Source organism: Lithobates pipiens, unplaced genomic scaffold, assembly GCF_037356315.1.
Source record: "Lithobates pipiens isolate NorthernLeopardFrog02 unplaced genomic scaffold, aLitPip1_a1.2 Scaffold_30, whole genome shotgun sequence".
Lineage (NCBI taxonomy): Eukaryota > Metazoa > Chordata > Amphibia > Anura > Ranidae > Lithobates > Lithobates pipiens.
The window spans coordinates 174,315,711-174,848,377 of NW_027507791.1; the positions used below are offsets into that span (position 1 = coordinate 174,315,711).

The 532,667-nt window shown below is 45.8% G+C and overlaps 1 protein-coding gene across 4 annotated transcripts; it reads left to right on the top strand.

Moving 5' to 3' along the window:
* Window positions 1–7,340: 7,340 nt before the first annotated feature.
* On the top strand, window positions 7,341–473,188 carry LOC143943351 (NACHT, LRR and PYD domains-containing protein 3-like). 4 transcript variants are annotated; one of them, XM_077465070.1, is made up of 11 exons: window positions 7,342–7,613; window positions 77,748–77,868; window positions 129,288–129,508; window positions 159,890–160,050; window positions 209,061–209,232; window positions 277,560–277,625; window positions 321,884–323,579; window positions 368,556–368,720; window positions 414,338–414,502; window positions 423,285–423,449; window positions 473,044–473,188. In XM_077465070.1, the coding sequence occupies exons 3-11, from the start codon at window positions 129,391–129,393 to the stop codon at window positions 473,123–473,125; spliced, it is 2,790 nt and encodes a 929-aa protein (XP_077321196.1). In that variant the 5' UTR covers window positions 7,342–7,613; window positions 77,748–77,868; window positions 129,288–129,390; the 3' UTR covers window positions 473,126–473,188. The 4 variants fall into 4 exon arrangements, with proteins under 4 accessions (XP_077321198.1, XP_077321196.1, XP_077321195.1 ...); XM_077465069.1 differs by having other exon boundaries at window positions 129,350–129,508; XM_077465072.1 differs by lacking the exon at window positions 423,285–423,449 and having other exon boundaries at window positions 7,341–7,613; window positions 129,350–129,508.
* The last annotated feature ends 59,479 nt before the right edge of the window (window positions 473,189–532,667 follow it).

Sequence of the window (532,667 nt, forward strand, 5' to 3'; positions counted from 1 at the left end):
TGTTGTCTTCAGATGGTGGATCCAAAGGTCTTTGGTCACTCTGCGGGACCTTTCTGGTAGACGAGGTGCCTTCACCTCCTTTTCACAACTCCAATCACAACATGAGGTGCCAAGGGCCGAATTCTACAAATATCTCCAGATTAGACATTTTTTTCAGACACATTATAGTTCTTTAGGTGACATCTCTAATACCCAATTTGAATCTTTATGCTATAGACACTCCAGAGACAGGGGTATTATTTCTACGGTGTACAAACACCTTCTGGAATCCCAAATGCCAGAGAAAACTAGGGCGATGTGCCTCTGGGAGGCTGATTTAGACACAGAGTTCACGCCTGAGGAATGGAGTGTGATGCTTGTGAATATGCATAAGTGTGCTAGATCTATGGCGGTGAGGGACACCGTTGTGAAGCTTCATACTCGGTGGTACCTCACCCCGGATAGGATTCACAGGTTTTACCCCACGGTTCCTGATCGCTGTTTTAGGGGTTGCCCGGATACAGGCTCTCTGGTCCATATTTTCTGGAGCTGTCCCCAGCTCCGGGGGGTTTGGGATCAGGTACGCACCACGGTGTCCTCGATTGTGGGATCCGTGGTTGATTTGTCACCTGCACACTGTCTGTTGTTCGCTCCTATAGCAGGGGTTTCCCGCCCCACCCAAAGGTTGATCAATACACTGTTCTGTGCTGTCCACTGGACGATAGCGCTACATTGGCGCTCGCAAGTTACCTCCTGGTCGGGGGTTCTTGGTAGGATGGACGCTATCCGTCTAATGGAACGGGTACATCACACCATTATGGACACCATGCATATCCATACTGCCAAATGGTTCGAATGGCCGGAGTGTTCCGGTCCTATGGGGGTTCCCTCCCCGCATATCCCTTAGTAGGTGTTACACCGGTGTCCGGGCGATCCCATTGCATTTGTATATTGATACCATTTTGTTGGTTTATTCTCCTATATCTTTGATCCGGACCTGAGACTAGCGCCAGCTTGTAAACAGTACTGTAGTGTATTAGCTATCTGTCGGTGAAGTCAATAGCAATGATTATTGCAAGGTTAACTTTTTGTTTATGTTTCTTTTATTTCCCCTTGTTTTATTAACTCTCTATTATGTACATCTTTGCACTTGATAAGCATCGTCTGGTGCATACGTTCCAGGCTGTGTACGTTAATCACCTTTTTAAATGTTCCTTGTTGGGCTTGGACCGCTGCTGTGCCAGCAACATTTGTATGATGTGTATATCCATTATGCTCTCCATTGATGCTGTCATGTACTTGTGTCTGTTGATCTAATTATGCTTCTTTTACCACCAATAAAAACGTTTGTAATCAAAAAAAAAAAAAAATACTCGAGAATAGATATGATATTCATATCGCAAAGGGACCTTGGCAACCTACTCTCAGCGGAAATAGGCATTATGGCCCTCTCTGACCATGCACCTACATCGGTCACATTACACCTAAAAACACCACACAAGTCCGTATTTAACTGGAGACTGAATTCCTACCTCCTCACCGACCCAACGGTAAAAGATGACATCCTACAAGCCATCAACACTTATTTTGCCCATAACATTGACTCTGACACGACCCCACTGAATAATTGGGAGGCACACAAATCCGTGATTAGAGGCGAACTTATTAAATGGGGAGCCCGGAAAAAGAAGGAAAGGGAAAATGAAATCCATCAACTCTCCCATCAAATAGCAAATCTTGAACTGCAACACAAACAATCCCATTCACTTAAAGTAGAACATTAATTGACGCAACATAGGACCGCACTAAGGCTTCTGTTAGACATGAAAATTAAACGCTCCCTATTTTTTAAGAAAAGCATTTTTTATGAATTTGGAGACAAGAGTGGCAAACAATTGGCAAAGGCCCTAAAAGATGTTACAGTATCGAACCGTATCCACGCTCTAAAAGACAAGGAAGGTATTTTAAAACACAACTCAGAGGAAATAGCTGATATGTTCCATGCCTATTATTCTAAACTGTATAAACTTCCGGCCCAACACAAACCACCTCACCTAACGCACACACGACAGGATAACATACAGGATTTTCTACAGGATAGCGGACTTCCCTCCCTAATAGTAGAAGATTTTAAAATCTCTTCATTGGCTGCCGGTCTCTACAAGGATTGAGTATAAGGTCTCTCTTCTTGTGCATCAATGCATACATGGACAAGCTCCACCTTATTTTAAGGAACTTCTTAGATTGCAAAATCTACCGCGTTCCCTTCGCTCAACTAATTTGAATTGTTTAGAGGTTCCAAAAACTAGGTTGAAAACCATGGGAGATAGGGCTTTTTGTGCTGCTGCCCCACGTCTGTGGAATGCTTTGCCTGATAGTCTGAGGGTTTCTCAGTCTACTGAAAATTTTAAAAAGGGGTTGAAGACTTTTCTTTTTAGCAAATGTTTTGTAAATTAAGCGGTTTGTTTGTTTTTATTGTAATTATGTAGCACTTTGAGGTCTTTTGATGGAAAGTGCATTATAAATAAAATTTATTATTATTATTATTATTAAGATACAAATGCACTTGAGGGCCCCATAACTACCACTGAGATTGCGAACGTGATTGCCGACTTGAAAGCAGGGAAGAGCCCCGGGCCTGACGGCTTCACTTCACAATACTATAAAACTTACACTACCGCTCTTATAAAACCCCTCCGTTCAGCCTTTAATTTCTTAGCAAAGAACCAACATGACTCCCCTTCCTTTCTCATGGCGCATATAGCAGTAATTCCCAAGCCCAACAAGGAACACACGGATTGCGCAAACTTTCGACCCATTTCACTTTTAAACATAGACCTCAAACTCCTAGCCAAAATCCTAGCGAATAGACTAAAACCCCTTCTTGCGAAAATAATTGGCCCTGAACAAGTGGGATTTATGCCGGGGAGGGAGGCCCGTGACAACACCATTAAGGCCTTGAACTTAATACATTTTGCACGCAAATCTACCACCGAGGGCATGTTGCTCTCTACCGATGCCGAGAAGGCTTTTGATAGGGTTTCCTGGGATTACATGATAGCTACGTGCACACATATTGGCCTTGGAGGAAACATGTTGTCATGGATCTCGGCTCTCTATCGGAATCCCCAAGCCAAAATCAAAATAAATAATATTTTCTCAGACCCTATATCTATCCATAACGGTACCCGACAAGGCTGCCCCTTGTCACCCCTCCTCTTTATCCTAACCCTAGAGCCTCTAATTAGAACGATTAACCTAAACGCTGACATCCTGGGCTTTACGTTAAAGGACAAAGAATACAAAGTTGCTGCTTATGCCGATGACCTCCTGTTCTTTCTCACCAATCCCCACATCTCAATACCTAACCTACACAAAGTATTTCAAACCTTCGGGTACATATCTAACTTTAAAATAAACCAGTCAAAATCAGAAGCCCTGAACCTCACCCTGCCACAAAACATCCTTGAAAATCTACAAAACAATCACCCCTACAAATGGGAACGAGGCGCCCTTAAGTACTTGGGCATAAATTTATCTAGTGAACTTGAAAAACTATACGATGCAAACTATAAACCCCTACTTGCCATGATCAAAAAAGACCTTCTCAAGTGGAAATCAAAAATGTTCTCTTGGTTTGGTAGGGCCTCGATATTAAAGATGACAGTGCTCCCCAAACTTCTGTACGTATTTAACGCCCTACCAATAAAAATCCCAGAACTCTTCTTCAAAACATTAAGCCAAATCCAAAGACAATTTCTATGGGCAGATAAGAAACCTAGAATCCAATTCCGACGCTTAACATTGGCTAAGCGAGATGGGGGCAGAGGACTGCCGGACTTCAAAAAGTACCACCAGGCTACCCATATCACGAGAGTGATAGATTGGCATTGCCATGGACTAAATAAAGATTGGGTCCAGCTGGAAAGCAATCTGGCACAACGCAGCACCCTATACCTCCCATGGTCGCTTCACTCCAGAAGGCCCAAACTTATAGGCCACCCATTAATCAAAACCACAATACAGATTTGGCAGACGCTGGTAAAGTCGCAAAAAATCGCAACAAACCCAGGTCCCCTGACCCCACTCACGAATAATCCCGAATTCATTCCAGGCCTACACCATAACATGCCACAAAAATTTTTAGTACACACTTGCATGTCAGGTACGCGAGTTAAGACGTTAGAAACACTGGCCACAGAGGTGGGGGAGCTGTTTCCTGGAAGTTGGTTCTACATCCAGCTAAAGGACTTCCTGGTCAACAACAAACACAAAAATCAATTTAGCCTCCCATTAACTCAGATTGAGCATATATGTCTACAAAGATCACCAATAACGAACACCACTTCTCTTGCATACTCGATGCTAACTCAAGCGTCTCAGGCTGACAAAAATAAATTCAAAACAAAGTGGGAACGTGATCTCAAGACCAGCATATCTGAGGAGCAATGGAATAAGGCATGTGTTTTGACATACAAGTGCTCCTTGAGCTCTAAATATCAGGAAATATCCTATAAAATTCTAGCTCAATGGTATATTACGCCACAAAAAAACAGGAGATGGTCTCCCTCCACCTCAGACACATGCTGGAGATGTAAAACAGACACAGGTACCTTTCTGCACATATGGTGGGAATGTTCACTAATACGAACCTATTGGGAAACAATCAGATACTGGGTTAAGCATATAACAGAAACTCGCTTGGAATTGAATGCGGCCGCTTGCTTGATCAATCTGGTACCCATCAATATATGCCGCTACAAAAAATCGCTGTCCAGACACCTACTCACGGCCGCTAAAACACTAATACCAATCCACTGGAAAACAACCAAAGCCCCAGCCATTACAGACTGGCTAGATAGAGTACAATATATCTACAAGATGGAGGAGATAGTGGCAACCAAACACGAGAATAGCACAAACTTTAACAAAACATGGCAACCATGGCTGGCCTTCACACTCTCCCCTGAATTTCGTGCACTCAAGGATTAATCTCGTCGGCACCTCTTGATCCTTAACATGGTGGGGGCAAGGTTTGGACTGACATAGAGCATCTATAACAAACGGAGTTGGAGATGTATTTATATGTTTTATTGTTTACAGACTGCCTGAAATTATATATGTACCCAAACGTTGACTGTAAACGTGATCTTAATTTCAATAAAACCTTTTATTGTGAAAAAAAAAAAAATTGAGAAAATTAGGAAGAGATTGAACAGGTTTATGGAAAAATGTATGCTGCGCATTTGGTTAAAAGATTTCGGTATGCTCGAGTCCTTTAAGACTGAGCTGTTTTGAAGTTGATCGTTTGCATTATAAGAATTTTATGATGCAATAAAATCATCGGAATATGGTTATTATTTATGCGCATTGGACATTTCTCATATAGACACATTGATATAGAGGGTGGTTTTCCCTGGATTATATAGAGCAGATGGAGTTCACCTGTCCGATATAGGCTTAGATATATTTAATGTAGGATTGCAAAACTGCATTGAATTGGCCGTGGTTGTGGGGTAGGCCGGGCTTGAAATTCTCAAACCTGTCATGTGGGGACTTTGGTTAAAAGATTTATGTATGCTCGAGTCCTTTAACCCCTTCCCGCCGAGCGTACGCAGATATGCGTGCTCGGCTTCCGGGGGGTATACCGGGATGATGTCCGCACCTGCAGGCATCATACTGGTACCGTTTTTTTCAGCAGGCGATTGGCTATCCAGCCATAACAACCAATGTGGCTAAAAGCCACTCGGCTGTTATGCCGGAGGAGCGGGAGGGGACGTCCCCCCTCCTGCCGCCTCCCGCTGCTGTTAGCGGTGCTCCCGCTTGATTGGGAGCACCAATTCCATGTCCGCTGCCTCCTCTGGCTGCTGGGGAGGAACTGGAATGAAACCATAATCAGCTTCGTTCCAGTCTCCTCATAGTAAACACAGAAGCGACGTCATGACGTCACTTCCCGTTTACTCGGCTGCCAATGGCGCCGGTTTTAAAAATATATACGGTATTCAGAATCGCCGTTTTTGGCGATCTGAATACATTGAAGTGTAAAGGAGGGGTGGGGGGTCTTTTAGACCCCCGATCCCTCCATAAAGAGTACCTGTCACCACCTATTACTGTCACAAGGGATGTTTACATTCCTTGTGACAGAAATAAAAGTGATCAATTTTTTTTTAAAACAATTTAGTCATTTAAAAAAAAAAAAAAAAAAAATTTTTAAAGCGCCCGCCGTCCCCGCGAGCTCGAGAAGCAAAGAAAATGCATACGGAAGTCGCACCCGCGTATGTAAACGGTGTTCAAATCACACACGTGAGGTATCGCCGTGATCGTCAGAGCGTGAGCAATAATTCTAGCACTAGACCTCCTCTGCAACGCTAACCTGGTAACCATAAAAAAAAATTTAAATGTCGCCTATTGAGATTTTTAGGTACCGTACTTTGTCGTCAATCCACAAGTGCGTGCAATTATAAAGTGTGACATGTTTGGTATCTATTTACTCGGCATAACATTATCTTTCACATTATGCAAAAAAATTGGGCTAATTTTACTGTTTTTTTTTTTTAATTCATGAAAGTGTCCCTTTTCCCAAAAAGTTGCGTTTAAAACACCGCTGCACAAATACCGTGTGACATAAAATATTTTAATGTTTTATTCTCTAGAGTCTCTGCTAAAAAAATATATATAATGTTTGGGGGTTCCAAGTAATTTTCTAGCAAAAAATATGGATTTTAACTTATAAACACCAAATGCCAAAAATAGGCTTAGTCATGAAAGGGTTAAGACTGAGCTGTTTTGAAGTTGATCGTTTGAAATATAAGAATTTTATGATGCAATAAAATTATCAGAATATGATTATTTATTTATTGATTTGAATATACCAATAAAAGCGCAGCGGCCAATTCTTTGCCAATAAGTGTATTGAGTTATTATTTAAATAGGCTATATAAGTTTTGGTATTCGGGGAGGGTAGGTGCGGCCTGCATTCCAATATAAAATAATTTTTCTCAGTACAATACTTCATACTAAGGAAACATTAATTTATGTTTTTGTTTGGAATTGGAAGCCTAGAGTATTGTTCTTGCTAGCAAAGATATGTTAGCAGTGTGACAAGAGTCTATTTGTTTGATCCGTGAAAAAAAAGAAGGATAATAATTATATTCACCTATGATTCAATGTTCTGTAACAATAAAACATGAAAACCTCCAAATAGGTGAATAGACATGATATCTCTAGTTAATCATAAACATTGTAACTGCCTTATTATAAAAAAAGAACAAAGTCTAAAAAAAAATGTATGGCTTACTGTGTTATAGACAAACTTTATTTATTTTTTTTCTACATCTTTGTTTATAACTAGTACCTATTTAGCATACCTCTTAATCATCCTATAGGGAACATTCAGTTTACTGAACTGTCTCGACATTGTATGATATATGTGGATCTGTACAGTATTTTAGCTGATACTTGTACTATTTTCATTGTTTTCATTTATTATTATTTGTTTCATTTTATTTATTTCTCCACCTGAAAGTTGGACCTTGGAATCCAAGTAGAGACTCCTTTATGAAGTGTTTTCTTTCAATAGACTCCAGTTTCTGGATTGAAAATGAAGGTTCTGACTTCTGATATTTAAGAACAAAGTAAGTACTTATTATTTTTGTTATTATTTTAAACATATTTTATTCCATGGAACGTTCAAATTGGCCATAAGCTCCGAATCCCCTTTGGGTGAAAGTGCAAGCTTTTTAGAAAACCTTTTTTGTATCTCTGTACCTTTTATTTCTCTGAAGATTTTGCAGTTTGTTTTATCATGTTCTTAGTGAACCTGATTTTTGAATAGGAGAGTCAGCCTTCATGATAACCACTAAAGTGAACCATGTACTGAGAAATTCTGCAATGTCTGCTTCCCTGAACCTTAAATTGTACAGTACCTTCAACAAGTATTCATACCCCTTGACATTTTCTACATTTTGTCATGTTAGAACTAAAAACGTAAATGTATTTTATTGAGATTTTATGTGATAGACCAACACAAAGTGGCACATAATTGTGAAGTGGAATGAATACAAATAAATATCTGAAAAGTGTGGCATGCATTTGTATTCAGCCTCCTTTACTCTGACTCCCCTAACTAAAATCGAATGAAACCAATTGACTTCAGAAGTCAAATAATTAGTAAATAGAGTCCACCTGTATGTAATTTAATCTCAGTATAAATACAGCTGTTCTGTGAAGCCCTCAGAGGTTTATTTGCGGACCTTAGTGAACAAACAGCATCACGAAGGCCAAGGAACACATCAGAGATAAAGTTGTGGAGAAGTTAAAAGCAGGGTTAGGTTATAAAAAAATATACCAAGCTTTGAACATCTCACGGAGCACTGTTCAATCCATCATCCAAAAATGGAAAGTGTATGGCACAACTGCAATCCTACCAAGATATGGCCATCCACCTTAAATGACAGGCAGGGCAAGGAGACCATTAATCAGAGAAGCAGATTACCATAATAAGTCTGGAGGAGCTGCAGAGATCCACAGCTCAGGTGGGAGAATCTCCAGAAGACAACTATTAGTTGTGCACTCCACAAATCTGGTCTTTATGGAAGAGTGGCAAGAAGAAATCCATAAGAAGTCCAGTTTTCAGTTTTCGAGAAGCCATGTCGGGGACACAATAAACATGTGGATGAAGGTGCTCTGGTCAGATGAGACCAAAATTTAACTTTTTGACCTAAAAGCAAAATAATATGTGTGGCGGAAAACTAACACTCCACATCAACCTGAAGACACCATCCCCACCATGAAACATGGCGGTGGCAGCATCATGTTGTGAGGATGCTTTTCTTCAGCAAGGACAGAAAAGCTGGTCAGAGTTGATGGGAAAATGGATGGATCCAAATACAGGGCAATCTTAGAAGAAAACCTGTAATGCTCCATACACATGGTCGGACATTCCGGCCACAAAATCCATCGGATTTCCTCGTCTTTGATTTCTCAATATGTAAGAAGAATAATAAGAAGAGTGGAGGTTGGGAGATGTATATTTGCACAATTGAAAGTTATTCCACAATATTACAAAAGTTTATCCATAAATTGCACATGGGACATGGTACTCTGCAAATATGACGAGCTGATGTGCATAATTGACAATAATTAAAATTCCATTATTATACATGATGAATGAAATCCATGTATAGGATGGGATGTAAACACATTTGTGGTAAAAAAAAACAGCATTTAAAAGCTTTACGCGTTTCGTGGATAAAGTTCCACTTCTTCAGACGCAAATGCAGAATGCATAGCTACAAAAAATATGAAATATATTCCAAATCACTTAAATCAATAAAATGAGGATAAGGGGGAGGAAAAAGAGCCAGACACCTTAAAAATTACTTACATATCAGCTCTGCAATAGGTCATGAAATGCTGAGAACTGGAAGTTGAGGAAGGCTGGAAAATGTCCCAGTCAGGAGCTGAGGGGACATGAACCCATGGGCAGCCAAGGCGGACAACTCCACACTCTGGGGGGAAGAAAGGATAAATGAAGGATGTCCATAGTGAACTACATGATGGTGCCTGGGAGCAGCACCAATATCTAAATTAATGGAAAATTGTGTAGTCAGTGAAGTGTGACTTGCAATGGGGTATACAGCCTATGTACTAGTGAGGTGAATGTGAAGGAAAGAGGTGAGGGAAAGCAGAAGAAATTGTGTTAGAAAACCACCAGAGAACCGCATACCAAAAAAGACAAAAAGCGATACAGTGAAAATATCCTGGGATCGCGACAGACCTAACCTGTCCATAGAATCAGGAACTACCTAAGGTGACCATGGGACAAAAAGAACTCAGATGGAAGAGAGAGACCAAGGGACAGAAAGAACCCAGAGAGAAGTGAAAAGGCATGTGTGTTCCGAAGGGTGTGCAGCATGAAATGGGAATCCATTGCTTCCCACATGACTACAATGTATATCCACCCTCGCCACAATGCATGATGCCCCCAATGTCACGTTGGGCATGTTGGGGTAGGGCATTCTCACCAGGACCGCTGACGCAGAAGCCACCAGCGCCTGGGGGGTACCCAACGTACGCTGAAAATGCAATCAACACAGCCCGAGGTGATGCCATGCACTCGGCACGGGGCGTGACGCTGATGCACCCAGGGAGGCCCACCCAGTCCCCCAGTGATGGACAGGGAGGAGAGGAGAGGCCCTGAGTATGCATCTCAGCTCCCGGACCAGGAACAGCCAAACAAGCATCTCAAACATTTCAGTTGGAAGGTGCAATTACAGCCTTTTTACTCAAAATAATGTGATTTGTTAATTCAGGCATGTGCTTTATTGATGTCGATATTTTACTGAATATGAAATTTCAAATTTAATGATAGATCCACTTTAAAGCGCACCTGTGCCCAGGTTATGGACATTAAAGTGGAGTTTCACCCAAAAGTGGACCTTTTGCTTATATGCTTCCTCCTCCCCTCCAGTGTCACATTTGGCACCTTTCAAGGGGGAGGGGGGAACGGGGACCCATTTATGACAAGTCATAAAAGTGGCCTGGCTTCTGCTCATCATCCAGGATAATGTCGTCCTCCTCGTTCTCCTCTCCCCATCTACGCACAACAACAGGGATCCCAGAAAGGTTTAAAGCATGCTCTTCTTGCTCCTCCTCATCCGCCCCGCACCATCCTCCTCTGACTCCTCTTTAGACTCCTGTTGTTGACTTGTCTCAGATAGAGTAGCCCCCTCTGGGAATTCATCCAGCATTGCGACTTCCTCATCTTCCCGCTCCTGCTCCTCCACGGCTTGATCAATGACACGACGCAATGCATGCTCCATAAAGAAGGCATAAGGTACCATGTCACTGATGGCGCCATGGCTGCGACTGACCAGTTTGGTGATCTCATCAAATGGCCGCAGAAGTCTGCATGCGTTGCGCATGAGCAGCCACTGGTGCGGTGAAATAAACCCCAGCTCCCCAGAACCGTTTCTGCCGCAGAGTTTGTACAGGTAGACGTTAAGTGCATGTTTCTGCTGGAGCAGCCTATCAAGCATATAGAAGGTTGAGTTCCATCGCGTCAGGCAATCGCAAATAAGACATCTGACCGGCAGATTGTGTCACTGCTGAATGTCAGCAAGGCAAGCCATGACCGTGTAAGATCTTCTGAAATGGGCCAGGATTTTCCTTGCCTGCCGCAAGATGTCCTGGACCCCAGGGTATTTGACAACGAATCGCTGCACGACCAAGTTTAAGACGTGTGCCATGCATGGCACGTGTGTAATTTTGCCCTGTTTCAATGCGCTAAGCAGATTGGCATCGTTGTCACACACCACTTTACCAACTGTCAAAATTGAGCGGTGTTAGCCACTGATCTGCCTGTGAACGCAAAGCTGAAAGGAGTGCAAGGCCAGTGTGGCTTTTGGTTTCCAGGCACAACAGACGCAGCACAGCATGGCAACGTCTCACCTGGCATGTCGAATAGGTTCTGGGGAGCTTGGGTGGCACAGCGGAAGAGATGCTAGCAGTGGAAAAGGAGGAGTCAGCCGAGGACGAGAGGGTGGAGGATGGAGTAGGAGGAGGAGAAGAGCCAGGCCTGCATGCAATCTGTGGTGGTAAAACCAAATCTACACGGGTGCCACGGGTTACATGCTTGACAGCCGTCAGAAGGTTCACCCAGTGGGCAGTAAAAGTGATATACCTTCCCTGCCTGTGTTTGCTAGACCACGTGTCTATGGTTAGATGTACATTCACTTGCCGCTGAACATGGCAATATAGCTCTGGGATGCCCTTCTGTGAGAAATACTTCCTTCCTGGGACCTTCCATTGTGGTGTTCCAATGGCCACAAATTTTCAAAAGGCATCCGAGTCTGCCAGTTCATATGGTAGTAGTTGGCGGGCTATCAGTTCTGACAAGCCAGCCGTCAACCGTTGGGCAAGAGGGTTATCCGGCATCATCATTTTTTTACGCTCAAACATTTGGCCCACTGAAGCCTGCCTTTTTGCAGAAAAAGTGAGGATGGCATGATGGAAGGTGGAGTGGAGGACAATTGCGAGGAGAAGTAGAAGACGAGGATGGATGGTAAGAGCCTGGAGTGTGGCTTTGTGGGTTCCGTTGCTCCCACTGGGCTCGGTGATGGCAGCTCATGTGCCTTCTTAAGGCGGTCGTCCCTAGGTGAGTGTTGGGCTTACCGCGACTTATGCGTTGACTGCAAAGATTGCAGATGGCAACACTATTGTCAGCAGCGGACACGTTAAAAAAAAGCCCACAGTGCGGAGCCATGTGCCGGCATCCTGGGAGCACCAGATGTGACCGTACGTGGTTGATGCCTCGCTCCTGATACATTCGCAGTCTGCTTTGTCCCTCCTGTGCAATGTAAGTTCTTCCTGCTTCTTCTCCCTATCTGCTGGTCCATATCTCCCTCTGAACTCCCCTCCTCTTCCTCTCTTGTGGGCACCCACGTGACATCACTAGACACGTCATCATCAACGTCACCTTCCCCACCGCTATAAGTAGAGATCTCGGAGTAGGCAGCAACACCGGGGACCAACCTCATCCTTGGGCTGATCTGGGTACTGTCGTCAGACTGCGGAGTGGCGGTTGTTGCTAGTCTACCTCCTCTTCCTGATCCAATGCCAAGAGTGGCTGCGCATCGGAAATGTCTTGCTATGGATCGAAAAATATTTCCTGTGACTCAAGCGGAAGGTATATGGTGGTAGTGTCTTTGGGGGTGCACATTGCAGAGAGTGAAGAAGAGGGTGCAGATCGAGAGGATGAGGAGGATGCAGAAGAGTAAGGCTGAGTGTGCCACTCAAACAAGTCTGGTGCGTCCTTTGACGTAATCGCACGCACCTTCTGCAATTTGCCACTTTGGCTCAAGCCTGTTGCTCCTGCCCTACCCCTACCACCCCTGCGGAAGGGCCTGACTCTTCCTCTGCCTGTCATTTTTTAAATGACCCTGTGACAAAAGTCTCTAGAGAAGTGCAGTATGTATGTGGAAGAAGGTATATAACACCCCACTTCATCACTTCTATCACACCAGTTAGAATACTTTTTTTTTATTGCGTTTGTCACTCTTTGTAATATCGCTGCAGAACCGCTCAGCAGTCACAATGCTGCACAGTGGAAGTGCACTATAATATGCTTTCTATATGTGCAAGTATTTTATACGTGTATTACACACCTATATACTGCACACCAAATAATACACCTATACCAGTCCTTACAAGGACCTTTGTGGACCTAGTAGCTAGTGATTTGCAGACTGTACCTCAGTCCCTACACTAATAAAAGACTGCTGCAGAAACCAGCAGTAATCTGCAGCAAAGCCCTGCACCAGCACCCTATATATTGTACACCTATACCAGTCCTTGCAAGGATCTTTTTAGACCTAGTAGCTAGTGATTTGCAGACTGTACCTCAGTTCCTACAGTGATAAAAGACTGCTGCAGAATAGGGCAGCAGTCAGCAGCAGTGCACCAGCACCCTATATATTGTACACCTATACCAGTTCTCACAAGGACCTTTGTGGACCTAGTAGCTAGTGATTTGCAGACTGTCCCTTAGTCCCTACACTGATAAAGGACTGCTGCAGAATAGGTCAGTAATCTGCAGCACAGCCCTGCACCAGCACCCTATATATTGTACACCTACACCAGTCCTTACAAGGACCTTTGTGGACCTAGTAGCTAGTGATTTGCAGACTGTGCCTCAATCCCTACACTGATAAAAGACTGCTGCAGAAACCAGCAGTAATCTGCAGCACAGCCCTGCACCAACACCCTATATATTGTACACCTATGCCAGTCTTTACAAGGACCTTTTTGGACCTAGTAGCTAGTGATTTGCAGACTGTCCCTCAGTCTCTACACTGATAAAGGACTGCTGCAGAATAGGGCAGTAATCTGCAGCACAGCCCTGCACCAGCACCCTATAGATTGTACACCTATACCAGTCCTTACAAGAACCTTTGTGGACCTAGTAGCTTGTGATTTGCAGACTGTACCTCAGTCCCTACACTGATAAAAGACTGCTGCAGAATAGGATAGCAGTCAAGTATAATATTCTTTCTATATTTGGAAGAAAGTATCAGCAATCACCAGCACAGCAGTGCACCAAAACCCTATATACTGTACACCTATACCAGTCCTTAAAAGGACCTTTTTGGACCTAATAGTAATAGCTAGCTAGTGATTAAACTGACTGTCCCTGCTGCACACAGCGTCCTGTCCCTCCCTACACTGACAAAAGACAGGCTGCTGCAATCACCAGCACAGTAGTGCACTGAACCCTATATACTGTACTACACCTATACCATTCCTTAAAAGGACTTTTGTGGACCTAACAGCTAGCGATTTGTGTCACTACAGTCTCTCCCTGCTGCACACAGCAACCTCTCCCTACAATGACATAAGACAGAATGTAAAATAGGCGCCAGATCAGGTCTATTTATAAGGTAGAAGGAATGTCCAATTGTCCATGTGCTGAAATGTCTCAATTGGCTGTCCTGTACACCATGATGGATGTGTCATCATGGGTCAAAGTTCTTTCACACTGTAAACACATATGTCCGCCGGGCGAACAGCGGCAATAGTCTGCCAATCGGGCGAATCGGCGAACACGCCAAATTCGCCACAAAACGACCGCCATGCGAACAGTTCGGCCATCCCTAGTTATGAGGAAAGGTTGTGAGCACTGAACTTATTCTCTCTGGAGAAGAGGTGCTTGAGAGGGGATATGATTTAAATTTACAAATACCATACTGGTGGTGACCCCACAATAGGGATAAAACTTTTCCGTGGAAGGGAGTTTATTAGGACACATTGCCACTCATTAAAATTAGAATAAAAGAGGTTTAACCTTAAACTACGTGGGGTTCTTTACTGTAAAAGCGACAAGGATGTGGAATTCCCTTCCATAGGAGGTGGTTTCAGCGAGGAGCATTCAAGACACTGTAAAGCCTCTTACACACGATCGGACTTCCATCAGACTTTTTCAGTGGATTTTTGTCGAAGGGGCGTTGGCTGTGAACTTGTTCTGCATACACACGGCAGAACAGTTTCAGTCAACTTTCACCAAACCACGTGGTTTTTCAGCTCTTTACCGCCACCCTTTGGGCAACTTCTGCTATTGTTGGCTGATATTTAGCATTGGTTTTAAGCATGCGTGTTTGTACTTTGGACTTTAGACGGATGGACTTGTGTACACACAATTGGATTATCCCCCATCGTACATTTGTTGTTGAAAAGTTTGAGAGCATGCACAACAAACATTTGTCCGTTGAAAAACCAACAATTGTCCGATAAAACAGGTCCGTTGGACCGTTGTTGTTGAAAAGTCCGATCGTCTGTATGGGCCTTTAGATAAGCACCTGAACGACCACAACATACAGGGATATACAATGTAATACTGACATATAATCACACACATAGGTTGGACTTGTGTCTTTTTTTCAACCTCATGTACTATGTAACTATAGGACTTCAGGTCCTGTAATTGGTGAGTCTAAAACCTCATACACACGTTCGGACTTTAACCACTTCCATACCAGGCACTTAGACACCTTACTGCCAAAGCCAATTTTCAGCTTTCAGCAATTTGAATAACAATTGCGCGGCCATACAACACTGTACTCAAACACATTTTTTATAATTTTGTTCCCCCAAACAGAGCTTTCTTTTGGTGGGATTTGATTACCTCTGCAATTTTAATTTTTTTGCGCAACAAATAAAAAAAAATTAAACTTTTGAAAAAAACCACGTTTTTCTTTGTTTCTGTTAACATTTCTTGTAAATAAGTATGTTTTCTTCTTCAATGACGGACACTGATATGGTTGCACTGATGGGCAGTTGGGTACTCATGAGGTGGCACTGATGGGCACTGATAGGCGGTACTGATGGGCACTGATAGTTGGCACTGATAGGCACTGATGGGGGTACTGGTATGCAGCACTGATGGGCACTCATAGGTGGCGCTGGGCCCTCATAGGCAGCACTGATGGGCACTCATAAGCGCCACTGATGGGTACTTATGGGTGGCACTCAAAGGCGGCACTGCTGGAGACTAATAGGTGGCACTGATGACACTGATGGGTGGAATTGCTGGGCATCACTGATTTTATTTGGTACATGATGGTGCCAGTCAGTGCCCATTTGTGGGCACTGATTGGCACAGATTGGGCTATCATTTGCACATGTGGATGGCCATGGGGTACATACCTGGCCATCCACATGTTGCACACTTCCCTGGTTCTCCTGTGGGCTTCCCTGGTGTTCTAGTGTGGGCATCAAACAATCAGCGCAGACCTCCCCTGTCAGGAGAGCCGCCGATCAGCTCTCCTCTACTTACCTCTGTCAGACGCAATTGAGGAAAAGCTGATAGATTTTTCCTGTTTACATCTTTACCAAGATCAGTGTAGCGATGTGTCAGACTGACACGCCACACCACCGATCGCTGAGATGTGCGCGTTGGCTGTTATCCTGAAGGACGTCATATGATGCCCAGTCAGGATAACAGAACCCGCCTGAAAAGCGCTGCTGTAGCGGACGGTTTTAACCCTTTTTTGGCCACTAGCGGGGGTTAAAACGGCCCCACTAGCGGCCGCATAGCGCGGCTAAAACAATGGTAAAACACCGCTAAATATAGTGCCGCTTTATCGCCAGGGCCCGCAACGCCTCAGTGTGAAAGTAGCCTAAGTCTAATTGAACAAGCTGACGTTAGAAGCTAATTGGCTACCATGCACAGGTGCATTTGATTTTGCACTCACCAGTATTAGTAAATCAACCCCTTGGTGTCAGCCATGTCTAGCGCATTTCTGGTGCATTACAGAGCACACAGCTCCCTCCTCATCTTCTTCTCCGTCAGCATTTCCATAACTACTCTGCACTGCACAGCAAAGAGCACAGGAATGTATCAGCTCATAAGATTTATGACAAAGTAAACAGACATTTTTGCACATGTAAAACAGATCTAATGAAGCACTTTCAATGGTATATTTAAGTAAATAAGAGAAATGAATTGTTCGGTTTTACAGACATTGTACATTTAGTTTCAAAGCCTTTAGAAGCCAGGGAAATCCTTCCCTGGGTGCAATCAGAATGACATTGCTCCGTAGAAGGATTCTGTGTAAGGCCTCTTTCACAAGAACGATCCGTTCAGGTCCGCCTGTCAGTTTTTTTTTAGACCTCTGAGTCTGAGTTTTTAGATCTCTATGGAGCGTCGGATATCAGCGGCGACACGTCCTCTGACATCCGACTCGCTCCAATCAGAAAAAGTGTGACGGAGGAAAAACCTACTTTTCCATCCATCTGCAGATCGGACCAGGTGACAAGGGACTCTGTGGTCCTTCCTCATCCGATCCAACATAGGGGAGAGCGGCGCTCTGACAGGTCCGTCCCTGCACAGAGAAAGACCTGTCATCTTCCTGCTCAGCGGGGATTGATGGAGCAATGCCCGCTGAGCAAGCGAATATTCACGGGGCGGATCATCACGGATCCGTCCTGTGTGAAAGGACCCTAAGGCTGGATTCACACCTATGCATTTTTAGTGCTTTTTGCATTTTGCAGATTTGCACTACAGAACGTGTTCCATAGGAAACCATGATTGATGGACTGTAGTGCAAATCTGCAAATGCAAAAAGCAATAAAAATGCATAGGTTGGCCACACATTGTACATATTTCTAATTCAATTTCCTTTAGATTTGCCTTTAACTATGTAGTGTACCTACCTAATTGCATACAAATTGAAAGTGTTTAGGTTTGACCTATATTATATGGTTTCAGAAAAATCTAAAGCAAAATTGTTCAAGAAAATTGTATATTATATGGTTAGCTTAAGCTCCAGGATTTGCTATCTTAGGGAAAAAGTTGCTCAGGGTGCGGCTGGTAGGACTGGATATTTATCTAAATCCCTATCTGCTGTCTTGACTCACTCTACAATCTTTATTGCTATAATCAGATAAGTGGAATTGAAACTTCATCAGGCACACCACACAAGTTGTTCCTGCAGACCTCTGATCAGGGCTGTAATTATCAGGTATATGTTCTGGGAAACATTTACAGAAGGAGTGAAAGTGTCTGAAAACAATGATAGGATATCATACAGCTCATAGGGCTGTGTTGTATTTTTTTAAGGAGTTGCCACCACCACTTATAAAAGGATATCTGCCCATGGTTTACTGTTAGGGCTCATGCACGTGACCACAAAAATAATATTCTGTGTTTTCCTCTCTTTTTTTGGAGGATTTGAGCTTTGGGCCTGTGTACACAGCTGTATAAAGATCAGTAAACATGCTCTGTGTTCAAACCTGTAATTTCAAAATACAAAAATCTGCATCCATGGATGTATATAATGTAATGTATGCATGTAAATGTTTGTGCAAATATTTACATATATACAGCACAAATGTGCTAGTAACAAATAATGCTGGGAAACAATAGCCACCTGCATTCTAGCAATGAAGGGCAATAGGTGGCAGGAGCTGCGTCCCAGCAACGAGGGATTCTACATGCAATTGCCATCTGAATACTAGCAAGGAAGAGTGTTACATGGCAATAGCCACCTGAGTCCTACCAAATAAAAGACTCTGGACAGCAATAGCTGCCTGTGTTTTAGCAACAAAGGATGCTAGACAGTAATAGCCACCTGTACCCTAGCAATGGAGGACCCTAGGCAGCAATAGCCACCTTCAGCCTAACAATAAAGGGCCCTAGGCAGAAATAGCTGTCTATATCCTAGCAATGAAGGAGACTAGGCAACCATGGCTATTCTGACTCCAATTTTGTAATGGTAACTATCCCTTCCTGAGACCTCGATTCCTGGCCTGAATATAGGAGACAATTTTTAGTCATTAGGTAGGGTGTATGTGTAATTGATTTGTAGCAATCAACTTTAAAGATTATATCACGTCACATTTACTGTTGCACTCCAATTTAAATAATTTTTTTTTTGTTTTTTTTTTATATCAAAGTGTACATGCTGGGCCTTAGGGGACTGTTTAGGACACGTCTGCAGTTTACAGCTTGGTTTGGTTGGGGGGGGCACACAGGTGGAACTATTTTTTTTTTTACAGACATCCGCTCCCACCAGCACTCAGATCACCTAGGTGGGAAGTGGAAGTTCTTCTCTACCCCCTCCCTGCAGTCTTCATATCACAAGTCCCAGAAGACTGCGGGGCCATTCACAAGGTGCAGCGTAGCTCAAATATGAGCAGCTGTAAACAGCCACCAGTTACTATGCCAACACTGGGAATCCAAAGTCTAATGAGGAACTAGCCCAGGTAAAGACAGAGCGGTATCCCTGGATAGGTAAATGTCCTTTTATTAAGTCAGAAGATATAGGTTTTGTAGCTGCTGACTTTTAATAGCCACCACCCAAACACCCCCCCCCCCGAGTGAAAAACCTCTTTAAGGTATTGTGCCCAAAATGGGGGGGGGGGGGGGTTGGTCTGAATTATTTTGGGGGAAGAAGCAAGGACACAATAAACAGTTCTCAGGGGACCATAAATAGAAATTCTCTTTGGAAAAAAAAACTCTAGATAATCAAATTCATCTTCAGATAGGATCACAATACCAAAACTACGGCTTGTTGTGATGCGGAAGCTGCATAAGTCAGATGAAAGCTTTTAACTTTCAGGAAGGCTTGTCCCTGTCTGTTTGGAAGTATTTGTAATTGTACTAAGAACAGCCAAAAATTAAATATAGGAGACATTTACTGCAGACAGTCTTCGTCAGATGGCTGAACTCACTAAACACTTGGCATCCATGAAAATCTTTGTGTATCGAGAATGTTGAGGCAATACAACAGGATGTGGAAGACTTGATATTCAAACATTTAAGGTGGTCAAAATAAGCATTGGCTTTTCTAGCCCTAATGTGTGTCTTGAAGAGAGGATAAACAGAGAAAAGTAAATTACTTCGTAAGAAAAGGGGAGGAAATGCAGAAATATACATGCAATACCAACAATTGTCACAACATACCCAAAAATAATTATGATATGGTTCTGGAGGGGAATGGGCCGCTTAATCGTCAGCCCCCCCCCCCCCCCCCCTTCCTGGCCTGCCAGCCAGCTTGCACGGATAAGGGTCTGGTATGAATTTGGGGAGGGGACCCTATGCCAATTTTATTTTTTTTTGGCATGGAGTTCCGCTTAAAATCCATACCAGACCTAAGGGCCTGGTATGGTTCTTACGGGGAACCCTACATCAATTTTTTTTAAACAGTTTTGGGGGTATTTTTTTACTTAATTTGGTGCTTAGTGTTTTAGGATTTGTGGAATGTACTGGAAAAAAACAGTCCGATCCATGTAGACACATTAAAACTTACAGGACTGCATATGCCAGATACCACAGAATATCTTCAGATCTAGTGACCTCCATAATTTGATGGGTCAGGGCTGTTTCTATGACAAAAGAGGGACCTACTCAATATTAAGTGAGTGGCCATGAAGTTATGGCTGATCAGTGTAGAATTGCACATGGTTTCTGTGGATCTTGGAGGTGGGGTTCCTAGGGAGGCTGTTGAGACAAATTAAACAGAAAAGAAGTAGGCATGTGAGGATAAGGCAGATCCAGTAATCTATCATTAAGGGTTAGTGGGGTTGCAGTTGGTAATGACCTTGATCCCATATGACAGTGGTGCTCAGCCTCAGTCCTCAAGTACCCCCCCCCCCCCCCCCAACAGGCCACATTTTCAGGCTTTACTTTACTTTGCATAGCTACTTTAAATCAATATCAATGACATGGTACAGAGCTATTTTATCTAAGGGATGTTCCCAAAACATGGCCTAATGGGGGTACTAGAGGACTGAGGTTGAGAACCACTGCCCTATGAAGTTTCTAGTCTAGAAGAGCTGATATCAGACTCACAAGGAGATTTCAAAATGTTTACTAGTTACAGTTATCTTTGCCTTTCTGCACCAAGCAGCATTTGTTTAGCCGTTCGGGCTGCTGGATGGCAAAGCAATACAGGCTGTCCTCTGCTCGATTCACACAGTGCCCGAATGGCGCCAAGCTCCGTTCCCTGCGATGTTACGGTGCACGGGAGCGGAGATCAGCGCCAAATTAAAAAAAGTAAAAAGACACAAAACACACACAGTACTGTAATCTTACAGATTACAGTACTGTATAAAAAAAATTACACACCCCCTTTGTCCAAAGCGGTCTGTGCAATGCCCTGCATGCACTTTTATATTATAAATACTGTTTTTTCTGCCTGAAATTTGGAGATTGTCCATAGCAACCAGAAAGTGTCCTTTTTTCAGTGTTTTAGGATTTGATTACATTATTGAATAATTTTTATTATTCTTTATTATATTATAAACTTTATCATATCCGGGATGTCTGCTAGACTCTAGTTTGAACAGATTTAAGAGAGTTAGGCCGCGTACACACGGGACAGTCCGCTCGTGTGTGGGCTTCAGCAGACTTTTTCAGCGGACTGTCTGACGAACAAAGTCTTACGGAATTTCCGTAAAACTGTCCGTCCAAACTTGGTTTGAGCGGACAGTCCGCCCGTGTGTGTGCCAGTCCGCTGTACTTTCGAAATGAGCGGACTTTTCCCGCCCGGAGAAAAGTCTGCTAATTTCGAGCGCGTCTCCAGGTAGGCGGGGCCCGCGAAGGAGACGTCGCGGGCCCCGCCGCCTGGTATGGACTTAAAGGGGAACCCCAACGCCGAAAAAAATCGGCGTGGGGTCCCCACAAAGTCCACAACAGACCCTTGTCCGAGCACGCTACCCGGCCGGCCAGGAAAGGGGGGCGAGCGAGCGCCCCCCCCTGAGCCGTACCAGGCCGCGTGCCCTCAACATGGGGGGTGCCTTGTGGAAGGGGGGGCCGCGCGGCCCCCCCACCTCAAAGCACCTTGTCCCCATGTTGATGAGGACAAGGGCCTCTTCCCGACAACCCTGGCCGTTGGTTGTCGGGGTCTGCGGGCGGGGGGCTTATCGGAATCCGGGAGCCTCGTTTAATAAGGGGGCCCCCGGATACCGGCCCCCCACCCTATGTGAATGAGTATGGGGTACAATGTACCCCTACCCATTCACCTGTGAAAAAAAGTACAAAAAAAAAACACAACACACGGTTAAAATATTTTATTGCACAGCTCCAGGGGTCTTCCGTCTTCGAGGGTCTTCTCGCCGGACTCCTCCGCTATCTTCTTGTAGCTCTTTTGCTAGCGGAGGAGTCCGGCTTTCTTCCTCCCCGCCGCCGGCCTCTTCTCCCGACTTCGGGGGTCTTGTCCCCCTCTTCGGTTCTTCTGCCGGGCCACCGCGCCTTCTTATAGCTCTTTTAGAGGCGGTGGCCCGGTCTTCTGTCGCCGCTGTCGCTGTCGCCGCCGCCTTCCGTTCTTCTACTTCTTCTTCTTCTTCTCCAGGAGATGTTGACACGACGCTCTCTCCGGCCGGAATGCCAGAGCCGCGCTGCGCTGCCACTTATATAGTGACAATGGGGCGGTGTCACATGGTATATGTCACATGGGTTGGTCACATGGTGACCCCGCCCCCTTACGATGTCATAGTCCTCATGTGACATCAACCCATGTGACCAACCCATGTGACATATACCATGTGACATCGCCCCATTGTCACTATATAAGTGGCCGCGCAGCGCGGCTCTGGCATTCCGGCCGGAGAGAGCGTCGTGTCAACATCTCCTGGAGAAGAAGAAGAAGAAGAAGTAGAACGGAAGGTGGCGACAGCGACAGCGGCGACAGAAGACCGGGCCACCGCCTCTAAAAGAGCTATAAGAAGGCGCGGTGGCCCGGCAGAAGAACCGAAGAGGGGGACAAGACCCCCGAAGACGGAAGACCCCCGGAGCTATGCAATAAAATATTTTATCTCGTGTGTTGTGGTTTTTTTTGGTACTTTTATTTTACAGGTGAATGGGTAGGGGTACATTGTACCCCATACTCATTCATATAGGGTGGGGGGCCGGTATCCGGGGGCCCCTTATTAAAGGGGGCTCCCGGATTCCGATAAGCCCCCCGCCCGCAGACCCCGACAACCAACGGCCAGGGTTGTCGGGAAGAGGCCCTTGTCCTCATCAACATGGGGACAAGGTGCTTTGGGGTGGGGGGGCCGCGCGGCCCCCCCTTCCCCAAGGCACCCCCCATGTTGAGGGCACGCGGCCTGGTACGGCTCAGGAGGGGGGGGGGGGCGCTCGCTCGCCCCCCTTTCCTGGCCGGCCGGGTAGCGTGCTCGGACAAGGGTCTGTTGTGGACTTTGGGGGGACCCCCACGCTGATTTTTTCGGTGTTGGGGTTCCCCTTTAAGTCCATTCCAGGCGGCGCCTACCTTGACACGCGCTCGAAATGAGCGGACTTTCCTCCGTGTGTGTGGGCGAGTCCGTTCATTTCAAAAGTTGGGCGGACTTAGTACGGCGAACTTAGTCTGCCGTATTAGTCCGCTCAAAAAGTGCCGTGTGTGGGCAAGTCCGTTCATTCAAAAGTTTGAGCGGACTGTCTGTCGGATTGTCTGACGAACTTAGTTGGGCAGACAATCCGCCCGTGTGTACGCCGCCTTAGTCCCAAGAATTACAGGACTACAATATAAAATGCCAAATTTCCATGCAAAATAATTGTACCTCTTTCAGCACCTAAAACAAGAACTAATCATACCGCCAGGGAGGTTAAGTACCACAGGGAGAAGTTGCTGGAGGGGTGTGGGGATAGGGGTTAAGGTTAGGCAGCTGGAAATAGGCAATCTGTAGTTTAAGCCCTGTGGACAACTAATAAAAGGAGCATGGCAACGGTAGCCTACATGGATATCTTGTGCCCAAGCATTGGTGAGTGCGAACGTATCATGCACGTTTAAGGTGGATCGTCACCCACACCACCTTTAGAACTGCATTTTCCCAATATTTTGAGCTTTTCTGGTTTTATCACAATGATTTGACTCTTTGGGGATTTTCTTTGGTTTGTGTATATTACTTATGAAGTTTTTTTTTAAATTTTTATGATCTTTTTTTGTTTGTGTCATATACTATTAGAGGTATCAGATTCACATTTTGATTGTAGTAGGTCATCACTATGGATGAGCCGAAGACCCCCCTGTTCGGTTTGCGGCAGAACATGCAAACAGACCAAAAATGTGTGCAAACACGTGAACCTCGTTAAAGTCTATGGGACTCGAACGTGAAAAATCAAAAGTGCTAATTTTAATGGCTAATATGCAAGTTATTGTTATAAAAAATGTTTGGGGACCTGGGTCCTGCCCCAGGGAACGTCAACCAATGCAAAAAAAGGTTTTAACTGACGTTTTTTTCAGGAGCAGTGATTTTAATAATGCTTAAAGTGAAAAAATAAAAGTGAAATATTCCTTTAAATATCGTGCCTGGGGGCTATCTATAAAATGCCTGTAAAGTGACGCATTTTTCCCGTATTTAGAACCGTCCCTTCACAAAATGACATTTCTAAAGGAATAAAAGTAATTGAAAACTGCTTGTGGCTGTAATGTAATGTTGCCCCCCCCCCCCTCCCCCGCCCATTACCATGCACTTTGAGTCTGGTATTGATATTAAGGGGAAACCTGTACCCAAATAAAAAAAAAAGGTGAGGGGCCCCCAGGCCCCATATACTCTGAACAGCAGCATACAGGCGACTCTCCAGGTTACAAACAAGATAGGGACTGTAGGTTTGTTCTTCAGTTGAATCTGATTGTAATTTGGAACAGGTACATTTTGTAAGTGTAGCTCCAGCCAAAAAATAGATTTTTAAGCTTTTTGGATAACATAGGGAAAAGTTATCATCGCCCCTGTAACATTTGTTTTGCTGTCTGTGCCCCTGTTCAGAAGTTTTCACCTCACTTTCTGTCCCAATGACAATTGGATTTTGAAACAAGGATTGGTGATAAAGCATCAGTGGGCAGACACCTTTTTCCCATATTAACTCTTAGAGGAGAGAATTTCCCTTCCTGGGGTAGATTTCCTCTCACTTCCTGCTGTCTCCCTCCATTTGTAAGTAGGAGTCGTTTGTTAGTCAGATGTTTGAAAATAGGGGACCACCTGTATATACTATACAGCCTGCCCTATACACTCTGTGGAAACCTGGGCCTTAGGTGTTGGTAGTACCAGAATACTGTAAGCTCTCACAGTTACTCTTGGTGGGCACTAGAACAGGCCCTGCTGTGAAATATATCAAGAATTGTAATTATATGCCCCTGTTAAACAGGAGCAGAAAAATTGGGCCTTAGGCAGTGATGGTGTTGCCACAACACCATTGCTTATTGGGGGACTCCTCCATGCATGATGGTGGGGCTAGGGAAAGAGTGACTGTTGACATGGAGCCGATGGAATAGGCTGCTTTGGCAGGCAAACTACTCTGAGCCTGGGTGACAGAGGATGAGGAGGATGAGGAAGGCTTTGTTATCCATTCCACCAATTCTTCTGCATATTGTGGCTCAATAACATGGCCAGCTGAGGAAAAAAGGACAAGCGTGCCCCACGGCCACCTGCAGAGGATGCACCGTGTCTATGACCAGCATTGTTGACTGTATACACAGACCCTGCTTGCACTCTTTTAATGGCCTCTGAGCATCTGTCTCTCCTTGGTGGCCTTCCGGACATGCTGTAAATTTTGTTTAGTAAAAAAAATACTACACCGTATTGTGTACTGTGTACACCACCAGGAAAATAGTAGCAACTGCACTAGGGGTGCACGGTACTGTGTACACCAAAAGAAGTTTAATAACAACTATGGGCGCACTATATGTATTGTGTACACCACCAGGAAAGTAGAGGCAACTGCACTAGGGGTGCACGGCACAGTATACTGTGTACACTGCCTGAAGAATATTAGAAACAGTACACCAGGAACGGTCTGCAGTGAGATCTAGCTAAACTATGCAGTGGAGATATATATATATATATATATATATATATATATATATATATATATACATACATACATACATACATACATACATACATACATACATACATACACACACGAGACTATATACATATATATATATATATATATATATATATATATATATATATATATATATATAATTATTTTTTTTTTTTTTAAATACACCGCAGCTAACGGAATCACCTGCCTGAAGTATATTAGAAACAGTAAAACAATATATGTGAGAAAAAGTTGCGCTACTAGTAAATCTAAAAGACAATAAGAATCAGCAACTAACATCAACAATATAGTGAATTGTGTATATAAAATGAAAAGATACAAAATGCAGTGCTTGTGAAAAATTCAGAATCCCCAGAGTGACCCCCAGGGATAAATGTTACTCAATTGTGAAAAAAAAACATTATACAAATACATAATTAGTATAAACTCATATTGAAAAATGCCTGTGAACGAAAACCAATAACAAGCCTATAAATGCCTGTCTGACCCAACGCTATACGGCGTGTGTGTCCACTCCCTTGGTAAGTGTACCCATTCTCTTTGTTGTTGTATATGCATATCTGTAAATGCTACATGGAGAAGTTTGCTTACCCATATTCATCATCATTTGAAGAGGCATCACTTCAAGTTCTTTTCAAATAAGATTTCACAGTACTCAATAGAGGAGTTTTTAGTCGCACTTCTTGTCTATCATGGACTTGTTATTGGTTTTTGTTTCACAGGCATTTTTCAATACGAGTTTACACTATATAGGAATTTTTCTTTTTCACCCTATATCAATACATTTATTATATATTTGTATAATGTTTTTTTTTTACCATTGAGTAGTTATTAGTTCAACATTTATCCCTGGGGATTCTGAATTTTTCACAAGCTCTGCATTTTATATCTTTTCATATTAGAAATAGTACATCAGGAATGGCCTGCAGTCAGATCTCACGAGACTGACTGTAACAAAATTAAATTTTCTTTGTTTCTGTTATAAAGTAATTTTTAAAGTAATATAAAGTAATTTTTCTTGATACATTTTGACCAAAATTTACACTGCTAAATAGCTATGGTAAAAAAAAGTACAAATTGGTGTATATTATTTGGTCTTTCTGAAAGTTATGGAGTCCACAAACTATGGTGCCAATATCTGAAAATTGATCACACCTGATGTACTGATGGCCTATCTCATTTCTTGAGACCCTAACATGCCATGAAAGTACAAATACCCCCCAAATGACCCCTTTTTAGAAAGAAGACATTCCAAGGTATTTAGAAAGAAGCATGGTGAGTTTTTTGACATATCAAGATTTATTTTTTATTTTTTTTCTCAAAATTTTCAAATTAGCAGGTTATTTCTCACACACAGCATATGCATACCACAAATTACACATAAAAATATTCTGCTATTACTCCCGAGTATGGCAATACCACATGTGTGAGATTTTTACACAGCGTGGCCACATACAGAGGCCCAACATGCAGGGAGCACTTTCAGGCATTCTGGAGCACCCAGGCCAATTCTGACATTTCTCTCCTACATGTAAAAATCATCATTTATTTGCTAGAAAATTACACAGAACCCCAAAACATTATATATGTTTTTTAAGCAAAGACCCTAGAGAATACAATGGCGGTCATTGAATTTTTTTTTATCTTGCACGGTACTTGCGCAGCAATTTTTCAAACACATTTAAAAAAAAAACGGTTTTGTGCTTTACAAAAAACAAAACTGTAGAGTTAGCCCAATGTTTTTGCCTAATGTGAAAGATGAAGTTACGTTGAGTAAATAGATAACTAACATGTCACCCTTCAAAATTGCACATGCTCATGGAATGGCGCCAAACTTTGTTACTTAAAAATCCCAATAGGCAACATTTCAAAATGTTTTACTGGTTTGAGTTACAGAGGAGGTCTAGGGCCAAAATTATTGCTCTCGCTCTAATGTTCACAGCAATACCTCACATGTGTGGTTTGAACACCGTTTTCATATGTGGGCGGGACAGAGGCGCTTAAAAAAAATGTATTGTTCATTTTATTTATTTTAGTTTGACACTTTTTTCCCCCCAATTTTTTTTATCGATCACTTGTATTCCTATTACAAGGAATATAATCATCCCTTGTAATAGGTTTAGGAGATATTTTTTTTACCTACAGGTAAGCCTTATTATAGGCTTTCCTATAGGTAAAAGTAAAAAAAATTAGTATACAACCACTTTAAGCAACCGCCTTGTAGCTGTCATTCGGCTATGGGCTGGTTGCTAAGTGGTTAAATACACTACAGCTAACTGAATCACCTGCCTGCCTGAAGTATAATATGAGACTGACATATATATATATATATATATATATATATATATATATATATATATATATATATATATATATATATATATATATATATATATATAATATATATATATAATATATATGTCAGTCTCATATCTATCTATATATATATTAAATGCACTGCCACTAACTGAATAATCTGCCTGCCTACCCGCTCAATATAAATGACACTCTCTCTCTCTCTGTCCACGCCAATGACACACTACACAAGGCCAACGTACAGGCGGCCTTATATAGTGTGGGGCGTGGTCCCCCTGAGCCATGATTGGCCAAAAGCACCCTGCATTTGGCCAATTATGGCTCTCTTAGCTGAGAGTGCTGCGATTGGCCCAAGCATGCCGGTCATGGTGCATGCTCTGGCCAATAATCATAATTTAGACGAATGGGCAAACAGCCAATGTTTGAGTCAAACTCATATTTGACCCAAACAGAAAGCTCATCCCTAGTCACCACATCAACCATTTGGTTGTTTTGAGGTATCCCCACACTTTTTTTTTTTTACACATTTTCATTTAGATAATTATCTCAGCACAGGTTTTCTGTAAGTGGTGTGGTGGGGGGCTGAAAGGAATGTAGATTGTCTAGAGGTGGTTTTTAACCCCTTCATGTCTGTTAAAGTGTGATGTCCAATCACCCACACAGGCTTGGGAGATTAGCCCATTGAGACAATGACACAAAACAACAAAGTCTCTCCGAGCAAATCTAATCTTTATTCTTTGGTGTGAATATTTAAAGGGGGCTTTCAGAAAGTACTGCCCTTTGAACGTGTCATACAGATTATTCAATCATATACAAGCATAGCCTACAATAAAAGTGAAACTAGTGATTCCTCAAAATCATGTGCTTTCCAAGAAACTAAACAACAGAAGAAGATAACAGTAACATGAGAAACGAAACTAGATTAGCAAAACTAGAGCATGTATATTTGTGAAGTGGATGTTAGAGAGACACAAAATGGAAACCGATTTTCTTAAAGAATGAAAGCGGTTAAGCTAAATATCCCTTCAAACACCTCTTAGATCATATAAGATGATCTCTACATTCTGTGTTGTGTTTTAATACTTCTTTGGGATTGTGGCATTGATTGCCTGATGACTCTTCATGTATGTCATGTAGGATAGAACCTTATCAGGAGATTGAAGGTGTGCAATTATGCAAGTGCACCACTTAAAGCAGAGGTAAAGAATCAGAGCAAGGATAAATATCATAACAATAAGGCCGCGTACACACGCGGGGACTGTTCGCCCAACTTTGTCCGTCAAACAGTTTCGGCAAACAGTCCGCTCAAAATTAGCATGGACGGACATGGCCACACACGACGTACGAACAGTTTGCTGAAACCGTGCGCGATGACATGAACGGCACGTACGACGGGACGGAAAATACGACGTCCTATACACTGCATTATAACTTTCGGCGTGTAAATCCTTTCTGAGCATGCGCGGAACTTAGTTTGACGAACAAGCCTACACACGAGGGGACTGTTCGCTGAAACAAAGTTTCAGCGGACAGTTTTTCGGAATTTCCGAAAAACCTTGTTCAGCGGACTGTTCGCTGAAACTGTCCGCTGAAAGCCCACACACGAGCGGACTGTCCGCCGAAACACTGTTCAGCGGACAAAGTTGGGCGAACAGTCCCCGCGTGTGTACGCGGCCTAAGAAGGACAATGTCTTTTAACCATGAAAATATACCTCCAAGCCCAAATCCTGCATTGGCATATGGGCTCCATGTTTTAGCAATGTCCCTAGCTTCCTGCTGGAGCTGACCTTTTATCATCCCCTACCACTCCCATGACAGGTACCAAGCATGCAAGGTAACACCATCCCTTAACATGAAGGGGCACCCAGGGATAACACACTTTCCCACAACATACATAGATACTTTTGTCCCAGTGCAAAAGGTCTCTTAGCGACAATCTCATGAGTGTACTTGTCATGTGTCGCGATAAATTGTTGCAATATCTCACCTACATTTTTAGCGAAAGAAGAAAAGTTATGCAAAGTACGGTTTAGCCCTGGGTCAGATACTTGAAACAGCAGGCAGGGGCAGAGGCTCGGGATTCCCACATGGAGATATTAAATATTGACCTGCTGCAGAAAGAAGAGTTAGTCTGTGTCTCATTCCCTAAATTAAAAACCAATCAGGGGAATGACTTCTTCCTGCTATTGGAAAGGTAACAACGTTGTTTATGTACAGAGTGGATATGTTAGTCAGGAATACAGAAGGAGTCTCCTTGAGAAAGGAGGAAATGTTTAAAGGTACAGACAAAAGGGGAATTCAGGCAGTGCTAGGATGTATTTTGCTACATATCCTACATTCTTCATACCCTGATTTTTTCTGAGCATAAGCATACTTAAAGTTTAGCAAAAGAGTAAAATTATCTCCAGTCTCTCTCTTGATTCTAGCTTGTGTCACTGTAATGTTCTCTTGTGTGAGTGTGTGTTCCCACAGATACTTTTAATTGCACCCAAATCTTCAGGGTGGTAGATACAGTTAGTGATGATTCAAGTGGGTAGGAACACTGTCAGAGAGATCAGAATCAGGAGGCAAAACGCCTTGTCAGAAGTCTGTGGTGAAATAAGCGAGGCCATCTTCTCTGGTCGGACCTGCTTTCCCAGGAATTCCTCCTTTATCTGCTTGAGGGTATCCTGTATCCAAGATCTCCTTCCTGCTCTTGGGGCTTTGGGCAACCTTTTTCACTCTGTTGGCATGGATCCAGGACTGGCAATTTTCCACTAGGATGGTTGTTCTGGTCACTGCAACCACTGTGGTAGGAGGTCCAAAGGGATACTCTTGCTTCTTACTTCTGTTCAGCTATTGGACCTCCACGGTGTCTCCCACCTTGAAGAGGCGAGTAGCTTCCTGTGAAGAAAAAGGAGAGGTGCGAGCAACATTTCTCTCAACTGTATCCAATGTTTCAACCAATTTCCTTACATATTCTTCCTGTATTAAGTCTAAATCTCCCTTTTCTATCATTAAAGGTGCTCTAGCCCATGGGGTGGGGAAAGGTAGACCCATCAAGACTACAAAAGGTGAATACCCTGTTGTCTCGGAAGGGTCATTCTTATTTCTGCCAGGACTGCTGGGAGGACCTTCTTCCAGTTGGCAAAGGTTCCTCCTGTGGCCTTGCTTATTTTGTCTTTTAATTGTTCTGTTCATTCTTTCTATTATCCCTGAGCTTTGAGGGTGGTAGGGAATTTGAAACTTCCATTTTATCTTGAGAGTTTTTACCAAGTCCTGGCAGACCCTTGATACAAATGTAGGTCCATTGTCTGAGTTTATTTGAAGTAGGCATCCCCATCGAGGAATGATTTCCTGAATGAAGATCCTCACTACTGTTTGTGCATCTTCTTTTGTGGTTACAAAAAGTTCAACTCATCTTGAGAACATGTTCACAATTACCAAAAAAAAAATTCTGTCTTTTGCCTAGTTTGGGCATTTGTGTGAAGTCAATCTGCAAATGTGTAAAAGGAGTGTTTGGCCTTGTGTGGGTTGCTCCTGATACATGTGATGCATCTTGATATATAATCTTTAACCTTCCAGGAAAGTTCTGGAAAATAAAAATCTTTCTGCAATAGTTCACAAGTGACCTTCCAGCCTCTGTGACCTATTCCATGGTACTGGGAAATAAAAAGTGCTGCTCTAGCTACTGGTATACATGGCTTCCCCTCTTTGCAGAGAAGTCCAGTTTTTGGATCTTTCTGCACACCTATTTTGTTCCAATCTCTGAGATTAGCTTCTTCTGCACATCCCTGCAAATCTGAAAGAACCTGATCAAAAAAAGGGCAATTCTGGGGCTAGCATGGGCATTTGGATCTGTGCATTTTGTGAAATAGCAGCTTGTTTATCAGCTAAACCAGCCACAGCATTTCCCTTGGCTATCTGTTTGTTGGCCTGTGTGTGCTCTGCAGTGCTGTGAAAGATAAAGCAGACCTGGGTGATGTGTCTTGGTGAATGAAGTTTATGCAATCATGTGGTACAACCCCATCCTCATTTTAACCCCCCTGTCGGTATTCCCAAGTCTGGCTCGGGTGGAAGTTTATACCAAAAGCGGTAACCCCGAGCCAGACTCGGGACCGCATCGCTGAATCCAGGAGGAGGTTTACTTACCTTCTCCCCTGGATCCAGCGATGTCCCCCCGCTGTACGAGCGGCTCATCCTCCTCTCGATTCATCACGGAGTCGATCTCCGTTCCCTGCGAGGGTTGCGACGCATGGGGATGGAGAACGGCGCCAAATTCAAAAAGTAAAACACACAGTATACATACAGTATAATGTAATCTTACAAATTATATTGCTGTATGTAATAATTTCTCATCCTCTTTGTCCCTAGTGGTCTGCCCAGTGTCCTGCATGTAGTTTTATATTATAAAAACTGTTCTTCATGCCTGGAAACTGGAGATTGTCCATAGCAACCAAAACTGTCCCTTTACATCAAAAATGATTTTAGACCAGCTAGAAAACAGCGATAATAAATTAGAATCACTCACAGAATTAAGCGATAGCGATTTGTGGGGAGATTCGTCATCAAATACTGAAAAGTAATGACAGTGACAATTCTGCAACTGAGCAAATTTCAGTGTTTTTGATTTGATTACATTATTGAATATTTTTTATTATTGTTATATTATTATTTGGTATAATTATTTATAGTTATTTATTATAATTTATGATTTCATTTTTTAAACTTTATCATACCCGGGGTGTCTGCTAGACTCTGGTTTGGACAGATTTAAGTGAGTTATTCCTAAGAATTACAGGACTACAATGTAAAACGCCAAATTTTCATGCAAAATAATTGTACCTCTTTCAGCACCTAAAATCTGAAATAATCATACCACCAGGGAGGTTAGTCCTAAAGGGCATTTAAGATTGGTGCTAGTCCTGCAGTGGGAGAAGCATATTTGATGTGCAATTTTGGATTAGACAGCACGATCACCTCATAGCCGCTCAACCTTTGTGCAGACAAGTGCTGTGTATGTACATTTTTCAATAGGATTGATACATTGTTGGTGGCGTGAAGTGTGATGTCCTCCCCCAGAGTGAAAGAAGTGGTCATCTGAACCATCACCGCACAGGACACGAGAGCTCTGAGACACACAGGCATGCCCTGAACCTGCACCGGAACCATCTTTGAGAAAAAAAAAAATAGGGCGCAACTTGCCTCCATGCTCCTGAGCGAGGACACCTGACAAAGTCTTACAATTTTCTCTTGCAAACAAATGAAACATTTTTCCATAATTAGGGAGGCCTAGCCCTGGAGCCATTACCATAGCATTTTTCAAATACACAAAAGAATTGCACATTTCATCTGACCATTTTATACAGTCTGGCATGTCTGAACCTGTGTCTTGTCTCAGGAGATTGTCATAGTAGGAACAGTCAGGTATTTATTGGCAGCAGTAACCAATCATACCAAGAAAGGTAAGCATGTCTTTCTTAGTAAGTGGGCGGGGCAGACCCACAAGAACCATAGCTCTTTTGCGACTGACTTTCCTTTCTCCTTTTGAGAGTACACAACCAAGATATGCAACCATTTCCTGACACCATTGCAATTATTTCTTTGACACTTTGTGACCACTTTCAAAAAAAACATTTCAAAAGATCCCTCCCATCCTCCAGAGCGCACACACAATTAGAACTGCAAATGAGGAGTCAGACTGCAGCAGGGATGAACAGTGTCCTGGTATCCAAGCTCTGAGAGTAGTTTGGAGGACAATAGACTGCAGAGGAGTTTACATAGCCCTGGGGCATTCTACACCATGTTAGTTAGTTACAAAGCAAAGATTGGCTGTGTTTCCTCATCCACAGGGATGGAAATAAAAATGTATTAACTAAATCAATCACAGTAAAATACTCTGCATCCTGTGGTATGGCAGTATTGATGACACATCAGGCACTATTGGGGCAATCGGTACCATTAGGCTATTGATGGCCCTTAGGTCTTCTACAAACCTATAGTCACCATTTGCCTTCTTACTGGGTTAATGTTAATGTAGGGCGAGACAATTTCCCTCTTGGTTGTCTCTGTGTGTAACCCCTTCTTTGTCCTTGCCCCCTTCCTTTTTATAAAAGTTTCCCCTTTGATTTCCTGAGAAACCATTTTGATAATGTGTCTGCACTGGTGTTTAACCACCTTCAGACCGGACCATTTTGCTGGTAAATGACCAGAGGTCTTTTTACAATTTGGCACTGCGCTGTTTTAACTGGTAATTGTGCGGTCATGCAATGTTGTACCCAAACAAAATTTGCGTCCTTTTCTTCCCACAAATAGAGCTTTCTTTTGATGGTATTTGATTGCCTCTGCGATTTTTATTTTTTGCGATATAAACGTAAAAAGACCGCAAATTTTGAAAAAAAATGATATTTTCTACTTTTTGTTATTAGAAAAATCCAATAAACTCAATTTTAGTCATACATTTAGGCCAAAATGTATTCAGCCACATGTCTTTGGTAAAAAAAAAGTCAATAATTGTATATTTATTGGTTTGCGCAAAAGTTGTCACATCTACAAACTAAGGTACGTTTTCTGGAATTTACGCAGCTTTTAGTTTACGACTGCCTATCTCATTTCTTGAGGTGCTAAAATGGCAGGGCAGTACAAAACCCCCCCAAATGACCCCATTTTGGAAAGTAGACACCCTAAGGAAATTGATAAGTGGCATGTTGAGCCCATTGAATATTTTATTTTTTTGCCTCAAGCGATTGAATAATGACAAAAAAAATTTTTTTTTTTTTTTTTACACAAAGTTGTCACTAAATGATATATTGCTCACACATGCTATGGGCATATGTGAAATGACACCCCAAAATAAATTCTGCTGCTTCTCCTGAGTACGGGGATACCACATATGTGGGACTTTTTGGGAGCCTAGCCGCGTACGGGGCCCCGAAAACCAAGCACCGCCTTCAGGCTTTCTAAGGGCGTAAATTTTTGATTTCACTTCTCACTACCTATTACAGTTTTGAAGGCTATAAAATGCCAAGATGGCACAAAACCCCCACAAATGACCCCATTTTAGAAAGTAGACACCCCAAGCTATTTGCTGAGAGGCATTTTGAGTCCATGGAATATTTTATATTTTGCCACAAGTTGCGGGAAAATTACAAACTTTAATTTTTTTTTCACAAAGTTGTCACTAAATGATATATTGCTCACACATGCTATGGGCATATGTGAAATGACACCCCAAAATAAATTCTGCTGCTTCTCTTGAGTACGGGGATACCACATATGTGGGACTTTTTGGGAGCCTAGCCGCGTACGGGGCCCCGAAAACCAAGAACCGCCTTCAAGTTTTCTAAGGGCGTAAATATTTGACTTCACTCCTTACTACCTATTACAGTTTTGAAGGCCATAAAATGCCAAGATGGCACAAAACCCCCACAAATGACCCCATTTTAGAAAGTAGACACCCCAAGCTATTTGCTGAGAGGCATTTTGAGTCCATGGAATATTTTATATTTTGCCACAAGTTGCGGGAAAATTACAAACTTTAATTTTATTTTTTTTTTTCACAAAGTTGTCACTAAATGATATATTGCTCACGCATGCCATGGGCATATGTGAAATGACACCCCAAAATAAATTCTGCTGCTTCTCCTGAGTACGGGAATACCACATATGTGGGACTTTTTGGGAGCCTAGCCACGTACGGGGCCCCGAAAACCAAGCACCGCCTTCAGGCTTTCTAAGGGCGTTACAGTTTTGAAGGCCATAAAATGCCAAGATGGCACAAACCCCCCCCAAATGACCCCATTTTGGAAAGTAGACACCCCTAAATTTAGGGGTACACTAGTGAGACTAGGTAATAAATGGCGGGTGCCCTGAAACTATAAAAAAAATAACTAACCAACCAGCGTCACCTGTAACAGTTATATGGTGATCACTGGTGAAAGGGTTAACTAGGGGGCAATCAGGGGGCTTTATGCGGTAGTATATGGGGGTCCCTGGCGCTATAAAAAGCTGCGGCGAACCTAAATACCTACCTGCCTAACTAGTGTCACCTGTGACACTAATACAGCGATCAGAAAAACGATCGCTTATTAGGCTGGGTTCACACTGGAGTGATGCGGGAACGCCACGAATCCGCGGCGGGTTCCCGCATCGCATGCCTCCCGGCGGCAGTTCACACTGCCCTATGCAAACTGCTGGGAGTGTCAGTGAAATGTTAATGACACCCCCAGATCAGTTCGCATATCGCAGTGCGATCTGCAAACTCGGATCGCATGGTGTGAACACCCATGCGATCCGATTCTGCTGCGGACCAAAAAAAGGGTCCCGTGCGAATTTGCGGCGGGTGCGGCGGGTGCGGCGAATGGCTGAACTCGAATCGCACAGAGATCGGATGTGATTTGCACTGCAGTGCGGTGCGAATCACATCCGTTCTCATAAACCGCTGCAATGTGAACCCAGCCTTAGTGACACTGGCGACGGGGGGTGATCACGGGGTTAAACCTTTATTGGGGGGGTTAGGGGGGTACCTTAGAACTAAAGGGGGCTAACCCTAACTGCCCTAACAGTTATTACAGTCACAAATGACACCCGCCGGGTGATCAGGGGGTTAAACCTTTATTAGGTAATAAATGGCGGGTGCCCTGAAACTATAAAAAATAACTAACCAACCAGCGTCACCTGTAACAGTTATATGGTGATCACTGGTGAAAGGGTTAACTAGGGGGCAATCAGGGGGCTTTATGCGGTAGTATATGGGGGTCCCTGGCACTATAAAAAGCTGCGGCGAACCTAAATACCTACCTGCCTAACTAGCGTCACCTGTGACACTAATACAGCGATCAGAAAAACTATTGCTTATTAGGCTGGGTTCACACTGGAGCGATGCGGGAACGCCACGAATCCGCGGCGGGTTCCCGCATCGCATGCCTCCCGGCGGCAGTTCACACTGCCCTATGCGAACTGCTGGGAGTGTCAGTGAAATGATGACACCCCCAGATGAGTTCGCATATCGCAGTGCGATCTGCAAACTCGGATCGCATGGTGTGAACACCCATGCGATCCGATTCTGCTGCGGGCCAAAAAAAGGGTCCCGTGCGAATTTGCGGCGGGTGCGGCGGGTGCGACACGAATTCAGCCATACTATCTGTATGGCTGAACTCGAATCGCACAGAGATCGGATGTGATTTGCACTGCAGTGCGGTGCGAATCACATTCGTTCTCATAAACCGCTGCAATGTGAACCCAGCCTTAGTGACACTGGCGACGGGGGGTGATCACGGGGTTAAACCTTTATTGGGGGGGTTAGGGGGGCACATTAGAACTAAAGGGGGCTAACCCTAACTGCCCTAACAGTTATTACAGTCACAAATGACACCAATGCAAAAAAAAAAAAAGCAATTGGTGTCACTGTGACTGGGGGGGCAGGGGTAATTGGGGGGTGATCGGGGGGTAAAGGGGGGGTGTGAGTGTGCCTGGCATGTTCTACTGTGTAGTGTAGTGCTTGTGCAACTCACCGATGCTCTCTCCTCGGTGCCGGAACGAAAAATACCGACACGGAGGAGAGAATACATCACTTCCTCTCCTGTGTTTACATTACAGGAGAGGAAATGATGTCACCGGACATTTTCATTCGTCGGGAGCGATCGCGAGGGGGTGGCCATGAATGAATGGCCGTCCCCTCGTCCGGGATCGCTCCCGAACGAATACCGACCGCCGCAGGCACCGGGCGGGGGCCCGATCGGGCCCCCGACCGATGGGCAGGCAAGGACGTACATGTAAGCCCTTATGCCTGCCCGTGCCATGTTGTCGACGTACATCGTCGTGCGGCGGTCGGCAAGTGGTTAAGGATGTCAAAACATCGTGCAGCATCCTTCACTGTCAGAAGTCAGTTATTGTGCTTGTAGCCCACTCTGATATTTGCTGTATGTCCTCATGTAATGAAGTCTTTCCTGCAACTCTTTAATCTGTTTGTGGAATGTAAGGGGGAGGAGGCGGGGCACATGGTAAAGTCATAGAAGCTTCCCCTGCCTGTGTAGTGAAAACACAGGCAAGTGGAAGTGATGTCACTCTCCCCGAGGCGGTCTTTTTAACCGGACGGCGAGGAGATAAGACATCCTAGTAAGTGCACCAACACTACACTGACATGTAGGTACACATAGGCACACTTTAACCCCCAGTCACCCCCTGATCACCCCCCCCCCCCCAGTCACAGTGTCACTGATTGCAGTGATCATTTATTTACTGATCATTGCATTTAGTGTCAGTTGTAATTGTAAAAAGTGTCAAGGCAGTTAGTGTTAGGTCCAGGATAGCCCCCCACCCCCCCAGTAAATGTTTAACCCCTTGATTGCCCCCCAGGTAACCCTTTCACCCCCTTTTGCCAGTGTCACTAAGCAATGGTTTTTCTGATCGCTGCATTAGTGTCACTGGTGCCGCTAGGTAGCTATTTTTTAGGTTCACTGCCAGGTTTTTATAGTGTTAGGTACCCCCATATACTACCTAATAAAGGTTTAAACCCCCTGATTGCCCCTAGAGTAAACCCTTTCACCAGCGATCACCGTATAAGTGTTACTGGTGACGCTGGTTAGCCAGTTAGTTATTTAGGTTCCCTGTAAGGTTTTTATATAGCGTCAGGGACCCCCATATACTACCTAATAAAGATTTTAACCCCCTGATTTCCCCCAGGTAACCCTTTCACCCACTTTTGCCAGTGTCACTAAGCGACCGTTTTTCTGATCGCTGCATTAGTTTCACTGGTGCCGCTAGGTACCTAGTTATTTTTTAGGTTCACCACCAGGTTTTTATAGTGTTAGGTACCCCCATATACTACCTAATAAAGATTTTAACCCCCTGATTGCCCCTAGTTAACCCTTTCACCAGTGATCACCGTGTAAGTGTTACGGGTGACGCTGGTTAGTTAATTTGCTTTTTATAGCATCAGGGCACCCGCCATTTATTACCCAATAAAGGTTTAACCCCCTGATCACCCGGCGGGTGATATAAATTAGGTTTTAGGGTCAGATAGGGTCTGCGTCGCCCCAGGCAGTGCTAGGTTAGTGCCAGTACCGCTAACACCCACGCACAAAGCATACACCTCCCGTAGTGGTATAGTATCTGAACAGATCAATATCTGATCAGATCTATACTAGCGTTCCCAGCAGTTTAGGGTTCCAAAGAAATGCATTGTTAGCCCAGATACCTGCTAGCACCTGCGTTTTGCCCCTCCGCCCAGCCCACCCAAGTGCAGTATCGATCAATCACTGTCACTTACAAAACACTAAACACATAACTGCAGCGTTCGCAGAGTTAGGCCTGATCCCTGTGATCGCTAAAAGTTTATTTGGTAGCGTTTTATATTTAAATCCTGAAGGCGGTGCTTGGTTTTCAGGGTCCCGTATGCAGCTAGGCTCCCAAAAAGTCCTCCACATGTGGTATCCCCATATTCAGGAGAAGCAGCAGAATGTATTTTGGGGTATATTTCACATATGCCCATAGCATGTGTGAACAATATATCATTTAGTGACAACTTTGTGCAAAAAAAAAAAAAAATTTTAATATTCCTGCAACTTGTGGCAAAATATAAAAAATTCCATGGACTCAACATGCCTCTCAGTAAATAGCTTGGGGTGTCTACTTTCCAAAATGGAGTAATTTGGGGGGGGGGGGGGTTGTGTTATTTTGGCATTTTATGGCCTTCGAAACTTTGATAGGTAGTGAGGAGTGAAATCAAAAATTTGGATTGGATTTCGGGGTGCCGTATGCGGCTAGACTCCCAGAAAGTCCCACACATATGGTATCCCCATACTCAGGCGAAGCAGCAGAATATATTTTGGGGTACAATTCCACATATAACTATGGCATGTGTGAGCAATATATAATTTAGTGACAACTTTTTGTAAACTTTTTTTTTTTTGTCATTATTCAATCACTTGGGACAAAAAAAATATTCAATGAGCTCAACATGCCTCTCAACAATTTCCTTGGGGTGTATACTTTCCAAAATGGGGTAATTGGGGGGGGGGGGGTTGTACTGCCCTGCCATTTTAGCACCTCAAGAAATGAGATAGGCAGTCATAAATTAAAAGCTGTGTAAATTCCAGAAAATGTACTCCAGTTTGTAGACGCTATAACTTTTGCACAAACCAATAAACATACGCTTATTGACATTTTTATTACTAAAGACATGTGGCTGAATACATTTTGGCCTAAATGTATGTCTAAAATTGAGTTTATTTGATTTTTCTTATAACAAAAAGTAGAAAATATCTTTTTTTCAAAATTTTCAGTCTTTTTCCATTTATATCGTAAAAAATAAAAATCGCAGACGCAATCAAATACCATCAAAATAAAGCTCTATTTGTGGGAAGAAAAGGACGCAAATTTCCTTTGGGTACAACATTGTATGACCGCGCAATTACCAGTTAAAGCAGTGCAGTGCCAAATTGTAAAAAGACCTCTGGTCCTTAGGCTGACAAGTGGTCCGGGGCTTAAGTGGTTAAGAGTGTGTTATTAACACTGCTATTACGCTCACTATCTCATACATTAGAGTCAAAGCATTCATATGTAAATCATTAAGAGAAAACATAAATGCATCACCGGATACTGTAGCATCGCTCTACGTTTTGATTAGGGAACTTCCATCAATCACAAAAAGGAGTCGGGAGTTCACCACAAGATGCGTCTGTTGCCTTTTATTTACATCCCATTATAACACAGTGCAGTGGAAGGTGTCTTACCTTACGACGCCGACAAATTCTACACAGACAGTTAAACGATCTTAGGACTTCTACGCGATAGATAAGATAAGCAAAGGGTTGGGTATTGTCCATCACACCTTATCAGACTTTTTCTTATAATTACAGTACTGTATAAATAATTTTCCTACGAACTTCTCAGAGTCCGTGAAAGCCCCCCCCCAGGGCTTTCTCCTTGTTCACACGGGAACAAGTGCTGCTTCTTAAAACAGTCTTATTAAATTAACTTCTCGGAGTCCATTAAAGCCCACCCAAGTCTTTTTTTTTTACTGCTTCTCAGAGCAGTTAAACTTATCAACGAGGTCTGAAAACAACTTCTACATAAATTACAGATCAATTTAAAAGAAACAATTTCTAAATAGGTGTCACGATGAGAGAAGATACATATATCAATTCAACTCACCATATAGACATATTATAATCGACCCCGGACCGAGCCCCCAAACTGAAGGGAATGTAGATTGTTTAGAGGTGGTTTTTAACCCTTCATGTCTGTCAAAGTGTGATGTTCAATCACCCACACAGGCCTGGGAGATTAGCCCATTGAGACAATGACACAAAACAACAAAGTCTCTCCGAGCTAATCTAATCTTTTATTCTTTGGTGTGAATATTTAAAGGGGGCTTTCAGAAAGTACCGCCCTTTGAACGTGTTATACAGATTATCCAATCATATACAAGTACAGCCTACAATAAAAGTGAAACTAGTGATTCCTCAAAATCTTGTGCTTTCCAAGAAAGGAAATAACTGAAAGAAGATAACAGTAACATGAGAAACAAAACTAGATTAGCAAAACTAGAGCATGTATATTTGTGAAGTGGATGTTAGACACAAAATGGAAACAAAAACCAAATTTCTTAAAGAATAAAAGCGGCTACGCTAAATATCCCTTCACCGAGTACCTGTCAAAGTCCATATGAGTACCTGAGTACCTATCACCGCCCTTCAGAGTACCCAAATACCAGTCACCAGGCCATCAGAGAACCTGTCACCAGGCCATCAGAGTACCAGAGTACCTGTCACCAGGCCATCAGAGTACCCGAGTACCTGTCACCAGGTCATCAGAGTACCCGAGTACCTGTCACCAGGCCATCAAGTACCCGAGTACCTGTCACCAGGCCATCAGAGTACTCAAGTACTTGTCACCAGGCCATTTTGTGGGTAATTGTACTGTCCTGGTGCTCTAGGACCTTCAAAAGTGTGATGGGTAGGAATTAAATGAGATGTGTCGTTTATGCTCCTAGAACGCCTGAAGGTACTACTTCAATATTCGGCCTCTGTATGTGGCCAGGCTGTATAAAAGTCCTACACGTGTGGTATTGTCATATTCGGGAGGAGTAGCAGAATGTGTTTTGGGGTGTAATTTTTGCTGTATACATGCTATGTGTTAGAAATATCTTATAAATTGACAATGCGTTTTCATTTTTTTCCACATTTTCCAAAAATGTCTGGAAAAAATGACCCGTTCAAAAGACTCATTATGCCTCACAGATTATACATTGGGGTGTTTGCTTTCCAAAATGGGTCATTTTATGAGCAATTCCATTGTTCTGGTGCTCCAGGGCCTTCAAAAGTGTAATAGGTGGTTGTGAAATGAGATGTGTAATTTTTGCTCGTAGAATGTCTGAAAGTGCCACTTCAATGTTGGTCCTCTGTATGTGGCCAAGCTGTGTAAAAGTCTCACACATGTGGTATCGCCATACTCGGGAAGAGTAGCAGAATGTATTTTCAGGTGTAATTTGTTGTATGCATATGCTGTGTGTGAGAAATAACCTGATAATATGACAATTTAGTAAAAAAAATAATAATGAAAAAAAACTTAATTTTGCAAAGAATTGTGGTAAACAATTACAACTTAAAAAAAACCCACCATGCTACTTTAATACCTTGGAATGTCTACTTTTTAAAAGGGGTCATTTGGAGGGTATTTGTACTTTCCTTGACTTGTGAGGGCCGGTTCACACAGGGGGCGACACGAGGCGACACGACTTGCCGTGCTGCGACCTGACAAGTCGCCCCCGTTCTGTACAATGGAACCGTTCTAAGAGGAGCGACTCGAGACGCTCCGTCTTAGAAAAAAGGTTCCTGTGCTACTTTTGGGCGACCTCGGGGCAACTTGCATTGACTTCTATACAGAAGTCATTTGCAAGTCGCCGCTGAGGTCGCGGCAGGTCGCGGCGAGGCAAGTCGTGTCGCCTCGCATCGCCCCCTGTGTGAACCGAGCCTGAGTGTCTCAAGAAATGAGATGCACCTGATGTACTGAAGGCCTAATCACATGTGATAAATTTTCAGTGATTGGCACCATAATTTGTAGACTGTATAACTTTCACAAAGACCAAATAGTATACACTAATGTGAGTTATTTTTACCAAAGATATGTAGCTGTATACATTTTGGCAAAAATTTATGAAGAATAATTATTAATTAGCAAAATGTTATGACAGAAACAAAGAAAGGCATTTTTTCACAAATTTTTTTTTTTTTTAATTTATTGCACAAAAAATAAAAAACCTACTAGTGATTAAATACCACTAAAAGAAAGCTCTATTTGTGTGGAAAAAGGGACGCACGTTTCATATGGGTAGTGTGTTGCATGACTGAGTAATTGTCATTCAAACTTTTAGAGCGCTGAAAGCTGAAAATTGGTCTGGTCAGGAAGGGGGTGTAAGTGCATTGGTTGAGGTGGTTAAAGAGGAAGTAAAGGCAATAAAAAAAATGCAACCTGCAAGGCAAAGGCATAATGAGCTAGTATGTATAGCATACTAGCTCATTATGAATAACTTACCTTAGAACTAAGCCCCCAAAGCGGTCCTCGGTCTTCATCTTCCCCGCTGCCATGTATCCCGGAGTGACTTCCGGGTCTCACTGCTCCGGCTCTGTGATTCGCCGGAGCCGCGATGACTTCACTCCCGTGCATGCGCACCGCTGTTTACGGCGCATGCGCCGTAGACAGCGGTGCCTGTCTTTTTGTAAATATCTCCTAAACCGTATAGGTTTAGGAGATATTTCTTGGACCTATAGGTAAGCCTTAATCTAGGCTTACCTGTAGGTCAAAATAGTTTGTAAGGGTTTACAACCACTTTAAGCACTAAAACTGACAAGATTTACACTGGTAAATCAATGGCTAGAACCCAGTGCAGATAAACAAAAATTGCATCGCTTGATGGGACGGCAATAAAAATAATGGTGAGTAAAGTGAACAGTCAAGTTCATTCATCGGATGCACATAAAAAAAAAAAAACAGCTGGCAATGGAAAATTAAAATCACACAGATTAAAAACAGATCATTGCAAGAAGTACTCCTTGTCCTCCATACTGCGCAAGCGCTGCGCCTACGCAGTACGGGGGCAGACACTATCCGATGGGGGGACAGTTCTCGGCAGAACACCGTGACTAACATGTTTCGCATACCTACGCTTTGTCAAAGTCACGGGTGCCAGGGACAGAGGCAAATTTAAATAGGCTTGTGGATGTAAGGGGGAAGTGAATGTCAGCTCTTGTGACATTAACCCCTTATGTACATATAAGTGGTGGAAAACAAAGGTACATAGGTTGCATAGACCCATGAATTTAAATGCAATCTAGGAAAAAGACAAAGTAAAAGTGTATTGTAATGGATGGATAAATGAATCAAATGAAATAATAAGTTACAGTGCTGAGGGAAAAGGAAAAATTGAGAATAAATAAAATAAAAAATGATTAATAATAAAAATGAAAATAAAAATAAAATAAATTTAATGAAAAATATATGTAGATATTAAAAATGGAAAATAGAAAATTAAAATTAAAAAAATAAATAATAATGAAATAATATTACATAGTGAATGATATTAGGAATGATAAGGGTGGTAGTAATATTGTAATTAATCATTATTATATGGCAATCATGCGATTTGCTAGGACGAATCACATTGGACATGAATTCATAAAGTTGTGAACGTTTGTATTAATAGATTGGAATAAATATGTATAAATATTGATTAAATAAAAAATTGAATTTTTATAGCATTGATCGCTGTATAAATGCCAATGGTCCCAAAAATGTTGTAGTCCCAATTAAAAATCTCAGATTGCCGCTACTACTAGTAAAAAAAATTAATAATAAAATGCCATAAACTATCCCCTATTTTGTAGATAACTTTTGCGCAAGCCAATCAATATATACGCAATATATACGCTTATTGCACTTGGGGCGTGGCTGGATGCTGGAGAGAGAGAGAGTGAGTGTGTGAAGCATGCGTTAAGGTGTCTCTGTTCTATAGTGACTGCCTCTTATCCCTGCTGCCTCCCCTTGTTGACGGGGAACGGGAAGCCCTGCTCAGCTTGGGGGAAACGTCTGCCCCCTACCCCCGATTCTCCTTGAAGTGAAGTCCGATGGGATCGGTGAGGCTGTGCCTGTGGGTCGTCGAGGCCGAGGCTGTGTATGCCTGTAATCCAGCGAGAATATGCCGATCCCGCTGCCTCCCTGTCATCACTATTATCGCTGGTATTGCTGATGTGGTTCTCTAACCACACGTGATCTGTCTGTCACCTTCGGTTGCTACCATCAATCTGAGAGTGAGCAATGTGCTGTAATAGAGGGATGATGCCCCCCACAAGTGGCGGGTATTTCGAAGGACGGTAGGAGGGAGTCTGTTGCTGCTTCTGTGCTGCTTTTCCTCTCCCACTTGCAAAGCAAATCTCAGCAGCAGCAGCAGTATACAACAAATTTGGATCCTGATTTTGAAAGACCTATTTACGGTCAATATGTCCAGGAGGCAAGCGGCAGAGGATCAGCCACCCTGCTAAAGAGAAAGGGAATCAGAGACAGACTGCAGCGGCTGCTGCAGCTAAATTGGAGAAATATGCCCATGCAGCCTCTCTGTCTCCTGCTAAGGGAGGAGCCAACAGGTAACATCGCAAACCAAGGCGGAGACAGGTGGTTCCACTGACAGAAAGAGCCAAGGACAAACATCCTCTATCCCATCTACTCCACTAGCCAACAAAACAGTGAGTACTAAAGGGTTAAGGGGGGCATAATCAGGGACTGCACCATTAAAGTCTATCCAAGTACCCGGGGTGCCTGAGGTGCCCCTGGTGGCTGGTTCCATATTGATGACTGAGGAGCCCTCGCTGAAAGATGTTTTTGAGGTGGTTAATATATGCAAAGACTCAATCGATGGCATTGATACCCAGCTGAAAAGTATAAAGGAGGAAATGCATATTACTGGCCAAGAACTGTGTAGGATTGAGGAAAGGACTTCAGCCTTAGAGGAAAGAGTAAGCACTCTAGAGGATGATTTCTATCCATTGTTGCGTGAAATAAAAGGGCTGAAGGAACAAAGGGTCATACAGGCGGAAAAACTTGACGTAATGGAAAATAGAAACAATGTGAGAGTAATAGATCTCCTAGAGCAAAGTGAGGGTCCCAACCCTATAGTGTTTTTGGAGGGGTGACTCAGGGAAACATTTGGGTTTGCTATTTTTACGCCATTTTTTGTCTCGAAAGAGCGCATCGAGTTCCCTTTAGTACCCACCAAGTGGGTGGCCACCCTAGACCACTTCTTTTGAAATTCTTGAATTATAATGATAAGGTGGCTTTGCTACAGAAGGCTAGGGAGCTGGGAGACATTAAGTATAACGGGGTCAAGATTTCTTTCTATCCGGACTTTTCTCCGGATCTTCAAAAGTGTAGAGCTGAATTTCTACCAATCAAACGCAGTCTAATGAATTATAAGGTGGTTTATGCATTACTGTACCCGGCTCGCTTACGAGTGTCAGCATTAGGTGGAACCTACTTTTTTGATACTCCGGCTGATGCAGCTCATTGGCTTGAGGAAAATAAGAAGGACTTGTAATCTTGTATGTGATGGTATTGTTGTTAATTTGCTGCCTGACTTACCTATGTATCTCCTTGTGGCTTTAGTTTTTTTTCTTTTCTTTTTTTTTGATCATCACTAGTATTTTACAATGTTATAACATCAATAATAGATATTTAAAACAATATTAGGAGTGGAGGAGTGGGAGTGCACTTTGACTTGTATGGTTGATCTACATGAGAATGTATGTAAAGGAGCAAATGAGGCTCCCATATTGGACACATTTTGCACAAATAATTTTAAGATTATGGGGATGGTGTGTAAGAGAAGGTAGGTATGGTAAGGTCACGGGAAAACCATTGATGGGAAGCCCAGTTGGGCAGGGGTGGGGTTCTTTGGGTGGTGGGGGGACAAGGGGTGGCTGGGGGCAGGGTGGATAGGGCAGGAAGTAAAAGACACACACCACAAATATGGACACAGATATGGACACATTTTAAGTCACAATCGGAGAAAAGAATGAGTCGAATATCCAGGATGAAGGGGCGCAATTAGGCTATGGGTCAGTTTAGGCCTTTTCCGGGCTTATCAATTTTCTACTAACCTATTTACCCCTTTTTTTGTTCTTTTTTGAATTATTGCTTTATACTCCCATGCAGGAAAAAATATTTAGTATAATCTCTTGGAACGTCCGAGGCCCGAGGGACCCAATTAAGAGAAAGACAGTTATGTCTGCACTAGAGGGGAGCAGGCCTGGCCTTCTCTATCTGCAGGAGACACACTTGACCAATGATACCATCTCGCAACTTCGTAGCTCGAAATTTCAAACCCAATATCACTCGGTTCACTCCTTGTATTCAAGAGGGGTGAGCATAATGATTGGGAAAGAATTAAGGTTCTCCTGTAGAGAAAGCCATATTGACATACAGGGCCGGTATGTTTTTTTTGCTCTGTTCAATTGAGAATAAATTATATTTTCTAGCAAATATTTATATTCCCCCCCCCCCCCCATTTAAATTTGAGGTGCTACAAGAACTGTTGGCATTTATGCTAGATAAAGTGGGAATTCCAATTATTGTGGTGGGGGACTTCAATGAAGCCTTAGATAGAGGCCTAGATAGGTTCCCACCAGGGAATAGTTCCAATGGAGTGGATGAGGGTCGGCTATCTCGGTTTTTACATGAAACGGGATTGAGTGATATATGGCGAACTCGGTATCCGCGGGAAAGCCAATACTCCTGCTTTTCAAGCTCTTATCTCACTCTGTCTAGAATCGATATGGCTCTAGCCAATAGTGAAGCATCCCCGTTGATAAGGAATATAGAGTATGGCCCAAGAGGGTTCTCCGACCACTCCCACTGACGCTGACAATGAATGAAAAATGAATTCAGCTTGGCTAGAGCTGCTGGGCAGCTCTGGAGAAGTAATGGATAAACTGTATGAATTTGTTCAAATAAATACTGGCACAGCATTGGTGGGGGTGGTCTGGGATCCCTTGAAGGCCTATCTTAGAGGCCTCCTGATTCAACAGGTGGCAAGAGTTAAGGGAAAATGGAAGAACGAAGCTAGAAAGGAGGTGATGCTTGCAGAGAGGCGATATGTAGCGGACCCAACCCTAGATAGAGGGAATGGCTAGAAAAACAATAGGCCTATAAAATGGCTATTATGAGAAAGATTGAGAACAGATGAATATTTCAGAAACAGTGCCAATTTGGAGAAGGGGAGAGAGATGGTCGTATGTTGTCCCTGCTGATCAGTTCCAATACTTCCCCCCTGCTGTTTCAGCGGTTAGAACTACAGGCGGGGTGATTTATACTGATGCAGCAGAGATAATTTACACATTTTAGTAGATATTATAGGTCCCTTTATACATCTAATAGGGAACATGGGAGGGATAGAACAGATGATTTTTTTCAGGGAATATCAATCCCGACTCTATCAGTAGAGGAAAAAAGAGAGTTGGATGCACCAGTGACTCTAGAGGAAATCCGGCGCGCTGTAGCCCGGATGTCCAATCGGAAATCCCCAGGCCCAGATGGGCTTCCTATAGAAATCTATGAAAAATACGGTGAGGTCCTGCTCCCGGAATTGTTAAAAACATTCGGATGGGCACTATCCAATTCTCTGGGACAAATCCGCTTTGTTGCTGGTTGACCCTCTTGGCAACTAGACCCCTGTAGATGTCCCGAACCTAAAAATAGTGGGAAAGCTAAAATACCCAGGCATCTGGATTACTAGTGACATAAATGTATATCTTACTGATGATCTAGTTCCTTTATTATTCAAATTTAAGCAAAAAGGAGATATTTGGCGCCGTCTCCCACTGTCAGTAGCAGGACACTGCAGCTTAATAAAGATGATATGGTTACCCCAGATACTATATCTCTTTCACAATTCTCCAGTCTGGATAGGCCAAAAATGGTTCAAAAGAATAGAATCTCTGTCCAGGATTAGCCTACAAACTATGCAGCTGCCGTTAAAAGAAGGGGGTATGGCGGTTCCACACCCAAGATCATATTTTCTTGCATCTCAGCTCCAACATTTAGGCTGCTTTCACACTGGAGCGGTGCGGGCGTCGGCGGTAAAGCGCCGCTATTTTTAGCGGCGCTTTACCGTCGTTTTAGCGGCGGTCTGTGGGCGCTAGCGGGGTGGTTTTAACCCCCGCTAGCGGCCGAAAAAGGGTTAAACCCACCCGCAAAGCGCCACCGCAGCGGCGCTTTGCCGGCGGTATTGCCGCGCTGTCCCATTGATTTCAATGGGTAGGAGCGGTTTAGGAGCGGTGAATACACCGCTCCTTCACCGCTCCAAAGATGCGGCTAGCAGGACTTTTTTCACTGTCCTGCCAGCGCACCGCCCCAGTGTGAAAGCCCTGGAGTGAAAGGGGCCGGTTTTTTTCAGGCGTTACACAGGCGCTATTTTTAGCGCTGTAACGCCTGAATACCGCCCCAGTGTGAAAGCAGCCTTAGGGGGTTGTGGAGCCTCTTGTGGAGGGAATCCTAACAAAAGTTTGATGTTAATGGGGGCAGCACATAATACATTACTCGAGGTCCTGCAGGCAGATTCATTCTCTTATAGATGCCCGACGATTAAACTGATTACTAAAGTCTGGCAGACAACTAAAGCATTGCTGGGGTATAAAGGGGTATCAGAATATGCCCCCTTATGGAACAATAGAAACCTGACAGAAGCGAGGGATATAGAGAGACCAATGGAATGGGTGAGGCAGGGCATTAATCGTCTAGGCCAATTATATGAGGGCAGCATTATGAAAACATTTTCAGATTTAAAGCAAGAATTTAATTTGTCAAATAAAACATTCTATAAATATCTTCAACTTAGACATGCTATTCAGACACAGTTTAGGTCACAGACAATTGAATGGACTCGGATTCCCATTTTGGCATATATAATTAATTCAGATACATCTAAAGGCTTAATCTCCAAAATTGACACCAGCTTGTAAGCTCGACCAATAAATAAAGTAGGACTCTCTAAGAGCAGAGAGAAATGGAAAAGAGACCTGGGGGTAATGTCTACAGAAGCGTGGAAAGAAATCTTGAATAGAGGAATGTTGGTCTCAATTTCCCCCTCGCAGAAGGTGTCTCACCTATTTCTGTTACATAGGGTATATTATACTCCAGTAAGAATGTTTAGTATTGGGTGGAAACAAAACGACCACTGCCCCAGATGCGGGGCATCAGGGGATTTCATCCATATGCTTTGGAAATGCCCGAAGTTATTCAAATATTGGGAGGGTGTATATGGGCAGATGAGGAAATGATGATATTATGTATCATAAGCTAGAACACATACTGGCCTAAACTGAGGAAAATATATATTATTTTAAATATTTTTGGGGGATATTTATTATAGCAAAAAGTAAAAAATATTGCATTTTTTTTTTTTTCAAAATTGGTGCTCTTTTTTTGTTTATAGCGCAAAAAATAAAAACCGCAGAGGTGATTAAATAGCACCAAAAGAAATCTCTATTTGTGGGGAAAAAAAAAACGTCAGTGCCGAATCACAAAAAACGCTCTGGTAAGGAAGGGGGTAAAATCTTCCTGGGCTGAAGCAGTTAAATACCACCAAAAGAAATCTCTGTCTGTCTCAAAAAATATTTTTTTTTATTTGGGTACAGTGTTGCATGACTGCGTAATTTGAAGGGCAACAGGGCTGAAACCTAAAAATTGGCCTGGGCAGGAAATGGGTGAAAGTACCCAATAAGCAAGTGGTTAAGCCATAATGTGCTAGTATGCACCACTTACTAGCACGTCATAGAAAATGTACTGTTAAAATGAAGCTCTCCGGTGACAGGCTGTCACCACTGACAGGGCTTCCATCTTCACCTGGTCTTCCTTCTGAATTTGCGGGCCCCAGACGTTTTGAATGGGTGGGCCGTGATGATGTTACTCCCGTGCATGCACATGTATCACGGCCATAGCACAGTGTTCTGAATTGATGACATACTTGGTGTGCTGCCAGATCAGAGTGCAGTGTGCATGCACCGGCAATGTCACCAGCTTCTTCCAGTATGAATATCTCCTAAATACTGTGCCAGGACAAGGTCATCTAAAGCCCAGGGTGAACATGCCAAAATGTGCCCCCCTAAGATGTTTGAGCATCATGGGTTGGCAAAAATCCCCTCCCCCCAAAAAAGTGGGCACTAATCTGCATGCTTACCCCCAAACATAAATTCCCCCTCCTCCCAGAAACAAATCTGCCCTCCCGCTGAAATTCCCCCTCCCATAACAAATCTTTGCCCTCCCCACTCCACCTTCCCAGATCAAATCCTCCCTCTCCCCAAATCACCCCAGCACAAATCCCCCCTAAAAATAATTCCTCCGAACACAAATCCTCTATCCCTTCAAGTACACATCCTCACCCATATACTCCTAATCCTCCCCTCCCAGCACACCCCCCCCCCACTTTATAGCACAAGTACCCCCACAAATTTCCCCTCACAACACAAATACCCCCTAATCACCTCTATTAGCACAACCCCCTGCCAAAAAACATCCTCTCTTAGCACAAATCCCCTCAACCATATCACCTCTTCTAGCACAAACCCCCAATCCTAGCACAAATCCTCTTCCCACCCATCCCCCCTACCAAAACAAATCCTCCCAAATCGCCCCACACACCTACATTTCTCCTCCTAGGACAATTTACCTCCTGCTGCCTGGGACCCCCCCCCCCCCCCACATCACATGATACCACAGTGCCCATGGCAGCAGCCCCACCTGCCCACCCCTTGTCCTGGCCATGGGCATCTGCAGGAGAGGGCAAGGGGGGTCAAGTGGGGGTCAAGACAATATGTTGCCTCCTCACCACCTGATTTAACCAAATAATTGCCATACAGTGGCCACTTTAAACTACATTATTTTTCACAGCACCACCCACTAAAAGCAACATGCTGTTTAACCAGTTCTATCAGTGCTGCCATTCAGTGCCACCTATTAGTGACCATCAGTGAAGGAGAATAACTACTTATTTGCAAAATTTAATAATAGAAGCTATGCAAAACATTTTTTAATTGTCAGTCTTTTTTTGTTTGTTTATCAAAAAATAAAAACCCCACTGGTGATTAAATACCAAATGTTATTTGGGTACAGTGTAGGATGACCGCGCAAATGTTATTCAAAGTGTGACAGCGCTGAAAGCTGAAAATTGGCCTGGGCAGGAAGCGGGGGAAAATGCCCTATAGGCAAGTGGTTAAGCACAGTAACATAGCATAAAGATGTTATTGTACCCATAAAGATGCTATTGTGCCCTTATATAACTTAAGATCTCTCCTGGCTTAAGTCAATGCTGCACTATGCAGGTGTAGTATTTTTGCAAATGATCAATTGAAAAATTGCATGTTTATTAATACCTTTACTTGCTGTGGTTACAGCATATTTTGCATGGTTTAGTATGTGGCTCAGATTTTCATGGCAAATCCAGGTACATTCTTCCCCCAAAAACGTGCCAAATGTGGCAGTGGAAGGGGGAGGGTTATCATGCTTTATGTGACAAAGGCCTCTCCCCTTCATGAAATTGTCAAAAAGGGGCGGAGCATGGGTGACCTTAAAATGACACCCCCTTTTGAAAAAAGTTCTGGGGACGCCCATGGTCCTGGCCCTGTCTAAACACCATAAGTTTAGGAGATATTTCCCGTACTTATTATAAGGCTTACCTGTAGGTACAAATTCAAGAGCTGAGTTTCCTACCACTTTAACACATCGTCTAGCAGTACAAGACATCTGATTGGATAGCAAAAAAAACGGAAAATTTTATACTTACCTTTCCGTAATTTTCCTTTCCTGTTGCATCTTCATGGCAGCATACACTCTGGGTTGTGACTCCACCCCCACAACCTGATAGGACCACATAGCTATAAGATGATGATACGGTCCCCACCCCAGTATTCTCTGTATATATGAATCACCTTTCGCGGGTGGGTCATTGTATGCTGCCATAAAGATGCGACAGGAAAGGAAAATTATGGAAAGGTAAGTATACAATTTTCCGGTTTCCTGACGCATCATGGCAGCATACACTCTGGGGAGTAACTTGCAGACTGGGTGGGAGATGCAAAAGTAAAGGTTTATTAGCAAGGAATAGAAGAGTTGGCTTGAATAATGGACTTTCCAAAATCCACAGTTGATAGCCGTGCCGAGTCCACCTTGTAGTGAGATATAAAGGTGTTCCTGGAGGACCAGGTAGCCGCCCTGCAGATGGTTTCCGCTGAGACCCTACAATACGCTGCCCAGGAGGTGGCCACTGCCCTGGTGGAATGTGCCCTCAAGTCCTCGGGAATTTGCAGAGCACTCAACAAGTAGGCCTTCTTAATGGTCTTCACCAACCATGAGGCAATGGTTCGGGCTGACGCTGCTTGACCTTTCATAAGGCCGAAGGGAATGATGAAGAGGTTCTCTGATTTCCTAATAGATTCAGATGCTGAAAGGTACTTTAGGATTTTGCCCTTGACATCCAGAGGGTGAGGGTCACCCCGGTTTGTAATGAGAGCTGGCAGGTTGATTTCCTGGTTAAAGTGGAATGAGGATGCCACCTTAGGGATAAAGCGATCCAAAGGTCTTAGAACTATCCTGTCTGGATGGATGACCAGGTATGGCTCTTTAGTCAGTAAGGCTTGCATCTCTGAAACCCTTTTCACTGACGTTATAGCAACCAGAAATGCGACTTTTAGCGTCAGGTCCCAGAGGGAAATGTTTTCCATCGGAAAGAAAGGCTCTTTAGATAGGGCCTCTAAGACGACCGATAGGTCCCATGTCGGAAAGGAGGGTTTTCTAGGAGGTCTTAGTTTAAGGCAGGCCCTCTGAAACTGCATGACAAGAGGGTCATAAGCCCATTTAACCTCTGTCAGGGTGGATAGAGCTGACATTTGTACCTTCAGAGTACTGGAACTTAGACCTTTGTCTAAGCCTGACTGCAAGAACTCTAGGATTTGTGATGCCGATAGGGAGGAAAGATCCCAGCCTTGGTCCTGGGCAAAGGCATCAAACTTTTCCCAGACCCTTCGGTAGGTGCAGTTGGTGGTAGGTTTCCTGGCTTGGAGTAGTGTATCAACTACCTTCTGGGAGCAGCCCTGACCTAGATACCTAGCCCTCTCAGTCTCCAGGCCATCAGGTGCAGTTTCTCTGGATCTGGATGGAGTAGCTGGCCCTGGGAGAGCAAGTCGACTGACAGTGGGAGAGGAAGTGGGTCTGCCATGTTCAGCTGTAGGAGGGTGGTGAACCATGGCCTCCTGGGCCAGAAGGAAATCACACCTACCACCAATGCTGTCGATCTCTTGAGCCTCAGGAGGAATCTCGCTATAAGGGGAGTCGGAGGGAAGATATATCCGAGATGGAAGTTCCAGGGGTGCTTGAGGCAATCTGTCCCCTCTGCTGAAGGAAAGGGGATCCTCGACAAGAATCTCTGGCACTTCAAATTCGCTGGTGTCGCAGCAAGATCTTTGTACGGAGGGCCCCAGGTCTGAGAGATGAGGGTGAAGGCTTGTGGGCTGAGGGACCACTCGTCATTGGAGACAAATTTTCTGCTGAGAGTGTCGGCTAAGATGTTGTCGGTACCCAGAATGTAAGCTGCCTTCAGGTCCGACAGATTCAACTGTGCCCATTCCATCACAGGGAGAACTTCCTGCATCATGGAGGAGCTCTTGGTCCCCCCTTGCCTGTTGATGTAGGCGACAGCTACCCTTGTTGTCCATATTTAAGAGAATTTGTTTCCCGCGCCACATGAGACTGGTAGTGGGCCCCCATCCCTCCAGACTGGCGTCTGAGGTTACTATCTCCTGAGGAGGGGTGACTATATATTTGCAAGTGCACAATTTGCAGGGATGAGTCCACCAATGTAATGACTGCTTGACTCCCTCTGAGATCCGGATTGTTTGGGTCATATATGATCTGTCATACTGGCGTAGGAAAGAGGTCTGTAGAGGTCTGGTGTTCCACTGTGCCCATTGGACCATTGGGATGGTCACTGATAGAGAGCCTAGGAGGCTGAGGCATACCCTGGCTGATGAGGATTTTGCTAAAATTGCCCTTTTCACTTTCTGGAATAATAGGGAAGACTTCCCTGGAGGCAGCTGTATTGTATTCGTCCACGTATCTATTTTGGCTCCTAGGAAGACCATTCTCTAGGTGGGCTGAGCATTGCTCTTCCCCCAGTTTATTAGCCACCCTAGTCTCTGCAGAGTGGAGACTAGGATTTTTCGGGAACTTTGTAAATGTCCTGGGAGCCGTAGAGATTCTGAACAGAAGGCTTCGGATTCACAGAGAATCTGAGGAATTTTTGGAATGTGGTATGGATAGGGATATGAAGGTAAGCGTCCTCCAAGTCTATGGAAAGCATCCAGTCCCCCAGGTTTATAGCCTGGAGGATTGACTGCAGACTTTCCATTTTGAATGATTAGAAAAAATATATAATAGCTGCGCTTAGGAAGCAGAATATTTTTAGGTTGCTGCCACCCTCTAAGCCCTCAGCCCCTGTTAGAGAGCTATGGCTGTTTAGCTATTTATAATGTTATTATAGGGCTTATGGCGCTACCTATACCAGAATGACAAATTTTTCTATAATATAATACCCAGGTTATATTTCCCAGTGCTCGTGCCTGTGTATAAACAATGGAATTAGCTTATCCACACACCACGTTACCAGTCATATATGCACTGTACTATTGTAAAGGAGATACCTGCCCGCTGATCATCATTTGAAAAGGAGCGCCATCTGGGTACCAACTACACAGAAAGGAGATGGAAGTATTCGATACAGGGCGTATACACAGGCGGAGATACTACATGCCCGTAACCCCTTAGGGGGAGAGGAATCTGGTGAGTAGGGACCCAAAGGGGCACAAGCACAGAAGTCACTGGATTGATGTGAACACAAAAGTCACCTTTGCTCCACTTTTTTTGAGGCATCCGGAACTTCATGAGACATTTATTGAACTTTATATATACAGCTTTCACTGAGCACTTTTTGGGACATTACTGTTGTATATTTTAGCAAACTTTATATCTATGCACTTGATTATTGTGGATTGCTGTTTAGTATAGACAACCTAATACGGTTGTCTGTAAGGTTTAAAATATTGTTGCAATTATCGTTTTTTCTGCACTGTAGCTTTTATATTTTTTTGCATGGGTCTAGTGTATATTTTTTCTGATGGTTTTTTGCTGCATCAAGTTTTTTTGCACGTATTGCACTTTAGCACTATTTGCACCTTGAGGACACTTTATTAGTTTATAATATTTTCTAATAGCGTTGGATTCTTTAGTATCTGTGAGATAAGGATCTGGAGTTTGTACTACATCAGATACAGTAGAACGTTCATGTGGACCTAGATCCTTCCTGTAAGAAGGATACACTAAACACGTATAGTTATTTGTTTATTGGGATCATCTATTTTCATTATTTTTTATTTTTCACATTTCACCACTTATATTTGAAGGAATACTTATTTAGTTTACGCCCATTACCCACCTCGGGTACAATATATTTTGGGTGCACCACAGAGGGGTGTACATAAAGGGGGTAGGTGAGAAATGAGCACGCATTAGCATTAAAGGGGATTCTGTCTTCATATAAGATATTGATTTGAGCCTCCTTCCCCTTCCTTTTCTTCTTTTTTAGGTTGCTATCTCCTTTACAATAGTACAGTGCATATATGACTGGTAACGTGGTGTGTGGATAAGCTAATTCCATTGTTTATACACTGCCACGAGCACTGTGAAATATAACCTGGGTATTATAGTATAGATAAATTAGTAATTCTGGTATAGGTAGCGCCATAAGCCCTATAATAACATTATAAATTTCCATTTTGAATGCCTCTACCCGGATAGAGTGATTGAGGTTCTTTAGATCCAGGACCGGACGCAAGTCCCCTGACTTATTCTTGACTAGGAAAAGTGGGGAATAGAACCCCCGACCTCTTTGAGATAGGGGTACTTCCACAACTGCTTCCTTTTGGAACAGATCCTGGACATATTCGGTTATTTTTCCCGGGATGACGGGAGGTTTGTTGGGCAAAAAGGGGAAGAGGAATAAAGAAATAGGCAGAGGAAAAAAGACATAGAGAAAAAAAGAGAGGGAGAAAAAAGAGAACTTACCAAATGCAGGATGGTGACACTGGGGAAGAAGCTGAGACTAGGTTTGCAGCAGAGGAAAAACATCAATCTGACACAGGGGGGCATTGGCAGGGAAAAAGAGTTCTTTCCCTTTTAAAATTGGTGCCAGGGTCACGTCCCACTCGCGCATGCGCAGTAGCACCGTGTGGCGGCCGTCACCATCTTGGAAACTGGAGCAAGGCCATAGAATGCCCATACCTACGTACTGAGCATGCGCGGAAGCGGCAGGACGCTCAAGCAGTGACGGCTGACGCTGTGGGACTACAGAGCCCAGGAAGCTGTAAAAAAATAAAAAAACAAAGAGGGGCTAAAAGGCAGTCAAGAGGAGGGAGGATAACACCAAGAAATAACGAAAGCTGGAGACCACTGCAGATAACTACCGTATATACTCGAGTATAGGCCGACCCGAATATAAGCCGAGGCCCCCAATTTACCCCCAAAAAAACTGGCAAACTTATTGACTCGTGTATAAGCCGAGGGTGAGACATGCCTGTCCATCCCTGTGTGTGTGTCCGTCCATCCCTGTGTGTCCGTCCATCCCTGTGTGTCCGTCCATCCCTGTGTGTCCGTCCATCCATCCCTGTGTGTGTGTGTGTCCATCCATCCATCCATCCCTGTGTGTGTGTGTCTCCATCCATCCATCCATCCATCCATCCCTGTGTGTGTGTGTCTCCATCCATCCATCCATCCATCCATCCCTGTGTGTGTGTGTCTCCATCCATCCATCCATCCATCCCTGTGTGTGTGTGTATCCATCCATCCCTGTGTGTGTGTGTGTCTCCATCCATCCATCCATCCGTGTGTGTGTGTCTCCATCCGTGTGTGTGTGTGTGTGTGTGTGTGTGTGTGTGTGTGTGTGTGTGTGTGTCCAGCCTACCTGTGTCCCGAGCCTTTGTCCCGAGCCTCCGTCCCGTGTCGTGCCTTGCCTTCGTCCCGTCCCGTCCCGTCCCGTCCCGTCCCGTCCCGTCCTGTCCCGTGCCGTGCCTTGCCTTGCCTCCGTCCCGTGCCCTCTTCGTCGGCGGCCATTGTAAAATTCAAAAGCCGCGCCTCCTCCTTCGCCTGTGATAGGCGGAACACTGAATTTCCCAGCAGCCTGTGTTCCGCCTATCACGGACGTCGTATCATCCTCGTCCGTAGTACGAGGATGAGAAGATGCCCGTGATAGGCGGAACACAGGCTGCTGGGAAATTCAGTGTTCCGCCTATCACAGGCGAAGGCGGAGCCGGAGGCGCGGCTTTTGAATCAGAATGGCTGCTGTCTGTCTGCTCGACACGCTGATCGAGCGGGCAGACAGCGATGACTCGAGTATAAGCCGAGGGGGGCACTTTCAGCCTCAAAAAAGAGGCTGAAAATCTCGGCTTATACTCGAGTATATACGGTAAGCCTATTTAAGGCTTATAGGTTAAGGGTACTGTATGCCTTCAGCCTATTTAAGGTTTACTTCAGCGGCTGTAGTAATAATGCTCTTGCCTGTTTAAGGCACATCAGGCTGCAGAGAAATAGTATTAATACCCCTGAGATCACCAGAGTGGGGTTCCTTCCATTTAGCTTCTTTTAGAGGCTGTACCGGCAAGGACTTCCACCCAGGAGAGGCTAGAACCTGGCTACGGCAAAGCAGTAAGAGGGTGATGATCCGTGCAGTCCCAACAGGAAAGGAAAAGTAGGAGAATACCGGGGCAGGGGCCGTATCATCACCTTATAGCTATGTGGTCCTATCAGGTTGTGGGGGCGGAGTCACAACCCAGAGTGTATGCTGCCATGAAGATGCAACAGGAAACATATTTTCCTTGCAGTCCGACTGATTGGCTCCTATTTGTGCTCCTCCCTCTCCCAGTCTTCTGTGCAGAGAATACAGGAAGCTGATCAGGGATCCAAGAGTTTAGATTTAGCCACTTCAGCCCCGGAGGATTAGGCTGCTCAATGACCTGAGCACTTTTTACAATTTGGCACTGCCCTACTTTAACTGGTAATTGCACGGTCATGCAATGTTCTAACCAAAAAAAATTTGCGTCATTTTTTCACCACAAATAGCGCTTTCGTTTGATAGTATTTGATTGCCTCTGCGATTTTTATTTTTTGCAATATAAATGAAAAGACTGAAAATTTAGAAAAAAAATGATATTTTCTACTTTTTGTTATGAGGAAAAATCCAATAAACTCAATTTTAGTCATACATTTAGGCCAAAATGTATTCGGCCACATGTCTTTGGTAAAAAAAATGTCAATTAGCGTATATATTTATTGGATTGCGCATAAGTTACAGCGTCTACAAACTAGGGTACATTTTCTGGAATTTACACAGCTTTTAGTTTATGACTATCTATCTCATTTCTTGAGGTGCTAAAATGGCAGGGCAGTACAACCCCAACAAATGACCCAATTTTGGAAAGTAGACACCCCAAGGAAATGGCTGAGAAGCATGTTGAGCCCATTGAATATTTTATTTTTTTGTCACAAGTGATTGACAAAAACAAAATTACACAAAGTTGCCACTAAATGATATATTGCTCACACATGGTATGGTTATATGTGAAATTACACCCCAAAATACATTCTGCTGTATCTCCTGAGTATAGGGATACCTCATGTGTGATACTTTTTGGGAGCCTACCCACGTACCGAGCCCCAAAAACCAATCACCGCCTTCAGGATTTCTAAGGGCGTACATTTTTTATTTCACTCCTCACCACCTATCACAGTTTCGAAGGCCATAAAATGTCAAGATGGGGGCGTGGCCTAACCTCGGGACGGAATGGACGCTTGAGAGCTGAGCTCCTGCCGCGATCCGGTCCTACAGCCGTTAAGGAAGCTTCTTAACACCCTACAATACCTCGAAGATTATGGGAACCGCCTCAAGAACATCATCTGCCTCCCGTTCGCGATCCCTGAGGCGACAGCGCGGCGGCATTAGTCAAACTCTCCCGGAGCTGTTCCGTTCACAGAGAGACAACATGGCGTCTTCCCGCCACACTTCATCGCAGGCCCCAGCCTCCACACAGTCTCCCGCGCTTTACAGCGAAGCTGTTCAGGGCCAGGAGGTTTCACTACACGCTCTTCAACAACAACCGAGTCTCATGGATTTAAGATCGGTAGCAACGGACATCAAAGAGACTCTCACGGCAGCCATAGCGGATCTCCGACTGGATTTGCGCGCCATTGCTGACAGAGTAGTGGAAGTGGAGCACCGCACGACACACCATGAAACGGTCCTTCGTAAAGTTACCCACAAACTGGATGCTCACACGCTGCAATTGAGAGACCTCCAACGTCACCAGGAAGATCTGGACAATAGGGGGAGAAGGCATAATATTCGGGTGAGAGGCCTCCCCGAATCGGTAGACGCGGATCAACTGGAGACGACAGTTATGGATCTATTCAACGATCTTTTGGACCGACCGGCGAGTACCCCGGTGGCCTTCGAGAGAATTCACAGAGCTCTACGACCCAGAGGCCGGGATACAGATCCCCCACGTGATGTGGTCTGCTGCCTGGTGGATTATAGGCTGAAGGAAGACATTTTACGAAAGGCCAGAAATAGGATCCAAATATCTCTAGGGAGTGCTACGATCCACATCTATCAGGACTTATCGGGCATTACCCTACAAAATCGCAGGGACCTGCGACCACTTCTTGATGTACTGCGGGCGAAAGGCATTTCATACAAATGGAAGTTCCCGTTCGGCCTAGCGGCCACCTATCGGGGCCGAACGGCCCTGCTACGAGTCCCGGAGGAACTTCCTTCTTTTTGCGACGCCTTGGAGATTCCCTTGGTTGAAGTTCCCAATTGGTACGCAGCTTTTCGCACTTACAGCCAACCCAGCAGGGAACGAGACCACGCCGAACCGATGGATACCCAGCGCAGCAGGCACCGACGGCGTAGATCGGAATCTAGAAGTCGATCCTATCGTTCTAGAAGAGATTCCCGCCCTGACCGTAGTCCGACGGATTCCCCGCGATCTGGCCGAGCCAGGCGAGACGCTGCTCAGCATCGGGATCGTTCCCCAGGAGTGAGACTCTTCAGCTAAGTTCGTTCATTTCTTTCTTTTGGGTGAAATACCCCTTCTTCGGTGAACTATACCTTCGGGTTTATACCTCTACGGGACGCTTAGTTAGCCTGTTCCAGTCCGGAGCTGGCCTGTTTCTTTCCTAAGTTAGCCAACATCGGTTCTGGAATTGGACCCCGTAGCCTATCGGTTTGAAGTTTTATATAGGCAAGTTTTTTCGTTAGCCACGTATTCACGGTAAAGTAATTTTAGGTAGTATATTTTTACCGATAGGTAGAAACGTGCTGTAGCTAGACTTATTACCTCCTTCCTGGAGACATACCTTCGGATGCACTGAACTGCTGAACACTACCTTATATTCACGAAATGTTGTATTTTTGTTGTTTGCAAGGTTCCTATTGCCTGTTATACGGTGGGAGGGTTATAGCTCACATTGCCACGTTCCTTTTAGTTATCTTATTACTGAATAGACGCCCGTACGTTTAGCTGATATTGACATCACTTTTAGGGGTCATTGAGGGTTATGGTTTGCAGACGTGGATGGCCTAATTCTGCTCGTCCCCCCATGCAAATCAACTCCATCGAGTGGCTCGTTCGGAGAGAAGAGACAGGCCTACGTAGCAATGTGCCCGTTCCTATAGTACATCCTGAGGAACTCTTTCCTCCACTCCTTGCACAGTCCCGACTCTCCTTTACTAAGATCCGTAGCAGCGATCTTTGTATTAGTGATTTATTAGTTAATTACTGTTAACAGGGCGCTTCTACGAAGGATGTATATGAATATAGAAGGTTCCTCCTGGCCACCTTCTGTCCACCTCTATGCCTGTACATACTCTTTATGTAGTGAAAATGGCCCATGTATACTTGATCTGTTTTACTTGCACTGTTCGTAAATGATACATCCTCTCAGCTAGGTGGGCGACTTGGTTTATATAAAATTGCAAGCCTTAGATTGAACGCAGAAGAGGTTGCGCCAGTCCGCTTCCTTTGTTAGAATCTATATATGTTTTTTTATTATTGGACCGGATCGCGGTCGCATCTGGAATCTAGAGTATCCACCCTTACCGAGAGATTTGGTTCAACCCCACTGCGGTTGATCGTACGGTGGTGTCCTGTATTATTCCGGACGCTGTCCGCGCGCTCACCGCACACTTCCCGGACGTCTTCGCTTTGAGGGTGAGGCTGGTCCTATATCCTCACAGTGAACGCCTAAGGGTTTATCCCTGTTTCCCGTTATCCCTATTCACGTTCCCCGCTCTTCCCCTCCCCTCTCCCTCCCCTAGCCCTCACATCTTCTAGGACACTTTCAATTTGAACGACCTGTTATACGATCACTTGCACTAAGTAAAGAGGGTGATTTTACATCATGCACAAACGACAATCTCTTATCCCTGACTCTCAGGTTAAATTGTATTCGCTTAACGTGAAAGGCCTTAACAAGCCGGAAAAAAGATCGCAATTATTTCGACTTTTACGAAAAACTAAGGCGGATATAGTGTTTCTCCAGGAAACTCATTTTAGATCTGACAAAATACCTAACTTACGGTCTTCACTTTATCCAACAGTGTTTCATGCTACTAACCCATCAGCAAAATCAAAGGGAGTGTCAATTCTTATATCTAAGAATTGCCCCTTCCAGGTGAAAGACTCGTTGTTGGATACGGAAGCACGCTTTGTTTTTCTGAAAGGCGAACTATATTGCAAAACTTTCACATTAGCCAACATTTACGCCCCCAACCAGCAACATGTCCAGTTCTTCAACTCCACGTTGTTGAAACTCACCGCCTTCTATCAGGGCACTCTGGTGGTCGGTGGTGACTTCAATGCAGCCTTAACTCCCGCATTAGATTCTTCAAACGGTACCTCCTCTTTGAAATACAGCGCGCTGAGGGCTATAAAATCCCAACTGACCGTACTGACATTACATGACACATGGCGAACGTTATATCCGACCGCCAGAGACTTCACCTACTATTCACCCCCTCATAACAAATACTCGAGGATCGACTACTTCTTTCTCTCTCAGGCGGACTTGGACTGTTTACTTGTAGCCTCCATCGAACCTATGGTGATCTCTGACCATAATCCAGTCTCGATCACCCTGTCCTTCCCGATCGGAACAGTTAAACCCTATATTTGGCGGTTGGACGGTTCTTTACTCAGCGATTCGGAAGTAGTGCGTTCTATCTCTAATAGTCTAACGAACTACTTTACGGATAATGCTTCCACAGAAATCCATCCCATAACAAGATGGGCAGCTCATAAATGCGTGATTCGGGGGGAGCTGATCTCCCTTGCAGCTAAGAGACGGAAGGATAGGGAGGCCAGACTTGATAAACTGTCAAAGACCATCCACTCGTTAGAATTGACGCACAAAAGAACGCTAGCAGAAAACACACTTCAAGCATTACAACAGGCCAGACTAGATCTCCTGGAGGAACTTAACATTCCAATTAGGAAGAGGTATACCCTTATGCACCGCAATTTTTACGAATTTGGCAACAAATCAGGGAAGTTTCTAGCAAGGGCAATCCAAATGCGAAAAGCAATGTCCACGATTCATCATATACTAGATCCGCAAGGTCTAAAGATTTCCTCACCATCTGGCATAGTGGAACAATTTAAAAAATTTTACTCGAATCTTTACAATCTCCCTAGACATTCTTCGACTACCACACAACACGACAGAACGCAACAGATAACAGACTTTCTTGCCGAGAACTGCCCCGGGACTATATCCGACGATCTTGCCACAGACTTGGAGAAACCAATTTCGACCGAAGAAATACTGACAGCCCTTAAACAGCTTAAACCGGGTAAATGCCCCGGCCCCGACGGCTTCCCCACTGTATATTATAAAACCTTTTCTGACTTGCTTATACCGCACGTTACTGAACTATTTAATAATCTTCCTGACGCACCAGCACTTCACGCAGATCTCCATGAGGCACACATTACTATGATCCCGAAACCAGGGAAAGACGAAGCCTTGGTCCCTAATTATAGGCCGATTTCGTTGATAAATGTAGACATGAAGCTGTACGCGAAAGTCATTGCGAATCGTATTCTCCCCTTTCTGCCTTCCCTGATCTCCCTGGACCAAGTAGGCTTCGTTCCGGGTCGTGAAGCGCGCGATAACACGCTAAAAGCAATCAATGTCCACAAATGGCTTTCGGCCTCTCACAGTCCGGGCTTCTTTTTATCGTTGGACGCGGAGAAGGCGTTCGACCGAGTGGCTTGGGATTACATGCTGGCTACCCTGAGGAAAATGGGTTTTAAAGAACGTACCTTACAATATATCACGGCACTGTATTCTTCACCCACAGCCAGAATTAAAGTTAATGGACATTTGTCGGACGCCTTCTCCCTGTCCAACGGTACGAGACAGGGTTGCCCACTATCCCCGATTTTGTTCATCTTAACGATTGAACCCTTCCTCCACAAACTCCGAACGAACATCAATGTCAAGGGAATACGAATACGGGGCGAGACTTTTAAAATAGCTGCATACGCGGACGATATCCTTTTATTTCTTACTGACCCACTTGTTACTTTACCCAATTTACTCAAGGACTTTGCTCAATTTAGGACAATAGCAAACCTGCAAATTAACTTCCACAAATCGAAGGCCCTTAACATCACTTTACCCGACGACGTTTTGACACACTGCCAGACGAACTTCCCCTTTGGTTGGGAAAAGCACGCTATCACTTATTTGGGGATTCAATTACCGACTAAACTAAAAGACCTATATCCTCGCAACTATTTACCACTACTTAATTCTGTCCGTTCTGATTTGTTGAAATGGAAAATACCCACTATTTCGTGGTTTGGGAGAGCAGCGATTCTTAAAATGAACGTCCTCCCACGGTTCTTATATCTTTTACAAACGATCCCAATCACACTTCCCCCCACCTTTTTTGCAACGTTTCAAACTCTATGCTCCCAATTCGTATGGGCGAACAAAAAAGCTCGCATCAAATGGGAGACCCTGACTCTCCCCAAATTGTGGGGGGGTCTGGGTATCCCGGACTTACGCAAATATCAATGGGCTTGTCACTTGACCAGAATCGTGGACTGGCACCTACATAGACAACACAAAGCTTGGGTGGCGATCGAAGAGGCGTTCGTACAAACACCGATACATTTGCTTCCTTGGATAGGCACAGCCCCAATTCTTCCGAATATCTCAGATCACCCTCTGATTAACACCACGCTTACTACCGTATATACTCGAGTATAAGCCGAGATTTTCAGCCTCTTTTTTGAGGCTGAAAGTGCCCCCCTCGGCTTATACTCGAGTCATCGCTGTCTGCCCGCTCGATCAGCGTGTCGAGCAGACAGACAGCGGCCATTCTGATTCAAAAGCCGCGCCTCCGGCTCCCCCTTCGCCTGTGATAGGCGGAACACTGAATTTCCCAGCAGCCTGTGTTCCGCCTATCACGGACTTCGTATCATCCTCGTACTACGGACGAGGATGATACGACGTCTGTGATAGGCGGAACACAGGCTGCTGGGAAATTCAGTGTTCCGCCTATCACAGGCGAAGGCGGCGGCGCAGCTTTTGAATTTTACAATGGCCGCCGACGAACGAAGAGGGCACGGGACGGAGGCAAGGCACAGGACGGCACGGCACGGGACGGGACGGGACGGGACCGGAGGCAAGGCATGGCGGCGAGGCACGGCGGCGAGGCACGGCGGCGAGGCACGGAGGCAAGGAGGCTCGGCACGGGACGGAGGCTCGGGACAAAGGCTCAGGACACAGGTAGGCTGGACACACACACACACACACACACACACACACACACACACACACACACACACACACACACACACACACACACACACACACACGGATACACACACACACAGGGATGGATGGATGGATGGAGACACACACACACAGGGATGGATGGACGGACACACAGGGATGGACGGACACACAGGGATGGACGGACACACAGGGATGGACGGACACACACACAGGGATGGACAGGCATGTCTTACCCTCGGCTTATACACGAGTCAATAAGTTTGCCAGTTTTTTTGGGGGTAAATTGGGGGCCTCGGCTTATATTCGGGTCGGCCTATACTCGAGTATATACGGTATATGGAAAACAGTCTGCCGGAATACTAAAATATCCTCCACGCATGGCCCGCTCACCTCCTTAGAACACAATCCGGACTTCGCCCCTGGTTTTCAAGCTCCACTCCCCACTGATGATATACACAAAGACTACGTTCGTGCAAGATCCTTCTTTGACAAAGGTAGAATGATTACATTTCAAACTCTATTGGCTAGATTCCCGGACAGAAAGATACCTTTCTTTAATTTCTTACAAATCCGACACTTTTTACTACAGGAATCTCCAGCCACTACGTGGTGCAGAGATCTGACCCCGTTTGAACAACTTTGCACTGAAACGACTCCACAAAGACATCTGGTTTCAGAACTCTACTCTGCTCTCTTTCCTACTACGAACGATTCAGTGACATCATTGCGCTCTAAATGGGTGAGAGACACGGGTATAGACCTAACACCAGACGATTGGGAACGGATACTAATAAATGTTCACAAAGGTTCTAGGAATGTATCAGTGCAGGAAAATGGTTTTAAGCTCTATTCCCGATGGTATAGAACCCCCGATATTCTGCATTCCTTCTACCCTTCGGTTTCTCCAGCTTGCTGGAGATGTGGCGAGACCCCGGGAACCCTCCTACATATCTGGTGGGAATGCCCAGCACTTCGTTTGTATTGGCAGACGATCCACCAAGCTATTTCTAATATAACGACTTTCACACTAGATTTTACACCGTCCCAATACTTACTTCATCATACGTCCTTATCTCAGCGCCATTACAGGAAGTCAGTTGTAATACACTTAGTTAATGCAGCCAGGATGTGCATCCCAGTTCATTGGAAGTCAACTACGACCCCTTGTGTCAGGGATTGGTTACGTAGAGTAAACAGAATAATGGACATGGAAGAACTCACGCATCGAATCCTTGACACATCTCCTAAGTTCACTAACACCTGGGCATGTTGGAAACACTTCCAAACAACCGATGATTACAAACGGTATATGGTAGATTAACGAAATACTCAGCAAGTCGTTGTTACTTGATGCCTCTATGGTCTTTATAGGATGTGATCGGATTAGGCAATATTCCTTACACACTAAAGTACACATGTCCTCCCCTTTCCTTTTCGACCCCCCCCCCCCCCCCCCTCCTTCCCCTTATGTTATGATGCTGGTCATCATATATTAGATGTAACATTTCAGACACTTACGATAGAGCAATTCAGAGGTACGGCAACCAATTATTAAACAGTTCGGTTATTCTTCCAATGTTTTCATTTAACTTTATCTGACACATTCCGGTTATCACCTTTCCAGACCTGGTTATGGATCACACGGATCGTGATGTGGAAGCCTTCGTATCCCCAATGAGAAGAACTATGTTAGATTTCCTTAACAATTATTACTGATGGTTTATTAGACATTGTACTGCACTTATAAAGGCTTGTTTGTAACATGTTATATGTACCCGCTGTTTCTGATGTATGTCATGACTTCTTCAATAAAAAGATTTATCAAAAAAAAAAAAAAATGTCAAGATGGCACAAACCCCCCCAAATGACCCCATTTTGGAAAGCACACACCCCAAGATATTTGCTGAGAGGCATGCTGAGTATTTTGCAAAAGCCCTACAGATTAAAATGGTGGATGTTGCAATTTTTTTCACGCAATATTTGCGCAGAGATTTTTCAAACACAATTTTTTGGGAAATTTTTTAAATTTTTTAATTTTTTTAAATTTTAATGCACTTAAGCACACTGATAGAATAATTTGTCGCCAGGATCGCCTCAACCGAATAGTTTGCTGTCTCCCTGGTGCTAGGGTTCGGCATGTGGTGGACCGGGTGGATAAATTACTGGGAGGGGCTGGGTATGACCCAGCAGTCTTGGTCCACGTTGGAACCAATGACCATATACATGGAAGGTGGAGGCTCCTCAAGAATCAATTTAGAGAACTAGGCTGCAAGTTGAAGGGAAGGACCTCCAAGGTGATATTCTCTGAAATATTGCCTGTGCCATGCGCAACACAGGAAAGGCAGGGGGTGATTAGAGAGCTGAATGCATGGCTAAAGACCTGGTGTAGGGAGGAGGGATTTGGGTTTCTAGAGCACTGGGCTGACTTTTCATTGGGGTGCAACCTATATGCTAATGATGGTTTGCACTTGAATGGAAGGGGGTCTGCTGTGCTGGGGAAGAGGTTTATGGGAAGGCTGGAGGAGTTTTTAAACTGGGTTTGAGGGGGGAGGGTGAACCAGAAGTACATTGGGCAGACAGGTCAGTTAGGGGTCAGACATTAATGGAGGGTGGAATGGGGATAGATGGGGGGTGGGATATGGCAGGTGTCAAGAAATTTCCCATGTTGCAAACAGCCATTGAAAACTATAGTGCAATTTGTACTACTAAAAATAATATGAAAAACACCAGAGCAAAATGTAATAATGCATTAAAGTGTTTATTCACCAATGCCAGAAGTCTGCCAAGCAAAATAGGTGAGTTGGAAGCTGTGGTGCATCAGGAGAGCTATGATGTAATCGGTATTGCTGAAACTTGGCTTCAATCCTCACATGACTGGGCTATTAATATTCCTGGCTATGCACTCTTTCAGAGAGACAGGGTAAAAAGGAAAGGTGGCGGGGTCTGTCTCTATGTGAGAAGTGATCTCAAAGCAAGTGTGAAAGAGGACCTGGTGGATGGAGAGTGTGATGAGTCCGAAGCATTATGGGTGGAACTGCATTTAGATGGGGGTAGTTCAAAGTTAATCGTTGGAGTTTGTTATAGACCACCCAATGTGAATGAGGAGGTAGAGACTCAGCTCCTTGCACAGATGGAAAGGGCTGCAAGGGCTGGGACAGTGATAATAATGGGGGATTTTAACTACCCAGAAATTGACTGGAGTAATGGCACTGCTGGGACAGTTAAAGGACAAAAAATGATAAACCTATTACAGGACAATTTTATGGTCCAGTTTATTGAGGCCCCAACTAGGAATGAAGCTCTGTTGGACCTGGTAATCTCAAACCATGCAGAGCTTATTACTAATGTCCAGATAAAGGAACACCTGGGTAGCAGTGATCATAACATGATTTCCTTTGATGTTAGCGCTAAACAAGAAATACATACGGGTAAGATAAAAACACTTAACTTCAAGAGAGCTAATTTTCCAAGGATGAGGGCTACTCTCCAGGACTTAGACTGGGAGAGAATATTCGCTTCAATGGGCACAGAACAGAAATGGGAATTCTTCAAAAAGACTGTTGGGGACCTCACTGCAAAGTATATTCCCATGGGCAATAAGTTTAAAAGGCTAAAAACAAAACCTATGTGGCTCACGGCCAAAGTTAAAAAAGCTATAAACTGTAAGAGAAGAGCTTTTAAAAAATATAAAAATGAAGGATCACTAGTGTCATTTAAATGTTACAAAGAAATTAACAGTATATGTAAAAAGGAAATCAAGGATGCAAAAATTCTAAACGAACGACAGATTGCAAAAGATAGTAGGACAAACCCCAAAAAATTCTTCAAATATATTAATAGTAAAAAGGTCAAGTCTGAGCATGTAGGCCCTTTTTAAAACAATCTAGAGTTGGTGACTGGGGACAAAGAGAAGGCTAATTTATTAAACACTTTCTTCAGCTCTGTGTACACAAAAGAGCATGGGGGAGCTCATGTCCATAATGGGGGTGGTAGTGACACAGCCCCAAATCCACAATGGCTCAAAAGGGATATGGTCCAGAAATACTTAGACAGAATAAAGGTGGATAAAGCACCTGGACCTGATGGCATCCACCTACGGATCCTAAAAGAATTGAGCTCTGTAATTTCAGAGCCATTGTATCTAATTTTTAGGGACTCATTAATGACGGGAATAGTCCCACTGGATTGGCGCAGGGCGAACGTGGTGCCTATATTTAAAAAGGGATCAAAGTCTTTACCAAGTAACTATAGACCTGTTAGCTTAACTTCTATAGCTGGGAAGATACTGGAGCGTTTAATAAAAGACCACATCGACGAGTTCTTGCTGAACAATAACACTTTAAGCAACAGACAGCATGGATTCATGAAAGACAGAAGTTGTCAGACAAATCTGATTTCTTTTTATGAGGAGGTAAGTAAAACCTTGGACAGAGGGGTGGCGGTGGACGTGGTATACTTGGATTTTGCAAAAGCATTCGATACAGTTCCGCACACACGGCTCATGTGTAAGGTAAAGTCTACAGGTTTGGAAATATCAGTTTGTAAATGGATAGAAAATTGGCTAGAAGACAGAATTCAAAGAGTCGTGGTTAATGACTCTTACTCTGAATGGTCTAAGGTTATCAGTGGTGTACCCCAAGGTTCAGTGTTGGGACCCTTACTTTTTAACATCTTTATAAATGATATTGGGTCTGGCATCAAAAGTAATATTTCTGTCTTTGCAGATGACACCAAGATATGCAGTGCAATAACGTCTTTACAGGATGTCTCCAATTTACAAGCCGACCTCAATACACTGTCTAATTGGGCGACTATGTGGCAGATGAGGTTTAATGTTGATAAATGTAAAGTTATGCACTTGGGGCCTAAGAATATGCATGCATCATACATGCTAGGGGGAGTACAACTGGGGGAATCCATAGTGGAGAAGGATCTGGGGGTTTTGGTAGACCATAAGCTCAATAACAACATGCAATGCCAAGCTGCTGTTTGCAAAGCGAGCAAAGTCCTTTCTTGTATTAAGAGAGGTATGGACTCCAGAGAAAGAGATATAATTTTGCCCCTGTTCAAATCATTAGTAAGACCTCACCTGGAATATGCCGTTCAGTTTTGGGCACCAGTTCTCAAAAAGGATATCGGGGAACTGGAGAAAGTGCAGAGAAGGGCAACCAAACTGATAAGAGGCATGGAGGAACTCAGCTATGAGGAGAGATTAGAGGAACTAAATTTATTCACTCTTGAGAAGAGGAGATTAAGGGGGGATATGATTAACATGTTCAAATATATTAGGGGTCCATATAGTGAACTTGGTGTTGAGTTGTTCTCTGTACGGTCAACCCAGAGGACACGGGGGCACTCTTTACGTCTAGAGGAAAAGAGATTTCAGCTTCAAGTACGGAAAGGTTTCTTCACAGTTAGAGCAGTGAAAATGTGGAATAGACTCCCACCAGAGGTGGTTCTGGCCAGTTCAGTAGATTGCTTTAAGAAAGGCTTGGATACTTTCCTGATGGTACATAATATAACTAGGTACTAACATAGGTAAAGTTGATCCAGGGAAAATCCGATCGCCTATTGGGGGATCAGGAAGGAATTTTTTTCCCCTGCTGTAGTAAATTGGAGCATGCTCTGCTGGGTTTTTTTTTCGCCTTCCTCTGGATCAATTGTGGGCATAAAATTGGGTATCTGGATTGTACGATTATTTTTTATTTTATTTATTTGTTTTTAAGGTTGAACTGGATGGACTTGTGTCTTTTTTCAACCTGGCTAACTATGTAACTATGTAACTATGTAACTATATTGCCCAAATTTTTGATGAAATAAAAAAAGATGATCTTATGCCGAGTACATGGATAGCAAACATGACATGCTTTAAAATTGCGCACAAAAGTGCAGCGGCGACAAACTACATACATTTTTAAAAGTCTTTACCGGTTACCACTGCTAAAATTACTGCCCTCGATCTGACCTTTGGGGTGATACCTCACATGCATGGTGCAATTGCTGTTTACATATGCCACCAGACCAAAACTTGCATTTGCCTTTGCGCGTAAGCATGGAGGATGGGGTGCTTTTTTTTTTTTTTATTTACTTTTTTAATTACTTATTTTGCTTTTTTATTTTATTTTTAAACTGTTGCTTTTAATTTTTTATTTTTTTTATCATCTTTATTGTTATCTCAGGGAATGTAAATATCCCCTATGATAGCAATAGTTAGTAAGAGGTACTCTTTTTTGAAAAAATTGGGGTCTATTAGACCCTAGATCTCTCCTCTGCCCTCTAAGCATCAGACCACACCAAGATCAGTGTGATAAAATGCTAAAATGATTGGAGCCGTTCTGGTCTCCGATCAACTCTATAGACAGCTGGCGGAACCACCGGCTGCATTCTCGGGTTCCCTGTTGGGACAGGAGAGCCCGAAAAAAACATGAAAGACAGTGGGGGGTGGACGTTCCCTCCCAATCCTTGTAAAAGCAGTCTAGAGGCTAATTACCAGCTAAGATTGCTTTTACATGAAAGCCGACCACTGGCTGAAAAGAATGATGCCAAGATGATACCTAAACCTGCAGGCATCATTCTGGTAACTGGAAAGAAGAAAGAAATGGCTGCACATCCAGAACTTCTGATTGCCTTTTATTGTTCACAAAGATAACACCAAAGACACCAAACTGTGGTCACGTGACATACCATACCTGCATAGCAAATAAAAAAAAATATTTTTACTATGTTTTATTGTAACGCAATCTGTGCCTAAAAAATATATGCCGAAGCATGGGAGCAATCCGCCCCTAATGTTAGAAGCAAATCGCTCCTCCGCCCATGCCCCCATGCTTCGGCATATATGCTTTTTTTTAATTGTGATGGTGAAATCACCTCCTGCAGCACTGGAGTCATGGCTTTACATATCGTGAGAGCAAACGCTGTTGCTGTCAGAATAAATAAACCTATGCCCCAGCTGAATGGCAAACCTGCTAAGCAAATGATGGTTAACAATAAAACAAAGTAGCATTACAGTATAACAGTAAGACACACCATATCTGCAAAGCAAATATAATAAAACATAGTAAAAATAAAACATTACAGTTCTAAAATACAGTAACAACAGAGAGAGAACAATAGATATGGAACAATAGTGAGTGAACAATATAGAGAGAGAGAAGAAAAATAAAACCACAACTATTTATGGCTTTTTTATTTTATATTTTTTTGAGGTTTTTTTGTGTGTTTTTTTGCACTTTTATAAAACTGTAAACTGTGAACGTTACAGATTAGGGTCTCTCAAAATGGGATGACCGTCTCATCTTTCGAGGCAATGTGCTAGTGTGCCCTAGGACTGTGCAGTGCTGTACCCTATGCTAATACTCCACTAGTGTGTGGTAGCGTTTGAAACAGTCATCGATGCATAGACCAAGTTGGTCAGGACAGGAGGGAAAATAAAAGCGAGTTTCATGCCTAAATCCGTGTTTTCTGCAGACACAATATCTTCTTTGTTAAGGTTGTATTCATGGACACAGAGGGGTTTCTCCACAACATCAGTCACTGTAGGAATTTGAACTGCCGTATCTGCGTGAAGAAAGGACAGAACAAAAACATTAAGTGAATCCCTCCACTTCACTGCTAACAAATTATTACACTTCAAGCAGGCTCTCTCCCCTGTCTGGATCGGTCAGGATTCTACAAGCCGTTGGGGGAAGCCCCGGTGATTAGATCACACAGTGCCACATGCGCCAATTCCACAATCAAAAAGGTGACTAAAAAGGGGCACGCTTGTGTAATAATTGTCTACATACAAGTGGTACACCTTTCCGAATAAGGGTGACACCAAGTCCCACACAATCTTACCAGTGATCCCTATGTAGTCTGGGCAGTTCTCCAGCTCTATGTGACTATCTTTTCCCTGGTAAACCATAACACTATATGTAGAAACTGTGGCCCTGTCACAGAGCTTATACATCTTGACCCCATATCTGGCACGCTTCCTGGGAAGATACTATTTGATAGAGAAGTGGCCAGAAAACTTAATCAGGGACTCATCAACACAGACAACTTGATGGGGGAGTAAATAAGGCTGCAAACTGCTGGCTGAAGTGGTTTACGAGGGGCCGAATTTTGTAGTGCATGAAGCGCAAGATATGCTCGTACTGTGTCCTGGTCATGGAGGCAGAGAACACAGGCATATGGTGAATTGGGTCAGTGGACCAATATAGGCAAGTCACTCATTTTAGTTATGCCCATGAAGAGGGATAGGCCCAGAAAGGTCATAAATTCGGAAACCGTAATAGGTTTCCAATCTCTGGCAAGGGTCAACTGGGGATTAGCGACTATGAATTGACCAGCATACAAGTTGCTTTGGTCCATAATAGATCTATAGAGATCTTCTTCTTGGTGGCTGCGGGACACTACTCGTGCTAGCCACCTCACCAGCTTGAACTGCACTTATGGGACTCACCACGTCACCAAGTGTTACTGCAGTGCTGGATATATGACCAGGATGTACTAGACCGCTGGTGCTTGCCAGTTCACCAGGATGAGCGGCACTAGTACCGGCTCTCTGCTCCATATGAAAGCCCTGCAGTTCTTGCACCTCAACGACAGCAGAAGAATGGGGTTAGGCGACCTTGGCAGGGACAACTACTCCATTGTCAGAACTATCTGTCATGGTGCCCCTGCTGTCTACAGGTTTGTATTCTGAGCTTGAATCTGACAGATGGATGACTTCCTCTTCACTATTTGTCATGCTCAGAAACGTGTAGGCCTTTTCACTACTGTACCTTCAATTGGACATTTTGGTCTCTAAATTTACTGGTACAGTAGTGAGACTCACAGGAAAAACAGCTCCTGACTGTCAGCGACTGCTTGAAATGCTACAAAAAAAAAAAAACTGTTAGCGTTCGCAGGAATCAGGCCTGACTCTGTGAATGCTGCAGTTATGTGTTTCGTTTTTGACAGTGATTGATTGATAGATACTGCACTTGGGTGGGCTATGATGGGCAGAGGGGCTAAACACAGGTGCTAGCTGGTATTTGGGCTGATCTCTCTAAAGCTGCGTTTTTGGGATCCCTAAACTACTGGGGATGCTAGTTTAGATATGATCAGATATTGATCCATTCAGACAATATACTATTAAGGGAGGTATATGGTGTGTGTGTGGGTGTTAGCCCCACTGGCACTAATCTGACACTGCCTGGGGTGATGCAAACCCTATCTGACACTAAAACCTCACTGATATCACCTGCCGGGTGATCAGGGGGTTAAACCTTTATTTAAGTAATATACGACCGGTGCCCCTACTCTATAAAAAAAAAACTAGCTAACCAGAGTCCCCCGTGACACTAATACAGTGATCACTGCTGACACGGGGTGATCAGGGGGTTAAATATTTATTAGGGGGGTCACTAGACCTATCTGGGCCTACACTAAGTACCCTAACACTGATTTCTGTCACTAATGACACCAGTACAGTGATCAAAAAAAAATGAACACTGCACTGGGTGACACAGTGACAGAGGGTGAAGGGGTTAACTGGGGGGGTGATTGGGGGGGGGGGTGACAAGTGTACCTACATGAACTGGTGTCAGTGTAGTGTTGGTGTACTTACTCTGAGATGTCTCCTCTCTCTGGAACAGAAAAAAGTTCCATGAGGAGAGATGACATCACTTCCCCTGCTGTGTTTATACTTACACAGACGGGAAGGATTTCATTTGCTAGGACCGATCACCAGGTCCAGGCCAGAAATCATTGGCCAGGGCCTGGGGATTGATAGGTTCTGAAGCGAATCCGATCATCGCACACGCAATGTATAGCTAAGACGCTTTGCACAGCTGGGCCAACCTGCTGCAGTATAACTGCGGCGGCTGGTCTGGAACTGGTTAAAGTGTATTGTGCTGAGTAAATTGATACCCAATGGGATTGATTTACTAAAACTGGAGAGGGCAGCTCTGCATGGCAGCCAATCAGCTTCTAACTGATCCATAATGTCAAGTCCTAAAACTGCAACAAACAACAAACTTCCATGCTGTAAATTTTCCATCGGCAATGCTTTACAATTCCCTCCAGGTCATTAGTTTAGAGTTTACTGTTCATTGTCCAGTGGAATTGGTCCGGCAAACAATCCGGCACACAATCCGCCGGACTTGGCCACACATGGACACTCCGAAAGTGCAGCAATTTCTAACGCGATGACGTACAGCATGTACGACGGGACTAGAAAAAGGAAGTTCAATAGCCAGTAGCCAATAGCTTCCTTCTCGTACTTGCTTCAGGGCATGCGTCATTCTTAGTCCGCCGGACTAGCACACTGACGAACGGATTGTCCACTGAAAGCCAAAACTACTTTCTAAGTCCGCCGGACTTTACGATGAAAAAGTCCGCTGGAGCCCACACACGATCGAATTGTCCAGCGTACTGTGGTCCGCCGGACTAAGTCTGCCGGACAATTCGATGGCGAGCATTAGAGGAAAACCATATTCAGACCAGTCCCAAACCTACCTTATTACATTACAATAGAGTATCGCCTACAGTGGCAGTAAGGTGTCCTTCCTGGGTTCCCTGGAAGAGTTCAGTGGAGGTGGCGCGATGTTGTATACAAACAAAATTGGCGTCCTCTTTTTCCCACAAATAGAAATTTCTTTTGGTGGTATTTGATCACCTCTGTGGTTTTTATTTTTTGTGCCATAAACAAAGAGCGACAATTTAAAAAAAAAAAAGAAAATTTTTTATTACTTTTTGCTATAATACATATCCAAAAAAATATATAAAAAAACAAAAATGTATTCATCAGTTTAGGCCGATAAATATTCTTCTACATATTTTTGGTAAATAATAGGCACATATTTATTGGTTTGTGTTTACAAACTATGGGATAGATTTAGTGACTTTTATTTATTTTTTCTGTTTTTTACTAGTAATGGTGGCGATCTGTGATTTTTAGCAGAACTGCGACATTGTGGCCGACAGATCTGACCCCAAATTACACTTTTTTGGGGACCAGTGACATTATTACATTGATCAGTGCTATAAAATGCAGTGATCAATGTAAAAATGACACTGGCAGGGAAGGGTTTAACGCTAGGAGGCAATCAAGAGGTTAACTGTGTTCCCTGGGTGTGTTATAAATGTGTCAGAGACATGACAGAGATAGCTGTTTCTGATGACTGGGAACATAAGATCTGTCATGTCATCTGTCAGAATGGGTATTCACCTTGTTTACAAAGACAGATCCCCATTCTGCCTCTGTTCTAGGTGATTGCGGGTCGCCGGCAGACATTGAGTCTGCCAACCCATGGGCACACTCTGGCAGCTTGCAATGAGCGCCCTCCCGCTATCATGCCTACATGCGCCGCCATACAGCTACACCAATTTGTGCAGGAGAGCCGAACTGCCGCTGTATAATGACAGTGGCTGGTCAGCAAGAGGTTAAAATACTTCTTCCATATAAAATACATTTAATAATATAGTAATGATGACAGAGTTGTATTCATTTGCACCCTTTATCTCTGCATGGATTGGGAACAAGCAGTTTATCTGTCTCTGGAGTTTCATTTTGGATATATTGTTATAAAAAATAAAGTTCCATAAAGATTTCAGTCTTCAGCAGGAAATTAATCCTCAGACATATTACATCCGAGGGATCTGGACAACATAGTAACCATTAGTGACAATGCATCTCTGTGTCTAGGTGTTCCCTGACATGACTGGGATTCAGATGTAGAAGAGCAAAGAGATGGAGGAGAGCTCGTCAAAATCCTTCAAAAGATTGTTTTAGAAAAAGATAAGGGAAGAGAAAGAAAGGAGCTGCGGTAATCACTTTTTGTCTTTTTATTTCTCTGATCAGTTTTAATGAAATATAACAAAATATATGGAGCATCAAATACTGAATACTTCTACTAATCCATTTAATGTGTTGATATTTGATGAAAGGTCATCTACAATTTTCTAATTGCTATGTATCGGCCTTTTCCAATCAGGGTGTGTTCAGGTTTCAGGCGGTGCCTTGGCAAAATGGCAAAAAATTATATACAAGCCAGCGGGTGTGTCAAGTCTAATGATCAGTGTTGCCGGCTATAGCTGGTGGCTCTGATCATTCAGGAAAAACCCAACAGGCTGATTGTATACAAGTCGATTGATAGACCAGCTCGCCCATACATGGATCAATATTCAGACAGTCCCTGCTGAACAGCTCGCATTGTGATCCATATATAGCCGGCTTAGCCATAAAATGTGACATTTGCCATACAATTTAGGCAAATGTAATTACTTTATTTCCAATAGGAAAAGAAAAAGCACTCACATTGCCTCATCCGTGAATATTGGAGAAATAATAAAAAAGGGGTTTCAAAGAAAACCTGTGGTTGGACTTTAAAGGCACAAGAAACACTGGGAGTACAAAAAATATTTAGCATTTATTGAAAAATACATAAAGTATAAAGACCAAAGACATGAAAGAAATAATAAAAAAAAAAATCACATACTGTATACAGATAAGAATCGATACATGATGTGAGCCCTAATGCATCTATATGTTTCGTTGTACACTTCTTCAGGACACATTTGATGTTCACTTTCTCCCAGGGGATTTTCGGATACCACCATATATTTATTTGTTTGGGATGACCGCTGGCTTGGATCTGGATCCACCATATTTGATAGACAGTCAAGCTTCTGCTTGTGGCTTTTCTGATCTGTATATCATGGTCCATGGCATAGTCCATCTCCCATCTAATATCCCCTGTTTAAAAGCACTTTTTTAGAAGGTTTTGATGATTGGCCCACAGGTGGCCTTTAGTTGTTTTTTGGCTGTGTTGAGCTGTTTTGCCCCTGAGCTTTTCCATATGTTTTTCTCTATTGGAAACCATTTTCTGTCTGATCACTGATTGACTAACACGTATTTACATGACCCTCCTGCAAGATAGTGAGATCCCTCTCTTCTTTGCAACTATTGAAACCCAAATGTGTCCTGAAGAAGTGTACAACGAAACGCGCAGACTCTTTAGGGCTCACATCATGTATCGATTCTTATCTGTATATGTGATTTTTTTATTATTTCTTTCATGTCTTTGGTCTTTATACTTTATGTATTTTTCAATAAATGCTAAATATTTTTTGTACTCCCAGTGTTTGTTGTGCCTTTAAAGTCTGACCACAGGTTTTCTTTGAAACCCCTTTTTTTATTATTTCTACTTTATTTCCAATTCCTACAGATCTATTAAAATTTATTTATTACAGTCCTTGATACAAAAAATGCTTTATCTATTCTCTCTTCTCCCTCAGCCAGACCCCTCTTATGTTTGATAAGACTTCGCCATCACATCTCCATGTTATGTATACAGCTGATCAGACATCAACTTTGTTTCACTTCTGCTCTGCAAAATACATACCGTATTTATCGGCATATAATACGCACTTTTCCTCCTGAAAATAGGGAGCAAATCACGGGTGCGTGTTATACGCCAACATCATACCTTGGAGCGGAAGGAGGGGGACGAACGATGCCAAAATTCACAAGCCGTCATCTCCCATTTACTCGGCTCTCACATCACACACACACAGTATTGCCTCCGCCACTGGCATTGGACCAGTCTTCTATCTATCACAGGAGCTGGTCCAATGCCGATGGCGGAGGCAGGACTGTGTGTGAGAGAGAGGTGACTGAGAGCCGAATGTGAGCTGAGTAAACAGGAGATGACGGCTCAGTGATTTCCTGAACTGTCCAGTCTGCATCGATGATGAGGCTGCAGATGAGCATTGAGGCTAAAAATGGGCATTGATGAGATGGGCTGCAGATGGATGGGCATTGATCAAACTGCATTGATAAGATGGGCTGCAGATGGATGGGCATTGTTCAGGCTGCATTGATGAGATGGGCTGCAGATGGATGGGCATTGATCAAGCTGAATTGATGGGAGATGAGGAGGCTACAGATGGGCACTGACCCTTATTTTAATTCAAAGTTGTTTATTTAAAAAATATGTTTTTTTTCTGAAACTTCCCTCTTAAAATTAGGTTATACGCCAATACTTAATATCTAATTGGCTTTTATCCATACAATTCCTGGTATATATACAGATGGAATGGTTTATCGAGCACAAACTATCAGTAAAAAGACACTAAAGTTAACCGGTTTGGGACCACCCATCGCATATATACTGCGGCAGGGCGGACCAGCTGCACAAAAACATGTGCAGGTATATGATTTTGGGCACAAGATCCAGGGGGCACGCACACGCCATTGAAGCATCGCTCCCACTGTGACTGGACACAGCACAGATCATTCAGAAGAAAGGGAGAACAGCGTAAACAAGGCAGTCCAGTGTTCTGTCAGGGTGTAAAAGAGATCTTGTGTTTCAGCTTAGCTGAGACACGGATCTCTTTTCCTCAAGTGCATCTGCCCCCCCCCCCTACAGTTAGAAACCATCCCCTAGGAGCACACTTAACCCCTTGATCACCCTTGGCATTAACCCCTTCCTGCCAGTGTAATTTATACAGTGGCAGTGCATTTTTTAGCACTGATCACTGTATTAGTGTCACTGGTCACCAAAAAGTGTCACTTATTGTCAGATTTGCAGTATAGTCAGTGTTTATCTTGCACTCCAGATGGAGTAATCCTTAGGGGTATAGTCTGTGGCTGTAATAGCTGGATGGTGATGTATCCATAGAAAGGGGTATTAAGGGTTAAAAAGTAAGGCAGCCATCCTTCGGAGTGTGTCCAGAACTCTGCAAGATATGCAAGGAAAAAACAGGGAGTGGGAGGCGCCGACCTGAGTGTAATGTTAGAATGATGACTTTAATAGGAGAAGATTAAAAACACTTACAATATGATAGAAGATGCATGCTCATCAAAGTAAAGCACAGTCCTGGCATTCCACATGGCTCTGTGTGTCCCACCGTGGTTCCGGATAGCTGGAAAGGATTGAGCAGCTGACTGGAATGGATCACAGTGTTTCTCCAGGAGCAAAGGAACCAAGCAGCTCCACACAGACCGGCATGGACCAGGAAGTGATGTCACTGGTGTCTGATTGGACCTAGGCAGGGCTGGAATCTTATCAATCAGGGCTGTAGTGATGAAAGGCTATGCGCTCGGAGCTGACTTCTCCTTCTATTTGCCATTACTAGTAAAAATAAAAGAAAGTCCATAAATCTATCCCATAGTTTTTAGACACTAGAACTTTTGCGCAAACCAATCAATATACACTTATTGGGATATTTTACCAAAAATATGTAGTAGAATACACATTGGTCCAAACCAATAATTAGATTTTTTCATTTTAATTTTTCAATAAGTTTTTATTGAGTTTTTTCAGAAAAGAATATACAAAGTTTACCATAAATATGGTATAACACAAAGGAAGATAACAGATCACAATAATTCCTCCTTCGTTCCAAGCCTTTTTTTTTTTTCTTTTTTTTTTTGCTACGTCAGCGAATTTATCTGCGAGGGCAAATCAACTTAACGTTCATTTTGTTTTCCTCGTCTTCACATCATTGTAGCTCATTTTTTACATTAACATTACCAACAATAATCTTTATTAATTTATATATATAAAAAAAATAGAGCCCAATTATCCTATACTATCCCTAGTATTTAGCCCGTACCCACCCTCGCACAGCTTCTTCCCATAATTCCCCCCCCCCCGGATCCCCCCCCACCCTCTTTTGTTACCTATGCGGATAGAAGAAAGGAAAAGGAAGCCCGGAGCACGCAACAAAACACTACACGTCAAGCCCCAATCAGGATGATCTATGAACCAGTTTAAAATTTTTTCCCAATGTGCCTTTATCACATAGTGAACCTAGTTCCCTTTCCCATTTTTGTATATACGGGGGGCTCTCCAGCCCCTCCCCCTCGGTCAGGAGCTCATACAGCCTGGAGACAATCCTCTTTGGGTTATCTGTTAAACACAACCTCTCCAATGGAGAGAGCTTGTTTTCCCTTTTCAATGGCTGCGGTAAACTCCCCACAAAGTGGGCCAGCTGGAGATACCTAACTCATCTACTTTCCCTATTTCCCCTTTATATCTTAACTCATAAAGTGACTTCATCCTTCCATTTTTTGTGATATCTTTTACACACACCTTCCCCTTGTTTAACCAATTCCCACTATTAATTTTTAATCCAGGAGGAAAATATTCATTCTCAGTTAACTCAATAAGTGGCGAGTTATACTGACCATTCAATTTCTTGTATGCCCCATTCCAAACCTTCAGTGCGTTTAGTGTTAAAACATTAATATTTACATCTAGTGTCCTGTACTTTGGTGGATTCCACACTATTTTATTTAACTGTGCCCTACTAAAAGTGTTCTCTATATCTATCCATCTTTTCTCCTTATTATTCCCCCTAACCCACTCCACTACTCTTGACAGCACGATAGCTTTATAGTATTTCTGAATATCAGGAACAGCTAATCCCCCTTTTCCTTTACTTCGTTTTAATGTAGTGAAGGGTATTCTTGGTTTCTTATTATTCCAGATAAAATCCATTATTAAGGATTTCATCTCAGAGAAGTAATACTTTGGGATTGCTAAGGGGATCATCTGTAGTTTATATAATATTTTTGGCACAATATACATCTTCAATGCGCAGATACGTCCTAACCAGGATAGTGATCTGTTAGCTAATCTTTTGCTTTCTTTCTTAATTTCTTCTAATAAGGGAAGATAGTTTAATTTATACATCTTCTCTATCGTGGTCGCTAATTTTATTCCGAGATAGTTCAATTCCTTCCGCCAGGGGGACTCGAACTTTTTTTGAAGCTTCTCTTTATCTAATTTACCCATGTTTAAATTCAGGATCTCTGATTTTGCCTGATTGATTTTAGAATTCGAGAGTTGGCCATATTGTACTATTACTTCCATTAGTTTAGGCATGGAGACCCCAGGGTTGTTGATGTAAAATAAAATATCGTCTGCAAAAGCAGCCAATTTGTGTTCTTCCTTCCCTATTTTGATTCCGCTAATCTGTGGGTCATTACGGATCGTGGCAAGCAGTGGTTCCAGGGATAATACAAATAACATAGGTGACAGCGGGCATCCCTGCCTCGTTCCGTTTTTTAACTCAAAAGGTAAGGACATCATACCGTTAACCCTGACCCTTGCGGTAGGGTGACTATATAGTGTCCCTATTCTCTTGATCATTTTGGGGCCTACCCCCATCATTTTCAACGTCTGGAGCATAAAGCCCCAGCTCACCCTGTCGAAAGCCTTCTGGGCATCAATCGACCAGAGTAGACTGGGCCCCCCCCCCCCCTAATTCCCTGGGACAGTAGGAGCACCGTTCGCACCCCATTGTCCTTTCCTTCCCGCCCTGGTATAAAACCCACCTGATCTGGGTGAATCAATGTGCCCATCATGGCCTTCATTCTTCCCGCCAGCACCTTAGCAAAGAGCTTTATATCAGCATTAAGTAAAGAAATAGGCCTATAATTAGGGCACCTTGTCTCATCCTTCCCCTCCTTCCGAATTATAGTTATATTAGCAGAAGCTGCCTCTTTACTCAACTCATAGTCCATACCCAGTCCATTCATATAACTACATAGGTGCAGAATTAATATTTCTTTTTTTTTTCTTTTTTATAGTAGTATACCGTAAACCCATCCGGGCCTGGGCTCTTCCCCGAGGCTGATTCCATAAGTGCCCTTTTTAATTCCTCCTCTGTTATGGGTTTGTCCAAATCTTCCCTGTCTATTTCCGTGATTTTTGTTAACTGGGCCTTTTCCAGAAACTCTTCTCTTTGTGCCTCCTTATCCTCCCCCGCAAGTCCCTCTAGCTGCTCTACTGAGTATACTTTCTCATAATAGTTTTTAAATGTTTCTGCTATCTCAGATGATCCAAAAACCATTTCCCCCTTTCCTGAATGAATCTTTTCTATGAAGTTCCTAGATTTTTCCTTTTGTAACTTTCTTGCAAGGTATTTGGTGGGTTTATTCCCGCCATAATACCCGTCCCTGGTTCTCTGACTGAGGGTTTTTTGAGTTTCTTGTTCCATTAAAATTTTCAGTTCTTCCCTCTTGGCTATTAATTTTGGAAGGATCCTTTTATCTTGATTCCCTTTTTGTTTATGTTGTTTTTCTATTATATGTGTTTCCTCCATTATGGTTCTTATTTTACCTAGTCGTTCTTTTTTTTTCCTAGCTCCCTGGGATATCAGGATACCCCTGATATAAACTTTGTGGGCCTCCCATAAATTTTGCCTTGATACCTCCTCCGTATTATTTATAGCAAAATACTGTTTTATTTCTTTCTCAATCTCTTTTCCTACCTCGTCATCTTGGAGTAAACCCTCATTCAGACGCCATGAGAAAGGTATCCTTTCCTCTCCCTTTACTACCATCTTCATTCCCACCAGGGCATGGTCTGAAATAGTAGTTGTCTCGATCCTAGTCTCTATGATCCTTTCCAAAATTCTATGTTCAACATATATATATAATCGATCCGGGAGTACGTCCCATGCACAGGGGAGTAAAACGTATAGTCTTTTTCATTTTGGTGTTGTACCCGCCATGCATCTACTAATTGGGATGCATGTAGTTTTTGTTTAGTTCTTTTAAGTTGAATCCTACTAGTCCCCTGTGCACAGGACGTACTATCCAAACTTGGTTCCATGCTAAAATTCATATCTCCCATCAAAATTACCGGGCCTTTCTTAAAGTCCATCAATTTACCCAGAAAGTTGACCAGGTATTTTGCGGAGTCGCGATTTGGTGCATATAGATTAGCTAAGGTACACTCCATTTCTCCCAGTTTCCCTTTTAATACTAAGTACCTTCCCTCGGGGTCAACTAGTCTATCCTCTAACTTGAACTGCACCTTCCTTGCAAACCCTATAGCCACTCCCCTACTCTTATTTGTTATAGCGTCGCCGTAGTACCAAACTGGGAATTCTTTGGAATATAATTTAGTGTTCGCTTCATGGGCAAAATGGGTTTCCTGTAGACTAATCACATCTACTTTATAATAATGGAGCTCTTTTAGGATCTTATGCCTCTTACTTGGGGAGTTCAGCCCTTTGACGTTATACGTCATAAAATTTATGACCGACATCTAGTGTCTCCCTTTTGATCCTGTCGCTTCTCCCTCCTCCCCTGAACCTCCGCCCCCCCCCCCCTTCCCACGCATAGGTTTTTCCCCCCACCCCCTTCCCCTCCCATCCTCCCCCTCCCCCCCGGCCCAATTGTGGCCTTTAACTCGCCGATGGCTCTGTAGTACTTAACCATCCTTGAGTCTCCTCTCCAGGGTGCCCCCGCATGCCTGCCCCATCTTCCCTCCCGGCCCCCAACATACGAAGGGGGGGCCGGGAGGGAGGACCGTAGCCCCCTAACTTTCCTGCAATCCACTCCATCCCCCCCCCCTCACCCCCTCCCCTCCCCATCCCCCCATCCGGGAAGGTCTGGGATCCACAGATCTAGTTTTTTACAGAAGTCCTCTAATTCCTCCGGGAATCTCAGTCTAGCTGTCACCCCGTCCCCCAGACCAATTAAACATGAGGGGAAACCCCAGTTATATTTAATATTTTTTTTCTTCATTTCTTCCAACAGTGGTTTTAATAATCTTCTCCTGGTCAACGTCTCGGGGGCCAAGTCCGTAAATATTTGTAACTCTGTGTCCATATATAAGGGGGCCCCCCTCTCCTCAACTTCACCCCGATATCTTCTTTGTCCTTATAGAACCTGAATCTCACAATGATATCCCTGGGTCTACTAGCCCCATTATTTCTCCATTGACCAATCCGGTGTACTCTCTCAATTGCTGGAAATTCCTCCTTCCCTTCTTCCAGGAATGGGCTGAATATTATTTTGATGATTTTATTTAAATCTTCCCCTCTAGATTCTGGCACTGATCGGATTCGGATATTTTTCTGTCTGTTGCGGTTTTCCTGGTCTTCTAATTTATATAGAAGACCCCTCTGATTTTGCTGGGAGAGTTTAACCTTTTCCTTCAACTTTATGACCTCCTGGGCCAGATTCTCTACCCTTTCCTCCGTCACCTCCACTCTTTTTAACAGATGACCCAGGTCAACACGCAACAGGTTTATATCTGTTTTAATTGACTTTTCCATTCGTGTAAACATTTCTATCAGATCGCCTTTTGTTAGTATTTGATCCACCGTTCTTCCTTCCTCCAATTTACTTATTTCTGTGTCACTCCCATTCCCTAATTCTTCTAATGACTGATCTGGGGTTTCCCCGAGTTTATCTTCCCGCCCCTTTCTCCTCACTGTCTTAGGGTGTTGGTGTCTGGTACTTTCCTGGTCTCTGGGGCTCGAGCCCTGTGTCATGAACTGTCTTATTGAACTCTCATTCCCTCTATCTTTTGGAGTTTTCAAGGGACCTCCCTTTGTTTTGCTTGTTGACTTACTCATTGTTGCTTCCTTTCCTTTTCTCATTCGCTTCCCCAGTTTCTTCTCAAGTGGGCTTCTATCCCCTTCTAGGACCAGTTTATTATTATTGGGAAGATATTATCCAAGATCTTCTAATTTCCCCTCTAATCACCAGTTACTGGGCCTCCAAGTTTGTTTGCTGCCAGGTAATCTGCTTATAAATTCCCCTTCTTTGATCCGTGACCTTCTTAATGAGCCGAATGTTTAGGCTTTTATTACCTGGTTCTTTAATTATCAGTCCATACGCAGTTATTTTTACACGTTTTGGCTCGAATAGAAATCTTGGAAGTCCTGTTCTTTAAAGCCCTTCCAATATAGCAAACTTATATAAATGAATAAAGATACTAATTCCTTTCCACGGCCCTTTATTCCATACCTCTATTAAGGGGTCCAGGGAGGAGGGCTTAGTCACCCACCTTTAGGATTTTATCCAGTTATTTAGCACCAACTTCCAATGAACCTCTTAGAGTTCTCCCGTTTTCCACACCAATTCTCCCTGTCGCCCCTATTTCCTTCTCCCCCTCGAGTCACGTTCCATATGAAAGGGTTTTTATGTACACCACATAAGCTCTCAGTTCGTCCAATAGGGGGTAAAATTACCACTACACACCTCCTCCATTTAATTAGTAATTGTCGCTTAATACTTCTCCAAATTCATATCTCTTTCATGCTTCCATGCTTTCATGCTTCCCTGCCTCTAAGAACATAGGGGAAAGCGCACAGTCCCAATGGTATAAGACAGAGCTTGTATACCTCTAACTTCTCCTTTAAGGGAGCTACTCCACTCGCTCTCTTAAACTGATTTGAGGATATCCAAAAAAAGAAAAGGAGCATTTGTTTGTTTTATATCAAAGAAGAAAAAGAAGAGTCTTACCAGTCTTTCCAGTTTTAACCAATAGCCAACAAGTCTCTCAGGTCCCCCTGACATTTACTCATACCTTGCTGTGCTGCATTTCATCCAGGAGAAAGACTTTATCTTGACCCGGTTTATTTCCCTCTCCAGTCGCCTGATCCCCAGGCGTGCATTTGTCCTCAGCCTCTGTAACATAAGGACAGACCAGCAGATGGAGGGAGGGAGGAGAGAGACACACGGGCCAGCAGTCACCTCACCGCTCCGATGGTAAACCTCCGCTCTTTCCTTCTCCGGAGCGCGGGGTCAATCCCCGCATCTCTTCCGACGGTGCTGGCGGTGACTTCACCGTCCGGTCCGTGTCCCGCTCGGAGCCTCTCACGCTCCGATGTCCACAGACCTCCGTGTTCCTTCCCTCTCGGGCTTCCGCGCCTGCATGCCGGCTCCTCCCCCCTGGTCAGAGGTCGCGGCGTCAGCTCGTCATGACGCTCCGATTTGATTTTCCGTTCCAAGCCTTTTGTAGGCACTTATCATTGGTATATGTTGATGGAATTCCTGTCCAAATGTTTGGAACAATGTTCACTATCTTTTTATTGTGTGAAGATGAATCTCCCCCCTTCCAACACCCCAACTGGGGTCACCCTGTGTCTTGGGAGGGGAGATTCTGTATTCCTTATTATCTCAAAGTTGCTAAATACAGATACTCATTATTGTACAGTGGTTTATCTATCTTAGTGAGGAGTGTAAGTTGTTTGGAACATGAAGGTAAAGAGTTTTGAGAACCTTTCAACGTGTTATAAACAAGGATTGAAAGAAAAAGAAATTGCCAATGTAAAATAAAATAAACAAAATGTATAGTTACACAGTTCTTTCGTATTATTTGAGTATATGCAAGTCGTAAATATTATGCAAAGCTTTTTGTTTGATACCAGTCAGTCCACGGTTTCCATTGTTTATGTTCTGATTGTAATTTGCCCTGTGATGATGCGAACGTTATTTCTTTTTTATCAAATAAAGTTTTATTAACTATCAGTGGTAGCATAGGTATACAAACAGTACAAAAGTACAATGAAAGGCAAACATCTGTAGAGCTGTGCAAGAGTAAGTATAGATATGCGATAAGCAGCAACAGATCATAGGCATGTGCAATAGAATCCAGTAGATTGGGCGACAGAGTGCTAGGGGGCGGAGGACACCAAAAGTCAGCCGCCCACCCCACAATCCCCACGGCCCAGAGTGAGCTGCCATGCGGCCCATGCAAAACACAAAGTGCATAGCAGATGAGATCCGCTATAAAAACAGAATAGGTGAGAAGGGAAAAGAGAGAGACGAGAAAGAAAAGAAAGTGCCAGAGATCCAGGTCGCCATACCTTAACCATTTCGCCCCTAGTCTTCCCGCAGCCGCCATCTCTCCCATACTCGGTCAAATTCCTCCAGCCTGTCCCTCACTCTGGCCGTCATTTTCTCCATTAGTTCCACGTCCTTAATCCTGGAGTAGAGGGCCTCCATAGATGGGGCCAGTCGACTCTTCCAGTTAAGGGCTATTAGACAACGGGCTGCGGTAAGAATATGCCGCAGGAGCTGCCGGGACGGCTTAGCCATCCGCGGTTGGGACAGGCCAAATAGAAAGAACTTGGGCACAAACGGGACAGGCACCTCAAATACCCGGACAAGGAGCTGTTGGATTGATGTCCAGAACGGGGCTATCAAAGGGCAAGTCCAGTATATATGGAATAAGGTACCCCTGTCCTGTAGACAGCGCCAGCATCGATTAGAGGTGGAGGGATAAATTTTGTGGAGCACAGCTGGGGTCTGGTACCAGTGGTAGAGAATTTTATAAAAGTTTTCTTTATAAAGGGTGCACAGGGAGGATTTGGCCGCCTGTCTCCAGATCCCCTGCCACGCTTCCAGTGGAAGTTCCTCACCCAACTCTCTTTCCCATCGCAGCATATACTTGTGCTTGCCCTTTGCGTGAAAGTGGTGCGAGTTAAGGATGCGGTAGAGGTCTGATAACATTCCCCTGCGGTTCCGTCCCTCGAGTATAATCAGTTCGAAGGGAGTGGGTGGGGAGAATTGAAGTCTTGGTGCTATGGTTTGCGCAAAATGTCTGATCTGTAGGTAACTGTAGAACGTCCGCTGGGGGAGGTCGTGTTTAGTCTGTAGCTCCGAGAAAGACAGCCGTTTTCTCGATCTGGGGTCCACTAGGTGTCCCAGGTGAAATAAACCCCTGGACGCCCAGGGCCAAGACATCTGGTGGGTAAGGCTGTCCGGGAGTTTAGGGTTACAAAGAAACGAGGTTAGCAAGGATGCCTCCGAGTGGAGCCTGTGTTCCCGGGAGAGTTTCCTCCAGAGCTGATTAAGTTGAGCCATCGGCCCCAGTAAGCGGTTCGTATCAATTTGTGTTTCTGTGCCCCAGAGCAGGCTATTCGGGTGCAACCATAGCTTCTCTATCTCTGACCACTTGTTGTACGACCGCTGTGTGAACCAGGAGACTATAGCCCGTAATTGCGTCGCTTGGTGGTACCTAACCAGGTCGGGGAACGCCAGGCCCCCGTCCGAGCGCAAGGCAGTCAGAACGGAGGCAGGAACTCAATGTTTTTTATAGATCCACAGGAACTTCAGCAAGTCCTTCTGGAGCATACGGAGGTGCGCGTAGGGGATCGAGATCGGGAGCGTCTGAAACAAGTAAAGGAGTTTGGGGAGGATTACCATTTTAATAGACGCGAGCCGCCCTAAGAGCGATATTTGGTGAGCCTTCCATTTATGGATAAGTGCCCTAATCTCCCTATAGAGGGGGGGGGGGAAGTTGGCCTGGTAGAGGGTATGGAAGGACGGGGTAATGAGAACCCCCAAGTATTTAAGAGAGGAGTTCTCCCATCTGTAGGGAAACACCGAACGTAGGTGAGTTTCCTCTGCCACAGGTATGTTAATCGGGAGGGCCACTGACTTGGAGGCATTAATCTTGTAACCCGAGATCTCCCCGTATCGCTGCAGTTCCGCACTCAAGTTGGGCAAGGACGTATTAGGCTGAGTCAGGGTAAGGATGCCATCGTCTGCGAATAGAGATATTTTAAATTCCCTATCCCGAACCAAAATTCCCTTGATATCCTGATTGCTTCTAATGGCCTCCTCCAGGGGCTCCACACAGAGAGCAAACAGCAGGGGGGATAAGGGGCAGCCCTGGCGGGTGCCATTGGCGATAGAGAAGATGGGGATGTAGCATACGGGGTTTTAACTTGCGAGGTGGGGGTGGTGTAGAGGTGTTGTATTGCTTGCATGAAAGGACCCTGAAATCCCATGTGGCGTAAGGTCGCCGTCATGAATGGCCAGCTCAGGCGGTCAAATGCCTTTTCTGCATCTAGACTCAGGACCAGGGAGGGGAGAGCAGTCTTGTTAGCTACATCAATAAGGTCAATGACTTTCCTGGTGTTATCGCCCGCCTGTCTGTAAGGTACAAAGCCCACCTGGTCCTTATGGATCAGAGCCGGAAGAAGCGCGTTGAGGCGGTTCGCTAGGATTTTTGTAAAAAATTTTAAATCTGAATTCAATAGAGCAATAGGCCTATAGCTGGCACAGAGAGTCGGGTCTTTATCTGGTTTTGGGATGACAGAAATAAAGGAGGCCAGCATCTCAGTCGGGGCCGGGGAACGTTTGAGGAAGGAGTTGAATAGCTTGGTCATGTAGGGACTCAGAATAGGTAGAAATGTCTTATAGTACTCGTACGGGAATCCGTCAGGTCCCGGAGATTTGTGGGCCGGGAGTGCTTTCACCGTCACTAGCAGTTCCTCATCCGTAATTTGGGCATTGAGGTCTTGAAGGTCGGAGTCCTTCAGTCGGGGCAGTGTCATGTTTTCCAGGTACCTATTAATGTGGGCAGTGAATGCGGGGGATGGTGGATTATGGGGTATATCCTGCTTATTATAGAGATCAGTGTAAAAGGCCGCAAACGTGTCCGCGATGGCCTGCGGGTGAGACAAAAGGTCTCCTTTATTGGTTTTGATTTGGGAAGGCGTAGAGGCTTGTGTTTGATCAGCCAGTTTCCGAGCCAACAGGGTCTGCGCTTTATTCCCCTTATCATAATAGAGCTGTCGCAGACGGATAAGCGCCTTCTCCACTGATCCCAGAGCAAGATCTCTTAGAGTCATTCTCGTCTGTACAATTTTCTTAAGCAGTGTCAGGGAGGGGGCACCCTGAAGCCTAGCCTCAAGGGTCTTCAACCGTCCCTCAGCCAGCAGCCTGGCGGCCTGTGCGTCTCTCTTCAGTGCCGAGGAGAGGGCAAGGCATCGGCCCCGAATAACGGCTTTGTGGGCAGCCCACAAGGTGGGGAGGGTAACGTCTGGAGTATCATTTTCAGCTAAATACAGTTGGAGCGAAGATTCCAGCTCCGCTTTGGACGGGAGATGCTGCAATAGGTAGTTATTCAGTCGCCAGTTACAGGGCTTGCGAAGTGGGACCCCAATGTCTAGCGTCACGGTAATCGGGGCGTGGTCAGACCAGGAGATAGGCAGAATGTGTGCGGAGCGGACAGCCCTCAACGTGTTATTGTTTACAAAAAAGTGATCAATGCGCGAGTGAGTGCGATGGGGGGCCGAATAGAAAGTATATTGGCGATCCTGGGGGTGCAGGGTTCGCCAAACATCAAATAAAGCCCGTCTTCTGGTGATCTGGTGGAACAACTTAGAGTCCCTCAAGACTCTGGGTTGGGGCGCCTGCGGATTCCCCACATGGCGGTCCTGTGGGACTGACGGAACAAGGTTGAAGTCCCCCCCTATCACCAGAAGCTCAGAGGATGTTCTAAAAAGGCGGGACAAGACGCTAGACAGGAAACGGTGCTGGCGTGCGTTAGGGGCATAAAGGGCACATAGGGTGAGGGCCTGCGTGTGCCAGGTACCTCGGAGTATAACATAGTGGCCCTGCGGATCTAGGTATGTCGATGTGCACGTAAAGGGGGAACCCTTCCTAACAAGTATGGCCACCCCCGCCCGCTTGCGTGTGCTGAAGGCCTGAAAAGCCTGGGGGAAATGTCTAGAGGCAAACTTAAAGGAATCACCCCGGTTGAAGTGAGTTTCCTGGACCATCACTATGTCCGCCCCGGATTGCCGAAATTCCCGAAGGGCAAGATGGCGTTTTTTGTTGGAGTTTAGACCATGGACATTGAGCGAGGGAAGAAAAAAAAAAAAGCCGGGCAGGTAGACACCAACAGTTTATAGTCTCTGAAGGAACCAAGGGGTGGAAAAAACCACGGGGGGGGGGGGGGGGGTCGGTAACCTGGGAGTCAATCTGTCCTCGGACTCTACCTAGGCCAGCCCTGGGTAAAAGACAGTTCAAAGTAGAAACCTTGTAAAGCTCAGGCCCTCGGGGGAGGGAAGGGGGAGCAAACCCCATGCGGGAAAAAAAAAATTGAGAGAGAGCGCTCCGGGGAGAGCAAAAAGAAAAAACCTGGTCAAAAATAAACTGCAGGGAGTTCCACCGGTGGAGGAATCCGTGTCATTTGTGCGTAGGTGGTCTGCGATCCGGATCCGGTCCTCTGTGTCTCTTGGTCGAGGGTACTTTCTGCCAGAGCACCGGCGGAGGTGGCGGGGAAGCTATCAAATCCCAGGCAGGGAGTTTAGGGACAGGTATGCCCAGAGTGTCACAAAAGGAGTCGAGGTCCTCCGGGTAACGAAAGGAGGCCGACTTCCCCTGATGTCTGGCCGTGAGGCAGAAGGGGAAACCCCAACGGTAGGGCATATTTCTGTCTTGCAGGGTGCGGAGGAGAGGCTGCAACAGCCGTCGTTTTTGGAGGGTTATCCAGGAGAGGTCCGGGTACACCTGGACCGGTGCGTTATCAAACGTGAGGTTGCGAATAGAGCGGGATTTAGTCATAATATCTTCCTTAAGGGGGAAGGAGTGTATCCTGCAGACAACGTCCCTTGGTTTGGAAGCAGGGCCTTTGGGACGGAGGGCCCGATGTGCTCTGTCCATCTCAATATGTTTGGCCGGGTCCTCTCCCAGCATTTCGTTAAATAGCGCTTGCAGTGAGGCCTGCAGGTCCTCGGGTCCATCCGTCTCCGGGAGGCCTCGAGCACGAATGTTGTTCCTCCGACCTCTATTATCGAGGTCCTCCACATGGCGCTGCATGTCCCGCAGAAGGAGGCGGTGATCCGAGTTCTCCAGTTGAGTGCGGTGTACAGCCAGCTTAGTCTCCTGAATCTCCTCCTCCGCCATCTCAACCCTTTCAGCTAGGTGTTTGAGGCCAGCATGCAGAGTCTGGATTTCAGCTCGGCAGGTGGCTTTCACATCCGCCACCAGTTGTTTAAAGTCATCCTTAGTTGGGATAGCGGTCAGATATGCGTGCCAAGGGGGATGACCATCCCCATGTTGCTCCGTGGGGGAGTGGGGATGCGAAGGACGTTGGGGGGAGCCTCCCTGCAGGGGTCCCATGGCCTTGGAGGGGGGCCAAGAGGATACGGGGTGCCCGTGATCCGACCAGGATGTGACATGGGGAGAGTGGGTCAAAGGGTCCGGAGAAGCCCCCTGGGATCGCGGGGAGCGAGGGTGGGCTACCTGGGCATAAGAGAGACGGCCGGCCTCCTGGCCTCTGTAAGTGCTGGATTCCCGGGAGCGGGGCTGCCTCTGGGCCTTGGGGGGTGCGGGTGGTCTCCAGGCATCTCGGGCCCTCATATCAGACGGGGGAGAGCCGCTCCCTCCGCTCGGCTGAGGAGGCCCTGGGGGTCTCCTGGAGCGCCTAACAAAATGGGGGTAGGGGACCCCCCTATCGCCGGGTCCGAGGCCGTCCGCAGCAAGCGGGGAAATGCGTCCGAACATTGCGTGGAGGGCAGGTGGGACTGCAGGATGGCGGTCTGAGTCCCTGGAAAGATGGGGGGCGAGGCGGGGGGGAGACTGTTCACTCACCCCTCTTGCTGACCCGGCATGCAGAAGCTCCTGTTGGGACCTCCGGCCATCCCAGGATCCCGTGTGGCCAGTGAAGTGTAGTGGCTCCGTGTGCCTGCGCTGGGCCTCCAGGCCTGCAGGCTCCATGCTGTCCATGCGGCCTAGGCCGGATCGCGGCCTGCGCACACCCGCGGCCTGGCCGCGCTCGGAATCATGCGGCTCACACGGGGGACGTCCCAAATCCTCCATCTCCCGGAGGGGGTCCACGACGGACGGGTGCGGGTGCTCCGCTCGGTGGTCACACATCAGCTGCGGCGGCGGAGGGAGGTCCCGCGGCAACGCGGTCGGGCTGTCCGGCGCCATCTTGCGGCCTTCGCCCGGCGGGAGCACGGGCGGCTGGAAGTAGGATTTGAGCGAGGATGACGAGCCCGATGGCGGCTGAGATGATCCCCGGGCGGACGAGGACCTAGTGGCTCGTGATCTCCCCATCGTGCGGTGCTTTAAACCCCCGAGTCAGGCCGTTGTAGCGCTGGGCTGGAGGAGAGCTCTCACTCACAGCGTCCTTCCAGCTCGGCTTCCGGTCACGCCCCCCGCGAACGTTATTTCATATGAGGCATGTGTATTGGTTGTTGTTGTTATTTCTTTGATTGTGGGTATTTCTTGGTCTTTCCAACGTCTTATAATCGCTAGTCTAGTGCTTAGTAAAATGTGGGTTGTTATTACCCTGGCATCTTTTAATGAACACTGCTTGTAGATATCGCCTTACTTGCTTAGTATTGTTGTAATCCTTGTTGTTCTGTAGAATGAAGTCACTGAGCATGCCCAGATCTCCCCTGATTTAAGGCACACTCTCTATGTCTTATCTATCTGTTATCAGGACTTCCTATGCCACAACACTGAACTTTGCTAATCACTCAGAGCTTCCTCCTACACACCATGTGACATGACATACAGTCTAAACTGCAGCCATTACTGCAGTCTTATCAGCTGAAGCTGATAAGTCTGACAAAGGGAAACATTAGACATTGACACAAGTAAATACTATGAAATAAATAAGTAAGCTATGAACAAGGAAGCAGGGTTGCCATAGAAATGTTGGATTGAGAAGGAGGCTTGGTTAACAGTACAGGAAGTGCTCAATGTAAGGGCGGAAATACACTACTCTGTGGACTCAGAAAACAATACTTAACCACTTGCTTACTGGGCACTTAAACCCCCCTCAGTCCCAGACCAATTTTCAGCTTTCAGCGCTGATGCTCTTTGAATGGCAATTGCGCGGGCATACAACACTGTACCCAAACGAAATTTTTATCATTTTTTTCCCACAAATAGAGCTTTCTTTTGGTGGTATTTAGTTACAGCTCGGAGTTTTATTTTTTGCTAAACAAACAAAAAAAGATGCAAAAAAAAAAAAATCATGTTTTAATAGTTTGTTATAAAATTTTGCAAACGGGTCATTTTTCTCCTTCATTGAAGTGCGCTGATTAGGCGGCACTGATGGCTGCATTGGTGGGCACTGATGGGCTGCATTGGTGGGCACTGATGGGCTGCATTGGTGGGCACTGATGGGCTGCATTGGTGGGCACTGATGGGCTGCACTGGTGGGCACTGATAGGCATAGTTAAGGCGGCACTAATAGGCACAGATAAGGCGGCACCGATGGGCACAGATAAGGTGGCACTGATGGGCAAAGATGGGCACAGATAAGATGGCATGGATGGGTGGCACGGATAAGTGGCATGGATGGGTGGCACGGATGGGCACTGATAGGTACCACTGATAGATGGGACTGATGGGCACTGATAGGTGGCACTGATAGGTGGCACTGCTGGGCACTGATGGGCGGCACTGCTGGGCACTGATGGGCAGCACTGCTGGGCACTGATGGGCGGCACTGGGTCGCAGCACCTTTGAGGCAGATTGTGGGCACTGTGGGTGGCACTGTTGGTGGCACTGCTGGATGGCACTGTGGGTGGCATTGTGGGTGGCACTGTAGGTGGCACTGTGGGCACTGTGGGCACTATGGGGGCACTGATGGGGGCACTGATGGGGGCACTGATGGGGGGCACTTACTTTTATTCAGGATGGCACGGCGGTGGGCAGGTGGGCACTGGCAGGGGGCAGGTGGTCAGCTGTATTGCTGGCCGTGATCGGGACTGATGTCCCGATCACGGCCGCCGGTGATCAGCTTTTTTTTTCTCTCCTCGCGCTGTCAGCGCGAGGAGGAATAATAGCCGATTACCGGCTCCGTTCTATCACATGATCAGCTGTCATTGGCTGACAGCTGATCACGTGATAAGGGGTCGGGATCGACCCCTTGCACGGATCGGTGATCAGGCGAGTCTCACGGACTCGCCGATCACAGAGCGCGCCGCGCGCGCCCCTCAGGGGGCGCGCAGGCCGCTCGTATCCGGGACGACGTCAATAGACGTAGTCCCGGAAATGTGGGTCCGCGCTGATGCCGTCATTTGGCAATAGCGCGGATCCCAAGTGGTTAAAGAGGGATTCCACCTAAAAACAAATTATTAAAAGCCAGCAGCTATAAATACTACAGCTGCTGACTTTTAATAAATGGACACTCACCTGTCCCGGGTTCCAGCGATGCCGGCAGCCGAGGCCGATCGATCGCTCGCCCCTCGGCTGCTGCCGCCACCATTCCAGGTGAGGGAATCAGGAAGTGAAACGAATCGGCTTCACTTCCCGGTTCCCTACTGCGCAATGCGCGAGCCGCGCCGCGCAATAGGAAATCTCCGCGCTGTCACTGGGACTCGTGTGTGTCCCAGCAGACAGCGCGGCAGGGCAGGAAGTGGCGTAGACTCCCGTGGGAGTCTATGCCCGGAAGTGGGTGAAAATACCTGTCTTTGACAGGTATCTCCACCCCCCTCCCCCCTGAAAGGTGTCAATTGTGACACCGGAGAGGGGGGAATCCGATCAGCAGAGGTTCCACTTTAGGGTGGAATCCCGCTTTAAGATGGTGCTGCCTAACCCCTGGAAACACGTTTTTTAAAGTTTCTTTAAACAGTAAGTAATATGCGATTTGGGCGGGATTACAGTGGCTATAGTCTGATTGATGACTTATTATAATGGACTAAATGAAAAGAAACATCAGAGTGGGCGAGTTTACTTCCTCTTTGCCCAAGGATAGAATAGCCAAACCTGGGGTTTTGAAGATTTATATCTCCAATATTTGTGCTATCCGGTTAAATGCTTTGCCCCAAGGTATACAAATGTGTGGACACTCCCACATTATATGATATAAGGTGCCTATGGAACCACATCTCCGCCAGCATAATGGGGAGGTTTGGTTATCATATTTGGATACTTTAAATGGGGTTAGATTCCAGCGTAATAATATTTTTGGAGTTAATTCCTAAAGGTTTATACTTTAGGTGGCAGAGTAGGTTGTTTGAAGTGTGTATTGCCATTGTTCTGGGGTGTATGAGGCTCCCGTTTCCCGTGACCATGCCTCTATATCACTTTCTCTAGCCGATGCATCAACCATTAATTCAATCCCATTGTGGAGAGCCAACTCATTTATTATGCAACAACCAGAAACCAAACTAATTATTGAGAATAATTTAAAAGATTTTTTTTCTCTACAAATGACTCCTCTGTACAAAACCAATGTACATTATGGAATGCCCATAAGGCATATATGAGAGGGATTTTTATAAAACTGGGGGCCAGGGCAAAAAAAATTACGGGTAATTGCAGACACAATTTTTAAACTAGAATCCACAAACAAAAACAATTATCACTATCATTATCCAACAGACTTATTCAGTTAAGGTTTGGCCTTAGACTCTTATTAGAGGCGTTTGAAAAAAACACCAAAAAACTAAAAATGACCCATTATGTTTATGGCAATAGAGCGGGGAAACTTTTAGCAAATAAACTCAAAGGCCAAACACAAAATGCATCATCCACAGGATATAGGGGATGCATTTAGCCATTACTATTTCACCCTTTATAACCTAAAACATTATGCCAACTCAAATCAACCCAATACTAAAATTCTTAAAACAAATATCCATCCCAACATTATCCCCACAACTAGGGATGAGCCGAACACCCCCCAGGTTCAGTTCACACCAGAACTTTCGAACGGATCGAAAATTCATGGGAACTTTAGAACCCCATTGAAGTCTATGGGACACGAACGTTCGAAATAAAAAGCGCTAATTGTAATGGCTAATATGCAAGATACTGTCCTAAAAAGGGTTTGGGGATCTGGCTCCTGCCCCAGGGGACATGGGTCAATGCCTAAAATGTTTTTAAAAATGGCAGTTTTTGCGGGAGCACTGATTTTAATGACTATTAAAGTGAACAAAAAAAAGTGAAATATTCCTTTAAATATCATGCCTGGGGTGTGTCTATAGTATGCCTGTGAAGTGCCATGTGTTTCCCGTGTTTAGAACAGTCCCTGCAAAAAATGACATTTAACTGAAAAAAAGTCATTTAAAACTGCTTGCGGTTTTAATGTAATATCTGGTTCCGGCAATATGGATGAAAATCATTGAGAAAAATGGCATCGGTAGCCCCCCCTGCCCATTACCAGCCCCTTTGGGTCTTGTACAGATATTAAAGGAAACCATGTACCCATATTAAAAAAAAGGAAAGACGTGGGGCCCCCAGGCCCTATATACTCAGAACAGGAGTATACATGCGGTGCAAACAAGACAGGGACTGTGTAGGTTTGTTGTGTTAAGTAGAATCCGTTTGTAATTTTGAACTGGTACATTTTTAAAGTGTAGCACCAGTCAAAAAATAAATTTTTTAAGCTTTTTGGAAAACATAGGGAAGGGTTATCACCCCTGTATAATTAGTTTTGTCGTCCGTCTTTTTTCATCTCACTTCCTGTTGTCTCCTTCCGTTTGCAAGTAGCAGACGTTTGTAAGTTGGATGTTTGAAAGTAGGGGCGTGCCCTATATGCTCTGCAGAAATGGCGGAACAAGGTGTTGGTGTTGACACAACATTGTAAGCCCTCAAAGTGACTCTTGGTGGGCGCTGGAGCGCCCTGCTGTGAATGATTATATCAAGAATTGTAATTACATGCCATTGTTGAACAGTGGTAGAAAAATTGGGCCTTTGGTGGTTGCGGTGCTGGTGCCACAACACTATAAGTCCTCACAGTTACTCTCTGTGGGCACAGGAACGGGCCCTGCTGTGAAATATTATATCAAGAATTGTAATTACATGCCCCTGTTAAACAGGGGCTGAAAAATTGGGCCTTAGGCACTGGTGCTGGTGCCACGACACTGCAACCTCTCCCATATACTCTAGTTGTAGTGCAGGAATGAGCCCTGCTGCAAAGCATTGCATCAAAAATTGTAATTAAACGTCCCTGTTAAACAGGGGTTGAAAAATTGGGCTAGTGGCATCACCCAGAACCAAAAAAGGTTCTTCCAACATATCAGCGGAGGAGGAAGAGGATAGACAATCAACATAACAGGACAGTCACTCAGCATCAGCATAGGCAGTCTTGAAGGGATGTGATATTTCCAAAAAAAAATTATTCGGTTACATTAGCTTCAGGTGCTTGGTAGCTGTGGGTGATCCAAGACTGATTCATCTTTATGAAGGTCAGTCGATCATCTGAGTCGGTGGACAGGCGCACCATATGATCGGTAACAAAGCCACCAGCAACACTGAAGGTGCGTTCCGAAAGAACGCTGGATGCAGGACATGCCAGTAGCTCAATTGCATACTGTGCAAGCTCTGGCCAGTGATCCATCCTCAAGACCCAGTAAGCCAGAGGATTTTCGGTGGGAAAGGCGTCCAAGTCTGACCTTGCCCCTAGGTATTCCTGCACCATGTAATTCAGACGCTGGCGATGGTTGCTGAAACTGATCATACCTTGGGGCTGCGGACTAAAAAATTGTCTGAACGCATCGGTCAGACGGCCACCTTCTCCACCGCTCCTTCTGACCGATGCCTCAGCAACACTTTGTCCGGGACCAGGAGTTTGTAACCTCCCAGTCTCTGGGAACGCGTTGCACAGACCTTTCTGCAAGGTCTCCCGGGGATGTCTCATCCTCTGCTCCCTCTGCGACAGCAAGATAAGGTCGGCAACCTTGCTCTTGTACCGTGGATCAAGGAGAGTGGCCAGCCAGTAATGGTCCCTCTCCTTGATCCGAAGAATACAAGGATCCTTCCGCAGGCTTTGCAGGATCAGGGAGGCCATGCAGCGTAGGTTAGCTGAGGCATTCGGTCCGGAGACCTCTGGGTCACTAAGGACAACATGATCCGCAGCTACCTCCTCCCAGCCACGTACAAGTCCACGGGATTCTTGGGACTGTAAATCATCCCTACAAGACTGCTGCTGCTGATGCTGAGTGCCAGTCTCCACCTCCATGCTGACACAATCATCCTCCTCCTCCTCCTCCTCCTCCTCTTCCTGTGTGATGGGTGGGACAGCAGGAACACTGTCTGGATAAAGGGGGCCTTGAGAGGCAAGGACGTCCTCCTCTTCCTGCCTCTGTTCTGCCTCAAGTGCCCTGTCCATTATTCCATGCAGCGTATGCTCCAACAGGTGGACAAGAGGTACAGTGTCACTGATGCATGCACTGTCACTGCTCACCATCCTTGTGGCCTCCTCAAACGGTGACAGGACAGTGCATGCATCCCTGATCATGCCCCACTGGTGCGGTGAGAAAAAACCGAGCTCCCCTGACCCTGTCCTGGTGCCGTAGTCGCACAGGTACTCATTGATGGCCCTCTGCTGCATGTGCAGCCGCTGCAGCATGGCCAACGTTGAGTTCCACCTGGTGGGCATGTCACATATAAGGCGGTTCTTGGGCAGGTTCAACTCCTTTTGGAGCTCAGCCAGTCGAGCACAGGCATTAAATGATCGGCGGAAATGCACACAGACTTTCCTGCCCTGCTTCAGGACATCCTGTAAACCCAGGTACCTGCCCAAGAACTGCTGCACCACTAGGTTAAGGACGTGAGCCACACAGGGCACATGGGTCTGTTGTCCCTGTCGGAGGGCGGAGAGGAGGTTGGTGCCATTGTCGCAAACCCCCAATCCTGGCTTAAGCTGGCGTGGCGTCAACCACCTCTCAGCCTGCCCCTGCAGAGCTGACAAAATATCTGCCCCAGTGTGGCTCCTGTCCCCCAAACAAACCAGCACAAGCATGGCATGGCATCGTTTTGCCTGCGTACTTGCGTAGCCCCTTGAACGCCTACGGAGAACCGCTGGTTCTGAGGAAAGAGCACTGGAGGAGGTCATGGAGGAAGAAGAAGAGGAGGGGGTGGAGGAGAGAGGTGTGTCACAACCAGTAGTAGCATTTTGGAGGCGTGGTGGCGGAACAACCTCCAACACTACTGCACCTTGTCCTGCATCCTTCCCAGCTGCCAGAAGAGTGACCCAATGGGCTGTGAAAGACAGGTAACGTCCCTGTCCATGCCTGCTGGACCATGAGTCAGCGGTAATATGCACCTTACCGCTGACCGCTCTGTCCAACGAGGCAAGGACATTGCCTTCCACATGCCGGTAGAGAGCTAGAATCGCCTTCCGTGAGAAAAAGGCCTTTGGGGACCTGCCACTGAGGAACCGCACATTGTACAAACTCACGGAAGGGGGCCGAGTCTAACAACTAAAAAGGCAGCAGTTGAAGTGCTAGCAATTTAGCCAAGCTAGCATTCAACTGTTAAGCATGTGGATGGCTGGGAGTGAACTTCTTTCGACGGTCCAGCAGCTGGGGCAGGGAAATTTGCCTGCTATAATCGGACGTGGATGTACTGCTAGCAGAGTGCCCGGAAGCACTTGGCTGTGACACACCTAATTCTACACCTTCATTCCTCTCAGAGCAGGTTTCAGAGAGAAGGTCTAGTGGGGTTGGAGATCCCAGCTGATGAGGAGCAAGGAGAGGTCCGCTTTGTTCTTTGGTTTGGGTCTTTGAGGTACACTTGCCAACGAGCTGCATGGCAGGTCAACATATGTCTGGTCAAGCATGTGGTGCCCAAGCGGCTGATGTTTTGGCCACGCAAGATACGCTTGAGACATATGTTGCAAATAGCAGCGGTGCGATCTGATGCACTCATCTCAAAAAAGGCCCACACCGAAGAACTTTTAGAATAACGCGCAGAGGCAGTGCCCTGCACAGGCGGAGCTCTGCGGTGTGATTCAGTCGGTGTGCTGCCCCTAAGCTGGCCCCCGGAGGGCATTCTGCCTCATTGGACATATGTCTCCTCCTCCTCCTCTCCTACCAGGCACCCACGTGGAGTCAGTAACCTCCTTATCCCCTCCCTCTTCATCGCTGGAGCAAACCTGGCAGTATACTACAGCTTGTGGAACATGACTGCCAGATTGCTGTCCTTCTTGAGCATCCCCTCTCTCTGTGCTCACGCTACTGCCTTGCTCTAGCTGAGTATCATCATCAGAGCCTACAAAACACTGGACATCCTCCTGGAGCATGTACCCAACACTGTGCCCAAAGAGTTAAGGGGACTCAAATGGAAAGGAACAGAAAAACTCTGGATAGCCGCACTCCGGATCAAGTAAAATAAATCGTGCCTTTATTATTTCCACTCAAAAAATCTTCATATCATATAGGTCACAACAGCAAAGGGATAAAGAAAATAGAGCAAAAAATGCTGACACGTTTCACGCTGAAATTAGTGCTTATTCATAGCTCATTCATAGCTATGAATAAGCGCTAATTTCAGCGTGAAACGCGTCAGCATTTTTTGCTCTATTTCCTTTATCCCTTTGCTGTTGTGACCTGTATGATGTGAAGATTTTTTGAGTGGAAATAATAAAGGCACGAGTTATTTTACTTGATCTGGAGTGCAGCTATCCAGAGTTTTTCTGTTCCTTTCCATTTGGCTAGTGCAACTAGCCTGCACCTGGGACCCCTATCTTTTTGGAGGAAGAGTGGCCAGTTTCTCGGTGGATCAGCCTGGAGCGGTGGATTTTCTCTCTCCCAGTTCAGGGGACTCCTCAGGAGGACGTGGTGGGTCTAGGGAACGAGTCACTGATGATGAGATTGAGACGAGGGAAGACGATGCGCTGGCAGCTGCTTTGCTAGTACCCTGAGCCTGGGTGAGAGAGGATGAGGAGGATGAAGAGGGCTTGGTCATCCACTCTACCAAGTCTTCGGCATGATGCGGCTCAACACATCCAGCTGCCGAAAAGAAGGACAAGCGTGTCCCATGGCCACGTGCTGATGATGATGCACCGCGTCCACGACCAGCACTGTTGACTCTAGACACAATGCCTGCTTGCCCTCTTTTATCGGCTCGTGCCTGTCTGCCTCTCCTTGTTGGCCTTCCAGACATGGTAATGGCCTGAAGGGAGATGGGAAAACCAGCAATTGGCTAGTGTAACTCCTGCAGGTGCCTTTATTATAGAACAGGAATTAAAGGGTAGATACCGGTGTATGCTGTGCTGTGCTGGAGGCACACAACACCAACTAACTCCTGCAGATGGCAGATGGCTCAATTAGAGAAGAGCTATATAGGTGGATAATGGTATATACTGCGGTCAGGGCACACAGACAACACCCACAATCTCCTACAGCTGACTGAAAGCTCAATTACAGAAGAGCAATATAGCTAGCTATATAGGTGGATAATGGTGTAAACTGCGGTCAGGGCACACAGACAACACCCACAATCTCCTACAGCTGACTGAAAGCTCCATTACAGAAGAGCAATATAGCTAGCTATATAGGTGGATATAATGGTGTATACTGCGGTCAGGGCACGCAGACAACACCCACAAACTCCTGCAGATTGCTAAAAGTTCAATTACAGAAGAGCAAGAACGCTAAATCGGCCGATAATGAACGGTGTATACTGTGTTGAAGGTACACAGAGAACACCCACCAACTCCTACAGATGCCAACACACTACACAAGGCCGCCGTGCTGGCAGCCTTATATAGTGTGGGGCGTGTACTACACAGCCTGAGCTATGATTGGCCACAGGCATCCTGCCTGTGGCCAATCATGGCTCTCCTCGCTGCCGGCGCTGTGATTGGCCAAGCATGCGGGGTTACAGTGCATGCTTGGCCAATCACGATGGCGCAGTGCATTGTGGGCCGTGAGTGCCACACGAATTTGGCGCAAACTGCCCATAACGTTTGGTATTCGCCGAACGTGCGAACAGCCAAAGTTCGATTCGAACATCAAGCTCATCCCTACCCACAACAAATAGAATCTCTAACTTTACCATTCACCGTAGAATAAATCCATAAAACCATAGAATCACTTCCTGCCAACAAGTCTCCAGGCACAGGCGGATTCATAGGGGAATATTATCATACTAGGATCTTTCTTTGCATGCAAGAAACACCTACATATAGTATAAATATGGGTGCCAACAAAATATATTCATGTGTATATATTATTTCCACTCAAAAAATCTTCACATCATACAGGTCACAACAGCAAAGGGATAAAGGAAATAGAGCAAAAAATTCTGACGCGTTTCACGCTGAAATTAGCGCTTATTCATAGCTATGAATGAGCTATGAATAAATGCTAATTTCTTTCTAACTTCTACTATCACCTTTTTTGTGTAAACTAATCAATGCCGCCGCAGGCTCTTCCTCCTTTCCTCCAGAAATGCTTAAGGCTCTAATAGTGACTCTACCGAAGCCAGGGAAAGAGCCGAATAACCCCTGCCAATTCCCGACCTATATTTCTGCTAAATACCAACCTAAAACTATATGCCAAACTTTTAACCAACCATCTAATAGATATTCTGCCCCTTTTGATACACCAGGACCAGACTGGATTCACCAGGGGACGTCAGACATCCGACACCACTAGGAGGTTGGTAAACATCATACACTTAGCTATACGATGTGGGGCAGAAAAGAACCTAAGGTCTGTTTCTCCAGCGTGATAACACCACCACACTTCATATAAATCCTCTTTGTGAAGGGTTTCTTGCAGAGATGTAGTAGAACAACTTTTTTTGATGTGTGTATGGTTGGTTAATAAATATACAAAGCCGCGCTTAGGTTAACAATCCCAGTGGCTGCCTCCCCAATGCCAGAAGCTCCCCTAAAGGAGCTCCAGATATAAATAGAAAATGTAAAAAGGGGGGTTGGTGGCACTACCATTAAGCGTGGGTTCGTTTTCTCCAGTCATACTAGGATCTTTTTTTGCATGCAAGAAACACCTACTTATAGTATAAATAGGGGTGCCAACAAAATATATTCATGTGTATATATATAGTAAGTAGTAGGTGAGATGCACACACGGTCAGTGAAACAGGTGTGCCAGCAAACGAGTCTGTCCCAAAGACTCAATATAAAAAAGCAGAAGAGGGATTGCTGCACAAACAAAAGTCAATTTATTGATAAAATTTACATCACATCAGGTATAATTCAGGTATTCAGGTGACATTTCGGGCTAAGCATGATATCGCCCTTCCTCATGACCACATACCTGCAATAAAAATTGTAACCAACTGCACATATAAAGGCTTATAGCTCTCGTCTATCATTAATCAGTTAATTACATTCAGCTGGAATCCACAAACCACCCCTTGTATCTCTCATACATCATTTTTATATCTATGGGTATATCTGAACAATAGCTAAAAAGTGGGACAAAAGGACGCCTTCCCTTGAAGATAGTATGCTGAATCATGTAGTTCATCCAAAAAAATACAAAGACAATATAATCAATGAATCATCAAAATTAATTTGTATATTCACATACCATGAAAAAAACGAAACAACAAACAAAGAAATCTCATAATGTGTGGGCGTATCGGCCAATATCTGGCAGATCGGTCAACACATATAGAGACTTATACCATCATAAAAATAAATAAAGATCAATATCTGTATTTAACCCTTTAGGATATAAAGAGTCTACGCGATTTATCCAGTAAACTTCTCTTTTTCTCAATTCCAATCTATTCCCCCCACGTCTATTAGTTGGAATACCATCGATTACCATATATCTCAATTGAGAAACCGAATGGTTCATTTCTAAAAAAATGTCTAGAGAGAGGTAATTTATCATTTTTACCCCTAACAGAATATTTATATCTAGCTATTCTGTCTTTGACTTTTTGTGTGGTTTCACCTACATAGATCAAACCACACGGACATTTGAAGATGTATATGACATATGTAGATTGACAAGTGAAATTATCTTTTATATATACATACACACAAATATATTTTGTTGGCACCCCTATGTATACTATATGTAGGTGTTTCTTGAATGCAAAAAAAGATCCCAGTATGACTGGAGAAAACAAACCCACGTTTAATGGTAGCGCCACCAACCCCACTTTTTATGTTTTCTATTTGTGTCTATGGTTGGGTCTGGTATGCTATTAAAGTCACCACAAATCACCAGAATGGCTTTTCTATGAGTATCATTTTTTTTCATAAGTTTGTCAAAAAAGCATATCTGGAGCATACAAACTTACTATGGTGTATGTTACCGAGTTGATGTCGCACTCAAGATCAGGTAACGGCCTTGAGGATCTTTGAGTTCTGTATGCAGAAATAAACAGTGCTACAGTGTCTCGTATCGCAATCATCACTCCTTTAGCTTTAGAATCTGCATTGGTGGTAAAAGTGTATGGGAAACTCCTGTATGTACATATCGGGGGAGCCATTTTGAAAAAGTGCATTTCCTGAGCACACAGGATATCACTTTTATTTGTCAGGGCTTATTTCAGCAAGGATTTTCTTTTTACAGGGTGATTCAAACCCTTGGCATTTATAGATAAAAAATGAATAGCCATAGTGATAGGAATGGAAGTTGTGGTAGAAGTAAACTGTGTGAACATAGATGTGACAAGAGCTCCCTCTTGTGGCTGTTGTGAAAAAGCATTGCAATTTGTGAATAAAGGTTACTCACTGTGGACTTATACCTGCATCTGGGCTTGTGAATTTTCCTCCAGATCATAGTTTCTTCTGGTTTTTGCGTTTTGCAGAAACTGTGATTGCGTGTATACAAAGTTTGACACTTATCTGTGTAACTCCAGAAATAAAAAGAAATAAAAAAGAAAAAGAATCCAAAAACATAAAACACATTAACTTAGATAACATTTCAACTTTATGTGAATCATAATGTGACCCTTGTGGGGAAATGCCTCCAGTTGGGTCCAGTGGGTAATAGGGGAGTCCTGCCATGGCCATGATGTCACTGCGGGGCTCCCCTGGACGCCAGGATAATAGGAAAGAAGAGCGGGGTCTCACGCATGCGCAGTAGGGTTCCCGCTGTGAAACTGAAAGGCTACACTGCCGGCTTCCCTCACCTGCAATGGTGGCGGCAGCACCCGACAGCTGAAGGAAACATCAGCTGCTGTGGTGACATTGAGGGACTGCAGGACACGTAAGTGTCTATTTATTTAATAATACTTTTATTTATTTTTTCCCAAAACACCACTTTAATTGAGCTGGGCCCCTTACCTCTACCCCTGCAGGACTCTCAGCACTTCCCCCTAGTGATATAAATCGGCATGGAGTCTGAATCTGGGACAGACATATTTGCCATCCTGGATGCAACCAGGCGATTTTACCTGCCTGCTGTCACATAATGTACTAGTATGCATTATGACATTATCCTATAGGAGCCCATTTTTTGTGGTTTACTATCAGTTTAGGACCTAATTAACCAGTCAGAGCATGGGAATAAAGATGAGGGAGAACATTGAAAGTCATTGTTAGGACTACAAGTGCTGTATCCTGTAGAGCAGACATGACCAGGTATGTATGGATCTGCACAGAGAACACCGGTCTCAGCACTAAATGGAAGTAAATGTGATTTATTAGGGAAACAAGACAAGTGATGAGCATAACAATAAGTACACAGAGTACAAAACACAGCGAATCTAATCAGTGAAAGTGATTACAACTAAGCAAAGCTATCTAAATTGAATCTGTCCATAGATGGAAATTTGCCTGGTTCAGTGGGAACTGGCAGGTTGGTTATATTGAAGTCAATGTATTGATCAACTTCAGTACAACCAGCTTGTTGGGTTTTCTTGCCCAATCATGGCTATAGCCACCAACTGTGATCATTGTATACTGCATGTGGGGAAGGCTGCCTGTGTTCCCCACCAGCACAACACAAGAGCATTGTGGGATGGATTCCCCATCTACACTGACTGTGTTGATGGAGGAATTGAGCAATTTTCTTTCATGCAACCTGTGGTATGGCCTGCCAAGCTAACTAAGCTATGTACAGATGTCAGGATAAATCGAGCAGAGAAGTAACGAACAGGATTACAGGTTTTAAGAAGCAGAACTCATGGGGCACAGAGGCAAAGTACTGAGGCACTGTAGAATACTAGCAGAGAAGCTAAATATCTTCCCAGCAACCAGCACCAGGTGGAGGCAAATGGCATAATCTGTTGGTTACAAAAATACACCCACTGGTGGGCACCAGTATAGCACCCTTCAGATCTGTAAACCACGGTGCCACCAGCAGGTGATCCAGTTAGTGACAGTCACATTCCAACTAAAACCTTTTCTCTTTAGCTATAGTTTAAACAATGAATACCAGAGCCTCTGTCATTTTTTTATTATTGGCTTTATATGCACTAGGGAGATTTTCATTGCTTCCTGTCCAAGGGACCCCGAGTCATCAGGAAAGGAATTAAAAAAAAAGTGTATCAAATAGGGACACAGAGAGCAATGACCAGACAGTGATAAAACAATGATAGAAGTTCTAACTCTCCTCAGTTGTTGGGGTTGCAATGTGTGTGACAGTGCTGGGCCAGTATGTGGTTTGGTATTACTGGAGGGGATCTGGGATGTGTTGTCCTTCAAGAGGGTATTCAGCCAATGGAAGATATGATGTAGGTGGGCCTTGTTGGGGTCTCAGCTGCTGCCTGTCTGCTAGCGATGGAAAGGCATTCCACCAGAGAGATTCAGACGGCTGTAGAGGCATGCTCAATATATAAAATTAACATTTCGAATTACCAGCACACCACGGATCTTCAAAACCTTTCCAAAGGGTTTATTCAAAGTGATCAAATCACAGTGAAGAAATGCAACATTTTGGGGCTGCACTGGACACCTTCATCAAGCATGTGATCACATAGCTGATGAAGGGGTCCTGTGAATCTCTGAAACATTGAACTCTTCCTCTGTGATGTGATCGCTTTGAATAAAACCTTTGATGTTTTTGAAGATCCATAGTGTGCTGACAGATATATGCATTCATCTGGGAAGTTTCCAGTACTCAGCTGCTTGTTGTTGCAGCGCCCCCTATCTTTAAGCCTGATCCATGATTATGTTTTAGGCTGGGTTCACATTGCAGCGATGCGGGAACGCCGCAAATCCGCGGCGGGTTCCCGCATCACATACCTCCCGCCGGCAGTTCACACTGCCCTATGCGAACTGCTGGAAGTGTCAGTGAAACGTTAATGACACCCCCAGATCAGTTCGCATATTGCAGTGCGATCTGCAAATTCGGACAGGAATCGGATCACATGGTGTGAACACCCATGCGATCCGATTCTGCTGCGGACCATAAAAAGGGTCCTGTGCGAGTTTGGGCCGTGTGCGATGCAAATTCAGACATACTATCTGTACGGCTGAACTCGCATCGCACAGAGATCGAAAGTGATTGGCACTGCAGTGCGGTGCGAATCACATCTGTTCTCATAAACCGCTGCAGTGTGAACCCAGCCTTAAAGTGCAGAAATACTGCTTTAGTCTCCAATCCCATAGCAAACGTATCCACCCTAATTGGACTTCACAGGTGCTGGCTCTGCTCATAGTAGAGTAGAAAAAAGGAATGTCTGGATGGCGGCACTTCAACAAGGCTTCTTTATTGATTTGAGTAAAATCCAGAAATACAGTTACATCGTCAGAACATGGCAAACAGCATAGATAGCTAACGCGAACAGCCAAACAGAGATGTTAAAATTAATTGGAAAGGTAAATGTCTCTAAAGAACTTCACCTGACAAGAATGACACGCACCTGAAATGAAGGAATCAAGCGCCATGTGTGAGTTCATGATGTCAGTAGAAAAACAAGGCAAATTTAAAATAAACATATGGTAATATATGTTTTAGGCTATCTGTGAGTTCAGTATAGTTACATCAGAAAAATACAGTACAAAACAATACAATATACAATGTATACAATGAGGTAAAATAGATGGATAATTAATTAAATAAATAAATGAACCCGAGAGCTACTTAAATACCATCACAGAAAAAAATTAACTGGTAAACATAAACGCTCCCATGGATTCCCTCTTGACATGAATCAATTTAAACTGGTTAAAGAATAGCAATATATACCATATAGATACTTAATTAAAAACAAGGCAGTTTAGGTCAATAACGTAATAACTCCATACATATGGAACAGAAAAAAAATCATTCTTCCGCTCAACATGATCCATTAAATAATATCTTTTACATATAGGAAGAAGAAACGGGTATTATTAGTTACTGATTATGCGCATTTTATGTATAGCCAACCAAAACTGCATAATATATGAAAACAGACCCTGAGGGAACCCAAAGAAAATTTTCAAAAACCTATCTTTTTGGTGATTCCCTTATGGCCTAAAAAAAAGGCCATATACACATGAAGAGAGCATCCCAGGACAACTGCAGTATATATAAACACAAACCAAATGAGTTAAACGAGGTAAACAAAATTACCCCCCTAAATGCAGATCAAATCCGAAATTGAATATGTACGGTCCGAGAAGATGCAGGAGCCAAAGGCAGCACACCCAAATGCACACAAGCAAATAGTGGACCATACATTGGGCAATTACCCAAATAGTTTGAAATATCGATCAAAATTGGTCATCGTTGTATGTCAACTATTATGTGCGTTAATGTTGCCAATGAAAAGCTACATCAGGTCAGATCTTTCCCATCCCAGCAGGGCAAAAACTAGAAAGCTAAAACAGGAACTAGAAAAAGAGAAAATATCATATGTCTTATTGTCCCACAAGAAGATCTACAGATTAGATACGGCGCTGTCAGAGCAGCATGACAGAAAAGACCACAAACCAAACTATAGACTGTAAACTTGGGCTTAGATAGCCTGAACCTTGAAAAGACACATATGTGGGGCTTATCAAGCAAACATAATACATGATTGGTGGGAAAGCCCCACATTTGCAAAATGTCCATGAGGGTTGTCATAACTGCAAAGCCATCGCTATATCGAGTCGCTCAAAAACTGGAGCCACTATACATGTGTAGCACTGACCCCTGAAGGAACGGCTGGTTTTGTTGGGCTTAACGTTACCTTCTTGACCTCATGCACATCTAGGGGTTTCCCGAGGTAGATGGCCCAAAGAATTGTAGAAACTGACACTGGATCCGCCATTGGGATTTTTATTCACAAAAAGGTAGACAAAACAGCCTCTCAATGAAGGATAGAGGGTTAGGTTGGAAGTTCAGGTACTCTTGGAACAGCTGAAATAGGAAGTCTCTCAACATAGAAATCCAGAGAATTGCCACTCACAACTGGATTCTCAAAGCCATCGGATAGACCCTCTCTCACCAGGCCTAGCAGCTTAAGTAGAGCAAAGCCTCTGCCACAGACTTGCGTATGGAACAATTGAGAATAAAGTCTTTGCCACAGACTTGTTGTGGAAAACTTGTTGTAACTGAAGGACGTAGACAAATTTAGAGAGCCTTCATATGGTACCAATATCTTGCAGCCGGTCCGGTGATACAGCATGAGTACAGATTCACTTGGCATCTTTCAACTAAGCCTCCAAGCTCTTTCTGAGAAGCCAGCCTTATGCATGGCCTTCTCACGAAGAGTCCTCCCCTGGGTGCTTCTCCAGTTGCTGGGCCTCTCCACAAATGAGACAGCACCGGACCACCTTTGAATCCTCCGTCCAGTTACTTTGCCTCTATACCCCACATGAGAACGGCTCACGATTAGAAACAAAAAGGAGAGAAAAAGACAAAAGAAAAAGAAGAGGAAAAGAAAGAAGGAAAAAAAAAGGAAGAAAGAAAAAAAGAAGAAAAAAGCGGCAACCATACACCTTATGATTGCACAGATTGCCTACAATATTGATATCATTTTGAATTTCTAAATTCCTTTGAACACTTTTTTATATATATGTTTATCAGATCGCCAGACTATTATTGTACTAAGTATACTTAAAGTGCATAGGTGACAATACAACTTAAAACATAGGCAAGTCACAAAAACGGGGCAAATGACAAAGAAAATTTGGACAGATAAAGCCGTCCTAACAAAATACATTTATAAGTAGAAAAAAGGGGGGGGGGGGGGTAAGTGACTTAAGAGTTATACAGGGCAGTGGGGATATATCAAAAAGACATCATTATTCATAAAAATTAGAAACATTCCACTCAAGGGGGTGTGGCTTAGCAATGGCCGAGTGAGGACGCGTGTAGTAAGTGCTCCGGTCCTCCTTACCTCTCCCTTACCTTGCAGACAGCATTACAGACAGCATTACAGCATTACAGCGCTCTCTAGGAGGGATGTGCCCCGTCAAAAGACACGGACCTAGATCCAGACCTCCCACCGGCGGATCCCGTACGAGAGCACCGCAGCGATCCATGCAGCAGTATCTACGGGACTCCCAGGATCTGTTAGATCAACAGACCGAAATGCCCGGCAGTACCGCAGAATCACCACGTGCACCCCGCACCAGCGAGACACCTCCTCCCGCTCCTCCCGCTCCTCCCGCTGAGTCGGTCTCCCCTATAGACGGAGAATTACATCCGGCACCGCCGAGCCACTTGCTTCCTGCAATGACTGCAATGACTGCAATGACTGCTCCGTCTCACCTACTGCTGCCGCCTCCGCTACCGCTACCGCCACTGCCGTTACCATCATCCGCATCCGCTCTGCCTGATGAGCTACGGAGGATCCTACAGGCATTGCCAACTAGGGCGGACTTTGAGGCTTTACCCTCTAAGGCAGATATGGAATCCCTCATCTCACGGGTGGAAGAAGCACATATACGTGACATGCAGGAGGTAAGAGGGGATATCCTGGCTTTGTCTAATAGAGCTGAGTCTGGAGAAGCAGCGATACAATCTCTCACACAGCGGGTGGGTGAGCTGGAGCAGTTGCGGGTCGAGCAACAGGCTGCGACCATAGGTCTCCAACTCCATTTGGAGGTTGTAGAAGACCACGGCCGCCGTAATAATTTACGATTACGGGGGTTGCCAGAGACTATGGGAGCAGAGGACCTAGCTGGGATGGTGGGAGAGATATTTCATAAGATCCTTGCTGTAACCCCCGCTGTAACCCCCGCCATGACGGTTGAACTGGACAGAGTTCATCGTACTCGGGGACCCAAATCAACAGACCCTGGGAGACCAAGAGATGTGCTCTGCAGACTTCTCAGGTACTCCCAAAAGGAATTGATCATCAGGAAGGCATGGGAGCATGGAGAAGTGAGTTTTAATGGGACTATGGTTAAAGTATTACCAGATCTCTCCAGAGCTACGTTGCAGAGGAGGGCATTGCTGCGACCGGCATTAGAAGTGGCGAAAAGACAGGGGTGCACTTATCGCTGGGGTTATCCCCTGGCGGTTACATTTCGGAGAGAAAATGGCTCCTTCACTCTTCGCTCTACTGCGGACTTGCCAGCTTTTTTTGCCTTTGTGGGAGCAGACCCGGTACCTGTCCCTGATTGGCTAGAGTTGATTCCACATCGTTCATCTAGTTAAAGACTCCTTCATCCCTAGCTTCAGCCTTTTATCTCCTCATCTCCTCATCTGCTTCAGTGATAAGATTAGAGCAAGGCAAGGCAAGGAAGTGACGGTGGTGACAGTAGGAGACGGGGTCACGGGGTCTTGTGAGCTGTAATCGCCATCCGCCAGGACTATATTGGACTATACTGGATGCTGAACCAGACTGTTTGGTGTGGAGATATCCCTGAACTGCTATATCTATAATCCTATTTCCATCTCCTCCATCCATCCATCCATCCATCCCTTCCCCCCCCCCCATTATTATGATGATGTGATTATTTTTGGAGGCTTCGCCCTCCCCTGGGAACTCCCCTATATGTTCACCAAGGTTTTCTTTTTTTTTTTTTTTTTTGACCATATGGGGATATATGGGGGTTCCCTAAGGTAATAATAAATTTTGGGTAAATGGACTATATAAGGGGGATTTGTTTAGATTGCCTGGGGTTCCCCCCTCTTTATCAACGGAATGCCCCCTAAACCTAGGGGAAAGAGGATTTTGTGGTTTACCAGACTTAGAAAGGGATTAGACTATCATTGTATGTGTAAAGGGCGGAGTTCTGGTAAAAGGGAAAGGGGGAAAAGAGAAAAGGGAAGGAAAGGAAAGGGAAAGGAGAAAGAAAGAAGGGGAAGGAAAAGAGGGGGAAAAAGGGGAGGGAAGGGAGAGAGGGAAGGAAAAAGAGAAAGAAAGGGAAAAATTTTTTTTTTTTTTTTTTTTTCTCTCATGGGGAATGGAGGGGGAAGGTGGAAGGTGGGGTGGTGGCTGGTTCTATTTTGTAAAAATGGGGAAAGGAAAGGAAACGTCTGGGGAAATGCCTACTTGATTTCAAATTTTTCGTTGAGGTATGGGAGGACTTTTGAGGTAAGGGGGTCAGTCTAGTTTTTTGAGTGGCACTAGGCCCAGTGTCTATAAACAATGTTGCAAAGTAATTCGTTGTTTGTTATTGGTAAAGTGTCTGCACTAATCTTTATCTTTATCTTTATTTTCTTTTTATTTAGGGGCTGTATATTTGGGTTGCTGTAGCTGTCGATATAATTAGTTTATTATTGTTAAGGTTTGGGGAGGGGGAGGACTGGCTGCCTGTTTCTCGGTCACTGTTTTCTCCAACCCCCACATAGGACTGCGCCCGATTACCAGCTCTTCGCTGGTGGGCGTAATAGCACTATTGTGCTGTAAATTTAGTAATGTGCTGTTCTCCTTCTGAGAACTAGCTCTTGGGGGTTTTTTTTTTTTTTTTTTTTTTTTTTTTTCTCTTTCTCTGTTTTGGGGGTTTTTTATTTTCTCCTACTGGATTACAGTCCCTGACTTGGGACTTTTACCTGGGATCCATGGAGACAGTTAAGATTCTCTCCCTGAATGCGAAGGGTTTAAATGTCCCGGAAAAGAGGCGCATGCTGCTGCAGGACTTACGCCGGCTTAAAATAGACCTGGCTTTAATTCAAGAGACCCATTTTCGGAGTGGGAGTCTGCCCCTCTTGCGCAGTAACCTATACCCAACTGTGTATCACTCTACTAATGCGACCTCTAAGTCCAGAGGTGTCTCTATTTTAATTGCCCGACATGTCCCCTGGAAATGTTTAGAAGTAAAAATGGATCAGGAAGGGAGATCTTTGTTTCTTAAAGGTTTAATTGGGGAAGTGGCTGTCACGTTTGCGAACATATATGCACCCAACTCTAGCCAAGACCATTTTATCTCTAAGACGTTGTCTACTTTACAGATGTTTGCCTCAGGCCAATTGATAGTTGGAGGAGACTTTAACATACCACTGATACCTACGGAGGATACATCTTCCGGAGCCTCCTCCATTACCCCAAGTGTCAGGCATCGTATTGTACGCTCCATACATAGAGCACAGCTGATTGATGCGTGGAGGTTACTCCACCCGTCAGAGAGAGACTATACATTCTACTCTTCGCCCCATAGACAGTATTCAAGAATTGATTACTTTTTTATCCCTCACGACTACTTGCATGCTTTGAGAGATGCTTCAATCGAACCAATTACGTGGTCAGATCATGCCCCCATTTTAATATCCTATTCCTTAATGGACGGTGGCACTGCTAAGACACGGAATTGGAAGCTGAATGAAAGTTTGTTGCAGGATAAGGAGGTGCTTGAGGACGTTGTCAGGGAATTAGATCAATATTTCGTATTTAATGATACCCCTGACAGTAACCCAGGAATAGTGTGGGAGGCACATAAGGCGGTTATTCGAGGGGTACTGATCAAGCATGGGGCCCGTATCAAGAAGATACGCATGGCAAAGATGAAAGGTTTACTTTGTGACCTGCATAGAGCTGAGGCTAGGCATAAGCATATTCAGACTTTAGCAGGCGAAACAGAAATTAGGATCCTGCGGAATAAAATTACTGACTTAATGCAATTTCAAGCGAAAGCAGCCTTACAAAAATGCCAACGAATTACATACGAGTCTGGTAATAAGTGCGGTAGAATCCTAGCTCAAACGTTAAAAGAACAAGCACTTGCTAATTACGTGCCCCATATTAGGACCCCCCATAACCAGAAAGCCATTCTCCCACGGGAAATAGCGGGGGAATTTAAAGAATATTATGGCGCTTTATATAACCTACAAACCCCTGTGCCTCCTCACACTCACATCGAGGACTATTTATCTGCCTCCAATATGCCCAAGCTGTCCGAGGAGGATAGAAGGGCACTAGATGAACCTGTCACCCAGAAAGAGCTGCAGGAGGTGGTAAGAGGGATAAAGATAGGGAAGGCCCCGGGACCAGATGGGTTTACGGCCCTATATTATAAAATGCTACTACCGTCATTGGGGAATTTTATGCTTAAATTCCTCAACTCGTTGGGGATAACACAGTTACTCCCAAGGGAATCCCTGCTTGCTCATATTACAGTAATCCCTAAGGAGGGCAAGGATCCCTCACAATGTAGCAGTTATAGACCGATCTCACTACTTAATACAGATCTAAAGATATTTACGAAATTATTGGCATCAAGAATACAAGGCCTTCTCCCGTCACTGATCCACTTGGACCAGGTGGGCTTTGTGCCCACCAGGGAAGCACGAGACAATACGATTAGAGTGCTTAATCTTTTACATATAGTTAACGATACCAAGACCCCCTGTGTTTTTCTAGGGACGGACGCGGAGAAGGCCTTCGACAGGGTGAATTGGAGATTCATGACGTCTGTTTTGCGTTATGTGGGTTTCGGCGAGAGGCTATTGGATTGGATTGGCTCTATTTACTCTAACCCGATAGCCCGGGTTCGGGTTAATGGAGTTCTGTCCGAACCTTTTGAGATACATAACGGCACCCGTCAGGGATGCCCTTTGTCCCCTCTCCTTTTCGCCCTGTCGCTGGAGCCTTTTCTATGCAAGGTGCGAGCCAATTCTAACATTATGGGGATTTCAGTGGGAGATAAACAATATAAAATCGCTGCATATGCAGATGATATGTTATTTTCCTTGATTAACCCAACGATATCTCTTACCAATCTGATGCAGGAATTCAGGGAGTACGGCGATATCTCTAATATGAAGATTAATTTCCATAAATCTGAGGCAATGGGTATAGGTCTTCCCCAGGGCCTTATAGTAAGACTTCATCAGGATTTTAATTTTAAATGGACCCGGACAGCCCTGAAATATCTGGGAACGTATATTCCGCCAACTATATCCCAAGTGTATGCTTTAAATTTTCCACCACTACTACGGACAATTCGGGCCCTGTTGGTTAAATGGAATAAAGGTCTGCATTCTTGGCTGGGTAGATGCAACATCGTGAAGATGTGCATCTTACCTAAGTTTCTTTACCTTTTGCAAGCATTGCCGGTCAAGATCCCTTCTCATTATCTTTTACAGACTAGGAGGTTGATATCTAATTATATTTGGGCTTATAAACGACCGAGACTTAACTATCAACAATTGACCCGTCCTAAACAACAGGGAGGCTTAGCGATACCGGATCTCCGTAATTACTACCAGGCCATTCATTTGACTAGATTGATTGACTGGAACAGACACTACGATAGCAAATTGTGGACCCAGCTGGAGCAGGCCCAAATAGGAGTAGCATTGAACAGGGCTCCTTGGTGCCATAGTAGATTACCAAACAAGGTGAAAAACCATCCTCTTATAGGAATAACTTCAAGTATTTGTGCGTCTCTCTTTACGAGTGCTGGGCTTGTTTCACGGACTTCCCCACTTTGCCCAATTTTAGGCACCCCGGAGTTTTCTCCCGGGGTCACGGAACCAGTATTCCGCTCCCTTAGGATTTCTGGGATTTATCAGGTATCCCACTTTTTGAAGGGGGACAAATGGGTGACTACCACTGATCTAATGGACCCGGCGGGTCCATTTAAATTAGATTTTTGGAAAGCAATCCAACTGAATCACTTTTTAGGGTCCCTGGCTCCCCCTGACAGCTATAACCAAAGTCTGACTTGTTATGAAGCTTATTGCTCGGAGAGAGGGGCTATGCCCCATGCCTTATCTGCCACATACCATATATTGACCGTTGCACCGGACGATAGTGGACCGAACTGCCTGTGGGCCTGGGAGAGGGATATGCGGTGCAGACTCTCGATACGCCAAAAACAAAATATCTTATTTTTCACACATAAATCCTCCATTTGTTCAAGAACACAGGAGACCAATTTTAAAATCGTAACCAGGTGGTACAATACCCCGGCGAAGCTGCATCGGGCCTATCCGTCATCTTCAGACAGATGTTGGCGATGTCGGCGGGAAGAGGGTACGATCCTCCACGTCTTCTGGTCATGCCCACTTTTAGAGCGGTTCTGGAAGACAGTGGGGGATACGATCACTAAGTTTACCGATATTCCGGTTCCGGAGGGCCCTGCCTTTTATCTCCTTCATGCCACGAACATGTCCCGCAAGAAATATCAGACCTCGGTGCTTCGGCATCTTTTAGATGCCGCTAAAGCATGTATTCCACTGCGTTGGAAGAATACTCACCCACCAACTATTGGTATGTGGTTGAGAAGGGTAGAGGACATTAAGAGAATGGAAGACTTAATTTTGACGTACAGGGGACAGAACGAGCAATTTATTAAGACATGGTCAAAATGGAATAAATTTATATCCTCGCGTGCGGGTAGGGCACTTCTGGATGGGGATGCCCTGAGTGATGCCCCGAATGGTGGAGGACACCCCTTGGGTATAGATTATTGACAGAATGTACAGATTATCATGGAGAATTAGGTGCCCGGTATAGGCTGTTTGATACAGGGGGACAGTCCTGCCTACATGGATCTCATGGATCTTTTCCCTTGAGTTACCTTTTTCTTTTCCCAACCCCCCCCCCCCCCCCTTTTTTTTTTTTTTTTTTTTTTTTTTTTCCATTCTCCTACTCTTCTCTGCGTTTAATTTTCCTGCTGTTTTTTGTTTTCCTTTTAACAGTCTCCTTTTTTTTTTTTTTTTTTTTCTCCTCTCTTTTGTCTAAGGCTTTGGGCCTGGGGGGTACGTCAGGGTGCCCTCCACGCCCAAGACTTTTTTTCTATATATAGGTTTGAAATCTGGATGGGTTCTATGGGGCTGATTAGTGTTTGTGGAATAATTGTGCCAAGGGCATTTGGCCTTCCTGGTATGGAACTGGAGACCCTACTATGAGAAGGCTCTTCCTTTGGGAGCTATGGAAGGAGTTGTCTAGATGGGTTAGAGATGCTAGATGTTCTATAGTGGCATGATGTATGGCCATTTGCTATAATATCGATTTACTTTGTATGCCGATTGGTTCATTGTTTTATTTACTTGTTTTGTTCCTTATTTTCCTGTCCTATGAATAAAATATAAATTTGCAAAAAAAAGAAAAAAAAAAAAAAAGAAAAAAAAAAAAAGAAACATTCCACTCAAAGTTTAACCCTGCGGGGCGCCTAGTATTTAAGTTAAAGATCCACCTGACCTCTTGTTTGCATAAGAGACCAAACTTATCGCCAACTCTGGGTGGTTTAGTGATCTTATCCACACCTTGAATACGGAGACAGGAGGTGTTACCTGAGTGAACCTCTTTCCAGTGGAGGGCCACATTGGTCCCATGTGCCTTATCTATATCATAAAGCTGATCGTAAAGATGATCCTTTAATCTATGGATAGTTCTGCCCATGTACTGTATAGAACAGGCAACACAAGTGATGGCATAAATTATGTATCGGGTGTTGCAGTTGATGAATGACCCAATTTTGTATGTCTTGCCTGTAGAAGAAGTGATAGTGTCTCCACCTTTCAAAAAGGGCAATATACACAAGATCTACCACCACATTTGTAAGTTCCTCTGAACTGTAACCAATGAGCAGCAGGTTTTTTACTAAGATAAAGGCTAAGGGACAATAGTCCACCCTGAGACGGTGCTCTCCTAGACACTGCATGTATGCCCATTGCAAGAATCTGTGAATAAACTTGATCGTTGGATAATACCGGCAAATATGTTGTCCAAATTTTAGTGATTTTTTTTGTTTAAATATATATTTATTGAGAAAAAGGTTTTGTACAACAGACAGATTTGTACATTTCGATACAAATAATCAAAATTGACAATGTAACAGTAACAAAGAAAACCGCCGCAGGCGGGGTATAAAACGTTAACAGTTTAATACAGCATGTCAAAAGGGTAAGGGGAAAAGGACACACCACGAATCTGCCAAGTAGGATATGTAAATAGACCAAAAGATGTATTGATATTTGCGGGGGGGACGTGGAGTATGAATCCCCAGTTCAAACCCGAGAAAAACATTTCCGAGAATAAAAGGCCATAAATTAAGGTGTCGTCTCAGGGTTGAACGTGGAATTGTCCCACCTGTCCCATATTTTAGAAAACTTAGGTAGAGAGTCTTGTACCAGTGCAGTCATACGTTCCATCCTGCGTATGTACGCAATGGCAGAAATTAGCTGCGGCTGGGACGGAGGGGAGGGGGACAGCCAAAGAGCCGGGATCACTCTCTTGGCAGCTAGGAGAATATAGGCTGTCAGCTTCTTGGCGGGCTTGGAGAACTCCGCGATAGGTAGGCCTAACAAATAGTGTTTTGGGTCTAACGGGATATCTACCTCTAAAACAGATTGTAGTAGAGTTTGGACCATAGACCAAAAAGGTATAATCAAAGGACAGCTCCAAAAAATATGGTAATGGGTGCCCTCATCTCTGAGGCATCTCCAACACAGTTTAGATATGGAATGATCATATTTATGCAACATTTCAGGGGTCTTATACCAAAACATTAGTATCTTATAGGCCGTCTCTCTCTGCTCCACACATCTGGAGACTTTGGAAGTAGAAGTCCAAATGTCCTGCCATTGAGAAATGGTTAAGGGGGACGGTAAAATTGTAGCCCATCTCCTCATGTAGAGATGTGTTTCCGTGGTGGGTGAGGTTGAATTGTGGAGGATACTATATATAGAGGATATAAGTCCTTTCTGGCAAGGACCTTGGGAGCACAAAGTTTCAAAGGTGTTAGGATTAGCCAAAGTCAGGGCAGGAGATCTGGAGTGAAAATAATGTTTAAATTGAATGTATGAAAAAAAGAGTCGCTCTGGAATGTCATATTTATCCCGAAGCTCAGGAAAGGATAGGAGTTTATGAGATACCGGATGTACCAGGTGGCGGAGTTGGAAAACGCCAGACCTATACCAAGGAAACATATTCTTCACCGAGAGACTGTCAGGCATATCTGGATTAAAAATGACATTCAGCAGGGGTGAGCATGGAGAAGAGAGAGAGAACCGCTTGTGACATTGTTTCCATACGGAGAGAGTAAAAAGCATCGGTCCAAGGCATATGCGCCTAATCTGAGCCATAGAGGAGGTCAGATCAGACCACAGCATGGAGCAGGGATGGACAGGAGTGACCACATCCATTTCTAGCTCTGACCATCTACTGGTAGCAAAATACGACGACCAGGAGACAGCCGCCTGAAGGTGTGCTGCATAGTAGTACTTCACTATATCGGGGGCTCCCAGTCCTCCATGGGACCGTGGGGCAAAAACCACTGTTTGGGCTATCCTATGCAATTTGTTCCCCCATATAAATTTAGCAAAGGCTCTCTGAATATTCCTAAGCTGAGGCATAGAGATAGCAACTGGTAATGTTTCAAAAAGATATAAAAACTTAGGGAGTATGGCCATTTTCAATACGTTAATCCTGCCCAGAAGAGATAGGGGACACGACGACCAACTTCTGAGCAGCCCGTGCGTTTCCACTATTAAAGATATATAGTTAGCTTCATAAAGGGAGCTGTACTTGGCGGTCAGGTTAATGCCGAGGTATTTGAGGGAAATGGGGCACCAACGATAGGGGTATGTGGATTCCAAGGAAGCTTGAAGTGTGGGGGGGATATGAATAGGGAGCGCTTCGGTTTTAGTCGTATTAACCCTATAACCCGAGAGTCTACCAAATGAATCTAAAAGAGCGTGAAGTTTGGGAAGAGAGGTTAGAGGCTTCGTCAGGGTGAGGAGTATGTCGTCTGCAAAAAGAGACAGCTTGTATTCTTTCAGTCTGAGGGAAATTCCACTTATGTCTGAATCCTCCCGTATAGCTGCAGCCAAGGGTTCTAGGCATAGTATAAACAACAAGGGGGATAGGGGGCATCCCTGTCTGGTACCATTACTATGTGTGAAGAGCGGGGATCTGTAAGACGCCAATTGGACTTGGGATGTAGGGAATGAGTATAAGGCTTGGAGGGCTGACAGGAAAGAACCAGAAAGGCCAAAACGCTGTAGTGTAGCAAACATGTATGGCCATCCCAGCCTGTCAAAGGCTTTTTGTGCGTCTAAACTCAAAACGATAGCCGGGCGAGTCGTTTTATCGAGTAAATCTATGAGGTCGATGGTACGCCTTGTGTTATCCCCAGCCCGTCTGCCCAGTACAAATCCCACCTGGTCGTTGTGAACCAGAGCAGGGATCAATAGGGAGAGCCTATTGGCCAAGATTTTGGTGAAAATTTTATAGTCGGAGTTAAGTAAGGCTATGGGTCTGTAATTATCTGGTAGGGTAGGGGATTTACCCGGTTTCGGGATAACTGTGATGTGCGCATGTAGAAACTGAGAATGCGGTATAATGCCCTTCTGTAGGGAGGTAAAGAGATTAAGCAGATGAGGGCTCAGCGTCGGGAGAAAAGTCTTATAATAAACATAAGGAAGCCCGTCGGGGCCCGGGGACTTATGGGACGGGAGGTCTTTTATAACCGCAGCCAATTCCTCTGGCGTGACAGGGGTATTCAGGGTATCTACTTGTGGGGAAGACAGCACTGGTAATTTCAAGGAAGCGCAGAAATCATCAAAGCTATCTTGGGAAAACACATGGTTAGGGTCTGAAGCTAGGCAGTTATATAATTTTTTGTAAAAGGCACCAAATACTTTAGACATCGTCAAGGGGCAGTAAGTCGGAGTGCCGTCCGACTGTAGCAGGAGATCAGGATAGGAGTGAAATGGACGGGGCTTTAGCTTGTTCACCAACATCCTATGAGGCTTGTTGGCAAATTCATAGAACCTCTGTTTAGCCCAAAGCAGAGCTTTAGAGCACTTGTGCATATCTAAGGATTTTAACCGTTCGCGGATAGAGGTCACTGTGCGAAGACGTGGCACCGATGGGGAGGACAAAAGCAGAGCTTCAGCTTTTTGCAGTTGCGAAAGGAGATCTAGTCTCTGCGCAGCCGAGTCTCGCTTGAGGCGGGAGCCAGCCGAGATACACAATCCTCTAAAAACGGCCTTGTGGGCCTCCCAAAGGGTGGACACATCCCGCACCGACCCCTCGTTAAGTTGAAAAAATTCGGCTAGACCGTGGGATAAATGGGCTTCTGTAGCTGGATCACGGAGGAGAAACTCGTTGAATCTCCAGTGGCAGGTCTTAGGTGTAGAGAGGGTGAGGGCGAGGTCAAGCTGGACCGATGCATGATCAGACCACGTTATGGGATTCAACTCCGAGGCCACTGCCGACGTTAGAAGAGGCGCCGTAACAAAGATGTAGTCCAATCTGGAGTACATCCTGTGTGGGGGAGAGTAGAAGGAAAATTGCCGATGCGTAGGGTGTTTAATCCTCCAGATGTCTAAAAAGTTATGGGATCTAATGAGCTTGCGAAACGCAGTAGATTGACGTTCCGTTTTTAAGGAGGGATTGTCTGAAAACAGGGTCTGCCTATCCTTCCTAGCAGACATGGCCATATTGAAGTCCCCGCCAAGGATCATGAATGGCTGAGCATAGGTGCCCAGTTTGTCCAAGACCTCAGTAAGGAAGTGAATCTGGCCCGAGTTGGGAACATATACATTAATAACAGTAAGAGAGCGAGAGAGGTAGTCACAGTCCAGGAGGATGTATCTGCCCTGTGGATCAATAAATGAGGACTTAACCCGTAGCGGGCATGTCTTTTTAATCAGTACTGCCACCCCTGCTTTACCAGAGGGGTCAGAGGCCATAAAAGAGACCGGAAAATGTTTGGCCGCAAATTTAAGAGATCCCCCTGGGCGAAAGTGGGTCTCCTGGACTAGGACCACATCTGCGTTTGAGGACTTGAACTCCTTCAAAGCCAACCAGCGCTTATGGATTGAGTTCAGGCCCTTAACATTATAAGTCAGTACCCTCAAAGCCATCGTGTAGAAAACAGTGAAAACTTAAGATACCCATAATATACAAACAAAAAAAACGGATATAACCATACCAACCAGGAAGATACTGGGACCCGTGGTGTGTCCTAGAAGTAAAAGGCAGGTGAAGGCATATAATAACAACAATGTGATTATAAAGCGTAGAAAAGTGTGTCCAAATTGAACGAAAAATGAAAAAAAGGCCGAAAAATAGGCCTAAAAAATAGAAAAAAAAAACATTACAATTAGAAAAAAGGCCTGGGGGGTAAAAACCATCCAGGAGTCCACAGCCGTAACCGTGGAACAAAAGGAGGCACATCAGGGGTTCCAGCTCATCTGGAGAGACCCCGCCACCTTCCAGCAATAGTTACAGGGAATAAGAGCAGAACATTGTAGTCCCAACAACCAGAAAACAACAGGGGCAGTAAAAATTATAACTTGTAACTAAAGTTGCAAACACCCCCTGTTAAAGAGGAAACATGGTGAGACAGGGGCCGAGGCCTAGGCCAGCCAAACACTACACAAGGAAGCTTCCATCAGGGAGGGAGTCTAGGATGCAGGTTACGTTGAGGGGTAGAAAAGGATTTCTGCGACTTCTGGCGTGCAGGGGTCCAAATCCGAGCAGGAATGGAGGAGGGTCTGGGCGTCGTCGGGAGCGGCGTGGGATCCTCATCTGGCAGCGGTGGTAGGCCCAGGTTACGTATGAAAGCTTCACTCTCTTGAAGATCTCTCATAGAGTATTGAATCCCATCTTTAGTAGCAGAGAGGCGGAAGGGGAACCCCCAACGATACGGGAACTGATGATTTTGCAGATGGGCAGTCACAGGGCGGAAGCTACGACGTTTGGCAAGAGTGATAGGGGATAAGTCACTAAAAATTTGTATCTTGGCCCCTTTAAATTCCAGACGGGATTTGTTCCGGGTTCCCATGGTCAAAGCTTCCTTGCTATCGTAGTAGTGAAAGCGTACGATAATGTCTCTAGGGTTGGCTCCGGCAGGAGGCTTTGGGGCTAGGGATCTGTGGGCCCTATCCATTCTCCAGTCTATGTCCGGGACTTTAGGGGCAACAACATTAAAGAGGCTAAGTAGGTATGGTTTGATCTCCCCCTCACTAACGGCCTCAGGTACGCCTCTAATCCGAAGGTTTTGGCGACGTTCCCTATTCTCCAGGTCTTCCTGTTGGGATTGGAGCTGAGAGACAGATTGTTTCAGACCGGCGTTGTCTTCTTCCAAAACGTGGACATACTGTAGCAGGTCATCAAATTTGGTTTCCAGGACATCAGTCCGTTCTCCAATCTGGGCAAGCTCCCCCCGCAATTCATGGGCCAGTTTACCCATTTCCTTAGAAACATTACTCGTCAAGTCTTGCAGGAGAGCTCGCAGTTTATCATCAAGTACATCGACTGTGACCGGGGCGGACATCCCGTCTGAGTGGCTATGTGACAAGGAATGTGGACTGTCTTGTGCCGGTCCTTGGGAGGCCGCTTGTGCATACGTGAAAGAACCTGGAGAAGGAGCTGGAGAGGCCGGTCTGCTTAAAAATCGATCCAGGGTCTGTGAGGGCCGCAAATCCGGGGACAAAGACTGAGGAAGGTGTTTCGGCCCGTATTTCACCATGAGGCGTTGGGACTAGGCGTATATTTAGTTACATGTGGTGTTTCCCATAGAGGTGTAGCGACTGTGAGCAGCACAGGAGCATTGGAAGGCGGCTAAGGCCTATATAGGATGATCACATGTTTGTCAAACAGGGAGGGACCCAAGATGAGACCCCAAGAAAGTTCGCTGTCGGTTAGCGAACACAAACCAGGAGAGCAGGCCGCAGCAGTCCCAAACAGCCAGGGGGGGAGATCCAGACACCACTGCCCCTCTGGGTTGTATAAGGGGAGAGGGCACTAGCTAGGACAGAAACCAGGGCAGATAGCAGCAGTTGCAGGCCACAGGCAGTAGGAGAAGGAGACGGGTGTACCAAGATGGCCGCTGAGCAGGCCGAGGGTAGAAGCTGGGTAGGAGGGTGGGACTGATGAATGCTGGCAGTCACTTAGGAGCCGAGCTGGGGCAGGGATTAACACCTGCGCTGGATGGGGTAGCAATCTGGCCACAGAGGGGGGAGAGCTATTAAGCTGTGAGAGGCCTCGGGTGGAGCAAGATGGCCGCCGGAGCTCACCTTGCCTGCTGGAGCCTGGGCTTCCTCACATGTATCCGTGCGGCGACCAGCGATGGTCCGGTGTAGGAGAGGTCGTCCGGAGGGGTCCACGCCAGATGTATGCCACCGTCCCGGCCGGGATGGGGCCTGGGATGCGCCGTCCGGAGGCTCCGAGAAGCGGTGTAGGCCGCAAGATGGCGGCGTCCGGCCTGTCTCACCGCCCGCCGCCGCGGAGTAAAAACGGCGGCGGATCCGGCCGAAATATCAGCTCCGTCCGGAGCTCCGATGGCCCACCGGCTAGATGAAGAGACCGGCGGGCAGAGAAAAGTTGCGGTGGCCGAGGATGGGGATCGATGGTGCTAGGCCTCGGCGGAGCTCTCCCCAAACACGTCCGTCGTCCTCGGCTTCCGGTCACGCCCCCGTGATTTTTTTTAAACTCCATGCTATACGGAGTAGAACAATTTGGAGTGGAGTCTGACAGGAATATTGACATTGATATAGAAGATCGTCACACTTGAGGTTATTATTAAAGAGGAAGTAAACACTGCCTCTTTTTTTTGGTGACCTGCAAAGTAAAGGCATAATGTGCTAGTCTGCATTGCATACTAGCACATTATGTAAAACGTACCTGCAAATGAAACCCTTGTGCCCGCTGTTGGCGCATCTGTCTTCACCCATCTTCCTTCTGGGTCCACAGAATGGCTGGATACGCATGATGTCACTCCCACGCAGGCATGCAGGAGCTGCCGGTCATGGCACAGGGCTCCGAAGAAATGGCACGGATGGCCGTTCCTTCAGATCGCAGGTGCCAATGACATCATCGGCGGCATATACAGTAAATATCTTCTGAACTGCGCATGTTTAGTAGATATTTACAGTACCTATAGGTAAGTCTTATTATAGGATTACTTATAGGTACAATTTATGCATGGGAGTTTACTTCCTCTTTAAGGATGTTTATTGGAAATTGCAGTCCACAGGTGGTTAGTAAAGCCAACATGTTTTTGGTAAGTGCTCCCCCTTTGTCAGGGCTGTGATGGTGGGTGTGGTTATCACTGACCTGGAACTGAATTATGATAAAGCCTATACTGTAATGCAGGCCATATAAAGAGTTAATTTGCAGGAAAGAAATTTGCTTGATACCCCTTTACAGTGTTGCCAACCACCCGTTAATTTACAGGCAGCCCATAAATTTCACCCCATTTTCAGGTTGCCGGTAATTGTCTGTTACGGGCAACTTTGTCATAAAAAAGTTGGCTGCAGGCAGACCATGCACCTGCGCATGCGCTGTTCCGAAGCCTGCAGGACTAGGAAAAGATCGTACAGGCTCGGACAGGCGGCGCATGCGCAGTAAAGTAATTTCGCTGCCCGGCGCCATTTTTAAACGGAAAGCATTTGTTCTATGTGGTGCCCCAGCAGTGCAGTGGTGCAGACACTGCAGGGAGGTAGTGGTTGGGGTGGGGGTGGGGGGGAGGGGAGGGGGTGAAGGGTGTTGTTGGAGCAGTAAGGTTGATGGTGAGGAGCAAGCTGAACGAGGCGACTTGAGTGTTGTAGGAGGGCGGCTTCTGGATTATGTGCTGTTATTGACAGGAGATGAAGCAGGAGGAATGTAGGGCATGCATGGATGGGATGGATTAAGCAGGGCAGAAATAAACAATGGGGAATTGCTATTAAGTGTAGGCAATGGGAAGAAGTGAGCTGGATGGTAGTTGGTGACAGAAAGAACAATATGCCAAGAATGTGGAGCTGGGAGAGGAGAAGAGGGGGAGGAGGGGGATCTGTCAGATCAATTGCTGTGTGAACACAAATGGGCTGAAGGCAGAACTGAGTGTGAGGTTGGGAAGAGGGATGTATTTGGTGGCGACGACTGAGGGTAGGATAGAGGATCCGGCTGTTTGTAGTTAAAATGGTGAGAAAGGAGAACAGTGTATGTGAGCAGTACTATTTGGTAAACATGAAGTGCTGGCCATTCTGGTTGTACATGAATGATGGGACTGAGGGAGAGCAAGATATTGGCTGGTGTGGGGGAGAAAATGGAAGCATTTTTATGGATAAGCCAATCCAGTGGTGACAGAGGAGGATAAGAAAAAAGGGCATAGGCCACGGGACTCAGGAGGACATTACTGGGGTATGAAGCCGGCCTGACAGAGGAGGACACTGATGTGCCTGACTGGAGAGGTGGAAGGGACACAGTGACAGAAGGCGGACACTGACTGATGTGGAGACAGGTATGGTAATAAGAAGGGGGACAGAGGAGGAAACTACCATGTCCGCAGCCCCTTACCATCTGTTAATTATCCTGCCTGCAGCCTCTAACCATCTGTTACTGTATCATGTGTGCAGCCTCTTACCATCTGTTCTTGTATTCTGTCCACAGCCTCTAACCATCTATTACTGTATCCTGTCTGCAGACACTAACCATCTGTTACTGTATCCTGTCCGCAGCCTCTAACTATCTGTTACTGTATCCTGTCTGCAGTCTCTAACCATCTGTTACTGTATCCTGTCTGCAGTCTCTAACCATCTGTTACTGTATCCTGTCCGCAGCCTCTAACCATCTGTTACTGTATCCTGTCCGCAGCCTCTAACCATCTTTTGTTGTATCCTGTCCGCAGCCTCTAACCATCTGTTATTGTATCCTGTCCGCAGCCTCTAACCATCTGTTACGATATCCTGTTCCGCAGCCTCTAACCATCTGTTACTGTATCCGGTCCACAGCCTCTAACCATCTGTTACTGTATTCTGTCCGCAGTCTCTGACCATCTTCTGTAGCATCTCTACAGCATCTAACCATCTTCTGTATCGTATCTGCAGTCTCTGAGGGAGAGGAGTCAAAAGTGGGAGCATCATCAGGAATGGAGTCACGAGAGGAGCCAGACGTGTGTGGACTGTGGAGAGGAGATCATAGGATAAAACCAGAGCCGCCAAGCTGGAGCCATCTGACGGAGCCCTGCACAGTGCACCTGAGAGGAGGTCAGTGACAGCGCCACTAGGCCAGTCTGTGGGGGTTGCTGATGAAAGGGGGAGTGAATACAATGATGTAAGGGGGCACTGATGTATAGGTTCCCCCTATATTAATAACACTTCCTTACCTTAGTGTATTCACTCTGCAGAAGGTGGTCTCTGGTCACCAGAGTGCCCCCCACATCATAGTTCCTATTGTTCCTCTTTGCATCAGAGTCTGCAGGATTCCCCCTTACAGTGGGAACTCTGTCTGTGCACCCTGTAATTTTAGGTACTTTTTGCACTGCCTGTAAAAAAATGTGGTTCTATCAGTAAATGTCATGATTTTTGCCAGTAAAAAATTGGTGCCGCTTGCAAATGTTAGTGTCCTGTCAGTAAATTTCACTTCGGGGGGTTGGCAACACTGCCCCATTAACAGACAGTGATGACAGGGGAATCCCTCCTGCCAAGCCATTGCATTCTTCCTGTGAGGGTGGAGGAAGCTGTCCCCACCGAGAGAAGACAGTGATTATTGCTAGGGGTTATACCAGCCACTAGTGATAATCATATGTAAAATCTGGCAGGCTGGTTGTACTCAGGTTGATTCATTGATTAACTTGGTACATTTAGCCTGCCTATACATGATTTGAATCTCAGCCAGTTCCTTCTGAAGTGCCAGACATTTGAAACATCTATGGCCAGCGTTTGGTGCTGTGGGTGATGAATACATTGTCAGATGACAGGGAAGCAGCATGTATGATCCTCCATCATCTGACATCTTATCCATCACCCACACCTAAAGGGCTTTATTGTAATTGAATCTTTGGTTCCTGACTACACCCACCATCACATTCCTAATGAATGGGAGACACTTTCCCAAAAACACATTGCCTTTGCTTACCACCTGTGAACTGTGATTTTCAATCAATATTCTACATAATAACTTCAAGTATGACGATCTTCTATACTGAGCGTACCTCTATACCCATGTGGGGTGATTCTGAGGGAAAATATCCCCAGCAGGGTCACTATGAATGACTAAAACTGGGGAGTGCGATATCTGGTGCAGCTGTGCAGAGAAACCAGTCAGCTTTCATTGTCAAAGCTTGAGAGCCGGTTCACACAGGGGCGTCACAACTTCCAGAACGACTTTGTCAGGCAACTTGCAGACGACTTGAACACGACTTAGACACAACCTGGGGCGACTTACAACACGACTTTAAGTCGCCCCAGGCCAGGCGACTTTTGCCGTGGCCAATCAAATAATGAGCTCTGAAGGGGGAACTCCATGCCAAATTTAAAAAAAAATGGCGTGGGTTCCCTCTCCGAGAGCATACCAGGCCCTTAGGTCTGGTATGGTTTCTAAGGGGAACCCCCTACGCCAAAAAAAACGGAAAAAGACCCCCGGGCGGCGGCGAAGAAGAAAGCCGGGCTCCTCTGCTAGTAAAAGAGCTAGCAGAAGATAGCGGAGGAGTCCGGCAAGAAGACCCCCGAAGACGGAAGACCCCCGGAGCTGTGCAATAAACTATTTTTTTTTTTTTTTTTTTTCCAAGAAAGTTTATTGAGAATTATACAATACAATCAATCAAGGCATGTAGGTATAGTACAGGATAACAGTGACAAAGTAAAATAGCATAAGAAAAATGAAAATAGAGCAAAAAGCTTAAGGTACAACAATTAATGAATCAATGAATGAAGCAAAAATTAATAAAAGGAATTGTGTACATATTGAGAATGAACTGTCAAATATAAGTAATCCAGTATGTGAGACAAATGAGGTACATAACAAAATTTGAATTAGGATCAAATGATAGTTTTGGGTCCTGACGGATCCCCTATGCTGCCATCCACCCCAAATGGGATCACACTGTGGATGATAGAAAAGAGAGAACTGCCAGGTGTAATATGGGAGGAGATCCGCCAGGGGGCTAATAATGAAATCACAATACCCATGGTATAGGTAAAATATTGATACTCAGGTACAGGCAAAGTAAGGGGAAGAGGGGGTCGGGAATAGAATTCCCATAGGTGCGGTGGGGGGGAGGGTGGATAGGCCTCATAAAAGTAAAAAGGGGGTAAAAGGGGGATTGTAAATTGAAGGTAACGTAAGGAGACGAGTGTAAGAAAAAATGTAGTCGGCTATGATATCTCCGGGGAGGAAGTTAAGTAGGGGCGCCAAGACAAAATTCGCAACTAATGTCCCAGGAAAGACAGTGCATATGGTGTTTAAACCAGTGATCAACCATGTCAAGTAGGGGCGATCGATGTGGTACGGGGAGAAGAGGTTCGGAAATGAATCCAGCATGCCCATTTATGTGAAAATTGTTCATGCCTGTCAGAGGCTTGGTGAATCAATCTTTCCATTTCCTCAATTTTATCCATTTGTTGTAGCCATTCCCCAATAGAAGGGGGGTTTGGAGATCTCCAATGTCGTGGAATGCATTGGGTAGCTGCATTAATCATGTGTGAGATTATTGAAGATTTATATATTTTATGTGAAATTGATGTGTGGTGTAACAAATATTGTGCCGGGGAGAAATCAGGATGGTATGTAGTAATGTTAACTATTGTGTCATGAATCTCTTTCCAGAAGGGCTGCAGCGTGGGGCAGTCCCACCATATGTGTAGGAAATCGCCCACTGGAGCATTACAGCGCCAGCAGGAAGTGGGGACGTCTGGGAAGAATTTGTGGACTTTGTCAGGGGTGCGGTACCATCTTGAGTAAATTTTATATCGATTTTCTTGGGTCGATGTGTTGATAGAACGTTTGTGTATGTGTTCAAAAATTAATGACCATTGTTGCACGGTCAAGGTGTGCTTTAAATCTGATTCCCAGTGTTGTAAAATGGGTTTTAGTGGGGTGAGGTCAGAGTTTAACAATTTCACAACCGTTGAAATCACATGTTTTTGTGGTTCTGAGCTGGAACATATGGATTCAAATGGAGTAAGGGCCGAGTACCATCGGGAGCTTGGTTGTGTCAAGTTAAGGAAATGTCGGATCTGAAGAAATTTGAAAGAAGGAAGATGTAGCTCAGGGAATTTTGCGGCCATATCGGGGTATGACAACATTTTCCCCTTATCAAAAAATTGGTAGGCTCTGTAGACATTTCTGTGGAGGATGTCCCCCGATCTAGGAACAGTAAGATCCGGGGGAAAGTCTGGGTTCGAGGAAAGCGGAGTTAGTGGGCCATGAGGTATAGTAATGTGAAGAGATTTATATGTTCGATGGAGAGCGCGAATGGTGGGACCTATTAAAGGGTGTTGTGTGCAAGATAAAGGTATGGCTTGTGTGGAGATCCAAGGTAGATGGGATATAGGGAATGGGGCATAAACGTTTTCTAAAGGTATCCAAGCTTTATCTTTTTGGTGTATGTGCCAATCAATTATTCTGGCCAAGAGGGTCGCATTATGATAGGTATGAAGATCAGGTAGTCCCAGGCCTCCACTGGGCTTTGGGAGAATGAGTTTAGCCCAACTCAATCGGGGAGGGCGGTAAGACCATAAAAATTTTCTACACATGGCTTTATACGAATGAAAAAAAGACTTGGGTAAAGCTATAGGTATTGCCTGTAGCAAATACAGTAGTTTGGGGAGGACATTCATTTTCAGAATGGCTATTCTACCAAACCAGGAGAAAGGACCTCCATGCCATTTTTGTAAATCGTGTTGTAACCGAAGAAGTGTAGGGGCAAAATTAAGTTCATATAGCCTGGATAGATCAGTAGGGATTTTAATGCCTAGATATGTTAACGCCTCATTTTCCCAGCTAAATGGGAAATTGAGACGGCATTGATTAACTGTATTTTCAGGTAAAGAGACATTCAAAGCCTTCGATTTGTCAAAGTTTATTTTTAAGTTCGAGATCTTAGAGAATGCATTGAGGTCTTTCAGCAGGTTTGGAAGAGTAGTAATAGGATCCGAAAGGTACAACATGATGTCGTCGGCATAAGCGGCGATTTTATATTGATTGTTTTTGATGTTAATTCCTTGGACGGTCGGATTATCTCGGAGCATGCGAAGTAATGGTTCTAAGGTTAAGATAAAGATGATCGGTGAAAGTGGGCATCCCTGACGTGTACCATTAGTGATGGAGAAGGCGTTCGATAGGCGACCATTGACTCTCATGCACGCAGTAGGGGTGGAGTATAAGATTGAGATCATCTGAATCAATCTCGATGGTAGCCCGATATGTTGGAGGACAGATAACATGTAGTCCCATGCCACCCTATCGAACGCCTTCTCCGCATCCAATGATAAAAAGAATCCTTTGCTCTGGGACGTGGTCAACCAGTGATGTATATTCAGGGTCTTGGTGGTGTTGTCCCGAGCTTCTCTGCCGGGACAAAACCGACCTGATCAGTTGAAATCATGTGGGGAAGTAAGGGTGTAAGGCGGTTTGCGAGAATTTTAGCATAGATCTTAATGCCTACATTGAGTAAAGAGATAGGTCGGTAATTCGGGATTAGCGTATCATCCTTGCCAGGTTTAGGGATCAATGTGATGTGTGCTTGTAGAAGGTCAGTAGTGGACTGGGTGTGGGAAGTGAGGTTATTAAAAGCATTTAAGAAGTGAGGAATTAACAGCTCTGAAAATGTTTTATAGTAAGCAGCAGATAAGCCGTCCGGGCCTGGGCTTTTCCCAGGTTTTAGTTGTTGGATGGCGAGAAGCACTTCTTCCTTGGACAAGAGGGAATCCAATACCTGTTGATCTAAAGATTCAATAGAGGGTGGGGAGAATTTAGACAAAAACGTCCGTATACGTTCTGACCTATTTTCCACCGTCTCAGTCGGTGAGGGCGGTGGAAGAGTATACAATGAGTGAAAGTATTTTGCAAATTGTGCTGCAATGGCCTCTGTCGCTATTATAGAATCTCCTTTAGGCGTCACGATTCTATGTATGGTATGTCTCGCCTTTTTAGTCTGTAATGCTCTCGCCAGGAACTTGCCCGCCTTGTTACCAAACTCATAGAAGATTTTGTTGGATAAGGCGAATTTACGACGAAGAGTTTTTTGGAGCTCTTCTAAGAGAAGTTCCTGGGTCGCAATAAGGTCATTCAGGTGAGTTTCGGCTAGAGTACGTTTATGTAAGCATTCAAGAGATTGGATGCGCATATACAACGAGTCTAGAGTTGCTTTCTCGCATTTGTTTCGTTTGGCCGCGAGGGAGATAAGTACTCCACGTACAACGCATTTGTGCGCTGCCCAGACCGAAGCATGTGGCGTCTCGGGGTTGGAGTTCTCCTGAAAGTAAAGTGAGAGACAGTCTCCAATTACTTTCTGATTTTCTGTGTCAAGAAGTAGAGAGTCGTCAAGTCGCCATATGACAGATCTGGGACTACCTTGTGCGAACGTAAGGGTAACCGTGATGGGATTGTGGTCAGAGAGCAATAAGGGCTCAATCGTGGCCTTAGTTACATAGTGAATGTCCGCTTGTGAAAGGAAGAAGTGGTCAATTCTGGAGTATTTTGAATGTGGGGGAGAGAAGAAAGTGAAGTCTTTTGTGTTCGGATGAAGAGTGCGCCAGGTGTCATGAAGGGTCAGGATTTGTAATTGTGTTTTAATATCCCTTAGAGCCTGATATTTTAGACAAGACGTACCATTTGAAGTATCAAGGGATGGCGTCAAGGGAACATTGAAATCCCCTCCTAACAAGAGGATGCCTGATTGAAATGTGGTAAGAAGGGCCATAGTTTCCCTGAAAAAGGCCACCTGTTTAGAATTGGGGGCATATATGTTGGCTATCGTAATTGGAAGGTCATGTGTCCGTCCTTTAATAAATAAGTATCTTCCCTGAGGATCTTTTAGAACATCGGTAATAGTAATGGGGCAAGATTTCGAGATTAATATAGAGACTCCTTTAGATTTGGTGTGGTCATTTGTCGCATGGTATACTGTGGGAAAATGTTTGTTATAGAGTTTGGGGATAGCATCAGAGCGAAAGTGGGTTTCTTGTAGAAGGGCTATGTGAGTTTTTGCTCTATGTAGGGTATATAGAAGCTTGGACCTTTTTTCGGGTATGTTCAAGCCTCTAATATTCAAAGAGTAAAAGTTAATGGAAGGTGATGTGTGATTTTGTAGAAGGGAATCTCCAGTAATGGGGGATGAATCCGACCCATTAAAGGGGGGAGGTGGAGAGGCCATGTTAGGGGGAGGGAGAAGAGAAGCCTAGTGACCGGGGGGGGGGAGGGGGTCAGGGAAGCAGCAGGAGGGGGGGTAACCAGATTATAACACTAGATTAGATTAGGGGGGAAGGACGTGTGAGTCACTGGTTGAGTGACCGAAAAAATATATCCAGATATAGTGTCGGGCGACCGGAGAGAGTACACACCTAAATAATGTATACCCACTCACAGCTACCACTACGTGGGGGTTGGCTATTGCCAAGTCCAATGAAAGACTAGGTGTGAAGGGAGTCAAGTTATGGAACTCCGCCACTCAGGACTAGGAAGACATTGTAATCTGTCGAGGATAAATCATGCATTTTTATGGTAAATTGTGAACCTTCGTGCAGCAGATTGCCATAAGTGTAGGTAAAATTGAAGTAATAATGAGTTATAGAGAGGAGAGTCAAAGGCTGAGAATATATTATGCAAATTATAGAATACAAATTCGACACGTACATACTATGCATGTGTATGAAGAATTGGTTGAAAACAGAGTAACTATAAAACTTTGAACCTGAAAAAGAGCACATTAGTCAGTAAAGCAACTAATATACGGACCCTGTGTAGCAGACAAATCCATGAAGTGTAACCGTCAGTGCAATGCGCAGCATCAGAAACCACACACCTCTGGGGATCCGAGAGATCAAAAAGGGAAAACATTCGTAAGTATAATAACATAACATCCATAGCTTTTAGCCTTAGAGATCGGTAGAGATCAACAGTAAATTGTTTTAGTGCGAAAGAACCAGGGGTAAATTCCCCATATGTCGAAGATCAAAAGATTGGCCATAGCAGTCATAGGTTTCTTGTAAGACAGTGTGACTGAGGTAAGGCAGTTCTACGCGTCTTTATGGACACAGAGCTGTCCGTATTTGAGCATGGAGAAAAGTGGAGACAGACATTAGTAAGGAAAGCAATGCGCAGCATACGGGTACTCACTGCTCCAGTGCAAGTGATGTCCGTGTGCTTCATCCTTTGGATTTAGAATCCGCAAGCAGCGCGCCGATAGAACGAATCCAGTCTGCACATCAATCCTGTAGATTGCCGAAGTCAGTTGCTGGATGTGAGTGGAGACATCTGACCAAAGTTGAAACATCCGGGACGTTGCGTAGGAAGAAACACGTGACATCCTAGCGTGCTATGCCCCAGGTGTGTGCTGGGTAATGTAGTTTCAGCACTCGCAGTCAAATCTGATAGTGAAGAATGGACACCGATAAGGAACAAGTGGGTCTAATGCCAAAAATTGTAGATAACGGGTAAAGTAAACGTGAAGCATCTAACATTGACAGATTAGCTTCTGAACAGTGTCAAATGTAAGGAACATAACTCCCACAGTCATGGGACAAAGAAGGCAACGAAGCAGAAAATAAGCAGTGACTCTGCATTAAAGAACAGTGCAGCAGCACACATTTAGGTAGTAGTTGACAACTCCTCAATAATCTCTCCTCGCTCTATGTGCTCTGGGGGAAGCAGAAGGGCTGTATGCTCTTTGAGGATTTTCGGAGTGTCTGTTCATCCTGGTATGCGATGGAGATCTGCGCCTCCGATAGCCCGCTTCCTGAGCTTCCATCATTTCAGGTGGGGATTTATCCGATCGGCTTAGTAGAGGACGAAAATTTGAATACCAGTTAGGGACTTCTATCAGTGGGATCCCTAAGGTCATGCAGAATGTGGGTAAGTCTTCCGGGACTCTAAGATGGGCCGTACGTCCAAGATTTGAGGCAGTCAGACAAAAAGGAAATTTCCATTTGTAAACTATGTTCCGTTCTCTCAACACCTCTAGGAGTGGTTTAAGGTCCCTGCGGTGTTGCAGGGTAATGCCTGAGAGATCTTGAAAGATTTGTATGGGTGTAGTGTCATGAAGTATGCGTTGCTTTCCTCGAGCACCCCTCAATATATCCTCTTTCAGTTGGTAGTTCACGAGGCAGCATATAATGTCGCAAGGGGGATCACTGTCCCTACCTTTAGGTCTCAAGGCTCTGTGGATTCTTTCCATTTCAACAGTTGATTGTGGAGGGCGGTCTAGTACATTGTTAAAGATGGAGGTGACTGCAATGGGGATTTGATCTCCCTCAATAGCTTCAGGGAGACCTCTAATACGAAGGTTATGTCGCCTCCCCCTATTGTCCAAATCCTCCAAATGCCTCTGCATGTCTCTCATTTGTATGGTATGTCCATCAATTTTTCTAGTGGATTTACGGAGGATCAGTTCGTGTTGGTCCGAGCGGTTTTCCACATGAAGTACACGATCCGATAGAGCTCTAATATCGACCCGAAGTTCAGCAATGGCTGCCGATAGGGTGTCTTTTAGGCAATAATTTTCAGGTCTTGCATACTAATGTGTGAGGAAGGATTTACCTCAGGCGGTCGTTGGTTATCAGGATCGGCAATACGAGAATCCCGGAGTCCAGCGTCCGACAAGACTATAGCCTCACGCTGAGGAGAACGTGTAGACACTGCATGTGAGGCGTTGTGGCGGGACGGCGCCATGTTTCCCCTCTGCGTTCGGAACATCTCCGGTATTTGTTGGCTCAATCCGCTCGAGTTTCCGCGCGGAGAACGGGACCGAGAAGCGGAAGAGTGTCTAGAAGCTGTTCCCATCGTTCGTAGATGTATTGCGGGTGAGAGATACCTCTGTAAGCTGAGGTATTCGTCCTGAGGTAGCGGAGCTAATCAGTTAGACGTCCGCCATCGAGCTCAGCCAAGCCACGCCCCCCGCAATAAACTATTTTAACCCTTGTGTGTTGTGTTTTTTTTTGTACATTTTTTTTTTCACAGGTGAATAGGTAGGGGTACATTGTACCCCATACTCATTCACATAGGGTGGGGGGCCGGTATCTGGGGGCCCCCTTATTAAAGGGGGCTCCCGGATTCCGATAAGTCCCCCGCCCGCAGACCCAGACAACCAACGGCCAGGGTTGTCGGGAAGAGGCCCTTGTCCTCATCAACATGGGGACAAGGTGCTTTGGGGTGGGGGGCCGCGCACCCCCCCTTCCCCAAGGCACCCCCCATGTTGAGGGCACGTGACCTGGTGCGGCTCAGGAGGGGCGCTCGCTCGTCCCCACCCCCTTTCCTGGCTGGCCGGGTAGCGTGCTCGGATAAGGGTCTGGTATGGATCTGGGGGGGGACCCCACGCCATTTTCTCGGTGTAGGGGGTTCCCCTTAGAATCCATACCAGACCTAAGGGCCCGGTATGCCTGGTATGCTCTAGGAGGGGGAACCCACGCCAATTTTTTTTCATAAATTTGGCGTAGAGTTCCCTCTTGAGAGCTGATAATTCTGTCAGAGTCGCCTCCGTATAGACGGAGATCCGACTTGGAGGCGACCTCCATTGAAATCAATGGGTACCAGTCGCCTACAAGTCAGATTGAAGTAGTACAGGAACCTTTTCTGAAGTCGGAGCGACTTCAGTAGCGTGCATTAAGATGGTTCTCATTCACTTACATTGATTTTTAAATGTTGTCCGACCTGAGGCGACTAGGGGTGACCTGAAGTCGAATCTGAGTCGCCCTTGTGTGAACCGGCTCTAAGTGAACAAGCTGATGTTAGAAGCTAATTGGCTATCATGCACAGCTGCACCAGATTCTGCTCCAGTTTTAAGCTGGCCATACACCATACAATTTTCTTATTCAATTTCCTTTAGATTTACCTTCAACTGTGTAGTATAAGGGCCTGTCTGATTGCACACACATTGAAAGTGTTTAGATTTGACCTCATATTATATGGTTTTGGTAGATCTAAAGGAAATCTATAGAAGAAAATTGTATAATGTATGGCCAACATAAGTAAGACTCCTTTCACACTGGGGTGCTTTTTAGGCATTTTAGCGCTGAAAATAGCACCTTTAACCACTTTCAGACCGGACCATTTTGCTGGTAAATGACCAGAGGTCTTTTTACACTTTGGCACTGCGCTGCTTTAACTGGTAATTGCGCGGTCATGCAATGTTGTACCCAAACAAAATTTGCGTCCTTTTCTTCCCACAAATAGAGCTTTCTTTTGATGGTATTTGATTGCCTCTGCGATTTTTATTTTTTGCGATATAAACGTAAAAAGACCGCAAATTTTGAAAAAAAATGATATTTTCTACTTTTTGTTATTAGAAAAATCCAATAAACTCAATTTTAGTCATACATTTAGGCCAAAATGTATTCAGCCACATGTCTTTGGTAAAAAAAAAGTCAATAATTGTATATTTATTGGTTTGCGCAAAAGTTGTCACATCTACAAACTAAGGTACGTTTTCTGGAATTTACGCAGCTTTTAGTTTACGACTGCCTATCTCATTTCTTGAGGTGCTAAAATGGCAGGGCAGTACAAAACCCCCCCAAATGACCCCATTTTGGAAAGTAGACCCCCTAAGGAAATTGATAAGTGGCATGTTGAGCCCATTGAATATTTTATTTTTTTGCCTCAAGCGATTGAATAATGACAAAAAAAAAAATTTTTTTTTTTTTTTACACAAAGTTGTCACTAAATGATATATTGCTCACACATGCTATGGGCGTATGTGAAATGACACCCCAAAATAAATTCTGCTGCTTCTCCTGAGTACGGGGATACCACATATGTGGGACTTTTTGGGAGCCTAGCCGCGTACGGGGCCCCGAAAACCAAGCACCGCATTCAGGCTTTCTAAGGGCGTAAATTTTTGAGTTCACTTCTCACTACCTATTACAGTTTTGAAGGCCATAAAATGCCAAGATGGCACAAAACCCCCACAAATGACCCCATTTTAGAAAGTAGACACCCCAAGCTATTTGCTGAGAGGCATGTTGAGTTCATGGAATATTTTATATTTTGCCACAAGTTGCGGGAAAATTACAAACTTTTTTTTTTTTTTTTTTTTTTTAACAAAGTTGTCACTAAATGATATATTGCTCATGCATGCCATGGGCATATGTGAAATGACACCCCAAAATAAATTCTGCTGCTTCTCCTGAGTACGGGGATACCACATATGTGGGACTTTTTGGGAGCCTAGCCGCGTACGGGGCCCCGAAAACCAAGCACCGCCTTCAGGCTTTCTAAGGGCGTACATTTTTGAGTTCACTTCTCACTACCTATTACAGTTTTGAAGGCCATAAAATGCCAAGATGGCACAAAACCCCCACAAATGACCCCATTTTAGAAAGTAGACACCCCAAGCTATTTGCTGAGAGGCATGTTGAGTCCATGGAATATTTTATATTTTGCCACAAGTTGCGGGAATATTACAAACTTTTTTTTTTTTTTTTTTTTTTTCACAAAGTTGTCACTAAATGATATATTGCTCACGCATGCCATGGGCATATGTGAAATGACACCCCAAAATAAATTCTGCTGCTTCTCCTGAGTACGGGGATACCACATATGTGGGACTTTTTGGGAGCCTAGCCGCGTACGGGGCCCCGAAAACCAAGCACCGCCTTCAGGCTTTCTAAGGGCGTTACAGTTTTGAAGGCCATAAAATGCCAAGATGGCACAAACCCCCCCCCAAATGACCCCATTTTGGAAAGTAGACACCCCTAAATTTAGGGGTACACTAGTGAGACTAGGTAATAAATGGCGGGTGCCCTGAAACTATAAAAAAAATAACTAACCAACCAGCGTCACCTGTAACAGTTATATGGTGATCACTGGTGAAAGGGTTAACTAGGGGGCAATTAGGGGGCTTTATGCGGTAGTATATGGGGGTCCCTGGCGCTATAAAAAGCTGCAGCGAACCTAAATACCTACCTGCCTAACTAGCGTCACCTGTGACACTAATACAGCGATCAGAAAAACGATCGCTTATTAGGCTGGGTTCACACTGGAGCGATGCGGGAACGCCACGAATGCGCGGCGGGTTCCCGCATCGCATGCCTCCCGGCGGCAGTTCACACTGCCCTATGCGAACTGCTGGGAGTGTCAGTGAAATGTTACTGACACCCCCATATCAGTTCGCATATCGCAGTGCGATCTGCAAACTCGGATCGCATGGTGTGAACACCCATGCGATCCGATTCTGCTGCGGGCCAAAAAAAGGGTCCCGTGCGAATTTGCGGCGGGTGCGGCGAATGGCTGAACTCGAATCGCACAGAGATCGGATGTGATTTGCACTGCAGTGCGGTGCGAATCACATCCGTTCTCATAAACCGCTGCAATGTGAACCCAGCCTTAGTGACACTGGCGACGGGGGGTGATCACGGGGTTAAACCTTTATTGGGGGGGTTAGGGGGGTACCTTAGAACTAAAGGGGGCTAACCCTAACTGCCCTAACAGTTATTAGTCACAAATGACACCCGCCGGGTGATCAGGGGGTTAAACCTTTATTAGGTAATAAATGGCGGGTGCCCTGAAACTATAAAAAAATAACTAACCAACCAGCGTCACCTGTAACAGTTATATGGTGATCACTGGTGAAAGGGTTAACTAGGGGGCAATCAGGGGGCTTTATGCGGTAGTATATGGGGGTCCCTGGCGCTATAAAAAGCTGCGGCGAACCTAAATACCTACCTGCCTAACTAGCGTCACCTGTGACACTAATACGGCGATCAGAAAAATTATCGCTTATTAGGCTGGGTTCACACTGGAGCGATGCGGGAACGCACGAATCCGCGGCGGGTTCCCGCATCGCATGCCTCCCGGCGGCAGTTCACACTGCCCTATGCGAACTGCTGGGAGTGTCAGTGAAATGTTACTGACACCCCCAGATCAGTTCGCATATCGCAGTGCGATCTGCAAACTCGGATCGCATGGTGTGAACACCCATGCGATCCGATTCTGCTGCGGGCCAAAAAAAGGGTCCCGTGCGAATTTGCGGCGGGTGCGGCGGGTGTGGCGGGTGCGGCGAATGGCTGAACTCGAATCGCACAGAGATCGGATGTGATTTGCACTGCAGTGCGGTGCGAATCACATTCGTTCTCATAAACCGCTGCAATGTGAACCCAGCCTTAGTGACACTGGCGACGGGGGGTGATCACGGGGTTAAACCTTTATTGGGGGGGTTAGGGGGGTACATTAGAACTAAAGGGGGCTAACTCTAACTGCCCTAACAGTTATTACAGTCACAAATGACACCAATGCAAAAAAAAAAAAAAAAAAAAAAAAAAAATGACATTGGTGTCACTGTGACTGGGGGGCAGGGGTAATTGGGGGGGTGATCGGGGGGTAAAGGGGGGGTGTGAGTGTGCCTGGCATGTTCTACTGTGTGTGTAGAGTGTTGGTGCAACTCACCGATCCGCTCTCCTCCGTGTCGGAACGGAAAATACCGACACGGAGGAGAGAATACATCACTTCCTCTCCTGTGTTTACATTACAGGAGAGGAAGTGATGTCACCGGGGATTTCTATTCGTCGGGAGCGATCGCGAGGGGGTGGCCATGAATGAATGGCCGCCCCCTCGTCCCGGATCGCTCCCGGACGAAAACCGACCGCCGCAGGCACCGGGCAGGGGCCCGATCGGGCCCCCGACCCGCGGGAGGCAAGGGACGTACATGTATGTCCTTATGCCTGCCCGTGCCATTGTACCGACGTACATCGGCGTGCGGCGGTCGGCAACTGGTTAAAGCACCTGAAAAGTGCCTCTTAAGCCACCCCAGTGTGAAAACCTGTTTGCTCTCACACTAGGGCAGTGCCCTTGCAAGATGGGAAAAAAGTCCTCCAAGGAGCATCTTTAGGGCCCTGCCCATGTTGCTTTCAAAGCGCTTTGAAAGCAGCATTAAGCAGGCACTTTTAACCCTTTTTTAACCCATTCTGGGGGGGTTAAGAGTACCCTGATAGTGCCACCAAAGTGCCACTATAACGGGTAAATCACTGCTAAAACTAGCAATGCTTTACCGCCAATGCCCGCACCACCCCAGTGCGAAAGGGGTCTAAATATTCCTCTAAAGGCTCAACTTACAAAGCCAACACAGAAGGATAAGAAGACTTATTTTAAAAGGTGGCAGTTATCATAAGTCCATAGCTATAACTGAGAGCCTTATCCTTGTGTTAGCGCTTTGTGAATTGAGTTTAATGCATGATAAAATCCTGACAGAGGATATAACCCTCTCCCTCTATAAAAAAAAAATAGGGTTATATTTTAGCTCTTGCTATGAGGCCTGCATGGAAAGTAATGTTAGAGATCAAATTATCATTGAAACTTACATACCATATTTTTCAGCGATTATTAACACAAACCTTGATTTTAAGAGGGAAGTTTCAGGGGAAAAAAATGGGATTTTTATATACAGCTTACCTGTAAAATCCTTTTCTTGAGAGTACATCACGGGACACAGGAGCTTCATTACATAGTGGGTTATATAGGCATCTCTGGTGATTGGACACTGGTTGACCCTAATTAAAGAGAATTCCTCCCCTATATAACCCCTCCCATTTGGGAGGCACCTCAGTTTTGTAGCAAAGCAATAAGAAACCACGTAAAACCCAAGAGGGGCGGGAGCCCTGTGTCCCGTGATGTACTCTCAAGAAAAGGATTTTACAGGTAAGCTGTATATAAAAATCCCATTTTCTTGATCATACATCACGGGACACAGGAGCTTCATTACATAGTGGGATGTCCCATAGCAATGCTCAGGTTGAGGGGAGGGAGACACAGATCATAAATATAGACCGCCAGGGACCTGAGGACCTAAACTGCACTCTGCAGTACACTGCGCCCGAAGGCGATATCCTCTTGCCCTCTGACATCCACCTGATAGAATCTGGTGAATGTGTGGACTGATGACCAAGTCGCAGCCTTACAGATCTGAGCCAGGGAGGCCTGGTGATGCACTGCCCAAGAAGCACTGACAGCCCTAGTAGAGTGCGCTTTCACCTGAAAAGGAGGAATCTTCCCCTTTAAGCTATAGGCCTGAGAAATAACCTGTCTGATCCACCTTGAGAGAGTGGACTTTGACGCTGCCTGACCCCTTCTAGGGCCTTCTGGCAGAATAAATAAACAGTCAGTTTTTCTTATCTGAGCAGTTGCTTGAAGATAAAGACTGATTGCTCTAACCACATCTAAAGTGTGTAAGGACTCTTCCTCTATGGACTGAGGATTTGGAAAAAAGGATGGTAGGATTATATCCTGATTCAGATGGAAACCTGAAACCACCTTAGGTAGAAAGGACCCGTTGGAACGCATAACCACCCGGTCCTTATGGATAATTAAATAGGGCTCTTTACAGGAAAGAGCTGCCAATTCTGATACCCTTCTAGCCGTGGATATGGCTACTAGGAAGACCAGCTTTTTAGTCAAGAGAGCTAAAGAAGCCAGATGCAGAGGTTCAAATGGTTGGGCCTCTAAGGCCGAGAGAACCAAATTCAGATCCCATGGGCATACCGGAGGTTTGACTGGCGGTCTTATCCGCATAGCCCCCTGGATAAAAGCCCGTACTAGGGAGTGTGATGCAAGAGGTCTTTGAAAAAAGACCGATAGGGCCGAAATCTGCACCTTGATGGTGCTTATGGCCAAATTCATTTCTAAGCCTGATTGGAGAAAGGCCAAGACTCTGCTAATGACATACCTTCTAGGATGCCATCTCCTGGGTTCACACCAGGAAACGTATGTCCTCCAGATCTTGTAATAGATACGCCTGGAGGCCGGCTTTCTGGCATTGACCAGAGTGGAAAGGACTGGCCCCGAAAGGCCACGGTCTCTCAGAATGTGGGTCTCAGCAGCCAGACCGTCAAATTCAGAATGCGTAAAGCAGGATGGTAGATTGGACCCTGTGAGAGCAGATCTGGCCGGAGAGGGAGGGTCCATGGCCTGCCCACTGCCAACTTCATGATTTCTGCAAACCATGGTCGCCTGGGCCAAGCCGAGGCCACTAAAAGGACCGACTTCGACTCCCTCTTGACCCTTCCCAGGAACCGCGATAGCAGCGGGCTCGGGGGGAAGGCATAGATCAGATTGTACTGATCCCAGGGAACCGTCAGAGCATCTGACCCCTGAGCAAGTGCATCTCTTGTCCTTGACACAAACTTGTCCAGTTTCCTGTTGAACCTGGATGCAAACAGATCTATGTCTGGGGTACCCCACTTGTGACATATGTTCTGAAACACATCGGGGTGCAGAGCCCATTCTCCTGGGCACAACTGCTGGCGGCTGAGAAAATCCGCCTGCCAATTCTCCACTCCTGGGATGAAGACTGCAGAGAGGCACGGAACATTCTCCTCTGCCCAGACAAGTATGCGATTCACCTCCTTTTGGGCCACCAGACTTCTGGTACCGCCCTGGTGATTGATATAAGCCACTGCGGTGGCATTGTCGGACTGAATCCGAACTGGGAAACCTCGCAGTCTGTAAGACCACTCTCTGAGTGCCATGTAAACTGCCCGAATCTCCAAGATATTTATGGGCAGCAGACTTTCGGTCGCAGACCATTTTCCCTGCGAGCATGTTCCCTCCAATACGGCTCCCCAGCCAGTCAGGCTGGCATCCGTTGTGACAATCTTCCATGAGAGGGGAAGAAAAGTTTTGCCCTTCAGCAAATTCCTGGTTTGTAACCACCAGACAAGACTTTTGCGTGCCCGGGGGGATAAACGCATAGGAAGATCCAGGGATTGGGGCTTCCTGTTCCAAATCGCAAGGATGCATCTTTGCAGAGGCCTTGAGTGGAACTGGGTGAATGGGACGGCCTCGAATGAGGCGACCATCTTTCCCAATAGTCTCATACATAAGCGAATGGAGGAAGATCTTCTGCCCAGAATCAGGCGCACCAGATCTCCAATGGCCAAGGCCTTTGGCCCTGGAAGGAACACCCTGCCCTGAGCGGTGTCGATAATCAGACCCAGGTAATCCAACCTGGTGGTCGGTTGCAGGGACGACTTTTCTAGGTTTATAATCCAACCTAGGCGCTCTAGATGTTCTAGCGTTCTGGTGACGCTGCGACTTAGGCACGTTGCAGTTCTCTCTACGAGAAGCAAGTCGTCTAGGTAAGCCATGACGGCTATGCCCTGAACTCTTAAGATTGCTAAGAGAGGGTCCAGAATCTTCGTGAAGACTCGGGGGGCCGTAGCTAGGCCGAACGGCAGGGCCACAAATTGAAAATGGCGCTGCTCTATCGCAAACCTTAGAAACTTCTGGTGTGCGGGAAATATTGGCACATGGAGATATGCATCTTTGATATCTATTGATGCCATGAATTCTCCTCCTTGCAGGGAGGAGACCACAGTGCGTATTGACTGCATCCGGAAGGTCTGGATGTGTAAAAACCGGTTTAAGTCTCTCAGATCCAAGATAGGTCTGACACTTCCGTTTGTTTCGGAACGGTGAAGAGATTCGAATAAAAACCTGAGCCCTGATCTTTCGGGCTCACTTCTACTATCACACCCTGGGGATAGTAACTGATCTAAGGCCAGGAATAGCGGTTTCTGCTTTATCGGATCCTTGGGGATCCTTGACCTTAGAAAACGAGAAGGTGGAATCCTCTGAAACTCTAGCCTGTAGCCCAGAGATACTGAAGAGATCACCCATTTGTCCTGAATCTCCTCCCGCCAGGCGCCTGCAAACTGCAGGAGCCTTCCCCCCACTCGGCCGAGTGGGGGCGCCCCTTCACAAGGAGGTCTTGGGGGTCTGCTTGGCAGGCTTTCGCCCCCAAGTCTTTTTCTGTCCCTGGGCTCGGCCCTGAGGCTTTCTAGCAGCGGAGGGCTGGGAAGGCCGTCGCCACTGTTTAGAGCTTGATGCTTCGGGAGAAAGAGTACGCCTGAATGAAGGACGTTTACTCCTTTTGACTGGGAGGAGTGTAGACTTACCTCCCGAAATATTTTGGACGAATTTATCTAATTCTTCCCCAAACAAACGCTCCCCTTTAAACGGGAACCCAGTCAAATGCTTTTTGCATGACATCTCAGCAGCCCAATTCTTTAGCCATAGAGCCCTACGCATGTGTACCAACATGAGGGATAAACGTGATGCTTGTTGGACAGAATCCAAAATCGCATCAATTATGAAACACAAGATGTGAGGCATCTCTGCATATTTCTCTACTTCCTCACTGGGGAGGAGTCCAAACATTTGTTTAACCTGTTCCTTAAGGAACTGACACAACCCCACGGCTGCGACTGTAGGCTGCACCACAGCGCCAGCCATGGAAAAGGAGGCTTTTAACAAGGTTTCCAGCCTTTTGTCAACTGGATCCTTAAATACCTGCGCATTATCCAAAGGACAAGTTAGGTTTTTATTCACACAAGAAACAGCCGCATCGACAGATGGGACCCCCTATCTCTTGGTGAAACTTTCCTCCATAGGATAATGCATAGAAAACCTCTTGGGAGGAGTAAACAGTTTATCGGGATGTCCCCAGTCCTCATACATCAACTCACCCATTAAAGGATGAATTGGAAAGGAACAAGCAGTCTGTGGGGCTTTCCTGACTCCCAGGGAAGAGACAGAGGATGTAGCGACTTCAGCAGCCGGCATTCTGAACGTGGTACGCACCAATTCAGTATAATACTGCACCTGCTTTCTGAGTGCCTGGGAGGAGGGGACTAACTCCTCTTCCTCTGACTCATCCGACTGCTCATGATCCCTATCCAAAGATAGGGATCCCTCCTCATTTTCAGAACAACTGTCTGAGAGAGGGATTTCAGCAGAGGGAGGGGATCTACCCCTTTTCCTGCTATCTTTTAGGGAAGCAGAAATAAAATTCATGATCCTCCCTTCAAAAACTCTCCAATGTAGCCCTAAGGGAGTCCTCAGTGACATAGACCGGGGCTGCGACATTAGGAGAGGCTGCAAAGCCTGAAAGGGGCACTGACTCGTCTTGAGAGGCAGGCTTGCAGAGGGGGATGGTAATTTGCATGCACTTTTGGAACCCCTGGACCTAGGCGGTGACTTGCCAGTGCTTTTATTACCTGCCCCTGAAACCCTCTTACGAGGAGACATAGTACTAAGCTACAAAGCAGAGGTACTAGTACAAATGCAATCACTGTTGCGCTTAAAGTCTCACAATAAATCAATATATGCTTAAACTGCACAACCTGATGCTGAGTAGGTGTCTTAAGGTTTGCCTGGATCCAATCCCCACGGATGCTTACAGCCCACAGCTCCTGTGTCTCCAGTTACAGTCCCCTGACGCTCTGGGCTTTTTAAAACTGCCGCTTGGCACCTGCACTAAAGTGTTGTGCACACTAACGTGCACGGCTAGCAACCACACCCCCCCCCCCTCCTCCATTAGGTCAGGAGCGCGCCCGCGCGCGTGCACGAGGACCGCGGGATCCGGGGGGGGGGAAGGAGAACCCAAAGGGAGCAACGTGGGACCCCTGGACCTGCATGGGACCCCTTTTTACCTTAACTGTGGCAGGAACTGTAAGGGAGACGTGAGTAGCTGGAGAACCAGGCTTTCACTGAGCGTGTTGTATTGAAAGGCATGTAAGTATGCATCAGGCTGCTCTTACTCCCTCTAGTGGTGGAAACCAGGTAAGACATACAACTACTCACAATGAAGAAATCCATTCATATATTTAAAATATATAGGATGACTTCCCTTACCTGTTCCCCGCCGCAGGAATTGCTGATCTCAGACCAATTCCAGCCTTCACCCATCACGGCGGGTATTGTTAGCCAACCTTCAGGTGTATCTGGGGTTTTTACGAAAAGATCCTCCTACCTGGGCCATGTAAAAAGCTCTGCCAGAAACTTACGGGCGCCCTGAGTCAACAGTACCCCAAGTCTGGTTGTCCCAGAGCCCAGTCTTCCAATGGAGAGGACTTACAGGCAAAACCTCGTTTCTTCGGCAGAAGAGGCCCGGGTACCATACCATCATGGGAGTCAAATATCGGCCCGAGGTATGGATCCGGTTTGATGTAGCCCTTCGGCCCTCACCGGGACCCGCATAGAGCTAAGTTTTACGTGACCATCGACCAGACACTGGCGAAAAAACTGAGGTGCCTCCCAAATGGGAGGGGTTATATAGGGGAGGAATTCTCTTTAATTAGGGTCAACCAGTGTACAATCACCAGAGGTGCCTATATAACCCACTATGTAATGAAGCTCCTGTGTCCCGTGATGTATGATCAAGAAAAATAATTTTAAATAAAGAACTTCAAAGCAAAATAGGGGTCAGTGCCCATCCATGCAGCCTTATCAGTGCTCATCTACAGCCTCACCGTTGCCCATTAATGCAGCCTGATCAGTGCCCATTAACTACTTGCCAACCAGCCGTCGTTGTTATACGGCAGGCATATGCAATTAGCGGACCTCCAGCTTTTGCTAAACTAAAAGTCCCATCATGCCTCTGCCCCTGGGTGTTATGCTTGTGGCTGTCAGAATCTTGCTATGCCTCATGGGACTTGTAGTTCTGCAACAGCTGGAGGTCCGTTGTTAATTGCATATCCCTGTTATATGGCGACAGGCTGGATCCCCTGTGTGAATCGCCATAGCTGTATGGTGGGCACTTTGAGGGTTATAGGGGCTGCGCACACCCACCATGTGATGTTGGAGCCAATGTGCGTGGCCGGCAGCCACAATGTCCGGCTGGTGACCTGAGAGAGACAGAACAGGGATCTGTCAATGTAAACAGACAGATCCTCATTCTTTCAGGAAAGGAGTGAGAGATCTGCTGTTTCTAGTAATCAGGAACAGCAATCTTTCTCCTCCTCCAGTCGTCACTACACTCCCCCCACAGTTAGAAACACCTTCCAGGGAACATGTAACCCCTTCCCTGGCAGTGACATATATACAGTAATCAGTGGCTATTTTTAGCTCTGATCACTGTATAAATGTCAGTGGTCCAAAAAAGGTGTTAAAAGTGTCCACCGCAGTGTCGCAGTCTCAATAAAATCGCAGATCACCGCCATTACTAGTAAAAAAAATAATAAAAAAAGCCATAAATCTATTCCCTATTTTGTAGATGCTATAACTTTTGCACAAACCAATCAATATCCACTTATTGCATTTTTTTTTACCAAAAAATATGTAGAAGAATACATATTGGCCTAAAGTGTTGAAGACATTTTTTTTTACATTTTTTTGGTTATATATTATAGCAAAAAGTAAAAAAAAATTTTTTTTTTTTTTTCAAAATTGTTGGCCTTTATTTGTTTATAGCACAAAGAATAAAAACTGCAGAGGTGATAAAATACCACCCAAATAAAGCTCTATTTGTGGGAAAAAAAAAGGACGACAATTTTGTTTTGGTACAGCATCGCACGATTGCGCAATTGTCAGTTAAAGCGACACAGTGCTGTATCACAAAAAATGGCCTGGTCATAAAGGGGGCAAATCTTTTGGTCCTTAAAGTGGTGTTGCACAGAAAAAAAAATCATTAAAATTCCTAAAAAAAACATTTGGATTTTTGTTTTTTAACTCACCTAAATGCCTGTTGCTAGGTCAGTGTTTCTCAAATCCAGTCCTCAGGCCCCCCCAACAGGTCATGTTTTCAGGATGTCCCTCAGATGAAACGGCTGTGGTAATTGCTAAGGCAGTGAAACTGATCAAATCACCTGTGAAAAATAATGAAAAACCTGAAAAACATGACCTGTTGGGGGGGGCCTGAGGACTGGATTTGAGAAACACTGTGCTAGGGGGTAGTGATGGACGAACTTCCGACGGGACGTTTCGCGAACGCGAAATGCGAACGGACCCAAACGTTCGCGAAACCGAACGTTCGCCGCGGGCCCCATTGACTTCAATGGGAGGCGAACTTTGCAAACCTTCATGTCGAATTTGCGGCCACGTGGTAATTATTAGGGGGTAAAACGTAGTCCCACCATCTGGACAATGACATAATACATGTATGAGGTGAATTTGGGATCGATAACTACAAGCATTTTTATTTTATTTGGGAAATTGTTCTAACAATTCAGGACTATGGAGCTAATGAAGGCAATGGAGGAGAGGGAAGGTCAGGGACCAGGGTAGGCAAAGAAGAGGGTGCAGGAGATGATCACCAGCAGCGTGACATACCGGAATGACACATGCACCGTGATAGAGGCATCTGACAGCAGCACCGTAATACAGAGCACTGACAGCAGCACCGTGACATACAGCGCTGACAGCAGCACCGTGACATACAGCGCTGACAGCAGCACCGTGACATACAGCGATGACAGCAGCACCGTGACATACAGCGCTGACAGCAGCACCGTGACATACAGCGCTGACAGCAGCACCGTGACATACAGCGCTGACAGCAGCACCGTGACATACAGCGCTGACAGCAGCACCGTGACATACAGCGCTGACAGCAGCACCGTGACATACAGCGCTGACAGCAGCACCGTGACATACAGCGCTGACAGCAGCACCGTGACATACAGCGCTGACAGCAGCACCGTGACATACAGCGCTGACAGCAGCACCGTGACATACAGCGCTGACAGCAGCACCGTGACATACAGCGCTGACAGCAGCACCGTGACATACAGCGCTGACAGCAGCACCGTGACATACAGCGCTGACAGCAGCACCGTGACATACAGCGCTGACAGCAGCACCGTGACATACAGCGCTGACAGCAGCACCGTGACATACAGCGCTGACAGCAGCACCGTGACATACAGCACTGACAGCAGCACCGTAAGCAGCCCCAGGAGGAAGTCAGCACAGCACAGGGATGGTGTGATCCCCTCATAATAAGAACCCCCAGGAGGAAGTCAGCACAGCACAGGGATAGTGTGATCCCTTCATAATAAGAACCCCCAGGAGGAAGTCAGCACAGCACAGGGATATCATAAGCAGCCCCAGTAGAAATATGACACCGCTCAACCTCTTCAAAGAGGAGGGTAGGGGCATATAGTACGGTGTGCTTTTTTGGGTCAAGGAAGTGAGCCAAATGAATTAAGAAGGTCTGTGTGCTTGATTAAAAAAATAGTTTATAGACATATACATGGTCTACTGGTCACATGTGTTGAATTCCTCCGAGATCCATGCCTCATTCATTTTTAGAAATGTGAGGTAGTTAACACTGTGGTGAGCTAGGCGAGTACGCTTATCGGTCACAATCCCCCCTGCTGCGCTGAACGTCCTTTCGGACAGGACACTGGATGAGGGGCAAGCCAACAGTTCGATTGCAAATTGGGCAAGCTCTGGCCAGAGGTCAAGCCTGCCCACCCAGTAGTCTAGGGGTTCATCACTCCTCAGAGCGTCCACATCGGCCGTTAACCCAATGTAGTCGGACACCTGACGGTCTAGGCGTTCCCTGATGCTGGATCCGGATGACACCTGTCGATGGGTCGGCTGAAAGAATGACCTCATATCCGAAGTCACCAACACATCTTCAAACCGGCCTCTTCTTGCAGGCGCTGTTGGATTGGTACCCGCAAATCCTTCTCTGGGAGTGGGAATTGCTCCTCTGCCAGCGCACGCAAAAGCAGAATGCAGCATTTCTCGAAGCAAGGCCTGGAAGTGCTGCATTCTGACAGCCCTCTGCGACGGCGGTAACATTTCCGCCATTTTGTGTTTGTACCGGGGGTCTAAGTACGTTGCCACCCAGTACTGGTCCTTGACCCTCATGCTTTTTATACGGGGGTCCCTATTAAAACACTGGAGCATGAAGGCCCCCATTTGCACTAAAGTGGAAGCGGTGTGGTGGCCTGGCTCCTGCTCATCATCCAGGATAATGTCGTCCTCTTCATTCTCCTCTCCCCATCCTCGCACAACAGGGATCCCAGAAAGGTTTAAAGCATGCTCTTCTTGCTCCTGCTCATCCGCCCCGGCACCATCCTCCTCTGACTCCTCATCAGACTCCTGTTGTTGACTTGTCTCAGATAGAGTAGCCCCCCCTGGGAATTCATCCAGCATTGCGACTTCCTCATCTTCCCGCTCCTGCTCCTCCACAGCCTGATCAATGACACGACGCAATGCACGCTCCAGAAAGAAGGCATAAGGTACCATGTCACTGATGGCGCCATGGCTGCGACTGACCAGTTTGGTGATCTCCTCAAATGGCCGCAGAAGTCTGCATGTGTCGCGCATGAGCAGCCACTGGCGCGGTGAAAAAAAACCCAGCTCCCCAGAACCGTTTCTTTCGCAGAGTTCATACAGGTAGACGTTAACTGCACGTTTCTGCTGGAGCAGCCTATCAAGCATATAGAAGGTTGAGTTCCATCGCGTCGGGCAATCGCAAATAAGACGTCTGACCGGCAGATGGTGTCGCCGCTGAATGTCAGCAAGGCGAGCCATGGCCGTGTAAGATCTTCTGAAATGGGCCGAGATTTTCCTTGCCTGCCGCAAGATGTCCTGGACCCCAGGGTATTTGACAAGGAATCGCTGCACGACCAAGTTTAAGACGTGTGCCATGCACGGCACGTGCGTGATTTTGCCCTGTTTCAATGCGCTAAGCAGATTGGCACCGTTGTCACACACCACTTTACCAACTGTCAAATTGAGCGGTGTTAGCCACTCATCTGCCTGTGAACGCAAAGCTGAAAGGAGTGCCGGGCCAGTGTGGCTCTTTGCTTCCAGGCACAACAGACGCAGCACGGCATGGCAACGTCTCACCTGGCATGTGGAATAGGTTCTGGGGAGCTTGGGCGGTGCAGTGGAAGAGACGCTAGCAGCGGAAAAGGAGGAGGCAGCTGAGGAGGAGAGGGAGGAGGATGGAGTAGGAGGAGGAGAAGAAGAGTCAGGCCTGCATGCAATCCGTGGCGGTAAAACCAAATCTACACGGGTGCCACGGGTTACATGCTTGACGGCCGTCAGAAGGTTCACCCAGTGGGCAGTAAAACTGATATACCTTCCCTGCCCGTGTTTGCTAGACCACGTGTCTGTGGTCAGATGTATCTTGGCACCGACACTGTGTGCCAGAGATACATTCACTTGCCGCTGAACATGGCCATATAGCTCTGGGATGCCCTTCTCTGAGAAATACTTCCTTCCTGGGACCTTCCATTGTGGTGTTCCAATGGCCACAAATTTGCGAAAGGCCTCCGAGTCCACCAGTTTATATGGCAGTAGTTGGCGGGCTATGAGTTCTGACAAGCCAGCCGCCAACCGTTGGGCAAGAGGGTTATCCGGCATCATCATTTTTTTACGCTCAAACATTAGGCCCACGGAAGCCTGCCTTTTTGCAGAAAAATGTGAGCTTGGCGTGATGGAAGGTGGAGTGGAGGACAATTGTGAGGAGAGAGGAGAAGGAGAAGTAGAAGACGAGGCTGGACGGTGAGAGCCTGCAGTGTGGCTTTGTGTGTTCCGTTGCTCCCACTGGGCTCGGTGATGGCTGCTCATGTGCCTTCTTAAGGCGGTCGTCCCTAGGTGAGTATTGGGCTTACCGCGACTAACGCGTTGACTGCAAAGATTGCAGATGGCAACGCTATTGTCAGCAGCGGACACGTTAAAAAAAGCCCACACTGCGGAGCCATGTGCCGGTGTCCTGGGAGCGCCAGATGTGACCGTACATGGTCGATGACTCGCTCCTGATACATTTGCAGTCTGCTTTGTCCCTGCTGTGCAATGTAAGTCATTGCTGCTTCTCCTCCCTATCTGCTGGTCCATATCTCCCTCTGAACTCCCCTCCTCTTCCTCTCTTGTGGGCACCCACGTGACATCACTAGACACGTCATCATCAACGTCACCTTCCCCACCGCTATAAGTAGAGATCTCGGAGTAGGCAGCAACACCGGGGACCAACCTCCTCCTTGGGCTGATCTGGGTACTGGCGTCAGACTGCTGAGTAGCGCTTGTTGCTACCTCCTCTTCCTGATCCAATACCAAGAGTGGCTGCGCATCAGAAATGTCCTCTTGATATGGATCGGAAAATAATTCCAGTGACTCAAGCGGAAGGTATGTGGTGGTGGTGGTGGTGGTCGTGTTGTTGGTGGTAGTGTCTTTGGGGGTGCACATAGCAGAGAGTGAAGAAGAGGGTGCAGATCGAGAGGATGAGGAGGGTGCAGAAGAGTAAGGCTGAGCGAGCCACTCAACCAAGTCTGGTGCATCCTTTAAAGTAATTGAACGCACCTTCTGCAACTTCCCACTTTGGCTCAAGCCTGTTGCTCCTGCCCTACCCCTACCACCCCTGCGGAAGGGCCTGCCTCTTCCTCTGCATGTCATTTTTTAAATGACCCTGTGACAAAACTCTTAGTCCCTATACCGCTGAAGGACTGCTGCAGTATAGGTGAGCGGTCAGCAGTGGTGCACGTCAACCCTATCTATTGTGGACCGATAGCGGTCCTTACAGAACAGCAGACTGTACCGCACTCAAGCCTATGTACCGTAGCACCCTATACCAAGTTACCAGTCCTTATAAGAACTTTTGTGGAACAAGCAGGTTGTGTATTAGTGTTTAGCAGACTGTACGTCAGTCCCTATACCGCTGAAGGACTGCTGCAGTATAGGGCAGCGGTCAGCAGTGGTGCACGTCAACCCTATCTATTGTGGACCGATAGCGGTCCTTACAGAACAGCAGACTGTACCGCACTCAAGCCTATGTACCGTAGCACCCTATACCAAGTTACCAGTCCTTATAAGAACTTTTGTGGAACAAGCAGGTTGTGTGTTAGTGATTAGCAGACTGTACGTCAGTCCCTATACCGCTGAAGGACTGCTGCAGTATAGGTGAGCGGTCAGCAGTGGTGCACGTCAACCCTATCTATTGTGGACCTATAGCGGTCCTTACAGAACAGCAGACTGTACCGCACTCAAGCCTATGTACCGTAGCACCCTATACCAAGTTACCAGTCCTTATAAGAACTTTTGTGGACCAAGCAGGTTGTGTATTAGTGTTTAGCAGACTGTACGTCAGTCCCTATACCGCTGAAGGACTGCTGCAGTATAGGGCAGCGGTCAGCAGTGGTGCACGTCAACCCTATCTATTGTGGACCGATAGCGGTCCTTACAGAACAGCAGACTGTACCGCACTCAAGCCTATGTACCGTAGCACCCTATACCAAGTTACCAGTCCTTATAAGAACTTTTGTGGAACAAGCAGGTTGTGTGTTAGTGATTAGCAGACTGTACGTCAGTCCCTATACCGCTGAAGGACTGCTGCAGTATAGGTGAGCGGTCAGCAGTGGTGCACGTCAACCCTATCTATTGTGGACCTATAGCGGTCCTTACAGAACAGCAGACTGTACCGCACTCAAGCCTATGTACCGTAGCACCCTATACCAAGTTACCAGTCCTTATAAGAACTTTTGTGGACCAAGCAGGTTGTGTATTAGTGTTTAGCAGACTGTACGTCAGTCCCTATACCGCTGAAGGACTGCTGCAGTATAGGGCAGCGGTCAGCAGTGGTGCACGTCAACCCTATCTATTGTGGACCGATAGCGGTCCTTACAGAACAGCAGACTGTACCGCACTCAAGCCTATGTACCGTAGCACCCTATACCAAGTTACCAGTCCTTATAAGAACTTTTGTGGAACAAGCAGGTTGTGTGTTAGTGATTAGCAGACTGTACGTCAGTCCCTATACCGCTGAAGGACTGCTGCAGTATAGGGCAGCGGTCAGCAGTGGTGCACGTCAACCCTATCTATTGTGGACCGATAGCGGTCCTTACAGAACAGCAGACTGTACCGCACTCAAGCCTATGTACCGTAGCACCCTATACCAAGTTACCAGTCCTTATAAGAACTTTTGTGGAACAAGTGAGTTGTGAATGTTTAGCAGACTGCAGCAGAAGGGCAGCAGTCAAGTATAATATCCTTTCTATATTTGGAAGAAAGAATATTATACATGTACAAGCCTATTACTGTACCACTGATACCAGTCCTGAAAAGAACCTTTGTGGAACTAATAATAACAGCAAGTCTTTAAAATTACCCTCACTGCCTGACAACACTGCTTCCTTCCTGTCCCTATACAAATTGGCAAAAAAAGAGAACGATTAGTGGTTACTGGAACAGCTCTTTTGTGGACCTTGATAGTAACAGCTAATGATGATGATGATGATGATGATGATGAAAGACTAATCTGGCTGTCCCTGTAGCATACACCGTCCTTTCCCTTTCTCTAAACTAACAAAAGACACTCAGGCTGCTGCAAGAATCAGCAGCACAGCAAACCTATCAACACCTAACACCTATACCAGTCCTGAAAAGAACTTTTGTGTACCAAATAGCTAGTGGTTTATCTCTCCCTACTCCACACAGGAACCTGTCCCTATCGTAACAGAAGAAAGAATGTAAAATGGCCACCGGATCGGGTGTATTTATAGGTTAGGGGGAATGTACAAGTGTCCATGTGCTGTCATGTCTCAATTGGCTGTCCTGTATCACATGATAAACGTGTCACCAAAGGTTAAAGTTCTTGTATACATTAAACACGTAAGTCCGCCGCGGCGAACGACGGAAAAAGGCGTTCGAACGTGCGGACCGCGAATGTCGGAAATTCGCCGCGAAACGACCGCCGGGCGAACCGTTCGGCCATCACTACTAGGGGGTCCCTCGTAGTCTGCCTCCTTCAGTGCCTGGGCTGGTGACATTACTTCCCCTCGGTGCAGGAAGGGCTCATCTCTGTCAGTCATCTGGGACACGTGACAGGTCCCAGGTGACTGCGCGGCCAATCAGTGGGTGCCAAGGCTGTGAAGTCACAGCCGGGTGACCACAGTTAGAATGCCACCATCACCGTGCGGAGGGGGGGAATGAGTGGGGCTTCTTTCCCCCCATATCGCTGGACCCTGGGACACCCAGGGGAACTCCTCTTTAAGTGGTTCATGCATCCCCCCAATGCCCATCAATGCAGCCCGATCAGCACCCTTCCTCTGCCTCTCCATTGTAGCCTGATCAGTGCCCATCAGTGCCCATCTGCAGCCCCACTATTGCCCATCATTGCAGCCTGATCAGTGCCCACCTGCAGCCTGATCATTGGCCATCTGCAGTCACACATCAGATTACACAGAGCGGGATCTCCCATTTACTCAACGGCCTCTGTAATACGAAGTTCCACCTCCTGGACCGTCTCCTATGATAGACAGAACACTGGTCTAATGCTGGGATGTCTATCATATCAGCCAGTCCAGGAGGTGGAACTTCATATTACAGAGGCCGCCGAGTAAACAGGAAACCTTCCCTTCCATGGTAGCCCAAAGAAGATATTGGCACACATTTTTTGCACCCGATTTTCAGGGGGAAAAAGTGTGTGTTATACTCTGATAAATACGGTATTTCTTTAGCTCCAGACATGTTCAATCGTATATGAATGTGCAACTTTTTATAAAATAATCCCTGGGGATCATGTCATGACAGTCCTTGTTGAGGCATTTCCTCTTATAAGGTGACACCACCCTGTTCCTGTCTCTTGTCATCCTGTGTTGTCACAGATTTATAAAAGATGAAAACACAATTGTATGAAAATAAAATGGCAGTTGTTTATGACACACATTGCTTAGCAAACTAAACTCAATCCAATAATATATTAGATCTATCCAAAACTAAATTTAATAAATTGGAGACCAGAATGAGGAGTCATTGACCCCTTTTTCATAAGATATTAAATGGAGCATCAATACATAGTACAGCAAATCATCATATACTTTAAAATAGAATACACAGCTAATAAAATATATCTTTATATTGATCTGAGAAATCAACCTTAAAACTCAATTCCAGCACTCCCAATGCCCCTTCATCCCCTTTGGATATCATTTTTTCATTGTAAAAATCATTATACATCCCTTTATTCCCGGGCTCTATGTTCTGGTCCTCTTCTGTCCTCAGCAGTGGGCAGGTACTGAATGATGTAGAATACTCTCTTCAGTATTCTCCTGTATGTCCAGAGGGGTCTGAGATCACTTCTAAGGGGGCCGGTCCTTGACACCCTGAGCTCATAGAAAATGGGATAAATGACACTGGGCATCATTCTACCTGGGAGAGGAGAACCCTCTAGTGGTAAAAAGGAGATACTGCAGGGGAGTATTTGAAATAAATTATTATTATTATTATTATTATTATACAGGATTTATATAGCGCCGACAGTTGTGCAGTGCTTTACAACATGAGGGCAGAAAGTAAAGTTACAATACAATACAGGAGGAGTCAGAGGGCCCTGCTTGTTAAAGCTTACAATCTAGGAATATATATATATATATATATATATATATATATATATATATATATATATATAATATTATTATTATTATTATTATTATTATTATTATTTTTTTTTTTTTTTTTTTTTTTACTTTACTTTTTTATTGATCTGTAGTTAGGCTTTAAATAGTTAAAGCTCAAAGTTCTCAGTGAAGATGTATAGCTAGTTAGCTTGGATGTGCAAAAATAATTCCCCAATTAATGTATTGATCCTTATAGTGAGTCTCACCTCCAGTGCTCCTTTTCCCAATTGCAGAGCTCTCCAGTGAGATAAAATCCATGCTGAATATTAATTTGCATCATTTATAAATCAGAAAATGTATTTCTGTGTTTTCTAGAGGACATCGGGAGGTTCCGCTATCAGCTGTCGTCATATGATGATCCATCACTGAGGAGGATATATGAGTATTATAGAGATGATCTGATCTACATCCTGGAGAACATGAATCCTCATGCTGTCCTGGTAGAACTAAAATCTCAGAAAGTCTTAAACACAGAGGTAAGAAAAATATATTTATAAATTACCTACAGCAATATATGTATAAGTAAAGGGGAACTCTGATTCATACAGTAGTTGCAAACATAGAGTCCTATATATTTGTACATCATATCACTCCATACTGATCATAAACAGCTGAACATATAAGTCCTCCCAATAAACATGACCATATCAAAACTTCATTACATCCCACAAAATATATTGAAACCATTTACACAACTGCTCCCACCAGAATAAAGGGGGCTTTCTCCCACCAGAATGTAATAATGCACTAAGGGGTTGATTTACTAAAGACAAATATACTGTACACTTTGGAAGTACAGTTGCGCTCATTTCCCCAGAGCTTAGCAAATGCGGAGAAGCTTCATTTTGAAAAGAATACCCAATCAGATGCAAGGAAAATAAACATTATTCTTACACATGATTGGATGATGTAAATCAGCAGAACTACACCACATTCACTAAGCTCTGGGGAAAATACGTTCTTCTGTACTTTCAAAGTGCACAATCTATTTGCCTTTAGTAAATCCACCCCAATTGCCTTTAAATTTGCTTCTATCAATGTATCTAATGTATCTAATTGTATCTACAGTATATTATAATCATCTTTTTTTATATCCTTTCATTGCCAAAAATACTCTTCACATCAGAGTAGAAATTAATGATCTCATAATACAAATCAGAGATTTCTTACTCCTAGTAAAGTGTGCTGTTCCTTGAATGACTTTGAATTTAGACAGTGTGTTGTATGTAAGTGTATGCCCTTGTACACGCGGTCGGAGATTCCGTCGGAATGTGTCCAATCGGAGCGTTTTGTCGGATATTCCGACTGTGTGTGGTATGCATCGGACTGTTTCCGTCGGAATATCCGTCGGACCAAATTTTCCAACTTGCCGGAAATATTTTCCGACAAAATGCTCCGATCGGACATACTCCGATCATGTGTAGAGAATTCCGATCGGACAAAGTGCCACGCATGCTCAGATCAAATTCCTACATCAAAGCTATTGGCTACTAGCCCCATCGTAACGAGATTACGTCATCAAGTTCTGAAAGATCGGATTTTCCGACAACTTTGTCCGACCGTGTGTATGCAACAGTTTCGGACAAGATCCGTTGGACAAAATCCGACGGATTTGGTTGTCGGAATCTCCGACTGTGTGTACAAGGGCTTATGTGCTATGAGATGGCTTACTGTATTGTATATAGTGTTATAATAAGGCTTCAGAAACATGAATGAGGGTGAGTGTGTAATCATTATGACTTCACCATAGTTTTCTATGATATGGCACCATATAGTCTTCACAATCATGGAATATATTTACATTTTACACAAATATTTAAATGTCCATGTGGACTACAATATACTGTATGAGGTCCAGTAATATAGTTACATAGTAAGTGAGGTCGAAAAAGACACAAGTCCATCAAGTCCAACCTATGTGTGTGATTATATGTCAGTATTACATTGTATATCCCTGTATGTTGCGGTCATTCTGGTGCTTATCTAATAGTTTCTTGAAACTATCGATGCTCCCCACTGAGACCACCACCTGTGGAAGGGAATTCCACATCCTTGCTGCTCTTACAGTAAATAACCCTCTACATAGTTTAAAGTTAAACCTCTTTTCTTCTAATTTTAATGAGTGGCCACGAGTATTGTTAAACTCCCTTTTGCGAAAAAGTTTTATCAATATTGTGGGGTCACCAGTCCGGTATTTGTATATTGAAATCATATCCCCTCTAAAGTGTCTCTTCTCCACAGAGATTATTCTTATTATTAACTTATGTTCAGAGCTCACAACCTTTCCTCATAACTAATATCCTCTAGACCCTTTATTAGTTTTGTTGCCCTTCTTTGTACTCGCTCCATTTCCAGCACATCCTTCCTGAGGACTGGTGCCCAGAATTGGACAGCATACTCCAGGTGCGGCTGGACCAGAGTCTTGTAGAGCGGGAGAATTATCGTTTTATCTCTGGAGTTGATCCTCTTTTTAATGCCAATATTCTGTTTGCTTTGTTAGCAGCAGCTTGGCATTGCATGCCATTACTGAGCCTATCATCTACTAGGACCCCCAGGTCCTTTTCCATCCTAGATTCCCCCAGAGGTTCTCCCCCCAGTCTATAGATTGCATTCAGATTTTTGCCACCCAAATGCATTATTTTACATTTTTCTACATTGAACCTCATTTGCCATGTAGTTGCTCATCCCATTAATTTGTTCAGATCTTTTTGCAAGGTTTCCACATCCTGCGGAGAAGTTATTGCCCTGTTTAGCTTAGTATTGTCCTCAAATCCAGTGATTGAACTGTTTCCCCCATCCTCCAGGTCGTTTATGAACAAATTAAATAGGATTGGTCCCAGCACAGAACCCTGGGGGACCCCACTACCCACCCCTGACCATTCCGAGTACTCCCCATTTATCACCACCCTCTGAACTCACCCTTGTAGCCAGTTTTCAGTCCATGTACTCACCCTATGGTCCATGCCAATGGGCCTTATTTTGTACAGTAAATGTTTATGAGGAACTGTGTCAAATGCTTTTGCAAAATCCAGATACACCACGTCTATGGGCCTTCCTTTATCTAGCTGGCAACTCACCTCCTCATAGAAGGTTAGTAGATTGGTTTGGCAAGAATGATTCTTCATGAATCCATGCTGATTACTGCTGATATCGTTCCCATTACTAAAATCTTGCATATAGTCCCTTATCATCCCCTCAAACAGTTTACATACTATTGATGTTAGGCTAACTGGTTTGTAATTCCCAGGGATGTATTTTGGGCCCTTTTTAAATATTGGTGCTACATTGGCTTTTCTCCAATCAGCTGGTACCATTCCAGTCAGTAGACTGTCAATAAAAATTAGAAACAATGGTCTGGCAATTAATTGACCGAGTTCCCTAAGTACTCTCGGATGCAAGCCATCTGGTCCTGGTGATTTATTAATGTTAAGTTTCCCAAGCCTAATTTTAATTCTGTCCTCTGATAACCATGGAGGTGCTTCCTGTGATTTGTCATGAGGATAAACACTGCAGTTTTGGTTATTGAAGCCCCTCGAGTGCCTTATGAAGACTGAGGAGTAGAATAAATTCAAGACCTTTGCTATCTCCCCATCCTTTGTAACCAGATGTAGTTCCTCATTCTTTATGGGGCCCATGTGGTCTGTCCTCACTTTTTCACTGTTTACATACTTAAAGAATTTCTTGGGATTTGTTTTGCTCTCCTCCTCTATGTGTCTTTCATGTTCTATCTTAGCCGTCCTTAATGCACCCTTACATTTCTTGTTGCATTCTTATAAAATCTGAATGATGCTGATGATCCCTCAACCTTGTATTTTTTGAATGCCTTCTCCTTTGCTTTTATATGCATTTTTACAATGGAGTTAAGCCATCCAGGATTTTTGTTCGCACTTTTAAATTTATTACCCAATGGGATACATTGGCTAATGCCCTTATTTAATATGCTCTTAAAGCAAAACCATCTCTCCTCCAAGTTCTTTGTGCCTAAGATTTTATCCCAATTTATGCCTTCTAGTAGGATTCGTAGTTTAGGGAAGTTTGCTCTTTTGAAATTCAGTGTCTTTGTATTCCCCTTATGTTTCCTATTTGTGTGATTTATACTGAAGCCAATTGACCTGTGATCGCTGTTCCCTAAATTGCCTCATATTTCCACATCCGTGATCAGGTCTGTATTGTTGGTAATAAGTAGATCCAGTAACGCTTTATTTCTAGTTGGTGCGTCTACCATCTGACCCATAAAATTGTCCTGCAAGACATTTAAGAACTGGCGAGCCTTAGATAAATTCACGGTTCCCTCCGTCCAGTCTATGTCTGGACAGTTAAAATCCCCCATTATGATAACACTGCCCATCCTTGCTGCTACTCCAAATTGTGATAGGAGATCTTTCTCCCGTTCCTCCCTCAGGTTAGGGGGTCTATAGCATACTCCCGGTATTATTTTCCCCTTAGCTTCATCCCTTTGGAGCTCTACCCATAAGGATTCCACCTCCTCCCTAGCTCCCTTAGTGATGTCATCTCTCATATTCACTTGTACATTATTCTTGATATATAGGCATATCCCTCCCACTTTTTTACTCTCGCTATCCTTGCAATAAAGGGTATACCCTTGAATGTTTGCCAGCCAATCATGAGAGCTGTTGAACCAGATCTCTGAAATTCCCACAAAATCCAAATCCTTCTTGTACAATAGTATCTCTAGTTCACCCATCTTGTCCACCAGGCTCATGACATTGGTGAACATGCCACGTAGTTTAGACCGTCGCATATTGTCCTCAGTTCTGACAATGTTACCACAGAAATAATGCCTTTATAAGTACATCATCCCCAATGTTACATTGCAGCTCTCACATCTTACAGTCTCCCATCCATAACCCTATATACATATCACACATGCAGGGCCGGCGCTACCACTAGGCGGACTAGGCAACCGCCTAGGTCGCACTGCCGCCTAGGGCGCCCGGCCGCTGGTTATTTTATTCCTGGCTGGCTGCACTGTCCTTGCTGCAACTACTACCGTGCCAGTGCCATGTCAAGCAACAGCGCCATCTGCCCTCCCCCCCGCCCCGCTCTGGCTTTCCAGTAATCCTCTCTTCTGCTATAGCATCACCTCACTCACGCAGTGAGCCAGTAACGATCATGTGTCCAGTCACAGGGCACCGCCTCTCAGTGTCAAAGGCAGCAGCCGCCCGCCCCCCCTCCTCCGATCCGCCCCCTCCTCCGATCTGCTCTCTGTCAGTCCATCTGTGACTGTGTGACATTAGTCATGATGATGATGACACGCAGCAGCAGCTGATGAATCATGAGTAATGTCACAGACCGTCCGACTGACAGAGAGTGGAGGGGGGGGCGGCTGCTGCTGTGCCTGTGTGTTATCATTATGAGTAATGTCACAGACCGTCAGAGTGACAGAGAATGGAGGGGGGGATGGGGGGGGCGGCTGCTGCTGTACCTGTGTGTTATCATCATGAGTCATGATGATAAGACACAGGCACAGCAGCAGCCACCCCCCCTCCACTCTGTCAGTCCTACGGTCTGTAACATTACTCATGATGATAACACACAGGCACAGCAGCAGCTGCCCCCCCCCACTCTCTGTCAGTCCTCTGTGACATGATGGCACGTATCATTTGATAGCACAGCACCCCTGGCCCCACCCCCACGCTCTCCTGGAACGGGGGATGGATGGAGGATGGATGCAGCATGCATCATCATGGGATACAGCATGGCGACGTCGGCGTGGCGCCTGGCGGCCACTCTCTGGGCTTGGGGTCAGGTGCGCGCAGCCTGGGCTAGCTGGAACAGGAAGAAAAGAGGCACCACTCCAAACAAGGCAGGTACACAGGCTGGCAAATACAGTTGGCGCCAGTAACAGGTTACTGGTGTGACCATGAGGTAAGTAAAAAACTGTTGCTTTCTCTCTGTTAGGCCCCTTTCACACTGGGGCGGTTTTCAGGCGCTACAGCACTAAAAATAGCACCTGTATAGCGCCTGAAAAAACAGGCCCCTTTCACTCCAGTGTGAAAGCCGGAGGGCTTTCACACAGGAGCGGTGCGCTAGCAGGACGGTGAAAAAAGTCCTGCTAGCCGCATATTTGGAGCAGTGAATAGAGCGGTGTATTCACCGCTCCTAAACGGCTCCTACCTATTGAAATCAATGGGGTAGCACGGCTATACCGCCAGCAAAGCGCCACAGGCGGTTTTAACCCTTTTTCGGCCGCTAGCGGGGGTTAAATGCAGACCGACGCTAAAACAACGGTAAAGCGCTGCTAAAAATAGCAGCGCTTTGCCGCCGACGCCCGCACCGCCCCAGTGTGAAAGGGGCCTTAATGAGAATAACATTATGTGAATGTGATGACCATGAAATGTAATTTTAAAATGTGAGTGTATATATATCTATTATGTTGACTGATCTGCCAAATGTCCCCCCAAGTCTGTAATTTATGGGCGCTGGTGAAGTGGCATTAATGGGCGCTGGTGAGGGGGGATTGTTGAGCGCTGGTGAAGCCAGGGGGTGGAGTCAGGGGTGGGGCCAATGGGGGCGGCAAAAGTTTCGCCTAGGGTGTCAAAAATCCTTGCACCAGCCCTGCACACAAGATACCGTCTTCCCATAGCTGCGTGTCATCTGGGGATATGCAGAACATTTTCACCAACTTTGTTTTGTAGTAAAATTGACAAAAATTGTCTTGAAATTCGTTTTAAAGCATTTTCTTTTGAAAGGTCTACAGTGCCTTGAAAAAGTATTTATGCTCCTTAAAATTTTCCACATTTTGTCAAGTTACAACCAAAAATGCAAATGTATTTTATTGGGATTTTATGCGATTGCCGAACACAAAGTGGCACATAATTGTGAAGTGGAAGGAAAATGATAAATGGTTTTCATTTTTTTAAATAAATAAATATGTGAAAAGTGTGGTGTGCATTTGTATCCAGCCTCCTTTACTCCTAACTAAAATCTAGTGGAACCAACTGCCTTCAGAAGTCACCTAAGTAGTAAATAGAGTCTACCTGTGTGTAATTTAGTCACAGTAGAAATACAGCTGTTCTGTGAAGCCCTTAGAGGTTTGTTATAGAACCTTAGTGAACAAACAGCACCATGAAGGCCAAAGAACACACCAGACAGGTAAGGGATAAAGTTGTGGAGAAGTATAAAGCAGGGTTAGGTTTTAAAAAATATCCCAAGCGTTGAACATCTCACCGAGCTGTTCAATCCATCATCTGAAAATGGAAAGAGTATGGCACAACTGTAAACCTACAAGACAAGAAGAAAGCCATTGTTGAAAGAAAGCCATAATAAGTCCCATTTTCAGTTTGCAAGAAGCCATGTGGGGGGACACAGCAAACATGTGGAAGAAGGTGCTCTGGTCAGATGAGACCAAAATTGACTTTTTTTGGCCTAATGCCGCGTACACACGAGCGGAATTTTCAACATCCAAAGTCCGAAGGACTGAGTCCGTCAGACTATCCGATCGTGTGTGGGCTGCAACGGACTTTTGACTCACCAAAGTCCGAAGGACTTTAGAATATGGAACATGCTTCAAATTTTTCCGAAGGAACTCCGCCGGACCCGGTCCCCTTCGAAAAATCCGCTCGTGTGTATGCTACTCCGACGGACTAAAACCGACGCTAGGGCAGCTATTGGCTACTGGCTATGAACTTCCTTATTCGAGTCGGGTCTTACGTCATCACGTTCAAATCCGTCGGAGTTTAGTGTGATCGTGTGTGGCCAAGTCCGTTCGGCCGAAAAGTCTGTCAGAACTCCGTCGGAATTCCAGCAGAACTCCGACGGAACTCCTTTGGAAGTCTGTCGGACATAAGTCCTCTCGTGTGTACGGGGCTTTAGATCAAAACGCTATCTGTGGCAAAAAACTAACACTGCAAATCACCCTGAACACACCATCCCCACCGTGAAACATGGTAGTGGCAGCATCATGTTGTGCTGATGCTTTTCCTTGGCAGGGACAGGGAAGCTGGTCAGAGTTGATGGGAACATAGATGGAACCAAATACAGAGCAATCAGACCTGTTAGTCTGCAAAAGACTTGAGACTGGGGCAGAGGTTTACCTTCCAGCAGGTCAACGACCCTAAACATGCAGCCAGAGCTACAATGGAATGGTTTAGATCAAAGTATATTCATGTGTTAGAATGGCCCAGTCACAGTCCAGACCTAAATCACATTAAGAATCTGTGGCAAGACTGGAAAATTGCTGTTCACAGATGCTCTCCATCCAATCTGACATCTTTTGTTTTTTTTTAGATTTTTTTTATTTTATTTTATACATAACATAGAACATTCGAGCTGTGTCAACATAACACCAGCCCACATAGTGGCCACACAGGGCCAAAAAAATACAATATTATAGCAAACTAACATAGTCCAACTGATTAACAAAAAACTTCCAACTTTAAACCCCCCTCCCCCTTCCCCCTTTGTCACAGCTCCACCAAGGCTTCTGTGGTATCTCCCTTATATCTGGTTATATAATACAAGGCATTACATTTAGTCGCAACATGTATGCATTACAATGGAACAGCAACTGCTACTATCTCGATTTCTAAAGTACTTGTAACGATATCACGTACGGGACTGGAAATGTTGTAACTAGTTGCCATGTTGTTTGGAACACAGCCATGACAGCTTGGCTAACCTTGTAACATTACAGAAGAATCTGAACTCCCTCCTTCCTCCTCACTGTCTCAGTAATCCAAAGCTTTAAAAATTTCAAAAGGAAAGAAAGGTTATCTCAGCAAAGGAAGCAGAACCAGGCTAGGTCAGTAAACAAGGCTCATGTTGCCTGGCAGGATATTCAGGCCTGTCGTAAAACTGTCACCCTCTCCATTCAGAGAACCAACAGATATCTGTCGTAAATACCTCAAACCACATAGCGTGCAGACAGGTTAGTAAAGTTCTGAAACTTCAGCATGTTTCATAACTTCCAAAGTAATAATAGCACAGCCATAATATGGACATATTTAGTACTGAAGGATTTGGATGAGATGAAAGTAAAAAAATGAAAACTTCGGGGCGACCTGCAGAAGGGTTTGGATTCCCTCTGCAACAACAAGTCCCTTGTCATCAGACCTGCAGACAAAGGGGGTGGTATTGCTATCCTGGATAGGAGCGACTACCTCAAAGAGTTGCATCGAATTACTGATGATAGGGAGACCTATTCCCTGCTTAGCAGGGACCCAGTGGTCAAATACAAAAAGGAACTAACAGGGATAGTAGATGAGGGCTTCCATAGAGGGATCCTCACGGATAAGGAAAAATCTTTTCTTATACCTATGGCCCCTAGAACCCCAGTTATCTATTATCTCCCGAAGCTACATAAGAGCACTACCTGCCCCCCTGGTCGTCCTATTGTCAGTGGTATAGATTCAGTGATGTCCAGGGTGGGCAGGTATATAGATTTTTTTCTTCAGCCACTTGTGAAGAAAATCCCATCATACGTGAGGGATACTAAGCAAATCCTCAATATGTTAAATACCATCAAACCAACCCCAGGCTTATGGCTCGTGACAGCCGATGTCACATCACTCTACACCATCATCCCCCACGAATTGGGTTTTGAAGCCACCAGGGTTTATTTGGAGCGAGACTCTGGTCTAACACAGATCCAGATCGATTTTATTTTGGTCCTTTTAGATTTTGCAGCCAAGCACAATTATTTCTGGTTCGATAACCAGTTTTATCGTCAAGACAAAGGGGTTGCCATGGGAGCTAAATATGCCCCTAGCTTGGCTAACCTATTCATGGCCAAATGGGAGGAGGACGTCATCGACTCTCCCAGACGACCGGAGATAGTGCTGTGGGCACGATACATTGATGACGTCCTCCTCCTCTGGGATGGTGATGAACGGGAGCTCCATGCCTTTATGGAAGGGTTAAATAACACGAGAGGCATCAAATTTAGCTATGAAGCCAGCAAGGAAGGGGTGAACTTTCTGGATCTGAACATCAAGGTTAATAGCGAGAGTTTCATTACCTCCACCTTCTTTAAATCCACAGATAGTAATTCTTATATTCCTATAGGCAGCTGCCATCTGGACTCTTGGTTAAGGTCGGTCCCTTTGGGACAGTATCTACGCCTAAGGAGAAACTGTTCTGATACCATTGAGTTTGATGAACAAGCTAAATTACTGTCTCAGCGTTTTTCGGAAAAAGGGTATGCGGCAGATCTGCTATCCGAGGCTTATACAAAAGCACGTAATAGAGACAGATCTAGCCTGCTGGCTGACAGGGAGAGTAAGGATGATGCGAATCAGTCTTTATTACCCTTCGTTACCACCTTTTCGATGCAACATCAGAAGGTTAAACAGCTTATCCGTAGACACTGGCATATCTTGACTACCGACCAAACTCTAGGAACCATCCTACCGGAAGTCCCTAGAGTGATTTTCAAAGGTGTCTCCTCATTAGGCAGTATGATTGCCCCGAGTGTGCAGAACCCCCCTGCGAAAGACAGATGCTTCTTTCAGAACCTCAAAGGGTTTTACAGATGCAGGAATTGCCAAGTGTGCTCCTATAATAGGAATAAAAATTCTAAAATCCTTGAATTTGTCTCCACTAGTACCCAGAGGACATATACAGTGGAGCCGTTCATCACATGCTCTTCAGAAGCAGTGGTTTATCTCATCCAATGTCCTTGTGGGCTTCAGTACGTGGGGAAAACCAAGAGGGCCCTCAAGGTCAGATTGAATGAGCATATCGCCAACATTAAACGGGGTTTTGACAAACATCCCCTTTCTAGACATTATGACGAAAAACATGGAAGGGATCCGTCCAATACTCTGTACATGGGGATCGATAAGTACAAACCCCATTGGAGGGGGGGAGCTTTGGTCAGAGAGATCTCACGGCTGGAGATGGGTCTATAGACTAAAAACTTACACCCCTCACGGTATGAACACAGACACAGACGTTAATGCATTTATTAATAATGCTTAATGGGGTGTTCCTGCCAGTGTTTTTGGCGTATACGTAAAGTGCCTATGATTTTCTAATCAGGCATTGTGGGATCTGGATACCTGTGGATTTCTTTACTCTAATGTAGTGTTTGATGGTCTTTTTTGTAGCCTTGATTTTTTTTCATTATGAGAGAGGAATACCTTTTTCTCATAATGTACTGAGATTCCTTTCTAGCCCCTATTAACACGTTTTGTTTGGGTTGTCCAGAGTGTTCGATGGGAATTAGGTTATGCATAACATAGCTGTGTATGCCCCCCTCACTTTTTAGTTGTGGGTGAACTTTGCAGCCTAGTTAATACTGCTATTATAATATCAGGAAGTGCGTAACCATATAATGTGTTAGGTATCTATTACAAAGTGCCTTTTATGTTTTATCCATTTATATTATCAATTGTCATTGATTTTATATATTTTTTAATTCTGTGTTGGGACAAGTCCCCTCCTCCCCCTTTTTAATTTTATTTGAGGTATAGATAAATGTTTCACTCTTTCTCTTTCGTGGGTTGGAGGAAGATTTATTTGTTATGGATGTCCGTAGCCACGACAACCTTGTAACGAAAACGAGACATGGTACTAGATGGAGCGCACACACTTCCGTGTAGGGGGTGACGTGCGCCGTCCATCCGCTCGTTACGTACGGCGTGCTGTCATCCGCTCGTTACGTACGGCGTGTTGTCATCCGCTCGTTACGTACGGCGTGTTGTCACGCCGCTTTGAGGGGGATACATGGATCACTTCCGCCGACTTGACCCCCTGATCTTGCACGCCATTGGACACGAGAGCGTCACTTCCGTCGGGATGATCCCGGAAGCGGAATAGACTCTCACACAATGGAGGAGGTGGCTTGTACCAGCATTTACTATATAATGGAGGCAATATGGCGTGTCACCCATACCCCAGACGACGTGAATTTTTCACGAAACGCGTTGGGTGGCGTGACACGCTTACTTGCCTCATGTGAACTGGTACCAGAAGGGATATCGATTGGAGTTCGCGATCGGCCGACGCTTGCCCATTTTGATGATATGCCCGATGTTCTTTCATGTTTGTAAGTGCATCTCTTTTTTTATTTATGCGTTTTAATAAATGATTTTACACTATCTGGAGTATTCTTCCCTCCCTATGGTGGACCTTCTTTGATCCTACAATGCTATACACCTGAGTCCTGCTTCAAACAGCGTTTCCTCCTGCTGGATGGTTCATGACTGGCGTATCCCCTAATCTGTTCTACGTTAAAGTGTTCCACTCGAATGGCTCAAGTTTGACCTATCTTCAGACCCGTTTTGTGATAAAGTGCTCCTTACTGGGGCATCTGGTAAGGGGCTAGCGTTACTTGTCTGGTGGAGGTGCACCTGGTTTCACTTCACGTTGACTGAAAGGTTTACGATTGAATAGATCCCTTTCACACGGGGTGTTTCTTCAGTTGGACTCTTAATGGACTTTATGTTATCACATATATTATTAGTACTGTTGGATTTTACTTTACATGTTTTTCTTTTTTGAAATTTTTGCACATTTTTGACTTAGAATTGTATATCTCTTTCTTTTTGGTTCACAACCTATGAGGGGTAGTATATATGCTTATTTCATTAGTTACAAGTAGGGATGAGCTTCGTGTTCGAGTCGAACGCATGTTCGACTCGAACATCGGTCGTTCGTGCGTTCGCCGAATTCCGAACGTTTGGGCCGTTCGCGGCAAAATTCGTGTGGCCCACAATGCATTGCGATGGCGCAATGCATTGCTGTCTCACGATTGGCCAAGCATGCACTGTGACCCCGCATGCTTGGCCAATCGCAGCGCCAGTAGCGAGGAGAGCAATGGTTGGCCACAGGCATCCTGCCTGTGGCCAATCATAGCTCAGGCTGTGTAGTGCATGCCCCACACTATATAAAGCTGCCTTTCAGGCGGCCTCGTGTAGTGTTTGTTAGCATCTGAAGCAGTGGGTGTTCTGTGTACCTTCAACACAGTTACACACCAATCGTTTTTGGCTGATTTACTATTTTGCTCTTGTGTAGTGGTTACTGTCTGTGCCCTGACCGCAGTATACACCACTATATTCACCTCACCTATATAGCTAGTGATCTAGCTTTAATAATAGAGCTTGCAGTCAGTAGTGTTAGTGCGTGCTGTCTGCGTGCTCTGTACCCAGTACATACCACTATATACACCTACATAGCTGTTCTCTATTTGAGCCTGATTGTCATTTGCTGGAGTTATTGGAAGTTGTGTGTGCTTCCAGCACAGCACAGTATACATCTGTATATACCCCTTTAACTCTGCTGTTTTCTGGTTATTGTCTGCGTGCCCTGACCGCAGTATACACCGTGATATTCACCTCACCTATATAGCTAGTGGTCCATCTTTAACAATAGAGCTTGCAGTCAGTAGTGTCACTCAGGAGATAGTGCGTGCTGTGTGCCTGCTCTGTACCCAGTACATACCGCTATTATCCACCTACATAGCTGTTCTCTATTTGGGCCCGATTGGCATCTGCGGGAGTTATTGGAAGTTGTGTGTGCCTCCAGCACAGCACAGTATACATCTGTATATACCCCTTTAACTCTGCTGTTCTATAAAAAAGGCATCTGCAGGAGTTAGTGGGTGTTGTGTGCCTCCAGCACAATATAAACTACCCAACTACTGTTTTACCCAACTCCCTTCAGGCCATTACCATGTCTGGAAGGCCAGCAAGGAGAGGCAGACAGGCGCGAGCCGATAAAAGAGGGCAAGCAGGCTCTGTGTCTAGAGACAACAGTGCTGGTCGTGGACGCGGTGCATTGTCATCAGCACGTGGCCATGGGACATGCTTGTCCTTCTTTTCTGCAGCTGGACATGTTGAACCGCAACATGCCAACGACTTGGTAGAGTGGATGACCAAGCCCTCTTCATCCTCCTCATCCTCTCTCACCCAGTCTCAGGGTAGTAGAAAAGCAGCTGCCAACATATCGTCGTCCCTCCTCTCAATGTCATCATCAGTGACTCCTTCCCTAGACCCACCACGTCCTCCTGAGGAGTCTCCTGAACTCTTTGAGCACAGTGTTGGGTACATGCTCCAGGAGGATGCCCAGTGTTTGGTGGGCTCTGATGATGACACTCAGCTAGAGGAAGGCAGTAGCGTGAGCACAGAGAGAGGGGATGCTCAAGAAGGACAGCAATCTGGCAGTCATGTTCCACAAGCTGCAGCATACTGCCAGGTTTGCTACAGCGATGAAGAGGGAGGGGATGATGAGGGCACTGACTCCACATGGGTGCCTGGAAGGAGGGAGGAGGAGGAGGAGGAGGAGGAGGCACATGTCCAACGAGGCAGGATGCCCTCCGGGGGCCAGCTTAGGGGCAGCACACCGACTGAATCACACCGCAGAGCTCCGCCTGCGCAGAGCGCTTCCTCTGCGCAGAGCGCTTCCTCTGCGCGTTATTCTAAAAGTTCTTTGGTGTGGGCCTTTTTTGAGACGAGTGCATCAGATCGCACCGCTGCTATTTGCAACATATGTCTCAAGCGTATCTCACGTGGCCAAAACATCAGCCGCTTGGGCACCACATGCTTGACCAGACATATGTTGACCTGCCATGCAGCTCGTTGGCAAGCATACCTCAAAGACCCACACCAAAGAACAAAGCGGACCTCTCCTTGCTCCTCATCAGCTGGCATCTCCAACCCCACTAGACCTTCAGTCCTCTCTGAAACCTGCTCTGAGAGGAATGAAGGTGTAGAATTAGGTGTGTCACAGCCAAGTGCTTCCGGGAACTCTGCTAGTGGTACATCCACGTCCGATTATAGCAGACAAATGTCCCTGCCCCAGCTGCTGGACCGGCGGAAAAAATTTACTCCCAGCCATCCACATGCTTGGCTAAATTGCTAGCACTTCAACTGCTGCCTTTTCAGTTGGTAGACTCGGCCCCCTTCCGTGAGTTTGTACAATGTGCGGTTCCTCAGTGGCAGGTCCCCAAACGCCACTTTTTCTCACGGAAGGCGATTCAGGCTCTCTACCGGCATGTGGAAGGCAATGTCCTTGCCTCGCTGGACAGGGCGGTCAGCGGTAAGGTGCATATTACCGCTGACTCATGGTCCAGCAGGCATGGACAGGGACGTTACCTGTCTTTCACGGCCCATTGGGTCACTCTCCTGGCTGCTGGGAAGGATGCAGGACAAGGTGCAGTAGTGTTGGAGGTTGTTCCGCCACCACGCCTCCAAAATGCTACTATTGGTTGTGACACACCTCTCTCCTCCACCCCCTCCTCTTCTTCTTCCTCCATGGCCTCTTCCAGTGCTCTGTCCTCAGAACCAGCGGTGCTCCGTAGGCGTTGCAGGGGCTACGCAAGTACGCAGGCAAAACGATGCCATGCCGTGCTTGCGCTGGTTTGTTTGGGGGACAGGAGCCACACTGGGGCGGATGTTTTGTCAGCTCTGCAGGGGCAGGCCGAGAGGTGGTTGACGCCACGCCAGCTTAAGCCAGGAATGGTGGTTTGCGACAATGGCACCAACCTCCTCTCCGCCCTCCGACAGGGACAACTGACCCATGTGCCCTGTGTAGCTCACGTCCTTAACCTGGTGGTGCAGCGGTTCTTGGGCAGGTACCCCGGCTTACAGGATGTCCTGAAACAGGCCAGGAGAGTCTGTGTGCATTTCCGCCGATCATTTAATGCCTGTGCTCGGCTGGCTGAGCTCCAAAAGGAGTTGAACCTGCCCAAGAACCGCCTTATATGTGACATGCCCACCAGATGGAACTCAACATTGGCCATGCTGCAGCGGCTGCACACGCAGCAGAGGGCCATCAATGAGTACCTGTGCGACTACGGCACCAGGACAGGGTCAGGGGAGCTTGTTTTTTTCTCACCACGCCAGTGGGGCATGATCAGGGATGCATGCACTGTCCTGTCACCGTTTGAGGAGGCCACAAGGATGGTGAGCAGTGACAGTGCATGCATCAGTGACACTATACCTCTTGTCCACCTCTTGGAGCATACGCTGCGTGGAATAATGGACAGGGCACTTGAGGCAGAACAGAGGCAGGAAGAGGAGGACTTCCTTGCCTCTCAAGGCCCCCTTTATCCAGACAGTGTTCCTGCTGTGCCACCCATCAAACAGGAAGAGGGTGAGGAGGAGGAAGAGGAGGAGGAGGATGATTGTGTCAGCATGGAGGTGGAGGCTGGCACTCAGCATCAGCAGCAGCAGTCTTATAGGGATGATTTACAGTCCCAAGAAACACGTGGACTTGTACGTGGCTGGGAGGAGGTAGCTGCGGATCATGTTGTCCTTAGTGACCCAGAGGACTCCGGACCGAATGCCTCAGCTAACCTACGCTGCATGGCCTCCCTGATCCTGCAAAGCCTGCGGAAGGATCCTCGTATTCTTCGGATCAAGGAGAGGGACCATTACTGGCTGGCCACTCTCCTTGATCCACGGTACAAGGGTAAGGTTGCCGACCTTATCTTGCCATCGCAGAGGGAGCAGAGGATGAGACATCTCCGGGAGGCCTTGCAGAAAGCTCTGTGCAACGCGTTCCCAGAGACTGGGAGGTCACAAACTCCTGGTCCTGGACAACGTGTTGCTGAGGCATCAGTCAGAAGGAGCGGTGGAGAAGGTGGCCGTCTGACTGATGCTTTCAGACAATTTTTTAGTCCGCAGCCCCAAGGTATGATTGGTTCCAGCACCCATCGCCAGCGTCTAATTTACATGGTACAGGAATACCTAGGGGCAAGGTCAGACTTGGACACCTTTCCCACTGAAAATCCTCTGGCTTACTGGGTCTTGAGGATGGATCACTGGCCAGAGCTTGCACAGTATGCAATTGAGCTACTGGCCTGTCCTGCATCCAGCGTTCTTTCGGAACGCACCTTCAGTGCTGCTGGTGGCTTCGTTACCGATCACAGGGTGCGCCTGTCCACCGAATCAGTTGATCGACTGACCTTCATCAAGATGAATCAGTCTTGGATCACCCACAGCTACCAAGCACCTGAAGCTGATGTAACCGAATAATTTTTTTTGAAATACCACATCCCTTCAAGACTGCCTATGCTGATGCTGAGTGACTGTCCTGTTATGTTGATTGTCTATCCTCTTCCTCCTCCGCTGATATGTTGGAAGAACATTTTTGGTTCTGGGTGATGCCAGCAGCCCAATTTTTCTGCCCCTGTTTAACAGGGGCGTTTAAGTACAATTTTTGATGCAATGCTTTGCAGCAGGGCTAATTCCTGCAATAAAACTAGAGTATATGGCAGAGGTTGCAGTGTGATGGCACCAGTGCCTAAGGCCCAATTTTTCTGCCCCTGTTTAACAGGGGCGTTTAAGTACAATTTTTGATGCAATGCTTTGCAGCAGGGCTAATTCCTGCAATAAAACTAGAGTATATGGCAGAGGTTGCAGTGTGATGGCACCAGTGCCTAAGGCCCAATTTTTCTGCCCCTGTTTAACAGGGGCGTTTAAGTACAATTTTTGATGCAATGCTTTGCAGCAGGGCTAATTCCTGCAATAAAACTAGAGTATATGGCAGAGGTTGCAGTGGGATGGCACCAGTGCCTAAGGCCCAATTTTTCTGCCCCTGTTTAACAGGGGCGTTTAAGTACAATTTTTGATGCAATGCTTTGCAGCAGGGCTAATTCCTGCAATAAAACTAGAGTGTATGGCAGAGGTTGCAGTGTGATGGCACCAGTGCCTAAGGCCCAATTTTTCTGCCCCTGTTTAACAGGGGCGTTTAAGTACAATTTTTGATGCAATGCTTTGCAGCAGGGCTAATTCCTGCAATAAAACTAGAGTATATGGCAGAGGTTGCAGTGTGATGGCACCAGTGCCTAAGGCCCAATTTTTCTGCCCCTGTTTAACAGGGGCGTTTAAGTACAATTTTTGATGCAATGCTTTGCAGCAGGGCTAATTCCTGCAATAAAACTAGAGTATATGGCAGAGGTTGCAGTGTGATGGCACCAGTGCCTAAGGCCCAATTTTTCTGCCCCTGTTTAACAGGGGCGTTTAAGTACAATTTTTGATGCAATGCTTTGCAGCAGGGCTAATTCCTGCAATAAAACTAGAGTGTATGGCAGAGGTTGCAGTGTGATGGCACCAGTGCCTAAGGCCCAATTTTTCTGCCCCTGTTTAACAGGGACATGTAATTACAATTCTTGATATAATATTTCACAGGAGGGCCCCTTCCTGTGCCCACCCAGAGTAACTGTGAGGACTTATGGTGTTGTGGCACCAGCACCACAACCACCAAAGGTCAATTTTTCTACCACTGTTCAACAATGGCATGTAATTACAATTCTTGATATAATCGTTCACAGCAGGGCGCTCCAGCGCCCACCAAGAGTCACTTTGAGGGCTTACAATGTTGTTGCAAAACCAACACCTTGTTCTGCCATTTCTGCAGAGCATATAGGGCAGGCCCCTACTTTCAAACATCCAATTTACAAACATCTCCTACTTGCAAACGGAAGGAGACAACAGCAAGTGAGATGAAAAAAGATGGACGACAAAACAAATTATACAGGGGTGATAACCCTTCCCTATGTTTTCCAAAAAGCTTAAAAATATTTTTTTGGACTGGAGCTACACTTTAAAAATGTACCAGTTGAAAATTACAAACAGATTCAACTTAACACAACAAACCTACACAGTCCCTGTCTTGTTTGCACCGCCTGTATACTTCTGTTCTGAGTATATAGGGCCTGGGGGCCACACGCATTTCCTTTTTTTAATATGGGTACAGGGTTCCCCTTAATATGCGTACAAGACCCAAATAGGCTGGTAATGGGCAGGGAGGGCTACCCATGCCATTTTTCTGAATGATTTTCAACCATATTGCAGGAACCAGATATAACATTAAAACCGCAAGCAGTTTTAAATGGTGTTATTTCCGCTTAATGTCATTTTGTGCAGGGACTGTTCTAAACACGGGAAACACGTGGCACTTCACAGGCATACTACAGACACCCACCAGGCACCATATTTAAAGGAATATTTCACTTTATTTTTTCACTTTAATCGTCATTAAAATCAGTGCTCCCACCAAAACGGTAGTTTTTAAAACTTTTTTTTGCAGTGACCCATGTCCCCTGAGGCAGGAGGCAGGTCGCCAAACCCTTTTTAGGACACTATCTTGCATATTAGCCGTTAAAATTAGCACTTTCCAATTCGAACGTTCGAGTCCCATAGACTTCAATGGGGTTCTAACGTTCGTACCGAACGCGGGGGTCGTTCGCAAGTTCTGGTGCGAACCGGGGGGTGTTCGGCTCATCCCTAGTTACAAGCAATGCTTTATGGTTCATTTAGTCATAAGATTGGTGTGTTAGAATTATAGACCACAAGGAACACTCTTCTTAAGGTGGAGTGGCCTATATCCTAATAGAAATATTAGGGATTGCGCAGTTCTCTTCTTTTTCTTTAACATTACAGAAGAATCTGAACTCCCTCCTTCCTCCTCACTGTCTCAGTAATCCAAAGCTTTAAAAATTTCAAAAGGAAAGAAAGGTTATCTCAGCAAAGGAAGCAGAACCAGGCTAGGTCAGTAAACAAGGCTCATGTTGCCTGGCAGGATATTCAGGCCTGTCGTAAAACTGTCACCCTCTCCATTCAGAGAACCAACAGATATCTGTCGTAAATACCTCAAACCACATAGCGTGCAGACAAGTTAGTAAAGTTCTGAAACTTCAGCATGTTTCATAACTTCCAAAGTAATAATAGCACAGCCATAATATGGACATATTTAGTTTAAATTTAAATTAATATTTAGTATAAAGTGTTGACCTTGTCTTTAAAGCTCTTAATGCAAACTATAAATGAAAAGGGCGCTACTGTGATAGAGTAAGTCTTCTGAGCAGACCTGTCTGTGGTGGCAGTGTGTGTTGCAGGCGCTTATTCTAAAATTATAATTGGTATAGCTAAAATTACGAGTCCCTCGGCTCGTAATTGTGTGGCATTGTTATGTAAGTGACAGCGTGGTGTGAGGTTGGCCGGTCCTTCATCGCCAGTTAGCGTGGAGGGCAGGGATCTGACACCCGCATTCGTCACAGTACTGACTTCCAAGGTAAGTGGTTGTTTTAGATCCTCAGTGAACCCATCTCCAGGAATGGAGCAAATCCTGCCGTTTCTATATTTAGGTATTATATCCACTAATTTAGCCTACTGTGTCAGTAGAGTTATACCATGCCTGCCACTAGTGATGGCCGAACGGTTCGCCCGGCGGTCGTTTCGCGGTGAATTTTGGTCGTTCGCGGTCCGCGCGTTCGCTCGCCTTTTCCCGTCGTTCGCCCCGGCGGACTTACGTGTTTAATGTGTAAAAGAACTTTGACCTATGATAACACGTCTGTCATGGGGTACAGGCCAGCCAATTGAGACATGACAGCACATGGACACTTGGACATTCCCCCTAACCTATAAATACACCCGATCCGGTGGCCATTTTACATTCTTTCTTCTGTCACTATAGGGAAAGGTTCCTGTGTGGAGTAGGGACAGATAAAACGCTAGCTATTTGGTACACAAAAGTTCTTTTCAGGACTGGTATAGGTGTTAGGTGTATATAGGTTTGCTGTGCTACTGATTCTTGCAGCAGCCTGAGTGTCTTTTGTCAGTTTACAGAAAGGGAAAGGACGGTGTGTGCTACAGGGACAGCCAGATTAGTCTTTCATCATCATCATCATCATCATCATTAGCTGTTACTATCAGGTCCACAAAAGAGCTGTTCCAGTAACCACTAATCGTTCCAGTCTACTCTTTTTTGCCACTTTGTATAGGGACAGGAAGGAAGCAGTGTTGTCAGGCAGTGAGGGTCAGATTAAAGACTTGCTGTTACTATTAGTTCCACAAAGGTTCTTTTCAGGACTGGTATCAGTGGTACGGTAATAGGCTTGTACACGTATAATATTCTTTCTTCCAAATATAGAAAGGATATTATACTTGACTGCTGCCCTTCTTCTGCAGTCTGCTAAACATTCACAACTCACTTGTTCCACAAAGCTCTTTATCAGGACTGGTAACTTGGTCTGTGTAGGGTGCTACAGTACATAGGGTTGAGTGCACCAGTGCGGTACAGTCTGCTGTTCTGTAAGGACCGCTATCGGTCCACAGGGTTGAGTGAGGTACAGTCTGCTATTCTATAAGGACTGTTATCGGTTCACAATACATAGGGTTGAGGTGCACTACCTTCTTTCTTCATTTGGCTCACTTCCTTGTCCCAAAAAAGCACACTGTACTATATGCCCCTACCCTCCTCTTTGAAGAGGTTGAGCGGTGTCATATTTCTACTGGGGCTGCTTATGATATCCCTGTGCTGTGCTGACTTCCTCCTGGGGGTTCTTATTATGAGGGGATCACACCATCCCTGTGCTGTGCTGACTTACTCCTGGGGGTTCTTATTATGAGGGGATCACACCATCCCTGTGCTGTGCTGACTTACTCCTGGGGCTGCTTACGGTGCTGCTGTCAGTGCTGTATATCACGGTGCTGGTGTTAATGCTTAATTTCACGCTTCTGATGTCAGTACTTTCTATCACGGTGCTGCTGTCAGTGCTGTATATCACTGTGCTGATGTCAGTGCTGTATGTCACGCTTCTGATGTCAGTGCCCTCTATCACGGTGCTGCTGTCAGTGCTGTATATCACGGTGCTGATGTCAGTGCTTAATGTCACGCTTCTGATGTCAGTACTCTCTATCACGGTGTTGCTGTCAATGCTGTATGTCACGCTTCTGATGTCAGTGCTGTATGTCACGGTGCTGCTGTCAGTGCTGTATATCACGGTGCTGATGTCAGTACTTAATGTCACGCTTCTGATGTCAGTACTCTCTATCACGGTGTTGCTGTCCATGCTGTATGTCACGGCACTGGTGTCAATGCTTTATGTCACGCTGCTGATGTCAGTGCCCTCTATCACGGTGCTGTTGTCAGATGCCTCTATCACGGTGCATGTGTCATTGCTGTATGTCACGCTGCTGGTGATCATCTCCTGCACCCTCTTCTATGCCTACCCTGGTCCCTGACCTTCCCTCTCCTCCATTGCCTTCATGCGCTCCACAGTCCTGAATTGTCAGAACAATTTCCCATATAAAAAAAGAATGCTTGTAGTTATCGATCCCAAATTCACTCCATACATGTGTTATGTCATTGGCCATGTAGTGGCACTGTGTTTGCCCACCTAATAATTACCCTGTGGCAGCAAATTCGCCCTAAAGGTTTAAAACGTTCGCCTCCCATTGAAGTCAATGGAGCCCGCGGTGAACGTTCGGTTTCGCGAACGTTCAGCCCCGTTCGCGGTCCGCGTTCGCGAAACGTCCCGTCGGAACTTCGTCCATCACTACCTGCCACACTTTAGGAAACTTCTTCCCACATCCCCTGGCTATATAGGTATATTATAATAAGGCATCATGGAATTCACCAAGCCCTTCCAGAATACCATGTCAGGAGCCCTCGGCTTCTTCCAATTTATGGCCTTCCTCCCATAGAAAAATATCATATTCAGTAGAGTCCTAAGAGTCCTAGAGGGTGCTACCTCATCCACTAGGCTCAATAGACAGACCCTCACAATCATAGGTATTGGTATTACCAAAAGATCTGATATACAGGATGTGACCTCGGACCAAAACTGCTGAATTTGTGGACACTTCCAGAAAATATGATCTGCATTGGCAGGTGAAAAGGAGCATCTCCAGCACTTAACTGAGCCAGAGTGAAAAATCTTGGCCAACCTAGCTGGGGTAAAGTAGCTCTCATGGGCGTCCGCAGGTAGGGGCAAGGGGGGTCAAGGGCCCCCCCTGGAATCAGGGATCGGATCGGCATCTTCAGCACAGTGATGTCACTACGGGGGTGCAAGCAACCAGCGGGGTGACACCATCAAGGTGTTGTCAAGCCCCCATCAGTGTAGCATGACTACGGGCTCTTTTCCCTGCTCAGTCTAACTTGGCAGCGCTGTGTCAAGAGAAAGGTGAGCTGCGGGTTATCAGAGGTTTCCCCCACTCACCCCCTCTTCCTCCTGTCAGGGAGAAGAGACTGCGGCTCTCAGGTTCCCCACCCAGCTTCCTGCCTGCTCCATTCCTTCCCCATTGGCCATAACTGAGGGCCAATCAAAGGAGACTAGGAGAGGAGAGTATCATGGGACATTGTCATGGTTATGCAGTGATCTTCCTGTGTTTGCTTACCTCCCCTCATGTGTTCTGACTAAGAGGCCAGGCACTTCCACCTGGTGGTTTTTATAACCTCTCCTCTAAGCATGGCTCCACCCCAGGCCCTATCAGGGAACCCTATATTAACCTGTGCACTGCAAGCCAGCGGTGCTGATCAACCATTGTGTATCATTGTGTGTTTGGCTTCCTGTTTCCTGCTTGTTGTGTGCTCTATGTTTGTCTCTGTTACCGACCTTGGTGTGTTCCCTGTGACCCTGAACCTTTGGTGTGTACTCTGTTGTTCCTGTCTACTAGTTGCCCTGACCTCTGCCGTATCCCCTTACTATCCTTGTCATTCCAGCCTGCTGCTTCCTTCTCCTGTAGTCTACTGTGAGCTTGAGCTGTGAGACCCTAGGGGTCGTGACCTGGAACCAGACTGCAGCAAAGTCCATCCTCACCACTGGAGGCTCTGGCGAACACCCGCTGGCTCTTAGACTCCGCACCCTGGGGAATCTATGCTCCAGCTCCCATTGGGATCGGTGTTAGTGATCCTGTAGACCTGTGTCCTGAATCTCCCTGGGTACAATCCGCAGCAGTCAGTCCTATGGTCCACTACCTAGTGGTGCACTTCCGACTATGCATCTGTCACCTGGTCTCAGGTGACCTGACAGTTTGATCAGCCATGGACCCAGCTGATGTGCCACTATCTGCAGAGGATCCATTGCAGGGCTTAGTTTGCAGACTTGAGACCCAAGAATCGCATCAGAGCCAGGTGATGCAATTCCTTCAGGATTTGGCATCCCGTTTTGAACAGGTTCAGGCCTCATTAGGACCCCCGGTTCAACAACATCAACTGCTATCTGCCGCTGCACCTATCGCATCAGTCGCAGCTACACATTCATTACAACTACAAGCTCAAGCCCATTTCTCTGGGGACTCAAAGGCTTGCAGGGGGTTCCTTAGCCAGTGCACAATTCATTTTGAACTTCAGCCCCAAAACTTCCTGTCCGATCGGGCAAAAGTAGCATATATTATATCCCTCCTGTCCGGCGAGAGGCGCTAGCTTGGGCTGCCCCTCTGTGGGAACTGAATGATCCAGTGGTTTCTAGCCTGTCTGATTTCTTGAAACTTTTTCGGAATATCTTCAAAGAACCGGGTCGTGTCTCCTCAGCAGCTAGCGCTCTTTTACTTCTCCGTCAAAAGTCGGCTTCTGTGGGACAGTATGCTCTTCTTCAGTTCCGTATCCTCACAGCTGAATTGAGCTGGAATAATGAAGCCCTAGTTGCAACCTTTTTACATGGCCTCTCTGATAGAGTGAAGGATGAATTAGCAGGAAGATCCCTTCCTGCTGATCTGGACAGTGTCATCACCTTGAGTAACCAGATCGATATTCGCTTTCAGGAGAGGGCCCTGGAAAAAAGACGCCAGCACTCCCGTTCCCTGATCTCCCAGTCCCTTCTCTTCAATCCAAGGAGCACCCCCTGCCTGCTGAGGAACCTATGCAGTTGGGCCGGACAAAGTTATCTCCCGAAGAACGCTAGGTGCAGAACTCTGGGCCTATGCCTCTATTGTGCGGCCAAAGGTCATTTCCGTGACACGTGTTCTCTTCGTCTGGAAAAGCGCTCAGGGCTAATACATCTGGAAGGTGGAGTATTAGACCCTGAAATATCACCTTCAACTTCTCGTCTTCCCCTTTCTGTGTTGCTTCATGACGGTGCTTCCTCTCGTTCAGTCTTAGCACATCTGGATTCAGGAGCCGCTGTCAATTTCATGGATTGGGAAACTGCATCCTCCATGAGACTTACCCTTTTGACCCTTATAATGCCATTGGTGGTCTTGGCGATTGATGGCACTGTTCTCCCAGGGGCCGTATCTGCTTCCAGACCCTTCCTGTTAAGATGTCAGTAGGGACACTCCACCAGGAGTGGATATCCTTCCTTGTCTTACCTAAGGCTTCATCTCCTATCATATTAGGTCTTCCTTGGTTACGGCTCCATTCGCCACACGTTGACTGGTCTGCTGGACAGCTGGCTTGGGGTTCCTCCTGTTCTTCTTCCTGCCTACTCAAGGGTACCCCAAAAGAGAAACTTCCTGTTGCCACCATCCCAGTATCTTCTGCTCTTCCCGCTGTATATAGCGATCTCGGGGATGTGTCCTGCAATAGTCTGACTGGTGCCCTCTCTAGGTCATGTGGTACTCTGGATGAGGGGTCCACCTATGAACCTGAGTCGATCATTCACTCCAGTTTGCATAACCATTTACCTTTGCCTGTCCCTAATCTCCCTTGGACACACAGCCAGGCTAACTTGTCTGCAAGTTCCACAGTCACTATGCCCTGTGATGCGATTGAGATGGTCGCTACACCTGACAATACTATTCAGTCGACCTCTGCACCAGTTATGCCAGTCCAGCCCATGCCCAATGAGCTTCCTGCTTCTTGTTCAGGACCATCTGTAACCTGGCCTCACCGTACTGCTACTATGTCTGTTCAAACCCGTTTAAGAGGCTCAATCCATCCTTTGGATAGACTGCCTCATTCGGCCAGGTGGGATTTTTCAATCTTTTTCTCAGGGCTCTCTGCATTCTGTTTGTGTTTCAGCTATCCAGCTTGACTCTTGTGACATGTCGCCTTCTAACCAACCTGACCTCAGGGATCCACTGACCTCTGCCCAGTCTGGTGGTCCTGTGCTGGATGTCCAGCTCAACTTTAAGGGTCTGGGGGACCCTGCTCAGACTCCTGATCTTCTCATGCCCTTACCCATTCCTAAAAACCTTTAGTCCTCAAGCCCTCTCTTCCTCTCCATACCTCGGTTCCGGTCTCTGAGGATAATCTAAAATACGAGTGTGACAGACCTAGCTGGGACCGAGGCTCTTGGAGGGGACTGAATGCGAGCCTCTTGCCTTGTGATTATGGGCCCTCGCATGTGGGGGAACGGTGCTCTTTGTGAGCTGTATGCCTGGGGACCCCTGAGGTGGTTTTACTTGGATTCAGGTTCGTGCCCCCCCCCCCCCCCCCAAGACACACAGACTCTGGATATGTAAATGCCAGGTTAGCAATAGACTAAATCACACTATTGGGACACAAACTCTTAGATGCTAATATCATCACCTCCAGCCATCCTGACTGTCTTGTATAATGTAAATGAGTCTAGTCTGGCTTGACACAAATTCTAAAGAGTATTTAACCTATTGTTGTTTTGTTGTTTGTGCAAATTAACCTGCAATTGAATTGTTAGTGAGCTAGGAGCCGAAAAGTCTTTTTCCTCGGTCAACTAGTCTGAGTGTTGATTTAGATAATTAGCTCATGCTAATTAGGTTAGGTTTTAGTCACCCCGCTGTATATATTTTGTGTGAGATCTCAAATAAAGGTCGTTCCTGATGTCCTCTAATGCCGCGTACACACGGTCGGAGAATCTGTCGGAATGCGTCTTACCGGACCGTGTCGTCAGATAATCCGACTGTGTGTGGTATGCATCGGACTGATTCCGTCCGAATCTCCATTGGACCCAATTTTCCAACATGTTGGAAATATTTCCCCGACCGGCCCAGTTGGAGTGTGGAATCAGTTCCGTCACATTGGTGGCAAGCAGTGGGTTGCTTTCTGCAGTCTGGGACATCCAAACCTCCACTGGGATCCAAGATCAGGACAGCAGACTTAAGTCACCCCAGCGGAGCTACGGACCTGGCATCAGAGTTCCTGGGGCTGCTGCGGATCGTCCTTTCAGCATACACCAGGATCTGTGTCTGCGGATGAATACCTGGAGCTCAGGCAGTGGATTCGGGTGGAGCTCTGGATTGGAGCCCTCCAGCTCGCTGGTATAAAACAGGGCAAGTTTTTTCCAACCCAAGAGCAACGTGCCAGTGACCAACGGGCATTGCGGATGGCATTCCTGGGAGAGCGGCCCCAGGAGCAATGGGTGACTGAGTTGGACAGGCTGGTCCAGCAGGAGATAGAGCTTGACAATCATTATCGGGCTCTGCAGTAGCACGCAGAGCAGGGATATTTAGGGGAGACAACAGAATGCTCTCCGGAGGGATAGGACTTTGGAGGACCTGGATTGCTGTGGGAGAGCCTTACAGATCGTTTTGTGTTTGGCGATGAAGGGGAACCTACCCTTGAGGACCTCCAAGAATATAGAGAGGCTATGCTTGGTCTTGCAGTGGTCTCAGAGATTAAACCTGATCTGGACCATTTGTTAAGGAAGGAACAGCATCTGGAAAGGGCATACGGGAAACTGCTAGAACACGTTCAGCAGCATGCCAGAGAATCGGCAGTGGAAACTCCGGAGATTGACGTCCCCAAACCTGAAGTTCTGACAACAGGGCAGAGTTCTGCTAATTTCTGCCCAGCACCAACAGTGGCTTCGGCCTTCTTGAGAGAAGACGTAGTTGGCCTATCTCCCACAACACTGACAGGGACATGTGATTTTCTGCCAGCAGCATCTATGGAGTTACAACAAACTCCCCCAGCTGAGGATCTGGTAACTGAACAGAGGGTCCAAGACCTCTGTTCCACACTTTTAGCAATTCCAGAGACTGGGGATTTAATATAAGTTTCTGTAGAGGAGGAACCACCTTGCAAACCCCCAGCAGAAGTGCTGGCAACCGGACAGAGGGTCCAAGACCTCTGCCCCACACCTGCCGCAATTCGGGAGACCCAGGGTGAGGAGGTGGCAGTCTATCACAAGTAGTGATGGACGAACGGTTCGCCCGGCGGTCGTTTTGCGGCGAATTTCGGTCGTTCGCGGTCCGCACGTTCGCTCGCCTTTTCCCGTCGTTCGCCCCGGCGGACTTACGTGTTTAATGTGTAAAAGAACTTTGACCTATGATGACACGTCTGTCATAGGGTACAGGCCAGCCAATTGAGACATGACAGCACATGGACACTTGGACATTCCCCCTAACCTATAAATACACCCGATCCGGTGGCCATTTTACATTCTTTCTTCTGTCATTATAGGGAAAGGTTCCTGTGTGGAGTAGGGACAGTTAAAACGCTAGCTATTTGGTACACAAAAGTTCTTTTCAGGACTGGTATAGGTGTTAGGTGTATATAGGTTTGCTGTGCTACTGATTCTTGCAGCAGCCTGAGTGTCTTTTGTCAGTTTAGAGAAAGGGAAAGGACGGTGTGTAATACAGGGACAGCCAGATTAGTCTTTCATCATCATCATCATCATCATCATTAGCTGTTACTATCAGGTCCACAAAAGAGCTGTTTCAGTAACCACTAATCCAGTCTACTCTTTTTTGCCACTTTGTATAGGGACAGGAAGGAAGCAGTGTTGTCAGGCAGTGAGGGTCAGATTAAAGACTTGCTGTTACTATTAGTTCCACAAAGGTTCTTTTCAGGACTGGTATCAGTGGTACGGTAATAGGCTTGTACACGTATAATATTCTTTCTTCCAAATATAGAAAGGATATTATGCTTGACTGCTGCCCTTCTGCTGCAGTCTGCTAAACATTCACAACTCACTTGTTCCACAAAAGTTCTTATAAGGACTGGTAACTTGGTCTAGGGTGCTACAGTACATAGGGTTGAGTGCGCCAGTGCGGTACAGTCTGCTGTTCTGTAAGGACCGCTATCGGTCCACAATACATAGGGTTGAGGTGCACCACTGCTGACTGCTGCCCTATACTGCAGCAGTCCTTCATTGGTATAGGGACTGACGTACAGTCTGCTAATCACTAACACACAACCTGCTTAGTCCACAAAAGTTCTTATAAGGACTGGTAACTTGGTCTAGGGTGCTACAGTACATAGGGTTGAGTGCGCCAGTGCGGTACAGTCTGCTGTTCTGTAAGGACCGCTATCGGTCCACAATACATAGGGTTGAGGTGCACCACTGCTGACTGCTGCCCTATACTGCAGCAGTCCTTCATTGGTATAGGGACTGACGTACAGTCTGCTAATCACTAACACACAACCTGCTTGGTCCACAAAAGTTCTTATAAGGACTGGTAACTTGGTCTAGGGTGCTACAGTACATAGGGTTGAGTGCGCCAGTGCGGTACAGTCTGCTGTTCTGTAAGGACCGCTATCAGTCCACAATAGATAGGGCTGAGGTGCACTACCTTCTTTCTTCATTTGGCTCACTTCCTTGTCCCAAAAAAGCACACTGTACTATATGCCCCTACCCTCCTCTTTGAAGAGGTTGAGCTGTGTCATATTTCTACTGGGGCTGCTTATGATATCCCTGTGCTGTGCTGACTTCCTCCTGGGGGTTCTTATTATGAGGGGATCACACCATCCCTGTGCTGTGCTGACTTACTCCTGGGGCTGCTTACGGTGCTGCTGGCAGTGCTGTATATCACGGTGCTGGTGTGAGTGCTTAATGTCACGGTGCTGCTGTCAGTGCTGTATATCACGGTGCTGATGTCAGTGCTTAATGTCACGCTTCTGATGTCAGTACTCTCTATCACGGTGTTGCTGTCAGTGCTGTATGTCACGCTTCTGATGTCAGTGCTGTATGTCACGGTGCTGCTGTCAGTGCTGTATATCACGGTGCTGATGTCAGTACTTAATGTCACGCTTCTGATGTCAGTACTCTCTATCACGGTGTTGCTGTCAATGCTGTATGTCACGGTGCTGGTGTTAATGCTTTATGTCACGCTGCTGATGTCAGTGCCCTCTATCACGGTGCTGTTGTCAGATGCCTCTATCACGGTGCATGTGTCATTGCTGTATGTCACGCTGCTGGTGATCATCTCCTGCACCCTCTTCTTTGCCTACCCTGGTCCCTGACCTTCCCTCTCCTCCATTGCCTTCATGCGCTCCACAGTCCTGAATTGTCAGAACAATTTCCCAAATAAAAAAAGAATGCTTGTAGTTATCGATCCCAAATTCACCTCATACATGTATTATGACATTGGCCATGTGGTGGGACTATGATTTCCCTGCTAATAATTACCTAGTGGCCGCAAATTCGCCCTAAAGGTTTGAAACGTTCGCCTCCCATTGAAGTCAATGGAGCCCGCGGCGAACGTTCGGTTTCGCGAACGTTCAGCCCCGTTCGCGGTCCACGTTCGCGAAACGTCCCGTCGGAAGTTCGTCCATCACTAATCACAAGCTGCAGATCAGGATCCAAGGAGAGGATGCAGTCGTCACCTCACAACTGCAGCTTGATCTGGTGTCAGTGGATGGGCCTGTGGTCTCCACTAACAGAAAACCAGCAAAAGTGCTGGCAACCGGGCAGAGTGCTACCAACCTCTGCCCAGCACCGGCAACAACTGCAGAGTTCCAGGGAGTTGGGGCAGTCTGGCTCTCTCCCCAACAGTTAGCTGGAGCAGATGATGTAGGGAAGCTCCTACGCCCAGCTGAACTGCTGGCAATGGAAGAAAGCGCTGCTGACCTCTGCCCACAACAAACAGTGGACAGATTTCCTGTAAAGTTGGATGAGACTTCAGTCTCCACCTGTATACCCCAGGGATTCTGGGCAGTAGGCCCAGATGCCCAACAGTATGATGAACTGAGCCCAACCACCCTGTCTTCTCTCCTGCGGCTAAAGGCACTCCAGGGGGAAGGACCAGTCCACACCTCTCCCCAGCATCAGGCATGTTCTCTGAGAGAGGCAGAGGTTGGCTGGGTGAGGAATACTCTGTTTGGGATACTTTATTTGGGGTACTTTGTGGATACCAGCATTAGAGGACTGGAACCCCTGACTAACTTCGGAGTCAACCCATCTGGGGTCTCCTCCTGTGTTAGTCTCCTGCCGAAAGGGGAGAAATGTGACAGACCTAGCTGGGACCGAGGCTCTTGGAGGGGACTGAATGCGAGCCTCTTGCCTTGTGGGGGAACGGTGCTCTTTGTGAGCTGTATGCCTGGGGACCCCTGAGGTGGTTTTACTTGGATTCAGGTACGTGCCTCCCCCAAGACACACAGACTCTGGATATGTAAATGTCATGTTAGCAATAGACTAAATCACACTATTGGGGCACAAACTCTTAAGTCCCATACACACTATCAGAATTTCTGCTGAGTTTTTCCTTCAGATTTACCAAAACCATGTAGTGCGAGGGCCTGCCTGATTGCACACGCATTGAAACTCCTAAGGTTTGACCTCATATTATATGGTTTTGGTAAATCTGAAGGAAAAACTCATTTGAAAGTCTGATAGTGTGTATGGGGCTTTAGATGCTAATATCATCACCTCCAGCCATCCTGACTGTCTTGTATAATGTAAATGAGTCTAGTCTGGCTTGACACAGATTCTAAAGAGTATTTCACCTATTGTTGTTTTGTTGTTTGTGCTAATTAACCTGCAATTGAACTGTTAGTGAGCTAGGAGACGAAAAGTCTCAGGCCGCGTACACACGCGGGGACTGTTCGCCGAAACTGTCCGCTGAAACAAGGTTTCAGCGGACAGTCCGCTCGTGTGTGGGCTTTCAGCGGACAGTTTCAGCGAACAGTCCGCTGAACAAGGTTTTTCGGAAATTCCGAAAAACTGTCCGCTGAAACCTTGTTTCAGCGGACAGTCCCCGCGTGTGTAGGCTTGTTCGTCAAACAAAGTTGCGCGCATGCTCAGAAAGGATTTTCACGCCGAAAGTTATAATGCAGTGTATAGGACGTCGTATTTTCCGTCCCGTCGTACGTGCCGTTCACGTCATCGCGCACGGTTTTAGCAAACTGTTCGTACGTCGTGTGTGGCCATGTCCGTCCATGCTAATTTTGAGCGGACTGTTTGCCGAAACTGTTTGACGGACAAAGTTGGGCGAACAGTCCCCGCGTGTGTACGCGGCCTCATTCCTCTGTCAACTAGTCTGAGTGTTGATTTAGATAATTAGCTCATGCTAATTAGGTTAGGTTTTAGTCACCCCACTGTATATATTTTGTGTGAAATCTCAAATAAAGGTCATTCCTGATGTCCTCTAAGACTGGTTTCGTCTAGTTCTTGGGGGTTCCTATAGCCAGATCCATTGGACTTGTGTTCCAGGACTTAGGAAGCGGTATATAGACGGAAGCACTCAATCGGAGTGTGGGATCGGTTCCGTCACAACGAGGTTATTCAAGTTTTGGATTCCCGGCTCCGTAAAGGCATTCTTCATTAGCTCGTATATTGGAAAGGGTTTGGCCCTGAGGAGAGGTCTTGGTTCACTGCATCTTTGCTCCTTGTCTGTTAAGAAGGTTCCATCTGCAGTTTCCCTTTAAGCCTGGACCCAGGCGGGGGAGGGGGAGGCCTCGTAAGAGGGAGGGTACTGTCATGGTTATGCAGTGATCTTTCTGTGTTTGCTTACCTCCCCTCATGTGTTCAGACTAAGACGCCAGCCACTACCACCTGGTGGTTTTTATAACCTCTCCTCTAAGCATGGCTCCACCCCAGGCCCTATCAGGGAACCTTCTATTAACCTGTGCACTGCAAGCCAGCGGTGCTGATCAACCATTGTGTATCATTGTGTGTTTGGCTTCCTGTTTCCTGCTTGCCGTGTGCTCTATGTTTATCTCTGTTACCGACCTTGGCGTGTTCCCTATGAATCCTGTCTGCTTGCGACCTTGACCTTTTGCATGTCTCTGACCATCCCTGTCTGCCTGTGACCCTGAACCTTTGGCGTGTACTCTGCTGTTCCTGTCTACTAGTTGCCCTGACCTCTGCCGTATCCCCTTACTATCCTTGTCATTCCAGCCTGCTGCTTCCTTCTCCTGTAGTCTACTGTGAGCGTGAGCTGTGAGACCCTAGGGGTCGCGACCTGGAGCCAGACTGCAGCGAAGTCCATCCTCACCACTGGAGGCTCTGGCGAACCCTCGCTGGCTCTTAGACTCTGCTCCCTGGGGAATCTATGCTCCAGCTCCCATTGGGATCTGTGTTAGTGATCCTGTAGACCTGTGTCCTGAATCTCCCTGGGTACAATCCGCAGCAGTCAATTCCTAAGGTCCACTACCTAGCAGTGCACTTCCGACTCCTACGGAGTGCATCTGTCACCTGGTCTCAGGTGACCTGACAGACATGTCTCGAAGATTGGTGGCTCCACAGGAAGGAGATTGAAACAATGCAGCCTGGAAAAAAGCTGAGGGAGTGAGTGCTACAGGACAAAGAAAGAGGCGTGTGCTCATCAGAAGCCAGAGAGAGAATGCCATGCTGCCCAGTGCCACCAGAGAGAGCCACGCTACCCAGCGCCACCATAGAGAGCCACACTACCCAGCGCCACCAGAGAGAGCCACGCTACCCAGCGCCACCAGAGAGAGCCACGCTACCCAGCGCCACCAGAGGGAGCAACGCTACCCAGCGCTACCAGAGAGAGCCACGCTACCCAGCGCCACCGGAGAGAGCCACGCTACCTAGTGCCACCAGAGAGAGCCATGCTGCCCAGCACCACCAGAGAGAGAGAGGCTTTCATAAGAACCCAGATGGGCTGCTTCTAGAACAGTTGCTGAGTCCCCATCATCTGCTAGCAGCCATCGATGGGCAAAAACCATCTGGCCAGCCAGATAGTATTTCTGCCAGTCAGGCAAGGCCAAACCAAACCTGATCCTCAGGTTCATGTAGCACTTTTTTGCCTATTCTAGGGGGTTTAGGTGCCCATAGGAAGGAACTGACTATGCCATCAATCTTTTTAACCACTTAATAACCGGCCCATAGCCTAATGACGGCTACAGGGTGGTTGCTTAACTCTGGGAGGTCGTACATTGATGTCCTCCCAGAATTCCACTCTCGCGCACCCCCTGGGGCGTGCACTCGAGAGCATCCGTGACTGCCGGGTCCACAGGACCCGGCGCATCACGGATCACAGCTCATCGAGGCCGTTTACCACGTGATTGCTCGGTCAAACTAAACAAACCAGCATCATGTCATGATGCCTGTTCCTCCCTCCCCTCTCTGTACCACTCAGTACAGTGGAGGGGAGAGATCAGTGACAGCAGTGCTGTGGGCTGGATCTGTAGTGCCCACAGTGCTGCTCACTGACAATTAACCCCGCAATTCCCTGCCAATACTCTGCAATACCCAGCAATGCCCTGCCAATACTCTGCAATGCCCAGCCATACCCTGCCAATACTCTGCAATGCCCAGCAATGCCCTGCCAATACTCTGCAATACCCAGCAATGCCCTGCCAATACTCTGCAATACCCAGCAATACTCTGCAATAGTTTGCAATACCCTGCCAATATTCGGCCATAAACTACCATACCCAGCAATACCCAGCCATACCCAGTGATACCCTGCAATACTTAGCCATAATTGGTGATACCCTGCAATACCCAGCCATACTCTGCAATACCCAGGCATAATCTGCAATACCCAGCAATACCCAGCCATAACCAGTGATACTCTGCAATACCCAGCGTGACAGTACAGTTCCCTGTCCAAGTAATTGTCACCCAGGGTTCTCCAATAGGCAGGTTGAGGGGCTCCAGGGGTATTTAATGTGGAGCAATCTGTTTTATCAGTTTCCATCAAAGTTTGTAAAATCCACTTTGGGACCTGGAGCCCGGAGATTCCATAGCGTTATGGGTGGGATGGAATCTCAAATCCTGGGACCCGGTTTTTGGAACAGCCAGGAGTCTGGCTGGTTGATTGAGCAGGTGGGTCCTGGGCTTATAGCAGAGTTAGCCCTTGTACACACGGTCGGAGAATCCGTCGGAATGTGTCCTATCGGACTGTGTTGACGGATAATCCGACTGTGTGTGGTATGCATCGGACTGATTCCGTCGGAATATCTGTCGGACCCAATTTTCCAACTTGTTGGAAATATTTTTTGACCAACTGGTTCGGTGGGACATACTCCGATCATGTGTAGAGAATTTTGATCGGACCAAGTGCCACGCATGCTCAGATCAAATTCCTACATCAAAGCTATTGGCTACTAGCCTGAACGTAGTCCCATCGTAACAAAATTACGTCATCACGTTCTGAATGATCGGATTTTTAAACAACAGTCCAACCGTGTGTATGCAACAGTTTGGACAAGATCCGACTAACAAAATCCGACGGATTTGGTTGGCAGAATGTCCGACCGTGTGTACAGGGGCTTAGGATTAGGGTTCTGGGCTTCACCCAGAGAGACAGGAGGTCCCCAGGAGTCCAGAGAGTCCAGAGAGTCCAGGTGTGCACTAGTGAAAGCCAGAGACCCAAGTCTGAGGATCAGAGCAGTGAGGGGCTGCTTTCTAGATAGATGCTGTGTGCATCTAAGGAGACAGATGAGAGCCTGAAGTGGAAGGCCTGAGCAGCAAGGAAGCTGAAAAGTGGTACAGTAGTTGTACGGAAACCCTGTTATATGGCCAAGAGGGCTGAAGTGTAAAGCCTAGGTGGCAGTACTGCTGAAGAGAGCCAGGTGGCTTTGCATTTTTCATGTATTGTTTATGGGAGAATAACCCCTGTATGGGCAACCAAGTGCATGTATGAACTTTATTTTGTTCCTTTTAATAAGTGGGCTACCATGCCCTTAAACTAAAGTTCCTGTTCGCTGTGAACTTACTGAAAAGGCATCTGCTACAAGAGCTAATGGTCCCCCATGTTACACCAGCCATACTCTGTAATACCCAGCCATACTCGGCATGCTCAGCAATACTCAGTGATACCCAGCCATCCTAGGCCATACTCAGCCATACTCGGCCTCTGTATGTGGCCAGGCTGTGGAAGTCTCACATATATGGTATCGCCATACTCGGGAGGAGTAGGAGAATCTATTTTGAGGTGTCATTTTTGGTATGTACGTGCTATGTGTTAGAAATATTGTAAAAATGGACAACTTTGTGTTAAAAATAAAGCATTTTAACCACTTCCCACTCCGCCGGCCGTCATATGACATCCTTGACTTTGTGCAGGGATATATGAATGATGCCTGTAGCTACAGGCATCATTCAGATATCAGCTTTTTCACCCGGCGATTCCCTACATCATAAGAACAATCATAGCGGCTGTTCCATTGCTTGATCATTCTTACGGGAGGCGAGAGAGGACCTCCCCCCTCCCGTCGCCCTCTGGTGCTTCTATCGACTGGCCAATACGATCAAAGACAGAATCATTTTTCTTTATTTTTTTTATTTCAGGCTTCCCAGTCTAGAGGTGAGATGTGGGGTCTTATTGACCCTATATCTCACTGTAAAGAGGACCTGTCATGCCATAATCCTAGTACAAGGGATGTTTACATTCCTTGTAATAGGAATAAAAGTGATCAAAAAATGTATTTTTGGGGAAAAAAGTGTCTAAGTAAAATAAGTAAAGTAGAATGAACAATAAAAAAAAAACATTAAAGTGCCCCTGTCCCCGTGTGCTCGCAAGCAGAAGCGAACGCATATGTAAGTCCCGCCCACATATGAAAACGGTGTTCAAACCACACATGTGCGGTATCACTGCAAACGTTGGAGAGAGAGCAATAAGTTTGGCCCTAGACCTCCTCTGTAGCTCAAAACATGTAACCAGTAAAAAAATTTTAAGCATAGCCTATTTCCTCGGTGGAACTTCATCTTTCATATTATGCAAAAACATTGTGCTAACCTTACTGTTTTTTTTTTTTTAAAGCACAAAACTGTTTTTTTTTCCAAAAAAAGCATTAAAAAAATTGCTCCGCAAATACTGTGTGAGATAAAAAGTTGCAATGACCACCATTGTATTCTCTAGGGTCTTTGCTAAAAAAAAAAAAAAAAAAAACATATATAATGTTTTGGGGGTTCTGTGTAATTTTCTAGCAAATAAATGATGATTTTTACATGTAGGAGAGAAATGTCAGAATTGGCCTGGGTGCTCCAGAACGGCTGATGGTGCTCCCTGCATGTTGGGCCTCTGTATGTGGCCAGGTTGTGTAAAAGTCTCACACATGTGGTATCACCATACTTGGGACTAATAGCAGAATGTGTTTTGGGGTGTAATTTGTTGTATGCATATGCTGTGTGTGAGAAATAACCTGATAATATGACAATTTTGTGAAAAAAAAAAGGAAAAAAAAAACTTGATTTTGCAAAGAATTGTGGGAAAAATGACAACTTCAAAAAACTCACCATGCCTCTTACTTAATACCTTCTTTCCAAAAAGGGGTCATTTGGGGGGTATTTGTACTTTTCTGGCATGTTAGGGTCTCAAGAAATGAGATAGGCCATCGGAACTTCAGGTGTGATACATTTTCAGATATTGGCACCATAGCTTGTGGATAACTCTCACAAAGACCAAATAATATACACCAATTTGTACTTATTTTTACCAAAGATATGTAGTAGTATACATTTTGGCCAAAATTTAAAAAGAAAAATTACTAATCTGCTCAATTTTATAACAGAAACAAAGAAAATTAATTTTTTACAGAATTTTCGGTCTTTTTTTCTTTTATAACACAAAAAATAAAAAACCCAGTGGTGATTAAATACCTCCAAAAGAGAGCTCTATTTGTGTGAAAAAAAAGACAAAAAAATTCATATAGGTACAGTGTTGCATGACTGAGTAATCGTCATTCAAAATGTGAGAGCACCAACATCTGGAAATTGGTCTGGTTATTAAGGGGGATTAAGTTTAAGTGCCCAGAGGTCAAGTGGTTAAAGTAGGAGTTCGGTACCCACAATGGGACATGTCTCAGGAAATATAAAATGACAGGGAGAAGTTTCATTTTAAGAAAACTATACCTGCCTATCAAGGATAAGGGTAGCCTCGTCCAAGCCTGAACTGAGCTGAACACCCCCCCCCACCCCCCAGTTCGGTACGCACCAGAGCTTTCAAATGGACTGATAATTTGTGCAAACTTTAGAACTCCATTGAAGTCTATGGGACTCGAACGTTTGAAATAAAAAGTGCTAATTTTAATGGCTAATATGCAAGATATTGTCCTAAAAAGGTTTTGGGAACCTGGCTCCTGCCCCAGGGGACATGGGTTAATGCCTAAAATGTTTTTAAAAATGGCCCTTTTTTTGGGAGCACTGATTTTAATGACGATTAAAGTGAAAAAAAAGTGAAATATTCCTTTAAATATCATGCCTAAGGGTGTCTATAGTATGCTTGTGAAGTGGCACGTGTTTCCCGTGTTTAGAACAGTTCCTGCAGAAACTGACATTTAACAGAAAAAAAGTCATTTAAAACTGCTTACGGTTTTAATGTTATATCTGATTCCGGCAATATGGATAAAAATCATTGAGAAAAATGGCATAGGTAGCCCCCCCCCCCGCCCATTACCAGCCCCTTTGGGTCTTGTGCGGATATTAAGGTGAACCCCGTACCCATATGAAAAAAAGGAAAGGCGTGGGGCCCCCAGACCCTATATACTCAGAACAGGAGTATACAGGCGGTGCAAACAAGACAGGGACTGTGTAGGTTTGTTGTGTTATGTAGAATCTGTTTATAATTTTGAACTGGTACATTTTTAAAGTGTAGCTCCAGTCAAAAAATCTATTTTTAAACTTTTAGGAAAACATAGGGAAGGGTTATCACCCCTGTATAATTTGTTTTGCTGTCCGTCTTTTTTCATCTCACTTCCTGTTTTCTCCTTCCGTTTGCAAGTAGGAGACGTTTGTAAGTTGGATGTTTGAAAGTTGGGGCCTGCCCTATATGCTCTGCAGAAATTTGCGCCTAAGGTGTTGGTGTTGACACAACGCTGTAAGCCCTCAAAGAGACTCTTGGTAGGCGCTAAAGAGCCCTGCTGTGAACAATTATATCAAGAATTGTAATTACATGGCATTGTTGAACAGTGGTAGAAAAATAGGGTCTTTGGTGGTTGTGGTGGTAGTGGTGCTGGTGCCACAACACTGTAAGTCCTCACAGTTACTCTCGGTGTGCACAGGAACGGGCCCTGCTGTGAAATATTATATCAAGAATTGTAATTGCATGCCCCTGTTAAACAGGGGCTGAAAAATTGGCCTTAGGCACTGCTTGCTGGTGCCGCAATACTGCAACCTCTCCCAGATACTCTAGTTGGAGTGCAGGAATGAGCCCTCCTGCAAAGCATTGCATCAAAAATTGTAATTACATGCCCCTGTTAAACAGGGGCTGAAAAATTGGGCTGGTGGCATCACCCAGAACCAAAAATGTTCTTCCAAGATATCAGCGGAGGAGGAAGAGGATAAACAGTCAACATAACAGGACAGTCACTCAGCATCAGCATAGGCAGTCTTGAAGGAATGTGATATTTCAAAAAAATGTATTTGGTTATATCAGCTTCAGGTGTTTGGTAGCTGGTGGTGATCCAAGACAGATTCATCCTTATGAAGGTCAGTCGATCAACCGTGTCGGTGGACAGGCGCACCCTGTGATTGGTTACAAAGCCACCAGCAGCACTGAAGGTGCGTTTCGAAAGAACGATGGATGCAGGACAGGCCAGTAGCTCAATGTTGCTCATACTGTGCAAGCTCTGGCCAGTGATCCATCCTCAAGACCCAGTAAGCCAGAGGATTTTTGGTGGGAAAGGTGTCCAAGTCTGACCTTGCCCCTAGGTATTCCTGCAGCATGTAAATCAGACGCTGGCGATGGTTGCTGGAACCGATCATACCTTGGGCATGCGGACTAAAAAATGGTCTGAATACATCGGTCAGACGGCCGCCTTCTCCACCACACCTTCTGACAGATGCCTCAGCAACACGTTGTCCAGGACCAGGAGTTTATAACCTCCCAGTCTCCGGGAACGCGTTGCACAAACCTTTCTGCGAGGCCTCCCGGGGATGTCTCATCCTCTGCTCTCTCTGAGGATCCTTCCGCAGGCTTTGCAGGATCAGGGAGGCCATGCAGTGTAGGTTAGCTGAGGCATTTTGTCCGGAGTCCTCTGGGTCACTAAGGACAACATGATCCGCAGCCACCTCCTCCCAGCCATGTAGAAGTCCACGGGTTTCTTGGGACTGTAAATCATCCCTAAAAGACTGCTGCTGCTGAGTGCCAGGTTCCACCTCCACTCTGACACAATCCTCCTCCTCCCCCTCCTCCTCTTCCTGTGTGATGCGTGGGACAGCAGGAACACTGTCTGGATAAAGGGGGCCTTGAGAGGCAAGGAAGTCCTCCCCTTCCTGCCTCTGTTCTGCCTCAAGTGCCCTGTCCATTATTCCACGCAGCGTATGCTCCAAGAGGTGGACAAGAGGTACAGTGTCACTGATGAATGCACTGTCACTGCTCACCATCCTTGTGGCCTCCTCAAACGGTGACAGGACAGTGCATGCATCCCTGATCATGCCCCACTGGCGTGGTGAGAAAAAAACCAAGCTCCCCTGACCCTGTCCTGGTGCGTTAGTTGCACAGGTACTCATTGATGGCCCTCTGCTGTGCGTGCAGCCGCTGCAGCATGGCCAACGTTGAGTTCCACCTGGTGGGCATGTCACATATAAGGCGGTTCTTGGGCAGGTTAAATTCCTTTTGGAGCTCAGCCAGCTGAGCACTGGCATTAAATGATTGGCGGAAATGCACACAGACTTTCCTGGCCTGCTTCAGGACATCCTGTAAGCCCGGGTACCCACCCAAGAAACGCTGCACCACCAGGTTAAGGACGTGAGCCACACAGGGCACATGGGTCATTTGTCCCTGTCGGAGGGTGGAGAGGAGGTTGGTGCCATTGTCGCAAGTCATCAATCCTGGCTTAAGCTGGCATGGCATAAGCCACCTCTCGGCCTGCCCCTGCAGAGCTGACAAAATATCTGCCCCAGTGTGGCTCCTGTCCCCCGAACAAACCAGCGCAAGCACAGCATGGCATAGTTTTGCCTGCGTACTTGCGTAGCCCCTTAAACGCCTACAGAGCACCGCTGGTTGTGAGGACAGAGCACGGGAAGAGGCCATGGAGGAAGAAGAAGAGGAGGGGGTGGAGGAGAGAGGTGTGTCACAACCAGTAGTAGCATTTTGGAGGCCTGGTGGCGGAACAACCTCCAACACTACTGCACCTTGTCCTGCATCCTTCCCAGCTGCCAGAAGAGTGACCCAATGGGCCGTGAAAGACAAGTAATGTCCCTGTCCATGCCTGCTGGACCATGAGTCAACGGTAATATGCACCTTACCGTTGACCGCCCTGTCCAGCAAGACAAGGACATTGCCTTCCACATGCCGGTAGAGAGCCGGAATCGCCTTCCATGAGAAAAAGTGGCGTTTGGGGACCTGCCACTAAGGAACCGCACATTGCACAAACTCACGGGAGGGGGTCGAGTCTACCAACTGAAAAGGCAGCAGTTGAAGTGCTAGCAATTTAGCCAAGCTAGCATTCAACCGCTGGGCATGTGGATGGCTGAGAGTGAACTTCTTTCTACGGTCCAGCAGCCGGGGCAGGGAAATTTGCCTGCTACAATCGGACGTGGGTGTACTGCTAGCAGAGTGTCCGCAAGCACTTGGCTGTGACACACCTAACACTACACCTTCATTCCTCTCAGCGCAGGTTTCAGAGAGGACTGAAGGTCTAGTGGGGCTGGAGATTCCAGCTGATGAGGAGCAAGGAGAGGTCCGATTTGTTCTTTGGTGTGGGTCTTTGAGGTAAGCTTGCCAATGAGCTGCATGGCAGGTCAACATATGTCTGGTCAAGCATGTGGTGCCCAAGCGGCTGATGTTTTGGCCACGCGAGATACGCTTGAGACATATGTTGCAAATAGCAGCGGTGCGATCTGATGCACTCGTCTCAAAAAAGCCCACACCAAAGAACTTTTAGAATAACGCACAGAGGCAGCGCCCTGCACAGGCAGAGCTCTGCAGTGTGATTCAGTCGGTGTGCTGCCCCTAAGCTGGCCCCCAGAGTGCATCGTGCCTCGTTGGAGATGTGCCTCCTCCTCCTCCTCTCTCCTACCAAGCACCCACGTGGAGTCAGTGCCCTCATCATCCCCTACCACTTCATCACTGGAGCAAACCTGGCAGTATGCTGCAGCTTGTGGAACATGACTGCTAGATTGCTGTCCTTCTTGAGCATCCCCTCTCTCTGCGCTCATACTACTGCCTTCCTCTAGCTGAGTATCATCATCAGAGCCTACAAAACACTGGGCATCCCCCTGGAGCATGTACCCAACACTGTGCTCCTCAGGAGGACGTGATGGGCCTAGGGAAGGAGTCACTGATGATGACATTGAGACAAGGGAAGAGGATGCATTGGCAGCTGCTTTGCTAGTACCCTGAGCCTGGGTGAGAGAGGATGAGGAGGATGAAGAGGGCTTGGTCATCCACTCTACCAAGTCTTCGGCATGATGCAGCTCAACACGTCCAGATGCACTGCGTCCACGTCCAGCACTGTTGTCTCTAGACACAGAGCCTGCTTTCCCTCTTTTATTGGCTCGTGCCTGTCTGCCTCTCCTTGTTGGCCTTCCAGACATGGTAATGGCCTGCAGGGAGATGGGAAAACCAGCAATTGGGTAGTGTATATTGTGCTGGAGGCACAAAACACCCTCTAACTCATGCAGATGGCTCAATTAGAGAAGAGCAATATAGGTAGCTACAGGTGTATACTGCGCTGGAGGCACACAACACCAACTAACTCCTGCAGATGGCAGATGGCTCAATTAGAGAACAGCAATAAAGGGTAGATACAGGTGTATTCTGCGGTGATGGCACACAGACAACACCCAGTCACCCACTAACTCCTCCAGATGGCAGATGGCTCAATTAGAGAACAGCAATAAAGGGTAGATACAGGTGTATTCTGCAGTGCAGTCACACAGAAAACACCCAGTCACTCACTAACTCCTGCAGATGGCCGATGGCTTGATTAGAGAACACTCAGAACAGCAATGAAGGGTAGATACAGATGTATTGTACGGTGAAGGCACCCAGACAACATCCACTAACTCCTGCAGATGCCGGAACACTACGCAAGGCCACTGCGCTGGCGGCTTTATATAGTGGGGGGCGTGTACTACACAGCCTGAGCTATAATTGGCCACAAGCATCCTGCTCTCCTCGCTGCCGGCGCTGTGATTGGCCAAGCATGCAGGGTCACAGTGCATGCTTAGCCAATCGTGAGCCAGCAATGCACTGTGATGGCGCAGTGCATTGTGGGCCATGAGCGCCACATGAATTTGGCGTGAATGGCCCACAGAGTTCTGGCTTTGCCGAACTGACGAACAGCCGGTGTTCGAGTCGAACATGTGTTTGACTCGAACACCAAGCTCATCCCTATTGAGGAGTGTCAAGAGAGGATGTAAATTAACGGACATATAATCCTGAACATTTGCTGTAATTTTCACCTAGTATTTAAAAGAGGATACCCATTGTAGCGGGAGGTCTGTGTTTGCCCCCACTTTAGCTCCCACATCTGTAGGTAGAATAGACTTGCTCCAGTTCACCCCCAACCCGGAGAATGAAGCAAATTGATCAGGAATAGCTAATGCTGCTTGCAGTGAGACACACGGGTCTTTAAGAAACAGGAGCAAGTCGTCAGTTTGAATTTCCTCATTGTTGTTTACACGGGCTGTCTTAAATGCAGAGATACATTTCCCCTAGCCACAGCCTTAAATGCATCCCACACTATAGGCGGACCTGCTGATTCAGCATTACAAGTCCAGTATGATCTATTTGATTCCTCTAGTTGGGCAGACACCTGCTCATTTTGTAACCAGCTGGTTGACATCTTCCCCCTTTTGCCCCCATTGGAAAGGTCAGGGTAAGAGATAGAGAGTTATGGTCAGATAAACCCCCCTGCCAAATATTTTATTCTGATCAGGAACAGCAACAAAAGCCCATTGCCAAAAGCTAGATCTATCCTGGCCGAGGATCTATGGGCTGTGGATACGTGGGAGAAGGTCTGAAAGCACCGCTACATTTGTCCAGTTGACCAAATCGCCCATCAAGACAATAGGAAGGTTAGAAAATTGGGGCACTTTAGCCAGTAGATCATAAAGTATCTGGACCTGAGAGGGAGGAGGCAAATAAACATTTACCAACAATAATTTGCGATACCAAACATCCAGAACCACAGCCATGTATCGACCCCCTGGGTCCGAGATCACCTGGTGTATTGTGCACAGGGTAGCCTTGCTAATTAGAATGGAGACACCCTTAGCAAATGTAGAATAACCACTTAAGCTCCGGACCAATTTGCAGCCAAAGGACCAGGCCCCTTTTTGCGATTCGCCCCTGCGTTGCTTTAACTGAAAGTTGTGCGACGTGGCTCCCAAACAAAATTGGCCTCCTTTTTTTTCCCACAAATAGAGCTTTCTTTTGGTGTATTTGATCACCTCTGCGGTTTTTATTTTTTGCACTATAAACAAAAATAGAGTGACAATTTTGAAAAAAATTTAATATTTTTTACTTTTTGCTATAATAAATATGCCCAAAAAATATATAAAAAAACATATTTTTTCCTCCATTTAGGTCGATATGTATTCTTCTACATATTTTTGGTAAAAAAATCGCAATTAGCGATTATTGATTGGTTTGCCACCAGCGGTGCGCTCCCGCCCACGGCTGGGCACTTAAAGAGCCACGTACAGGTACGTGATTGTGCCCAGCTGTGCCATTCTGCTGATGTATATCGGCGTGAGGCGGTCCTTAAGAGGATAAGTAGAGTGCAGGGATCTCTGGATCCATGGCCTACACAAAGCTAGGACATGATTTCCATCCAGATGAATCTCCTGCAGAGAAACGATATGCAGCTTGGTCTATTTTAAATATCGAAAAATAAAAGCCCTTTTGTATTTGTTATGCAAGCCTCTGATATTCCAGGACAGAAATGTAACCTTATCAGACATGACTGCTATAACCCATTAATGCATCCCATCAAGATAATAACAATAAATTTATGGCTATGTAGTGACCACGAAAAACCATGGAGCCAATCCATTGTGGAATGGTATTAAAAGCTAAGGCACATTGGAGAACTGTGACAAACAAAATTGTCCCCAGATACCCAATTATATTATATTATATACCAGATACCCAATTAAAAAACTAAAAAGAAAACATCCGGTATTTAGTTTAGCCCCAAAAGCCAACAAAAAACAATGGTGAGGTCCATCAGAAGCAAACAAAAGTTTGGCAGCTCCATTGGTGGTTCTGCAGTTCCTCTGGACACTCCATTTAAAAGGGTCATGGAGCAAAAGAAACAAAGTAAGGTGTAATGACAAGGTAGCAAACAATATTGGGACTATGGGACTCTCCAGTGGTGTGTGATGTTATGTTCCCAGTATGCAGGACAGCATATTCAGCCATGTATGAATAGGAGGCAATGGAGTAGTTACAATTTAACCCTCAGTTGCCTCAGTGATCACTCATACCAACTGCAATCTCATTGGCCTAGATTAGAGAAGAAAGGTGAATGTGATCAGCACTTATATTGCAGCTCATTCTCCAGTCATTCCTGTGGCTCCAACAGGTAATCCACACTTCCTCTGCTCCTTCATGATATACATGGAGCCTGCATACATATGGCAGGTCATAATGGATTCCCTTACATTTCCCACAAGTATGGAGTAATACAGACCAAAAAAGTGCTGTAGAAAAAAAGGGAAAGAACTATACAAGGAAGCTGGCTCCATCTAATGGTATGATGAGGAATGTTCCCATAATAAAATCAGTGCAGACTTTAACATGTAGTCAGAAGGAGCATATTTAACAGGGCACCATGGGTGTAACAGTGTGCATTTGCAAACGATAGGTAATCTGGTGCAATCCAACTTCACAGCCCCCTTGTATTGGATTCGGAGCTTGCTAGGGTAAAATATACTATATTGTATCTCCCTTTCTCTGAGCCATTTAAGAACTTTGTTAAATGAGCAGCGCTTTCTCTAGGTTTCAGCTGAAAAATCAGGGAGCAACATCACTTGGATATTCTCAAAATGTAGATCCTGGATGTTGCGATCCCTTTAATTCAGGAATCTAACCAGGAAGGGCCTTGGGAAAGCACCAGGTGGAAGGATACCTGTGGGGACCCTGTGTGCTCTTTCCACTACATAAGTGGAGGTAGATCTTGCAGGGAGAGTAACTGCTTGAAGAACTGCTCAGCAAAAGTAACAGGTGTAGCCCCCTCTGATCCCTCAGGGAAACCCACTACCCATATAATATTCCTTCTCTGTCCGTCCTCTGTATCATCCGCCCTATGTTGGAGGGATCAGTGGCGTCACTAGGGTTGGTGTCACCTGGTGCGGTAAAACATGAACTTAGCAGGCTAGTGCATCGGTGCAGCTCTCCCCCTTAACCTGCCACAATGGATGGAGCTGGGATGGGATTTGGGGGATGATAGAGCTGGAATGGGATTGGGGGAATGGATGGCATCGGAATGGAATCGGGAGATGGATAGAGCTGGGATGGGATCAGGATGGTAGATGAAGCCGGGATGGGATTGGGAGATGGATGAAGCCGGGATGGTAAGGGAGATGGATGAAGCCAGGATCAGGGGGAATTGATAGAGCTGGGATGGGATTGGGGTGAGGTGGATGGAGCTGCGATGGGATCGGAAATGGGGTGGGTGGATGGAGTCGGGATAAGATCGGAGGGATGGAGCCGGGATGGGATTGGTGGGATGGATTCAGCTGGGAAAGGATCGGGGGGAAGGATGGAGCAGAATGGGGGGGTGGATGGAGCAGGATGGGATTGGGTTGGATGGAGTGGGATGAGATTGGGGGTGGATGGAGCGGGATGGGATTGGGAGAGTGGATGGAGCTGAGATGGGATCTTTGATTGGGGGTAGAAGATATGTGCTAGGGAGTGGTAAAATCACTTCTGGCAGCATAATTGTTACCTGCCAATGCCCCCCCCCACCCAATCACCATATCCCACTTCTCTGCAGTACCCCTGTTACATACCTCAGGGCAGGGGCTGTAGCATGGATGGTGTCCCTCCTCCTCCTTGGCTCCTTCTCCCATCCTGTTTACATGTCAGAGCTGAGGAGGAAGTGGAAGTGAGTGTAGCCGACGGGGAGTGAAATGTGATTGCGGCCACGTTGTGTGTGGTTTGTGGGATGGTTGGACCCTGGGCACCACTGTCTCTGCCTCACTCCTTCCTCCCCCACTCTACCCGCACATCGCGTGGAGCTGGGGATATTTCAGAAGGGAAGGAGGGATCCGTGGTGCAACTCTCAATGTGAGTGCAAGTGCCAGTCTAAACCTGGTGTCACCCTCCCCCACACCCCATAGCAAAGCCACTGGGAGGGATCCTACCAGATCACGTCATTCCGACAGGTGTGTGTCATGGGATTGCGAGGTATCTTCCACCTCAAAGACTTTCTCCTCCACTATTGTCAGCCTTCCCCGGATCTTATCTAGGTCGTGCCTGATCAAGGTGCATTCTGTAGAGAGGTGGTCTATCCGTCCAATGAGTTCAGCCTTGCTCGCACTTATGGCCAGGATGGGTCTGGTGATTGCTTCATGCTCTGCTGAGAGCACCGGATCATCAGGAAGATCTCCCCCAGTGTGTTGCTCTGCTGCGCCCCCCCCCACTTCATCTTTGTGGTGTTCTGTTTGACCAAGAAGACAAGATGGTGGAGGCGGACCCAATCTCCATGTCTCTCATAGATTGGTCAGGTTCTGCTTCTTCTGCACCTTCCGAGCCCTCTTGACAGCTGATGAGGGTATCCCTGGGATGAGGGCCCTTAGACCTGCCTGGATTTATGCTCTGAACATGGGAAAAACTACTCCTAGGGACCAGATGAGTGCAGGACAGACGGAGCTCTGAAGAAACACTTGCTGCCTCGCCTACATCTGGCCATGTCCCATAATTTTTAAATATCTTATATTAAATTACCCTTAAAGTGTTTGTGAACCATCACCTTGTAAAACAATCCATTCAGTTTAAATAGAAATTAAAGGCAAGGCATTTGTGTATACATATAAATTACATCATAAATACTTTTTCCCATAACCTCTGTTCCCAGCTGCATAAGGAGTTTAAAGTGGAGTTCGACCCAGAAATGGAACTTTCACTGTTAGGATTCCTCCCCCCTCCGGTTTCACATTTGGCACGTTTCAGGGGATGGGGGAGCAGATACCTGTCAAATCCTGGTATCTGCTCCCACTTCCGGGAAAATCACTGCACATTTACGCGATCTATGCAATGCCAGGCAAATCCTCCTTTTCCCTGCTGTCTTCTGGGAGACACACAGGTCCCAGAATACATCAGGGACTAATCAGAACATGCAGCGTGACTTGTGCATGCGCAGTAGGGAGCCAGGAGTGAAGCTGAAAGTCTTCACTGCCTGGTTTCACTTACCAGGAATGGCAGTGGCAGCACCCAGGAGTTGATCCGAAGATCAGTTGGGGTGCTGACATAGCGGGCTCCCTGGACAGGTTAGTGTCCTTTATATTATTTATTTTTCCGCTGGCGGAACTCAGCTTTAAGGAGATGGGGGTGGAGAAACAGGACACTGATCTTCCCAGTAAATGGCTGTGAGGGGGAATCAGCACACGTCTTTTCCATTTGAGGATAGGCAGGCTGTTCTTCCAGCACAGCTAGAACAAAGCTGGGAAAAACGTGCTCTAATGCCTAGAGTGGTCAGTTTGAAATAGGAAACAGGGGGACTGGCAGGATCACCTGGCATTCCACACAAAGGAAGCAATAAAAAGATTGAGATACTGTTTAACACAATTACCTGGTACAGCAGGCACATATCAGAAATATGAACTGTTGAGATAACGTTCTTTAACCACTTCAATATCGGGCACTTTCACCCCCTTCCTGCTCAAGCCAATTTTCAGCTTTCAGCACTGTCACACTTTGAGTGACAATTACACTGTCATTCAACACTAACCATACGAATAGGCAGCACTGATATGTAGCACTGATGGGTACTGATAGGTGACAGTTATGGGCACTGATGAGCAGCAATGATGGGCACTGATGGGTGGCACTGATGGGAACTGATTGACATCCCTTATGGGCATTGATTGGCATTACTGGCAGGCACTGGTGGGCAGCACTGGTGGGCCACTGATGGGCAAAACTGATTGGTCTGCACTGATAATCAATGCACTGTTTATCATCGCAGACCCCCCCTTTCAGGAGAGCCGCTGATCGGCTCTCCTCTACTCACACCTGTCAGCGCAAATAGAAGAAAACAGATAAACAGCACTTCCTGGTTACTGTTTTAGACTGTTTTGATTTTGATTTTTCTAATCAGCGGTGTTCTATCATATTAGCAAACATGTGAGATCACCAGGCCCGCCGCTGATTTTTTTTTTTCAATATGTAAACATTCAGATGGATTTCAAAATACTTAATTTGATGATATAAGCTGAGTTAACTGTTAAAAATAAGTGTGTAATGCAAGACTTCGGTCGGTGTATAAAGATTTCCACTTGCCGCCTTCTCACTGTATTCTTACTGTGGAGGAGTGCGGGGTATAGCAAGATGGCCACGACAAAATGTAAATTCCTTTACTAAATCTGATGGGTCGCCATATCTGACAGAACACCCGCAGCTCTGGTAGTGTCTTATTACATCCAATTGTGATGGGAGAAATGCAAAAGCACACAAAGGCCAGGAAGAGTTTCGGCATGTGTCAGCAGTACCCAGTATAACTTCCTTGTAACAAGATGTTCTTTTCTGAATGGAATATTCAAAGCACCCAGAATCATTTTATGTATTTATCCAAGAAAATAAAGTTACATTTTAACAGCAGATATGAAACAGTAATAAGTTATATTTTCCAGAAATACCAGTCAATGGAAAAAGACCCGCCTTCCTTCTCTCACACCTTGTTACAAGATATTCGGAATCGGGGAAGAGAAGCTGTGATTGGACTCTGGAAATGTCTCTATGCACTGAAGAAAGATCATCCTCATCCTAATTTATTGTCAGTTCTGGATGAGATCACACAGACAGGTAACAGGAGTGGACTTTGTGTTTTCAGACAACAATGTGATAAAATAATGATTGACATAAATTATCCCAAAATAATGGTTGACACTAATTATCCCAAAATAATGATTGACACTAATTATCCCAAGTGTACCTCCATTGTCAGTGATAAACACAGCACACATACACCGCACTCCCAACGGGGCGTTTCGCGAACCGCAAACGTGGCTGGAAGTTCGCGAACCGCAAAGTTTGCAGCGGGCCCCATTGACTTCAATGGCAGGCAAACTTTATATTTCCAGCCACAAAATAATTACTAGCTGTGCACACATAGTCCCACCACATGGCCACTGACATAACACACATATGAAGTGAATCTGGGATTAACAACTACAAGCATTCTATTTTTATATGTGAAATTTTGACAAGTCAGGAATCAGGAGGCAATGGAGGAGAGGAAAGGTCAGGGTAGGCTATGACGAGGGTGCAGAAGATGATCACCAGCACCGTGATATAGAACACTGACACCAGCACCGTGATAGAGTGCACTGACACCAGCACCGTGATAGAGTGCACTGACACCAGCACCGTGATAGAGTGCACTGACACCAGCACTGTGATAGAGTGCACTGACACCAGCACTGTGATAGAGTGCACTGACACCAGCACCGTTATATAGAGCACTGACACCAGCACAGTGATATAGAACACTGACACCAGCACTGTGATATAGAACACTGACAGCAGCACTGATACCAGCAACTTGCTGCAGAAGAGGTTGCAGATTGAGAGGATGAGGAGAGTGCAGAACAGTAAGGCTGAGTGAGCCACTCAACCAAGTCTGGTGCCTCCTTTGACGATCGCACGCACCTTCTGCAATTTGCCCCTTTGGCTCAAGCCTGTTGCTCCTGCCCTACCCCTACCACCCCTGTGGAAGGGCCTGCCTCTTCCTCTGCCTGTCATTTTTTAAATGACCCTGTCACAAAAGTCTCTAGAGAAGTGCAGTATGTATGTGGAAGAAGGTATATAACACCCTGCTTCAATATGTCGTTTTGGGGGCCACTGGTCTATCACACCAGTTATAATACTTTTTTTTAATTGCATTCGTCACTCTTTGTAGTATCGCTGCAGAACCGCTCAGCAGTCACAATGCTGCACAGTGGAAATGCACTATACTATGCTTTCTATATGTACAAGTATTTTATACGTGTATTACACACCTATATACTGCACACCAAATAGTACACCTATACCAGTCCTTACAAGGACCTTTGTGAACCGAGTAGCTAGTGATGTGCAGACTGTACCTCAGTCCCTACACTGATAAAGGACTGCTGCAGAATAGGGCAGCAGTAGTGCACCAGCACCCTATATATTGTACAGCTATACCAGTCCTTACAAGGACCTTTGTGAAACGAGTAGCTAGTGATGTGCAGACTGTACCTCAGTCCCTACACTGATAAAGGACTGCTGCAGAATAGGACAGCAGTAGTGCGCCAGCACCCTATATATTGTACAGCTATACCAGTCCTTACAAGGACCTTTGTGAACCGAGTAGCTAGTGATGTGCAGACTGTACCTCAGTCCCTACACTGATAAAGGACTGCTGCAGAATAGGACAGCAGTAGTGCGCCAGCACCCTATATATTGTACAGCTATACCAGTCCTTACAAGGACCTTTGTGAAACGAGTAGCTAGTGATGTGCAGACTGTACCTCAGTCCCTACACTGATAAAGGACTGCTGCAGAATAGGGCAGCAGTAGTGCACCAGCAACCTATATATTGTATAGCTATACCAGTCCTTACAAGGACCTTTGTGAACCGAGTAGCTAGTGATGTGCAGACTGTACCTCAGTCCCTACACTGATAAAGGACTCCTGCAGAGTAGGGCAGCAGTCAAGTATAATATTCTTTCTATATTTGCAAGAAAGTATATTATACGTGTACAACCCTATATACTGTACTACACCTATACCATATCAGTCCTTAACCACTTGAGATCCGCGCTATAGTAAAAAGACGTGTATAGCGCGGATCTCAATTTCCGGGACTACGTCTATTGACGTAGTCCCCTTTAAGAGTTCCCCGCGCGCTCCCGGGAGCGCGCATCGGGGAAAATCTGTGTTGGCCGTGTCCGCTGGACACAGCCAATCACAGATCGCTGTAAACGGCCAATCACAGCGGCCGTTTACAGCGCGATCGCCACCTCCAATGGGTGATGATCTCAAATGTAAACAAATGAGATCATCACCCATTGCCGAACGTGTCTCCTCACACAGCGATAGCGTGTGAGGAGACCGAAGGTGTTTGTGAGTGTAAAAGTGACAGTAAACTGATAAAAAACCCACCTGTGCCCAGATCTACCCTGCCAGTGCCCAGATCTACCCTGCCATTGCCCTGCCAGTGCCCAGATCTACCCTGCCAGTGCCCACCTGTGCCCACCTGTGCCCACCTGTGCCCACCTGTGCCCACCTGTGCACCGCCAGTACTCCATCTGTGCACCACCAGTGCCCGCCAGTGCCCCGCCAGTGCCCGCCAGTGCCCGCCAGTGCCCACCAGTGCCCGCCAGTGCCAGCCAGTGCCAATCGGTGCCCATCTGTACCAATCGGTGCCCATCTGTGCCTCAGCAGTGCCCATCTGTGCCGCCTAAGCAGTGCCCATCTGTGCCGCCTCAGCAGTGCCCATCTGTGCCGCCTAAGCAGTGCCCATCTGTGCCGCCTAAGCAGTGCCCATCTGTGCCCATCTGCTGCCTTATCAGTGCACATCCGTGCAATAAATCAGTGCACATCTGTGCCGACCTATCAGTGCCCATCTGCCGACTCAGCAGTGCCCATCTGTGCCGATTCAGCAGTGCCCATCTCTGCCGCCTCAGCAGTGCCCATCTGCCGCCTCAGCAGTGCCCATCTGCCACCTCAGCAGTGCACATCCGTGCAATAAATCAGTGCACATCCGTGCAATAAATCAGTGCACATCTGTGCCGACCCATCAGTGCCCATCTGTGCCGCCTCAGCAGTGCCCATCTGTGCCGCCTCAGCAGTGCCCATCTGTGCCGCCTCAGCAGTGCCCATCTGCCGCCTCAGCAGTGCCCATCTGCCGCCTCATCTGCACATCTGTGCAATAAATCAGTGCACATCTGTGCCGACCCATCAGTGTCCATTTGTGCCACCTCAAAAGCGCCCATCTGTGCCACCTCAAAAACGCCCATCTGTGCCACCTCATCAGTGCCCATCAGTGCTACAATGGCTAAACGCGTCTTTTCCGCTGAGGAGGCGTACCAAATTATTTCCGCGGCCGACGAGAGCAACGGGGAGCTCTCCTCTTCCGATTCCTTTTCGGATTCGGATTCTGAAGACGTAACTTATGAGCCAGTCCTCAGCAGTGAAACACTGACTGATGAATCCGAGGAGGAAGATATCCGGCCCATCAAGCGAAGGCGTTCTAGTGAGGCAGTGCCGTCCACCAGCACCGCAGTGCCGTCCACCAGCACCGCAATGCCGTCCACCAGCACCGCAGTGCCCCAGCAAGAAAGGCCAAGTACCAGTGGGGTGTCATCTCAGCCCCAAAGGGTTAGGAGCCATGCTGGCCTTCCCTATGCCCTTCAGAACCCCTTGTGGCTTCCTCCTAATTCAGGAGAGGCCAATGTTCCCCCTTTCACCGCCCAGCCAGGAGTCCAGGTGGACACGGAGAATTTTAGCCCCATCGATTTTTTTTAATTTAATTTTTACGGAGGACATGTTGGCGTCAATTGTGGCCCAGTGCAACCTGTATGCACAACAATTTATTTTTCAAAATCCGACCTCCTATTATGCCCGTCCCTACGAATGGAGAGACCTAACGGTGGAGGAGTTCAAGCTTTTTTTAGGCCTCACATTTAATATGGGACTCAACAAAAAAAAACATTTACGTACCTACTGGTCAACCCACCCCCTCCACCACTCACCGCTCTTCTCCGCGGTAATGCCCAGAACCAGGTATCAGATGATCCTGAGGTTCTTACATTTCAGTGACAATTCCCAATGCCTTCCACGAAATGATCCAAATTATGACCGCCTTTACAAAATTCGACCAATACTAAATTATTTTTCTGAAATATTCCCCAAATTGTTTACCCCGGACCAACACATATGTGTGGATGAGTCCCTTATTAAATTTAGTGGCAGGCTTAGGATGAAGCAATTTATGCCCAGCAAAAGGGCCCGCTATGGGGTGAAGGTCTACAAATTATGTGACCGAGCCACAGGGTACACATATTCCTTCAAGGTGTACGGAGGGAAGGACACCCAGCTACAGCCCCCTAATTATCCGGATTATTTGGGATCCAGCGGAAAAATTGTTTGAGACCTCATATACCCCCTACTGGATAAAGGCTACCACCTCTATGTAGACAACTTCTACACATCTCTGCCCCTGTTCCACAACCTTCACCGGAAGAAGACGCCAGCATGTGGCACTGTAAAAAAGAACCGGAAGGGCTTTCCTCAAAGTCTGGTGAACAAGAAGCTGCGGAAAGGAGAAACCGCAAGTCTAAGAAACAAGGAGGTTCTGGCAGTGAAGTGGAGGGACAGAAGAGATGTGTACATGTTATCTTCTATCCACAACGATACCTTCGTAGAAATCCCCAGAAGGAATGGCCCCGTAAAGAAACCCAAATGTATTTCAGAGTATAATTTGTTCATGGGAGGAGTCGACTTCAACGACCAAATGATGGAACCATATCTGGTCTCAAGACGGACATATCATTGGTACAAAAAAGTAGTAATTTATTTTTTTCAATTGGCCATTTACAATTCATATGTAATTTACAGCAACGCCACCCAAAACCCCAAACGTTTCTTTGGCTACCAGGAGGAAGTTTTCACAGCCCTTATTTTCCCAAACGGCCCACCAGAAAATATCAGATCAGACGTTGTAAGTCGACTCTCCGAGCGCCACTTTCCGGATAAAATTCCCCGGACACCAGCAGGCAAAAGACGCCAAAAAAGATGTAAGGCGTGTACCAGAGCAGGAGTCAGAAGAGACACATCTTATTATTGTGCACAATGTCCTTCCCAACCAGGCCTCTGTATAGGCGACTGTTTTCGGCGTTACCATACTTCAATAAATTTTTTGTGAAGTATGGTAAACATAATCCTCAGTTCCTGCCTTCATACACCTTCACACCCCTTATGCCACTGCCTGCTCTGTAACGGACCCTGGCTTGTTATTTGACCACTCTTATGCCTGCCGATTCTGTACATACCGCTGCCTGATCTGGAACTGACCCTGGACTGTTATTCGACCACGCTTCTGCCTAACGATTCTGTACATACCTCTGCCTCATCTGGAACTGACCCTGGACTGTTATTCGACCATGCTTCTGTCTAACGATTCTGTATATATCTCTGCCTGATCTGCAACTGACATTGGACTGTTTGACCACGATATTTGCCTGCCTCTTGGACTGATCTTGTATTCTGCAACTGGACTAGTGGGATTCAACACGGGGTCTCACATATGTGAGGGGCTCCAGTATAGTTTTTCTGGAAGAAGAAAACAATTTTCTTTGTTTTCTTATTCCTAGATTAGGGTCTGGAGACTCGGAGGCTTCAAAGAGATTTGGGAGGGAGAAGCCTCTACCCCTATCCCCATTCTGTCCTGAACGAGGCTCTACTTTTGTCTGCTGCCTGTAGGACTTACTGCCATCATGCCGCACTGACCACACCACAAGGACCTGCCTACTACCAGGACCAATATTTTTGGCACTGCTGACATCTCTGCACTAACCCTGGACTGTAATATGGACAGTATCCCTGCCTGCTGCCTGAAAAACTGTGTTCGCTGTTGCTGACCAAGTCCCTGCCTGCTGCCTGGACCAGTGATATCCTCCTGTGGACAACTGCGCTTCTAAAACCACAGGTAATCTTTTCTTTACCCTTTGCTCAGCATAATGTATTTGGGGGTGTAATTCTTGGTATGTGCAGGCTATGTGTCCCTGGAACGCCGACGGTGTTTCTTGCATGTTGCGCCTCTGTATTTGGTCAGGCTGTGTAAAAGTCTCACACATGTGGTATCGTTATACTCAGGAGGAGTAGTAGAACGTATTTTGGGGTGTTATTTTTGCTATGTAAATGCTATGCGTTGGAAATATCTTATAAACGGACAACTTTGTGTAAAAAAAAAATGCGTTTTCATTTTTTTCCACATTTTCCGAAAACTTCTGGAAAAAAATGAACCATTGAAAAGACTCATTATGCCTCATAGATTATACGTTGGGGTGTTAGCTTTCCAAAATGGGGTCATTTTCTGGACGTTTCCATTGCCCTGGTGTTCCAGGGCCTTCAAAACTGTAATAGGTGATTGAGAAATGAAATGTGTAATTTATGCTCTTAGAATGCCTGAAGGTGCTACTTCAAAATTAGGCCTCTGTATGTGGTCAGGCTGTGTAAAAGTCTCACACATTTGGTATCGTTATACTCAGGAGGAGTAGTAGAACGTATTTTGGGGTGTTATTTTTGCTATGTAAATGCTATGCGTTGGAAATATCTTATAAACGGACAACTTTGTGTAAAAAAAAATGCGTTTTCATTTTTTTCCACATTTTCCGAAAACTTCTGGAAAAAAATGAACCATTGAAAAGACTCATTATGCCTCATAGATTATACGTTGGGGTGTTAGCTTTCCAAAATGGGGTCATTTTCTGGACGTTTCCATTGCCCTGGTGTTCCAGGGCCTTCAAAACTGTAATAGGTGGTTGAGAAATGAAATGTGTAATTTATGCTCCTAGAATGCCTGAAGGTGCTACTTCAAAATTAGGCCTCTGTATGTGGTCAGGCTGTGTAAAAGTCTCACACATTTGGTATCGTTATACTCAGGAGGAGTAGTAGAATGTATTTTGGGGTGTTATTTGTGGTATGCACATTCCGTGTGGGAGAAATAAGCTATTACAATGAAAATGTTGTGAAAAAAAAAAAAAAAAAAAATCGTAATTTTGCAAAGAATTATGGGAAAAAATGACAACTTAAAATAACTAACCATGCCTCTTACTAAATACATTGGAATGTCTACTTTCCAAAAAGGGGTCATTTGGGGGGCATTTGTACTTTCCTGGCTTGTTAGGGTCTCAAGAATGGAGATAGGCCTTAGTACATCAGATGTGATCTTTTTTTGCAAATCTTTATGATTTGCACCATAGCTTGTAGACTCTATAAATTTCACACAGATCATATAATATGCAAAAATTTGGGTTATTTTTACCAAAGATGTGTAGTAGTATAAATTGTGGCCAAAATTTATGAAGAAAAATTGCTAATTTGCTAAATTTTGTCACAGAAACGAAGAAAAATTCATTTTTTTTCAAAATTTTCGGTCATTTTTCATTTATAGCGCAGAAAATAAAAAACCGAGAGGTGATCAAATACCACCAAAAGAAAGCTCTATTGGTATGAAGAAAAGGACAAAAAAATCATTTGGTTACAGTGTTGCATGACTGAGTAATTGTCATTCAAAATGTGAGAGCACTGAAAGCTGAAAATTGGTCTGGGACTGAGGGGGGTTTAAGTGCCCAGTAAGCAAGTGGTTAAAAGGATCTTTGTGGACCTAATAGTAACAGCTAGTGATTAAACTGACTGTCCCCGCTGCACACAGCGTCCTGTCTCTCTCTGCACTGACAAGAGACAGGCTGCTGCAACAATCACTAGCACAGCAGTGCACTCAACCCTATATCCTGTACTACACCTATACCATACCAGTCCTTAAAAGGACTTTTGTGGACCTAATAGCTAGCGATTTGTGTCACTGCAGTCTCTCCTTGCTTCACACAGCAACCTCTCCCTATAATGACACAAGAAAGAATGTAAAATGGCCGCCAGATCAGGTCTATTTTAAAGTTAGGGGGAATGTCCAATTGTCCATGTGCTGAAATGTCTCCATTGGCTGTCCTGTACCCCATGATGGATGTGTCATCATGGGTCAAAGTTCTTTCACCCTGTAAACACATAAGTCCGCCGGGCAAACAGCGGCATAAGTCCACCGAATGGGTAAATCGCGAACACGCAAAATTTGCAGCGAACCGACCGCCGGGCGAACAGTTCGGCCATCCCTACTCCTCACCACTATATTCTTCTCTCCTTTTCTCTTTGGCAGATTTGCTCTTGTTCCCATTTCCAAACAAATCCTCACCGTCAGATCAGAATTTGTATTTTTTAACAGTATAAATAGGATTTCTAATAATGTTTTTTATGGACTGTAAACCATGTGACCACATTACTCCTCCCCCTTTCTCTGGAACACCATGTCCAGTCTCCTAACTACTAAAATATTTCTATCTGAAAACTGATATTAGATTACAAAGAAACAACCTAGTTTTAAAAAATCATTTTTTACTGCACATTGGAATGGAGAGGTTATAAAAATGGAAAGTGAATGTAAACCCTAAAAATATTAAATTAATCCTTGGAAGTGATTTGTTATCTGTTTTATTTGTACAAAAATATTGTGTAGCAGTTTGTTTCCTTTGCAGAGGTGTGCACAATTTTCAAGGCCAAGTTCACCTTTTCCAGAAAATAGTCTATGCAGTCATGGGGTCTCAGTAGTTATTAACTGCTTGCCGACCAGCCACCGCAGTTGTACTGGGGCAGGTTGGTTTGGCTGCTGGAATCGCCATCATTGTATATTGGGCATGTACACGGCAATCTGTGCCAATTCACTAGTGGGGGGAGCCAGCCAGCGGGTCCACCTGCGATCGCTCCAGAGAGAGGTAGAATGGGGATCTGCCAGTGTAAACAAACAGATCCCTGTTCTGTCAGGGAAGTAGAGTGAGATTGTCTGTTCCTAGTGATTAGGAACAGCGATCTCTCTACTCCTCCAGTCAGCACAGCCCCCATACAGTTAGAAACACCTCTCAGGGAACACCTTTAACCCCTTGATCCCCACTAGTGTTAACCTCTTCCCTGCCAGTGTTATTTATACAGTAATCAGTGCATGTTATATGGTCCCAAAAAAGTGTCAAAACTGTCCAATTTGACCGCTGCAATGTCGCAGTCCCACTAAAATTGGCAGATCACTGTCATTACTAGTACAAAATAATAATAAAAATGCCATAAATATATCCCCTATTTTGTGGGCGCAATAACTTTTGCGCAAACCAATCTATATACGCTAATTTGGATTTTTTACCAAAAATATGTAGCAGAATATATATTGGCCTAAACTAAGGAAGACATTTTTTTTTTTGGGGGGGGGGGGATATTTATTATATCAAAAAGTAAAAAATATTGCTTTTTTTTCAAAATTGTTGCTCTTTTTTTGTTTATAGCACACGAAATATAAAAACCGCAGGTTTTTAAGCTCTATTTGTTGGAAAAAAAGGACATACATTTTGTTTGGGTACAACTTCAACACACAATTGTCACTTAAAATGACGCAGTGCCATATCGCAAAAATGGCCTGGTCAAGAAGGGGGTAAATTCTTCCGGGGCTGCTGAAGTGGTTAAAGATGACCCTGGTAGAGGTCCCCATATTCTGACCATATATAAATATATAGAAGTGATCTGATTAATATTGTGTTCTGACTGATTGTATGGAACATATATCAATAATATACCAGCCATGTTAGATCTTGGGGTATTAACCCTTTTACTTCCAGGGCTGTTTTTGCATATTTGTTTTTCATACATGTTAAATACGAAAGCCAGTATGGTGGTCTGAATTTATGGGAGGAGCCCGGGAGTATTTAAGCAGATCACTCGCCCATACTCCTTGTCAGTTCCAGTGCGCGATACCCTCCCCCCTTTCCCCTCCCCCCTTTTCAGGGCGTTTCTCAGCACATTCCTCTCCACGATCATTCATCACTTATCTTGGATTCCCCCCTTTTCTTGGCATACTGGCCAGATGACCAAGGCACACCTCAGGTCTATTTTAGTTTCAAGTCTTGTCACACGTTTATGTGCTCCACAGTTGTCTCGGTCATAGGGCCACAACCATTGGTACATTTTCGGCCTAAATATTAGTTAAAATCCCCACATATTATATATATTCTGGAGGCAACAGTTTATCAAAAAATTTTCAGTAAAAAAAAAAAATTAGTGCACTAAAACAAAATATATTGCTCATTTTTTTAATAAGATATAAATGTTGTGTTATAGATACCCAAAGGGTCAAACCTTAAAACTAATCTCCAGCTTTACTTTAATTAAATTGTTTGGTCCATGCTGGCCCATGTGCTCTGTATAAACTCTACACAGCACTTTGTTCTGGATATGGGACTTGAACATCCCATTCCACACCATGACATCATCCACCCACCTCAGCCAATCAGAGGAAGCTTTGTATTTATTTATGCAGTTCATACAGTGTGCCCAGCAGGTGCACATGTTAATGTAGGAAAGCATTTCATAACCTTTCTCTAGCCAAGGCACCCTTGAAAAGTATTTTTAGTCTCACACCACCCCAATCTAAAGCTTGGTTCACATTGCTGCATGTCACAGAACGCTCACAAAATGCACATGTTCCTGACACACAAACAAACACACTGCTCATTACCAGATGTGCATGGGTTGCTGTGACGGACCCCCATGCTCAAGAGGAGTATGTCCACGGTATAAGCTTCCCTTGCCCGGTACCAGCATGATCCAAGATTCCTTAGCCCACCCAGTTACTTGTCGAGACATCAGTGTAGGGTGGTGGAAAACATAAGACTGTTAATTCAAACACAGGTACAGCGAGATATACACTCCGGGGATAATCCTCCCTTCTTTGCATAATGACACAGAGTGGGGTAAACTATATTCAGTAACAAGAGACAAATAGACAGCCTTTAGGAAGGGCTGCAGGAGAAATTCCCCCTCCCCTCTCACAGCTAATCCACATGCACATATACATCCCATAATACTTTGCTCCCAAGGTAGACAGAAACAATAGAACAATGGGATACAGCCACTTAAAGAGAAATTGCAGCCTGCTAACATAATTTGTAATAAAACATCTTTGCCAATCTGAAGCTTCCCTCCAACCATTTTGCATATTATTTTATATATACTGTGATTCTGTACTTGTCAAATATGCTGCAGAAATCTTCCTCCACTATGTCTGGCTGCAGCCATTTTACCTGGGGGCAGCTGAAGCTGCTGCCTGTCCACTTCCTGGATTTACACAGACCCACAGAGGCACACCTCAAGCTCTGCAGCCCTGCAGCTCTCATTGGCCCTCTTATGACTCATCCCCCTCCCTTCCTGGCAAACTCTCATTATAGTGAGAGCGAGAGAGCTGTGCATGATGTTATTAGCCTAGGCTTTTTTTTGCCACACTTGATCTGCTTGTTGCAAAGTTTGCAAATTGCAACAGTTCGATCGGCTGCACATGTGCTAAAAAAGGCCCAAACAGCTGACCTGTGGGAAGTGAGCTGGGAGATCACAGCTTCACAATCAGATGGAATAGGGTGACTGCTCTCTACCCTTCCATGATAGCTGCCTTGTTGGGGTTGTGCCTCCCCCTCAATTTCCTCCTCTGCTCTATCTGGCACCCAAGTTGCAGCAGTGACCTCATCAACATCATCCCCTCCATCCTCACCATCACTGGAGCCAACTTGTCAATACGCTGTGGCTTGGTGAACATAACTGCCAATTTGTTGTTAACCAGTGTTCTACCCTCACTGTAGGCTCATGTCCCTACCTTCCTCAATCTCAGAACCAACATCTGAATCAAGCAGTGGCGGAACTACCGCCATAGCAACACATGCGGGCGCTATGGGGCCCGCAGTCAAGTGGGGCCCGGTGAGGATAGGCTCCGTGGCTCCGCGGGAGATAGCGGGTGAGAGCGGGCTGTCCGCGGGTGGTCCGCGGGCGGCCCGCGGCTCCGCGGGTGGTCCGCGGGCGGTCCGCGGCTCCGCGGGTGGTCCGCGGGTAGTCCGCGGGTGGTCCGCGGGCGGCTGCGGGTGGTCCGCGGGCGGCCGCGGGTGGTCCGCGGCTCCGCGGGTGGTCCGCGGCTCCGCGGGTGGTCCGCGGGCGGCCCGCGGGTAGTCAGCGGCTCCGCGGGTGGTCCGCGAGCGGCTCCGCGGGTGATAGTGGGACTGGGAGGCAGATGAGAGTGGGCATGAGTGGGCTGGCCAATCAGGGAGCTGACGGGTGGGGGAGCATAGAGATGACATCATCTCTCGCTGCCCTCTCATCCCTGTAGTGCAGTTCCCCCTCACTGTGCAGGCAGCCAGGAAGCAGAGAGATGACATTATCTCTCTGCTGCCTGACTGATAATCTGCTGCCTAACTCTGTGACACAGCAGGAAAGTGGCAGAGCAAGTGACAATCCATAATGTGTGGCAGGCGACGTGGCAAGTGACAACCCGGGACGTGGCAAGTGACAATCCGTAACGTGTGGCAGGTGACATGGCAAGTGACAATCCATAATGTGTGGCAGGCGACGTGGCAAGTGACAACCCGGGACGTGGCAAGTGACAATCCGTAACGTGTGGCAGGTGACATGGCAAGTGACAACCTGGATGTGGCAAGTGACAATCCGTAACATGTGGCAGGTGATGTGGCAAGTGAAAATCCATGACATGGCAAATGACAATCCATAATGTGTGGCAGGCAACGTGGCAAGTGACAACCAGGGACGTGGCAAGTGACAATCCGTAACGTGTGGCAGGTGACATGGCAAGGGACAACCTGGATGTGGCAAGTGACAATCCGTAACATGTGGCAGGTGACGTGGCAAGTGAAAATCCGTGACATGACAAGTGACAATCCGTAATGTGTGGCAGGTGGCGTGGCAAGTGACAACCCGGGACGTGCAAGTGACAATCCATAATGTGTGGCAAGTGACAATCTAGGATGTGGTAAGTGACAATCTGTAATGTGTGGCAATCTAGGACGTGGCAAGTGACAATCCGTAATGTGTGGCAGGTGACGTGGCAAGTGACAACCTGGATGTGGCAAGTGACAATCCGTAACATGTGGCAGGTGACGTGGCAAGTGAAAATCCGTGACAAGACAAGTGACAATCCGTAATGTGTGGCAGGTGACATGGCAAGTGACAATCCGTAATGTGTGGCAGGTGACGTGGCAAGTGACAACCCGAGACGTGGCAAGTGACAATCTAGGACATGGCAAGTGATAATCCGTAATGTGTGGCAGGTAACGTGGCAAGTGACAATCCGGGACGTGGCAAGTGGACAATCCGCAACATGTGGCAGGTGACATTCTGCAAAGTGTGACAAGTGACAATCTGCATCTGGTGGCAGGCGACGTGGCAAGTGGACAATCCGCAATGTGTAGCAGGTGATGTGACAAGTGACAATCCTTAATGTGTGGCAAGTGACAATCCAGGACGTGGCAAGTGACAATCCATAATGTGTGGCAAGTGACAATCCAGGATGTGGCAAGTGACAATCCATAATGTGTGGCAGGTGACTTGGCAAGTGACAATCTGGGATGTGGCAAGTGGACAATCCGCAACATGTGGTAGGTGACATTCCGCAACGTTTGACAAGTTACAATCTGCATCTGGTGGCAGGCGATGATGGCAAGTGACACGCTCAGGGATCCCACTGATTTTGCATTATGGTGAGTTGAACTATTTCATTTTATATAACAGAACAGAAATTGGTTAAAAGGCCTGGAGGTCAGCAATGTGTTCCCTTCAGGGGCTGCATACAGTATACTGCATACTTTGTTGTTCAAAATTTATATAAGCTGTTGCCTGGGTACTGTGCCACATGGGTGTGGTAGTCTGTTGTTTAATAGCATTAGTTCATTTTTTTTTTGGTGGGGGGGGGCCCATACAACATTTTGCTATGGGGCCCTGTGATCTCTAGTTACGCCCCTGGAATCAAGTAATGGCTGTGCATCATCAAGGAGCAAGTGGCTGATGCTCTGTTCAAATAACTCAGCTGACTCCTCCATGCCTGATGCTGGGGCTATGGCAGGAGTGGCTGTGGACAAGGAGGCAGATTTACACACTCTGACAGCTGCGGTGGACTGCACACCAGTCTCTGCTTGGGTGGCAGATGATGAGGAGGATTAGAATGGTTTAGTAAGCCAGTCCACCACCTCCTCTGCATGCTGTGGCTGGATAGCAGGGCAACATCACTAAACAGAGCAAATGGTGCCCTGCCTGAGGATGGACCACTTCCACATTTACCCGTGGACACAGATGCTGCTGGCCGCCTGAGCCCCTCACAGTGCCACCCAAACATGATGTTGGGTGTCATGTTTCACATGCCTTGTAATATGCCTTTAAATGTTATATGTATTATTCTATCCCTGGTTCCTCGCCTTCCTGTATCTCAGCTTATTCTGTATAGTTAGCCCCACCCTTTTCTCAGTAATGCATTTCTGCACACATGTGGACTGGATCATATTATGATCTTTTGACCTATACAATGTTCATTGTTATAAAATTATCATGGTTTATGGATTAAATTTCACAAAATCAACAAGGCATTGTCTGGATCGAGTCACTGTCAGTTTATCCAAAAAAGATTGGGGTTATTGGCATCTCTTTTAAAGGTATTGTATAGGGCCCACGGCGCTGCCACAAAAAAAATATATATTATACACGCCTAATCAGTAATAGAAGGGATTCCTAGAGGCCTCTCTACTCTTCATGAAACAAGGAAGACAGGTTAGTATATTTTAAAAACATTCTAATGGGGTTATATTAAATTATAGCCTCCAATAAGCCCACACCTATGTTCTCAGGATACCTCCCTCTACTAAGTGCACATACACATCATACAGGAAACTGATCATCCAATTCGGCCCCTGCACCCCCGTTCAGATAATGTGTTCTATAAGATAGTATACAATACCAAAGTGAAAAAATATATAATAATTAGATAAATAATTCTAAACCATATCGTGACTATAAATAAAAAAGGAATATAATAATATAAAAATATATATATGTGACGTGTTAGGTCAGACCAAAGGTGTTTATCTGTTACTCAGTTTTTAAACACCACATGTCTCCATATGGTTGCAAAAAGAGAGAACCCTATATCATACAGTGATCCATATATTTTAAATCCAAATCTTGTGCAAAAAAAGGGAAGAACAATCTTCAAAAGTGCTGAAAGTGCAAAAAGTGCAAACAAGTGCAAAAAAGGTAAAATACAAAATGCATAAAAAACAAAAAGCATCAATCAGAAAAATCTACAGACATCTATTACATATGTATATGTGTGCTCCTCACTGGACCCTCTGGAAGAGGGGATATTTTATATCACAGTAAAGTGCACACTCAGTATGTATTCAGTCCCAGAGCTATAAGCCAGTACTAGACAGGAGAGATCAGTACATCAGATTAAAAGTGACTTTGGTGCTTGATCAGGAGAAAAAAAGTGACTTCCGTGCTTGCCCGCTCGGGTCCCCACTCACCAAATCCTTATCCCCTAAGGGGTAGCGTGCATGTATCAAAGTTTCCTTTGATGCGTCCACCTCTTTTTGGCTCATCCGTATTCATTATAGCTGGGAAGCTCCCCCCTTTTATTTAATTTTATAGCAGGCTTATGGCAGTAGGATGGATCCTCATAAAAAGCAAAAATCAGCTCCCATAGTGCAGTAGATTAATGACCAAAAAATATTTTATTAAAAAGACTCTTGCAATCCAGAAGCAGATGTACAAAAACAGTTTTAAATTAATAAAAACGATATATTAAAAATTATATATAGTAATAGATTTGTACTGTGAGATCTGTTTATTATAAAAATAAAAATTGTTATATATGGCTGGCAAAAAGTGAAAAATAGTTAAAAAATAAAAAATAAAAGTACACATGAAAAAATGAAAAATGATAAAAATTAAAACAAAAAAAACACAAAGGCTAGTCTGGACAAATGTGAAGGACTACAAGTGCCTGGTGGGTTAAACCCACAATAGTCCTTATACTAGCTCCACAAGTCCTCACATGCAAAAAAGGTAACAGGCTGAGCCCGATCTCTTATTACCCGGTATCTCTGCTAGATCTATGGAGGAGCGGCGTGCGTTCCAGCTACATTCCGTTCGATCTGCGTTCCGGAAGTGACGTAGCATGAGTGGCTCCGTTGTACGTGTTTCGTCATTGTCGTCTTCAGCGACGGTACCAAGCCACTACACACTAGTAATAGATTTGTACTGTGAGATCTGTTTATTTAAAAATAAAAATTGTTATATATGGCCGGCAGAAAGTGAAAAATAATTAAAAACTAAAAATAAAAGTACACATGAAAAAATGAAAAATCATAAAAATGAAAACAAAAAACACAAAGGCTAGTCTGGACAAATGTGAAGGACTACAATAGAAGAGCCTATCGGGTCCAGTGGTGGCTAAACCCAGTAGCACCAGTGCCCGGTGAGTTAAACCCACAATAGTCCGTATACTAGCTCCACAAGTCCTCACATTCAAAAAAGGTAACAGGCTGAGCCCACTTATTACCCGGTATCTCTGCTAGATCTATAGAGCGGCGTGCATTCCAGCTACATTCCATTCGATCTGCATTCCGGAAGTGACGTAGTGTGTGTGTGGCTCTGTCGTACACGTTTCGTCATTGACGTCTTCAGCAACGGTACCACACCACACCACTACACACTACGGTCTATGAGTGCTCGTTAGACACCTCCTCCTTCTAGTCAGCCAATAGATAGCTAGGGGCTTGAACTATTTGCCTAACACCTATGAGCAGTGAAGCACAGTTTTTATCTAACGGAGCCCATAGAAGTCTCATTACCCAGTATAGCCTCGTACGCTGCACATATGTGTGCAAGCGCCCCTGCTGGTCGACCTTGTCTAATAGTTTATATCTGCACAGATTCACTTCTACCAAATGTGGTTAGCCTTTGGGTTATCCGTTAGATCCAGATATTACACTGTAAAGCTGCTGTTACGGTATTGGATTTCTATATCCAAAACAGCTTCATATGTTAAATATTTGCATTTGCTCTCTACCTACATTTAATTCTCAGTTATCCACATAAGTAGAGAAATGTTTTACCGCGAGTTTTATTCTAATGAATATTGATCACATTCCATATGGAAAGTTTTAATATATTCAACCTATAGTTCTTTACATATATCCTGACTAGGGTATCTATTTCTAAATTTACACCTCAAAGTTTTTATTTTTTTTTATTTTTATTATTTTGACTAATATATACCGTTAGCCCATCTATCCTCATAGAGGCTGATACAATAATAGCCATACTTAATGGCTGATCCTAAGGCCATTAGAAGGCTCGTAATGCTGACATTGATGCTAGCAGAAATGTTAGCAGCAATGATACCTCACATTTTTTTTATTAAGTCAGGGGGAAATTTTATAAATGAGTCATACTATATATAACCTATATATAGGTTAAAACATTTTTCCTTTTATCCTATATTATAATTATAACCAAATCTACTAGCATTCATTATATGCATGTGTCCGCCACTGACTGTGTAAATTCATAGATGCCCCTGGACCCCTGTATCCAGTGAGCTGTGCTGTAATAATCCTGGGTTACGTGGCGCGCACATGCATACACAAAAGTCCCCACATTGTGTGTCCCTATTAATTGAGGCATCACTAAGGGTTAGCTATAAAACAATTTAAGTCTATATCGAGATTCAGGCCTCTGGGGGCAAGAGACCCGAGTCGATATATCCAGGCTGTTTTGTTTTGGGATATAAGGGTGGTCATATTGCCTCCTCTCCAATTTTGTTTTATACAGTCTATCCCATAAAAGACCAATCCCGAAGGGTCTCTGTGGTGGAATTTGTCAAAATGTCGGGATAGGTTGTGTTTCGGAACTCCTTTTTTGATATTATTAATATGCTCTTGTATGCGTATAAACAGGGGCTGTGTGGTTCTGCCCACATACTGTAAGTTACATGGACATTCAATAACGTATGTGACGTGCGTGCTTCGACAGGTAATTAGTTCTCATATTTTGTACTCCTTATGGTCCGTCCTTGATTTAAAATAAACTTTTTTATGAGGTTGGGGCTTACTGACCCTACAGGGTAGACATCCTCCACACTTGTAAAATCCTTTCAGTTCACTACAGATTTTGATTGGCTTGGGTGGGTCGATCACATTGTGTACCAGCTTGTTCCGGAGCGTGGGGGCTCATCTATAGACAAAACTCTTTTTTTGGGGGGAGAATTTTAGATAGAACTTTGTCCTTCTGTAATATTGGCCAATATTTCTTCACGATTTTCTCAAGGTCTTGGTATTGTGTGCTATACCCTGTGATAAAAGCCAGGTCTATTCTCCTTGATTCCTTTTTTTATTTATTAAACTGGGTTTTTCTATCTATGTTGCCAATATTCTTCTTGAGTTTAACTACATACATAGTTACATAGTTAGTGTAGTTAGTGTTAGTGTTGAAAAAAAAGACACAAGTCCTTCCAGTTCAACCACAAAAATAATAATGGGATTTTTATATACAGCTTACCTGTAAAATCCTTTTCTTGAGAGTACATCACGGGACACAGGAGCTTCATTACATAGTGGGTTATATAGGCACCTCTGGTGATTGGACACTGGTTGACCCTAATTAAAGAGAATTCCTCCCCTATATAACCCCTCCCATTTGGGAGGCACCTCAGTTTTGTAGCAAAGCAATAAGAAACCACGTAAAACCCAAGAGGGGCGGGAGCCCTGTGTCCCGTGATGTACTCTCAAGAAAAGGATTTTACAGGTAAGCTGTATATAAAAATCCCATTTTCTTGATCATACATCACAGGACACAGGAGCTTCATTACATAGTGGGATGTCCCATAGCAATGCTCAGGTTGAGGGGAGGGAGACACAGATCATAAATATAGACCGCCAGGGACCTGAGGACCTAAACTGCAGCCTGCAGTACACTGCGCCCGAAGGCGATATCCTCTTGCCCTCTGACATCCACCTGATGAAATCTGGTGAATGTGTGGACTGATGACCAAGTCGCAGCCTTACAGATCTGAGCCAGGGAGGCCTGGTGATGCACTGCCCAAGAAGCACTGATAGCCCTAGTAGAGTGCGCCTTCACCTGAAAAGGAGGAATCTTCCCCCTTAAGTTATAGGCCTGAGAAATAACCTGTCTGATCCACCTTGAGAGAGTGGACTTTGACGCTGCCTGACCCCTTCTAGGGCCTTCCGGCAGAATAAATAAACAGTCAGTTTTCCTTATCTGAGCAGTTGCTTGAAGATAAAGACTGATTGCTCTAACCACATCTAAAGTGTGTAAGGACTCTTCCTCTATGGACTGAGGATTTGGAAAAAAGGATGGTAGGATTATATCCTGATTCAGATGAAAACCTGAAACCACCTTAGGTAGAAAGGACCTGTTGGGACGCATAACCACCCGGTCCTTATGGATAATTAAATAGGGCTCTTTACAAGAAAGAGCTGCCAATTCTGATACCCTTCTAGCCGTGGATATGGCTACTAGGAAAACCAGCTTCTTTGTCAAGAGAGCTAAAGAAGCCAGATGCAGAGGTTCAAATGGTTGGGCTTCTAAGGCCGAGAGAACCAAATTCAGATCCCAAGGGCATACCGGAGGTTTGACTGGCGGTTTTATCCGCATAGCCCCCTGGATAAAAGCCCATACTAGGGAATGTGATGCAAGCGGTCTTTGAAAAAAGACCGATAGGGCCGAAATCTGCACCTTGATGGTGCTTATGGCCAAATTCATTTCAAGGCCTGATTGGAGAAAGGCCAAGATTCTGCTAATGACATACCTTCTAGGATGCCATCTCCTGGGTTCACACCAGGAAACATATGTCCTCCAGATCTTGTAATAGATACGCCTGGAGGCCGGTTTTCTGGCATTGACCAGAGTGGAAAGGACTGGCCCCGAAAGACCACGGCCTCTCACAATGTGGGTCTCAGCGGCCAGACCGTCAAATTCAGACTGCGTAAAGCAGGATGGCAAATTGGACCCTGTGAGAGCAGATCTGGCCGGAGAGGGAGGGTCCATGGCCTGCCCACTGCCAACTTCATGATTTCTGCGAACCATGGTCGCCTGGGCCAAGCCGAGGCCACTAGAAGGACCGACTTCGCCTCCCTCTTGACTCTTCCCAGGAACCGCGATAGCAGCGGGCTCGGGGGGAAGGCATAGATCAGATTGTACTGATCCCAGGGAACCGTCAGAGCATCTGACCCCTGAGCAAGTGCATCTCTTGTCCTTGACACAAAGTTGTCCAGTTTCCTGTTGAATCTGGACGCAAACAGATCCACGTCTGGAGTGCTCCACTTGTAACATATGTCTCGAAACACATCGGGGTGCAGAGCCCATTCTCCTGGGCACAACTGCTGGCGGCTGAGATAATCCGCCTGCCAATTTTCCACTCCTGGGATGAATACTGCAGAGAGGCACGGAACATGCTCCTCTGCCCAGACAAGTATGCGATTCACCTCCTTTTGGGCCACCAGACTTCTGGTACCGCCCTGGTGATTGATATAAGCCACTGCGGTGGCATTGTCGGACTGAATCCGAACTGGGAAACCTCGCAGTCTGTGAGACCACTCTCTGAGTGCCATGTAAACTGCCCGAATCTCCAGGATATTTATGGGCAGCAGACTTTCGGTCGCAGACCATTTTCCCTGCGAGCATGTTCCCTCCAATACGGCTCCCCAGCCTGTCAGGCTGGCATCCGTTGTGACAATCTTCCATGAGAGGGGAAGAAAAGTTTTGCCTTTCAGCAAATTTCTGGTCTGTAACCACCAGACAAGACTGTTGCGTGCCCGGGGGGGGATAAACGCATAGGAAGATCCAGGGATTGGGGCTTCCTGTTCCAAATCGCAAGGATGCATCTTTGCAGGGACCTTGAGTGGAACTGGGCGAATGGGACGGCCTCGAATGAGGCGACCATCTTTCCCAACAGTCTCATACATAGGCGAATAGAGGAAGATCTTCTGCCCAGAATCAGGCGCACCAGATCTCCAATGGCCAAGGCCTTTGGCCCTGGAAGGAACACCCTGCCCTGAGCGGTGTCGATAATCAGACCCAGGTAATCCAACCTGGTGGTTGGTTGCAAAGACGACTTTTCTAGGTTTATAATCCAACCTAGGCGGCCCAGATGTTCTAGCGTTCTGGAGACGCTGCGACTTAGGCACGTTGTAGTTCTCTCTACGAGAAGCAAGTCGTCTAGGTAAGCCATGACGGCTATGCCCTGAACTCTTAAGATTGCTAAGAGAGGGTCTAGAATCCTCGTGAAGACTCGGGGGGCCGTGGCTAGGCCGAACGGCAGGGCCACAAATTGAAAATGGCGCTGCTCTACCGCGAACCTTAGAAACTTCTGGTGTGCGGGGAATATTGGCACATGGAGATATGCATCTTTGATATCTATTGATGCCATGAATTCTCCTCCCTGCAGGGAGGAGACCACAGTGCGTATTGACTGCATCCGGAAGGTCTGGATGTGTAGAAACCGGTTTAAGTCTCTCAGATCCAAGATAGGTCTGACACTTCCGTTTGGTTTTGGAACGGTGAAGAGATTCGAATAAAAACCTGAACCCTGATCTTTCGGGCTCACTTCTACTATCACACCTTGGGATAGTAACTGATCTAAGGCCAGGAATAGCGGTTTTTGCTTTATCGGATCCTTGGGGATCCTTGACCTTAGAAAACGAGAAGGTGGAATCTTCTGAAACTCTAGCCTGTAGCCCAGAGATACTGAAGAGATCACCCATTTGTCCTGAATCTCCTCCCGCCAGGCGCCTGCAAACTGCAGGAGCCTTCCCCCCACTCGGCCGAGCGGGGGCGCCCCTTCACAAGGAGGTTTTGGAGGTCTGCTTGGCAGGCTTCCGCCCCCAAGTCTTTTTCTGTCCCTGGGCTCGGCCCTGAGGCTTTCTAGCCGAGGAGGGCTGGGAAGGCCGTCGCCACTGTTTAGAGCTTGATGCTTCGGGAGAAAGAGTACGCCTGAATGAAGGACGTTTACTCTTTTTGACTGGAAGGAGTGTAGATTTACCTCCCGAAATATTTTGGACGAATTTATCTAATTCCTCTCCAAACAAACGCTCCCCTTTAAATGGGAACCCAGCCAAATGCTTCTTGCATGACATTTCAGCACCCCAATTTTTTAGCCATAGAGCCCTACGCATGTGTACCAACATGAGGGATAAACGTGATGCTTGTTGGACAGAATCCAAAATCGCATCAATTATGAAACATAAGATGTGAGGCATCTCTGCATATTTCTCTACTTCCTCACTGGGGAGGAGTTCAAACATTTGTTTAACCTGTTCCTTAAGGAACTGACACAACCCCACGGCTGCGACTGTAGGTTGCACCACAGCGCCGGCCATGGAAAAGGAGGCTTTTAACAAGGTTTCCAGCCTTTTGTCAGCTGGATCCTTAAATACCTGCGCATTATCCAAAGGACAAGTTAGGTTTTTATTCACACAAGAGATAGCCGCATCGACAGATGGGGCCCCCCATTTCTTGGTGAAACTTTCCTCCATAGGATAATGCATGGAAAACCTCTTGGGAGGAGTAAACAGTTTATCGGGATGTCCCCAGTCCTCATACATCAAGTCACCCATTAAAGGATGAATTGGGAAGGAACAACCAGTCTGTGGGGCTTTCCTGACTCCCAGGGAAGAGACAGAGGATGTAGCGACTTCAGCAGCCGGCATTCTGAATGTGGTACGCACCAATTCAGTATAATACTGCACCTGCTTTCTGAGTGCCTGGGAGGAGGGGACTAACTCCTCTTCTTCTGACTCATCCGACTGCTCATGATCCCTATCCAAAGATAGGGATCTCTCCTCATTTTCAGAGCAACTGTCTGAGAGAGGGATTTCAGCAGAGGGAGGGGATCTACCCCTTTTTCTGCTATCTTTTAGGGAGGCAGAAATAAAATTCATTATCCTCCCTTCAAAACCCTCCAATGTAGCCCTAAGGGAGTCCTCAGTGACATAGACCGGGGCTGCGACATTAGGAGAGGCTGCAAAGCCTGAAAGGGGCACTGACTCGTCTTGAGATGCAGGCTCCAGTCTTGCAGAGGGGGATGGTAATTTGCATGCACCTTTGGAACCCCTGGACCTAGGCGGTGATTTGCCAGTGCTTTTATTACCTGCCCCTGAAACCCTCTTACGAGGAGACATAGTACTGAGCTACAAAGCAGAGGTACTAGTACAAATGCAATCACTTGTCGTGCTTAAAGTCTCACAATAAATCAATATATGCTTAACTGCACAACCTGATGCTGAGTAGGTGTCTTAAGGTTTGCCTGGATCCAATCCCACGGATGCTTACAGCCCACAGCTCCTGTGTCTCCAGTTACAGTCCCCTGACGCTCTGGGCTTTTTAAAACGGCCGTTTGGCGCCTGCACTACAGCATTGAGCACACTAATCGTGCACAGCTGGCAACCACACCCCCCCTCCTTCATTAGGCCGGGAGTGCGCCCGGCGCGCGTGCACGCGCCCGCGCACGTGCACGAGGACCGCGGGATTCGGGGGGGAAGGAGAACCCAAAGGGAGCAACGTGGGACCCCTGGACCTGCATGGGACCCCTTTTTACCTTAACTTGTGGCAGGAACTGTAAGGGAGACGTGAGTAGCTGGAGAACCAGGCATTCACTGAGCGTGTTTGTATTGAAAGGCATGTAAGTATGCATCAGGCTGCTCTTACTCCCTCAAGTGGTGGAAACCAGGTAAGACATACAACTACTCACAATGAAGAAATCCATTCATATATTTAAAATATATAGGATGACTTCCCTTACCTGTTCCCCGCCGCAGGAATTGCTGATCTCAGACCAATTCCAGCCTTCACCCATCACGGCGGGTATTGTTAGCCAACCTTCAGGCGTATCTGGGGTTCTTACGAAAAGATCCTCCTACCTGGGCCATGTAAAAAGCTCTGCCAGAAACTTACGGGCGCCCTGAGTCAACAGTACCCCAAGTCTGGTTGTCCCAGAGCCCAGTCTTCCAATGGAGAGGACTTACAGGCAGAACCTCGTTTCTTCGGCAGACGAGGCCCGGGTACCATACCATCTTGGGAGTCAAATATCGGCCCGAGGTATGGATCCGGTTTGTTATAGCCCTTCGGCCCTCGCCGGGACCCGCATAGAGCTAAGTTTTACGTGACCATCGACCAGACACTGGCGAAAAAACTGAGGTGCCTCCCAAATGGGAGGGGTTATATAGGGGAGGAATTCTCTTTAATTAGGGTCAACCAGTGTCCAATCACCAGAGGTGCCTATATAACCCACTATGTAATGAAGCTCCTGTGTCCCGTGATGTATGATCAAGAAAATAATAATATCATACAATCCCATATATCCAATTCTATACCCACAGTTGATCCAGAGGAAGGCAAAAAACCCAGCAGAACATGATCCAATTTGCTAAAGCGGGGGAACAAATTCCTTCCTGATCCCCCGAAAAGGCAATCGGATTTTCCCTGGATCAACTTTACCTATAAATGTTAGTACCCAGTTATATTATGTACACAGGAAAAAATCCAGGCCCTTCTTAAAGCGGAGGTCCACCCTAAAATGGACCTTCCGCTCATCGGATTCCTCCCCCCCTCCGGCGCCACAATTGCCACCTTTCAGGGGGGAGGGGGGTGCAGTTACCTGGATAATCCAGGTAACTGCACCCACTTCCGGGCTAGCTCTCTGCGGAAAGGGGCGTACATTACGCCCCTTTCCGCAAGCGCCCGCCCCCTTCAGCAAGTGCCCCGCTGCCTGCTGGGAAACACACAGCTCCCAGAGGCAGCGGGGACCGTCCTCATTGCGCAGCGCAGCTCGCGCATGCGCAGTAGGGAACCGGGAAATGAAGCCGAAAGGCTCCATTTCCTGATTCCCATACCCAAGATGGCGGCGGCAGGACCCGACAGACGACCTAGCGAACGGCTTCGGGTGCCGACATCGCGGGCGCGCTGGACAGGTAAGTGTCACTATTTTAAAAGCCAGCAGCTGCAGTATTTGTAGCTGCTGGCTTTTAAAAAAAAAAAAAAAAAAGGAGTCCCGGTGGACTCCCGCTTTAAAGCAATCCACTGAGCCAGCCAACAACCACCTCTGCAGGGAGTCATTTTCACAGCTCTTACTGTGAAGAAACCTTTCCGTATTTGGAGATGAAATCTCTTCTCCTCTAGACGTAAAGAGTGCCCCCTTGTTCTCTTTGTTGACTGTAAAGGGAAAAACTCGACACCAAGTTCCCTATATGGACCCCTTATATATTTGTACACATTGATCATATCCCCCTTTAATCTCCTCTTATCAAGAGTGAATAAATTCAGTTCCTCTAATCTTTCCTAATAGCTGAGTTCCTCCATGCCTCTTATCAGTTTGGTTGCCTTTCTCTGCACTTTCTCCAGTTCCCCGATATCCTTTTTGAGAACTGGTGCCCAAAACTGAACTGCATATTCCAGATGAGGTCTTACTAATGATTTGAACAGGAGCAAAATTATATCTCTCTCTCTGGAGTCCATACCTCTCAATACAGGAAAGGACTTTGCTCGCTTTGGAAACCGCAGCTTGGCATTGCATGCTATTATTGAGCTTATGATCCACCAAAACCCCCAGATCCTTCTCCACTATGGATTCCCCTAGTTGTACTCCCCCTAAAATGTATGATGCATGCATATTCTTAGCTCCCAAGTGCATAACATTACATTTCTCAACATTAACCCTCATCTGCCACATAGTCGCCCAATTAGACAGAGCATTGAGGCTTGTAAGACTTGTAACTAATGATTCCTGTTGATAGCTAAGGATGAGCCCCCTGTTCGGTTTGCACCAGAACCTGCAAACAGACCTAAACTTTGTGTGAACTTTAGAACCCCTATTAAAGTCTATGGGACTCGAACATTCAAAATCTAAAGTGCTAATTTTAAAGGCTAATATGCAAGTTACTGTCCTAAAAGGTGTTTGGGGACCTGGGTCCTGCCCCAGGGGACATGGATCAATGCAAAAAAAAAAGTTTTAAAAACTGCAGTTTTTTCAGGAGCAGTGATTTTAATAATGATTAAAGTGAAACAATAAAAGTGTAATATTCCTTTAAATTTCGTACCTGGGGGGGGTGTCTTTAGTATGCCTGTGAATGGCCGCATGTTTCCCGTGCTTAGAACTGTCCCTGCACAAAGTGTCATTTCTGCAGAAAAAAAAGTCCTAAAAGGCTATAATGAATTGTCGGCTCCCATAATACAGGGAACACTCATTAAAAGTCATTGATAAAAATAAAAATAAAAAAGCGTGGGGTTCCCCAAATTCAATTACCAGGCCCTTCAGGTCTGGTATGGATATTAAGGGGAACCCCGCATCAAATAAAAAAAAAATTGACGTGGGGATCCCCCTGAAAATCCACACCAGACCCTTTATCCGAGCACGCAACCTGGCAGGCCGCAGGAAAAGAGGGGGGACGAGAGAGTGCCCCTCCTGAAACGTACCAGGCCACATGCCCTCAACATTGGGAGGATGCTTTGTGGGTCTGTGACCCCTCAAAGCACCATGTCCCCATGTTGATGGGGACAAGGGTCTCATCCCCACAATCCTGGCCGGTGGTTGTGGGGGTCTGCGGGTGGGGGGCTTATCAGAATCTGGAAGCCCCCCAGATCCTGCCCCCCCTGTTTGAAATGGTAAGGGGGTACAAAAGTACCCCTACCATTTCGCAAAGAAAGTGTAAAAAATAGTTAAATAAGACAAACACACGTTTCAAAAATTCCTTTATTAAAAATAAAAAAAAAATTAAAAAAGATTCCAGCGGTGGTAATCCACTCTTGCTATCCAGCGACGGATGATCATCTCTCCAGGGTCCAGCGACAGGTGATTTCTTAGTCCAGCGCAGCAAATCCATCCATCCATCTTCTGTCTCCACTAAAGAGACACTGTGGGGATCCCGGCGGTTGACATTACATCAGAGGGGGCGATGTCACCCATATGTCATTGGGGAAGGCCGGTTTCCCCCACTAGCGTCAGAGGGGGCGAGGTCAGGTGACGGGAGTTCCCGCCCTCCTAGTATAAGAAACTTCAGGCGCCGGCATCCCGCAGTGTCTCCAACAGTGGAGACAGAGGATGCATGGATGGACTGCGCTGCGCTGGACTAAGAAATCACCCGTCGCTGGATCAGATCAGCCATCGCTGAACCCCGGAGAGATGATCATCCGTCGCTGGATAGCAAGAGTGGGTTACCACCGCTGGAACATGCGCCCCCCTTCACAGCCATACTATAGACACCCCACAGGTATGAAATTTAAAGGAATATTACACTTTTATTGTTTCACTTTAATCATTATTAAAATCACTTCTCCCGAAAAAACGGCCATTTTTAAAACTTTTTTTTGCATTGATACATGTCCCCAGGGGCAGGACCCAGGTCCCCAAACACTTTTTAGGACAATAACTTGCATATTAGCCTTTAAAATGTAGCACTTTAGATTTCTCCCACGGACTTGTACAGGGTGTGCCCGGCTTTTCGAATTTGTCGTGAACACCCCAAATTATTCACTGTTCGTGGAACAGGTGAACAGGCAATGTTCGAATGTGTCGAACTTGAAACTCATCCCTATTGATAGCCTTTCTCCACAAATTGTTCTATCAATCTATCAGATTGTATAAAGAAGTCTTCCAATGAATCAAATTTATTCTAAGCCTTAATATCTGTCCTTTAGGGATATTTCCTTTCCACTTAGGGCAGGGGTAGGGAACCTTGGCTCTCCAGCTGTTTTGAAACTACAAGTCCCATGAGACATTGCAAGACCCTAACAATCACCGGCATGACTCCTAGAGGCAGAGGCATGATGGGATTTGTAGTTTCAAAACATCTGGAGAGGTTCCCTACCCCTGACTTAGGGTGATGGCAGCTCGTAATTGGTATACACCCATTTCTAACTGTGTCCTTAAAATAGGTCTTTGTATTAAGGGTATCTGCTTTTTTGAAGATTTCCAGATCTAGATATTCTATTTTTTGGTCATCGCATTTTCCACTGAAAGTTAGACCATATTTGTTGTTATCCAAGCTATTAAGGAATTTCTCAAAGGATTCAGATGTTCCATCCCATAACAGTATGAGGTTGTCTATATACCTCCAATAGAATTTCAATTGTGGTATATTCTTAGCATAAATATACTCATCTTTCCACATATTCATGAGCAAGTTGGCTACGCTCAGGGCATAACGTGCCCCCATTGCCACCACCTTTGTCTGTACGTAGTAGTGATGTCCATACCAAAAATAGTTACACCCCATGGCCAACCGCAGACCTTCAATAATGTGCTGAACCTGACCCTGTTTCACATTTGTATGTTCATGCAATACTTTCTCCACACTTTTAAGCCCATCTTCCTGAACAATACTAGTGTATAATGAATTGGCATCTATAGTGGCCAGCAGGTAATTCTGTTAATGTTTTGTAGTTCCTCTATAAGCTGAGAGCTGTCCCGCAGATATGATCTACCTTTGGGAATCAGGGGTTTCAGAAATTTTGTTTAGGTATTCCCCTAATCGTGAGAAGACTGAGTTTATCCCACTTATAATTGGCCTGCCAGGAGGCTTAATTATCCTTTTGTGTATTTTAGGGGTATAGTACATGCTTCTTTGGCATTAAAAATGCCAATAGTTTTGGATATAGAAATCCAATACTGTAACAGCAGCTTTACAGGGTAATATCTGGATGTAATGTCTAACCCATAGGCTAACAACATTGGGTAGAAGTGAATCTGTGTAGATATAAACTATTAGGTAAGGTCGACCAGCAGGGGTGCTTGCACACATATGTGCATCGTACGAGGCTATACAGAGTAATGAGATTTCTATGGGCTCCGTTAGATAAAAACTGTGCTTCACTGCTCATAGGTGTAAGGAAAATAGTTCAAGCCCCTAGCTATCTATTGGCTGACTAGAAGGAGGAGGTGTCTAACCAGCCCTCATAGACCGTAGCGTATAGTGGCTTGGTACCGTTGCTGAAGACGACAATGGCGAAACGCGTACGACGGAGCCACTCATACTACGTCACTTCCGGAACGCAGATCGAACAGAATGTAGCTGGAATGCACGGCGCTCCTCCATAGATCTAGCGGAGATACCCGGTAATAAGCGATCAGGCTCAGCCTGTTACCTTTTTTGCATGTGAGGACTTGTAGAGCTAGTATATGGACTATTGTGGGTTTAACCCACCGAGCACTGGTGCTACTGGGATTAGCCACCACTGGACTCGATAGGCTCTTCTATTGTAGTCCTTCACATTTGTCCAGACTAGCCTTTGTGTTTTTTGTTTTAATTTTTATGATTTTTCATTTTTTCATGTGTACCTATATTTTTAGTTATTAATTATTTTTCACTTTTTTCCAGCCATATATAACTATTTTTATTTTTATAATAAACAGATCTCACAGTACAAATCTATTACTATATATAATTTTTAATATATAGTTTTTAATAATTTAAAACTGTTTTTGTATATCTGCTTCTGGATTGCAAGAGTCTTTTTAATAAAATAATTTTTGGTCATTAATCTACTGCATGGGAGCTGATTTTTGTTTTTTCTAAGGATCCATCCTACTGCCATAAGCCTGCTATAAAATTAAATAAAGGGGGAGCTTCCCAGCTATAATGAATACGGATGAGCCAAAAAGAGGTGGACGCATCGAAGGAAACTTTGGAAACTGAGTGACTACATGCACACTACCCCTTAGGGGATAAGGATTTGGTGAATGGGGACCTGAGCGGGCAAGCACGGAAGTCACTTTGTTCTCCTGATTAAGCACCAAAGTCACTTTTAATCTGATGTACTGCTATCTCCTGTTGTCAGGGAAATGTCCGTAGGAGAACTGGCTATAGTGTCAGTTGTCAGGGAGCCAACAGCAGAAGAAGGGCTCTAGGACCCAGAATCTCTGGCAGGAGAAGGACTTTAGGACCCAGTATCTCTACCAGCAGGTCACATGGTCCTATATAAGGAAGTCTGCTGGTGTCTGCAGTTGCTGGTTTGTCAGTCTTCCTGTGTCCCTGAACCTCTGTGAAAGCACTATTTGGATTCCTGTTGTGACCCGGCTTGTTCCTGACCTGTCTGATCTGCTCTTCTGGTTTTGACCCCCTGGCTTGCTTTACCGACTTGCTGTCTTCTCCTATACCTGATCCCGGCTAGTATTACGGACTTCGCTACAGTTACCTGTTCCTGCCTGCTTCCTGATACCAGACCTTTGGTTTGTCCCGTTTCTGCAACCTGCCTCATCCTCCTGCTGGATCTACTGTGTTTGACCCCTGGCCTGGCTTTCACTACTGCGCCTTATGCACACCTTGCCAAGTATTACCAAGGATTCTTATAGACTTTAACTCTGCTGTGCTTCCTGCATTACCTGGTGTCCTTCAGGTGCCCACCAGCTCTTATCTCCGGAATCCATCTGGCAACCTGTGCTTCTCTGGGCACTACACCCTCTGTACCCAACTTCAGGGGTGTACTGCACTCAGCCGCAAGGGGAGCCCTCTCGGCATTTCGGCCTCCAACCAGGTACGTGACAGTACAAACCAGCCATGACCGAGGCCGACGGAGGTGCTTCCCCGCTCAAAGTGATGTGTCAGCAAGTCACCACCCTTACACAAGCTGTACAGAAGCTCCAGGACGGCTATTTCCAGTTGGAGGGTCGGCTGCAGCATTTGCCTGTTGCTCCAGCCTTGGTGGACTCTAGTTCATCCTCCTCTAATACGGTTCCAGTTTCCTTGCCTCCTCCTGAACCACGAATACCTACACCCGAACGATTCTCCGGTGACCGAAAAAAGTTCAGGGCCTTCAAGAATGCCTGCCTACTGTACCTGGCCCTCCAACCTAGAACTTTTGCTTCTGAGTTTGTGAAAGTAGGATTTGTCATTTCTTTATTATCTGAGGGACCCCAAGCCTGGGCTCATAACCTGCTGGAACAAAAAGATTCTGCTTTGAATACTATGGACACTTTCTTTGAGGCCATGACTCTGTTGTACGATGACCCCCAGCGTGCGGCCTCCGCTGAATCTGCCTTAGTTGCTCTACGGTAAGGAAAACGCCCAGTGGAAGATTATACCGCTGATTTCTGCAGATGGTCCACTGACACTAACTGGAATGAGGCAGCACTCAGGTTCCAGTACCGCCAAGGACTGTCTGAGATCCTTAAGGATGAACTGGCTCGAGTTGCTATTCCTGACTCTCTTGATGGACTTATTCACCTAGCCATTCAGCTTGACAGGCGCCTGCGGGAGCGGCGGTCTGAACGTGCTCAATCCTTCCAGCCTACACAGATGCTACCCAAGTTTTCTCCTGCTGTAGCACCCACATCTGTTTGCCCTGCAATTTCTGGAAGGGAACCAAAGCAAGTTGGCCTGGCCCGTTCCTCCCTTACTCTTGAGGAGAGACAACACCGCCAACAGGCCAATCTCTGCCTGTACTGCGGAGGGGCCGGACATTTTTTGCGCAGCTGCCCCATAAGACCCAGTAAGGTCTACCCACCAACTTCCACATATCTCCAAGTCTCTGGATCCTGCCATTCTTACCTTGTTCTCCCCATCTCCTTACAAGTGGCAGAAAGGGAGATTCGGCTACAAGCAATCATTGATTCTGGGGCATGTAGCTGTTTTATGGACTTGTCTCTGGCTAAGAAACTTGGTGTGCCTCTCTATGAAAAAAAGCAAAGACTTGAGGTTCTTTTGGCTGATGGTTCCCTGCCCAGTTCTGGAGTTGTCACCCAGGAAACCATGCCCATCTTCACTACCACAGATACCGGCCATCAAGAATTTGTCCGATTTGATGTCCTATGTTCCCCCATGTTTCCCATAATCTTGGGAATTCCATGGCTGCAGGCACATAACCCACAGATCAATTGGGCCAAGAAGGAAATCTCTCTTTCTTCAGTATATTGCCTGCAGCATTGCTTTACTCCCAGCTCCAGTAAGCCTGTTAGCTGTCTGGCGGTGCAACCTGCTCTCAGTAATCTCCAGTATGTTCCTCCAGCCTATCATGAGTTTATAGACATTTTCGACAAGAAAAAGGCCGATGTCCTCCCACCTCACCGGCCTTATGACTGTCCAATTGAACTACTCCCAGGGGCCGAGATCCCGCTTGGACGAATCTTCCCCCTATCTGAAAATGAGCTGGAGACCCTTCGAGTATATATTCACGAGAACCTTGAAAAGGGGTTTATCCGACCCTCTTCTTCTCCTGCTGGGGCAGGTATATTCTTCGTGGAGAAGAAGGATGGTACATTGCGGCCATGTGTAGATTACAGAGAAATCAATAAGATCACTGTAAAGAACAGATACCCACTCCCTCTCATTCCTGAACTCTTCCAAAGGTTCCGAACCGCCCGGATTTTCACTAAATTGGATTTGAGGGGCGCTTATAACCTTGTCCGCATACGCCAGGGTGATGAGTGGAAAACAGCATTTCGGACACGGTTCGGCCACTTTGAATACCTTGTGATGCCGTTCGGGTTATGCAACGCCCCAGCCACGTTCCAGCATCTAGTGAACGACATTTTTCGGGAATTCCTGGATTACTTTGTAATCGTATACCTCGATGATATCCTCATTTTCTCTGCCTCTTTGGAGCTTCATCGAATCCACGTAAAAAAGGTGCTCTCAACCTTGAGAAAACATGGACTATATGTTAAGGCAGACAAATGTGATTTTGAAAAAACATCTATTCAATTCCTGGGTCTCATTATCTCCACAGAAGGAATTTCAATGGACCCAAAGAAGGTGAAAGCAATACTAGACTGGCCAGCTCCTTCAGACAAGAAAGGTGTTCAGTGCTTTGTGGGGTTCTCCAACTTCTACAGGAGGTTTGTGAAGGATTTCTCCACCACCATAGCACCCATCACTCAGCTGACCCACCAGAAGGTCCGGTTCCAGTGGTCTCCAGCAGCCCAGACAGCCTTTGACAAATTAAAGAACCTGTTCACTTCCGCCCCAATCCTACGGCACCCAGATCCGACCCTGCCTTACGTATTGGAAGTGGACGCCTCTGAAGTTGCTACAGGGGCAATCCTGTCCCAACGGCAGGGACCTAAGGCTCTTCTTCACCCCGTAGCCTTTTTCTCTCGAAAGATGAGCCCACCAGAGAGAAATTATGACGTGGGAGATAGAGAACTTCTGGCCATTAAATCTGCCCTAGAAGAATGGAGGTACTTATTGGAGGGCGCCGCTCATCCCATTATGATTTTTACAGACCATAAGAACCTGGAGTACCTCAGAACAGCCAAGCGTTTAAGACCTCGGCAAGCCCGCTGGGCTCTGTTCTTCTCCAGGTTCAATTTCCATATTACATATAGGCCAGGTTCCAAGAATGGGAAGGCAGATGCACTCTCCCGAATGTTTCCGGACACCCCTGAAATGACAGAGCCAAGTACGATCCTATCTACCCAGAATTTTTTGCTTATCCAACCTGACTTAAAGACCTTAATCAAGCAAGCCTCAACCCAGTGCTCTGGATCAGAAGTTTCCTCACTGAGAAATCAAGATGGATTTTTGTGGCACCAGGATAAAATTTTTGTTCCCCAGCCAGTCAGACTCCAGGTTCTAAAAATTTCACATGACCATAAACTTGCTGGGCATTTTGGGATACGAAGAACCACTGAACTCGTTCAGCGTTCATTTTGGTGGGCCAGCCTAAGACAGGACTGCAGAAAGTATGTGAACTCTTGCACCATATGCCAGCGCAGCAAGGGTTGCAATGCCAAGCCATGGGGACTTTTGAGGCCATTACCCATTCCTGAACAACCTTGGAAAGAAATATCCATGGACTTTATAGTAGACCTGCCCCCCTCTGGGGGATGCACCACCATCATGGTGGTGGTAGACCGCCTTTCCAAAATGGCACACTTCCTTCCGATGATTGGCACACCCTCCGCCTCAGACACAGCAAACATGTTCATTAAAGAGATTGTCAGATTACATGGATTACCAGATAGTATTGTCTCCGATAGAGGGGTACAGTTCACCTCCAGGTTCTGGAGAGATCTCTGCAAATCTCTATCAATAGAAGTGTGTCTTTCCTCAGCTTACCACCCTCAGAGCAATGGTCAAACAGAGAGGACTAACCAGACCTTAGAACAGTACCTTCGGTGTTTCTGTACTTGCTCGCAGGATGACTGGATCTCCCTTCTTCCCTGTGCTGAGTTTGCATACAATAATTCTTTGCATGCAGCAATCAATCAGTCCCCTTTCTGGGCAAACTATGGATTCCATCCCTCCTTCCTTCCAAATACTATACCTGAAACTTCTGCTCCCGCTGTCCAGGATCGATTAAGGTTCATTCAATCCAACTATAGGTTGCTACAGGAGGCCATGCGAAAAGCCCAAGAGGACTATAAAAAGTTCCATGATAAGAGAAGAAGAAGGAATCCTGTCTTTAAGATTGGGGACAAGGTATGGCTTTCTTCAGTAAACCTCAAGCTCTCATGTCCCTCCCGGAAGCTCGGACCCAAATTCATCGGTCCCTTTGAAATCAAAAGAGAGATAAATCCGGTGGCTTTTGAGCTGGCACTACCCAATACTTACAAGATCCATCCAGTGTTCCACATATCCCTGCTTAAACCAGCTGTACCCAGTGCCTTCCCTGGAAGAGAAGAGCCACCTCCACCTCCAGTCTTGGTAGAAGGGGAAACAGAATTTGAGGTCGAAGCCATTATGGATTGCCGGAGGAGGGGTAGGCAGGTTCAGTACCTAATCAAATGGAAGGGGTACCCTCCCGAAGACAATTCCTGGGAGCCTGAAAACAATGTGCATGCTCCTAGACTTGTGCGAGACTTTCACAGAAGACATCCCGAAGCATTGGCCCGTTGGGGCATCCGGAGGCTGCCCCTTGGGGGGGGGCACTGTCAGGGAAATGTCCGTAGGAGAACTGGCTATAGTGTCAGTTGTCAGGGAGCCAACAGCAGAAGAAGGGCTCTAGGACCCAGAATCTCTGGCAGGAGAAGGACTTTAGGACCCAGTATCTCTACCAGCAGGTCACATGGTCCTATATAAGGAAGTCTGCTGGTGTCTGCAGTTGCTGGTTTGTCAGTCTTCCTGTGTCCCTGAACCTCTGTGAAAGCACTATTTGGATTCCTGTTGTGACCCGGCTTGTTCCTGACCTGTCTGATCTGCTCTTCTGGTTTTGACCCCCTGGCTTGCTTTACCGACTTGCTGTCTTCTCCTATACCTGATCCCGGCTAGTATTACGGACTTCGCTACAGTTACCTGTTCCTGCCTGCTTCCTGATACCAGACCTTTGGTTTGTCCCGTTTCTGCAACCTGCCTCATCCTCCTGCTGGATCTACTGTGTTTGACCCCTGGCCTGGCTTTCACTACTGCGCCTTATGCACACCTTGCCAAGTATTACCAAGGATTCTTATAGACTTTAACTCTGCTGTGCTTCCTGCATTACCTGGTGTCCTTCAGGTGCCCACCAGCTCTTATCTCCGGAATCCATCTGGCAACCTGTGCTTCTCTGGGCACTACACCCTCTGTACCCAACTTCAGGGGTGTACTGCACTCAGCCGCAAGGGGAGCCCTCTCGGCATTTCGGCCTCCAACCAGGTACGTGACACCTGTCTAGTACTGGCTTATAGCTCTGGGACTGAATACATACTGAGTGTGCACTTTAGTGTGATATAAAATATCCCCTCTTCCATAGGGTCCAGCGAGGAGCATACATATGTAATAGATGGTTGTAGATTTTTCTGATTGATGCTTTTTGTTTTTTATGTTTTTTATGCATTTTGTATCCTACCTTGTTTGCATTTTTTGCACTTGTTTGCACTGTTTGCACTTTCAGCACTTTATGCACTTTGGAAGATTGTTCTTATATATATATTGTCCTTTTTTATTTATAGTCACGATATTGTTTAGAATTATTTATCTAAATATTATATATTTTTACACTTTGGTATTGTATACTATCTTATAGAACACATTATCTGAACAGGGGTGCAGGGCCCGAATTGGATGATCAGTTTGCTGTATGATGTGTATGTGCACTTAGTAGAGGGAGGCATCCTGAGAACATAGGTGTGGGCTTATTGGAGGCTACAATTTAATATAACCCCATTAGAAAGTTTTAAAATATACTAACCTGTCTTCCTTGTTTCATGAAGAGTAGAGAGGCCTCTAGGAATCCCTTCTATTACTGATTAGGCGTGTATAATATATACATTTTTTGTGGCAGCGCCGTGGGCCCTATACAATACGTTTTAAAATTCTTGTTTATCCACAATCTGTTTTTGGGGGTTGTGGATCTGTAGGGGGCAGCAGCCAACTTGATAACCTTAGTGCGGCCTTTATAATATTTCCCTTTTTTCTGTTAATGACATCGCAACACAACTGTAAATTACAGAGATCACACTTTCAATGCTTAGATTGGAGAGGTAGAACAGGCAAAAGATTGTTAGAAAGATCAGTCAATACATCCTTATGCTGCGTACACACGATCGGACTATCCGGTAGACTTAGTCCGGCGGACAAACCTCCGGACTTCAAGATGAGCGGACCAGCCCACACAGGACCGGACTTTTCTGGCAGACAAATGAACGGACTTGCTCACACACGTGGCTCCAGGTAGACGGAACTAGCAAAGGGAGTCAGTGTAATCGCCTTCGGCGGAGAGATTGACACCTCACCGGCACCCTCACCGGCACCGTCACCTGGTATGGAATTAAAGGGGAAGCCCTACACCGAAAAAAAACACCCCCCCTGAGCCGTTCCAGGCCATGTGCCCTCAACATGGGGGGTGCTTTGGGGAAGGGAGGCCCTGCGGCCCCCCCACCCCAAAGCACCATGTCCCCATGTTGATGAGGACAAGGGCCTCTTCCCAACAACTCTGGCCTTTGGTTGTCGGGGGGTCTGCGAGCAGAGGGCTTATCGGAATCTGGGAGCCCCCAGATACCGGCCCCCCACCCTATGTGAATGAGTATGGGGTACAATGTACCCCTACCCATTCACCTGGGGGAAAAATGTAAATTAAACACAACACAAGGTTTTAAAATAATTTATTGCACAGCTCCGGGGGTCTTCTTCTGTCTTGGGGGGGTCTTCTCGCCGGACTCCTCCGCTATCTTCTGCTAGCTCTTTTACTAGTGGTGGAGCCAGGCTTTCTTCTTCATGGCCACCCGGGGGTCTTCTTCCGACTTTGGGGGTCTTGTCCCCCTCTTCGGTTCTTCTTGCCGGGCCTCTGCTTCATTCTTCCAGCTCTTTTACTAGCGGTGACCCGGTCTTCTGTCATCGCCGCCACCTTCTCTTCTCTTCTCCTTCTCTTCTTCCTTGAGATGTTGACTCGATGCTCTCTCTGGCCACAATGACAGGGACACGTTGCATGGTGACTTATATAGGGACAATGGGCGGGGTCACTGGGTGATGTCACATGGTGACCCCACCCCCTTATGTCACAGCCCCAGCATCCTCCGGGACTGTGACATCATAAGGGGTGGTGACATCATAAGGGGTGGTGACATCACCCGGTGACCCATCCATTGTCCCTATATAAGTCGCTGCACAACGCGTCCCTGTCATTGCAGCCAGAGAGAGCGTCGAGTCAACATCTCAAGGAAGAAGAGAAGAAGAAGAGAAGGCGGTGGCGACGACAGAAGACCGGGCCACTGCTAGTAAAAGAGCTGGGAGAAGAAAGTGGAGGCCCGGCAAGAAGAACCGAAGAGGGGGACAAGACCCCGAAGTCAGAAAAAGAAAGCTGCTCTCCTTCTCTAGTAAAAGAGCTAGCAGAAGATAGCAGAGGAGTCCAGCGAGAAGACTCCCGGAGCTGTGCAATAAATTATTTTAAAACCTTGTGTTGTGTTTTATTTACATTTTTTCCCCCAGGTGAATGGGGGCCCCCTTATTAAAGGGGACTCCCGGATTCCGATAAGGCCCCCTGCCCGCAGACCCTGACAACCAATGGCCAGGATTGTCGGGAAGAGGCCCTTGTCCTCATCAACATGGGGACAAGGTGCTTTGGGATGGGGGGCCGCAGGGCCCCCCTTCCCCAAAGCACCCCCCCATGTTGAGGGTATGTGGCCTGGTATGGCTCAGCAGAGGGGGCGCTCACTCGTTCCCACCCCCTCTCCTGACCAGCCGGCCTGCGTGCTCGGATAAGTGTCTGATATGGACCTTGGAGGGGACCCCCACGCCATTTTTTTGGCGTAGGGCTTCCCCTTTAAGTCCATACCAGGTGACAGGGCCGGCGAGGTGTTAATCTCGCTGCCGAAGGCGGCAACATTGACTTCCTTCGCTAGTCCCGTCTACCTGGAGCCGCGTTCAAAATTAATGGACTCTCCTCTGTGTGAACAAGTCTGTTAATTTCAAAAGTCCGGTGGACTAGCCCACAGACGGCGGATTGTCCGCTGGACTGCGGAGTCCGGCGAACAATTTTGAGTCAAAACATCTTTCTAAGTCCGCCGGACTTTTGGGAGAAAAAAGTCAGCACACCCAGGGGCGGATTGTCCGGTGGATTCTGGTTTGCTGGACCAAGTCTGCCAGATAGTCTGATCGTGTGTACGCGGCACTAGAAAGATTACTCAAAAGATCTGATCTTTGCTAGCTCTGGAACCCGTGTGAGATGTTATATGGACACTGGAAATAGTAGCTATCAGACAGTGCAGCCATTAATACACAAGTCTGTATGTGTGTCTGCAAGCAAGTCTTGGCATAGCACTCATCAGCTAGAGGACAATATTACTGTGAATGTTCATACAAACAGCTTATACACTGCCTCTGTATGCATCAGCACATGGATTTTTGTCTATGTAATCTTTTATAAGAAAGGCAGAGTAAACCTTTCATAAACTGCAGCCTTAGAAACCTGATCTCAGACACAGCAAATTGATACATTTCTCTGCTGCTGGAAAAATGTACTATAAACCCCCTCCTTGTTAACAAGATGTTTCAGCAAGGTAATATGCAATCTGGGGATGCACAGCCAGGTTTAGTACTCCTTCCAGATGAGAAATTAAACCCTGAATCAAACCAAAGGGAAAACTAAACTGGAAAGTGCAAGAGAATCTTAAAGCTGACAAAGAAGAACTGCTGTTTAATATCAATGACTTATGGTCTGGCGTGTTAAATATACTGATCTCTTAAAGCAGTACAACACTCAAGGGTCATTGGAAGAATTAAAGGGATTTGAGGAGCTCAATCTTGAAAGAGACAATTTATTGGTGCAAACAAAGATTAAGGCAGAAGTGAGAATAACACGGCTTCATGAATCCAAATATTAATCACTCTACACTCTGCATCTACCAGACGCTCCACAAGATCTTCTGCACTCAATCAACAACTCATAAAGACCTGTGCAGATGCTGAAGCTTTTTATGCAGAAGGTGTTTGAGAGAGATCATACTGAGTGTCAGGAAAAGCATCCCAGCAAGCATTCCAGCAATCTGGGTGTCAGGAGAATACCTGTGTGCAGAAGGGCCGATAGGCGCATGCGCAATAGTGTGAATATCGGTGCACCTTGTGACAGCACTTGGCGCCAGATGCGTTATTTAAGGGGGGCTAAAGACTTGCTGTCCGGTCTACAGCATTTCCTGAGACCCCTTCTATCCATTATTCTACTTACCTGATCCTTATCTGACTTGGCTTGTTCCTGATCTCCCTGCTTGCTGCCCGCCTCTGATCCTGGCTTGGACTTTGACTACTCTTTTGTAGACCATTCCTGTACCTGAGTCAGAGGTATACGAGAGGCCACTCCCTGCATATCGGGCTCTGCCACCAGGTATGTGGCACTGAGCCTGCACCTCCTTTAAAGGAAGGAGAAGAATGTTGGTACCTACCATGCTTTGGTGTCTACCATCCTCGCAAGCCTGATGAGATTAGGGCGGTCAAGTGCTCATCATGAAGGTGTTTCACTCAATGACAATCTTCTCACTGGGCCTAATCTGAACAACAATCTTTTAGGAGCTTTACTTCGCTTCAGACAAGAGCCAATTGCTGTTATGGCTGACATTCAGCAAATGTTCCACTGTTTCATCATCCGTAAAGACTGTAGAAACGTCCTCAGGTTCTGATGGTACCGCAATAATGATGTTAATGATGAAGTCATGGACTACCGGAAGAAGGAACATGTTTTTGGTAACAGTCCTTCTTCTGCAGTAGCAATTTATGGACTAAGGAAAACAGCTCAAGTGGGTGAGAAAGAATTTGGATCCGATGCTCGACAGTTTTTCGAAAAGGAATTTCTTTGTAATCTCTGCCTACGGAAGAAGAAACCATTGACCTTCTTACTAGAGCCCAGAACCTGCTCGCCATGGCAACCCTCAGACTTCACAAAATAGTCTCCAACAGCGACAAGGTCGTGTGAGCCTTTCCTTCTGATGACTATGCTATCAGTTTGAAGAAATTCCAACTAGGATCTGACCTTTCCGTTATGCAATGCAGTCTTGGATTGCTTTGGAATGTTAAGCAAGACACATTCACATTTCAAGCATCAGTCTGTGACAAGCCTATCACAAAACGAAGAGTTTTGTCTACAGTGAACAGCATTTATGATCCGTTGGGTTTCATAGCACCTCTCACTATTCAGGGTAAGATACTGCTAAGACAACTTACCTCTGAAAACTCAGACTGGGATGCCCCCTTACCCAAGGAGAAACAACAAAGGTGGGAATCCTGGAAACAGTCTCTAAATGCTTTGGAACAACTCCAGATACCACACTCTTACACCCTAGCATCCTTAACCACTTGCTTACTGGGCACTTAAACCCCCCTCAGTCCCAGACCAATTTTCAGCTTTCAGCGCTGATGCACTTTGAATGACAATTGCGCGGGCATACAACACTGTACCCAAATGAAATTTTTATCATTTTTTTCCCACAAATAGAGCTTTCTTTTGGTGGTATTTAGTTACAGCTCGGAGTTTTATTTTTTGCTAAACAAACAAAAAAAGATGCAAAAAAATAAAAATAAATAAATCATGTTTTAATAGTTTGTTATAAAATTTTGCAAACGGGTCATTTTTCTCCTTCATTGAAGTGCGCTGATTAGGCGGCACTGATGGCTGCATTGGTGGGCACTGATGGGCTGCATTGGTGGGCACTGATGGGCTGCATTGGTGGGCACTGATGGGCTGCACTGGTGGGCACTGATAGGCATAGTTAAGGCGGCACTAATAGGCACAGATAAGGCGGCACCGATGGGCACAGATAAGGCGGCACTGATGGGCAAAGATGGGCACAGATAAGATGGCATGGATAAGTGGCACGGATAAGTGGCACGGATGGGTGGCACGGATGGGCACTGATAGGTACCACTGATAGATGGGACTGATGGGCACTGATAGGTGGCACTGATAGGTGGCACTGATAGGTGGCTCTGATGGGCGGCACTGCTGGGCACTGATGGGCGGCACTGCTGGGCACTGATGGGCGTCACTGGGTCGCAGCACCTTTGAGGCAGATTGTGGGCACTGTGGGTGGCACTGTGGGTGGCACTGTGGGTGGCACTGCTGGATGGCACTGTGGGTGGCATTGTGGGTGGCACTGTAGGTGGCACTGTGGGCACTATGGGCACTGATGGGGGGCACTGATGGGGGGCACTTACTTTTATTCAGGATGGCACGGCGGTGGGCAGGTGGGCACTGGCAGGGGGCAGGTGGTCAGCTGTATTGCTGGCCGTGATCGGGACTGATGTCCCGATCACGGCCGCCGGTGATCGGGACTGATGTCCCGATCACGGCCGCCGGTGATCGGCTTTTTTTTTCTCTCCTCGCGCTGTCAGCGCGAGGAGGAATAATAGCCGATTACCGGCTCCGTTCTATCACATGATCAGCTGTCATTGGCTGACAGCTGATCACGTGATAAGGGGTCGGGATCGACCCCTTGCACGGATCGGTGATCAGGCGAGTCTCACGGACTCGCCGATCACAGAGCGCGCCGCGCGCGCCCCTCAGGGGGCGCGCAGGCCGCTCGTATCCGGGACGACGTCAATAGACGTAGTCCCGGAAATGTAGGTCCGCGCTGTTGCCGTCATTTGGCAATAGTGCGGATCTGTAGTGGTTAAAGAATGCCACAAGAAGAGAGATCCATGTCTTCGCTGATGTATCCAATGAAGCCATCGCCGCCGTGGCTTATCTTCGGGCTACAGATTCCAGCGGTGAAATGGGTGTAGGATTTATCATGGGCAAGGCCAAACTCACACCAAAACAGACACATGCTGAGCTTATAGAACTTGAGATGGCCTTGCGGTTTGCCCGGCGGTCGGTTCGCGGCAAATTTTGCGTGTTTGTGATTCGCCAAACCGGGGGACTTCTGGCGCTGTTCGCGTGGCAGACATATGCGTTTACATTGTGAAAGAACTTTGACCCATGATGACACATCCATCATGGGGTACAGGACAGCCAATTGAAACATTTCAGCACATGGACAATTGGACATTCCCCCTACCTTATCAATAGACCTGATCTGGCATCCATTTTACATTCTGTCTTTTGTCAGTGTAGGGAGAGGTTGCTGTGTGGAGCAGGGACAGACTGTAGTGACACAAATCACTAGCTATTAGGTCCACAAAAGTCCTTTTAAGGACTGGTATAGGTGTACAGTATATAGGGTCCTGGTGCACTGCTGCTGACTGCTGTGCTGCTGATTGCTGAGTGCACTGCTGACCGATTCTGCAGCTGTCTTTTGTCAGTGTAGGGACAGGACGCTGTGTGGAGCAGGGACAGTCAGTTTAATCACTAGCTTAATTACTATTATGTCCACAAAGGTCCTTTTAAGAACTGGTATAGGTGTACAGTATATAGGGTTGTATATGTATAATATACTTTCTTACAAATATAGAAAGCCTATTATACTTGACTGCTGACCGATTTCTGCAGCTGTCTTTTATCAGTGTAGGGACTGAGGGACAGTATGCAAAACACTAGCTACTAGGTCCACAAAGGTCCTTTTAAGGACTGGTACAGTATATAGGGTTGTACACATATAATATACTTTCTTTCAAATATACAAAGTATATTCTGTATACTCTCTATAACGGTGCTGGTGTGGTCTCAGTGCTCTCTATCATGGTGCTGGTGTCAGTGCTCTCTATCTCTGTGCTGGTGTCAGTGCTCTCTATCTCTGTGCTGGTGTCAGTGCTCTCTATCGCGGTCCTGGTGTCAGTGTTCTATCTCAGTGCTGGTGTCAGTGAGGGAGATAGCAGCGGAGAAGTCAATCAGCAGGCAGAACCAGCACCATTGCTGATGATCAGCACTGGATTGGCACCTCCGGACCACCGCAGTGGAGCCCTGCATAGGTGGGGGTAAGGGCCTGGCAGAGGGAGGGGCTCAAGCACAGGTTGGGACACTGGGACATTGGCACAGGACTGCGCTGCCCTGACTGTGGCACTGATCATCTCCTGCACCCCCTTCATAGCCTGCCCTGACCTTGGCTCTCCTCCATGGCCTTCATGCGCTCCTGAATTGTCAAAATTTCACAGATAAAAAAAAGAATGCTTGTCGTTGTCGATCCCAGATTCACTTAATACTTTGGTTATGTCAGTGTTCATATGGTGGGACTATGTGTACACAGCTAGTAAGTATTTTGTGGCTTAAAAATATGACCTGTAGGTTTTTAAGGTTCGTTTGCCATTAAAGTCAACGGGGTCCGCCGCAAACTTTGCGGTTTGCAAACTTTTGTCTGCGTTTGCAAAACGTCCCCTCGGAAGTTTATCTATCACTACTTTGGAAGCTTTGGAACCTTTTTTGGGGCCACTAAAAGTAATCAGTAATTGTGAATCTTTCCTAAATTCACTAGTAACTTCTAAGTGGTATAGAAGACATATTCTTACATCTAAAAAACTAAACCTTTCTTCCTCCGGATTCCTGGGGGAAGAACAAAAGCTTGGAAGAACTACCTCCTGGGATTTGTGGAAGTCAGACGAAACTTTGGGCAAATACAAAGGGTCAGGCCTGATCACTACTCTGTTGTCTAAAATCCTTAAAGTGGTTCTGCACCTTTAAAAAAAATATTAAAAGCCAGCAGCTACAAATATTGCAGCTGCTGACTTTTAATAAATTCACACTTACCTGTCCCAGGGTCCAGCGAACTCAGCGGCAGATGATGAGCGATCTCTCGTCTCTCTGCTGCCCCCGCCGCCATCCTCTGTCAGGGAATCGGGAAGTGAAGCATTGCGGCTTCACTGCCCGGTTCCCTACTGCGCATGTGCGAGTCGCTCTGCGCGTCTCTGCTGGTCCCCGCTGTGTCCTGGGAACTGTGTGTTTCCCAGAACACAACGGGGGGGGGGGGGGCCCATCTGTGGGGGTCTTGTCCCAGAAGTGGGTGCAGATACCTGGATTATCCAGGTAACTGCACCCCCCTCCCCCTGAAAGGTGCCGATTGTAGCACCGGAGGGGGGAGGGATCAGATGAGCGGAACTTCCACTTCAGGGTGGAGGACCACTTTAAGGAAGGATCTTTACATGAGAAAGAACCTAAATTGGAGACCCTTCTCCCAGAAGTTATCACCAAAAGGAAAACCATCTTTAGGGTGACTCATTTTAAAGAGTCATCACACAGTGGCTCAAAGGGGGTTTGGTAAAGGCGTTCAATACCAATGACAATGGGACTCTACTCAGAATGCTCTCAGTGCAGAGAACCAACTCCTCCTGGGCCACCATGGAGCAATCAGAATCGCTGCTGCACAATCTTTCGGAGTACCAGAGGCAATAGCGGAATTTGACTAAAAGCGTAGGCCAGGGGAAAATTCCACTGGAAAGAGAGCGCATCTGCCCCTAGGGACTTTGCTTCTCTCTCCAGGAAAAAATAAGCTGGAGGCTTCCTGTTGTGGGTGGAAGCAAACAGATCCACTTTGGGCATTCCCCACCTGAGCTGACCACTAATTCCCAGAAGATTTCCTGGTTCAGCTCCCAACTGTTGAAAGTGACACATACTCTGCTCAGATAATCTGCCAGTATATTTGCCGACCCACTGATGTGTTGTCCTGATTGAGGAAACATTGTCCTCTGCCCGGGAAAGGATCTCCTGACTCAATCCTAGCAGGCTGTCTGAGGGAGTACCCCCTCCTTGTTGAGGTAAGCATTGTCTGAAAAAACCAACAGGTCCTTTGCATGAACCCTGGTTTTCAAAGTGATCAAAGCTTTTCCTACTGCTAACAGGTCCCTGTAGTTTGAGGCCTGCCAATCCTCTGAGTGTGCCCCCTACCCCACAAACTGGCATCTGTGGTAATCTTTACCGGAAAACTCTGGGCCCAAGCCTTCCCTACCTGCAGATGCTCCAGTTGAACCCACCAAGACAGATTAAGAGAATTGTCTCTTGGAACCCGCACAACCTGGTCTAGAGAGGCCTTTCTGCAATCCCAACAATGCAGAAGAAATGCCTGTAAGGGTCTGGAATGCAATTGGGCCCAGAATTGCTGCAGTCATCAAGCCCAACAGCTGCATTATCTGACACAGGGATGCCTGGGGATCAAATCTGAATTTCTGCATGAAAAGGCGGATCTTGGAGATCTTCTCTTCTGGTAAGAAAATTCTTTGGGTGACTGAGTCTATCAGGTAGCCAAAAAAAGACCGCTCTGGGAGGGAACCAGAGCTGATTTCTGCTGATTGACTTTCCAACCCAATCTTTGGAAGGTCTGCAGAACTACTTGCAGATCCCAACACAGGTCCTTTTTTTTCCTGGGCAAAGATCAAAAAGTTGTTCAAGTAAGGGTGGTGAAATTTTCTGCAAAAGACAAAAAGCCATGACCTCGGCTATGACCTTTGTAACGATTCTCGGGGCTGCCGAGAGACCAAAAGGAAGGGCTCTGAACTGCCAATGACTTAAGCCATTTTATGAGAGGATCGCAAACCCCAAAAACCTCTGATGATCCTGGTATATTGGAACATGGAGGTAAGCATCCTGAAATTCCAGGGTCACCATGAATACCTCTGGCAATAACAGAATAATAAGTGAATAAATGCTTTCCTACCGGAAATGCCTATAGACTAAGAAATTGTTTAGGAGGCTCAGATTGATGACCATCTGAAATCCTCCTGATGCCTTTCTTACCAGGAAAACATGGGAATAAAATCCTTGGAATTTTTGATTCTTCGGAACGGGGGAAATTACCCATTATGATTTCCAAAGAGAAATCAGACATAACATAACCTGTCATTTCTCTTGGTCCCTCGGCAGATGAGTGAGAAAAAAAACCTCTGGGTAGGAGGGAGATTGAATTTGATTGAATTCCAACCTGAAACCCTCTTATGACCTTGAGAATAAAAGGATTTTCTATTACCTTTGCCCATTCCTCACTGAAAAGGGTCAGCCTTCCTCCTACCCCTGACTTCGCGTCACTGAGAGCTTTTTGCATGGGTTGAAGGAGCAAAGAGAGCCCCTTTAGCTTTGTCTTTGCTAAATGACCATTTTTTCTTTGCCTGCTGACCCACTGGTTTGAAGTTAGCTTTGCCCTGAAAACTATGAAAGGGCCTCTTACCAGGGCCAGCATGGACTGCAGATGTCCAGAAATGATGAAAAAGGGGCAGAACACATTTTGAAGCATGCAATTGGCTCCTTCATGCCGATAATGGAGAGTAAGAGAACAAGGCTTTGTATTGCACCTGGGGGGCAGGTAAGGGGTGGAACCACAGGTGGGAAAAACAGCAGCACCCGTTATTCATGTGCTGTATATGCACAATAAAATTGACAATAATGCAGGTAATCCATAAAAACTGAATTTAAAAAAGGAATTAAAAATACAAATTATGGGGGGGCGTGGCCTGGAGCGGCATGAGAAAGGACACAAATGAGCTGAGCTCCGCTGGCCAAAAATCCTGAGCAGATATCCTGAGACCCAGAACGCAGAATCCCACCGCTATTATCACCCTCCAGACTGGGCAACCCCTGGGCACATGTCGCCGCTGAGAAGAAACACTGCAGCAGCCACTAAACTGGCTCAATACCACCATGATGAGACGGACCCAGCAGACCAAGATGGCGCCGCTGTACAGGGAGAGGAGGGCGCTCAGAGCACAGACACAGCCAGAATCCTAGATGCTATAACAGCATGCCAAGAAGCTGTAACATCCTGCCAGACCAACCTCACAGCATGGATTGAAGAGTGAAAAGTTGATATTTCTCTGGTCAGACAGGACTTTCAAAAGCTCAAGAAGAGAGTTACAGAGGCAGAGACCCGCCTGAGCAACGTGGGGGACTCCCTCCCCCTGAAGCTCTCCTCAGACACCATGCAGCTTCAGGTGAATCAAATCCTGCAAAAGCAAGATGATATCGAAAATAGACTCCGCAGTTGCAACCTATGCTTCATAGGCTTACCAGAGGGGGTGGAGAGGAGAGACCCCCCAACTTTTCTCGAGACACTCCTATCCAATACACATGGAAGGGAATCGTTCTCTCCCATGTTTGTGGTGGAGCAAGCACACCGAATGTCGGGCAAACAACCGCCACCAGGAGCACCCCCCCCCGCACTTTTATAGCCAAATTTTTAAATTTCAGAGATAGGGATGCTATCAGCAGGCAAAAAGGCAACACCCCACTTGGAAACAAAACAGTCGCAATCTTCCCTAACTTTTCAGCGGAGGTCCAGAGAAAACGCAAAAACTTCATGGAGGTGAAACGCCGCCAGGCAGGAATACGTCATTCAATCTCCGGAGACTATTCATCAACCTTCAGACTCCGCACGACAGCCCTGGCTCCAGGATAATAGTCGCCTTGGACACCACCAAGGAGTTTGATTCTGTGTGGCAATATCTATGGACCTGTCCAACCAAATTTGGACTAGGGCCAAGATTTATAAAATGGGTCCAGCTGCTCTATCAGAATCTGGTGGCTAGAGTCCTGGCGTATGGCTGGCCCTCAGAACAATTTCCTCTTTCTAAGGGAACTAGACAGGGGTGCCCCCTGTCACCACTGGTTTATACCTTAGTGGTAGAGCCACTTACCATAGATATCTGTGCACATGCGGGAATAGCAGGTTTGTGCAGGGATGGGGGCACATATGCGGATGACACACTTCTATATTTAGACGACTCAGACAACTCACTACCAACAACTCGAGCCCTAATAGAAAAAAATTGGCCATTTTCTGGCCTAAATATCAACTGGGACAAGTCCCAAATACTCCCTTTGGACAGCTTCCCACCACCCAGAGATAGAGCCCTGCTTCCTCTACAGAGAGTAGACAGTATTAAATACTTAGGAATCCTGAACCACCAGAACCCCATCAGATTATGTCTTACTTAATATAATTCCACTATTCGACATGATTAAGTAAAAGACACAGACATGAACACGCCTCCCACTGGGTGTTATGGGCCGCATAAACCTTATTAAAATGGTCCTGCTCCTGAAAATTTTGTACATAATCTGGCATTCCCCTGTGTACTTGGTGCTTAAGCATTTTAAGGTGATGGAGACCCTCCTAAAACTATTTGTCTGGGGCAGCAACAGACACAAACTTCCATGGCACAAACTCAAACAACCTACTGACCTCACAGGACTGGCCCTACCTGATTTCAACTTATAAAAACAGAGAACAAGTAGCGCCAACCTGTCAGGAACAGTGTTGTTGCTGGGATCGCCTGCTGGTGTCACTGTTTCTTTTACCATCAAAGGTTGCAGTTCTGGTGGTCACCAGCGGGTGTCTCCCAGCAAATAGACATTCTAATAATCCAGCTGCACCTGAAGTGGTATGGCTTGGAAGTATATAAGCCCGCCCTTCACTGAGGCTCATGGCTTCAGAATCCTTCCTGCAAGCCTTGTCCCTACCTGTTCCTGATACCTGTTCCTGATACCTGTTCCTGATACCTGTTCCTGATTTGCTTCCTGTCCTGGACTCTGTTCCCTATACCTGAGACTTCCCCTGATTCCTGCCTTGGCTCCCCTTGCTTCCGCTTCCTCCACCTGGCCTCCTGTTCCCCTTGTCTCTCATCCCTGCCTTGTTATGTATGTGTTCCCTTTCCATGTATATATATATTTAGTTAGTTAGTTAGTTTAGGGTTTTTTGGGGTTTGCTGTGTATTATTTGTGTTCTTGCTTGTTTATGGTTTGCTGTGGTTGGTTTGCACGTGTGTCTTTTTCCTTAATAAATATTTATATTTTCACTTACCTTTCGAGCCTCATTCCTTAGTGCAGCCCATTGATCTGTTTACTTTGTGCTGGATGCCTGTGTTAGGCATCCCTTCCGTGACAGAATTCTGAAGCCATACTAACAGATCGGCTGCACTTGGGAATAGGATCTGGACACTTGCTATTGCCAAGAAAAATGCATCTGGAAGATATCCTGTATCTTTCGCTTCTGGCAACAGATGACAGAGATTTTTGTCATCAGACATTAGGTGAATACACTAGAGAGCAACTGCTGGAATGTATCCGTATAGCCCATGTTTTTGTTGATCAGGGCAGTTTTCTGTTTGAGGATGTGCAGCCATTGATTTGGATCTGTACAGAGTTGGCCCTGTCTGATGCCTCTAGTGGAGGTGATGACTATACACTCCCTTTTAGTGCAGCTCAGGTAGAATCTTTGGTGTGGCTGTTGGAAGATGACTCAGCCTTTTTCTTTGAACAATACTCAGCTTGTCCTCAACAGGTGCTTGCAGCATGTATTGATTCAGTGCAGTCTCTGGTCAGACAAACCATGTGCAAACCAGATTTTGTGCAACCATTATTACAGGCCTGGTCAAGCTTGTTGTACTCAGCTTCTGTCAGCTCCCAACCACCCATTTCTGTGTCCAGATACCAGCCTGCTGGGATATCTTCCTCTCTATTACCCCCAACAACCACAATTTCTGACCAATACACCCTGCTACCAATGAAGTACCAGTACCCTGTTTCCTCCTGCTGTACCTACCCAGCCTTTAACCCCTCTGCTACTTCTCAGCTGCCTTCATCAGTTCCATTGAATCTCCCCTCAAGATCTGCTCCCTCTGTTTTACCATCCTTCCACTCTTTGCTCTTACCAGCTGCATCCACTACCTACAGCCCTGTACCCACATACAAATCTTCAGTTGCTAAAACCAAAAAGAAACAGAAGTTTTTCCCAACCCATACCATTCTGTCATCACCCACTTCTGCCTCCACGCCTGATGTTCCAATGCCTGCTGTTCAGCCTGTTGTGCCAGTGTCTCTGCCTGTTGTCCAGCCTGCTGTCCCGGCCTTCCAGCCTGACGCCTTCGAGCCTGCTGTCCCGGCCTTCCAGCCTGACGCCTTCGAGCCTGCTGTCCCGGCCTTCCAGCCTGACGCCTTCCAGCCTGCTGTCCCGGCCTTCCAGCCTGATGCCTTGCAGTCTGACGTCCCGGCCTTCCAGTCTGATGCCTTGCCGCCTGATGTCCCGGCCTTCCAGTCTGATGCCTTGCCGTCTGATGTCCCGGCCTTCCAGTCTGATGCCTTGCCGTCTGATGTCCCGGCCTTCCAGTCTGATGCCTTGCCGTCTGATGTCCCGGCCTTCCAGTCTGATGCCTTGCCGTCTGATGTCCCGGCCTTGCAGTCTGATGCCTTCCAGTCTGATGTCCCGGCCTTGCAGTCTGATGTCCCGGCCTTCCAGTCTGATGCCTTGCAGTCTGATGTCCCGGCCTTCCAGTCTGATGCCTTGCAGTCTGATGTCCCGGCCTTCCAGTCTGATGCCTTGCAGTCTGATGTCCCGGCCTTCCAGTCTGATGCCTTGCAGTCTGATGTCCCGGCCTTCCAGTCTGATGCCTTGCAGTCTGATGTCCCGGCCTTCCAGTCTGATGCCTTGCAGTCTGATGTCCCGGCCTTCCAGTCTGATGCCTTGCAGTCTGATGTCCCGGCCTTCCAGTCTGATGCCTTGCAGTCTGATGTCCCGGCCTTCCAGTCTGATGCCTTGCCGTCTGATGTCCCGGCCTTCCAGTCTGATGCCTTGCAGTCTGATGTCCCGGCCTTCCAGTCTGATGCCTTGCCGTCTGATGTCCCGGCCTTGCATTCTGATGCCTTGCCGTCTGATGTCCCGGCCTTGCAGTCTGATGCCTTGCCGTCTGATGTCCCGGCCTTGCAGTCTGATGCCTTGCCGTCTGATGTCCCGGCCTTGCAGTCTGATGCCTTGCCGTCTGATGTCCCGGCCTTGCAGTCTGATGCCTTGCCGTCTGATGTCCCGGCCTTCCAGTCTGATGCCTTCCAGTCTGATGCCTTGCAGTCTGATGTCCCGGCCTTCCAGTCTGATGCCTTGCAGTCTGATGTCCCGGCCTTCCAGTCTGATGCCTTGCAGTCTGATGTCCCGGCCTTCCAGTCTGATGCCTTGCAGTCTGATGTCCCGGCCTTCCAGTCTGATGCCTTGCAGTCTGATGTCCCGGCCTTCCAGTCTGATGCCTTGCAGTCTGATGTCCCGGCCTTCCAGTCTGATGCCTTGCAGTCTGATGTCCCGGCCTTCCAGTCTGATGCCTTGCAGTCTGATGTCCCGGCCTTCCAGTCTGATGCCTTGCAGTCTGATGTCCCGGCCTTCCAGTCTGATGCCTTGCAGTCTGATGTCCCGGCCTTCCAGTCTGATGCCTTGCAGTCTGATGTCCCGGCCTTCCAGTCTGATGCCTTGCAGTCTGATGTCCCGGCCTTCCAGTCTGATGCCTTGCAGTCTGGTGTCCCGGCCTTCCAGTCTGATGCCTTGCAGTCTGGTGTCCCGGCCTTCCAGTCTGATGCCTTGCAGTCTGGTGTCCCGGCCTTCCAGTCTGATGCCTTGCAGTCTGGTGTCCCGGCCTTCCAGTCCGATGCCTTGCAGTCTGGTGTCCCGGCCTTCCAGTCCGATGCCTTGCAGTCTGGTGTCCCGGCCTTCCAGTCCGATGCCTTGCAGTCTGGTGTCCCGGCCTTCCAGTCCGATGCCTTGCAGTCTGGTGTCCCGGCCTTCCAGTCCGATGCCTTGCAGTCTGATGTCCCGGCCTTCCAGTCCGATGCCTTGCAGTCTGATGTCCCGGCCTTCCAGCCTGATGACCTGGAGCTCGCTGCCCAGCCTGAGTATCCAGTGCTTGCTGCCCAGCCTGATGATCCGGTGCTTGCTGCCCAGCCTGATGATCCGGTGCTTGCTGCCCAGCCTGATGATCCGGTGCTTGCTGCCCAGCCTGATGATCTGGTGCTTGCTGCCCAGCCTGATGATCCGGTGCTTGCTGCCCAGCCTGATGATCCAGTGCTTGCTGCCCAGCCTGATGATCCGGTGCTTGCTGCCCAGCCTGATGATCCGGTGCTTGCTGCCCAGCCTGATGATCCGGTGCTTGCTGCCCAGCCTGATGATCCGGTGCTTGCTGCCCAGCCTGATGATCCGGTGCTTGCTGCCCAGCCTGATGATCCGGTGCTTGCTGCCCAGCCTGATGATCCGGTGCTTGCTGCCCAGCCTGATGATCCGGTGCTTGCTGCCCAGCCTGATGATCCGGTGCTTGCTGCCCAGCCTGATGATCCGGTGCTTGCTGCCCAGCCTGATGATCCGGTGCTTGCTGCCCAGCCTGATGATCCGGTGCTTGCTGCCCAGCCTGATGATCCGGTGCTTGCTGCCCAGCCTGATGATCCGGTGCTTGCTGCCCAGCCTGATGATCCGGTGCTTGCTGCCCAGCCTGATGACCCGATGCTTGCTGCCCAGCCTGATGACCCGATGCTTGCTGCCCAGCCTGATGACCTGGAGCCTGCTGCCCAGCCCGATGACCCGAAGCACGTTGCCCAGCCTGTTTTTATTTCCAGATCTAAACTTCCAGACCCTGGTGGTGGGATACATGTTCCATTGTCGGACCTGGGTGGCATGCCTCCCAGTAGGTTAAGAGACTCTGGCCGGAGAGCGCAAAGAAGTCCGCAGTCACAGGGGAGACTTTTCTGGACTTTTCCCCATTTACATGTACTGTCAGGTCAAGGGCAGAATGGAGTGTCCGGAGGCCACTCCTTAGGGGGGGGAACTGTCAGGAACAGTGTTGTTGCTGGGATCGCCTGCTGGTGTCACTGTTTCTTTTACCATCAAAGGTTGCAGTTCTGGTGGTCACCAGCGGGTGTCTCCCAGCAAATAGACATTCTAATAATCCAGCTGCACCTGAAGTGGTATGGCTTGGAAGTATATAAGCCCGCCCTTCACTGAGGCTCATAGCTTCAGAATCCTTCCTGCAAGCCTTGTCCCTACCTGTTCCTGATACCTGTTCCTGATACCTGTTCCTGATACCTGTTCCTGATACCTGTTCCTGATACCTGTTCCTGATACCTGTTCCTGATACCTGTTCCTGATTTGCTTCCTGTCCTGGACTCTGTTCCCTATACCTGAGACTTCCCCTGATTCCTGCCTTGGCTCCCCTTGCTTCCGCTTCCTCCACCTGGCATCCTGTTCCCCTTGTCTCTCATCCCTGCCTTGTTATGTATGTGTTCCCTTTCCATGTATATATATATTTAGTTAGTTAGTTAGTTAGTTTAGGGTTTTTTGGGGTTTGCTGTGTATTATTTGTGTTCTTGCTTGTTTATGGTTTGCTGTGGTTGGTTTGCACGTGTGTCTTTTTCCTTAATAAATATTTATATTTTCACTTACCTTTTGAGCCTCATTCCTTAGTGCAGCCCATTGATCTGTTTACTTTGTGCTGGATGCCTGTGTTAGGCATCCCTTCCGTGACACAACCTGAGTGTAGTAGTTTAAAACATGCTTTTAATTATAAATAAAAAAGAAAGGGACGATGGGGTTACACAAAACCCCGGGACTTTTAAGGTGCTAAATAGATAGAGATTGATTTAGATCAGAGAGGGAGCATATGACATAAAAAAGATAATTTTATTTACAAACAATAAAAACAACAGTAGACATTTCCAATAATGGTGCATTCAATAAATTGCAACACAAAATGATGCACAAAAACTGAACATTTCACAGTATACCACTCTACATGTTTCGCTCGTTGAGCTTCCTCAGGAGTGTTACGGTATATGAATGAACTAGAAAATAAATATACAAAAAAGACAGTCAAGGGAAATATATACAGTACATATAATCATATATGCAGTATATCGGTACATTGGTAGAATATTTTGCTCCAAAATATAGTTGTGTTTGGAGCAAATCCAATCATTCATTACATACATGTTATATGACTTGAAATTAAAATTAAATATTAATAAGTATGGTATAAAAGAAATTATGTAGGTCTGTAGAGACTCTTACAGAAGTGTGCCAAAAAAGGTTTGTTGCTTAATGATGTAACTGGACTGGTACTAACTATTGGCCAGCACAAAGAGCATTAGATGGATTTCAGGATCCCCAGGCATAGATGTGAGCTCATGTATATGGACCACAGGAGGGCTGCTAGCGTGAATAGAAAACCTAAAAACAAGGCAGTAGATCAGCACAGGAGAGGGACAAAATTAAGATTAAAATTGTTATAAATTCTAAGTTCATAAGTTCTAAGTGTTTTTTGGAGAAAGCAGGTTCTTTTGTTGTTTTTTTTTTTTTTTTTTTTTTTTTTTTTTGCCTGTATAGATTCTATATACACTGTGCCTCATATTAATTTATGATTTTTTGAATTGGAGATATGAGGATGGATCCCTTTGCGATGGCCACCGGATGGACTAAAGTGTGGATATATATATATATATATATATATATATATATATATATATATATATATATATATATGTATGTATACACACACTGTATAAACAATGGATATGTATGGATATATGTGTATATAAACAATGTCAGTATACTATACAGTGCCTTAAAAAGTATTCATACCCCTTAACATTTTTAACATTTTGTCATGTTACAACCAAAAATTTAAATGTATTTTATTGGCGCTTTTATGTGATAGACCAACACAAAGTGGCACATAATTGTGAAGTGGAAGGAAAATGATAAATGGTTCAATTTTTTTTACAAATAAATATATGAAAAGTGTGGGGGGCATTTGTATAGCGCCACCCTGAGTCAATACTTTGTAGAACCCCCTTCCACTGCAATTACAGCTGCAAGTCTTTTTGGGGAAGTCTCTACCAGCTTTGCACATCTAGAGAGGGACATTTTTGCCCATTCTTCTTTGCAAAATATCTCAAGCTCTGTCAGATTGGATGGAGAGCATCTGTGAACAGCAATATTCAGGTCTTGCCACAGATTCTCAATGTGATTTAGGTCTGGACTGTGACTGGGCCATTCTAACACATGAATAAGCTTTGATCTAAACCATTCCATTGTAGCTCTGGCTGTATGATTTGGGTTGTTGTCCTGCTGAAAGGTGAACCTCTGCCCCAGTCCCAAGACTTTTGCAGACTCTAATGCCCCGTACACACGAGCGGACTTTTCGACATCCAAACTCCGACGGACTGAGTCCGTCAGACTATCCGATCGTGTGTGGGCTGCAACGGACTTTAGCTTTGCTAAAGTCTGACGGACTTTAGAAATGAAGCATGCTTCAAATTTTCCCGACGGAACTCCGCCGGACCCGGTCCCCTTCGAAAAATTCGCTCGTGTGTGTGCTACTCCGACGGACTAAAACCGACGCTAGGGCAGCTATTGGCTACTGGCTATGAACTTCCTACGTCGAATCCAGTCGTACGTCATCACGTTCGAATCCGTCGGAGTTTAGTGTGATCGTGTGTGGCCAAGTCCGTTCGGCCGAAAAGTCTGTCAGAACTCCGTCGGAACTCCGGCAGAACTCCTTTGGAAGTCTGTCGGACATAAGTCCTCTCGTGTGTACGGGGCATAACAGGTTTTCTTCTAAGATTGCCCTGTATTTGGCTCCATCCATCTTCCCATTAACTCTGACCAGCTTCCCTGTCCCTGCTGAATAAAAGCATCCCCACAACATGATGCTGCCACCACTATGTTTGACAGTGGGGATGGTGTGTTCAGGGTGATGTGCAATGTTAGGCCGCGTACACACGCGGGGACTGTTCGCTCAACTTTGTCCGCTGAACAGTGTTTCAGCGGACAGTCCGCTCGTGTGTGGGCTTCAGCGGACAGTTTCAGCGGACAGTTTGACAAACAAAGTTTTTCGGAAATCCCGAAAAACTGTCCGCTGAAACTTGGTTTGAGCGGACAGTCCGCTCGTGTGTAGGCTTGTTCGTCAAACTAAGTTCCGCGCATGCTCAGAAAGAATTTATACGCCGAAGGTTGCATTGCAGTGTATAGGACGTCGTTTTCTAGTCCCGTCGTACGTGCCGTTCACGTCATCGCGCACGGTTTCAGCGGACTGTTCGTTCGTCGTGTGTGGCCAAGTCCGTCCATGCTAATTTTGAGCGGACTGTCTGCTGAAACTGTTTGACGAACAAAGTTGAGCGAACAGTCCCCGCGTGTGTACGCGGCCTTAGTTTTCCACCACACATAGCATTTTGCTTTTAGGCCAAACAGTTCAACTTTGGTCTCATCTGACCAGATCATCTTCTTCCACATGTTTGCTGTGTCCCCCACATGGCTTCCCACAAACTGCAAATGGGACGTCTTATGGCTTTCTTTCAACAATGGCTTTCTTCTTGCCACTCTTCCATAAAGGCCAGATTTGTGGAGAGCACAACTAATAGTTGTCCTGTGGACAGATTCTCCCTCCTGAGCTGTGGATCTCTGCATCTCCTCCAGAGTTACCATGGACCTCTTGTCTGCTTCTCTGATGAATGCTCTCCTTGTCCAGCCGGTCTGTTTAGGTGGATGGCCATGTCTTGTTAGGTTTGCAGTTGTGCCATACTTTTTCCATTTTCAGATGATGGATTGAACAGTACTCTGTGAGATGTTCAAAGCTTTGGATATTTTTTTATAACCTAACTCTGCTTTATACTTCTTCACAACTTTATCCCTGACCTGTCTGGTGTGTTCCTTGGCCTTCATGATGCGGTTTGCTCACGGAGATTCTCTAACAAACCTTTAAGGGCTTCACAGAACAGCTGTACACTGAGATTAAAGCGGGAGTCCGCCGGGAGTCCGCGTTTTTTTTTTTTTTTTTTAAAGCCAGCAGCTACAAATACTGCAGCTGCTGACTTTTAAAATAGTGACACTTACCTGTCCAGCGCGCCCGCGATGTCGGCACCCGAAGCCGATCTCTCGATCGTCTCTCGGGTGCTGCCGCCGCCATCTTGAGTATGGGAATCAGGAAGTGGAGCCTTTCGGCTTAATTTCCCGGTTCCCTACTGCGCATGCGTGAGTCGCGCTGCGCAATAAGGATGGTCCCCGCTGTCTCTGGGATCCGTGTGTTTCCCAGCAGGCAGTGGGGGACTTTCGGAAAGGGGCGTAGATTCTGCGGAAAGGGGCGTACCTTCTGCAGAATCTACGCCGGAAGTGGGTGCAGATACTTGTACTGTACAGGTACCTGCACCCCCCTCCCCCCTGAAAGGTGCCAATTGTGGCGCCGGAGGGGGGGAGGATTCCAATGAGCGGAAGGTCCACTTTAGGGTGGACCTCCGCTTTAGATTACACACAGGTTACTAATTAGGTGACTTCAGAAGGCAATTGGTCCCTTGTAATAGAAATAAAAGTGAGAGAATTTTTTTTAAAAGAATGGTGTAAAAATAAAAAATAAAAGGTAAAATAAATGTGAAATGCGCCCCGTCCCACCGAGCTCATGTGCAGAAGCGAACACATAAGTGAGTAGCACCCGCATATGTAAACGGTGTTCAAACCACACACGTGAGATATTGCCGAGATCAGTAGAGCAAGAGCAATAATTCTAGCCCTAGATCTCCTCTGTAACTTTAAACATGCAACCTGTAGAATTTTTTTAAAGGTTGCCTATGGAGATTTTTAAGGGTAAAAATTTGTTGCAATTTTGAAGCGTGACATTTTGGGGATCAGTTTACTTGGCGTAACATTATCTTTCACAATATAAAAAAATTGGGCTAACTTTACTGTTGTCTTAATTTTTAATTCTAAAAATGTAATTTTTTCCCCAAAAAATGCACTTGTAAGACCGCTGCGCAAATATGGTGTGACAGAAAGTATTGCAATGACCGCCATTTATGAGTATGAGTAAATGTGAAAATTAGGGGAAACGGGTGGGTGGGAACCCTGAATACGATTAGGATTAGGATTAGGCAGAGGAGGAGGAGTGATATGTACCCCTCAGACTCCTCTCACAAATGCAGGCTAGCCTACGGCCACCCTTCTTGGCCTAGCTGGTCAGTATGCCTGAAAGAGAGGGCAAAAAGATACAAAAGTAGGTGTGATAAAAATCATGATGAAAGGTAGGTAACAAACTGTCTAACAGGGTAGCACATGCTCGGATGGCTTCAGAACACAGATTTGGTGTATCAGCTCTGACAGGATAAACACCAACATCCCAGGAATTGATAATAAGGAGGGACCCCCTGCTAGGAACCTGCCACTGCCCAGAACCCAGATGAATATCCCATAATTGATGGATGAAGCCTGATTTCCGAGAAAACCCAGACCTAGGAACGAATTGCTTGTAGCGTGAGGACACGTGAGTGGAAAAGAAGCAAAGGCTGACCCAAGGATCGAAATATAGAAAAAATGAACCGCGCTCAGGTAAGTACACAACACCAAATAATCTAAGACAAGAGGCCGCAGCTCTAAGTGGGATACACACACTCAAATGCACTAGAAATAATTTTACAAGCTGCGCCAAAAACAAAAATATACTACCTACATGATAAAAAATTATAATAGTAATAAATAAATTAATTTAAATCACTTTACATACAAAATGAGTGAATAAAGTAACATAAATAGTAATACATCAAATTAAGAAGAAAAAGCAAACAAAGTTCATAAAAATGTCCTCTGTCGCGATTCTTTCCAGGACACCACGGTGAATCCACTCAAAACAGAAAACAAGTGCCCATCACTGAGAAGTGAATATGCTTACCAAATATAAGCTTAACCACTTGCTTACTGGGCACTTAAACACCCTTCCTGCCCAGACCAATTTTCAGCTTTTGGTGCTCTCACACTTTGAACGACAATTACTCAGTCATGCAACACTGTACCCAAATGAATTTTGTGTCCTTTTTTTCCCACAAATAGAGCTTTCTTTTGGTAGTATTTGATCACCTCTGGGGTTTTTATTTTTTGCGCTATAAAAGAAAAAAGACCGAAAATTTTGAAAAAAAACGCATTTTTCTTTGTTTCTGTGATAAAATTTTACAAATTATAATTTTTTTTTCATAAATTTTGGCCACAATTTATACTGCTACATATCTTTGGTAAAAATAACCCAAATTAGTGGATATTATTTGGTCTTTGTGAAAGTTAGAGAGTCTCCAAGCTGTGGTGCGAATCGCACAAAATTGATCACACCTGATGTACTGGTGGCCTATCTCATTTCTTGCGACCCGAACAAGTCAGGAAAGTACAAATACCCCCCAAATTACCCCTTTTTTGAAAGAAGACATTCCAAGGTATTTACTAAGATGCATGGTGAGCTTTTTGATGTTGTCATCTTTTTCCCACAATTCTTTGCAAAATGAAGATTTTTTTTTTTTTTTTTTTCCTCACAAAATTTTCAATGTAATAGGTTATTTCTCTCACGTGGCATGTGTATACCACAAATGACACCCCAAAATACGTTCTGCTACTCCTTCTGAGTATTACGATACCAAATGTGTGAGACTTTTACACAGCCTGGCCACATACAGAGGCCCAATATTGAAATAGCACCATCAGGCGTTATAGGAGCATAAATTACACATCTTATTTCTCAACCACCTATTACAGTTTTGAAGGCCCTGGAGCACCAGGACAATGGAAATGCCCACAAAGTGACCCCATTTTGGAAAGCTAACACCCCAACGTATAATCTATGAGGCATAATGAGTCATTTGAATGGTTCATTTTTTTTCCATACGTTTTGGGAAAATGTGGAAAAAAATGAAAACGCATTTTTTTTACGCAAAGTTGTCCATTTATAAGATATTTCCAACACATAGCATGTACATAGCAAAAATGACACCCCAAAATACGTTCTACTACTCCTCCTGAGTATAACGATACCAAATGTGTGAGACTTTTACACAGCCTGGCCACATACAGAGGCCCAATATTGAAATAGCACCATCAGGCGTTCTAGGAGCATAAATTACACATCTTATTTCTCAACCACCTATTACAGTTTTGAAGGCCCTGGAGCACCAGGACAATGGAAATGCCCACAAAGTGACCCCATTTTGGAAAGCTAACACCCCAACGTATAATCTATGAGGCATAATGAGTCGTTTGAATGGTTCATTTTTTTTCCATAAGTTTTGGGAAAATGTGGAAAAAAATTAAAACGCATTTTTTTTACGCAAAGTTGTCCATTTATAAGATATTTCCAACACATAGCATGTACATAGCAAAAATGACACCCCAAAATACGTTCTACTACTCCTCCTGAGTATAACGATACCAAATGTGTGAGACTTTTACACAGCCTGGCCACATACAGAGGCCCAATATTGAAATAGCACCATCAGGCGTTCTAGGAGCATAAATTACACATTTCATTTCTCAACCACCTATTACACTTTTGAAGGCCCTGGAGCACCAGGACAAAGGAAATGCCCACAAAGTGACCCCATTTTGGAAAGCTAACACCCCAACGTATAATCTATGACTCATAATGAGTCGTTTGAATGGTTCATTTTTTGTCCAGAAGTTTTGGGAAAATGTGGAAAAAAATGAAAACGCATTTTTTTTACGCAAAGTTGTCCATTTATAAGATATTTCCAACACATAGCATGTACATAGCAAAAATGACACCCCAAAATACGTTCTGCTACTCCTTCTGAGTATTACGATACCAAATGTGTGAGACTTTTACACAGCCTGGCCACATACAGAGGCCCAATATTGAAATAGCACCATCAGGCGTTATAGGAGCATAAATTACACATTTCATTTCTCAACCACCTATTACACTTTTGAAGGCCCTGGAGCACCAGGACAAAGGAAATGCCCACAAAGTGACCCCATTTTGGAAAGCTAACACCCCAACGTATAATCTATGACTCATAATGAGTCGTTTGAATGGTTCATTTTTTGTCCAGAAGTTTTGGGAAAATGTGGAAAAAAATGAAAACGCATTTTTTTTACGCAAAGTTGTCCATTTATAAGATATTTCCAACACATAGCATGTACATAGCAAAAATGACACCCCAAAATACGTTCTGCTACTCCTTCTGAGTATTACGATACCAAATGTGTGAGACTTTTACACAGCCTGGCCACATACAGAGGCCCAATATTGAAATAGCACCATCAGGCGTTCTAGGAGCATAAATTACACATCTTATTTCTCAACCACCTATTACAGTTTTGAAGGCCCTGGAGCACCAGGACAATGGAAATGCCCACAAAGTGACCCCATTTTGGAAAGCTAACACCCCAACGTATAATCTATGAGGCATATTGAGTCGTTTGAATTGTTCATTTTTTTCCAGAAGTTTTGGGAATATGTGGAAAAAAAATGAAAACGCATTATTTTTACGCAAAGTTGTAAATTTATAAGATATTTCCAACACATAACATTTACATAGCAAAAATGACACCCCAAAATACGTTCTACTACTCCTCCTGAGTATAACGATACCAAATGTGTGAGACTTTTACACAGCTTGGCCACATACAGAGGCCCAACATGCAAGGAACACCATCAGGTGTTCCAGGGACACATAGCATGCACATACCAAGAATTACACCCCAAAATACATTCTGCCGAGAAAAGAGTAAACAAAAGATTACCTGTGGTTTTAGCAGCGCAGTTGTCCACAGGATGATAGCACTGGTCCAGGCAGCAGACAGGGACTTGGTCAGCAAAAGTGAACACAATTTTCCAGGCAACAGGCAGGTATACTGTCCATAGTCAATATTGGCAGCAGGCAGGGATACTGTCCATATACAGTCCAAGGTCAGTGCAGGCAGAGATCGTCAGCATTGCCAAAATATTGGTCCTGGTAGTAGGCAGGAACATGGTCCATCCATGTGGTGTGGTCAGTTCATGCGACAGGCAGAGGCATGATGGTATAGGTCCTACAGGCAGCAGGCAGAAGTAGGGCCTTGTTCAGGACAGAATGGGGATAGGGGTAGAGGCTTCTCCCACCCAAATCTCTTTGAAGCCTCCGAGTCTCCAGACCCTAGGAATGAGAAAACAAAGGAAATTGTCTTCTTCATCCAAAAAATCTATTCTGGAGCCCCTCACATATGTGAGACCCCTGTTATGAATCCCACTAGTCCACTGAGAGGGTACAAGATCAGTCCAAGAGGCAGGCAAAAGGCATGGTCAAACAGTCCAGGGTCAGTTCCAGATCAGGCAGAGGTATGTACAGAATCAGTAGGCAGAAGCGTGGTTGAATAACAGTCCAGGGTCAGTTCCAGATCAGGCAGAGGCATAAACAGAATCAGTAGGCAGAAGCGTGGTCGAATAACAAGCCAGGGTCAGTTCCAGATCAGGCAGCTATGTACAAAATCAGTAGGCAGAAGCGTGGTCGAATAACAAGCCAGGGTCAGTTACAGAGCAAGCAGAGGCATAAGGGGTTTGAAGGTAAATGGCAGGAAGTGAGGGTTAGGGTTACCATACTTCACTAATAATTCACTAAAGTATGGTAACGGCGGAAACAGTCACCTATGCAGAGGCCTGGTTGGGAAGGGCATTGGGCACAATGATAAGTGGTGTCTCTTCTCACTCCTCGTTTGCTGCACACCCGACATTTTTTCTGATGTCTTCGGCCTGTTGGTCTGGGAGGGATTTTGTCAGGAAAGTGGCGTTCAGAGAGTCTGCTAATTACATCGGATCGAATGTTTTGTGGCGGGCCGTTGGGGTATATAAGGGCAATGGTGATTTCCTCCTGGTAGCCAAGGAAGGGTATGGGTCTTTCTGTGGACTTACGATAAATGACATAGGTGTTGTATATGTTCAAATTAAAGAAATAAATTGAAATTTTTTTATACCACTTGTATGTTCTTCTCATGGCAAGATAGGGTTAGAGCATCTGGTCGTTCAAGTCGACACCCCCCATGAACATGTTGTACTCATGTATACAAGTGGGTTTTTGTATTGGGCCATCCCTCCTGGTGATTTCAACAAAAGTGTTGTTGTGGATCGAAGAAAGCATGTAGACATCCCTTCTGTCCCTCCACTTCACAGCCAAAATTTCGTCGTTCCGTAAGCTCGCCGCTTCGCCTTTTCTTAGCCTTTTGTTGACGAGGCTTTGAGGAAAGCCCTTCCGGTTCGTTCGTACGGTGCCACATGCTGGAGTTTGCATTCTATGGAGGTTGCGGAACAGGGGTAAACTTGTATAAAAATTGTCCACATAGAGATGGTAGCCTTTCTCCAGGAGTGGGTTTATGAGTTCCCAAACAACTTTTCCACTCGATCCAATGTATTCGGGGCAATTAGGGGGATGTAGCTGGCTGTCCTTCCCTTCGTATACCATGAAGGAATATGTATACGCTGTGGCTCGATCACACAACTTATACATTTTCACCCCATAGCGGGCCCTTTTGGAGGGAATAAATTGCTTTAGCCCCAGCCTGCCAGAAAATTTTATCAGGGACTCATCCACACATATGTGTTGGTCTGGGGTAAACAACTGGGGGAAAATCTGAGAAAAGTAATTTATCAGTGGCCGAATTTTGTAAAGTTTATCAAAATTTGGGTCATTCCGGGGAAGGCACTGGGTATTGTCATTAAAGTGTAGGAATCTCATTATCGTTAGATATCTGGTCCGGGACATTATTGAGGAAAAGATGGGCATGTGATAGATGGGGAGGGTTGACCAATATGCACGTATTTCATTTTTATTGTTTAGTCCCATACAAAATGTGAGGCCCAAAAAATTTTTAAACTCCTCCACTGTTAGGGCTCTCCACTCGTAGGGACGGGCATAAGAGGACGTTGGGTTACTTTCAATAAATTGTTGGGCATATAGGTTGGACTGGACCACAATGGATTCAAGCAAGTCCTCTGTAAAAATTAGGTGGAAAAAGTCCATCAGGGAAAAATTTTGTGTGTCCACCTGGACTCCTGGGTTGGCAGTGAAAGGGGGAACGTTGGCTTCTCCTGAGTTAGGAGGAAGCCACAAGGGGTTCTGGAGGGAATAGGGAAGGCTGGCATGGGACCTAACCCTTTGGGGCCGAGTTGACACCCCACTGGTACGTGGCCTTTGCCGAGGTACTGTGGTGCCGGTGGATGGCACTGGGTTGCCGGTGGATGGCTCTGCGGTGCTGGTGGATGGTACCGCCTCCTCACCAGTGCGCCTTCGTCTGACGGGCGGACTATCATCTTCCTCCTCTGAGGCTGTCATGGTACCACTGCTGAGGACAGGCTCGTAGTCCACGTCAGAGTCACAATCTGAATATGAGGAGGAATCCGAAGCGGAAACCTCCCCGTTGCTCTCGTCGGCTGCAAGGATATCATATGCCTCCTCCGCTGAATACAATCTTTGTGACATCTTTATTGATCACAAATGGCACTGACAGGCGACGCTGATGTGGCAGGTGACACTGACAGCACTGATCACAGGTGACACTGACGACACGTGGCACTGACAACACGTGGCACTGGAGGCAGATGGCACTGGAGGCAGATGGGGCTGACAGATGGGACTGACAGATGTGGCTGGCAGACAGATGTGGCTGACAGATGTGGCTGACAGATGTGGCTGGCAGATGTGGCTGGCAGATGTGGCTGGCAGATGTGGCCGGCAGATGTGGCTGGCTATTTGCTCTGGCTAATTGCTCTGGCAAATGGGGCTGGCAGATGGCACTGCGGCTGTCAGATGGCACTGGCGCTGGCACTGGCGCTGGCACTGGCAGGTGGCACTGGCACTGGCAGGTGGCACTGGCACTGGCGGCACTGGGGCTGACGGCACTGGCGCTGACGGCACTGGGGCTGACGGCACTGGGGCTGACGGATGGCACTGGCGCTGGCAGGTGGCGCTGGCAGGTGGCACTGGCACTGGCGGCACTGGCACTGGCGGCACTGGCACTGGGGGCACTGGGGCTGACGGCACTGGCAGGTGGCACTGGCGCTGGCAGGTGGCACTGGCGCTGGCGGCACTGGCACTGGCGGCACTGGGGCTGACGGCACTGGGGCTGACGGCACTGGGGCTGACGGCACTGGCGGCACTGGCAGGTGGTAGGTGGCACTGGCGCTGGCGGCACCGGCACTACTGGCAGATGGCACTGCTGACAGATGGCACTGGGCTGACAGATGGTACTGGGCTTTCAGATGGCACTAGGCTGACTGATGACACTGGGCTGACTGATGACACTGGGCTGACTGATGGCACTGGGCTGACTGATGGCACTGGGCTGACAGTTGGCACTGGGCTGACAGTTGGCACTGGCACTGGGGCTGACAGATGTTAGTCACAGTAGTTCAGTGTAACACTCACAGATCCGCTCTCTCTCCTCACACGCTGTCTCTGTGTGAGGAGAGAGACACGGCAATGGGAGATGATCTCATTTGTTTACATTTGAGATCATCTCCTATTGGCAGCTGTGATCGCTCTGTGAACGGCCGCTTTGATTGGCCGTTCACGGCGATCTGTATTCGCCTGTCTCCGGGAGACACGGCGGATACAAAACTTCCGCGATGCGTGCCCCCGGCGGCGCGCATTGCGGAAGTAAACACAAAGCCGTCCAGGGACGACCGCCCGGACGAACCCGCCTGCCCCATGGCCGTCATTCGGCTATAGGGCGGGCGGGAGGAGGTTAATCAAAAGCCTTGTAAACAAATCATCAGTGTCCTTCTTCTTATGGTTTGCGCTCTTAGATCAGCTAACCCAAATGAATCGCAACGTTCTCATAAATGTATCCCTCGTTCAGCGATCCAAAAAACATTTCTAACAGCGGCAACAAAGAAAAGAGGAAACCCACATAGTATAATACTGTTTGGATAATTTATTTTTAAACGTAAATTTTGCACTTACATGGACATCCATTCAAATACAGCATAAAACAATAGAAAGCCGGCCGGCATTCAGAAGCCGTCCTCCCCTCGTGCAACGTGGCGGCGTCACTGCGTGCCTTTCCAGACGCGTTTCATCGCAAATGACGTTGTCAATGGGGGTCATTGACAACGTCATTTGTGACGAAACGCTGAGAATGGAATCCAGAATAACAGAATCCAAAATAACAATGACATTTGGCCCAAACCTACCACTTTGGGGGCCATCAAGGGGACATTGGCCCAGCACACACCCTGAGAGAGACTATAGATCCCTGGGCAGTAACCAGGGTCTTCGTGTAACAGGACATGATCTGAATGAATTAACCCCTGACCCCCCTGCAGGTACCCAAGACCCCAAAAGAATGCTTTTGACCCAAGGGTAAGCCCAGTGTTGGCTGCACCATCTGCACCATCTGCACCATCGACTTGCCCCACCAATGGGCAGGTGTGATGTAAATAAGTGCAAGCATGATGACATCAGTTTGGATGCCACTACACCCCGCCCCCCAACTGTAGCAAGCGCTGCATCAACAAATCCACAGATGAGTACCTTGATAAACAATGTTTCCGCAGGAAAGAGAGCAGCCAAAATGTAACAGACAATATTGGAAACTTGCCACTGGGCACCCTGGTGTCCCGGCACCATACCTTCAGAATGAAGGCAAAGAACCAGACCAAGTACCCCTAGGAAATACCGCCTCCAGTAACTTGATGGCAACAAAAGCATGACTGTCTGCTGATGCCAAGATACTATAACAACAGAATCTGATGAGATAGTGATGAGGCCTGCATGCAGGCCTTACCAGTGCCTCCAGCAGGCCTGTCTGAAGGCCGGGAATGGGAGATTTCGACACTGCCCCTGACAAGGAACATGTTTGGCTCAGGCATCTTAAACCAGAAGGCTTAACAGAAGGCCCGGTGAACCGAAGGGATGTATGAAGAGCAGGAGCTGAAGGTGTGCTGACACCCTGTCCCTGACCGAGCGAGCTTTGATCACCTCCATCCTGTCTTGGAACCATAACAGACCATGGAGAGCAAATTAGCCCACATAAATCTGCGTTAAAGAATAATGCCCAGAACCTGTTCCATGCCAATGGATGGGAGTAGCTGGGATGGAATTGGACACAATCTGAAGCAAACAGCCTTCTTGGCTGTGGCCAGGAAAGGAAAACCCCTGTGACATCGCTCTGCTGCGTGCTTGAGTATGGACCAACTCCTTGATGACGGAGGACTACCATGCTCCAAACCCCCACGAGAGGTTGAAGGGATGAACATGAATAGTTGCTTCCGAAACGTGCGGCATGCCCAACCCAAGGAAAACAAACTATGGAAGTGACAACAGGCAACCAGACATGAGAACACCACCCCTCTGTGCCTATCTGAGTGTGAGGATGAACCTGGTGATGCCCCCCTAGTGTATGTGGTAAGTGAGCCCAAGTAAACTGCAGCACAGAGACAGGTAGTAAAACTGAAACACCCAGGGCTATTGTACCCACAGGCCATGGTGGGTAGTCGTACAGCTGTAATGAAATGAATGTGCATTGTATGATGTGTGCTATATGGGCAAGAAGATTGTGGTCAACAATCATTTAAAAACAAAATCTCAACTCATATGGGTCTGTAGATGTGACTGATCCTGAGATTTGAGGGCTGCTAACTAAACCCAGGTGTACAAAGAACACCGAATGAAAGGTACGATGAGACATGGAAACAAAGATGAAATGGCTATTGGTGTATGCCGTAGCTGTATGACACCGACAAGCTACGACAGAACATGCTGGACATAACCACTGACAGAATCGCTATGACAGAAATGCTATGACGAACACACTGTGGCAGAACCGCTGTGAAAGGACTAAAGACCACGCTAACAAGCCAATTTCAGCACCACACCGGCATGACCTGGGAGAAGTGGATGGATGGACGCCCCCTGTTGCCAGGGTGACCTGGGAGAAATTGTAGACGGACGCCCCCTCCCCCCAGCGTGAGCACCATCAGAAGCGAGCGAGCAGCCCCTTTGATGATGCCAGATAGAGCATTGGATACGTGGGTGGACATGCAGGTGGTCCCCTAATGGTACCCGGCATGAGCACTGGAATAAGCAGCTGGGCGGCCTCCTCAATGGTGCTAGATTGAGCCCTGGATGCATTAGTAGACAGGCTGGAGCAAATTGGATCATGCTTTGCTGTTTTTTTTTTTGTTTTGCCTTCCTCAGCATCAACTGTGGGTGTAGGATTGTGTGTTTGTGTGTATATGGGATTGTATAGTTTTTTTTGGTTGAACTGGACGGACTTTTTTTCAACCTGACTAACTGTGTAAAAATGTAATATACTGCAGTAAATGTGCGAAAATGCAACTTATTATACTGCAGTAAACATACCCTGAAACACTAGACTATAAGAATGAATGGTCGCACTACACTCACACTACACTATCACTATTTTCACTCTACACTGTAGCACACTAAGTTGCTAGAAGCAAATGAACAGAGCCCTTTTCTATCTCTCTCCAATATCACACTCCAACTCCATTCCATACACTTATTCAGATTATAATCTTAATCAAATCACTTCTGTATATTTATATATGGTCAGAATATGGAGAACTTTACTCTGACATGTAACATAGGATGTGTTATATTCTGCTGCTTGGACATAATTGTAATGTGTAGTTAGGTGTATGTGAAAGGTCAGCTTCAATCATACATGACTCAGAGCCATCATCTTATATTCCTCTCTATAGGTGAGGATCTGCTGGGTCAGATTCTGCTGGATGAACTCGGACATTCCCTGACTCCGGAGCTGAAAGGTAAATAAAACCCGTAGTGTATCTATCACAGGAATCACTTTGTGTAAGGTGCGGAGATGGTGTTGGAATAATTACACTTCATTTGTACCTTCTACTCCACTGAGGGATCCTAGATCTGAATCTTTAGAAATTATAATGATGATATATGTACACGGATTATACTGGATCTGGGGTCTGTCTTCTGTTACCAGGTTCATAGTTCTTGAACGCTAAATTGTATTCCATTTTATTCCTTGGCCAGAAGCTCATTGCAGGAAATGGATCTATAAAACGTGTTCTCACCAATGGACTACCGTATTGCCCTTTATAAACTGTAGCCTGCCAACTTCAGATGTCAAAATGCTACTAACTGTGTGAGATATTGTGACATCATAACCCAACAGATGTGTTTATGAATTCCTTATTACATTCCTAGTTATCATCTGTAATACCACTTAAAGTGGTTCTAAAGTTTGAAGATTTAGTTTACATTCTTGCATTCTATGAAGATAAAGGAAGATTTTCCTTATGTTCATTGATGGGCACAGCCTCTTCTTTATCCAGGACCAAACATAGTTTTGTAGCAACAGCTACAGGAGTAGAACACTAGGCAGAAAAAACATTGGCACCTCCTATGGACAGTCTACCCTGGACTTAAAATCCCTTCTCTACTATAGGCCTCCAGTCATTGTGCCTAGTGCCAGAAGTATGGATGTATTGTTTTATGCTGGGAATTGTGGTCTTATTGCTTTCTTATTTTTTTAATTTTCCTGGGATTTTTTCATGTGGAGATCTTCTATCAACAGTCAGGTCACCCCAGTTTTACCAGCGAGAACACACAGACTGCTAGCTCTGCTCTCAGTCGACAGCCCCTGAGTTAAATGTCTCATGTGGACACATGTGCCTTGGCACCTATAGTCTGTGTCAGTGTTACCCCTGGCAAACAACCCCCCACTTCAGTGGAGAGGAGGATCTCTGGGTCCATCATAGGTTCATATATCTGCCATGTGGCTATTTTTGTCTGGCAGTTATTTGCCAGGTGCCACAGCCACAATTTTACCTTTACTTTTTGAGACATCCTGCATTTGCCATGCTCAGTGCCCATTTTCCCTAAGACCAAGCGATAGTATGGGCTGAGAGAGCTGGCTCAGGGTGGTCATGAATTTCCATTTTCTTGTAGCCCACAGCAGCGGCCTTCCCTTGGCTTCTGAGGGTCAGAGGATGTGGGACTGGTCCATAGCACCTGGTGGTTCAGTTCTGAGTGGTACACAGTGGCAGAGACACGTTTCTGACTTCTGGTAGCATATGGCAGCCTGTGTTGAGTCCTCCCCTGGTATCCCTCTATCTCCCTCTCTGCTGGGTAGCCTGGGGGTGGTCTCTTTCCTTTACCTTGGGGTCCCGAGTTGCAGCAACACCTGTCAGATAGTGCTGTCCCTATAGAGTCTCAGGAGCTTGCTACCCCCTGGACCACCTCCTGAAGGTGGCAGTCCTGTTCCTGTAGACGTGCTGATGGATAATCTCACTTGTGGATGTGACTGTCACATACCTTGTGTCAGAGCCTGACATGTAGAAGGAGGCCTCTCCTATAGCCCCAGCTTTAAGAATACTGATGTTTCTACAGTGCCCGTGATAGCATGGGGGGAACCTCCCTTCCCTGTTATGGTGCTCCCCACCAGGGTGGTTAGTGGCTCCTAAGCATTCCAACATCAGGCATCTGTTTGTTTGTAAATCACCGTAAAATCCCTTTCTCTGAGTTCATTGATGGACACAGCACCCACCCCTCTATGGTGTTTTCTTGTGAGTGACTGTAGGCCTATAGCAGAGAGGGAGTTTTATACTCAGAGAGGACTGCCCATAGGAAGTGCTGAAGTTTTTTCTACCTAGTGTCCTACTCCTGTAGGTGGGGCTATAAAACCCTGTATGGTCATGGATAATGAAGAAGACACTGTGTCCATCAATGAACTCAGAGAAAGGAATTTTACGGTGAGTAACAAAAAAATCTAGATTTTTGCATACTTCATGATATTTGTGCATCAAATAGTAACTGATTTGTTTTTGTTTATTCTGTGTCTATGCATTGAACCTGCTTTGATTAACCACTAGGCGTCCACGCTATAGCCGAAAGACGGCTGCAGCGTGGACGCCAATTGCTGGGGGGCCCTCCCTGGATGTCCTCCTATTTACTTCCGCGTTGTGCGCTCCCGCGAGCGCGCATCAGGGAAGTTCTGTGCAGTTACAGATCGCTGTAAACGGGGAATCACAGCGGCCGTTTACAGCGCGATTGGACCTACCAATGAGAGATGATCTCAAGTGTAAACATATGAGATCATCTCTCATTGCTGGCTCTCTCTCCGCACACAGAGACAGCGTGTGAGGAGAGAGAGGATCTGTGCTGAAGCTGACCGTTTTTATCAAGTAATTTATACTGTAAAAATCACATCTGTGCCCACACAGTTCCCATACAGTGCCCAGTGTCACAGTGCCATCTGTTATCATTGCAATCAGTGCCATCTCAGTGCCATCTGTTATCACTGCCACCTATCAGTGCCATCTCAGTGTCATCTGTTATCACTGCCACCTATCAGTGCCATCTCAGTGCCATCTGTCGTCAGTTCCATCTGTCAGTGCCACCTGCCACATGAGTGCCATCTGTCAGTGTCACCTGCCACATCAGTGTCACTTGTCAGTGTCACCTGCCACATCAGTGCCACATTTCATCAGTGCCACATCAGTGCCATGTGTCATCAGTGCCATCTCTCACCAGTGCCATCTGCCAGTGTCACGTGTCATCAGTACCACTTATCCGTGCCACCTAACAGTGTCCACTGCCACATCAGTGTCATCTATCAGTGTCACCTGCCACATCAGTGTCACCTGTCAGTGTCACCTGCCAGATCAGTGTCACCTGCCACATCAGTGCCATTTGCGAGAATGTTGGAAAGATTATTTTCAGCCGAGGAGGCATACAATATTCTTGCGGCTGACGAGAGCAATGGGGAGCTCTCTGCTTCGGATTCCTCATTTTCTGATTGTGAGTCTGACGTGGACTACGAGCCTGTCATAACCAGTGGAACACAGACAGCCTCAGAGGGGGAAGATAAAAGTCTACCCGCCAGAAGAAGGTGTACTAGTGAGGAGGCAGTGATATTCACCAGCACCGCAGTGCCATCAACCAGCACCGCAATGCCATCCACCAGCACCGCAGTACCTCGGCAAAGCCCACGTACCAGTGGGGTATCAGCTCAGTCCCAAAGGGTTAGGTCCCATGCTAGCCTTTCCTATTCCCTTCAGAACCCTTTGTGGCTTCCTCCCAATTCAAGAGAAGCTATCATTCCCCCTTTCACTGCCCATCCAGGAGTCCAGGTGAATACAGAATATTTTTCACCAATAGATTTTTTCAACCTTATTTTTACTGAGGATATGCTTGCATCAGTTGTGGTCCCGTCCAACCTATATGCCCAACAATTTATTGCAAGCAACCCAGGGTCCTATTATGTCCGTCCCTACGAGTGGAGAGCCCTAACAGTGGAGGAGTTTACAATTTTTTTGGGCCTCACATTTTGTATGGGACTAAGCAAAAAAAATGTTTTACGTTTGTATTGGTCTACCCTCCCCATCCACCACATGCCCATCTTTTCCTCGGTAATGCCCAGGACAAGATATCTCATGATTATGAGATTCCTACACTACAATGATAATTCTGAGTGCCCCCCCCCCAAAAAAAAAAATGACCCAAATTTTGACAAGCTTTATAAAATTCACCCACTACTCAACTATTTTTCTGATATCCTCCCCCAGTTGTTTACCTCAGACCAACGCATTTGCGTGTATGAGTCCCTTGTCAAATTTTCTGGCAGGCTGGGCATAAAACAATTTATTCCCTCCAAAAGGGCCCGCTATGGGGTGAAGATGTTCAAATTGTGCGACCACACTACAGGGTATAACTATGCCTTCAAGGTATACGAAGGGAAGGACACCCAGGTACATCCCCCAATTGCCCAGAATACATTGGATCGAGTGGGAAAGTTGTTTGGGAACTCATAAATCCACTCCTGGAGAAAGGCTACCATCTCTATGTGGACAACTTTTATACAAGTTTACCCCTGTTCCGCAACCTTCACAGAAAGAACACTCCAGCATGTGGCAACCAGAAGGGCTTTCCTCAAAGCCTCGTCAACAAGAAGCTAAGAAGAGGGAAGACGGCGAGCTTACGAAATGAGGAAATTCTGGCTGTGAAGTGGAGGGACAAAAGGGATGTGTACGTTCTTTCATCGAACCACAATAATACCTTCGTGGAGATCAACAGGAGGGATGGCCGAGTTCAAAAGCCAACATGTATCCAATATGTTCATGGGGGGTGTGGACTTCAATGACCAGATGCTCGAACCCTACCTTCACACAAGACGAACATACCAGTGGTATAAAAAAGTTTACATTTATTTATTTAATTTGGCCATATACAACAGTTACATTATTTATCACCGGCTCCCCTCCTCACACAGAGACAGTGTGTGAGGAGGGAGAGCTTCCGTGCTGCAGCGTCAGTGAGAGTGAGTACACAAACACAGTAACACACACACACACACACACACAAAGTAAAACATGCACACAGTGAAACACATACACATGCCCACCTGTCCCCAGTGCCTTCTGTCCCCAGTGCCACCTATCGGTGCCATCTGTCCCCTGTGCCACCTATAAGTGCCATCTGTCCCCAGTGCCATCTGTCCCCAGTGCCACCTATCAGTGCCATCTGTCCCCAGTGCCACCTGTCAGTGCCATGTGTCCCCAGTGCCACCTAACAGTGTCATCTGTCCCCAGTACCACCTGTGCCCAGTTCCACCTATCCATGCCACCTGTCCCCAGTGCCATGTGCCACCCATCCCCAGTGCCACCCGTCCCTAGTGCCCCGTGTCCCCAGTGCCACCTGTCCCTAGTGCCATGTGTCCCCAGTGCCACCTGTCAGTGTCACGTGCCATCAGTGCCATGTATTGGTGCCATCTGTCATCAGAGTCAGGTGTCATCAGTGCCACGTATTAATGCCATTTGTCATCAGTGCCACGTATTAGTGCCATCTGTCATCAGTGCCACATCAGTGTCACGTGTCATCAGTGCCACATATTAGTTCCATCTGTCATTGGTGTCAAGTTTCATCAGTGCCATGTATTAGTGCCACCTGTCAGTGTCACATCAGTGTCACATGCCATCAATGCCACGTATCAGTGCCATCTGCCATCAGTGGCACATCAGTGTCACGTGTCATTGTCCTGGTGCTCCAGGGCCTTCAAAAGTGTAATAGGTAGTCAACAAGTTAGATGTGTAATTTATGCTCCTAGAGCACGTGACGGCACTCCCTGCATGTTGCGCCTCTCTAAGTGGTCAGGCTGTGAAAAAGTCCACACATGTGGTATCATAATACTCAGGAGGAGTAGCAGAATGTATTTTAGGGAACTATTTGTGGTATACACTTGCCATGTGAGAGAAATAACCTATTACAATGACAATTTTGTGGGGAAAAAAATAAAAAAAAACAAAAAAATCTTCATTTTGCAAAGAATTGTGGGAAAAAATGACAACACCAAAAACCTCACTATGCCTGTTACTAAATACATTGGAATGTCTACTTTCCAAAAAGGGGTCATTTGTTGGGTATTTGTATTTTACTGTCTTGTTTGGGTCACAAGAAATGAGATCGGCCACCAGTACATCAGATGTGATCAATTTTGTATGATTTGCACCACAGCTTGTAGACTCTCTAACTTTCACAAAGACCAAATTTTATATCCAGTAATTTGGGTTATTTTTACCAAAGATATGTAGCAGTATAAATTGTGGGCAAAATTTATGAAGAAAAATTTATAATTTGCATAATTTTATCACAGAAACAAAGAAAAATGTGTTTTTTTTCAAAATTTTCGGTCTTTTTTCATTTATAGCGCAAAAAACAAAAAACCCAGAGGTAATCAAATACCACCAAAAGAAAGCTCTATTTGTGGGAAAAAAGGACAAAAAATTTATTTGGGTACAGTGTTGCATGACTGAGTAATTGTCATTCAAAGTGTGAAAATTGGTCTGGGCAGGAGGGGTGTTTAAGTGCCCAGTAGGCAAGTGGTTAAAGTGGTTGTAAACCTCTGAAATGAAAAATGAACAAATCCCTCTGTAGTGTGTACTGCAGTCCAAATCACTTTGCGTGATTTCTGTTTGCTGTCTCAGGCACGGTTCACATATGAGTCGCATGCGGCTCACAGCAGGGGTCCGGTGCATCCTGGTTCACCATTTCAGGTCTGATTTCAGCCCGAATTTTGGGCTGAATTTGGACCTGAAACAGACCAAAGACGAACAGCATTTTTCTGCAAATCGCACCGGTCCCACTGCAGAGATATGTGAACCAGCTCTAAAGAGATACAGTCACAATCTCCTGCTAATGCAAATTCCCCGCATCCGATTTGCAATGGTGTGAACTGAGCCTCATTCTTCTTCTATCTGCAGCAATCATTTCTGACAAGGGGGGGTGTTATAAGTGGCGCTAACCAAACTAATCAAAGTAATGCATAAATTAACAATAAATATATAATGAATAATATTATATAAACAATGTGCAAAAAAGTGTAAACACTGTGCAAATATGTGCAAAAACAATAAAGTGCATAAAATAGCAATATGGCGTATTATAAATAAAATGTATACAGTGCATTGAACAATATGCGACCAAAAAGTCCATGCAATAGTGCGATACTGTGCCAATCCTGTAGGTGTGTATCAAATTTGATCATCCAAAAAAAATTCCAATAGATATAAGTCCATCTAGTGAAAAGTGCAGCAATATGTAAACAATCCACTCCAATAAAACTGTGCACTCTATCCAACCAGTAAGTAATAAACATGCAGGTGTGAATCAATCCGTGAAAAATCGTTCCTTTAGGCTTTCAGTGCTCCAAGTGCACCCACTGTTTCCCCCAGCCTCTCACCTCTAATAACGGTCCCTAAGGACCAGAACACACTTGAGGGGTAATTACAAGGGCATTCTTCCACTTCTTATAGATACACCTCCGAATCCTTAATTAATCCTCCATACATCGGTAAGTATAAATGAGAAGAAAGGAAGGCCTCCAATGAGTAGTACATTCAATCTTTTTATTAAAAATAAATATATCCACTTACATTAAAATAAGTACTAGCAGCGAAAAGACAGCGGTGCTTCCGGTCTCGGCCGTGACCGGACGTAAACAAATGGCTCCTCAACTCCTCCCTGACTCGTTGCGTCACATCACACGTGACTTTCTCAAAGGGTGAGGGGTTAATCATGAAGAAGCTTTACAAGCAACTAAATGGGGTTTGAGAAATCTTAGCAACCTTAAATGCAAACAGAGAAGATTTATAATAGAATGCTTACGTTTCGGATTAAATTCAAGCTATTTTTGGTTTAACAATTCATATTACAAGCAAACTTGTGGGATTGCTATGGGTGCTAAATATGCACCGAGTGTAGCCAATCTAAATATGGCTGAATGGGAAGAAGAGATACTGTTTAATGATATACCGCACCTATTAGTACTGTATAAACGTTTTATAGATGATCTGATCATGATTTGGGCCGGAGATAAAGAGAGTTTAGAGGATTTCTGTTTTAAATTAAATATGAATAATAAAAATATTAAGCTTACTTGGGAAATTAGTATGGAAAAAATACACTTTTTAGATTTAGTAATTGAAAGAACTAAAGAAGGATTAAATACTTATACACATTTTAAATTGTTGACAGGAACAGCTATCATTGGGAAATTATTAAAACTGACCGTCACCTATGTAAGATTCTCCCTGAAAGAAAGAAATTTGTTTATAGAAGACCCCCCATTTTGAGGGATAACCTAGCCAAAAACGTACTGGATCCACCGAAGAAATTCTTTTCCTTTTTTGAAGAGAAATGTTATGCGTGTAGACATACTAAGGAACCCAAAAAAAAAGAAATCAAATTTTGTCTCTGTAGTCACTGGAAGAGAATATTTTATTAATGATCTTATTACATGCCGTAGTGAAGGTGTGATATACCTTCTAGAATGCCCATGTCATATACAGTATGTGGGGAGGACTAAAAGGGCACTCTGGAAAAGGTTAAGAGAACACGTCCAAAATATCAAAAAAGGCTTTGATAAATATAGTTTATCTAGACATTTTGCTAAATTTCATAAAAAGGACCCCTCCCTATTAACAATTTGTGGAATTGAAAAATACAAACCACATTGGAGGGGAGACAATAAAATTATAAAAATAAGCCAAGCAGAATCCCGATGGATCCACGAATTATGCACTTTAGCACCTTCAGGGCATAATGTTGAATTTGATTTAAATTCTTTTATTTCTAATTATTAGCCAAATATTTATTATCTGATATCCTGGGATTTTTTAGTTTTTTAACACAAAATTAGTTTTAATTATTTTAAAATTCATAGTTGTAACCATTGTTGGGGGTATTTATATATTATCTCCCTTTAGTATCAAGATGTGATTTTTTTTATGATTTTATATCATTTATTTTATCATTTTTGCATAATTCTGTTTTTCTTTTTTTAAATATACCATTAAGTAATATGTCCCGTTTCATGGCTTAGGAGAGGGAGGTTTGAGTTATTCCCTTTGCCCTCCCCGTTTTATGGTATACATTTTAAGTTCTTATCCACCCTTATGATGGCCACATTGCACATATTTTTCCTGTTAATATGTTTCCAGTAAGTGGAGTGCAATTTGTAATATATACACATGATGGCCCTAGTGAGCATTTAGGTGGAGTGATAATTGATAATCAAGTTTGTTATTATGTTTTTAATATGCATTTATAGAGTATAATGGCTATTGAATAATGTGAAGACAAAAGAAACAAATAATGTGATTAGGCATGTTGTGGATTGGCTCAGCTCGCTCCGCTGCCATAAGATTAAACACGACAGCTGAGCGTAGCGTATATAAGCAGGAGAGACTCCTTGATCCCTCACCCTTTGAGAAAGTCACGTGTGATGTGACGCAACGCGTCAGGGAGGAGTTGAGGAGCCATTTGTTTACTTCCGGTCGCGGCCGAGACCGGAAGCACCGCTGTCTGTTCGCTGCTAGTACTTATTTTAATGTAAGTGGATATATTTATTTATAATAAAAAAGATTGAATGTACTACTCATTGGAGGCCCCCCTTTCTTCTCATTTTTACTTGCCGATGTATGGAGGATTAATTAAGGATTCGGAGGTGTATCTATAAGAAGTGGAAGAATGCCCTTGTAATTACCCCTCAAGTGTGGTCTGGTCCTTAGGGACCGTTATTAGAGGTGAGAGGCTGGGGGAAACAGTGGGTGCACTTGGAGCACTGAAAGCCTAAAGGAACGATTTTTCACGGATTGATTCACACCTGCATGTTTATTACTTACTGGTTGGATAGAGTGCACAGTTTTATTGGAGTGGATTGTTTACATATTGCTGCACTTTTCACTAGATGGACTTATATCCATTGGAATTTTTTTTTGGATGATCAAATTTGATACACACCTACAGGATTGGCACAGTATCGCACTATTGCATGGACTTTTTGGTCGCATATTGTTCAATGCACTGTATACATTTTATTTATAATACGCTATATTGCTATTTTATGCACTTTATTGTTTTTGCACATATTTGCACAGTGTTTACACTTTTTTGCACATTGTTTATATAATATTATTCATTATATATTTATTGTTAATTTATGCATTACTTTGATTAGTTTGGTTAGCGCCACTTATAACACCCCCCCCCCCCTTGATTATTGCTTTGAGTGCAGAGAACACTTATATATGTGTGCAGCTTTCCATATTATATATATATTCCTTTTTATCCCTATTTTTTAAAATAAGGTTGTGCGCAACAGGAATCTCTCTTTTTATTTTTTTACTTTCTTCTCATACCCTGGTGCTGCACACCATGGATGCTTTTAATTTTCTAACGAATAGAACTATAGATGTAGACGATTTTTTTCAAAAACAGGAAGCTAATAATAAAAGGAACATTAGAAAATGCTTTAAGGAGAATCGGACATCTAATGGAGAAAAAAGTAAATGCATGGTGGGACATGGTTACCCACGAAAAATATATTAAAGATAAATTAGTTCCTAGGAGATTGCGATGGGATGTTCCCATCAATGATGGTTTGATTGGTAAAGAATCCACGGATGAATGGTTCCATTTCTTTAATGATAAGGGATTGGAACTATTAGATTTCCTAATAAAAGGTAAACAAAAAAAGATCAGAAGGTTAGATAGAATGGTGGATGAAATCAGAACATCCATAGAGCCCTCAAAAGATCTACCTGAATTTATCACATTATCTAAACAATTATATAAAGATATGGAGCACAAAGATAATGAGACAGCTGCAAGGAAAAGAAGAAAATATCAACGTGATATTAAGGATTTTGAAGATGATGTGGTATTCAAATGGCAAAAAAAGACAGAAGAATCGGTCATCAATTCTAATAACAGCTCACCAGCAAAAGAGGAAACTGATATTCATCTCTCTAAGGAAGAAAAAATAAAAGATACACTGTTTAGACAACAAAATGGGAATGCACAACATACACCATATTCGAAATTTAGAAGAAATGCGAACAATCAGGGGAAAAAACCCTTTTGGAAAAAGAATTGGTATAATAATAATCCGAAAGGGAGATCCTATAAACAATCCCATTATGGGAGAAGATCCCCCTCCCCACAGAGCTATAGAGTAGAGGAAAATAACAGAAGCTACCCATCGAGATATTTTGAAAGAAGAGAAGAATATGATAATAGAGATTATCCCCGGAGAGATCAAAGAGATAGATCCCCATATATGTACTCTCAGAGAGATCAAAGAAATAGATCTCCTTACAGATATGCGCAGAGAAATGAGAGAGACAGATCCCCATACACATATCAACACAATTTAAATGGAAGAAGGAAATGATCTCCCTATAAGGATTATTATGCAGTACCTGTGCATAATAGATTTGATCAGCTAAGAAGACAGGATGACGGAAGAAGAATAGATGAACAAAGAAGCCCAGGATATCAACGTTTTTTAGATCAACGTCGTTGGAATCCTCCAAGATACCGAAATCGTGAAGACTCCCCACAGAAGTTAGACAGGAGATCCCCGGACAACAAAGGGAACAGGTATCCCAGGAAAGAAGAGGAAAAGAAATCGGAATATCAAGAAAACAGGGACAAAGAAGAACATTTAAAGAAAAAAACATCAAGAGAATCTCCAGAAAAACGAAGAAACAAAAGACGAGAAGGGGCGTCAGAGCCGGAATCAAAAAACAAAAGCAAAAGAGAAAAATAGGTGAAGGTATCATAAATATTAGTGAAGTAACTCTTACACAGGAAGAAATTAAGGTGCTGGATAAAGGATTAAAATTTGCTCCTAAAAAAAACCTCAACAAATTTAATACATACGTAGACATAAATAAATTTGTCAGAAGTATGAACATAAAGAAATATATGTTGAGTACATCGGGTGAAGGTAGAGGTTTGACACTTCCAGAATCAAATGGGGTACAATTTACCAATCTAAGAAATAAATCATTATTTAATCCTTCAGCAACAAATGATGGACCCATTGAAGTTTTTAGAAAGTTGGTTTTGAAAGATCTCCATGAATTGAAAATAAAAAAAGATGCCTGATCCCAGCGATATCAAAAAAGGATCAAAAAATTGGAATCTAGAAAGGATATTGTGATTAGACAGGCAGACAAAGGAGGAGCCATTGTCATTCAATCAAAGAAAGACTACAATGAAGAACTAATTAGACAACTGAGTGATGAAGATACGTACCAGAAACTATTAAGTAATCCTACTGTGAGATATAAAAAAGAACTAACGAAGATTGTACAAAAAGGTTTGGAGAAGGGTCTCTTAAATAAAAAGGAGGCAAAATACCTAGTGCCGAACATGTGCAGAATACCGATAATTTATACAATTCCGAAAATCCATAAAGATGAGAAGAAGCCTCCTGGTAGGCCCATAGTAAATGGAATAAACTGAGTTTGTGCCAGAATTGGCGAATACATAGATTTTTTTCCTGCAGCCTGTAGTAAGGAAGACAAAATCATATCTAAAGGCCCGTACACACGGTAGGACTTTTTGACAACAAACATGCAAATTAGCTGTTTTGGAGCAACATCCGACTGTGTGTACGCTCCATCGGACAAACTTTTTCGGTTTTCATCGGACTTTTGTTGGCTGTGCGAACGGACAAACTTTTTGACAACAGAAGTCCGATGGAGCAAAGTCCGACCGTGTGTACGCAAAAGCATCGGACTTTTGTACAAGGTACAAACACGCATGCTCAGAGCCTATGCAAACGATCAGACTACAATACAGAAGTTGACCAAAGGTGGCGATGGAGTCATTGAACGCCCTCTTTTGAAGTGGCGTCCGTACGTTGTGACGTCACCACGTTCGTGTTTGTTGTCAAAAAGTCCGACCGTGTGTATGCAATACAAACTTGTGGACCACGCCCTTTGTACAAAAGTCCATGGGAAAGTTTGTACAAAGTCCGATCGTGTGTATGGGGCTTAAGAGATACCAAGCATCTAATATAACTATTGGAGGAGATCAAGTTAAATGAAGGTCCAATATATCTAGTAACAGCAGATGTTACTTCACTATATACTATTATTAATCATGAAGAAGCTTTACATACAACTAAATGGGGTTTGAGAAATCTTAGCAACCTTAAATGCAAACAGAGAAGATTTATAATAGAATGCTTACGTTTCAGATTAAATTCAAGCTATTTTTGGTTTAACAATTCATATTACAAGCAAACTTGTGGGATTGCTATGGGTGCTAAATATGCACCGAGTGTAGCCAATCTAAATATGGCTGAATGGGAAGAAGAGATATTGTTTAATGATATACCGCACCAATTAATACTGTATAAACGTTTTATAGATGATCTGATCATGATTTGGGCCGGAGATAAAGAGAGTTTAGAGGATTTCTGTTTTAAATTAAATATGAATAATAAAAATATTAAGCTTACTTGGGAAATTAGTATGGAAAAAATACACTTTTTAGATTTAGTAATTGAAAGAACTAAAGAAAGATTAAATACTTATACACATTTTAAATCGGTTGACAGGAACAGCTATCTCCCGTTAGATAGCTGCCATCATTCTAGATGGTTAGAAAATATTCAGAGAGGACAATTAATAAGATTAAGACGGAATTGTTAGGATGAATTAAAATTCCTCCAACAGGCAGAATTAATTGGGGAGAGATTTGTGCAAAAAAAGTTATCGAACTGAGTTCATAAAAGATAAAATTAATACTGTATTACAACTGGATAGGAAGCAATTAATACAAGATACGATGAAAAATCAAGAGAAAAAAGAATTGGTCCCTGTAATCATGGACTTCAATATCCAGTTCAAACAAATAGAAAAAATAATTAAGAAACATTGGGAAATTATTAAAACTGACCGTCACCTATGTAAGATTCTCCCTGAAAAAACGAAATTTGTTTATAGAAGACCCCCCATTTTGAGGGATAACCTAGCCAAAAACGTACTGGATCCACCGAAGAAATACTTTTCCTTTTTTGAAGGGAAAGGTTTCTACCCATGTAAGAAATGTTATGCGTGTAGACATACTAAGGAACCCAAAAAAAAGAAATCAAATTTTGTCTCGGTAGTCACTGGAAGAGAATACTTTATACCTTCTAGAATGCCCGTGTCATATACAGTATGTGGGGAGGACTAAAAGGGCACTCTGGAAAAGGTTAAGGGAACGTGTCCAAAACATCAAAAAAGGCTTTGATAAACATAGTTTATCTAGACATTTTGCTAAATTTCATAAAAAGGACCCCTCCCTATTAACAATTTGTGGAATTGAAAAATACAAACCACATTGGAGGGGAGATAATAAAATTATAAAAATATGCCAAGCAGAATCCCGATGGATCCACAAATTATGCACTTTAGCACCTTCAGGGCATAATTACATAGTTACATAGTTAGTCAGGTTGAAAAAAGACACAAGTCCATCCAGTTCAACCAAAAAAAATAAATATATATATATAATAAATATACCAGCCCATATACCCAATTCTATACCCACAGTTGATCCAGAGGAAGGCAAAAAAAAAACAGCAGAGCATGATCCAATTTGCTACAGCAGGGGAAAAAATTCCTTCCTGATCCCCCGAGAGGCAATCGGATTTTCCCCGGATCAACTTTACCTATAAATTTTATTACCCAGTTATATTACGTACACTTAGGAAATAATCCAGGCCTTTCTTAAAGCAATCTACTGAGCTGGCCATAACCACCTCTGCAGGGAGTCTATTCCACATTTTCACAGCTCTTACTGTGAAGAAACCTTTCCGTATTTGGTGATGAAATCTCTTCTCCTCTAGACGATGTTCAACTAATGTTGAATTTGATTTAAATTGTTTTATTTCTAATTATTAGCCAAATATTTATTATCTGATATCCTGGGATTTTTTAGTTTTTTAACACAAAATTCGTTTTAATTATTTTAAAATTCATAGTTGTAACCATTGTTGGGGGTATTTATATATTATCTCCCTTTAGTATCAAGATGTGATTTTTTTTATGATTTTTTTATCATTTTTTTTATCATTTTTGCATAATTCTGTTTTTCTTTTTTTAAATATACCATTAAGTAATATGTCCCGTTTCATGGCTTAGGAGAGGGAGGTTTGAGTTATTCCCTTTGCCCTCCCCGTTTTATGGTATAAATTTTAAGTTCTTATCCACACTTATGATGGCCACATTGCACATTGTATTTTTCCTGTTAATATGTTTCCAGTAAGTGGAGTGCAATTTGTAATATATACACACGATGGCCCTAGTGAGCATTTAGGTGGAGTGATAATTGACATTTTAAATTAGCTTTGATGTATTCTAGTATTTGTCCACAAGATGGCGATATGTGATATTTACTTATATATGTATAGTTTTTAACCACTTGCTTACTGGGCACTTAAACACCCTTCCTGACCAGACCAATTTTCAGCTTTTGGTGCTCTCACACTTTGAATGAAAATTACTCAGTCATGCAACACTGTACCCAAATGAATTTTGTGTCCTTTTTTTCCCACAAATAGAGCTTTCTTTTGGTGGTATTTGATCACCTCTGGGGTTTTTATTTTTTGCGCTATAAATGAAAAAAGACCGAAAATTTTGAAAAAAAACGCATTTTTCTTTGTTTCTGTGATAAAATTTTGCAAATTATAATTTTTTTTCATAAATTTTGGCCACAATTTATACTGCTACATATCTTTGGTAAAAATAACCCAAATTAGTGGATATTATTTGGTCTTTGTGAAAGTTAGAGAGTCTACAATCTGTGGTGCGAATCGCACAAAATTGATCACACCTGATGTACTGGTGGCCTATCTCATTTCTTGCGACCCGAACAAGTCAGGAAAGTACAAATACCCCCCAAATGACCCCTTTTTTGAAAGTAGACATTCCAACGTATTTACTAAGATGCATGGTGAGGTTTTTGATGTTGTCATCTTTTTCCCACAATTCTTTGCAAAATGAAGATTTTTTTTTTTCTCACAAAATTTTCAATGTAATAGGTTATTTCTCTCACATGGCATGTGTATACCACAAATGACACCCCAAAATACGTTCTGCTACTCCTTCTGAGTATTACGATACCAAATGTGTGAGACTTTTACACAGCCTGGCCACATACAGAGGCCCAATATTGAAATAGCACCATCAGGTGTTCTAGGAGCATAAATTACACATTTCATTTCTCAACCACCTATTACACTTTTGAAGGCCCTGGAGCACCAGGACAATGGAAATGCCCATAAAGTGACCCCATTTTGGAAAGCTAACACCCCAATGTATAATCTATGAGGCATAATGAGTCGTTTGAATGGTTCATTTTTTTTCCAGAAGTTTTGGGAAAATGTGGAAAAAAAATGAAAACGCATTTTTTTTACGCAAAGTTGTCCATTTATAAGATATTTCCAACACATAGCATGTACATAGCAAAAATGACACCCCAAAATACGTTCTACTACTCCTCCTGAGTATAACGATACCAAATGTGTGAGACTTTTACACAGCCTGACCACATACAGAGGCCCAATATTGAAATAGCACCATCAGGCGTTCTAGGAGCATAAATTACACATCTTATTTCTCAACCACCTATTACAGTTTTGAAGGCCCTGGAGCACCAGGACAATGGAAATGCCCAAAAAGTGACCCCACGTGGCACTGACAGATGGCACTGGAGGCAGATGGCACTGGAGGCAGATGGGGCTGACAAATGGGGCTGGCAGATGGGGCTGGCAGATGGGGCTGACAGATGGGGCTGGCAGATGGGGCTGGCAGATGGGGCTGGGGCTGGCACTGGGGCTGGCACTGGCAGATGGCACTGGCAGATGGTGCTGGCTATTTGCTCTGGCTAATTGCTCTGGCAAATGGGGCTGGCAGAGGGCACTGCGGCTGGCAGATGGCACTGGCGCTGGCAGGTGGCACTGGCAGGTGGCACTGGGGCTGGCGGCACTGGGGCTGACAGATGGCACTGGCGCTGGCAGGTGGCACTGGCGCTGGCAGGTGGCACTGGCAGGTGGCACTGGCACTGGCAGGTGGCACTGGCACGTGGCACTGGCACTGGGGCTGGCGGCACTGGGGCTGACGGATGGCGCTGGCAGGTGGCACTGGCAGGTGGCACTGGCAGGTGGCAGGTGGCACTAGCAAGTGGCACTGGTGGCACTGGCACTGGCGGCACTGGTGGTGGCAGGTGACACTGGCAGGTGGCACTGGCGGCACTGGCACTGGGGCTGACGGATGGCACTGGCGCTGGCAGGTGGCGCTGGCAGGTGGCACTGGCACTGGCAGGTGGCACTGGCAGGTGGCACTGGCACTGGCGGCACTGACGGCACTGGGGCTGACGGCACTGGGGCTGACGGATGGAACTGGCAGGTGGCACTGGCAGGTGGCACTGGTGCTGGCAAGTGGCACTGGCAGGTGGCACTGGGGCTGACGGCACTGATGGCACTGGGACTGACGGACGGCACTGGGGCTGACGGGCGGCACTGGCAGGTGGCGCTGGCAGGTGGCACTGGCGCTGGCGGCACTTGGGCTGACGGCACTGGGGCTGATGGCAGGTGCTGGCAGGTGGCACTGGCGGCACTGGCACTACTGGCAGATGGCACTGGGCTGACAGATGGCACTGGGGCTGACAGATGGCACTGGCACTGGGGCTGACAGATGGCACTGGCACTGGGGCTGACAGATGGCACTGGGGCTGACAGATGGCACTGGGGCTGACACTGGCACTGGGGCTGACACTGGCACTGGGGCTGACACAGGCACTGGGGCTGTTGGGGCTGACACTGGCACTGGGGCTGACACTGGCACTGGGGCTGATGGGGCTGACACTGGCACTGGGGCTGATGGGGCTGACACAGGCACTGGGGCTGACACATAGATCGCTCTCCCTCCTCACACGCTGTCTCTGTGTGAGGAGGGAGAGACACGGCAATGGGAGATGATCTCATATGTTTACATATGAGATCATCTCCCATTGGCAGCTGCGATCGCGCTGTGAACGGCCGCTTTGATTGGCCGTTCACGGCGATCTGTATTTGCCTGTCTCCGGGAGACACGGCAAATACAATACTTCAATAATACTACAATAATTGCGGAAGTAAACACCAGGCCCTCCAGGGACGGCCAGGCGAAGGAAGCCGCCCGCTCTAAGGCCGTCATTCGGCTATAGGGCGGGCGGGAGGAGGTTAAAAGTCTGCAATCAAGTTTGTTATTATGTTTTTAATATGCATTTATATAGTATAATGGCTATTGAATAATGTGAAGACAAAAGAAACAAATAATGTGATTAGGCATGTTGTGGATTGGCTCAGCTCGCTCCGCTGCCGTAAGATTAAACACAACAGCTGAGCGTAGCGTATATAAGCAGGAGAGACTCCTTGACCCCTCACCCTTTGAGAAAGTCACGTGTGATGTGACGCAACGCGTCAGGGAGGAGTTGAGGAGCCATTTGTTTACTTCCGGTCGCGGCCGAGACCGGAAGCACCGCTGTCTGTTCGCTGCTAGTACTTATTTTAATGTAAGTGGATATATTTATTTATAATAAAAAGATTGAATGTACTACTCATTGGAGGCCCCCCTTTCTTCTCATTTATACTTACCAATGTATGGCGGATTAATTAAGGATTCGGAGGTGTATCTATAAGAAGTGGAAGAATGCCCTTGTAATTACCCCTCAAGTGTGGTCTGGTCCTTAGGGACCGTTATTAGAGGTGAGAGGCTGGGGGAAACAGTGGGTGCACTTGGAGCACTGAAAGCCTAAAGGAACGATTTTTCACGGATTGATTCACACCTGCATGTTTATTACTTACTGGTTGGATAGAGTGCACAGTTTTATTGGAGTGGATTGTTTACATATTGCTGCACTTTTCACTAGATGGACTTATATCCATTGGAATTTTTTTTGGATGATCAAATTTGATACACACCTACAGAATCGGCACAGTATCGCACTATTGCATGGACTTTTTGGTCGCATATTGTTCAATGCACTGTATACATTTTATTTATAATACGCTATATTGCTATTTTATGCACTTTATTGTTTTTGCACATATTTGCACAGTGTTTACACTTTTTTGCACATTGTTTATATAATATTATTCATTATATATTTATTGTTAATTTATGCATTACTTTGATTAGTTTGGTTAGTGCCACTTATAACACCCCCCCCCCCCCCCCCCCCTTGATTATTACTTTGAGTGCAGAGAACACTTATATATGTGTGCAGCTTTCCATATTATATATACATATTCCTTTTTATCCCTATTTTTTAAAATAAGGTTGTGCGCAACATGAATCTCTCTTTTTATTTTTTAATAATTTCTGACAGTCTCTAATTTGATACCACAGAATCCCAAGAGGTGACCCCACCCCCATAACATACCTCAGCTGTTTATAGTGGGGATCGAAAGTTTGGGCACCCGAGATAAAAATGTGTATTAATGTGCATAACAAAGCCAAGGAAAGATGGAAAAATCTCCAAATGGCATCAAATAACAGATTAGACATTCTTATAATATGTCAAAAAAAGTTTGATTTTATTTCCATCATTTACACTTTCAAAATTACAGAAAACAAAAAAATGGCGTCTGCAAAAGTTTGGGCACCCTGCAGAGTTAATATCTTGTACTGCCCACTTTGACAAGTATCACAGCTTGTAAACGCTTTTTGTAGCCAGCCAAGAGTCTTTCAATTCTTGTTTGAGGTATCTTTGCCCATTCTTCCTCACAAAAGTGTTCCAGTTCTTTGAGATTTCTGGGCTGTCTGTCACGCACTGCTCTTTTAAGGTCTATCCATAGATTTTCAATAATGTTGAGGTCAGGAGATTGTGAAGGCCATGGCAAAGCCTTCAGTTTACGCCTCTTGATGTAATCCCCGTGGATTTTGAGGTGTGTTTAGGATCATTATCCATTTGTAGAAGCCATCCTCTCTTTAACTTCAGCTTTTGTACAGATGGCATCAAGTTACCATCCAAAATTTGCTGAAATTTTATTGAATCCATTTTTCCTTCTACTCGTGAAATGTTCCCAGTGCCACTGGCTGCAATACAACCCCAAAGCATGATTGATCCACCCCCATGATTAACAGTTGGACAGAGGTTCTTTTCATTAAATTCTGTGCCCTTTCTTCTCCAAACGTACCTTTGTTCATTCCGGCCAGAAAGTTCTATTTTAACCTCATCGGTCCACTGAACTTGTTTCCAAAATGCCTCAGGCTTGTCTATATGTTCATTTGCAAAGTTCAAACGCTGATTTTTGTGGTGAGGATGTAGAAGAGGTTTTTTTCTGATGACTCTTCCATGAAGACCATATTTGTACAAGTATCTCTTTATAGTGGAATAGTGTACCACAACTCCAGTGTCTGCCAGATCTTTCTGGAGGGATCGTGCAGTCAAACGTGGGTTTCGAATTGCTTTTCTCACAATCTTGCGAGCTGTTCTGTCTGATATTTTTCTTGGTCTTCCAGATCTTGCTTTAACTTCCACTGTTTCTGATGACTGCCATTTCTTAACCACTTGAGATCCGCGCTATAGTAAAATGACGGCTACAGCGCGGATCTCAATTTCCGGGACTACGTCTATTGACGTCGTCCCCTTTAAGAGTTCCCCGCGCGCTCCCGGGAGCGCGCATCGGGGAAAATCTGTGTTGGCCGTGTCCGCTGGACACAGCCAATCACAGATCGCTGTAAACGGCCAATCACAGCGGCCGTTTACAGCGCGATCGCCTCCTCCAATGGGTGATGATCTCAAATGTAAACAAATGAGATCATCACCCATTGCCGAATGTGTCTCCTCACACAGCGATAGCGTGTGAGGAGACAGCAAACAGTGAGTCAGCTTCTCTGCCAGTCGTCAGAAATAAAAAAACTGCCAGTCATACTAATAAACCCTGCCAGTGCCCAGATCTACCCTGCCAGTGCCCAGATATACCCCACCTGTGCCCAGATCTACCCCACCTGTGCCCACCTGTGCCCACCTGTGCCCACCTGTGCCCACCTGTGGCCACCTGTGCCCACCTGTGGCCACCTGTGCCCACCTGTGCACCGCCAGTGCCCACCTGTGCACCGCCAGTGCTCCATCTGTGCACCACCAGTGCCCGCCAGTGCCCGCCAGTGCCCATCCGTGCACCGCCAGTGCCCGCCAGTGCCCGCCAGTGCCAATCGGTGCCCATCTGTACCAATCAGTGCCCATCTGTGCCTCAGCAGCGCCCATCTGTGCCGCCTAAGCAGTGCCCATCTGTGCCACCTCAGCAGTGCCCATCTGTTCCGCCTCAGCAGTGCCCATCTGTGCCGCCTCAGCAGTGCCCATCTGTGCCCATCTGCTGCCTTATCAGTGCACATCCGTGCAATAAATCAGTGCACATCTGTGCCGACCTATCAGTGCCCATCTGCCGACTCAGCAGTGCCCATCTGTGCCGACTCAGCAGTGCCCATCTGTGCCGACTCAGCAGTGCCCATCTGCCGCCTCAGCAGTGCCCATCTGCCGCCTCAGCAGTGCACATCCGTGCAATAAATCAGTGCACATCCGTGCAATAAATCAGTGCACATCTGTGCCGACCCATCAGTGCCCATCTGCCGCCTCAGCAGTGCCCATCTGTGCCGCCTCAGCAGTGCCCATCTGTGCCGCCTCAGCAGTGCCCATCTGCCGCCTCATCAGTGCACATCCGTGCAATAAATCTGCACATCTGTGCAATAAATCAGTGCACATCTGTGCCGACCCATCAGTGTCCATTTGTGCCACCTCAAAAGCGCCCATCTGTGCCACCTCAAAAGCGCCCATCTGTGCCACCTCATCAGTGCCCATCAGTGCTACCATGGCTAAACGCGTATTTTCCGCTGAGGAGGCGTACCAAATTATTTCCGCGGCCGACGAGAGCAACGGGGAGCTCTCCTCTTCCGATTCCTTTTCGGATTCGGATTCTGAAGCCGACGTAACTTATGAGCCAGTCCTCAGCAGTGAAACACTGACTGATGAATCCGAGGAGGAAGATATCCGGCCCATCAAGCGAAGGCGTTCTAGTGAGGCAGTGCCGTCCACCAGCACCGCAGTGCCGTCCACCAGCACCGCAGTGCCGTCCACCAGCACCGCAGTGCCGTCCACCAGCACCGCAGTGCCCCAGCAAGAAAGGCCAAGTACCAGTGGGGTGTCATCTCAGCCCCAAAGGGTTAGGAGCCATGCTGGCCTTCCCTATGCCCTGCAGAACCCCTTGTGGCTTCCTCCTAATTCAGGAGAGGCCAATGTTCCCCCTTTCACCGCCCAGCCAGGAGTCCAGGTGGACACGGAGAATTTTAGCCCTATCGATTTTTTTAATTTAATTTTTACGGAGGACATGTTGGCGTCAATTGTGGCCCAGTGCAACCTCTATGCACAACAATTTATTTTTCAAAATCCGACCTCCTATTATGCCCGTCCCTACGAATGGAGAGACCTAACGGTGGAGGTGTTCAAGCTTTTTTTAGGCCTCACATTTAATATGGGACTCAACAAAAAAAAACAATTACGTACCTACTGGTCAACCCACCCCCTCCACCACTCACCGCTCTTCTCCGCGGTAATGCCCAGAAGCAGATATCAGATGATCCTGAGGTTCTTACATTTCAGTGACAATTCCCAATCCCTTCCACGAAATGATCCAAATTATGACCGCCTTTACAAAATTCGACCAATACTAAATTATTTTTCTGAAATATTCCCCAAATTGTTTACCCCGGACCAACACATATGTGTGGATGAGTCCCTTATTAAATTTAGTGGCAGGCTTAGGATGAAGCAATTTATGCCCAGCAAAAGGGCCCGCTATGGGGTGAAGGTCTACAAATTATGTGACCGAGCCACAGGGTACACATATTCCTTCAAGGTGTACGAAGGGAAGGACACCCAGCTACAGCCCCCTAATTGTCCGGACTATTTGGGATCCAGCGGAAAAATTGTTTGGGACCTCATATACCCCCTACTGGATAAAGGCTACCACCTCTATGTAGATAACTTCTACACATCTCTGCCCCTGTTCCACAACCTTCACCGGAAGAAGACGCCAGCATGTGGCACTGTAAAAAAGAATAGGAAGGGCTTTCCTCAAAGTCTGGTGAACAAGAAGCTGCGGAAAGGAGAAACCGCAAGTCTAAGAAACAAGGAGGTTCTGGCAGTGAAGTGGAGGGACAGAAGGGATGTGTATATGTTGTCTTCTATCCACAACGATACCTTCGTGGAAATCCCCAGAAGGAATGGCCCCGTAAAGAAACCCAAATGTATTTCCGAGTATAATTTGTTCATGGGAGGAGTCGACTTCAACGACCAAATGATGGAACCATATCTGGTCTCAAGACGGACATATCATTGGTACAAAAAAGTAACAATTTATTTTTTTCAATTGGCCATTTATAATTCATATGTAATTTACCGCAACGCCACCCAAAACCCCAAACGTTTCTTTGGCTACCAGGAGGAAGTTTTCACAGCCCTTATTTTCCCAAACGGCCCACCAGAAAATATCAGATCAGACGTTGTTAGTCGACTCTCCGAGCGCCACTTTCCGGATAAAATTCCCCCCACACCAACAGGCAAAAGACGCCAAAAAAGATGTAAGGTGTGTACCAAAGCAGGAGTCAGAAGAGACACATCTTATTATTGTGCACAATGTCCTTCCCAACCAGGCCTCTGCATAGGCGACTGTTTTCGGCGTTACCATACTTCAATACATTTTTAGTGAAGTATGGTAAACATAATCCTCAGTTCCTGCCTTCATACACCTTCACACCCCTTATGACACTGCCTGCTTTGTAACTGACCCTGGCTTGTTATTTGACCACTCTTATGCCTGCCGATTCTGTACATACCGCTGCCTGATCTGGAACTGACCCTGGACTGTTATTCGACCACGCTTCTGCCTAACGATTCTGTACATACCTCTGCCTGATCTGGAACTGACCCTGGACTGTTATTCGACCATGCTTCTGTCTAACGATTCTGTATATATCTCTGCCTGATCTGGAACTGACCTTGGACTGTTTGACCACGATATTTGCCTGCCTCTTGGACTGATCTTGTATTCTGCAACTGGACTAGTGGGATTCAACACGGGGTCTCACATATGTGAGGGGCTCCAGTATAGTTTTTCTGGAAGAAGAAAACAATTTTCTTTGTTTTCTTATTCCTAGATTAGGGTCTGGAGACTCGGAGGCTTCAAAGAGATTTGGGAGGGAGAAGCCTCTACCCCTATCCCCATTCTGTCCTGAACGAGGCTCTACTTCTGTCTGCTGCCTGTAGGACTTACTGCCATCATGCCGCACTGACCACACCACAAGGACCTGCCTACTACCAGGACCAATATTTTTGGCACTGCTGACATCTCTGCACTAACCATGGACTGTAATATGGACAGTATCCCTGCCTGCTGCCTGAAAAACTGTGTTCGCTGTTGCTGACCAAGTCCCTGCCTGCTGCCTGGACCAGTGATATCCTCCTGTGGACAACTGCGCTTCTAAAACCACAGGTAATCTTTTCTTTACCCTTTGCTCAGCATAATGTATTTGGGGGTGTAATTCTTGGTATGTGCAGGCTATGTGTCCCTGGAACGCCGACGGTGTTTCTTGCATGTTGCGCCTCTGTATTTGGTCAGGCTGTGTAAAAGTCTCACACATGTGGTATCGTTATACTCAGGAGGAGTAGTAGAACGTATTTTGGGGTGTTATTTTTGCTATGTAAATGCTATGCGTTGGAAATATCTTATAAACGGACAACTTTGTGTAAAAAAAAATGCGTTTTCATTTTTTTCCACATTTTCCGAAAACTTCTGGAAAAAAATGAACCATTGAAAAGACTCATTATGCCTCATAGATTATACGTTGGGGTGTTAGCTTTCCAAAATGGGGTCATTTTCTGGACATTTCCATTGCCCTGGTGTTCCAGGGCCTTCAAAACTGTAATAGGTGGTTGAGAAATGAAATGTGTCATTTATGCTCCTAGAATGCCTGAAGGTGCTACTTCAAAATTAGGCCTCTGTATGTGGTTAGGCTGTGTAAAAGTCTCACACATGTGGTATCGTTATACTCAGGAGGAGTAGGAGAATGTATTTTGGGGTGTTATTTGTGGTATGCACATTCCGTGTGGGAGAAATAAGCTATTACAATGAAAATTTTGTGGAAAAAAAAAAAATCATAATTTTGCAAAGAATTATGGGAAAAAATGACAACTTAAAATAACTAACCATGCCTCTTACTAAATACATTGGAATGTCTACTTTCCAAAAAGGGGTCATTTGGGGGGCATTTGTACTTTCCTGGCTTGTTAGGGTCTCAAGAATGGAGATAGGCCTTAGTACATCAGATGTGATATTTTTTTGCAAATCTTTATGATTTGCACCATAGCTTGTAGACTCTATAAATTTCACACAGATCATATAATATGCAAAAATTTGGGTTATTTTTACCAAAGATGTGTAGTAGTATAAATTGTGGCCAAAATTTATGAAGAAAAATTGCTAATTTGCTAAATTTTGTCACAGAAACGAAGAAAAATTCATTTTTTTTCAAAATTTTCGGTCTTTTTTCATTTATAGCGCAGAAAATAAAAAACCGAGAGGTGATCAAATACCACCAAAAGAAAGCTCTATTGGTATGAAGAAAAGGACAAAAAAATCATTTGGTTACAGTGTTGCATGACTGAGTAATTGTCATTCAAAATGTGAGAGCACTGAAAGCTGAAAATTGGTCTGGGACTGAGGGGGGTTTAAGTGCCCAGTAAGCAAGTGGTTAATTACATTCCGAACAGAGGATATTGACATCTGAAAATGCTTTGCTATCTTCTTATAGCCTTCTTCAGCTTTGTGAGTGTCAACTATTTTCAGTTTCAGTTTTCTAGACAACTGCTTAGAAGAACCCATGGTGCTGATTGTTGGGGCAAGGTCAGACGAGTCTGGCCATTTAAAACCTTTGAGATTGACATCACCTGGTCTTCCCAGATGATGATTGAGAACAATCCATGACACTGGCAGGTCTCAGCTTTGCAAAGGGGGCAGTGCATGTTATAAATTCTGCAGGGTGCCCAAACTTTCAATCCCCATTGTATGTGTCCCTATGTGTTTGTGGAGAGGGGGTCCTTACTCTATCCACTCAGGTCTCAAATTGCAGTCAGCTTTTTCTATGCTGTGTCATGTTGTGACATCAGATTCCTACCCCCTTCCTGCTGGAACTGAGAAAAAGCATTTGTTCTGTGTTTTAGAAGGCTGTGGAGAAGAGAGGGTGGAAGATAAACAGGTACAATTTATATAGGAAGATTTGTTTAATCTCTATCTCTATGTATATGTAAGAGTTTACAACCACTTTAAGCTTATATTTATCTTATAAAGGTGTGTTATATGATTCAGCGAGAGAGATATTTAAGTAGAATCTGCTAAATGAACAAAAATATATTGCTTAAAGGAGAAGTATGGGAATGCAAAAATCGGTATGTAAAGAAATGTCCCACACTCCACTTGAGTGTTTTCATCATATACCGCTTCCTCCCAGTCTGAATATAAATATCAGATATTCTAAACCGCTCACAACAAACAAGACAATACTTTACACAGGTAATACTCTGGACAATCCTCCCACCTTTGCATTCCGGGTGGGTTACACTGTCCAATCAGCAGTGAGAGCTGTTGGAGGAATTCACCCCCACTAATCTCACAGCTAATCTACTTACACATCCCATAATAGACAGACACAATAAAACATTGCAATACAGCCACAATCCAAATAGCAGAGACCATCATAATCTCCTTAATATCCTTTTGCATTACATAACAGAATATCTTCCTAAATGCTTGTTGTCATCCCTAACCCCCAATCCCCTGTACTCCTACACAGTCCTGGCATCCCCCATCCCCTGATTTCCTGTACAATCCCATCATCCCCATCACCTGATTTCCTATACAGTCCCATCATCCCAATCCCCAATACTCCTATACAGTCCCATCATCCCCATCCCCTGTACTATACAGTACCATTCATCCCCATCTCCTGTACTCCTATGCAGTCCCATCCCTATCCCCGTCACCACCGCCACTGATGTCATCCCTATCCTCAGTCACCATGGCCACTGATGTCATCCCAATCTCCCATCACCATGGCCACTGATGTCATCCCTATCCCCGTCACCACCGCCACTGATGTCATCCCTATCCCCCAATCATTTCCACTGATGTCATATCTATCCGCCATCACCACCACCACTGATGTCATCCCTATCCCCCATCATTGTCACTAATGCAATACCTATCCTCCATCACCACTGCTACTGATTTCATCCCTATCCCCATCACCACCACCACAGATGTCATCCCTGTCCCCCATCACCACCACTGATGTCATCCCTGTCCCCCATCAGCACCACCACTGATGTCATCCCTATCCCCCATCACCACCAAACTGGAAATAATGCTAAAAGTCAATGCAGAAGTTTTGCATATTATTGATTTTCCTTTTCCAACATGGAACTTCATGTCATCCCTGTCCCCCATCACCGCCACCACTGATGTCATCCCTGACCCCCATCACCACCACCACTGATGTCATCCCTATCCCCCCATCAGCACCACCACTGATGTCATCCCTATCCCCCCATCAGCACCACCACTGATGTCATCCCTGTCCCCCATCACCACCACTGATGTCATCCCTATCCCCATCACTACCAGCACTGATGTCATCCCTATCCCCCATCATTGCCACTAATGTCATACCTATCCTCCATCACCACTGCTACTGATTTAATCCCTATCCTCCCATCACCACCACTGATGTCATCCCTGTCCCACCATCATCACCACCACAGATGTCATCCCTGTCCCCCATCACCACCACCACTGATGTCATCCCTATCCCCCATCACCACCACTGATGTCATCCCTATCCCCCATCACCACCACCACTGATGTCATCCCTATCCCCCATCACCACCAAAATGGAAATAATGCTAAAAGTCAATGCAGAAGTTTTGCATATTATTTATTTTCCTTTTCCAACATAAAGAGCACTTTTGGCAATAATAAACTTATTGTTTAACTTCCCATGTATGCAAGTCTCTTACACTGGAAGATGTATAAATGACTTAGTGAAGCTATTTGCTGCCCGACTAAAATGGGATATACTTGCAGAGCTGAAGTTGAATTCATATTGCTCCGCTTTGCCAATACAAGTCATCCTAATCTATAAAATGATACAGAGGTACCTCAACTGGCAATGACTCAGTGTGCGTTGGTTCCAGTATTGGCAACAAACTTAATCCCGAGCCATTTCCTGTGTGCTCCTGCCACTGAGTACGGCCGGAGCCGGCTGAAAGTCGCCCAGTACGGCCGAAGGCGGCCGAGAACTACCGGGCACCGCTGAGATACACAGGACATCTCGGCGGCGCCATTTTTAAAAATAAAAGCTGACATTATCACTGAGGGGACAACGATGCACAAGGCTGCATGATGGACAGGCTGCATGACGGACAGGCTGCATGACAAGGCTGCAATGACGGACAGGCTGCATGACAAGGCTGCAATGACAGACAGCAATGACAAGGCTGCAATGACGGACAGGCTGCATGACAAGGCTGCAAATGACACTGACAAGGCTTCAGATGGACACTGACAAGGCTGCATTGATGGGCATTTAAATGTAAGTTTTTTTTCCTTAAATTTCCCTCCTAAAAGTTTTTTTCCTTAAAATTCCGTCCTAAACTTGGGGGTCGTGTTATACGCCGATAAATACGGTAGATAAAAAGAGTTGATAGCTTAATTCCATGTTCAAGCCCCACAGAATGAGTGTGCCTAGACGGAAAATCCACTTCTTTTTTTTTTGTTGCAGCACCTGATCAAAATCACCCCTTCTAGTGGACAGGTTCAGGACATATATGCCCCTAACCTTCATTCCTGTCAATTTGCCCTGATGAAAGCGGGCAAAATGTCGGGAAACTGGTTTGTCCTGATTTTTCTCCAATATTTCTCTCATATGTTCCCCTATAAGGATTCTGAATTGTCGTTTGGTTTTCCCATTGTACATTTTATTGCATGGACAGGTCAGCATGTAAATTACTCTAGTTGTAGCACAGTTAATGAGACTTTCAATTTCAAAGCTCGTTTTGTTCTGTGAATCGCTAAATCCTGTAGTCCGATGTACATGTGGGCAAACCTGGCAATGTCCGCACGGGAACATTCCCTTACTTCTTGGAAATTGGGATAGCCATGAATCATCTGTGCTCCTGGTATATTCTGAGGTGATCAATCGATCGCTTAGATTTCTTGCCCGTCGAGCCACCGTTGTGGGTTTTGGGCCTACAATTTTTGCAATCCCAGGTGTGTTTGTGAGGTGTGTTTGTGAGAATATCCCAGTGTTTCTGAAGAATGGAACGTTTCCCATTGAGCTCCAAATTGGGTAATTATCCTAACTGGGCCTGAATCAACATTTGAAGGGGGAATGATGGGAGTCTTCTTTTTCAAGAGGGAGAGCCGATCTCTCCCTGCTGCTTTGCGCTTAGCTCTTCTAATTTGTTTATGTGAATAACCCCCTTCACAAAATCATTTGTACAGTTCGGCGCTTTCACGTTTGTAGTCCTCTGCATTGGAGCAATTCCGTTTAATACTAAGGAATTGACCCACTGGAATGCTGTTTTTTAACCATTGTGGGTGATGGCTATCTGCCATCAATAGTGTGTTAGCAGAGGTATCTTTTTGGAATGTATGAGTTGAAAGGGATAGATGGCCTTCAACAGAGTAGACTGGGGGTTCATGTTCCACACAATAGAAAGGATGGGGATAGGCCCGAAAATGATTCAGAAGGTGAAAGATTTATATCATCAGCCAATGGCACGGATAAAAGTCAATGGGCAGGAATCATCCCATTTTGAAATGAAAAGGGGGACAAGGCAGGGGTGCCCACTGTTAGAAAATATGTGTGAGGATAGCATATGAAATAATTTGGAAAATATCCTAAATAACATATTTTTAAAGGAAAAAAAAAAGGGAAGATAAAATTGCCACAATGATGTGAAGTTGTATGAGAGGGATTCTGAGCGACAAGCTGATTTGGGTCCTTTGGATATTATTGAATTCACTGATGTGGCAAAAAGAAAAAAAAAAAGAGAAGAAAAGAAAGGGATAGATCAGACAAACTGATAGACAAATATAAAAATGAGATTCTTTTTCGGTCCCACACATATGTTAATCTGATGTTGCGGTCATTAACGTTAAGGAAATCCATAAAGTCCCTAAGGGAGTCCTCATTACCTCTCCATATCATCAGGACATCATCTATGTATCTGAGCCATGTGTGTACGTGGCCCAGGTACATAGGTGCCCCATAGACCACCTCTTCCTAATCCCAAATGAAGGCAGGCATATGCCAGGGCCCATGGTGCTCCCATGGACGTCCCTTTTATTTGTTGAAAGAAGGTAATCAAGAATTGAAAAAAAATTGTTGTTAAGAGCGAACGTCAACAACTCCACTACAAATTCATTTTGTGGACCACATAGTGGGAAATTATTATCGAGAAAGATCTCTATAGCCTTGATCCCCATTCATGTGGGATCGATGTATAGAGGGATTCAACATCGATCCCTACAAGTAAGAGTCCCTCTTGGAGATAAATTTCAGCAATCCACCCCAGGGCGTCCCCAGTGTCCTTCACGTATGATGCCAATTTTATCACCATGTCTTTCAAAAGATTATCAAGGTATTTGCCCACTCTCTCCAGGAGACTTTTGATCGCGGACACTATGCGGCGCCCTGGGGGATTACTGAGGGATTTATGTACCTTAGGGATAATGTAAAAAATCTGAATATTATATTCTTCAACCATAAGGTACTCTAGCTCCCTTTTGGTAAGGAGACCTACTTCACCTGCTTGTTTTAGCTTGAAGTTAAGAGCCACTACCAGACTAGGAAAGGGGTCCCTAGTGAGTTTCTGATATGTCTGGGTATCACCCAGGAGGCGGAATACCTCTTTCTCATTCTGTTTTTCATTAAGGAGGACAACATTGCCCCTTTTATCACTTCTTTGTATAACTAGTTCTTGGGCCTCTGAAAGTTCACGCAATGCTTTCCATTCCTCCGGGGATAGATTATCATTAAACTTGCCCCCCGTCTACCTTTTCCAAGTCAAGTTGTATCATGTCCAGGAAGAGGCTTAACCACTTGTTCTTATTCAGTGGTGGTATCCTATTTGACCTGATATTTAATTTGACTTTCCTGAGGTATGGGCCTTGGCTGTTCTCCGCTCCCTCGTTTTCTTCCAATAGAGAGTTGAGAATTTCCAACATCTCTTTGTCTCTATTGTCGATCCCATTGGATCCAGTTTTAGTTGAAGATTTATCAATATATAGTGAGCGGAGAAAAACCTTTCTCAAGAACAGTGTAACATCTTTGAAAACTGTGAACTCATCCATATGGCTTGTAGGTGAAAATGACATACCACATTGTAAAAGATCAAAATGCCTTTTTTCCAGAGTAAAATCAGAGAGATTGATAACCTTCATATCACTCATTCCCGTTGTCCTGGCTACCGAATTTCCCCGATTCCTCTGGCTTCTGCTCTGGGTTCCTCCCTTGGGGTAGTTTCAATCCCTGTTTATTCCTTTCTGTTGTGATTGTTTGGGGGATTGTGGTTTGTGTGTTTTGGGTCTTACCTCCTGAGGAGTTTCCCTGTTTTCGGCCTCCTCCCCCTCTTTGTCTAAAAAAGTGACTGATTTCCGTTGATTATCCTCCTCAGTGTCACTCTGGGATCTACTTCCCCTTGAGGATGATCTATTGCTGCCTCATCTTACTCTACTTCGACTTTGGCGCACTCTTAAATCAAAGATGTCACCTCTCTCCCAGTCCCCTAGATCTCGCCTAAATTTGGATTGTTTGGTGATTTTTAATGAATGTTGTGTCCTCTCAATCTCCTTTTTAAGTGAATCATTCAGTTTTTGGAACTCCTCTGATTCTCTGAATGGCTCTAGGCTCAAAGAGCTTTCAGTTATGGCAGTGATCAATTCCTCTAGTTGAATTTTCTCCTCTTCAACTATAAGTTTCATAACTGATACCCCATGATCAATACAGAGCTCCTTCCACTTATCAAGGAATCTAGGACTATGCAGATGTTCAGCCGGGATTACCCTGTCCCTCAGACCCCTTGGAACTATTTTGTTAGAGATATATGTTTCTAAAAAACAAATATCCCATTTTCTATTCAAATGCTTGATCAATAGTTTTTTATGATCTTTGAACCGTGATTTGATCGCTTCCTCCTGAGAAGGTGAAGCGACAGTATCCTTGCTAAAAGCTTGACTTATTTCCTGATCAATATCTTCTCCTATAACAAATGCCATACCGATATCACCAAAGATGTATGTACTTAAACCACACCGTGGACTAATAGCAAAAGAAAAAAAGAATGAGTTGATTTAGATGGGTGGACTAGTAAAATACCTTCCAGTAGTGACCTAAATAGAAAGGATCACTGGTGATCCCAACCAAGTAATTACAAAGAAAAGAAAAAAACAAGAACAAAAAAACAGGTCTACTAATACTGCGTGTAATAAATGTTGCATGGGGCTGTCCTCTAACCTCTATTACAGTACATATAACAAAACACGAGTCCCTAGAGATGGGTGACCCAGAGAAAAGTGAGTACAGGTGCCAAAAAATTGCAACAACCTTTTTCGCACCTGTACTTGGGACCAGCCTCAGATCCCACTGGCGTCCGGACGTGTATGTTTTGTTTTATGTTCTATGTAAGCACTGTTTTTTTTCAACAACAGTGGATACATTATGTTACTTTATGGTGGCTTGTGTGTATAGACCTCCCAGCGTGTTTTAGTGAATTATAAGTGTATTTTGTATATTATAGCTCAATATTAGCTCTAATTGTTTTACAGTAAATGCAGGCAATGCTGACAAAAGCCAGTGTTGTATTTTACTTTAAAAATGTATTATTTGCATTATAATATTAGCAGGAAAGTAATATAATATAATATGAAAGAATATAATACACTGTACAGAGCACTATCACTGACTTCTACACTCACTAATGCTTGCTGCTTTCCTGAATGTGTGTAGACTGTAGAGATCGTTCTGTCTGCAACAGGGAGGAGGGAAGGAGGAGAACAGCTCGAGCAGAGAGCCCAGAGCTGATGTCATCACACAGATGACAGGTAGGGGGTGGATCCAGATTCCCCATTTTCAGTATGACGCTTCAAGAAAGTCTGTAGACCCTCCCACAGGTAATTAACTCTATTTTAACAGAAACGGTGCACTTCTCAGAGGGCAGGAATGATTTGCAGATACCAGCAGCTCATAAGGATTAGGATTAAGCATAAAAAAATGAAACACATACTTCTCTTTTAAACAACCAAGGAAAATCAGGTCCAAGGCCCAAGACAAACAATCAGACTCTAACCTTTTTACCATCACCACCATATATATTATAGCCATGGCAGTGGTGTCACTAGGGTTGGTGCCACCCAGAGCGAAAAAAATTGGTGTCACCCCCCTCTGCCAACTATAGTCCCCCTTCAGTACAGACCCCCTACATTAAGTACTGACCCCCTTTCCTCAGTATAAACCCCCATTAAGTACAGACCTCCCCCTCAGTTTAGACCCCCATCAGCATAGAACCCCCTCAGTGCAGACCCCTCTAAATCACCATAGATCCCCCTCAGTGCAGACCCCCCTCCATCAGCATAGATCCCCCTCAGTGCAGACCCCCCTCCATAAACATAGTCCCCCTCAGTGCAGACACCCCTGCCATCAGCATAGACCCCCTCAGTGCAGATCTCCTCCCCCTCTATCAGCATAGACTCCCTCAGTGACAACACCCTCCATCAGCATAGACCCCCCAGTGCAAACCCCCTCTATAAGCATGGATCCCCCTTAGTGCAGACCCCCCTCCATAAGCATAGATTCCCTTCAGTGCAGACCCCCCTCCATATGTTCCCAGCTCCCAACCCACCCCTCTCAGTTATCAGTCCAGTACAGGGCACTAAACATCATATGAGCTATGATTAAGCACTGTTTGATAGTGTGAAACTCGTCAGCTCTTCTGTCCGTCCGGCTGTGGCATGTATTTTTTGATCTATCTTTTGGAGTGAGGCTGTCCAGAATTTTTTTCAAATCTCATTGCTATATGCATTGCAAGCACCTGTGGCTTCCAAACTAGAGGAGAGGTTCATTCCAATCTGACCTGCCTGGAGCGGTGACATCCCTTTCTCGCTAGACATATACACTCCTTCCAGTCCCACACTAGCTCTCAGGTGTAACTGGGTGGCGTGCCAACACCATGGCAACCCCCCACCTTGGCTTGGGCTGGCGGCGGTCACCTCCTCAATGCAAGCTGGCACCCTCCTTCCCATCACAGCATCAGCTCGGGGCCAGGGCAGGATGGGGATCTAGGTAAACTGTAGTACACCCGTCCTGGGCAGCAGCTTGAGTGGAGAGAACAGTGTGCAGCCGCGCCGCCCAGGTGGAGATAGTGACACATGTGACAGGCTCAGCAACAGGGAAGTAGGAGGAGAAAGAAGAACACAGACCAGGGCAGCATGGCTGTGACGCTGGAGATGTTCCGGTCGGGACAGCTAAAAAAAACAAAACGAGGCTTTACTCACCGTCGGGAGAGTTGGGACGGTGTCACCCCTCTAGCATGTGTCACCTGGGTGTGGACTGCACCCCCCTAGTGATGGCACTAAGCCATGGCAGTGGAGGGTTTACACAAACTTCAGTGACTATGCGAAATTATAAAATAAAGAATAAGGCGCTATACATGTTCAGATAAAAAAAGGAGCAGAGGATCCGTCATTTCTGGGTCAGAATTTGATACCCCACACCAGGCTTTGCCCCTTTGGAGTGAGACGTGGAATGCACGCTACCCCCAGGGATCAGCTCACTCACACATGCTGTTTACACATAGTGCCAGGCCTGGCACTATCACATGAGAGTGTAACTGCTATCATTGCTGCTGTTTTTACTTTATTCAAAATTACTACACTATGAGACTTTTATCCATGTCTCCTGTGGAGTCAATTTTTACATTTTAGCTTCTTCCTGAGTGGCCATTGGAGTGGATTCATGTCATTAGTGGAACCAATCTTGTGTTCCCAAAGGTTTTTTGACCTTCCAGTAAAAAAGGGGTCAAACAGCTCTGGTGAGTGGCCATCTTCATACTGAGCACTGGTGGGGGAAGATCTAGAAGTTTTATTTCAGAGTATTCCTGTTTTGGTGCTGGGATTTATTCACTTGCTTATTTTCTCATTAACCGCTTCAGTCCCAGAAGATTTTATCCCCTTCCTGACCAGAGCACTTTTTGCGATTTGGCACTGCGTCACTTTAACTGACAATTGCGCAGTCGTACGATGTTGCACCCCCAAAAAAATTGATGTCCTTTTTTTCCCCACAAATAGAGCTTTCTTTTGGTGGTATTTGATCACCTCTGCGGTTTTTATTTTTTGTGCTATAAACAAAAAATTGTGACAATTGTGAAAAAAAAAAATCATTATTTTTTACTTTTTGCTATAATAAATATCCCCAAAAATATATAAAAACATTTTTTTTCCTCAGTTTTGGCCGATATGTATTCTTCTACATATTTTTGGTAAAAAAATTTGCAATAAGCGTGAAAAAGAAGTAACATGCCAATATGATAAATTAACGGGCATCTCATACCATCTGCTTCATCATTTAATGAACTACCCCAAAATAAAGCATTATCAACCTTAAAGTCGTCTGGTGTGTAAATTGCATGGAGAAGGAAGAAACGAGGCTAACTGACAGAAAGGTAATGAACAACATTGCAGCTCACAAGGGGGTAGTGCGCTACATCTGTCATAAGAGTTATTTAGGGGACAAGTATATCAGATATTTTTTCTGTAATTGTAATGTCTTTAAATGGATAAAAAGTGTTTATATATTTCGGAGAAAAAAAAAATCTCTGTTCTCAAGTAGTGATGGACGAACTTCCGACGGGACGTTTCGCGAACGCGAAACGCGAACGGACACAAACGTTCGCGAAAACGACCGTTCGCCGCGGGCTCCATTGACTTCAATGGGAGGCGAATTTCGCAAACCTTTAGGTCGAATTTGCGGCCACGGGGTAATTATTAGGGGGTAGCACGTAGTCCCACCACCTGGACAATAGCATAATACATGTATGAGGTGAATTTGGGATCGATAACTACAAGCATTTTTTTTTTATTTGGGAAATTGTTCTGACAATTCAGGACTATGGAGCTAATGAAGGCAATGGAGGAGAGGGAAGGTCAGGGACCAGGGTAGGCAAACAAGAGGGTGCAGGAGATACAGAGCACTGACAGCAGCACCGTAATACAGAGCACTGACATCAGCACCGTGACATACAGCGCTGACAGCAGCTCCGTGACATACAGCGCTGACAGCAGCTCCGTGACATACAGCGCTGACAGCAGCTCCGTGACATACAGCGCTGACAGCAGCTCCGTGACATACAGCGCTGACAGCAGCTCCGTGACATACAGCGCTGACAGCAGCACCGTGACATACAGCGCTGACAGCAGCTCCGTGACATACAGCGCTGACAGCAGCTCCGTGACATACAGCGCTGACAGCAGCTCCGTGACATACAGCACTGACAGCAGCTCCGTGACATACAGCGCTGACAGCAGCTCCGTGACATACAGCGCTGACAGCAGCACCGTGACATACAGCGCTGACAGCAGCTCCGTGACATACAGCGCTGACAGCAGCTCCGTGACATACAGCGCTGACAGCAGCTCCGTGACATACAGCGCTGACAGCAGCTCCGTGACATACAGCGCTGACAGCAGCTCCGTGACATACAGCGCTGACAGCAGCTCCGTGACATACAGCGCTGACAGCAGCTCCGTGACATACAGCGCTGACAGCAGCTCCGTGACATACAGCGCTGACAGCAGCTCCGTGACATACAGCGCTGACAGCAGCTCCGTGACATACAGCGCTGACAGCAGCACCGTAAGCAGCCCCAGGAGGAAGTCAGCACAGCACAGGGATGGTGTGATCCCCTCATAATAAGAACCCCCAGGAGGAAGTCAGCACAGCACAGGGATGGTGGGAGCCCCTCATAATAAGAACACCCAGGAGGAAGTCAGCACAGCACAGGGATGGTGGGAACCCCTCATAATAAGCAGCCCCAGTAGAAATATGACACCGCTCAACCTCTTCAAAGAGGAGGGTAGGGGCATATAGTACGGTGTGCTTTTTTGGGTCAGGGAAGTGAGCCAAATGAATTAAGAAGGTCTGTGTGCTTGATTCCAAAAATTGTTTATAGACATATACATGGTCTACTGATCACATGTGTTGAATTCCTCCGAGATCCATGCCTCATTCATTTTTAGAAATGTGAGGTAGTTAACACTGTGGTGAGCTAGGCGAGTACGCTTATCGGTCACAATCCCCCCTGCTGCGCTGAACGTCCTTTCGGACAGGACACTGGATGAGGGGCAAGCCAACAGTTCGATTGCAAATTGGGCAAGCTCTGGCCAGAGGTCAAGCCTGCCCACCCAGTAGTCTAGGGGTTCATCACTCCTCAGAGCGTCCACATCGGCCGTTAACCCAATGTAGTCGGACACCTGACGGTCTAGGCGTTCCCTGATGCTGGATCCGGATGACACCTGTCGATGGGTCGGCTGAAAGAATGACCTCATATCCGAAGTCACCAACACATCTTCAAACCGGCCTCTTCTTGCAGGCGCTGTTGGATTGGTACCCGCAAATCCTTCTCTGGGAGTGGGAATTGCTCCTCTGCCAGCGCACGCAAAAGCAGAATGCAGCATTTCTCGAAGCAAGGCCTGGAAGTGCTGCATTCTGACAGCCCTCTGCGACGGCGGTAACATTTCCGCCATTTTGTGTTTGTACCGGGGGTCTAAGTACGTTGCCACCCAGTACTGGTCCTTGACCCTCATGCTTTTTATACGGGGGTCCCTATTAAAACACTGGAGCATGAAGGCCCCCATTTGCACTAAAGTGGAAGCGGTGTGGTGGCCTGGCTCCTGCTCATCATCCAGGATAATGTCGTCCTCTTCATTCTCCTCTCCCCATCCTCGCACAACAGGGATCCCAGAAAGGTTTAAAGCATGCTCTTCTTGCTCCTGCTCATCCGCCCCGGCACCATCCTCCTCTGACTCCTCATCAGACTCCTGTTGTTGACTTGTCTCAGATAGAGTAGCCCCCCCTGGGAATTCATCCAGCATTGCGACTTCCTCATCTTCCCGCTCCTGCTCCTCCACAGCCTGATCAATGACACGACGCAATGCACGCTCCAGAAAGAAGGCATAAGGTACCATGTCACTGATGGCGCCATGGCTGCGACTGACCAGTTTGGTGATCTCCTCAAATGGCCGCAGAAGTCTGCATGTGTCGCGCATGAGCAGCCACTGGCGCGGTGAAAAAAAACCCAGCTCCCCAGAACCGTTTCTTTCGCAGAGTTCATACAGGTAGACGTTAACTGCACGTTTCTGCTGGAGCAGCCTATCAAGCATATAGAAGGTTGAGTTCCATCGCGTCGGGCAATCGCAAATAAGACGTCTGACCGGCAGATGGTGTCGCCGCTGAATGTCAGCAAGGCGAGCCATGGCCGTGTAAGATCTTCTGAAATGGGCCGAGATTTTCCTTGCCTGCCGCAAGATGTCCTGGACCCCAGGGTATTTGACAAGGAATCGCTGCACGACCAAGTTTAAGACGTGTGCCATGCACGGCACGTGCGTGATTTTGCCCTGTTTCAATGCGCTAAGCAGATTGGCACCGTTGTCACACACCACTTTACCAACTGTCAAATTGAGCGGTGTTAGCCACTCATCTGCCTGTGAACGCAAAGCTGAAAGGAGTGCCGGGCCAGTGTGGCTCTTTGCTTCCAGGCACAACAGACGCAGCACGGCATGGCAACGTCTCACCTGGCATGTGGAATAGGTTCTGGGGAGCTTGGGCGGTGCAGTGGAAGAGACGCTAGCAGCGGAAAAGGAGGAGGCAGCTGAGGAGGAGAGGGAGGAGGATGGAGTAGGAGGAGGAGAAGAAGAGTCAGGCCTGCATGCAATCCGTGGCGGTAAAACCAAATCTACACGGGTGCCACGGGTTACATGCTTGACGGCCGTCAGAAGGTTCACCCAGTGGGCAGTAAAACTGATATACCTTCCCTGCCCGTGTTTGCTAGACCACGTGTCTGTGGTCAGATGTATCTTGGCACCGACACTGTGTGCCAGAGATACATTCACTTGCCGCTGAACATGGCCATATAGCTCTGGGATGCCCTTCTCTGAGAAATACTTCCTTCCTGGGACCTTCCATTGTGGTGTTCCAATGGCCACAAATTTGCGAAAGGCCTCCGAGTCCACCAGTTTATATGGCAGTAGTTGGCGGGCTATGAGTTCTGACAAGCCAGCCGCCAACCGTTGGGCAAGAGGGTTATCCGGCGTCATCATTTTTTTACGCTCAAACATTAGGCCCACGGAAGCCTGCCTTTTTGCAGAAAAATGTGAGCTTGGCGTGATGGAAGGTGGAGTGGAGGACAATTGTGAGGAGAGAGGAGAAGGAGAAGTAGAAGACGAGGCTGGACGGTGAGAGCCTGCAGTGTGGCTTTGTGTGTTCCGTTGCTCCCACTGGGCTCGGTGATGGCTGCTCATGTGCCTTCTTAAGGCGGTCGTCCCTAGGTGAGTATTGGGCTTACCGCGACTAACGCGTTGACTGCAAAGATTGCAGATGGCAACGCTATTGTCAGCAGCGGACACGTTAAAAAAAGCCCACACTGCGGAGCCATGTGCCGGTGTCCTGGGAGCGCCAGATGTGACCGTACATGGTCGATGACTCGCTCCTGATACATTTGCAGTCTGCTTTGTCCCTGCTGTGCAATGTAAGTCATTGCTGCTTCTCCTCCCTATCTGCTGGTCCATATCTCCCTCTGAACTCCCCTCCTCTTCCTCTCTTGTGGGCACCCACGTGACATCACTAGACACGTCATCATCAACGTCACCTTCCCCACCGCTATAAGTAGAGTAGGCAGCAACACCGGGGACCAACCTCCTCCTTGGGCTGATCTGGGTACTGGCGTCAGACTGCTGAGTAGCGCTTGTTGCTACCTCCTCTTCCTGATCCAATACCAAGAGTGGCTGCGCATCAGAAATGTCCTCTTGATATGGATCGGAAAATAATTCCAGTGACTCAAGCGGAAGGTATGTGGTGGTGGTGGTGGTGGTCGTGTTGTTGGTGGTAGTGTCTTTGGGGGTGCACATAGCAGAGAGTGAAGAAGAGGGTGCAGATCGAGAGGATGAGGAGGGTGCAGAAGAGTAAGGCTGAGCGAGCCACTCAACCAAGTCTGGTGCATCCTTTAAAGTAATTGAACGCACCTTCTGCAACTTCCCACTTTGGCTCAAGCCTGTTGCTCCTGCCCTACCCCTACCACCCCTGCGGAAGGGCCTGCCTCTTCCTCTGCATGTCATTTTTTAAATGACCCTGTGACAAAACTCTTAGTCCCTATACCGCTGAAGGACTGCTGCAGTATAGGGCAGCGGTCAGCAGTGGTGCACGTCAACCCTATCTATTGTGGACCTATAGCGGTCCTTACAGAACAGCAGACTGTACCGCACTCAAGCCTATGTACCGTAGCACCCTATACCAAGTTACCAGTCCTTATAAGAACTTTTGTGGACCAAGCAGGTTGTGTATTAGTGTTTAGCAGACTGTACGTCAGTCCCTATACCGCTGAAGGACTGCTGCAGTATAGGGCAGCGGTCAGCAGTGGTGCACGTCAACCCTATCTATTGTGGACCGATAGCGGTCCTTACAGAACAGCAGACTGTACCGCACTCAAGCCTATGTACCGTAGCACCCTATACCAAGTTACCAGTCCTTATAAGAACTTTTGTGGACCAAGCAGGTTGTGTGTTAGTGTTTAGCAGACTGTGCGTCAGTCCCTATACCGCTGAAGGACTGCTGCAGTATAGGGCAGCGGTCAGCAGTAGTGCACGGCAACCCTATGTATTGTGGACCGATAGCGGTCCTTACAGAACAGCAGACTGTAACGCACTCAGGCCTATGTACCGTAGCACCCTATACCAAGTTACCAGTCCTTATAAGAACTTTTGTGGACCAAGCAGGTTGTGTGTTAGTGATTAGCAGACTGTACGTCAGTCCCTATACCAATGAAGGACTGCTGCAGTATAGGGCAGCGGTCAGCAGTAGTGCACGGCAACCCTATGTATTGTGGACCGATAGCGGTCCTTACAGAACAGCAGACTGTAACGCACTCAGGCCTATGTACCGTAGCACCCTATACCAAGTTACCAGTCCTTATAAAAACTTTTGTGGACCAAGCAGGTTGTGTGTTAGTGTTTAGCAGACTGTGCGTCAGTCCCTATACCGCTGAAGGACTGCTGCAGTATAGGGCAGCGGTCAGCAGTGGTGCACGTCAACCCTATCTATTGTGGACCGATAGCGGTCCTTACAGAACAGCAGACTGTACCGCACTCAAGCCTATGTACCGTAGCACCCTATACCAAGTTACCAGTCCTTATAAGAACTTTTGTGGACCAAGCAGGTTGTGTATTAGTGTTTAGCAGACTGTACGTCAGTCCCTATACCGCTGAAGGACTGCTGCAGTATAGGGCAGCGGTCAGCAGTGGTGCACGTCAACCCTATCTATTGTGGACCGATAGCGGTCCTTACAGAACAGCAGACTGTACCGCACTCAAGCCTATGTACCGTAGCACCCTATACCAAGTTACCAGTCCTTATAAGAACTTTTGTGGAACAAGCAGGTTGTGTGTTAGTGATTAGCAGACTGTACGTCAGTCCCTATACCAATGAAGGACTGCTGCAGTATAGGGCAGCGGTCAGCAGTAGTGCACGGCAACCCTATGTATTGTGGACCGATAGCGGTCCTTACAGAACAGCAGACTGTACTGCACTCAGGCCTATGTACCGTAGCACCCTATACCAAGTTACCAGTCCTTATAAGAACTTTTGTGGACCAAGCAGGTTGTGTGTTAGTGTTTAGCAGACTGTGCGTCAGTCCCTATACCGCTGAAGGACTGCTGCAGTATAGGGCAGCGGTCAGCAGTAGTGCACGGCAACCCTATGTATTGTGGACCGATAGCGGTCCTTACAGAACAGCAGACTGTAACGCACTCAGGCCTATGTACCGTAGCACCCTATACCAAGTTACCAGTCCTTATAAGAACTTTTGTGGACCAAGCAGGTTGTGTGTTAGTGATTAGCAGACTGTACGTCAGTCCCTATACCAATGAAGGACTGCTGCAGTATAGGGCAGCGGTCAGCAGTAGTGCACGGCAACCCTATGTATTGTGGACCGATAGCGGTCCTTACAGAACAGCAGACTGTAACGCACTCAGGCCTATGTACCGTAGCACCCTATACCAAGTTACCAGTCCTTATAAAAACTTTTGTGGACCAAGCAGGTTGTGTGTTAGTGTTTAGCAGACTGTGCGTCAGTCCCTATACCGCTGAAGGACTGCTGCAGTATAGGGCAGCGGTCAGCAGTGGTGCACGTCAACCCTATCTATTGTGGACCGATAGCGGTCCTTACAGAACAGCAGACTGTACCGCACTCAAGCCTATGTACCGTAGCACCCTATACCAAGTTACCAGTCCTTATAAGAACTTTTGTGGACCAAGCAGGTTGTGTATTAGTGTTTAGCAGACTGTACGTCAGTCCCTATACCGCTGAAGGACTGCTGCAGTATAGGGCAGCGGTCAGCAGTGGTGCACGTCAACCCTATCTATTGTGGACCGATAGCGGTCCTTACAGAACAGCAGACTGTACCGCACTCAAGCCTATGTACCGTAGCACCCTATACCAAGTTACCAGTCCTTATAAGAACTTTTGTGGAACAAGCAGGTTGTGTGTTAGTGATTAGCAGACTGTACGTCAGTCCCTATACCAATGAAGGACTGCTGCAGTATAGGGCAGCGGTCAGCAGTAGTGCACGGCAACCCTATGTATTGTGGACCGATAGCGGTCCTTACAGAACAGCAGACTGTAACGCACTCAGGCCTATGTACCGTAGCACCCTATACCAAGTTACCAGTCCTTATAAGAACTTTTGTGGACCAAGCAGGTTGTGTGTTAGTGATTAGCAGACTGTACGTCAGTCCCTATACCAATGAAGGACTGCTGCAGTATAGGGCAGCGGTCAGCAGTAGTGCACGGCAACCCTATGTATTGTGGACCGATAGCGGTCCTTACAGAACAGCAGACTGTACTGCACTCAGGCCTATGTACCGTAGCACCCTATACCAAGTTACCAGTCCTTATAAAAACTTTTGTGGACCAAGCAGGTTGTGTGTTAGTGTTTAGCAGACTGTGCGTCAGTCCCTATACCGCTGAAGGACTGCTGCAGTATAGGGCAGCGGTCAGCAGTAGTGCACGGCAACCCTATGTATTGTGGACCGATAGCGGTCCTTACAGAACAGCAGACTGTAACGCACTCAGGCCTATGTACCGTAGCACCCTATACCAAGTTACCAGTCCTTATAAGAACTTTTGTGGACCAAGCAGGTTGTGTGTTAGTGATTAGCAGACTGTACGTCAGTCCCTATACCAATGAAGGACTGCTGCAGTATAGGGCAGCGGTCAGCAGTAGTGCACGGCAACCCTATGTATTGTGGACCGATAGCGGTCCTTACAGAACAGCAGACTGTACCGCACCCAAGCCTATGTACCGTAGCACCCTAGACAGACCAAGTTACCAGTCCTGATAAAGAGCTTTGTGGAACAAGTGAGTTGTGAATGATTAGCAGACTGCAGCAGAAGGGCAGCAGTCAAGTATAATATTCTTTCTATATTTGGAAGAAAGAATATTATACGTGTACAAGCCTATTACCGTACCACTGATACCAGTCCTGAAAAGAACCTTTGTGGAACTAATAGTAACAGCAAGTCTTTAAAATTATCCTCACTGCCTGACACACTGCTTCCTGCCTGTCCCTATACAAATTGGCAAAAAAGAGTAGGCTGGAACGATTAGCTGGAACAGCTCTTTTGTGGACCTGATAGTAACAGCTAATGATGATGATGATGATGATGATGAAGAAAGACTAATCTGGCTGAGCTGTCCCTAAAATAGCAGCATACAGCGCTCTGTCCCTTTATCTAAACTGACAAAAGAAACTCAGGCTGCTGACCTAACACCTATACCAGTCCTGAAAAGAACTTTTGTGTACCAAATAGCTAGCGTTTTCTCTGTCCCTACTCCACACAGGATCCTTTCCCTACAGTGACAGAAGAAAGAATGTAAAATGGCCACCGGATCGGGTGTATTTATAGGTTAGGGGGAATGTCCAAGTGTCCATGAGCTGTCATGTCTCAATTGGTTGTCCTGTAACACATGATAAACGTGTCACGAAAGGTTAAAGTTCTTGTATACATTAAACACGTAAGTCCGCCGGGGCGAACGACGGAAAAAGGCGTTCGAACCCGCGGACGGCGAAAGTCGGAAATTCGCCGCGAAACGACCGCCGGGCGAACCGTTCGGCCATCACTATTCTCAAGTAATATGGATGACCACACAAAGTAATCCGTATTGTAAGCATTTGAAATTAAAGTGTAGTAATGATAAAACCAAACTAATATTATGTTCAATACAGAAGAAAATAACATTCTTGACTTCTGATTTAACCTGATCCATAAAATATTTCCATTATATTTCCAGATATTCAGGAAAAGCACAAACAATATCTAATGGAGAAGACTGAGACTCTGGTGGAGCATAGACCCCCAGGAACTACCCTGGAACCACAAAGATTCCTCATCAATGAGCGTTATGTGAATCTGATTGTGGTCTCCACTGATCAGTTCAGGGAACGTCCCCAGAATGAGCTAATACAGACTGGGGTAAAACATGAGGAATGCTTGAAGGAAACACAAACTAGACTGGAACACATTTCACCCAACAAGCTGTTCCGATGGAATCCCCAGTCACAATGTGTACCACATGCAGTAATGGTGAGCGGAGTGCCAGGAATAGGGAAGACCACACTGATGCAGAAGTTTGTCTATGACTGGGTGACCGGAAAACACTACCAGAGATTTGCCTTTCTCTTCTTCTTCAGATTCCGGGACCTTAATAGACATAGATCGGTCAGCTTGGAGGAGATGATTCTTCATCAATATCCACATCTGGAGAGTCAGATTGGAGACATTTTACAAGATCCAGAAAGACTTCTGTTTATATTTGATGGATTAGATGAAAGTATTCACCAAATGGATTTCAGATCAAGTAAATTGTCCAATCCAAAACAGAGATCACATTTTCATGAGATTGTGGTCAGTTTAGTGAGGCAGAGTCTTCTTAAGAGTTGCTCTGTACTGATAACCAGCCGTCCAACCAGACTGGCATCAGTTGATACCGGTGTTTTCCAGAGAATAGCTGAAATCATGGGATTTCTCCATGGAGACAGACTGACCTTTTTTAATAATTTCTTTGGAAATGAGGAATTATCAGAGAAGGCTTTTCATTATGTGCAGGAGAATGACATGCTGTACACTTTCTGTTATCTCCCATCATACTGCTGGATCATCTGTACAGTGTTATCAATGTGCTTCAGATCCCAACCAACAATCACCGATCAGCTGATGACATCATTACCCAAAACTGTGACACAACTCTTTGTGACTTTTGTCTCCAACATTCTGGCCAATCACAGCCAGAATAAATATGGTGGTCCCACTACCCGGGAACTGCTGACCTCTATTGGGTGGATGGCAGAACATGGAGTCATGAATCACACGATTGTATTTGATGAGCTTCATCTGGAGTCATTCGGTGTGATAAATGATAATCATGTCTTCTCATCTTTCATGATGGAATCTGGTCAGCCTCCTGATGTGGATCACACCTTCTTACATCTCACTCTTCAGGAGTTTTTTGCTGCTTTAGTCCATTTGATTAACTATAATCCTGTCAGATTACAGGAAACACTTCATGAGGCTGAATCTTACAAAGACGGCCGTGCTGAAATATTCCTCCGTTTCCTCTGCGGTCTCTCAGACTCTTCTACTAGATCCATGTTAACGTCTCATGTGGGAGAATTGTCCACTCTGGCTGCCAGACGTGTCATCACCTGGATCCAGAAGAAATTCACAGACCAAAGATATAACAAGAGAGAGCTTCTTAACGTATTCTACTATCTGTATGAGAGCAGGAATACGGCTCTGGTGGCACAATGTATTGGATCAAACAAATTTGACTTTTCTAATGTCCCCCTCAGCCCTCTGGACTGCTCTGTGCTGTCTTTTATCCTTCAATCCTGCAGAGAGACAGAAGAAGTAAATCTACATTCATGTAATATTCGGAGTGAAGGATTGAAGAAATTTATACCGGCTCTACACAATATCAAGAGTTTGGGGTAAATATTTAATCTGAATAATCACATTGCTGTAATAAATTGGTATTTTCAGGTGTTTTTTTCCAGAGAAATTACTAATTATCAGTGTGATTTGTTTTCTGTTATATGCAGACTGTACACATCTATTTATCTGAATACATCAGATAAGACTTAGGGCCGGTTCACACAGCGAGGCGCGGCGAGGCGTCTCCGACTTGCCTCGCCGCGACCTGCGGGGACCTCAGCGGCGACTTGCAGAGGACTTCTGTATAGAAGTCAATGCAAGTCGCCCCCGAAGTTGCCCAGAAGTAGTACAGGAACCTTTTTTCTGAGTCGGAGCGACTCGAGTCGCTCCTCTCAGAACGGTTCCATTGTACAGAACGGGGGCGACTTGCGGGAGCGAGGCGAGGCGAGCCGTGTCGCCTCGCATCGCCTCGCTGTGTGAACCGGCCCTTAAAGTGAATGTAAACCCACACATATACCCAGTGAAGGGAACAGCCTCAGATGATACACAGAGATTAAACAAATCCCCCTACATACTTTTTACATATATATCGGCTATCTCCAGCTTTATACACTGTTTAGAAAGTGAACGTTGTGTTGGATTTTTTTCTTCCTGTTCCAGCACTGGGTGTGGAGTCTGGGCATACACTGTGTGTGAGATGATTGGAGGAAAGGCACACACCCCCCTCCACATAGGCAGAGGAAAGAAGAAACATGCAGAGCTGTTCTGTGAATAGACAAGCTCTCTGCTAATCTATTTATAGAACCCACCCCAACACAAATTTCCAGATGTTTTTATCTCCTGTGTCAAAGAGCATGTCAGAAGTTATCATGCTGATAACAGAGGAACGAAGCAGCAGAAACATACTGGACATGGGGCTTTGAGATAAGTAAGCACTACAGATATATGTGCTCAGGTCAATTTTCAGTAATGGGGTTTACATCCACTTTAAAGTAGAACTAAAGGCAAAACCTTTTTTTTTTTTGGATAGAGTAAAGGAAGGTTAAAGGGTAACAGCTATGTACTGTAATTTGTGCCTACAACGCCCTCTGGAGGTAACATGTGGTAGATCATTGTAACCAAAAGAGAAATACATTTCTTATGAAATTTTGAATCTTACCCAGAAAGAAGAGATGAATGAAGTTGGGTTTTTACCTTTTGATTGATAGAAAACCGATCAGGGTGGGTGCAGTGCATGTTAAAAAGTGGGTGTGAATGAATATATGTGAATAAACCAGTGTGCTTTACATTACTTTCACACTGCTCTGTATCAAAAACATACAAAAAATGCATATGAGTTTTTGCTGCATTTTTGCAGTGGTTTTCCTGTATTGTTACATTTAACATAACACATGATGTGTTTTTGCCACGTTTGTGTTGTGTTTTCCCCATATCACTTCCCACTATCCAAATGCAATTTCCAGTGTGACTATGCAGTACTACTTGCTTGCACGTTTGATGTCACTTTGATGTAACTTCAATGCTATTTTAGAAGTTCCCAAGCCTGGGTTCACAAATTGCAGACAAGGGAAATCGCATTATATTCAATGATGTCCTCTGATCATCTCAGCACAGTGCAATTTTGGAAAATGTTCCTGGTGGACTTCAGTGTGAATTCAGCCCCATAGCCTTTTATATTATCTCACAAAAGTCACATCAGCATAGATAAGAAGCATTCCTATACACTTTGATGGATCAGTGTTTTTCTAACCCTCACCTCTCCTCCCTGCTCATCCTTCATCCATTGATTTTTATACAGTTGTGATTTTGGAGCCTTTCCTGGATCCTTTATTCGACCCTTTGAAAAAAAAAAAACTCCAGTTGATCTATGTACATTGCAGGGATTGTAACAAATTTTGTTGCAGATTCATAGATTTTGTTATTCTGAAGAAATTGCTGTTTGTCCATGTGCAGAGTGAATGTGAATGAGAGTGATTTTATAATTATCAATCAGCTTCTGCACTTGCAGGGCTCTAATAAGGAAAGTGGCAGGGTCTACATCTCATTAGACGTGATTTCCCTTTGGCAGTATCTCACCAAAAATGACATTTTCGTTGCAGGGGATGCCCAAAATCTGACTTATATCTTAGTGCAGACTTCTGGGAAAATCAGTGAGCCAATCAGACAAGCAGGGCATGACATTTTCAGGGGGCATTCTGTACACCATCTGCGTACACCATCTCTCTATACCATCTGTATACAGAACACCTCCAGGTTGCCATATTGCATTTTTGAGAAAATGACAGCACTGCAGATTGAAAAGGAAAGGTCCTCTATGCGAATACTCACTTTCAATTCTCTCAGATCTTCCCACAATATTCCATTGCAAGAGCATTGTTGCTGCCTGCAGCTTAGACATTTTGTTTTTCAACTTCTTTGTTTGCAAACTCCACATTACAGCCTGACTTCTTTTAAAAAGTATCTGCAAATCACGCCCATACCCTTCAGGTATCATCTCGCTCGTATACTCCGCTATTGTCTCAGAGAAAACCTCCAGAAACTAACTATTGAGGTCAATGGGGACTGGCAAATCATGACACAAAATATTGCTAAATGTTACAAGAATGTACTAATGTTAGAAAAAGCATACAAAATAGTGTACAGCTGGCACTATACTCCAGACCGTTTTCCATGCATTATTCCACAGTATTCTCCAATATAATTTCATGGTTGTTCTCAAACAGGCACAGTGGTGCCCATTTGGTGGACATGTCCAAGGATGAGCAGACTGTGCAGTGGCAGCTGATGAAGTTTTAGGATGGGGGGGCGCCAGACCCCGCCCTTCCTTTTTGACCCCTCCCACTTTGTGAAAATGGGCGTGGTTTCAGCAAGATAGCGGGTGTGGTTAGCGTCTCAGAGGGAGGGACAGCAGACCCAGATCCTACACAACAATAGAAATGTGTATTCTAGAAAGTTTAACAATCAGCAGATAAAGATACTCTAAACACCTGGTGTTCGCACTTCAATCATCCCGGCACCATGGTTGTTGTGGTGTCAGGATGATTGAAGCGCATTATTTCTATTATTACATTGTTAATTACACCATCAATTTTACCAAGTGTTTATTAATTAAACCGGTCATTGTCACCAAAGGGCATCTGTAGTAATCCAAACCTCAATACCTAAATTGTTATAATAGTGCAGCTTTACCTTTGAGATATTAATAGACATTTCATTGCTTGAAAGTTGCTACAAATATGTCTTCTATTACCGGTGTCCTATCTTATAAGGTCCCCCATCCGATTGTGTCCGCTGTGTACTGCGCATTCACAGTACACAGCAACACAGATTCCGAAAATTGCCGAGGATGAATGGCGCCTGCGCCGTGAGTCCAGGTTCTATCCCCACCATCCAAGTGGACATAGAGTAGGAATAAAAAAGAGCCGAGCGCAGCGAGGCCGAGCCCGAAGCGTGGCGAGCTAAGCTCGCCCGCGAGGGGCCCTCTAATATTCACAACCCTGTGTCCGCTTGGATGGTGGGGCTACCACCTCCACTCACGGCGCAGGCGCCGTTCAGCTTCTGAGATTTTCCGAAGCTTCGTCTGCTCAATACGGGGCGGACGCTATATGATGGCCAGCATATCGCAGTTCGAACTGTGAATTTGGACAGGAATCGGATCACATGGGTGTGAACACTCATGTGATCCGATTCTGGTGCGGACCAAAAATGGGTCCTGTGTGAGTTTGGTCCGAATGCAATTTCAGCCATTTGCATCACACAGACATCACATGATTTTTGCACAGCAGTGCAGTGCGAATCACATGTGATGTCTGACATCGGAGCAATGTGAACTGGCCCTAAATGTGCCCCTCTTCTACTGTGGTGTTTGAGGGATCTCAGGGAGATCACAGCAACCAGGCATGCAGAGAAAGCAGGGACAGGAGGTGTGCAGTCTGTGAGGCTGAAAAGGAGCCATTATAGTGACCTCTGTTATCAAGCCCAAGTAGAGGAAGGGGAGAGCATGAGGGAGGATCAGAGAGGCACCGTGCTTTGGTTGGAAGAACATCAGAGACAGTAGCTGGCTGGAGAGGACTTCACCTCCATTATCAAGCACAGGGAGAGGAGGGGGGGGGGCGCATGGGAAGGATCGGAGGCATCTGTTTGTGGCTGCAGGGCTAGAGTTTTGTCAGGGACAGGCTGGAGCCATGTGATATCAAGTGTAGTCACTGGCACAGCTCCTCTACTTGCTGTTATACCCAAAGTTAGTGCGGGATGTAGGGTTGCCACCTGTCCGGGATTCACCTGGACAGTACGGGTTTAGAGTAATTTTGAATCGCGTGTCCGGGTCTCCTGCCTCCTGGATCCTAGACAAATGATCCATACCGCACTGTGGCTCAGGGCTCTAACTGTTCAGCTGGAACATTACTAATCAGTCCTGACGCCGCTTCTATAGTATCCGCGATATATCCAGCTCTAACTGTTCAGCTGGAACATTACTAATCAGTCCTGACGCTGCTTCTATAGTATCCAGAGATATCCAGCACACACTGAGGGTTAGGGCACTCAAACTCTGGAAAACTTAACGGAGAAGAAGACCGCTATAGAAGAATGAGTCTGCCCAGCAATGCCCTGTGAGTGTTCGGGTGTCCGTGTAGAATTGGAGCGCTGGATCGGGGATAAGAGCTCCATAATCGGCCAATCAGCAGGTCATTTATCACACAGACAGCTGAGCTGACCGGGAACAGACTGTGCAAGAGACCAGCCACGGAATCAGATCAATCCACACTACTTGGCTGGGTAAGAAAAACAGATCTGAGGAGGGAGGGGGAGAGGGGGAATTTTTAGGATTCTTTGCTATCAACTCTGTATTGTATGTAATGATCGGGAGTCAGACCCGGTGCCAGCATAATACAATATACAATGTCCTGCATAGAATAGTGTGTCCACTCCACAGGTCCTCCTGTCATCCTGCCCCATCTTGTCACTCTGCCCCCTCCTGTCATGCTGCCCATCTTGTCACACTACCCCTCCTGTCACCCTGTCCCCTCCTGTCACCCCGTCCCCTCCTGTCACTCCGTCCCCTCCTGTCACCCTGTCCCCTCCTGTCACTCTGCCCCATCTTGCCACTCTACCCCCTCCTGTCATCCTGCCCCATCTTGTCACTCTGCCCCCTCCTGTCACACTGTCTCCTCCTGTTATCCTGTCTCCTCCTGTCACTCTGCCCCCTCTTGTCACTCTGCCCCCTCCTGTCACTCTGCCCCCTCCTGTCATCCTTCCCCCACCTGTCATCCTTACCCCACCTGTCATCCTTCCCCCTCCTGTCACTCTGCCCCCACAGCATCGCCCCGCAATTGAATGCATTGCACATGGATGCAGGAAGCCCCTATTCACTTAAGTGGGCCACATTCGGCAGGCAATGCTGCTCAGTGAACCCAACAGTGCAGACATGTTTTGTCGCACTGTGATGCAAAGCATTTTGGCAGTGGCTGGTATACATCCCCCTCTGCTGCTTTTTTAGCTTAATGGGGATGGTTGGGTAGCAGTTAAAATACAGCTCAACCTCTAATTTTTACTGTACCCCCAACCACAAGTGTAAACTGAGTCGCAGAGCACTCTGAAGAGTGATCCATAGTGGATCATGTTTTGAAAGTATTCGAGGAGAGGTGAAGAAGAATGTTGCCTCCTGTTTTTAACCCCTAAAAACCCATGACACTGTGCTGTAGCCATGTGCATTGCACACAGTTGTAGCGCAGCCCCATTCTGGTGAATAGGCTAAGTTAAGCAAGCGTAGTGCCGTTCACCACTAAAATGTTTGGGTTTGGCTTGAAGAAAAGGTGGCAACCCTAGCGGGAGGGAGAGCACAGGTTACAGCTGCCCAGGAAAGCTACAGATCAGAACAGCAGAGCTCTATGTGTTCTCTCCAGGCAGGCTCAATTGCTCAGAGAGAAATAAAATCACAAAAATTCCAGCATCTTTAAAAAATATTACAGATACTCCTCCTCCCCTCCTTCTCCAGCACAGCATCGGCACTTACCTTGGTGACTGTGTTCTCCTCTCCTCTCCTGCGGTGTGCTCCGCTCCTCCGGTGCAATGGGAGAGAGAAGACAGGAAGTGACATCTGAGTCGCTTCAGAAAGCGCCCCAAGGCGGGCTAAACTCCCGCAAATAAATCGCCACGTCTGCAATCTCATGATTGCATTGACGTGGTGATTCCCATAGTACACTGTGTCCGGCGCTCGAATGCAGTGCACTTCGGTAAAGGACTTTTATTTTCTTAAAGGGGCAGTTTTAAACTTTTTTTTTTTTTTACATTTTGTTTTTATTATTTTTTTATTTTTTTTGTGACTACACAGAAGGGGGGGCGGCGCCTGGGCGCCCCCTATGGACGGGCCGCCACTGAGACTGTGGATCAGGGCATACGTGCTACTATGTACACTACTTTACTCCAATTTAAAAAGAAACTCATGAGGCTCTTTTTTAATTTTGTTTTTCTCAATATAAAATACTTACAGAAAATGAAATGGCAGCAAATTACAAGTTCCAAAAACATATATTACTATTTTCCCCTAATCACCACGTTGGCATAAAATATCTTGCTTGACCAGAATTGGGATTGGTGGTGCTGATGACATCTGAGGAAGCAATGCAAACCAAGGCCTCTTTGACAGGCGGAAAGCACCTGTATGGTATAAATTAGTTCTGTCCATTGGAAAATTATTTGCCTAACTGATCTGTTAGTGGATCTTGCTCTCCCGGTAAGCAGACTGCCGTTAACTGTCTAAGCGGCTTTCCACTCAGTAAAAAGTTTATATTATGAAAAGTAACAGAAAAAGATGCCACCTTGATGGGCAATGTCAACTACTGCTGTCCTGGTGTCAATCAACTTCATTTAGGCCTCTTGTAGAAAAGATCCTGAAAGGTTGCAAGACTAGAAAAACTGCCTTAATTTATTTGTCAGAGCAGCTGCACTCCACTAGGCTTTAATGCCCTTGCACTTGTCTCCTCAGACTGGAGGCAGATTGGCATCCGACTGTATAATTATTCCTTCTCCTGGGCCACAAAATAGGCACACTGGTGTCCAAAACATACGCTCTTGCTAATTTGTGCATACAAAGACCTTTTGACCATAGGCAGCCCATCCCATTGACTGAGGAAGGCAAATTGAAAATGCCACTTGGCCCAAGTCAGCACTGGAATGGCCACTGTAAAACGTCCCAATGGGGACATTGCAATCCCTCACTGACATAAATGTTGTCTCCATGACTCTCCATACACAGAATTACATTTTGCAAACTTTGCAGTTTTTGAAAACCACTTGACATATTCAGGCATGAAAAACTACTCCAAGATCCTTCACATGTTAATTGTTTTTCCTATATAGTTTGTAAGATTCTGCACTTATGAATGGGCTGGGCTGCTGACTCCCCCGGGGAAACTCCAATAATGGAGCAAATGTTTATAAATAGTAGAAAGAGGTAAGTGGCGCTGTCCATCACCTGAAAAGTGAACATTTAAAGGTGAATCGCACTTCACATAAAAAAGTGCAAGTGCTATTATAACCAACAATAATATAAATGGGAGGAGGATGTCATCTATAGTAGTCCTAGACCAGAGATGTTTGTGTGGAGGAGGTATATAGATCACGGCCTCCTCATATGGGATGGGGACCAATCTTCCCTTGATAGATTTATGATGGATCTTAACAGTGATAGAGGTATCAGATTCCAACATGAGTCCAGTCGTGTTGAGGTTCATTTCTTTGACCTGAGAATAAGGCTGGTGGAGAGATTGATTATTACCTCCACGTATTTCAAGGAGATTGACCGGAATGGATTTACCAGCACTCATAGTTGCCATCATCCAGCTTGGCTCAGATACTTTCCGGTCAGTCAACTTTTGAGGCTTAAAGCGGAGGTCCACCCTAAAATGGACATTCCACTTATCGGATTCCTCCCCCCCTCCGGCGCCACAATCGGCACCTTTCAGGGGGGAGGGGGGTGCAATTACCTGGATAATCCAGGTAACTGCACCCACTTCCGGGCTAGCTCTCTGCGGAAAGGGGCGTACGTTACGCCCCTTTCCGCAAGCGCCCGCCCCCTTCAGCAAGTGCCCCGCTGCCTGCTGGGAAACACACAGCTCCCAGAGGCAGCGGGGACCGTCCTCATTGCGCAGCGCGTCTCGTGCATGCGCAGTAGGGAACCGGGAAATGAAGCCGAAAGGCTCCATTTCCTGATTCCCATACCCAAGATGGCGGCGGCAGCACCCGAGTGTCGATCTAGCGATCGGCTTCGGGTGCCGACATCGCGGGCGCACTGGACAGGTAAGTGTCACTATTTTAAAAGCCAGCAGCTGCAGTATTTGTAGCTGCTGGCTTTTAAAAAAAAAAAAAAAACGCGGAGTCCCGGTGGACTCCCGCTTTAAACAAAATTGCAATAATTGTAGCAATTTCTTGAGAGGCCTCTGCCCTTAGGGAAATTTTTTTGGAAAAAGGTTATGCCCCATGTCAGTTGGACCGAGCACTTTTGCGTGCCAATGAGGATAGAAATAATTAGTTGATCCCTAGAATTAAAGAACCCATTGAGACCTTTCAACATGCATTTTTACTACATATTCAACTCAACAATATGCTATAAAACAAATTCTTTATAAGCATTAAAATGTGTTAAGGAATGATAGGGTTCTAGGACCGGTTCTCCCAGAGCATCCTATTGTGGTGTATAGAGTGGCCCCCCATTGAGGCTCCAAGAAGCACCTAACGTTATAGATCCCCTAACAGTGTATCTTTTTTCCATAACCTAGGGGGTCTATTTCCTTATAGGAAGTGCTCTGTCTGTAGTATTAATATACAGGGAAAAAGGAAAATGGAAACTTTTCAATCCAATTCTACTCAGGAGGTTTCCCCATCAAGCCTTTTATTACCTGTACTAGTAAACATGTAGTTTATCTCATCAGGTGTCCACGTGGGCTTGAATATATAGGCCGGACAGTCCGTATGCTCCAAGTCTGGTTGAAGGAACACATTGCGAATATTAAAAATTACTTCCCCAAGCACAGCCTCTCCAAGCATTATGACCTTTGCCAGAACGGAAAACCCAAGGGAACTTTATTTTTTGGTGTTGACAAATTTATGGGGGAACTGGAGAGGGAGTCACATGACAAGGGGTGTGTCCAAGCTTGAAACGGAGTGGATTTATAGGGCTAAGACCTATAATCCTTTCGGTTTGAATGTCGAGTGGGATGTGAATGCATTCATCAGCAATGCATAGGGTTTCCTCAATATGCTTTTAAATATACATTTTTGTTTTTATTGTTTTTTTTGGTGGTATAACTGTTTTTTTTCTGTGCTTTTTCTTCACTGTGTGCTATCATACCCTAGAACTAGTTTTAAGTGTATGTTTGAATGGCATTTAAGAAGCTATTTAGCATGTATGTATTAATTGCAATGCAAATTCAGTTTTTTACTTATAATTTGGTTTAGTCGACAAGATGGTGCTGTTTTCCGGCATATCGATTCTAATTCTGTTCCCATTTTAATTACGATCATTGTTCCCCAACCAGTTGCTATCAGTAAGTCTAAATGATGTTTGATAGTCAGTTGATAATTTAACTTTTTAGTAAAAGTTTGTTCAGTGAGACAATTTGAGTATTGAGGCTGAAGTGATGTTGCTTCCTCTTGCTGTCTCTGTTGTGTGGAACTCATCCAATTTCTGCCCTGATTTTAATATTCCGCCTATATAATGCACCTCTACGAATGCTAAGCCATGCCCCTGATGACGTCAAACGTATGATGAAATGCGTAGGGGTAGCTTGTGACATAACGTGATGAGAGTGTATTCCAGGATGCGGCTGCCATCTTGCTGGTGGTTTTAGGCTACTATTCAATGCTTGTGTTTCACCTTGAGCATGTAAGTGCAATATAGCGTTTTTTATTAATAAAGCAATTTATAAAGCTTACTGCACTATGAGGCACATTTAATTCTATTTCATGGGTCAAATTATGTACATGGATTCAGTGTTGTGAGAACAGGGATTGAGTGTGGAGAGTGCTATCCATCCTGCTTCCAGTCTGTTATATTTTCTGTTGTCCGGTCGTTTATGGCGGTTTAAGGTTTCCATCTTCCATGCAATGCTTATTTGACCCCTGTAATAAGGGTCCAAAGAGAAGGGTAAGAGGCACTGTGTCTGGGTGCTGTTGGTGGTGATTAGAAATGGCCTTGCGGTTCACCCGGAAGTTGGTTCGTGGCAAATTTTGCTCATTCGCAATTCGCCAAACTGGCGGACTTCTGGTGCTGTTCGCGGCGGCCATATTTGTTTATATCGTGAAGAACTTTGACCCATGACACATCCATCATGGGGTACAGGACAGCCAATTGAGACATTTCAGCACATGGACAATTGGACATTCCCCCTAACTTATAAATAGACCTGATCTGGTGGCCATTTTACATTCTGTCTTTTGTCAGTGTAGGGAGAGGTTGCTGTGTGGAGCAGGGACAGACTGTAGTGACACAAATTGATAGCTATTAGGTCCACAAAAGTCCTTTTAAGGACTGGTATAGGTGTACAGTATATAGGGTTCTGGTGCACTGCTGCTGACTGCTTTGCTGCTGATTGCTGAGTGCACTGCTGACCGATTCTGCAGCTGTCTTTTGTCAGTGTAGGGAAAGGATGCTGTGTGGAGCAGGGACAGTCAGTTTAATCACTAGCTATTACTATTAGGTCCACAAAGGTCCTTTTAAGGACTGGTATAGGTGTACATTATATAGGGTTGTACACGTATAATATACTTTCTTTCAAATATACAAAGTATATTATGGTGCACTGCTGACTGCTGTGCTGCTGATTGCTGCCCGATTCTGCAGCTGTCTTTTATCAGTGTAGGGACTGAGGGACAGTTTTGTGTTCTGAGCAGGGACAGTCTGAAAATCACTAGCTACTAGGTCCACAAAGGTCCTTTTATAGGTGTACAGTATATAGGGTTGTACACGTATAATATACTTTCTTTCAAATATAGACAGCATATTATACTTTCTTTCAAATATAGAAAGCATATTATAGTGCACCGCATGCAGTGCTGCTGACCAATTCTGAAGCTGTCATTTCTCAGTGTAGGGAGGGACAGTTTGGTTTTTGGAGCAGGGACAGTCTGCAATTCACTAGCTACTAGCTAGCTATTATTAAGTCCACAAAGGTCCTTTTAAGGACTGGTATAGGTGTACTATTTGGTGTGCAGTATATAGTGGTGTAATACACGTATAAAATACTTGCACATATAGAAAGCATAGTATTGTGCATTTCCACTGTGCAGCATTGTGACTGCTGAGCGGTTCAGCAGCGATACTACAAAGAGTGACAAATGCAATAAAAAAAAGTATTATAACTGGTGTGATAGACCAGTGGCCCCCAAAAACAACAGATTGAAGCGGGATGTTATATACCCTCTTCCACATACATACTGCACTTCTCTAGAGACTTTTGTGACAGGGTCATTTAAAAAATGGCAGGCAGAGGAAGAGGCAGGCCCTTCCACAGGGGTGGTAGGGGTAGGGCAGGAGCAACAGACTTGAGCCAAAGTGGCAAATTGCAGAAGGTGCGTGCGATTACGTCAAAGGAGGCACCAGACTTGGTTGAGTGGCTCACCCAGTCTTACTCTTCTGCACCCTCCTCATCCTCTCGATCTGCACCCTCTTCTTCACTCTCTGCTGTGTGAACCCCCAAAGGCATTACCAAAAACACCACCACCACCACCATATACCTTCCGCTTGAGTCACAGAAATGATTTTCCAATCCATCACAAGACATTTCCGATGCGCAGCCACTCTTGGCATTGGATCAGGAAGAGGAGATAGCAACAACCGCTACTCAGCAGTCTGACAACAGTACCCAGATCAGCCCAAGGAGGAGGTTGGTCCCCGGTGTTGCTGCCTACTCCAAGATCTCTAATTATAGCGGTGGGGAAGGTGACGTCGATGATGACGTGTCTAGTGATGTCACGTGGGTGCCCACAAGAGAGGAAGAGGAGGGGAATTCAGAGGGAGATATGGACCAGCAGATAGGGAGGAGAGGCAGGCAGAACTTAGATTGCACAGGAGGGACAAAGCAGATTGTTAATGTATCAGGAGTGAGGCATCATCCATGTACGGTCACATCTGGCACTCCCGGGACGCTGGCACATGGCTCCGCAGTGTGGGCTTTTTTTAACGCGTCCGCTGCTGACAATAGTTTTGCCATCTGCAGCCTTTGCAGTCAACGCATTAGTAGCGGTAAGCCCAAAACTCACCTAAGGATGACCGCCTTAAGAAGGCACATGAGCTGCCATCACTGAGCCCAGTGGGAGCAACGGAACCCACAAAGCCACACTCCAGGCTCTCACCATCCAGCCTCGTCTTCTACTTCTCCTTCTCTCTCCTCACAATTGTCCTCCACTCCACCTTCCATCATGCCATCCTCACGTTTTTCTGGAAAAAGACAGGCTTCCCTGGGCCAAATGTTCAAGCGTAAAAAAATAATGACGCCGGATAACCCTCTTGCCCAACGGTTGACGGCTGGCTTGTCAGAACAGATAGCCCGCCAACTACTGCCATATAAGCTGGTGGACTCGGAGGCCTTTCGAAAATTTGTGGCCATTGGAACACCACAATGGAAGGTCCCAGGAAGGAAGTATTTCTCACAGAAGGGCATCCCAGAGCTATATGGCCATGTTCAGCGGCAAGTGAATGTATCTCTGGCACACAGTGTCGGTGCCAAGATGCATCTGACCACAGACACGTGGTCTAGCAAACATTGGCAGGGAAGGTATATAACTTTTACTGCCCACTGAGTGAACCTTCTGACGGCCGTCAAGCATGTAACCCGTGGCACCCATGTAGATTTGCTTTTACCGTCACAGATTGCATGCAGGCCTGCCTCTTCTTCTCCTCCTCCTACTCCATCCTCCTCCCTCTCCTCCTCGGCTGACTCCTCCTTCTCTGCTGCTAGCGTCTCTTCCGCTGTGCCGTCCAAGCTCCCCAGAACCTATTTGGCATGCCAGATAAGACTTTGCCATGCTGTGCTATGTCTGTTGTGCCTGGAAGCCAAGAGCCACACTGGCCCTGCACTCCTTTCAGCTTTGCGTTCACAGGCATATCAGTGGCTAACACCGCTCAATTTGACAGTTAGTAAAGTGGTGTGTGACAATGGTGCCAATCTGCTTAGCGCATTGAAACAGGGCAAAATTACACACGTGCCATGCTTGGCACACATCTTAAACTTGGTCGTGCAGCGATTAGTTGTCAAATACCCTGGGGTCCAGGACATCTTGCGGCAGGCAAGGAAAATCTCGGCCCATTTCAGAAGATCTTACATGGCCATGGCTCGCCTTGCTGAGATTCAGCGGCGACACAATCTGCCGGGCAGACGTCTTATTTGCGATTTCCCGACACGATGTAGCTCAACCTTCTATATGCTTGATAGGGTGCTCTAGCAGAAATGTGCAGTTAACGACTACCTGTACGAACTCTGTGGCAAAACAGGTTCTGGGGAGCTGGGTTTTTTTTCACCGTGCCAGTGGCTGTTCATGCGCAATGCATGCAGACTTCTGTGGCCATTTGATGAGATCACCAAACTGGTCAATCGCAGCCATGGCGCCATCAGTGACATCGTACCTTATGCCTTCTTTATGGAGCATGCATTGCGTCGTGTCATTGATCAAGCCATGGAGGAGCAGGAAGATGAGGAAGTCGCAATGCTGGATAAATTCCCAGGGGGGCTACTCTATCTGAGACAAGTCAACAACAGGAGTCTGAAGAGGAGTCAGAGGAGGATGGTGCCGGGGCGGATGAGGAGGAGCAAGAAGAGCATGCTTTAAACCTTTCTGGGATCCCTGTTGTTGTGCGTGGATGGGGAGAGGAGAACGAGGATGACAACATTATCCTGGATGATGAGCAGGCGCCAGGCCACCACACCGCTTCCAGTTTAGTGCAAATGGGGGCCTTGATGCTCCAGTGTTTTAACAGGGACCCCCGTATAAAAAGCATAAAGGTCAAGGACCAGTACTGCGTGGCAACATACTTAGACCCCCAGTACAAACACAAAATGGCGGAAATGTTACCACCATCACAGAGGGCTGTCAGAATGGAGCACTTACAGATCTTGCTTCGACAACTGCTGCATTCTGCTTTTGCATGTGCTGGCAGAGGAGGAATTCCCACTCCCAGAGAAAGAGTTGCGGGTACCAATCCAAAAGCGCCTGCAAAAAGAGGGTGGTTTGAAGATGTGTTGGTGACTTCTGATATGAGGTCATTCTTTCAGCCGACCCATCGACAGGTGTCATCCGGATCCAGCATCAGGGAATGCCTAGACCATCAGGTGTCCAACTACATCAGGTTAACAGTCAATGTGGACGCTCTCAGGAGTGATGAACCCCTGGACTATTGGGTGAGCAGGCTTGATCTCTGGCCAGAGCTTGCCCAATTTGCAATGGAACTGTTGGCTTGCCCCTCATCCAGTGTCCTGTCCGAAAGGACATTCAGCGCAGCAGGTGGGATTGTGACCGATAAGCGCACTCGCCTAGCTCATGACAGTGTTGATTACCTCACATTTATAAAAATGAATGAGGCATGGATCTTGGAGGAATTCAACACATGTGACCAGTAGACCATGTATATGCATAACTCTATAAACAATTTATTTAATCGAGCACACAGACCTTTTTTCTACCTTTGGCTCGCTTCCTTGTACAAAAAAAGCACACCGTACTATATGCCCCTACCCTCCTGTTTGAAGAGGTTGAGCGGTGTCATATTTTTGGGTCCCGCAGTGAGTTACTGGTATCAGTGCTATCTATCTCAGTGCTGGTGTCAGTGCTCTCTCTCTATCACGGTGCTGGTGTCAGTGCTCTCTATCACAGTGCTGGTGTGGTGTTAGTGCTCTCTATCTGAGTGCTGGTGTGGTCTCAGTGCTCTCTATCACGGTGCTGGTGTGGTCTCAGTGCTCTCTATCACGGTGCTGGTGTCAGTGCTCTCTATCACGGTGCTAGTGTGGTGTCAGTGCTCTCTATCTTGGTGCTGGTGTGGTGTCAGTGCTCTCTATCATGGTGCTGGTGTCAGTGCTCTATATCACGGTGCTGGTGTGGTGTCAGTGCTCTCTATCTCGGTGCTGGTGTGGTCTCAGTGCTCTCTATCATGGTACTGGTGTCATTGCTATCTATCACGGTGCTGGTGTGGTCTCAGTGCCCTCTATCTCGGAGCTGGTGTTTTCTCAGTGCTCTCTGTTACGGTGCTGGTGTCAGTGCTCTCTATCACGGTGCTGGTGTGGTGTCAGTGCTCTCTATCGCAGTGCTGGTGTGGCCTCAGTGCTCTCTATTTCGGTGCTGGTGTGGTCTCAGTGCCCTCTATCTCGGTGCTGGTGTGGTCTCAGTGCTCTCTATCATGGTACTGGTGTCATTGCTATCTATCACGGTGCTGCTGTGGTGTCAGTGCTCTCTATCTCAGTGCTGGTGTGGTCTCAGTGCTCTCTATCACGGTGCTGGTGTCAGTGCTCTCTATCACAGTTCTGGTGTGGTGTCAGTGCTCTTTATCTCAGAGCTGGTGTGGTGTCAGTGCTCTCTATCTCGGAGCTGGTGTTGTCTCAGTGCTCTCTGTTACGGTGCTGGTGTCAGTGCTCTCTATCATGGTGCTGGTGTGGTGTCAGTGCTCTCTATCACGGTGCTGGTGTGGCCTCAGTGCTCTCTATTTCGGTGCTGGTGTGGTCTCAGTGCCCTCTATCTCGGTGCTGGTGTGGTGTCAGTGCTCTCTATCACAGTGCTGGTGTCAGTGCTCTCTATCACGGTGCTTGTGTGGTGTCAGTGCTTTCTATCTCAGTGCTGGTGTCAGTGCTCTCTATCTCAGTGTTGGTGTCAGTGCTCTCTATCACAGTGCTGGTGTCAGTGCTCTCTATCACGGTGCTGGTGTCAGTGCTCTCTATCACGGGGGTGCTGGTGTCAGTGCTCAGTCTCTATCACAGTGCTGGTGTCAGTGAGGGAGATAGCAGCGGAGAAGCCAGCACCATGGCTGAGGATCAGCACTGGACTGGCACCCCCGGACCGCCGTAGTGGAGCCCTGCATAGGTGGGGGTAAGGGCCGGGCAGAGGGAGGGGCTCAAGCACAGGTTGGCACACTGGGACACTGGCACAGGACTGCGCTGCCCTGACTGTGGCACTGATCATCTCCTGCACCCCTTCATAGCCTGGCCTGTACTTGCCTCTCCTCTATGGCCTTCATGCACTCCTGAGTTGTCAAAATTTCACAGATAAATAAAGAATGCTTGTCGTTGTCAATCCCAGATTCACTTAATACTTTTGTTATGTCAGTGTCCATGTTGTGGGACTATGTGTGCACTGCTCTCTATCATGGTACTGGTGTCATTGCTGTCTATCACGGTGCTGGTGTGGTGTCAGTGCTCTCTATCTCAGTGCTGGTGTGGTCTCAGAGTGCTCTCTATAAAGGTGCTGGTGTCAGTGCTCTCTATCACGGTTCTGGTGTTGTGTCAGTGCTCTCTGTCTCAGAGCTGGTGTGGTGTCAGTGCTCTCTATCTCGGTGCTGGTGTGGTGTCAGTGCTCTCTATCTCGGTGTTGGTGTCAGTGCTCTCTCTCTATCACGGTGCTGGTGTTGGTGCTCTCTGTCATGGTGCTGGTGTGGTGTCAGTGCTCTCTATCTCGGTGCTGGTGTGGTCTCAGTGCTCTCTATCACGGTGCTGGTGTCAGTGCTCTCTATCACGGTTCTGGTGTGATGTCAGTGCTTTCTATCTCAGAGCTGGTGTGGTGTCAGTGCTCTCTATCTCAGTGCTGGTGTCAGTGCTCTCTCTCTATCACGGTGCTGGTGTCAGTGCTCTCTATCACGGTGCTGGTGTGGTGTCAGTGGTCTCTATCTTGGTGCTTGTGTGGTCCCAGTGCTCTCTATTACGGTGCTGGTGTCAGTGCTCTCTATCGTAGTGCTGGTGTGGTGTCAGTGCTCTCTATCTCGGTGCTGGTGTGGTGTCAGTGCTCTCTATCTCGGTGCTGGTGTCAGTGCTCTCTCTCTATCACGGTGCTGGTGTCAGTGCTCTCTATCATGGTGCTGGTGTGGTGTCAGTGCTCTCTATCTCGGTGCTGGTGTCAGTGCTCTCTATCGCGGTGCTGGTGTGGTGTCAGTGCTCTCTATCTTGGTGCTGGTGTGGTGCCAGTGCTCTCTATCTCGGTGCTGGTGTCAGTGCTCTCTATCTCGGTGCTGGTGTGATGTCAGTGCTCTCTATCTCGGTGCTGGTGTGGTGTCAGTGCTCTCTATCACGGTGCTGGTGTCAGTGCTCTCTATCACGGTGCTGGAGTGGTGTTAGTGCCCTTTTCTCAGTGCTGGTGTGGTCTAAGTGCTCTCTATCACGGCGCTGGTGTCAATGCTCTCTATCACAGTGCTGGTGTGGTGTTAGTGCTCTCTATCTTGGTGCTGGTGTGGTCTCAGTGCTCTCTATCACGGTGCTGGTGTGGTCTCAGTGCTCTCTATCACGTTGCTGGTGTCAGTGCTCTCTATCACGGTGCTGGTGTGGTGTCAGTGCTCTCTATCTTGGTGCTGGTGTGGTGTCAGTGCTCTCTATCATGGTGCTGGTGTCAGTGCTCTCTATCACGATGCTGGTGTCAGTGCTCTCTATCACAGTGCTGGTGTGGTGTCAGTGCTCTCTATCTCAGTGCTGGTGTTGTGTCAGTGCTCTCTATCATGGTGCTGGTGTCAGTGCTCTCTATCATGGTGCTTGTGTGGTGTCAGTGCTCTCTATCTTGGTACTGGTGTCATTGCTATTTATCACGGTGCTGGTGTGGTGTCAGTGCTCTCTATCACGGTTCTGGTGTGGTGTCAGTGCCCTCTATCTCGGAGCTGGTGTTGTCTCAGTGCTCTCTGTTATGGTGCTGGTGTCAGTGCTCTCTATCGCGGTGCCGGTGTGGCCTCAGTGCTCTCTATTTTGGTGCTGGTGTGGTCTCAGTGCCCTCTATCTCGGTGCTGGTGTGGTGCCAGTGCTCTCTATCACAGTGCTGGTGTCAGTGCTCTCTATCACGGGGGTGCTGGTGTCAGTGCTCAGTCTCTCTCGTGGTGCTGGTGTCAGTGAGGGAGATAGCAGCGGAGAAGCCAGCACCATGGCTGAGGATCAGCACTGGACTGGCACCTCCGGACCACTGTAGTGGAGCCCTGCATAGGTGGGGGTAAGGGCTGGGCAGAGGGAGGGGCTCAAGCACAGGTTGGCACACTGGGACACTGGCACAGGACTGCGCTGCCCTGATTGTGGCAATGATCATCTCCTGCACCCCTTCATAGCCTGGCCTGTCCTTGCCTCTCCTCTATGGCCTTCATGCACTCCTGAGTTGTCAAAATTTCACAAATAAATAAAGAATGCTTGTCGTTGTCAATCCCAGATTCACTTAATACTTTTGTTGTCAGTGTCCATGTTGTGGGACTATTGCCGCGTACACACGAGCAGACTGTATGACGTACTTAGTCTGGCGGAAAAGTAGGGGGTTCCTCCAAGTCCACAACAGACCCTTGTCCGAGCACGCTACCCGGCCGGCCAGGAAAGGGGGGAGAGCGAGCGCCCCCCCTCCTGAGCCGTACCAGCCCGCGTGCCCTCAACATGGGGGGTGCCTTGGGGAGGGGGGGGGGCGCGGCCCCCCCACCCCAAAGCACCTTGTCCCCATGTTGATGAGGACAAGGGCCTCTTCCCGACAACCCTGGCCGTTGGTTGTCGGGGTCTGCGGGCGGGGGGCTTATCGGAATCCGGGAGCCCCCTTTAATAAGGGGGCCCCCGGATACCGGCCCCCCACCCTATGTGAATGAGTATGGGATACAATGTACCCCTACACCATTCACCTGTAAAATAAAAGTACAAAAAAAACACAACACACGAGATAAAATAATTTATTGCACAGCTCCGGGGGTCTTCCGTCTTCGGGGGTCTGCGCGGGGGTCATGCGCGAGTCGCGCTGCGCAATAAGGATGGTCCCCGCTGTCTCTGGGATCCGTGTGTTTCCCAGCAGGCAACGGGGGACCTTCGGAAAGGGGCATAGATTCTGCGGAAAGGGGTGTACCTTCTGAAGAATCTACGCCGGAAGTGGGTGCAGATACCTGTACTGTACAGGTACCTGCACCCCCCTCCCCCTGAAAAGTGCCAATTGTGGCGCCGGAGGGGGGGAGGGTTCCAATGAGCGGAAGGTCCACTTTAGGGTGGACCTCCACTTTAACCAGATCGGGTAATCAGCCAGGCCGGAAGTCAGGGATCCAAGGAGAGCAACCGCAAGCAGCATAAGAAGCCAGGTGGGATGTCAGTAAGCCAGTCTTGAAACAAACAGCAGGAGATGGTTCCCAGTGATGTGACCAACGTCAAAGGCAAATGAAAAAGTGAGCAGGAAGGCTTTAAATAGGCAGGTCAGACAAGCATCATCGGGAACAGCTGGTAACTGTGGAAAGAGAAGAGAGCTGACAATTAGCCGACAGCTGAGTGGCCAGCCCGGAGGAGGAAGGGCTAAGCCAGCCCTGACAGTACCCCCCCAATGACCCCTCTCCCTCGGAGGGCCACCGGGCTTGAGGGTAAACCGTCTATCGAACCACGGAGATGCTCCTCTAACACAGGAATACTCTGCGGAACAAACGAGTCAGGCAACATGGAAGGTTGGAAACCGTAATTCGCCATAAATGGAGACAATCGGGCGGCAGAATTTAAGGCACTATTGGGAGATGGCCCAAATGAGTTGATTCTTCCCAGGATGGCCAGCTGCCTTGGAAGAATGGTAAGTCTGGAGCACTGCAGTACGGAGACTCTCTGGGACAAAGCAGCGGTCACAAGGTTTATCAGGAGGAGCAAGGACCTGAGCAGCAAGAATTTTGTCACCCAAAGGAGAAGTAAAACTGGTGCGAACTGTAGCCAAGATAAAATCAGGAGGAATCATAGGAACCGACTCTGACTTGGAAGTGGAGGAAAATTGTTGTGACAAGGCATCAGCCCTTACATTCTTAGTACCGGGTAAGAATGAGACAATGTAATTAAAACTTGACAAGAAAAGAGCCCATCGCGCCCTTCTGGGAGAGAGTCACTTAGCCTCAGACAAGAATGTAAGATTCTTATGGTCAGTAAGAATAAGAACGGGCACAGTGGTACCTTCAAGGAGATGTCTCCATTCTTTCAGGGCTAAAATGATCGTCAACAGCTCTCTGTCACCAATCTCATAATTGCACTCAGCAGGTGACAATTTCTTGGAAAAGTAGCCACACGGATGCATAACGCTCTCAGAGTTAGGACGTTGAGACAGAAGGGCGCCAACTCCCGTCTCAGAAGCATCAACTTCTAGGATAAAAGGTAACATAGGATCAGGGTGTGCCAACACAGGAGCAGAAACAAAGGCAGCCTTGAGAGTCTCACAGGCCTTAATGGGCTCCGGAGACCAACTCTGTGGGTTACCGTCCTTTCTGGTCATATTAGTCAGAGGCTTGACCAGAGACAAGAAGTTACGAATAAACTTCTGATAGTAGTTGGCAAAGCCCAGGAAACGCTGCAGAGGATGTAAACCCACGGGTCAAGGCCACTGTAGGACTGCCGACAGTTTTTCTGGGTCCATCGAAAAACCAGCAGTGGAAATGACATAACCCAGGAATGTAACCTGTTCACGATGGAACTCTCACTTCTCCAGTTTAAAATAGAGATTGTTCTCTCTTAGTTTCTGAAGTACACGACAGACATCTGTGTTGTGGCTCTCCAGGGACTTGGAAAATATGAGGATATCATCGAGATAAACCACCACACACAATTGCAACAAATCTCGGAGGACATCGTTAATAAATTCCCGAAAAACTGCCGGGCGTTACAAAGGCCAAAAGGCATTACCAGGTATTCATAATGGCCTGTTCTGGTGTTAAATGCAGTTTTCCACTCGTCGCCCTCCTTAATGCGCACGAGATTGTATGCCCCTCTTAGGTCTTTAAGCTTTGTGAAAACCGTTGCTCCCTTGAGGCGGTCAAATAATTCTGTAATCAATGGAATCGGGTAGGCATTCTTAATCGTGACACGATTGAGACCCCTATAATCTATACAAGGTCTCAGTTCACCGCTCTTCTTTTTCACAAAGAAGAAATCAGCAGGAGACAAGGACTTGCGGATGAAACCTCGAGAAAGTGTGTCAGCAACATACTCCTCCATGGCCTTATCCTTCAAGGCCAACAAAAGGTAAACCCGGCCACGAGGAGGTATGGCACCAGGTTGAAGGTCAATTGTACAATCATAAGGCCGGTGTGGAGGCAAACTACCAGCTTGACCTTTATCAAAGACATCGCCAAAATCACTGTACTCCTCCGGCAAGGAGGGGAGTGAAGCGGTGCACAGGACCTTGGATACCTTCAGGAAGCATGTCTCACTACATTGTGGTGACCAGGAGAAAACCTCAGCACAGAGCCAGAGCCAATCAAAAGAGGGGTTGTGCCTCTGTAACCAAGCATAACCAATAACCAGCGGAAATCTGGGTGAGGAAATTGGAATTGGATTATCTCATGGTGAAGAGCCCCTACGGCCATGGACAACGGAACCGTCTCATGAGTCACATGGGCAGGCCAGAAAACGCTACGACAGAAATCCTGGGGCAGAATGCTAAGACAGACATGCCGGGCAGAACGCTGACCGGAATCCAGGGGCAGGACGCTATGACAGGAATCCAGGGGCAGGACGCTATGACAGGAATCCAGGGGCAGGACGCCATGACGGGAATCCAGGGGCAGGACGCCATGACAGGAATCCAGGGACAGGACGCCATGACAGGAATCCAGGGGCAGGACGCTTTGACAGGAATCCAGGGGCAAGGCGCTATGACCGGAATCCAGGGGCAGGACGCTATGACAGGAATCCAGGGGCAGGACGCTATGACGGGAATCCAGGGGCAGGACGCTATGACGGGAATCCAGGGGCAGGACGCTATGATGGGAATCCAGGGGCAGGATGCTATGACGGGAATCCAGGGGCAGGACGCTATGATGGGAATCCAGGGGCAGGACGCTATGACGGGAATCCAGGGGCAGGACGCTATGACGGGAATCCAGCGGCAGGGCGCTATGACGGGAATCCAGGGGTAGAGCGCTATGACGGGAATCCAGGGGCAGAACGCTGTGACAGGAATCCAGGGGCAGAACGCTGTGACAGGAATCCAGGGGCAGAACGCTGTGACAGGAATCCAGGGGCAGAACGCTGTGACAGGAATCCAGGGGCAAACACTGACAGACATACTGGGCCGCACGCTATGACAGAAATGCTGGACAGCACGATATGACAGAAATGCTGGACAACACGCTACGACACCTCCCCTCCCCCCCCACCAGGAGAAACTGCGGTTGCTCCTTACCTGCGAGGGGAGAAGGGGAGCCGACTACCTCCCCCTCCCCTCACCAGGAGAATGGGAGAGAAAGAGGAGCCATGATCGGAGAACGTGGGCGGACAGCACAATGCACATGGGGGAGAGAGGAGCTGGGGGTGGCCGATCACCCCCCTCCTCCCCCCCGCACACCGGCAGCAACGGTGGGTGGACGGAGCAATACACATGGGAGAGAGAGGAGCTGAGGGCAGCCGATCACTCCCTCCCCTCCTCCCATACCGGAAGAATCGCCGGGTGGGATCACCCCCCCATCCTGGAAGCTGGCATGGACGCAGAGAAGAGAGAGGTGGAGGATAGATTGACCACCCTCCCCCCATGAGCGCCAGCTACCTCCACCCAGAAATCCCAACAACCCCAGCCCTAACAGAGGGGGAGGTTTAAATAGCCCTCTCAGGCTCCTCCTACAAATACAGGCTGGCCTGCAGCCAGCCTTTCCACTAAACCTCATTTGCCACTTAGTTGCCCAATTAGACAGAGCATTGAGGTTGGCTTGTAAATTAGAGACATCCTGTAAGGACGTTATTCCACTGCATAGCTTGGTGTCATCTGCAAAGACAGAAATGGTACTTTTTATCCCAGACCCAATATCATTTATAAAGATATTAAAAAGTAAGGGTCCCAGCACTGAACCTTGGGGTACACCACTGATAACCTTTCAGAGTAAGAATTATTAACCACTACTCTCTAAATTCTGTCCAAGTATACCACATTCACAGCCACCCCTCTGTCCAAGTATACCACGTCCACAGCCACCCCTCTGTCCAAGTATACCGCGTCCACCGCCACACCTCTGTCCAAATATACCACGTCCACAGCCACCCCTCTGTCCAAGTATACCACGTCCACAGCCACCCCTCTGTCCAAGTATACCACGTCCACAGCCACCCCTCTGTCCAAGTATACCACGTTCACAGCCACCCCTCTGTCCAAGTATACCATGTCCACAGCCACCCCTCTGTCCAAGTATACCACGTCCACAGCCACCCCTCTGTCCAAGTATACCATGTCCACAGCCACCCCTCTGTCCACGTATACCAGGTCCACAGCCACCCCTCTGTCCAAGTATACCACGTCCACAGCCACCCCTCTGTCCAAGTATACCATGTCCACAGCCACCCCTCTGTCCAAGTATACCACGTCCACCGCCACCCCTCTGTTCAAGGTTTTACTTACCTCCTCATAAAATAAATCAGATTTGTCTGACAACTTCTGTCTTTCGTGAATCCATGCTTTCTGTTGCTTAAAATATTTTTTCCAGCAAGAACCCATCTATGTGGCCTTTTATTAAACTCGCCAGCTGTAGTGTATTTAGGTTTTGTGCTGCCCTAGGCCTGACTAAACTCATGCACCCCTTAATTTAAATATGGCCACCCCTTCCTGTCAAGGCCACACCCCTTGCTGTTTAAGATCCACCCTGAACTTTTCGAGTGGGTTCTACTTTAAGCACACATTTCTGATAATTTTATGGAGAGGACTAAGAAGATATAACAATGCCAATGGTTCAGCAGAAAACATATAGCACAGTGAGGAAGGTTTGTGGTCCAGGATGATAGGACAGTCAAAATTAAAAGCGACACCCACCTCCCCCCCCACAGTTGTGGAATGCTGGCCGCTCGCATACTGGAATGTACAAGTAAATGGCGCTAGAAAATAAAATGACAATCTACCGTAATTTTTCCAGAAGAAAACCAATCACACAGTGCTCAGTATATAGGTTACAGACTTAAAAGCATGACAGTGCTATAGGTCTATTCCATATGTACATCAAAGGGCAATAAGCATACTATAGGTATTAGAAAGCAAATAAGGGGACAAGGAGGAGGGGGGAGGGGATTTTTTATCACAAAAAACAGTCCACAAGCATGGCAGCCATCCGATGGGAATTGAAACCAGGTTCCCGATAGCACTAGAGAAAACAAAAAAGAAAGAGAGGCGCCTCTGGCTGCAGACTGTATAACACTTTCTTTAATGTAAATAATAATGGTAAAACTCACATTATAGTGATTAAAAGCAAGCAGTGTACTGGTCCCATACAACGGGAGGGGGGGGGGGGGAGGCATCAGTGTAGTCATTCCCATAAGCTGTAGAGTCCTGACAAGTCTCTCCTCAATTGATCGCGGCTAAGCTGGTATCTAATCCGGCTGGCAACATGGAGGAGCGTCCGCACGAGGCATGGAACGCAAACAAGGCTTCAGGCAAAGGGAGATGACGTCACCGAACATGCGATGCATTTTCTGAGCTGGCAGACCCGTGGATGGTAGGACGGCTGCACTCCTTTGTCAAGCTGACCGTTCGGAACCATAGGCAATGAATAAATAGTGGAGGAAGGGGGAGGGGCCAATAGGAAAAGGAATACATACGTGACACAGAAAAAGAAAAACAAGATGTGCTGGGTCATATTATAGGGAAGAAACCAATAAAATATGATATGACATAGGCTGCAGCATGTGGGAATACTAATTAATATCGAGAAATTTATCAAATTTATAAAAAAGTGTGATAAAAAATTATTAAACATTAATGAGAATTCATTCATTGATATGCAATATTGTATATGCACACCAATTGAGATATAGATAAAATGGCGCATATAAACAAACAGATTAATGCGCAATTATATACACAGATTAGTATATAAATTATGAGGGATGAATACAATATACAAGACCGGTATATGTAAGCATGTATATATATGCAATATGTGTATACATGTAATGTATGTATGTATATGGAACCATCATGATGAACAAAGTAATTATAATAATGATAATGCCAGTATTGTTCGGCAATATTAGTGGTGGATTTAATGGACATAAATCCTTAAACAAACCAGTCATTTTACAGAGGGAAAGGAAAAAAGGAGGGGACATTATATAATCATAAATGGATAAAAAATTTATTTTTAGTTTATATTTATATTGTTATTTCTAAATTGTTTTTTTTAGATTTTTAAATTGTTGTTATTATATTACTGAAAATTAAGAAAATAAATAAAAAAATATGAAAAAAAGAGGAAGAGGTGGGGGAGAGGGTTTATATATAATATATATTTGGATTTATGATCTTTAAAAAACAGGGGGGACGGGGAAGAAATGGGAGGAATGGGAGGGGGAAGTTCAGGTAATACTGTGGCTCCCGACCTAATGGGCAAAGAAGAAGATGGTAAATATTAAAGGATGGTGGAAATTTCAATGCATTCACTGATTCCTCCAGGCGCCAAAGCATCAAGTCGATAGATCCAATATGTCTCTCTTGCACAGAGTTTCTTAAAATGTTCGGCCAGAGGAAGAGACTTTGAGATTTGCTCTATAATCCACACTCTAAGCCCGGAGGTAGACCCTTGATGGGTCGTAACAAAATGTCTGGGAACACTATGGGGTCAGTTTTACCTTCAATGGACCTCCTGTGTTCTCCAAACCTCTGTCTAGCAGGCCGGATGGACTGGCCAATGTATATAAGGCCGCAGAGGCAAGTGAGGCCGTATACAACGTCATCAGATGAACAGTTGTAGAAGTCTTTTAAGTGATAGATGGTGCCTTTCGTGCTAAAAGACTTCTGACCATGATCTACAAAAATGCACATCTTGCATAGTTTTTTGTAGCAATGATACATCCCAACTAGTGGGATGAGGGTAAGCGCTGGAGCTGGGGCTGTAGCTGAGGTGGTTTTTAATTTACTCAGAGCAACTTTACTTTTAAGGTTGGGGGCTCTACGGTAGGTCACTTTTGGGTGAGGGGGAAGGATAGATTTAAGATGGGGATCTTGTTGCAGGATGTCCCAATGTTTCAATGAGATTTTTTCAATTTTTTTATTTTTTGAGTGAAACGTGGTAATAAAGCTACTGGAGCAGTCTCTAGGTGGTGGATGGACTTTTTCAGGTTTTCCATGCAAGTACAATTTATATGCATCTTCCACAAGACCTTTTTACCTGAAAAAGTCCATCCACCACCTAGAGACTGCTCCAGTAGCTTTATTACCACGTTTCACTCAAAACATAAAATTAAAAAAAAAATCTTGTTGAAATATTGGGACATCCTGCAACAAGATCCCCATCTTAAATCTATCCTTCCCCCTCGCCCAAATGTGACCTACCTTTGAGCCCCCAACCGTAAAGTAAAGTTGCCAGGCCAGGATACAGCGTTGCTCGCCAGTATCTTCTTGACTATAGAAGTTAAACTAACAGGTCTATAGTTACTTGGCAAAGACTTTGACCCCTTTTTTAAATATGGGCACCACATTGGCCCTGCGCCAATCCAGTGGTACCATTCCAGTCATTACCGAGTCCCTAAATATTATAAACAATGGCCTTGAAATGACAGAGCTCAATTCTTTTAGGATCCATGGGTGGATGCCATCTGGTCCAGGTGCTTTATTCACCTTTATTCTGTCTAATATTTCTGGACCATATAACTTTTGAGTCATTGTGGATCATTTGGGGCTTTGTCACTACCACCCCCATTATAGGCATGAGCTCCCCCATGCTCATTTGTACACACAGAGCTGAAGAAAGTATTTAATAAATTGGCCTTCTCTTTGCGGAATAACAGGCGCGCACACGTACACTCTACACTGCAGGGGTGCCGATGCTCATGACCAGTGATCGCGATGACCTCCGGCCATGAGTGATCGTGGGCATGAGAGACAGAACAGGGACGTATGTATGTAAACATACACATCCCAGTTCTGTGAGGAGAGAGAGATTGTGAGTTCCTATGAGTTGGGAACCTCAATCTCTCATCTATAGTCACTTCCATCCCCCACAGTTAGAACACATACATAGGGAACACAGTTAACCCCTTAATCGCCCCCTAGTGTTAACCCCTTTCCTGCCAGTGACATTTACACAGTAATCAGTGCATTTTTATAGCACTGATTGCTGTATAATTGTCAATGGTCCCAAAAAAGTGTCAAAAGTGTTCGATGTGTCTGCCATAATGTCGCAGTCCCGATAAAAATCGCAGATCGTCATCATTACTAGTAGAAAAAAAAAATGCCATAAATCTATCTCCTATTTTGTAGATGATATAACTTTTGTGCAAACCAATCAATATATGCTTTTAGCAATTTTTATTACCAAAAATATGTAGAAGAATACATATCGGCCTAAACTGAGGAACTCTTCTGGGAAGGCTGTCCACAAGGTTTAGGAGTGTGTCTATGGGAATGTTTCACCATTCCTCCAGAAGAGCATTTGTGAGGTCAGGCACTGATTTTGGAAGAGAAGGCCTGGCTTGCAGTCTCTGCTCTAATTTATCCCAAAGGTATTCTATTGGGTTGAGGTCAGGACTCTTTGCAGGACAGTCAAGTTCCTCCACCCCAAACTCGCTCATCCATGTCTTTGTGGCCACCGGGCACGCGCATTGGGTCCGTCATTGCGTGCCCCCTATTGGTCTTAAAGCGGCCGACATACAGCTATGGCAATTTGCCCAGGGGAGCCAACCTGCCACTGTATAACTGTGGTGCAGCTGGTCCCTAAGTGGTTAATAAGTACGGCTTTTGCCTGAAAAAAATCATAAGAGCAAGATTATAGATGCTCAGAAATTAACCCCAGGGCCCTCCTGGCCTGGGGCCTGTGTTGCATGGTCTTGCGCCTTGGTGCCGGCTGGCCTGAGGCCTCGCAACTGAGAGTGTGTTATACAAAGAAACAAACCCCCTAGGGAACGGTACTTTAAAAGTGACTGAGAACAGCAAATATCAGAATATTATACAGAAATTTATTGAATACAAAAATTTATTGCATATGGAACCCATTTTGGGTTGGATGTTTTGAGCTACATCTTTTTATGCATTATATTATGATGGTTTTTATATATTTATATGTTCCATATGCAATAAATTTTTGTATTCAATAAATTTCTGTATAATATTCTGATATTTGGTGTTCTCGGTCACTTTTAAAGTCCTGTTCCCTAGGGGTTTTGTTTCTTTGTATAATTAATTTGGGATATGGTGACTGATAACATTATTACTTTCCGTGTTTATTGGGGTTTTTCTATTTTCAGCTGAGAGTGTGGGCCCAGGAATGTCTTGGGGCCTGCTGATCCACAGTTGGTCCTGTGCTTTTATCACCTGCGGGGAGAAGCCAAGGACAGCACAGTGGTGTGGGCAGCACAGTGGTGTAGTGGTTAGCACTCTCACCTAGCAGTAAGAAGGGTCGCTGGTTCAAATCCCAACCACGACACTACCTGCCTGGAGTTTGCTTGTTCTCCCTGTGCCTGCATGGGTTTCCTCCGGGTGCTCCGGTTTCTTCCCACAATCCAAAGACATGCAGGTAGGTTAATTGGCTTCTGTCCAAAATTGGCCCTAGTATAGGAATTGGGACCAAGGATAGTGGGCTCCTTGAGGGTAGAGACCAATGTGAGTGTGCAATGTACAGGGGTAGGGACAATTGTAGACACTCACTCAGGTTGAACTGGATGGACTGGTGTCTTTATTCAACCTTACTAACTATGAAACTATGAAAGCTGGAGGATCCAGGGGAGGACTTTTCCAGTAGAGGACCGAGCGCAAGGCTGGTGTCTCTGGAGGAGCCTGGAAGCTCAGTTTAAGGATGCAACCCAGATCAATATCCTTACAGTATCACCGGGTCGGCTGAAAGAATCTGGTACTGTATGGTAGTTCTTCCTAAAAACTCTCAAGAATCTCTAAGTTCAAGTAACAAGTCTGTGGCAGAGACTTTGTTGTGTATCTACTCTCAAAACCTCTATGTTCAGTTAACATGTCTGTGGCAGAGACTTTGTTTAGCATCTCATCGGCTGCTAGGTCAAGTGAGAGGGGCCTATCCGGTGATTGCTGGATCCAGTCTGTGGAGCTGTTTGTCCTCTGGATCTGACTAATACCTCTAACCTGCGATTACTGAATGCCTGAACTCCCCATATCTTTTAACCCTCTATTGAAGGACTGTGTCTTTCTTTGGTGTTACCCCTGAATAAATCTTCAAAAAGGACCACATGTCTGAATTATCTTCATTTGGGCTACTTTCCACGGGACCCCCCTAAGATGAAGAGGTGAGCAGGTGAGGTATTGGTAAGCCCGAATAAAACCAGCAGGTCCTTCGGGGGTTAGTGCTACACAAATAATGTGCAAAAATACAATATCACCCGCGGTATCCAGACAATGGCTGCAATTACATTACATAGAAAGGAAAAAGCCGGGGGTGTGGCCGGCAGCCGAGGAGTATGGCCGCAGTGTGAAAGAGCTCCGTCCACCGCCAGACTACCGGAGCTATTTACAAAATCCCTGAGCGGATTTTAACGGCGGTTTCAGCTCCCCCGAGGTCGGGCAGAGGCACAGACCATGTCCAGGAGACGAAAGGAGACTAAACGACTCAGCCGCATGACGGATTTCTACCGCCAGCCCCGCGGCCTGCAGGCCCAAGATGGCGCCGGACGGCCGGAGAGTGCGGAAAGAAGCAAGCACGCTACTGAGGATCCTCCGATGCCTAACCTGTCTAAACGCCAAGATGATTCTTCAAGGAGAGGTACTCAGCACTCCCCTACAGCATCCTCCACATCTAGCCCCATTAAAGCTAAGCAGCCACATGTTCAGGGAGAGGAGGAGGAAGGCCTGGGTAATGCTTCCCTTAATGACACGAGAGAGCTACAGGACTCCATCCTGGAATTCCCCACAAATAATCTACCGGTTATTGACACCACACTTAAAGATATGTTAGTATCTCTCCACAGTACGCTGCACGCAGACATTCTATCTCTTACTAAACACTTTAAAGAGGAAGTGAAGGCAGTAGATACTAGGGTGTCTCATGTTGAACGAAAGATGGGAGAATTTGCGGGGACTATTAATAAAGTGATTGATGCCCATAACGAGAGAGAGGATGACATGCTATTGATGAAGGAAAAAATGGCCGACCTCGAGGATCGCTCGAGGAGAAACAATATAAAAATTAGAGGCTATCCAGAATCGGTCAAAACTCCGGATCTCCTTCTTTATTTTCAAAAAATCCTGCAGGAAGCATTACCAGAAGCGTCTTTGGCGGACCTTACGGTAGATAGGATCCATAGGCTTCCTAAGCCTAAACATATACCAGAACACCTACCGAGAGACACAATCGTACGGGTCCACTTTTTTCAAACTAAAGAGAAGTTCCTCATGTGTGTCCGTAATCCTGAAGATATTCCTCCCTCTGCTCTTGGCCTATCCTTTTTCCCAGATTTTTCAGCCTTTACGATGCAGAGGCGCAGGAATATGGCGACTATTACGAAGCCATTGAGAAACCATCGAATCCCATATAAATGGGCCTACCCGGCGAAACTTCTTGTCTCCAAGGACGGTGCAACATTTGCTATTAAATCGGTGGAGGAAGGGCTCCGACTTCTCCGAGAATGGCGGATCTTAGAAGCAGATAACAGTTCTCGCTCTGGTACTCCTTCACCTCGAACAGGATCTCCTGCCTGGCCGAGGCGACTTTCGGACTGATCGCTCAGGTTTAATTACCAAACATCGCCCATAGAGCTCCGGTACATGGCGGACTATGGTAAAGCTCTCTGTGCCCTCTATTAGTTAAGGGTTGTTTTCCCTACTGATTCACTTGAATCATTTTTTTTTTATTATTCTTTTTGTACCATAAAAGAACTGCTAAGGTTCATCTGGAAAAATTTAAACGTACGGTACTTAAGTATCCTGAATACAAGTTTCGGTTTCCTACAGACTACGGTCTTTCCCACCGGAAAGTAGACATTTTCTGTTGGATTATCTGTTGTGGTCGCTGATTAATCAGTGATCCTCTGTTTCTCATTCTTTTTTATATTACTTTTTGGTTTCAGTTCTTTTCTGGTTGTTATTTGTCTCTTCATTGGCAATATTTGACTATACATTGTGATCCTATAGTGGTACAATAATTCCTACTGATTACGTGGTTTTGACTGAGGGTTTTCTTTGAGATCGCCACAACATGGGTTTCAAGGTAACCTCATTTAATGTAAGAGGCTTGAACAGCCCTCAAAAGAGGAGCATGCTCTGGAAAGAAGTTACAAAAATACACAGTGACATTTTATGTCTACAAGAAACCCATTTTGTGGACGCTAAACACCCGCAATTGTGTAACAAGCATTTTCCGACTACCTTTTTCTCGATTGCCCAGAAGAAGCATAGGGGGGTGGCAATCTTGCTCAGAGATACACTACAATTTAAATGCCTACAGGTCGAAGTGGATAAAGCAGGCAGGTATATTATTTTAATTGGGGAGATTAATGGTACAGTATATACCATAGTAAATGTTTATGTCCCGAATAGTAAGCAATTGTCCTTCCTTAATAAAATAAAAAAGAAAGTGGATACAATGCGCAGGGGTTTCCTTTTGCTCTGCGGTGACTTCAACACCATACCTAACCAAACCTTGGACGTATCGTTTCGTCCCAACAAACCCAGGGCGAGGGTTACTCTTGCGCATTTCATGACTTCAGAGGGATTGTTTGATGTGTGGAGATGCCAACATTCTACAGAACGTGACTACTCCTACTTTTCTAGTACACATAACTCATACTCCAGAATCGATCTGTTCTTAGTTGACAAATTTTTCTTACAGAAGGTTGGCATGTCTTGCATTCACAATATCTCATGGTCAGATCACGCTCCTATATCTATGATGGTGGAGGGGAAACAGGCTGAAACAGGGCAAATAGGTGGAGAAATGAAGCATCTTTGTTTTCACATCCCAAATTTTCCCAAGAGCTTACTTCCGAGCTTGGGGAATTCTTTGATCGCAACGCAGGGTCAGTTTCAGACCCCTTTACATTATGGAACACACACAAGGCCTATATGAGAGGGGTCCTCATTAAGCTGGGAAGCATAGCCAAAAAACTGAAAACACACAAAATTGATTACCTTCTTGCCCAAATTGAAAAATTAGAATCTCTTAATAAACAGGCCCCTGATAGCACTAGAGGGTCACAATTAGAAGGCCTTAGACATGATCTTAGATTACTTTTAATTTCCAACCATGACTACACATTGAAAAAATGGAAGGCCCGCTGCTATCACCAAGGGAATAGGGCTGGAAAACTTTTAGCAAGACAAACGAAGGAAAAAGTCATTAAACAGAAAATTCCCTTCATCCACCACCCGACCAGTGGAGCTAGAGTGGCCAACCCAAAAGATATCGCCAATGCCTTTAGGGACTATTACAGCTCTTTATATAATTTAAAAGATGATGTGTCTGTCCCACAGCCAACTACGGAAAAGATTGATAGTTTTTTGAACAACATAACACTCCCTTCCATTGCTCAAGATCAATTGTCGGTGCTGAATGATCCCATTATGATAACCGAACTCCAAAAAACGATTTTAGCACTACCATTAAATAAATCTCCGGGTCCAGATGGGTTTTCATCTGAATACTACCGTACCTTTTATCCCATTTTGGGTCAACATTTATTAAAATCCTTTGAAAAAGCCTCGTCAATTTCGTCGTTCCCCCCAGAAATGCTAGCCGCCACTGTCATAACCCTACCCAAACCAGGAAAATCACCGGATGCCCCTCAAAATTTTAGGCCCATCTCCTTGTTAAATGTTGACGTAAAGATTTACGCTAAAATAGTAGCCAATAGATTGTCAAAAATTTTGCCTTCATTAATTAAAAATGACCAGGTGGGATTTATTCAGGGCCGCCAAGCACCAGACGCAACTAGGAGAATAGTAAATTTGATTCACGCAGCGGAGGCCTCGGGGGAGCCTTCTCTGTTTCTGACTTTAGATGCAGAGAAGGCCTTCGATAGGGTCCACTGGGGATACCTGGGGCGGATATTAGATAAATTCGGCCTAGAAGGAAACATTAAGTCGGCTATCACGGCCTTATATACTTCCCCTTCAGCTATGGTATACACAGAAGGCATGTTCTCCGACAGCTTTAACATTACTAATGGGACTCGTCAGGGGTGTCCGTTGTCACCCCTGATTTTTGCACTTTTAATGGAACCTCTAGCTGAGACAATTCGTACACACCCACGCGTTTCGGGTGTCCCTATCCTAAAGCAATCACACTCTATCACGTTATTTGCGGACAACGTTATTTTGTCCCTGTCCAATTCAATAATTTCACTGCCAGCAGTGCATGACATCTTGGAACAATTCAATAAAATTTCATATTATAAAGTAAATGCATCCAAATCTAATCTTCTTGCGATTAACGTTAAAGAAAACATTCGACAACGGCTAGTTATGCGATTTCCATACCCATGGACAGACCAACCAATTCAATATTTGGGAATAAAAATTATGTCTCCTAGTTCAGGGATGTTTAGAGCGAATTTTATACCACTCCTGTCCTCCCTTCATCAGGAACTAGACAGACTTGGGAAATTTTATCTCACTTGGATGGGCAGGTTAGCAGCGTACAAGTTGTTAATTCTCCCTAAACTATTATATTTGCTCAGAGCTCTACCTATAAAGATCCCTTTGTCGTTTCTCTCGTCAGCTCAGACTCAACTTTCATCCTTTGTATGGCAAGGGAGGAGGCCGAGATGCCCCAAATCTATTCTCTGCAAGAGAAGGGAGATGGGAGGCATGGGACTCCCTAACCTAAAGGACTACTACATGGCATGTCTATTAGACCAGCTGAAATTTTGGTTCCAGAATCAGATAGGGAAGCAATGGGTAACGATAGAACAATCATGGATAGGTCCTAACACCCTGTATGCGGCGCTGTTGGCCTCCTCGACACTTCAATCAGATCATCCTATAATTACTTTGGTACTGAACATATGGAATAAGTTTGTCCACAGCGTTGTTGACCATCAGAATTTGACAGAGATACATGCCCCCATTTCCTCTTTATGCTTTGTTTTAAGAGATTTAGATCTAACACTCTGGGAGCAAAAAGGAATCTCACGGGTATCGGATTTATGGGAGAAGTACAGGTTAATCCCTTTTGAAACTTTGGCACGCAAATTTTCCTTACCACCATCAGCTTTGTTCACTTATTTACGAATTGCCTCATTTTTAAACCATCATAGGGGATTTTCTATTAAAATTCCACATCAGGCATGGTCTTTCTGGTCCGACGAAACGGCATTCAAAGGGGGGATTTCCCTTTTCTACAATCTGCTACAAGAGAAGGGCCGTTTTAGCAGGATATCTCCCTTCCAGAAGTGGGAGAGGGATCTCGCTTTGTCTTTTTCGGCGGACCAGTGGAAAATGGCGATGCGAAGTAACTGTCGCTTTGTCCGGTCCATCTCTCACTGGGAGATTTCACAGAAAATTTTGCTTAGGTGGTATTACACCCCCTATATTACGGCGAAGTTCAAGAAGGGTGCTTCACATGATTGTTGGCGAGGTTGCGGGAGGATTGGAACGCTGTTGCATATGTTGTGGGAATGCCCCCATCTAAGAAGTTTCTGGAGGGGTGTATTCTCATTAATCTCTAAAATCACTGGTTTTATTAAACAAGCTACTCCAGAACTAGCAATTTTGAATCTAAATATTGATCAATTTCCCCCATCTCTGAGAATGATAACAGTTCAAATTTTATCTACAGCTAGGCTCCTAATTGCTGGGAGCTGGAAAACCCCGACTTCTCCTAGCATTAGTGAACTCACTAAAAAAATCGATGAAACATTTAAGTATGAGCAAATTCTTGCTTCAATGGAAGGGAAATCTTATAGATTTTATTCACAATGGTCACCGTGGATGGCAGCCAGGAAAATAGTTTAAATTTAGGCAATACGTTGCTAGAATGTCTTTGTGTTTTTGTATCAAAAGTGCCTTACCTGGAAAAAATAGTATACAGTTTATACATATTGAAAAATTTTGAAAGGATGGATATCTCTTAATTTGTAAGAATTTGCACTTAGATCTTAAGAATGATGTGTTATAGACCTTGTATGTTACAATATGCAGCGTCTTTTTTTTTTGCTGAATGCTGTGAGATGTTTATTGTCATGACGTATCCTTTCAATAAAAAAATATAAAAAAAAAAGAAAAAAAAAAAAAAGAAAGGAAAAAGCCTCCATGTCACTGCCTGGACTCCATCATACATGGCTGCAGTCTGGAGTGGTGTGTGCTCTGAGTTCTGTGTATACTCGTGTATATGTTGGAAGTGTACAATCTGTAATTATACTGTATATACACCCTGTTCCAAATTATTATGCCAATGATATTTTTCTTATTTACCTAAATAAGTGATGTAAACAGTCAGCATAATTCTCATGTTATCAACTATTAAGTGTACAATTCAAATTTTATTGAACAAACCTCCTACTTACAATGGACTGTTCCAAATTATTACGCACACTATGTTTGAAAACACTTTATAGGTTGTAAAGAACTGAAAATTATCATTTGTTGTATTTGCAACATATTTACAGAAATCAAAAGTTCTTTTAATCAAACTTTTTAAACATTTTAACTTTTTAAACATTTTAACAGTTCATGTTACATTTTAACATAGGACCCCCTTAATTGATAGCAGCTTCACAACTCTTGCATCCATTGAACTTGTAAGTTTTTGGACAGTTTCTGTTTGAATTTCTTTGCAAGTTGTCAGAATAGCCTCCCAGAGCTTTTGTTTGGTTGTAAACTGCCTCCCACCCTCATAGATCTTTTGCTTGAGGATACTCCAAAGGTTCTCAATAGGACTGAGGTCAGGAGAGGACGGAGGCCACACCATGACTTTCTCTCCTTTTATCCCCATAGCAGCCATTGATGCAGAGGTATTCTTTGCAGCATGAGATGGTACATTGTCATGCATGGAGATGATTTTATTACGGAAAGCATAGTTCTTCCTTCTGTACCAGGGAAGGATATGGTCAGTCAGGAACTCCACATACTTTGCAGAGGTCATCTTTACACCTTCTGGGACCCTAAAGGGGCCAACCAGCTCTCTTTCCATGATACTGGCCAAAAAAATTTACTCCACCACCGCGTTGCTGATGTTGCATCCTTGTTGGAACAGGGTGGCCATCCACCAACCATCCACTAATGGACACTCATCAGTGAACAGGACTGTTTGAAAATTAGTCTTCATGTATTTTTCTGCCCAATGCAGCCATTTCTACTTCTGAGCATTGGTGAGTAGTGATGGACGAACTTCCGACGGGACGTTTCGCGAACGCGAAACGCGAACGGGCACAAACGTTCGCGAAAACGACCGTTCGCCGCGGGCTCCATTGACTTCAATGGGAGGCGAATTTCGCAAACCTTTAGGTCGAATTTGCGGCCACGGGGTAATTATTAGGGGGTAGCACGTAGTCCCACCACCTGGACAATAGCATAATACATGTATGAGGTGAATTTGGGATCGATAACTACAAGCATTTTTTTTTTATTTGGGAAATTGTTCTGACAATTCAGGACTATGGAGCTAATGAAGGCAATGGAGGAGAGGGAAGGTCAGGGACCAGGGTAGGCAAACAAGAGGGTGCAGGAGATACAGAGCACTGACAGCAGCACCGTAATACAGAGCACTGACATCAGCACCGTGACATACAGCGCTGACAGCAGCTCCGTGACATACAGCGCTGACAGCAGCTCCGTGACATACAGCGCTGACAGCAGCTCCGTGACATACAGCGCTGACAGCAGCTCCGTGACATACAGCGCTGACAGCAGCTCCGTGACATACAGCGCTGACAGCAGCACCGTGACATACAGCGCTGACAGCAGCTCCGTGACATACAGCGCTGACAGCAGCTCCGTGACATACAGCGCTGACAGCAGCTCCGTGACATACAGCACTGACAGCAGCTCCGTGACATACAGCGCTGACAGCAGCTCCGTGACATACAGCGCTGACAGCAGCACCGTGACATACAGCGCTGACAGCAGCTCCGTGACATACAGCGCTGACAGCAGCTCCGTGACATACAGCGCTGACAGCAGCTCCGTGACATACAGCACTGACAGCAGCTCCGTGACATACAGCGCTGACAGCAGCTCCGTGACATACAGCGCTGACAGCAGCACCGTGACATACAGCGCTGACAGCAGCTCCGTGACATACAGCGCTGACAGCAGCTCCGTGACATACAGCGCTGACAGCAGCTCCGTGACATACAGCGCTGACAGCAGCTCCGTGACATACAGCGCTGACAGCAGCTCCGTGACATACAGCGCTGACAGCAGCTCCGTGACATACAGCGCTGACAGCAGCTCCGTGACATACAGCGCTGACAGCAGCACCGTAAGCAGCCCCAGGAGGAAGTCAGCACAGCACAGGGATGGTGTGATCCCCTCATAATAAGAACCCCCAGGAGGAAGTCAGCACAGCACAGGGATGGTGGGAGCCCCTCATAATAAGAACCCCCAGGAGGAAGTCAGCACAGCACAGGGATGGTGGGAGCCCCTCATAATAAGAACACCCAGGAGGAAGTCAGCACAGCACAGGGATGGTGGGAACCCCTCATAATAAGCAGCCCCAGTAGAAATATGACACCGCTCAACCTCTTCAAAGAGGAGGGTAGGGGCATATAGTACGGTGTGCTTTTTTGGGTCAGGGAAGTGAGCCAAATGAATTAAGAAGGTCTGTGTGCTTGATTCCAAAAATTGTTTATAGACATATACATGGTCTACTGATCACATGTGTTGAATTCCTCCGAGATCCATGCCTCATTCATTTTTAGAAATGTGAGGTAGTTAACACTGTCGTGAGCTAGGCGAGTACGCTTATCGGTCACAATCCCCCCTGCTGCGCTGAACGTCCTTTCGGACAGGACACTGGATGAGGGGCAAGCCAACAGTTCGATTGCAAATTGGGCAAGCTCTGGCCAGAGGTCAAGCCTGCCCACCCAGTAGTCTAGGGGTTCATCACTCCTCAGAGCGTCCACATCGGCCGTTAACCCAATGTAGTCGGACACCTGACGGTCTAGGCGTTCCCTGATGCTGGATCCGGATGACACCTGTCGATGGGTCGGCTGAAAGAATGACCTCATATCCGAAGTCACCAACACATCTTCAAACCGGCCTCTTCTTGCAGGCGCTGTTGGATTGGTACCCGCAAATCCTTCTCTGGGAGTGGGAATTGCTCCTCTGCCAGCGCACGCAAAAGCAGAATGCAGCATTTCTCGAAGCAAGGCCTGGAAGTGCTGCATTCTGACAGCCCTCTGCGACGGCGGTAACATTTCCGCCATTTTGTGTTTGTACCGGGGATCTAAGTACGTTGCCACCCAGTACTGGTCCTTGACCCTCATGCTTTTTATACGGGGGTCCCTATTAAAACACTGGAGCATGAAGGCCCCCATTTGCACTCAAGCGGAAGGTATGTGGTGGTGGTGGTGTTGTTGGTGGTAGTGTCTTTGGGGGTGCACATAGCAGAGAGTGAAGAAGAGGGTGCAGATCGAGAGGATGAGGAGGGTGCAGAAGAATAAGGCTGAGTGAGCCACTCAACCAAGTCTGGTGCGTCCTTTAAAGTAATTGAACGCACCTTCTGCAACTTCCCACTTTGGCTCAAGGCTGTTGCTCCTGCCCTACCCCTACCACCCCTGCGGAAGGGCCTGCCTCTTCCTCTGCCTGTCATTTTTTAAATCACCCTGTGACAAAACTCTTAGTCCCTATACCGCTGAAGGACTGCTGCAGTATAGGGCAGCGGTCAGCAGTAGTGCACGTCAACCCTATGTATTGTGGACCGATAGCGGTCCTTACAGAACAGCAGACTGTACTGCACTCAGGCCTATGTACCGTAGCACCCTATACCAAGTTACCAGTCCTTATAAAAACTTTTGTGGACCAAGCAGGTTGTGTGTTAGTGATTAGCAGACTGTACGTCAGTCCCTATACCAATGAAGGACTGCTGCAGTATAGGGCAGCGGTCAGCAGTAGTGCACGGCAACCCTATGTATTGTGGACCGATAGCGGTCCTTACAGAACAGCAGACTGTAACGCACTCAGGCCTATGTACCGTAGCACCCTATACCAAGTTACCAGTCCTTATAAGAACTTTTGTGGACCAAGCAGGTTGTGTGTTAGTGATTAGCAGACTGTACGTCAGTCCCTATACCAATGAAGGACTGCTGCAGTATAGGGCAGCGGTCAGCAGTAGTGCACGGCAACCCTATGTATTGTGGACCGATAGCGGTCCTTACAGAACAGCAGACTGTACTGCACTCAGGCCTATGTACCGTAGCACCCTATACCAAGTTACCAGTCCTTATAAGAACTTTTGTGGACCAAGCAGGTTGTGTGTTAGTGTTTAGCAGACTGTGCGTCAGTCCCTATACCGCTGAAGGACTGCTGCAGTATAGGGCAGCGGTCAGCAGTAGTGCACGGCAACCCTATGTATTGTGGACCGATAGCGGTCCTTACAGAACAGCAGACTGTAACGCACTCAGGCCTATGTACCGTAGCACCCTATACCAAGTTACCAGTCCTTATAAGAACTTTTGTGGACCAAGCAGGTTGTGTGTTAGTGATTAGCAGACTGTACGTCAGTCCCTATACCAATGAAGGACTGCTGCAGTATAGGGCAGCGGTCAGCAGTAGTGCACGGCAACCCTATGTATTGTGGACCGATAGCGGTCCTTACAGAACAGCAGACTGTAACGCACTCAGGCCTATGTACCGTAGCACCCTATACCAAGTTACCAGTCCTTATAAGAACTTTTGTGGACCAAGCAGGTTGTGTGTTAGTGTTTAGCAGACTGTGCGTCAGTCCCTATACCGCTGAAGGACTGCTGCAGTATAGGGCAGCGGTCAGCAGTAGTGCACGTCAACCCTATGTATTGTGGACCGATAGCGGTCCTTACAGAACAGCAGACTGTAACGCACTCAGGCCTATGTACCGTAGCACCCTATACCAAGTTACCAGTCCTTATAAGAACTTTTGTGGACCAAGCAGGTTGTGTATTAGTGTTTAGCAGACTGTGCGTCAGTCCCTATACCGCTGAAGGACTGCTGCAGTATAGGGCAGCGGTCAGCAGTAGTGCACGGCAACCCTATCTATTGTGGACCGATAGCGGTCCTTACAGAACAGCAGACTGTACCGCACCCAAGCCTATGTACCGTAGCACCCTAGACAGACCAAGTTACCAGTCCTTATAAGAACTTTTGTGGAACAAGTGAGTTGTGAATGATTAGCAGACTGCAGCAGAAGGGCAGCAGTCAAGTATAATATTCTTTCTATATTTGGAAGAAAGAATATTATACGTGTACAAGCCTATTACCGTACCACTGATACCAGTCCTGAAAAGAACCTTTGTGGAACTAATAGTAACAGCAAGTCTTTAAAATTATCCTCACTGCCTGACACACTGCTTCCTGCCTGTCCCTATACAAATTGGCAAAAAAGAGTAGGCTGGAACGATTAGCTGGAACAGCTCTTTTGTGGACCTGATAGTAACAGCTAATGATGATGATGATGATGATGATGAAGAAAGACTAATCTGGCTGAGCTGTCCCTAAAATAGCAGCATACAGCGCTCTGTCCCTTTATCTAAACTGACAAAAGAAACTCAGGCTGCTGACCTAACACCTATACCAGTCCTGAAAAGAACTTTTGTGTACCAAATAGCTAGCGTTTTCTCTGTCCCTACTCCACACAGGATCCTTTCCCTACAGTGACAGAAGAAAGAATGTAAAATGGCCACCGGATCGGGTGTATTTATAGGTTAGGGGGAATGTCCAAGTGTCCATGAGCTGTCATGTCTCAATTGGTTGTCCTGTAACACATGATAAACGTGTCACGAAAGGTTAAAGTTCTTGTATACATTAAACACGTAAGTCCGCCGGGGCGAACGACGGAAAAAGGCGTTCGAACCCGCGGACGGCGAAAGTCGGAAATTCGCCGCGAAACGACCGCCGGGCGAACCGTTCGGCCATCACTATTGGTGAGTGGTGGCCTGAATGGAAGGTTTATGCATAGTTGCAAGACTCTGGAGGACTCTACACCTTGATGTCCATGGGACTCCAGAGACACCAGCAGCTTCAAATATTTTTTTGCTGCTATGTAATGGTGTTTTAGCAGCTGCTCTCTTGATCCGATGCATGGATCTGGCAAAAATCTTCCTCAATGTGCCTTTATCTGCACAAAACTCATCTGTGCTCTGAATCAGCCACAAATCTCTTAATAGTGCGATGATCACACTTAAGTTTTCGTGAAATATTTAATGTTTTCATACCTTGTCCAAGGCATTGAACTATTTCAATGTTTTCGGCAGCAGAGAGATCCTTTTTCTTCCCCATATTTCTTGAAAATGGTGCTCTGCTTAATAATGTGGAACACCCTCCTTTAGTAGTTTTTCCTTTAATTGGGCTCACCTGGAAATCTAATTATCACAGGTGTCCGAGATTGTTTTAAGTGATCAAAAGAGCCCTGAGAAATAATGTCATCCATGAGTTAAACTGAAAAACAGAATATTTAATCTTTGTGACACTGAAATAGAATTTACATAATAATTTGGAACAAGGTGTATTTAACCACTTGCCGCCCGCCCTATTACAAATTGACGGCGGCAAAGTGGTTTCATTATCCTAACCGGACGTCATATGACGTGATTAGGATAATGAGCCGCTGCGCGCCCCCGGGGGCGCGCATCGCGGCGATCGTTGTTGCGGGGTGTCAGTCTGACACCCGGCAACTACGATCTCGGTAAAGAGTCTCCGACGGAGACTCTTTACCATGTGATCAGCCGTGTCCAATCACGGCTGATCACAGTGTAAATGGGAAGAGCCGGTGATCGGCTTTCCCTCACTCGCGTCTGTCAGACGCGAGTAGAGGAGAGCCGATCGGCTGCTCCTCTGACAGGGGGGGTCTGTGCTGATCGATTATCAGCACAGCCCCCCCGAGGATGCCCACACTGGACCACCAGGGACACCACTAGACCACCAGGGAAAAGGTAATAAAAATCCATAATCCTCCCTAGACCACCAGGGTGCCAGTCAGCACAATGGGTGCCAATCAGTGCCCATAATGGATGCCAATCAGTGGCCACAATGGGCATCACTGATTGGCATGCATTATTGTTTGGCACTGATTGGCATCCATTACTATAACACCGATGCCGCCTATGAGTGCCCACCTGTGCCACCTGAGTGCCCACCTGTGCCGCCTGAGTGCCCACCTGTGCCGCCTGAGTGCCCACCTGTGCCGCCTATGAGTACCCACCTGTGCCGCCTATCCATGCCCTCCTGTGCCGCCTATCTATGCCCACCTGTGCCGCCTATCTATGCCCACCTGTGCCGCCTATCCATGCCCACCTGTGCCGCCTATCCATGCCCATCCGTGCCGCCCATCCGTGCCAGCTATCAGTGCCAATTTGTGCCACCTATCAGTGTCCGTCCGTGTCGCCCATCCGTGTCGCCCATCCGTGTCGCCCATCAATGTCGCCCATCAGTGCCGCCTATCAGTGCCACTTCATTGGTGCCACATTGGTGCCCATCAGTGCCACCTTATCAGTGCCCATCAGTGTAGCCCCATCAGTGCCCATCAGTGAAGGAGAAAACGTACTTATTTACAAAGTTTTGAAACTGAAACAAAAAAAAACATTTTTTTTTCAAAATTTTCGGTATTTTTTTATTTGTAGCGCAAAAAATAAAAACCGTAGAGGTGATCAAATACCACCAAAAGAAAGCTCTATTTGTGGGAAAAAAATGATAAAAATTTCATTTGGGTACAGTGTAGCATGACCGCGCAATTGTCATTCAAGGTGCGACAGCGCTGAAAGCTCAAAATTGGTCTGGGCAGGAAGGTGTTTAAGTGCCCTGTATTGAAGTGGTTAAGGATTATGCACTATGGAGGCTTTTTCTTTTCTATGTAATGTGATTGCACCCATTATCTGGATACCTCGGGTGATATTGGAGATATTAGCTGGAGGTCTGACATTCCGTGACACAGTCTATTCTCATCGGAAGCCAGCTTGAGTGGAGTGGTGCTGCTTAAAGGATAAAACAAGCGTGTCTGGGCCTTGCTTGTGGGGACAAACCTTTTGGTAAGTGACCTGTTTGCTCACTGGTGTGGTGGAGATTGGATGAAGTTGCTGCAAAGAGGTGGAAGTTGATCAAAATTGATTTAATCCATCTGGATGAATCTTTAATATTTCTGTTAGACCCCTTTCACACTGAGGCAGTTTTCAGACATTTTAGCGCTAGAAATAGCGCCTGAAAACTGCCTCCCAGTTATTTGCTTGAGTGCTTTCATAATGGGGCGGTGCTCTTATGGAACGTTAGAAAAAGTCCTGCAAGCAGCATCTTTGGGGCAGGTTATGAGCATTATAAATAGCACCCCCAAAACACCCCTACCCATTAAAATGAATGGGCAGCACTTCCAAAGTACTTTGAGAGTGCCACAATACGGGTCTTTTTTCTTTTTATTTAAGGTCCTCATTGTCACCGGCCCACTAGCGCACAAAAAGCACCGCTAAAACACCACTAAAGCACCACAAAAATGACCAGCACTTTAGTGCTGTTTTAGCGGTGCTGCAGTGTGAAAGGGGTCTTACTGCACAAGTCACTGTATGGTGATTGGAGATGGAAGTAGTGGTGAATGGGTTGTAGGAAATCCTCTTTTTCACATTTATAAACCTTCCCTTGATGTTTGCTATTTTATAAGATAACTTTGTTGCTCTTCATGTTCATGTATTTTTGTACATTATATGTTATATAGATTGAAGTAGCTGTGAATAGGTTACAGGAGATCTGCCCTTCCTCACATGTATGAAAGTGTATTTTTGTAGTGAATGTAATTGTTATATCTGATCCCTATTGGTGGAATTAGCACATCTAGTATAATATGGAAGACTGCAGCACTAGTAAATAACATTCACACAATATAAATGTGAACATATAACAATAAAAGTGAGACTCCTCAACACAAAACTCCCTACAAGTGTATATATAACAATGGTATGGAGACTATTTCACTGATAATTAATGAAGAGAATTTATAATCAGCATATATAAAATAAGTGCAGCAATATTAGTACAAGTTTTCAAAAAAGGTCCAAATAAAGAATAAAATCTTCTCAACGCCATAAGATCAAATCCTCCACCATGATGTTAAAAGAAAATCCCAAAGTACAATGGTGTCACTTCGCGATTTGTATTCTTTCTCTTCATGCATTTCTGTACTGCCATATTGTGAGTTTGAGAAAAATTTAATAAAGATTACTCTTAAAAAAAAAACAAAAAAAAAACACAGATCTGAAAAACGACAGTAGTGTTTAATTTATATACAGTAATGTCTCTGATACTTACACTGATGCTTTTGTACATTGCATGAATAAAATAAATGGCTCCCAAAAAAAAAAAAAGTCCACATAAAGAATGGTAATAAATAAAATCTTCCCAACACCATAAGATCAAATCCTCCACCATGATGTTTAAAGGAAATCCCAAAGTATAATGGTGTCACTTTTAGTCAATTAAGTTTCCACAACATGAGTGAGACTTAGGTGACCATCAAAGTGAATCCCCCACAACTGAATCCAAGACTTAGCAGAAGGTTGGAGGTGAAAGCCTAGGGTCAGTGTGAGTGTGTATGGTTCAATCCCCATACAGGAATAATGAATGGATCACACCACCTCATCCACTTCTCATGTCATATTTAGTAATTGGGATCCACAAAAAGAGAAATCCTCCAATAGTGTAGATGATTGATCATATTTTATAAAGTGATCTATTATTAATGATTCAAATAAAGAGAAATGAGTTCAATTCATGTAGAGAATAGTTACATTCATTCCTGGGGGGAGAAATTAATTTTCTTCTGGTAACATTCTTCTCTTCTTCTACAGATTGGATAATAATCACCTGACAAGCAGTTCCTGTCCCCACCTGGCATCTGGAATAAGAAATAACAAGACACTGAGGACACTGGGCCTGTCTGATAACAATCTGGAGGGTCCTCATTTCAGGGATCTGATGAAAGCTCTGACAACAAGCCGGATAGAGGAATTACAGTGAGTATAACAGGACTGACTGACAATATTCTGGGACAGTTTTATATCTAAACCACATAAATAATATAGAAATATGAGAATGTCATCAAAATCCATCTTTAGCCTCCATAATGCTCCATGCACACTTGGCTTAAAAAAGTCAGTTCCCTTGGCAGAAAAAAAAACTTTCCTATTAAGAGTTTATTATACAAAGTTTAGACAAGTTTAGGAGAGTTTTGCATTCTTTTCGGCCAGAAAGCTCCAATCAGAAACGCGATGACACGCGCAGAGCATAAAATGAATAGAAGAGAGGCTTTACACACAAACTGACAGGAGCGTTCCACTTCCACGGGGTAGTTGGAACACATGCCGCATGCTGGTAGTCACACATTAGTGCATGATCGATTCTACAGACCCTTGAGCTGCCTTTGTGCTTTATTACACTATACCTGCCTTCTGTGGCTCTTTGTGGCGGAGCCAATTCCACAGAGTCTTGTGATGGGAGAAGGTGACAGATGAATATTGTGGAGGATATATGATACTGGAGAGATTTTTTTGCATGTCCCTGCTTTTTCGATCGTGATCATCTTCATCCATGTATGGAGGAGAGAGAGATAGATGTGGATTCTGATGGAGACTGACCTATGAATCGAGCAGTTTCTCACATTTCATGCTTTATGGTCACTTGCTGGCCGGGGAAATTTGGGGAGCGCATTCCATAGTCACTCCGGGTGAAGCACTAATGGTTTGGAATATTGGAGCACATATTTCAGGAGCACGGTGTTGGGGCATGTATTGAAGAGTCATTTATCATAGAAATTTATGAAATTTTATGTATATTGATGAATTGTGCACTTTTTGGTTACACACATTTTATTTAATTTATTGATTTATTTATACAGCTTTTGTTAATTCACTATAATATTTAAGTTTTTTTCCTTTGTCCAGATAGCGCCCTTTATACACACTTTTTCAGAAACATGAAAAATAGGTTTTGTTTTTTCCTACCTCTAAATGTTGAGCTCAAAATATGCCTGTAATCGTCCCAATGTGTATGGAGACATAGGAGAACATGGAGCTGCTTCTACCGGCAGAACACAGTCAGAAATTCCTGTACTAGCAGCAAATTTTAAGCCAGTACACATGGAGCCTAAATGTCCAATCCTGAACTGTTGCACTATATTACCAAAAGTATTGGGACACCTGCCTTCACACACTTGAACTTTAACTGCTTGCTGCCTTCCCACTGTCAAATGATGGCGGGGCGGTGCAGCTCTCATTCTGGGACAGCGGTCCAGGATGGTCCCTGCCATGGGGGTGCACAGTGCAGCGATCTCGGGTGTGCAGCGAGGGGATCTCGGCCATCCTGTGTTGTTAGGACACAGCGCGACCCCGATCTCTGTAAAGAGCTGTGTCCGCGACTCTTGAACCATCTGATCGGCTGTGTCCAAACACAGCAGGTCACATGTAAACAAGGAGATGCCGGTAATTGGTTCTCCTCGCCTTACACTGACAGAGTGTGAGGAGAGGAGAGCCGATCAGCGGCATCTCCTCACAGTGGGACATCTAGGGATGTAATCAGGGCACTGATCATCAGTGAAATACAGTGCCACAAAACAGTGCCCATCAGTTAGAGAGTACGTTGAATGTGCGGAATTCTTTCAAGAGGATCAGGAGTGTTGTGTGGGGGCTCGAGAGGAATAGCAAGATATCGTCCGCAAATGCTGCAATTTTGTATTCTCTTTTGGCTGATTGAATACCTTTGATGTCTGGGTTTTGTCTAAGGCTGTTTAGGAAGAGTTCAAGAGTAAGTATAAACAGGATAGGGGATAGAGGGCACCCCTGTCTGGTCCCGTTCTGTATGGAGAAGGCACCCGACAGGGCGTTATTTACCCAGATTTTTGCTGAAGGGTTGTGGTAGAGGGACTGAATAAAGGTAATCAGTTGTGGCCCTAGGTTGATGGTTTGTAATACTGCCTGCATGTAGTCCCATGCCACCCTGTCGAATGCCTTCTCCACAGCAAGGGACAGGAAGAAACCCTTTTGTTTGATTTCTGTTATGAGGTGGTGGTGGTTAATTGCCTTGATGGTGTTGTCTCTGGCCTCACGGCCAGGGAAGAAACCAACCTGATCATTTGAAAAAATCATGGGAAGGATAGGGAGAAGCCTGTTAGCCAGAATTTTATAAAATATTTTTAGGTATTACAACTATGTGCGCCTCTAGCATCTCAAGTTTGAAGGGTTGGTATTAGTCAAGGAATTGAATGCTTTTTTGAATGGATCTTGTAATATGCTGCGGGTAACCCATCTGGTACCGGGCTTTTGCCCGTTTTCATTTGTTTGAGTGCTCCTTCCCACTCCGCCTGGGTAATAGGACCTTCAAATTCAGTGAAAAGTTCTTGGTTATGGAGTTTGGGGCAAAAAATTTCTAGAAACTCTTTAATTTTCTGTATCCTTGACTGTTGGGAGTAAGTGGGAGGGTTTGTCCTGTCTATGTTATAAAATTTCGTATAAAATCTCTCAAATTTCTGCCCTATATCCTTGTTCTTTGTGAACTGTTCCCCTGTGGGGGAGTGTAGGCTATGAACGGTATTTTTCGATTTCTTGGACTGGAGGGCCTGGGCCAAGAGGTGACCAATTTTGTTGCCAAATTTGTAGAATTGTTTCTTGTAGAGCATAAAGTTTCTTTTAATGTTTCTACCTATTTCATTTTGTATGGAGGTGCGGACTTCCTGGAGTTCTTGGAGAGTTTGGGAAGCTAGACTATGCTTATGTGCGGTTTCTAAGGTTTTAAGTTTATTAAATAAGTATGTAAGGTGCAGTTTTTTTTTTCCCTTTTTGATTTTGGCTTCAATCGAGATGAGTTTCCCTCTTATCAAACATTTATGGGCAGCCCATTGAGTCATGTGGGACGTGTCTGGGGTGTTGTTTTCTTTAACCACTTCCCACCCGCGCTATAGCCGAAAGACGACTACAGCGTGGACGTTTCCTGCTGGGAGGGTATCCCTGGACATCCTCCTATTTACTTCCCCTCTGCACGCTCCTGAGAGCGCACATCGGGGAAGTTCTGTGCTGGCCGTGTCCCTCGGACACAGCCAGTCACAGATCGCTGTAAACGGCCAATCACAGCAGCCGTTTACAGCGCAATCGGAGTGTCCAATGAGATGATCTCATATGTAAACATATGAGATCATCTCTCAGGGCTGCTCTCCCTCCTCACACAGACAGTGTGTGAGGAGGGAGAGATGAATGGCTGCAGCGGCCGTAAGTTAAAAAAAAAAGTAAAATAAAGTGCCACCTGCCCCCAGTGCCACCTGTTAGTGCCATCTGTCCCCAATGCCACCTGTTGTCACTGCCATTTGTCCCCAGTACAACGTATAAGTGCTATCTGTCATCAGTGCCATGTGTCATCAGTGCCACATAGTCCTACCTGTCATCAGTGCCATATCAGTGTCACGTGTCATCAGTGCCACATATTAGTGCCATCTGTCATCAGTGCCATGTATCAGTGCCACTTTTCATCAGTGCCACCTGTCAGTGTCACATGCCATCTGTTATCAGTGTCACGTGTCATCGGTGCCACGTATTAGTGCCATCTGTCAATGCCACGTATCAGTGGCATCTGTCATCAGTGTCACCTGTTATTGGTGCCACGTATTAGTGCTATCTGTCATCAGTGCCACGTATTAGTGCCACGTGTCTTCAGTGCCACATATAAGTGTCATCTGTCATCAGTGCCACATATTGGTGCCATGTGTCATCAGTGTCACGTGTCATCAGTGCCCTGTATTAGTGGCATCTGTCATCAGTGCCACATCAGTGCCATCTGTCATCAGTGCCACGTGTCATTGTCCTGGTGCTCCAGGGCCTTCAAAAGTGTAATAGGTATCAACAATTTAGATGTGTAATTTATGCTCCTAGAACACGTGATGGTGCTCCCTGCATGTTAGGCCCCTCTAAGTGGCCAGGCTGTGAAAAAGTCCCACACATGTGGTATCGTAATACTCAGGAGGAATAGCAGAATGTATTTTGGGGTGTTATTTGTGGTATACACATGCCATGTGAGAGAAATAACCTATTAAAATTTTGTGGAAACATTTTAAAAAAAATAAAAAAATCTTAATTTTCCAAAGAATTGTGGGGAAAAATTACATCAAAAACCCTCACCATGCCTCTTAATAAATACCTTGGAATGTCTACTTTAAAAAAGGGGTCATTTGGGGGGGTATTTGTACTTTCCTGGCTTGTTCGGGTCACAAGAAATGAGATAGGCCACCAGTACATCAGATGTGATCAATTTTGTATGATTCGCACCATAGCTTGTGGACTCTAACTTTCACAAAGACCAAATGATATCCACTAATTTGGGTTATTTTTACCAAAGATGTGTAGCAGTATAAATTGTGGCCACAATTTATGAAGAAAAATTAATAATTTGCATAATTGTATCATAGAAACAAAGAAAAATGTGTTTTTTTTCAAAATTTTAGGTCTTTTTTCATTTATAGCGCAAAAAATAAAAAACTCAGAGGTGATCAAATACAACCAAAAGAAAGCTCTATTTGTGGGAAAAAAAGGACAACAAATTTCTTTGGGTACAGTGTTGCATGACTGAGTAATTGTCATTCAAAGTGTGAGAGCACCAAAAGCTGAAAATTGGTCTGGGCAGGAGGGGTGTTTAAGTGCCCAGTAGGCAAGTGGTTAAAGTAATCCACAAGGCATTTACGTATTTCTGTCATGTGTGCTAAGTCAGTTAGAATTTGCGCATTCAGTCTCCATACTTGTGTGTGTTCCTGTGTTTTGGGGAGAGTCAGTGTAACGGAGACTATAGGATGGTTTGATAAAGTCATGGGCTCTATTGCCGCTTTAGTCAGGTGGGTAAGATCATTCTGAGTTAGGAATATATAATCGAGCCTTGAGTATCTATTGTGGGGGAGGAGAAAAAGGTAAAATCTTTTTCCTTAGGGTGGAGAGTACGTCAGGTGTCATGCAGAAGTTTTTGTAGGGTTGGTTTTATTTGGCGAAGGGCCCTATATGGGAGGTACCTGCTGACGTGTCCATGAGTGGTTCTAATGGGGCATTGAAATCTCCTCCGAAGAGCAACAATCCTGATTGAAAAGTGGTTAGATGGTTTGTTACTTCTGGAAAGAATGGCACTTGTTACGTGTTGAGGCTATAAATATTGGCCAAAGTTATGGGTCTGTTGTGCCATGTTTCTTTAAGGAAGACATATCTGCCTTTTTCATCTATCAATGTGTCTGTTACTTGCATAGGGGTGTGTTTAGATAACAAAATCGATACACCTTCCGTTTTGGAATTGGGAGTCGTATGGTAGCTGTGGGGATAATGGTCATCAGAGAGCTTCTGTGTCGCTTGGGAGCTAAGGTGAGTCTCCTGTAAAAAGACCACATCGCTCTCATACTTTTCATACTAGTCAATAAGCGTGCTCGTTTCTCAGGGATGTTCAGTCCTTTTATATTCAGGGATACTAGGTTAAGATTGTGGGGTTTGTTTTTAGGCCCCGGTGGAGTCATGTTATACTGTTGTGTTTATTTAAGATGGGAAGTATCCCTAGGAGAGAGCAGTGAGGGGTATCTGTTGGAGCTGAGGGGGGGTGGTGGGCGGGGGTAAGGGGTAGAGCAAGGAAAGAAAGGGGAGAGTAAGTTACAAGAGTAGGGGGGGTCTAGGTGTTAGCGCTTCTCAACTGAAGTGAGATCTAGTCTTGTGGGTGGGGGGGTATGTGAGAGGAAAGAGTTGGTGTCTACTGTGGTCGGGTCTGTGAGACTAGTCTTGCCCAACAGATTTTGGTCCAGTGGGGGTCAGGTAGATCTCAAGAGGATCCCTGTGGTTGGGGGTGTTTGGTGGCTGGGTGAGGATGGGTGTGATCCCTTAGTCCTACGAGGTCTAAATTGCCTAAGAGAGCATCTGTGCGATTGTGGGTGTTGGCTTATCAGGGGAGGGTGGGACAGGGAGAGTTCACCGTATGTTAATGCCTTGAGGAGTGAGGTGTTTCCTAGAGGGAGGGAGAAGTAGCTAATATGGGTGTAACATGCAGGTTGTTACTGTCCTGAGTGTGCAAATTTATGAAGGGGTGAGCAAGGAGCTTTATATCGGTAGCGTGGGTGGCGTCGCTCTAAAGTAGGGTATAGTGCTGTAATAAATGTCTTATATTGTTGATAAGACAAACTTACTATTGCGAGACAAATTTCCTTAATTCGTTCTAAGATAGCGTAAATCAAAATGTGTGTTTTATTGTACACACCAAAGTAGAAAAATAATACTAACAAAAATAGTAAAATGATACAAAAGAATGTGTTGGTTCATAAATGATTAAAATTCTAGTATTGTTCATTCGTTTCAAAAGGTATAAAAAGAGTTCTTACAAGTTAGACCATGTGGTCTATTGTCTTTGCTTTTAGAAATGGCCGAATAACCCTTTGTATGCTAAAGAGAAGTCTGTGCTGAAATAGATGGGTGTATTCAGAGCTGAGTGTAGGTGCAGAAGGGATCGTCTTCCAGCAAGCTTTTGCTTATATGAACTCAAAGCTTCTAAATTTGCGCCAAAAGAAATACACACACCCCTTATCCTGTTAACACCACCTCCCCTTTTGTTTCTCACAAGGGGGCTAAGGAGTGGGTACCTGAGCTTTTCAACATTTGGTATTTTTCAGACACACAGACTACTCTCTTAATGACAGGAGTGGGGGAAGGAGAGCCTTAAGCCCCATACACACTATCAGTTTTTCTGCTGAGTTTTTCCTTCAGCTTTACCAAAACCATGTAATATGAGGTCAAACCTTAGGAGTTTCAATGTGTGTGCAATCAGGCAGGCTCTTCTATTACATGGTTTTGGTAAGTCTGAAGGAAAAACTCAGCAGAAAAACTGATAGTGTGTATGGGGCTTTAGACTTAAAACTAAATATCAAGTACATAGGAAAATGTCTTTAAAAGCATATATAAGATTTACAATATCCATTAAAATCCTGATAGGTTTTAAATGTTTACTTTTTCAGTTTCAGCATGTCACCATCTGGAGATGTTATTGATTCAGATTTATCATACACACAATTATGGAGAATTCATATTCTAAATAAAGTATAATAAAGCCAAATTACATTTTAGATATTAAGAATATAACATTCCCATCTGAAATATGAATACTAATCATATATCCAATAACTAAAAATGTTCTGTCATGTGTAACTGAATCCGCAACTCCAAAACCCATTCTCCTTTTAAGCTTATTTTGCAATAAATCATCTCCTTTCCTAATTTCACTTCTAATTCAATAATATATTTTTTTCATTCTAAACATCAAACATAACTGGAATATAAGAAATAACATAATAATAATAAAAAGAATAAAAATAGGATGTGATAAAATATTTCCTGCTGCTGAAGTTATCGACGTTTTTCCCCAAATTGATACACTATTACTGAATTTTTTCCACCAATTACTTCCTGAAAATTCTGACCATTGATGTGATATTTCTTGCAAATTACCTTGTTCATGTTTCAACAATACTTCTGCATTCTGCAATTCCTTAGCCAAAGTTATTAATAAACCTTTATCCTTTTGAATTATATTTGTCCATTTTTCCCATGGAAATTCATCTATTTAGGAAATATTGTACTGTGTAGGAAAAGCGCTAATATTTTTCATAAACATATTTGTTAAATTTGTTCTCAACCCATTAACACTTATTGCAACAATGTCTCCTTCTATACAATACAAACCTTGATTTAGATTTTCTGTATTTGTACAAGAAGAGAAAAAAGTTTTAACCCTTTCTGTATCTGACATAATCTGAAAACAAACCACGTTTTCTTGATCATACATCACGGGACACAGGAGCTTCATTACATAGTGGGTTATATAGGCACCTCTGGTGATTGGACACTGGTTGACCCAATTAAAGAGAATTCCTCCCCTATATAACCCCTCCCATTAGGGAGGCACCTCAGTTTTTTCGCCAGTGTCTGGTCGATGGTCACGTAAAACTTAGCTCTATGCGGGTCCCGGCGAGGGCCGAAGGGCTACAACAAACCGGATCCATACCTCGGGCCGATAATTGACTCCCAAGATGGTATGGTACCCGGGCCTCGTCTGCCGAAGACACGAGGTTTTGCCTGTAAGTCCTCTCCATTGGAAGACTGGACTCTGGGACAACCAGACTTGGGGTACTGTTTACTCAGGGCGCCCGTAAGTTTCTGGCAGAGTTTTTTACAAGGCCCAGGTAGGAGGATCTTTTCGTAAGAACCCCAGATACGCCTGAAGGTTGGCTAACAATACCCGCCGTGATGGGTGAAGGCTGGAATTGGTCTGAAATCAGCAATTCCTGCGGCGGGGAACAGGTATGGGAAGTCATCCTGTATATTTAATATATGAATGGATTTCTTCATTGTGAGTAGTTGTATGTCTTACCTGGTTTCCACCACTTGAGGGAGTAAGAGCAAGCCTGATGCATACTTACATGCCTTTCAAACAAACACGCTCAGTGAAATGCCTGGTTCTCCCAGCTACTCACGTCTCCTTGCAGTCCCTGCCACAATAAAGGTAAAAGAGGGGTCCCACGCAGATCAGGGGGTCCCATGTCACTCCTTTTGGGTTCTCCTCCCCCCCCGGATCCCGCGGTCCTCGTGCACGCGCGCGGGCGCGTGCACGCGCACCGGGCGCGCTCCCGGCCTAATGGGGAAAGGGGGGGGTGTGGTTGCCAGCTGTGCACAATCAGGTGCTCTATGCTGCAGTGCAGGCGCCAAAACGGCCGTTTTAAAAGCCCAGAGCGTCAGGGGACTGTAAGGTGAGACACAGGAGCTGTGGGCTGTAAGCATCCGTGGGATTGGATCCAGGCGAACCTTAAGACACCTACTCGGCATCATATTGTGCAGTTAAGCTTATATTGATTTATTGTGAGACTTTAAGCACAACAAAGTGATTGCATTTTACACTAGTAACTCTGCTTTGTAGCTCAGTACTATGTCTCCTCGTAAGAGGGTTTCAGGGGCAGGTAACAAAAGCACTGGCAGATCACCGCCTAGGTCCAGGGGTTCCAAAAGTGCATGCAGATTACCATCCCCCTCTGCAAGAGTGGAGCCTGCATCTCAAGACGAGTCAGTGCCCCTTTCAGGCTTTGCAGCCTCTCCTAATGTCGCAGCCCCGGTCTATGTCACTGAGGACTCCCTTAGGGCTTCATTGGAGAGTTTTGAAGGGAGAATAATGAATTTTATTTCTGCTTCCCTAAAAGATAGCAGAAAAAGGGGTAGATCCCCTCCCTCTGCTGAAATCCCTCTCTCAGACAGTTGCTCTGAAAATGAGGAGAGATCCCTATCTTTGGAAAGGGATCATGAGCAGTCGGATCAGTCAGAGGATGAGGAGTTAGTCCCCTCCTCCCAGGCACTCAGAAAGCAGGTGCAGTATTACACTGAATTGGTGCGTACCACGTTCAGAATGCCAGCTGCTGAAGTCGCTACATCCTCTGTCTCTTCCCTGGGAGTCAGGAAAGCCCCACAGACTGCTTGTTCCTTCCCAATTCATCCTTTAATGGCTGACTTGATGTATAAGGACTGGGGACATCCCGATAAACTGTTTACTCCTCCCAAGAGGTTTTCTATGTATTATCCCGTGGAGGAAAGTTTCACCAAGAAATGGGGGGCCCCATCTGTGGATGCGGCTATCTCTTGTGTGAATAAAAACCTAACTTGTCCTTTGGATAATGCGCAGGTATTTAAGGATCCAGCTGACAAAAGGCTGGAAACCTTGTTAAAAGCCTCCTTTTCCATGGCCGGCGCTGTGGTGCAACCTACAGTCGCAGCCGTGGGGTTGTGTCAGTTCCTTAAGGAACAGGTTAAACAGATGTTTGAACTCCTTCCCAATGAGGAAGTAGAGAAATATGCAGAGATGCCTCACATCTTATGTTTCATAATTGATGCGATTTTGGATTCTGTCCAACAAGCATCACGTTTGTCCCTCATGTTGGTACACATGCGCAGGGCTCTATGGCTAAAAAATTGGGCTGCTGAGATGTCATGCAAAAAGCATTTGGCTGGGTTCCCGTTTAAAGGGGAACGGTTGTTTGGAGAGGAATTAGATAAATTCGTCCAAAATATTTCGGGAGGTAAATCTACACTCCTTCCAGTCAAGAAGAGTAAACGTCCTTCATTCAGGCGTACTCTCTCTCCCGAAGCATCAAGCTCTAAACAGTGGCGACGGCCTTCCCAGCCCTCCTCGGCTGGAAAGCCTCAGGGCCGAGCCCAGGGACAGAAAAAGACTTGGGGGCGGAAGCCTGCCAAGCAGACCTCCAAGACCTCCTTGTGAAGGGGTGCCCCCGCTCGGCCGAGTGGGGGGAAGGCTCCTGCAGTTTGCAGGCGCCTGGCGGGAAGAGATTCAGGACAGATGGGTGATCTCTTCAGTGTCTCTGGGCTACAGACTAGAGTTTCAGGAGATTCCACCTTCTCGTTTTCTAAGGTCAAGGATCCCCAGGGATCCGATAAAGCAGAAACCGCTATTTCTGGCCTTAGATCAATTACTATCCCAGGGTGTGATAGTAGAAGTGAGCCCGAAAGATCAGGGTTCAGGTTTTTATTCGAATCTCTTCACCGTTCCAAAACCAAACGGAAGTGTCAGACCTATCTTGGATCTGAGAGACTTAAACCGGTTTCTACACATCCAGACCTTCCGGATGCAGTCAATACGTACTGTGCTCTCCTCCCTGCAAGGAGGAGAATTCATGGCATCAATAGATATCAAAGACGCATATCTCCATGTGCCAATATTTCCCGCACACCAGAAGTTTCTGAGGTTCGCGGTAGAGCAGCGCCATTTTCAATTTGTGGCCCTGCCGTTCGGCCTAGCCACGGCCCCCCGAGTCTTCACGAAGATTCTAGACCCTCTCTTAGCAATCTTAAGAGTTCAGGGCATAGCCGTCATGGCTTACCTAGACGACTTGCTTCTCGTAGAGAGAACTGCAACATGCCTAAGTCGCAGCGTCACCAAAACGCTAGAACATCTGGGCCGCCTAGGTTGGATTATAAACCTAGAAAAGTCGTCTTTACAACCGACCACCAGGTTGGATTACCTGGGTCTGATTATCGACACCGCTCAAGGCAGGGTGTTCCTTCCAAAGCCAAAGGCCTTGGCCATTGGAGATCTGGTGCGCCTGATTCTGGGCAGAAGATCTTCCTCCATTCGGTTGTGCATGAGACTGTTGGGAAAAATGGTCGCCTCTTTCGAGGCCGTTCCATTCGCCCAGTTCCACTCAAGGCCCCTGCAAAGATGCATCCTTGCGATTTGGAACAGGAAGCCCCAATCCCTGGATCTTCCTATGCGTTTATCCCCTCAGGCACGCAAAAGTCTTGTCTGGTGGTTACAGACCAAAAATTTGCTGAAGGGCAAAACCTTTCTTCCCGTCTCATGGAAGATTGTCACCACGGATGCCAGCCTGACAGGCTGGGGAGCCGTGTTGCAGGGAACATGCTCGCAGGGAAAATGGTCTGCAACCGAAAGTCTGCTGCCCATAAATATCTTGGAGATTCGGGCAGTTTACATGGCACTCAGAGAGTGGTCTCACAGACTGCGAGGTTTCCCAGTTCGGATTCAGTCCGACAATGCCACCGCAGTGGCTTACATCAATCACCAGGGCGGTACCAGAAGTCTGGTGGCCCAAAAGGAGGTGAATCGCATACTTGTCTGGGCAGAAGAGCATGTTCCGTGCCTCTCTGCAGTCTTCATCCCAGGAGTGGAGAATTGGCAGGCGGATTATCTCAGCCGCCAGCAGTTGTGCCCAGGAGAATGGGCTCTGCACCCCGATGTGTTTCAAGACATATGTTACAAGTGGGGCACTCCAGACGTGGATCTGTTTGCGTCCAGATTCAACAGGAAACTGGACAACTTTGTATCAAGGACAAGAGATGCACTTGCTCAGGGGTCAGATGCTCTGACAGTTCCCTGGGATCAGTACAATCTGATCTATGCCTTCCCCCCGAGCCCGCTGCTATCGAGGTTCTTGGGAAGGGTCAAGAGGGAGACGAAGCCGGTCCTTCTAGTGGCCTCGGCTTGGTCCAGGCGACCATGGTTCGCAGAAATCATGAAGTTGGCAGTGGGCAGGCCATGGACCCTCCCTCTCCGGCCAGATCTGCTCTCACAGGGTCCAATTTACCATCCTGCTTTACGCAGTCTGAATTTGACGGTCTGGCTGCTGAGACCCACATTTTGAGAGGCCGTGGTCTTTCGGGGCCAGTCCTTTCCACTCTGGTCAATGCCAGAAAACCGGCCTCCAGGCGTATCTATTACAAGATCTGGAGGACATATGTTTCCTGGTGTGAACCCAGGAGATGGCATCCTAGAAGGTATGTCATTAGCAGAATCTTGGCCTTTCTCCAATCAGGCCTTGAAATGAATTTGGCCATAAGCACCATCAAGGTGCAGATTTCGGCCCTATCGGTCTTTTTTCAAAGATCACTTGCATCACATTCCCTAGTACGGGCTTTTATCCAGGGGGCTATGCGGATGAGACCGCCAGTCAAACCTCCGGTATGCCCTTGGGATCTGAATTTGGTTCTCTCGGCCTTAGAAGCCCAACCATTTGAACCTCTGCATCTGGCTTCTTTAACTCTCCTGACAAAGAAGCTGGTGTTCCTGGTAGCCATATCCACGGCTAGAAGGGTATCAGAATTGGCAGCTCTTTCCTGTAAAGAGCCCTATTTAATTATCCATAAGGACCGAGTGGTCATGCGTCCCAACAGGTCCTTTCTACCTAAGGTAGTTTCAGGTTTCCACCTGAATCAGGATGTAATCCTACCATCCTTTTTTCCAAATCCTCAGTCCACAGAGGAAGAATCCTTACACACTTTAGATGTGGTTAGAGCAATCAGTCTTTATCTTCAAGCAACTGCTCAGATAAGGAAAACTGACTGTTTATTTATTCTGCCAGAAGGCCCTAAAAGGGGTCAGGCAGCGTCAAAGTCCACTCTCTCAAGGTAGATCAGACAAGTTATTTCTCAGGCCTATGACTTAAAGGGGAAGATTCCTCCTTTTCAGGTGAAAGCGCACTCTACTAGGGCTGTAAGTGCTTCTTGGGCAGTGCATCACCAGGCCTCCCTGGCTCAGATCTGTAAGGCTGCGACTTGGTCATCAGTCCACACATTCACCAGATTCTATCAGGTGGATGTCAGAGGGCAAGAGGATATCGCCTTCGGGCGCAGTGTACTGCAGGCTGCAGTTTAGGTCCTCAGGTCCCTGGCGGTCTAGAATTATGATCTGTGTCTCCCTCCCCTCAACCTGAGCATTGCTATGGGACATCCCACTATGTAATGAAGCTCCTGTGTCCCGTGATGTATGATCAAGAAAATAGGATTTTTATATACAGCTTACCTGTAAAATCCTTTTCTTGAGAGTACATCACGGGACACAGGGCTCCCGCCCCTCTTGGGTTTTACGTGGTTTCTTATTGCTTTGCTACAAAACTGAGGTGCCTCCCTAATGGGAGGGGTTATATAGGGGAGGAATTCTCTTTAATTGGGTCAACCAGTGTCCAATCACCAGAGGTGCCTATATAACCCACTATGTAATGAAGCTCCTGTGTCCCGTGATGTACTCTCAAGAAAAGGATTTTACAGGTAAGCTGTATATAAAAATCCTATTTTTATCTACACGAGTAATTAATTCAGAAATAGTTTCAACTTTTTCTATTCTTGCTGAAAATAATGTGTGATTATGATAACAAGAATGAAATATACTTTTATCTTGATTAGGTAAACAGATAACTTTAGACTGGAATTGTAAACATGATGACAGATCTAATTGTTCTAATTCAGAATTTTAATTGTTAAATACAAAATCTGTATACTGTAATTTATAGTATAATAATTCTGTATTGCTGACAGGTAATCCCAAAACAGTAATTGGAACCAAAATTAGTTATTTTCCGGCTATTGGAATCATAGAAGAACTATAACATACATCCTGTTTACATCCTATCCATTTATTTACCCATAAATCTGTATGATTTATAGCATATACATATCCTCTGGGTAAATTCTGTAAAATGGCAAGAGGAGTTATTCCACTCTGATATGCTTGTGCAATTTTTTTTAAAATTAGTAGAATATTCAGTTTGAATCTCTAAGCATGCTCTGGCTATATGAGAATGTTGTTCACTTATCATCAAATCAAGAGTAATATATTGAAGATGTAAAATAGATGGACCCGGGGCGTGGCCTGACCTCGTCTGAAGATGGCAGCATAATCAGAGAGCTCCCGCTGAAGAGACCCTTTTTCGGCTACAAACAGAGGCCTTTCCTGCACCAACTCCTCCGAACAACATGGGAACTTCTTCCCGCAGCTCTTCGGCATCCCGGTCCCGTTCCCCGAGGGACGAGACAGGTCGTGTCGCCCAAAACATCCTGGAGATGTTTCGCTCCTACAATTCCAACATGGCCGCATCCAGTAATCCGAGGCCGCCAACGGATTCCTCTCAGAGCCAGTCAGCAGGCACTGGGGTTGTGCTTACCCCACACGACCAGCTGAGTCTACAGGACCTACGATCTGTTGCGGCAGACATAAAGGAGACCCTCACTGCTGCCCTCACCAGCGCCATTTCAGATCTGAAGCTAGATCTTCAAGCTATTGCGCACAGGGTGCAGGACGTGGAAAAAACATCCTCAACTCACTCCGCAATTATCAAAAAATCCTGTCAGATCTTGGACACTCGCACACTACAACTGTGGGATCTCAATCGTCATACAGAAGATCTCGATAATCGTGGCAGATGCCACAACATCCGTCTGAGAGGCCTCCCGGAATCCATTGCTCCGGACCGCCTCGTGGCTGAGGTAACAGGCTTATTTAACACCATCTTGGACAGGCCGCACGATTCTTTGATTGGCATGGAACGCATCCACAGAGCCCTACACCCTAGAGGAAAGGAATCGGATCCACCCCGAGATATAATCTGCTGTCTGATAGATTATACATTGAAAGAAGAGATCCTTCATAGAGCAAGGGCGACGGACACACCGATCACCTATAAAGGATCCTCCATTACACTCTTTCAAGATCTTTCTAGCATCACTCTGAGGAGGCGCAGGGAACTCTGCCCCCTTTTGGATACTCTGCGCGCCAAAAGCATCCCCTATCGATGGAAATTCCCCTTTGCACTAGCAGCATCTTCGGGAGGTAAAACAGCCCTGTTGCGGGTCCCGAAAGACTTACATCATTTCTGTTCCACGCTGGCAATCCCTATCACGGAGGTCCCCGAATGGTATGCAGAGTTCCACCCGGCTGTCTCCAAATCCACACAGCTGTCTTCGGAACCCATGGAATATCAAGACACCCGCTTCCGGAGACGCCGCTCTCCCTCTGAACCGAGGATGCATCACGCCCATCTAGGAATTGATCGTGGAGCCAGCCCATTGACAGCTCCACACTCAAGGAGAGCTCGCCGTGATCGCTGAACAAGGTCTAGTGAATGAACTCTCTCTCTACCCCTTTCTGCTATTTCTCACTCTACTCCCATATCTTTCATCTACGCTTCTTCCCTCCTTCTCTATAACCATGCTTTGCTGTCTTTCGTTTTTTTTGCTCACCCCGCTATATGGAGCAGCATATTGGTTGCCTTAGTGACTGTTATATCCATGCTGCGGGGAGTAAATGGCATATAGCCACAGACATTCCCCACGGTCAAACCTGACATTTTAAAATATCTACAGGAACAGGTCCCAGCGTTTTGCAACAAACTCTAGTCTGCATCTTTTATGGGCTGTTACCTGTGTGTTTACTCTGCCTGTGGAGCACTATACACAGTACAGTATGCTAGCTGTTTCTCCGGAACATATCAACTCACCACACTTAAGCGATATAAGTGAAGTGGTTTGTATTTTACTACGTAGAATGAACTCCACCGGCTCCTTAATTGGTGATTCCACGGGACGCTAGTTGTTACACTGTAATGTAAACACTTCTTTTACTGGTCCCCTGTTGAGCTTGTGACGGAGATTGGGGGAATGGGACGTACCATGGGAGGGGTTCCCCCCCCATCCCTTTCCCCAAACATAACTTACATGATCCTTCGATCCTGGTGGCATTCTCAGTTTTTTTTCTCTATTTCTTTTCTCCTTTTTATTTTTTTTTCTTATTTTTTTTTTTAATTGCATTTAAGTGCAATCTTCGCATTGCAATCAGCAATGGTCACCTGGGGTGGGAAAGCTGATCTCCGGATATACTAATGGGCTCTGGAGCGCATTCTCTTAACAGTATCCTTTGCCCTCCCCCCAATCTCCTAAACACGCAACTCCGTCTTATTGATATAATGGTTATAGGGAGTGGGAATAATCTCACTATTAGCTAAAATCCTCTGTAAGTTGTTCTACTGGGAGAGTGGGTCCCCCCCTCCGATTTTTTGGGAGGTATTTTTCGTTGATTTTGGCTGAGCGTGCTTGTCTTGGGGGAATGTGGGTTCTTTTGGTTATCAGTTTTTCAGTTCTTACGTTCCACTCATCTTTCCCCCACGATAAGCACGTTCTCTCCTGTTGGTCCCTGGTCCGCATGTTTTTTTGGGCCTGAGACAGCTGTTCAGGTGATAAATGCACTATGATCCACTGTTTCTACACTGTATACCAGTCTTAGTTTTCTGTTCACAGTTAATTATATAATGTTTGTATATGACATCTATGGTAGGTGTGTCCTCCTATTATTTTGATCTGCGATCTCTGTTTGGTCATATTATTTCAGAATGGGATTTCCTTTCTCTAGTCCTAGTTAAGGTATTTGTTCTAAGATTGGAACCAAATCCTCAGTAGCTACCTTGCTATGGTTTATGGGTTAATGCAATAAATTTTTTTTTGCTATTCTTGCCTGACACCTTTTCCAAGTCCTCTCTAACTGCTGGTTCCACTGATAGAGGTGAACCACTGTTATAAAAGTCTCGTAAAGTGGGTATTGAATTTCAAGTTTTTTTTTTCCATTCTTCAGTTGTTTAGGGTCATATCCCCAAAAGGTGGTATCATCGTATAGATCTTTTCATTTTTTTTTCATTCATTTCATACTCCGATTACCCACCGAACGTTTTTGGACCTGGTTGATCTCCTCAACCACCTTTTGAAGAACTAGCGGGTCTAGTTCTTCCCCGGACAAGTTCACGAACGTTACTATCGTTTTTGTCCCCACATTTCCGACCTCTTACAGACACTAATCCAAGAATCCTTACCATTTATTCCACTCATATAGGTACGCCCATTTCCTAGTCCTGCTTGAGTCACTCGCCCAGGCGCCCAAAACCTCGCTTTAGCCTTCCGCAACTCCGTCGGGTCTCATCTTTTTATATATTCCGTATTGCCCCAGAAGAGCAACTCGGGCTATCCTCCGGTATTCGTATACATTCACACCTCCTTGCTAGACCGGTTGACCTAAGCTTACTTAAAACAACCCTAATTTCGGTCGTACTCTAACCTACGGGTTTTGTCCCCTCTTTCCCCTTTGGCTTCTTGTTCGTTCAGTTTGGCGCGAATATGGTATCCAAACCACACATTAAGCCATCGGATGCTCTTAAGATTGTTTCCTTGAATGTCCACGGGCTCAACATACCTGAAAAATGGTCTCAATTGCTCCTTTACGCTCACAAAAGCAGAGCGGACATTGTCTTCCTAAAAGAGACCCACTTCAAGTCTAACAATGTTCCCAAATTGTCCAATTATAGATTCCCGACGGTTCTCCATGCCACCAATTCGACGTCCAAATCAAAAGGAGTCTCCATCCTTGTTGCTAAAAATTGTCCACTGCAAATTGAGGAAACCCTTTTAGATCCTGATGCACGTTATCTTTTTGTCAAGGGTACACTTATGCCCCGTACACACGAGAGGAATTAAGTCTGACAGACCTCCAAAGGAGTTCCGCCGGAGTTCCGCTGGAGTTCCGACGGAGTTCTGGCGGACTTTTCGACCGAACGGACTTGACCAGACACCATCACACCAAACTCCGACGGAGTCGAACGTGATGACGTACGACTGGATTCGACGTAGGAAGTTCATAGACAGTAGCCAATAGCTGCCCTAGCGTCGGTTTTAGTCCGTCGGAGTAGCACACACACGAGCGGATTTTTCAAAGGGGACCGGGTCCGGCGGAGTTCCGTCGGGAAAATTTAAAGCATGCTTCATTTCTAAAGTCCGTCAGACTTTAGCTTCGCTAAAGTCCGTTGCAGCCCACACACGATCGGATAGTCCGCCGGACTCAGTCCGTCGGAGTTTGGATGTCGAAAAGTCCGCTCGTGTGTACGGGGCATTAGAGGGAAATGTATCACCTTAGCCAATATATATGCACCCAACTCAGGACAGACCGCATTCTTTAAATCCACCCTGTTCCAGAAAGGCATTCTCATACTGGGGGGAGACTTTAATGTCCCCCTCAACCCTATTCAAGATTCCTCCATGGATACTTCGCCCCTGCCTTATTCAGCACTCCGCAATATTAGATTACTCCTACAGGAATTGTGTATACATGATTCGTGGCGCACTATTTACCCTCAGGGGAGAGATTTCTCTTTCTTCTCCTTTCCTCACAACCGCTATTCGAGATTGGACTATATTTTCTTGACACAATAGGATCTACCTTGCCTAGTAGAGGCCACCATAGAAGCCGTGGTTCTGTCTGACCACCATCCGATTTCCATGACCTTGCAGATAGCCAATAATCATAACTCTACCCCTATCTGGCGTCTCGATCCCTCCCTATTAACTGACCCTGTTATCGCAGCTTCCGTACAGGAAAGTTTACAACATTATTTTAAAGATAACCATTCACCAGACACTGACCCTATGATACTGTGGAAAGCACATAAGTGTACGATTTGTGGGGTGCTGATAGCGGCAGCAGCAAAAAGAAAGAAGGAACATAACAGCCAAATTACTCGACTTACTAATCACATCAAAACTCTAGAGAAAGCCCACAAGCTCTCCCTTGCCCGAGATGTCCTTTCTGAGTTAACTCAAACCAGACAAGACCCATTGCAACTACTAAACTCAAAAATTAAACGGCACTATGTTTTATCGTGTAAATTATTTTATGAATATGGAAATAAATCAGGTAAACTACTGGCTAGAGCACTCCGAAAACAACAGGCTTTTAAAACTATTCACACTATCACGGACCCCACGGGTAATAAAGTTGTGTCAAACCACCTAATTGCCAACCAATTTGTCCAATATTATACCAAATTATATAACCTGAAAGATGCAACCCCGCTCGGAGATACCACATCTAGGTCTCAAAAAATCTCGGATTTTCTACAGTCTTACGCCCCACATCCCATTTCCTCTGACATGGCACTTCAGTTAGATACCCCCTTGTCGTCGCTTGAATTTGAAGAGGCTCTCAAACAACTGAAACCCGGAAAGAGTCCGGGCCCAGATGGCCTCACCGCAGGTTACTAGAAGTCCTTCCCGGCTACCTTGAAAAACTATTTCTTGGCAGCGTTCAACTCATTAGCGTCAGGTACTCCTCCCCCGCGAGACCTATTGAGGGCTCACATAACCGTAATTCCCGAAACCAAACAAAGATGAATCCCAAGTGACAAACTATAGACCCATATCCTTACTAAACGTGGACTTAAAATGATTTACTAAAATATTGGCTAATCGTCTCATACCCCAGCTCGTAGCTCTCGATCAGGTGGGTTTTGTTCCTGGGAGAGAGGGTAGAGACAATACAATTAAGGCACTCTCCATCCACCATTGGCTTTCATCCTCCAAGCAGAAGGGTTTCTTTCTTTCGTTGGATGCGGAGAAGGCGTTCGACAGAGTGACCTGGGACTACATGGCCGAAGTTCTCCGGAAACTGGGTTTCCCGGATAGATTGTTATCCTATATTATGTCCCTGTATGCCTTCCCCACGGCCCAGGTCCACATTAATGGTCAGCTCCAATGGAACACATCAGGGTTGTCCGCTCGCTCCCTTGATTTTTATTCTTACAATGGAGCCCCTCCTCAGAAAAATAAACGCTAATCCCGACATAAAAGGAATAACGATTGGGGATACCACTCATAAAATTGCGGCCTTTGCGGATGACGTTCTTCTCTTCCTTTCGGAACCGCATGTTACGATTCCTAACCTCCTCAAAGACCTTAAAGACTTCAAGGTATTATCCAACTTGCAAATTAACTTTGCGAAATCAGAGGCCCTGAACGTCTCCCTAAGTACAGACACAGTAACCACCTGTCAACTTAATTTTCCCTTCCGTTGGAATAACAGAGCTATAACATACCTTGGTATCAAATTACCAACGCGATTGGACGATCTCTACACCCTCAATAATACCGCTCTCCTTCAAATTATACAGAAAGATCTTAAGGCTTGGTCGACTGGAGTATTTTCTTGGTTCGGCAGGGCTTCAATTATTAAAATGAATGTCTTACCACGTTTATTATACATTTTACAAACTGTACCCCTAAAACTCCCTCCTGCCTTTTTTAAGTCTTACCAGTCCATATGTTCCAATTTTATTTGGAGTGGTAAACGAGCTCGGATTAGCTTTGCCAGATTGACTCTACCTAAAACGAAAGGTGGCATCGGTTTACCCGACCTCAAGAAATACTTTCTAGCCAGCCACCTGTCTAGAATAGTAGACTGGAATGTACACGCTCCCACCAAAGCATGGACGCAAGTAGAAAATATGTTTTCCAATATTCCTCTAAAACTTTTACCCTGGATAGACCCCATGTATATTCTGCCGAAGTGCAAACTGAACCCTTTGAGTGCTAGTACATTACATGCCTTCCATTTAGCATGTCATACTTATCGTATTTCCTCTCATCGCAGCCCGATGACGCCGATTAAACATAACCCTGCATTCCCTGTAGTCCAATTAGACGCTTTTTTATCAGGTTTGTGGCAGACTCCGGACATTAGAACGTGGCAATTCTTCTCGAACAATCGTCTTAAGTCATTACTAGAACTTCCCCCCCCCAGCCCTCGGGACGTCTATTCCCTCATTGGCTCTATTTCCAAATAAAACATTTTCTGTCCCATCATGCTGCTAGCTCAGACTTCGCCCGTACTCTCACGCCCTTTGAATCCCTATGCAATCAGACGGAACCACAACGTCATGTCATCTCCATTATCTACGCCCTGCTCTTTGCTGATATTAGTCCCAAAGCAAATCTGGCCTCCTATCTGTTTCCCTGTCGGTCGATGATTGCTCAAATATCTACTCCAACTTACATAAAGGTTCTGTTAATGTATCCGTACAGGAAAACAACTTTAAGATATTTTCTAGGTGGTATCTAACTCCCGAAAGACTCCATCTTCGTGACCCGACCATACCCCCTACATGTTGGCGTTGTGCAGAAAATGTAGGCACTTTCTTACACATTTGGTGGTCCTGTCCACGTCTCCAGCCTTTCTGGAGAGAGATTCACCGCCTGATAAGACATATCACCTCTATCCCTATTGATTTCTCCCCCGCCCAAATGCTCCTGCATCATTCTTGTCTTCCCAGGAAACTTTATTACCGCTCGTTGGCACAGCATCTGCTAAATGCGGCTAAGATGTGCATCCCTGTTGTTTGGAAATCCAGCTCCCCTCCCTCCATCGCGGATTGGATTAAGCGAACGTCTAAAATAGCCGAAATGGAAGAATTGATACATCAATCTAATGATACCCAAAGTAAATTTTGGGCGACCTGGGCACGCTGGCATCATTTTCGAGTCTCGGATGAGTGTCTTCACCTGCTGACTGGTTCTCCACCAACTTGAGGTGGAGACTCCGGTAACCTCCTGTTTTTCTCTCTGTATATCTTACCTGTGTCCTGTTTATTGCTTTCCCTTCACGATAATCGAATACTTCCCCTGACGTATTGAGGGATTTTAGGGAACGCTTTTTTTTTCCTCTTTTTTTTTTCTCTCGTTTGTTGTTACCTTTAGTTTATTTTATACCAGTCATTCCGATATGATTCAATTTTATTCGCTACTTTTCCGGGTAATATATGTTTTGTAAATTCACTCACCTGTTTACCTGTGATATGCAATTCATGGTCGAATATTTAATATGCTCTTTTCATTGTATTTTGCTTTACTATGCAACATGAATGTATTCATATGACTATTACTTTCAATAAAAGATTTTGGAACAAAAAAAAATAGATGGACCCATGATATTAGCAGTTTTAAAGCGGTTCTGCACTCATAATAATACATTTGCCCATTCTGTTGCCTCTAGACCGTACATTTGATAATGCCACATGTTTTTTTTTTTTTTTATTAATCTACCTTTTGTAATTCGTAGTTTTTTATTTTCCTCCCCTGCGGCGATGGGCGGTCTCTTGCGGGGATCAGCATCATTTCCTGCTGAAGCCCGCACTGTCTCCTGGGATCTCGTCCAAGTAATCCCAGGAGACATTGCGGCTAATGCACCCGAAATCTCGCGAGATTTCGGCTATTACACCCGAAATCTCGCGAGATTTTGGCTATTACAGCTATTTCGGGTGCATTAGCCGCAATGTCTCCTGGGATTACTTGGACGAGATCCCAGGAGACAGTGCGGGCTTCAGCAGGAAATGATGCTGATCCCCGCAAGAGACCGCCCATCGCCGCAGGGGAGGAAAATAAAAAACTACGATTACAAAAGGTAGATTAATAAAAAAAAAACATGTGGCATTATCAAATGTTTGGTCTAGAGGCAACAGAATGGGCTAATGTATTATTATAAGTGCAGAACCGCTTTAATAACCATATTTTCTAAAATCTGATTTAAATGTTTTTGTATCTTAATACCATTACTCCCCACTAAACCAGCGGTTTCTAGATCAGACTTTAAAGTATTAATATCCATACTATTTGTTATACTCCCGATTGTGCGAATCCCTCCTAAAATGCCTTCAACAATACCACGCTTATTTCTGTTATAATTTCAATTGTTAATTCCAAACCATCTCTCAATACCCAATTCCATATTAACCAAATGTCCTTGACATTGTGGAAACCTTGTAGAAATCTTCCATTCTGAAACATTAAAGTTCCACAAAATAATGACAAACTTTCCCTCTCTGAAAAGAGTTCTTGATTGGAAATGGTTAATCTGAAAAGGAGTTGCAGAGAAACTTTTCTTATTACCACATGGAGTTTTCCTTGGAGACATTACAATAACACTTGCCTTAGAACAGAACTAGATAATTTCCTATTGATATGCAACATTCATATATACCAGTATCATTCAAAGATACTCTCATTTGTTGATAAACAAATGTATCATTGATCCAATTTACACTACCAAAAATTCCTTTATGAATTATGATAGTAGAACTGTAAAGAAAACTACCCAAAAACTCATCATACCTTTTCCAAGTTAACAATGAATTTTGAGGTAAAGATATTTTTGTATTACATATCAAATGCAAATTATCTTTATCTTCCATAATTTTCAAAGATTGTGGGAAAATATTAATTTCTGGAACAATCCTATCAACTATAGAAATATCAATTTTGACCCTTATTTGAGTAAATGTTATTGTTACTTTAAAATCTCATGTTCTTACAACGTCCCCTTTTTCATCTCCTATGATGTTTAAATGTTCTGGATCTAATATTTTTACGAAACTTTGAAAAAGATAAAAAAATTAATCTAAGGGATAAAGTGATTTTTCCAGATCTTGACATACTAATATCCACATCTCCAGACCAAATTGTTGAATCATTACCTTTTAAATATATAGACCAGAAACCCCTCAACAATATGTTACATTCAAAAGTTCCGTTTTTTTTATTTAGTCTATAAGATCCCTGCATTTTAACAAAATTTGTTTTGGATTCTATTTTAACTTTGATTTCAATATTATTGCTGTGAATGAAATACAATTATAAACAGCAATCATATCCCTGCCCTACACATATATATCCATACAAATCTTCTGCTGTATTAATATCGACATATCTAAAATCATGATTTTTATCATGTGCATTAATATCAATATAATTTTTGTCCTTTGTAAGGATATCAGCGTTGTTATCTTTTTGTTCATCTGTATTGATATCAGTGTCTACATCTCTCTTATTTCTGAATAATACGTGATCTTTGTTGTGTAATTCTTCAATCCTGTTAACCTTTGCATAACTGGAACAGTTTGTGATATATTTTACCACAGATAAAATTGTCACTAGGGAAAAGATGAATCCTGTGATGAGGATAAATTTTCTCTCTTTTACACTTTTCATTTGTTGTACTGACACCTTTTCTTCGTTTGGAATACACAATTTCTTCAGGTTAGATTTTTATAGTTAATTCCTGAAATGCAGCATCATTATCTCAGAATATAAAGTTTGCATTGATCAGTGTGTACCCACGTTTGTTGTTGTCTACGTGCGTTTTTAACTGAATTAAGAGGTCTTTGTACCTGTACCATTACCCCTTGAACATCCAGGATGTCAAATGGACCTTCCCAATTACTTTGCCATGGCCCACTTTTCCTGAAAGTTTTTACCATGAGCTGGCTTCCTTTCTCAAACTTAGAAATATGTGGAGGAACCATTTTTTGCATAGAGGTAGCTGCATGTGGAAAGATACTGTTCAAATTATCTTGTAACATCTGCAACCATTTTGACTTCTCTATTGCCTCTCTTTGAAGTGTAGACAAAAAAGGTTCATGGGGAAATACAAGTGGCATTTTCCTTCCTGTCATTAATTCAAACGGAGAATACTTTGTAGCAGCGGAAATTGTGCTTCTTACACCCATTAAAATAAATGGAACAACATCAACCCAAGTATTTCCTCTGTCCAACAACATTTTTGCAATCCTAGATTTAATTGTCCGATTCATCCTCTCAACAATACCTGCAGACTGTGGATGATATGGTACATGAAATCTCTATTCTATTCTCAAGATTTTACACATTGTCTGCATGATTTTACCTGTAAAATGGGATCCTCTGTCACTACTGAGGTTTGCTGGTATACCCCAAACTGGAAAAACATGATTAATCAACATCCTATCAGTTGTTAAAGCATCATCTCTGCGTACTGGAAGTATCTCTATCCACTTTGAAAAAATGTCCACCAACACCAAAGCAAACCTGAACCCATATTTTCCTGATGGTAATGGCCCTATATAATCTATTTGTATAGAAGACCAAGGTCCATCTGCTGGAGGAATTCTTTGTAAAGGAGGTTTCCGACCCATTGGTCTAGGATTCACCTGCGCACAAATCAGACAAGATTTAATTACACTGTCTACTGTCTCCTCCATTTTGTCCCAATAGAATTTCTCTTTAAGAATTTTAAGAAATTTTTGCTCACTAATGTGACCTAAACTGTCATGGTTATATATATATAGCGAAAGAGGGGGAGTGAGAAAAAGAAAAGAGAGGGTGGAAGGAGAGAAGGAGAGATAGGTTCATAGTAAGGGGTGCCTAGGTCAAGGAGAGTCTATGGAATCCGGGGTAAGGTTTGGATCTGGGAGCCGAGCAGGTAATGAGCCATGGACCTGAGATTACAGGATAATCCCAATGTAGTTGGCCCAGGGTTCCCACACCCGTTTAAATTTGTCCAATTTGTCGAGAATAGAATTAGAAGTTTTTTCTTGAAACATAATCCAGGTAATTTTTTGTTTCAGAAGTGGGAAGGAAACCCTGGGGGACTTCCAAGACCTGGCTATAGTCATTTTAGCCCCAATGAAGAAATAGTGGATCAGTACTCGGCTATTTTTGGGGATTAGGGGTATTGTTTGATTCAGGAGGGCGATTGCTGGGGATTGAGGAACTGCATGGCCAGTGACTTTACGGATTAGGCCAAAAGTCCTGTTCCAATAGCTTCTGATTCTGGGGCATTCCCACAAGATGTGGATGAGCGATCCTAAATGACCGCAGCCCCTAAAACATAGGGGGGAGGACTGGGGGTAAAATTTAGCTAGACGAGTCGGGACCAGGTACCAGTAGGTAAAAACTTTAACATCCGCCTCCATCAGGGAAGTGTTGAGGATCCCCCTGAAGGCTGTCGTGAAATGGGAGTGCCAAGAGTCCAAGTCCCACTCCATACCCAGGTCACGTTCCCAGCTCAGCATGTATTGCGCTTTTTCCTTTGGTTCGGCAAGAGCAGAGTAAATCAGGGAGATACCCCCCTCATGTCTGTGGCTGATGAGCACCAGAGTTCATACGGTGATACAGAGAGGGGGAGGGGGTTGTGGGATGTCAGTGTGTGCAAGAAATGTGCTATCTGATGGAATCTAAATCTTTCTGAGTGCGGCATCTCCAGTTTAGAGATACAGTGACTTAGCTTGAGTGGCCCAGACGGGTTGAGAAAGTGTCCTATTCTATAAAGGCCTTTATCTATCCACCACTGGAATGCCCTTATATCCATCCCTGGTGGGAATGAAGGGTTATTGAAGATATGTGCAAGAGGTTGCCACTTTGAAGTAAGGATGTTAGATTTATGTACCACGTCGCATAAAGTGAAGGATTGAGAGAGGGTGGGGGACATGACTGGGGGTCTAGATTTCGGGAGGCACCACAACAGGAAATCAATAGTGTGCTTGGGGATAGCTTGTCTTTCCATCTCTAGCCATTCAGGTTTGGGGCCTCTCGAGTAGATGTTAGAAATCTGGCAGAGTTGCGCTGCCTGATAGTACCACCAGAGGTTTGGCAACCCTAGTCCGCCCTTCCGTCTAGGTCTAAACAATGTTTTCTTGGGGAGTTTGTGGTTGGATTTGTCCCAGGTAAATCTAATAATTGCAGACTGTAGGTTTTGTATGTGGGATTTGGGGACCGGTATCGGGAGTGAGCGGAAAAGGTACAATAACCTAGGAAGTCATCTTGACGGCATTGACTTTACCAATCCAGGACAACTTGTGGAGTGACCATTGCTCAATGTCATTTTTGAGTTTCTTAAACATGGGTGGGTAGTTGTGTTTGAATAATTGTTCTATGTTGGGCGTGAGCTGGACCCCTAAATAGGGGATGGAAGAGGAGTGCCAGGAAAAAGGGAAGTGCTCCTTTAGCCTGTGTACTAGGTCTGGGGGTACAGAGATATTGAGGGCTGTCGACTTGGCCATATTAACTTGAAGCCCGGAGACCTGTCCGAAGTTTTGGAGGAGTTGGAGGATATTAGGGGTAGAGGTGAGGGGAGAGGTGATAAAGAGAAGGACATCGTCCGCGAACAGGGCGCATTTATGTGATGATTGTCCGAATTTCACCCCCTGAATGTCGGGGTGATTTCTGATGGAAATAGCTAACGTTTCGATGCCAATGGCGAAAAGGAGGGGGAATAGTGGGCAGCCCTGTCTAGTTCCTTTACTAATCAAAAAGGGGTCTGAGAGGTGGCCTTGGAGTCTGACCTGTGCTCTGGGTTGGGAGTAAAGGGCTTCCAGGAGATGAATAAAGTGTGGACCAAAGCCCCATCTTTCAAGCACGCTGAATAAGTACGGCCAAGTAATAGTGTCGAATGCTTTTTGCAAATCAATGGAAAGGAGGAAGCCCTCCTGTGGGGAACCCCCGTCCCAACCCGACTTAAGTAGGGAAATAATGTCCACCACTCTTCTTATCTGGTCCAGTCCCTGCCTTCCTGGGATGAAGCCCACCTGGTCCTTATGGACATATGCACCAATAAAAGATCCCAATCGGTTTGAAAGAATTTTTGTCATTTTTAAGTCATTATTAATTAATGAAATAGGTATGTAGTTTCTGACTAGGATCTGGTCTTTGCCCGGTTTGGGGATGACCGAGATGTAAGCTAAATTGGCTTCGGGATCCAAGGGCGAATTGTGGGTCAGGGAATTGAAGAACCGGGCCAGATAAGGGGACAGAACTTCAGTGAAGGTCTTGTAATATTGTGTAGAGAACCCATCGGGTCCAGGGGCAGAGCCTTTCTTAGGGTCCTTAATGACTGCTCTAATTTCCGCTTCTGAGATGGGGGCATCCATGATTGATCGGTGTGCTTCCGAAGTCTTGGGAAGGGGAATACTGTCTAGGAAGGTTTTGGTAGACTGTATGTTGACCGGGTTTGGGCTAGAATAAAGCTTAGAGTAGAATGCATGGAAAGCATTCAAAATATGTTTGGGGTTTTGAGTGAGGGAGTCAGAAAGAGACTTGATTTTAGGGAGAGCCTGGGCTCTAAATTTAGGAGAGAGTTTTGCTGCGAGAAGTGGTCCGAATTTATCTGAATTGAGATAAAATCTACCATTCACCCGCAAGTGCCGAAAAACATATGCAATATATGTTTTTTGGCGCTGGAGGTGAGGGCAGTGTTAAGGGCAATCTTAGCTGCATCCAGAAGGGCTAGTGAAGTAGCGGAGGGGTGATTTTTGTGCGCTTTACTTAAGGCCTGGAAATTTTTCTCTAGGTTAATAATGTCATTCTGTTTTTCACGTTTAAGGCGAGAGGCGAGCTGTATAAGTTTGCCCCTCATAACCGCTTTATGAGCCCCCCATAATACACTGGGGGAATTGTCTTCAGTATCATTAATGTGAAAGTATTCCTTGAGGTCATTTTCAAGGACAGTACAGTGGACGGGGTTGGATAGCAGAGCTTCTTTCAGCCGCCATTGTGGGGTATTTGCTTGGGTTAAGCAACCAGAGATTTTCAGAGAGACTAGGGAATGATCCAACCAAGGCACTTCAACTATGGAGGCGTGAGATGCTAGGTGGATGTCTGAGGAATGAAGAAAGATATGGTCAATATGGGCGTAAGTTCTGTGAGGTGCAGAGAAGTGGGTGTAGTCCTGGGCCGAGGGATTGAGTTCCCTCCAGGAGTCAATCCTACCCAAGGCATGAACGAGCCTTGCGATGCTAAGACTCTGCTTGGGAGGTCTTTTCAGGAGGGCTTTATTGTGGGCTGATTTATCTAACACATGATCGAAGGCGACGTTGGAATCGCCACCCATGATCACCTTGCCTTCCAAGTGTGGGGAAAGAGAGGTTAGCATGGAGGAAAAGAACTGAGTTTGGCCCTTGTTGGGGGCGTAATATGAAATGAGAGAGAAGAGTGACCCATTGATATGTCCCTTGACTTATATATATCTTCCCTCCCCATCCCTGATAATTTGGGACAGGGAAAAAGGGGTGCGTTTAGAAATAAGGACAGCAACTCCCCTCTTCCTGTCGTCAGCATTGGCTAGGAAAAAGGTAGGGTAGTTTCGGTGAAGGAAAGAGGGGTTAAAGCTTTTTGGGAAGTGCGTCTCTTGAATAAGGATGATGTCCAAGCTCTTAGATTGGTAGCTATGTAGGGCTTTGCGCCTTTTCATAGGGGAGTTTAGGCCTTGGGTGTTATGAGATGCAACCTTAAGGGATTGTTGTTTGGGGGTGTCATCAGCCATGGACATGAGGGAGTGTGTGCGAATACATGCCGGCATTATTTACCTGTTCCAAGTGACCGTTGGCCCTGAGCCGGGGGATGCGACGTGGACCCAGAATCCGAGAATACGTGAACCAGCCCACTCTCCTTGAAGACACCTGTAGGGGAAGAGACACATAAGTACAAGGAAAGACCAGAGAGAAAAGGAGGGAGAGCCCAGAAGGGAGAGATACCTGGGCTCCCTAGGGGTGGGGGTGGCAGGTCCAAACCTGCTCCGATGCCCTTTGACTTGTAGGGATCGGTTGGAGGACAACCCGCAGTGTGGTTCCAATCCTGATGCCACCATTGGGTGGTAGGGCCCCAGGGTCAGGTGGAGTGGCAAGCAGACCCGCTCCGGCCGTGTGGCACTCGCAAACTGTAGATTAACACCTAAAATGGATAGTAGTTAACATAAAGGAACAAAAACTTTAACAAAAACATAGAATCAAAAACACAGGGGAGGGCCCCTAGAAAGGAATCACACATGTTCTGCTGACAAAGTAAAGTTCACCAACGGTGTATGCCTATCTCCTATCAAGAGACAAGCATTCGGGGACTTGGGAGGGGGCGGGGGGAAGGGTAAAGTCCGAGGCCCTCAGTGAAAAGTGGGCTGGGGCAACCCTAGTGGCCACAGAACAAAAAATAAAAAAATAAAAAAAAGAGGGGGGGAGGGGGAGGAGATGTAACAGGATGTTCCGCGATGACTCGGTGGGCATGGAGGTCAGGATTTCACCTCCAAGAGGTCCGGTTGGGATGCAAAGATAGGGTCAGACCCTTAGGGGTCAGCATGGGGAGGTGTTCATCTTGGGGGGATGGCATCCCGCTGTCTCTTTGGTTGCTGCTTGATCCAAAGAGGGGTCAGAGGGCTGGTAGGAGGTGGCCTCTTGGATGAGCTTGGGCGGGTCTCCATTTGTTGGGGAATCAATTCCTGAGAGATGAGCCCCAGGTGGAGGAGTAAGCGTTCGCCATTCTGGAAATTCGTGATGCTGTAGGATTTTTCCTTGTAGTGGAATTGCAGGCGAAAGAGGAAGGCCCATCTGTATTTGATCATCTTCTGGGAGAGAATGTCAAGTAGAGGTTTTAGGGCTCTCCTTTTCCTGATGATTCCCTGATGAAGTCATATGACGATACGCGTAGGAACACAATTGGCCAGTGAGGACACCGGAAGTGACGTCCGGAAGCACGAACGTGGCGCGCGTTCGTTTAGTTGTGCTTTTTTATTACTATTTTAAATGTGAGTACCTATATCTTCGTTTTATATCCAATAAACTGTGAATACTTACTTCACCATTGGAGTGTTCCCCTTGCTTTCTCTGCATGTTACAACGTGCCCACGGTGAATGGGAGTCTAGGATCACATCACCTATTGAACCTGCATTATTGGACAACAAGCGTTACTTTGGAAGTGCTGTTTACCTTACAGCAGTAAGGTAAGGTAATTACTGCACCTAGTGTGAGGATATAATACGCATAGGAACACTGGTGGAATTCACCGCCTGCTTTTGGAGCACGCAGGATACTGCTTTGTTTATCACTAAATGGACGCATTTTATCACTAAATGGACATGCTTTTTGTATAATTATAGTCCACCTTATTTTTGTTTTGGAGTTTCTGTTCAAACACATGTTTCACTGTACATGGACTATTAGCATTTTGTTTAAACACATGTTACACTGTACATGGACTATTAGCATTCTGTACATTTTTTGATCTTTATTGCACTTTTACAAGGACACTCAGCTTTTTTTTTTTTTTTTTTTTTTTGTAGTTAATTTATATTGTTTTCCGCACCATATTATTTATGCATTTGTGTGCACCCAACACTGTTTCACTGTCATTTATAGAAGACCCTGTATACCAAGTTTTTTTATGTTAAGTGCACAATCTGATCTGGTGTATTGCACTTTAGAATTTATGTACATTGTCTGAGCTTATTTAAACACATAGTTTCACATTTATTCTTGTTTGGCTGTTACCTGGGTACATGCTAGTTTACTTTAGTTTAATTAGATTTATTTAGCCGGAGCGCAACACCATTTCTTAATCACTATCCCCATCTGTATTTCATCATCTTCTGGGAGAGAATGTCAAGTAGAGGTTTTAGGGCTCTCCTTTTTTGGATTGTAGTGGGAGGAATATCTGCGAAAATTTGAATTTTAACACCATTGAGAAAGATGTCTTCTCTGTTACGGGATCTTTTCATTATTTCCTCTTTAACCCCGTAGAAATGCGGCTTGACCACAATGTCCCGAGGGAGGCCATCTTGGCGGGGGGGTTGCAAGACTCTATGGGCTCTGTCCAATTCAAGCCTCTGGTCCGGGATGTCAGGAATAATTTCCTTAATCAGTGCTTTAACAGTATCATGTACGTCCGCTTGCGATTCCGGAATCCCTCTGATACGAAAGTTGTATCGTCTGCTTCTGTTCTCTAAATCATCGAATTTTGAGAGGGCAGTATCAAGCTGGTCTTGAAGTGTCTGTATACAAGCAGTGTTCTGATTTGTGCGGGCTGCAGTTTCATCCACTGTCTGCTCAATGACATCTATTCTGGCTCCCAAGCTCTGGATGTCTGCTTTAATAGCAGATGTGATCTGTGCAGCATTCCAGGTTCTTTGTGAGAGCAGAGACCTGTGTTGTTAGTTCCATTAATGCGGTGTGATTTGCTCTAGCATCTCCCTCAACTCTCTTTTGCAAGGTGTCTTTTTCACTATTCCCTGGTGTCTGTGATGAATGAACAGGAAGAGGTTTATGTTTAGGTGCACTGTTTAAGCGTCTCTGCCTTTCTTTTTCCTCATCAACTGATCTGGTGACTTGCTCTATGATAAAGTCATCCGTTACTGTCAAATCAGACACGTAAGGCTTGATATCTCATCTAACATTAGAATTTTTCTCATTTAGTCCTTGATACAGTCTATGAAGGAATATGCCTTGCACCAGTTTTTTGTCATAGTTAAGCTCTCGCCTATCATGTTGTGATGTAGACAGAACTTTTTGTTTTAACCCCACTAGCCTGTAAACAAATTGTTGTGCTGTTACTCTTTCTTGCTGGGTAGCATTGCTAAGGTCCTGAAATAACCCATTACCACTTCGTTCTCTCATATGTGACTTCAAAAACCTTTTCAATTCAGCAACAGTAAGATCATCTTTGTCAGTCAACATATCTTTAAAATTACCAGGTTTGATTATTCTCAACACTCTGCATATAATTTCAGATTCATGGAATTTTTCTGTTAGACCCTGGTCAATTTGTCTGCACGCGCTACTGTAACTCATGTCCGAACCATGATCTGAAATTACACCACCATGCATTTTAAATTCTCTACATGGCAATAAAGCAACAACATCAGTTAATCTCACCACCTCAGATACCTGTTCAGTCCTTGCAGTCCCACTACTTATTTTTTTTGCAGCGGTTGCAATGTCCACAGTTGGTGTAATTTCCTTGTTAAGTTTTAGTTCATTGATCTTGTCTTGGATGATGAGTAGGTAAGACATACCTTGATCTTCCAACTTTTCCAGCTGATCACTTCTCAAGTAGTCTTCAATAAATTCAACAAGTTCCATTTCGTTGGTACCAGTCACTGATGGAACATCCACGTATCTTTCATCTTCCAGCATAATAGTGAGGCTATGCAGCTGTTCTTCATTAAGCAGATGAATTTGTTTCTGGATATCCCGCATCAGCGCACGACAAGGAGACGCCATCTCTGTTGCAATCTGAAGACTTGCACTCACGAGGCAGACGACATTCACGACTCTCCTTGTAACTCTGTAGTAGGTTCACGCTTGTCTCGCGCTTCCCTCTCACTGGTAACACAACGAATCCCGGACGAGCCCCCAAAATGTTACCAGCCTCAAAATGTGAATTAAGAGAGCCGATGATTGTAGACGCGATGAGATAAGGTGATCAGCTTGGCGTGGACTGCAAAGAATCACACAAACAGCATGAGATATGACCACTGACTTTATGGCTGGAAGTAGTTTAATTTTTACATAACAATACATCTTTTACATTTTTATAGTCATATGTTTATAACCATTAACAATATATAATACAGATTTTAACTAAAGTATTTTAAAACGTAGTTACAACAATGAACATTATTATATTTTAATAACATATATATCCCTGTTATTCAGTGTTATAGATAATTATCTTTATCTCTCTGGTACACTTTAAGTGTGCAATAATCATACTGCCAATGTATTGCTTTAATAGACATTATTTCGGTAGTACTTTTTTTTAACCACTAGATGGTGCACATTGCAGGTCTGTATGCTGCAATGCATAAGCTTTACATACAATAGTTTTTTTTCTATATTAATAACAGAAACCATGTGCGTTATTAATCTATGACATTTCCCATAAATCAGGTTTAACTATACCTGTCAGGGAAATAGGCGTAACCTCGCGCGGTACGATCGCGTTAACGCGCGTCAGCAAACAAGAAGGCGCTATATGGTTCCGAGACGAACGTCCAAAGCTGCGTCTGATCGAGTGCGAGTACGCGGTGTAGGACGAACGCATTACATTACACATCGTAGGCGTACGAACGCTACGGCGCGCACACGACGTAACCCAGCCACCCTGCCTATTTAAACGTTCACCTGACAGAGCCTCATCGCTGGATTATCGTCAGCTTCTCCTGAGTACCTGTGCCCGTGATTCCTGCTGTCTGATCTCCCGTTCACCGACCCGGCTCGTTTGACCTGCTTCTGTTGATTCTCCTGGCTCCGACCTCTGGCTTACATCTGACGCTCCCTGTCTGCTCCCAGTATCCGACCCCGGCTTGGCTTGACCTCCGCTCTCCGGCTCTCAGCTTGGGACCCGTTGTTCTGACCTCTAGACTGATCTTCCGTGTTGACCCTCGGCCTGGCCTTGACCCTGCCATTGGACTTCCTTGCACAGTTTCCCCAAGACTGATCATCGGCTACTGCTACCTGGCAACCTGTGCTACTGTGGGCACTGCATCCCTGTGTCACCTTCAGGGTTGTACTGCACTCGGCCGCAAGGGGAGCCCTCTCAGCATCTCGGCCTCCCTACCCGGACGTGACAATACCTATTTAGAATGGTTTAGTGCTTATAATAGACATTTGTTCTGACTAATGCAGTATTTTCATGTTCTTATGCCCTTTTCACTTGTTTCTCACACATGCTGTTCTAAAATTCTAATTACAGCAAAACTATAGCATAAAATCTGCTGAGACTTTTCCTGCACCTGCTCAAGATGTTTAAGAATCTTTTTTATCACAGGTTAATACAGATTAGGAACAATTTAGAGTACATACCTGCAAAGAATCACACAAACAGCATGAGATATGACCACTGACTTTATGGCTGAAAGTAGTTTAATTTCCAGTCACATGGTGTGTGGCCGTATATAGACTCTGTTTGTGTACCTTCTCTGCCATCTACTGGTTATTAATAAAATAGAAGGGAGATGTTTAGAAATAAAAAAAAAAAAAAAATGAATATGTACTTTTCTTTGGGGGGTCTGTTTTGTGACCATATAAACCCCAGTCCGTCACACATTCATGGATTTGTTGGGTATCCTCCTTTGTTCTTCTCTGCCTTCTGTGGTCAGGAGATGCCATGGGACTGGTGTTTCTCAGGTCTTCCGCTGCACGCGGAGAAGAAGGTGGGGGATGCTGTCTGCGACTACAACTTAAGCTGAAGTCCCCCGCTTTGGCGACTCCATCCATGGACTCTTCTCTGCGTATTGAAGGGAGGCGGAAGTCACTATACCAATCGGGTACATCCACTATCAGTGAAAGGCAGTGCAGAAGTGCTCTAAGTCCTCCGGTACCCTGAGATTGACAGTATGGCCGTTTGCGGAAGCTGACAGACAGAACGGAAATTTCCATCTGTATGCTATTGCTCTTGCTCGTAGTACATCTAGCAGTGGTCTTAGCTCTCTTCTCCTTTGCAGAGCAAAGTGGTGTAGTAGTCTTCCTCTTCCTCTAGCTTTACGCATTATCTCCTCTTTCAAAATCAGTGAGGCAGCAAATCACGTCTCGGTGGGTCTGCCTCTCTCCCTCTTGGGCGCAGAGCCTTGTGGATATGTTCCATTGTGATCAGGGTGTCGGGGTCTCTCAAGTAGCCCATTAAAAATTGCGGTTATCTCTTGGGTGAGCTGAGGAGGGTCAATGGATTTGGGGAGGCCTCTTACCCGCAAGTTATGGCGCCTCCCGCGGTTATCGAGGTCCTCCATATGTCTGTTTATTTCCCTGAGCAGTATTGCGTGGGTTTCTGAAATCTTATGAACTTGGCAGAGGGATGCATCATGGCAGGCCTGCGTCTTTTCCACTTCCTCTACCCACAGAAGCATTGTTTGGAAGTCCGCTCTGAGTTCCGAGATAGCCGCCGACAGCTTATTTTTAATGTCTGCTGCAACTGCACGTAGGTCGGCTAAGCTCAGGGTCTGATGTGCGTGTGTGTCGGGAGTTGGGGCTTGCGGGCTGCAGCTCCTGGATTCTTGTGTAGATCTGCTTGCTGAGGATGCCTCGTGTACTGCGGCCTGTGACTCCTGAGTGGCACTTCTGGATCTAGCCCAGAATATCTTGGGAATGTGCTGGCTGAGAGGGGGCTCTCGGCTCCTGGGTGATCAGTAACAGGTCGTGTATGTATTTGGCGGTGTGCTCCCCATACTTGCCGTCAATTAGGACATCTTTTTGGCAGATAGCTGGACCTCTGGGTCTGGGAGCTCTGAGTTAATCGACCATCTTCTCTCGGCGCCAAGCCACACCCCCTCTTCCCTTTTTATATGAGACTAGCATGCCACAAAAAACAGATGAACAGTCATCCGAAAATCTGATCGTGTGTACGAGACTTTAGCCTGGGATGACATTAAAGTTCATGTGCTTGTAAAGGCAGGTGTCCCAATACTTTTGGTAATATAGTGTATATCTAGACTATATAAATCCAATCATGATAATAGAGATATATTTCATCTCCTGGTTGTCTCTACATATCACCAATATCAGACAGTTCTAAAGCTGGATATAAAAATGTAAAAAATTAAATATCTGCAATAGAAAACATGAACAACTTTATGAAAATCTAATGAATGAAAACCAGCCGCCAGCAGGAAGTCTGATATAGAAGTACAAATAGTATAATATAATTCTATGTACAGAGCCCTACACTTAGTGACAGAATGTGTGATGAGACAAATGAGAAATCTGCAACCTACAATGTGTCCGAATACCAACACTTCTAATGTAGATATGATAACTCCACCAATAGTGATCAATAATAACAATTCAATTCACTACAAAAATACACGTTAATACATGTGAGGAAGGGCAGATCTCCTCCAACCTATTCACAGCTACTTCAGTCTATATAACATATAATGTGCAAAAATACAATATCAACCGAGGTATCCAGACAATGGCTGCAATCACATTACATAGAAAGGAAAAAGCCTCCATGTCACTGCCTGGACTCCATCATACACGGCTGAAGTCCGGAGCGGTGTATGCTCTGAGTTCTGTGTATACTCGTGTATATGATGGAAGTGTACAATCTGTGATTCTATATATATTTAAGGATTATACACTATGGAGGCTTTTTCTTTTCTATGTAATGTGATTGTGGCCATTGTCTGGATACCTCAGGTGATATTGGAGATACTACCTGGAGGTCTGACATTCCGTGGCATGGTCTTTTCTCATTGGAAGCCGGCTTGAGCGGAGTGGCACTGCTGGGCCTTGCTTGTGGGGACAAACCTTTTGGTAAGTGACCTGTTTGCTCACTGGTGTGGGGGAGGTTGAATGAAGTTGTTGCAAAGAGGTGGAAGTCGATCAGCATTGATTTAATATCTCTGGTATTTCTGTTAGACCCCTTTCACACTGAGGCAGTTTTTTAGACATTTTAGCACTGGAAATATCACCTGAAAACTGCCTCCCATTTTCACACTCGGGCAGTGCGCTTGTGGGACTTTAGAAAAAGTACTGCAAGCAGAATTTTTGGGGCAGGTTATGAGCATTATATATAGCGCTCCCAAAACAACCCTACCCATTGAAATGAATGGACAGCACTTCCAAAGCGCTTTGAGAGTGCCGCAATACGGGTCTTTTTTCTTTTATTTAAGGTCCTGTTGTCACCGGCCCACTAGCGCACAAAATGCCCCGCTAAAACACCACTAAAGCACTGCAAAAATGACCAGCACTTTAGTGCTCTTTTAGCGTTGCTGCAGTGTGAAAGGGGTCTTACTGCACAAGTCACTGTATGGTGATTGGATATTGAAGTAGCGGTGAATGGGTTGTAGGAAATCTGCTTTTTCACATTCAAGAACTTTCTCTTGATGTTTTGCAATTTTTTAAGATAACTATGTTGCTCTTCATGTTTATGTATTTTTGTACATTATATGTTATATAGATTGAAGTAGCTGTGAATAGATTACAGGAGATCTGCCCTTCCTCACATGTATGAAAGTGTATTTTTGTAGTGAATGTAATTGTTATATCTGATCACTATTGGTGGAATTAGAACCTCTAGTATAATATGGAACTGCAGCACTAGTATGTAACATTCACACAATATAAATGTTAAAATATAACAATAAAAGTGAGACTCCTCAACACAAAACTCCCTATAAGTGTATATATAACAATGGTATGGAGACTATTTCACTGATAACTAATGAAGAGAATTTATAATCAGCATATATAAAATTAGTGCAACAATATTAGTACAAATTAAAAAAAAGTCCACATCCGGGGGCGTGGCTTGCCGTGAGAGAAGATGGCAGCATAACTCCTGAGCTCCATCACACCCTAGCCTTTATTTAGAAATATTTGAGGAGACAACTAAGCTTTCTTTCTTCGGATGATGGGGACGGCATCCAGAGGAACATCTCATTCCAGATCGCGTTCCCCCAGAGAAAATTCTACTCGTGGAACACAGAATATCCCTGATCTCTTCAGAGCACAGAGAGCCAATATGGCGACCTCCTCCACAGCCTCCTCACAAGACGGGATTGTCTTGTCACCGTCCCCCTCACCTTCTACTCTGACAGACCCCCCACAAGCTGCTCTACAACAACCGAGCCTTCTGGATTTGCGCACTGTGGCAGCTGACATTAAAGATATGCTCTTCGCTGCCATCACGGACCTCAGGAACGAGATGCATGACATAGTGGGAAGAGTTCATGAGGTAGAGAAAAAGACCGCCATTCAGCAAACCTCGATCTAAAGGATGCATCGCTCCATCGACACTCACACTGCCCAACTTAGAGATATCCAAAGGCACGTCGAGGATTTAGACAATAGGGGCAGGAGACGCAACCTTCGGGTGAGAGGACTCCCCGAAAGCGTGGATACCGACCAATTGCTCTCTGTGGTTTCATCACTCTTTAACGAATTGCTCGACAAGCCTGGTCAATCCGCCATATCTATGGAGAGAATACATAGAGCTCTCAGACCCCGCGGTCGAGACACGGATCCACCGAGGGATGTAGTGTGCTGTCTCTACGACTATCAACTTAAAGAAACTATTCTTAAACAAGCCAGATCTCAGCGGCAGCTAGATTTTAACGGGCATCACATCACCATCTATCAGGACCTCTCGGCTATAACGCTAAGGAACAGACGAGCTCTCCGTCCCTTACTGGAAGCTCTAAAAAGCAAAGGGATTGCTTATCGTTGGAGGTTCCCGTTTGGTCTTTCAGCTTCTTACCACGGAAGATCAGCTCTCCTAAGAGTACCTGAAGATTTGGAGGCTTTCTGCTACACCTTGGACATTCCTTTAGTGTCCCTTCCAGAATGGTACACAGATTTAACCATCCCAAATGCATACTTCAATCAACGCACGGATGCTCAGATGGAGACTCAGCAGTCCCACTTCAGACGACAACGATCACCATCTCTGCCGAGATTGAATCAAGCCTTAGCCTTGCAACACCAACAGTCACACCTGCGAAGCCCCACGGCTGCCCCTACCTCCCGCAGGGCTCGCCATGACCGCTAAGGAAGCTTTCCGCACTTTCACAGCTAAGTAACCCTAATAAGTTCTATTTTCGTTTTTTCTTTCTTATTGGTTGATGTTTTTCTCTCACTTAGCTACGGTTAACGGTTACTGTTACCTTGGATCGAAATGTCAGAACGAGTAAATTTGCTATAGAGACAGATTGCATCAAGGAGCTTCAATATATGCCCTTTATTCTCTCCTGCCTTATACCTACAATAGGCTTCTCTCCCAAGAAGTCGAAACTCGAACTATAACGTAACCTCTTTGCTACCAGTGTGTACGTTATCCCCGTATCCACCAAGACAGCTGCTTATATAAGAACTGCCTCTCTCACCATAGCGCAAGTCTCCCACTCAGGTTTGCTGTCCACTTCATCGAACTATCGTAGTGCAAATTAGAGTTATCTGCCTTGAGACATAGCAAGAAGGTCAAGCAGTCGTCATAAGCAGGGATTCGATTTCAACACACCCCTCCGTGTTAAATTTCTGGATATATTGGATGAGACTTGTTACACAGGCTACGCGAAAAGACAAAGGATTCGCCAAGCATATTTATGCAATATCGACACAATACCTATGTATACATATAGACTGTACGATCCATAGCTTAGAGGGACTACCGGAGGATTTTTTAGTTAAGCGGTTAGATTTACAGCATCATATTCTAAAGCTGCCTAATGGATATCACATGTCCTAATACTTACTTTAAGTGGCACTGTTCTTTTAGTGGGGGCGGGAGGTTCTGGTGTGTTGTGCGAGTCCTATCGCTCACAACGAGATTGAATCTAACTGACTCGTTGACTAATATGACCATTACCCAACATTACCCAAGCGGTATTATTGCCTAAGATCCCTCAATGGTCAGACCTCTCGTTTAGCCTCTGCCACATACCAACAAAAACCAATATATAAAAATGGGACTCGGGCGGCTTGCCAGAGCTGAAGGCCCTCAGTGTTTTGGTTATTATAACAGTTATTGTCTTGCTTATGGTTCTTGTTACTGTTTAATACACTTGTAACACGAGAGTTTTACAACATACTAGAGCATCCTAGTTATCTTCAATGCAATCCTGTATATGTCGGCTTTTCTAGGGCCATAATACTGTATATCTATTGATACAGTCAGGACCGCTTACTCTTAACTCTGATTACAGAAAGCAGTAAATGGTTCCTTTACCCTTAAATTTTAACAAAGCACAGACCATCCTGATCTCACAATAATAAGACCATTTGTCCCTCGTCCAAAGCACACATATCCTAATAGGCTAGGGGTGTGATGGACACACCTTTACGGTTAGATACTCTTAGGCAATCACCTCCCACTCAGTGACTTGTAGAACTGTTCTGTATTTTATCATACAGAATTTGTTCTATAGGTCCCTATTCACTCCCGGCTTTCCCACAACCTAAGTGAACAGGTGAGCGGGTACTCACCTGTTGCCGGATAACCCTTCCCTCTCTCTACCCAACCCCTCTCCTTTTACAAGCAAGTACTCTATCACTTGCATCCCCCTCCCCCCTCTTTTTTTTTTATTATCACTAAGCCTCACGTTTCACATAACCTACTGGACCAATAGGGAAAACATGTCGAACCTTGAGCATCTAAAACTCATCTCCCTGAATGCTAGGGGACTCAACATCCCCGAAAAGAGATCGCAACTCCTACTCTCCATGCACCAGCACAAAGCGGATGTTATATTTATTCAAGAAACCCACTTCCGCACCACATCGATTCCTAAATTATACAGTCGTTATTATCCCACTGCTTACCACTCTACATCGCCTAACGCAAAGACAAAAGGGGTCTCCATTCTTTTTGCGAAAAACTCTCCATTCTCGATTACTGACACCCTGGTTGACGAAAATGGCAGATTCTTATTTCTTAAAGGCACCTACCTAAACAAGACCATAACGCTCGCAAATATATATGCGCCAAACACCCATCAAGTAGCATTCATCAAAGATATAGTTCAAAAACTGACCGACTTTCAGGAAGGTATACTGGTGCTTGGGGGCGATTTCAATGTTCCCCTAGATCCTATACTAGATACGTCCTCGGGCACCTCGTCACTCACATACGCTGCCTTAAAGGCCATCAAATCTCAACTGCTAACCCTCCTTTTACATGATTCTTGGCGTACCCTTTATCCAGACACGAAAGATTACACTTTTTACTCAATCCCGCACAATCAACACTCCAGGATCGATTTCCTCTTTATATCACAATCTGCTCTGCCCAACCTTAAACTAGCGTCCATTGACCCTATGTTTCTTTCAGACCACAACCCAATATCAATTACACTTTCCTTCCCTACATATCAATCGAGATCACATTCCTGGAAATTGAATCCCTCTTTTCTAACAGACCCCGCTGTAGCGTCAGAAATTGAACAAGGTATCTCACAGTTCTTTTTAGACAATATTGCCACAGATACTTCCCCTTTTATTAATTGGGAAGCACACAAATGTGTGATACGAGGCCTGCTCCTCAAAGCGGCTGCTAGAAAGAAAAAAGAATCCCAACAACAATTCCTTGCTTTAGCCGCCAAAATTAAACAATTGGAAAACACACATAAACTCACCAGAGCAACAACTCTTCTCGCTACTCTAACCCAGGCTAGAAAAGATATGTTAGATCTGCTAGGGAAACAAACAAGACGCAGATATATTCTCTCACAAAAAACCTATTATGAATATGGCAATAAAGCGAGCAAAATGCTTGCGAGAGCACTCCAAACAAAGAAGGCACGTAATACGATTCATTGCATTCATGACTCTGCGGGAAGTAAATTGCATTTGACAGCTGATATAGCTGCTGAGTTTGTAAAATATTATTCCAAACTTTACAACCTATCACACCCACCCGCTAATGACACATCCGGGACAAGACACAGGGAAAAGGTTATCTCTGATTTCCTAAATCAATTCGGTCCATCCCCGATATCCGAAGAGTCTCTCCAAATGCTTGATATGCCTTTATCAACTGAAGAAGCTGGAGTAGCACTTAAATCTATGCAATCTGGTAAGAGCCCGGGTCCCGACGGCTTCACGGCTGGATATTACAAAACTTACGCACACTTATTGACCCCACACTTTATCTCTTCTTTCAACACGTGCGCATCCCGTATTGACCCGCCCCGCGACCTTCTGACAGCCCATATAGCCATTATTCCCAAACCAGGCAAAGACACTACAATAGTGCAAAATTACAGACCTATCTCACTGTTGAATGTAGACGTTAAATGGTATGCAAAAATCTTAGCAAATAGACTCCTCCCCTTGATTCCGAATCTCGTCCATCCCGACCAGGTGGGTTTCATACCTGGGAGGGAGGCGAGAGACAACACCCTTAAGGCTCTCAATATACATCACTACTTAACGTCCCATCAACAAAAAGGATTCTTTCTATCTCTAGACGCGGAGAAGGCATTCGATAGGGTGGCATGGGACTACATGAATGCCATGTTAAAAGCTATCGGATTACCTGAAAGAATGCTAAACTTCATTCAAGCACTCTATTCTGGTCCCACAGCTAGGGTACGGGTTAATGGCCACCTATCGGATGCCTTCTCCATCACAAATGGTACTCGCCAGGGATGCCCACTCTCCCCGTTAATTTTTGTACTCTCGCTTGAACCACTTCTGAGGCAAATAAGAGCCAACCCAGACATAAAAGGGATAGATGTCAGAGGCCGTGACTTCAAGATTGCCGCCTTTGCGGACGATATCCTTTTGTTCTTATCAGAACCTCTGACTTCTATTCCTAACCTGTTAAAAATTCTAGACTATTTTAAATCTATCTCTAACCTTCAAATTAATTTTTCAAAGTCGAATGCACTAAACATATCCTTGCCTGAAACACTCCGCTCCCAATGTATAGCCAATTTCCCTTTTCGATGGAGTTCTAAGAGCCTGACATACCTAGGAATACAGCTACCAAAATCACTGACTGACCTATACTCCCTTAACTTTTTACCTCTCATACAAAATTTGACAAATGATACAACAAGGTGGTCTAAGGGAATCCTCTCCTGGTTTGGGAGAGCAGCCATCATAAAAATGAACGTACTGCCCAGAATTTTATACTTATTACAGACACTCCCGATTAAACTCCCTATTACTTTTTTCATTTCTATTCGTAGACTATTTACAAGGTTTATATGGAATTCCCAGGTTAAGCCTTGAACGCCTCACAGCCCCGAAATTACATGGCGGTGTAGGTTTACCCGACATACACAAATATTACTTAGCCAGCCATCTCACCAGGATCATTGATTGGAATGTCCACCACTCTACAAAAGACTGGGTCCAACTCAAAACGTCTCTAGACCGGATCCCTCTAACCCAAACCCCGTGGATTCACCCTAAATCTGTTCCCCCAGTCTACTTAGCCCATCCGATAATTGCTCCAACAATTGCAGCTTTTCACCACGCATGCACACACTACCATATCTCCACACCTTGTGGTCCTTTGACACCAGTTAAATTCAATCCAGATTTCCCCCCGGGCATGAATTCCACATTTTTAACCGGATTCTGGCCTCACTCCTCAGTCCTGACCAAACACTTTTTTGAAAATAATCAACTCCTATTCTCTCAGGCTCTCACACAAAAACTTAAAACTGACCAGCTCTCCATGTGGTCGTACACTCAAATCAGACACTTCCTCATGTCTACAGCTCTTAAAGTAGAAGGTTCCAGAAAACTGACCCCATATGAAGAAATATGCACAAGTAACGAACCACAAAGACACTTAATTTCATTCTCATACAACTTGCTTTTCCCTCATCGTTCTAAGTCCAACCATTGGACCAATAGGAAATGGCAAAAAGACCTAAAAACTAACTTAACAGAAGAAGAATGGGAAAAAGTTTATACCATAACCCACAAGGGCTCTTTAAACGTTAGTGCCCAAGAAAATATGTACAAGTTAATATCCAGATGGTACCAAACACCGTCCATATTACATCGATCATTCCCTGCTACCTCTCCCTTATGTTGGAGATGTAAAACTGATTTAGGCACTCTCGAACATATCTGGTGGTCTTGCCCTTCTCTTCAACTATTTTGGAAAGAGGTGCATCGCCTTACTCAAGTGATCACCACTTACTCACTTGACTTTTCCCCTACACAACTATTGTTACATGTTTCAGAACGATCCAAGCGGTCCTACCTGGGTTCGTTAACTATGCATCTCCTCATGGCAGCAAATTTATGTATTCCCGCCAAATGGAAATCCTCAGATCCACCGTCGCTACGAGACTGGTTCCGTAGAATAAATAAAACAGCAGAATTAGAGGAACTGATCCACCAATCGAAAGATACCCCTTCTAAATACACCAACACTTGGTCATGTTGGTTACACTTTCGCCACACTGCTGAATACAAATCAGTGATCCTTTAACTTGATAAGTTGTGATTTATCTTCTTCCCCTGGACATGTCATTCCCTCCCCTCCTTTATTTTTATTTTTTTTCTCTTCCCTTCCTATCTCAGCACCTATGCTCATCACTTATACTAATATCTCTTTTTTTTTTTGATAATTGGTGAAAACTGAGGATCCTTTTTCTTCTGTAAGCTGTTTAAACAGATGATTCATATTGTATTATTTAGGAAAATAGCCGGTATATGTATACTGTCTATGTTCTTTATATTTCATACAGCGGTTGCATCCGCGATTTGTATTCTTTCTCTTCATGCATTTCTGTACTGCCATATTGTGAGTTTGAGAAAAATTTTATAAAGATTACTCTTAAAAAAAAAAAAAAAACACAGATCCGAAAAACGACAGTAGTGTTTAATTTATATACAGTAATGTCTCTGATACTTACACTGATGCTTTTGTACATTGCATGAATAAAATAAATGGCTCCCAAAAAAAAAAAAAGTCCACATAAAGAATGGTAATAAATAAAATCTTCCCAACACCATAAGATCAAATCCTCCACCATGATGTTTAAAGGAAATCCCAAAGTATAATGGTGTCACTTTTAGTCAATTAAGTTTCCACAACATGAGTGAGACTTAGGTGACCATCAAAGTGAATCCCCCACAACTGAATCCAAGACTTAGCAGAAGGTTGGAGGTGAAAGCCTAGAGGTCAGTGTGAGTGTGTATGGTCCAATCCCTATACAGGAATAATGAATGGATCACACCACCTCATCCACTTCTCATGTCACATTTAGTAATTGGGATCTGCAAAAAGAGAAATCCTCTAATAGTGTAGATGTTCGATTGTGTTTTATAAAGTGATCTAATATTAATGATTCCAATAAAGAAAAATGAGTTCCATTCATGTAGAGAATAGTTGCATTCATTCCTGGGGGGAGAAATTCATTTTCTTCTGGTAACATTCTTCTCTTCTTCTACAGACTGCGGGAGAATCACCTGACAGACAGTTCCTGCCCACACCTGGCATCTGGAATAAGAAATAACCAGACACTGAGGACACTGGGCCTGTCTGGAAACAATCTGGAGGGTCCTCATTTCAGGGATCTGATGGAAGCTCTGACAGCAAGCCGGATACAGGAATTACAGTGAGTAGAACAGGACTGACTGAGACAATAATATTCTGGGACAGTTTTATATCCAAACCACATAAATAAAATAGAAATATGAGAATGTCATCAAAATCCAACTTTAGGCTCCATAAAGCTCCATGCACACTGGGCTTAAAAAATGTATCAGTTCCCTTGGCAGAAAAAATTTCATATAGAGAGTTTATTGTACAAAATTTAGACGCGTTTAGGAGAGTTTTGCATTTTTTCTGGCAGAAAGATCCAATCAGAAACCTGAACCAGAAGAGTTTTTTTTTTTAACCTGCCCCAAAATGTTGAGCTCAAAATATGTCTGTAATCGCCCCAATGTGTATGAAGACATAGGAGAACATGGAGCTGCTTCTACAGGCAGAACACAAAACTCCTGTAGTAGCAGCAATTTTTTTACCACTTCATCCCCTGGAAGATTTGGCTGCTGAATGACCAGGCCATTTTTTACGATTCAGTACTGCGTCACTGACAATTGTGAGGTCGTGCGGCGCTGCACCCAAACAAAATGTATGTTTTTTTTCTCCACGTAGATCTTCCTTTTGGTGGTATTTGATCGCTTCTGCGGTTTTTATTTTTTGCGCTATAAACCAAAAAAGCCACAATTTTGAAAAAAAACACAATATTTTGTACTTGTTGCTATAATAAATATCCCCTTTTTTTAAAAAAGCACGTTTTTTTTTCTCAGTTTAGGCTGATATGTATTCTTCTACATATTTTTGGTAAAAAAAAAAGCGTATATTGATTGGTTTGCTCAAAAGTTATAGCGTCTGCAAAATAGGAGATATATTTATAGCATATTTATTATTATTATTTTTACTAGTAATGGTGGTGATCTGCGATTTTTATCTGGACTGCAATATTATGGCGGACACATCAGACACTTTTGACACATTTTTGGGACCATTGGCATTTATACAGCAATCAATGCTATAAAAATGCACTAATTACTGTAAAAATGTCACTTCAGAGAAGGGGTTAACACTAGGGGGCGATCAAGGAGTTAACTGTGTTCCCTAAGTGTGTTTCTAACTGTAGGGGGAGGGAACTGACCCAGAGGAAGTGACTGATCGTGGTCCCTAGCTATTAGGAACACAAGATCTGTCACTCCTCACAGAACAGAACAGGGATTTGTGTGTTTACAGGGATTTGTGTGTTTACACACACACGTCCCTGTTCTGCCTCTCGTGCCCACGATCGCTCGTGGCTGGCGGTCATCGCGAATGTCGGCCATGGGCATTGGCACCCTGCAGTGCAGTGGGCATGTGCGCGCACCTGCTATCCCGGTTCCTGTAGCTGACATATAGCTACGATGGTTCACAGGATTGTGCCAACCTGCCGCAGTAAAAAGAAGGAGGCTGGTCAGCAAGCGGTTAAGCCAGTGTGCAGTCTGTTCTCACAAAGTTGGGAGCATGAAATTGTCCAAAATGTCTTGGTATGCTGATGCCTTAAGAGTTCCATTCACTGGAACTAAGAGGCCAAGCCCAACCCCTGAAAAATAACCCCACACCATAATCCCCCCCCCCCCCCACAAAATGATTTGGGGCAGTGCACAAAGCAAGGTCCATAAAGACATAGATGAGCAAGTTTGGGGTGGAGGAAATTGGCTGGTCTACACAAAGTCCTGAGCTCAACCTGACAGAACACCTTTGGGATGAATTTGAGTGGAGACTGCGAGCTAGGCCTTCTCATCCAGCATCAGTGCCTGACCTCACAAATGTGCTTCTGGAAGAATGGTCAAACATTCCCATAGACACACTCCTAAACCTTGTGGACAGCCTTCCCAGAAGAGATGAAGCTGTTATAGATGCAAAGGTTGGGCCAACTCAACATTGAACCCTACGGACTAAAGGCCCATACACACGATACGAAAATCAGAAGTAAAATTTCATCCAAACAATCTGATGATTTTTGGATCATTGGTATGGTGCTTTCGACAGCCGATTTACGATTTTTAGTCTGATAAAAGCTGCATGTGCAGACTATAACATTTTTATTGTACGTGAACTCAGCGTCTGATTTTCATTTAATAAGTACGGTTTTCATCCAAAAAATTGTAAGAGCAAGACTACACATGCTCAGAAATGAAAGAATACATACAAAACTATTCAACACATTACATCACTTCTGAAGTTGTATTCTGTCAGATGAGAATTTTCGTATGGTGAGTAACCTCTTCACTTTAGATATGAGACTAGCATGCCACAAAAAAAGATGAATGGTCGTCAGAAAATCTGATCATGTGAATGAGGCTAAAGACTGGGATGCCATTAAAGTTCATGTGCTTGTAAAGGCAGGTGTCCCAATACTTTTGGTAATATAGTGTATGTCTAAACTATATAAATCTAATAATAATAATGGAGATATATTTCATTTTCTGGTTGACTCTATATATCACCAATATTAGACAGTTCTCTAAAGCTGGAAATAAAAATGTAAAAAATGAAATATCTGCACTAAAAATCATGAACAACTTTGTGAAAATCTAATGAATGAAAACCAGCCGCCAGCAGGAAGTCTGATATAGAAGTACAAATAGTATAATATAATTCTATGTATAGAGCCCTACACTTAGTGACACAATGTGCGATGAGACAAATGAGAAATTTGCAACCTACAATGTGTCCGAATACCAACACTTCTAATGTAGATGTGATAACTCCGGCAATAGTGATCAATAACAACAATTCAATTCACTACAAAAATACACTTTCATACATGTAAGGAAGGGCAGATCTCCTCCAACCTATTCACAGCTACTTCAGTCTATATAACATATAACGTGCAAAAATACAATATCACCCAAGGTATATAGACAATGGCCACAATCACATTACATAGAAAGAAAAAAGCCTCCATGTCACTTCCTGGACTCCATCATACATGGCTGCAGTCCGGAGCGGTGTGTGCTTTGAGTTCTGTGTATACACGTGTATATGATTGAAGTGTACAATCTGTGATTCTATATATATTTAAAGTGGTTGTAAACCCTTACAAACCACTTTGACCTACAGATTAGATTAAGGCTACTAGATTAAGGCTTACCTGTAGGTCCAAGAAATATCTCCTAAACCTATACGGTTTAGGAGATATTTACCTGAAGACAGCCACCGCTGTCTACTGCGCATGTGTGCTCCTGCCGGCGCTGGTGCGCGCTGTTGTGTGCGCTTTGGGTGACGCTGGCATCTGTGCTGGCGCTCGGGTGCGCGCTTGCGGGTGCGCGTGCGCCTATGCGCATCGGCGCACGCACGTGCGCGGCGCTTGGTGCCAATCGGCCTATTTAGGTCTGCTGTTTCGTCCATTCAGGTGCTGCCTGATCAACAGCTCCCCGGTTCCTGTTCCGTTGCCTGTATCCTGCATTCCTTGTATCCTGCATTCCTGCTTCCTGATCTCCTGACGATCCGGCTTTCTTGGACACCCCTGACTTCTGCCTGCACCTGACCTCGGCCTGTTTGACTTCGCTCCTGCCTGCTCCTACTGTACCTCTGCTGTCCGGCTGTTGCCGAACCCTGCCTGTACCCACACCTGCCTGCTCAGTTCCTGCTCTGCACCCAGTTTTGCCTGTGTCCTGCCTAATACCTGCTGCTTAGAGTTCCCTGCGGATTCCTGCTCCTGGATCCACACCACAGGCTCTCTTACCACTCTGCACTCTCAGCCACCTGTCTGCTCTATCAGGGGTTGTAAGTCGGACATGTACGGGAGACCACCCTCTGCCCAAGCGGACTCACCGGTCTGGTAAGTGCTAGTCTGAAAGTATCAGGCAGCCATCACTGAGCCCGGGCAGGGGGCCTCCCCCATGGATGAACTATGCAGACACCTGGCTGGTCTGACCCAAGCCATGAAGAATCTCCAGGAAGGCTACTCAAGGTTGGAGGAGCAAGTTCAAGCCTTGTCCTCCTCATCCAATCCTCAAGGAACCTCTTCCACCGGCCTTTCATCCGCACCCTCAGTAGTAATGCTTCCTCCTGAGCCATGAGTACCTATGCTTGAAAGATTTTCTGGTGATCGCACCAAGTACCGTGCATTTCGCAATTCTTGTGAACTTTACTTCGCACTGCAGCCCCGGACATTTTCTCTAGAAGCAACTAAGGTGGGCTTTGTGATATCCCTGTTGTCCGGCGAGACTCAGACCTGGGCCCACCGTCTGCTGGAGCAGAAATCTGGATCCCTGGATAGCCTTGATAATTTCTTTTTAGCCATGTCTCAACTATATGAGGACCCAATTGATCGCAACTGCAGAAGCCGCACTGCATTCTCTCCAGCAAGGTCGCAGGGCGGCTGAGGACTATGCGGTGGAATTCCGCCGTTGGAGTGCCGACACGGATTGGACGCCGCCCTGTGCCACCAATTCCGGATGGGACTTTCTGACCCCCTTAAGGATGAGTTGGCACGGGTGGGAATACCACAAACCCTGGATGAATTAGTCAATCTCTCCATTCAGATTGATCGTCGCTTAAGGGAACGCCGGTCGGAGAGATCCTCCAGCCACTTCCGTCCCACCTGGATGCTCCCCAAGGTTCCCAGCTCTGCTGGTCAGTTTCCTTCCACCTCTTCTGCTCCCGCTCTGGAAGCTCCTGAACCGATGCAGCTTCGGCCCTCGCTGACCCCTGAACAAAAACAGCGCAGACGTACTCACAACCTGTATCCCTACTGTGGGGAACTTGGGCACTATGTAAGGGCCTGCCCCAACAAGACACGTAAGTGTGTTTCCACTTCTTCCATGTGTGCCTCTGTTCTGCAAAAACCCAGTTCTCACCTTGCTCTTCTCATCACATTGCAGCTTCCAGGAGGGAATTTTCCAGTGTCAGCCACCATTGACTCCGGAGCATGCAGCTGCTTCATCGACCTGACCTTCGCTGCCAATCATCACATCTCGCTTCTACCCAAGGCTCAGGGGCTTGCTGTACACCTAGCGGATGGCTCTGCTCTTAGTTCCGGTCCTGTCACGCAAGAGACTGTCCCTTTGCTGGCTACTTCGGGTACCTGTCACCAGAAGCACCTACGTCTGGATGCCATCTCCTCCCTCCTGTTTCCCATTATCCTGGGAATACCCTGGTTGCAGGCCCACAATCCAAGCATAAACTGGGCCACAGGAGAAGTTAAGTTTCTTTCTGAGTACTGCCAACAACACTGCTTGGGCCGACCAACCAATAATTCCTCTCAGCTTCTCTGTTTGGATGTTGATCCGGAATTACATCAGTCCATTACCGAACCTTATAAAGACTTTCTGGATGTATTCAGCAAGAAAGGGGCAGAGACACTTCCCCCCACAGGCCTTATGACTGCCCTATAGAACTGTTACCAGGCACTGAAGTTCCTTTTGGAAGAATTTTTCCTCTAACGGAACAGGAGTTAGGCACGCTGAAAGATTACATCGATGAGAACCTGAAAAAGGGGTTTATCCGTCCTACTTCCCCTGCCGGTGCTGGCATTTTCTTCGTTGAAAAAAAAGACCATTCCCTACATTCCTGCATTGACTATCGGGAATTGAACAAAATAACTGTTAAAAACCGTTATCCTTTACCCCTAGTACCCGAGTTATTCCAAAGGCTGGGGTCTGCAGTCATCTTTTCGAAATTGGATGTTCGCGGAGCTTATAATTTAATCCGTATCCGAGAAGGAGACGAATGGAAGACAGCGTTCCGTACTCGTTTTGGGCACTTCGAGTACCTTGTCATGCCCTTCGGGTTGTGTAACGCACCATTCAACATTTTGTCAACGATATTTTTCGTGACTACCTGGATTTATATGTAATTGCATACCTGGACGATATCTTAATCTTCTCCTCATCATTGGAGGATCACCGTAGACATGTCCATAGCGTTTTAACTCGACTCAGGTTACACGGGCTCTATGCAAAACTCAAAAAATTTGAGTTTGAATGCCAGTCCATCCAATTCCTGGGCCTGGTTATATCATTGGAGGGCATCAAGATGGATCCCCAAAAGGTGTCTGCCATTCTGGACTGGCCTGCGCCTGTGGACAAGAAGGGTGTACAGCGCTTCATTGGCTTTTCCAAATTCTACCGGAAGTTCATCAGGGGTTTCTCTGCAATTATTGCTCCCATCACCGAACTGACCAGGCAGGGTACCCGATTCTCTTGGACCCCTGAGGCTCAGGTGGCCTATGAAAGACTCAAGACGCTATTTACTTCTGCCTCTATCCTGAAACATCTGGATCCAGCTTTGCCCTTCATCCTTGAGGTTGATGCGTCAGAAATCGCCGTGGGGGCAGTGCTCTCTCAGTGGCAGGGTGCCAAGGCCCTTCTCTTTCCGGTGGCGTTCCTTTCCCGTAAACTCTCGTCATCTGAAAGAAACTATGATGTTGGAGACCGAGAACTTCTGGCCATTAAGGCGGCTTTGGAGGAATGGCGTTATCTATTGGAGGGTGCTGCACATCATATTTTGGTCTACACTGACCATAAAAACCTGTAATATTTGAGAACTGCCAAAAGACTTAGACCACGGCAAGCCAGATGGGCTCTTTTTTTTTTTCCCGATTCCAATTCCACATTACCTATAGACCTAGTTCTAAGAATGTTAAGCCGGATGCGTTGTCGCATATGTTTTCTGACCCTGAAAAGACTCTGCCTCCTGATACAATCCTCCCTTCTGGGAACTTCCTGCTCCTCCAAGGGAACCTTATCTGCCGGATCAGACAGGCTTCTGTGGGAATGCCCTGAAGCCAGCTGTAGTGAGGGTTTGTTCTGGCATAAAGGCAAAATTGTGGTTCCTGAAGCCTTGAAGGTGAACGTGTTGGAGCTCTGCCATGACCATAAGATGGCCGGACACTTTGGTACCCTGAAGACTGCAGAACTGGTCCAGCGCACCTTCTGGTGGCCTCAACTACTTAAGGATTGTAAGGACTATGTGGACTCTTGTAGCACTTGAGCCCGGAGTAAAAACAGCCGGACACAGGCTTGGGGTCTACTGAAACCTTTGCCTGTCCCTGAGAGACCGTGGAAAATGATATTGATGGACTTTATTGTGGAACTTCCCCCATCCGAGGGGTTCTCTACCATCTTTGTTGTAGTGGATAGATTGTCCAAAATGGCTCACTTCCTCCCAATGAGGGGCACCCCCTCGGCAATGGAGACGGCCAAGATCTTTATCAAGGAAATTGTAAGGCTGCATGGGGTCCCGGCGAGTATTGTGTCTGATCGAGATGTCCAATTCACTTCAAGGTTCTGGAAGGCGCTCTGCGGGTCCCTGGAAATGAAATTGCCATTTTCATCTGCCTATCACCCCCAGACAAATGGACAAACGGAAAGAACTAATCAGTCCCTGGAGCAGTACATCCACTGTTTTTCTTCTTTTTCGCAAGATGACTGGGTCTCGCTACTACCTATGGCGGAGTTCTCATATAACAACCCCTTACATTCCGCCATCAATCAAACACCGTTTTTTGCCAATTACGGCTTCCACCCAGCTTTTTTTTACCTAGTTCTATTCCAGAATGTACTGTTCCTGCAGTTTCCGAGACTTTGGATTTCTTCTCCAATAACAACAAACTCCTAAAGGAGACTATTGCCAAGTCCCAGGAATACTATAAACAGATGTTTGACAAGAAGAGACGTGGAGAACTTGTTCTGGCGCCCGGCGACCAAGCTCACAGCTAACCTAAAGATGGCCTGTCCCTCCAGGAAATTAGGCCCTAAATTCAAGAGGAAAATAAATGAAGTTGCCTATGAACTTAACCTACCTGATTCTCTTAGAGTGCACCCGGTCTTTCACGTGACCCTATTGAAACCCGTTACCCCAAACCCCTTTGCTGGCCGCACTACTGGCCCACCCGAACCTGTTATGGTGGACAATGAAGAGAAGTTTGAGGTCGAAGCAATTCTTGATTGTAGGAAGAAGGGTAATGTAACCCAGTACCTCATCAAATGGAAAGGGTATTGCCCTGAGGACAACTCCTGGGAGCCCGAGGGCAACCTGCACGCTCAGGAACTTTTGCGGGCCTTCAAGATCCGCCAGGTTTCCAGATTGGCCCACTTGGGCAGCCGGAGTCTGCCCTTAAGGAGGGGGCACTGTCAGGGACGTTACCTGGATGGTTGCGGTGCTGCCCGCGCTGGTGTGCGCCGGTGCGTGCGGGTGTGCGCGTTCCTGTGCACGCGGTGGTGGGCGCTGGTGCGCGCCGGTGTGCGTCCATGCGTGCTCCTGGCGCCGTTGCGCGTCGATGCGCGCTGTTGTGTGCGCTTCGGGTGACGCTGGCGTCTGCGCTGGCGCTCGGGTGCGCGCACCCCTGCGTGTCGCTTGGCGCCAATCGCCCTATTTAGGTCTGCTGTTTCGTCCATTCAGGTGCTGCCTGATCAACAGCTCCCCGGTTCCTGTTCCGTTGCCTGTATCCTGCATTCCTTGTATCCTGCATTCCTGCTTCCTGATCTCCAGACGACCCGGCTTTCTTTGGACACCCCTGACTTCTGCCTGCACCTGACCTCGGCCTGTTTGACTTCGCTCCTGCCTGCTCCTACTGTACCTCTGCTGTCCGCCTGTTGCCGAACCCTGCCTGTACCCAGACCTGCCTGCTCAGTTCCTGCTTTGCACCCAGTTTTGCCTGTGTCCTGCCTAATACCTGCTGCTTAGAGTTCCCTGTGGATTCCTGCTCCTGGATCCACACCACAGGCTCTCTTACCACTCCGCACTCTCAGCCACCTGTCTGCTCTATCAGGGGTTGTAAGTCAGACATGTACGGGAGACCACCCTCTACCCAAGCGGACTCACTGGTCTGGTAAGTGCTAGTCTGACAGTAACATTCTTCTCTTCTTCTACAGATTGGATAGAAATCACCTGACAGACAGTTCCTGCCCCCACCTGGCATCTGGAATAAGAAATAACCAGACACTGAGGACACTGAACCTGTCTATGAACAATCTGGAGGGTCTTTATTTCAGGGATCTGATGGAAGCGCTGACAACAAGCTGGATAGAGGAATTACAGTGAGTATAACAGGACTGACTGAGACAGTAATATTCTGGGACAGTTTTATATCTAAACCACATAAATAATATAGAAATATGATAATGTCATCAAATTCCATCTTTAGACTCCATAAGGCTCCATGAACACTGGGCATAAAAAATGTCAGTTCCCTTGGCCGAAAAAACTTTCATATAGAGAGTTTATTGTACAAAGTTTAGATGCGTTTAGGAGAGTTTTGCATTTTTTCTCCTAGAAAGCTCCAATCAGAAACATGAAGCAAAAGTTTTTTTTCCTGCCTCTAAATGTTGAGGTCAAAATATGTCTGTAATCGCCCCAATGTGTATGGAGACGTAGGAAAACATGGAGCTGCTTCTACAGGCAGAAGACAAAAAGCAGCAATTTTGTAGTAGCCGCAATTTTTTAAGCCAGTGTGCATGGAGCAAAAATATCCAATCCTGGACTGTTACACTATATTACCGAAAGTATTCGGACACCCGCCTTTACATGCACATGAAGTTTAATGGCATCCCAGTCTTAGTCCGTAGGGTTCAATATTGAGTTGGCACATCCTTTGCAGCTATAACAACTTCAACTCTTCTGAGAAGGCTGTCCGCAAAGTTTAGGAGTGTGTCTATGGGACTGTTTGACCATTCTTCCAGAAGCAAAATTGTTACGTCAGGCACTGATGTTGGATGAGAAGGTCTGGCTTGCAGTCTCCGCACTAACTCATCCTAAAGGTGTTCTATCGGGATGAGGTCAGGACTCTGTGTAGGCTAGTCAAGTTCCTCCACCCCAAACTCACTCATCCATGTTTTTATGGACCTTGCTTTGGGCACTGGTGCGCAGTCATGTTGAAATAGGAAGGGGCCATTCCCAAACTGTTCCCACAAATTTGGGAGCATGAAATTTTCCAAATTGTCTTGGTATGCTGACATCTTAAGAGTTCCCTTCACTGTAACTAAGGGGCCAAGCCCAACCCCTGAAAAACAACCTAACACCATAATCCCCCTTCACCAAATCATTTTGGGGCAGTGCACAAAGCAAGGTCTATAGTACATAGTTGAGCGAGTTTGGGGTGGAGGAACTTGACTGGTCTGCACAGAGTCCTGATCTCAACCCGATATAGAGCACCTTTAGCATGAATTTGAGTGGAGACTGCGAGCCAGGCCTTCTTATCCAACACCAGTGCCTGATCTCACAAATGCACTTCTGTAAGAATGGTCAAACATTCCCATAGACACACTGCTAAACCTTGTGGACGGCCTTCCCAGAAAAGATGAAGTTGTTATAGCTGCAAAGGGTGGGCCAACTCAATATTGAAACCTACGGCTTAAAGGCCCATACACACGATATGAAAATCAGAAGTAAAATTTTGTCTAAACGATCTGACGATTTTTGGATCATTAGTATTGTGCTTTCGATAGCCAATTCTGTTTTTTTTTCTGAGAAAGCTGGATGTGCAAACTATAAAATTTTTATCGTACGTGAACTCAGAAATGAAAGAATATATACAAAACTATTCAACACATTACATCACTTCTGAAGTTGTATTTTGTCGGAGGAGAATTTTCATATGGTGAGTAACCTCTTCACTTTCGTTATGAGACTAGCATGCCACAAAAAACAGACGAACAGTCGTCCAAAAATCTGATCATGTGTATGAGGTGTAAGACTGGGATGCCATTAAAGTTCATGTGCTTGTAAAGGTAGGCGTCACAATACTTTTGGTAATATAGTGTATGTTTAAACTACATAAATCAAATAATAATAATAATAATAATAATAGAGATATTACCCCGACACTACCTGCCTGGAGTTTGCATGTTCTCCCTGTGCCTGCGTGGGTTTCCTCCGGGTGCTCCGGTTTCCTCCCACAATCCAAAGACATGCAGGTAGGTTAATTGGCTTCTGTCCAAAAATTGGCCCTAGTATATGAATGGGGACCTTGGATTGTGGGCTCCTTGAGGGTAGGGACTGATGTGAGTGTGCAATGTACAGGGATAGGGACAATTGTAGACACTCACTCAGGTTGAACTGGATGGACTGGTGTCTTTATTCAACCTTACTAACTATGAAACTATGAAACTATGAGATATATTTAATCTCCTGGTTGTCTCTTTATATCACCAATATCAGACAGTTCTCTAAAGCTGGATATAAAAAAAAAAAAATGAAATATCTGCACTAAAAAACATGAACAACTTTGTGAAAATCAAATGAATGAAAACCAGCCGCCAGCAGGAAGTCTGATATAGAAGTACAAATTGTATAATATAATTCTATGTATAGAGCCCCTACACTTAGTGACAAAATGTCTGATGAGACAAATGAGAAATCTGCAACCTACAATGTGTCCGAATACCAACACTTCTAATGTAGATATGATAACTCCACCAATAGTGATCAATAATAAAAATTTAATTCACTACAAAAATACACTTTCATACATGTGAGGAAGGGCAGGTCTCCTCCAACCTATTTACAGCTACTTCAGTCTGTATAACATATAATGTGCAAAAATACAATATCACCCGAGGTATCCATGGCTGCAATCACATTACATAGAAAGGAAAAAGCCTCCATGTCACTTCCTGGACTCCATCATACATGGCTGCAGTCTGGAGCGGTGTGTGTCCTGAGTTCTGTGTATACTCGTGTATATGATGGAAGTGTACAATCTGTGATTCTATATATATTTAAGGATTATGCACTATGGAGGCTTTTTCTTTTCTATGTAATGTGATTGCGGCCATTGTCTGAATACCTCGGGTGATATTGGAGATACTACCTGGGGGTCTGACATTCCATGGCACAGTCTGTTCTCATCGGAAGCCAGCTTGAGCGGAGTGGCGCTGCTGGAAGGATATAAACAAGCGTGTCTGTGCCTTGCTTGTGGGGACAAGCCTTTTGGTAAGTGATCTGTTTGCTAACTGGTGTGGGGGAGGTTGATTGAAGTTGCTGCAAAGAGGTGGTAGATTTATTATTTCTGTTACTGCACAAGTCACTGTATGGTGATTGGAGATGGAAGTAGTGGTGAATGGTTTGTAGGAAATCCACTGTTTCACATTTATCAACTTTCTCTTGATGTTTGCAATTGTTTAACCACTTACCGACCAGCGCACAACGATGCACGTCCTATTTTTGAAGAGGGATATCTCGGTAACGGCAGCAGCTGCTGCCACAACTGAGATATCCATCTCTTCAGGCGCCGGTCAGCTGTACGATAACGGTGGTCTCCGCCGCGAGATCACCGCTATCGGCGGCGGGAGAGGTGCCACCCCCCTCCCGCCGCCCTCCCGCACCTTCTACCGCTTACCGGAGCCGTCGGTAGCGGCGGAGGCGATCGGGTCCTTTCACTAGCTGGGTATGGAGACGAGTGAGGCTAAGATGGCCCCCACTCGTCTCTATACCATAGGAGGGCGGAAGCGACGTCAAAACGTCACTTCCGCCCATACCTCTTAAAGGTATATTTTTTTTAAATTTCATTTTTTCTTTTTTTTTTTTTTTTTGCATTTTAGTCCAAATATGAGATCTGAGGACTTTTTGACCCCAGATCTCATATTTAAGTGATCCATTTTTTTTTTTAAAAAAAACAGTGTAAAAATAAACAAAATCAATTAAAATAAATAAGAAAAAAAAAAGGTTTTTAAAAACACCCCGTCACGACGAGCTTGCGCACAGAAGCGAGCCCATACGTGAGTAGCTCCCGCATATGAAAACGGTGGTCAAACCACACATGTGAGGTATCGCCACGATCGGTAGAGCGAGAGCAATAATTCTAGCCCTAGACCTCCTCTGTAACGCAAAAAATGCAACCTGTAGAATTTTTTAAATGTCGCTTATGGAGATTTTTGAGGCTAAAAGTTTGACGCCATTCCACGAGCGGGCGCAATTTTGAAGCGTGACATGTTGGATATCAATTTACTCGGCGTACCATTATTTTTCACAATATAGAAAAAATTGGGCTAATTTTACTGTTGTCTTATTTTTTTATTCAAAAAAGTGAATTTTTTTCCAAAAAAAGTGCGCTTGTAAGACCGCTGCGCAAATACAGTGTGAAAAAAAGTATTTCAATTACCGCCGTTTTATTCTCTAGGGTGTTAGAAAAAAAAAACCAATATAAAATGTTTGGGGGTTTTAAGTAATTTTCTAGCAAAAAAAACTGTTTTAAACATGTAAACACCAAATCTGAAAAAGAGGCCAGGTCCTTAACCTCTTCCCGCCCGCCCTATAGCCGAATGACGGCCGTAGAGCGGGCGCTTTCATCCAGGAGGCCGTCCCTGGACGTCCTGTTGTCTACTTCCGCAATGCGCGCCGCCGCGGGCGCACATCGGGGAAGTTCTGTGTTTGCCGTGTCCCCCGGAGTCAGGCAAACACAGATCGCTGTAAACGGCCAATCACAGCGGCCATTTACAGCGCGATCGGCGTGTCCAATGTGAGATGATCTCATATGTAAACATATGAGATCATCTCTCAGCGCCACTCTCCCTCCTCACACAGACAGCGTGTGAGAGGGGAGAGATGAACGGCTGCAGCGGCCGTAAGTGTAAAAAAAAAAAAAAAAGTGCCATCCGCCCCAGTGCCATCCTCCCCCAGTGCCATCCTGCCCCAGTACCATTCACCCCAGTGCCATCCTGCCCCAGTGCCATCCGCCCCAGTGCTACCTGCCCCCAGTGCCACCTGTTAGTGCTATCTGTCCCCAGTGCCACCTGTTGTCAGTGCCATTTGTCCCCAGTGCCATCTGTCATCAGTGCCACGTATAAGTGCCATCTGTCATCAGTGCCACATATTAGTGCCATATGTCATCAGTGCCACATATCAGTGCCATATGTCATCAGTGCCACATATCAGTGTCACGTGCCATCTGTTGTCAGTGTCACATGTCAATGCCACTTATCAGTGCCATCTGTCATCAGTGTCACGTGTCATCGGTGCCACGTATTAGTGCTATCTGTCATCGGTGGCACGTATTAGTGCCATCTGTCATCAGTGCCACATATAAGTGTCGTCAGTGCCACGTATCAGTGCCATCTGTCATCAGTGTCACGTGTCATTGTCCTGGTGCTCCAGGGCCTTCAAAAGTGTAATAGGTAGTCAACAAGTTAGATGTGTAATTTATGCTCCTAGAACACGTGATGGTGCTCCCTGCATGTTGGGCCTATCTATGTGGCCAGGCTGTGAAAAAGTCCCACACATGTGGTATTGTAATACTCAGGAGGAGTAGCAGAATTTTGTGGGGGTGTCATTTGTGGTATACACATGCCATGTGAGAGAAATAACCTATTACAATGATAATTTTGTGGAAAAAAAATGAAAAATCTTAATTTTGCAAAGAATTGTGGGAAAAAAATGACCACATCAAAAAGCTCACCATGCATCTTACTAAATACCTTGGAATGTCTACTTCCCAAAAAGGGGTCATTTGGGGGGTATTTGTACTTTCCTGGCTTGTTCGGGTCACAAGAAGCGAGATAGGCCACCAGTACATCAGATGTGATCCATTTTGTGCAATTCGCACCACAGCTTGTAGACTCTCTAACTTTCACAAAGACCAAATAATATCCACTAATTTGGGTTATTTTTACCAAAGATATGTAGCAGTATAAATTGTGGCCAAAATTTATGAAGAAAAATTACTAATTTGCATAATTCTGTCACAGAAACAAAGAAATATGCGTTTTTTTTCAACATTTTCGGTCTTTTTTCATTTATAGCACAAAAAATAATAACTTCAGAGGTGATCAAATACCACCAAAAGAAAGCTCTATTTGTGGAAAAAAAGGACAAAAAATTCATTTGGGTACAGTGTTGCATGACTGAGTAATTGTCATTCAAAGTGTGAGAGCACCGAAAGCTGAAAATTGGTCTGGGCAGGAAGGGTGTTTAAGTGCCCAGTAAGCAAGTGGCTAAGATAACTTTGTTGCTCTTCATGTTTATTTTTGTACATTATATGTTATATAGATTGAAGTAGCTGTGAATAGGTTGCAGGAGATCTGCCCTTCTTCACATGTATGAAAGTGTATTTTTGAAGTGAATGGAATTGTTATATCTGATCACTATTGGTGGGATTATCACATCAAGTAGAATATGGAAGACTGCAGCACTAGTATGTAACTTTCATACAATATAAATTTGAAAATATAACAATAAAAGTGAGACTCCTCAACACAAAACTCCCTATAAGTGTATATATCACAATGGTATGGAGACTATTTCACTGATAACTAATGAAGAGAATTTATAATCAGCATATATAAAATTAGTACAAATTTAAAAAAAAGTCCAATAAAGAATGGTAATAATAAAATCTTCTCCACACCATAAGATCAAATCCTCCACCATGATGTTCAAAGGAAATCCCAAAGTACAATGGTGCCACTTTTAGTCAATGAAGTTTCCACAACATGAGTGAGACTTCTGTGACCATCAAAGTGAATCCCCCACAACTGAATCCAAGACTTAGCAGAAGGTTGGAGGTGAAAGCCTAGAGGTCAGTGTGAGTGTGTATGGTCCAATCCCCATACAGGAATAATGAATGGATCACACCACCTCATCCACTTCTCATGTCACATTTAGTAATTGGGATCCACAAAAAGAGAAATCCTCCAATAGTGTAGATGATCGATTGTGTTTTATGAAGTGATCTAATATTAATGATTCCAATAAAGAGAAATGAGTTCCATTCATGTAGAGAATAGTTACATTCATTCCCGGGGGAGAAATTCATTTTCTTCTGGTAACATTCTTCTCTTCTTCTACAGACTGTCTATAAATATCCAATCCTGGACTGTTATGTCCAAACTAGATAAATCAAATAATAATAATAATAATAATGGAAATATATTTTATATCATGTTTATCTCTACATATCACCAATTTATTTAACCCTCTCCCACAGGGCACTTTCACCCCCTTCCTGCCCAGGCCAATGTTTAGCTTTCAGTTCTCACACTTTGAATGACAATTACTCAGTCATACAACACTGCACCCATAGGACATTTTTGCCTTTTTTTTCCCCCACACAAATTGAGTTTTCTTTTGGTGGTATTTAATCACCACTGGGTTTCTATTTTTTGCACTATAAATTAAAAAAGACCAAAACGTTTGTAACAAAATGCATTTTTCTTCATTTCTGTTTTGCAAATTAGTAATTTTCTTAATACATTTTGACCAAAAAAAATGTATACTGCTACATATCTTATCTTTGGTAAAAATAACCCAATTCAGTGGACATTATTTGGTCTTTGTTAAGGTTATAGTCACTGAAAATTGATCACACCTGATGTACTGATGGTGTGATCTAATTTCTTGAGACACTAACAAGCCAGGAAAGTACAAATATCCCCCAAATGACCCATTTTTGGAAAGTAGACATTGCAAGGTATGGCCCAACATGCACGGAGCACTGTCAGGTGTTCTAGGGACATAAATTACACTTATAATTTCTTGAATATCTATTACAACTTTGAAGGCCCTGGAGCACCAGGCAATGGAAATGCTCACAAAATGACCCCATTTAGGAAAATAAATACCCCAGCATATATTCTATGAGGCATAATGAGTCTTTTGAATATGTCATTTTTTTCCACAAGTTTTTGGAAAATGTGTCAAGAAAATGAAAATGCATTTTTTATGCTTTTTTTAAACCTAATTTTATTATAAGCTTTTCAAATTTTAAAGAAATAAGCTGAACAATTGATTGTCAAATGAACAATCAGTTAAAGAACAGGATAATGTATCAACAAAGGGTGTACATAGGTCATTAGAATGCATTTAGAGGTTTCTAGGGTGCGCTTAGTAGATATGAACATTCACAGTTAATACGCAGTGAGTAGTTAGAGCGTTATTGTCACATATCAGATAAGACCAGAACTGTGTGGACTGCAACAGAGGAAACCCAAATGTGTATAAGTGAAATATAATGATTTATTAAGGAAAGTGAATGATATAAATACAACCACACAGTGCAATAAATCAACCAACAGAGACCCCCAAACAGCAACAGACAGATATGTACAATAAATGGGAAATACCAGGATTGTAAACGATAGTTAGGCCAGGGTCATGCACAGAGGATCAGTAAATAAACAAGGGCAGTCCAGAATCCGAGATACAAGCCAGGCCAAGGTCATACACTGGGAGATCAGCAGATGGGGTAAGGAACACAGGACAGGAAGAGGAAGGATGGATCAGACTGCAGGACAGGAATAATGGTAACAGGTGGGACAGGGTAGGGACCAGGACAGGGAAAAAGGATCAGAACCATGGGTCACAGGTTCAGGGCGCAGGAACAGGTTCAGAATCAGGCTCAGGCTTAGGCTTACAAGCAGCAGGTCAGGGCACAAGGAAAAATACCAGGGAAAACATATGAGTGCTTGCCAGCTATTTATTGGCCTCAAGTCACACCTGATTGCAGGAGGTGCTGCCTGCTCCATACTGCCAGGATCCATCCGCTGGCGGACGGCAGTACTGCAGCCCAAAGATGATATAACATCAGCAGGGAAAAGCTCTCCTGACAGCTCAAAACTGACAGGAGACACCTACTGGTGGACCACAGTACTGCACGCCAAAAGACAGATATTATCAGCCGATGGAACATTTCCTGACAGTACTCCCCCTCAAAGGAGCGGCCTCCGGACGCTACAACTAGTTGCTGCTGGGACAAGTCCATGGCATCAAGCTGGGCAGCAGGCAGAGTCATAACAGGTTTAGCAGTAGGCACATCAAACTGGGCGGCAGGCTTCAGGTCATCGGCAGGGTCCAGATTGTCGGACTGGGCAGCAGTCACCTTGAACTGTGCAACTAGCACATCGGGCTGGGCAGCCGGCACATCAAGCTGGTGCAGTGGGCACCACAGGCTGGACAGCGGGCACTTTAGGCTGGACAGTGGGCACCAGCACTTCAGGCTGGACAGCGGACAGGAACACCTCAGGCCGGGAGGCTGGCACATCAGACCGGGAGGCTGGCACATCAGACCGGGAGGCTGAAAGGCAGGCACCGGAACAGCAGGCTGGAAGGCAGGCACATCAGACTGAAAGGCATCGGGCTGGAAGGCCGGGACATCAGACTGGAAGGCATCAGACTGGAAGGCCGGGACATCAGACTGGAAGGCGTCAGACTGGAAGGCCGGGACATCAGACTGGAAGGCGTCAGACTGGAAGGCCGGGACATCAGACTGGAAGGCCGGAACATCAGACTGGAAGCCGTCAGACTGGAAGGCTGGGACATCAGACTGGAAGGCATCAGACTGGAAGGCCAGGACATCAGATTGGAAGGCATCAGACTGGAAGGCCGGGACATCAGACTGGAAGGCAGCAGACTGGAAGGCCAGGACATCAGACTGCAAGACATCAGACTGCAAGGCCGGGACATCAGACTGCAAGACATCAGACTGCAAGACATCATACTGCAAGGCCGGGACATCAGATTGCAAGACATCAGACTGCAAGGCCGAGACATCAGACTGGAAGGCCGGGACATCAGACTGCAAGACATCAGACTGGAAGGCCGGGACATCAGACTGCAAGACATCAGACTGCAAGGCCGGGGCATCAGACTGGAAGGCCGGGGCATCAGACTGGAAGGCCGGGGCATCAGACTGGAAGGCATCAGACTGGAAGGCCGGGACATCAGACTGTAAGACATCAGACTGGAAGGCTGGGACATCAGACTGCAAGACATCAGACTGGAAGGCCGGGACATCAGACTGCAAGACATCAGACTGGAAGGCCGGGACATCAGACTGCAAGACATCAGACGGGAAGGCCGGGACATCAGACTGCAAGACATCAGACTGGAAGGCCGGGACATCAGACTGCAAGACATCAGACTGCAAGGCCGGGACATCAGACTGCAAGACATCAGACTGCAAGGCCGGGACATCAGACTGCAAGACATCAGACTGCAAGACATCAGACTGCAATGCCGGGACATCAGACTACAAGACATCAGACTGCAAGGCCGGGACATCAGACTGCAAGACATCAGACTGCAAGGCCGGGACATCAGGCTGCAAGGCCGGGACATTAGACTGCAAGGCCGGGACATCAGGCTGGAAGGCGTCAGGCTGGAGCACAGGAACATCAGGCGGAGACACTGGCTGGATAGCAGGCAGATGATTGGCAGAATCAGGTGGGTGATCAGGTTCAGCTGGCATGCAGGCAGACTGGAGCGGGTTGGTTGGTGTGGAGGCAGGTTGCGTTACTGGCAGGATCAAATGGGTAGGAAAGAACTTTCGTCTCTTTTTAGATTTAGCTACTGAAGTCCTGTAGGTAGCTGCAGATCTATAGGTAGGGGATGAAGCAGACTGGAGAGAAGGGTTGGAATATGGCAGGGAAGAGGTAACAGTGGCTGGGGGAAGTTCTTGAGGGATAGTGGGCCACGGGAAAGAGGCAGTTGGATTAAAGGCAGGGTATGTGCAGCAGGAAGAAACAGGGTATTGATATTTGGTGGGGAATAGAGTATATTGGGCTGAAACTGAGGTTGCCATAGGTGATGGAGGAAGAGACTCTTGGGCAGGCAGGTGTTTGGTAGCAGAGATGGTTTGTTGTGGGCTGGCTGTGGCTGATTGCAAAATACCAGACCATGCTAAAAGTAGTGGTTGTACAAACTGCAGGTTACATACTGCCTGTCTAACAAGGGATTGTACGGAATCAACACATTCTATTATCATCTGTTGGGAACAGGCTGTGTAATGCTCAAAAAAGTAAGGGGAATCATCTTCCAGAAGCCATACCAGAGATGTGACTTGATTAATACTGAAAGGGGGAGAAAAATCATCATGGCCCCCTGGGATGCAGGGCAGGGCCAGCTCTGTGCAGATTTGAATTAACGGCTGAACATCCCCAAACAGCATACAGCCCTGATCATCCCAGGAGGGAGCTAAACGAATGGTTTCCAACAGCTGATCACTGATCCACTCTTTCAGTGTCTGGCGGAGATAGTCTCCACTCTCAGACGCCAGCAAAGCATAATAACGGATTACCTCTAAATTAATTTCAGTAAGCAACCTGAACCAAGATGGTTCCTCTGTGTAGCCACTTCTGGTCAGGGATGGCCCTGGTATTCTGTCATGTATCAGATAAGACCAGAACTGTGTGGACTGCAACAGAGGAAACCCAAACGTGTATAAGTGAAATATAATGATTTATTAAGGAAAGTGAAGAATATAAATACAACCACACAGTGCAATAAATCAACCAACAGAGACCCCCAAACAACAACAGACAGATATGTACAATAAAAGGGAAATACCAGGATCTTAAACGATAGGCAGGCCAGGGTCATGCACAGAGGATCAGTAAATAAACAAGGGCTTTCCAGAATCTGAGATACAAGCCAGGCCAAGGTCATACATGGGGAGATCAGCAGATGGGGTAAGGAACACAGGACAGGGAGAGGAAGGACGGATCAGACTGCAGAACAGGGATAATGGTAACAGGTGGGACAGGGTAGGGACCAGGACAGGGAAACAGGATCAGAACCACAGGTCACAGGTTCAGGGCGCAGGAACAGGTTCAGAATCAGGCTTACAAGCAGAAGGTCAGGGCACAAGGAACAATACCAGGGCAAACATATGAGTGCTTGCCAGCTATTTATAGGCCTGTGATTGGCCTCAAGTGACACCTGATTGCAGGAGGTGCTGCCTGCTCCATACTGCCAGGATCCATCCACTGGCGGACGGCAGTACTGCAGCCCAAAGATGATATAGCATCAGCAGGGAAAAGCTCTCCTGACAGCTGAAAACTCACAGGAGACACCTGCTGGTGGACCACAGTACTGCACGCCAAAAGACAGATATTATCAGCGGATGGAACATTTCCTGACAGTTATCATAAGGGGTTGTAAATGGAGTATGGACAGAGTGTAAGGCTTTCAGGGGTGTGGTAATGCTATCATGAGAGGAGTATGTATTTGGTGGGTTTGAGCTAAAGGCCCCAGTGTTTTTGGAAGGCAGGAATTTGTAGGTGGACTTTGGCATACATATATTCCATTAGGCAATGGTTCAAAATAAATATAAATTCTGAGTTGGAGGTGATATGGGAGGCTTTCCAGTTTCTTGCAATGGCTAGGCAGGTGGCTATGAATACGTGGGAGATGGCTCTGTGATGACCAGAACCAGGTGTCCATGTCCATACCCAATAGTACTATTTGAGGCGAGAGTGTTATAGGAGTTTGTGTGATGGGAAAAAAGTAGCTTGGAGACCATAATCCAAAATTTAGTAAGGGATTGACAGTCCCACCTGATGTGCAATATGTTCCCCAGGCTTCCAAAATTTCTCCAACATAGGTTGGTGGAAGAAGCGTAAATGTGGGCAATTACAATCAGCGGCAGATCCAGGGGGCAACATGGCAATTGCCCCCTCCGAAAAATTCATGATTGGCAGGCCAGTAAGTGGATGAGTAAGCGGGCAGGAGGGCAAGTGTTTGGGTTAATGAGCGGGCAGGCCAGTCAGCGGAGGTTGGCAGGTGGGATAGAGCCTGAGTGGGCAGCTCAGTGAATGAGTGGGGGGTGTCGCCAGGTGAGTATGCGAGCATGCAGGGCAGACATCGAGTGTGGGGGTGGACCCTTCCATAGGTGAGCAGAGAGACTGGCCAGTCAGTGAGCTGGTGGGTGGAGAGCAGAGAGATGACATAATCTCTCTGCTGCCTGACTTCACTCTGACAATCTGCACCTTAGCCGGCCAAATGACAATAAGCAATGTATGTCAGGTGATGTGACAATCAGCAACATGTGGCAAGTGATGTGACAATCAGCAACATGTGGCAGGTGATGTGACAATCTGCAACATGTGGCAGGTGGCGTGGCAAGTTTAATCCGCAATGTGTGGCATGTGACATGGCAAGTGTAATCCGCAATGTGTGGCAAGTGACAATCAGCAACATGTGGCAGGTGATGTGGCAAGTGTAATCCGCAACATGTGGCAGGTGACGTGGCAAGTGTAATTCACAATGTGTGGCAGGTGATGTGGCAAGTGTAATCTGCAATTTGTGGCAGGTGACATGGCAAGTGACGTGGCAGGTGACATGGCAAGTGACGTGGCAGGTGCCAAGCTGCATCTGAAGGCAGGTTGACATGGAAAGTGAGACACTCGGGGCTCCCACTGGTTCTGCATTATGGTGAGGTGAACCATTTCATTTTATATTACAATGTAATAATAGAAATAATGCGCTTCAATCATCCTGACACCATAACAACCATGGTGCCTTGATGCTCAACACGCCAACACCAGCCACTGCCCCGATAAATTTCCTGCAAAAAAGCATATTTTCTGGCAGCGCCCCTCCCGAGACTTGACTCTGGATCCTCTCCTGATTATAATACCAGGCCGGCTGTGGTGTGGCCATCTCCTGCGAACGCTGGGCTATCTCTCGCCTGTCACTCACAGAAGACAGAGCAGCCCGAGTGGCCGTTTCACTCCGTCTTCTGAGTGACAGGAGGATCCATAAGGAAGGTCAGTCTGTGTGAGGTGGAGGTGGCACAAGTAAGGCTGCATTTCATGGGTACTGGTAAATATTTTAGTACACCATCTGGTTCAGAATATTTTTTTCTTGTTTTCCTCCTCTAAAACCTAGGTGTGTCTTATGGTGTGAAAAATACAGTAAAGTTACTTGAAGAGGAGAAACACCTCATGGACAGACGTGAATTGAATTAAAAGCACAAAAATAATTGGTTACATAATTAGAAGAAGACATTAAGGCTGCTTTCCCACTGGGGTGGGCAGATGTTGATGGTAAAGCAACACTAGTTTTAGCTGTGCTTTACTGACGTTTTAGCGGTGCTATTCACTCGACAGCGGGGCACTTTGAACCCCTGCTGACGGCCAAATAAAGGGTTAAATGCGCCCGTGTATCTCCGCTGCCAAAGCACTTTGCAGGCACTTTGGCAGCGGTACCCTTTTATTTTAATGGGCAGAAGCAGTGGTGTATACACCGCTCCGCTCCTCCACTGCCCCAAAGATGCTGCTTGCATGACTTTTTTTTAACGTCCTGCCAGTGCAGCGCCAGTGAGTGCTTTGTGGAAGCACTCTGCCTTTCACACTGGAGCTGTAGGGGAGGTGTTTTTCAGGCGCTTTACATGTGCTATTTTTAGCCCAAAAGCGCCTGAAAAACACCTCAGTGTGAAAGGGGTCTATAGTCCAATAAAGGTGACAAAACAAAACATGAATAAATATCAAGAATGCCCAGTAGGAGAATAGAAATTGTGCTAAATGGGAAGAGGCAGGTAGTGCAGAAGAGAATCAACTTAAATGTAAATGCAGGTCCCATCTGAGGTTTAACCCCTGAGGGACTCTGGTTTGTAGCCTAAAGATCCAGCATGTCTCCCTACCTGTTTTTTTTTTTTTTTTTTTATATATATTCTTTATTTTTTATTTTTCCTCTTTATACATACAAATTTATAAAAAACATTTAGTACAATTTATTAAGACGTCTTCTTTCACCACCTCTTTTTACACATTACATTCCACTTGAGCAACCCTCTCATATCCTTTTCCCCCCCTCCCTCCACCCAGGGGCAAAAAAAAGGGGGAGATATGCCCCTCTCTCTCCCCTTTCTCATTCACCTCCCTCTCTGTCCCCTTATCCCTCAAGCATTGCACGACAGTCCCCCATCTCCAAAAATGTCAGCCACTGTTGCCATATCCCTTGATATTTCCCTTCTGTGTCTTGCGTTTTATGTATTGACTCTTCTATTAGCCTAATTTGCTCCACCCTCTTCATCCACTCCAGTATTGTTGGCACCTGTGTAGTTCTCCAATGGCATGGGATCAGCGCTTTGGCTGCATTCAACAAGTGTGGGACTATCGTGCCCTTATATTGCGATACTCCTTTCTCTGTATCATGGAACAAACATACCCATGGGCATTTTCTAATCCTAGTTCCTGTCACCAAAAATATAATTTCTATTATTTTATCCCAGTATGGGGTTATTTTAATACAATCCCACCAAAGATGTTTGAGGGAACCCTGCTCTGTGCATTCCCTCCAGCAAGTTGATTGCTCTTCCCCTCTGAGCCTCCGCATTCTATGGGGCGTCATATACCACCTCGCTATTAATTTGTATGACATTTCAAGTGTTCGGGAATCTCTTGGGAGCGAGTGAGTCATTTTAAGTATTTTCACCCTGTGCTCTTCATTTCTTAGTGACCCTAATTCCCCTTCCCATTTTCCCAAATATGCCGGAGCTCCAGATCTGCCTCCTACCTTAATATTTTATACATTTTCGATACCCGTCTGTTCCTATCCCCACTGCTGGGCATAGGAGTCACTCTTTCAATGCCAGTAAACCTAAAGGAGGACAAATCACCAGAATGACATTAATGTTCTCATATTCTTGTTAGTAAAGCATGTGTGGTACATCCACTATACTGCAGGTTGCAATAAATGTGGCAGATTTGATACACCACATATTTGGTTCCACAATTAATGTATTGCTTAATGTCAAAGCTTTCTCCAGTGATCGCTGAGTTAACAGATTTAATACAAAGATTAGCATGGCAGTATCTGCACCTTTTTAGATTGCATGGGTAACATCCTGGATATGAGAGCCAGGTGGGTTGGTATTTTCTAGATGAAAATAAGCTAGGTGACAGCAAGGAGCCCAAAGTTGGTGCTCGTCTACTGGAAAAACGCCTCCCTGATTTTAAAACTTTGTGGAGACTTTTGTCTGAATAGAGGATAGGAAGATTTTTCTTTATTATATTAACAACTTGACCGTATTCTTGTGAGAAGGTGGTTACAAATGTTGCCAAACAATTGTTCTTCACATCTGTCCCTATACAAAGATGTTTATTTCTATTGCTGTTTTTTTAGTGCATTAAATGAAAGTAGATCCTCTCTCCTCTTAGCCCTAGCATTACCAATCCACTCTGAGCAGCTGATTTGGGGAGCCCCTTTGTGCTAGTCGTGTAGTTATAGTCTGGCATTCCTCATTAAAAGTCATGTCAGAGAAGCAATTCCTTTGGGCCCGAGTGAATTCTCCACCAGGGATCACACGGATGGTGTGGGATGGGTGACAACTGGTGGCAAAATGAGTATTCTTTGCTGAGCATGGCTTTATGTGCAGGTGTGTATAGCTTTAGTATCTGGATCCCCACACAGGGAGATATACAGAAAGTCAATGTTTGGGAATTAAAAAGAGACTGAACTGAAGATTGAGTTAATTATCGTTAATGAAACTGACAAATTCATTCAATGAAGAGTCATCCCAATCCCACACCATTAGCAGATCATCCATGTACTGACCATACCGGACTATATTGTGTGCAGAGGGGTTGTCCAAAGAGAAGAAACAAAGCTCCTCCCACCAACCCATATATCGATTTGTCATTGGTGGTGATAATCTATATATTTCTAAAGATACACAAACCACGATCCCTTTACCTAGTGTATCATCACAGCGCTCAAATTACCCAAATTCTACACCTTAGCTGCCACTTACCATAAAATATCAAATATATAAAGGTGCATACAAACTAATTCTAAAATTTCAATTAACTAATTGGTTGCACGTGGCGCTATTACCTGTGTTACCTTTCAGTAAACGCTACCTCACCTCCTAAGTGATCCTATCTAAATCCAAAAAATGTGTTGTAAATTACAAACAAAACATTACATAGATCATTATCACTCAGTGAATACTCAAATTTGCATTTAAATTATACACACAGTGACAAGTATAAACAGATGTGAATATAGTCCATCCACCAAACAATATTAATAGTAGATATCCAGATTACAAAAAGTCCTTCTATAAATGCGTGAACAAATCTCCAGTGTTCAAATCTCTTTTTACAAGTGACTCCTTCACCACACCATCCGTGCTTGTGATCCCCCCTTCGTGAAAACACTCACCGACTGATAAGCCTTACACTCTCGTGTGAGGCCAAAAGGGCTTTCAAAAAACCTCTCAAGAGGTAATTCAGACACCAGCACATCCGATTAGATCTTCTCCACTTAAGCACTTCAATGCATATATATATATATATATATATATATATATATATATATATATATATATATATATATATACCTCAAAGAGAAATCAAAGAGGGAGACCCCAATAGTGTAATACTGCAATCACTTTTTAATGTTAAAAATCTCACTCTTTATGCACTCACATGAACTCAAAAAGGTTAAATCACTTCAAAAGGGTAAAAAGACTCGCTTCACATTTCCACTCCACAGCACTATTCTGAATACGTCGGGGCATTGGTGGTCACAGCGGACTCATTAGATAAGGTACTGGATCGCTTAATCTCACCCCTCCTCGTGCATCCCGCCTGGTCCCACACAGCAGGTCCGTTCGAAAAGGGCACCTTCAAGCCAAATGATTCAGTCCTCTTAGTCCTAGACCTCCTTCCCAGCTCCGTGTATGTCAGCTCAATATTCACCAGATAGCCACGGCCCGACATGTTTCGTCATATCAGACTTAATCATGGGATTAATCTAGCCCCCTTTGATGCCCCACAGAACTGGACATGAAATAAATCATCAAAAAGAAAAGAAAAATCTGCTGTGATTGGCCCTTTACCCCGATCACGGGTGTTTGAGAAGCATGAGCACAGGGGGGCTGTCATATGACGGCCTCCCAGAACTAGCTGGCTGCACTGTATCCATCATTTGGCTATAGCATGGTCAGCAAGTGGTTAAAGTTGGATAAAAAAAAAAAAGAAATTAAATATCTGAATTAAAAACAAAATAAAATGTGTGATCTACAAGGCCTTGGCCACACTGGATGTTTTCCTAACTCTCCTAGAAGTCTTCCTCCTGGCAGCATTTTAGCCCAAAAAAGCCTTAAGATTGTAAAAGTGTGTAATGTATTTAGCAGCATTTACCTGTGTTAAGCATTTAGGCATTCATTCATGTCATTGGCCAGAATAAATCATTTATTTTGCCCATCGAAATAAATTAACACTCAAGTGCTAAACTCGCCTATCATTACCAGGAGTTTAGACACATTTACATGCGTTTAGACTCATCAAGTATTTCTATGACAAAACTCTGCTGCTCCTGGACACACTGGAGATGATTTTTCTGTCACTAAACTCCTCTAAAAGTTTATGTGTGAATGGACACATAGGATAACACAGAGGGGAGATTAGAGGCAGAAAAAAATGCCACCCCTAGGTGCAAAATTATGCAGTGTGCATGAGGCCTGATAGTGAGAACCAGAAACCAGCAGGAAGACCGATATACATCCAATAGTACAATATGGAAGACTGCAGCACTAGTATATAACATTCACACAATATAAATGTGAATATATTACATTAAAAGTGAGACTCCTCAAAACAACATTTCTTATAAGTGAATATATAACAATTGTATTGAGACTATTTCACTGATAATTAAAGTGCTTGTAAACCCTTACAAACCACTTTGACCTACAGGTAAGCCTAGATTAAGGCTTACCTGTACGTCCAAGAAATTCCCACTCCCAGAGAAAGCGTTGCCACTCCCAATCCAACAGCGCCTGCAAGAAGAGGGCGGTTTGAAGGTGTGTTTGTCACTTCTGATATGAGATCATTGTTTCAGTCGACCCATCGACAGGTGTCATCCGGATCCAGCATCAGGGAACGCTTAGACTGACAGGTGTCCGACTACATCGGGTTAACGGCCGATGTGGATGCTCTGAGAACTGATGAACCCCTGGACTACTGGGTGGGCAGGCTTAACCTCTGGCCATAGCTTGCACAATTTGCAATGGAACTGTTGGCTTGCCCCTCATCCAGTGTCCTGTCCGAAAGGACGTTCAGCGGGATTGTGACCGATAAGCATACTCGCCTAGCTCACAACAGTGTTGACTATCTCACATTTATAAAAATTAAAGAGGCATGGATCTCGGAGGAATTCAACACATATGACCAGTAGACCATGTATATGTCACGATCAGGGGTCAGGCTCGAAAGACCAATTGCTATAATAGTTGCAGGACTACCACTAACCAGCAGGATGGGAACACAGGCAGTCACCCTGGCAGATAACACAGGCTCACCTGAGGTGCGGAGTCTAAGTACTAACCGGTTTTCACCAGAGCTCCGGATGGTGGAGATGGATTTAGCTGCGTGTTAGTACCAGGTCGCGGTCCTCAGGATCGCCCCACCAGGGAGGTGAGCAAGCCGGGGTTAAGTAGCGGATGAGCAGGAAAGGATCAAACAGAAGCGTGGTCAGTAAGCAAGCCAAAAGGTCGGTAACGAGTAGTTGCAGGTTGGGATCAGGCAGAAGCGTAGTCGTGGAACAAGCCAAGGGTCGATAACGAGCAGTAGCAAATATGAACGGCAGCAGGGAAGACAGGAGCGAGATACAGGCTGGAGATACAATATTCTGGCAAGGAGGAAGTGCAGAGACATGGCTTATATCAGGAAGTTCATGGGAGGAGCAAAGAGTTCAAGGTTCAGCTGAAATCAAGGTACAAGGCAGGGTTGTCTAAAGCATGTGTCTTCAAACTATGGCCCTCCAGTTGTTCAGGAACTACAATTCCCATCATGCCTAGTCATGTCCGTGAATGTCAGAGTTTTACAATGCCTAATGGGATGTGTAGTTTCGTAACAGCTGGAGGGCCGTAGTTTGAGGATCCCTGGTCTAAAGGATCTGACAAGGCACTGTCCAGCATCTCAGATAGCTCAGAGAGAAGATTCATTGCCAGAGGTCCCGGGTTCAAGTCCAGGTCCTGACAGTACTCCCCTCCTCCCAGGATGTCCACTGGACGTCTTAGGGCCCGGTTTGTGAGGGAACCTCTGGTGGAATTCTCTTGTTATATAGAATACAGTGAAACAGTATAAAGGTATAAAGGAATGGGGGGGGTTAGAGTATCTTTGGGGAGAGTGAACATATAACTCTTAAAGATTAGGGTATAGTAGGGGATAGGGGGAGGGTGTCTGGAAGGGAATAGGTACGTAGTTTCAGAAGAATATCTACACTCTCTGTCAAACGGTTCAGGGTTGTGGTGATACATTCTTGAATGCATCTGTGGTTTTAAAATGGATCCAGCAGGACCAAGTGGTTGTAAATTTCGATGGGGTGTCTTTTGTTTGATGAATAAGGTCTTCCATCTGCATAATTGCATTGATGCGGTTGAACCACTCTGTGATAAGTGGAGGATTTGGGGAGCGCCATTTAGATGGAATACATAATCTAGCGGCATTGACCATATGCATGGCCAGGGATTTGAAGTAAGATCGGTCTGATGCAGTTGTATAGTGTAATAAAAATTGAGCCGGTGAAAAATCCAATCGGTAGGTTGTGACAGTCTCAATTATTTTATGGACGTCCAGCCAAAAAGGTTGGAGGAGTGGACATGTCCACCATATGTGGAGGAATGTCCCTATATCAGTATTGCATCTCCAGCATGTTTGGGGGTTGGAGGGGTGAATTCGATGTAGTTTATGGGGTGTATGATACCATCTCGAGACTATTTTAAAAGCATTTTCCTGTGTTTGCACATTAACCGTTCCCTTGGAATTCTCTTGTTAATCTAGGAGCATGAACATTCTGCTCAGGCTCCCAAGAATTTTCTTCTGGCCCATATCCTTCCCATTGAACCAGATATTGCAATTTGTTCCTATAGATCCTGGAATCAAGAATTTTCTCCACCACATATTCTTCTTCACCCTGTACCTTAACAGGTAAAAGAAAAAGTATTTTTGTGAAAAGGTTTGAGTAGCGATATGTGAAACACAGGGTGAATCTTCATACTGGCTGGAAGTTTTAGGCGAAAGGCGACTGGGTTGATCTGGGCCGAGATCTGGAAGGGTCCCACAAACTTTTGTCCCAACTTTGCAGATGGAACATGAACCTTCAGATTTTTTGTAGATAACCAAACTTGATCACCCACATGAAAGGTAGGAAGTGCTCTGCGATATCTATCTGCAGCCTTTTTGTAACTTTCCTGAGCTTCCTTCAAAGTCTCGATCAATTTAACCTGGATCTCCTGTAAAGCAGTTAATCTGTTGGTAACAGCAGGAATCAGAGTTGAGATAGGGAGATCAGGGATAAAAGCTGGATGATGCCCGGTATTTAGGAAAAAAGGGGTCTGAGAGGTGGAGCTATGTTTAGAATTGTTATAAGCAAACTCCGCTGTAGGAAGATAGTCCACCCAGTCATCCTGAAGATAATTAACAAAACATCAAAGGTACTGCTCTAACGTTTGATTGGTCCGCTCGGTCTGACCATTAGACTGAGGATGAAAAGCAGAAGATAGATTAATTGTTACTCCTAGAGCTGAGCAAAAGCTTTTCCAAAATTTTGAAGTGAATTGTACTCCTCTGTCAGAAACTACATCTTCTGGAATTCCATGTAGTCTAAAGATTTCTCGAACCATCAACTCCGCTCCATGAGCCATCTTTGTGAAGCGGTCAATAACAACCAAGATGGTGGTCATTTCTTTAGAGGGGGGTAAATCGACAACAAAGTCCATAGAAATTTATCCCCATGGTCTTGATGGGACAGGGAGTGGCTGGAGCAACCCCAAAGGAGAAGCTCAGGGTGTCTTATTGCGAGCACAGACCAGGCACGAGGCTACATAACCTTTGAAATAGAAAAAATGTGCATCTATCACAGGGTGATTCTGTGGATACACTATAAAAGAGAAACCAAACCTACATAACCTTTGACATCTCTTTTGTACCCAGGCCACCAAAAGGAACGGGATAAAAGTTCCTCTGTCTTAGAAACTCCAAAATGTCCAGCAAGTTTGGAGTCATGAACCAACTTGAGAACTTCAACCCGAGCAACTTCAAGTACATAGAGGCGATGTGCTTGAGTCCAGAAGCCATTTTTGTACTCAAGGATGATGTCCATAGGAGGATTTTTGAGGAGTGGGTCATTCTCATACCCTTCCTTGAGGAGACTCAAGAGTGCTTTAGAACTAGTGGCACCTAGAAAGTTCTTTTGAGGCAGGACTGTGTATTCAGAGTTGTTTTCCTGGAGAGGTCCAGACAACATTCGTGATAAGGCATCAGCCTTACCATTCCTTGACCCAGGTCGATATGAGGTAATAAAATTTAACCTGGAAAAGAACAATGACCAACATGCTTATCTAGAAGACAATCTCTTGGCAGAACGAATTAATTTCAGATTCTTATGATCTGTGAGAACGGTCACAGGATGCGTAGCGCCTTCCAGCAAATGCTTCCTTAATTGCCAGTAACTCCTTATTCCCAATATCATAATTTCTTTCGACTGAAGACATTAAACGGGAGAAGTAAGCGCAAGGATGAAGCTGCATCTTTTCACCACTTTGTTGAGAGAGGATAGCTCCCACGGCAGAGTCCGAAGCATCCACTTCCACTATAACAGGTAATTCAGGATTGGGATGTACCAATACTGGTGAAGAAGTAAAAATAGTTTTTAACTTTCCAAAAGCAGCCTGTGCCTCAGATGACCACACAAAGGGCACCCCTTTCTTTGTTAGTTGGATAATTGGCACTATCACCTTAGAGAAGTTCCTTATGAATTTTCTGTAAAAGTTGGCAAACCCAACAAATCGTTGGATTTCCTTAACGTTTCCAGGTGCAGGCCAATCTACCACTGCTTTAATCTTCTCGGGATCCATGCTCACTCCATCTGGAGAAATAATATACCCTAAGAATTTGATCTGGGCTTGTTCAAACTCACACTTCTCCAGTTTGATGTAAAGTCGATTCTGCCTTAATCTTTCCAAGACAGTGCAAACATGCCTGCGGTGCTCTTCCAGGTCATCGGAAAAGATAAGGATGTCATCCAGATAAGCAATGACAAATTGGTCCAACAGATCTCGAAAAACATCATTTATGAAGCGTTGAAAGGTCACAGGGGCATTGCAGAGACCAAAAGGCATGGCCAAGGACTCAAAATGTCCATATCTGGTTCTAAAGGCGGTTTTCCATTCGTCTCATGGACGAATACGGACCAGGTTATATGCCCCCCGTAGGTCAAGTTTTGTAAACACTTTGGCAGAACGAAGTCTTTCCAACATTTCCGAGATCAAGGGGAGTGGATAATGGTTTTTAATAGTGACCTTATTTATGTGCCTGTATTCAATGCATGGGCGCAAGGTGGAGTCTCTCTTTTCAACAAAGAATAGGGCTGCTCCTGCAGGAGATGTTGAGTGTCTAATAAAACCCTTCTCTAAATTTTCATCAAGCCACTCCCTGAGCACTTTTAATTCAGGTTCTGACAGATTAAAAAGCCGGCCGAAAGGTATTTCAGCCCCTGGGAGCAGCTCAATGGGGCAATCATATGGGCGGTGAGGAGGTAATTTATCTGCATTTTTCTTATCACAGACATCCCGGAACGCATTGTGGAGGCAAGTTGCGATATGACTGGGTAGTTACCACACCAACTTGCAATTCCTTGACCAGCGGGGAACTTGTTTGGTAGGATTCCCCACAGTATTCCTTGCAGTACAAAGATGTGAAATCTATGGTCCGTGTTCCCCAATTGATAGAGGGATTGTGCGTGGAGAACCAAGGAATGCCCAAAATGACGGGAAATTTGGGTGAAGTAATCAACTGAAAGCTGATAGTCTCATGATGGAGGAACTGTTTTATGGGTAACAGGTCCTGAGAATAAGGGTGAACCATCAACCGTCTCCCTCTCAATAGGAGCAGATGGTTAAGAAAACCTCTGTAATGGTGGCGGTCGCTATTAAACTTGGGTGGGTGAGGCATATGTGCGTTAGTATCATCTCGGGAATGTAGATCCAGCAATTGTTTTGTCAGAGCATGGATCTCTTCGTGCTGCTCTTTCACAACACCTTCCAGTAGAGCAGGGGATTTCATGGCCCTCAGTAATAAGCTTAATAGGGATGACAAAATGAGACAGTGGAGAATTTACTTTATTTTCTTCGAGAATCAATTGGGAGATAGACTGGGTAATAGAGTTGATTTGTTCAGGCAGGATCACATCAGTTGTCGCAATTGTTCTTCTAACCTTGTTAGGACAGTTAACTGCGTAATGCCCAGAGTCTCCACAATATAGACCGAGATTCTCAGAACGTCTTCTTTCTTTCTCCTGAAAAGAAATGGATGTTTTAATTGCATCAACCTGCATAGGTTCAGCTGTGTCAGAATCTGGAGAAACTCTTGGATCCTTCTGAACAAATTGACTAGCAGGGAAACGCATGCCACCATTACTTCCAAACATTCCCAGCCTCTCCTTCCTCCTTTCTGTAAGCCTCTGATCAACTCGGATACATAGTTGGATGAATGCTTCAAGATCATAAGAAGTCTCTACTCTGGCAAGTTCATCTTTTACCTGTTCAGAAAGCCCTTGGCAGAACTGACTTTGTTGCGCTGCTGGGTTCCAAGTGGTATCTGCCATCCAGCATCTGAATTCAGCTGTGTATTCAGCAACAGAGCGTTTATCCTGACGTAACCTATGCAATTTTGCTTCAGCCGTAGCGCAGCGGTTGGGATCATCAAAAACTTGATTCATTGCATCCTCAAAAGTCTGGAAATTATTCAGCATGGCACTGTCTTGTTCGATATAGGGGGAGGCCCAGGCTAGAGCTTCCTCAGTCAGGAGGTTGATAGCAAACATTACCTTCTGTCTTTCAGAAATAAATGCAGTGGGTCTCATTTGGAAATAGATGCGACACTGGTTAAGAAAACCTCTGTAATGGTGGCGGTCGCTATTAAACTTGGGTGGGTGAGGCATATGTGCGTTAGTATCATCTCGGGAATGTAGATCCAGCAATTGTTTTGTCAGAGCACGGATCTCTTCGTGCTGCTCTTTCACAACACCTTCCAGTAGAGTTTTTCTTGGTAAGTGGCACCGAACTCCTGCAGCTCTGCAATTTGCTGCCTGAACGGAGCCACGGCATTTGCTATAGTGGCCTCCATGTTTTGGGCCAGAATATTCTGCCACGATCAGGGGTCAGGCTCGAAGACCAATTGCTATAGCAGTTGCAGGACTACCACTAACCAGCAGGATGGGAACACAGGCAGTCACCCTGGTAGATGACACAGGCTCACCTGAGGTGCGGAGTCTAAGTACTAACCGGTTTTCCCCAGAGCTCCGGATGGTGGAGATGGATTTAGCTGCGTGTTAGTACCAGGTCGCGGTCCTCAGAATCGCCCCACCAGGAGGTGAGCAAGCCGGGGTTCAGTAGCGGATGAGCAGGAAAGGATCAAACAGAAGCGTGGTCAGTAAGCAAGCCAAAAGGTCGGTAACGGGTAGTTGCAGGTTGGGATCAGGCAGAAGCGTAGTCATGGAACAAGCCAAGAGTCGATAACGAGCAGTAGCAAATATAAGCGGCAGCAGGGAAGAGATACAGGCTGGAGATAGCACAATATTCTGGCAAGGAGGAAGTGCAGAGACATGGCTTATATCAGGAAGTTCATGGGAGGAGCAAAGAGTTCAAGGTTCAGCTGAAATCAAGGTACAAGGCAGGGTTGTCTAAAGGATCTGACAAGGTACTGTCCGGCATCTCAGATAGCTCAGAGAGAAGATTCATTGCCAGACACAGCTGAGGTCCTGGGTTCAAGTCCAGGTCCTGACAGTATATGCATGACTCTGGAAAAGGGGGAGGGGTGGTGTTGCGCTACTATTTAGTATATGCCGCAATACTAGGTAAAGCGCAAGAACTGCAATACACAGTGTTCCAGCGCAACACTCTGCACGTTTGCACTTTTTGCACATTATATTAAGGATTTTAAAAGTCCAAAACTGCACTGGCTATTTTTTGTTTAGCTAGATGATTTAAACTACCATTTCTGTTGCTTTTAGTGTTATTTGCTTTATATTTTTTATATATACCAGTCACCAAATGAATTATTCACGTATACATCATATATTTTGCTCAGTGGTATAATCACTTATAGTTTCACTTTCAATGTGGATTTTTTATATCACTTAATTGTTCTATTTATTTCTGCACAAGTGTCATAATTATTACAGTTTTTTATATATTTATCTATTTATGTAATCTGTTCTTGCACTTTACCTAGTATTGCGGCATATACTAGATAGTCAATTACACTAATATTGCACTTAATATTTTAAATAGGAGCGCAACACCACCCCTCCCCCTTTTCCATTTCACATTTATTTGGACGTGAGTTTGGTCCATACGGTGTATGCAGCACTTGTTTTTTTCGTTTTTTTCGTTATTTTGATTCACAAATCCATTTTTTTTTTTTTTTTTTTTTTTTTTTTTTCAAAAAAATTTTATTGAGAAAAGGAAATGGTACATTACAAATGGGTGAACAGTACAAATAATTTTTCACATTTTCGAAAAAGTACAGACTACAAGAGAACAATAGATCGAGAGACAAATGGTGCCAAGGCACCGACCCATGAACCACATAATGGAGAGTATCACTCTCCCTGACACTCTAACAAAAGAAGAGGTAGCAACAACTGGATGGATCATGGAACAACTATACACTAGTTCGACCTCAGGGTGCAGAATAACAACAATATCAGATCAGTAATAGAGTATAGATTGGGGAGGGGGGGGGGGGAGGGGGGGGGGAGGGGGGGGGGGGGAGGGGTCCCATAGATGTAGACTCGTCGTGGGTATTTACCCAATGGTTGAGGGGGTTGCGGGGGACCATTGGCCCTTGTAGATAAAAGAGTGGTCATCTAGATGAGCTTGTTCTTGAGGAGTGAGTTGTGATTTTACAAAAGAGTCCCATCTGTTATGGAAGCGCTGAACGGCATTTCCGTGGGCCAGAGTTGCATTGATTTTGTCGCGAAACAGGAGGTGCAGGAGATCTCTGTGAACTTGCATGACTGAGGGTGGAACTGTACTTATCCAGTTGGCAAGTATGGCCCTTCTGGCCATGAGAAGGCATATCAAAGCCCATTCTTTGTCTCGTGGGCCAGAGTCTTTAGACCAGGGAAGTAGTGTAGCGTCCCAATATCCAAAAATGAGAAGTAAAGGGTCTTTGGGTAGCTTCAGCAATGTGATCTTAAAGATGAAAGCCAGAATTTGGTCCCAGAACGTCGAGATGTGGGAGCAAGTCCAGTATCGGTGCGCCAAAGAGGGTTTAGGCTGTTGGCACATAGGGCATATTGGAGACGGAGTGGACCCTGTTTGTTTAGCATAGAGAAAAGGGATGTGTGCCCGGTGGGCGATTTTAAGTTGAGTCTCCCTCCAGGATTCGTTGGGAACCAAGTTGTGAACAGTGCGAAGACCTTGAAGAATTTTGTCCACCATGTCGTCGTTCGGAAAGTCTTTTGCCCAATTGGACACTGAAGAGAATTCCAAGGGGGGCGTCGTTTGGAGGAGTAGAGGTTTATAGATATCCGAGATTTTGTATGAGTCCTTCTGTATAAGGGTCTCGAGGAATGATGACGTGAATCTCGTAGATGCATCCCTGCATGTGTTGCGGAGGAAGCTGAGACATTGGCCATGGTGAAACGAGGAGGATGCATTGAGGGAGAATCGGGTAGTTAGAACATGGAAGGGTAAAGGCTGGCCAGTGGCAGGATCACAAAGGGAGAAGAAGGTGGAAAGACCCTTTTGCCTCCAGGAGTCGTAGGGGTTATGTTCCAGACCTGGAGAGAAGCCCGGGTTGCCTTGTATCGGGAGAAATTTGGAGATGGAAGGAGAGAGTCTGAGGCTTTTCCTTACCTCCCTCCATGCTATAGCAGTGTCTCTCAGTAGAAGATTATGTTGATGTGGTAGTGGTAGAGATTTCCATTTGCAGTGGAGAAGTGCTGTTAGAGAGTAGGGGTGGACCATTGCGGTTTCCAGTTGGTAGTTAGAACATTTGGATTTTTGGGAGATCCAGTCCAAACCAACCCTTAAAAGACAAGCAAGATTATACATTCTAAGGTTCGGGAGACTAATACCACCCTCGGTCCTGGGAAGATGGAGTTTCGAGAAAGCTATGCGAGGCCGTTTGTTTCGCCATAGAAATTTGGAGATTGCAGAATTCAGCAATTTAGAGTCTTTGTGTTTCAGCAGGAGAGGTATCGTTTGAAGGGGATATAGCAGGCGAGCGAAACTGACCATTTTTACCAAATGGCATCGTCCCAGGAGCGAGAGGGGCAGATCCATCCAGTTGTCTAATTCCTGAATGATTTTAGCAAAAAGTGGGGGGTAATTCAGATGGTAGAGAGATGACGGGAGTTTCCCTATTTTGATTCCTAGGTATGTGATATGCGACTTAGCCGTTGTAAAAATGGAATTTTGGGCCCAGGCTGGTGGGGGGAGGGATCCTAATGGCATAATCTCGCTTTTGGCATAATTTATGCGCAACCCTGAGCATGACCTGAACAAATCAAAAGTGTGTTTTATTGTGGGCATATCGGCAGAAGGGTCAGCAGAGAAGATGAGGACATCATCCGCAAAAAGGGATGTCCTCAGCTCTTGGTTCCCTATGTGTATACCATGTAACGGAGCAACTGTTAAGAGATATCTCGAAAGTGGTTCCAGTGCTAAGTTAAAGAGGAGTGGGGAGAGCGGGCAACCCTGTCTCGTTCCTTTGTGGAGGCGAAATTCATTGGAAAGGAGACCAGCTGCCACCAGCCTAGCCGCCGGGGAGGTGTACATGGAGTTAATAAGGTGCAAGAAAGGGCCAGAGAATTCCATTTTACGCAAAACCATGGCAAGCCAATCAAAGTTCACATTATCAAAAGCCTTTTCGGCATCGAGAGTGATAATGGCGTAGTCACCCTTTGGATGGCACCTGGCATGTTCTAGCGCCATCATCACTTTCCTAATATTCATCGTAGCCGTTCTGCCCTTCACGAAGCCAGATTGGGCTGGATGGATCAGAAGGGGGACGATGTCAGCCAGTCTCGTGGCTACAATTTTAGAAAGAATCTTAACATCAAGGTTCAGTAGTGAAATGGGTCTGTATGAACCCGGTTCCTGGGGGTCTTTCCCTTTCTTTTCCAATAGTTTAATTATGGCCTGATTCCCGGTGGGAAGGTAGGGGCCACCAGCCCACATATGTTGGTATACACTATGAAGAGTGGGTGCCAGGATAGGGTGCAGTGATTTGTAGAATTCGCTAGTTAGACCATCTGGGCCTGGCGCTTTAGAGGAGGCTAACTGTCGTATCGTGGTCGTGATTTCCAGGAGGGAAATAGGGGCATTAAGGGTTTCTAGTTGGGAGGGAGAAATCGGGGTTAGAGTAACCTTGTCGAGGAAGTCGCGGGCCATGTGTTTGTCAATAGGGTCAGAGGCATAGAGCTTCGTGTAAAAACGCAGCATGGCAGCGTTTATGCCTTTTTGCGTGGCCGTGATGGAACCATCTGGCTCACGGATGGAGGGGATAATAGTCGGGCGATAGGTTCCCTTGCTAAGGCGGGCTAGGAGCCTACCCGTCTTATTCCCAAATTTGTGAAGGTTGGCGTCTAGGTAAGCTTTCTTGGTCGATTCCACAGTGTCTGCCCATGTGTCAAAGGATTGTTTGGCTAGTTGCCAAGCAGCCCGGTTGTCAGGGGAGTCGTGGGTATACAATGCGCGTTGAGCCATATGGAGTCTGGAGCTGGAGGAGTCGTAATTGAGATTAGCATGTTTCTTAAAGGATGACGCATACGAAATGATACGGCCCCTAAGAAAAGCTTTACCAGCATCCCAGTATAAGTTCGGGTCGTCAGAGTGCTGGGCGTTAGTTTGTGCATAAGATTGCCATTCTTTATTGATATAAGAATGAAAGTCCGCGTTGTGTTGGAGAAAGGAAGGGAAACGCCAGATTCTCGGGTTGGGATGTATGTCTGGGGTCTCTAAGGAGAAAGATATGGGGGCGTGATCGGATATGGCTATATCATGTATCTCAGCTTCTGGGATGTGAGGAAGGAGATCATCAGAGCAGAAGAGATAGTCTATTCTGGTGAAGACATGATGAGGATGTGAATAAAAGGAAAATTCTCTGTCAGTCGGGTGATGAAATCGCCATATGTCTCGGAGGTGTAAGGTTTCGATAGATGTTGCAAGTGCCGTGGGGTTCAAGGAAGTCGGGAGCGGGGTGGGGCGCATTCCCGTGGATTTGTCATCAATCTGGTGAACGACAGAGTTAAAGTCGCCCCCGACAATCTGAGGGAGATGTGGGTGGCGTAGAAGCCAGGTGGTCATTAAATTAAAAAAATCTTTCGTGGGACTATTAGGAGCATACACGTTGGAAATCGTCAGTTCTCTTGTCCCAATGATGACACGAATAGTGACAAGTCTGCCCTGGTCGTCCGAGTCCGTGGATATGAGTTTAAAGGGGAGACGTTTGTGGATAAGAACGAGGACTCCTGCTTTGCGGCCTAGAGCCGCAGACCCCATAACTGTGCCCACCCAAAGTTTCCGCATCCGAGCAAAGTCGGGTGAGGAAAGATGGGTTTCCTGGAGTAACGCTATGTCGGTATTCAGTCTTTTGAGATGGCGAAGGATCTTCATCCTTTTAGAAGGGGAGCGAAGCCCCTTCACGTTCCACGAAACTATCCGTAGCATTGTGAGGATAGAGTAGGGATGTGTCGGAAAGGTGTTAAAGGTACGAGAGCAATAGGGCCTAAGCAAGGAAGATAAATAAAGACTGCTAAGGGCCTGGCCTCCCCAGGCTCACGAACGGGAGCAATGTGAGTACTTGTAATATCAGCGGGTCTTAAGAGGGGATGAGGAGACAAAGGGGGGGTGAATGAAGGCGGGTATTTATACCAACCGAATATGTAACAAAAGGGAATAAACTCATTAACCAACTTCGCTTTTTTCCGCATGGGGGACACCGTGAGGACCAGCTCCCATAACCAGCCCTATGTCTGAGGTGAGGGTTTCCGCCCTGTGAGTGATAAACAGAGTACAGTAACTGCGGCTGAAAGGAGTAGGAGCGTGAGTATCGGTCCACACAATGGCACCCAGGGGAGGAAGATATGAACATACAAACGATAAAAAATCACATCTATGGTATCAAGAAAGAAAATTTAAACCGTAACATGAACTGCCACAGAGGAGTGTCACCTGAGAACAGCCAAGATTTCAGGCCATAACAGACCGTGAAGACACTTGGGGATAGGCCCCTAACCGTGAGAAAATCATCAAACAGTACCTGAGAGGTGTGAACATTCCAGTAAGGAGAGTCCAATAATAGTTCACCTGGAGTAGGTCAGGGTGGTCCAGGAAAGGCCTTCAGGGAGAGAGAAGAGAGTGTGCCGGGGGGGCACCATCAGAAGCTTCGCCCCTCAGCGGGCAGTAAGGCCATGTTGCGTTGGGCCGGAAGCCCTAAATCGCTTGGGGGAGTCTTTCCGTGGGCTCCGTTGATCCAAGGCACGGTTGATTGGTTGGGCTTTGGGTGAGGGGCTCAGATGGGAGCCCGAGCGGGGTGACTTCAAAAAGGATGCCGCCTCCTCAGGATCATGAAAAGAGAGTTGTTCCCCGGCGGGTGTTTTGATCCGCAGAATGGCTGGGAAAGCCAGGGTGAACTGGAGTTGGCGTTGATGGAGTTCTGCGCAGATAGGTTGAAATGCCTTACGCTTCTTAGAAACATCCGCCGAGTAATCAGCAAAGATTAGGATTTTGACGCCATCGATCTGTACAGACCTGGATTGACGGTACTTTTGCAGTATGATGGCTTTGTCGGCGTAGTTGAGGTATTTTGCGATTATTGGTCGCGGTGACTTGCGTTCCGAGTTAACTGCTCCCACTCGGTGAGCACGTTCCACTGTACAGGGGCCACCCAGGCCCAAAGCCTCAGGTATACGGCGAGCACAGAAGTCAGACAGGGCAGATGAGGGGAGCGATTCGGGGAGTCCTACAAATCGCAGGTTGCTCCTCCTGGACCTATTTTCGAGGTCATCGAGTTTTTCCAGGATGAACTTGTTCGTTCTATCTTGGGCATGTTCAAATGATTGCGACTGGTAGAGTTCGTCTTCAATGTTTGAAATACGGTGTTCCGCTTCATTTAGTCTGGAAGCATGTTCTCCCAGCTGGGCTTGAATCTTTTGCATGCCTGCGCTGACAGCTTTTTCTACCGATGCTGCAATCATGGGAGAGAGGAGAGCAGCCACAGCTTGCGCCAGGCCTTCAGTGTTGTGATCCTGTAATGGCTGTGGTAAGGGAGGTTGCTGTGCATGAGGAGATAGATTGTGCCCAGAGATTTGTGGCGATGCCTGGGGTTGTAAAGGCAAGGAGTCCCTCTGGTTAGGGTGTGTGGCCGACTGTTCGCCTACCTCCATAGCTGGGGTTGCCTCCGTCGAATAGGCCGCGCAGGCCGGTTCCGTGTAGGCCGAAGCCGGGGCCTCGATTTGCGGCGTGGCCGACCGCGCGGTCGCGGCCGCGTACGATCGCGGCCCGGTTTTTTCCACAAATCTGTCCATCGCGCGGTCGGGTATGTGTGGATGGTCGCAGGGACCTTTTTGGGCGAAAAGCGGGGGTTTAAATGCCGATTTGCAGGGCGGTCTGCGGGAGCTGTGAGGAGACACAGCTACTCCATGCGGCGCCGGAACCGGAAGTCCACAAATCCATTTTAGCGCAGGAATACCCACTTCTACATATGCATGACTCTATAAACGATTTATATAATCTAGCACACAGACCTTTTTTCTACCTTTGGCTCACTTGTACAAAAAAAGCACACTGTACTATATGCCCGTACCCTCCTGTTTGAAGAGGTTAAGCGGTGTCATATTTTTGGGTCCCGCAGCGAGTTGCTGGTATCAGTTCTGGTGTCAGTGCTCTCTATCTCGGTGCTGGTGTCAGTGCTCTCTATCACGGTGCTGGTATGGTGTCAGTGCTCTCCATCTCGGTGCTGGTGTCAGTGCTCTCTATCACGGTGCTGGTGTCAGTGCTCTCTATCACGGTGCTGGTGTGGTATCAGTGCTCTCTATCACGATGCTGGTGTGGTGTCAGAGCTCTCTATCATGGTGCTGGTGTGGTGTCAGTGCTCTCTATCTTGGTGCTGGTGTCAGTGCTCTCTGTCACAGTGCTGATGTGGTGTCAGTGCTCTCTATCACAGTGCTGGTGTCAGTGCTCTTTGTCACGGTGCTGGTGTCAGTGCTCTCTATCTCGGTGCTGGTGTGGTGTCAGTGCTCTCTATCTCGGTGCTGGTGTGGTGTCAGTGCTCTCTATCTCGGTGCTGGTGTCAGTGCTCTCTGTCACACTGCTGGTGTCAGTGCTCTCTATCTCGGTGCTGGTGTCAGTGCTCTCTATCACAGTGCTGGTGTGGTGTCAGTGCTCTCTATCACAGTGCTGGTGTCAATACTCTCTATCTTGGTGCTGGTCTGGTGTCAGTGCTCTCTATCACGGTGCTGGTGGGGTGTCAGTGTTCTCTATCACAGTGCTGTTGTCAGTGTTCTCTATCACTGTGCTGGTGTGGTGTCAGTGCTCTCTATCGGTGCTGGTGTCAGTGCTCTCTATCACAGTGCTGGTGTGGTGTCAGAGCTCTCTATCATGGTGCTGGTGTGGTGTCAGTGCTCTCTATCTCGGTGCTGGTGTGGTGTCTAGTGATGGACGAACTTCCGACGGGACGTTTCGAGAACGCGGACCGCGAACGCGGCCGATAGTTTGCGAACTGGAACGTTCGCGGTGGGCCCCATTGACTTCAATGGGAGGCGAACTTCGCAAACCTATAGGTCAAATTTGCAGCCACAAAATAATTATTAGCTGTGCAAACATAGTCCCACCACATGGCCAATGACGTAACACATGTATGAGGTGAATCTGGGATCGACAACTACAAGCATTCTTTTTTTATATGGGAAATTGTTGTGACAATTCAGGACTGTGGAGCGCATGAAGGCAATGGAGGAGAGGGAAGGTCAGGGACCAGGGTAGGCAAAGAAGAGGGTGCAGGAGATGATCACCAGCAGCGTCACATACAGCAATGACACCTGCACCATGATAGAGTCATCTGACAGCAGCACCGTGATACAGAGCACTGACATCAGCAGCATGACATACAGCAATGACACCTGCACCGTGATGGAGTCATCTGACAACAGCACCGTGATAAAGAGCACTGACATCAGCAGCGTGACATAAAGCACTCACACCAGCACCGTCATATACAGCACTGACAGCAGCACCGTGATAGAGAGCACTGACATCAGCAGCGTGACATAAAGCACTCACACCAGCACCATCATATACAGCACTGACAGCAGCACCGTGATAGAGAGCACTGACATCAGCACCGTGACATACAGCACTCACACCAGCACCGTCATATACAGCACTGACTGCAGCACCGTGACAGAGAGCACTGACATCAGCACCGTGATATACATCACTGACACCTGCACCGTAAGCAGCCCCAGGAGGAAGTCAGCATAGCACAGGGATGGTAGGAGCCCCTCATAATGAGCATAGCACAGGGATGGTGGGAGCCCCTCATAATAAGCAGCCCCAGGAGTAAGTCAGCACAGGGATGGTGGGAGCCCCTCATAATAAGCATAGCACAGGCATGGTGGGAGCACCTCAAAATATGCACAGCAGAGGTACAGCCCCAGGAGGAAGTCAGAACAGCACAGGGATGGTGGGAGCCCCTCATAATATGCACAGCAGAGGTACAGCCCCAGGAGGATGTCAGCACAGCACAGGGATGGTGGGAGCCCCTCATAATAAGCAGCCCCAGTAGAAATATGACACCGCTCAACTTCTTCAAAGAGGAGGGTACGGGCATATAGTACGGTGTGTTTTTTTTGGACAAGGAAGTGAGCCAAATGAAGAAAGAAGGTCTGTGTGCTAGATTAAAAAAATTGTTTATAGACATATACATGGTCTACTGGTCACATGTGTTGAATTCCTCCGAGATCCATGCCTCATTCATTTTTAGAAATGTGAGGTAGTTAACACTGTCGTGAGCTAGGTGAGTACGCTTATCGGTCACGATCCCCCCTGCTGCGCTGAACGTCCTTTCGGACAGGACACTGGATGAGGGGCAAGCCAACAGTTCCATTGCAAATTGAGCAAGCTCTGGCCAGAGGTCAAGCCTGCCCACCCAGTATTCCAGGGGTTCATCACTCCTCAGAGCGTCCACATCGGCCGTTAACCCGATGTAGTCGGACACCTGACGGTTTAGGCGTTCCCTGATGCTGGATCTGGATGACACCTGTCGATGGGTCGGCTGAAAAAATGACCTCATATCTGAAGTCACCAACACATCTTCAAATCGGCCTCTTCTTGCAGGCGCTGTTGGATTGGTAACCGCAACTCCTTCTCTGGGAGTGGGAATTGCTCCTCTGCCAGCGCACGCAAAAGCAGAATGCAGCATTTCTCGAAGCAAGGCCTGGATGTGCTGCATTCTGACAGCCCTCTGCGACGGCGGTAACATTTCCGCCATTTTGTGTTTGTACCGGGGGTCTAAGTACGTTGCCACCCAGTACTGGTCCTTGACCCTTATGCTTTTTATACGGGGGTCCCTATTAAAACACTGGAGCATGAAGGCCCCCATTTGCACTAAACTGGAAGCGGTGTGGTGGCCTGGCTCCTGCTCATCATCCAGGATAATGTCGTCCTCTTCATTCTCCTCTCCCCATCCACGCACAACAGGGATCCCAGAAAGGTTTAAAGCATGCTCTTCTTGCTCCTCCTCATCCCCCCCGGCACCATCCTCCTCTGACTCCTCTTCAGACTCCTGTTGTTGACTTGTCTCAGATAGAGTAGCCCCCCCTGGGAATTCATCCAGCATTGCGACTTCCTCATCTTCCTGCTCCTGCTCCTCCACAGCTTGATCAATGACACGACGCAATGCACGCTCCATAAAGAAGGCATAAGGTACCATGTCACTGATGGCGCCATGGCTGCGACTGACCAGTTTGGTGATCTCCTCAAATGGGCGCAGAAGTCTGCATGCGTCGCGCATGAGCAGCCACTGGCGCGGTGAAAAAACCCCCAGCTCCCCAGAACCTGTTCTGCCGCAGAGTTCATACAGGTAGACGTTAACTGCACGTTTCTGCTGGAGCAGCCTATCAAGCATATAGAAGGTTGAATTCCATCGCGTCGGGCAATCGCAAATAAGACGTCTGACCGGCAGATTGTGTCCCCGCTGAATGTCAGCAAGGCGAGCCATGGCCGTGTAAGATCTTCTGAAAAGGGCCGAGATTTTCCTTGCCTGCCGCAAGATGTCCTGGACCCCAGGGTATTTGACAACGAATCGCTGCACGACCAAGTTTAAGACGTGTGCCATGCATGGCACGTGCGTGATTTTGCCCTGTTTCAATGCGCTAAGCAGATTGGGACCGTTGTCACACACCACTTTACCAACTGTCAAATTGAGCGGTGTTAGCCACTGATCTGCCTGTGAACGCAAAGCTGAAAGGATTGCCGGGCCAGTGTGGCTCTTGGCTTCCAGGCACAACAGACGCAGCACAGCATGGCAACGTCTCACCTGGCATGTGTAATAGGTTCTGTCGAGCTTGGGCGGCGCAGCGGAAGAGACGCTAGCAGCGGAAAAGGAGGAGTCAGATGAGGAGGAAAGGGAGGAGGACGGAGTAGGAGGAGGAGGAGAAGAAGAGTAAGGCCGCGTACACACGGGCGGATTGTCTGCCCAACTAAGTTCGTCAGACAATCTGACAGACAGTCCGTCCAACTTTTGAATGAACGGACTTGACCACACACGATGAACAGACAGTCCGCTGAAAGCTTGCGCGATGACGCGTACAGCACGTACGACGGGACTAGAAATACAACGTCCAATACACTGCAATGCAACCTTCGGCCGTGTAAATCCTTTCTGAGCATGCGCCATACTTAGTCCGTCCAACTTGCCTACTCACGAGCGGACTGTCCGCTGAAACCAAGTTTGGACGGACAAAATTACGGAAATTCCGAAAGACTTAGTCCGTCAGACTGTCCGCTGAAAAAGTCAGCTGAAGCCCACACACGAGCGGATTGTCCGCTGAAACACGTTTCAGCGGACTAAGTTGGACGGACAATCCTCTCGTGTGTACGCGGCCTCAGGCCTGCATGCAATCCGTGGCGGTAAAACCAAATCTACACGGGTGCCATGGGTTACATGCTTGACGGCCGTCAGAAGGTTCACCCAGTGGGCAGTAAAAGTGATATACCTTCCCTGCCCGTGTTTGCTAGACCACGTGTCTGTGGTCAGATGTATCTTGGCACCGACACTGTGTGCCAGAGATACATTCACTTGCCGCTGAACATGGCCATATAGCTCTGGGATGCCCTTCTCTGAGAAATACTTCCTTCCTGGGACCTTGCATTGTGGTGTTCCAATGGCCACAAATTTGCGAAAGGCCTCCGAGTCCCCCAGTTTATATGGCAGTAGTTGGCGGGCTATGAGTTCTGACAAGCCAGCCGTCAACCGTTGGGCAAGAGGGTTATCCGGCGTCATCATTTTTTTACGCTCGAACATTAGGCCCACGGAAGCCTGCCTTTTTGCAGAAAAACGTGAGCTTGGCGTGATGGGAGGTGGAGTGGAGCACAATTGTGAGGAGAGAGGAGAAGGAGAAGTAGAAGACGAGGCTGGACGGTGAGAGTCTGCAGTGTGGCTTTGTGTGTTCCGTTGCTCCCACTCGGCTCGGTGATGGCTGCCCATGTGCCTTCTTAAGGCGGTCGTCCCTAGGTGAGTGTTGGGCTTACCGCGACTAATGCGTTGACTGCAATGATTGCAGATGGCAATGCTATTGTCAGCAGCGGACACGTTTAAAAAAGCCCACACTGCTTCTCCTCCCTATCTGCTGGTCCATATCTCCCTCTGAATTCCCCTCCTCTTCCTCTCTTGTGGGCACCCACGTGACATCACTAGACACGTCATCATCAACGTCACCTTCACCACTGCTATAAGTAGAGATCTCAGAGTAGGCAGCAACACCGGGGACCAATCTTCTCCTTGGGCTGATCTGGGTACTGTCGTCAGACTGCTGAGTAGCGGTTGTTGCTACCTCCTCTTCCTGATCCAATACCAAGAGTGGCTGCGCATCAGATATGGATTGGAAAATAATTCCTGTGACTCAAGCGGAAGGTATGTGGTGGTGGTGGTGGTGTTGTTGGTGGTAGTGTCTTTGGGGGTGCACATAGCAGAGAGTGAAGAAAAGGGTGCAGATTGAGAGGATGAGGAGGGTGCAGAAGAGTAAGGCTGAGCGAGCCATTCAACCAAGTCTGGTGCGTCCTTTAAAGTAATTGAACGCACCTTTTGCAACTTCCCACTTTGGCTCAAGCCTGTTGCTCCTGCCCTACCCCCTACCACCCCTGCGGAAGGGCCTGCCTCTTCCTCTGCCTGTAATTTTTTAAATGACCCTGTGACAAAGCTCTCAGTCCCTATACCGATGAAGGACTGCTGCAGTATAGGGCAGCGGTCAGCAGTAGTGCACCTCAACCCTATGTATTGTGGACCGATACCAGTCCTTATAGAATAGCAGACTGTACCTCACTCAACCCTATGTACTGTAGCACCCTAGACCAGGTTACCAGTCCTTATAAGGACTTTTGTGGACCAAGTAGGTTGTGTGTGAGTGATTAGCAGACTGTACATCAGTCCCTATACCAATGAAGGACTGCTGCAGTATAGGGCAGCGGTCAGCAGTAGTGCACCTCAACCCTATGTATTGTGGACCGATACCAGTCCTTATAGAATAGCAGACTGTACCTCACTCAACCCTATGTACTGTAGCCCCCTAGACCAAGTTACCAGTCCTTATAAGGACTTTTGTGGACCAAGTAGGTTGTGTGTGAGTGATTAGCAGACTGTACGTCAGTCCCTATACCAATGAAGTACTGCTGCAGTATAGGGCAGCGGTCAGCAGTAGTGCACCTCAACCCTATGTATTGTGGACCGATACCAGTCCTTATAGAATAGCAGACTGTACCTCACTCAACCCTATGTACTGTAGCCACCTAGACCAAGTTACCAGTCCTTATAAGGACTTTTGTGGACCAAGTAGGTTGTGTGTGAGTGATTAGCAGACTGTACGTCAGTCCCTATACCAATGAAGGACTGCTGCAGTATAGGGCAGCGGTCAGCAGTAGTGCACCTCAACCCTATGTATTGTGGCCCGATACCAGTCCTTATAGAATAGCAGACTGTACCTCACTCAACCCTATGTACTGTAGCACCCTAGACCAAGTTACCAGTCCTTATAAGGACTTTTGTGGACCAAGTAGGTTGTGTGAGTGATTAGCAGACTGTACGTCAGTCCCTATACCAATGAAGGACTGCTGCAGTATAGGGCAGCGGTCAGCAGTAGTGCACCTCAACCCTATGTATTGTGGACCGATACCAGTCCTTATAGAATAGCAGACTGTACCTCACTCAACCCTATGTACTGTAGCACCCTAGACAGACCAAGTTACCAGTCCTGATAAAGAGCTTTGTGGAACAAGTGAGTTGTGAATGATTAGCAGACTGCAGCAGAAGGGCAGCAGTCAAGTATAATATTCTTTCTATATTTGGAAGAAAGAATATTATACGTGTACAAGCCTATTACCATACCACTGATACCAGTCCTGAAAAGAACCTTTGTGGAACTAATAGTAACAGCTACTGTTTAAACTGACCCTCACTGCCTGACACACTGCTTCCTGCCTGTCCCTATATAAACTGGCAAAACAGAGGCTGTTGGTGCAGGAACAATAACTGGTTACTGGAATAGCACTTTTGTGGACCTGATAGTAACAGCTAATGATGATGACTAATCTGGCTGTCTCTACAGCAGCACACAGCGTCCTGTCCCTTTCTCTAAACTGACAAAAGACACTCAGGCTGCTGCAACAATCAGTAGCACAGCAAACCTATATACACCTAACACCTATACCAGTCCTGAAAAGAACTTTTGTGTACCAAATAGCTAGCGATTTATCTGTCCCTGCTCCACACAGCAACCTTTCTCTATAGTGACAGAAGAAAGAATGTAAAATGGCCGCCGGATCGGGTGTATTTATAGGTTAGGGGGAATGTCCAAGTGTCCATGTGCTGTAATGTCTCAATTGGCTGTCCTGTACCCCATGATGAATGTGTCATCAGGTCAAAGTTCTTTTACACAGTAAAAACACGGAAGTCCGCCGGGCGAACGGCCGAACGGGCGGACCACGAACAGCCGAAATTCGCCGCGAAACGACCGCCGGGCGAACCGTTCGGCCATCACTAGTGGTGTCAGTGCTCTCTATCTCGGTGTTATTTTACATAAATTTTTGTATAGTTGCCGCCTAATTCTTGGATCTGATCACACTCTGTTATCAGCCATGAAATAGTCTTTTCCTGTAACCTTGTTATAATCCGATATTCTATGAAGTCCAATAAGTAGTAATATAGATGTGATTGTAGGTGACCATACATGGGAAAATCTGATCTTATTGCAATGACCAATCAGAGCCTCATATGAGCTTCCTGTCCCCTGAGATGACCAATCACTATTCAGTGTCAGGGGATCTCTCCATTACTTCCTATGACCTGAGCTGTGCAATAAATTATTTAAGTGTTGTGTTTTATTTAAATTTTTTTCACCAGGTGAAATGTACCCCATACTCATTCACATAGGGTGGGGGGCCGGTATCTGGGGGCCCCCTTATTAAAAGGGGCTCCCGGATTCCGATAAGCCCCCTGCCCGCAGACCCCGACAACCAATCGCCAGGGTTGTCAGGAAGAGGCCGCGGCCTGGGGCACGCGGCCTGGGGCACGCGGCCTGGTACGGCTCAGGAGGGGGGGCACTCGCTCGTCTCCACCCCCTTTCCTGACTGGCCGGGCTGCATGCTCGGATAAGGGTCTGATATGGGCTTTGGGGGGGCCCCTATGTTGTATTTAAGCGTACGGCTTCCCCTTTAAGTCCATACCAGGTGACGGGGCTAGCAAGGTGTCAATCTCGCCGCCGAAGGCAGCGACATTGACTTCCTTTGCTAGTCCTGACTACCTGGAGCCACGTTCAAAATGAACGGACTTTCCTCCGTGTGTGGGCAAGTCCGTTCGTTTCAAAAGTCCAGCGGACTAGCACACAGACGGCCGGATTGTTTGCCAGACTTGCAGTCCGGCGGACAATTTTTGAGTCAAAACTTCTTTCTAAGTCCGCCATACTTTTTGGAAAAAAAAGTCCACCGGAGCCCACATACGGATGGATTGTCTGGTGGACTCTGGTCCGCCGGATAGTCTGATTGTGTGTACGTGGCATAATGGAAATTGTTACATTTGATAGGAGGTTGTTAGAGGAATTTTTCTGATCACCAATACTCTGGATCAAACACATATAACTTACACACAAAGTCTGAACTTCATGGACCTGTGTCTCTTTTCAACCTTGTCTACTATAAAACTTTGAATGTGTAGCCCATTTTCCCAATTATCATAATGCCTTAAATCCCCACAAGACCCAACTCCATGCAGTAAAAAAAATCTACCCTTGCAGTTAGGCCCGTCGGTTCAAAAAGCAGAGTGGTGGAGGAATATGGAATGATATTCTACACTCTGACAAGATTCAGAGCTTTCCTTTTCTATTTCATGCTCCAGCTTATGAGTGGTTCCTCACCATCCTCACCTACAATATAGGACCATTAGCTCTGCATTGTACTTTATTACATCATTGTGTGACTGTCTGCCAGAGCCAAATCCATAGCTCTGCTGAAGACTCATCCCTCTTATACAATGAGAATGCGGTTCTGGCCCCTATAGTCTGTCTTCCCTCTCTGTGGATCCTCTCATTGTCAGCAAGCCAGGAGTGGGGAAATGTGTCAAGGAAGGTTGGTTCTTAGATGGAGACACTGGGGGTTATTTATGAAAGGCAAATCCATTTTACACTGAAAGGGGTGCACCCCCCCCACCCCAAAGAACCTTGTCCCCATGTTGATGAGGACAAGGGCCTCTTCCCGACAACCCTGGCCATTGGTTGTTGAGGTCTGCGGGCAGGGGGCTTATCAGAATCCGGAAGCCCCTTTGATAAGGGTGCCCCCAGATTCGTTTATTAACACTTTTTTCCCCAGGGTGGGGGCCGGAATCTAGGGGCCCTCTTATTAAAGGGGGCTCCCGGATTCTGATAAGCCCCCCGCCCGCAGACCTCGACAACCCTGGCCATTGGTTGTTGGGGTCTGTGGGCGGGGGGCTTATCAGAATCCGGGAGCACCCTTTAATAAGGGGGCCCCCAGATTCTGGCCCCCCAACCTGGGGAAAAAGTGGGGTCAAGGTGCTATGGGGTGGGGGGGCCTTCCCCAAAGCACTCCCCCATGTTGAGGGGACGCGGCCTGGTATGGTTCAGGGGGGGGGCGCTCACTCGTCCCCACCCCCTTTCCTGGCTGCATGTTCGGATAAGGGCTATGGACTTTGGGGGGACCCCCACGTCTCCCATACCAGGCGACGGGGCTTGCAAGGTGTCAATCTCGCCAATGGAGGCGATGACAATCACTTCCTTTGCTAGTCCCGTCTACCTGGTCCCGGGCGGTAGATGTAATTGCGCTAACGCTGCCCAAGTAATGGGAACGGCGTTACCATGAGGGGAAGAGTGATCAGTTTGATTACTCGTTACCCTCTAAAGTAACTGCATTACGTAACTCAGTTTATGTTAACTGAGTTACTTACATCACTGTCCTTTAGTAAATATCTCCCGTTGTTCTATGCAGTCATCATGTTGACAATCAATAAACATGGCAAGAGGAGCTAAGAGTGGAGTGCGGCTGATACATTCTTTCATATATCTGCCAGATTGCTGGAGACAAGAGGCTTTGGGGGATCAGTCACACATGAAGGGAGCCGGCCAAAGTGAGACATGAGGGAAGTATTATTCCTTTAACAGCTTCCCAACCACCTCACACTGATACACGTCAGCAGAAGGGCACGTACAGGCAGAATGACGTACCTGTATGTTGCCCTTTAAGAGGCGGCAGGGGGGCGTGCGCACGCCCGTGGGAAGATCCGTGAGTCGGGTCGTGGGTCCCGCGGATTTGATCGCCGCGGGGATACCCACGATCATCTCGTGGAGAGGAAGAACGGGGAGATGCTATAGTAAACAAGCATCTCCCCATTCTGCCTAGCAACAAGTGACACTGATCTCTGCTCCCTGTGATTGGAGCAGAGATTAGTGATGTGCACAACACAGCCATGCCCCCCACAGTTAGCAACATGCCCCTAGAACATACTTAATCCCTACACTGCCACCCCCTGGTTAACCCGTTCACTGTCAGTGTTATTTACACAGGAATTAGTGCATTTGTATAACACTGATCGCTGTCTAAATGACAATGGTCCCAAAAATGTGTCAAAAATGTCTGATGTGTCCGCCATAATGTCACACTCCCGATAAAAATCGCTGATCGCCGCCATCTCAAAAAAAAATGATAAAAATGCCATAAAACTATCCCCTATTTTGTAAACGCTATAACTTTTGTGCAAACCAATCAATAATCGTTTATTGCGATTTTTTTTTAAATCAAAAATATGTAGAATACGTATCGGCCTAAACTGAGGGAAAAAAATATTTTTTTTATATATTTTTGGGGGATATTTATTATAGCAAAAAGTAAAAAATAATACGTTGTTTTCAAAATTGTCACACTTTTTTGTTTATAGCACAAAAAATAAAAACCGCAGGGGTGATCGAATACCACCAAAAGAAAGCCCTATTTGTGGGAAAAAAAGGACGTCAATTCTGTTTGGGAGCCACGTCGCACGACCGTGCAATTGTCAGTTAAAGTGATGCAGTGCCGAATCGCAAAGAGTGCTCTGGTCAGGAAGGGGGTAAATTCTTCCAGGGCTGAAATGGTTAAAAGAAAACACACCCACATTTTTACATTAGGCTCCATTCACATCTCAGTGATCCAAATCGCTGGGATTCTGCCCACTATTCAAAATTGAGGCAAATCACAGGATACTTGTGCGATGCCAATACCACTTAATGGCACCCCAATTTTGCTGTGGTTGTCGCATAATAAATCTTGCTGCAATCACAGCAAATTGCAACACATAATGTTGTTGCTCAAAAGAAGCTCCTGCTCCTTTTTGAGCGGCAAGCATCACATGCTGCAACTTTCCGCAATTCCACCACGATTGGAGAGTTATTAAGAAGTATTGGCATCACACAAGCGTCCCGTGATTTGCCGTAATTTTGAATTGCGTTCAGAATTGCGGTGATTCCGCCCCAGATTTGGATCGCTCAGGTGTTGTATATCTATTACAACACTTTAAGAACCTCCTGTAAAACTGCAGTTAATGAATATAAACACATAACATGATTAGTGATTTGTATAGTTATAGTGCAAAAGTGAAACATCATGAGCAATCCAAAATTCTTCAAAAAAATCAACAACCACCACTAAGGACAATGTAAACTCTTATCAAACATTTACACCTCATAGTTATAAGAGATCTAGCTGCACTTATGGGTGAGGCCCTCATAAAAGACTCCTGGACTGAAGAGTTCCGGTCTGGGAGCAGAGAGATTGAAGATTCACCTGAGGAAGAAATATTTGGGCCGTGTCTAGGATTAGATCCAGATACTCCATGGAGTAGGCACGCCACTTTTTAACAAACTCTTTCTCAAATGGTTACAAGGATGGCAGATAGCTTGGGAGGCCCAATGAGCTTGTCAGCATTTTCCCATCCTCCATAAAGGAAGACTGCAACCAGAAGATGCACTGTAAAGGCCTTGGTGGTCTTAGGAGCCCCTAAGGAGCCTAGACTGGGGAGAGCACTGGTGGAGGGGACTGGCTGTTCTCCAAGGTGTAAAGTGGTGCTCATCACATCACTAAGGCTACTTTCACACTGAGGCACTTTACAGGCTCTATAGCTAAGTGCCTCTTCTCTCATTCCAGTGAGAAATCCCAAGGGCTCTCACACTGGAGCGGTGCGCTGGCAGGACCCTCAAAAAAGTCCTGCAACCAGCATCTTTGAGGCGCTGTAGGAGCGATGTATACCCTGCTCCTAATGCGACCTTGCCCGATTTTAACCCTTTTTTCGACAAAGAGCACAGCAAAAGTGCAGCCGCCGCTGCCCACCCCAGTGTGAAAGTGCCCTTAGCCCTTGTACACACGGTCGGAGAATCCGTCGGAATGTGTCCTATCGGACCGTGTTGTCGGATAATACGACTGTGTGTGGTATGCATCGGACTGATTCCGTCCGAATATCCGTCGGACCCAATTTTCTAACATGTTGGAAATATTTTCAGAGCAACTGGGCCGGTCGGACATACTCCGATCATGTGTAGAGAATTTTGATCAGACCAAGTGCCACGCATGCTCAGATCAAATTCCTACATCAAAGCTATTGGCTACTAGCCTGAATGTAGTCCCATCGTAACGAAATTACGTCATCACGTTCTAAAAGATCGGATTTTTCGCCAACTTTGTCCGACCGTGTGTATCCAACAGTTTTGGACAAGATTCGACGGACAAAATCCGACGGATTTGGTTGTGGAAATCTCTGACCGTGTGTACAGGGGCTTAGAGTGTTTATGTTGGGAGTAATGGCAGAAGACTGATTCCTCAGGTACAGTTTCATATCTCATGGGATTTAGAGATTCAGCATCCAATATAGTCTAGATAGATGAAAGATGAAAGGCTCCTAATGCTGTGTGCAGATCAGATGGAGATTCTGCAGGGGGAGGTGGGGGAGGGGCTTATGGTCTTTGCTGTCAGAAATCCTCAGTGCTGCATGACTGCATTGAAATCCTTCCTAGATCCATCCGAGGAGGAGGACACATGATGGAGATACAGTACAAGACATCCAAGTATTCTTGGGATTAGATATACTTTAAATGACAAAAAGAGGAATATAAAATGGTACAATGGGAAGCTCCTGTAAGTAGCATCTTGTATTAACCACTTGCCGCCCGTCATATAGCAAAATGACAGTGGCAAAGTGGTTTGAATATCCTGACCGGACGTCATATGACGTGATAAGGATATTAAGCTGCTGCGCACCCCCGGGGACACGCATCGCAAAGATCGTTGTTGCGGTGTGTCAGGCTGACCCCCCGCAACTACAATCTCGGTAAAGAGTCTCTGACGGAGACTCTTTACCATGAGATCAGCCGTGTCCAATCACGGCTGATCAAAATATAAATAGGAAGAGCCGATGATTGGCTTTTCCTCACTCTACGTGAGTAGAGGACAGCCGATCGGCTGCTCTTCTGATGGGAGGTCTGTGCTGATCGATTATCAACACAGCCCCAGAGGATGCCCACACTGGACCACCAGGGATGCCCAGCACCAGGTATGCCCCCCCAGAACACCAAGGATGCCAATCAGTGCCCACAATGGATGCCAATCAGTGCCCACAATGGGCATCACTGATTGCCATGTATTATTGTTTGGCATTGATTGGCATCCATCCCTACAATACTGTACACTACAATACCGCCTATCAGTGCCCATCCATGCTGCCTATCAGTGCCCATCCGTGACGCCTATCAGTGCCCATCCGTGACGCCTATCAGTGCCCACCCATCCATGCCCATCCGTGCCACCTATCCATGCTGCCCATCCATGCCAATCCGTGCCACCTATTTGTGCCACCTATCAGTGTCTGTGTCACATATCAGTGCCACCTATCAGTGCCACCTCATTGGTGCCACATCATCGGTGCCCATCAGTGCCACCTTATCAGTGCCCGGCACTGCAGCCCTGTCAGTGCCCATCAGTGAAGGAGAAAACTTACTTATTTACAAAGTTTTGTAATTGAAACAAAAAAACATTTTTTTTTTAATTTTCAGTCTTTTTTTATTTGTTTAGCAGAAAATAAAAATCCCAGAGGTGATCAAATACCACCAAAAGAAAGCTCTATTTGTGGGAACAAAATGATAAAAATTTAGTTTGGGTGCAGTGTAGCATGACCGCGCAATTGTCATTCAAAGTGCAGCAGCGCTGAAAGCTCAAAATTGGTCTGGGCAGGAAGGTGTAGAAGTGCTCCCCTGTATTGAAGTGGTTAATAATGGATAATGGACTGAAACCCCCTATCAAAAATAACCCCCCTATGAACATAAAAGGTGATAGCATTGTCCCCCCTCCCCTCAGCCTTCCATACAACACCCATCCCCCATACCAGTACTGGAACTACAGTGGTGTGAAAAAGTGTTTGCCCCCTTCCTCATTTCCTGTTCCTTTGCATGTTTGTCACACTTAAGTGTTTCGGAACATCAAACCAATTTAAACAATAGTCAAGGACAACACAAGTAAACACAAAATGCAATTTGTAAATGAAGGTGTTTATTATTAAAGGTGAAAAAAAATCCAAACCATCATGGCCCTGTGTGAAAAAGTGATTGCCCCCCTTGTTAAAACATACTATAACTGTGGTTGTCCCCACCTGAGTTCAATTTCTCTAGCCACACCCAGGCCTGATTATTGCCACACCTGTTCACAATCAAGGCATCACTTAAATAGGAGCTGCTTGACACAGTAAGGTCCACCAGAAGATCCTTAAAAGCTACACATCATGCCGAGACCCAAAGAAATTCAGGAACAATTGAGAAAGAAAGTAATTGAGATCTATCAGTCTGGAAAGGGTTATAAAGCCATTTCCAAAGCTTTGGGAATCCAGCGAACCACAGTGAGAGCCATTATCCACAAATGGCGAAGACATGGAACAGTGGTGAACCTTCCCAGGAGTGGCCGGCCGCCCAAAATTACCCCAAGAGCGCAGCGACGACTCATCCAAGAGGTCACAAAAGACCCCACAACAACGTCCAAGGAACTGCAGGCCTCACTTGCCTCAGTTAAGGTCAGCGTTCATGCCTCCACCATCAGGAAAAGACTGGGCAAAAATGGCCTGCATGGCAGAGTTCCAAGGAGAAAACCACTGCTGAGCAAAAAGAACATCAAAGCTCGTCTCAATTTCTCCACAACACATCTTGATGATCCCCAAGACTTTTGGGACAACATTCTGTGGACCGATGAGACAAAAGTGGAACTCTTTGGAAGGTGTGTGTCCAAGTATATCTGGCATAGAAGGAACACTGCATTTCATAAAAAGAACATTATACCAACAGTAAAATATGGTGGTGGTAGTGTGATGGTCTGGGGCTGTTTTGCTGCTTCAGGACCTGGAAGACTTGCCGTGATAAAAGGAACTATGAATTCTGCTGTCTACCAAGAGATCCTGAAGGAGAATGTCCGACCATCTGTTCGTGTACTCAAGCTGAAACGAACTTGGGTTCTGCAGCAGGACAATGATCCTAAACACACCAGCAAGTCCACCACCGAATGGCTGAAGAAAAACAAAATGAAGACTTTGGAGTGGCCTAGCCAAAGTCCTGACCTGAATCCTATTGAGATGTTGTGGTATGACCTTAAAAAGGCCGTTCATGCTCGAAAACCCTCTAATGTAACTGAATTAGGACAATTCTGCAAAGATGAGTGGGCCAAAATTCCTCCAGGACGCTGTAAAAGCCTCATTGCACGTTATCGCAAACGCTTGGTTGCAGTTGTTGCTGCTAAGGGTGGCCCAACCAGTTATTAGGTTTAGGGGGCAATCACTTTTTCACACAGGGCCATGATGGTTTGGATTTTTTTTCACCTTTAATAATAAACACCTTAATTTACAAATTGCATTTTGTGTTTACTTGTGTTGTCCTTGACTATTGTTTAAATTGGTTTGATTTTCCGAAACACTTAAGTGTGACAAACATGCAAAGGAACAGGAAATGAGGAAGGGGGCAAACACTTTTTCACACCACTGTATGCTGAAGTAAAAGTGCAGTCTGAGCCAGCCAAAATTGTCATATCACAGCCGACCAATCATTACATGTGACGGCTGCATTTGTTTTTTCCCTCTCCTGGTGGTCTGGCCAGTAAGACATCTCCTGTATTAGTGAGACACAACTCTGGAGGAATGAGAAAAGGAGGCAGAGTAGCATTTTTAGTCAGCTGAATGGCTGTGATAAATGTATTAGCAGATTTAGATACACTAACAAATTGAAGTCAAAATCCAGCTCACACTTTATAGTCAGTTACAGTTTTGGCGGATAAAAGTTTTTCATGACTAAATAAAAGCTGATCATATTAATCACCACTGCCAGTGCTAAATGGTTTGTCTCATCCATGTAAACTGATACATTCTGCTGGAGATCATGTGCTTTTGAAAAGACCTTCTGGCTGCTCTACCAAATGAGAAGAAAGACAAATACATTAAATCTTTTCCAGCATCACATCTAAGGATTGCTGATCTGCAATATAAGAAATGTTTGTAGAGTAGAGAGAAGACATCCGTCCTCCTAGGACACCAGCAAAACACTGAGGCATGCTGGGAGTAGGAGGGATTATCCCCGCCCACAATTCTTTCATTTGTCAGTGTCAGATTCTCCTGTAGGTGGCAGTATAACCCAAACTTATCTGAACTGCTGTGTCCCTCATTGGATGAGAAGGAAAGAGAAGTGTGCTGTGATTGGTGGGTTTGGGACATCACAGAACAGATATTACAGGACAAATGACCAATGAGGAGGAATATTTCCTGTTATATAATCTGATATCTCCCATCATCCCCCATTATGCAGTGTCACTTCTTAGTTGGTAAAGTCCTACAAGAAGGTGACAGGATGGTGTCAGGTCCATCACACACAGTACAATCTGACCATACAATCTTTGTACAATCAGCTTTATATCTTCCAGAACCTCGTAATATGAGGACCTACCTAAACTATTATATCAGTCTCTATACAATCAGACAGATCCTCACTCTACATATTTGTTGGAAGATTGGACAGAGATTGTACAATCAGATTGTAATGTGTGTGGTGAGATTAATAGATATCCTGGAGGATGCTGGGAAATAGTGTAAGAGAATTCTGCTGAGATCTGATGACTGTTTATATTCTCTCTTCTAGGATTGACTACTACATGTCAGAGGAATCAAAAAGAGAACTAGAAAATCTGAAAAAGCTTCGACCAGACATGAAGATTTTTTAATTGAGACCCGGGGGAGGAGACTCGGCTACAGCTGTGAATGGAGGCGGGGGAGGGGACATTGCTGTGAATGGAGGAGGGGACATTGCTTGGAATGGAGGAGGGGGGAGAGGACATTGCTGTGAATGGAGGAGGGGGGAGAGGACATTGCTATGAATGGGGGAGGGGGGCATTGCTGTGAATGGGGGAGGGGGAGGGGACATTGATGTGAATGGAGGAGGGGACATTGTTGTGAATGGAGAAGGGGGGGCATTGCTGTGAATGGAGGAGGGCAGGGGGCATTGCTGTGAATGGGGGAGGGGGGGCATTGCTGTGAATGGGGGAGGGGGAGGGGACATTGATGTGAATGGAGGAGGGGACATTGCTGTGAATGGAGAAGGGGGGGACATGGCTGTGAATGGAGGAGGGAAGGGGGCATTGCTGTGAATGGAGGAGGGGGGAGGGGACATTGCTGTGAATGGAGGAGGGCAGGGGGCATTGCTGTGAATGGAGGAGGGCAGGGGGCATTGCTGTGAATGGAGGAGGGCAGGAGGCATTGCTGTGAATGGAGGAGGGGGGAGGGGACATTGCTCTGGATGAGGATGAGATATAAATGTGAACAAAGCCGACCCAAGAGGAGAATGGATGATCACAGATGAACTAATACACCAGGACAGGACGGGGGATTCTGTTTTGTAATGAAGAAGATAAAACTGAACATTTCATATATAATGTGACTCGGGGAACACAGCCGGCATTTATCTGTCACCCCGGTATTTATCTCACACAGCCGGCTCCCCCTCCCCTCCCCCATGGTGGGGGGGGGGGGGGGTCCTTGTTCTCCGGAGTCTCCCCCCAATGTGTCACTGCCGGCCTTTCCACACGGACTCCGTGTCCCCCACATGGACTGATCCCTGCAGGAGAGATCAGAAATGGGTTTGTATGAAGCTGTGTCTGGAGGAGGACAATACAGGAGGACTCATCAGAAGATCCATTAGCCTGGGAGCCCCCAAATCAGGGGACAGAGGAGCCCTTGAAGAGTGCTGGGGGGACCCCGATGGGGGATGGGATGGAGGTTTCTGATACTATTCCTGTATACTATCACACACTTCATGTATTCATCATTATATACACAGCAGGGATTGGGATTCCATTCTCTAGAATACGGAGTGACATTCTATATATAATGGATAGAAATAGAGAAGCAGCTGTTAGTTTGGTCATATTATTGGGGGACATTAATGGGGCGCAGGGCATATACTGCACATCATATCACAGGACATTACGGGGTTTTAATACAATTTAATGTGGAATAAAATTGTAATAAATAAAATATTATTTTATCTTTTCGGCCCCTTTCACATGGGGCGGAGCCCCTCGCTGTGCAGAGATGGACCTGGAAGAGTCCGGCTCTCCTCTATGGGGGGATCGGATGAAAACGGACCGCCTGTCCATCTTCATCCCATCCAACCCGCTGGACGGATGAGGAACGTATCGCTATATGTCTGTTTTCAGAGGATCTTGTCGGATCGGATGCCAGGCGGGTGTCGGCGGACACAGATCCCCTGACATCCGTCTCACCATAGAAGTCAATGGGTGGCCCGATCGGATCGACCTGAACAGTGGACAGGTGGATCCGATCGTTCTGATCGTGTGAAGGGGGCCTTACTCCTAAGATCCTGGCTGGTGATACATTGTAATATAAAGACATTTATCATCTCCCTGTAATGTGAGGATTCCTATTGAGTAGATAAACCGGGCTGAGATGGTCGTACATTGAATACAATTATCATGGTGTAATGGGGAGTGATAATTCTACCAGCTGAGCGGCTGATTAAAATTTTGGTGAAGATTTCATATATTTTCTCTTCAAACATTTTATTGAAGAATAGAATAAGTATACATAGAGAAGGAGCAAAAGAGAAAATTCCCATTCAGGGGCATAACTATCACAGGGCCCCATAGCAAAATGTTGTGTTGCCCCCCTGCAAACACAAAAAAAAAAAGAACCAATGCCATTGAACAACAGATTACCACACCCATGTGGCACAGTACCCGGGCAACAGCTTATATTACATTTTGAAAGTATGCTGTATACTGTATGCAGCCCCTGAAGGACACATATTGCTGACCTCCAGGCCTTCTAACCCATTTCTGTTCTATTATATAAAATGAAATACCGTATTTATCGGCGTATAACACACACTTTTTTCCCCCTTAAAGCAGGGGGAAATCGTGGGTGCGTGTTATACGCCGATCCCCCGAAATTCTGAGCCTCTGGGCGGCTTTCAGCCGCCTTCGGCTCTTCAAGGCGGCTTTCAGCCACCTTCGACCATTATCAGCGGCTTTTGGCCACCTTCAGCCATTCTCGGCAGCTTTCGGCTGCCTTCGGCTCTTCTCGGCGGCTTCCGGCCGCCGAGAAGAGCCGAAGGCGGCCGGAAGCCGCTGAGAATGGCCGAAAGCTGGCGAGAAGAGCCGAAGGCGCGCCAAGAACTACCGCACGCCGCCGAGATACACATCCGGGTCTGTATCTCGGCGGCGGCATTTAAAAAAAATAAAAAACAAATACCAAATAACATAGACAAGGCTGCAATGGGGGACAAGACTGCATAAGGCTGCAATGGGGGACAAGACTGCATAAGGCTGCAATGGGGGACAAGACTGCATAAGGCTGCAATGGGGGACAAGACTGCATAAGGCTGCAATGGGGGACAAGACTGCATAAGGCTGCAATGGGGGACAAGACTGCATAAGGCTGCAATGGTGGACAAGGCTGCATAAGGCTGCAATGGGGGACAAGACTGAATAAGGCTGCAATGGTGGACAAGGTTGCATAAGGCTGCAATGGGGGACAAGACTGCATAAGGCTGCAATGGTGGACAAGACTGCATAAGGCTGCAATGGGGGACAAGACTGCATAAGGCTGCAATGGGGGACAAGACTGCATACGGCTGCAATGGTGGACAAGACTGCATAAGGCTGCAATGGGGGACAAGACTGCATAAGGCTGCAATGGGGGACAAGACTGCATAAGGCTGCAATGGGGGACAAGACTGCATAAGGCTGCAATGGGGGACAAGACTGCATAAGGCTGCAATGGTGGGCAAGGCTGCATAAGGCTGCAATGGTGGACAAGACTGCATAAGGCTGCAATGGGGGACAAGGCTGCAATGGTGGACAAGGCTGCATAAGGCTGCAATGGGGGACAAGACTGCATAAGGCTGCAATGGTGGACAAGGCTGCAATGGTGGACAAGGCTGCAATGGTGGACAAGGTTGCATAAGGCTGCAATGGTGGAAAGGCTGCAGATGACACTGATGGGCATATAAATGTTTTTAAATGTTAAATGTTATAAAAGTTTTTTTATCCCCTTAAACTTCCCTCCTAAAAGTTTTTTTCCTTAAAATTCCCTCCTAAACTTGGGGTACGTGTTATACGCCGGCGCGTGTTATACACCGATAAATGCGGTAGTTCAACTCACCATAATGCAGAATCAGTGGGAGCCCTGAGCGTGTCACTTGTCACTATCGCCTGCCACTAGATGCAGATTGTCACTCGTCACACGTTGCCACGTGTTGCGGATTGTCCACTTGCCACGGCCCGGATTGTCACTTGCCATGTCACCTGCCACACATTATGGATTGTCACTTGCCATATCCTGGATTGTCACTTGCCACGTCACCTGCCACACATTATGGATTGTCACTTGCCATATCCTGGATTGTCACTTGCCATATCCTGGATTGTTACTTGCTATATCCTGGATTGTCACTTGCCACACATTATGGATTGTCACTTGCCACATCACCTGCCACCAGATGCAGATTATCACTTGTTACATATTGCGGAATGTCACCTGCCACATGTAGTGGATTGTACACTTGCCACATCCCAGATTGTCACTAGCTATGTCACCTGCCACACATTACAGATTGTCACTTGCTGTGTCACTTTCTTGCTGTGTCACAGAGTCAGGCAGCAGATTATCAGTCAGGCAGCAGAGAGATCATGTCATCTCTCTGCTTCCCAGCTGCCTGCAGAGTGAGAGGGAACTGCACTGCAGGGTGGGAGTCGGGCGGTGAGAGATGATGTCATCTGTCTGCTCCCCACCTGCCAGCTCCCCGATTGGCCAGCCCGCTCACGCCTGCACTCTCACCTGTGGAGCCGCCCACTCTCACCCATGGAGCCACCCGCACAGCTTGTCCTCACTGGGCCCCACTTGGCTGTGGACCCTATAGCACCCACGTGTGTGGCTATGGCGGTAGTTCCACCACTGTTCCCATTGATAGAGAGGATAAGACAGGATCTACCATAATGCAACAAGAGGGACGCAGTCCTTAAAGAAATAAGGTTCACACGGGGGGAAAGGGAACATTCAGGAGGATCATACAACATCTCAGTTCTTACAGATGTAAAAAGCTATAGATAGCAGAGTAGAATAATTACAGATAGATATGGTAGCCGAATCACCAGGTAACCTCTCACAAATTAAAGCTCAAGAGGGAGCAAGTCAAGTGTGAAGCAACAATGAGGACACTAGGATCTCCAGTGAATAAAACCAGAGAAAAGGGGAGGTGATCACCACCCTTAGGTAGGACCATGGGTCTTGTAGAGTTGTCGCAGATGATATCCTCTCAAATATATACAGTATATACCAGACAGGCAATGCTAATGTAGCTCCCTCTAGTGTGCTAGAAGTAGAATCGTTTTTTTACTAAACCCACAACAGTAAAATCTGTCTGTATATGCAGAGTAGCATGCCTGTTATACTCACTGTGGAACTGTAGGGGTTAATCCCCTGCACTGTGTAAAAAGTCGGTTTTATCCTGTATGCACAGATCCTCCCCTGCTTGCATTGTCTATCTTGGGAAGGCCAGCTAACACACAGGCAGTAGCCAACCTGCACATGCTCAGTTGTGTCTTTTATGCTGAAAATACATTTTTTGGAGCACCGAGCATTAGTGATGGCCGAACGGTTCGCCCGGCGGTCGTTTCGCGGCGAATTTCCGACTTTCGCCGTCCGCGGGTTCGAACGCCTTTTTCCGTCGTTCGCCCCGGCGGACTTACGTGTTTAATGTATACAAGAACTTTAACCTTTCGTGACACGTTTATCATGTGTTACAGGACAACCAATTGAGACATGACAGCTCATGGACACTTGGACATTCCCCCTAACCTATAAATACACCCGATCCGGTGGCCATTTTACATTCTTTCTTCTGTCACTGTAGGGAAAGGATCCTGTGTGGAGTAGGGACAGAGAAAACGCTAGCTATTTGGTACACAAAAGTTCTTTTCAGGACTGGTATAGGTGTTAGGTCAGCAGCCTGAGTTTCTTTTGTCAGTTTAGATAAAGGGACAGAGCGCTGTATGCTGCTATTTTAGGGACAGCTCAGCCAGATTAGTCTTTCTTCATCATCATCATCATCATCATCATTAGCTGTTACTATCAGGTCCACAAAAGAGCTGTTCCAGCTAATCGTTCCAGCCTACTCTTTTTTGCCAATTTGTATAGGGACAGGCAGGAAGCAGTGTGTCAGGCAGTGAGGATAATTTTAAAGACTTGCTGTTACTATTAGTTCCACAAAGGTTCTTTTCAGGACTGGTATCAGTGGTACGGTAATAGGCTTGTACACGTATAATATTCTTTCTTCCAAATATAGAAAGAATATTATACTTGACTGCTGCCCTTCTGCTGCAGTCTGCTAATCATTCACAACTCACTTGTTCCACAAAGCTCTTTATCAGGACTGGTAACTTGGTCTGTCTAGGGTGCTACGGTACATAGGCTTGGGTGCGGTACAGTCTGCTGTTCTGTAAGGACCGCTATCGGTCCACAATACATAGGTTTGCCGTGCACTACTGCTGACCGCTGCCCTATACTGCAGCAGTCCTTCATTGGTATAGGGACTGACGTACAGTCTGCTAATCACTAACACACAACCTGCTTGGTCCACAAAAGTTCTTATAAGGACTGGTAACTTGGTATAGGGTGCTACGGTACATAGGCCTGAGTGCGTTACAGTCTGCTGTTCTGTAAGGACCGCTATCGGTCCACAATACATAGGGTTGCCGTGCACTACTGCTGACCGCTGCCCTATACTGCAGCAGTCCTTCAGCGGTATAGGGACTGACGCACAGTCTGCTAAACACTAACACACAACCTGCTTGGTCCACAAAAGTTTTTATAAGGACTGGTAACTTGGTATAGGGTGCTACGGTACATAGGCCTGAGTGCAGTACAGTCTGCTGTTCTGTAAGGACCGCTATCGGTCCACAATACATAGGGTTGCCGTGCACTACTGCTGACCGCTGCCCTATACTGCAGCAGTCCTTCATTGGTATAGGGACTGACGTACAGTCTGCTAATCACTAACACACAACCTGCTTGGTCCACAAAAGTTCTTATAAGGACTGGTAACTTGGTATAGGGTGCTACGGTACATAGGCCTGAGTGCGTTACAGTCTGCTGTTCTGTAAGGACCGCTATCGGTCCACAATACATAGGGTTGACGTGCACCACTGCTGACCGCTGCCCTATACTGCAGCAGTCCTTCAGCGGTATAGGGACTGACGTACAGTCTGCTAAACACTAATACACAACCTGCTTGGTCCACAAAAGTTCTTATAAGGACTGGTAACTTGGTATAGGGTGCTACGGTACATAGGCTTGAGTGCGGTACAGTCTGCTGTTCTGTAAGGACCGCTATCGGTCCACAATAGATAGGGTTGACGTGCACCACTGCTGACCGCTGCCCTATACTGCAGCAGTCCTTCAGCGGTATAGGGACTGACGCACAGTCTGCTAAACACTAACACACAACCTGCTTGGTCCACAAAAGTTTTTATAAGGACTGGTAACTTGGTATAGGGTGCTACGGTACATAGGCCTGAGTGCGTTACAGTCTGCTGTTCTGTAAGGACCGCTATCGGTCCACAATACATAGGGTTGCCGTGCACTACTGCTGACCGCTGCCCTATACTGCAGCAGTCCTTCATTGGTATAGGGACTGACGTACAGTCTGCTAATCACTAACACACAACCTGCTTGGTCCACAAAAGTTCTTATAAGGACTGGTAACTTGGTATAGGGTGCTACGGTACATAGGCCTGAGTGCGTTACAGTCTGCTGTTCTGTAAGGACCGCTATCGGTCCACAATACATAGGGTTGACGTGCACCACTGCTGACCGCTGCCCTATACTGCAGCAGTCCTTCAGCGGTATAGGGACTGACGTACAGTCTGCTAAACACTAATACACAACCTGCTTGGTCCACAAAAGTTCTTATAAGGACTGGTAACTTGGTATAGGGTGCTACGGTACATAGGCTTGAGTGCGGTACAGTCTGCTGTTCTGTAAGGACCGCTATCGGTCCACAATACATAGGGTTGCCGTGCACTACTGCTGACCGCTGCCCTATACTGCAGCAGTCCTTCATTGGTATAGGGACTGACGTACAGTCTGCTAATCACTAACACACAACCTGCTTGTTCCACAAAAGTTCTTATAAGGACTGGTAACTTGGTATAGGGTGCTACGGTACATAGGCTTGAGTGCGGTACAGTCTGCTGTTCTGTAAGGACCGCTATCGGTCCACAATAGATAGGGTTGACGTGCACCACTGCTGACCGCTGCCCTATACTGCAGCAGTCCTTCAGCGGTATAGGGACTGACGTACAGTCTGCTAAACACTAATACACAACCTGCTTGGTCCACAAAAGTTCTTATAAGGACTGGTAACTTGGTATAGGGTGCTACGGTACATAGGCTTGAGTGCGGTACAGTCTGCTGTTCTGTAAGGACCGCTATCGGTCCACAATAGATAGGGTTGACGTGCACCACTGCTGACCGCTGCCCTATACTGCAGCAGTCCTTCAGCGGTATAGGGACTGACGTACAGTCTGCTAAACACTAATACACAACCTGCTTGGTCCACAAAAGTTCTTATAAGGACTGGTAACTTGGTATAGGGTGCTACGGTACATAGGCTTGAGTGCGGTACAGTCTGCTGTTCTGTAAGGACCGCTATCGGTCCACAATACATAGGGTTGCCGTGCACTACTGCTGACCGCTGCCCTATACTGCAGCAGTCCTTCATTGGTATAGGGACTGACGTACAGTCTGCTAATCACTAACACACAACCTGCTTGTTCCACAAAAGTTCTTATAAGGACTGGTAACTTGGTATAGGGTGCTACGGTACATAGGCTTGAGTGCGGTACAGTCTGCTGTTCTGTAAGGACCGCTATCGGTCCACAATAGATAGGGTTGACGTGCACCACTGCTGACCGCTGCCCTATACTGCAGCAGTCCTTCAGCGGTATAGGGACTGACGTACAGTCTGCTAAACACTAATACACAACCTGCTTGGTCCACAAAAGTTCTTATAAGGACTGGTAACTTGGTATAGGGTGCTACGGTACATAGGCTTGAGTGCGGTACAGTCTGCTGTTCTGTAAGGACCGCTATCGGTCCACAATAGATAGGGTTGACGTGCACCACTGCTGACCGCTGCCCTATACTGCAGCAGTCCTTCAGCGGTATAGGGACTGACGTACAGTCTGCTAAACACTAATACACAACCTGCTTGGTCCACAAAAGTTCTTATAAGGACTGGTAACTTGGTATAGGGTGCTACGGTACATAGGCTTGAGTGCGGTACAGTCTGCTGTTCTGTAAGGACCGCTATAGGTCCACAATAGATAGGGTTGACGTGCACCACTGCTGACCGCTCACCTATACTGCAGCAGTCCTTCAGCGGTATAGGGACTAAGAGTTTTGTCACAGGGTCATTTAAAAAATGACATGCAGAGGAAGAGGCAGGCCCTTCCGCAGGGGTGGTAGGGGTAGGGCAGGAGCAACAGGCTTGAGCCAAAGTGGGAAGTTGCAGAAGGTGCGTTCAATTACTTTAAAGGATGCACCAGACTTGGTTGAGTGGCTCGCTCAGCCTTACTCTTCTGCACCCTCCTCATCCTCTCGATCTGCACCCTCTTCTTCACTCTCTGCTATGTGCACCCCCAAAGACACTACCACCAACAACACGACCACCACCACCACCACCACATACCTTCCGCTTGAGTCACTGGAATTATTTTCCGATCCATATCAAGAGGACATTTCTGATGCGCAGCCACTCTTGGTATTGGATCAGGAAGAGGAGGTAGCAACAAGCGCTACTCAGCAGTCTGACGCCAGTACCCAGATCAGCCCAAGGAGGAGGTTGGTCCCCGGTGTTGCTGCCTACTCTACTTATAGCGGTGGGGAAGGTGACGTTGATGATGACGTGTCTAGTGATGTCACGTGGGTGCCCACAAGAGAGGAAGAGGAGGGGAGTTCAGAGGGAGATATGGACCAGCAGATAGGGAGGAGAAGCAGCAATGACTTACATTGCACAGCAGGGACAAAGCAGACTGCAAATGTATCAGGAGCGAGTCATCGACCATGTACGGTCACATCTGGCGCTCCCAGGACACCGGCACATGGCTCCGCAGTGTGGGCTTTTTTTAACGTGTCCGCTGCTGACAATAGCGTTGCCATCTGCAATCTTTGCAGTCAACGCGTTAGTCGCGGTAAGCCCAATACTCACCTAGGGACGACCGCCTTAAGAAGGCACATGAGCAGCCATCACCGAGCCCAGTGGGAGCAACGGAACACACAAAGCCACACTGCAGGCTCTCACCGTCCAGCCTCGTCTTCTACTTCTCCTTCTCCTCTCTCCTCACAATTGTCCTCCACTCCACCTTCCATCACGCCAAGCTCACATTTTTCTGCAAAAAGGCAGGCTTCCGTGGGCCTAATGTTTGAGCGTAAAAAAATGATGACGCCGGATAACCCTCTTGCCCAACGGTTGGCGGCTGGCTTGTCAGAACTCATAGCCCGCCAACTACTGCCATATAAACTGGTGGACTCGGAGGCCTTTCGCAAATTTGTGGCCATTGGAACACCACAATGGAAGGTCCCAGGAAGGAAGTATTTCTCAGAGAAGGGCATCCCAGAGCTATATGGCCATGTTCAGCGGCAAGTGAATGTATCTCTGGCACACAGTGTCGGTGCCAAGATACATCTGACCACAGACACGTGGTCTAGCAAACACGGGCAGGGAAGGTATATCAGTTTTACTGCCCACTGGGTGAACCTTCTGACGGCCGTCAAGCATGTAACCCGTGGCACCCGTGTAGATTTGGTTTTACCGCCACGGATTGCATGCAGGCCTGACTCTTCTTCTCCTCCTCCTACTCCATCCTCCTCCCTCTCCTCCTCAGCTGCCTCCTCCTTTTCCGCTGCTAGCGTCTCTTCCACTGCACCGCCCAAGCTCCCCAGAACCTATTCCACATGCCAGGTGAGACGTTGCCATGCCGTGCTGCGTCTGTTGTGCCTGGAAGCAAAGAGCCACACTGGCCCGGCACTCCTTTCAGCTTTGCGTTCACAGGCAGATGAGTGGCTAACACCGCTCAATTTGACAGTTGGTAAAGTGGTGTGTGACAACGGTGCCAATCTGCTTAGCGCATTGAAACAGGGCAAAATCACGCACGTGCCGTGCATGGCACACGTCTTAAACTTGGTCGTGCAGCGATTCCTTGTCAAATACCCTGGGGTCCAGGACATCTTGCGGCAGGCAAGGAAAATCTCGGCCCATTTCAGAAGATCTTACACGGCCATGGCTCGCCTTGCTGACATTCAGCGGCGACACCATCTGCCGGTCAGACGTCTTATTTGCGATTGCCCGACGCGATGGAACTCAACCTTCTATATGCTTGATAGGCTGCTCCAGCAGAAACGTGCAGTTAACGTCTACCTGTATGAACTCTGCGAAAGAAACGGTTCTGGGGAGCTGGGTTTTTTTTCACCGCGCCAGTGGCTGCTCATGCGCGACACATGCAGACTTCTGCGGCCATTTGAGGAGATCACCAAACTGGTCAGTCGCAGCCATGGCGCCATCAGTGACATGGTACCTTATGCCTTCTTTCTGGAGCGTGCATTGCGTCGTGTCATTGATCAGGCTGTGGAGGAGCAGGAGCGGGAAGATGAGGAAGTCGCAATGCTGGATGAATTCCCAGGGGGGGCTACTCTATCTGAGACAAGTCAACAACAGGAGTCTGATGAGGAGTCAGAGGAGGATGGTGCCGGGGCGGATGAGCAGGAGCAAGAAGAGCATGCTTTAAACCTTTCTGGGATCCCTGTTGTGCGAGGATGGGGAGAGGAGAATGAAGAGGACGACATTATCCTGGATGATGAGCAGGAGCCAGGCCACCACACCGCTTCCACTTTAGTGCAAATGGGGGCCTTCATGCTCCAGTGTTTTAATAGGGACCCCCGTATAAAAAGCATGAGGGTCAAGGACCAGTACTGGGTGGCAACGTACTTAGACCCCCGGTACAAACACAAAATGGCGGAAATGTTACCGCCGTCGCAGAGGGCTGTCAGAATGCAGCACTTCCAGGCCTTGCTTCGAGAAATGCTGCATTCTGCTTTTGCGTGCGCTGGCAGAGGAGCAATTCCCACTCCCAGAGAAGGATTTGCGGGTACCAATCCAACAGCGCCTGCAAGAAGAGGCCGGTTTGAAGATGTGTTGGTGACTTCGGATATGAGGTCATTCTTTCAGCCGACCCATCGACAGGTGTCATCCGGATCCAGCATCAGGGAACGCCTAGACCGTCAGGTGTCCGACTACATTGGGTTAACGGCCGATGTGGACGCTCTGAGGAGTGATGAACCCCTAGACTACTGGGTGGGCAGGCTTGACCTCTGGCCAGAGCTTGCCCAATTTGCAATCGAACTGTTGGCTTGCCCCTCATCCAGTGTCCTGTCCGAAAGGACGTTCAGCGCAGCAGGGGGGATTGTGACCGATAAGCGTACTCGCCTAGCTCACCACAGTGTTAACTACCTCACATTTCTAAAAATGAATGAGGCATGGATCTCGGAGGAATTCAACACATGTGATCAGTAGACCATGTATATGTCTATAAACAATTTTTGGAATCAAGCACACAGACCTTCTTAATTCATTTGGCTCACTTCCCTGACCCAAAAAAGCACACCGTACTATATGCCCCTACCCTCCTCTTTGAAGAGGTTGAGCGGTGTCATATTTCTACTGGGGCTGCTTATTATGAGGGGTTCCCACCATCCCTGTGCTGTGCTGACTTCCTCCTGGGTGTTCTTATTATGAGGGGCTCCCACCATCCCTGTGCTGTGCTGACTTCCTCCTGGGGGTTCTTATTATGAGGGGATCACACCATCCCTGTGCTGTGCTGACTTCCTCCTGGGGCTGCTTACGGTGCTGCTGTCAGCGCTGTATGTCACGGAGCTGCTGTCAGCGCTGTATGTCACGGAGCTGCTGTCAGCGCTGTATGTCACGGAGCTGCTGTCAGCGCTGTATGTCACGGAGCTGCTGTCAGCGCTGTATGTCACGGAGCTGCTGTCAGCGCTGTATGTCACGGAGCTGCTGTCAGCGCTGTATGTCACGGAGCTGCTGTCAGCGCTGTATGTCACGGAGCTGCTGTCAGCGCTGTATGTCACGGAGCTGCTGTCAGCGCTGTATGTCACGGAGCTGCTGTCAGCGCTGTATGTCACGGAGCTGCTGTCAGCGCTGTATGTCACGGAGCTGCTGTCAGCGCTGTATGTCACGGTGCTGCTGTCAGCGCTGTATGTCACGGAGCTGCTGTCAGCGCTGTATGTCACGGAGCTGCTGTCAGTGCTGTATGTCACGGAGCTGCTGTCAGCGCTGTATGTCACGGAGCTGCTGTCAGCGCTGTATGTCACGGAGCTGCTGTCAGCGCTGTATGTCACGGTGCTGCTGTCAGCGCTGTATGTCACGGAGCTGCTGTCAGCGCTGTATGTCACGGAGCTGCTGTCAGCGCTGTATGTCACGGAGCTGCTGTCAGCGCTGTATGTCACGGAGCTGCTGTCAGCGCTGTATGTCACGGAGCTGCTGTCAGCGCTGTATGTCACGGTGCTGCTGTCAGCGCTGTATGTCACGGAGCTGCTGTCAGCGCTGTATGTCACGGAGCTGCTGTCAGTGCTGTATGTCACGGAGCTGCTGTCAGCGCTGTATGTCACGGAGCTGCTGTCAGCGCTGTATGTCACGGAGCTGCTGTCAGCGCTGTATGTCACGGTGCTGCTGTCAGCGCTGTATGTCACGGAGCTGCTGTCAGCGCTGTATGTCACGGAGCTGCTGTCAGCGCTGTATGTCACGGAGCTGCTGTCAGCGCTGTATGTCACGGAGCTGCTGTCAGCGCTGTATGTCACGGAGCTGCTGTCAGCGCTGTATGTCACGGTGCTGATGTCAGTGCTCTGTATTACGGTGCTGCTGTCAGTGCTCTGTATCTCCTGCACCCTCTTGTTTGCCTACCCTGGTCCCTGACCTTCCCTCTCCTCCATTGCCTTCATTAGCTCCATAGTCCTGAATTGTCAGAACAATTTCCCAAATAAAAAAAAAATGCTTGTAGTTATCGATCCCAAATTCACCTCATACATGTATTATGCTATTGTCCAGGTGGTGGGACTACGTGCTACCCCCTAATAATTACCCCGTGGCCGCAAATTCGACCTAAAGGTTTGCGAAATTCGCCTCCCATTGAAGTCAATGGAGCCCGCGGCGAACGGTCGTTTTCGCGAACGTTTGTGTCCGTTCGCGTTTCGCGTTCGCGAAACGTCCCGTCGGAAGTTCGTCCATCACTACCGAGCATGTCATTGGCACAGCGCCAATCAGTGCTGGCCTGGATCGCGGGTGAGGGTATACTGATACAGAGGAAGTTTCATCAGAGAGTGAAATCTCCTCCTACATGAACACTCTGGAATCGCTGGGACCCTGCAGTTTACCACCATATACTGACAGAAAAAAAAATGGCAGCAGTATTTGGCTATAAAAAGAAGATTTAAAAGCTGTGTGCACTGTGGGGGTGATTCGTTTTTATATTGCTGGGTTTAGTAAAGCTTTAAGTGTAGGTAAATTGTCAAGCTTGGCTGACAACCAAGGCTGTGTTGTTTTGGTTAATCTGGGTCAGGTGAGTGACTCAGGGAGGATGGTATGACTCACAGGCCGCATCTCTAAGACCTTCCCCTATTTCTATAAACTAGTGAAAGATTCTATATGAATGGGAGTGGAGGAGCTGTTTGGATTATTCATGAGGGCCCTGACCAATCCCCAACAGATGGGTTGGCAGGGGGCAAGCCCCCTCAAATCCTGTGGGTCAGATCAGCTGGGACAGTGTGGAGATTGGGTGGAAGCTGGAGATGGAATGTTAGGGTGTTGGTGGCCCAGGAGGGGTGTCCCCTAGCCTGGGGGGTGACCTTGGGCCTGGGTGAAGAAGGAACCTTTTTTACGTTGCATGAGGGTGTCCTGTCCAGAGGCACAGGAGCAAGTGGAAGATGGCAGGACACTGCCAAATCTCCAGGAAATAGGTCAGTCTGGGAAGACTGTAAAGTCTTAGTCAGGAGGGCAATTGGAAGGGGTAGCTGCAGCCAGGTGGGCTGGCAGTGCCTAAATATGTGGTACTGAGATCAGTAGACACAGGAGGAGGAGGACAGCTGGGCACTAGGAAATTTGCTACACTACTAGAGGGGCCCTTGGTCCCTGCCTGTAAAGGGTGGTTGCTACAGATCTAACTGAGCCTTTTTTTAGATCATTCAAACAGTGGCAGCTGATCCTAGGAGTTGTAGTTCTTTAAGCATATGCTGGAGGTAGAAGAAGAGTATGTACATGCTGTATATATAGTTGTGTCCCTGAGTTTTGCTACTGCCTTGATGAATACCCTCAGCCCTATCCAAGTTCAATACCCCTAATAAAATCCAAAAACCAAGCTGAAAGGACTGATTCTTGTCTCCAGTGTGTGTGGAAGATTCTGTGTGTCAGGCCATGCAGGGTGGGACATATCTTTATTCACCAGAGGCTCCTGCGGGGGTAGCACTACATATAGGGGTGTTGTCCGGGATATCTGCCCATGGTTAACCTGCTGGACGTTGTGCCTGGCAACCAGAGTTTCTCATAGAGCCAGAGAACTGTGCCTTGTTCCAAAACCACCAGAGGGGTTGAACCAGGGAAGGACTAACAAAAACAAACGAGTGGTAGGTAGGTTGGTCTAAAGAGTAAGATTAACCCACATCCCCAATAGTCTAAGCAAATGGAAATGTGTTCCTCTTATGGGACTTTAGAGGGAAAAATAGCTACTCTGAGGTGATAATGAGTATAAATTTTATTAGCAAAGGGTGTGGATATAACAAGCCCACAATGCAACACAGTGGATACACTAGGGAATGCAAAATGCGTAACACAAAAAAACATGCACTACAATATATGAAGTTCACAATCATAGACTCTGTTTCATATGGAGCACACATACGGGGAGTACCCAATGCGTTTCGAGTTATACTTTTCTTCAGGGGTATCTGATTGAGATCAGCATGACAATAGCATGTCTATAATTGAAAAGACAATCATAAACCAGGGGTGAGAAGGCACAGAAAAACACATTGTTAACATAAATATATTTGTATCTAATACCATTATAGTTGAAAATATATACAGATAGGTACTGACCATATAGTATTGCTTGGGGACATCATAGATTACTGCATCCACTTAAAACACTTTAAGAAAAAGCTACAGGGAACAGATGGCCACTGTTCCTGCATTAGCTCATGATCCGGATTAGGCAGGCTGTGTGTACCAGGCCTGACAGAACCACAGGGGAATTCCCCAACAGAGGGCGTCTGGACGCAAATCAGTGTATTACCAGTCCAAAAGGTGGGGCGCAGATCCCTATGAGAGAGAGTGTAGCACTAACCCCCGAAGGAGCTGCTGGTTTTGATTGGGCTTACCATTACCTTCTTTTCCTCAATTCACGTCTAGGGGTGTCCCGTGGTAGATGGCCCAGTAACTTGATTGCCATAGCCTTCCTGGGGGCTGGTCAGGAGGACCAGGACCATGAAGTCAGTACTTCCTTCTGGACCGGAACCCCCAAGCCACGCGACGTCCGCATCTTAAGTACCCTCTCCCAGAAAGCACAGCAAGAGCGTCACTCCCACTGGGCTGGCTCAGAGAGAGAGTAATCTTAAAGTGTCCAACCAGACTGTAGTTCCATGCCTGCCAGAAGAGACAATGCCCCCTGTGGCCAGGCTGAACATCTCATGGTCCAGTCAGACTGAGGCTGAGGTCCAAATTTAAACAATTGTACCCAAACCAAAGTGCAGTTTAGGTGTAACCTTAAATTTAGAAAAACATAGCGCATGCTCTTCAGGAGCCGGCGCTACAGGAGGATATGCAAAGTTGTACTGGACTAAGTAGAGGCCAGAGATGCCTGTGGCCACAAGTGACATGAAAAACAGGAGAAAAAGTTACCTGTAGATGTTTCCTGGGGCTGGAGTGTAAAGTCTTGCCTAACCAGAAGGCTGTGTTGACTGCAGGGAACTATAAATGCCGCAGTCCCAGAGGCCACAGTGGTTTGCCGTAGGGCCCAACGTGAGTCGTCTAGATAGAGAAATGTAACGAAAGATTGAAAAATTATATAATGAAAATCTTGGAGATTCTCATCCCATTAAAGGATGTCCTGGTGGGGGTGATGTTAGCTGGGCTTCCTTGCACTGAAAGGTATATAAAAAGGAAGCTACTGAGATGCTATAGGCGTCTCAAGATTTGACCCCTATCCCAGGGTCCAATATAGCCCTGTGTGTCCAGCCTGGAATAGAGATACAAATGAGTAATGTCCAGGAGGGATTTCAGTGTGAAAAGCTGAGATGAGTCTGTAGAGGCAGCATACACAGGATGCCAGCGCATACCTTGAGTGGCCCTGGAAGAGATATTGTGCCGTGGGTCCAGTGGCCGAGGCATGAAGGACATGTAGCAGATGACATTTGGGACCAATTGTCACATGCTTTGTAAATTTCATTTTTTGCCTCGGGACCTTACAGTACTGAGGGTTAATTGTGTAGACTTAGCACCAGTCTGGCCAGGCCATGATTGATGTTCTGCCTGGTCATGTGAACGGTGAGGTGCACATGACAGGCGAGAACCAGGCCTGGTTGGATGTTTTGGTATGGCCCTCTCTGAGCCAATCAGGGGGGGTGCCGAACCCGTTGGGGAGTCTGGGAGGGGGTACTTAAGCAGGTGTGGGTCACGTGTTTGGGGGTTCTGGTGTTGTTTGAGAGACCCATGTGGTCTGTTCTGGTTCCAGGATCGGGGTAGCCCCATGAGGGGTCCCGGTCATGGGGTGTTTGACATCCTGCAGCATGTTCCTGTCAGTGGGCCCTGTTAGACCCAACTGGTCTGGGGTAGGGATCCGTCTGTTCCCAAGTCTTGGAACCTGCCGGTCTGAGGCGCTGTAACTGAGGGAGGATTCAGAATGTCCGGATGTGCTCTCAGCTTGGAGGGACACCACAGCTCATGCAAGTGACCGGGGGAGGACACTTCGGAGGAGGCCCGACAAGTGGCATCCTGAGAAGTGCCTGGTTACTGAGTTGGGAAGGACATTGACAAGTCCACACTTTTCCAGTACCTCAAAGGAAGCGGGAAACATTCCAGGTACAGTCGGAAAAAGGTTCCTGTTTATCTTCGGTTGATTGCTCAAGTTTGAGTCAACGTTCTGACTGCCATGACCTCTGGCTAGAGGTCTGTTCAGCCTTGAAGTACCCAGCTGCGAGAGGCTACTCTCTGGGTGGAAATAGAGACTTTGTTAAACCTGCAGTTCAAGGTACCTGAGTTCTTCACCTGTGCTCTCTGTTCCCTAAGAGACTGTGTTTGTGAGAGTTCTGCTGCAAAATAAAACCTTTTGAAAGGACTTTATCTGTGTCAGTGTACAAGTCGTTGGGTATCAACCCTGGGAACCCCTAGATGAGGAGGAGCAGGCCAGGAGAAGGTAACCGGTAAGCCCATTCAGTCAAGGCTGCCCTGCAACGGGTTTTGGCCGCTACAGACAGAACAAAAAAAAAAAAGTCAAAGGAGATGCCACCTGGGACTTTATAGGCATTGGTTGGAAACCAGAAAGAAGCATAAAGAAGTATAATAAAAAGTACAAATTTTATTGCTAAAAAAAGTCTAACAATAGACAAGAATATCACATTTACTATACATGAATGATAATCATATATGGATAATATACAGCTGAATTCTATGACAGGGTTGATCTCACAGTAAGAGTCCATAACCACAAAAATAAATCCTAATACACTTTCGGAATGTACATTAAAATTCCTTCTTCAGGGGACGGTCAGAGAAAGCTGTGACATCTGGTAATATAATAACAGAGTATCAGAAAAAATATGGTATATAGAAAGTAAAAGCAGACATGACAAATAGCAAACGTGTCATCAAAATGGCATTTCTGTCTGAACAATACTCGCATGGTGGCTACCATTAACAGATATAAAAACACAACGTGGATCATGAGGTTAAAGCTCTCCAAATTGTTCCATTGCATCTGAGCTCTGCCAGCAGGAGGGGAAATTCCCCTAGAGGTAGAGTGGCCAAGATTAAGTCCAAAAAGCAGACTCTACAAAAAAGTGAAGACAGGCGAGATGAAAACAAATATATAGACAGTAGGCATGTGCACTGACAAAAAATTAGTTCATTTTCGTTTCATTCGTTTTTTTGGGGGGGTTTTTTTCTGAATTTCGGAAAATCAAAAATTCAGAAATTCGAAAATTCTGAATTTTCACATTTCAATTTCAATTTCAAAACTTCTAATTTTCGAATTTCCGTATTTACGAAATTTAAATTTTTATGAATTTCTGATTTCCAAATTTCCGATTTTTGGATTTCCAAATTTCGGATTTTCTGAATTCCGAATTTCTGAATTTTTCAGATTTTCGGAATTCGGGAATTCAAAAATTTGAAAGTCCAAAAATTTTTAAATCTGAAAAAAGAAAGAAAATCGGTTTAATAACTATTAAATTAACGAGTACGAATTTATCCAAAGTTACGAATATCTGAAATAACAAATGCCGCATCTAAACAAATGGAACGGAACAAATTAATAATAAATAATTAATAGTAATAAAAAGGTTTTTATTATTATTAGATCATTACGTTCCATTTGGTTAGATGCGGCATTCGTTATTTCAGATAATTTAATTCGTAACTTCAGATAAATTCGTATTCGTTACATTCACTAACAGACAAATTTGAAAGGGAATTCCAATACCTATAATTTAATAGTTAGTAATTATTTAGAATTAAACAGATTTTCTTTCTTTTTTTTCTGACTTCCGAATTTCCGAAAATTCGGAATCCCGAAAATCAGAAATTCGGAAATTCGAAAATTCAAAAATCGAAAATTCGGAAATCCGAAAATTCGGAAATTCTAAATTCGAAAATTCAAAGTTCGGAAATTCAAAAATTCGGAAATTCAGAATTAACGAATTTGTCAAAATTTGTTAAAAAACTAATTTGGAACTAAACGAATTGCACATGTCTAATAGACAGTATGAATAACATTGCTGTAGCTGTGCAGGCGCTCAGAGGGATCATTTGTCTGAGGACCAGTGTTGCCAACCGTCAGTATTTTTACTGGTGGCCAGTAATTTTCTCCTGTCAGTAAAAAGAAAAGGTTGCCAGTAAAAAATATGGCTGTGACGTGCGACCCGGAGCCAGACAACACAAGTGCCTTCTACAGTGTGTTCAGGCAGCTCTGGTGGAGGCGGTGCCTGAGCATGTCATGTGATGTCATGGTGCAGGGGAGCCAAGCAGAGTGGCCAGAGCCTTGTGTCTACGGGATGGGAGCAAGGTGGGTCCATCTGTGCCGTTTGGACTGGAGGGACCACCTGGCTTGGAGAGAGACTGTCACTGACTCTGGAGGGGACGTTTTGTATCGGTAATCTGTACTGCTGCACACTGCTGTCAGTATCACTGTGAGAGTCCATTTCATGTGTGTGCACAGTCATTCATTGGGAAGACCAGTGTGCTGCTGCTTCTCCTCCCCCAGCTCTTATGCAGCTGAGAATAGAGGGAATGAGATCACTTATAAAAAGGGAAAAAATATATTTATAATGTTTTTTTATCTATACAAAAATGGTTTTGCGTTTCATTTCTATTTAATTGGAATGAATTGTTTTCCAATCACTGTAAGCCGTGGTTCACATCGATGCAACTTTCATATTGTGTGATTCACTTGAATTCTCTGCATTTCATAGTATCAGGTCAGCACAATTCCAGGTGATATTGGCTGACATTTGTGCCACTTCATGCCCCGATGTCTCTGCAAATCACACCTGAAATCGCCACACCACGGAGTCGTAGAGATTGGAACGTTTCCATTGCTGACAATAGGATGCGACTTGTCGTGCGATTTGGAACTGTCTAATCACATGACAAGTTGCACCGGTGTGATTGGGGCTTAGGCTCCCTTCATATCTATACATGTCGCTTCTCAGCCTTTCTGTAGTGATTTCTGCATTCTTTTACAGCAATTTTCATTTTTATTTGTTTATTTTTATTTGTTGTTGGGCAGATTTAAAAATGCAAATCGTGGCAAAAGTCGGTAAAATCACACAACGCGCTTTTCTGCAGCTTCTCCATTGAAGTCCATTGAACCAAAAAACACAAAAAAATCACAGCTCTGCATTTATAAAAGTGGCTGAGGCCGGTTTACACCAGATGTGATGCGACTTCACAGCAAATTTCCTGCAGATCCGCCCCCATCTAAGCCCTGGGGGTCACACTGAATGCGGGTCTCAGCTGAACTTGCACCATTTCAAAGCGGCATTTCAGTGCGACTTCGGGGGGCGATTTAAGAGACATCTCTGCGTCTTCATGCACTGATGTCTATTGGAATCGCCCCAAAGTCACCAGAAGTAGAGCAGGGACCACTTGTGGGATTCGGATGGGGCCATTGCCGGCAATAGGCTGCGATTTGTCATGTGAACTGATTGCGGAGTGAATGGTAACTGAACGACACCCGGCAATCAGTGTGTAAAATGCAATTGGTAGAATCGGATCACATGGGTGTGACCACCCAATCCGATGTGATTCCGGTGCGGAGAATAAAAAGGGCTGTGCCCGAGTTTGGTGGGAATGTGATGAGAACGGAATGATTAGCAGTAATCAGCATGGACTCATGAAGAATCTATCTCACCAAACCGATCGATGGACCTTCTATGAGGAGGTGATAAAGGATCCGGATTCTACAAAACCATTTCACACACTTCCCCATAAACCTTTACTGTACAGAATAAGGGGGAGGGGACATGGGTTGTAAACTGGCTACAAGGGCGAGTACAGAGGGTGGTGATAAATGGGGAGTACTCGGAATGGTCGGGGGAGGGTAGTGGGGTCTCCCAGGGTTCTGTGCTGGGACCAATCCTATTTCATTTATTCATAAAGGACCTGGAGGATCGGGGGAGACAGTTCAATCTCTGGATTTGTGTATGAGTTGTATGCATACTCTTCTCCCTCCATACAACTAGGAGTACCACCTGTCCCCCATTCACCCAGACAGTCTGGGGTTTACATCATATGTCCGGGTTTCAGACTACTGAAAGTAGTACTGAAAGAGTAGTACTGTAGTATGAGCAGGAGTAGTAGTATGAGTAGGAGGAGTAGTAGTATAAGTAGTAGAAGTAGCATAGGTGCGCGCATAGGGTTTGCCAAGTGTGCCTGGGCACACCCTAATCACCCCATGTGCATTAGCATTATCAAGGGACAGCACCAGGTGGGTGATTGGGGGTGCCAGTGGCCAGTGTAAATGCCCCCATTATATTAAAGGCTAGGTTCAACAGTAGGAAACCGTTACAACTGTATTGAGGGCATAACGTAATATGCTCCCAATCAACTATCTCCCACCACCAGGGCCTCCTTTCTATAACAGCAGGTGGTGTTCATGTGTGTTTGAGATTTGGGGTGCACATCCTAATACAATAGACTGTGCACAACTATGAGTAGTAGTTTGAGTAACAGTAGTAAGAGTAGTAGTAGTATTATGAGGAGTATAATTAGTAGCATGCAGGGCTGCTGATAGGGTAGTACAACCAGCCCTGTTGTAGTGGGCCCGCTTCACAAGGGGGCCGGTAGCATTACAGTTAATTTCTGCATGTTAAAGAAATTAGGATTTTCTAAAATTTCCCCTCACTTTTACTTGCTTGGGGGTGTAATTACTTTTTTCCTGTGCCCCATTAGGTTAACAGAGGGGCCCAGGAGGTGAGTGCAATGGAGGGACTTTTTCTTCATTTTCGGGGGTGCGTGTATACTCTTTAGTCCCGCACTCATCTGCTGCCATATAGTCCTGGCTGCTGCCCCCTGCCTTGTCTGGTGGAGGGATACAATAATGCTCCGCTCAGCTCCCTCCTCCCTTCCTCAGGTGCAGAGACTTGTGTGAGGCGGTGAGCAGCTCAATAGCTGACCGGTAGCTGCAGGAGGACAGCGTGACTGCACTGGACACAGCTAGTGAAGAATAGAGGATAGAATCCTCACTGTGTATTATGATCATCGGCATTTGAATCACACAGGCAGGGGGCGCTCTGTCACATGTTCCATGGCTGCTGGGGGTGCTGCTGACTTTGCTGAGCTATGGCTGTACTGAGTGTTACACAATGTAATACAGAACAGCCATAATAAAGTGAGCAACACTCCAACACGAAGCCCCTGCACAGCACAAACTGTACGACGAGTACGTAGACGAAACATGGTTTGAAAACGGTCGGCTGGTCAGAACGGACAACAGAAAGCACTGATAAACAGCAATGCCTGAAAGAACGACCTGAATAGCAGAAGCAAGCAGACAATAAGCAATGCAAATCAAAGCGTACTATACCAAGATATAGTCCACAATGAGAAACGAATGCTTACTGACTACACACACTGATTATCAGATACGCAAAGACAAGCAGAAACTGAAGAGCAGTACCGAACTGAAGCACAAATCTGAAAAGCGCGAATCGTCTCTCACCAAACTTCTACTAAGACGCGATAGACACGAGATCAGCAGAAGGAGCCCAAAGGGTGCCGGACGTGGTGCTGAACTTCCTTTTTCTAGTGCTGCTGTACGCGGCTTACGTCACCGCGTTCTTGGCAACCGGAAATTCCGACAACTTGGTCCGACCGTGTGTATGCAACATCACTTCCGGACCTCTTCCGGAATTAATCCGTCGGAATTACTCTGACGGATTGGGTTGTCGGAATCTCCGACCGTGTGTACAAGGGCTTAAATGTGCACATGAATGGCTCTAGGATGTATTCATGTGTGACTTACATGTGATGGTCAACAAGGCAGAAAACACTACAATACAAAAAAAAATGCAATGTCTAATACTAGCTAATTTGCTAATATAAAGAATACAGACAAATAAATGAACATTTAAATGGAAATAACCATTGAAGAGCAGTCATATCAAAGGATACAGTATATACTGTTGTAATCAAAGATACAGTATGCAAATAAAGCATATGATAACTAATATAATAAAATAAGAAATGGACGTGAAATTTTGAAAGGGAATGACTCACTTAATGAATATATTCCTTTTCACAACCCCCTGAAGCAAAGCCCTCTAAGAAAGGGCGATAACTCAACTGGGTATTGAGGCCTGGGGGGAGGGTGGCATTTAGCTCAGCAATCCAACGCACTTCTTGTTGGAGCAAGAGTTTGTTCCAATCCCCACCTCTGTTATCGGGATGTACCCAGTCTAAGATGGTAAAAAATATACGTGGAGATCTATTTTGATGGCAGTCTCTCACATGTCGTCCCAAGGGGAGATCAGGATAGGCACAAGCCATGCTACTTATATGTCTAGCAGCCCTTCTCCAAAACTCAAGCTTGGTTTTCCCCACATAAAAACTTTGGCACTGACATGTTAGCAAATAGATAACCTCTGCGGTTTTACAATTTGCATAGTGTTTTGGTTTACGGAGTTTTCCATTGGGTAAAATTACATTGGTTTGTATATTCATGTATCTACAGAATGAACATCCCCCACAAGTGAAGGTGCCCAGTCTTTTACATGGATCGGATCTAAAAGTACCTGTGTATTCACTTTTGACTAGTTGGTCTTTCAAAGAGCGGGTTCTTCTATACATAATAGGATCCATTTGTAGCAATTGCCAGTGCGTTTCAATTATTTATCTAAAGGCCTTATATTGTTTGTTGTATGTAGTAATTAGTCGAGTGGTTTGTGTGCCTGTATCACATTTTTTGTGGGAAAAGATCAGATCCTGTCGTAGATGACTATGGGCACGGCGAAAAGCCTTTTTCAAGCATGTTGGAGAAAAGCCTTGCTCAAGTAGTCTGTCTCTAAGTGAGTTTGCCTCACGGCAAAATTCCTCATCAGTAGAACAATTCCTTCTTAGCCTCAAGTATTTACTATAGGGAATTGATACTATCAGTGACTGTGGATATGAGCTGTACGCATGCAGGATGGTGTTTCCAGCGGTCGGCTTGTGATACAAGCCATTGGAAAGGGACCCATCCTGCAATTTGGAAATTGTGACATCAAAAGTGATGGATTTGTCACTAAAATTTATGGTAAAATGTAGGTTGGGAGTATTGTCATTCATGATAGGAACAAAAGTGCGCAAAGTCCCGGATGTCCCATCCCATATCATAAAAATGTCATTGATGTATCTGAACTGACACTACATGAGTAGTAAACAGGGTCAAATCATCACAAAGTAAAAGCGAATATTCCCACTCCCCCAGGTATAGGTTGGTGTACGATGGGGCACAGCTATAAGGCCCCATCTATAAGGTCATAGAAAATATCATAACATTTCTCGATTGTGCTTTTAGAGATGGGTTTGTACCAGGATTTGTTGGAGATCATCTTTTTGCACAGAATTCTATATTGTTTGTTAGTCATGATGACAATATCTCCCCCTTTGTCAGAAGGTTTAATAGTTAATGAGTGCTCACTTTTTAAAGATTGTAAGCTGCTTTGTTCACTGTTGGAGAGATTATTCATAGGGGAATGCGTCTTTAATTTACGTATCTGCCATAGTAGATGCCGCAAAGGCTGCTAGATTGGGATTGCCTGAGAAGGAGGGGAATTTTCAGATTTTCTTTTAAATTTTGGTATTTGAGATGATGGTGTGGTTTTGTCAATGTGTTCTTCTAATAAGATTTCAATATCAATGGTATCTATAAGGTCACTAGGGTCCTGCTCTTCCAACAGAGTTAACAGGTCATCGAGAGCCTCATCAGATTTTTGTAGATCTTGTCTAATAGAGTCTGCTTCCTTGGAATATAGATTCTTGTAGTACAATTTTCCCTTACTGCAGCAACTATTCTTATCCAAAAACTTGGGACCAATTCTGTTCCACCTGGAGACTTAGGAAATGTATACTACAGTCAATGGAAGAATGTAAAATACCTGGCCATTTGCTTCTGAATCGATTGATGTAGTAATATTGTACTCTGTTACAAGGACAGAGAAACACACTAATCTAGAAGCTGGAGGGGGGGTGTGACCGAGCGTGGACCATGATGGCCGCAGACTGAAGGTGCTCCGAGGATGAAGTACACCGAAGCGACATTTACAGTGTCCCGAGACGTGCCATAAACATCGGAGCTATAGCGAGTCACTCCTGACACCGCTGCCAGTATGACAAAGCATCTAAACGTCAGCTCAGGGCCACAGAAGCTGATGGATTTCTATCTGCCCTACTCTTCCACTCCCGGCTGCCAAGATGGCAGTGGCACTGGCTCCTAGCCATGCTGATACAGCACAGCTTACACTGCAGTCGGGCAGCACGGGCTCTGTCTCCCCACAACTGCTACAAGGTGAGTCAACACCTCCAGACAGCCCCACCACACGCAGCCCTACTAAGAGCAAATAAAGCAAACAAGGAGAAGAGGAAGCCCTCTCACCTCATGCTTCCAACCCAGACACAGCCTATCATTTCTTCACACCATTACTAGAGGACTTCCCAGCATCCTCCCAGCCAGCCTCCCTGACTGATATAAAAGATATGTTACTGTCTCTGCGCAATTCTTTCCACACTGACATGTCCAAATTCCCAGTGCTGTATTATACTCCAGCAGAATATAACAAAATAGTCTTTGGCGCACAAATGAACTTTCCTTTTGTTGAAGATAGTTGTTTATATGACAAACTACTAACTATTCGTGTTGATGTCCATTATTCTGTGTTCATGTGCAGCTGTTTAACCACTTTGGACTCAGTGGGATAAGATGCAAAAACAACCAGCAGAAGACAGCGCACTAATGAAACCTTAGTATGATAAAACATAAAAGTCATTTATTAAATGATATATAAAAAAAACGGTAACAAAGACATCCGATCCCTCCTAGGATCTAAACAGCAAGAGTCAGTCTGTTGAAACGAAAAATCACAGTATGGATAGGCAGACTTTTAGCAATCAATCCTCGCCTGTAGTCTATGTTTGTGAAGTGACACCTCTGCACTGCTGCCAACCTACTAGGAGTCAGGGGGTTGGTAGTCACATAATGTCCTCACCTAGAGTGGGGGGTTTGGCGGGGCTAGATGGAAAAGAGACTCACGAAATGCAGATAAGAGGAATGTTCCTAGAGACACTCACTGTCAGTGGAGAAAGGAAGGAGATGGGTCGCTGCCACTCTGTAGCCTGTAGGGGTGTCCTGCTCGTAGATGCGTGCCAATCTGGTGGTTTGGGCTCTGAATGAGCGGTGTGGTGCGTGCTGGGAAATGGAGTTCAGCTGGGGGACATAAGATGACGCTAGCCCAGAGTGAAGGGAGGCTCAGAGCGCAACGCTCGAGCCCAACACGTGACGCCACCGGCCTGTGCGGCTGATCTTTACATAAACAGCTTTGTGCTGAAGGGGGTTGCCATGCCGACTGTCAGCTTACATGTTTTGCGCGCATTCGCTTTCTCAAAGCTTTGGGGTATGGGATACATTGGTTTACTTTAAAGTTGGCACTGCCTTTATCTGGCATTTTTTTCGTCAAGATGGAGAACTTATACGCCTTGTCTGGATTTTCTTTGCTATCTGTATGTTTATTGGGGGGCCAGGAGAGCAGATGCGAGATCGGTTGGCAGACAGATGGGTAGTTAGAGGAGGGAGGCATGTGTTCACTGGCTAGGGGTATGGGGGTTGAGGTGGAGCAAGGTGATATCAGAAGTGGAAAGTTAGGCGCAGCGGGATAAACTGCCGCGCCTAACGTTCCACTTATGCATGCAAGGGGTAATGCCCCTTATGCATGCAAGGGGTAATGCTTTTGGGTTCGAATGATCAGGGAGCTGATCTCGGATGTTAAGTCAGATATTTTACGACTTCGTACGGTTGTCTAACACTCAGGTGGTAAGGAGGTTGTGGCTCAGAATGGGGGGCGTGGTGATCAGGCAAGTAGAGGTGGAAAATAATGTGGGCCTATAATTGAGGGTGTTGGAATACACCTCTAGGTAGTGGGGATTGTTTTCTGGGCTCTGGGGCTGCAAGATGGGATCCAGTAGGCCCCAGGGGTGTGGGGGAGCCCTTAAGGGTAAGGTGTCATCCTTGCGGGCTGTGGCGGTGTTTTGTTGGTCTTTGACGGTGGCAATAAACATGTGATGAAAAGGGGTGGGGGGCTCATCGGTAGTATGTGCCCCTCCGGTGTATTCCAGCGAAAGGTTAGCTGGAATACTGTAATGGTTGCACTGCGGGAAGGGGGTTGTCTCCAAGCTGATTATCCACTGGAGGCCTATCGTGTGAAAAAAGGTCCCACAGTGTATTGGTGGAATATGTGTTGGAGTTCCGGGGTGTCATCAAAGACCAACAGACTGGAGTTAAACAAGTTGTTACGGAGGTGATATTTTGGTATATATTTGATATTGGAGTTATTTATATGGTGTGAATAATAAATAGGCTGCTATGGCCATTTATACTCCAAAATTAAGGTGTGGTCTCATCATTTTAGAAGGGTAAGAAATGGGGATGTTGGAGTACAAGTGGTATAGCAGTAAGAGCCAGGTTGGGTACCTCTGAACTACACTGGTCAAGACTTTTGCGTTAATAAAAATAGTTTGTTAAAAAAAAAAAACAACTGAAATGTATAAACAACCTGGGAGATTGGGCACCCCAGACATCAAACCACAACCATGCCATTTACCTGCACCCAGAGACCAGCCTCCTACGATCCCAGAACCCTGGATATGGGGGGGGGGGGGGGTTCTTCTTTTAGGAGATTTACAGCATGTATGGAAGGGGCTTTGCCACTGGAGAGGCTGAATCTGTATGGCTAGGCCAGGGGAATCCATGAAGGTGAGAGTAAAAATTCTGCTTTAACCACTTGGGTACCGCGCTATTGCCGAATGACGGCATTAGCGCGGACCTAGATTGCCGGGACTACGTCTATTGACGTCGTCCCGGTTACGAGCGGCCTGCGCGCCCCCTGAGGGGCGCGCGCGGCGCGCTCTGTGATCGGCGAGTCCGTGAGACTCGCCTGATCACCGATCCGTGTAAGGGGTCGATCCCGACCCCTTATCACGTGATCAGCTGTCAGCCAATGACAGCTGATCATGTGATAAAACGGAGCCGGTAATCGGCTAGTATTCCTGTCAGCGCGAGGAGAAAAAAAAAAAGCCGATCGCCGGCGGCCGTGTTCGGGACATCAGTCCCGATCACGGCCAGCAATTCCAGCGGACACCTGCCCCCTGCCAGTGCCCACCTGCCACCCGCAGTGCCATCCTGAAATAAAGTAAGTGCCCCCCTGTCAGTGCCACCCAGCAGTGCCCATAGTGCCCACAGTGCCACCCAGCAGTGCCCACAGTGCCACCCAGCAGTGCCCACAGTGCCACCCACAGTGCCACCCAGCAGTGCCACCCACAGTGCCACCCAAAATCTGCCTCAAAGGTGCTGCACCCCAGTGCCGCCCATCAGTGCCCAGCGGTGCCGCCCATCAGTGCCCAGCAGTGCCGCCCATCAGTGCCCAGCAGTGCCACCTATCAGAGCCACCTATCAGTGCCACCTATCAGTGCCCATCAGTCCCATCTATCTGTGGTACCTATCAGTGCCCATCCGTGCCACCCATCCGTGCCACTTATCCGTGCCACCCATCCGTGCCATCTTATCTGTGCCCATCTTTGCCCATCAGTGCCGCCTTATCTGTGCCCATCGGTGCCGCCTTATCTGTGCCTATTAGTGCCGCCTTAACTATGCCTATCAGTGCCCACCAGTGCAGCCTATCAGTGCCCACCAATGCAGCCCATCAGTGCCCACCAATGCAGCCCATCAGTGCCCACCAATGCAGCCTATCAGTGCCGCCTAATCAGCGCACTTCAATGAAGGAGAAAAATGACCCGTTTGCAAAATTTTATAACAAACTATTAAAACATGATTTTTTTTTTTTTTTTTTTTGCATCTTTTTTTGTTTGTTTAGCAAAAAATAAAACTCCGAGCTGTAACTAAATACCACCAAAAGAAAGCTCTATTTGTGGGAAAAAAATGATAAAAATTTCATTTGGGTACAGTGTTGTATGACCGCGTAATTGTCACTCAAAGTGCATCAGCGCTGAAAGCTGAAAATTGGTCTGGGACTGAGGGGGGTTTAAGTGCCCAGTAAGCAAGTGGTTAAACAATTCCATAACCGACTGAGCAGTGAGGAGAAAAAGAATGCCACCTTGTGGAGGAGGCTCATATATTGTATAACTGGTCCTGTGATCGGGCAGGGGGTGGAGCCTGTGGTACTCTTGGATACATCTTGTTAAACATGAAAGCAAGTGGCCACATCGTACAAAAGTGGAATTTAACTCATTGCTCATATGCAGTATAGGATAACAGCTGTCATGTCTATAGTACAGGAAAATATGCAGCAAGCCCAAGAGGTGCTGGCCAGAGTTTTTAACTGGTCTTCTAAAATCAGAACTTCTAACCTGGGAGTCTTATTTTGAAATATTTATTGAGGGTCGCTTTCTGACAATCAAGAATTATACAGTAGAATATAAATAAACACACACTGTTTAATTTACATTGTCCCTTTTATTTATGTATGTGAATGATGGCAGTGTAATTATTTTAATATATAAAAACAAATCTGAGTACCTTTTTCCTATGTGATATACAGCTGTCACATGACCCAGCTCTCTCCCAGCCTGTCTGCAGCATAAGCAAAAGGAGCTTCTAGTCCTCTCCTTCTGGTCACATGTTTAAAATAACAAAAAAAGCCTTTGGAATACAGAGTAGAAATAAATAAATAATATCAATAAGCTGTTTTAAATTGTCATGTATTTTTGTAAATGTATTTTTGAAATCAAATCTTTATTATTTTTTGGCAATAACATGGTGTAGGCAGATTTCTGCTAGTCACAGGCTGTCACGTCTCTCCACCCTGTGTCTTAGAATAAGAGAGAGGCAAAGCCTCCATTAATCTTCATGTAATTTCCCACCCCCATTGTGTTTAGCTGGTTAGTGGGCATGGAGGAGGAGGGAGGGAGTGGGCTGTCATTTACCACTATGTGTACACTCATGTGTGTGATTCTATAGTTACATGGGCTGCTTAGATATGATAGGGAGGAAATGCTCAGCATAGTAACGCTCTAAAAACTGAGCATGTGCAAAGTTGCCACCACAGCTGCAAAATACTTAGCTGAATTTGGTACATGAACAGAATTTTGAAATAAAGAGAAACAGGATCAGCGTGTTTTTTTGCAGAATACAGAAAATGGATCTCATTCTGAGTAAGTGTGAACAGCATGTAATACAGCATTTATTGATAGTTTTTTATGATGTGGGTTTGGAGACAATTTAGCCACCTCAGACTCACTTTATAGCCAAAAGATTGCTACAGTGCGTCCCTCTCGTTTTGGGAGGGTGTCCAGGGACATTCTCCCAGAACCACACCAGCATGCGCTCCCTGGGGCACGCATCTGGCGTGCCATGTGATGAGCTGTGCCCAATTACAGCTGATCAGATGTAAACAAACTTGCCAATTATCGGCATTCCTTTCTGCATGTGCTGTCACAGCATGAGGAGAGGAGATCCGGTAACCAGCAAGTGTGACAGGGGACATTTACACATAAAATCAGGGCACTGATCATCAGTGCAGCCTCATCAGCACACATCAGTGAAGGAAAAAAATTACTTATTTTCAAAAGTTTATAACAGAAACTAAGAAAAAGGTTTTTTTTTTTGGTCTTTTTTTTTACTTGTTTCACAGAACATAAAAAACCCTGTGGTAATTAACCACTTCAGCCCTGGAAGATTTTACCCCCTTCCTGACCAGAGCACTTTTTACAATTTGGCACTGCGTCACTTTAACTGACAATTGTGCGGTTATACAATGCTGTACCCAAACTAAATTTGTGTCCTTTTTTCCCCATAAATAGAGATTTCTTTTGGTGGTATTTGATCACCTCTGTGGTTTTTATTTTTTGCGCTATAAACAAAAAAAGAGCAACAATTTTGAAACAAAAAACAATATTTTTTACTTTTTATAATAAATATCACCAAAAGTTTTTTTAAAAAACAAATTTCTTCATCAGTTTTTAAATCTCAATAAGTGTACATTGATTGGTTTGCGCAAAAGTTCTAAAAACTATGGGAAAGATTTATGCCATTTTTATAATCTTTTTTTACTATTAATGGCGGTGATCTGCAATTTTTAGAGGTACATTGCAATTGACATTTATACAGTGATCATTGCTATAAATATGCACTAATTACTGTGTAAAGCCCCATACACACGGTCGGACTTGTACAAACTTTTCCGTGGACTTTTGTACAAAGTGTGTTGTCCACAAGTTTGTATTGCATACACACGGTCGGACTTTTTGACAACAAACACGAACGTAATGACGTCACAACGTACTGACGCCGCTTCAAAAGAGGACGTTCAATGACTCCAGCGCCACCTTTGGTCAACTTCTGTATTGTAGTCTGATCGTTTGCAATGGTTCTGAGCATGCGTGTTTGTACCTTGTACAAAAGTCCGATGCTTTTGCGTACACACGGTAGGACTTTGCTCCATCGGACTTTTGTTGCCAGAAAGTTTGTCCGTTCGCAGAGCCAACAAAAGTCCGATGAAAACAGAAAAAGTTTGTCCGATGGAGCGTACACACAGTCGGATGTTGCTCCAAAACAGCTAATTTGCATGTTTGTTGTCAAAAAGTCCGACCGTGTGTACGGGCCTTTAGTGTCACTGGTAGCGAAGGGGCTAACACTAGGGGGCGATCAAGGGGTTAAATGTGTGTTGCCTAGTTGTGTTCTAACTGTATGGGCATAGGACTGCCTGAGGGAGAAGACATATCGTTGTTCCTACTTAGTGGGAACAAACGATATGTCTCCTCACCCCTGACAGAACAGTTTACACACACAAATCCCCATACTGTCTCTCGTACACATGATCAGGTGTAGCCGCCAACCATGCACATTGGCTCCCCCACTGTGCAGCGGGCACACACGCGCACCCTCTGCGACTCTTAAAGGGGAAACGTACCCATACGGGGTTTTGCCTAGCGGTGCTATTCTGCCGCAGTATACACACATGAGCCGGTTGGGAATCGGTTAAACACCATCAAAAGAAAGCTCTCTGACTGAAAAAACATTATAAACATTTTGTTTGTGTAAAGTGTGTCATGACCGCACAATTGTCATTCAAAGTGCGACAGTGCTGAAAGCTGAAAATTGGCCTGTGAGGATGGGGGTGAAAGTGCCCAATATTGAAGTGGATAAGATGCAATAAAATAAAGTAGTAAGTCTGGGTATAAAATATATGGGAAGTCCAGAGCAAAATACTAAAGTTTATATGGGGAGGTTCCAGTTATAAGATAAAACAACAGACCCTTTATCTCTCTCGTAAACATGGCGGGTTGGGCCTTCCACACCTATACAGATATTACCCAGCATCCAGAATATCCCAGCTCTCTATAATTTACTCTAACAGGAAAAAACCACACTGGATACAGACAGAACGCCAGGCGGTGCCGCAATACACATTAGACTTTCTACTCTGGAACCCTTCTAAAAATCGCCAGCCAATCCTGGCCCCCACGCTCTCACACTCCTTTGCGCTGTGGGACAAATTAAGATTCAATCTAAATCTCATCTTAGAGATGGACCACTAACGCATTTGTATCGTAACCCAAAATTTCCTCCAAGGATGGATATAAAGGCCTTTCAGTGGTGGCTAGACATGGGGCTGTACCAGATAGGACATTACTTTACATCTATTGGCCCCCTCTCCCTAGCCCTTTGTGTCAGCAAACTAGACCTACCACAATCAGAATGATTCCGTTACAATCAAATCAATCACTTTCTCCACAGCATCTGGATAGATAAACCCGAACCCCCAAATTCTCGATCCATGAGCTTTGGTGCGGTCAAGCCATGGAGCAGAAGGGTGGCACCTCAGTCGTCTATGCGTCACTTTCTCAACCCTCAGGAAAAAACCCATATACGTTAGCCTGGGAGGAAGACCTCCAATTCTAATGGAGACTTGGCAATCAGCTCTATCTACTGCGTTTAAGGGCATTATTAACATTTTCCTAGTGGAAGCGGAAAAAAAAAAAAGGTTATGTCTAGGTGGTACATGACACCTGCCAGACTAGCCAGGATTTACCCATCAGTAAAACCTTTATGCTTTAGGGGCTGTCAATTATTGGGCATGATTGCACGCATATGGTGGGAATGCCCTAGAATCAGGTCCTTCTGGAAGAGGATATTCAACCTCGTTAAAGGGGTAATGGGCTGTGAGATTCCCAGGCCTCCTGAGTTCGCACTACTACATGCACATATCCCAAGGATCTCCAAATGTAACTGTAAATTAATATACTTTATACTGTTAGGAGCCAAAATAACACTGGCTAAGGCATGGAAAAAACCCTCAGTCACAACAAGAGCAGCCATTAGGAAAGTATCTTGGATCATGGCCCAGGAAAAACTGGCTAGTATCTTCACAGATTCAGTACACAAATTTTAACTAATCTGGGAACCTTGGGCTCTATTCATGGGAATATCTTTTATCCCAGGAATTCATCCCAACCCAAGCCCAGATCGAAAGCTATGGTACATGAACATTACTCCCCTCCCTGATCCCTCTTCTCTCTTTTCCATCTATCCTTTCTCTTTAGCTGGCTATCCTCTCTCCCACTCAGGGATCCTGACCTTCATCCAATGGTACATTACGGGGGCTCCTCCCTAGAGACCGTTAATCTGGAACGGTGTCCCTCCCTTGGGAGGATCGAAGTGAACGGGTGCCCCATCCCCAGTCACAGAAAGCTCCAATTATGGGTGCTGGGAGGTAGATGCCCCTTCGCTTCTTCCATATCCCAGATGGGGGATCACACCTATAACTCCAAGTCCCCCCTAACTGTAGCAACTGCTTAGGTGGGAAAAAGGTATTATATGAGTCTGAAACTATATTTAGGAGAGCAGTAATTCACTTTGAGTGTTTTTGGTTTTCCACATATATCTCCACCTCATGTGCCTGTTTAGTATTCGCAAGACTTGCAATTCACTTTCCAACTTTGTACCTTGGATATGTTTCTCATTCCTTTCTGTATAAAAAAACCCTTTTAAAGTAAAATATATGGGAAGAAATAGTAGAGTCTTATTTCAAGGAGAGTACATTTTTGGCAAAGTAGCAGGTCTCTTTTGAGATCAGAAATAAAAAAAAACATTCTACTACCAGAAATTGAAAACCCCATGCAGCATATGCTTTGGCATACCTAGATAATGTTCTCATTTTTTGTCTTGACTGGAATTCCCACCTAAAGAAGGTCCACATTCTATTTGTTAACAGACAGATCTAAATAAATGCTCTATAGGCCTAGAAGAAGCTTGGTGTCAGGAAATGTTCCATCCGCTGATAATATCTGTCTTTTGGCGTGCATACTGAGGTCCACCAGCGGGTGTCTCCAGGCAGTTTGGAACTGTCAGGAGAGCTTTTCCCTGCTGATGTTATGTCATCTTTGGGCTGCAGTACTGGCATCCACCAGCGGATGGATCCTGGCAGTGTGGCGCAGACAGCACCTCCTGCAATCAGGTGTCACTTGAGGCCGATCACAGGCCTATAAATAGCTGGCAAGCACTCACATGTTTGCCTTGGTATTGTCTTTGTGCCCTGACCTGCTGCTTGTGATCCTGAACCTGATTCTGAACCTGTTCCTGTGCTCTGAACCTGTGACCTGTGTTTCTGATCCTGTTTCCCTGTCCTGATCCCTACCCTGTCCCACTGTTACCATCATCCCTGCCCTGCAGTCTGATCCGTCCATCCTCTCCCTGTCCTGTGTTCCTTACCCCATCTGCTGATCTCCCCGTGTTTGACCTTGGCCTGGCTTGTGTCTCTGATTCTGGACTGCCCTGTGTTTATCTACTGATCCTCTGTGCATGACCCTGGCCTGCCTATCATTTTACGATCCTGGTATTTCCCATTTATTGTACATATCTGTGTGTTATTATTTGGGGGTCTATGTTGGTTGATTTATTGCACGGTGTGGTTGTATTTATATTCTTCACTTTCCTTAATAAATCATTATATTTCACTTATACACGTTTGGGTTTCCTCTGTTGCAGTCCACACAGTTCTGGTCTCATTTGATACATGACACTTGGTATGGGGGTACAGCATTGAGTGTGTGTAGGGGATCATAGAACGATTAATTGACAAGATTAAAGTAACTAAAAGCTGGCCCCAACCCATGTCAAGCAAACAGGTTAGGGCCTTTCTAGGGATCGTAGAGTACTAATGGAGATTTGTGACTAACCTCTCTACTATAGCAGCTCCACTAATTTATGGCACCAAAGTCCACTATTTTGAAATGAAACGAAAAGGCAGTGCAAGCTTTTCTAGAGATGAAGGCATTTTGTGTAAGGGACCAGTATTAACCATTATCCACCTTCAGTCAAGAATTTCTTGTACAGATGCCTCTGATGAAATTACAAAGCAGTTTCTTGACTATTAGCTCATCTTTGCACAAAACAAATTAGACTTACCTGCCTATACTTAGAGCTAAAAAGAGAAGCACGGAATAAGGACTGAAAGTACTAAGGACTCGGAGTGCTGGGCATGACAGGGTGACTGAGGGATTCACAGGGTTAACATTTGTAGGTGGAGCTGAGGAAAAGTTAGAGTGAAGAAGTTTTTGGTAAAAGGGGAGGAGCCATATAAAAGGGAGGGGAGGAGCCCAAGGGATCATTTGGAGCCCAGTGAGACACAGAGGAGGCAGTTTTTCTCTGCTCCTCTGCAATGGCCGACCTGGATGGGATTTTCGAGAGGCTGAGACGGGCGGCGGAGGTGCGCGGACCGAGTCGGGGACCTGGAGGACGCTGCGGAGGATGTCGGTGATGCAGGTGAGGCGCCGCTGCGCGCGCGGAGGTCTCGGCCTCCGGCGCGTTTTTCCCCAGGGCCTACACCTCGTACACCTCGTGACTGTCGGAGTCCAGGGGAGGACCGCTCGGTCCCCCCGGCAAAGAGGAAGGTGCCTGGCTCTTCCTGGTCGGGGGCGGGTTGTTGCGCCGCCGACCGGAGGGGGGACGGGGCCTTGTGGCAAAATGGCGCGGGCTCCGGGCCGGCACCCTGAGAAGGGGGGGAACGGGTGGGAGGCTTGGCTATGCCTAAACGTGCTGACCAGGAGGTCTGCGATTCGCCCAGGGGGATGGCGGCGTCCCTGGAGTGCACCGCGGAGGACAGGTCTGAGGGTGAGCTGTAGCAGGAGGAGGATTTTTCACCCACAGTGCAAAAAACCATGACTGTCGTCAAGGCCCCAGTGCGGCCAGGTAAGTCACATGATCCTTTGGTTCTGACGGAAGCCTTGAGGGATTTGCTGGGGGTGGCAAAAGGGGGTTCGGGGGCCCCGGAATCGCAGAATGGCAAGGAGATGGGGGCAGAAGGCCAGTCTGCGGGGGTGGGGCATGTCGCCCCGGGGGGGCCCACGGGACAGCTGCAGGACCTTTTGGAGGGGCTGCGGGCCCTGGTAGTTAAGTTTGACGGGGGTACGGGGGCGCCACAAGTGGGTCCCTGGATGGCTGCGGGCCCAGGGTCAGTGGGCGGGGGGTCCGGGGCCACGCCGGTGGTGGACTCCCCGACCGCTGCGGCTTCTGGGGGGGTGGTTGACATGGGGGGGTCCCCCCGGTGGTCGCGGAACCTGGGGTGCGGACTGATGTGGTCAGGATTGCGGATGCTGCCCGGTGCGAAGTATATGTTGTCTTCGAGGGCCCGCTGGGGGCGCACCTTAAGCAGGAGGTGCGGGATAAGATTGGCAAGGGTGAGTATGTGGAGATTTTCTCTTTGCTCCCCCTTGAGAAGTTCAACTTGGATAGGGTCAAGCCAGACAGTTCCAAGAAGGACGACGAGGAGAAGCGTAGGTATCGGCTGATTCCGCGCACTTTCTCAAATTGGTTTCAGGCGTTCGATATCTTAGCTAGCGTGATAGGGGAGAAGAACCCCGAGCATTGCTCGGCGTTGTTCTGCTATATGGACGCGATTGGAGAGGCTTATCGGGTGTATGGGGGGGTGGCATGGCTGCGTTATGACGAACAGTTCAGGCAGCGGAAGGCGGTGCGGTCGGAACTGCGCTGGGACCACAAGGACATCAGCCTCTGGATGAGGCTTATGTCTGCGGCTCGGACTCCTACTCCGTTTCTTCAGGGGGGGGCCGGGAGTGTGTCGTCCTCAGGGCTGCCGGCCGGAAAAAAGTGGGGGGTGTGCTGGCCCTTTAACGAGGGGGCTTGTAAATTCGGGGGAGCGTGCCGATTTAAGCACAAGTGCTCCGGCTGCGGCGGCGCCCACGCGCTGTTCTGCTGTTTTAAGAAAGGAAAGCGTGCCGGCGATGTTGCTCACAAAAGGGATGACACCGGTGACCCTGGAAAGGATGCTTCCTTTCCTAAGTAAGTATCCGGATGGTGAGGCGGCGCGGGGGTTGATTTCGGGGTTTCGGGACAGTTTCAGGATTCCTTGTTCATTGGCGGAGGTGCCGCTAGTGGCTCGGAACTTGCGATCGGCTTTGGAACACCCGGGGGTGGTAGATGAAAAATTGGGCAAGGAAGTGGCATTGGGCCGGATGGGTGGGCCTTTCGAGGTGCAACCGTGGGGTGACCTGGTGGTGTCCCCGCTGGGTGTGGTACCTAAGAAAGAGCCAGGGAAATTTCGTTTGATTCATCACTTGGCCTTTCCTAAAGGGGGGTCGGTCAACGACTTCATCGACCCTGATGCGTGTACAGTCTCATTAAAGTCATTTGTTGCGGCGGTGAGGTGGGTCAGGCGTTATGGATGCGGGGCTCTTATGGCCAAGGCAGATGTGGAATCGGCGTTTCGACTGCTCCCGGTCCACCCGGACAGCTTCCGACTGTTGGGGTGCCATTGGCGGGGCAAGTTCTATGTGGATATGTGCCTGCCCAAGGGCTGTTCCATTTTCTGCGCCTACTTTGAGGCGTTTAGCTCATTTTTGGAGTGGGTGGTGAGAGACGTTTCAGGCCTGGAGTCGGTCATCCACTATTTGGACGACTTTCTGTGCGTGGGCCCGCCTGCCTCCAGTGTGTGTGCGATTCTTCTGTCCACGTTGCAGCACATTGCAGGCAGGTTTGGGGTACCGTTGGCGGGGGGATAAGACGGAGGTACCAGTTACGAAATTGAGTTTTTTGGGGATAGTGATCAATTCGAGGGCAATGGAGTGTCGATTGCCTGAGAATAAATTACTTGATCTGCAAAAGGAATTGGCGGAGATGCAGGGATGACAGAAGGTCCAGTTGAGGGCCCTGTAGTCTTTGCTAGGCAAGCTAAATTTCGTTTGCCGGATCATCCCTATGGGGCGGGTGTTCTGCCGACGGCTGTTGGCGGCCACGGCCGGGGTGAGTGTGCCTAACCATTTTGTGCGTCTGCGGAAGGAACACAGGGAAGACTTGCGGGCGTGGCACAAATTCCTAGCCTCTTATAACGGGCGGGCCATGTGGATGTCGGGGCCGCTGAGCAATTTCGATGTGGAATTGGTCACTGACGCGGTTGGGTCTGCGGGTTATGGGGCGTATTTTCGGGGACGGTGGAGTGCTGAACCTTGGGAGGTGGCGGGGTTGTTGGGCAACCTGGTTCTGCTCGAACTATTCCCGGTGGTGTTAGCATTGGAGCTGTGGGGGGAGGATTTTCGTAATCTGAAGTTGCGCATTAATTGTGACAACATGGGGGTGGTTCAGGTCATCAACCGTATGACGGCTTCATCACCCCCGTCATTCGGCTGCTACGGCAGCTGGTGTTTCGGTGCTTACGGCTCAATGTTTACGTTTATGCAGTGCACATACCTGGGGTAGAGAATTCTTTGGCTGACTCGCTCTCTCGTTTTCAGTGGGACAAGTTCCGGGAGCTGGTGCCGAGAGCGGAGGAGTCGGGGGCGTCTTGCCCCGGGTGGATGTGGGAGCTGCCCTTGGAATCGCCGCAGGTTGGATTCAGAGGTCTTTGAGTGATCCTACGTGGGCAGCCTATTCTAGGGTGTGGTCAGAATGGTTGGCTTTGGTACGGGAGGTTGGGGCGGTTGGTCAGGGCTCCGACCAATGCTGGTTGGTGCTGTATTGGGTGGCTCGGAACATTGAACTGGGATTGGCGCCTGCGTCGATTGATCGGAAGTTGGCAGGGTTGGCATCTTTGTTCAAGCTGTGGGGAGAACCGGACGGGACTAAAGATTTTTGGGTGCGGCAAACTTTGAAGGGGTATAGGAGGGAACGGAAATGTCTGGATGCGCGCAGGCCGGTGACGTTTGATAACTTGGTGGCGATTTGTTCTCGGCTGGTGGAAGTTTGTTCTTACGCTTACGAAGCAATTCTGTTCACAGCGGCTTTTTCTTTGGCATTTTATGGGGCGTTTAGGATTGGGGAGTTGGTGTGTCGGTCTAAGTGGGTTGCTGGGGGGTTGTTGGATCAGGATGTACAGGTGGCTGCTGATCGGGTGAGTATACAGTTGCGGAGGTGCAAGACTGACCAGCTGGGCAGGGGAGTGGTGGTTACACTGTTTGCCTTGCCGGGCTCGGCAGTGTGCCCTGTGGAGGCGGTAAGGGCTTTTCGGGCGGTGCGGCCAGAGGGGGCGGGGCCTTTCTTGCTGCATGCGGGGGGCTCTTTTCTCTCCAGGTTTCAATTTGTGTCGGTTTTTCGACGGTGCCTGCGGGCTGTGGGTTTGGACGACCGGGAGTATGCGTCGCACTCCTTCCGTATTGGGGCGGCCACTGAGGCTGCCCGATATGGGCTGGATGAGGCAATTGTTCGCTGGATCGGACGTTGGGAATCTAAGAGGTTCCGTTCTTATGTCCGGCTGCAGTTGATCCTGGGGTGAGCTGGGGGCGTGGCTGGGAGTGTTTGCTGTATGGGTTTGAGAGTTACAGGTATTATGGTGTATTACGTTGGCTGGTTGTTTTATGTTCTGTGTTGTGTTTTTTCATTCCAGATTGCGGTTCCTCACGCCTCGTTTGGATCCTAGGGCACTCGTACGTGTGCTGGGGGGCCCGGAGAGGTGATGCTCGGCCGGCAGGCAGGCAATTGGGAATTCCCAGGCAGGAGGCTAGGTTGATGTGGTTGGGATTCCCGGGCATGCGGTGGGAGTGTGTGATGAAGGAAGTTGAGCGCTTTGCGATGAGGAACAGGCCCCCGGATGTGTTGGTCATTCATGCAGGGGGCAACGACCTGGGCATACGGAAGGTAAAGGACATCTTAGCAGATATTAAGGCAGATGTTTTGCGCTTACAAGTCCGCTTCCCGGGTACCATCTTGGTTTGGTCGGACATTGTGGCCAGAACGGTGTGGAGGTGGGCTAGGTCCGTGGTAAGCATCAACAAAACCAGGATCAGGGTGAACAAAGTGGTTGGGAGGTTCATTGTGCAGAACGGTGGGATTGTGGTGAGGCATCGGGAGTTGGAGGTCAATGTTGGCCTTTACCTGCGGACGGATGGTGTTCACCTATCTGACGTGGGTATAGACCTCTGGTCTTTGGGCTTGCAGGAGGGCATACAGAAGGCTCTTCGGTGTGGGGTTGCCCTCAAGGTTGAGGTAGTCACCCTTTTGGGCTGTGGCGGTGTGTTCTGGTGGTTTCTGACGGTAGACGGTTACTCAGAAGGGATCTGAGGGTGTGGGGGGCTCATCGAAAGATCGGCCTCTCTGGGTATTCCTGAACGGTGGATGGAATACGGTTTTGTTCACTGGCGGAAGTTGTCTCTGACTGGTCACAGGTGGAGGCCTTTGGAAAAGTTGGTCAGGTGTACCGCAGTGAGTTGGTATTGGTTTAAGTGGGGTCACCGTCAGAGATCACCAGAATGGGTATTTAATGTTGTTTGATGTTAATAAAGTTATTTATATATATTTATATATATTTATATATTTTCATATATACAAGTTATTGGAGTGAGTTTTAATTTATGTTTAATAAAGGCTGTTGTGGCCAGTTTACTCCAACTTATGGTGTGGTCTCGTTTCTAATGGGGGGAAGGTATTGGGAAAAGGTAAAATAGAAGGGGAACATTCAGGCTACACTAGTCATGCATATTTTGACTGGTCTAGTCTCATTGTAAGACCATCAAAAAGTGCATCACTTTGGGTGTCCCTGAAGTGCTATCACCAACGTTCCAGATCCTAGAAAGGATCGTAAATGTAAATATAGGATTTGCTGGTTTGTTAAATCAAAATATATTAAAAAATTTTTACAGATAGGACTTTTTACCTGATGTTCTCCCACAGTTTGTAACTTAACTTGCAGAACATAATGACCTATGCTGAGGGAATGTTCATTGATGTTATAGTAGGGTTCCTAATTCCAAGGCTGCACTGTCACTGACAGTAGTGATCAGCTTTTATTTTTATAACAAAGAGTAGTACATTTCTCTCAATCAATGAAAAATATATATTTGCTAAAATAGAAAGTGAAAATGCACTGTACCTCAGGTTAATATTAAACATAATCACATCGTAAAAAAGAACAAAGTCTAAGAAAGGTATAATATAGCTTCTCTGTTTATGACAGACAAAAATTCCTTTCTTATATTTCTGTTTATAATAACTATATAACTATTTATTTGGCGTGCTTCTTGAGCATATTAGGAGAGACTTTTAATGTATATATAATGGGATTTTTATATACAGCTTACCTGTAAAATCCTTTTCTTGAGAGTACATCACGGGACACAGGAGCTTCATTACATAGTGGGTTATATAGGCACTTCTGGTGATTGGACACTGGTTGACCCTAATTAAAGAGAATTCCTCCCCTATATAACCCCTCCCATCTGGGAGGCACCTCAGTTTTGTAGCAAAGCAATAAGAAACCACGTAAAACCCAAGAGGGGCAGGAGCCCTGTGTCCCGTGATGTACTCTCAAGAAAAGGATTTTACAGGTAAGCTGTATATAAAAATCCCATTTTCTTGATCATACATCACGGGACACAGGAGCTTCATTACATAGTGGGATGTCCCATAGCAATGCTCAGGTTGAGGGGAGGGAGACACAGACCATAAACATAGACCGCCAGGGACCTGAGGACCTAAACTGCAGCCTGCAGTACACTGCGCCCGAAGGCGATATCCTCTTGCCCTCTGACATCCACCTGATAGAATCTGGTGAATGTGTGGACTGATGACCAAGTCGCAGCCTTACAGATCTGAGCCAGGGAGGCCTGGTGATGCACTGCCCAAGAGGCACTGACAGCCCTAGTAGAGTGCGCTTTCACCTGAAAAGGAGGAATCTTCCCCTTTAAGCTATAGGCCTGAGAAATAACTTGTCTGATCCACCTTGAGAGAGTGGACTTTGACGCTGCCTGACCCCTTCTAGGGCCTTCCGGCAGAATAAATAAACAGTCAGTTTTCCTTATCTGAGCAGTTGCTTGAAGATAAAGACTGATTGCTCTAACCACATCTAAAGTGTGTAAAGACTTTTCCTCTATGGACTGAGGGTTTGGAAAAAAGGATGGTAGGATTATATCCTGATTCAGATGGAAACCCGAAACCACCTTAGGTAGAAAGGACCCGTTGGGACGCATAACCAACCGGTCCTTATGGATAATTAAATACGGCTCTTTACTGGAAAGAGCTGCCAATTCTGATACTCTTCTAGCCGTGGATATGGCTACTAAGAAGACCAGCTTTTTAGTCAAGAGAGCTAAAGAAGCCAGATGCAAAGGTTCAAATGGTTGGTCCTGTAAGGCCGAGAGAACCAAATTCAGATCCCATGGGCATACCGGAGGTTTAACTGGCGGTTTTATCCACATAGCCCCCTGGATAAAAGCCTGTACTAGGGAATGTGATGCAAGAGGTTTTTGAAAAAATACCGACAGGGCCGAAATCTGCACCTTGATAGTGCTTATGGCCAAATTCATTTCTAGGCCTGACTGGAGAAAGGCCAAGACTCTGTTAATGACATACTTTCTAGGATGCCACCTCCTGAGTTCACACCAGGAAACATATGTCCTCCAGATTTTGTAATAAATACGCCTGGAGGCCGGCTTTCTGGCATTGACCAGAGTAGAAAGGACTGGCCCCGAAAGGCCACGGTCTCTCAGAATGTGGGTCTCAGCAGCCAGACCGTCAAATTCAGACTGCGTAAAGCAGGATGGTAGATTGGACCCTGTGAGAGCAGATCAGGCCGGAGAGGGAGGGTCCATGGCCTGCCCACTGCCAACTTCATGATTTCTGCAAACCATGGTCGCCTGGGCCAAGCTGAGGCCACCAAAAGGACCGACTTTCGACTCCCTCTTGACCCTTCCCAGGAACCGCGATAGCAGCGGGCTCGGGGGGAAGGCATAGATCAGATTGTACTGATCCCAGGGAACCGTCAGAGCGTCTGACCCCTGGGCAAGCGCATCTCTTGTCCTTGACACAAACTTGTCCAGTTTCCTGTTGAATCTGGATGCAAACAGATCCACGTCTGGAGTGCCCCACTTGTGACATATGTTCTGAAACACGTCGGGGTGCAGGGCCCATTCTCCTGGGCATAACTGCTGATGGCTGAGAAAATCCGCCTGCCAATTCTCCACTCCTGGGATGAAGACTGCAGAAAGACACGGAACATGTTCTTCTGCCCAGACAAGTATGCGATTCACCTCCTTTTGGGCCACAAGACTTCTGGTACCGCCCTGGTGATTGATGTAAGCCACTGCGGTGGCATTGTCGGACTGAACCCGAACCGGGAAACCTCGCAGTCTGTAAGACCACTCTATGAGTGCCATGTAAACTGCCCGAATCTCCAAGATATTTATGGGCAGCAGACTTTCGGTCGCAGACCATTTTCCCTGCGAGCACGTTCCCTCCAATACAGCTCCCCAGCCTGTCAGGCTGGCATCCGTTGTAACAATCTTCCATGAGAGGGGAAGAAAAGTTTTGCCTTTCAGCAAATTCCTGGTTTGTAACCACCAGACAAGACTTTTGCGTGTCCCGGGGGATAAACGCATAGGAAGATCCAGGGATTGGGGTTTCCTGTTCCAAACCGCAAGGATGCATCTTTGCAGAGGCCTTGAGTGGAACTGGGCGAATGGGACGGCCTCGAATGAGGCGACCATCTTTCCCAATAGTCTCATACACAACCGAATGGAGGAGGAACTTCTGCCTAGAATCAGACGCACCAGCTCTCCAATGGCCAAGGCCTTTAGCCTTGGAAGAAACACTCTGCCCTGAGCGGTGTCGATAATCAAACCCAGGTAATCCAACCTGGTGGTCGGTTGTAGGGATGACTTTTCTAGGTTTATAATCCAACCTAGGTGCTCTAGATGTTCTAGCGTCCTGGTGACGCTGCGACTTAGGCACGCTGCAGTTCTCTCTACGAGAAGCAAGTCGTCTAGGTAAGCCATGACGGCTATGCCCTGAACTCTTAAGATTGCTAAGAGAGGGTCCAGAATCTTCGTGAAGACTCGAGGGGCCGTAGCCAGCCCGAACGGCAAAGCCACAAATTGAAAATGGCGCCGCTCTACTGCGAACCTTAGAAACTTCTGGTGTGCGGGAAATATTGGCACATGGAGATATGCGTCTTTGATATCTATTGATGCCATGAATTCTCCCCCTTGCAGGGAGGAGACCACAGTGCGCATTGACTGCATCCGGAAGGTCTGGATGTGTAAAAACCGGTTTAGGTCTCTCAGATCCAGGATAGGTCTGACACTTCCGTTTGGTTTTGGAACGGTGAAGAGATTTGAATAAAACCCTGAACCCTGATCTTTCGGGCTCACTTCTACTATCACACCCTGGGATAGTAACTGATCTAAGGCCAGGAATAGCTGTTTCTGCTTTACTGGATCCCTGGGGATCCTTGACCTTAGGAAACGAGAAGGTGGAATCTCCTGAAACTCTAGCCTGTAGGCCAGAGATACTGAAGAGATCACCCACTTGTCTCGAATCTCTTCCCGCCAGGCGCCTGCAAACTGCAGGAGCCTTCCCCCCACTCTGCCGAGCGGGGGCGCCCCTTCACAAGGAGGTTTTGGGGGTCTGCTTGGCAGGCTTTCGCCCCCAAGTCTTTTTCTGTCCCTGGGCTCGGCCTTGAGGCTTTCTAGCAGAGGAGGGCTGAGAAGGCCGTCGCCACTGTTTAGAGCTTGATGCTTCGGGAGAGAGAGCACGCCTGAATGAAGGACGTTTGCTCTTTTTGAATGGAAGGAGAGTAGACTTACCTCCTGAAATATTTTGGACGAATTTATCTAATTCTTCCCCAAACAAACGCTCCCCTTTAAACGGGAACCCAGTCAAATGCTTTTTGCATGACAGCTCAGCAGCCCAATTCTTTAGCCATAGGGCCCTTCGCATGTGAACCAACATGAGGGACAAACGCGATGCTTGTTGGACAGAATCCAAAATCGCATCAATTATGAAACACAAGATGTGAGGCATCTCTGCAATATTTTCTACTTCCTCACTGGGAAGGAGTCCAAACATCTGTTTAACCTGTTCCTTGAGGAACTGACACAACCCTACGGCTGCGACTGTAGGCTGCACCACAGCGCCAGCCATGGAAAAGGAGGCTTTTAATAAGGTTTCCAGCCTTTTGTCAGTTGGATCCTTAAATACCTGCGCATTATCCAAAGGACAAGTTAGGTTTTTATTCACACAAGAAACAGCCGCATCGACAGATGGGACCCCCCACTTCTTGGTGAAACTTTCCTCCACAGCATAATGCATGGAAAACCTTTTGGGAGGAGTAAACAGTTTATCGGGATGTCCCCAATCCTCATACATCAATTTATCCATTAAAGGATGAATTGGGAAGGAACAAGCAGTCTGTGGGGCTTTCCTGACTCCCAGGGAAGAGACAGAGGATGTAGCGACTTCAGCAGCCGGCATTCTGAATGTGGTACGCACCAATTCAGTATAATACTGCACCTGCTTTCTGAGTGCCTGGGAGGAGGGGACTATCTCCTCTTCCTCTGACTCATCCGACTGCTCATGATCCCTATCCAAAGATAGGGATCCCTCCTCATTTTCAGAACAACTATCTGAGAGAGGGATTTCAGCAGAGGGAGGGGATCTACCCCTTTTCCTGCTATCTTTTAGGGAAGCAGAAATAAAATTCATGATCCTCCCTTCAAAACCCTCCAATGTAGCCCTAAGGGAGTCCCCAGTGACATAGACCGGGGCTGCGACATTAGGAGAGGCTGTAAAGCCTGAAAGGGGCACCGACTCGTCTTGAGAGGCAGGCTCCAGTCTTGCAGAGGGGGATGGTAATTTACAGGCACTTTTGGAACCCCTGGACCTAGGCGGTGACTTGCCAGTGCTCTTATTACCTCCCCCTGAGACCCTCTTACGAGGAGACATAGTACTAAGCTACAAAGCAGATGTACTAGTACAAATGCGATCACTGTTGTGCTTAAAGTCTCACAATAAATCAATATATGCTTAAACTGCACAACCTGATGCTGAGTAGGTGTCTTAAGGTTTGCCTGGGTCCAATCCCCTCGGATGCTTACAGCCCACAGCTCCTGTGTCCCCAGTTAGGCCGCGTACACACGCGCGGACTGTTCGCCCAACTTTGTCCGTGTTTGGGCGGACAGTCCGCTCGTGTGTGGGCTTTCAGCGGACAGTTTCAGCGGACAGTTTGACGAACAAGGTTTTTCGGAAATTCCGTAAAACTGTCCGCTGAAACCTTGTTTCAGCGAACAGTCCGCTCGTGTGTAGGCTTGTTCGTCAAACAAAGTTGCGCGCATGCTCAGAAAGGATTTTCACGCCGAAAGTTATAATGCAGTGTATAGGACGTCGTATTTTTCGTCCCGTCGTACGTGCCGTTCACGTCATCGCGCACGGTTTCAGCAAACTGTTCGTTCGTCGTGTGTGGCCATGTCCGTCCATGCTAATTTTGAGCGGACTGTTTGCCGAAACTGTTGGACGGACAAAGTTGGGCGAACAGTCCGCGCGTGTGTACGCGGCCTTACAGTCCCCTGACACTCTGGGCTTTTTAAAACTGCCGCCTGGCGCCTGCTCAGTACAGCGCCGTGCACACTAACGTGCACGGCTCGCAACCACACCCCCCCCTCCTCCATTAGGCCGGGAGCGCGCCCGGCGCGCGTGCACGAGGACCGCGGAATCCGGGGGGGAAGGAGAACCCAAAGGGAGCAACGTGGGACCCCTGACCTGCGTGGGACCCCTTTTAACCTTTATCTGTGGCAGGAACTGTAATGGAGACGTGAGTAGCTGGAGAACCAGGCTTTCACTGAGCATGTTTGTATTGAAAGGCATGTAAGTATGCATCAGGCTGCTCTTACTCCCTCTAGTGGTGGAAACCAGGTAAGACATACAACTACTCAAAATGAAGAAATCCATTCATATATTAAAATATACAGGATGACTTCCCTTACCTGTCCCCGCCGCAGGAATTGCTGATATCAGACCAATTCCAGCCTTCACCCATCACGGCGGGTATTGTTAGCCAAACTTCAGGTATATCTGGGGCTCTTACGAAAAGATCCTCCCACCTGGGCCATGTAGAAAGCTCTGCCAGAAACTTTCGGGCGCTCTGAGTAAACAGTACCCCAAGTCTGGTTTTCCCAGAGCCCAGTCTTCCAATGGAGAGGACTTACAGGCAAAACATTGTTTCTTCGGCAGACGAGGCCCGGGTACCATACCATCTTGGGAGTCAAATATCGGCCCGAGGTATGGATCCGGTTTGTTGTAGCCCTTCGGCCCTCGCAGGGACCTACATAGAGCTAAGTTTTACGTGACCATCAACCAGACACTGGCGAAAAAACTGAGGTGCCTCCCAGATGGGAGGGGTTATATAGGGGAGGAATTCTCTTTAATTAGGGTCAACCAGTGTCCATTCACCAGAAGTGCCTATATAACCCACTATGTAATGAAGCTCCTGTGTCCCGTGATGTATGATCAAGAAATATATATATATATATATATATATATATATATATATATATATATATATATATATATATATATATGCAGCATAGTATTTAATTACATCTTTTTAGCATTCTCACAATTTTTTTCTGTGTACTATTCTTGTTTCATTGTATTTCTATTCTCTTGCTGAAATTTGGACGTTGGAATCCAGGAGACTTTCTTATGAATGTGTTAATATTTACAAAACGTGTTTTTTCAGCTCTTTAGCTCCACCCTTTGGGCTCCTTCTGCTAATTTTGTGTTAGTAGAAGTTTGGTGAGTGTTGATTTGTGCTTTTCTTTTTGTGCTTTACAGTTCGTTTCTGAATGACCGTTCATCAACCAGACATGTTGCAGAATCGGAGGAGATAACGTGTTAATTATTATTGGCCTTGGAAGTTATTGCTTTGACATTTTTTTTGGTTGAATAATGATTTGATTTTCTGTATTTTTGGATGCATAGAATGCACTTTTTGGTTAAGTTCTATTGGCAGATAGCATGTCTAATTTTATTTATTTATTTTTTTAATGCACAATAAAAAAATTGTGTAGAATAATACTTGGTTATGCGTCTTTAAGCCGTGTACACACGATCGGATTTTCTGATGGGAAATGTGTGATGAAAGGGTATTGGCAGAAAATCTGACCTTTTGTACGGTCCATCAGACAATTGTTGTTGGATTTTCCATGGACAAATGTTGGACGGCAGGCTTTAAAATATTCCGAGGACAAATGTCTGTTGTAGGATTTTCCGAGTATGTACACAAGACCATCAGACAAAAGTCCAAAGTACAAACACGCATACTCGGAAACAAGCACGAGCAATGGCACGTACATGCCGTTGCTTCAGTTAGACAATGCCGTTACCAGCGGCTCCCACACGGGAGTGACATCATCGTGGCTTCAGCCAATCACAGCGACTGAGTCCATGATACCCAGAAGTAACTCTAGGAGCGATGTTGCCAGCCGGAGTGGTGAACAAGGACTTTCGATCTAGGGTAAGTAATACATAATGAGCTAGAATGCTATGCATACTAGCTCATTATGCCTTTGTCTTGCAGGTTGTTTTTTTTTTAGGGGGGGGGGGGGGTGGGTTACAATCACTTTAAAAGAGCAAGATTTATTCTAAAATAATGCACTCACTGTCACAGTGGTGATTAGCAGGCACATCAATAAGGGCAACAAATGGGTTCCAGGTATCCAGGGCCGCTTCAGTTCCCATGTCCCAGGCTGGATGGAGAGAGCGGAGGAGGAAGCCGTCAGCAGGAAGTCTCTGGTCTCTGATGGTCACTCTTTGTCCTTTTATGTTTCTACACCCAGAGTTACTTCTACTCTTCAGCCTGCTGCTTCTCCAGTGTCTACCAACTAGGACACATGGACCTTGTCTTGGACTATTTTAATCTTTATTATAAAAAGTAATACCATTTCCTATCCATCCCGTTTTCCCTACCAATTTCTGGAATATTGCTCACTGTCATATAATAATACTGACTTAATCCCACAATTAATTCCACTATTGTGTATGGCTATATGTTGCCCCTCTTATAGAGGTGTCCCTGCTCATGCCTTGGAGTACATAGCACGATAAATATTGTTGTTTTATTAGGATGTTAACAGCTTACATTATTTCTGGCAAAAATCAAAAGATGTATTTTTTGCACTTATCGAACAGGTATAACAAATCACTTTGCTGTACCAAAAACGTTATTAACCACTTCAATACCGGCACTTAAACACCTTCCTGCCCAGACCAATTTTGAGCTTTCTGCGCTGTTGCACTTTGAATGACAATTGCACGGTCATGCTATACTGTACTCAAATTAAATTTTTATCATTTTTTCCCCACAAATAGAGCTTTCTTTTGGGGGTATTTGATCACCTCTACAGTTTTTATTTTTTGCTAAACAAATAAAAAAATACCAAAAATTTTGAAAAAAAATATGTTTTTTTTTGTTTCAGTTTCAAAACTTTGTAAATAAGTACGTTTTCTCCTTCACTGATGGGCACTGATGGGGCTACACTGATAGGCACTGATAAGGCGGCACTGATGGGCACCAATGATGTGGCACCAATGAAGTGGCACTGATGAGGTGGCATTGATGGACACTGATATGTGGCACTGATAGGCGGCACTGATGGGCACTGATAGGCGGCACTGATGGGTGGCACTGATGGGCGACACGGATGGGCACTGATAGGTGGCACAAATTGGCACTGATAGCTGGCACGGATTGGCATGGATGGGCGGTACAGATGGGCATGGATAGGCGGCACATATGGGCATGGATAGGTGGCACAGATGGGCATGGATGGGCACTGATAGGTGGCACAGATGGGCACTGATAGGTGGCACAGGTGGGCACTGATAGGCGGCACAGGTGGGCACTGATAGGCAGCATTGTATTATGTTATACTGTACTAATGGATGCCAATCAGTGCCAAACAATAATGCATGCCAATCAGTGATGCCCATTGTGGGCACTGATTGGCATCCATTATGGGCACTGATTGGCATCCATTGTGGGCACTGACTGGCATCCGTGGTGGCCTGGTGGCGTCCCTGGCGGTCCAGTGTGGGCATCCTCGGGGGGGCTGCACTGATAATTGATCAGCACAGACCCCCCCTGTCAGAGGAGCAGCCGATCGTCTCTCCTCTACTTGCGTCTGACAGACGCAAGTGAGGAAAAGCCGATCACCGGCTTTTCCTATTTACACTGTGATCAACCGTGACTGGACATGGCTGATCACGTGATAAAGAGTATCCGTCTGAGACTCTTTACCGAGATCGTAGTTGCAGGGTGTCAGACTGACACCCCACAACAACAATCGCCACGATGCACATCGTATGACGTCTGATCAGGATTATGAAACCACTTTGCAGCCGTCAATTGTCTATAAGGCGGGCGGTAAGTGGTTAAAAAAAATAGTATGGCACATACAGAAGTTGATTCTAGCATATACGGAGTAGAATATACCCATGTAGGGGTTTGCATGAGTCTTATGCCACGTACACACCACCGGACTTTCCATTAGAATAAACTCTGATGGTCTTTCCGATGGAGTTCCGACCGAACGAACTTGCCTACACACGATCACACCAGTTTGTTTCGAACGCGATGACGTACAATGGGACTAGAAAAGGAAGTTCAATAGCCAGTAGCCCATAGCTTCCCTTGCGTCGTATTTGGTCCGTCAGACTAGCATACAGAGGAATGGTTTTCCTGATAGGAATTGATTCCGTAGGGAAGATTTAAAACATGTTCTATTTCTAGGTCCGTCAGAATTTTTGAAAAAAAATCTGCTGATGCCCACACACGATTGAAATAGATTCCGTCTGACCTTTTCTGCTGGAAAGTCCGGTCGTGTGTATGCGGCATTATAGGAACACAGTTGAACACATAACATGAAAATATGCACCATATAGACCAACATAAAGATTGAATTGAATATGGAATGTAGAAGGACCTGTAACAGTGTCCCATGGTTTACAGACAATATTCTTGCGCATTGATTAAAGGTCAACAAGCTAATCTGATATGACAGCTGGCAAATGTGTGTCATAGAAGAGGGTCGTATGACCATGGGTTTTAGGAGAGAAAAAAGAAATAAACCTGCCTACAAGAAAAAGATGGAGAAGAGACCCCGGCAATAGAAAAGGAAGAGACAGGGAGGGGAACTGAAAGAAGTGTAGAAAAGGGGACATCAGCTTATTCCCAAAAATAACAAAACACTTTCAATGGTATAGTTAAGAAACCAAGAGTGAGCAAACAAGAGGAGTTTTTATACACTTAAATGTACTATTCTGAAACAGCAACAAATAACCCCGAGGCCATAAGAACATTGGTTTGGTGGACCATATGTTCCCATATACAAATGAATGTGGAAATCTATCCAAGTTTCAGAAATGATGATTTAGTGATAGTGAACTAATGATTAAGTTCAGCACAACCAGCCTTTTAGGGCATTTGTTGTGTGATTACTGCTGCCGGTTATAGCCAGCAGCTGTAATCATTGTATTCTGATGGTGGAAAAACCTCCTACTGTCAGAATACAATAGTGCAGCAGAAAGTATTCCCCCATCAACCCATGGTTAAAAGAAAGAAAATTGCTTACTATATGGCCTGCCTTAGCCCCTGTACACACGGTCGGAGATTTCGACAACCAAATCCGTCGGATCTTGTCCGTCGGATTTTGCCCGTCGGATCTTGTCCGAAACTGTTGCATACACACGGTCGAACTAAGTTGTCGAAAAATCCGATCATTCAGAACGTGATGACGTAATTTCGTTACGATGGGACTACGTTCAGGCTAGTAGCCAATAGCTTTGATGTAGGAATTTGATCTGAGCATGCGTGGCACTTGGTCCGATAAAAAATTCTCTACACATGATCGGAGTATGTCCGATCGAACCAGTTGGTCGGAAAATATTTGCAACAAGTTGGAAAATTGGGTCCGATGGCTATTCCGACGGAAACATTCCGAAGCATACCACACACAGTCGGATTATCCGACAACACGGTCCGATAGGACACATTCTGACGGATTCTCTTGTGTACAAGGGCTTAGAGAGGTACAACGTGACATTGTTACTGAACCCCCTTCTATGTCAGGTGCTAGAAGTCAGGCAAATTTAGTTTTTGGCTCTTCTGTTAGAAGTGGAAATATGATTGTTTTTTGCCTACTCTGTGTTCTGCAGCTGCAAGCTTGTCTGCCTCCCCCTATTTTTCCAGAATCTTCTGGAAATATAGGGAGAGGACATAGGAGAGTTTGAGCTTGCCCTGGGTACAGCTTCAGCCAATCCCTGGTAGAGAAAAGAATCGCCAAGATGGTGGCTGACAACTGTATATAGGGCTGAGAGCATAAAGTAGCTAAGTCATTTTTCCTGCTGAGAGTGACCAGCCTGGAAAATCTGTTAAACCTTCCAAGGGCTTAGGAGAAGCCTTAAGAAGTCCTGTATAATTCTCTCTTAGTGAGGAGCCTTAGGATCAACCCTAAAATAACAGGAACCTTCTGACAGCCAGCTAAAGAAAAGGAGGCCTTCAGTCTGCCTAGATCACAGTGGGTAGGCCGCAGCCAATCCTGTAAGCCCTTGTACACACGGTCGGAGAATCCGTTGGAATGTGTCCTATCGGACTGTGTTGTCGGATAATCTGACTGTGTGTGGTATGCATCGGACTGATTCCGTCGGAATATCCGTCGGACCCAATTTTCCAACATGTTGGAAATATTTCCCGACCAACTGGGCCGGTCAGACATACTCCGATCATGTGTAGCCTACTCCGACGGATAAGGTGCCACGCATGCTCACATTCAAATTCCGACACGGAAGCGCTCGTTCAGGTAAAACTACTGCTCATAAGCGATATAGCACATTCGTCACGCTGCAATGTTAAAAATTCTTTCATCAAGCGCATTCTCTTGTTCTTTACAATGCTGCAAGAACAAACTTCTTTTGATGCTCATAGTCACACACACTTCTCCCGAACGGATTTCATGACTCTTTTTTAACCATTTCAGCAATACAATTTTAGTTTGCGTCACATCTACACAATTTTTGATTTCTTTTTTGGATTTTTTTTTGGGGGATTCCCTAAAAATCTCCTTTAAAGACAGTTTGCTCATTTCTCCTTTTTTTGTGTTTTTTTTTTTTTGTGTGTAAACTTACAACAACAACATTATTCTATTTTTGATATTTTGATTTTCTTTTTTAATCTACAGGAGGTTGTTTAGTATTGGTACCCCTTGTTATTTATTTCACTTTGTATTTATCAAATGTACCTGCCTGCTCACAAATAAACTGGCATTTTGGAAGGAAAACAAATTACACAAGTATTTCATCAAACAAAAAAAACCTTTATTTTGGTCGCTAGAAACTAAAAATAGGAACGCAGTACTGGAGAAACTTCTTACTTTGGTGCAGCCTTTGGCCCCCAGGGCAGACATGACTAAATGAGATATAAAAAAATTGGTGGCCTGAGGAGTACATATCTCAGGGAGAGAAGTCTGGTCCCGAAGTCCTAGAGAGCAGGAAATTCAGATGCCATTTCTGTCCCCAGGATGTGGATCTTCAAGAGGCTGCATCTTCTGGCACACCAGACTCAACCCAGGCCATCACTCTCGTCTCGTCTTCCTTGGGCACTTTCCACCAGGCATCCTTCGAGGCTGTGGCTGGGCTCCTGTAGTTGGGGCAGGAGGAGGAGGGCGTTGGTCAACCTCCTGGCTGCCACTTGCCACAGCCTCCCCCCAACTGAGGTCATCCTGTGTATGAAAAGGGGACATCGTTTTAGTTTTTTGATCATCAATCACACCATTTTGTGCTCCTGGCTTTTGCAAATTGAATGTTACCAAATAGAACAGACTATCATTCTGAGCCCAGCATTTTTCTTTCCCGTCCCAATCATTTTTGGTCACTACTGTCTATTGAGATGTAAACCACTTTGAGAAATCACAACTTACTGATCAATAAGAACATCTATTTAACATCATTAAATGTACCAGAAGAAATATGTTCAACAATGCAATACCTGTCTCAAGCTGGGCCCCACCACATGTTGCTGCCTGGAAGGCCCAGGTTGGACATCAGAAGCCTCAGCTGGGGGTGAAGGATGCCTTGAAGGAAGCCTGGAGAGTGGTGGCCTGAGTGCAGCCTGTCAAAGTGAACCATCCTGGGGTAATAAACAGCATCTGTATCTCCTGCTCTCAAGGACTCCAGGTGCTTCTTTCTCTCCCTGAGATATGTTAGCTTCATGGCCACAATTTTCCCATTCAGATAGTCCATGTCTGCCGTGGGGACCATGATCCGCAACAAAGAAAGCAGTTTCTCCAGTGCTGTGTTCCTCTTTGTTCTGTCAGTATAAAACTTGTTGTGGAACTGCCACAGGCAGGTCATCTCCATGTAGAGCTCGAGGAATAGCCCCATAAAGTTTGCATTTGTGAAAGGATCCATATTGTCTGCAAGACACAACACAAGACAAACCCTCAAATACTAATAATGCAATTAAAAACCCTCCTAATCTTGTCCCAACATCAGTCTAGATAGAAGCAGTCTAGTCTAGTGAAGCATCAAGTTAAAAATGTTACCTTCGTTTCCACGTTCGTCGCGTCAGCGCCTCACTCTCCTCCCAGATCGTATGGACGATACACGCGTGTTTCGTTTTATATACAGTACGCATTCGTGAAACTCCGCCCGCCCCTGACGTTCTTTCCAGACTATTCCCCGCCCCATCGCTTCCCACGCAGTGGGGAGAGCACATGGCGGAGAGAACACAGGTGCGCACTAATAATAGTTCCACTAACAAGGAGGAGGGTGAGGAAAGCCCGGAGCCTGAAACGTTCCGATCCAGGAAGACAAGATTTAAGGCCTCAAATATGTCTTTTGGAGAGATGTTGGAGATGGTGGACATATTGAACAGGACCGACTATGATGGGAAGTATGGACCTTACCCAAACCCAAATATCAGAAAGGCCAAGATCATGAATAAAGTTGTGAAGAGTCTTCTGAAGAATTTTGGGGTACACCGATCCAAGGATCAACTGAGAAAACGCTGGTCAGACCTGAAACTGAGGGAGCATGAGCAGTACCTAAGGATCAAGCGTGTTCTTAAAAAAAGTAAGTAGTTGTGTGTTCATATGATTATTCTTGCTTGCATACTGCTCCATGTGCTTTGATTTCATGTTGTGCATTTTAAAATGGCCACTTTCAAGGTCATGGTTTCATTCGTTCGTATGAAACATCGTTCTGCAGGGAAGTATTCCAGCTTAACAAAGTGTCCCCAATAATGTTCTCACCTTGGAACTCGGCCCAAAAACACAATTGTACAACACTTCCAAGCAATGTTTCTGATTCCCTTTCGGCCCTCTGTGTGCTAATTAATCTTTGTTTACATTCTCATAGGGGAGAGAAGACTCGGCAAGTATGAGGACACCAGGGACCACACCCAAAGAAGGCCAACTTCCAAAAGCAGAAACAGAGGAGCAGGAGCAGGAGGAGGAAGGAGAGATTGTGGAGGTTGGGCAAATTGTCACCACAACAGGTGAGTGTCGGAGAACACAGCTTCCGGTAAGCTCATCAATGTATATCACCATATTTGGATTACATGGTGTGTTTGTTTTCTTTGTTTTGTAGGTGATGTGGAAGAAGATTCCCGTTTTACTAGTGAAAGTGCCCAGATCTTGATCGGGGAGATAATGGGGTGCAATCGGGATTTGGAAATTGTACAACAAAACATCAATGATGTTAAAAATAAAATGAAGAACATCATTGATGTTTTGGGGAGAGTGTGAAACAAAAAAAACTAGATTGGGGTTTATTTTTGCTATTTTAAATAAAAAATGTTGTATTTTGCGAAATAAAAAATTTGGAAGATGCACAGAGTGTGTAAACATGCGCTATCTCCCATCATGGGGGATCAATGTACGTGTTTTGTGGAAAGTGTCTGAGATGAAGGGGTTGCAGCCCCAAAGCATGTACATTGATCCCCCATGATGGCATATAGCACATGTTGACACACTGTGTGCATCTTCCAAATTTGTTTTGTTCAGGGGTGACACCCCATGTGATGAAGGCAATATCAGCCCAGTTTGTACATACTCATGTCTGATATTGTCTTCACTTTTCCAAGTTGAACTTTGTAAGTTCCTGTGTTCTGTATTTTACGGTTTGATACATGCCTGTTTCCACAAAAACAACAAGGAAAAAAAATCTGATTAAACTCTGTTTTGGATACACAAAATCTCTTGGTTTGTTGTAAAAACCTTTTCTAAACGCACATGTGAATGTGCTTGTATTAAAAAGTTGAATTCTTGTGTGTGGCTTCCTTTTTCATTAGGCATAAAATGTATTTGTAGTGAAATTTGAGTTTGTGCTGAGAAGGAGTGCAATTTACTAAAGGCAACTCCACTTTGCACTCCAAGTGCAGTTTCAGGTGTACTTTTGCAGTGCACTTGTAGTGCATAGTGGATGTGCCTTTAGTAAAAAACACCCACAGTGAGGTGTAAATTTGGACAATCATGCCATTTTCTTGCCATGGTGCTGAAAATGAGAAAATGAGCATGATTTTGGTCAGTAATGCACTACATACATTCGTTAACAAAAAGAAGGTGTGTGTGTAGCAGACCCACAACATAATAAGATTATCTGAAGAAGAGACTGTCCCCTCATATCGCTCTGAACTTGGGTTTGCACCGTTGGTGAAAAAGGCACAACTTTAATAAAACTGGCAAAGTGGGAGGCCACAGTCTGCGATTCCTGTGGCGTTGAAGGACACTGTGTAGTGAAACAAGAACAAAAACTAGTAATTTGACAAAACAACATTGCAAGCAGATTAGACACCCACATTTTTGGTCAAAATTCTTATAACATTTTGTGAACTGAGTATGTAAAGCCTAAAGTATAAGGTCCCCTTATGAGAGTCATAACCCCCCCCCCCAATATGATGGGCCCTTGCTAAAAAATCAGGGGGGATGTTTAGGACAGGTAACCCTCTCCACTTGATTGAGAGCTGAATGGCTAAATAATGTGTGATACTTTGGGAAGCCCCTCCTTAGTTACACTATTGGCAGACCACCGGACAGGTAATAAGTGTCATAATAACTAAATGGAAGCACATTTTGACATTCTGCTAGTACATAGCAAGAAAATTAATGTGTTAAAAAAATAAAAATAGCATTTGAAAGTATTGAGGCAGGCCCTTACAGTACATGCTTTGGTGAATTCGTCCATAAATGTGAGCATGAAAAAGGTAGGTATAGTGTGTATTGGGTTGGGTCAAGTGATCAGATAGAAGATTGCTATCAGCTGAGCTAGCAGTTGGGGGGAGGGGGGTTACTAATGAGTTTGGCACAACTCCAAAAATAAAAAAAAGGTCACTTTGCATGAATTGAAGCACACACATCACATTTGTAGAGATTTTAGGGGGTGTTTAGGGGAATACTATGGAGCTGACAAAAGACATTGGTAAGTGACTAGACTATAGTTTTATGGGCCAAGAAGAGCATGGTGGGGAAGTTAGTGAGGCAAATATGCATGAGGACAAAGGGGCAGAGTATATGAATTACAGCATATTGCAATGATGGTAATTAGGGAATGAGGAAAGAAATGCAAGACATTAGCAATCATGAAATACATAGAATGTGATGTTTAAGGAGAAAACTTAGCATAATATAGTCCTTCTGCAGGAGCTGAATGATGGCAGAACAGGTCTCTGGAATAATGATCCCCAGAGCCTGGGGGGAGATGCCTGTAGAGAACTTGAGGTCCTGAAGGCTTCTCCCTTTCGCCAAGTAGCGCAACATGGCAATGAGCCACTGCTCCGGAGTGATGGCTTGCCGCATGCAGGTATCCTGCCTACTGATATAAGGGGTCAGCAAAGCCAGCAGACGGTGAAAAATGGGGTCCGTCATCCTGAGTAAAATCCAGAAATAATCAGGATTATTCTCGCGGATCTCACGGAGCAAAGGCATGTGCGAGAACTGGTGACGCTGGCGCAAACAATTCTTGGTCCACAAACGCCTCCCCTCCCTGTTCATGGACCGGGCTTGTGTCAAAGTAAGAACCCCAACACGAAGCCCCTGCACAGCACAAACTGTACGACGAGTACGTAGACAAAACATGGTTTGAAAACGGTCGGCTGGTCAGAACGGACACCAGAAAGCACTGATAAACAGCAAGGCCTGAAGGAACGACCTGAATAGCAGAAGCAAGCAGACAATAAAAAATGCCTTTCAAAGCGTACTATACCAAGATATAGTCCACAATGAGAAACAAATACTTAATGACTGCACGCACTGATTATCAGATACGCAAAGACAAGCACAAACTGAAGAGCAGTAGCGATCTGAATCACTAATCTGAAAAGCGCGAATCGTCTCTCACCAAACTTCTACTAACACGCGATAGACACAAGATCAGCAGAAGGAGCCCAAAGGGTGCCGGACATGGAGCTAAACGTCCCTTTTCTAGTCCCGCCGTACACTGCTTACGTCACCGCGTTCTTGGCAACCGCTAAATCAGACAACTTGGTCCAACCGTGTGTATTCAACAGTTTCGGATACAATCCGTCGGACAAAATCCGACGGATTTGGTTGGCAGAATGTCCGACCGTGTGTACAGGGGCTTAGAATGACTGTTGCTTGAACACCCTTTCTGGATAGTGGGACTGTCCTAAACTAAGCTGAACCTTAGAGAAGAGAAGGACCCTGTGCTGACAACGTGGGCTTCCCTTTAGTGGAGGGAAACTGCTTCATTTTGTACAGCTGCTTCAAGATAATGTCCTCATTAAAGTTGTTTAGTTCTGGGCATCGCAAAGCTCTTCCCAATCCCTATCCCAGTTCTACAAAACAATAAAACACAACAAAAAGACACTATCTGCCTGATTACTGTTTGAGGACTGAGTGAGATTTTATGTGTCTGG

Coding starts and splice junctions, on each gene's coding strand:
- LOC143943351 (XM_077465070.1), top strand. CDS start 129,391: ATGGAGTCACGAGAGGAGCCAGACGTGTGTGGACTGTGGAGAGGAGAT. Junction 160,051..209,060: donor AGAAAGTCTTAAACACAGAG/GTAAGAAAAATA, acceptor TATATTTTCCAG/AAATACCAGTCAATGGAAAA. Junction 277,626..321,883: donor CCTGACTCCGGAGCTGAAAG/GTAAATAAAACC, acceptor TTATATTTCCAG/ATATTCAGGAAAAGCACAAA.